Here is a 576,716-nt window from a genome sequence, read left to right as displayed (position 1 = left end):
GTTTCACTAGGCAGCTTTAAAGGGACTTATATAAAATCAATAAATTAGTCTTGTATAGAAGATTCAAAGGAAACCATAGACCTTGTGAGCAGATAATATTAATTCTGCAGTCGCCTTGAAGAACGCCATCTCTGGTCAGCCAGCACCGTTGATCAGCAGGGCAATAATCTGATATCCAATAAGAGGATTCAATCTCAAGCAAAGTTATGTTACAGTAAATTGCAGACTTCTTTCCAGTAGAAATGCCATAAGTCACAACTGCTTGTTAAGATAGTTTGTCATGACATGTCACAGCCTTGGATTAGATGTTGTTTTACAGTTTTAATGTAAAAAACAAAGATTATTTCCTAGAATATGTGGACATGACTTACTCCATGCACCCCCTTCCAAGTACAGGAAGTAGGCTAATGCTTAAAGACTTTATCCTCTCCTCTGTATTCACCAGCTTTCTTTTGTTTTTCTTCAATACTGGAATCTTACACCATTGCAAACAATGAGTCACAAACGCAAAAAAATACTGTTACTAAAATATGAAATTGCTAAATATTCTATAATAAATCACTTATTCAGGCATATATAAAATTGACATAGTGGCTTGTAGTTTTCCAGAAACAATGCGTGAATATTGAAACATCAACTGGTATGTTTTTATCATAACCTTCTTATATGACTTTGTTGCGTAATCTAGGTATTTAAAAAAATGTATGTAGCTAATTAAACATGGAATAAATGGAAAGGTGTGCTTATAAATGTATTTAAACACAGGAACCACTTAAATTAATTGTAGGAAATGTAAGGTCATGTTATAAAGTATTTCTAAACTAGAAGTGAGTGAATTCATGTGCTGCGATATGCCCCGCAGCCAATGTCATGTCAGTCAGGGAGCTCAGCAGGGGATAATGGTATTTAGATGTCCTGTAAGCACACGGATCCTATCAGTCAGCAACATTAATGGGGGCATGAGGCATCCTGCTCCACGCTTAGGTACAGGGGTATTATAGAGCAGTAATGCTGGCTGATCTAAAAGCTCTGTCTGCTGTGTAGTCTGGGGGCATCGGCATGGGCAGCACCAGCAATATGGTAAACTCGCGGAACAGGAGACAGAGTCTCTTCCCCAACTACAAAGTCGCTGCAGACATTAATCGAAGACCCTCAGAAATTGTTTATCCATTAGCCAAAGAAAGCTGTGTGAAGACATGGAACTCCATGCAGGAACTAAGCAGGGACATCTATGACATTTATGCCGAGTATGAGGATGAAGATGATGACAATCCCCCGTGCAGCTTCTCCAAGCAGATTTCACCCACCAAGAAGAACTACATGATCAACATCAATGTAGGAGGAAAACCCTACCAGATAGCCTACAAGATGGCTGCCAAGTACCCCAAGACAAGGATAGGACGACTGGCCACCTATACTGACCACAACATGAAGCTGGACCTGTGTGACGACTACATTGTGACCAACAATGAGTACTTCTTTGACAGGGACCCAGATGTCTTCCACAGCATCTTCAACTTCTACCGGACCGGTGTCCTGTGGATCAAGGACGAGTTGTGTCCCCGCAACTTCCTGGAGGAGATCAACTACTGGGGAGTGAGGATCAAGAACACCCACCGCTGCTGCCGCATCTCCTTCGAGGAGAGGCAGGATGAGCTGAATGAGCAGCTAAAGATCCAAAGGGAGCTGGAAGCAGAGGTGGAGATCGAGGAGAACGAGGAGCTCTTTCATGACATGTTCATGGGGCAGAGGCGCAGGGCTATCTGGAACCTGATGGAGAAGCCATTTTCATCTATCAAGGCCAAGCTGATGGCTGTGACCTCCAGCCTGTTTGTTCTAATTTCATTGGTGGCCATGACTCTCAACACAGTGCAGGAGATGCAGTACAGGACTCCCACAGGTCATCTCAGTGGTAAAACATACTGGGAACATGTGGAGTCAATGTGCATTGCCTTCTTCACCATGGAGTACCTGCTCCGTCTGGTGTCGACTCCTGACCTCAGAGCCTTCAGCAGAAGTGTTCTCAACACAGTGGACCTGATCGCCATCCTGCCGCAGTATCTGCAGGCCATCCTGGAGTTCTTTGACAGTGAGGAAAACTACATGAAGCATGAAGCTGACATGCAGGCAGTGGGGCAGGTGGGAAAGCTGGGCCAAGTGTTGAGAATCATGAGACTGATGAGAATCTTTCGTATCTTGAAGCTAGCTCGACACTCCACAGGTCTGCGGGCTTTCGGCTTCACTCTGCGTCAGTGCTACCAGCAAGTGGGCTGCCTCTTCCTCTTCATCGCCATGGGCATCTTCACCTTCTCTGCCATGGTCTTCACTGTGGAGCACGACATGCCACACACAAACTTCACCAGCATTCCTCATGCATGGTGGTGGGCAGCTGTGAGTACATCTGCAACTGATATATAGATATAGAGATAGAATGCATGAAACTGAGTTATGTGAGTTGAACGTAACTATTTTAAGTTAACTAACTAAGTTAATCTAACTATTAAGTTAAATAAACTTAGAGTTATGTGGAACTTACATACAGTGGCAAGAAAAAGTATGTGAACCCCTTGAGGTTACGTGGAGTTTTGCATGAATTGGTCATAAAATGTGCTCCAATGCTGCTTTGGTTTGTTATTCATGTTTTTCCATCACCAATGACTGCTCTACTCTTTCCCCGCAGGTCAGCATCTCTACTGTGGGCTATGGAGACGTCTACCCAGAGACCATACTGGGTCGTCTCTTCACTTTCATCTGCATCGCTTTTGGAATCATCCTCAACGGCCTGCCCATATCCATCCTCTTCAACAAGTTCTCAGACTATTACTCTAAGCTCAAGTCCAATCAGTACACAGCGTCCACGAAGAAACGAGGGAAAGTGAGATTTGCCAAGAGAACAGTGAAAAAGTTCAACCACGTCTTTGGAAAACGCCATTGTCAGGCACACTGATTTCACATTTCACATGTTCTTGAAGAAATAATATGCTCGAATGTACAACTGTGCAAAAAGGAATGTGATGGGAACAAATAGATGGAATAGGTACATGGGTCCAATCACTACCAGTGGCGTATTAGGACATATATTCCAGTAAATTGGCAGCTTTGTGTTGGTGGGAAGCCAGTGAAGGATCACACATGTGTATGGCTTCTATCACCTTCTACAGTTGAGTTATTAATGGAAACAGAATGAGAAAGTTTATCAACCTATTTGTTTTTCCATTTGATTTAAGGGATTTAAGTAGTATGACTGCTTCCTTAAAATACATATTTTGTATAAAGAAAGTTATATTTTTGTTACTAAAGAGTCAGAAGCATAAAAAGAAACACATAATATAGATAAAGACATATTTTTATGAAGAAATACAAATCACTCGCTTACAATGCAGTTCTTTAATCACTACCCAGGTGCTTCCACTGTGGTTCACATTGTGTCTCAAGTGGTCACAGGGACAAATGAGAGCCAAGTGGAACAACATCCATCCATTTCCTTAACTGCTTATCCACTCAAGGGTCACGGGAGTGCTGGAGCCTTTCCCAGCTATCATCCAGCGAGAGGCAGACAGGTGACCAGTCCATTGCAGAGGCAGACAACATTTCACACTCATATTCACACCTATGGGCAATTTAGAGTCACCAATTAACCTAACAGGCATGTCTTTGGAGGTGGAAGGAAGTCAGAGTACCCGGAGAGAACCCACGCAGACACAGGGAACATGCAAACTCCACCCAGAAAGGTGGATCAAACCTTCTTCTCTCCTTCTTCTGCCCTCTTCCTTCTTGCTGTGAGGTCACAGTGCTAACCACTACACCACCGCCCAGTGGAACAACAACAAGTGTTAATGACTCAACAATCGAGCCTTCTGGATAGAAGGTGAAACGTCTTCAAGAGCTTAAAGGTGGAAAAACCTACACAGACACAGGAAGAACATACAAACAGAGATAGGCACCTGGCCCACTGTTGGATTCAAACCCGGCTCTTTCTTGCTGGGAGGCAACAGTATTGTTGTACTGTATTTTTTTAAATAAGCACATTTAGAGCTTGATACCTGCAACACAATAGAAAATGTTGGACAATAGTAAAATAAGGGAAAAGTTAGTACAAAATAGGAAAACACAAACAGCAAAACTGCATAAACAGTGAACATTTTCCTCAATATGATTATTACACAGCTTCAATGAAATTGGTGAATGTTTAAGTCAGGAATATATGTTTAAATGTGACGTTGGGATCCAATGTGCAAAGATGTTTTTTGTGACCTGAGTCAATTTTAAACTACATATAGAAAAGCAGTCTTTCTGAATCAGATTCCTGCAGTGAAATTGTATATTATCATAACAGTGTTTGTTTGGGTGAAGCGGTCAAATTAGCTTGTTTTGGCCATGAAATAACTTTCATTATGACCATGGCAGCTCCCAGGGCACAGATTCTTTTGTTGGTCTCTGTACTCTACTCTGTACTTTACTGTCTGTAGGTTTCAAAAATCAGCATAGAGCTGGCTAAAAGATATTTGTTGAATTTATTTCAAATTTCTTTTTAATTCAACAGTTTGATCTATAAAGTATGCAGTATAAGTCACTTGCAAAGCATGCAAGTATCACACAATGCATTTTGATAATCTGCTCACAATAAACACTGTGCTGCTCAATAACTTCTCCTTAATGACTAAATACAACAGCTTCATGAGAACTGCACCTGCACACAATAAACAAACATAAACAAGTATCTTTTTATCCTTCTACTACTACTATTATCATTATGATTATGATTATTATTAGTAGTATTATATTATACATGAAAAACACGTCATCACAGTTTGCTCCAGAAGATGGCAGCAAACTGAGCTGCAGTATAAAGACCATAGAAGAAGAAGACGTGTCTTCCCGTTGTGCTCTGCGGTGGTAAAGTGACCTCTGCTGCTAGCTGTTAGCAACTCCTCTAAAACAATGGTTCCTCCAGTTGCAGTATCGCCTTTGATTAAGGTATGTGATTCGCGTTATATTGTGGTAAAAGACTGTGTTGTTGTGAAATAACTTCAATTGTATTTCTCCTTGCTAACTACACGGAGCACTCTCACTTACTAACCATTAGCTGGTAGACATGCTAGCTCAGCTAGCACAGGTGGCTTCAACTTGTCAGTAATTTTAAAGCCTGCAGCCAAACAAAGACCAAGTTAGTAGTTTCTTTTTGGGCTGCATTAGGTTTTAGAAGGCATTTGGTGAACGAAATATCAACAACTGACGTTGTTATTGGCACAGTTTGCATTTACAAGGTGAGCTGTCGCTAGTGTTTTTCTAAATGTAGTAGGAAATGAGGGACATTAATCAAACCGACAGCATTTGTAATAGTATGACATTCAATATCCTGGTTAAAAGACAAACCTGTCATTCATTTAAGCTGTGTGAAATTGCCACAGGTTTTCAAAACCAACTTCGTTATCGTTGTCGCCCACTGCTGCAAACAAAACAGACAAAAAAGAAAAAGTGCAATCGAGATTTTAGTGACTTGTCACTTACGTATTAATTTGTTTTCATTACAGACAGCCAGGTATTCAGCTTTGATTGCCGGCATCATCTATGGCAAGAAGAGATATGGTGAGTTATCCTGCAAATGTACACAGAGATCAGCCTCCTTTAATCCTGAGTAATCTGGACTACATGGGGCAAAGATGTGATATAACAATATAACATGCAATGTTATCAACTACACAAACTGGATTACAAATTAGAATAAATGTCACGGATTTATAAAGATCTCCACAAAAGCATTTTAAGTCAGGAGGGTGAAAGTTTATCTGTTTAGGTTCATTATAGACGCATGCACCTATTCATTCATATACACATGTACATCTTGCTCGGTGAAGCTCAATAAGATGTGCCCTTCGAACTCATGTAACCAGATCTCATTTGGGGACACAGTGGAGTTAATGATGGGTGCCGTTCTTTTCACTTAACCAACATAATCTTTAATGTCCTCCTTTGCTCAGATTATTTGAAGCCTATTGCAGCTGAGGAGAGAAGGATTGAGGAAGAGGAGAAGAAGGTCCGTGAGGAGCAGGAGCGTATTGCCAAGCAGCTAGCAGAAGGTAGCATCACTATGTTTATTTTCACACCCTATATACAGCTTCCAGTGTGCACATGCAAACGTCTGCATGTTGCACACTGGCACAGCTGCTGTCATGTCACCATTTGATATTAATAATTGTGGATTGTATTTAAAAAGTGAAATCCCAAATGTAACATTCTCATTTAACTTTCTCCTTACAGCAAACGAAGACACCATTCTGAAGTAAAGCTTGTGTACTGTCTGAGGATGTCCACGTCCATGTGCACTTTCCAAACCTTTCCCTCCTTTTTCTGGAGTAACGATGGCAGAGCTGATCACAGGCAGACACTCCCATGTTGTGGATGTGTTCACTGTTCACCTTAAGTAATACACACCCTCCTTGATCGCCAGATACATCTATTAAAGTGATTTAGGCTCCTGAACTCAAATATTGTAATAGTGCTAATTTAGCTGCACTAAGTTATTGAGGTTATGTTTGTAATGAAGCAATGTCATAAACACAACTACAAGTACACAACAGCTGGTGTCATTTCATTTTTTCGATTGAAATTCATTAAAAATGTGAATGTGATCCAATTTATTTTTTCAAAGCGTTAGTGGACTAGTGTCACATTAATAATCCCACCAAGATGAAAATCCTAACTTGTAGGTGCTTGTATGTGAACTTCATTGTGTACCTTTACCTATTACTCTGGTTGAAAATTGTCTGTCAATAGGCAAAATAAGAAAACCATATCAGCTGCAAGTGAATTAATGATTTCCACTCCCGATTAACTTGATACTATATAGTAAAAAATACTTTGTTCTGTCATCAGCAAGTGTTTTAAGAAGACCATTTAAATCTAGCTTTAGTTTTAGATCAAAGTTGCAGAGTTGACATTGTTGACATGTCCCAGGTCAACTTGATGGCTGTGACAGCACTGAACAAACCATGATGTCAAAGCACACAGGCCTTACTGTACTAAACATCCTACTAAAGAGGGGGTATTATTAGAACAACAACAAACCTGGGCTGACTAAAAATACAGACTTACTGGCACGGTACACAGTCTTTCACCTACTGTAGTAAACAAATCACCTCAGGACTGGTGAGGTGAATCAATACAGTTTCATTTTTTAGGTATATCTGAAAAAAGTAAATGAAAGAAACTATTTATTTATTCAAAACAAAACAAAGAAGCAACAGATGGAAAACATTAAAACTAGTCATACCTGCCTAAATAGCAGCAAGATGTAACCAGCGTTTTGTTTTATACAACATCTTTACACGTGAAATTAGAGCACTGTCACTGAAACACAAACTTTCTTTCTGCACTGGCAGTTGTTGCATAAACAGTGTAAACGTCCTTTAACACAACTGTTTCCTATATGACGTTTTGCCTGAGATTACACCTTGAATCTTTGGAAACATTTACAGGTTACTTAACCAAAGGAAGAAGGCGGGAACATCCGATTTTACATTGGAAGATATTACTGTGTGTTCATTCATCTGATCTTTACAAAGATTTTACATCCAAATGTAAAACGGATTTAGGATGTTTTGTGTTTACATACAGTTTTAGCTGCAGTAATTAACATTAAAGCCCCATATGCCTAAAGTGAATGACATTCACTTGAAGATCAATAAAGTATTTAAATAGAAGTCCAGCCAATTGGGAGCATTTAATTTGACAAAAGGCCAACAAACGTGAGGGAAGAGGACTAGTTTTGTGGACCTTATGTACATAAAAAAAACTCCTAAACTCAGAGTCACGTTGTAACAGTTTCTCAGAGGTGGGACTCAACCAATCTGTACTATTTAGGCTTGGACTTATTTTAACTTTTCATGTAACTTTAGTGCCCAAAATACACCTGTTGGCTATAAACGCACCAGACGTGAGTGTGTGACTTGAGGCTCAGGCCACCTCTTTCCCGCAAGCGGCTCCCATAATGCAGCCCTACGAACAATTACATAAAACCCCATACACTGCTGGATGCGAGGTTTCATCAGCTTACTGCAGGGGATTTTGATAACTGGATTAGTGGTAGATTTAAACTCTGAATTTAGATTCGAGAAATGAGAATAATCAGGGAGCGGTCTGTGCCTCGGGTATAAAAAGCTGACACACCGTCTTCTCACCACTCAGCTCTGACACAGCAGCAGCTTCTTCTTCACAGACTTCCTGCAGCTTCATTCTACACCTCAGGTAAGATGCTGCTCATTCTTTTGGTTTAGCTGGTTGCAGCCTCTGTAGGTAACTAAAAATAAAAACCACCCTATTATAATTAATGTTACATGCTTAACTTTGGCTAGAATCGCCTAGAATGGACTTCCAGCTCTTTGCCCTGGTGATGTTGTTCCTGGCCTGCATGGAGCAGAGCTTGGCGACCTGTGTGGTTGACAGCTTTACAGTCAAAGAGGACTTTGACGCCAAAAGAGTGAGTTCAGAAATTGAGTTAGTAAGATGAACTAATCCTGAAATAAAGTTCAGTACTAAGAACCTTCAGCATTGATTTGGTTTTTTATCACTTTAACCACCAGGATTTCTACTATATAACTATGCAGAACAGCTCCTATAGATGAAGATGTCAAGTTGTTAAGACAACTGAACTTAACAGGGATAGATCAGCATACAGTTTATTACTTACTACAACCTGTCACCTTAAACCACAAATTTCACTCAGTACAGTTCATGTTCATTTTCAAACCAACAGTATGCAGGAAAGTGGTACGCTCTGCAGAAGAAAGATCCAGAGGGTCTGTTCCTGGACGACAACATCTCCGCTGAATACACTGTGGGAGACGATGGTGCCATGGTTGCCTCCTCCAGGGGCAGAGTCACTCTCTTTGGGTGGGTATTTATCATATTTAGCCTGAATCTCATATGTTTAACTAAATAAATTCCTACAAATAAATGGAACATTTATTTCTCCACGTGATGTCAAAGCTTCTGGGTGGTGTGCGCTGACATGGCTGCTCAGTACTCAGTGCCCAACCCTAGCACCCCAGGAAAGATGTTTATGGACTACCAGGGACTGGCGAGCTACCTGTCAAGTGGCGGTAAGCCTCTTCAAACCTATACAAACACTATCACAGATACAGCAGAGACTAATGGCTCCATATCTGCTCTTGCAGGTGACAACTACTGGGTCATTGACACAGACTATGACCACTACGCCATCACCTATGCCTGCCGCACCCTCAAGGAGGACGGAAGCTGTGAAGACGGCTATGCACTGGTCTTCTCCCGCAACCCCCGTGGTCTTCCTCCTGCCATCCAGAGAATAGTCCGCCAAAAGCAGGAGGAAATATGCATGGCCGGACAGTTCAAGCCGGTACTGCAGTCTGGTACGTGCTCAGTCTTTCACATTCATCTTAATAAACAAATGAAACGGGGATCACGGTTGACTTGAGATTAGACAAATATTCTAATTTTCAAGCATCATTGCCATTCTAGTATTTCTTAAATTTAAAATCTGAAAACTGAGGTAAATCTCAGCTAAATTGTGTGTTTTTCTCAGTTATTACTTACTTGTAGGGTAAATTTAACTTTGGTACATTTAATCTCATCCGACACTTTTCTCTTCTGTCTGTATTCTCAACAGGAGCTTGCTAAACGAATCCCAACCTGGAGTTTATTGAGGAGCCCTTTGTTGCCATCGCTGAGTTCCAGCGTCATAGGAGAGAATTATCGGATAAATCCAATTCCAAGATGTCCCATGAAAACATGAATTATCTAGTCAAAATGAAATATATATTACCATGCCAAATCCAATGAAACCCCTGAGTGAATCTGACTCCAGATGTACAGTATTGCCACACTGATGGGTAACATCTGAACATTCTGTATTGTGACAATAAATTTTGCAAAGAAACTTGCTGTTGTTCTTGTCTTTATGAAAAAGAATCCACAATAATCCACACACAATGAAAATTAATTATGTTTTAAGTATGAAAAAGTTTCTCTAATGTTAATTACTATACTAATTAAGCAGATGTCTCCTTCAGTACTGATGACACGTCTTAGACAGGAACAACAGAATACAACCTGATCCTGCCCCAGAGCTTCAGTGATCACAAAACAAAACTCAAGCAGCAAATGCTTATTGATCAGCTGCTTTTATCTAATATTCGTTAAGTGCTGTATTTAGAGAGGACTTAAATTAAAGGTTGAAACTGCTTTATCAAAAATTCTAATGTCTTTATTACTGTCAAATACAAATAAGCATAAATAACAAATGTGGTTGGACAGATGAGACTGCACTTGATTAATAAAAAAACATCTCTATAAAAAGGATTTACATTTGATTAAATGAAAAAATGCAAATAGCACACTATGTTTAGAAATATAAACATAATATGGTTGCCAGAAGACTTGACCTCTAGTTTTCCTCTGAATACCTCTCAGGCAGCGAGTACGCCCCACTCCTTCCCCAGTAGTCCACAGCTCGAACTCTGTATAGACCGTCAACTCCCTGGTCCACTGCAGAAAACCATGTGGTGTGTCATAATTTATTGTAATTAATTAAATTAATTAATTAAAATAATGTGAGTACATGTTGAAAGGTAAAGGGCACTGCATTTTGACATTTTGTCGCTATATCACTTACCAGGTGAGTAGACATATGAAGTAAAAATGGTGTTCTGTTTATTAATCCTGCTGAATGTCTTGTGGTCTGTGGAGAATTCTACTTCAAATGTCCCGATGCATCTGCAAATAAAAAGAATAAAAGGTCATGTATGCTTAGTGCCATGCATATTGTGTATATACTGTAATTCCCAGTATCACGATACAGGGAGTAAATCTACTGAGCTGCTGCTGCTGAAGAAACAGCGCTGGATAATAAGCAGAGTTTTTGCAGTGACAGATACAAGAACAATGAAACAGCCGTGTGCACCTACTTGGAGTCAACACAGTGATCAGACCAGACAATCAGGACTTGGCCTCTTGTGATTCTGATGAAGTGCAACCCAGTGACCTAATCCAGAGTCAAAAATGGTTACAGTACATACTCTCTTAAAAAGACCAGTGTCATTTCCAGACATGAATATGTCACTATCACTCTAATTATAATACTTTCTCTTGAGCAAATGTAAGTATTTAGTGGGCACCACACATTGTGTAGCACCTTCACACAACACAAGAGCACCCCGTTAACATCATATGCTGCCTGTGGCATTTCAAACCGTGAGGACACCTTTTCTGAATCTGCAGCAGCCCCGGTCTTTTTCTGTTGGCTGCGGGCCTTTACATGTTTTCATCGCAACACAGGCTCTAAGTTACATCACTTGACACAAACACACACAGAAGAAGCCCCAAACTATTCTGTGTGGCGGCACTGACCTGGTCTGGCACGGCTCTGGGCTGGGCGCAAACATGGATGAGAAGCACAGAAGGCACAGGCAGTTTGGCTTTCAGAGTCAGAGTGTCCCCTGCAGGAACCTCATGGGGTCCATCAACATGAGGGTCCTGGCACAATGACACAGCATCAGTGGGTCAAAACCCTTTACAAGAAAGCAAAACACATATAATGTGTATAATGTGTATACCTGAGTACTCCTGAGGCGTCTGAACTGTTCTGCTGTGGGATAATCAGGGCTACCCATGTTCTGCCACAGCTGGTATGGGTTGGTTACATTGTTGTCCATGTAATATGTGACATACACAAGATCTAGATACAGATCAGAACAGGCAGGGCTTTAATGAGCTACTCACACACAGATATAAACTGAATATAAACTAACATTAAAGGGCATTTTGTTAAACCTACTCTCCTTTTGGGCAGACAGTCCTTGCAGTGTAACAGTGACACCATCAGTCCTGGTGGAGGTGCTGTTGTCGTCGCTGTTATAGACCAGCACTGCTGCCTGCCAGCTGTCTGAGCCGCCTGGTATTACAGGTTTGTGGCTGCTGGAGAGAACCCCCACCGTGCTGCTGTTGGCTCCTGGTGAGTTAAAAACCTCCGCTACGACCTGTGTCTCTCCTGAGAGTGGAATCACATACAGGAAAGACATTGAGAACATTAAAATAATATTAAACTGCAACACCTGGAGACTTGAGCTATTCCTGTACAGCAGGTACTTAAAAACGTAAACTTTAATTTTAGAGTCACCTAGCAAAGCCAATAGGCCCATGACAGTGAGGACAGGCTTCCTGATCAGCTGGACATGAGGCGGCTGGGTATTGTTGACCTGGAAGCGGGCGGTCAGTGTGCGCTGAGTGAAGGGGTGTGGGTGGTAGCTGAGGAAGGCATTGTCGTTGCTCAGTAGGGTGTAGTTGATGGTGTTTGCGTTATTCAGCAGCAGATCCTGGTGCTGGTTTATTATCTGATGGAGGGAAAAGCACAACGGAAGGGTAAATGTCTCTTCACCTTTCAGTATTGGAACATGCACTTAATCTCTAGGAGCTTGCTCACTTCGCTTCAGTCACCTCACCTTCACCACCATGGCAGCGTAGGTCACATCGGCCCTCCACTCCTGCGGCCTGGACCAGCCCACCAGAGGATCAGCCTCATCATTGTAAACAGGGAGGCTGTGGAAGTGGGGGAAGCGCTCCTGGATCTCTCCGATAGTCTGGATCTCCTGCTGTAGAATGGGCAACGAGTATCCCCCTCCCTAAAGGAGGGCAACAACAACAAAAACAAGTGATTATATTTGTTATCTGTTTGGCGATGAATAATGCTGACCAATGCAAAAAAGTTCTGTTCTGTGCAACCGTTCTATGTATGCTCTACTGACCTTCTTGTGCAGGGCAATGTAATCAATCGTGACTCCAGTCTCTCCAGTGAAGTAGTTGGTGCCGTTGTAGCAGTGCTGCAGCATGGCCCAGCAGTATGGGGAGTGTGGTGGGGAGTGACAAGAGTCTCCTGGACCCCCAAACCTGAGGAGACTGCTGGCAGCACGCAGACCCTCCGAACAGGCGTCATAGTAGTTTAGAAACCCTAAAGAAAAGAACCACAGGACGGCTTTTTGAATAAAGTCCAGTAACAACATTCTCTGGTGATTCTCTCATTTGTTAAATGCAAGCATGTTAATAAAGACACTAAATTCCAGGTTTAGTTCTTTTGGTGGTAAAAGCCCATCACTACCACATTTTTTGGTTGTCTTACATGTCTTGATGGTCATTCTTAGAGCTCTATGACATTTAAACAAAAAGGCTCATCACTTCATACAGATGCTACAGGCTCTGGAGCTCCCTGACTCCCACATTATTACCACTGTAACATCCTCTCATAACTAATTAAATGAAAACGCCATCTAGGATGCGTTACGGGTTTACCTTGAATTGACATGGTGACATTATCAAAGTCGTGGTTGTTCGGCTCGTTCCATGTTTCAAAGTTCCACTGAGAAACACTCCCCAGACCGTATTTGTCTGTAATCAACAGTGAACATTATGTAAGAGCAGAGTCCGTTTTATATTTTGGGTCAGTTTTATTGTGAACTACAAATGGTTTCAGAAATCAAAATAACACAAACATCTTAGAGTTCTGGTCAGGTTCTCAATTGTCAATTTTCGCATTCAAGTTTTACCAACCATTATTACACGGTGTGGAGGGCAAACACCTTTAACGAGGACAGAAATACACTCACCTATGTACCTCGAGGCTATTAGATAGACCAGATTTCTCCACTCGGCCACTTGTGATTTGTTTTCAAAGTCAGTGAAGTAGTTCGAAACGCTGCCCATAAGCTCAAAACCTGAAAACCAAAAATGCACAAAATAATTATAGTTCAAATATTAATTGTACCCACTACCAAAGTAAAATGGAATATGTTATTAAAACTCTGTGTTGTCTTGAAAACAAAAACAGATAAAAAAAAAAACATGAAGACTAGTGCGATTTATCAGAGAGGAAGATGACTTTAACACACGGAGTACCTGGTCGGAGTCCATTAATCCACAGGAGTTCTATCAGTTGGTCCAGTTTGGTGAAGTTGTACTGGGGTCGCCCTCCAATATCTCTAAAATAACAGAGAAATACTCGAAAAACCACCTGCTGGAACTTAAACTAGACAAATCTTCAATCTTCTATTCATATGAATAAATAGATTAACATACTTCATGCTACAGATCGCTTATGTAGGAGGTTCCTCCTGCTGGATCACTTACTGTGCACTGATGAGCTCCAGCATCCAGTGTATCCTGACCTGCTGGATCCCTCCATGAGGGACTGAGCCCACATAGGCCAGGTTCAGCTGCTGGTCGATGCTCAGGTCAAACTGGTGGGCCTGGGTATGAGGGAGAGGGGGGCTGAAACAAACAACACTGGACTGTAAAAAAGTAGTGATGCACCAGTGACACAAAACACATACATGTGTTTATATACATATATATGTATGTATGTATATGTACACTGTATGTATATGTATGTATATGTACACAGTATGTATATGTATGTATGTACACTGTATGTATATGTATGTATGTATGTATGTATGTATGTATGTATGTATATGTACACTGTATGTATATGTATGTATGTATGTATGTATGTATATGTACACTGTATGTATATGTATGTATGTATATGTACACTGTATGTATATGTATGTATGTATGTATGTATGTATGTATGTATGTATATGTACACTGTATGTATATGTATGTATGTATGTATATGTATGTATGTATGTATATGTACACTGTATGTATATGTATGTATGTATGTATGTATGTATGTATGTATGTATGTATGTATGTATGTATGTATGTATGTATGTATGTATGTATATGTATATGTACACTGTATGTATATGTATGTATATGTACACTGTATGTATATGTATGTATGTATGTATGTATGTACACTGTATGTATATGTATGATGTCTGTCTGTATCTAGTACCTGTCTGTCTATGTATGTATATGTCCCGTATGTCTCTGTTGTGTCTGTAATGTATGTATTATGTATGTATGTATATGTACACTGTATGTATATGTATGTATGTATGTATAAGTACACTGTATGTATATGTATGTATGTATGTATATGTACACTGTATGTATATGTATGTATGTATGTATGTATGTATGTATGTATATGTATGTATGTATGTATGTATATGTATGTATGTATATGTATGTATGTATATGTACACTGTATGTATATGTATGTATGTATGTATATGTATGTATGTATGTATGTATGTATATGTACACTGTATGTATATGTATGTATGTATATGTACACTGTATGTATATGTATGTATGTATATGTACACTGTATGTATATGTATGTATGTATGTATGTATATGTATGTATGTATATGTACACTGTATGTATATGTATGTATGTATATGTACACTGTATGTATATGTATGTATGTATGTATATGTATGTATGTATGTATGTATATGTACACTGTATGTATATGTATGTATGTATGTATGTATATGTATGTATGTATATGTACACTGTATGTATATGTACACTGTATGTATATGTATGTATGTATATGTACACTGTATGTATATGTATGTATGTATGTATGTATATGTATGTATGTATATGTACACTGTATGTATATGTATGTATGTATATGTACACTGTATGTATATGTATGTATGTATATGTACACTGTATGTATATGTATGTATGTATGTATGTATGTATATGTATGTATGTATATGTACACTGTATGTTGTGTCCGTATGTATATGTAGTTGTATATGTACACTGTCTGTATTGTATATGTTGTATATGTCCTGTATGAAAATCCACTGGTATTAGTCACCCAATCAGACAACAATTGTCATGCAGGACACTGCCCCCTGTCGCAGAAAACGGGTAAAGCAGTTCCTTAAAACTGAAAACATTGAAATAATCAAATCTAGCCCAGAGTCCTGATCCAAACCCAGTAGAAAACCTCTGGAAAATCCTTGGACACAAATTATGACCAGAAAACCCACTACAGTCCTTAAGAAGAGTGGAGCAGAATCACTCCAGAGCAGTGGGACAGACTAGGGATGTCCTGTGGCCGCAGGTGTGTTGAAGTCATGAGCATGGAGGTATTAAAAGGTATTAAAAGTAATTTTATAAAAACATGATTCGGTATAAAAACATGAACTAATTCACTTCTTCATTTCAATAACTTTCTGCCTCGTCTCCACCACTGTGAACACTGCTGGACTGTGTGTAGCTGTTTATATCTGACCTACCAGAAACCAGTGCTTCTCCAGAAGTGTTTCAGATCCCCCGCAGGTCTCCTCACATCCACTGTGATAACATATGAGGAGCTTGAGGTTCCGGAAATATTAATAAGAAACGCAAAGACAGTAAAAGTTTTCCAACGCATCTCTGCGACCGAGCGTGGCTAATGAGCGTAAAATACAACAGAAACGATGCGACATGAGCGCCGAGAGGTCAACTTAAAACCACATATGTCCTTAAAAACCTTGTTAGGAGAAAGAAACTATCACTCTCACAAAGGTGAAACAGATCAAAACACATCTCCAGTCCACTCAAAAAGCTGCAGTCGCAGTCAGCTGAGTATGATGACGTTTATTAACTGCGACACTTGTAGTGGATATCATGGATATTAAATCTGTTTATATAAAGAAGAGCAAATTCAAATGATTTCTACAATCCCCTGAACAATCAAATAAAAAATGTAAAAAAAAAATTATATGTAAAAAACAAAACAAAACAAAAAACAGGAAATTGCACTGTTTATGGTGGTGAAAACCTGTTTCAAAGGTGCAACAACCCTACTAATGCTATGGAAGCTATTTCCTACTGGCTTTCAGCAGATGTGATGTGAGTACCAACAATAGACTGTTTATAAATATACTGTACATATGGTCTATGATACCCTCACCCACTAGAAGCTGCAGCTCCTGTTCATGTTCAGTGCTGGTTTAATCCAGTTAATACCTTCTCCATGTTAGGTGAAGACAGAAATTTAAGGTTTCTACATCTTGACATAGCTTTTAAATAAACACTAAACACCAAAAGCTGTTAACGGGACATTTATTAAAAAAAAAAAAAAAATCTTGGGAGAATCAAGAGGGCATGAAGGGAAAAATTCAGATTTACATTTGAACTCAAACATACTGTTAAACAGCAACAGTTATACACAACAATTTACACAACCTGTACAAATATTTTTTTCCCGCAAATTTGCAATTTAAATTCATAATAACTTAAATAGGTTTCTATGTAAAAGTGCAAATCTGTATGCGTGGGATGTCTGAGTAAGACCATGGTGACAGAAAGGGTGCTTTGTTGAGTTCACTGGCTACTGGGTGTTAACTTGTAAGGCATCACAAGCACATTTCAACATATACTGACTACTGTTTAAAGCAAAGTCATATATAATGCTTTTAATATACAAGAACCACACTTAATAATTAAGATGCCTTACACTGCACTTAGGCTACTGAGCACATCTCCTCTCATAAAGATCACAATCGCAATGATAACAAAACAGTCAACTTCTGGGATTTAACAGAGCCCTTTCTCAGTCGAGCGTGTCCAAACCCTGAATAAAACCACTATAAACATTTCAGTTCAGTGTATGTAGTGTTTTTGGGGTTAAAGTTCACAAAGTAAGAATTACAGCATGGCAACAACTCACTGTTACCTGTTTGGTAGTGTTACAGGTTAGCATTAAAATCACAGTTACCAGAGGCCATTCTGCACAGGATGACTCCAGATACAGTAGGGCAGTAGTCCACAGGTTTCAGGCTTTGACAGCGAGACTGTATGTATGTATGTGTGTGTGTGTGTGCATAGGTGAGGGGTCAGTGATTCTCCAAAGTCACAAGGCATGAGTCAACAAAGACTGGAAAACTGTTAATGCTTATTCTTCAAAATCTCTACAAGCATCCTCCTGATTGGTGAGGAGGGGAGAGGAGGAAATAACTAACCCACGCACGCTATTGGGCTTCACATGCTTCTGTAATAACATGCAGCCGATGCAAAAGGAAATAAAATAAAATAAAATCATCACTACGATTAGGAGAGTATTATACAGCATATCTGCTCATGAAGCACGGGTCACCATGGGTTCTACTGGACAGGAAACTGGAAATGTGTTTGGTAAATAAAAGGTTTTCAGGCATTTGCAATACAAAGGAGGAAAAAAAGACGAGCATCGAGTCCTTGTGTTTGTGTGACTTAGAGCAACTACGACTTCTGCTCTGCTCCTGCAGCAGACTGTGCTGCGCTCTCTGGTTTAAGGATCTGGTAGGTGATGAGGTACTCTGGGTAGGCCTGGAGGTAAAGCAAGACATTAGCAACATTAGCAACAACATTACACGCCAGGAGTTGAATGTGTATTTTCTTATGGTAAATAGGCTTTTCAGTGGCTGGTGTCTGCATTTACCTGCTCTCCTCTGTAGATGACATACTCAGCGTAGGCGAGGCCATTAACGCTGGGCCGACCAATTACAGAATGATGCCCAGGTGGGGCGTGGGCCATCTTCATGGCACTGAACTGTAGGAAGGACTTGCCCAGTGTCACTCGGCAGAACAGCATTTGCCTGAAAGGTCAGACACAATATTGCATATAAAGCCTTTACTTTTAAAACAATTAAAAACATCTTTCGCATATTTATCTTTTGTTGGGAGTTCATTTAAAAGTGAAGTTAACTCCTGATAGTGCATACGCATGTCAAGTCAAAGTTACCTGTGGCACAAATAACAGGATCTGTCTTTGTGCGTCGGGCAGCCAGTGCCTCCACCGATGCCGTAGACATACTGATTGCTTTTTGAGGAGTTTTCTGCAAAGTAGATCCCTGCTCCAAACATTCCACCTATGTAGGCGTGGCGTTCATCAAAGCCTTTGTGGATGATGGCATTGATGAATGGAGAACCTGAAGGCGGTTGAGACGAGAGAAGAATGACTTTACATACAGAAAAAATGTTTTACACAATTCAAAGACCCAAGCTTAACAAACACATAAATGTAGTAGTAGTTTTTGAAGAAATAAACACAAAGGCACATAAAGCAAACAGCTGGTGTGATAGTGGGTGTGGTTACCGTGAAACAACATCCGCTCATTGTGGTGGTTGTGGTTCTCATCTGCGATCTCCTTCTGCCGATGGGTGTAACGTTCCCTCAGCTTCTTGTTTACCACCTTCTGAATCTGTGAGACACAACATGACACATAATAAACAAGATGCTGTGCGTTTGCTTTACACCAAGAGTTAAATGTTGATTCCTACATATTAGCTCACAGTATTGTAAGTGGTCTAATGCCACACTAATAATCCCATTGAAAACTGAGTCCTGTGGATTGTTGAAACAAAACAAGTACAGACAGATTCCTCATTCAGACCTTAATGATATTGTATCTGCTGAACACACCACCAGCGTTGCCCCCATCTCTGTGCTCTCTGATGGTGCTCTGCATCTGAGGAACACAAAGACCAAATATACCACAATTTTATAACCAGGCAAACTATTAATGATCAGTTCTGTTCATTATAATACAACACAAACAGAGACAGTGAAGGCATCTCACCTCTTCCTCCACAGACTGGTACTCTTTGTCGTCTGGGGCAAGGTCTATCAGTATGGTGCCCTGGTTGGCACAGTGGAATGTCAGGTAGGGGTTGGCACCTGAAACGTAAGCAATAATCAAAATCAGAAGCTCCAGTGTGTAAGTGTATGAAAATGTCTTGACTTTGGTGACTTAATGGTAACTGTAATGCAAAGAAAAAAAAAATTTCCAAGATGCTTCCTCACCTTGCTGTCCACCCAGCATCCTCTCAACACCTTTGATAAGCTTGTGTCTGTGGCCGTAGGCGTTAATGCCAATCTCCTTTAGCTCCTCATGACCCATGTCAGCCAGCACATCCAGGGTGATCTAGAAAAACAAAGCAGTACAGCAGATTGAGAAGGTTACACCAACTAGTTTGCCAAACATGCAGTAGTACTGTGAAAATGGTAACAGCTCTGTAATGAGCCGTATTTTTGAGATGGCTGACCTGCTCCCTCTCAAAGATGTCCCTCAGGTGCTCCAGGCCCAAGCTCTTCAGGAACTGACTTATGTTCATGTCCAACATTGCCACTATAAAATAAATAAATAACATAACAGCACTCAATAACCCATAATTCCACATTTCAAACAGAGTTTTTATTTTTCTGTATTTAACATAATAAATTCAACAAACTTACTTTCCCCTTCCTTACGCTCAGCACCTGTGGCTCCATCTGCCACTCCGGAGGTCCCGGCGGCAACGGCGACAGCAGCAGCAGCCAGCTCGGTGAGTGGCCCAGCCAGGTTGTCTATGCTGCTTGCAGCCGACAGACATGATGGCGTGGAAGCAGGGGAGATGACTGAGGCGCTGACCACTGTAGCCTGGGGCTTAAAGCAGCTGGGCAGGGCATCTGGTGGCATGGCGTCCATCAGCAGGGCTCGGATATCATCAGCCTACACAGAAAGTAAAGAAAAGCCAGTTAAAACTTTTTAAAAAGTTAAAGAGCCTGTATTAATTCCATTAAGTTTATTTCTTGTACAGTTTCAGTTTTGTGTCCTCAATAAACAAGAATACAGAAACACTCGGTAACAAGAGAACTACTAATCACATACTTTTGAATGTTTTAACTTATCTAGAGAAAAAAAAAAAGAGTTAACATATGTTTGACAGAAGCTGTTACCGTGGCCAAGTCCAAAGCAGTCTGCCCCTCTTGGTTCTTCATGGTGGGATCAGCACCGTGAGCCAGCAACAGAGCACAGAGCTGTGTACGACCCTTCTGAGCTGCTTCGTGGAGGGGGGTGAAAGCCCATTTGTCTGTAGCATTCACACACGTATTGTACTTGATCAGCAGGGCTGCAATGTCCACATGCTGTGAGAAAAAGAGGCAAGAGACAAAATAATAATCCCACTTAAAAAAATGTAGCTTCAAATTCACAATTTTGACATCCTTGCAGCTAGTGTGAATGAAACCTCACAGGATCTGTAGGTATTAAGTAATGTGTTTGCATGAGACTGACCCCATAAGAAGCAGCATTATGAAGAGGGATAAGGCCTCCTTTGTCCTGAGCATTGACATCAGCTCCATGCTCCAGCAGATACTCTGCCACTTCAAGGTTGTTGTAGCCAGCTAAGGAGGAGCATGAAAATAACGTCATTTCCTGCTTTAGACAAAGCATCAAAACTCTGAAAAACTCTGAATGTATATGCACATCAGGACAGAATCAAGGTTTTTCCATTACATAGAAGACAAACCAGGAACATGTCAAACCAGCTGATTACCTGCGAGGTGCAGTGGTGTAGAGTTGCGTCCCTGTGTGTCTCTGCAGTTGATATTTTCTGGGGAGCAGAGTTTCTGGACTCGGGCCAGGCAGCCCTTCTTGGCAGCATCCAGCAGGGCAGCATCACCCCTCAGCAGGTCCTGGATGTCTGTGTCTCCATCTTTAACCATGTCCAGCGGCATGTTGCCATCACGGTTCTTCTTTGATGGATCCGCCCCATGCTGAACAAACAAGTTTTAAGTTTCTCAGTGCACAAATTATATCTGTATGACGGCTTTCATGATAGAAGACAATAATGGAGCCTCACTTTGAGCAGGAGTTTGCAGATCTCATATTTGCCTTTGGCTGCAGCCTCGTGAAGTGGGGTGAACTTCCACAGATCAGCCACATTGACTGAAGCTCCATGTCTGACGAGCAGCTCAGCCACTTCATAATGCCCATAGGAACATGCGTTGTGGAGAGGAACTAGACCACTGGAGGAGGAAAAGAAAAGTAAAAATCTTCATACCAGGAAGGAGGTGTTGTGTACCTACAATGCTGGACTTTTATTAGAATAAAAAATATACAATATTTTTGATTAAGGTACAATTTGTGAGACAGTAGTGAAAGAGCTCACCCTTTGTCTTTGGCATGGACATCAGCACCGTGATGTAACAGGTATTCGACAACAGCCACTCGATTGTAACCAGCTGCAAAGTGGAGAGGAGTGGAGTGGCGGCCCTCAAGGTCACGGCAGTTCACATTCTGGGGGGTACAAAGTTGCTGCCATAGAGAAGCGATAAGATAATTAGCAACTCAAAATGCTCAAAAGATAAAATTAAAGATGATGAAAATGTGGACTTTGCAGTAGTTTTAACCACTGCTACAAATCAACCAAACAAAAGCAACCTGCAAACTGTAGCAACACCACCAGTGGAGCTGGACTTACTTGCACTGTGTCCAGATCCCCTGCTTTGGCTGCCTCCAGAAATCTGTAGTCTACGTCTGAATTACGAGTGGGAACATTTTCTGGAAAAAAATAAAAATCAATTCAAATGCCCTCTGGACACACATTTATAAAAAGACACGGTAATTAATCAATCAATCCTGGCACAGTTTTTTCTGTTTAATGTCTTAATTGTCATTCCATTATACTAAAGTTTTACAAACTGTATAATGCATGCATTAGTACTGCTTCAAAGTTATTATTACCATTGAGAATCTGCTGTACAGCCTCGTTGCCCATCTGGGCAGCAGTGAAACCTTGCAGAGACACAATGGACGGGTCGGCCCCATAGCTTAGCAAGAGTTTGCAGGTCTGTATGTGACCAGCCAGCGCAGCCCTGTGAAGAGCTGTCTGTCCTAGTGTGTCTGCAGCGTTTACCTGGAGTTCAGAAGAGGTCAGGTTTCAGAAATGTGTGCCAACACTCCTGCAAAATTATCTTTTCTAATGGTACAATTCACAAAACAAAACAAAAGAACAGCAAACCTTTGCTCCATGTTTTTGCAGCACTTCCAGGACATCGTTGTGAGCTCTCTCCGCAGCAACATGCAAAGGAGTCATAAAGCTGCAAGACAACATACAGCTACCATTATAAATGATACGCTTGTTTGCCACTATTTCAGTTTTAGATTTTCTAGATTTAACTCAGTGTTAAATGTCAATGTTGGGACTTACTCTTTGTTCTTCTCATTGATGTTGGCACCCTTACGCAGCAGCAACTCAGTCACCTGTTTCCTCTTGGGGTGGGGTGAAGCCACAGCACAGTGCTGAAATAGATCAACATGAGTGCATGTCAAATCCCTGTATAACCAACAAATGTCCGTAGTGAATTCCTAATGCACAAAACTAACTAGTTCTATCATCAACTGTTAATTTGAATTAATCTGGAGATTCATATTCACATTTTTACATAAGGGAATCGTTTGGCATCCACACAGAGTGTAATCCGTGACCAGGCTAAGTGCTGTGCCACTACTGTTTGAGTGTTGCTTTATATTTCCACAGTGCAATAAAAAGACTTGGTTCTGACCAGAGCTGTCTCATTGGTCTGAGGATGTTTAAAGCTGATGATCTCCAGTGCCAGAGTCTTCTTCACTTTGGCCATGTCTGCCTCCCGAGCTGCCTGCAGTAGTGAGTGACCTTTGAACTCATCTATATGGAAGAGAGAGAAGTAAATGAAAAATGACGCAATCATTGTGTGCATCTACATCCGTTTCTGCTTTGTCAGAGAGAACTTACAGGTGAGCCTTTCTTTAAGCTCTGGGGTGGGGGCCATGTCCACAGCGCTCTTGCTGTGACAATTAAGCAGGGTGGGGTCAGCTCCGTGGCTCAGCAGCAAGGAACAGACCTCCACCCGGTTCTTTGATGCTGCCTCGTGAAGAGGAGTAAACTGCCACAAGTCCATGGCATTCACACAGGCCCCATGCTGTAGAAAGAGCAGAGCAGCAGAGCACAGACTAAATGAAGGGCAAGTACTATCTAAAGTAGTTTTGACACCATGGAGCGGATTATATCTCTTGAGTCACAAGGGGAAAATTTGACATTAGAAAGCAGTTTACACTGATTGATATGCTCGGACATGTTCGATAAAGTTCCTAACGCAGGCAGATTTGACTATGTTGTACTTAGTAATTCTGAAAGTGCAAGGTCATCAAGTTCAGAATAGAAACTTTTGACAAGTCTTACTTTAAGCAGGAGCTCCGTGACCTCAAAGTGACCATAGGAGCAGGCATTGTGAAGAGGAACCAGGCCGCTGAAAGGGCAAAAAAACTATGTTAATATCAAGAGAAATGGCAGATTTCTGTACTAAGTTCTTCATATGTCGATGTTGTCTCACCCTTTGTCTTTTGCGTGAACATCAGCTCCATGCTGGAGAAGTAGCTGAACAATGCGGACCCGGTTGTAACCAGCAGCCAGATGCAGGGGTGTTGACTGCAAGAGAAAACAGCTTGTTAGAGCACTTACACATCACTGGCTGATTTAGTGTGTGCCGTCTTCGATGGCCACAGGAGCAAGCAGCTGATTAGGGCTGGAAGCAAGGTGCTACGGCAGGCTATGCTCGGTGAGTTGCAGATGAGTGGTGGATGTGATGATGCAAGGTCAATGGAGTTTGTGGGCAAGTCCAGCAACAAAGTCATCTGCTGTTCAATTTATGTTTGGTGACACCAAGCAACTTCAACCTCATTACTCAAAACCTCAACTTCCATTTGGCAGATCATAAAATAAAAATATTCTTCTAAGTGTTAGAGTTTTGTTAATAAATAAAGTTTTATATAGCGAGTCAGCAAGAAAGAATCCACTGTGGCAACTGTTAGAGCAAATGGATGGGTAGGAATTACAGTTGGGATACGATAACATGCGCAATTTGTAAGACGCTAAGCGTTAAGTACTTGGTGATTTAGAATGTATTAACATGTAGGCAGCAAGCTAAATATAAAATATAATCATGCAAATCTTAAAGTCCTATCAAACCCCAACTGTAATAAGATGCAAAGAAGCTACAAGAAGCAGGCCGAGTGTTTGAGAAAGCATGCCTGCAAGCCATTAGAAGATCAAATCAAATGACTTCGTTTCAGCAAAGAAAAATAAACATCATTCTAAACCAGAAGATGGGCAACCCTGGTCGCCAAGTGCGTCTGCCCTGCTTATTTGTCCTACCCCACAAAAGACAAAATGAATGTGTATCTTTCAGCTTTTGATTGACTGAACACACATAATCCAGGTAATCAGCCATGGGAAGGACAAAGATAGATGGAAAACGAGTAGGGCAGTGGCACTCAAGGGCCAGTGTTAACAACTCCTGGTCTAAACGAAGCTGCAAATCTGAAGTCAGTTGTACCTTATTAAAAAAAATAAAGTTGAGGTGAAGCTTACAATCAAAAGAAGCAGCATTGTTCATATCAACTTCCATACTGTGATATTAATGTAAAACCCAGGAAGCCAACTGTTAGATCTTAAGCCACAGTGATACAATCATATGGACAAGATTGGGAGTCATCATTCAGCGTGGGGTGACACAAGCAATCAAAAGTCATTACCATGGAGGGTAGCATAGAACTAGGATGAAATATAGTACATTCATGAAGGCATACCAATTAATCCAACAAAGAATGTGAAGTAGACACAAATTTCACAAACACGTATTCACGTTTCTGCTTGACAAAATGCAAAGGGACAGGCCTTTAGGCATGCATGACTGATTGTCATCATCAAGGAAAGAAAAAAAAAAAGTAATGAATCAATGAATAAATTAAATGCCAAATCAGACACTGACTGAGTAGCGAGTGATTGGAAGTTGGAGTAGTGTGAGTGAGTGTGCAGAGGAGAAGACAGACACTGAAGAAAGCAGGCAGTGGACATGTTGAGCTCGTCTCCGAATCCAAAAAGATGAGTTGTCACCATGACACCAACCCAACACAGTCACTCACTCACATGCCACACATGCGCTCAAACACACACACACACACACACACACGTGCTCAAACACACACACACACGCTCAAACACACACACACGCGCGCGCTCAAACACACACACACGCGCGCTCAAACACACACACACAGAGAGAGAGAGAGAGGAGCATCAGGGTAGGATACATGAGTGACCCGTACACCTAGGTCCATGATGTGCAATTAACGAGTGACAGCCAGCTTATTGGTCAAATAAAAACAATGGATTAAAGAGGAATAAAACGAACAAACAAAAAAAGATCACAAAAGTGCATCAATCAAGTGGCCGTTATCAAGGTCAACTTACCAGCATTTTTTGGGATGTTGACTGATCGACAAATGTTGCCAGAGTCACACAGAAAACAAAATGAAACAAAAATTACAAAATGCAACATGGTTTTGTCCCTTCTCATTGAAACACAAGCACTAGTTATAAAATCACTGCTTGGGCTGTAAAATACACTTTGATAGTAAATGTGAGACCAGGCCAGAGAGGGTAGATAGCTGGAGGAGACTTCTCCTCCTGCTGTTGAAGAAAATGTGATTAGCAAAGAAATTAGCTAATGTTGTTAAACAGTATGATTGTTGTGAGTCATTTACAAAAGTGTCTACAGTAAAAAACAAAAAACAACCAAAATATAATCAAAGAGAATATGTATATATCTAAAAATGTAAGCAATAAATGCAATAAAAAGGCAAAAAAAACAAACAAACAAAAAACCAAAACACAAAAACAGTAGGAGTGAGTAGGTCAGTGGGAATGAACTGCAAAATCTGACCTAAATTAGCAAAGCTGAAGTCAGAAAACAAACATGTTCTATAAACGTTTGCGTCTTCCATGAAGACAATGATCCATCTAGGCTACTCGCCCACCAAAAGAAAAGTTCCCATAACATGGTCTAAGTTCAGAGGAAATGCTAGAAATAAACTATGCAGAACAAATAGACGGTCGTGTTTTCTGAACTGAGTGAAAGCTTTTGTACCTAAATAGATTTCAAGAACATAAATAGCTGCGCTCCTGCATCTGGCAAGGAAAAGTGATTATAGGGAAGAAGAGGCAACAGACTTCTTACTTTAACAACAGAAAAGCAAGAACTAGCATCTATTGACTTAACTAAATAGATGAATGTTTTTTAATCATAAAAAAATAAAAATATATAAACTAACAACTAGAAAACTTGATGATGAACCTCCATACACACACACACACACACACACTTTTGTATAGAGTCAGTGTGAGGACACTCATTGACATAATGCATTTCCTAGCCCCCCAGTGTAGAATTAGCCATGCTAATCTACTCTGTTTCAATTTTTAATTTATCATGTGTACTGCCTTAGGTTAACCCTAAAACCCGCTCTTTAAACCCCCTTCCCGTTGTGAGGACCAGCTAAAATGTTAAAGATGTTGTGACTGAAGCAAATAGATTTCAAAGCTAGGCTAAGAGTTCAAATGCAAAATAAAAACAAGTAATCCAGTGACATCCTCTTTATAACTGCACCACACAAACTAATCAGGCTGTATGCTTTAATCCTTTACTCACACGTTCTCTGTACTCTTTATAATGCAAGTATAACCATTTTGCAACCCAGCACAACATTTTATAACAAAGATTTTGACAGGTATTTCTCTGGTGTGATGTGGTACTAGTAGTACATTTACCTTGCGGCCGTCGCTGGCGTGACAGTTGACATTTAACGGAGTTAGAAGCGCCATGAGCTTTTCTTCATTTCCACTCCTGTAATTACACGTTTAAGAAGACTGATGTGACTGAAGTATCCCCATCAAACACCCAGTAAATTCCATCATCTAAATGTTGTCACACAGACTTTCACAGATGTTAGTGCTACATTTTCGTGTGTTTACTGTTAACTGTGATAAAGTCTAGTCATTAGCATAATTTGCAACTGTGCTAACTGTTTGCCATCATCCCTTACCACTTCCTGTTATAGCAAATATCACTAAGAATGTGCCATCTTACAGTAAAGCCTACTTTAAACCTAAAGGGCAGAACAAACATACTGTGACTCAACAGAAGGTACCTGTAATGACCATTTAGACAGACACTCACCTGGCTGCTTCCAGTAGTTCATCCTTCTTGTATTCACCTGTATGAAAATAAATATTTAGATTAGAGCTAGGCATGCAAAACATTTTCCATAAATGTTAGCCTGTGATGTAGCTTGCAAATGGGTATTTATTACATGGATGCACTTTGTGGTTCATAGAAATCATTTCATGTCAAAGCACTATAGACTTGCATAGCACAAGTGTCAAAGTCTGTATTACTGGAATAAATTTAACAATTCATTTTATGTGCATCTGCAAACTATTATTATTTTAAACATATATCACTTTGTGTTAACTGTCTAAAATGAGAATATGAGAGTTTAGTAGCTAAGAGGGACTGACCAGTGAGAACAGCTTTGGCTGAAGGATCAGCTAGATCCAGAGCAGATTTGCCATCAGTGTTGCGAATGTTTGGATCGGCTCCGTGTTGCAGTAACACTGAGTGACAAAGGTACAGGGGAAGAAAGGATTTTAGTGTGGTCCTCACATTCACGCACCCTTTTGATGTCACCCAGCACACTGATCACACTTCAAACAGATCCTTCGGTTAGACAGATGTTGGTAGACAAAACAAAGCTGACCGCTATAAGAAAGGAGCCTTCTTGGTGTGCAGTAAATAAAATTCCATCACAAGCACGTGTTGTTTGAGTTTTGGGAGGAAGCGTTTTCCTGCACCTAAGTTAAATTGCAAGTAATCACACATAAAACCAGAAAAAATCATTACAGTTTTTGCCTGTGCTTAAACATAATGGACAGGGATCCTCACCAATGCACACATCGATCTTTCCTTTGATGGCAGCCTCGTGTAGTGGAGTGTAGTTCCAGTTATCTCTGGCGTTAGGGTCTGCTCCCTGGCACAAGAGGAGGCTGACAACTTCTGCATGGCCGAAAGAGCAGGCATTGTGCAGGGGGATAAGTCCTCCATCATCCCTGGCGTGAACATTTGCTCCTGTCTGCAGGAGATGCTCCACCACATCTTTTCTGCCAAAACCTGAGGGAAGAATAAAGGTGCTTAGCTTAAACTTAATATTAGGCTCAGGATCTGCAATACACTACCTGGGCTAACTAATGTAATATAAATACAGGGCTCAGAAAAATGTGCTAATGTTCGCTCAACATAAAGCTTACTATACGATATTACAACTACATCAGGGGTTGTTTAGTGTTTGCTCGATCCATGAAGTTAACGACGTGTTGCGTACGAGAAATGTCTTTTATAACCAAAAGACCGTCAAAATAGCTCGTTAGCAGTAATATGCTATTAATTCAGATGTGACAAATTGTTTTCTTTACAGTCATCTAAAGACGCATGCCAGAAAATCTGTCTAGCAGCAAACACGTCGACCAAAACACAAAATGAGCTAGCTAGCCGTCACTGTATGCTAGCTGAAGGTCCGAAACGTAATGCTACTGTATCATTAAGTTAGCTTAGCTCCTCGTTACCCGCAGCGAAATGCAGGGGAGTTGATTTGCGACCAGCCATGTCCTTCGCGTTTACATTCACCGAATCGACAAGTCTCTTCACTCTGGACACGTCTCCGTTTCGACAGGCCTCGAACAACTCCCTGAACGCCCCGCCGATGCCGCTGCTGCCGTCACTGGGACTGGTAGCTCCGGAGCCGGGGCTGGAGACGCTGCTGCTGCCGCCGCCCGAGGTTGTCGTGGTGGAGCTCGCACTGCTCGCTAAGACCGGGGCTGGAAGATCCGGGGAGGCCACCGCCATGTCGATCCCTCCGCTGCATTCCCTCTCGCTCTCCGGTGGTCCGACGGCCGAAGTCAGCAGAGCCATCGGCGGAGAGGCCGGGGGAGCGCCCGAAATGGAGCCGTTTCTTGGCGGAGACTGTAGGGTCGTTTGCTGTTGTTGCTGCTGCGACGAGCGACGAGACACCGCCATTACAGCAGCTCTCAGGCAACAATAAAAGCTGCTCCTCCTTTCCGGTGAAAGTGGCCGCGTTTCCTGTCAGCTGTTTACTCTCAGTAGGAGCCGATTTTAATGTATTTACGAAGAGATGCACAGATCAGACATTCAAGTACATGACACAGATTTTCTGATCATAATGTGCTTTGTTATTTTTCACCTTTTTGGTTCATGACTGCAACGTCTGAGTCTTCTGGCAGTAATCAACGTGAACTTTGTCTTCCTGGTACCTTGTGCACACAAATAACCATGTAAACAAAAAATAATGCTGATCAGCCACATGTTGGCACTATAATAAGCTTTAAAATAACCCTTAAAAACAAACCATAGAAATGGTCTCCTCTAAAGGACGTTTTTAAAGTCTCACTCAGAAATCCAACTCAGTTCTTTGTTTAGAAAGAAGAAAATGTCCTGATCAACCATCAGGTAAACAATCTTTATTTTCAACACATATCATAAAAAATTACAATATCAATGAGTAATCTCCAACTAAAATGATTAGTACTGTGGTCAGTCAAATGATCTGGCAGACATGTACCACCAGTATTTGGTGGTAAATGCCATCCAGAAGGTGAAGTAACTTAAAATGGAAAATATTTTGGAGCAAATGATTTACCATCAGACATCTGAGAAGGATGGCCAAAGAAATGAAACGTGTCAATACATCACAGGCCAAAGAGCCTGCAAGCCTCCAAAGACAATGACAGGCTCCTCATACTAATTACCTGAAAACAGCCATAATACAGTGGATAATGTCTTAATTGTCTGCTAATTATATGTCATACACATGGAGTACCATTTTATTAAAAAAAAAAAAACAAAACATCTTGACTTATGATTTGACTGAGACAACTAAGAAAAAGATAAGCTCCTGAAAGCTAAGTAATCAAGTATAATATAGTAGGATAGAAATGGAAAAGGATGGAACGTAAAAAAAATAAAAAAGACCATTATGACATTAAAGACTACCTGATGTCTAGTTTTTCCTCTCCACTGTGGCATAAAGCTTGCTCAAATGGGATTGTTGGGTTTTCTGTATAATTATTCCCTGTAAGGTCTTAAACCTTGCACTGTAAAGTGCCTCGAGATAACTTCTGTTGTGAATCGGCGCTATACAAATAAAACTGAATTGAATCAAATTCTAAAATTAGAACATTGTAAAGATTCATTACAGTTTTTAGACTGACTAACTGCCTCATCTTTCAGTATATCACAGTTGTGGTGATACATACGTTTCCAGTGAAATTAAAAGATCAGATCATTCCTGTACCTGGCATGGATGGACTGGGATGTACAACTGCTCTGAAATTGTTTGGAAGGCCTCAGTCCCACTTAGACTTCTTTCCTATGAATCACACCGAGTTTTTAAATAAGTATGTAATCAAAATAATCAATGTCTTAGACCCCATCCCGACTACACTGCTCAAAGATGTTTGAGCATGTCGGATCAATCCATCTTAAGGATATGTACCACTGGTTTTTAAAAAGTAGTTGCAAAGCAAATATGTGACCACTTATAAAAATGTGTAGTAAGTTTGAGTACATCATAGTACATAAACTACACTGGTGAAAGTAACAATTTTCTTTTAGCTCCAGACAATAGACTTTCTTGTTAGATCTAGGTGCTTCATTTGACACTATAAATCACATTTTGTTACACACGCTGGAACATGTCATTGGGTCTAATTTGTTTGTTAACAATGCACATTTCCATCATGTTAATTTTTGGAGTTCCACAGGGTTCTGTGCTTGGACCAACTCTTCACTTTATACATGTTCCCAGTGTTATTTGGAAATGCTCCATAAATTCCCATCAATATGCAGATGACACCCAACTAAACTTATCTACGAGACTAGATAAAATCAATTTGTTAAATATCAATCATGGTTAAGGCGTAGATGTCCTTTAGTTTACCCTAAATTCAGACGAGACAGAAGTTTTAAATCCTCTTACATTTAATGATCAAGGTCCATCGGTTACTGAGAAAATTGCACATTTTTACCATGTAAATTTTGTCTTTTCTGCAGTTTAACCTTTTCTTGCCTGGGATTTACTGTATCTGCAGTAACATGCAACTGTAAAAACATCATTTGGACTTTAGTTACTTTCTATATTCAAATACTTCAAATTAGAAACTGTTGACCTTTCTAAAATCTTTAAGCAAACCTTTCTTTGTCCATTTGAATGTGTATGAATGAGGTTCACTCTACTGCATACTGGACAGTTAAAAATAGTGACAGTATTGGTTACAGTAGCTCTTAGCATCAGGAATGTTTGTGTACATTCAAATCTCTTAATACACAAAGAATTTATCCCGTTTTCACACAAGAACCATGGATCAACTGCAGACATGCAAATTAAGTTTTAATGGTTTGTCATGCAATTTTCTTGAGCACTGCTCTGAAACTGAATATTTTGCTCATCTGCAGAGTACACTTAAAAGTAAACCACAAAGTTGATTGTCCGTATAAACCTACCTTCCAGAGCAGCATGTACTCCACTTTCAATACACACAAAAGTAAAAAAAAAAATACACCTTACTTGCATTCAGTGGACATGTTCACAGAGGTTATTGTGCCAACTCTGTATGCCAAAAGTGGGCTCCCGTCTTGCCACCCTGTCATACACTTTCTCTAGCTCTACGAAGCCATTGCAACAATGCAGGGATTGAAACTGAGCAAATACTGCATCTGTTGTACTTTCTAGGCTTAAGACCATATTGCTTCTCAGCTCTGTCCTTAACCTTGCTTCCAGTTTTTAATTAAAAAAAAAAAAAAAAAATTGTTACAAAATTAGTAAATTATATTGTACTTTACAGTTTAGCTTTAAAACATACAATTTAAAACAATAAAGCTTTGTGATTATGGAGACACTGAAATGATAAAAAAAAAAGTAGACACTCATGTTTAAGTCCAAGCTTTATATATTCATACAATTATAATGTGACAATGTAAAAAGCTGTATTAAAGAAATACTGAAAAGTCATTTGAAAACCATAGGTTTAACCAAATAGAAATGATTGGAAGTGCACAGTAAAATATACATCAACAACGAATCATTGATTAACTCAACTCAGTTTGTTTTTCCATTAGCAGTTAGTATTTGGTTCAAAGATAAAAAAGCTTATCAGCTAGCTGGATAGCTGGCTCTGAGTGTAGGTACTGGCCAGACAGGAAGGCCAGTTTGTGCGCATACTTGCACGGAGCCGGAACACGAATCGTACCGGGCCAGTTCCAGTACAAGTGGCACATTTTATACGTCAGCCTAGTGTGGGACCAAAATAATGATGTCATTTTTTTGGAACAAATAAGCAATGCAAAGATAATGTGAACAATAGCAACAGACAAAAGTCTAAATGTACTGGCCTAGTTTTGGTCTACTTGTGATAATCCTGTTTTGCCTTTGGCACACCACCAGTTGTCAGTTTATCAGATACATCTAACCTAACTAATAGAAGTCTATTACAATAGCCCCGTATATGGGTATTCAGTACCTTTGTAAGTGGTCTGGCGTGAGGTTTGCCGTGTTGTACAACATGATGTAATGGGTCGGGAGTCCACAGCCATGGCGAATGTTGTGGGCCATTAAATAAAAGTCCACCCTGCATGGAAAAAAAAAAAGTTAGCAACTTTAAACAGCCTGAAGCAGACACATTACATTAATGTACAGCTACACAAGGGGAAAGCTGAGCAAGGCTAAACTTCATGCAAATATCCTTTGACAAAGTTAGTTACAAAATGTCATTAACAGAACAGGGGCAGAAAAAATTACTTGTGCTCAAAACACACTAGAGCTAAGGTTTTGCCAAAGCCCAGCTTTGGCCATATTTCATATTCATGAGACTGTACACAAACCACAGCTTGAGCATAACCATCTGAGAAAACAAAACAAAAATGTATTATTCCAGAGGGAAATCATGCTTTAAGCTGCACCAGGACCAAGAAAAACCTGGTCACCTTTAACCAACACAGTTTAATGAATGGATAGTTGACTACATATCTTCAGTGCTTCATATTTTCCTGTATTGAGCATTCTGCTGGCTGAGTTTTGCTTGGTATATTATCAAGATAATAACCATGAGTAGGAGAAGAGAAAATGTAACATGCTACATAATATTGTTTTACTCATAGGAACATACAGCAGTACAGAAAGTGTTTGTCCTCTTGCGTTTTTATTGTTCCTGCCCTAGACCTATTCAATGGTTGCCTGCTCCCCCCCCCCCCTAATTTTTGAAAGGCAACGGAATCAAGGGAAAAATTGAAAACATCTACAATGTGTTTGTAATTTGGACAAGAGCAAACTAAATGCAGGTTTGAAAATGCTCCATGACTAGGAGCCGGAAATGTTGACCAATATCTCATTAATGGTCAGCACTGACCAGTCTTTCTTTGTGAGGGTGTGATCTAGAACTGTTCCAGGTGGGGGGGTGCCAAGGTTGTTTGAAGCCCAAGAGTAGAGGTTGGTGCTGATGCGCTTTTGTACCACGATGAACACCAGCTTTGGCTCATAACTTGGGAAAGTGTCAAAGCATTTGATCAGCTGTGGTATCTCATATCGCTCCACCATCTTCAGCTGGCCATCTGACACACCATCACGATACACTACTATCTTTTCTGGCAAGGTGTGATTCACCTGTCAAGAAGAACATATACAAGTTTTTTTTGTCACACATGGGTAAATAAATAGTTCTGTGTACATTGAAGCCTAGCATGGTATAATTTCCATATTTCAGTTTTGTTATTCTGATAACAGATTGGTAGCATCATTATCACTCGATACTTTCTGAAGAACTAAAACTGCTGAGAAGGAGGGAGAAAGCACAGGGGGCAAGGTATGTGATTGCTGGCAAAAGGACATGTGTTTGATTTGGGAACAGAGGGGACTGATTGACAAGATATTTATGTAATAAATGTTGGGAATATTCACCTCAAAGTACTTTTGCAGTGCAGCCAGTAAACACACTCTGAAGCCATTAATCAGTTCCTCAGTGGGACTCTGAAAAGTTACTCTGGAGTACCAACGGGTCAGAGAGCTGAAGAAAAAGGTAAATGGATTTACATTATGAGGTTCATCACTGTAGCAAAGCAGAAAACTAAATGGTCTTTCTGTAAAAAAAATAAAAAAATTTTCCTATTCCAATTACAAAAGTAGTATTGTATAGTGTTATAATGTTAAAGCTCAAACACTAACACAGTTTTGCCATCTACATTATTCAGTACAAATAATAACCAAAACATCACATTTACCTGTTTACACTAGCAACAAAGCCCATGACTGACCGATGTGACTTGCTAGTGTCGTGATGGACATCAACTCCAACTACCATCAAGTTTTTCTATTGGAGGAAAAGGCTCATTACTTTTCTGCTGGCTGCAATAAAGCAATAGTCTAGTATTTTCACATGAACTGTCAGTGTACACTATAATATAATATAATATAATATCTCAGTTTCAGTCAATATTGGCATCTATACATATGTATATATCTTGATACATACTGAAATCACCATTATCCTTTGATAGATGTTGAACTGCTCAAGTCTGTATTTCTGACCATGGTTATTGGTATATATGTTTTGCATCACACTGCTTTTGTCAGACTTTAATATGCCAGAATAACTACACACTCTTCAACATTATCTTTGTCCTTGAGCCTTCAGTTGTGCCCTTCGGGATGTTTTCTTCTGTAATGCTGTTGCTTGAGTTTCTTTAAATAGTCCATTTGTGAGCTCCTGACGTACTGCTGTGTATGGCTGCATTAGCCAAAACATTAGCATGTGTGCAATCAAAAACTGATACTAAGGTCTGGGCTGTGCAATTTAACCTAACTTAATGTGGCCTGCTTTTTCACCCAGCCATTGTTAAAATATAAGCTTTAAAATCTCAGAAGCCAGCTAATGTGTTGTGTAAATATGCACAATTAAGATCTCACAAAAAGATCTGTTTATCAACTGTACGTCTAATAGATGTGAGCCTTTTTTTTTTTTTTTTTTAAGACAAAATACGCACCAAAGGTACATTGACAGTCCACAGCTCTCCTCCCAACTTGCTATTCATCTGCAAGAGTATCTTTTGGGCAACACTCTTCAACTTCTGTTGCTGGGAAATTGTACGGACATTAATGGCCTGATGACAAAGAAATTAAGGAGAAAAAAAAAACTTAGTAAGAAATTATTTTGCCAATTGAAATATAAATAAATAATCTTTTTCTCCAAATGTACAACAAATATTTACACACCACAAACCTGAGATGGGATAGGACTTTTAACACAGCAGAGCTTTTTGATAACACTGTAGAGATCGTCTCTGTTGCCAACCATGATGCAAACAACAAGCTGCATATTGGGCTGCAAAGTAAGGGGAAAACAGCACTACACTGTCAGCTTAGCTCAGTTGTACCAAACAGCTTACATTTGTACATGGACCAAAAAAAAAAAAAAAAAAAAAAAAAACCTTGTGCAGCTTTCTTTAATATGTTATCACATCATAGCAATAGTACTGGCATGGCAAGATGGTTATTGAAAAACAATACTACTAATCATTAGCATGGGTGCCATGAAGTCTCTCGTATGATATCCAAAGTTGTGGTTCAGATGCAGCTGGACTTGTTTTAAGTTCTTGAAAATGTTTCACCCTCCATCCAGGAGGCTTAATCGCCTCTGACTGGCTGGGAAAACAGGCTTAACAATCCCTGTGGAGTTAGCGAGTTGTTAGTTGTGATGGACACCCGTGTTAACTCAGTGACTCCACAGGGTTAGTAAGTCTGCTTCTCATCCTGTTGGTAGAAGCAGTCAGTCAGGTTTGTGTGACAGCCAAAGGAGGTGAAGCCCCATGTCTAGCATTAAAGAAACAATTACTACCGGCTGTGTTACCAATGCAAACAAACTGGCTAATTAACAAGCTAACATCGACTAGCTTCCTCCCAACATTACTTTACAGTGTGGAGAAGAGCAGAAGTACCAACAGTGAGTGAAAGTAGTACTTTTACATTAGTACTATAATTACATTTGCTTTTCTTCAAGTCTTCCGGCACTGTATCTAACAGCCTCCTAGCTCTCTGGTGTTACTGCCACTCTGTGCTACCAAAAGCACGATGCATTTACTACACAAACACACACCCTTGCTGTGTCTCTCTATGTGTATGATTCAGTATTACTTCATTAGATATTCTTAGTAGTAGTGCATGTGCTTTTACATGAAATCAATTTGAAGTAATTTGAATTTATTTGTTAACCCTACTAATCTGAATTTTAATATCATACCTCACTAGTTAGCTGAGAGTGGATGCTTTTCACGTAAGTCTCTGTACGATCATCTCGCAGCTCTACACGAATAGGTCGCTCCAGTCGTACCCCAATTGGTCCGGCCACTTTGTTGAATGTGGAAACCAGCTCTTCAGCTTGGTCTGCACAGCGGCGAGGGTAGAAGATGGCCCAAATATTCAATGGGATCTAGGATTAAGATGGATCAGTTGGTAAAGAAATAAAATAATCATCCTACAGAAACATGAGCAACACAACAAAAGCAACTGTGTCTGCTATTACTACACAGTTTAGGAATCAAGTATACACAGATCACAAATACATCTTCTGTGAACATATATGTCAAAGGCTGGTCAATGTAGCTGCCTCACCTGTAGCAGTTAAAAAGCTTTAGTTTGCATTAAGACTAAACATGAGGCAGTAAAACTAGAGATGTCTCTTCAACACTCACAGAACTAATTGACGCTTCCCTAACGATCTCTCTGGACCAGGATACATCAGCACTGGTAGTAAAGGATGAAGCCTGCAGACAGATGGTTTCAAGAGGCAGAGCTCTACCTTTAATCTGCAACAAACAAAACACATTCATATCTTGTCAAAATAAAACAAGATGTTATAAGGGAAAAAAATAACCACCCATAAAACAAACAGCACAGTTATAAAAACCCAACATCAACCCACTAAATGCTACAGTGTAGGGTATTCCTACCTACATTCAGCCCTATGCACCTATGGGACAGTTCATCAACATTTATGTATTTGACAGATTTTTTTATGCCTCTATGCCACAGCCAGCGGCATTAGGTTTTCAAGTTGTCTGTCTGTACACTTGGCCACCAAATTCTTGTGAACTGCATATCTAAGAATTGTTGGAGGGAATTCCTTCAAATTTGGCACGACTGTAGAGTCAATGATGAATTGATTTATTATGAGCTGGAACATGTGGACATCAAAATTGTTCCTCTGAAGTAACACATTTACATATTAAACGGCACGGCCTCACCATTAGGATATCTGAGCCAATCTCCAGTCCCCAACTGCTCAGCTCCTTAAGACTCTCAGGGTTGGCACCAATGTTCTTGATAAGTTGTTTTATTGAGTGGGTATGCTGCTCACTGCTCACATTGATATGCATAGTCAGGTCCTACAATACATACAAATAAAATAAAAAGTCATTTGATAAGATTTCTAGAGTAGCCATCTAGTTGTGAGGGGTTTGAGACTAGCAGGACTAGAACATAATGCTGACACATTCACCTTCATAGCTCTGAAGTCCTTCCTCATTTTCTCAGGGATTCCCGTCATAAAAGAAAGCTCCGGCACCAAAAGAATCTCTCCGCTAATGGTTTGCTGCAATAATATATCAATATAAAATTAGCCAAATGTAAAGACTTATTTGTATACACTTGGCATGCACTAACAATCTGCAGTCTTCATTTAGATTGCAAGACCAACTGAAGTCACAAGGTGGCATAATAAGGCCAAAATTCAGGTTGGGTCATCTGAGTGGTCACAACCTCACTGTGTGTCTGGAGCATTACAGTATCTTAAAACAACTGATGCCAATGAGAGGCTTACCTTCCCACCTGGCTTGGACCTCTCCTTTGGTCGATGGATTAATAGAGGTTGGTCCATCTCATTGATTGTAATCCCATAGTTCTTGCTGTTCATTGACAATAAGCATTTGAACAAATTCAACCAAAACACTAACATGAAGATATAATGTTGCTCTGGCTTAAATACATTTTCACAATTTTTATTTGCACACACAAGAACACTTTGTTACCCTTTGTTTTGGCTCTGATGCATTCATGAAGAGAGTGGTCTCACCTGTAGTAATCAGCAAAAGTGGTTTTTGTGCCATTCATTAAAGTGAAAGTGTCTTTTGGGGCTTTATTCCACTCAATGGCATCAATGCGGTAGGTCCGGTTGTTGTACCGAGTGATGACGATGCTACCAATCAGCTCTTTTGTGCATTCATCTTGGAAGTTCTCCTTGCTCTGTTGGTACAGTGTGTTCCTGGAAGACAGCAGCCAAAGGTCATGTTTTCCCTTCTCAGTATAAACAAAAAGGGCAAAGCTAGGACAAAAAGTATTTCTGTTCATGGGGAAGAAGAAGGGGGGAAGAAGAAAAAAAAAAAAAAAAAAAAAACCACACACCCTCTATACATGTAATATGCCTGTTGTGTTAGTGAAGTTGATGCCCTCCAACTCACCCTCTTCCTCCAACCACATTGCAGAGGACTTCACAACATCACATCTTAAGATCTGTTTGTAAATAGCACCAGGCCCCACTTTGAGTATGATGCTACAAGACTGACACCATTTTAGGGCAGTTTCTCCCATTTTACTTGTACCTCTCCAGCACCATCAGGTTGAATGTACAGCCATTTACAGATCTCTCCCGAGATGTTCAACCTGGTTCAAGTCTGGTCTGTGGCTGGACCACTCAAGGATTAACCTATAACCACTCCTGTTATCTTGGCTGTGTGCTTAGGGTTGTTCTGTTGAAAGTTGAACAGTCAACCCAGTCTGAGGCCCAGACTCATCTGGAACAGGTTTTAAATCAAGGGTGTCTTTGTACGTTCCTACATTCATCTTTCCCTTGATCCTGACTAGTGTCCCAGTTCCTGCCGCTGAAAAACATCCCCACATTATGTTGCCACCACCATGCACGATGCCACCGTAGGGATGGTATTGGCAGGTGGTGAGCAGTGCCTGGTTTCTACCAGACATTTGCCATTAAAGTCAAGGAATTCAATCTTTGTTTCATCAGATTAGAGAATTTTGTTTCTTATGGTCTAAAAGTCCTTTAGGTGCCTTTTGGTAAATGGCAGGATGTCATGTGTCTTTTACCGAGGAGGGGTTTCTGTCTGGCCACTTTACCATACAGGCCTGCAGAGATACTTTCAGATTGACCGTCAGGTTCTTGGTCACCTCTCCGACTAAGGCCCTTCTCTTTCAAGAACTCCGTTTGGCCCAGAGGCCTGCTCTAGGAAGAGTCCTGGTGGTTCTTCCATTTACAGATGGAGGCCACTGTGCTTTTTGGGATCTAATGCTGCAGAGATATTTCCATTCCCTTCCCCACATCTTTGCTTGATACAATCCTGTCTCAAAGGTCTACAGATAATTCATTCAACTTCATGGCTTGGTTTGTGCTTCAAGAAACATTTAACTGTGGGACCTTACATATAGATTAATTTCTGACAGGAGGACTCACCTCAAGTGAGTGGAAGCAGGATGTACCAGAACTCAATTTTGAGTGTCATGGCATGTCAATTTATGTTTAATAAATTTGCTAAGATTTCAAACAAACATCTTTCACATTGGCATTATAGGGTATCGTTTGTAGAATTTTGAGGAATAAAATTAACACCTTTTGGAATAAAGCCGTAACATAACAAAGTTATTGGCTGTGAATACTTACTGGATGCACTGTAAATAATCTGTGGATATGCTAACGTCCATCTACCTCTGTCGATAGAGTGAACTCACATGACATCCAGCACAGAGTCATTCCGCAGGACTTTGTGAGAAACATCCACACACAGGTACAGACCCCCATCTGTGCGCTTGACACAGGTTGAATAGCCTGGCCACACTTGTAGCCTAGAACAAACAAACCAATTAGTAATAAAGAGACTAGGGTTGCGATGATTTCACATGTCTGCCCTGTGATCTTAAAATATAACTTGGTACTAACCGGTGTTTTCCAAGAATTACTGCGCTTTCTGGATCATAATGGTTTCGCCCAACCAGCTTCAGTCCAATGATTTTCATTACCCTTGAAAAACAAGAATGAGTCATGGTCTCATTTAAACATCCTAATTATAGAACAATAAGCAAATAATCCTTGTTGCTTAGGTTAACTCATTAAAATGCCATTGATGAATACAGGGAGAAGTGTTGAGGTTTCTAAAGCATATGTGAAACTGATAAGAATGTTTAGTTTAGGGCTTTTTTAATTGTTACACTACAGACAAATAGGACACGAATTTATTACAAAACAAAACAAATACAGTAAAACAACAAAACTAGTTGCTGTCTGTAGATGCATACTTTATACATAAATACAATGTGAGCCAGTGTAGTTTATTAGTCCCTGTGCATGTACATTCTGACAGATGGGTTTTTAATTTAATAATCTGTATACAAGTGTCCAATCTCTGACCAAACAGTATAAGAGCCTCAAAAACAAACGTACCTTCTGAGCACCACATTGTAGAATGGGATGCATAAATCCGAGTTAGGTGGTAAAATCTTTGTCATCTGGATTTTAATTTGTATTTCCTCATTATCAGTCCGTCTTAAACTCTTGAGAACAACCACCTGCATGTCATCAAAATGTTACACAAAGACACCAAAAATGCAACCAGTTGAATAGTATGTTTTAATAAGTTAAGCAGTTAAATTGATAAACTCTTTTTCAACTGGCAATAATCCTGCCTCGGACAAAGCTGATGGGCTTTTCAGAAGCCTGCGACTTTACAGAAAATGTGTCATATACATCCACATTTTAAGTTAAAAAAAATAAAAATTAGACTTTCCTAAAAATATTAAGACCATACATTGGGTTCTGTCATACTTGTCCCTTTGACACTTAACACACTTCAGTCAATTATACACATTACTCCCATCTATGATACCTACCTCATTCAGCTTAACAGGAAGGTAGAGTATGGAGCCATCAAAAGCCACTACTTCCCCTGTGGTTGAGCGGTGATCTTTCATCATGCCGAAACGCATTGCCATTGATTCAACATTTGGACTGAAAGATAACATTTGAAATTCACATGACTAAGAATTTTCAGTCCTAATTACTAGTATCGACTTGACAGTATTGACAAATAATTGCTTTGAAATAGTCTCGTGGCTGATGAGATTTTATCAAAAGTGATGCTTCAGTGTAATTTCTCCATGTGAATTCTATGTTCACATTCTAGTTCAAAATTAACTTCACAATGAACATCAGATACATCTTTATGTTTTTGTTAAATTTCCATTGTTTTTGTTGAATGGTTGCTGAGGAAACAGTTGGATGATACAGAATACTTACGTGAATGTAACATGGTACTGATAAACAGCGTCATTCTTGCAGCTAATTGGGATGTGGTTTGAGCCAATTGTTATAGGAACTCCTTTAGTTCCAGCCTTATTAGGTGGCTCACTGAATGCACAAAAAGACAATTTAAGCACAAAACACAAAGTCAGTGTCAACTTTACAGGATGAGTTCTATGTTTCTGTAACGTGACGTAATGTTCCTGACTCAACATCTCTAGTACTAATAGAGCGACTGATCAAATGCAAAGACCATGGTGAAAGACCAGCTATCGGTTGACATGCACATACAATGTGCTCTGCGCTAAACATCTAGTCTGTAATCTCAAATTATATAGCAATAAAAGGCCACATCATTGCCAGTGATTGTTGTGGTAGTATAGGTGGATGCGTTAATAATTTAAAATACACAAATAAAACTACTGATCTGAAAGACTGAACAGACAGAACACCAACTGCTTTCATTGTGAAATGGCTGAAAAGCCAAACGGTGACATTTTCCATTAAACAGCTATTGGCAGCTGAAGATCAGCTTCATGAGCTAGGATAAAAATAAACTATACCCACCCAACTGCCTCCATTTCCAGCTCCACCTTTACTGGCGCAATAGTAGAAAGCTCCAGGAAATCTTGAGTGGTGGAAACACAATGCGTTGATCCTTCACATTTGCATTTCATTAGATACATTAGGTTGACATAAAAGGGCTTTTATGACGCACTGGAAAATCTGCAATTTAACATGACTACCTGTTTGGGAAGGCTGCACATGGGGGGCTGGCTGCAGTTCGGATGCTGTAGAAGCAGACCTAACGTGAGCTGGAGGAAAAGATGGAAGTAAAGCACGTCCTCTTCCTGCTTTAAGCTGTGGCATTGCTGCCCTTCCAAGCCCCACCATTGTCTGAGGGGACCAAGCTCGGCCAATGAAGCTGTAATAGGTAAAATTTCACAAGCAGCTGTTTTCAAATGTGCCATTAGAGAAAATAAATTTGTATCAGATAGTTGTAAAATGAAAACGGTACACATCATTTATGATCTTTTTAAGCTAAATATTTGTAAAATAATATTTAGCCTGTCACCACTAATTGACACGTTAGTCAATAAACAGATCTTGTGAGTCATTGCTTCCTACCTACTGCCTCGGCCCATCACCTCTTCAGGTTGGCTGATGCTCTCTGGGATGCTCAAAATGCCTAGTGGTGCACCTTGCAACTTCACCTCTCCTGTATCTCCAGTTGCACCTGTTCCTGCAACAAAATAAACCAAACGAATTCCTGTGTTTCTGCACAGGCAGAGTGGCACCAATTACATATACTTCAGTAGTTTATCTGAAAGGGTCAACCCATCAAGGTTTTCTAATGTCCTCACAACTGCCATTGGTAGACAAGTGTTCAGGGTTAAAACCATGTTTTATATTGATTTTTAAATGTAATTTAAACTGCTCCCCAAAGACTTCCCAAAAACACAGGCCTATTTAACATTTTCCCTTGAATTTCAAGTTTTAACTACAGACCCGCTGGTAGTATTCCTCTTCCCCATGTGGTCATTGAAGGCTCAATGCCCATTCCTCTGAACATCGAGACCAGTGTTGATCCTTGACCATGAGAAGGCATCCCAATCTGTAAGCAGATAAAAACCTTAGGTCTTATTGGAAGCCAATAATATGCAGAAAGTGACAGTGGTAGACAGCTTTCTGGTTCCAACCTCTCTTGTTGTCACAGTTGGCATCTCTTGTGTTTGGCCTTGCATCACAGTTACAGATGGCGGTGTCTGGGCACGCAGTGGGTCCGGACTAGGCCGCATTGAACCTCTTGCCACCCCTCCCTTTGGTTCAGGTGTTAGGAGGAGCAACCCTCTGGCCCAGCCACCGCCTCCACCATCACGTTGCACCAGCAGGCCTCTAGCTCGTCCAACCACAGGTTCAGGGACAGGCAGAGTTTCTTCTTGTCCTTGAAGGGTCTCCCCAGAAACGGGAAGCCCTCTGGCTCGTCCTAGCCCAGGCCCTTCTGTGGTGAGCGGCAGCCCTCTACTACGTCCTAAAGCAAGCTCTTCAGGCTGAAGTCTTCTGGGTCCCGGCCAAGGACCACTGAGGTCAGGAGGCTGATCAGGATCCATTCAGTCGACCTCATATATATATGCGTAGATAAGTTTATGCAGCTGTGGCTTTCTGTAGGAAACAACACATGGTGAGAGAGTTACTAGTACACGAGGGCCCAATCACCGGCTCGCACGTGCACATAAAAGTCCATTTTAAGTTGGGTCTACATTAAATACTTGTTATGTATCAGTGCCTTAAATACTCAACACTAGACTTACAGGACTGTGTAATTGTTTTCTAAATTATTATTCTTGTAAGATAAGTTCCTACCGACTGCAATTTTAGCATATTAGCCACAATTAGCTCAAATTAACAGCAGCTAGCCAGCCGAAGCACGTGTCGGAGAAAATGACACGGACCACACTGACAACCACTAGCTAGATATTATTCTTACTTTCAACATTTTAACAAGCATGCAAACTTACAGTATTTATTCTTAAAGATAAAGAAGATGAACTCACGTGTAACAGTCGAAAGTGTTCAAATCCGCCCTAAATTAACTACTGTCTCGGGCTGACGGTCATTAAGGGCTGATAGGCGGTAACTGCCCCCGTCCTCTCATTGGATGATCAATTGACTCCGCACTACGGCATTGGTCTACTCCACCTGTCAGTCTCTTCTGTCTAACGTGCACCTGTGCACTTCACGTACAGAGCACGTGGACAAAATTCTTAATAAAAATAAATATATATAAAAAAAATTAAAGCCATCATGATATTTCAGAAATAAGTTGTAAAGCTGCAGTAGGCATATAGTCATCTTTTTTAAATGGAATTAAATTTTTGTCCGAGGGAATGATACATATTTGAACCTGCGGGTTAAACACTGCAATTATGTGTGACCAGTTGCATCCACTAAACTCACTGGGGAACACAGCCTGTGTAATAACAAGTATGTTTAACATCCTCAACCATATGGTGCCATTAACTCTAATGTACTGATATAATATAGTTCACAAATCATTTATCTTCACAAATTAGGCCAATTATGTCCATAAAAATCCATTTTTTTCTGTCGCCAAAGTGAACATTCAGATATCTGTGAGCAATATTCACAGGTGAAGGGTTTTCCTATAAAATAAGGGCTGTGAACCAGGCCTATACATAATTAATTATGAACAATATTCATGTAAAATGCCAGAGACAGAGCTAATAATATAACTGTGTTTACTTAAAAGAAACATGGGGACGAGACTTTGACAAGTAAACTTATACTTGCTGTATGTAGGCTGCTGTATCACATCAGGAATTACTAATAATGGCACATCGTGTGAATGTTGGCTTTAACTTCACAACGGAAAACTTTTTTTGTTTTTTGGAAGAAAAGCTAAAATGCTAACCATGAAGAGAAGCTGCTGACAAAGCTGCGCCTACTCAAGGTCAGCCACAGAGATGCACATAGAATTTTCCTCTTTGTTATTATGAAGAAAATACAGTAATTCTAATAAGAATTTCAGTGGAGGTGGTCTATTATTCTTTAAAGACCAAAAGCCTGCATAGCTTTGGGTTTCAGGTCACTGGTCAGGCATATTGGCAATTAGTCTTTAAAAATAAGACTATCTGCTAAATTAGTCTTTGAAATAATTACTCAAATTCTTCCTGTGGTACTGAGGTGATGACTTTGTGCTCGCACCTGCTCTTAAAATAAGATAATCACCGTTCCAGAGACAGGCTATTCCTCCGCTTCCTTTATGTTAACAGTTTCTTTGAGTGTTGACCAGACAGGAAGGTGCATTCAACTGCTGCCAGACATATTATTCTCAAGCCTGCTGTTGAAAACTTCAGAGAAAATGAATATTGACAGTGAATTATTTTAGTTTTAAAGGGTGTATTGCCATCTGTTGACACATACAGGTAACTACAACAGACATTACAAACAGTACACAGTAAATAACACCTTGCCTGGAAGTTAGACAGTCATCAAATTAAGTGTTGCATTAATTGCAACTTGTGTCAAAATAACATTTATGTGTTGTATATCGAGTCATTAGACACATACATGGCTCTGAATAAGTGTCATGGAAATATAAAACACTATAGCTAATAGTTGGTCAGTAGCAATAGGATTTTATTCTAATGCACAAATCAGCATTAAGTAATTTTTGTAGTTTAAATGTTAAATGTAGTTTAAAAGTTAGAGTTACTGTATTTGGGACCTGGTATTTACTCACTACATTTAGAATGATCTGGGAAGGTAAAAAGTTTTTTTTTTTATAATTATTTATTTTCATTATTCTCAAAGACTCTTACACCCTTAAATTTTCAATGATTGGCACATCACACTGTATGTGTCAGATGAATCAACTTCACCATAGTCACACAGCAGACCCTGCATCTTCATTAAACCAAACTTAGGAAGAAACCCTGTGGTAAGTCTGCATGTCCAACTTGTTCAGCTGAAACACACATAGAAACATCACTACCGCTGGAGTTATAACTCCCACAGATGATTCAATCTGTTACTACAGATAACAAATAGACTGATAGACGAGTTGTGGTTGTTCAGGCAGGCAGAGATGTCAGAAGTCATTTTATAGTCACATGTCCCATACACACGTCAGTCATGTATGTCTCACAGTAGGTGGGTTATATACACATTTTCTAGAGTCATTGCATTTGATCCGTGTACAGCAACACCAAGAACTGCTGTTTGCTTTAGACACGTTAACTCTCTCCACGTCAGCCTCCACCTGTTTGGTCTTTTTAATGCATGTTCATATTCACTAAATGTTTTGTAACCCACACTCTCCTAAGAAGTATTGTGAGCTCAGGGACAGTGTGCGTCAAGAATACTTCTTGCAGAGCACCATGCGCGCAGATCCACACAGTAAAAGTAAAATGCATGTTGTTGCAATGAAAGATTGAAACACGACATTAGCTTTCTGACTGAAATTTATATTTCTATTGCAATTGTGTATCTCTACACTAATTACATTAGCAATCAATAGACTAGGTACTGTAAACAGTTTTTTTATTTGCCAGCACACAGCTCTGCCTGACAGGCTCACAACAAAGTTGCCGGTACATACAGAATGAAGGAGTAAAGTCTGTGTAAAAAAAAAAAAAAGCCAAGAGACTAATTCAAACCCAAAGGCCTTCTGTTGCTATGGTTATGACATAGCAAAAGGGATTTTAACTTTTCTTTGTCCACATGAATATGTAGTAACTAATGTTTTTGCAAATGGACCTTTTTCTTTGTTGAACTACAATGTGTACAGTATTTTAAATAACATAAACATTTTTTTTTCAATTTTTGAAGACATTATAAAAAAATATTCTGCATTTCTCTGACGTGACTGGACTATTTTAGATACAATTTGTTTTCTGAAGACCATAGTATCTGATAATAAAGTTACTGATCAAACCATATAATAGTTTAACAGTTAAATTCCAGTTACTTTTTTCATCATTTGATATTTAAAATACTAAACTGTGACTGAATGAGCCAAGATCTATAAATAAATGCAAAGAATCTGATAATCTGGTAAAAACAGCTTGTTCATAACTGGAAGAATTACACTCATTTAATATGAATTATGTGGATAAAGCTTAGTTTGATACTTGCAAGGAAACACTGGTTGTTTTATCTGTTGTTTGTGGTTTGGAAGCGATCACTTTCACATACAACCTCTCTCTGTGTTCTTTGGTTTCTGTGCCCCAGAGGGGCTTCTGAAACAAATGTGTTGTTTCTATTTGCTTACATTTTGCTGTCATGATGAAATTACCTGTTTGTTGCCCAGCTCCTGCACCGTGCTTGATTGTGTCACTTTATTAAGGTCATGTTCACAAATCCTCAATTTGCTGCCAAGAAAACAAGATAAACAATGTTTATCTCACGCATGGCCTATGAAGAGGGACATTCTCCACCTGCCTGCCTTCACCAGTAATCTCCATCTAAAGAACAAACTTCAGCTGACTGACTGATAACATTATGTCAGTCCATGTCAGCTGCACAGGTGGCCTTCAAGTTGACATTGTCAATAGCATTACCTGACTGACTGTCTAATGCAGCAGGTTTGGTTGAAACCTGAAGGGCTGCTTTTGGCACTGTTTTCTCACATAGTTTGACGTTTCAGTGTAATTATGGGTCGAAATCTATAACATGCTGACAGCCTGTATCATTCCTGCAAAAAGCCATGTTTGATTAATGTTTTAGTTTCATTAAGGTTCTTACTGAAGGGATCCATGGGGCTTATGAGCACAATTCATGTATGGGATGGACATGAGGCTTGTTTATTGGACTCAGTCTGACATTCAAACAGGCCAACAAGGATCATAGCAGCAAGACGGATCCAAACAGATTTACATTTTCAGGTTATTTCCTGTTGTTGTTTTAAATAATGCTTTCGCCTCTGACTAACCACAGCATGGTTTTGTCAGAGGAGCACAGAGATCTGCACTTTCAGCTACACGAGTGAGGTAACCAGGTTGCACCTGCGTTCGCTAGTCAAAATATCAAATGATTAATGTTGCACAATTTGACTCGATGCACACTTGGTGCCTGAAAGCATTGCGGACCTACACATACAGTACATTAATCCAAAGGAGCTTGGGCTAGAAAGTCGGTTTCAAGTTAGTAGAAAATAACCACAAGGAAATGAAAAACTGTTACACTGTTTAAGGGCCCATTGGCCGTGATCTGCCTGTACCCGAATGCCTGTCCATGCTGAGGCTTCCAAAAAGATAAAACAACTCCACTAACTGCCTACAGTTTGCAGCGGTCTGATTTAAAATTCTCTTCTCATGCTTTTACTTGACCATCACTTAATTCTTGCTCACAAAGCAGGTGTAATCCATACATGTTTAACCCCTCTAACACTGAGAGGGGCTGAACGAGGCACTGATATGCTGACAGATTGCTTTGCACAGGGGCTGGGAGCTCGCCTCAGAGGCTTTCCACTCTGGAAACTAACCCAACTTCTCTGACATCTATGCATCAATATTATCCTTAGCCACATTTCCCTGACAGCAGGAGGTCTAAAACAAACTGTCAGTGGTTACTGGCAGTAACTTGATGTGACGGTCGTTACTGATCTATCTGCCAGACTGAGTAGTAGATAATGGTAAGTAAAAGGCCAAAACTGAGGTTGCTTACAACTCATGGGGAGAGGGGCAGCAATGACAAGCTAAGGGGGAATTGTGGGGAAACAGCATCAGCCTGTCCAGAACCAGAGGGGACAAACACACCACAGCTGTTGCTGCTTGGACGACAATGCTAGCAGCCAATGTCCTGGGAAGCTTTCCCATATGTCCTCATAGCCTCCCAGTATAGTCAGCAGTGCTGGATTTTCTCTTCTTGTCTTTAAGCTTAGATTTGTGGAGCCACAGCAACCAAGAAAAGTGTTGGCACATAATAACAGAAAAGCCCATTGTCTACTGCAAGAGAAATGTATTTTAACCTAAGTGGTGTTGCTTTTGAATTTTGGAGATATTCTATTTTTAAACAGGTTAATTTTTTCCTTATTGGAGGGACTGGCAAAATGCCATAAGCCTCATTTCCTGTCTCTTCTTTATATTCAAGTGGTATGTAAGACAAAGGAGGGATTTTTTTTTGTAGCAAACTCTCTTCTCCAAAAAAGGCTGGGCTCTGTTTAAGAGCTATAAATCATAAGAAAAAAGACTGCTAGCTTTCTCATTCTGTACATAATAATAAATATTTATGAGGAGGAAATATGATGTGTGATATTATGTGGGATTTTGACTCACAGACAGATATAAAATAGACACACGTTAGATTTTATTAATAAACCTGCGCGCAATAAACACCACTTTAGAACAATTAATGTTGTGATGACTGTGCTCTACAATGCTTGGAGGAAGAAAGTACACTTTGGAGAGGAAACCCCGTGCCCAAATGCACAACACTCACTAAACTATCTGTGGTTCTGCACGCTTGGGGCTCCCCGCACCCACTTTGAAACAGCTGTTGTATTCCTTATCCCCTATGTCGCGTACATCTTCGGTCAGTGGGCTGCCTGTGCGCTGTAAGAGATGCGTCACACGGATAGGTGCGGTTTGCAAAGCGCATCATAACCCATATTTGTCGGGGTAAAGCACTGAACGAAGCACTTCTGGAGCAACTGTTCACACCGTGTGACTTTTTGTGATTTAATAGGTTTTGAGTAGAAGTTATTTTTCTTTCTAGCGATGGATTACGCATAGGACTATAACACTTCACTAAACGGATCATTCTTAAACAGAAACCAAACAAGAATCCTTCTGAGTTGCTGGCAGCTCTGATGTGGTGCAGCTGCAACATCCTCAATCTAAAACCGCTGGACAGGAACCCAGAGCAGGTTACACACATCCAAATATGCGCGTAATTGGAGCGCTCTGGCGAGGCGTCCCATGCACCCTTACCGGGATAACGTTGTCGTGATGTTCAATACTTCGGGAAATGAGCTCACTTTTAACAAGAAAGAGGATATTTCCGAAGTTATCAATGGCACTCTGCAGCTGCTGTACAACGTCCTCGTCACCATTAGTCCCACAACAATGTGGAACGAGTCGTGCGGGGAGCAGCTTCTGGATTTCGGGCGTCCGGAGAAGATCATTATCGGGGTAATGTTGGCGATCATCACGGCGGTCACCGTGATGGGAAACACGCTGGTGGTGATTGCAGTGTGCGTGGTGAAGAAACTAAGGCAACCATCAAACTACCTTTTGGTGTCCCTTGCTGTGGCGGACCTGTCAGTGGCCATAGTTGTGATGCCGTTTGTAATAGTGACAGACCTCACCGGGGGCAAGTGGCTGTTTGGAGAGGTGTTCTGCAACATCTTCATCGGCATGGATGTAATGTGCTGTACTGCCTCCATCATGACCCTGTGTGTGATCAGCGTTGATAGGTAAGTTCCAAAAGTTCGCAGCTGGACTGGAGTAGGTTTGATACCGAGGGCTGTTATTCTGCAGCTGCGCCAAAATTACGCATGTGCACCTTGTGTTTGAAATTACACTGAGACGAGAAGTACAAGTCATTTTTATAATTAGCTTAAGGTGCCAAATAATGTAATGACTTATAAGATAAATGCACGACAAAATGGCAGTTTTTGCACTAGAGGTCAGTATTTAAATGCCTAATTCCAGCTATACCGTTTCTCTGGTTATCTGTGCAGCTGAAGCCACTGATCCAGAAAATTAATAGGTAGACTCTGATTCATTTATACCAAGCTTAATTAATTTGCTTGACCGGACCGTGGGCAGTGTTTCTTGTAATTACGCATTTAGGATCACCGCCCATCGACCTTACAGCTGCTGTGACTTTCATAAATGATTTATCATCGCCCTACATTTCTGTCAGGGGTCGCACCTGCTCTCTATCATTACCCCCACCGTGCATTAAAAAAAACAAACAAACAAAAAAAACAACTGCTATAGTCCACTTCACACTCAGTGCAATAAATAAATAAGCAAAGCTCACTTATAAAAAAAGCTTAACCACATATATATTTTTATGTCTGGCTGCATAAATATGAGGTTTACCACCCGTTCATCTTGCCTCAGCACAATGTTCTAAAAATTATTCATGAAAGTGAGTTCTGAAACTCCCCACAGCAAGTTGCCTCAAATTCAACATTTAGCCTGTGAATGCATAATGTGTAAGGCCTGACCACTCAACCCTACTCATCAACATCCACTCTGCGTCTCAGGTATGCTACATAGCCTGTGACAAATGACACATGTCCACTGCTCCCACTATAATCCACAATGAAATAAAAGTCAAGTGATCTGTGTCAGTGCTTTCCCTCAGTAACCACAATGAAGACAAAAGCTCCTTGTAGTATTGATGATCTGATTATTTCCTCTTGCTTTCCAATCAAGCACTATTACATCAGTGCAATTCTGCCAGAATTATACATTTTCCGTCCTTGTGAATGTGCTGAGCATGAGGGACTTAAGTACGCCTGAGGAGCTATTAGGAGGAACTTGATCAGTGTGATTTCTACAGTCAGCTAAAGCTGATGATGGTTTGGATAGAGGGTTTAGTTGGGTAGATACATGCAAGCACTTAAAAGTTTAGAGATAAGGGAATGTGTAATTTCTATGTTAGCTGTGGCCAATCACTCCCCAGTCAGATAGTAAGCTGGCCTCTTAATATGGAACTAGTTGCAGATTGTCCTGTGCCAACACCTACAGAATTATCTTCTTTGTTGTGTCCAGAAAAACTAAACTGAAATACACTCTATCAGTACAGCATGTGAAATCCAGTCCTCTCCTTGCCATCCCGTTAAGGATAAGCAGAAGTGTAGAAAACTGCCTCTGTCAATGTCACATCCATTGTCTGTCACTAGCGATGTGAGAACTGTTCTTAGTGAACGTTGTATTCAGAAAGGACAAATGGCTCAGCCTGCAAGTGAACATATCTGAAAAGATAGATGACTGAAAGCGTTACCATGAAATAAAAGTGGCTACACCCACCAAACCACACAGTTTGGACCTATTGTCATTCCCACGCAAGCTGCACAGACACTTCTGTAAACTGTTTGCGCTGATCTCCGTGAAAACAGACACATTTTAATTAACAATGCAGAGTGTGTTTGGCATATGATTTACAATGGGAATCACAGAGATAACTCATTAGGATGGGGATTGCCAATTAGACACACTATTAGCTGTAATTATGGGTTTAGTACTGACATCTGGGATTCCTGAAACTGGGGATTGTAGGGATTGCTACAAACAATGCTCATTGAACAGGTGCTTTTAGTAGTTATACACTTCCTGAAGACGGGTTCTCCATTCCACAGAGGGATATCGATTGTCTTTCACAGTTAGTGTAGGCTTACAGTGGAGATGGTTTAGTCTATATGCCAATATGACCAATGCAGTACTGGAAGGGTGGTCCCCAGTGTATGGGCATAGTGAACTTGTGATTCTGCAGGGACTTTGTGGATGATAGTACTCAAAAAGAAAACTGTCATCCTGTTGTAATATATGGGCAGATTGATAGTTACCATCCACATAAACACAAGTCTAATTAGCAATGAATTCACCCAAATGGGAATCTGGGGAAAAAATGAGGTCAAGGCCACCACAATGGAAACGTTTCATATACAGTATATGTATGTATTGCACACATATAAAGCTTGTGGTTGTACAAGATATTGAAAGCAAAATTATAAAAATAGATGCAGCAGGCCTGTAACTCAATTGTGTCTTTTGTCGCATCCTGTGCCTGGTAAATACCCACATCTTTCTAAATCTGGATGTTAGAAAGATCAGTTCAGAGCTAAAGAAAACTTTCTTTACAGCAGATATTAAATGAAACACTGGTCAAATTCTACAGACAGTACAACGGCTTAGTACATATTCTAGTGACTTGAAGCATTCTTCTCACATTAACACACAGTATCATTTTGATAGGGAGAGTGAATTTTATCTGCATCTTAATTTTAGAGGTGTGCAACCCGAATTAAATAATCTATCATGAACAAACATATACATGTAAACATATATGTGTAAAACATGCATACATACATACTGTATTGTAAAATCAATAAAGAAATCGTTAATGGCTTAAATTACTTAAAGTTAGCATCATTTTCTGTGGGTGTTTTAATTTAATCCAGTAAAAATAAAACTACTACACCAAGTCAGTGTATTAATGCTCCATTCATTTCAAATCCTAAAGGTCAAACTTCTGCCTATTCGTTTCCTAAAATACGCTTGATAAATCATCTAACATAGCAATAACTTTTAATAACATAACTGTCCTCAGAGAACTTAGTTTAAAGAAAGGATTATAGTAAGAGGGAGATGTTAGTTAAATTTGCAGCTCATATATAGTCTGGCTTAACTATCAGTGAACTTTTGGAAGATGTACTATAGGTCAAGAATAAATATCACATAACCCAAGTAAAGTAAACTTTCCACCAAGGTTCAGACTAAAGAAAAGACAGTGTAGGTGTGATCACCAGTGAGCTCCTGCAGGGGATTTGAGGAAGGAAATCATACTAGCTAGGGCCTTTAGAAGGCAGCAGGATTATCCACAGCCTCTACATCCTTTCTGCCAACTGGTTTGTCACAGATGAGCCGAGGGTCACACACAGCTCCCACATCCACCTGCCCTCCACACCTGATCACATTTTTGTGAGGTCAGCACGTACTGTAAGTTTGTCCCAAATGCTTGCTTCCACTCGCAATAGCCGCAGCACAGATGACTTGACCTAACTGACGCATCCTCAGGTAATGCAATGTGACACCAAAGCCGCACTCTCACTCTTCACTTCCTACATGTCAGCCACCTCACTGAAATGTGGAGGATTGGACATCTCCTGCTAGGCCACTGTGATCAGATCAAAGGCAGTGCATGCTTGTAAAGGAATGCTAAATTGGGACAGAAAGTGTGTTTCGGTATTAAATAGGATGTTACACTGATTTCTAAAATCCTGTGATCACAACCAGTTTACACAGAGTGCTACATTTGAGAGGTTGTAAAAAGCACAAGGCACAAATTAAATGGAAGAAGCCACTGCAGCTATCTGATACTGGGAAGACAACACACGCTCAAAATAACAGAGGAAACAATATTTTAATTTAAAACCTATCACCGCCAACATCCTGTAAACAAAACAGCTGCAAATGAGAATATTTCAGAGCACATTGTGCATGTGGCAAGTTAATCATTGATTCAAGCAAGAGTACTATCAACTGCAGCTCTGCTTCCTTATTACAGAAGCACATTGACGTGAGAGACAAATTGATGGGAAGATGGTGTGTGTGTGGGAATGGAAGACGAATGTGGATCAGATGATTGAGAACAGAAAATCAGAGGGGAACTCAATGATGGCAGCAGCTTGCTGTTTGTCTCTTGACCCAGTGATTGTTCTTTACTGTTACCAGAAGAAGTCACACGTCATTTGAAGTGTTTCACTTGAGCAATCTGTCTTATACGGGGCAAGCAAATATTATCTGCAGGCCTCTCAGTGGTTCAGGAGAAAAACAAATATATTTAGTTTTGGCTTGTTACCAAATCTGTGACAGCTACAGCAGGTCTCCAGGTCCATCAGGATATGTTGCAGTCACACAGAAGTACACACCATAACAAATGCTACAGGAAGCAGAGTATTGCAATAGATGCTAGCTAGAGGCTCTTTTCCCTCTTATTTCGTAATGTAAAAATATAAGCGCATGCATAATGTCTGTGTTTATTACCAGGAAAATAGTTTCTTCTGACGTTTTCTGACATATTCTGACTTGGTGCTACATTGTATATGTTTTGATCCTGGTCCCACTTCCTGTTTTTATGCTTTTATTGTGACAGTCATTTCCTGGTCCAGCTCTGTAATCGCCCCTCATGGTTTGGACCTGTTCTCCCCTGCTATTAATCACCTGATCGGCTCGACCTGTGTTGACCCTCTGCTATTTAAACCTCCCTCTGGTCCCGTGCCTTTGCCAGATTGTCGTGTCGTGTCTTTTGTTTCTCTTCAGCTCTCACACTACCCCCCCGGCCATGTTTGCCCCGTCTCGTGCCTGACTCTTTTTGGACCAGGATCTTCCCTTTGCCTTTCCCTTTTTTGAGAGTTTTTGCCTGCATCTGAGCACTGATTTTCAGTTGTTACTTCTCCGGTTTAACAACTTGTTTTTGTTAACTCTTCTTGGTTCTTGTTTTGGTTGTTACCTTGTGTCTTGCTCTGGTTTATTTCCTTCTTTATGGACATTCTAGTTTAGGTGTTACTTTGTTTTCAGTGCCCTGCCCCGTGTAACCTTTATTCGCTTCCCCTGTCTGACCACTGTAGCACATTCAGTAAACTCCCTTTTCTATTCACCCGTGTCTGGCATTTTAATTGGGTCCTAAAAACCTAAACCCTCACAGTATAAGTATCTCAACTGCAAACAAGGACGGCTCACCATACCTAAGACACAGTGCTAATTAGAGACATTAAATAAACATTATAGAGAACATGGCCAATATTTATTCCAAATGTAAGTTTCACACCTTGTCACTGACTTTACTTGTTGTAAAGCGTTAATTCTTGTTTGTTATGACCAAATGTTTCTCACCCAATGTCCCACAAGACTCATATTTTAATTAGCTATTAATGTGACACTATCATTTCACTTCAGGATATTCAGGGAATAGCAGAAATGCAACATTCAATTGGATGGATGAGGAATATTAAATCAACAGTATACTGGTCTTTAAGCTTGTACTGAATGCAGCGGTTTGAAGTAAATGCTAATGTCAGCATGCTAACACGCTCACAAAGATAAAGTAACATGCTGATGTTTGGCAGATGTGTGTGCCACGTTTCCCATCAATAAGTTTGCTACTCCTTCTCATCATTCAGTGAAGGGCCAATGAAAACAGAGTGAGAGCTTAGGGGAAAACCTGAGGCAAAATCTTATGTAGAGACGCTGGTTCTTGCCCTTATAGGAGACTTTTTTTTTAATGCAACTAAACAAAAAAACCCCACATTAATCCATGCTTCAGATCTCATGTCTGTGATATGATTTATTCTGTTATTGTTATATTGTTAAATAACAGCTTATGTAACTAATCAGCCTGCTATTGATTCAGCATATTCATCATATTCAAATAGTAGCAATGGAAGTGATGGATTAAAGTCTAAAATGGAAAATTTCCAGCCAAAATAGAAAATTGGACTATGATGAAGGTTGTTTTGGATTGTCCCGCTGATGCTTTGAAAAATTCCTCCCTCTGGTTGGGTAAAAATGATATCACCCAAGGTACATGCTTGTTTGACATATTTTCTTGCTTCAAGAATATAGGCATGATGAAAACTGCAAATTCTGAAAAGATGTAGATCCCTGACATCCATTTATCAACTGCATTACTGGTATGTTGCACTTTCCTGTGCAATCTGACATGGAGCATGAGAGTTTAGTTACCAGTCTACAGACTTATTTTGCTATTCCCAGCTTGTCACTTGATTTACCCAACAATATCCTGGGACAGGAAGCCGAAAAGGGCAAAGTGCTGAGTGACTTTAGTGTGGCATAAATCATTCTTTGTGTTTGGCATAACAAAGTTGGGGTCCATTATTCATCAAGATTGAACAAGGGGCCAACAAGCATTTACCAAGCAGTGAGATAATGGGTTTCATGTTGATGGAGCTGAGAGACTGTAAACGCACACAAACACACACACAAACACACACACAAACGCACATACTGTGCTGTGGTTTGCAGATGAGATGAACATTTAGCATATTGCTGCTGCTGCAGAATAACTGTGAAACTCAAGTTTTGGCATTCAGCTCATCTGTGCACATGAAATGAATATTTATACGGTCCATTAAATCAGGCAGTATGAATGATTTTATATTACTCAGAAGTTAACTTTTTTTTTTTAAAGCAGTTGCTAATCTTGTGCATTCCTGTGTAGCAGAGCAGCACAAACTGTGTCTCTGAGTAAGCATTCTGTAAAGCATCCAAAGTTAACATCCTTTAAAAGCTATCAGCTGGCAACAAGTTATTTAACCCTAACTGATGCAGTGAGTAGCTTTTCACCGGCAGTGTACTTGTATATATATATACAATTCATCCAATTCACAATTAACTCAGTCCAATAATTCTAAGCATAATCCAAGAGTATTGTTCGATGTGAACCGGTTAGCTGATTCTCTCTCTTACTCAGGTCAAGTAGATGCTAAAAACCTAGTGATTTTGCTTCCAGCAATGACCAGATTCTGTATTCCAGATGTCAGATAGCAAATTGAGTCATGGCAAACCATCACTGCCAAACTGCCCTTGAGCAAGAAACTGAACCCCAGAACTGACTACTAACTAGGTCACAGCACTGCATGCAGCCCTGTACTTTTTGAAATGTTTGTGGTTGCATATGTGACACAATGGCAGATAAATTCTGTCAAGACTTACATAAGGTGTGGCCTATTCCAGCATATTAACACTGTAGAAACAGCTGAGAAAGTTCATGATTACGTAACAGTATGTTTTGGATTGTGGCCTTCATAGGGTGTGTTAACGGCACATAGCAATAAGCTTTAGCTTCTCCATTAAGGTGACAACATAATGTACTGCATGTATAAACCTCTCACTAGAACAGCTCTCTCCCATCAATGGAGACCCCACAAAACATTAAAGGTGTCCTTGATTATCTGGTACCATGATTTCAGCAGCTTATCCTTTAAGACTATAAGCTGAGAGGGGGGCCTCCATTGATCAGACTCCATAGATTGGACTGACACTCAGCATCTCATCTCCACACAAGCACCTGGCACATGATGTAAAAGAAAATGTGATTCATCAGACCAGGTTGCCTTCTTCCATTGTGACTTTTAAAAGGGACAAATTGTGATGGCAAAATGACCATCAATGATCATATTGTCTTTTAAATCATGTGGACAGCCAGGTGCACAGGTGTTTAAGAAAGAGATGGCACCGGGCGGTGGTAATGTGATGATCTGGGCAATGGCACATTCTCTCACAGACATCAGGGCAATGTCTGTGTAGTTCCACAGACAGAGGTGTTTTGACAGAGTAAGGGGGACTAACACAATATTAGGAAGATAGTTTCGGTGTTCCAGCTGATCAGTGTTTTCAGCGGAGTCAAGCACAGACAGCTGTTTTGAGGAGTCCTATAATCTCTGTCTACCCAGAGGGAGCTTCCCCTGTTCCTCAAAAGTCACTGTCCTGCTTGTTTTTCAGCTATTTCTGTCATACCTTCTGCTGATCACCTAGATCAGGCATTTAAGCCAATCATGGCTGTAAGTGCAGAGATGGTTGGAAAACATGCTGAGCTGTGGCTCTAGAGAACCAAGCTTGGTCACCCCTGGTGTATCAGATGGATGACTTTGTGATTTTTATTGACTAATTACTAGGCTAGATTATGTTTTGTAAGGTTTTAAACCTTACACTGTAAAGTGCCTAAAGATGACTTCTGTTGTTATTTGGTGCTATACAATTGAATTGAATTGAATTGAATTGAATTGAATTGAATTGAATTGAATTAGGCCAGTGGTATTTGGTCTGCAGTACACCTGTACAATCCATCACCTCAGTATTATAAATATTAACATGTATATTAAATAATTGTTAAATACTATAAATATTAATAGCATATTGTCTCACCTGTGTTTCTTTACCTACACTATGATCTTCTGTAATGGTCTATCTTGTCTAACTCCTAAAAAAGCCTGCATTAAATTAAATCCTTAAAATGTACAAATGTAACTGGAAATCTATGCATCTTTTGCCACTAGAGCGAATGCAAAGAAGAATTAGAAGAATTATTACGTCAATTATTTTACTCATAGTCAAGTTAGCAGCAGTAAAAATGGCTCTTGTAATGAATATTCCTGTCATCAATCATACTGTAGTTTTATCTGTTGAGTGCACAGCTCTCAGACAGGAACACAGATTCCACCTCCATATCTGATGTTCTGATGTATGTCATCTGGTGCAAAATTAAATTACATTCAATTGAATTTTTTTCTCCTCCTCAGTCTGGCTGAATGTACATCACATTCTGTTCTCATTTGTTTTATCTAAATCTTCCTTTATCGAATAAAGTGCTTTTATTGGGTTATACTGTATGTTGCATACTATCCATTGAAATGTCACGCCCAGCACTTGGCTACATGAGATGATAAGAGCCTTATACAAATAAACTGAACTGAACTGTAGATCTATTTAAGATCACAAATGCCCTCAGCCCTGCTGTGTTGTACTGATCTGTTGAGAATAATGGAGAGCACTTATTATGAACAAAAATGCCCAAATCTACATTATATAGAGGAACAATCAGTTGTTTTCTTTTGCTCACATAAAATGATGTTACATAGGAGCTACTATCTTAACACAGCGATGAGTCAACACTTGCTCTATATAGGTAAACCTGTTGGGAAAGGCCTGGGGCGAGGTTAGATTTCTTTATTTGCAAAGCACCTTTTCAACAACAGGCCATTCAAGTCCTTTACATAAGACATGTAAGAGCATTAAGAAAAGATAAGAATGTTAAAAAAGTGTTTTAGATTTTGAGTGTCGTTAAGGCCAAGGAATATTTTTGCTGTATGGAAACTCAGTCAACACTACCTTCATCTTTTCTGGTAGTTACATGTTGTTGAAAAGCTTGGATTTAGACATTTCTGTGTGTGTGTGTGTGTGTGTGTGTGTGTGTGTGTGTGTGTGTGTGTATGCGCTCACACAGGATGAATTCTGTTCACAAAATGTCAGAAATTAAGAGAATAATAATTTAATAAGATTGGTATCAGTAGCATTCCCTTGCTCTCTTTTAAAGAAGGTCAGGGATATTTTGATGTCCCAGAAACAAAAGGTCAGTAAGAGAATAGGAGTCGGCAACCTTTGCCTTTATGTTATATGGTAGTGTCTACTGACTCAAGAGCAAGTTGGATACAACTCCTGCTGTCTTCTTCCATTTGCCGAGTCACGATGTGATGACATATAATAGGTCGTGCGGTTACTTCAGATACACTAACTGCTGGTTAGATGCCAAATTCAAAGAAAGTGAGTCGGCTCAAAAGAGGAGCTGCGTGTGGTATCCTTGGTAACTAACCTCGTTAAACATTTTTTCTAATAGGTCAGAAGTAAAATGGGAAGAAATGGAGAATTAGATTCCTCCCCCACATCTGAGACTCCCTCTAAGCTTATTTAGCTTTAGAGGTGTCCTTTGAGAGAGCAAGTGCACTAGGCGACAGAACTGAAGGGAATGTGACAGAGATGGAGGGGCTCTTCACACTCGCTCTCTCACATCATCATGACAGGAAAAAGAGAGGAAGATGGACTGGCTGGTACATCCTTATTCACCTTCCACTAACAGACTTTAGTCATTGTATAATAATGAAGAGTTAGCACACTCATTAATATTAGAGTGAGCCTGCAGGGATCTCACTTAAAACTTCTGGGGCTTTTAGTGGACGGATGCCCACAGTAGATAATGGACATTTCGGTGGTCAGCAATAGCACTTCACATGCCATATTATGCACAAATGAAAGATTTTCTCTAAGAATATCCCTCTGATGCTGCAGCACGCACAAATTTGTACAAATTTCATTCTGTTGAAAGAGAGGAAGGTCTACGGAGGCTTTGTGGCAGCATCAATAATCTGGTCACCATGGCTGCCACTATAATGGAAGTCCATTAAAGAATTGACAGAGAGCAAAAAATGGCTAAATGCATAACAAGCAGGCCAAAAAAATCCATTCACAAAGTAAAGGCAAGTGGTAGACTGGTATACTAATGTGGACTCCAGAGAGAGACAGAGAACTGTCTTATTTCTGGGCTCATCCCTGCTGAACACATCCTGGCCCAGATTCATGAATCAGTGCACACCATGCTACACCACCCAAAAGATCAGAGACACAATGTACCGTATGAATGACTAAACATTTTCATTGACTGAGGAGCTTTCGAACAGTGCTGGTCAAAGAACAAAGCCTCTCTGTTGTTATGCATATGTACATTTTATGCTAACCTCATTATTTTTCTTATATAATAGTTATTTATAAGTGAGGCCGTGGAAATTAAGGTTGCCGATCTTCTGCAATGTTGTGAAAGAGTTGTTTGATGTTTCATAGAGACTTCAACTATTATTTTCTTCACTTAAACCCTAATGTATTTGCCATAACATGCTTTAAATGAGAGGGAAGTGACCTTGTCTTGTCAGAACAGTGAAATATTGCTAAGAGGCAATCTGGTTGAATGTTTATTTGAAATTGTTTGAAACAGTGCACCAATTAAATAAGTTGCTCCAAAACAAATGTGATAGTGACAATATTGCTGTACCACACCTATCATATAGCTGTCAAGTCTTCCTCCCATAACATCTCTGAGACTGGAACACCCAGATCTTCAGTCCAAGTCTCTCTAATGGCTGAAACATTTTTAAGTGAATAATTTAGGCAGTCGGCCTCAAACTGGTCCTGACTAAGTTAAGGACGTTGGTGTAATGGGGTGAACTTGGCCTCTTCTTTCACTTTAACGCTGCTTTCGAAATTTACAGTGGCTTAAATAAGAGATTCATGTTTTTCCCACTTTCACTGGGACTGACAATCAAACTCATGATGGGATGTTTGATTAAGTAAAAATAACATAATGCAGGTTAACTACAAAATTAAACTTGACAAATATACATGATTTTGATTTAAAGTTTGTTTTTGAAAGTGCACAGTGTCAGAGACAGACTGACGATGTGACTGTGAAGTAGGAACTGTACTAAAATGGAAACTTGACTATAACACAGTGTGCAGTGTTGCTTGATGTTACTCAGTTTTAAGTATTTAATATTTCATAATATTTCATGTGATGTGCTTTTGTCACCATACTATGTGAATAGGTTTCTTTTTATGCTCTGAAGGTGAAACCATCACAGGCTCTTTGGTTTTGTCTTAATTATTCATCTAGAAGATGACTTTGAGCTAAAATAGCACTGAAATTTGCTTTCAGACAGCACGTCACTGAGTGATCATTGCCACACAGGGTTGGTAGTTCGACTGCTGGTGCCTTAATTCCTGGCAACAAGTGTCCCTGGAGAAGACACTGAACCTCGAACCTCTTGGTGCCTCAATGTAGCTGCCTGTCCACAAGTATTTCCCTAACAGGATTAATAAATTGTACATTTTATTATGATTATAATGTAAAAATTTGAATTTGTGAGTGATCGAGGCAAAAAAGAAAAAAAAAAGAGCAGGACAATCTCAGCTTATTATGTTCCCTTGTAAACAAAGCTGTCACACTCTTAACTAAAAATAATAGCGTAGAAAAGCAGCCCCCTCATTGTATCTGGTCAGCAAAGTTGGAGGAATAAAATATAACTGTCGTCTGTAACTATAATGTTCCTTCTAATGCACAGTGTCTAATGCTGCATTTATGTTGTGGAGCCTATAGGGTATGTGTTGTTCAAGGGCACCCAGCTCTGACATGCTGGCTGTTGGAGGGGGAATCCATTTATCACTCTGGCACTAATAACTGCTCATCATCTCTATTGCTGTGACAGCCAGTAAACCGCTGATGGGGACAGGTGGTGTGCTGTGCTGCGAAGGCCATAAAATATCCACACTACCGCTTTACAACAATTACGAGGAAGTAAAACAGACATTCGTAAAGGCGCCAGGACTTCAAGTCAAGGAGGAAGAGCTGTGTGGCGTCAGGTGTGTCTTTCAAGAACACACAATGGTTCTGTAAATAGCTCGCCAGTTGAAAAAGCTCAGAAAAGCACCATAATTTGTGTTTTTAAGGTACCGTCTGCGGTGCCATCTGTAGGGGGCTGAAAACCTGAATTATTTAGCGTTTATAGCTGGAGAGATCCTAATTCATGTAGATCTTCTTTGTGATTTCTTTGTGTCAGAAATGTCCTTGAACTGAGTTTATTTCTTAGAGTTTCTGCTAGATGCTAAGACAGCTGTTGGACTCTTTCTACTGAACCACTGCTTCAGGCTTTTGCGTTGTGTTTCTGATTAAGTGTATGTGTGACGAGTTTCTGCCAGCCTGCACATAAAAACAGCATTTGATTGATTTCAACATGTTTATTGGCAAGTGAATTGCGAATCATTTCTTCTGGATAGAGAGATAGAGATATTCCTTTATAAACACGTTCAATGAAAATGAGAACAGGAAGCAGAATAATCTTAAGGTTACACTCTGACAGAGCTGATCTGTGAAAGTCAAAACTGTTTCTGTTGAAAAAGCCCTGAATAGTGAGAATATTTACCTATGATTCAACACAAACTACAGCTCAGGTTGATTGTTAATGTCAGTAGTTACTGTCTGTTCTCAAAAAGCCTGCTTCCCCTCTCATCTCAACAGCAGACGTTTGCCAACAACATGCTCAGTTGCAATATAGTATACAAAGTTCTGGTATCTTTTGTCTTAGAAGCCAACACGTTTGATTACATGAAGGCTAAAATAAATGCCAGCACTTATTCACACACTATTTGACATAAGTCTGACCTAAGCAGCTAGCAGTTCTTCAGACAAATCTGAGGGAAGAAGTACGTCTGCCCAGGGATGACTCAGTTTGCCTTATGTAAGAGTCTAAATGAAATAAAAAAAAAAAAAAAAGCTACTGCTGCTATTTTACTCACTCGTTCTTACCTTAACCTAAGAGAACGAACAGAACCTGACCCAAACAGGTGCAAGTTCATTTGAAGTAAAAAGAGGAAGGGTGAGCTCTGCGTAAATTGATGGCAGAGAGATGAGCTTACTCCTCTGTGTCCTTGTTGTGGAGGAAATTATAGCTCTGCCCATTTTGTGCTGTGTGCTCTGCTAGTGAAGCAGCTCGGTTTCTGTCTTCTGGAGGTTCCTCAAATAGAATAGGAGAGCTGAAGCGTTCCTTGAGGACTGAGGATGTTGATGAAATCCCTGAACTCTTACTAGAGAGTTGTTGCTCTACAGTCTAGGTCAGCTCAGAATAAATACTCCACGACGACACTTTTTGTGTTTTTCTTTTTTACCTGAAGAGAACTTTTGCATGGCCTAAGAGTTGAAAACTATACTATTACAACATAGTACAGAGCAAGGAAGTTGACGTGTTCAGATGTTCTTGTATTCAGCACTCATTCAGTTTATGTAACAAACCAAGCATGAAAACTGCAAATACACAGTACAGGCTCCTGGATAAAAAGCAGCCAAGCTGAGTTCTTAAAAAGACAGTATTTCAACAAAAATGATGATTTGATTCCAGGCGACGTCTTTATCTCTGTGCCCGTAGAGTCATACGTAGATACACTGTGACGAAGTAAGAAAAAAAAAGACATTCTCTCTATCTGCTCCGTGGGCAGCACTTCACTTTGCCCCACAATGACATAGGAATTACAGTGACATGAAAGTTTCTGTGGGGTAAAGAGTCTTTTGACAGAATTCCTCTTCAGGAGAACCTGGACAGCTCTGCCGCCCAAACCTTGTGCATGGTGGTAAATATTTCACTGTGTATCCCCTCTCAGACATTAAAGGTTTGAGAAGTGTACCTAAAAATGACCGGGTTTCACTTTTTTGTGCCTTAGCTGGTAGCCTATTGCAGAAGTAATGGAAGTCGCCATTAGTTTGGGCACACTCTTTGTGTCTGAGGCTGGGTAATCCCCAAGGATGCTCTGGCTCTGGATACTTCCCTAATCCTCCAGAGGTATGAACAATCCCTTACAACTCCCCGTGTGCGTCACTGCTCTTGTTAAACACATGCTGTTTTATAGGAGGTTATTATAACTCATTGCCGGTGGTTTTTAGCTTGATTACTACCTCTGAATTGTCCCATGTGGGTTTATATGTTGTAACATATTCTACATTATAGCATGCTACTGTTTCATTTATCTCCCGACAGTAAATAGTGGGGAAAGGGAAGAAAATGTTTTTCCAATGTCATAATAACTTAGTTCTGTGTAATTTCATGGTTTTGAAATAAAGACTCATCTGTAGAAAGCTGGTTTGTTTAGAGGTTAGGCTGTATGCAACATCTATTGTGAAGCTAATTCTAGTGAGAAAAGACAGTTAGTAGCTCCACAGGTGGAGAGAAATGACCTGTGCATGTCCTAAAAGCTCAAGCTGATGTAAGACTGAAAAGCCTCCTTACACAGAGCTGACACTGTGGTTTGCCTGCTGCACACATTAATCCCACCGGTGCAAATATTCTGGTTTTTAGATTCATATAGATGAAAATTCTCCACTTAACTCTCGAAATATACAAATATAGATACTACATGTACTAGATTTCAGATGACAGTTGACTACAGTGTAAGAAGCCACGCCAATACATTATTTAATCAGTATTCTTTGATTATTTTTCTGATTATCCATTCATGATTATGCTCCTCTCAGCTCTCATCAATTCCCAAATTTAAACCACTAACAAACAAAGAGCCTCAGCAATATTAACTAAATAGCCTTAAACAGCTAATTGTGTGAATTAACTTATCTTACTTACTATTGGAGTTTGGTCTACGCTCAGTGTAAAACCATCTATCAGCAGGAGCTCCAGCTCATTCTCTGATCTATCAGGCAGGTTTCCTTAATGGGATAATGAGCGTTTTCTAGTCATTACATAAGTGATTTGTGCAGTTTTATCCAACAGAACAGCATTTAATATTGTTCTCCTCATAAGCCCTCGTTTATTTTGGATTATTTTCTACACATACATCTCACTAATTACATTGCAGAATCCTGTCTATATATTTGGAGTCTAATTAGGTAGATACTGCACATACCAAACTATTACTTGATTCTTTAAAGCTGCTATATGTAATACCAGATTGCCTCTTATGTCTAAACATGTAACTAATAAAATCTAAATATATCCCCTTTGCGTAGACCAATAGTTGAAAGCAGAGTGAATATTGAGTGTAAGTAACGACTCCTGTTGTTTTGTTTGGCTTTTGTAAAATTGTTATTATGTTACATTATGTTGGTATGTTGTAGTGTTTTCATTGTTTGTCCATAAATACTAAACCTAATTTTGTAGTGATACTTTTTATTATTACTGCGTCAACGTTTTACTGGGGTCAGTAAAGTTTAATATATTTGTGTTAAAGTGCACATGATAAAACCAACTAGAGATCCCACAGATGTCCACATCAGCTCATTCTGCTAAAATACACGCAATAAGCCATGTAATGAAGTGTTAAAATGCGTGCAGTCTTATCCGACCTGCCAGTTGTTTGTCTCTACAAGGATGGCCAAAGGATTTTGTAATTAGCGTGTGTGAGTCTGAAAACAGCTTTGCCTTCTAAAGGGCTGGAGATGAGTCATAGGTTGTGGAGAACTGCCGTCCACCCCCCACAGACACACAAATATTCCCTAAATAAACACCACAACCACCTTCCTCATTACTGAGGAATATGTTCACAGAAGAGCACGGCATTACTGGAGATTCATTATGTATTGCTAAGAATTCCCACAGCAGGGAGTGTACTTATCTCAGGAACGGTCTTGTATCTGTTTGACATTACTTGCCTGCATGTGCTCAGCCCCACCTGTAAAGCTTAATTATATTTTAAGTGAGCATTGGAAGCTGGTTAACGCAGTGGTTGGAGGCACTGGGGATTGATAAGGATGTGGTTGAAGTGTAATATTCACTGAGCACAACTTTATCAAGCCTAGGGAACTATGAAAAACATGGTGATAGTGTGAAGTAACTTAGATAGAAACTATAAATCTTTTGCTTGACGAATGAGATTTCACTGATGTCCAATATATAATTTACAGCAATACAAAAAAAGTGTTGACTTTCTTTCCATTTTTGTGTCTCATGGTTCTTTACACCACTACCTGTCCACCTGAGACGCCATAGGTGACAAAAAAATCACACCTGTCTCGAATAAAAGATGATTCACTTGTTGTCCTGGCAACGCTGCCTAATTGTCGTACAGCATCAAATGTTTGTCAGATGTGTGTGTGTGTGTGTGTGTGTGTGTGTGTGTGTAGAGAGAGTGGTGGGATAATACAGTAATCAAGTGCTTTCAGCTGCAGTTGAAGCCCTGTTGTCCTTTGCAAGTGATTCTGGTCTAGATCAATACCACTTGGATTGCTTGTTATTAACAAGCTTTAGTGGGCCGCAGATGCCAGTATTAAAGTAAAAAACAAGTTTGTGCCATACTAATTCATTTGTGTTATGTTGCTGCAGAGTGCCAGCAAAAATCTAATAAAGGACTGAAGTGGACTTTAGGGTAATTCTGGACTTTGTCCCCAGTTCGAGTCTGCCTGAGAAACTTTGCTGCATGTCATATGCCCGTCTCTTTTCCAATGTTTATGTAAAAGAGTAATTATGAAATTTAATATGTTGAAGCGGATTTTTTCAGTTGCTTGTCTTTAATCTGAATTGTTGGTAACGTACTATAACCCAGGCGTCTTTGAATTGTGTGCAGGCCCCTCGGCGTTTGCTTTATTGGGTCCTATTCTTTCTTGCATCAGCCATCCTGGAGTGGGTTCTTTTTTATTATTGTTTAACCGGGTGCTCTTTATCACATTCGCATGCAACCCCATTACTTAAGGGCAGGTTGGACACAGCCCCATGGTATTTGTGACAAGCACAAAACTGTGCTGTAGTAAAATTAAAGCCAATGCATAAAAACTCATTGTCTAAAAAGCCCTTGATAAAGAGTCCTGCTCAGACTGAGCTGAATTTGATTTGCACACTGCTGATAGCATCACTGGTGGACAACGAGGCGAATTTGCCAATGCTCCCTAAAGCTTTTTATCCTGTGATTAACAATAGCATGGAAACCGGAGAAAAGGAGTTGAGTCTCAAGCATACAGCTTTCATCAATGACACATCTGATGCTGATGAAGGCTGTGGGCATGCAGCTGAAACATGCTGAGATGTACACACAGATCTATCATTTAGCGAGATTGTCGACTATTTTCCCAGTTTTGTACAATTTCAAGCCTTTCACACCTCGCTTGATTTTAAATTCTCTGACACCTCCAGCTGCTGTCTGAAACCACTGAGCTGCCTTTTTGATTGATAGCTCCTGCTCCACCTGCCAAGCTCCTCCAGAGCCAGAGAAAACAGCTAATGGCCCTCCAGGCAACGACAGAGCTTATGACCTCTCATTGAAATGTCTCTTTTTGAAATGAGTGGTCATCTGTTTATTTATATTAGTCAGCACATTAATGTGCTTCACCAGAGTGTCTGAAAGCATTGTATGTGAGTGTGAGATTGAAAGGCTATTGTACTAGACGTATTTTAGGCTTTAAGACGTTTTACAGTTGAAAACTGAAATGAAACTTTCTTTAACATTCCTCTTGTTAATACAGACCTTTAATAAATCCCTCCAAAATATGCCTCTATGTAAGAGAAGGGAGGCAAAACCTCAAATGTATTAAAACGTTTATCTGAATATATATCTTCAACATTTCAAATTAGTCACATTAAACAGAAGTCAGACAGAAGCGTTGTTATTATAAAATTCCTACTTTTTACTATTTGCCCTCCACTGCAGTTGAAAAGAGAAGCGATTTCTGGGGAAACACAAAGAGAGAATTTTGTGTGAAAAAGATCTGATTAAGCCCGACTCCTGAAACCTCAGCTGTAGATACACATTTGAATACATTTGGCACATACTGTAACACTTAATGTGGATTTTGTCCCTCATCACTTCCATTGTGGGGGCTTTAGGAAAGGGATCAGTTTGTGGCCAGTATGAACAAGAGGAGTGATTATGGAAAGAAAGACCTCTTTCAGTGTTCATAAGAGCTCTCAAGTGTTGTCTTAAGCCTGGCTTAAAAAAAGGCAGCCTCCTGCTCTTAAATCCTAGGTTGGAAAGCCAGTACTCATGCTCCTTTTGTCTTGTTTCCTTGCAGGTATCTGGGGATCACACGGCCTCTCACCTACCCAGCCCGGCAGAATGGTCAGCTCATGGCAAAGATGATCCTGGGAGTGTGGCTGGTGTCAGCATCAATTACCCTGCCACCTTTTTGCGGGTGGGCCAAAAACGTCCACACAGCCGGAGTGTGCCTCATTAGCCAAGACTTTGGCTACACCATCTATTCCACAGCCGTAGCCTTTTACATCCCTATGCTGGTCATGCTGGTCATGTACTACAAGATCTTCAGGGCAGCTCGCAAGAGTGGTGCCAAGCACCGCTTCACCGACCTTTCGCGGCGCGAGCGCCTTGAAACAGTGGCTAATGAGGCGCTGCGCATGCAAGGCCTGAAGCCGCCTGGTGTGGCAGAGGAGTGCGCTGCCTTGTCCCGTCTGCTGAACCGTGAGCGCAGAAACATCTCCATCTTCAAGCGGGAGCAGAAAGCAGCCACAACACTCGGGGTGATCGTGGGGGTCTTTGCTGTGTGCTGGCTGCCGTTCTTCATCCTTTCCACCGCAAGGCCCTTTATCTGCGGAGTGGAGTGTAGTTGCGTGCCCATTTGGCTGGAGCGCACGCTGCTCTGGTTAGGCTATGCCAACTCTCTAATGAACCCCTTCATCTACGCTTTCTTCAACCGAGACCTGCGCTCCACTTACCGTGACCTTCTTCGCTGCCGTTATCGCAACATCAACCGTCGACTGTCTGCTGTTGGCGTGCACGAGGCTCTCAAGGTGTAAAGCAGGGTGCTTCAGCGTCATATATTCATGTGGCTTATGGTGGCCCCGTACTTACACACTTGGTGCTTAAAGGGCGACGTGTGCACAGCAGGCCTGTAGTTAAGGCACGGACTGACAGAAGGGGAGTCACTGTCTGGCCATTATGCAAAGGCAGAGAGACAGCATGATTACTTCAGTGTGTGTGTGTGTGTGACTCAGTCATTCTATTTTGGGAAAGAACGTACTTGGTCTGTGGGCTATTCAAGTCGACACTGCTTTTGTGCATATGCCACATTTCCGTCCTGGCTCTGGATTTATGTTGGAATTATGTAGTGACAAAGGAAATGACATGTAAACACAATCAATCATCCCAGTGCTTTTATAAAACCAGAAAGCAAACTGACTTCTGTATAAAAACAAAATGGATGTTTGATAAGGAAAAACATGTTTTGTGCACATTGTTGTCTGAACATCTTCACATCAAACATGCATTTGAGCATGTTACAAATTTCAAACAGGAGGTGGACACTTTGAGGTGTATCGTGCTGTGTGCCAGGATTAAATAAGTGTTATGATAAAAGTATTTATATCACTTGATCTCCAGTCATAGCTTTCAATTTGGTTCTCTCACTAAATTTAAAAAGGAACACCTTAAATGTTTCACAAATGTTTAAAGTGATGCCAAAGGAATGGCTGCGGGTAGAAAATAGTGTTAAAAATGCAACATGAGAGAAACAGTTTCCATTCGTGAAAGTGTTTGTTGCCATAAAAAGAAACTAAAAAAAAGAAAGTAGTTTGTTTAGCATCTGCATGAAACATATTTGTCTCACATGCCACTGTATACGTGAATCATCAGATCAGCAGAATAGTCAGTGACGGTTTGGCAGAGGTTCCCATGTTTTACCCAAACACTTTTATCTAACACTCAGATTCAGTATGAACTAAATACTGTACGTGTCAGAAACCAGGATCTGTGGACGGTTTCACTCGTGTTATTTTTGCCTTGATCAATTACTGTACATTCCATGTTTTGCTGCTGATTTTATTGATTGATACAGAGAACTCACTTTAATAATGTACATGTTCTTCAGCCTATTTTACTCCACTGGTTGTTGTCCCTTTTGAAACAGGATTTGGTCACTTCCCTCCTGACTACACGCCCATTTGAACTTTTTAGTGACCTGTAGGACATGCCAGACATTATCATTCAAGCAGTGTGTGCTTTCTCTACCTCGACTTTTTGAATACTGTACATAACCTCCAAACAGGTGTACCGCTGTCTTGCATCATTTTGTAATTAACATCTATTTTATATTGTGTGAGATCAGTTTGTCTCCAACTGCCCTGCGATTGCTCTGTTCGACTGCTTCGTTACCTTTGAAACAAGTCGGGGAACTGGCAAAACATTTCATCACTTTGTAAATAAAGAAACACTTGGTTAAAATGTCACTGTGGCCTTCACATCAGATGGTACACATTGATGCAAACATTTTTTTTCTGTCTGCAATGCCGTTCTGCAGTAGCTCTTTAGACTGAGAGTCATTGACGTCTTTTTTCTCACATTTTTAAACTCGAGACAATCCACACACGTCTCCTTTGACTTTCTGGCTCCACAAAACATATCCTTGTCAAAAATGTGATGTAGACTAGATTGAAGTGTTTCATGAGGAAACATTTAGGGCATTTCTTAAAAACCAAGTGTTGCCTTACCAAGGCAGCCACAGTATGCTTGTGCAAAGTATTTTAGGATGGTGACCCAAAAAAAAATAATTCTCTGTCCGCTTGCAGCTAAATCTTTTATTCAGAATCCGGGTGACAGCTGTCTGCTTGCTTTCAAGACTGAAACTGTCCTGTAGAGACCCAAAGATGAAGAAGAGTCTCACATGTGTGATGTGTCACGTCTTGTGGTCAGAAGGTTTGCAATGCAAATACTCAAACCAGCGGGGAATAACATGCACTAAATCTAAAAAACAGAAAATTATTGAAGCCAGGTATTAAAGTATTGCCTGACTTAATCAGGCAGTGTTTTTAATTAGAAGGTAGAAAATCACAAGTAAGAGAAGCAAGAAGGAAAAAGACTTATGTAGAGTCCCCATCCACAGCAGGCTGTTGTTAGGACAGCAGTGCTCTGAACTAATTGCGAACATTTGCATGCTAACATGCTCACACTGACAGTGTTGAAACCAGTAATGACACATTTTTGGCCAGTTGGGGACCAAAGAACGAACCGTGAAAACTGTAGCGACAGTCACTTTTAAGTCAGTATGATGAACCTGTTTGCCGGCATGTGTGGCCATGCACTGAAAGTAAGTAGGATACAAGCTTCCTTCTCCTTCTGCTTCCACAAACTCGTGGAAAATGCTGTTTACTGCCTGCTATTATACAACCAAATGAGCGTTATATGTTTGATCAGAAGAGAGGAACATTTATAGGTTCCTTTCACATTTCACATTGTTATTTGATCCATTGTGATAAAAATATAGATTATAGCTGTTTTACTATGATTCTTTTTAACAGCTAATTATATTAAAGTACAGCTCACAGTGAATGTCAAGTTTTATTTATTCGCTGATTGGGCAAGATGAAAACTGAGGTACCAACCACACTGACTCATCAACATTTTATTTAGAACCTGGAAGGTAGTTGCAGGTGTTCTGGTTTTTTCCAGGCACTTCTCATGCAGTTTAGTTGAAACCTGCAGTGAACCTAATGGTTTGCATCATTAAACATCTGTGTAAATGATGCTGCACAGCTGTTTCATACATTAGCTTAGTTAAATCAGGGTCTAAATATCTCTCAAATTTCGGAAGCTGTTTCAATATTTTCACTAGTTGTAACATACAATATTATTCCAAAACTCATCCGCTTGTTTGGGTTGGCAGCACACACGGCCAATTGCTGTATGTTGCCATCTGTCAAAGGCAGACAGTTCCCAAATTACAGCATAAGGACTTTTCTAATTTTACTTTTCATTCTCAACATGAGTATTTATTCAAATCCAGTTTACACCTTTACATAATTCAGCACTAATTCAACAATAACAACCCCATTTCTGAGTCCCAGGGACAAAATCTGTTTAAACAGGACTCAGAGGTGTAATATATGTGCATATGTCTGTGTTTGGGCACAGCGACATAAAAATGTTTAAAACTCCCCGTAGTAAAAAGCAGAAATGTGGCCTCATCCAGCATGTTGACATTTTGTTTTAGCACATGAAATAGCAAGCAGCATTAGCGGACCTTGTGGACCTCCCCTAAGACATCCAGACTCCCAGCAGCCATGTCAACAGGCGTTACTCTCGGGGAATGAGCACCATTGTGCCTGAGAGGAGTGCCTGAGCTTGCAGTCAGTGTGGCTCGCCACATGCACTGCCTCCTGATGCGTGTCATCTCTACGAGTGAATGGGAGAAAAGGGTGAAATGTTTATGTGAGATGTAGTATATTCATCAAAGGAAAGAAGGATAGTAGCAGATGAGTCTATCACATATGCTGCCCACAGGCTCAGTTGCCAGCTCTGACAGGCTGTGGGGGCTGACATGGGAACATGCACTTTTGCGTTGCTATTTTTAATCTGCCCCAGTAATTAAGTGGGAAAGCTTTGATTAAGCATGGGGAAGGAGGATCTAAAGCGCTATGATTTTGCTATCTTGCAGTGTTTCCCCATATGTAAATATGAGAGATCCCGCAGGACTAAGACTACAGTGATGTGATTTTCAAATAAATTATTATAAATGTAACCATATACACTTTTATGTAGTTTGGAACACAACATTTTATGTATGATACATAGCATATAATTAGTCTTTATGGGTATATAAATAATATTGAACTGACTTGACCTTGATGAGTGGAGTTTGTGTGTATCCTCAAATTCCAATAAATGTGTGGACAACAATTCCTTCCAACCTTTGCAAAGCTATTTTTTTATAAATAAAATAAATAAAAAATATTTTATATTTTAAATTGACTGTTTCACATAGATCTAAGGCTAAAATGGCCCAAATCAGATTTCTTGTGTGTGAACACATTAAATCAAATTTTATTCACCAGATTTCTGCCACTTCCAACTGTGCTTGTACATCTGATTCATAGTGTAACTAGTCAATGACAACTCGACTGCTGTCAGAAGGGAATTTGAATTGTTCTATGCTCATGCAAGTGGTCAAAAAAACCTTGAAGATATTTCTCATTAGTGGAAAGCATGTTCCATTTTCTGGAATAAGTGAAAGAAGAACTGAGTTTGCACAAGCAGTAACAAACCAAGTAGACAAAGAAATCCATGCAAAAAGACGTCAGTGTCCACCCACGTTACGTGTTTGACTGACAAGTGACCACTGGGAAGTGAGGTGTACAAGCATAGAAGTGGCAACCACTTAACTCCAAAGATGTCACCAAAATTGTGACATCTGCTGGCATCAAGTGGCACAGAGAGACAGCTGCTTGGAAGTGCTGAACAGATATCATAGAGATGCCAGTAAAGTGCACACGGTATACAGTATTTGTTATAAGGGCAGTCTGTGAAAAGACTGAAGAACGGTAGAAAGCTTGCACAGCTGAGTTGTTTTTAGTTTTAGTTTTCATTTCGTGTCAGAGACATTACACTGTCCTCTCTTTTAACCTGACTGTGATAGTATTCTTGTACATCTTTTATCACTATTTCTATACATAACTACGATGGCCCATAGGTGCAAACCACAACGACAAAAGAAAAAAAGTCCAAAACAAAAGAGAAGTCATGACATTTCACAAAGGTGACAGGATGATGACAGGAGGAAACACAAACACAATTCAGCAATCACACCACAAAAAACAACATTTAAAGAGGGACCAGAGCTTGTTTCTTACTGGACAGGAACCAAGTCTTTTGGTCACTGATACATCTACTATCCAGTGATGTTCCTTCTTGTGTGTCTGAAACAAGCAAGACAAAACATGACAGTATTGTTTGACAGTATTAATGACAGGAAGCAGTGAACATTGTGTTCCACAGTACACTGGAATACAGTCCCAGTGAGAAAATAGCAGAGCTAACATGCACTTATTCATAGTGGATTTGTTTCACTCTGTCAGACTTGTGCTTAAATAGGACTTTATAAAGCTGCTTCAAGCGTGGTTAATGCCTTTTCAGGGGACGGCCCAGTGCAGATAAGCTCTCTGAATGGATGTTGCTGAATATTATACCATCATTAATGATGTGCTGTTGCAGTTGCTGTAGAACTATGCTGTTGACTGCTCTGATCATATCTGCAGCACGATGCGCTCTTCCTGCTCCGGGGTGAGGAGCTATACTATTCCTCCAGCAGTTGGTTGCTTATTAGTTCTGCAAAAACCTTGTGTAAATGTTTTTATACTTAATAATACATGTATGTTGCAGTAGTTCAGTAGTACACAGTGCATTTTAGTGCACTTCAGTATCAGGGTATGAAGGATGTATGTACTTAGCCTATTATCATTTTAAAATAAGTAGTATGGATGATACTAGCTACAAGTGTAGCTCAGATGAGGACTCTCTGCCCAGCCTCTCCAAAAGCCAATGCATGGTTGACCACATGGTAGCCGTGTTGGTTCTCTCCTGCCTTGTTTTGTTCCCCTCTCTGCAACATTCACTTCCATTGTTGTCCAATCCAAGACTTCCAACATGTGGCCCATTTCACAGGACCTGCTTTCTGAGTTAACAAACTGCTCAGGAATGAAGTTTTGTGTGTCTAATGCAAAGAATCTGTAACATCACAACTCTAACATGCACACCTGTTGGCAGACTTACTGTCAGTGAGGACACCTCACAAGAGCGGGATTGATGCAACTGAGGCAGGTGATTTTCAAATGTTTTGGTTTGTGAAATGTTGTCTTCATTCATCTTGTGTTTTGCGCCCATGAGCCATCGTACATAAAAACATAAAAACATAAAAGTATTCATTCCTTTTGCAAAAGCTGGAAGAAATATTTCAATTGCCTACACCTTATCAAGGTCACTCTCAATTAATTTCAAGCACAGAGCGATGTAAATCAGATTTGTAAGGTAGTGTGGGCACATGTGTACCAAGCAGTCCTCAGATGTAATTGGACCGTGAATGTAGCCTTGTTCCCCACTTTCCAATCAAATGGAAGCTATAAATACCACAGTAAACATGTCAATTATGTGCTAATCCGATTTATCTGCTGCGTCCTGAAATATCTGCTTCCTCCCACAACCACCACTGGCGGCCAATCACAGCACGAGAGTCTGCTGTTGGTGTATGCCACTTCCTGCGGGGATGGGCCTGTGGCACATTAACATGCAGGGAAGTTATCTGTAATGTGTCAAAGTGACAGCCCAAATAGTTACTTTACCCTCATTTTATTTTCTGGAGGCAGCTTCCGGTAATTAGGTTCTGTCATACTGCTAGAAGGTAAATGCACGCTTTTTAAGGTTGCCAGCATCAAAGGAACTGTACATGAGGGCACCCGCCCCTGTACACTTCAAAGTGAACACAGTGGTTACCTCTCTGTCTATGTTGTATTGATTTTACTGCCATGTATGTTGTATTTTACTCTGGCCATGGAGTATCTTGGTGGTGACTCATCGCCTTGTATTTTCACACGTTCACCACGCTGACTGCCAAGAATCCGAGCCCTCCTACACGACGTGTGCAGAATGAGTCTGTCCATTGTTTTGCATTTCATTTGTGATACAGATTTGTAAGTGTGCACTAGAAAGCCTGCCATATGTTCTAATGCTTCTTGCTCCATATTCACCTAATATGTTCATTGTGGAGTAGTAAAAGTAAATACGTCTTCTTTTCAGGAGACTCACTGACTTTCTGCACTAACCTGCAAAGCACAACTATATACTGAATATGTTTAAAGTATGTCGTGAACAAATTTTTGAGACAGACCTACAGTATAATAAGTCCCTGCTGTTAGATTTCTCAGAAATTAATAAGCACACTTGATGGGAGTGACTGGCTCATAAATAATTTTAAATATAATTTGCAACATATCACTATGTTTATACTTACTTTATAATCAACCAGCAACCAGTGCGGCAGACATAAGCGGTCCATCATCTTGCCCGTACGCCTCTTAAACAGGTTGACTACTTGCTCTGTGCTCTGCTTAGTCTCTAGACAGTCGCTTTCAAGAACAGTGCAGGACAAACAGCAGTTTGGTGAGACAGAGGATAATGGGCTGGCTTTTACACGCAGCAGCCTGCTTGTGAAATGACAGTGAATGCCTCAACCTGTAAAGGACATCACTTGATGTGACTTAATTCTTTTGTCAGTAATTGCCTGCTAGACTCAGATTCAAAATGCAGTACCATTTCTCATGCGGGGGGACTTTAAGTGGTAGGCTCTTTATGGAAGAAGCAACAATGTACAAAACCTTAGTCAAATCTTTCATACTAATTTAAAATTCAAAGTTTCATACACAGTGGCTTTAACATCCACCTAACATGACAGTTAGCGTTCTAAACTTTAAGTATAATGTACTCATCAAATCTGTGGTAGACATCTTTATAATGGAGCTCAACATTGAAAGTATAATGCCCCAACGCTCTCACTGCAGACAGCACTTTGCTGTGACTTTGATATGATCTGTGTCTTTCGCAGCTTTAATGTTGTTATTCATTATTTTGGTAGCCGAACCTTTACCTCCTCTTGCATATTCTTTTTAGTGAGAAATGCTTCACAAGCTTCCTAAGTTAACGGAGAACAGTATAATGTGGACTGAAACCTTTTATCATACTTGAGTCTGTGCAGGACTCTCAGCAGGATCATTCATCTGGATCACCACGAATGGAGCTTCGATTGTGCAACATGACTGTTGCCATTTACACAAAATCTTGAATTAGGTTTGGGGATAATGATCAAAAGTGGAAATTTAATCTGGAACCTTGTGTGTGTGTGTGTGTGTGTGTGTGTGTGTGTGTGTGTGTGTGTGTGTGTAGAGGCAGTCGGAGTGAAGCTGTGAAGTGTGGGTGAGGTGGGAACTAAATTGCACAGCTTGTCTATGTCAGTTTATTAAGGCTCCGGCAGTGCAGCAGGGTGCTGAGTGTGGACTGACAGCAGTGGGTCTGTGAGCGCAGACTCAAGTACACTCAGGTGTTCCTGTGCTGTCTAAGCCAGTTACAGCAGCAGTCAATCTGCACCTGCCTCTTGTCACTACACATTGCTGCTGATCTGTGAGGCCGAGTCGGTGCAGGGATTTCTCATCCTGACATCTTGTCTGACTGCTCTCAAATCTCAGCTCTGTTTGCTCCTGTCAACACCCACAGTGAACTGCCCCACAGTCACTCAGGTTTGATGTGTTCAGTGTTGAGGAGCAAGAACAAGACAAGATGAAGGTCTTTCTCAGAGGACTTTCCCTCCATGACTCCATCAAATCCCAGGTTATACATGTGGGACAAAAGCTTGAAGAAATGATAATTGATTGGTTTTTATGGCTCTTGTTTTTTGTCTTGTAAATCACACAGCACAGGTGAAATGGCATGTTAGCAGAACATCCTGTGTGGATTGCCTGTAATGGTTTACACAGGCTGAGTTCAAGCACACTGGGTAAAGGTTGTGGGTTACCCACATGTTACTCACTCAGAAGCATGAAAGAAAACGTGATCAATATCAGGTTCAGTTACATACATATAGTGTGACGTAGTACACGGTCTGTAGAGACCGAATTTTTAAAACATTAATTAATGCACATTGTTTGCCATAATTTTCACTTCTAAGAATTTGTCAAACAAATCTGGAGTAGAAATTTACAGTACACCATTAACAACACATAATTTATTACCGTTTAAAATATGTGGTTTAGTGGAGTACTTCTACTTTTGTACAATAAGTAAAATGTTTTTTTTTTACTTGAGTTTGTACTCAGTACTTTAAACACCTCTGCATATCTGTTCCACCAAACCTGTCAAGTAAATGACGGAAAAGTCTGTGTTGACAGGCTGTTTGGCACAACAGTACTTTGATGTACTGTATCTATCTATCTATATCTCCACGCTTAGATGCTAGCTGTGGAACACACTGGTTTCGTGGTATTTGTATAGCATTTGTGACCTTTGCGTGGCCAGCGGTGTTTTTCAGAGACTGAACACACATCGTGAGTCCAAATGACCTTCAACACACAGGCTTCACAGGAAACACTACACACAAAGCACACTGTTGGTTCCTGCTTTCATCTCGAGAGTTCAGTGCTCACTGACACGAGACCCACAAGAAGCACCTCACACAAATCGGCTGGCTTATTGTTATTGATTTGAAAGCACGGATGAACCGATCCAATTGCAGTAATTAACAGGATTCACGGCTTTAGAAAAAACTGTTTTGTTTTATAGAAAATGAAAAAGTCAGGTAACTCTTTTTCAAGTGACACACAGTGACTGCCACAATATTGTTGCTTAGTTTTGTAAAACCACACACAAAGCTTCAGAGCCAGGCCCAAAAATAACTGCCCACCTCCTCATTTAAGTGCATCACACAGCCTCCATGGTGACAGTGGTTTACACACACAAGATCTTGTCTTAAAATCAATAGAGGTGTAGCTTATAATCGGCAATACCAACTGAGCTTTTGATTCTCTGAATTTTTTTCACAGTAAGCCAGACATTCATAAAAAATATCTCGGTAGGAGATGCTGAGACATTTCTTTGGACAAATGAAATGCTAATGCTTCATACAAAGTCATGAATTAATTAGATGTAATGGAAATTAGGCTACATTCACAATGTACTCACAATCTATTTTGTTTGTCAAATATGTGTTGCACACTGTTATTTGGCCAGAAACCACTTATTAAATTAAATTATTAAATACTGTGGTTGACTTTTAGTCATGGGTACCGTGGCAGCCATTATCCACAATATCATTAGATGTAAGCTATTTAAAACATGGTAATCCAAATTTTGCCAGCATTTATTTATGTTGGAGTCTTATTCGTTTGCGATCCCGTCTGCATGTGAGAGGCAGGGGTTGGAACTCAGGGTCAGTACCGGTAGTTGAGATTTTCACCTTTCACGGCTCAGCTTGTACTACTTACCCTCCAAAGGACAGCACAGCATTGTTTGAATGGATCATCTGACTTGTCCATATGTTTGATGGACATCACTGTTCTAAAATAAACTATTGTTTTACCTGCATGTTTTCTTCCTCCAACAAAACATGTTCTATAGTGAAACACGACAAGCTAACACAGTGAATGTTGGAAATGTAGATATTAGTTATTACTCTTAAAACATTTAAGGATTGTGAATTGTAACATTATCTGGAACAAACTGAAAAAATCTGAATCAAAAATAACCATTCATGAGTTCTGACAACAGCTCACCTGTGTAACATATGGTAACACTCAATTAACACTAATTATTATTTTAGAGGTTGACTTAATGAACATCCAGACATCTGCTCTGCTGCTTCACACTCAAACCTGTTGACAGAGTTTAACCACTAACATGATGTTAACAAGCCGCACACTTAAAGATACAGTTTTTCTTCATATTTCTTACCCGAAGTGCCTCATGCCTCATAATTCATCTTGCAGTAACATGGAGATGTGCTGCCAAAGCCTCCTGTGTTGCAGTACACACATATTCCCTCTAGGTTTTTGAGCCAATCAGAGAATGTTTTTTTTATTTTTGGCATCTTAGTAAATTTTGGAGCATTCTCATTTATTATAATTTTATAACAAAGACCATCTGTAGCACTGGGCAGAGCATGGAGGAGTGCAGCAGAGCACAGCAGAGCAGGGAGAGGTGGGGCTGGGTGGAGAAGAGTGGATTGATTTCAAGTATTGTGATAATGCCAACGTAAGATGGATATTGTACCTTTAAATGTGAGATGTATGTTAATTATTGGTGAAATATAACAAACGTTAGAGTGTTCACCTGCACATCTTCAGCGTCCTGTGGTAATCATGTCAATATGTCCACTCAGACTAGAAATATGTTACTGGCTTATAGCTGCATCCAAAGGTGTTGGACAGAGTTCATGTATTGTCACTGAGCACTTGTCTGTGCTGTTACTATGACAACCACTTGCTAATGTCTAAAAGCACAAATTTGATCTGGTCACTTATAAATTATAATGAGGGTGGTTTGTTGGGGAGCCTCATTATAATCCTCCCAGATGTCAGCTGTCTGCACAAACCTGGTGATAGATCTGCTTCAGAAGGCGGCAGAGCCAGATTCTCCATGTCAAGCAGCAGTGGCTGTGAAATTGGTGGGATTGGTTCATCCATGTCTGATGACATTTCAATCTCCCACTGGTGATAGAAGAGGAGGGATGATTGCTCCTGTTCCTCGACTACCTTGTCTGCCTCTCTACACCTCTGACCTAAGTTCTCCTCTTACAGTATCAGACGTCCAGTAGTACTTGTAAAAAGCATGCGGGCTGTGACAGCATGGAAAGACACACCTCAGGTTCTCACATCTGGATGACATTAGAGCGCGTACTGAATTTGCCAAGAACTCAAGAATTAGGAGTGTGAAGAGTCCCTGCTTCCGATTGGCCCAGGACTGCAATAATATCATCTACAGCTACAGTTCATGCTGCAAACTATACAACATCTGGGCTTGTGAAGTCTTTGTTTATACAAGTAGAGCTCTGTTTGTGTCATCAGACAGGACGGCACATTTTGTACCAATGAGAATAAACAGATTACACTTTTAAAAGGATTAACAACTTTAACTGAAGCTGTTTTTTATGTTTCTCAAGTCAGCATATTATACTGGGAACTTTGTTTTGAAATGATAATGTTTATTATCTGTAAAGTAGAAAAACAGAGAGTGTGTGTTAGCAGTGTGAAGAGTCCCTGGTAAGTCTGGGAGTTAGTTGTCACAGCAGTCAGTCATGGAGCTCCTTTGTAGGCTTCTTGTGGCACCCACTGAAAAAACACAGACATAAATTCATGTCACTTTTTTTTTCTATCTGAAAATAGCTTGTTACCTTGAAGTGAGAGTGCATGGATATTCTGACTCTGACCGAACGAAAAACACACTCCATGGTGCCTTGTTTACTCTGCCAAGTGATGAGGTTTACTGCAGGAAGTAATAGTTTTAGCTCCGTCATGGTTGCAGATGCGGTGCCATGATGCTATGATGCGGCTACAATACTGGACATGTGAATCAAAATATTGGTTAAAAAGGAAAAAGAAGTAAACAAATCACGTCAGTGACATAAGCTCAATGCAACAGAGCAAGTGTCTCACAGGAAAACCATTCTGAAGGCCAAAGTTTCGCAAACATTGAGTGAATTGGATTTAAAAACACCTCAGTTTAGATTCGTTTAATGTATGTTGGACCACAGCTATGCATTAAATAGCCACAATTCTTGAACTATTTACTCAACATGACAAAAGATTACAAAATATATGAAGACACTGGCTGACCGTATGATTTGAAATGAAACAAACAGTGGATTTATGGTGTTCTTTGCTTTCAACTCTCCACAGAGACACTTGACTACCGGGTGCATCAATAAAACACCAACAGCAGCTCGGTGAAGAGCTCATCGTCTCTTGATGGAATGACACAACAGAGCTCAAATGTTTGGACATGTTTGGGTTATGTCATGAAGAGATGGATGGAGTCAAGTGGAACTGTGTTTAGCGAGACACATGCATTGTTTTATGATCTAAAAATGGACTTTCAGTGAAAACAAGCCTTTTTTGTAGAGTGTCTTTTTTGGGGACTTGTGTCCTGTGCTCACCCTATGAGTGACTAGTAGAAGCCAGATGTGCAGTAATAAATTCAGGATCCCTCACTGGCTAATGGTGGGATGCAGTGAGAGATGATGCCACAGTACTGAACCTGAACTGTACAGAAAAAAAACTCAAAATACTTCTACTACTGCACAAGAGAGCCTCTTATACAGTTCAAACTGTCAGTGAGAAAAAGCCATAATATGAATTACTACTGGATAATCAATTTGTGATATAGAGTAGCAAATCTGACATTTATTATTTACAAAAAAAAAAAAAGAAAAACACTTGAGCGTTGTCACTTTAAATAAAGCTGCTACAAACCTTGATCTCTGACTACCAACTGACTGCTCCTGCTTCCGTGAGCACGGAGCGGAGTACTGAATTGCTAAAGAGGATGAATCACACAATTGCATGGAAAAAAGGTAACACCTCTCTGCTTGACACCCTCAGTTTTCACACTTTGCATTTGCAACATTTGAAAGTATGACAAAATCCTCACAGCTTGCCGCCTGATTTGTGCACGGAAACGTTGCTCTCTTTCAGGTCCTGCACGTCTGCACAGCGTAGTTAGACAGAGCGGCCTCAAGGCAGATGTGAAAGCCATCGGCAGGGAAAGCAATTGCATCTATAACAGCAAGTAAATCCCAGCAAATGGCATCTTCAGCAGCAAAAACCTGAAGCCACACATTTTGTTTTGCCTCACGAGCCACAAAGGCAACTTCAATCCAAGTGATTGGGCGCCATCTTTGAGTTTGGTAACCTGTTCTCCTCACTGCTTCCATGCGTACGCTGGCTTTCTAGTGGAGTTAAAATGGTTCTCACTCTCATCCTTTACAGACACGTACTTATTACGCTTTTACAGGCACTTTTACAGACAATCTGTGAGGAGTTGTGTGGACATGGCAGTCTGTCTCTTTGATGATTACTAGCCTTCTTATGGGGGTCACTCCGACCTTTGACCTGATGAGCGCTACAAACTCATTAACTGAGGGCACACATGCTCTTAAGTGGGCCTTCATAAGACTGGAGCACAAATGATAAAAAATAAAACTAAAAGCTTTCTATCCTCACGGGCACGGTGTACTGAAGTATAAGCCGCTCTGACCACTAGCAGAGCAACAAACAAGTAACAACAAACACTGAAGCAGTCTTCTCTTTCTTCCTGGTGTGTTGGCTTCTCTCTCCTCTGTCTGCTTCTTTCCTTTGTTTGTTTGTTTCTTAGGTCTTCGTGGTAGGAAGGATGTTGCGGTGCAGGTCTGTCAATGAGACTTGGAAGTTAATTGGTCTCTAAAATAGTGACTGGACTGTACCTACCTATCTTAAACTCTCTCACACCAGTTGTATTTATTCGTTTGTTGTCTGACTGATTGTTGAGAATATAAATCTAATTTGTGGCTCTGCTGATTCTCCCTTTTCTTTTTTCTGAGTGTCACTGAGGTCATGCTTATCCAAGACCAGCTTGAAGTTCTTAAAGATGTTCCACGTGTCATTCTACAGTTGGTAGAAAGGCATTAAACCTCTGTCCAGGTGATAAGTCACCAAATAGCATTTATTTTCTATTTATTTTCTCGTCTATGTTTTTTTAAGGGTAGAAGGTCTCATATACTTTACAGATTATAAAGTCCCTCTAGGCAAAACTCTGACTTTTTATATTTGTGCTGGATATAATTTGACTTCACTTTGTAAATTCAGTACAACCAGTACAACCTGGCATAATAAATACTATAAGACGATACTGTAAAACAATGTATTGTTGTGTATTGTATGTATTGCTCTGGATTTTCTAATGCCTTACTTTGGCTTGTTGCTGCTTAATTCTGTAAAACCCTCTTTGCATCCTGAATGGAGCCAAATGGTTGGTTTGCTATTAAAGTTTATGGGTTACAATTTCTTTTTATTATTCAGTTCTGATGTATTGCAGAAATCCTTAAGAAATATACCATCGACTGGCATTACCTCTATAGTCTCCACAGAACCACTGCAGAAAAAATTAAATAACAGTTGAGGTTCTTGAAGAATTGCGCTTTCAATTCAATTATAATAATTTTCTTCCCCTCTCTGTGGGTACTCCAGCTCCCTCTGACAGTCCAAACACAGCATTAGGCTACCTGGTGACTCTAAATAGCCCATTGGTGTGGATTTATGAGTGAATGATTGTGTGGTATTTGGTGTAGGCATCTTAAAAGTATACCAATGCTAAATGTATCAGCAGCAGATAATGTATTTATTTTTGGCAAGAATATGCCACAGTTAAAATGTAGGATGCAGTCAACAGTTATTTACTGAAAACTTTACATCACTGATGTAAAGTATTTTTTCTTCTTGATGTCACTTTTATCTGACATGAGGGGTGAATTTCAGCTGTATCTATGTTGAAATACTTAATAGCAGGGTTGTTGATGTCTGCGGAGCAAGAGGCCCACTCATTCTCAAGTGCTGCCGTCCTTGGGTGTTGCCTCTGCAGCACTTCTCCTAACGACTGAGAGCAGGAGACTGCTGTAAAGGTAATGCATTAATGCTCACCAAACATCCAAACTGACTTACAGGTGTGAAACTGGTGGCGTTAACCTTTCAGAAGAGCCCGTTGTTTTACTCCAGATGATGATGTACACTTACGTAAATGTAATTTGTTTTGTTCAGGGGCTTCTGTGTTTTAGGGCTGAATTGAACCTTCCTTCCTTGAACCTTATCTGAAATAATATGATGTTAAACTGTGACAAAGCTCACGACAACAGAGGCTTTTATGGCTTATATGCAGATAAAACCTGCAGGTCTTCATTTTTAATTAACCCAAACTCGCACTCTCTTGTTGCCGGTTTTAACATTAATGCTTCTGTTTGTCACATGAGCTGCTGATCGTGAAAGACAAGAAGCTTAAACCTGTGAAGCCTACTAGCTGTCTCAAAAGAAACATATAACAAAGTACACACAGTTTTGATAATTACACATGCTTTCCTTAGGTTTAAAATATACAAGTTTGTCCCAAGGGTGAAGACAATGGTTCCTTTCACCAATAGTTTGTCTGGTAAATTTAGCAAGATCTTTTGTGTAAGTGGAAATGTTTGTATAAGGCCGGGGTTACAAGTGAAGGAAGTCACGTGTGGACCATGAATATTCACAAAAAATTTCACAGAGCTGTGGCCATTAAATGTGTTGAGATCAATTCAAGGATTATTTGTATACATAATACATAAATCCTGGAGAGAATTTATTTTGACTACTGGTTAAATACAAATGCATTTTGGACTGAGGTTGTGATAGATCACAAGTGAAACAGAAAAGACGTCAGGAGATGGTTGGAGTGGACGGTGAGCACAGCAGTTTGACACATCTTGAGTCCTGAGTGGGGTTTGGTTATACAACAAAAGTACTTTGGTGAAATGTTATTACAGTCAACACACTGTATCTCCTGCTTCTAGTGCCTGTCTAGTTTTCAATATTTATCTAGCACCACAATTGTTTTTTAACTTTTCACCGCCGTGCCGTGAGGCCCTAAATGTAACCACAAGAAAGAGCAAACTCCATTTAGTTGAGTAGAGGAGTGGAGACAAACAAGAATGATTGACAGAATGATTTAGCATCAACACTGGTCCCTTTAGGCACTGTGAATAAAATGCAATGTATAATTATTTGTTTGTTCTTAAATTGACAAAGATGAACGTCTTGAATAAATTATAGTGTTGACTCAAGTTAACCAGCTCCCAGTTCAGCTTCAGGAGACAGTTACTTTTAAAAATCTGCTTCCTTTTTGATAAACTTACAGTTAGAGATAGGTGACATCTTTAAATTAGGCTCCTATACACCTAGAGTGCTCAGAGACACTGCTCTCCTCTCCTCTGCTCTCCTCTCCTCTCCTCTCCTCTCCTCTCCTCTCCTCTCCTCTCCTCTCCTCTCCTCTCCTCTCCTCTGCTCTCCTCTATCTCTTGCTCCAGGGGGATTTGTGGGCCTTTCTATATGTTTTTGCAGGTCTTACTATTAAAAAGTGCCTTGGGAAGATTTGTGTTGTGATATGGTGCTATATAAATAAAATGAATTAAATTAAATTCAGACACTTGCTGCTGGTTGGTGCTTTAAGAGTAAATGCTTAGCTTGATTCACTTAGCAATTTTACAAATTTAACTCTGCAAAGAAGACATCCTCTACTGAAAAAAGTGACATCCACTCACACAAAATTGAGAGCACAACAAATTATTGCATTTCTGCAGGATGGAAGACTTTTTACAAGGGCATTTCCTACTTCCTAGAGAAATACTCACCATTCATCTTGTGGTAACAAAAACCATACACAGGAAATGTTTTAGAAATTGACTTGTCAGTTTAATTTCCAGACAGAAGCTCCACCAGTAGTTTTGGCCGTCTTGTCTGCATCCTTAGCGCTGATGCTAATTCACATTTACATCTTAGTCATTTTGCCGGGCTCTTATGCAAAGCGACTTATAATCAGGGCTACTCAACTGGGAGAGACGCTGTAATCACAATCACTGTAAGCCTTCATCAAAAGATGGGCAGGAAAAATAATAAAATAACTGCACGGTTAGCGGTTATGACACTCCAATGGCAGCAGCAGCTGATAAAGGACAAATGTCACAATGCAAAGTAGGATCACATATTTAACAGATTCTTCCCTTTTGGCTGAATGTTTCTTTGTTGAAATATTTCATGTTATTTCCTGACTTGATAAGGGTTAACAGCTGAGCAGCAAGATATGCAAATCCTTCTTCCAATTGTCCTATTTATTTTCCAAGCACGATTATATTCAACTTACACATGAATATTCCGCTGAAGTCCCGAAGCCTAATAAGAAAACATGATTGAGGTGCCTGGGCAAGGTGGCATAAGTGACTGGAGGAATAGATTTCAAGTCACCAATTCCATCCTCTAATCACTGCTTGATGCTGCATTTCAATACTTCAGGTACAGGCTGCAGACACACAGTGTCAAGAGGGTGAGCTCCCAATTTGGTAATGTTTATACAAATATTAATGCACCAGATCTGTATATTTTAGAAATCCAACTGATTTGTGGTGTGATGTATGGGAGCTGTGTGTAGGTGACTGTTGTTTCCAATAACCATGACCACTGAATATCTAAAGTGCATATTACGACTAAGAGCAGCCCTAACAATGGAGGGAACATTTGTCTATGCTCTTCTGCTCAGGATAAGTTAGACAATCTTCTACTCTGCCATCTCTCCAGCTCCTTCTCCAGGATCCCAAAAAGCAGGTAGAATCTACTGTATTAATGCGCAGTATGCTCTGGATACGCCGCAGGCTCTCCTTCCAGCTGGACATGTCCAGAATGCCACTACAGGAAAAGTGTCTGGCAATCATCTTGATCTGATCTGATCAGAACCATCTCAGCTGGATCAGTGTGAAGATTGTCTTGTAAGTATGACTCTAGTACTATTGAAATTGTGCAATTCTTCACATGGAGAAGACTCATGTGAAAACTCATTCCCAACCTGAATTGTACTGTTGCCAAGTCCTTTTAAATTACTCTTGCAAATTGGCTGATTTTAGCCCTTCTCATTTCAAATCCCAGACACTGGTAACCTCAGCCTGAGGCTAGACGGTGCAGGGTGGTTTGTGTCTCGACAAGACAATATTGACGAGTGACACTCGTCCCAGTGACACTGCGGCATTCTGTAGCTTTGAAATGGAAATAAATACTATAATATACATGGCTGAAAGACAACACTGAAGAGCTCTGTGGTTTTTGCATCTGCTGCAACGCTTTCACTGTTTTTTGTATATGTTGCCAGTTGATACCTTTTAAGCTGCACTGTATCAAAAGTGGGATTCTCTAGTTTCTTTAGTATTTTAAAAGAAAGCTGAAAAGGATGGTAGTGCACTGTTTTCATTCACCTAATCTCTGCTTTGTGCACATTGTTTATGCTCAAGCATAGTGGATATACAATTAACATCTGAGAATTCCCCAAAGGTGAAGCTTAAATACACTCCACGAGCGAGTAAATTCACACAGCACTCACTGTGCATTAATTATCAAATGTGAGTAAACACAGCCGGAGACGGCACAGAGGATCCGTTGAATGTAGCTGTAAGTAGTAGTAGTAAGCCGAGCTGTGAGAACAGATTAAAAATTCTCCTTGCCGGAGTATAGCCCCAGACCCTGACAAACGTCTCTGAGGCGTGTGAGTGTTTGATTTGTATACTGCTGCTCTCCAGCGTACTCACTCACCCTCAAGGAGAATGGAGTGGAGTGTTACAGGAGAGCAGAGAGAGTCAGGAAGCAGGGAGGAGATGAATTTATTTCTATTTGCAGAAAAGTTGCTGTATCTGACCATGACAATATAATAAATCAGTGGAAGAAAGAATGCTAGCAGTGGGAATACAAATCTAAGCTTTACTTTTCTGTTGGTCACAATCACATCCTGGGACGTTTCTGAAATTTAAATTCCTAAATGACATTTGTAATCTAGTAGAAATGTTACCCTGAGTCTCACTAAAGTTGTACTGTTACAAAGTCTATTAATCACACAACATGTCGCCTATATTCTTCATCTACATTGAGAGTTTCCCATCTGCTGTATCGTCTACTACTCGTGGCCAACGAAGCGGCGCGCTGGAGAGGCTGGCTGTGGGCCGCTTTGTGTTGGGAGCTGTTAAAGGAGGGGAGGTGTTACTCATGTCCTTTTCCCACGCAGATTTTCTCAGCTGGCATGAGAATCCAAACTTTGCCAGCTCCATTAAAAAGTAACAGAGATTCAATATCCCTTGGAGCAGTGCAAGAACCTTTCATTGTTTTATAGAAATGGTTAAATACAGTTAAAGTATAGATGGTTTTCACTGGAGAATTTAAGGAATACATCATCAACATTTTTAGAAATATGACTGTTGGCTTTTTTGCTGAGAGATAGATTACAATATTTATTTATGCTCCTCATGTCTGTGCAGAACATATGAAGCTAAAGTCAGGAGAGAGATTAGCTGAAACACTGGAAACTACAACTACAACTCACTAATTAACTAATCATTTGTACAAAATGAGGTATGCACTGCCTAATGGCCAGTCAAGTTGCAGTTTAGATCCATACCTGTCCAGGCTCGTCATTAAACCAGTACATCCATGAGTCTAATTGGATATTTGTGCCAGATTTAATGAAATCCCCTCCAAGAATTCCTGAGACATTGCACTGATGAGACTGGAACAGACCGGGACAGACTGGACACTCCAAAATGATGCAAAATGATGACAATTTGAGCAAATTCCTCCCTGAAATATTGCATTTACACGACTCTGACAGACACACAGATGATGGATGGACAACCTAAAAGCATATAATGTCATATAACTGAGAAGGACTGCAGCAAACGGCTTTTCATCAGTGATTACTTTTTATTATTTAATAGTTATATATTATCTGAAGTTTGTAAATGTTTTGTCTTACAATATATATGTTTAAAATTTCTAATTACAATTTCCAAAACCTCAAGTTGACACCTTCTTTACTTTGCCAGCCGTAAATCCCCAACCCAAAGATATTTAATTTAAATATGAAAATTGCTCTTTTAAAAAAAAAGAGTCTAATTAATTTTCTAATGACCAACTAATCATTTCAGCTCAAATGAAGAGGATCAAGTGTTTTTTGCGTTTTATAATTTGGTTGAATTCAGCTTAAACAATATCACATCCCTGCATGTTAACAGTAGAAAACAAAACAACCAAACACAAGTCATTGTTTTAGCCCTCCAAATCACACAGCATCCAGTCCCATGGTGCACCTGTTGGTGACCCATGGTGACCCTTTGTGTAGATAGGCTCAGCATCTGTTGTCACCTGTTGAACCTAATCTGCATAAATTCACACAATTAGGCAAAACAGTGGCACTACTGAAAAAAGCAATTGGACGAGCGCTAGCATAGTTTACATTTGATGAGATACCCATGGTGCCTGTGTGCAGTATTATGGGCAAATGGTGATTAAAAAGTACGTTCCAACATTTTTCAGCATCAGTTTGGATTCTGTGGCGTACAAATGAGGTGGGTATGCTTGGCCAGACAATAGATGTTACCACTCAACACATATATACTGATTCTGTGATTGAAGCTGTGTAATATTTTGTCATTGTGGACAAATGTCTTCAAACAGGGAAGAAGACAGAAGATAATCAAAACATCCTCGAACCAGCAGTCTGTCTAAATTAAAACGAGGAGACAAAATGATGTATATATAGGTTAACTGAGAGGAATGCATTTGCATTTTGGGTTTCTTTTTATGAAAATGTAATTGTGTGCTCACCTGGACTCCTCGCAGGGAAGTGGCTTTTATTCAAAAGGTCGTCTCTGCAGTGGCACAACCCTCCACCCACACCTCTCTCCAAGTGGCCTCGCCTCGGGCTTTATCTGGGCTGCCAGCCCCATTCTCCTCACACTTACTGTACAAACAACGAGTGCACACACACTCACTCAGAGCTGTAATTACTGTCAAGTCAGTATGTGCAGAGAAAACGAGCTCCTAGCCAAGTTGTACTAAAGTCCTTCCAGCTGGCTCGATGTCTGTGCAGATTCACTTTATTCTGACTATTTTCAGACCAACGGGCGCTTGACTGATCAGATTTAATCTCACACAGTGTATGGTAATTGCAGTGCAACCTGTTATGACGTTAATGCCCCTGTTTATCTGCGCCATTTTGTATTCTATTAATAACGGCTTTTGTTTTACAGCCGCTATGTTATTATCATATCTCCAACCTCTCTATTAGTCACACTGAACTGAACTTATTTTCACTGAACGCCTAGCTACTAGAGACAGTGACTGATGTGAGTGGAATGAAACTATAGCTAACAGCTAGTACATGAAGTCTGGGAAAAGTCCCATAAGAGAGAGAGAGAGGGAAAAAAACTCAATTTCATTTTCAACTGTACATTGTCTGTTGGCATGGAGGAAAATGACAGAACTGTCAGAGAATCAAGCCAGAGATTACTGTGGGTGTGAATGCTGGGATGACATTTCATCACACAAAGGCAGATAAAAACATCCTGTATGACTTGATGCTTTGCAGAAAAGTGAAGGTCTGTTGTAGCCAGCTCGCTCAGTTAGTTCTTATAGCAATGTCTTTTTTTCTTCTTTTGAAACTGAACATGAGCCAATCAAAAGAAATCTTATCACTGAGAGCTACGTGACTCACAGCAAGTCAAACTGTTGCCCTGTTTTAACCATGCGATGCCTCTAAAGTGAACATTCAATTGAATTCTATTTTAGGATTTTTTGAAGGCCACATGTATACCACACTTTTATACAATAGAGAAAATGGTAACCTCGTCTCTTACAGCCTGCTAATTACATGATAATGTAATAATAATTATAAAGCCATTCGATTACAGTAATATGTTTGATTTAACCTACTTCAACTTTCTGTGAGATTTTCCTGTTTATTGATTTAAATAAAATACTGTTTAGAGCGTCCTCCTTTTGTGTGACGTACCAGCAGACCAGCTGAAAAGGAAAATGACTGAAAATGATTTTCATGACCAAATGGGTGTAAAGCAATTTTTATTCAACCCTGCCATCAATCTGACAGTGACAGGATGCTTCTGCATGAGTAGTTTGGAGGAATTTTCCCCTTTTTGCCACTAAACAAAAACACAATGACTCCATTAGTTTACATTAGGAAGTAACTGTAACAAGCTGTTTACTTGTCTTCACGCGTCTTATCTTTGACCTGACACGTTTATCAGTCGGTTTTATAAGTTAAATTGTGTACCTTTACAGCTTTTGTACAATTGGTTTGAATTTCATGTATGTTTATCTCAAAGTTTAAATATCAGCTTTTGCACTGTTTAGTTGTTTATATCTGCACAAAGCTGAACAACCTTTAGTTTGACAGCTGTTGCAGAGCTGCATGGAAGCAGACTAAACCAATCAAAGTAATAACAAGAAAGAAAGGAAGGGTGCAGGAGGGAGGGAGGAAAAGAGATGGCTACAAACAGCTTGTGCTGATGAGGGTGAGCCAGTGGGCCGCTGGCTGTTTGTTCCACATCAGAATGTCAAGAAGGGCAGCAGCAGCCTGCGCTGAGTCACAGAGGTGAAAAAGATGTCAGGCGCTGGAGAAGAAAAGTCACCAGAATCCCAGGACCCCAAAGTCATCCACAACTCGAAAGCAGTGTAGACACGACTGAATGCTACCCACACTGCACAGGCTTGAATTTCCTTCTTCAGGAGACGCGTGTGTTCTTAGATTTGAGATATAGAACCAGGAAGTGTACTGCTTTTTCCTTGATACGTGCCGTTCTTGCTTCGCGGTGAGTGTTGCAAACACAGAGCTGTGAAGGGACCTTGGTGCCTTCACACCACAAACCACAGGAGGAACCAGCAGCCAAAATGTCATTTCAACAAATTATTTACTGATGTGTGATGAGCACCTTGATTCTCTGGTTGGCAGTGCATGAAAGTTGTAAAACTGAACTTGCAGTTGGGCAGCCAGCAACAAATCATATATCTGTTTTCTGACAAGTCCTGGCTATCACCGCACCACCGCTGGCAGTACAGCTGGCTCAAATCCACTATCCAACAGGATGCTGTGTTGAGAGCGTGGGCGGTGTGAATGTTGTCACTCTTCAGCAAATCCAGAGACCTGGAGGTTTTTTTTTCCGCAACTGATGGCAAGAGTGGCATCAATCAGTTTCAACTACAGATCCTGCTTGTCATTGTATTGTTTTAATGTTTTACCAGTGATAAAAAAGTATTCCCAGTCAATAGAGTTCATCCTCTGAAGAGCATGAGTGTGGATAGAAAAAATAACAAGACAAATTGGACAAAAATGGAAAAGAAACTAAATTTGCTTATACACTATTGTCAAAAACAGAACTAAAAAGAGAACAACAGCCAAAATACATAACAAAGGAGAATAAAATAAATGCTCCAGGAATGGAAATCACATAAAGAAACACAGTCCTTTCTGAAGTTGATGAGCCATAACTGTGCATTAACTTTCCCCCAAACTGTATTAGCGCTTAGCTTCCTTAATCCTCATACAGGGGTTTGAAAGGATGTGTGTGATTATTTCACAGACAGGAAATTAATTGTGAGGGTCTTGTGCTCTCTGCTCATCACATACATGGCATCTAAAATGTGAGTGCTTGGCCCAAATCTTCTGAAGGAAAGCTTCTTCATTTGGCTTTTCCAGCCCTGAGCTTAGCATTTGACAAAGTGCCACCTCAGCAAATGGCATGATTAATTCTAATCTGACTTGAAGAAAAATTTTCCCTGCAATGTGATTAAGTTACTTCAAAGGAGAGGTTTCCATTAGTGAGTTAGTAGTGTGGACGTTTTAATGTATTTTGGTGCTTATGTGTCAATGTATCTGAGAACAGTGAGGCTCAGACTCTGATAATATGACTCCACAACCTACTTTATATCTGGAAATGTTTTAGATCTTTGTCAGCAGAACTGAGAGGACATGTGACGCTGTCCCCTAACTGATTTCATTTTACTGGCTACACTTTAAAGCTTTATGCCAAAGATTCACTATATAGTACAGCGTATTTGGACATTAAATATTGTTATTATCTATTTATTAATAATTAATGTCATACAATAATGATTTCCCTATTACTTATGAACATCACAACATGTATTTTTAAATATTATAAGACCTGTTCATACAGACAGAAGCACAGCCCGAGACAAACATCAGAGTAGAATATTGAATCTATGAGTGAAAATCTTAATTTTATTATGTACTATAAAGCAGGTTCTTTTCTGTGTCTGCAGTGGCGGACTCAGGTTGTGTGAGGGGCAAGGGCGGATTAATACCGTAAAAGGCACCATCAGGGGAGAACAGCGTGTGTTTAGAAAAAATGCCTCATGGTAAAATGAATTTTTTTATTTGCATAAAACCCTGTAACCCTGAAGTGAACCAAGCCAGCATTTCGACTGCAGCAGTATTATGTCTCAACCCTACACAATAAAGAAGAACAGCAGAGCAGCAGCACCAGGCGAAATGTGTTTTGTCTAGAGTTTGCTTTCCGTTTGGAGCCTTCATACTCCTACTGAAATTCAGTTCAGTACATGTCCATATTAAAACTAAAACTTGTGTTTCTACACATGCTTCTTCTCCATTTTCCTTTTTTCTTTTTGTGGGTCTAGTACTCGCCCACTCACAATGCTAATGTTGCCAAGTTGATTCTCTTTATGTGATCTCCCTTTTCACAAGAACGAGTTAAGCGAACTAAAGGGCTGTAAACCCGTTTTGATCACAGAAATAAAAATAAATAAATAAATAATTAAAAAATTAAGCTTTCACTACATCACAAATTTAATTTGAATGAAATATTTAGAGAAGGCATTCTTCTGTGGCCTACATACATTATTAAAGCAACCTTAATAATATTTAACCAGTACACTCAATGTAATTGTTAAAAGGCTTCGTGACCTGACACAAAAACTGTATTGATCAAGGCTGCAGTTTAAACAAGCTTACAGCTCAGGGTGCTTTGTTTTCCTAATGGTCAGCCTACAGAAAGGATACATTACCTTCTTCCATAATAGCCACTTCCTAAGGGCGTCATTTTCTCCTTTATGTTCGGCAACTGAGAGACACCATGGTGTTGTCACTGAAAGGGCACTGAGCATGACATCATGCTTTCTAACATGTGGGAGCACTCGTAAGGACATTTAATTGTGATTTTTATTAGACGATGCAGTATGTAAGACGTAGGAGCAGTGTAAAGGTCTCCCTTTCCATTGTTTTTCCCATTTAGAGCCTCCTGATAACCCGATCACCCATGATAGCACATTATAGAGTATTTACTATCTGCTCTATGTTTGGTTGTGACTAGCAAGTGTTAATATGCTAAACTACGATAGTGAACATGGTGAACATTAAACCTGTTAAATATCTGCTTGCTATCATGGTGATCTTGTTTTCAACTCAGCAGTTCTAGCTGTGGTTTGCCACTTTACACCTTCTGTCTGGGAACAGAAAACCACATACCAGCATGGCTCATCTTCAAGCCAGACTGACTCGTCCTCGTTCTTCACAAACCCAAAGACCCTTTAAAACCCTAATTACACCATGAACAGCCACATTTCAGTATTTACATTGCAGCTGTAACTGTATAATACCAAACATTTGCTAATGATGGAGAATACATATTCAGCAACCAGTGTCATAAACAACTGGAGCTGCGTTTACAACCCTTTCCTCTAAAATCCCTTTCAAGTGCCTTATCTGAATATTCATTGGTGAACCTTTCCAAGTTGTTCTAGAAATCCCCTTCTTATTGAGCCCAGCCATATTCTGCTGCTTAAATAACTGCATGAAAGCGTTATCAACTGCACCTTGGAATGGTAATGTTAAAGATGGGAGACACTGAAAAACAGCTTTGATATGCATAATGGGATACCGTCTTTTTTATGCTTTGGACACAAAGCCTTGTTTATTAAAAGCTGGGGAGCTGAGGAGCCAAACTCAGTTTGTTGTCATTACATAAAGCTTTTGCTATAATTTATCTTTCAATGCAGTGCCATGAAGTCAAAACATTTTGATCTGCATAGTCCACTCCAGTCTCGACAAGTCAACGTCTATTGTCTGTTCCATTCTTGCTATTTAACTGTGAAGGTGTAGACCAGGCAACCAACCACAGAGCACGTCAAACCTTCAGAAGTTATGAAATCAAAAGTCATGATGCCAATAAAGTAAATTACAGTGACGGAGAATAAGGTATAAAACGTTTTACATACATTATGTCAACAGCAAAACCTGTTGACCACCAAAATCACCTACAGGTGTTTTCATATAACAGCAATAAATAACTTTCTTAACACCAGTGTTTCTATCGTTCTATATATATATACGTATACTGCTGACACTTTCTTTCACATTTAAAGCCAGTGATTTCAAATACATTAGAGCCATTTTACCCCGTTCTTGCTCACTGTGTTTACTTGCACTTAAACAAATAGATTACTCAGAGAAAGTTTCTTGGGGAACAGGGGAACGAGTTTAGCTGCACTTAAGAAACCTGGTTACTGAAAATCACCACATGCATGCAGTAGACGAGGAGTTTGATTTCTCTTCCACTTACGCCTTATTTTGGAAGCATGGTTCACAGATTCCTGACTTTTTTATATGTATATGAGTCGGTGACTGAGGTGACTGACACTACTGTGATTGACGCAGACAGTCACATCCCTCTTTTCATCCAGCTGCTCTTCAGATTCAAATTCATATTTACTCAAGACAAGACTATCAAACACAAGGCAGTAGCAAATACTACTTTGGAGAAGTAAATCATGCAACAAATATTTTTGTAAATCTTGAGTACACATGGAGTACTGAAAACAAAAACTGAAAAGTTCTGTTGTTGACAAATGTTTTATTCTGGATTCTCCAGCACTGCAACTACATTTATTTCTGTTTTGTTTTCTTCCCCTTCTCTGTAGCTAACTGGCGTCATGACATTTGATTGCTGTGAAATGCTTTTAGAACTACTGAAGGTTTAACGTGCACCGTGGTTGGTTGTCTGGTCTACACCTTCACAAGTAAAATAGCAAGAACGAGACAGACAGTAGACGTAGACTTGACAAGACTGAGGTGCTGTCCTCCTGTGAAGTCAGACCTACAGAACAGCACTGGCATTAGTGCAGAGACATTTGCTCCTAAGTGTTTTTGATTGAGGCTCGCCCTCAGAGAAGATTTCTGCTTGATTAGTATGTTTTGCTGCATTCTCATTTTTTTCTAATTTGATAATTACTTATACCTGGAGGACTGTGCAGCATGGACTCATTTTGTGTCATCAGACTACTATGGGTGTCACTACACCCTAATTACACGTGGGTACATACACATAGTCCCAGTAAGGCATCCAGTACTTCATGCTGCATGCTACGCTGCCGGACAGGACACGGTTTAAATAAAAAAAAAAATTAAAAAGGAAGAAAAATGTGTGCTTATGGGTTAAAATGCCTGTTACACTACCTATTCTACCTATGCTGAAGTATATTTAAGTAGGCACTAAGGTATTAATGGAACCAACAAATATAATAAATATAAATATCTAGTATAACTACCTCATATTTGTTCTTATTTGAGTAAATGTAGTTAGTTACATTCCACCACTGGCTGTCTTAAATACTGTTAGCTGGATGTTTAATGAGTTTCAAAGCTTCCTGACTGTGTACTGGTGCAGAATCCAAAATTGTCCTCCCATCTCACCACTGATGTCTTGAGACAGACGTGTTGTAATGCCCTGCTAAGTGTGAACGTCTGTGAGAGATAAACATGCAATGCAAGAATATTCATTGTGTTAAATATACATGTGTTTTAATTAATAAATGATTGGACATGCATAAATAACCAATTTTCCCAGAGCAGCTCACACATTTGCATCACTGGCTGAGACTAATAAAAGGCGTCTTGCTGCGATACCGTGTCTCGCTTCATTCAGCTGCCTCCTCTGCGGAGCCTTCAGCGGGAAGTGAGTCATTCCCTTCTGCTACTGTGTCGGTGGTGAAGAGATGAGCCGCATGACCCCAGTGCATGATTAATTAGTGATCATTATCCCATCTCCTCTCCTCAGTGGGTGCTGTGCTTTTGTCCTCGCCTTTATTAGTTACACTACCAAGTGCCTTTCGGCTCAACCCTGGAACATGGGAATGTGTGTGTCACCGGGGCCTGGCAAGGGCCGTCCGAAATTCTGATCGGATGCTTGTTAATCTAATGTTTCTTTCTTCTCCATCTCATCAAGACAAAGAAGAGAAGCAAGGAAGGAAGGAAATGTTCAATGGGTGACAGCAAGGGTGTGATTAGAGCTCTTTCAGAGAGGCGTGAGCACGGGAGTTACTGTGCCTCAGTTAAAAGTAGTTTACTTCATGGAGAGATACTACTCAACAAAGTTTTAAGTGAACGCTCATTCATCCACAATTTACATTTACAGTAGAGGATTCAGTAGAGGACAGATACGCCTTCATTGGACCTGGACGTGAGTTAATGCAATGTTAATAATATTTTCAGCTGCAGATTTCTGGTGAGTCAGTGAAGCTACAGTCCAGTTGTGCTGCTGATGTCATTCTAGCCAGTGTAAATGATGTTGTGGTTATTTGGGTGTTATTTCACTTCTTTTAATAGAGGACTAATAATGGATGGGATGAATTTGGGTAATTATTATATTTCTTTTGAAATTAAATCAGGCTTCAAATGGTTGTCTGACCTAGTACGATCGCTTAAAAAGACTTTTAAATGACATGAGCAGAAGTTAATTAGAAACATTTCCAAGCATTATCTCACACAACACTGTCAATTAAAGCCAAATCCAGCAAGGAAGGAAACTGGAGATTAAAGAAACTAAATGTGTGAGAATTACTATCATAGCATGTGTAGCGTCTTTGTAACGGCCAGACTGGGATTATAATTCAGGACAGGAATACGTCACTCCACATGCAGTATGTTGTACTCCCAGAGTTCACAATGTTCTTGGTTTTTATAGTCCATGACAAGCAAGGGCAAAGGCTATGCTAAATATTGATCTTCCATCTCTGCAACTGCATCTGCCAACTCACCTCACCTTTTATTTTTTTGCTCATTCGCTTTGCTGGGAGAATAGCTTTGACTTCAACATCACAGTCCTGCTTCTCCTGCAGGCCCACTCGATAAAACTATCTGCTGCCCTCTTCATGCAATCAAAATCCTTGGCACGCCTGTTGTCTTCCCGTCCCATCATCTCTGCTGCTAATATATCAGTACCCAAGCACGCTTTGCATTTTGTGATAAGCGGCCAACAAGTTCGCCACTCAGTTGAACAGCAAACATTGTTTTTACCAATCAGACTAAAATCAAAGTGATGTAACAGTGAAAGTTGTTGATTCATAACCCCACACCTCCTCCTTGTTGGTGAAGGAACACTCACTTCTTATATGTTATACGCTTGACAGAACAGCATCTTAGCACAGATTCTAATGTGCAGAAAATCATTATATGATATCAGTATAATTGCACGTATACACGATCTCAGGCTGTTTCTGCAGTGTTACAATTCCACTTTCACTCTACTCAGATAAAAAAAAAAACAAAAAAAGCCTGTGATTTTGGAGTGCTCTCAGTCCAAGGAGGGATGTTCAATAACAGCAGCAGTAAGCCCTAAGAGCTGACCCTTCTCTTAACACCTACTCTGACAGCCACACACCTTCTGATTACCTTTCATCTGGTGTGCTGCAGCCATCAGACACTCCAATTACATCTGCTAATGGAGCAGCCTCTTCTCCAACCTGGCCTTCCATCTAGTTAGGTGTGAGGCAGCGGATGTGAGAGTAAAGCTGGTTACACAAAGCTGGTTTGTGAAAACTCAGGAGAGCCGCACTTGTTGCTTTAATATGGAGGAAGGAAAAAACACCAAATACATCTTTACCATTAGTGGGTTTACTCATGCAAAGCAACAGCTCAGTTCCTAGAAGCCAGCGCTTTCATTAAAGCAGAAATGAACTCTGAAGTGATGTTTGTGCCGCCACGCCCCGAACACTGACGTCGCATCTCGTGTTTTATCAGCTGCAAACACGTGGCGGGGTATTGTTAAAAAATCCAACATGCTTTACAGTCTCATCACGTACAAACAGCTGCACAGCAGAACAACGTCGAATACAGCTGCTGTGACGTGCACGTTCATGTGATTAAAGGATCTGTCGAAAGTAATTATTAATAATAACCAACTCTCACAACATATTTTAAAGGCAATTTACACAATGAAGTCTCAAATATTAGCATCCAGCATGTTTTTATAAAAAACGTGCTGGATGCTTTTCGTGAATTGACACATGAAACCAGACATCCACAGTCTCATCTGATTTCTTTTAACTGATTTCGTTAAAGGTGGCAGTATAATAGAGCTCATTCATTTAAAAGCTTTGACACTCGGGGGTGCAGGTGACATCTCAGCACCTGATAATATTTCTTCATAGCTTTTCTCTCAAATCCAAGTTAATTACTTTTGCTGAGGAGTTGTGCAGTGACCAGCTACAACACTTGGTGCAATAAACAAATTCAAGCTGTTAACCTTTGGATTATTGCTTATGACTCAGCCCAAGCTGCGTTGGTTGTCTATCCTGGGTACAGACGGCAGATAACTCGACTCAGCATCCCTACAGGTAGGCAGACAACAGACAATTATCTCTGAGGGGGAGCTGGCCAGTCATGTATCGCGCCGTTTCATCATGCATCATTATGCCTGCAGCCTGAGTAAATATTAAGTCATCGTAATAGTATCAATATAAATTCTATAGATATAATTACATAAAGCATGATGGAGCGGAAAGTCAATTTAGGACTGACAACTGGTTAAATATTTTCATCCAGATCCTGTAGCTCTCATTTAGGCCCAGAACATACTTTAAAGATGATTTCATGTGCTTTAGGCGTAAAAGAAAAAGAGATGTGCAGTCATCCTTGAGGCTTTGTCCTCAAACTTCAATGAAACCTCGTGAGTCACGAAGTCTACAATGATTCCACAAAGCTGAGTTGGTTTGTAAAGACGTCAACATGCTCAGCTTTACACCATCCAAGTTACAGTTAAGTGAAGTTCGTGTGGATTATCAGTCAGTGGTTCTTAGCACAGCACTGCTGCAGCACTCATGGAAAGCATCATCCGAGTGCCCCACCAACCTGTAAGACTGTCTTTACACATACTGTATCAATATTGTAAAAAAAAAAAAAGGCTGACTATCATGTTGGCCTCATTAAAATAAAGTGAAACATTTTTGGATGACTGCCAAAGCACACAGCGGGTTAAGGCCCAGTCATTATAAGCCAAGTGAAAAGAAAGCTGCTCACATCCTAAATAGCTGCTGTTGAGGTGGAAAAGTCTTATGTGACCAACAACTTACCTCTGCAGAGACAATTGTAGCCTCGGAACCGAATGGCATCACTCATTAAAAGAACTAATTTGATGTATCGCGTTTGACGAAGATTTATTTATCGTATACACTCTTAGCTTTTAGTGTCTGAAACTAAACATCAGGCTATAGTTTTGGAAACTAACCTTTTCCATTTCTATATATTAAACCACATATAACATTACTGACTGATCAAACCGGTAGCTCTGAATCATTAGTTAGGAATATAAACTTTTATTATAGTGAAATGTGAACTGAGACTTAAAGGGTCAAGGCCTATTTCTCTGACCTGTCCACTGTTGATCATGTCGTTCTTTTGGATGTGACATGCCACAATGATGCAAAGAAAACACAAAATGAGCACAAAAAAGGATAAATGAGCATGTTCCTCTCACCCAAAAGCCCCTAGGACAACTCAGACTCCATTTGTTATTGTGGATCTGCTTAGACCATCACATGGCCATGCAAATTGTCTCTGTGAGTGATCTACTTCAGCTATAAAACCCTGATCATCAGCAGGCAACATGATATCCTGCTGAGAAATGTGGCAGGGATAACAGCTGGCTCTGATTTCTCCCGGCTCGCTCGATCATGTCCGATGGCACTGAAGCTTTCAGAGGACTGTCACAGTGTGGAGTGGGGCCATTATACACTCTCTCCCCCGTTTCTATCCTGATGGAAAAGCGGTTGAGACCATCAGTGCAGCGTTGAGAGCTGCTGCACTGACAGACCCAGGCAATGCAAAAAAGGAATCTATCTGTGTCTGAGTTCTCATCTCCATGGGAAGTCTTTGACATCTCCGGCCAGCTGTGCGCAGGAGAGAGCTTCCTCCACCATGTTTATTGACTGGGAAACGTTCTCTAGTTGAAAGGAACTGGAATGAGAGAATTTCACTGCGTCTTACTCATCAATAACTTTATGAATAACTAATCGATGATTGTGAGTCAAAGATCAGACACCCGTTCTTGCAAAACACTCCAGACTTTCCCTCATTAAAGCCTGAACTGTAAATATCACCTCACTATCTGACCAAGCTACGGGCAGCAACGTTTATCTGCACTTAATGGTATCACTCTCACACAAATACACTAGTTTCATTTAAGCTTTTCATATAAATTAGTGGGAAAATCCCAAACGACAGGGTCTGCGACTTGACATTATTGGACTTTGTGCAGACTTTGTTCTGATGACTGAACCTACTATATGCACAGACCAGAGAAAGGTCAACATAACAGTGATGCTTAATATTTGGAAATGGGCTTTTACTTGGGTGGTCATGGCTGCTTTACCCATTATATGGCCTTCAGTACACACACTGTGTTCTGTTCAGTGTGTTAGTATATACAATACAATGATAGTTATTCAGACTATGCTCCTGGACAAACAGTACATGTAAAGATTTCAATTATGTTTTACACTTTCTTAAAGATCACAATCTGATCCGTTAGCTTTTCATATCCATATAACCTAGTGCGTGGAAATTTCCCAAGGTGCTAGTGACCTGCAGGTGGGACAGTGGGTGGTATAATCTTACTCAGCATGGAAAATCCATTTATCGACAAAGTAAATGGGGAAAGCATCACTAAATGACGTATTATGTAACTAAATCAAGCATCTTCAGACATGCTTGTTGCTCTGAGGTTGTGGTACTATGAGCAACATGCTTAGATAAGCAGGCTTACATACTCATGTCTAACATCTGTAGAGCCCTACCGTGTGCTGTATTTCAGCCTGTCACTAAGCTTTTGTTTGCTAATTAACAGTGAACACAATGCATTAGTGCGATCTAAAGAGCCATGCGAGTAGAACGGTTAAAAGACTTTAAAGCACAAACCTGCATCACATGACATAAATCATAAGATTTGCCTGCGAACATGAGACAAATAACATGAATGAGGCTGCAGCTGTCACACACGGATTTCCTCTAGATTAATAATAACTAATACGGCAAAGGTTAGGTGCTGGTGTGCAGTGTGGTTTCAGTTTGGACAGTAGCCAAGAGAAGCTGATCATTATCCATTATCATTAACAAATAACTGCTGTCATATTAAAGCCCTGTAAATCCTGGGTGTTTAAAAATGTATTTAACCTGATTTTTCATGGAACTTACAGTATGAGTAATTTGGATTTCATTACCTTAGCACACTTGGCGAGACATCCATTAAAAACGCAGACTGCAATTTTGAAATTGTTTGGCTGTCAGCGAGTCCTGAAAAGTGAACTTATTAGAGATGCAAGGCTTTTGTTAGACACCAGCAGTAAAGCTGGGAAAAAAGCAGCAAGAGAGTGGAAAGAGTCAGAGCTTGATTATGGTCAACAATGGCTTATTAATGCACGCCTAAAGGGTACAGGATCTGACTGCAGCTGCTGCGGAATTCACAAACAGCTGATGATGTTGCAGACGCCAAGTAAAGGAGCTGAATGCCACAGCATGTTTACCAAGAAAGTTTTGGGTAAAATTACTACTGCTTCACAAACAGGATGGAGTTTCTTCAGAGTCTTTTAATAAATACACTTTACAGTACATGTTTAACATTTTCTATTCAACACATACACACAGTTGAGCGCATAACTTACAATAAAGGTACAAAGTGTAAAATGTGAGAGATTCAGCAGCATCGCAGGATGCAGCCTTCTGAAAACGCCACAGCCCTCGGTTTGCCAGAGTGAGGGAGCATACGGGTATCATGTCGTCTTTTATTGACCACATCCACTAGTATGTCAGCTGATGATGTTACTTTAGACGGCTCCATATTTAGAAACTGGATTAAGTTAACTTTTACAGCCACTGTTTGCTTTGTCTGTTCTGGGCAAATGTAGAAACATGATGGATCAACAGAGGGGAAGGGGACCTGCTCCATATATGCAGACACAAAAGGCTCATTGTAAGCTAAACAGAAAACAGTGGTTAATATTTCAGGTGACTGGCCACTAATGACACATTTATCAATACTATATTCCCTTTCTACTAATAGATCCCTCTAAATCTTATAAACTGTAACTATGGCTCCACACTGTCTTTTGCCCAAACAACTAATAACCAACCTGATATGCTATATTGCATTGAGGAAAAGAATTTACACGGATGTTACCTGTGAACTGCACTGACACATGACAGCAGCTTGACCTTTAAATGCCACCTGAGGGAATCTAATGAACAGCAACAGCTGTCGAACATCACTGAATAAATCAATAAAGGGAAACCATTCAGTGTGTGCTGTTTTCCATGCCGCTGTCACACCACACAGCTGTAAAAGGAATAAAAGCAGTCTTTATCTCAGCTTGTAACATCCACCTCAGTAACAGGACAATGAAGCTACACTGCCACCGCGTGGTCGCTGTCAAGTAAAAACAAATCTGAGAGAGTGCGTGGGAGACCGATCTCCATGAGTCCTACAAACAGATCCATGAACACATGCTGTGAACATATGGCAAATAACGAGGCTTTTCATACAAAGGGGAGGCAGAGAAGCGTGTCAAAATAACTTGACAGCTGATTGAAATTATTTTAATTTTAAAGCCATGGTCTTCTCAGAGTGAAAAATAAAGTAACCCTGTTGGGTTTTACCGCAGCCACTGCTGTCAGCCGTTGATTGATGCCTGGAACAAGCCATGAAAAGTTCATTCTAAAAACATTCAAAGTGAAACAATGGGGACTCGCTAATAGTGGAAATGGCACAATAAACAGCATGCTAAAGATAAAATGTGAAACACACACACACAGATTTTAACCTGGAGTGCCAGTTCTTGTCTTTTCGGATGGGAAAAGTTTAGATGACACCGCTGCATACATTAGCGTTAAATGCAGTGAGGACCATCCATCTGATCTGGTAGATTCAGCTGCATTTTAAGACCTTGCCTCAACTCCAACCCAACATTTTGCGTCCATTTTTACAGACATGCAAGCAGAATAATACCCATTAAGTTGATTTTTACAGCCATTTAGTAGTTGGATAATGATTATTGAGATAATAGAGGGTAACTGTGCGTTTTATTGCTGCCGCTGGCTCTCATCATCATGGTTATTATGGGTTATGATTACACAGTTTAAGTGGTGACCCTGTTTTCACTTGAATGTTTGCTTTGTTATCTGCTTTTGTCTGCATGCATTAACTGACAGCTCTGGCAAATAACTTCACACAGGCTGCATTGTTATTAGACCTTCAGGCGTAATGCAAGCTTGTCTGATTGATTCTATAAAACAAATGGCACAATACCGCCATGATGTGCAACGACCATGGCGTCGCTCTAGTGGAGTGGCAAGTGTTTCACTGAGTTCTTTGGAAATTGAATATTATATGTTAGCTATGGATGACTTTGCTTTTCTGTTTTTACATACAGTACATATTGCACCTTGGCAGCAAATACAGAACTAATGACATGTTATTGTATTTAAAAAAACAACATCTGAATTCTTACTCCTTGGGAGCAGTAACTTATAAAATGACAAATAACAGCTGGTAACACCTGCCTAAGCCTGAGCACTTCTCTTCATTTAGACATGTTGATTGTTGATCATGGAAATACTGATGACATTAAACGTTTTTGTCAGCTTGTTAAACAGCATCAGTATTCCCACCAGGAAGGACAGTCACTTAAATTTGAAACGGAAACTAATATAAAATTGGACATTTAAATCCTGACAATTCATACATAATAACATTTATGTATTACATGCATTATGTCTTTGATTGGATACTGACAGTCCTGATATTCTAAGAAGAAGTGTTTTCACTACAGACCTGGTGATTTGGAAAAGTGAAATGACTGAAATGCCCTGCTGAGGGATTTGCTTTCATACAACAACCTTTGCACATAATATCGTATGAGACTTGAGGCACCAGGATCAGCTGAATCTTTCACAGCTCTTCAAAGTCTTTGTTATTTGAAATAACATTTAAAAAAACAAAGTAACAAAAACAAAAAAGACTAACTGATGGATGATTTGCACGTCAGTGGTGGAGTGGGATATGAAACCGTACAGCGGTAGTACCTTCACACAGATTCGTTCTCCTCTTGCAGACAAACTGAACATAAATCACCCCGATGGAGCTGTCATTAGTCAGAGGATACTGTAGAGGGATACTGTAAGGGTGCATGTGTAGCACCTGCTTGGATTGTTCGGGGAAGATTCTGCTTGATGAGTTGGAACGTGCTGTGGAAGAAAGTGAGGAGAAAATGTTTCTTGTCTGCGTGGGGTGCAGTTTTAGTGCTTAGTCCAGAGGAACCTCTGACACGCTGGGTAACATGGAGGCTGTGGCCCGCTTAGATTCCTTCATCTTATCCAGGCCGAAGAGGAGATCCAGCTGGGTAACTGGCCGCAACCGCTCCTCATCCACAGGTCTGAAGCAAAGAGAGCAGTCAGGAAGGAACAAAAACAAACATACTAAACTCTAATTAATATACTGTAGATTTAAATTTAGTCATTTGGCAGATGCAATGTGAGGTACAAGGTACAAGGCAAAGGAAAGGTAAGCGTAAGGGGGTCTTACTGTATGTTTACCCTGGGGAGTGTCCATCAACAACAGAGTAAAAATAAAGGGTTTTTCTCACTGCTCAGTAATCTTATCACTTCTCCAGTGTGAACATAATGTACTAGATGGTACATTTCATATTGTTTTTTAGATCTCAGTAAGTTTAACTTCTCTTAGTTTAGCAGCGTCAGCGCCTTGATCCCGACGAGGCTGGTCGAAGTTTATTTGATCCACATTTTCTCTGCTCTATGCAGTTTTCTTCTCTTCAAACAAACAAACTTCCCACTGGGCTTTTTAAAAAGACCACAAGGTAACCTACAGTAAGGCTGACTGTCTGTAGAGAGCCTGTAGCCTTTCGTGCAGTCTCTTGATATTCTTTTGGAATCACATGCTGACGCCTGGTATCATAATTGCAGAGCTCAGCTGTGACTGGAGTGTTTAGAGTGCTGCAAACTTACAGTTAAAAATATTTCTTCTTTAGCAGTAATGCCTTGCTCCAAGAAGGCTTTCAACAGTTGCTTAGCAACAGCTGAAGGATGGGTTACACAGATCACATATTACGCTCTTTATAAAATATGAGAAACTTTCAAAACTCGGTACGTGTCCAGTGTAATCACATGCAGCACTTTGTGATCAATAGTTTTGTGTGTGAAGGCTCAGCCTGAACTTTTTCTAAAGCACTCAGTGTTCGGGATCCATGAGTATGAATAGGAGTTTTATTATAATCAGGATTAATGTTAATGTCCCGCAGCTTTCAAATGTTTTGTAAAAAAAGAAAAAAAAGAAAAAATGTGCCAGTATATTACTGTACAGAATAACGACAGCACCTTTCTAAACTCACACTGGTCAGACTGTTCAGGCCAGGTTCTGTCTTTGAATAAAGAAAAGCTATGAAATCTGGTGGGTGAATATGAGTCATACTTTTCCTCCTCCTCGCAGTCCCGTAGCTGCTGAGCAATTTGCCTCATCTGCTCCTTGCGGACGTAGTCCCGGACTCGATACATGGCAGCATCGCGGCAAAGCTCACGCAGGTCGCTGCCGGAGTAGCCTTCTGTCTTCTCAGCAATCTCCTTCAGATTAATGGCGTTGCTCAGCTGAGCAAGAGAAGCAGGGTAGAAATATGGGACAATTACATGGAATTAGCTGTCCCCGCTCTTTGACTGTGTTGCTCACTGCCAATTAACTGCTCATAGGGAATCAGATTGATGTTAATGTGATTTGACACTGAAAATACAGATGCTAAATGGTCTCTGTGAATGACAAAAGAAACTGTGAATACAAGAATGTCTTCCACAGAATAATGGGATGAAAAGAAATCACATCTTACATTTTCCCCTGCTAAAATCAGCCGCAGGATCTCCTGTCTTTGTCTTGTGTTCTGTAAAGGGGTAGGACGGTGGTTTTCATTTGCATAATAACGCAGATGAATAAAAAACTAAACTAAACAATGTGCCAATTCACCAGTTTATGGACTCATTTACTCTTGTTAAACATCAGCTGGTCTCATATATTCAGAACAGACGTAATAGAAACTGTTTATTCTGCTGGATCAAAGATGCACCCCATGCTTTTTATGGTTTAGCTAGCAGCCATAAGCAGTATATTTAAGCTGTTCCTCTTTACTTATTGTGTAGCTGAAAAACCTCAGTAAAACAAACCATATCACCCTCATGAAATAGAGAACAGTTGGGACACAGGGGAGCCTGTTTTTATTTTAACTTACTCAGGAGACTATTGTCCCATATGTTCTAAAACTGTAGTTGCACTGTATATTTAAATTTAAAGTAAAGACCAAACAAAAGTAAACAGAAGTAAACATGAATCCTTCAAACATTTTACTACATTATAAAGTGGATATATCTACACACAGAATCTGAGGTGCCGGTGTATATGTCTTACAGGAAGGCCAACATGAAAAGTGGTGGGCATTCTGCGCAGAATGGCTGGGTCCACATCCTGTGGCCTGTTTGTAGCTCCCATCACCATCACCTACAATTATGAGAATTACATTGTGAATACATTGTGCTAAATAAGCTCCCTGCTGCATCAACCAGCAACACAGCACAGTCTTGTGTCTAACAGAGTTCAGACTGTTTGTGTTTGGACAGTTACCTATATTGTTCTTGAGGCTCTTAAGTGTGGAAACGTGCACACGTCCAAACACTTACGCTGTGGGCTGTAGATATTATGTCCTGTAGCTCTCAGGAGATTAGAGAGATCTGGACTAATGCCTACCAATCTAAAATATCTATTATAACATTGGAAAGTGCTCTGGTTACCTGGGTGGTGGAGGAAGTATCCAGACCGTCCCACAGGCTCATGAACTGGGCCTTCATCATGGCTGTGGCTTCGTGATCCAGACTGGAGCGATTCCTCAGAAATGACTCTATGACACGAAAGACGAGGGTAAAATCATGAAGCGGGGAGACAACTGTACTATTTATTTACACAATACTCATGACTCAGACCAACAAGTCAACCAAATCATTTTTTTGTTAGTGTGACATTACCTCTTTAAGACAGACCTCAGGTAAAGATACTGTGTGAGGTCTGGTAATAGTGACTGGTTATTATAGTTTGGTTGACTGATCTGACTCGCTTACCAACACAGTCAACAGTTGGGATTTGCATGAGAATCATCACATTCTTGTTTTTCAGTCAGAAAACTTCTAAGACTTGACTTGGCAGACTTGTAATAATGTTAATTTGCCAATATAAACAAGGCAGGGAGTTGTCTTGATTTCTTCTTAGGAAGTGCCCACTTCCTTTTCAAATTTCTGTCCAACCCTGATATGAAAAGGGAACATGTGATCGAACTTAATAGATCCAGGAGAGAGGATTAGTATTTGCAAAGAAACCTCATCCACTGCTGTTTAATGTTTAAAATCCCACTTTACATGTTTTTCAAGCATGACATGAATTAAATTCTAAAGGAGCTCCTTTTGATTATCTTTCTGCATAAAAACTATCATAACAACGTAACAATATCAGTAACAGATTCTTACTTTTGCTGGTGATTAGCTTTGATGTGCACCGTATTAGCGAGTCAACTCACCGATCTCATCTATGAAGATAATGCAGGGCTGGATTTTGACAGCCAATGAGAAGACAGCAGCAGTCAGCTTCTGTGATTCACCATACCACATGTCTGTGAGAGTGGAGGCCTGAAGGTTAATGAACTTGCAGCCTGAGGCTTTGGCTGTTGCTTTGGCGATCATGGTCTTCCCACATCCCGGAGGTCCAAACAATAAAACACCTGCAAGGATATTCAGTTTATTATTTAGGGAAAACATACCACACATTTCTGGCAACTGTGTGGAGATTTTTTTTTCCATATTTAATGTTCTCTCATACACATACCAATGGAAAGTTGGTTAACTTAACCAATTTGTTTTTTCCCATAGGCATATTTTTGATGGAAACAAAGCTTCTGGAAGATTGGAGCTGGATTCCCAAAGCAGCTAATTTTAGAAGTTGACTCATCCACAAGCTTTGTATAAAGCTTTGTGCCAAACAGTAAAAACTCTCTGCACAAAGTAAAGTCTCCCTCTAAGTGATCAACTGCTGTCAGCCCGCCAAGTGTATAAATCTTGTCAGATGCTTTTTGGCATATAGCTCCAGATGGAAGCATAATGTACTGGATGACTTTCTAAAAATAATGAACAGAGAACATTTATAATAAATTCTCATATGTGTGGTTTGTCCAAGTTGTGCAGCTTAACACACAAGATGTACTCCAACTAAAAGTATCAGTATTCACAATAGAAAGCACTGTTAAAAACTCCTGAGCATAAAGAAAAGGAAACCAAAAGTTTTTTTTTAGCTAAGCAGCAGTAGTCCACACCCCAAATCTTAATCCAAATCCCAACACATTTCACTAAAAAAACAAAGTAAAGGAAAGAAATGTATATACATAAAGTAAGTACGATTGACATCCATAGCAGATGATCTATTGAATTTATGATCAAAGGACATATAGCACTTTTCCTCCATCTTAGGAAAATTATGTGTAAAATTGAAAGTTTTGTATAGATAAGATGCTGTAGTACCTTTAGGAGGCTGAAAGAGTTTGGATCCAGCTAAAAGGTGCCTTTTCTGAAAGGGCAGGATGACAGTGTCTTGCAGCTCATTGATAACCTCATCCAGGCCTGCTATATCTCTCCAAGACACCTGGGAAAAGCAGACGACTGTGAAAATTTTTTTTGTCTGGGTAAATGCAATTTCAAAAAAGTGGGAAAATTGTCTTGATAATGTCAATGTCATGGACTGATGATTACTGATAATTGTTACCTTCATAGTCTGTGGATCAACTAGGTGAGATGCAATGTTCATTTCATACTCCGTTAACTTGACCCCCTCAACTCCAATCCTCTTCATGAGCTGTTCTGCCTGGAGAGAGACAGAACAGACATAGTACAAAATGATGCCCCAGCCATTCCTTTATTTCTTTTCTTCACTAAGTCTGTTACACTAAGAAGATCTAGCAAGCAGAAAACTGAACCCTGGGCTTTCAGTGTTTAAAAACTATTTTTTGTTCTATATACCCTTTTCTTGGCTTGGTTCTTCTGTTTGGAGGTAGGATCCATAGCTTCTACAACCCATTTGATGCTGTAGTATGTGGCTGCACCAAAGATGGTCAGCCTCACTAGCATGCCCACCACTTCGTTCCTGGACAACGGCCGCATCAGGGCCTCTCTGGGAAGATCTTTAAACAGCATTTCTTCTGGCTGATATCAGTCCATTGGCTGGATAAAAATGCAGTAAATGAATAAAAGAATGAAAGAAACAGGAAAAAAATCATGTTGGTATATGAAAGCAGATCACCAGAACCAGTGCTGCACATTTTATATCAATGTGCTGAAAGCAATGCTTTGGTCCACCCAGTGTGAGGAACTATAACCACGTTGCTTGATTTAGTAAATGCCTCAACTTTACGTTAGAGTTGCTTTATAATACATTCCTGTATTTAAATGGCCATGTTAAAGTGTGTAAACGTCGAACCAAAGTTAACAGTTTTATATATATATATATATATATATATATATAAAAGAGTGACTCTGATTGATCAGACAAATCGTACATGTGTTTTTTTTTGTGTGTTTCATTTGAATTGTGTGCGCTACAATATGACCTTTACGTTCACATACGGAGATTTAGCGTAAAATAATAGTTGAACCAAGAATTATTCTCCTGACCTCATTCGTTTTGCATATGTATTATTTATAATATTAACTATTATAATTTGCATACTAACGCAATGTCGCTATTGTACAGTAACAGATCCCAGTTTAGCTGCGGGTATTCAATTAGCATTCACAGGCAAGCTAACGCTAGCACAGATGCAGCTACCAAGTCATTTTCACTTTAGCACTGTCAAATGTTGCTATAAACCAAAACGCAGACTATCACATTTCCCACGTAAATGTACAGCCTCTCACAGGATAAAACAACAAATAGTCCTACTTACTCTACTTACTAAAACGGACACCGACAGTAATGTAATAAAATACAAAACACTAGCAGTGAGGGTGCACCGCATTTTATCAGTCGGGTGGGAACAAACATCTTCGTTCCGCGTTGCGTTTGTTTGATTCCGCTGAGCAGGTATGCAGTAATTCATCTACTGTGCCACTGGATGGCAGAGCTTGCACACAGGTAACACACATATCAGCACCATGGACAGCTTCTGCACGGCCACAGCAGATGGACAAGACTGTAGCAGGTTATGAAGGTGACAAAAAGCAGTGAACGTGTCAATCTAAAAACCATTTATTGTTCAGAGCTCATGTGATGTTGCCATTTAATACATAAGTGAAAGTGAGTGGTGGACTTGTTTGTTGAAAATGTCCAATGTCTAAATACATTTTGTAAGCATGTAGATGGTATGATTTAGCAAACATATGTAGTTTTAAATATCCTAAATGAAGTGTACTGTTGGAATGTTACTGTCCACAAAAGTGTACATTATTATATATATAATAAATAATTTAGATTTTTCATTAAACACTAATTTGTAAAAATACTCTAAAAGCTATTTTAAATTTAGATTAATTTATGCTAATTTTTGCCAATCATCATGTAGTGTGTTTTGCCTACCATATCCTCTGGAGCAGTCAATGCCACCTGGGATGACTTGGGTCTGTTGGTTAGACTGTGATTAAACAACAAGCATGTAAGCATGTCCTGGGGTAGTCTGCATGCAAATGTGTCCCAGGCTAACAATCCAAATCTGGAGCCCTCATCTGTGTTTGGTTTCCATTCATTTCTAGGGCTTTCTGATAATGGATAATTCAGTCTTAACAGTAGACTCGAAGATAAAGCTGTAACAAATGGGTCTCTCCTACAAGCAATTTATCACACATGGGCCGAAGGGATTGTTAACTGTCACAGATTGTGAGCTACATTTGAAAAAGTTGTTACAGCTTGTATGTGGACTGGTCTCTGCATCAGGATTTCTCCAGTGAAATACAGAGTAAGACTGCTGAGAAGAAAGTAAAGAAAGTATGAACACAAAGGAAAGAAAACTCTACGATGAATCTGCAATTTGCAGCATTTTACAGTGGATGATTTAATGAACATACAATTTCTTTTTGGTTTTTTGCCCCAAAGTCTCTGAACACCACACCTGAAGCAAGAATAAACAATAACAGTTTACACATTAATGTCCACCAGAGACTGTACAATGTGAAAGTTAACTATGAACATAATAAACTGGATTTTGAACAATGTGTAAGACAGAGTGAATTGCCATTTCATTCTTTTTTTCTAGTTTTTGCTATGTTTAGTTAAACCTTCCAAAGCAAAAATGATGCAGAATTTCATCCTGTAGAGTTGCAGATTTAAGCGTCCAGCCAAATTAAGTCCATCCTTGTTGTCGAAAATGGCACACAAGCTGCTACTGTGTACACCTCTGACTGTGAAAATGCTTCATAAAAAGCTTTAATCCCCCTGTACTGCAACAGCGAGTCCCAAGAGATAGCAGCCTGACAGGGCCATTTTGATGGGTCTGCGCATGAAAGCGCAGGCTTGTGTATCTGCAAAGTGCAGCCGGGCCTCCACCATTCCCACAACGCCTTGCGCCTCGCCCAAACAACCATTCTCAAGCGGGTGGCAGCAAAAAAACAGATAACACACATTCACATCCCCTGTGCTGTCAACCTCTACCATGCCTTAGCTTAAATACACCTCAGCTTGGAGCATACACATGCCAAACAGGCTGGCAACTCATTGTTCTGCAGCAAAAGAATAAGAACTTCTGGCCTTATGGCTTATTGGTTTGCACTGCGGCTTAGCCACAATAAAACGTGGCATTGTTTTATGACTGTGGCTACTGGACAGTGAATATATATCTACCTTTTAAGGGTTTTAAGTGTTAACTTGTTTAACACTTCAGTAAATGCTGGTCACAAACAGAAGTTAATTACCCTTTCAGTCTATTAGGATAAGGGATCATGTGGGAGCAGACTATTTATTTTCCTCTTACCCAGAGGAACCAGAAGGATTTATTTGTGGAAGCACTAAGTGTTTGAACTGGACCCCTCCTTTAATATATTCACTTTAAAAAAGAAGTGGACATTCTTTTTTATTCTTTCTGCTGAGGTCGAGTTTTCTCTTATGAAAGCAAAGCAAGATGCTTAAAATGTTAAAATAACACTTTCTTACAAAAATAATTTGTTATACAGCGTTTAATAAACTGATCTACTGCTTTTTAGATCATCACCAAATGACTGATGCAACATGACGAAAGCACAAGTATATCTAATTGGAAGTGCTCACCTTCCCTGAGCCACTGCTCCTTTATGCTATGCTATGCTGAATACATGTAGAATGAATAGGTTGTTAGAAAAAGTGCAAGCCACAAGTATTTATTAATGGATTACCAACATTAAGTGCAATATTACACCCGCCAAAGGATTATTTTTACAACCTGGCAACTTGGAAGTTGTTTTGTGTCTAACAAAAACACAATAAACCACTAAAATGGTAAAAGATAAAGTAACAGAAGACATGGAAACACAATGTCGCTCAATCAACTGTATTCTGCTGCACTGGCTCCTGGTTAAACTGTTTGGCACCATTCATCTGCCAACTGTCCAGGGGTGTAATATAAATAATTCATGACATTTAAGTCTATCGCTGTCGTTTGGCATATATGAAGAGAAAGAGGAAAGAGCAGACAAGGGGTGCAGGGAATAACCAATGTGTGAGACTCGATGCCACTCAACAAAGGGATTTCACATAGCGCCAAGAATTTGTTTGCTCTCTGCTCATTCTGCAAGGTAAACCATGCAGGTCTAAAACCGATGTGCAACGCCAGAGAAACATGATTACAGCTGCAGCTCCAGACCGACAGCTTCCTCCAACTTGACGGGCCTCACCTAGGTAACGAAAACACTGACAAAACAACAAAGAAGTGCTAAAGAAAACAGGCATAATTTGTTTTCACCTTCCCCTTCATCACCTGAGACAGTTGAGAGGTCTTCGCATTCCCAAAGGCACATCTAACCATGCATATTAATTAAGCTGACGTTAGACTTCATGGTCTGAAAAAGGAAATCAGTTTGTTTGATTTTGCTTTTTTTTTCTGCCATGCAGAGATTAACTAGAGTTTGAGCTGATATTAGCGGCAGCTGTAAATAATGTTTTGTATCAGTAATCAACATTTGTGAGGTTGACAGTGGGAAACCAATTATCCACTGAAACAGAGGCTTGTATAGTTAATTTATAATAATGTTATCATTATTATATTGTAATAATTTCTACAATAAAATTAACTCCAACCGTGTTTGAAATCCATTAGAGACAGTTCAAGTTTCCCAGAAACAACCAGTGTAACGTGGAAAGTTTTAAAATGGTAAACATCATCCAAGAATAAAAGTGTTAATTTCTAGCCGCAGACACAAAGCTTAACACATTGTACACATTTCTTTCTTCTCTGTAGAAAGAAAAGGTGTTATCGCCTGTAATCAGCCTGCTTTTAAAACAATGTCCAGCTCCAGTGTTTGCTCAAATCCACAAGCTCAGAGTTGCTGTACAAATATGCAGCTGAATGTCACTAACAGTCAAAATTAAAACGCCTCATGAGCACTCATGCTGTCCATGTTTGCTGCCATTTAAGTGACTCAGATTAAAGTTTATATGAAGTTGAATCATAATACTGATTATTCATTATCTTCAGTGTTTTTTTAAGACGATTATTAGCCTTTGTCATGAATGAAGCTTAATTCCATCGGTGCTTCACTTCTGAGGGTACACATCATTAACTACATTATCATGGTAGAGCATTGTATCTATAACCATTGAAAGCAACAGCAGACATGACTGAAGTTGAAATGGTCTAAATTCATGCTGAAATCAAATCTGACATGAACTTTGGTTCCATTTTAGTTTAATCTCAAACCTCCAGTATCTCTCCTCTCTCCTTATTTCACCTCTGACAGCAGTGGCATATTCATGGCTCCAGGTCTTTGACCCAGTGTGATTTCAGAAGAGCTTCAGAAAAGGTTTCTGTGATTAGGTGACAGCATGTGGGTTTAAGAATATTCTTTTGTGTAATGAGACTCATAATTTAAGTAAGTATGATGTTATTGTTTTTATTGTCATTGTTGTTTTATTGTCCTGATTGAGAGAAAGTGTTTGACATTTTGGCAAATGTGCCCAAACAAACAGATATACTGTACATTTATTTGAAGGACACTTAATTACACTGGATTCTGTTTCTAGTTAACGTAACTGACAAGTTGCAAATACATTGAACATCAATAAAATGTATCCCGGCAACAAATATTTCTCTGCCACAGTATCTAATCTACAATGATTAAATTATTTTACAGTTGGGTTTAGTCACTCACATCACTTGGTTGAGGTTAGACAAAGACTGTGGGCTGTCTTGATAGGGAAAGAAAATACATACAGCACGTTTATAAAACTAACCCTAAGCCTACCAACTTTTATAAAGCTCACAAATTAGCACCTTGTGTCTTGTCTGTATGATTGCAGCAGTCAAAAGGCCAGCTGAGACAACAGCAACTGTTCGACAGCCTCACTACACCTACACTACACATTCGGCAGAGTACCATCCTCATCGCTCAACTGAAAAGCCGGAGCTGACTCCATAACATCCAACTAGCATGAAGCATTCAAAGCTGCGGAAATGAAATTAAAACGAACAGCCCCAGTTTCTCAGGTAGATCCTTATAAGAAAAGCCCCGGGGAAGTCAGGCGGTGGGCTGGTGTTTGTGTGAGTGCGGGAAGGTGGGCGCGGTGGGCTTCTAAAAAAGCACAGGAATGGCAGAGCTCCTCTGACAAGGAGGACATTTAACTTCAGAGCTTGTGAGACTTGTCCTGTCTAGTGAAAACAATTGGCCAGTTCCAACTCCCATTCATCAAAGTGACAGCACTTGGCCAAGTGGAAATGAATGAATAAATAAAGGAGAATGTATTCAGTATGCAGATGAAGTGGAGCCTGCTGGATAGATGCTGGATGAGAGGACTGTCAGAATGTATACTATTCAGCGCTTGTTGGCAAAATGACATTCCCCATTACGAAAATGCTTCCTGCGTATGGTTCTCGTCTCCACCGCCCTATACATCACAAACTAATGATTCCTGACAGTGAAAGATTTTTTTTTCTATACAATCCCCAGTTCACCTTCCATCTACTGATATTGTAGCACCTACTGGGATGCTGTCATGCCTGGACTGTTTTCTGTGCAGTGAAAAAACAGGTGTGGTTGACCTTGGAGAACTCAAGCATATCAACATCCTTTCTTGGCTTTGCCTGTGAAAAGAAGAGTATCTGTATGCACCCCATGTGGATATAGATAAATATTCTTCACCCCTGACTATCCTGCTCCTGAGCTGTAACCTGTCAAACAGTCATTATTGATCATCGATTTACGCTGCTGCAGACTTACCATTGGTTGCCTATATGCAGCCATGCTCGACAACAAGCATCCTTCCATGTGCTATTCACAAGAAATAAGAGCGTCTTTGATAAGGGAGCAGTCTGTGCTGCTGAGGTTGTACTGTAGACACATTTGGGTCATCCCACTGCATTCTTTGTCTCTTTCATCTGTAGAATCAAGAAAGTTGAGAAAATCACTGGGTTTTTGGGGTGAGAACACACTCAATTAAATCAGAATCAAATGTAATTACAGTACTGAACCGAAAGCAACCACAATTAGTAAAAGGCAATGAAGATCAGTGTAACATGCTCATTAAATGTGAACTGAGAACTGGCAGGTGATTAGCTTAGCATAGCATAGGAGCTGAAATTAGGAGGAACCAATTAGCTTCACTCTGACAAGAAGCTAACCTTCAAACTACTGTACATTGGTGCCAATCTCCTTACCCGACTCAACAGAAAATAAATGATGAGACTGTTCATTTAAAGCAGCAATGTGCAACTGCAATCTAGCTCATGGTAGCATGAAACTCAAAATCAGTCCATCGTGCTCTTACACAGCCCTCCCTCTCTGTACTGCTCCAACCTGACAGACTCTGCCCAGTTCTTTGCATATTAGTCTATGAAATAACAATAAACAAGTAGAGTATAAAACATATTTCTAGTGGAAATAATTGATCCTGTCTCTCTGCTTAGAAAAGTGAGCTTAGCTCAAAAACCTTATCCCCTACTTTCAGGTATTTCTGAGTCTGGGTCACAAAGGCCTTTGATGGCACCTGCCCAAAATATAGGTTTTAGAGCATCTAATAAAACAGATTAGAAAAAGGTTGCATACAGTATACAATAAATACAGTTTGCATGAAACCTGTATTTTGCAGCAGAGGCCTCAGAACATTTAATCTGTATAATTTGTCATTCACAGTCACTTTAAATGTGGCATTCGGCTGTAATATTTTATGAAATACCACGGATCAATCCATCATCACATGAATGAAACTGAACTCAGCAAAGCAAGCAGCTTCTTTTTTTCTTTTGTGACGACAAAAAGCCCTTTTTTTCCTTATGAGCTGGGCTCCGTCAGCTGTAACATATCATTCTAGGAGTGACACCTTCATCATAAATTACATACAGCCAGTGTGATGGCACCCAACTTTAGCCTGAGGTAAGCAGTGGGTGGTGCAGGGAGTCTTATGTTGCTTGGCTGCACAGAGAACCCTATTGATTATCACTCATGTTTCTCCTGAATCAATCTCCATCACCCATTGGCCATTTTTTTCCATTTGGAAAGACGGATGTTGGAGATGGCTGGCTGCGTGTATGAAGCCTATCTGTGGCACTGCAAAGATTCAATCAGGAGACTTAGCTTTGTCTCCATCTCATCAAAATGGGCTAATGGAAGGAGGCACATCACGCTCCATCATCCGCCATCCTCCCTTGCTACACCCCCTGGAGATCTAAAGACAACGTTCGCTTTGTCTGATTAAAACCACTGTCAAATAACACCTTGGCTTCAGGCTAGACACCATCAGTGACTGGTGATGTATGGTTTTGTCTATATATCACTATGCGTTTTGTACTTTCACTGTGCATCACACTATTACACTGTACATATATATTTGTATTGAAAGCAAACATTCTAGTGTGATAGTTTTGAACTATAAATGAAATGTTTCGCTGTGTATTTTTTATTCAATGCCTTATCCTGTCAATTGTTTCCTGAGGCAGGTCTGAAATGTTACATTTCCTGTGTCAATCAAAGTCCAAAAATAATGAATATCTTTCCATATTTTTTTATTTATGTTTTGGCAGGAAATTAACTCAGAAGACATGTTTTGCACCCCTCTGCACTCCTCAATGTGACAGCGAGCACACATGGCGTATTTATCCTCAAACACAATCTAACTTTTGATTGTTCCTTGATAGGCTGCAGTTGCTAACATGGAAGCTCTGTGTCGAGCGGATCTCACTCAGCTGGTGTCAGCCAGATTTATTTTTCCTCTCAGCGCTGGAGCTTGGTCAGTGCTCAGCTCAGCCCAAACCCCATGGCGCCCTAACCAATCTATCAAGTCCATCAGTGTTTCATGCAGCCTGGGGGACACTGGCTGGCAGCCCGAATGAGCTTGCTCTTCTTCCTCCTCGGCCTCCTCCTGTTATCGTCTCTTCTCCCTGTGCAACATGTTTGAGCCATAGAGACCTGCCAATGCCCGTCGGCTGTATGGATTTCTCTTCTCACCAAGACTGCAGGATGTTTTTCACTGTAATGTTCAGTTCCTTTGGAGAACATGTACACCGCAATGTTCCTGACACCCTGGTGTCAATTCCAGCATTGAATCTTTGTTGCCTATTCTACTCTTTCTTTTTCTCCACTCTTATTTCTGAAAAGGACATGGAAACTTTGTCTATTTGTTGCTCATATTAAAGTGTTGTATCAGTGTTGTATAAATGTCAAAGACACATTACGACACCAACTTTTAGCAAACAGCTTTAAATAAAAATGAATACTAGTTAATAAACATTTTTTAAACAGTATAAGTGTTGAGTACAAATGAGTAAAAAAGGCCTAAGAAACCTTGAGAAACCTTTTTTTCTGTGTAGTAATATATTCAAAATCTAATAAATGGTGGGAGCAGTCCATTAAAATTTGGGGTTTGATTTGAGCCAAACATATAACCTTTTCAGAGTCTCGACGGATCATGAGTTGTTGGCTGAGGTTTTACAATGATGGAAACACGTTAAATCATCCCTGCTTGAAGTGTAGTGCAACAGTTTATAGGGCTGTAAAGGCCGTGGCAGAGAGCTGTGATATACTACAACTGCGGCTTCTTCGGATTGTTAATGCTGAAAATGCACAAGCTACATCTCAACATATCTTGATGTAATGCAGCATGACATTCCCTTTTTTTATTAGTGACACCTGCAACATGGTGTTTGATACAGAATGCCACACATTTATGGTGTCTTCAGGAAGATAGAAATCTTTATTGCTAGTACTGCTGGTGCCATATTATCCTCCTGAGAAGAGCAAGAGGAGAGCTGTTGCTGTGCTCCAGGTTTGGTGTACTATAAACCCGCATGTGGCCCTGCACAGTGGCTGAGGTAAAGCTGAAATAGCTTCAGCTACATCACTTTGGAACAAATATTTGCTCTGTGCAATTCTGGAAAGAAACTTGAGTGTCAATGCCTTGTTTTTGCAGCATTAAGCGAGGACCTTCTTTTAGTAGTGATTTCTCTTCCAACACTCCCGATCTTTGGCCAGCTGCTGAACGTTAAAGGAACACATTTACACAGACTGTGATTTTACTCTCAAAAGGTCACCACACTGAAAAGTGCTTGTAATCATGTATCTAGTCTAAAATCAGCAAGAAGTGGATTAGGACTATCTGAGGTCCTGGCTCTCGCTCTCAATTTCTTGTTGCTTAGTGACAGGGCTTTTGTCAAGGTTTTGGAGGAATGTAGACCTCTCACACAGTCATGCCAAACAAAACATACATATTTCTGTGACTATCCAAGTGCATGTAAGAAATAGTTTGCTGAGAATAGACGGTTAAGGATTAAACCTCTCCGTGTTGTACCTTAGAGGTGACAGCATGTTCTATATGCCCTTAGTTTAGGCAAAGATCATTTAGCTTTTGTTACAATAAAGATATGATTAATGTTTCCACAAACCCACAGTGCTCTTCGTCCCTGAGGATAGAAAAACTTTAGATATATGACTCATGAGTTTGAAGTAGTTTAGTAGTGTTTAGCTGGAAAAAACAAAAACAAAACAAATAAATGAATGAATTAGGCTGAATAATTTCACACACAAACAGATGCCATTTGGGATCAGCATTAGAATTACAAGGATGCCCAAGGCTACTTCACTACTGAGCCGTCTGGAGCACATCTTTAAACCAAAACCACCATGGGCCTAATTTAAGAATATTTCATGTTAGAGAGATGCTGCTTACCCTGAAGTATTTACTAAATGAAATATTAAATGCACAGTTAAACTACCATCATTCATTTTAGAGACCTACTGCATGATTTGGCTGCAGTAGTTAGAGGGCTGGTTCATCTTATTCAAAATCCTGGAATTATTGTTTGTGATTACTGTATATATTCTTCAGTGTTATGAATCATTTTCCTTTATATTATTTGTAGGAATTTTAATGTATACGTTTTATTTCTCTAAATTCTTTCATTTTTTTCAGTTTACTCAGTTAACATAAAATTCTGCATTGGTACTTTTCCTTCCAGGTCCTGGTCTTGTCCATGAAAGCTGCAGGTCCAGTTTCGATCCACCGGCGATTCCTGCAGCCACTGCTACAGCTACTGTTCTAGATCCAGTTCCTACTCTGGTTCCTGCTGTTGCTGCTGTAGATCCAGACCCAGCTCCAGTACCTGCTGCCAATACTGAAGCTTCAGTTCCTGCTTCAGCGGTCGATGTCCAGAACCAGCTCAGGTCCCTGTTGGCACTGTGGCTTCTGACCCAGCACCAATCTCTGCAGATCCTCTGCCAGTCTCTTTTGCTGCTTCGGCTGCAGATCCAATCGTCCACTGTTACCTTTCCAGCTCTTGTTCTGTTGACAGTTCCAGTAGCTGCTGCGGGTCTTTCTCCAGCTCTGGTTTCTGTGGTCACTCCAGATCTAGTCTATGCTGCCACTCCTGCTCCAGCTCCTGTTCTAGCCCCTGTACCAGCCCCAGTAGCAGTTCTTGTTCTGGCCCCTGTACCAGCCCAAGCACCAAAGTCTGCTCTACCTCTGTCTTCAGTTTCAGTTCTGAACTACAACTTCCCAGAGTCCTCCACCCCCCAGCTTCAACCTCACCCCTCAGTTCCTGTCTCCTGTTTTGTTTCCTGTTCTCCCTCTTTCTCCACCTGAGCCTCTTAAAATAATCTTTTTAATCAATCGTAGAGTTGTTGTATCCTTAGCCCTTTATCCAGTAAGCTAAACTAGTGAGTGTGCATTTATATCTAGTATCATATCTTTGCATCTAATATGAGAGCATGAACATTAAGAACATGATTAAGTATATTTTATAAAATTGTTTTGATATTCCTTTAAAGGTTTGTGCCAAATACTTAATTTATTTTAAAATCATTAAAGGACTACTACATTAAATTTACACCATCATCAAAGATGTTAAAACTCCACATGTAAGAAACTAAATGGTTCTCTTTTGGGTTATTTTTGATAATACCCAGCCCTCCGTTGGGCTGAAATGTAACAAAAGTATTAATCTCTAATAAATAGCTACAGAAAGATAAGTGGCAAGCTGTGCCCTAATAGTTACAGGAGGAAATATATTTTGTACTATTGTCTTTTGACTCAAGTGAGGCATGTTGGTGTGAAAAGTACCAAATTTAGAGGAGTACTAATAGGACTACCGGTAATAGGAAAAATAGGATCAAAAAGCCAGACAATGCCACTGGACTTGAGAAATGTGAAAAGGACTACCAATTTATAAAATAAATGTGTCCAACACATTTGGCCATTTGGCTACAATGAAAACTTTAAGACAGCACAAAGTGCGCTGACACAGCTGTAATGTCATACCTGATAAGTGTAAGTGTAACATTATCAATAACTTACGTCCAGGTTTTCTGACCAGTGGTGTCTGTAAATAATATTTCAATTTTCCAAGTGTTTTAAGTGTTATGCTCTCCACAAACTCCTGAGGAAAATACTGTATCTGATGTTTTAGCTGCTATATGCTTTATATCTTCACAATTTGATCATGGACTAATCATGCGTCCCTTTTAGTGAGAGGTCAGTTGGATCATCGAAGCTTTTCCACTGAAACCGCTGCCTGTGCGTACAGCATCTGATGGTATAATGCATGTCAAAAAAGCACTGCTGTATCTGTATCTGTACTCCATGTTCGTGCTCCTATTACTCAACTGAAGATGAATCTCAGTTTAATGGTTTTGAGAGCTGAGATGACGCACGAGCTCAAAAGCACAAGCATTCCTCTCTTCGGGCACCAAGCAGCAGAAACTCGCTCTCTGTCTCCTTTTAAGCTGTTAGTGTTCACTCCATCTATCTAGGGCATCCTTGTTAGAGTCAAACATTTTCCAGTGGAGATAGTTGCACAGTCATGCAGAAGTCCCACCCCTATAGGAGGTGCTCATCACCAGGTACTATATACTACACAAGCATGAGCGCATTTACCCTGAAGAAAAGCTGAGATCTAACAAAAACAGAAAGCAGAATCCTTGATGATGCTGACCTTGACTGTGCAAAGCTAAAATCTATTTTTTCCAAAATATTCAAATAAAATAAAAAAAAGAAAGAAAAACAAACAAACAAAAAACAAAAGCAAAAGCTGATGCAGCTGTGTTATAGGGTCTGCTGTCTTTAAAGCATCACATATCCTCTCTGATGTTCTTATCTTTCAACAAACTCCAACTCCATGTACTGTATATATGTCCCGGGGTATTCCTGCACTGTTAAAGCTGCATGTTCCCTAATGTACTGTATATACCTCTATTCTAAACTACTTTAGTTAGTGTGTCACCATCAGCCTTGAAGGGTCATTTCAGGAACAGAGGTGTTAGCAATAATTAAGATTGGTCACTATGAGTTTGAGTTGTTCATCTGCTCTTCTCATTCTGGAAAACACAATGTCACAGACTCACCTGAGGGACAGTATTCAGATTTGTTATAAGCAAACACTTGGAATCACTGATGAACTGATTAGACTCTAGTGGCCAAACATCCAGGACACTGTGACCACTGTGACTCTGCCCCATCTATCCTTCCCATTTATGTGACAGCAATATAACAGTAGTGCTTTAGGAAATGTTTTCATCTTTGGCTCAAATGTTCACCAGTACTTAAGAATGAACTGATACATTTTAGCGGTCAAAGATCATGACATTTTTAGCTTCTCTAACAACCCTTGAGATGCGTTTATGTGTAAAAAAGTGTGGTACACTACCAGTGTTGTGTTTGCAGTGTACTGTGTGCTTTCGGATGTTTCATGTTACCAAGCAAAATTAAACAGTAAAAGTCAGCACTGCTACAGCAAAGACAAAAACTTTCATGTTGTCGTTGTTGTTTCATGTGTTCTCCCAGATGTTCCTATGAATAATGACCCAGGTGTTCCTAGCTTGTAGTGAAGTAGCATCTCACACAGAATTCATTGGGGCCATTGTGCATTATTTGTATTATATAGATTAAAGTTGGCAGAAAACATCATATCTGATCATTTTTTGCAAGATTTGTCTGATGATTATCATTGACTGAAATAAACATTTATCACTAATATTTTACATTTACTCACAATACATTATGTATCTACACAGAAAATAACAAATGTTGGCACAAATATAAATATGTGTGTGTGTGTGTGTGTGTGTGTGTGTGTGATAGAGCATGTTTTGCCACTGATTGCGACCAGTATTGTTGTTATATATATATATGTATAATTTTTGTTTTAAACCTTTGCTGCACAACATATTAAACAGTTAACATTTAACATCCCTGAATTATTATAATAAACAGTACTGAACAATGAAATATTTGCAGAATGCCACATTATACATGAGACGTGGTTAACAGAGTCAAATAATCTATGACAATTGATGAATTATTTTGAAAATCAATATTAGGCCACGTAATTAAAAGGAAACAAAAAATTAAAAGAATAAAATATGTAGTCTACAAACATGCATTTGCTGAATTTGATATATCTCCTTTAGTAAAGTGCTTTCTAGTTTTCCACCTCCACCAAACAAACCTGGTGAACTCATTCTGTGTGAACTAATTAAACAGTGAGTGGGCTCCTTTCATCCTCTGGCACAGAAGCCGCTTTTCTCATGCCAACTGTATTTGACCTGTGACACACTGGGTGTCAGAAGGAGGAAAAACTTCACTGTGTACTTTAATGACTGCTCTTCTTGCATGCCTGGCCAAAGCCTTATCTCTATATCGCATTTTATTTATCTGCTTTCAACATATGAACTTATAATGTAAACTTATTTCATGTGTTGAGATATTTTGCTTACAAAATGTACAATGTTAAAGAAAACACACTTATTTATATCTAATGTAGAAAGCAGGTTTGAATACATTATCCTCATTGCAGGATAGTAGTTGTGAATGGTTTACACAGTAGGCGACGAGCTTTAAGAATTACTTGCTTACTATTAACATGAACAACATATTTAGACAGGAAAAACTGGTAATTATGTTTTCTTCCAACAAAACATCAATGTGATGTTGCGTACCATCTCTCTGCATACTGTATACTGCACATTATGTACAAGTGTTATGTTATGCTCTTTGCAGCATTTGCAATTGCTCTCATCTGTAATTGTGAATGCCTCAGCTGCTGTGTGATTTTATTTTTTGGTATCACAAACATGCAACATGTGTGCTGATGATTCCCTGATTGTTAGTTCCAGATGAGTCGCATTATCGGAATGACTCTCAGTAATTTTACAGCCGGAACATACAGAGAGTAAGCTGGATCACCAGAAAAATAGAGCAGGTGAAAGACAGGTTGTGTACATGCAGGAATTAATGATTTAGTTGACACTGACTTGTCATTGAAGTATGACATATAGTGTTGTTCTTTATACAAAACAAAACAAAACAAAAAAAAACCATTTCATAGCTTTTCTTTTTTTTCAGTGTAGGAGAACAAGTGTAAAAAATATTGTTTTTAATAATTATAGTATTTATAAGTATTCAACATTATTGAACATTCCATGTCCAACATTAGACCTACAAAATACTAGGTAATGGTAGTGTTATTTAGTGTTATCTAGATTTCTGATAAAACAGGAATGTCTGCCACCATGGAAGCACTATTTCACCTCACAGGTGCTATTTCAACGGGTGCTCCAATGGACGTTCATGCAAACATCATTTGGATACATCCTCCATGAATGTGTGCAGCACATTTGTTGCCAATACCTGTCACAGCTAAGTCTTAACCTACAGCTGATGTTTGAGGAAGACAACCAACTTTGTTTGGATTCATCCTCTGGGAACCATGAATGTGTGACAATCCATCTAATGCTGCTATTGATATTTCATATGATGTTTGTGATATTTCAGTCAAGACCCAAGTCTTTTTTTTTCTCTTCAAACTGGGCATGAATTTAGTAGATTGCGACTTACAAGAGGCAAGGCAAGTGGTTGGAGTTATTTTTGGCAATGAAATTACTCTTGTGATATTTTTGTGTTTGATTCTTTGATCCGTCATATTATAACCTTTGTTTAATCATTAATACTATTTCATGCTTACAGAACGTGATTGTTCTGAAAATTGTTATTCACAGTCAACATAATAATAAACAAAACCAAAGACAAAAGCAAATCTAAAAGAAATCTCCATTTCCACTGAAAGAACTGCATAAGCAGCAACATAACAGAGCCTGAGTGCCTTGGCCTTGTCTTGTGCGGTTAGAATGAATTGGGGCCACACGGGAAGTGCAGTGAAAAGCCTTTGTTCCTTCCTGACAGTACATACAGCCCTGTGCATTGTGTTTGTCGGCGTGCCAAGGTCTGGGGAGCGTTTGGCCAATGTTGGAAGGAGGAAATGCTCGGATCACATCTGAGAGCGGTGGCTGATGTTTGGTCCCTTGGGCTCTGCAGTGCTGGCGCTGTCAAACCCCGGGGCCTTTGCTTCTTCTGCTGGAGCCTGTGGAACAAACACTCAGCGCAGGACTGTCAAAACCCATCATGTCATGGAGAGAGGAGCAGACTGAGAGGCTGTGATACACTTTACTGGTGAGAAAGCGGGACAAAACATCTCGTTTGTGTTGACTTTAAGGGCCAATGTGTTCACTTCACTGTTTCGTGTGTGTTTCTGGCATTGCAGCAGGCTTATGAATGTGTCCTACTTATTGACCATAAAGAAATACTGCTGAGAGGCTGCACAACAGCATGCTGGCAGAGTTTATCCTTTATATGTTTGTCTTCAAATCAAATAGCAAAAACATGAAGATGTGGTGACAAAGATTGAAAACAACACATGGTGATAGAAGTAAAAATAAATAGACGACAATATGGCCTTGGGCTCTAAGCAGTATCTTAAAAGATTAATGACTGTTCCACAGGACCCAAAATTAAAATAGCATCGCTTTACATATCATCTTGTCAGGGGATAATTAATTACCAGCCCACATACAATTGTCTTCAGAATCATTGTGATTACTGTACATGAACGAAAAGTCGTAGCTTCCACCAATGAAATTCATCACTTTTCTAATAGATGTCTTTATTGGTGGGCTGCCAGCAGGTCAGGAGAGCATAACTTGGCACCCACCGAACTGCTGGCTCAGTTACTTGCTCTTCAAACTAGAACGAGGAAAATAGGACTTGTGATCCCACTTGTAAGAGGGAGCTAGAGGGGGGAAATACATTCAAGACTGCAACAAGGACAGTACTGCAGCTATTTCAGTCATGGGGACTTATAGAACGGCACAGTATCTTTAGAGCAACCTGAATAGATTATGGAGCGTCTCACTGTTACAGTTCCACCCTCAGACCAGCTGGGGCAGCATCACTTCCTGGGTTTGCTCACCTGTTTGTTTTGCCTCTGGTTCCTGTCCCATCTGGTTCAGCTTCCACAGGTCATCAGCGTTAGCTGATCACCTACTGTATCTTTATGCTCCTCTTCTTTCTATTTTATCTCTCTCTCTTTTTGTTTCTAGTCAGATTCAGCATCATTAGTTTACTCTTGCTTTGTAGTGATTTTCTTTCTTCTATAATTAGTGGTTGGTTAGTACTTATCCTCCTGGTGAGTGTTTTCAGTTTTTCTCTTTTTGTTTTATTTAGATAGATGCTGCATTTATGCCAGCTTGTGCTGTGAGTTGAATATATTTTTGTTAATACACCAATCTTGCTTGGTTTATTAACTTTATTAACTTGCTGTTTCCATACTAGGTTTTGTTTGCTGGTTTGTTACACAAGAGAGAAAAGTTTCACCTCATTAATCACACATGAACGGCAATTGAAAGGCTGTCGATACAGGATAGCTACTAATATTCAGAGGTCTTTGGTGAATGGGAAGAGCAGGCATATGCGGGGACATGGCCAAAATGTAGGTTGAGATCAAGGCACGCTTAGATTTCAGCAGCCTGACATCATCCTAAATCTTTCTTCACTACTTGGCAGGATTTCTTGTAAATATACAGCGTTGCCATCCCAGAGGAGAAAGTAGAGCTGCCAGCAGAAAATATTGTCCCATCCCTGTGTTTTTGGAGGCTTGGATTTGCCCCATTTGCCAAAATAATATTATATTTTAAACAGCTCCAATTTGTCCACAGGACAAATTGATTTGAAACTGAACAAAATCCAAACTGTGACCTGTACAGCTAAACAGTGAGTGAGGCCAGTTCTTTTATTTTTGATGTTGACTGAAAACATTTGGGTTTAACATCAAAAGATGAATATGAGACAAAAGAACAACATGTCAGCTTTCATTTCTAGGTGTTTACATCTAAATCGGATAAACAACTTAAAAGATAGCACCCTTAGTTTGAACCTGTCCATTTTTCATGTGAGCAAAAGTATTTTACTTATTTATATTCTACTTAAAATAGATTAAAGTGAATAAGACTTAATAGTTAGTTGCAAATCCTTTGCTTGTAATAACTGCATCAAGCCTGTGTCATCAGGCCCACTGACATCACTGAACTTTTGCATTCTTCTTCTGTGATGCTTTTCCAGACTTTGACCGCAGCCTCTTTCAGTTTGTTTTGGGTGGTTACTCCCTTCAGTCTCCTCTTCCGCAGATAAATGCTCTACAGGGTTTAAGTCTGGAAATTGTCCAGTCTAAAACCTTCCGCTTCTCGCCCCTGATTAACTCCTTTGTTGTTTTGGCCATGTGTTTTGGGTCACTATCTTGCTGCATGATGAAGGATCTCCCAGTCACTTTGGTTGCATCTTTCTATAAATTGGCTGACTTCTGAGTTCATTTTGCTGGCCAATAAAAACAAAAGACTGTGATGGACAAAGAGCACAGGCATTGGACACTGGAAGACTGGAAGAAGGTTTTGTCTACAGATGAGTTTATGTTTGAGGTCCAAGGATGATCAGGGCAAGGCATGGGTTAGGCAGGGACCAGATCAGGTAACAAAGAGAGTCGAAGGACACAAGGCAGGAACACGAGGCAGGAACACGAGGCAAGAGACGAGGCTAGAATAAGTGGTAGGAAATCAAGATGAACACTGACAATCTGGCAAAGGGCATAAAGAACAAAGTGGTGCTTATAAAGGGAACAGGAGGGCCAGATCAGGATTAGGACAAATTCACATATCACAGCAGAGTCAAACACTCGCTTTCATCCAAAGCGACTTACAAGGTAAAGACAAAGGCAGGGTAAGCATAAGGAAGTAAACCACAGCTGGATACAAACCCCAGTCTCCCACATGGAGGGCAGAGATCGTACCACTACACTATCCAGCTACTGCTGTTGTCTGTGATCAGCACGAATGACTCGTCGAAGCAGCTTTTCTCAGCACTTCTCTCCTGCTCCAAACCTCCACCTCCTCAGCTCCTGGTGGATTCAGATCTTCTGCCTGGGATCAGACCCTAGCTAATAGCTAGGAGCTAATCGCAGGTTAGTTTATGTCATATAAAACACTGCTGTAACCATGGTAATGTGTGCCTCCTGACAAGGTCACCGAAACATCCCAGTAATGTCACATCTGCCCATCACCTCAGATCAACGTGATAACATTTGCTAATTGAATTTGAGTATGTGCATACCAGGGTTCACACTGTGGGTCATTCATTTCTTAGGATTCATCTTCCATGTCATCTAATTTAAGTGTTGGGATATTTCAGTGTGGATGGAAATAATACACAGACTGTGTCACATCTGCTAGTGAAACAAAAGTAAACTCCTGGCAAGAAAAGAAAAATGTTCATGTTACTCTTGAATGAATGAAACATTTCTTTGAGTCATTCAGGTATGACCAAAAACAAAACAAAAAACAACATGACTATGTGGAAATCTGAACTTACCAAAATGATTGGTGATCTTTGTTTCTCTTTTAGCTATTAGGGCCCTTTGATACAAAGTAGGACAGACCAGCCTCTGTAGCAAACACAAATAGACTCTGTGATTTATCAATATCACGCGCCACAATGTCTACATATTAACATTTATCCCTTGCAGCTATTTGTAGCCACCAGTGTATAAAGCTGTCTAGTTGTGCAGTGTCACAGTGTCAGACTGTTTCATGGGTGAGAGTAGCCACTGCTGACAGCATTGAAGGAGCAGTTGTGCTGGGAATCTGTCACTCTCACTAAAGACATTTCCCACTTACTGTAACTGGGCATGTGGATTTTGAAAGCCTCAGTCACATTTCTCTTTATTACCTGTACCTGTTGACCTCTTAGCGAGGCAGAGACATCCAATAACTTGTTTTTATTACATAGATTCCTAAAATCTCATAAAAGACTAAATGGGAGAACCTGCTTTGGCTCAAGGGTTGTTCCTTTACGCTCCACACTTTCCTCTTTCCATCATGTTGATAGAGCTTGATTTTTGTTTTGTCAATCCCAATAATGCTGTTCTTGAGCTCTACTGGTTTCCCTTTGTATGTTTTTGTGACGGGTTTATTCTCTTGTGGTGGATTCTCTGAGCTTGTGCTCATGTCTTCTCTGCCTTCGTCTTTTTACAAGACATTGACTCCGAAGTCTACCTGTTCATTTTCAATTTCCTGTGTTTACCTGCTTTTTAAGACAACCTGTGATATCCGTCGGACAGATTTTGCACTTGCATGCTCATCTCTATGCTCCTCACTTTGACAGCAATACCTGTTCTAAACAAAGGAAAAACAAAAACAGTTAGAAAACAACAAAAGCAATAATAATAAAAACACAGTAAATAAATAAAGTAAAAATGCAGCACAAAGCAATAAAAGCTCTCAGCAAAATCACCAACGAACTGATAAAATAAAATAAAATCTGCAAAGCTTTATATGAAAGTATGTTTCAAAAAGAGATTTAAATAAAGTTACTGACTCTGCAGATCAAATATTCTGAGGGGGGTCTTTCCAAGAGTTAGGGGCTCTAACTCAGGAGCACACAGAGGAGCTCAATGAGAAGATCTCTGGGTAGGTACAGGCTCATACAGTACTGGCAAGTCAGACATATAGCATGGGGAGAGGCTATGAAGGGCTCTAAAAGTGAACAGTAAAATCTTAATGTCAATCGTAAAACATACGGGGAGCTGGTGCAAAGAGCCTGAAACACGTAATACGATGGCTTCTCCTCGTTCTTAAGAGTCTTACAGCTGGATTCTGTACAATCTGGAGCTGATTAATGGATGTTTGACTAAGGCAAGTGACAATACTGTAACAGTAGTCGAGACACGAGGTGATGAATAAAATGTATTTTTGAAATATTTCTGAAGTGAGAACATAACTGCAAAAACTTTGTTTGGACAAGCTGGACTCTCTTCTAGGTCACTTTTATCTGTCTGCTATTAAAGAGCCTACTGGATTCACATAGCGATCATCTGGCTCTAGATTATTATCGGTGTTGTTATTCAGGTTACACATACACAAATTATATTTTTATGGCTTTTGCTATATATCGTCATGTTTTATTCTAAAACTTACCCATGCATTAAATAGTGTTGCACTCATAAGAAAAAGACTAATACACTGGAAATATAATTCAGTACACCCTCTGCTGTTGTTCAAATTGTTTTTTTATCCACATGCTTTTTTTCTTTTCAATTTTTCTGAAGACCATAAGACTGAAAAGCAATTGATCTTTGAGATTGTGAAAGTGCATTCTCCAAAGCAAATACAGTAGAGAATCAATTTGAAGCAAGAGCACCCAGCACCACAATTGTTTGTGGGTATCAAAGGCTACCCTTTTCTGTCTCGTGAAGCAAACAAACCATAAATCACTACTGACTGGATAGTGTGGCCAGCTTGGCCTCACCACAGCTAGTACAAGAAAACCAGGATTCCCATTAGTGAGGTAAATATGAAAGTAAATAAGGTTTTGGATTGTAAATGCCAAGAGTGTGGCTGTTTTATTGGATTCATCATTAGGTGATTATCTTTTAGACCAAAAAATACAATTTTCTATCAGCTCTAATCACATTTGCTGAGTTAATGCTCTTTTCAAAGAATTGTTTTGCAGTACAGGTTTATGAATTAAAATGAAAGCTACAATATGCAACTTGAGACAGAGCTAGTATGAGTTCTGAAATCAATCCACTCTCCTCTACCTCAGCCCCTCCTTCCCTCTGCTCTGCTACTCTACACAACATTCATTGTTGTTGTGACATAATAATAAATGAGGATGCTCCAAAACTTACTAATTAAGCAGCAAACTGTTTGAAATTCTGACAGGTTAGGAGGGCGAGCTTTGCCCAAAACCTACAGCAAGTCTGGATCACACGTTTAAAAAGCCATTTTCATAATTTGTACACAGTGTGATATTTAGCTTTGTTCAGCTGCTGTTTTATGGTTTGATTTTCAGACATACAAAATATACTGTACTCTATAAAGCTCAGTCTGTCATACTAATCTTCTCTATTGTCATGAATTGAAAATAAACTGAATATGTGAACAAGTAGTCTTTGTAAGGTAGGAATGTTAGCACAGTTATGTTAAAATACATAATTTTTCTTCACTCTTCACGTTGAAAACTGAGTAAAAAACATCCAACTTATTTGAGTGTGTAAATTTCTCTTGATGGCACATCCTAGCACTCTGACTTTATCTTTGGTTGAATTTAATGCAACTTATATTTTTAAGATTGGTCTACAATACAAGAAACCTCGTCTGTCATTGTTTTCTACATTAAATACCAGGTGGTGATGATGCCGATTCAGTGTATAGTTTTATGAAACAGTACATTTACATACGTTAGATCAGCAGCAGATGTTATTGTGCCTAAAAATGAGAACCTTGAAAAGCTTGTTTTGTACTGTGTGAAATCAAAGACCTGATTCACTCCCAGTTTGAGGGTTATAACTGAAACGAAATGATTGGAGACATACTCCACACATGCTTCGCTTACAAATGCTCAACAATAAAGGTTGAAATAAAGTGCTACAATTTCTCTTGCTACCAAAACAACTTGGCTATTTCTAGAACATACATTTCATAAGCACTTGGGCCAGAAATATTCAAAATAATGATTTGATATGACAGTCAGTAATTTTTCATAAGGACAATGTCCATTGTGGAGCTGTGTGGTTTTCTTTGTACAGTGTGTCCTTCGCATATTTTTCTCCTGAGAACGTAGGTAATAAATTGGTATGTTTTAGTCCCCAGCTCTGTTTGGATTGTGATATACTTTCCAATGATGATAATCATCTGTAGCAGAGCACAGCAACAGTGATTAATGGTTGATTTTCCATCAGGGAGGTAGCCAGTAATGTATTTTACTGACTGATTGCAAAGGTTATCGTGGAGATACAGAAGATAAAAGCGCTCCTTTCTTCTAAGGACAACATTAAGACAGATTACCCCTGGCTTTGCAAGACTACTCAGAATTTTCTCACCAAAGTCTCAAAAGTTCGTTTTCAGAAGGACTGTGCACTCAATGTCCTTCTCGCAACACGTGTAAGGACTTCTTTTGTCACGTCTGCTTGTTGTGCAAATGTTGCCTTTAAGAACTACATCAAGGGCATCAGCAGCTGCCTACATTTGAACAGACATGGCTGATTATTTAGATAGATAAAAGGAGGCTCATTTGTATTCAAAGATGAGTAGAGAGAGAGAAGTGAGTGCATCACGTCTGGGCAGGACAGATATTGGCAAATGAAAGCAACCTGCAGGTCAAATCAATACTGTGTCTATGATAACACTGTAAAGTGACATACCAAGCGCGTCTATATATTTAATAATCCTAATCTCCAACAACAAATTGAGCAGTGGGAGAAAACACATGTACGCCATCCAGCCACTCATCTACCCCATGTCCTTCCACGACTTGGAAAGGAAAAACGATGCAAAAGGGAAGCTGTCGGGATGAAAATGGGAAGGAATATTCTAAATTCACTTCTGAGATGTCACATCTGTCGAGAGTTGTTCTCTAAGCTTCCATTTCCATTTTCTCCTCAGCCAATCTCTGATTGGCATTTAAACAAAGCTTCAAGTATCCTGGAGAGGACTGACATTTGCATTGCTATTTTCTTCCTTTAGCTTCTATGCATATTTGGATTGATAAACATTCCTAGATGAACTCAACAGCGCCCTTTCTTGCCTGTTGTCATACAATGGAAAACAGACTTGTAATGAACAGTTTTCAATTTCCTGTATGGACTCTCTGAGACGGTGCGTCTGTGTTATTTGTTCTGTGCTAGTGATGCGTTCAATATCTGGACTCGATGCATGTTCATTTTGACACATGATTGGTCCACTAGCTCATCCGAGAGTCTCAGCTGGTGAAATATTTAATATATTTCCTGATATGTATTATTCATCATGGCTGTGACTTACAAATGTTTCATTCTTGCGTCTGCAGCAGAAAATGTCAGCAAAGACCATGGAAATATTGCACAGCATTAATACTTCTACTACTTCTAGTGATAGCAGTAACTGTATTTATGCAGCAATTACAAGAAGCTTAACAGATTTAAATAGAAGCAAACAAAAGGTGGTAATACTGTGAGAGAAACTGACTTTAAGGGTGATCTTATCAGAAATCAGCACTAACTAAAGATGGAATCTTAAATCCAGCAAGCCACGTTAAGATGCTAAAATGCTAAACTTCTCAGTCAGCACAAACCCGACCAACAGTCCTCAACCCTGTGATAGTTGATTCAAATGTAGACTAGCATCCTCTGTACTCCTCCTCTTTCCTCTCACAATAGGAGAGTTAGCAAAGTGCATCTGGAGGTGGTAGGTCCCTGAGCTGAATCGGGTAAAGAGCATTGCACTAACTCTTCCAAGGAAGCGAGGAATTATTTTGTTGAAAATCATTGGAGAAGTCATGGAAGATGTCTTTTATTGAGTTTCTGTACCTTAAACCCTGTGGACAGTAGAGTATTTGATCTTTGCCTGTGTGGGCTGGTGTAGTGACTTGAGGGGTTGACCAGGTGTCTCAAGAAAAACTAAAAGGTAAGATAGAGTAGAAAGGGGAAAAAAACGGTTCTTCATTCAGAATAGGGTCATGATCGGGCAGATCACCGGGTCAGTTGCATCCACTTCACCGAATGCCTTTTAACTCCTCTCCGACTACTGCACATCCAAATGCACGAACGGCTGAACGTCCCCTTACTGCTTCAGTGTAGGATGAGATTGATTCCATTCATCCGTGTTATTAGAGGCCTGGAGAGCAGCCAATGAAGAGGCAGAACAGTATGGCACAGCAGAGCTATGGTGACAATTCAATTAGCTTCCTCCATCTTTGTACCACCTCCGCCTGACCTGCGTCAGTAGTTTTTGCTGACGAGCAACCTGTGTAAAGTGATAGGATCCTTGGGCTGCGCTGCAAATTTAACCAACGTGCTGATTGGCCAAAAGGACCTCAGGTTAATGGGATGGGTGGAGAAGGCTTTTCCTGCTATTTTCAGCTTTGAGATTGGTTTCAGTGTAATAGTTGTAGAAAATTGGTGGTGTTTCTCTTTCAGAATACAAAAAAGGGTAAATTCAAATTACATTTCTCTTATATGTTCTCTAGGAAATCAACTACTGTTCCACTGATGAATATGATCATTTATCTTGCAGCCGTCACACTTCACTTATACCCTCTCCATATATTTCTGGATATCTGGATGATAATATGTAACTGTAAGCCTGGTTGCTGTGTGCTGCTTTCAGGTTGGCTGACTGGCTTAGACACATCTGTGCACATAGTCAAACCTAGGTGAGTGAAAAGAGGAAAGAGAATATATATGATAATTTGACAGCTCATTTTATCCTGTTAACAATCCATGTTACTATTGAGATTCACCTCCTAGAAGAAGAACATAGAAATCCATAAACAAAACATCAAGTTCACAAGTACAGTAGATATTTGCTTAGAATACAGGGTCATCCTGCAGAGGACCTCTAAAGATCTGTTAAAGCAATAGAGCAGGATTCTTGGGCAGCCTGTCAGGCAAAGGCCCTTCTTGCTGAGTAACTGAGTTTTACCAAGCCAAGTATCCAACCCTAAGAAGAGTCACAGTGATTGAAGTGTCAAACATTAAAAAGTGTTTTACACTCTTGCCTTGGTCAGTACCTTCACCAACACAATGCCTCATGGCGTGGTTTTTCTCCTGACATGTGGTGTGAACTGTAGGACCTGAAAGCTCTTGTGTGTATAAGTACTTAGACAAGTTGGAGTGCTGCAGCAAAAGGTCTGAATAGACTTCTAAAAACATGTTGCCACTTTAGTTGTTATAGGTTGTAGAAAGAGAGGAAAAGGCCGGAATGCTTTCTGAAGCCTTTACTTGTCACAGAATGGCAGTTGTTAAACGTATTAAGTGCAAATGTATACACTGTGAAAATATAGCTTAGTTAATGACGAAAGTTTGAACTTTCAAACATACAGTATGTGGTCTTCAATTAAAGTGGACACCCACCCACATCTCAGCTACAGATTGAAAGAAACCCTATTATGCATAATTTTAAGTTTCACTGATTTACAATTCCAGTGACTGTTTATTTATCTCATGTAGGATCTTTAATCCTTCTTTTCACCAGGGATTTCCTTGTTGTTACTGCAAGTGTGCGATCACTTCCCCAACATGGTGCTCTTCCGTAGCCCGCATTGATTAAGGAGCCCTGGTTGTGCACGTTATTAGAAATTTATACTTAGGTGACATGCAATCTGCGTACAACTGGCGAGGCACTATCAAACTATCTTACGTAAAAAATTCTATCATTTGCTCAGAGATGGTCAGGCTCTAGCCTGTCCTCTTGTGGCCAACCTTTTAAACTTTCCAAACAAATGTAATTTGCTCAAGGAAGTGTGTGAACATGACATTATCTACACCTACGCAGAAGTATATGCACAGCTTAAGGCTTCCCTCACCTAAATCCTGGTCTGCTCTGACTGGACAGCTTGTGTGCCAGTGGGCCACACGGTGGAAAAACCTCCCAGCTAACCTGAGTAAGTGGATGATGATTTGTTTTTGTCAGATTTATTGAGCATACATTATGTTCAGCTCACATTTTGCTGTTGTTTGCCCATAATCACCTGTCAAAAAAACAACAACAAACCTGTCATTACTACAAAATGCACAGCATGATGTGGACCAAAAAACAAGGCACCAGAGGACTTCAAAACACAGAGCACACAGGCAGGTCTCTGAATCATCATATTCACGTTCCTATCCCGTAGATAGAATGACACAATGGCCTTGACACTTTTCTGCTTGGGGAAATTATATCAAAGTCAAGTTGGTCAACATACACAGCAACGTTTGCTAAATCTTGGGATTCATTCATGTACACATCACTTGGTAAAACCAGACAAATAGCACAGAACACCACTCTGCCTCTGACAAGATTGTAGCCACGTGACTTAAATTCCAAGGCAGATCATCCTCGACACAGAGACTGGACTGCGCTTCTTCAGCATTACAGACTCCTGCTGTGCTTTTCCTCCCACATCAGCAAGCACTTCACAGCAGAAATCCTGCACTTGACAAGAATTTATCACACATTTGGCAACTTGAAAGACTGTCCTGAGCTTGTCTTAACCACAAACATTTCTTTGCAGCTGAGGGAGCTCATGGATTGGAAAAGCCCTAACTCACTTTTTCTAGGGACTTAGAACGGGTTCAATGTAGTTTTAATTCATGAGCTACTTTTTGAGGGTGTAAAATTCAGCCTGACTTTTTCATTTATATTGACAGACATAATGCACTGAGCCATTTTTGAAAGACCAATGTGTTAAAGTGTAGAAGATGTTTATTCAGAAACCAGGGCAAGTAACATACAGTGTGAGAAACCTCTGCTGGGATGAAACTGCAGAAAGAGTTGAGGGGCAGATGGAACCTTGCTGTGGCAAATAACCTCAAATACTGCCATGGGTAATGCATTCCCCCTTAAGTCACTGTGCTGTTTTGGGAAATAGCACCATTAAAGTCATCACTGTCTACTATGTGGAAAGAACACAAGGATATGGGAGCAGCAAAAAGACAGGCTGACCTTGATGGAGCCTATTAGCATAAAGCAGCCCCTTGGGCGCCACATACTGGGTGGTTGCGTGTGTGTATGTGTGTGTGTGTGTGTACGTGTATGTGTATGTATGTGGAAATATAGTCAGTTCCGTTTTCCATAACCATGTATCATACAAAACCACAGAATGAAAAGCGGATTATATTTCTGTCACATTCGCTGCTCACAGTTCTGAAATGGAGAGGAACAGATAATATATAAAAGGACTAGTGCAATCTACAAGACAAGACACTTACTGTATAACAAATGAGTCTTACAGTAAATGTAAACCAATTTTCAATTGGATTGATCCACACATTGTGACTTTTATTTTTGGATTTGGATTTATTCACATCATGTAATGTGGACATCTGGAGGCAGTAATGGGATCACACTGATTTAGGTATTTAAAGCTGCATTAATTTATTTTTCGGGCCACTTCCACACATCAGAAAAGTATTTAAGAATAAACATTTATTTAGGATTTATGATTAGCTACACATGCAGCAGACAAAGTGACATGACGAAGGGCATTAATATGAAGTAAAGGCTTTGTCCACCAAACAAAATAAACACTGCATTCATTGGGTCTTTGTGAGAAGCTGCTATAATCCTTTATTGTGTTAGTGTTTGGCAGGCAGTGCACATTTGGCTTGTTTGACCTTTTCATAGTAAAAAAAAAAAAAAAAAGCTGACTGTTACAGCTGGATAACAAAACTAATGAAAGTGGACTGAGGAACTGAGGGGAACTGCTGAAAGAGGTTTTAATTCATGGTGGGTGTGTCTGTCTCAGAGACACCTTTCACGTTACACTACTCATCATTTCACTTACTCTATTGTAAATACATATATAAATGTTGACTAGTTCAGCTTTAAGTAGACCATCCACGTTCCGAAATAATACACACAAGTCATTAGAAATCTGACTGAATTTTAATTTAATGAAGTTACCCTCAGTCTGTTTTGAGAAGCTGGTCAGATTTATATTTTATTGCTGTGGTTGTTAGTTATTTAAGAGTTACATGTTTACAATCTACAAGCACACTTGTTTTTCTATTTAGCCTTCTGCTTCTGATCTTATGATTCATGCGGCTACTTTACAACCCTGTGAAAATAACTGGGATCACGTTGGGACTGCGTGAGTTGTAAATTTGTGAAGCTGTCAGTGTGTTTGTGTTGATGTGAAAACAGGGAACAATTACTGATCAATACTGTAGCAGATACTTAATATTTATGTGGTCCGTGAACTCATGGTGGATTACAAACTCCCAACACATCAGACTTGCATGCCAAAAAAACAACAACAAAAAAACAAACAAACCTCTAGCATTGTGTGTGTGTAATGTGATGTTATTATAAAAGTCACTCAACAAGCCAGAGATTCCTCCCTTTGTCGGATAACTGCCCTGCAGTCAACTTGTCAGTCTCCATCATAATAAACTTAAGACCATTAAACAGATGACACTTGTTTCTCTATTCATTTGCCAAATCAAGGCCTAAAAGCATCCTCAGACTTTGTTGGTTTACAGCAGTAGTTCTGAACCCTCGAGCAGTTTCTTCCTCACTTGCGCTAGTTTGAGCTTGGGGATAGCTGTAGTCCAAATTGATGGACCAGGCTTTGTTGAGGGACTAGTTCCTCTTTAGGTTTCCAAACCAGCCTGGAGCTTTGTCTGGATGTGGAATGTGACCTGACTACCTACAGAGAGTACAACCATCAGTCTGTACATTCATAACCAAAGCGATTTGTTTGAATTGAAACATGGAGAGATGGACATCACGGATCATATGGTCCATTCAGAGGAAACAGCTCATTGTGTGTGCATGCTACAGTTAGTCTTTAAAAAAAACAAAAGACTACTGTTTATTACATTGCTTAAATCTCAAGCATTACACCAGCACAATATGTGAACACACACATAGACACATGCACACGTACCACCTCAGCGCTGCCTATACACTACTATCTTGGAGTCAGAGCAACGCTGGGCCTAATTGTATCTTGCAGCTACTGTGCTGCTCATCTCTGGAGATCTCATTATAAGATCCACAAGCTGTTCAGTCACGTACCCGCTCTCTTCACTCTCTCATCCCTTCAGCTTGTACAGCATAACTGTCTGAAATCTCCATCGCCCCTTTGCAGTATTGACAGAATAAAGCAATTATTGTTGATTAGGAAATCGCACCGTGCACCTAAAGACAGACGCATAGAGACTAAGAGATACTGTAAACTGCTCCACAGGGTGTTTGATCTTGCCGTTATTATTTCATTATCAGCCGTGGTCAAACCAAAGAGTTATATAAAATACGTATTTTTTTGCATACTGTAATTAATTTTGAGGTAATTCTACTTTACTTCAGTTCATACTATACTTCTACTTCACATTTCATTACATTTATTTGATAACTATAGTTCTTCTGGGACTATTGATTCCCAGTGTGAAATTCACATGCTATGTGAAGCCTAATTCAAATTAATATTACAAAGTTTACAATTAGCACATATGATCAGTGTAGAAGGCATTAAAATAACCACCACTGTGAACTACTCTCTATTAAAACGATGAACACATTAATGCTACAATAACTATAATCCAACAATAAATTCACTTTTCTGAAATAGTCCATTCTAAATAATGTGTACATTTAGTACTTGAAGTGCTTTTTGAGGTAAGTTTTGTACTTATACTTATGTAACATTTAGAATGCTGGACTTTCCATTTAACAGAGTATGTCCACACTGTGGTAATGATATTTTTACCTAAGTTAATAATGTAGGTACTTTGTCCACCACTGAACCCATACGTGTACAACAGTGTCTGGCTCCAACCACAGGACGGTGCTGCCACAGGACAGGATGGTGATTTTATGCTTCAGTACCTCGCATATTAAGTTTTTATTCGTGCAGTTTTGTCTCTGTGAGACTGGCACACTGTTAAAAAGGGGAACATAGGACACTGAGAAGTGCTACAGTATGTGAGGCCTAAATACAGTGAACATTGGCCGTTTCAGGTGGAGAATATTGAAGAGGCGAAATATTGTAAAGAGAAATGATAATTTAGCTCAGGAAGGGTGTGACATAGACTCTGTGTACGGTTAAATATTCCTCATTGATCATAAGAGTATGAACATAACCTTTCATTTTGTCTTTTTTTCTATTTTCTTTTCTTTATTCTTTCTTTCTTTTTTTTTGTATAATTGAATTCACTTGTAATTTTGATCAACATAGTTACGTCTTTACATCCAAAAATGTCATCAGCGCTGCACTATGAAGTTATTCTACAAGATGATTATAGAGGTGTCTGCCCCTCAAACTTTGCTCATTAAAACTTTTCCACTTATCGAGCTGGCTATCTGTCCAGGTCTCCATGCTTTCCAAACACGGCAGTAATTGCTGTCAGTTTATCTGCAGATAAATAAACCCCTGATTGCTCTCCTGGCTCCCTCATTGCTATGAATATACTGTATGTGCAAACAGTATCTATTCATGGCAGTCCAGGGATTTAGCATTGGTTTGGGTTAATGACAGAAATGTGGTGTTTTGTAGCGCTTCTATCTGATGGTGTTGAAAGCAATCACCCCAACCCAATCCACCCTCTAGCCCACAGCTGTCTAAATAATGAAGTCACCTCTCCCTCTTGGCTGCGGCCCAGGAGTAAAAAGAGTATTGTCAGCATCACGATGACAAAGAATGAGGATCCCATGCTTGAGAGATGGATGCGGTGTCCTTGTCCAGCCAACTCCCCAAACCCCAAATCTACCCTACCCCCAGCTCCTTTTCACATCCACCTTACCCCCACCCTCCTGCCGGCCCATCACTCAGTGTCACTCTGTCAACCACTCAGAGGGAAAATGAAACCTTCACTGCAGACTGAACTTTCCTTTCATCTGCTGCTACAAGCTCAGTGTCTATTGTCTGTAATACACCCCTGCACACATTCTATACAAATACGAGTGTAACCCTATACACGTGACAAGACTGCTGGTTGCACACACTAACCTTAATCACGAAACCTAGCCCCGCCTTTAAATGTTAATCTGCACAGTATTCTCCTCACCCTTCTTCATTGTTCTTTGTGAATTTCATGCAAAATTTTAAATCTACAAAGAATCGTGTGTTTTAAACATAAATCTAAATTATGGTGTTTTTCCTTTGCTTGAATGCATTTTTTTATTTGGCCATGCACATGGACCACTTCATGAAAATAGAGCTAAGCCACCGACACTACAGAAGCTGCGATCTCTCCTGTAAGCACCACAATTCCTTGACGTCTGTTATATTTGGAAATGGACTTGGTAAGAAAGCCTCTGTGGCACAGAGCCGTAACCCAACGGATCCATTCATTCAGTCGGGTGGGGTAACTTCATTCTGCAGGTGTTAAGACTGGGGAAACCCATATTGCTAGAATAATAATTTCCCAGTCCAGGCTATTTCCTGACAAGGGGCCATGAGACATTGCTCTAGCCCTGTGTTTTGTAAACCTTGTCGGACACCAAAGTAAGATATTACCGTGGGAAGTCTGGTAAGGCTATTCTTCGTTTAGAGGACACACCGTTGAGGCATTGCTCATGTGAAATGATTAGAGGCAAAGAAGCATGACGTGGTGGCAAGTGCAGGCAATCTCTCAAGTTAAACCAGCTGGAAACCAAATTAAAATGAGCCTTTGGAATATTTGGGTTGGACAGCATGGCTAGGCCCAGCAAAAATGTCTTTTCACTTTCCACTGCCTTCTAAAAAGGACAGCACCTCTAAGCTTAAGTACAGTGAAAAAAGAAATTAGACACACAAGGAAGCCTCTTGTGAACACAACAAACCTGTTCAGTGTTTTCAGCACAGACACATTATACTGTAGTTTACTGTACAGTACTACTACATCTACTACAGTGTGATGTCTGTGTTAAAGAAGTTAGATTTTAGCTTAATGAACATTATTATTTCTGGATAATTTACTGGATAAAAAGGATAATATTCCCATTTCACAGCAGACATTGTGGTATGTCATTACGGCACAGGTGTAACCGAGAACATGAAAAACCGTTTAGGAGAGCTGGTTCCAGGGTCCTGGTATTGTGTGTGCTGGCTCACTGACATGGCCACTGGGACACTGGAAGGAATTGAGCCAATGTGAACACATTTTATTTCATCTGTGATTTTCTGCCATTGTAGGTGAAAAAGACCTGCTGTGGAATAAAGGTCTGTGGTGTTGGTGGCTCCTTGAGAAATGGGTGAGCTGTCCACCACGTTGGAGACACTGGCTTGGATGACACAGAACTGTTGTTGTTGTTGTAATGCAGTCCTATAAATAGGAGGAAAAATGGAAGATGTGACTGTTTCTTTCATTCTACTGTAACTTAACTCTATTTAAAGTTGTTGATTAATTTACAGCAGTAAAAAACAGAACCTTTGTCTTCCACAGAGTCCAGAAATAGAAATAGACCCACGCTGGTTATGGTGCAGTGTAGTCGCTAGAGAGATATTTTAATACAGAAAACACAGAAAGAGGTCTAATCCCATTCATATACATGTGCTCTCTAAACTAGAACTAAGTAGCAAGTAAAAACCTGTAAAGTCGCCCTTCAACTTAATATACAGTATTTAAATTAACCTTGCAGCATGCACACATACAATGTGAGTAAATTTAAAGGTAGGCATTTGTCCTGTTACTAAGCAATGATTACATTATATATATGTATATATATATATATATATACACATATATGTATATATATATATATATATATATATATATATATATAAATTGTGATTTTTTAATTTATTTTTCTTGTTGAAGATGAGAAAAATAAAAAAAAAGTTTATTTCTCAGTAAAATAATTTAAAAAGCTTTCTGTGCTTTTGGAGACTTATTGTTCAGTGGGTGGGATGGAACAATTACAGTACACAGGGCCAGAAACCTGATGGAGGCTTGATGTGATTGTAAGTGCAGGCACAACAAAAGACAGGCAATTGTAATGGTGTTGTTAGCCACTGGCTTTATACAGTAATAGTACAAAAGAAAATGCCTGTTTTTTATGTACCACACAGCAGAGTACGCTCAAGGAGCGATATGAACAGGGGAAAGAGAAAGACAGGAAGGTGGCTCATCATAAAAATGATTTTATTATTCTAATTGTTATCAGAGGACGGATATCAATTTTGCACTTTTTACAATATATTACTATCATTAGACTGTTTTATACATTGTTTTATATATTAATAACTTTCAAATAATTTTGTACATGCTTTCGGGACTGACATTCCCTGGTCAGATGAAGCAGAAATATGAGAAAAAAAGGCACATGATTGCTCCTGTCCACAGTGAGCAATACAGTCCAAAGAAACAAACAACTGTTGAAAATTCTGGTGAGAATCCTGCCTGATCGCATGATGCTCTGCCCCTTTGAAGCCTACTGCATGTCTTACCAGGGCAGTACAATATTCTAAATGACAGCCCAAAATAATTAATGTGGCGATTGATGGCGATTATATTTTTTGATTTGCCGAGATGCACTCAGAAAAACAAAAAGAAACAAAGAAAAAATAATAAAAACACACTCTTTTGCATCTTCAAAGTCTGAGAGCTTTACAGTAGAAACAAAAGAACTAGTATGATTTTGAACCTCCTTCGCAGGCTGCACTCAGGCGTCTTGTTACTCTGCTCTATACACGTAGCTGGATGCCAGATATGTGGGCCATGTCAAACAGTGCAGCTTTGTAGCTTGCCACAAGGTCTCTGTGAACGCACAGCTCAGTGGAACACATGAATTGATCATATTCTTCCATAAGACTGGCTGTTGGAAAGCTCTGTGGCCTGAGGGAAGCTCAGTATACAGTGCAGTCTGCAGTGAGAAATACCACCAGCACTAGCACAACCAGTCCCTGCTCCTCTCTGAACTGTCCACAACTTGAAACACTGCCCAAACTGTCTCAGAGGTTGTTCTCTGGCTTCAGTGCCTCGGATGCTTAATCCAGTTTCGTATCATCCACTTCTGACCGGAGCATCTCTGGACCACCAAACGAAGGCCAAAGTTGGCATCTTTGGACATTTCTACCTCCAAGCATCGACCAGTGTCCCTGCTGATGATTGGACCATTCTGCAACAAAAATACAGAGGAGTTATATAATAAACACGGTAACTTGGATATTCTCATGTTCTTATGCCTGTTTATTAACTGCAAAAAGGACACTAGAGTTTTCTTATATAAGCTTACGCTCCTGTCGTTGCCTTTTACCTGTGTAAAGTCCCAAAGTCTCTGAGAAATTCTGGAAACTGCATCACATTTTTTCAGAGTGGGAGTTCGTCCTCTGCCGTCATCAATGAGGCATTTTGTGTCAGGCAGGAAGGTGGTCGACCCTAGGGGTCCTAGCTGGAGGAGCCCCTCGTTAGAGTAGCGGGCGAGCTGCAACAAGGAGATAAACAATGTGTTACACAGCTACTTTAGCAGCAATCATACGCAGCTACAAACAACAAACACTCAACTTGTTAGAGAGCAGCCCAACACCCGTGAAAATGTGCTTGAGTGTGAAAACTGAATGGGCTGTGCAGCTGTGTAGCTGTTCAGCCTGACAAAGACAGGCAGCAGTGAAGCTGTAAAAAACAAAGGTTTGAAATTTCCAGGCTGGATGACAAACTACATGACAAACCGAACTGAGTTGCCCTCATTACTACTTTATCACTTGTTATATAAAAACAAAAAAAAACAACAACTCAATAATAACTAAAAATGCACATAGTGCAGCCTACCTCAGCGTTACATTAAGGGGAAAATGCAGTCTCTAATAAAGTGCATTGTTGGACCATAGGCGTGTGTGTTTAATACTGTGTCTCTGTTTTGCTCAGTGCGTGTCTACTGATAATATCTCAACTGAAATCAGTTTCGATATTATTAGACATTAGATATTATTAGCAGATCACATTTTATGACCAATTTGTGCAGAAAACCTCAAATCCTCCAAGATATAAAAATATGGGCCGTGTTTCCTTCTTACATGTCGTTTGATTGAATATTCCAGCACAGAGCACTGCACTGAAACCACTGCTCATTATTAATGCTGGAGTATTTCCCCAAACCGAACTTGATCCCTCACTGTTTAATCCTGCACATGAAAGGCTCAGTGACGATATGGATCTATTATGTAAGGATACAGTAGAGATAACATTTATTATTTATGAGAGTGAAAAACGAGATGCCAACGATAGGGAGGTCTTCTGTATGACAGCAGCCTTTCTTTGGTGGGGGGTGGGTGGGGGCACACATACATGAATGTTCTGAACCCACCACACACACTGTCTAATAAAACAAGGGTATGTTATGTTACTCAGAGTCCTGGAAGAAGGCATTTAATTGAAGCCTCTAGACTGCTGACAAGCTGACTTATGAAAAATAAGTGTCTTTCTATGGTTAATTGCTGCAAAAAATATGACACCTTTTTTGAAAACAGATTTTTGTGGGTAAGAAAAAAAAGCAGTTTAACCATAATCTTAACTCCCATTACAAAAGTTGGGCCATTTCCCTAACATCCCCACAAATATGAACATAAATCTCTTTAACCTTCACATTTCATATTATAAAATCTGGTATTGGGACAGTTTAAGTACCTTTGTAAATCAGTTTAAACATGTAAAAATCCCTCCAACATGATATACTTTATCTGATGGGAGTGATTTTGTAACATGACTGGAGAAACTAGAGCTGCAGTAGGTAGCATGTGTGTCGTTGCTCCTTGTGAGGAGAGAGGAGCAGGTGGTTTTTAATCAAATGTTCTGCCCTAAAAGACACTCGGAACAAATAGAAAAACAATGACGCATCGCTTTTTGTGTCTCTCATTGTTCACCAGAGCTGCTTGGCCTGCTTACAGGGATGCTGATAAGAACAGTTTGTTGAAATAAAGAATATCCGACATTTCCATAAACACATTTCAAACTAATATGAATCACATAAGGCAGGGAATTTGTGCCATCTTTCTCAAGGCGGCAGCCTAAAGGTCATTATTTCAGGTTGTTTGATAAAGAAACCTTCATTGAATTTCGTATCACTGTCTTGGTTTATTTGGGCTTATAATTTTCTAAGCAGATTTATCCAGGGGTGTAAACTATGACTGGTCATAGGAAAAAAAGACAACAACCCTATAATCCTCACTAATACCTGTTTACAGCTCAGCCTGGCACCCTTTTATACGCTAATACATTTAAAATGGGACCATAACAAATAATTAACACAAGGAAATGATTCTGCCAAGCCAATTAACCTGTGCCTCGTGCAGCAACATTAGACGCTCCATTGCCTTGCTGCTATCGTAAAAGTTTTGCAGTCACTTTGGAGGTCAAGCTAATAACAAGTTCCTTAATTAGCTCATTAATCGTGCAATGCTGTGACAAAGTAAACATAAGATGGAGTGTCTGAGCGTCGCACTGGGGCGTAATCTCCACATTTCTACCTTTCTAGTACCTTGCTCTCCTAGGAAGTTATGAGTGAATTTTGGCTGCAGATTGTGGCTTAAAAAGGGCTTAGTGTGGGGCCTCAGCTCTGGATCAAGCACATGTGACTATAGTATAGTGTATCATGGGAATCTGGGTGAGACCACAACGCTTTACAAGCTTATATAGGAGAAATTTAAGAGGCTACATCAGCATAATTGCAGCAGAGGGTGTCTATCAGCACCATGAACCTGAGTTCACCACACATACAATAGCTTGTGTCAGGGACCACAAGATGGAGAATACTGGAAGTCTGGTTTTGTCTGAGGGCCCTGTTTACATGACTGCACAGCAAATAATGCTCAGTCAGTAACTGGTAATTTGGTGGAAAATGGGTCTCAGCAGTAGATGTCTCAGGAGCAAGTCATTTTGTTAATAGCAATTGAAATACTGAAAACAAAGGAGCAGCGATAAAAGAACAGTGCTTTACATCGAACATTTTTTAAAATTAAACACTGACAACACATTAATTAAACATTCAACTCTTTTAATGGAGTAAAGTAGGATGGTGAGTAAATAGATCTACACTGATCAATTAATTAACATGGGTCATGAGTTCTGCACTGCAGCTTCCTTAAGTTCACTAAATCCAAGCAACAATACAGATACTGTATGTTCATAAATTTGCAGCCTCCAATTAGAGAGGTTGGGTCATCACACATGGTCAGTCACTGCCACTTCTACCACAAAATAACGATGACATTCATCATACTAGAGAGATGGAGTTTGGTATTCTGCCTCATTGTGTGGGAGATGTTGGATTACTGGGCTGATTGTTCCTGTGTGTCGCTGCATCTGATCAAACAAACGTTTGTTTTTTTCCAAAATTATAATTATGACCGAAACAGTGTTGTATAAAAACAAAGGAGACATTTCTGGCACGACTTCAGCTACTGCCGAGGTGAAGTGAAAGGATACAATCTACAGCAGCACCAGCAGATTGTGGAACAACTTTAGTGTGAGGCTGGCGCGTTTCGATTCATGGCCTACATCAGGGCCTGTTAAAGGGTGAAAAGAGCCCTATTAAGCCTGGCAGGTGTCTGGTGGATGTGGTGCACTCCCAAAAAAACGGTTCACAAAGCAGCAGATGGCACTCAGCTGTCCAGAGACAAGTAACAAACTTCAACAAGACAATAAAAGAACAATATAGTTAAAGAACAACATGACTAGAAATTACTCAAAACAACATGAGCTGAAACGTGCTGGTCTTACAAGGACGTTGTTCTATGATTTGCAAGTGCTGCTGGAGATTTTTTCCATTTTTTAAGATGGGACATGCTTGTTTCAGAGCTACGGGACCAGTGATCTGACACACATGTGACATACATGGACCAAATCATCATCAGCGATCGCAGAGAACTGTATAGTTAATGTGCATGGACTACAGTTGCAATATTCAGTAGTGGTATTAACCTTATTAGCAGAAACCGTTAATAATAATGGCTGAAGAGACAAAGACAAAATCTCATCAGAACATGCATCATTTACTTTCAGGGACCACTTCTTGTGTGTGTGTGTGTGTGTGTGTGTGTGTGTGTGTGTGTGCATATGCCAATAGCAGAGATTCAAGCTTTCCTCCACTATTCTTTCACTGCATTATACTATTTGACAAAGGTGAAGCATTATCCATAATTTATATTTCCACTGGGAAAGAAGGCAGAGAGAGAGAGAGTCACTCCTAAGAAGCACTATAAAGATTTATTCAGGGCACTTATATTTTTTCATAAGTAAAAGGAGCGTTGGTAAAAAGGAATGCAAAATCACAGTATCCCATGAAATTGAATTCGGCTGGCTCACAGTAATGTCGCTCATCGCTGTAATCTAATGATACAAAGGCACAAAATTTATCTCCCTTTGTTTATTTCCCCCAGGGATCAGGATTAAAAGAGTCAGTGGAGCTTTACATTACTGGACCCCACCGAGCTCTCACTGCAGGAGAAAAGAGGAGAGGCCGGTGAACCGCTGGCCTCCTTCCACTATACTCCCTCATACACTACAGCAGATAATGAACATGTCACTCAGAAACAAGAGGGGGAAGGGGGATAACTGTGAGACGTGGTATAGTAACAGCGTTTGCACAATTTGTCTTCAGAATTAGCTTTTGTTCCACTGCAAAAAAGGAAAACAGGACAGCAGGCTCCCTCTCACTGCAGTACTTGTCCTGGTATCTATTCAAGTAAAGGTTATGCTGAAGGTTTGTGTGTGTGTGTGTTTTTTTAGCAGCATCTGGCTACTTATTCATATAATTACATGCACTCTCACTCTCAAACTGGGAGTGCCCCAGTTTTCCACTGTGTTCCTACTGAGCAGCTAGAGCCACTGAAAATCATGTGGCTCATTTGTACCGTGACTGGTCGTCCAGGCCCAGCACGCCTGTACCACCTCAGAACATTAGTCTCGTCGCAGTGTTATAAAACCCTGAACATTTTTAAATGGGTTTAAATTTAAGAAGCTGTGTGAAGATTTGATTCATTATAATACCAAATGCCAAGAACCTTTTACTTTTCTCTCTTTTACTGTACAGTTTGAGTTCTAGTACAATATATAATAAATAAACATGCATGACATTCATATTCTCTGTGTACATGGTTCACGTGTCTCTTAAATTTGATCAAAAGGACCAAACAACTCATCCTGTGTGACAAAATATGCACTAAAGTAATAAAAGTGCACGTGCATGCATATAATAATTACTGATTACAGGTAACACAGAAGAAATTGACACAGTAAAAATATGTTAAAACAGAGATGACGAAGATTCAACACAGGAAAATATGAATAGTTTTTCGTTCCATAACCTCTGTATATGGCTCAAAATTGGCTTCTGCATTTTAGATATTTGAGAAGATGAAAGATTTGAAATGTAACAAGGTGACTGTATGGCTGAATGGAAGTGAATCTGTGATTTATTTTCATTTTATTATTCTGAAAATCAAGTGAGTCATAATTTTGAAGACATAAAGCAATCAGCTGCAGTATTATAACCACACTATTCAGCAGGCTATCTAGCATAGATGTGGTTACTTTATTGTACTGACCCAAGTAGTTAGTACTCTTCAACTTAATCTTATTGATTCATTTCTGGAGTATGTACTTCATCAGTGAAACAATGTGCTTAGATTGTATAATATTTAGTGATTCAGTGATTTAGTCATTCACACCAGTCTATAGTCTCAGCTCTGCACTACAGTCAGTAGAAATCATGTCTTAGGGAATAATATAGGATTTTATATCTGTTAATGCCACACACATCATCAGAGTATATCACAGTAGCCTACAATAACCTTAAATGCTAATTTGCATCTATTTTCATTTTAATTGTTTAACAGGTGCTATTATCTCTGTATATTTACAATCCTAGTTCATATTCTCCAAGTATATACCCATATTCACATTTACTCTTAATTGAATCTGATTCTCTTGAACAAACTGAAAGCTATTTATAGTATTTTTGTAGATTGAATTGAAGAATGTAATACTGCATACGTGTCTATATGTTATATTTTCATCGATGTTTATATTACATGCTTGGTGGGTTGAGCAGTGTGCTGAAACACCAGCTATGAAAGAGTGACTAACTTTTACACACATTCAGACTACTTGTGTTAAGACCTATGGACGTCCATGCAACACTGGACATATTTTACCTAACCTTATTGTTTACTGATAAACAGACTAGGATCATTTATTTTACATACTATATGAGGTTTGATTACCTCCATCAAGTCTTTGCAGAGTTCCATTCAAACTCAATTTTAAAAATGTAAATCCTGTGTAGGGATTTGATGTACACCTTTTTATCTCCAGAATACTTCTTTAAAATCATACTGATTAAAAAAAAAACACACACAGAAGTCAATTTCTAATGATTTACATCCTAAATCAAATACTTCAGAGTTTTTATTTTTTTACTAAGATAACTACATTAGGCAACCAGTGATTTGAAGTAGTCGTTCACTTAATAGCTTCAGCAGAGACGTGTGTGGGAGTCTAATAGTTCTGTTAAATGAGAATCAATTAGGAAAACTACCACTATTTATTACTGTAAATAATATTGGATATAACTTCTCTGGGATTTGAAGAGGAGAGTAATTACAGTACCGCATCATCTTGCAGAGAGTAGCAGAACACAGACTATTTCAGTGCTTATATTTAAGCATGAGCTTACATGAGTTTATTTGTGACACGAGTGTGGTACAGGGAAACCAAAACACACTTGTACTGTTATTTTTGGAATAATCCACTCGATACACTGGCTCACTGACAACTTAATTAATGTCATTATTGACTGATTGGCTGATGAGGTTAATGAACACAGCAGAGAACATGATCACACAGACAGTTGATGAGGTGAGTGTGCTCTGACCTGGGAGGACATGCCATGGCACGGGTAAAGGATGGCTTTGTCATCATCCTCAGAGCCCTGGTCCAGGCAGTAGCCGCTGGCCTTGCTGTTCCTCACCTGAAAGACAACACAGTAGATAACTGAAATGAGGAGGAGAGGGGTTTGATGGCAGATCAGTGACGACATTACTAAAGGCTGCTTTCTCAAAAGCATTTTAATTTCACTGTCGGGTAGTCATTGCAGCACAATTGATGATGGAGGTGGGGATCTCGTTGCCCTTGTCACCTTCAGTGGTGTCGCTCCGAAACAGAAAATTATTCTTAAGCCTCAGCTATTAACAGAAAAAACAGTCCAATAACAGTTTCTCCACTGACAGGAAACTCGGGGGCAAACACACAGTACCTACATGTTAATGTTTGCTTTAGCTCAGAAATATGAATATTAGTTATTCAAAATCTTCTATCTATCCCTGTGGGTATTAACATTTAGTTTCTCCCTTTTCTTAAACGGTGCTGCTACCTTTGCTACATCTGTTCCTGTGTGCTACGCTGGTTTCTGCCTGTCTGATTCACTGCGGCTTGTTCAGTCTCACATCTTCTTACAGTGTTGCCCAGGCCATGACAGGGCATCATCATGCTGTGACCAGTCCCAGCTCTGTCTCTTCCTCTCCTCCAGACCTCCAGATGGTGGTGTGCATTAAGCATGAGATTCAGTTCTGTGTGATTTGAATGCGTATGGCTTCATTTCCAGGTTGTGACATATCTATCATTTGCCGTTGTCAGGGAAGGTTCCACTCGGCTGGTCTGGTCGGCATGGCCGAACGTGGTGCTGATGCTCAGTGACAGATGAGACTCGCTTCTGCTGCTGTGGCAGTGTGGCAGCACGAGGTATCTGTTTTCCGACTTGTCTGCGGAGCTGAAATACTGCCTCTTAAGTAGTTGCCACTACGAGCAATCCATTAGCTGGATGCCAGAGCCAAAACTGGTGGCAGGGGAAATAACGCCAAGAGTAAATTCATTCAGCTTTGATGAATGTAGAGGTTAATTTTGATGTATTCTGACAATGCATTTGCAGAGCATATTGATTTTACCATGTTTTCCATTGTTGAAATCGACATGAAAAAATGATGCGTTTCAGCAAACCTCCTAATAGAGTCTGTGGATTGTGTTTAATTCCTCAACCTGTCATAATCCTGTTTTCTTCCCCCACTGTGCTGAGTGTGCAGCCGAGCCCAAAACAATCAAGTTGGAATGGAAAACTAATAAGTTGTTAATTAAAAGTCATTATGAGGAAATTGCCTCTAATCCTGTGTGGCGATGCTGCATTGCTATAGCAACGAGGTAGCTTAACCTTAGACTGGCTACAGTGGATTCATATTTATTTAATGTGGAGCATGTAGGTTGTCATTGTTTTGATCTGCAATTCACATCTGTTTCACCAATATTTCTCAGTAAGATGAAAAATTCTGATAATACACAGCTCACAAATTAATATCCTTTCACCAACTCGTTTTCTGCATTTATCTGTGAGGTCAAATTGACAGGCTCTCTGTCTCCGCAGACTCTTTACCCCACAGGTTAAGAATTACAACTGAAGATGAGCATGCAGTTTCATTTTTCCATTTAGTGAACACCTTTCTCACCTCGCCGTATGTGATAGTGTTGTTGTAGATCCGCATCTCTGGGTAGACGTGTTCAAGGTACCAGCGGAAATTCCGACATTGCAGCCTCTTCCTTAAGGCCAAGCGCTCCGAGACATCCCCAAAATCAACCCCCGGGTTCTGTCAGCAAGTGGGACCAAACAAAGACAAAGAACCATTCTTAGCCAGCGGGCACTTTACTTAAGAACTGTGTGAGACTACTAGATGCTAGAAAAATGGAATACAGAAAGTGTTGTGGTGCTTAGAGGATGCATCAAGCATTTGCTTAAGAGCCGGCTAGATGTGCTTGTCATGTGGGACCTTCATTGTTCTTTTATTGAACATGATCTGTGCTGAGCAAAGTCTAATCAGGTTTCCCAGACGGAGAGGTGGAATGTCGGGCATAGAAGCTCAATCCTGATGCACGTAATTGCTCAAAATATGTGAAGAAGTGTGTAAACTATGTAGTACTGAATTGTGTAGTTAGACTGTCAAATGAATTTTTCATCATTTCTGTGGTCAGGATTTTTTTGGTCAAGGCAGAAAGTAAGCGTGGTGGAACCCAGAACCACAGAAAGCCCCATTCAGAATCTCATTGAGATTTCAATATCGCTAATAACTATAATTCCAGCCTTGGAATACAGCCTGTTTCAACAGTATGAAGTGTAATTTACTTGGTTTATTAGGTACGATAGGCTTTTGAAAAATGATCTAATATCATCGTTTATCCATATTTAGTTTCACTGCAGTTAAAAAACGCAGCACTACTCATGATCAGTGAACGGCATGGTTCAACAGAAAGGTGAGTCCTCGTTTGAGTCGATAGGTGGCTGACATGTTTAAAATAACAGCAGGGACAGAGAGGACTGAACATTGAACACTACAACAGACAACAGAGATTACATCCAGAACCACAGTTGTCGTATTGCCACAGTGTTTCCCAGGATAATGTTTCTCTCCCTGCTGGAGTCTACAGCCAGCTACTGAACTTGCTTTCAGCATCTGCTAATAATGAATTATAGTTGGTAATAGCTTTTTTTTTTTCCCCTTTATTTTTGGGAAAGGGAGGGTGCGGTGGGGGCTACATCATAAAGCGACACTAACAAATGCATTCAGCTTCAGTGAGATGTTGTTTGGTGTGGACTTGGGGCTGGCCACTGTGGTGAATCATAAAGCCTTCTCCTACCAAAGTAATTGTGCTCTCTGCAGGCACCTTAGACAATAACAAGAATCACAAGAATGTGATTGTGTGTATGGGCGGGTTGAGAGCGGAGGGAGGGAGGTAGATGGAATAATCGTACCGTTAGGTCTTTGTACTGTACACAAAATAACTCTGCTCCACAGGACAGCTGGGGTAATAATGTGCCGTGCCACTGTGTTTGTAATTATAGCAGAGAAGGGATGTGGCCTGATTGGCTAGTTTGTCAAAGTTGTTCCTCGCTCCTTCCCAACATGTCTTCTATTCTGCACACACACATGCAGGCACACACAACTGTCACAACCTCTCCCCAGTTGGCACCTTCTACATGCACTTACTGTGTTCTCGTGTAATGATGTTTGTGCCTAATTTCTAGACGACATGCTGACACTGGCAGCACATCAGACCTGTGTTTGATTGCCACACAGTCACATGTTATTATGAACAGCAGTGTGTTGTTTTGGACAGCGTTCTAAGACCTACACTGACGTCCTTCACTGACTATCATCTCATTCTTTTTGGCAGGGGAGGCAATTAGAATTCAATATTAAACTCTTTATTAATGACAGTAGCTGCTTATTATTTTGGACCTCATCTCAAAAGACCGTTGAAAGTAATTAAACTGATGTGTATGAAAATAGACTGATTGGAAACGAGGCTCCTCTCCTTCATTTGGTCGACCTCTCTGATCTGCTCGGAGCGAGGCCGCACTGCTTTCTTGCTCTGACTTTGCTCTGCCGTCTGTGTGAAGGTCAGGTGGGATGAAATCTGAATTTTGAATTTCTATTGACTAGTGTCTCCCAAGACCAGGGCTGCATGTCTGAATGAGCAAGTGAGTAGGGAAGAGAGAAAAGCCAAGGGGGCTCAGGGACTGAGGGAGCAATCTAAGACAGAGAAAAACTTACGTTCATGGGAATGTTCCACGCCATGTAGACGTGGGATTTGTATTCATCCATCCACACCTCAGCAGCCCTCAGAGCATTGCGCTTTGCATAGTAATCTATGTCGTTGTTGTAGGGCTTCTTGGTGCGCTCGATGTGGGCCACTCTGGCACACGGCAGGACTTCCATACTCCCTCCACACTGCCACACCTAGACCACCGCAAGAAAGAGAAAATCTGATTGAATCAAATGTGTATTTCCACAGGAATGTCTGTACAGAGCTCTTAAGACATTTAAACATTGACATTTTTGAAGGTAGGAGTAAGACGCTTCTTAGCTGTATTAAAGGGCAGGTTTTTAGAATTGGAGTTCATCTGACATGAAGTCGAGCTTAAAGCAGAATCAATTCACTCAAAAGCTAAGGCCAACGATTTCTTAAATATTTTCCTTCATGTTCATAAATGTGTGGAATGTGTGGAGCTGTTTAAAGATAAGCTACAGAAACCCATGCTTTTCAACATGAACAGACATTTCACCTTGTAGCTCGCTGATGTGTTTTTAACAGTTTCCACACAACACAGGAGGTGTATGCACAGAGGAATGAGCTAAAACCAATTCTAGCTGTAAGGAACTTATGTTTAGTCGACACCATTCATTGTTGGTTCTCCTCTAAAGCTACAGTACATTACGTAACTTAAGCTGGCACTACCATGAGACTCTAAATTAATGCATTATGCTGTGCCCAGCACATTAGGACCATTTTTGGAGCATATTACTACAGAAACAACATTTGAGCTAAGTTACACACTGTAGCTTTAAGGAGAAACCTTCCTGAATATCGGAAATGCAGGTGGAGTGCAGACGACTAACCACTCCACAAGAAAAGAACAACAGAGATTATTTACAGTGACACTGTCACCAGCTTCTCCTTTTAGCTGGCTGCCTTTTCTTTATCATGACACATCTGTGTGATGATGTTGCTGTCCATTGATTTCTGGTGAAGCAAGTGAAAATGTTTGTGACAAATGGCTCTTTGAGCCCAAGACCCATAAGTACAGAAGTCCCCGGAGAGTTGCCTGTGACAACCAGAAAACCCTGATGCCATATGATACACATAGCAAACATGTCACCTTAAAAAACATCAATCACGGCAGGAAGTATTGATTGATCGTAGGCTGAGGGATGTTGTGACACTCAGGCAACATGCTGAATGTAAGAAAACAGTGACAGGCAGTCACATGCTAGTAAAACAGTCGTTTCTCAGAGAGCAGCAAACGATTTGAATTTTAAAACTCGCTGCAAAATATCCTCCTCATTGATATACAGTATGCAAATCTGCAAATCTATGCCATGCTGTGGGAAAGTAGCCCAGCAGTAAGGTAGTAGCAACGCCATCAGAATGCCACAGCATATGGTAATGTCCTGCCAGCTGTACAAACTGCAGAGACTACACCACCCACTGTTTATTAATGACACTCGTCATGCGTAACAGATGTACTGATCCATTAACTCCTATCTGAACCCAAAATATGCCCCTCATGCGGTCATAAAGGACAATACTGATGCAGAGCTATTTTCTCAATTAAGTCGAGAGCAGAGGTGAATTAAGCCTGTGCTGAGCCATGTTTAATTAGTGCAAAGGAGTGAAATACAGTTTCAGGTTTACACACAAGTCCACAAGAAGCACACTTGGGGTGTTTTATTGAAACTTTGGAGTTTTCCTCCTTGATTTGTCTGGAACATTGTCACTGAAGCAGTAAATAACCACCTCATGTCTGCTCATCCTCTCCTTCATCTGTAGTTATTGTTGATCAGTGAGTATGTTAAACATGACCCCTGAATGCAAATGCTGATTAAAATCTATTTTAACTGGTCCTCTCTCGTTTAACTAATGTCAATTCCAATAACCATTCACTGTAGTGTGAAGACACTCTTTACATGGGTAGGCACAAAGATAGCAAATAATATTTAGGTAATTAGAAATGAATGAGCAGATATTGTATTGTACTGCTCAGAAGCAGATTCAAGGATAAAACTACAGATATATACAATTCAATTTCACCTAAAACAGCTGGGCTTACACAAACAGGTGAATTTGTTGGGGACTATTTTCAGAGAGGAATACATGGTTCGTGATAACAAAGGGACCTGTCACTCTTGGAAAATTATGACCCACTAATGTGCCTTTAATAGTATTTGGGCAACAATGAGGCTCTATGACACACAACAAAAATATCTATCAGCCTTTGTTATTGTCTACCATGTCAGACCTTCAGGAACTACTCAATGACAACTCGATCAGTTTCCAGGTTTGTTCTTCAGTCTGACGAGTTATTTAATAAGTAGGCTTCGGTTACTACACAATGATATTAGAAACATCCGGGCTTTAATTCTGTTGTGTTGCCTGCTGAGCTCAGGCAAGTCAAACATTTGTTGAGGTAGCAAAAACAGCCAAATCAAATCACCAGAGTAAGCTGTGTCAACTGGTGCTCCTGTGAGCAGGATGTTTGAAGCCTTAAGCCATATGGTCAAGTTCATGGAAATGAGACACTATCAAACATTTAGCCAAGTCCCAATGATCATAATTTCAATGTTTCTGTAATTCTGAATGCTCATGGGCATATGAAAGCCTGTGATTAATTGTGCATTAATGAAGGCATGTGAGGCATCTGCCCTCGATTATTCCCTCTTACCCTGAAACCCTTTAATGTCCCAGCTGTGGTGGAGTAGTTCGCTCGGCTGACCGGAGCTTAAACACATGTATTGACTGCCTGACCTCTCATCTTCACTGCTGATGATCCACAGTGACCCAGGCCTAAAAATCCATTAATACTTTGGAGTGGACTTTTCTCGCTTTGATACGGCCCATGACAAGTGCTGCTTTTCACAATAGCCTTCATCACTGCTGCAATTATGTGGCCATAACTGCAATACCAATTTAATGGTAAGTCTTCTAGCGAATCTACCCATCGCCTTGTCTAACATAGTAGACAAGGTGTAATGCTGTGTTTCTTCTCTTTCTTTATCCACGTTTCCCTTTTAAAATCAATGGTGCTTGTATGTGTCTAAGCATCTCTGTGTGTTAAGTGCTTTTGGATTTGTACATGGGCCACTCTTGGATAATTGAAAATGTGTATATGTGTAATTGCAGTTAGCACGCTGCCAGCACTGAAAGCAAATTGAAGATCAATATTTTCTCGACCACCATTTCCAGAAGGTCAGAAAGCCTAATAGCTAACTAGGCCTGTGGACCGGGCAGTTTTTTTGCATCACTTTAGGCTTCATGTAGTGTCACTGAACAGGGGCAGCTGTTTACTGTCAGCATTGTTTATTGCTTTATTTATTTTTTATTATTACTGTGTTTTCATGTACTGTATTGCTAAAAAAGCACAGTGTGCCCATGATCAAGTGTCGATTGTTTCCTTTAATTTCCTTCTTTCATTTGGCAGCAGAGGCAGACACCACTGTACATTGTTGCCACTGTACCAGCCAGTAGCAGCTGACAATAGTGATGGGCGGTGTGGCTGTCATCATCTCAATAAGCATAATTTTGCTTTGATTATATCTCACAACATGGTGTGTTAAAAAATGACATGTTAAGTAAACTCCAAGACATTATTAAACAAGATATTTAACAAGGCAACGTGTTATAATATTAGCAGTTTTGGTTGCTGTTGTAAAAAGAGAGGAGCTATTCTAAGAGTGTTCTAGTACTGAAAAAAGATAGCATGGCTGATTAGGCTAAGCTGCTGAAGCTTGCTCTGTTTACCTCTGGGAGGAGGCAGAGTCTGTGGGACTGTTTGTGAGCCAACTGTATGTGCTTTCTCTTATGGGCTTTACCTTGAGTAGCTGAATATCCCTCGGTGTAGTCATAGTGACTGATTATGTTCTTGTTGGAAGTCATATCAGTGCCACAGCCTGGAGGACCTTGTATGTAAAGATTCACATTCAAGATGGCAGCTGAAATTGGTAATACTTCAATATGTGTTACTAATATGAAATCCTTTCTGCAGAACCTTGAGAAAAACATGAGCATGGCAACCTTTGTGAATATATGGACACAAACATTGTGACAACGTGGTGACACTGACTGACAAGTCATTTCAATCTCCCCTCCACGGGTTTTCTACACCAGCTAGTAACACCTTTTTAGATTAGTCAACATTTGTATGGCTGGTTGAACATGTTTTCCATATTAAAATTTTCAGACCCACTGTAGAATAACCCTGATTTAAATAATAAAAAAAAAAAGCAGCCTGTGATGCTGATGACCATCCAAGAAGTCTACTTTAAATAATACTGTATATGTCTTTGTTTGAAGCTAAATCACTGTATAGACGTACTGTAGTAAAAGTTAGTAAAACAAAGCCTCCTTTGTTAAAACAAAGTACTCACAGTAGGGCCCTATAGGCTCTGAGGTATATACAGTATATTGTATATTTTCACACTGCTCTGGGCTTGGTGTTGTTCACACTTTTCACATTTGTGAAAGGAGCCAATGTTCCTCTAAATTGTTTTATAGTTAGAGACTGTGTAAGGAAACAGAAAGGGCACATTGATGCAAAAAAAAAAAAAAAATAGTTACAATATAATCTTCAATCTGAGTTAGGAAACTATCTAACTTCTAATTATACAGCAGAGGGTAGATGCAGGAGGATAGTGATAATTTCTTCCCTAATTTAAGAGCAACAACCTGGTAACAGACATCTGCAGGGAGTCAACTCTGTCTTTGACAGAGTTTGACCTTTTTCAACGTGTCTAAGAGAATCACTGATCTAAATCACTTGAGCTCTGCAGATTCTGTGTGTGTTACATTCGAGGAGTCACAACTTCATCATGCAGCCTGTGTCTTCATAACCGTAGCTTCATAGCATTAACAAAACAAATCAGACCACATGTCAAACATTTTTTCCCCTTGATATAAAAGACATGGTTATGTTCGCACTGAGAGCGCCTCTGCTAATGACAGGTAACACTTTATATTGTTGTAGCAGAGCCTAAGATCACACATACTGCACTGTGCTTACTAATAAAATTAGAATATCTTGTTTTAAATAAATTGACATGCAATAAGTTACTCTAGTTACGTAAAAAAACAACTGTCTTCATGGATGTAAAAATTCAGTTAGCTTGGAAACAAGAAAATACATGGGAGACAACAAAAGAGGGCGACATGCTGTGTCTGCGTTATGGAAATGTAAAAAGAAGAAAATCTAAATATCAAATTAGCTTGTTTTAATCTTCTACCTATTATGACATCCCACGCGCAGGTCCTCAGGACTGCATTTTTGCAAAGTCCATTTGGCACTGACCCTTCATAAAATTGCAGCGTGCATCATTAAGAGGAAGCACTTAACACCGAGCACTTTGATGTTGTGGTAATGTAATTGCTAATTTAATTTAATTGTCTCTGTACATGTAGTTAGTTAATTGCAGCTGGACCATTTGCATGATAAGCTCCACGAGGCTCCAGAAAACATCAGCTATAAAAAGCTATTAACAGCAGTAAACAGGTATTTATCAGTGCATTACATACAGTAGTATAATCAACAAACCGGCAAAAAACAGCACATACAGTAGGGTACAGTAGAGGTTTATGACAGCGTTCAGATAGGCTTCGGATTTAAGACCTTGTCCATTTTCATGACTTAATCTTCTCATGTGGGTGCAAAGACACTGAAACAGCATTTAAACCGTCACAGGCCAACAAAACTCTCCCTTAAAAGCCTGAATAATAACACAATAATTCTGGGCCTTTGACTACACATGCCAATGTGTACTGAGTGTATCAAAGCACATTCACAAAGGGACAAAAATATGTCACAGTGTAAAGAGGGAAAAGAGAGAGCTTGAAAGAGGAGTTCAAGCCTGACTTACAGGACTTTCTCACTGTGTCTAATGGCTGCATAAAGTGAATGTCAGATAGCTGGTTTCAGAAAGTGACAGAAATGGTAGGACAATTTCAACATCACCGAGGTGTGGGGGGAGGAGACTTCAGCTGCTGTCTGACCTTCCAGAAAGCATTTGTCCTGGAGTATACTGGCATCTCTGGGCCTTTACAATCACTCCTCATTTTTAATCCCACCAGTGTAACCTATACTTACAGCGCAAGGGTGACATCACCAGTTAAGCTTTTTCTCCAACAGTGGCGAAAATGGAAACGGACAGAGACGAAGCGGTCGCTGAGCAGCTACGAATCCAGACTGAGATGATGAAAGGGAATACTGACCTCACGCAGACTTTACAATGTGCCACAGCTGATGTGTTTGACAGACAGGGAAGAAAATGATCCTGCAGCAACAAACTGAAGCCTCACATTTGGCCAAATTAATGTAGTAAGAATCTGGGGGTCAGCCAGAGTTCATCCCCACTTGTGTCAGCCATGACTGAAACAAATACCAATAACAGAGAAAGATAATGTGGAGCTACTTTACTGTGCACCGAGGCGCCGCGAGATTCATGGAGCATACTGATTCATTCAAAAAGAAGAAGACACCATGAATTCACCTTAATAGAAACATTTTCAAAATCTTGCCTTGACATCTGGGTCATTATGTGCCATATTATAGCTATGAATGAATATCACAAACTTTACTTTCTTTACCGTTATGTCCTCGAAGCTACACCTGCGTGCTCTTCAGAGCTACTGTAACATATTAAAGTGAACTTCAATCACTCTGGGCAAAAACCTTGAGAGAACTATTCACCATTTGTCAAAAGAACAAGGCTTTTATTTTAGGTGTCATATCGCAAAGTGAAACGTCGTAGCCTCTCTGGTTCACGGGCTGGCATTAATTGACTGCCAGTCTACCTTCTTATAATTTCTTTCTTCACAAGTCAGTATGAAAGTGCATTCATTCCTCTTTTCATTTGTTCTCCATATGGAGGGGGAGATAATTACTTCTGTGTCATTACTAGACTGTTGGCAGAACACTGGGAATTAGCTTTATATAACTCATGTCTCTACTGTCAAACTGTTTCATTTATTTAGTATTCCTTGCAGCTAGTGTGGGAACTTGAGATTATGGAAACTTTAGGCAACTCTGTAAAGTCAGTTTCTGTCTTTTGCTGTGTCAAGCAAGGTAAAATTACAAAACTGGAGCAGATCATCATCATCATCATCATCATAGACTGTGATACTAAGAAAAGTAGTTGGCTCCTATGCTTCTAAATGCTAAGCTAGTGCCCCAGCTCAGTATGGGGCAGGTAGTGTACAGTGGGTTTATCAGAGCTTTTAGGCTACAAGCAGCTGCCCACTGTGTTAGATTAGAGGAGTGAGACTCAACCAAAACATTGCAAGTTGCAAAAGAGAAAACCAAAAACTATGCAGAGAAAGATCCTAAACTGCTCAGTACAGCAGAAAAGAACATGTATGGATCCATCATTTAATTTATTCTTAAAAGATTAAAAAGAGTGTTCCAGCTTTAAGTTTACTGTAGGTTAAATAAGTTCTGATTTCACACTGTGTTAGCAACAGTTCCCAGCACTGGGCAGACTCTAAACATAAACATGTCTTTATATATTGAATGTAGTAGTTGATTGGTTGATTCACATACAGATCTGTATTCAAGATCACACTGAAATTTCCACAATTAACTTGGAAGAAAGCCATCCACAGGCTCCCTGTATCCACTTGAGATAATGACTTGTGTGCGCTCGCTGGCGTCTGGGGAATTTTACACGTCCCCGTTTTTAATTGAAATGCTTGCCACTCTGCAATCTCTATACCCAAGGGATGTTTTTTTGCAGGATAATATCCCAAAAAATCTCACCAGTTTCGAAAAAGTGCCAGGAAATGCTGATTAAGGGTGCGGGCTAAGCAGACCGCATATTTAGATCTTGTGTTATATTTTTAAAGGTTATGGAGAGAAAGACATTAACACATTGTGATAAATACCAAGCGATTTTATGGGACACAGTGGACACGGTCTGATATCCCTGTGATGTACTGGAACATCCTGTGCTGACAAAAGCTGTATTAAAGACAGAAAAAGCCGCATATAGCATAGAAAAAAAGGCACACAGCTCTGGTGTCACTATCTATGCTGTGTTTATTCACACCAACACTAATTTTCTGATCTGAAAGCTGTGAATATCACATGGTGATTTTTCAAAGCTGTTGTGGTAGTGACAAGACTATCAACAATGAAAGAAAGAGGTCACCTTATAATGTAAAGAACACACACTCACACTGTTCTCCACGCTACACGCTTTCACTCCTGAGACATCAGTCCATTTCCAGCAGTAATTTAGAAACCATTTGTTGTTCATCCCGTGAATTATGACTTTAAGAGGATCTCCATCTCATCTCATAAAGCGAGGTACTTCCATTCCACTCTGGCATTTGAAGAGTTACATGTGCATTAAGTAATTTATGACTTATCGATCGCCATCAGCAGAGGAGGAAATATGACATCGCCAGGTTTCTGGCATGGTTTACAGTGGTCTTTAATTATCATAAATATTAAATTCACATTTTTACAAAAGCAAAAACAGAGCAGATAATTAGGACAGAACATAAACAACACTGCATTCAGCTAAGAGGTTTTCACCAGCCCTGCTGTGCACAATCAATGTTTTTGTTTGAGAAGTGTGTGTGGTGAAAAATGACTTAAGGCAAAAATTGGAGCACAAAGCAATGTACAGCTTTTGGATCACTGTTTTCTAGATGGCACAGAGCGTGATCCCCAACTCTTATTTAACACATTTGACTCGTATGCAGTTTGAAGGAGCAAAGCGACTTAGTTATTCATGTGGAAACACTAGTGCGACTCTGTTCCTATTAATTAACAAGTTATATTACACTATCTGACACCCCCGAATAAAACTGCAACCTACTGTCTTTACAAATTAGCAACACGTTAATTAGTGAGCTTTCAAAGATTTTGTTACCTATGGGTTGAGCCACACTGTTTGTTTTCCTTCATTTCCACTCTTATAATAATATAATAATAATATAATCCAAGTTTAACAGCTCCTGCTCTGATTTTATATTCACTCTACCAGCATGCCAGTGGTTATAAGCTTATTCCTCAAGATATCTAACTATTTAATTAGATTTTTCGTATTTTCATTCCCTCTCACTGAAAGAAAAACAGACACCTGATGATGGGTTTTGTGAATATGTGAATGTAAAAACAGTGGTTGGTATGTCATGCTTGGGAAGAAAAGGCATCCTTCACCATTGAGAGACTGCAGCCACTCCCCATGTCCCATTACTTAATGTCACGCCTTCTTTTCCTGCTCTCCTTCTCATACATCCATAATATGGATGGAGGAAGCTGATGCAGAGACAGAGAGAAGCAGAGGCCCCTGTAAATGAGCCTGTCAAAAGCTAATTCCATCCAGTTGCTGCCCTTCATCTTTGATGTGCCTGCCGATTTGCTGGTGCGGCCACATCAGTGCGTGCTAGTTCTCTTCAAATACTTCGGCTTTGTCAGATCATTCCAAGTTTTCAGCTTGTCTGAGACATCCAACAGAGGCAATTACGTGAACTGATTAACTAATTCTCAGATAATGAACGAGATGAGCCAATCTGTGCTTGTTAAGCATTGCTGTATTTCCTGGTGATGATACTGTCCACAGAGAGAGCTTTAGATGCTTCTCCATAAAATTCAATTGTCTTGAATAGCACAAGGATGTGAAATGCACAATTCATCTGAAATGATCTTAATTACCTTGTCAAAATGTGCTCAAATTAAGGTGGGAGTATCTGCAGTCACTCGGGAAAGAGGTTTTTAATGAAGTTTATGATTCACATGGATATTAGGCAAGCTGACAAGGTCTGTCTAATTACTTATTCCTCTGGACCTGAACACCAAAGCAGCACCTCTCTGAGGTATCCAGATGTTCAGGAAGTCATATCATGTTTCCAGAGCCACTTCAGGCTGAGGAGTATGCTACAAGTCATTGTTAAATGGTAAACATAAAATATGCTTTCCACACAATCTGTTTAGGTGTAAATTACCGTTATACACGTATAGCCCGGATGAGCAGAACAAGACAGTTTAAGTCCTCAATTATCTATGTATAGCTGACACAACACACTCATCTCAATCGTGAACATGATTTATTGGGGCAGTTGATAGAATGCAAACCCCACCATAAATTCTACGACAACACCAAGTGCAGAGATGCTCCACTTTGCCATATGTTGCCAGTGAGTCCTCCAATAGTTGCAGTAATTCCCCTGAAACAATAACCGAGTGTTGTATACAGAACTTTTACAGCTGCATCCATTCTCACTTGTCTCTTCTCCCTGAGATGGATGCAGACTGGAACATATAGTAATGAACCATGCAGTAAGTAAACCTGAGAATATTAAGCCCAAACAGATTGATTCAACCACTAAATAATGCAGGCATTGAAAGAGACAAATACTCAATCAATATCCAATATTATTGCTACCTTTACACAGACTTTATTGATGGGGGAAGTGATTCTTCCAATTTTTTAGTAAGAGAAAGAATCTGTCATAAACCAGGGACAAGAGACCAGACAGAAGAGGGCAGGATGGTAGTTGGATGTGCAGTGTGTGAGATTTAGAGGAATCTATTAGCAGAAATGGAAAATGATATTCAAAAATATGTTTTCTTTAGTGGTAATCACCTGAAATAAAGTTCAAAATATAATGGTACTGTCGTTGCCTTGGAATAAGCCTGTTATAATGCACACAGGGAGAGGGTCCCCTTTCACAGAGACCGCCATGTTGCTCCATCATGTTTCTACGGTATCCTAGAATGGACAATGCAAACATAACACTAACACAATGTGGGAAAAGTAAAAAAGTTAAAGTAAATTCCACTAACTCTTATGCACCTTTATGGATATCTACAGTATGGCAAATTCAGGACTAAGTGCAATACTGAAACAAACTCCAGACCAAGTCAAGATCAAGTTTGGCAGAGACTCCTCTCAAAGCCAAACTGGGACTAGTATTTACCCAGCAGCCTTCGAATTGTGTTTCATTATTCTGTGATGACAGAAAAACAGCTTGATGCTACAAGTTGTGTAACAGAAGAAATTCCCAGGGGAGTTTTATGTTGTCACTAAATTATATTACTTCACAACTGTAAATAGTAGCTTGTCCATACAGCACTGCACCCTATGGCATTTATCCAAACATTGGCCACATTTGTGTGATACCATTTGCTAAAGTGTAATATAAGAGTTCCTCAGAGGCCTAAGATTTGTTCTCATCGCTGGAATGACTCAGTGTTTTGGAAAAGACCCACATATGGTCAGCGCCCACTGTCATTTGCTGCGTGATGGACGTGGGAATGCTGGTGATTTTGAAGCTGCCAGAATGGCTGGTGTCCGCAGATGGTCGGGGCCTAATACCGCCTCTTAACGACGCTCCTGCCCTTTTCAAGGTGACTGCTTTCACTGTGGGGGGCTGCAGCTAGGAGGAGTCCAAGGCAAGCACCGCTCAACTTCTGTTGACTGTCCTAATGTGTGTCTGAATTGTTCCTCTATACATCCACATACATACAGTACAAACATGCCCACTAGAAAAAAACATCTTACATTGTGAAAAGGAAACTGCACTAGAGAGAAATTTCCAAAGGAACTAAGCCTATCAGCAAGTAACTTGCTTATCAAAGCGGCCCGTGATAACTCACTGTAGCCTGCAGACGACATTAACATTTACCATGTTAATCCTGCTAAAGGATCAGTGTCAGCGCCCGCGTTGCTGTCGTGTTGTAGCACTCTTTCACACAGTTCACTCCAAACAACGGCAGCCACGGAACAACCTGGTTATGTAAGTTAAGGTGAAATTGCATCACAGTGTTGCAATTTGGACATTAAATAATCTTCTGTGTGATTTAAAGTGCCAGTCATATTCATTTCTATGTGTGTATATACATTATATATCACTATAAGCATAGGCATGCTGTAGGTTTGAAGAAAGAAATTGAAGCCACAGCACATCAACTGTTCTCTGTCATAAGTTAAATACGCAGTATAGTGATTCAAGGAGTTGTTTTGTTGATACTGATGAGTTGATATTATCATAATACAATGCACTGCTGTCTTACCTTTAACAAATCAATACAACTGTTGTGTGTCAACTCTCTTTGAATTCATTTGCATCTCCAAATCCAGATGGCTTGTGAGGTTAATCAGCTGTGTTAAAGTGTCCAGGTTTCATATTTGTATCAGCGGGACAGATGTTCTCAGAATAAACTAAAAGCAACATCTGACTGCATCACCAAGCGCTTTGAAGCCGCACCTGTTATTGTGCCACCAGAAGTAATGCAGACTGACTCCTCTTGTTTGTTTGTTTGTTTTTTTTTTATTAAGAAAAGTTGCCATCTGGTAAAAGTAGATGGACATGGATATAAAAGAGCAGTGGGCAGAATAAGATGCAGCCTGCTGCAGCATCAAACAGGCTCCTGGGGCTTATTCTCTGGGTGACTGGTGCTGCAAATGATGCATCATGCAGACTGATAATCCCTCTTTTACCTAAAAGCGTAGCTAAAAGTGGTTGCAGTTAAATAAAAATATATAATAATAATACAAAATAGTTGGCCAAGGCAACAACTTAAATATTTTAAGACACATCAACGCCAAATGCTTCAACTATGCCTAAATAGCAGTTAGCAATTCCTGTTCACAACGTAGCTCTGGGTAAACAGACAACTACATATCACTGGATCACACTCATACTGAAGAAAACTTAAATGTGTGATGATTCTCAGGCAAATTCTTGATTTACAAGAAGAATCCTTAATCTGTGGACATTTGTTTGCAATGACCATCTGCCTTGATCATATTATCTAATCGGTATACAGTACAACATCAGCACGTTCACGTTTAACTGAGTCCTAAGGGCTTACTTTAATTACTTTAATTGGCTCAATGAGCTGTGTGTCACAGTCACTATAGCTCCAGCTTACTGCTGGTTAACAACTACAACAATCACAACAACAACAAACTTCCTGTTTCAGTCCATGTCTTGGCCTCACATTTCTCTCTTTGCCCCCCTACAATTATTCCAATGCTCTGCTCAATCGCCACGACGCTCTGTGTCAATGAACGTGTGAATTACATCTAACTGCTGAAGAAACAAATCTAAATCCAAAATAATAACTATTACATTCTAATGTGTCATCACACTGAAATAACTCAGCTTGGGATGCAGAGAGGACCAAGTGAACTTTAATTATTTGCCACTCCCATCTAGCTGCTGGTACTGCTAGACTTTAATTAGCTCCATTCTCCTCACTATAGAGAGATTATGACCAGATGCCTCGAGGCCCAGCCAAGGTGGTTATGGAGACAGGACTTCAAAGAAAGCAAAAAAAAAGCTGAATTTTTTGGTTCATTACTTCTGAAAGGAGTTCCTGGTGAGTTTAATAAATGTCATCGAGAGAAGCAGGCCACCCCACGAGATCGCACTTCATTTTTAGTTACTGATTGATTGGTCTGTTGTGAAAATGAGACAGATTTCATAAAACAGTGAGAACATGGGCAGCCCATGTGGGTAAACCCATGTAGACCTTTTAGGCTTATTATGGTAGCAAAGAGGTTACCACCATATCTGGCTGGCAGAAATGTTTATTAACCCATTTTTATGCAAGAGTTGTGCCTGAAGGTCGCTAAATTAGGAATTAAGAGATTGAATATAGTGATTTCCAGAGCTTGGCATAGTTGAGAATAATTGTTTTGTATGGTGTTTTATTTTTTCCTTCTGCCGTCATGATACAACATAATCAGTAGATAGCAGAGTCTTTGTTTTTAATGTAAAATGTCAATATATATATATACATATAAATAAATAATATAATATATATGATTTTAAATAAAAACAAAGATTCTACTATCTGCTAATTATGTATGTAACATAAATATATAACATAAAAATGATAATACGATACTATACAGTGTAAAATAGCATCACTGTGTCCATTTCAAAACTTCACATAAAAAAGCAGTTAACTTACAGGCTTACGGGCATTTTAAGAATAATTAGAAAAAATACACTATGAACATTTCATATAAAACTGTTTCACTCTACGCCAGTGGCAGAGGGGATGATCCCTGTTAGAGCTGATGTAGTATGATATTTGTGGACAGGTTTGCCTCAGTATAATGGGCTACCCATGCCCACAGCACCTTTGAAATGCAACGCAATGACCTGGCCTGCAAAGATGCTACATCAGCAAAGACTCAGCAGGAGCAGAGGGATGGGAGAAACATTACAAGATAAACTGATATTGACACTACTGGCAGAATTCATCATTTCTGCCCACAACCATTTTACTCTGTTTGCAAACGGGGCCTCGATGTAAGCTGGATGTTCTTATGCTATTTACAATCATGACAAACGATGTCAAAATGCTGGTAAAGTAGAAGTGGTAAAAAGAAGACACCTGAACAGTAGGAATGCATAAAGGTGTTTCAATTTAATGTTGGGATGATTGTAGGGCTATCACTCTATTCAGATACCAACCTAAAAAATCAGTGTCATTTTGTGGCTGCAGAGACTGTATCTGCCTTTCAGTGTATCATGCTGGGAGTATTTTTTACATATCCATTTCCTTTGTTTTTGCAGTTTGAGCCTCTCTGTGTTCATTCCTTTTCATCTGCAGGTCCAACTCTTTAAATTATTACACACCCAGAAAAACAGAAAACTGCAGTGAGATCTATGATTTATTTTCCCTTGCACTGGTTTTTAATTCTATTCTCTTTCTCTCAGAAATAACACCACACACATTGCTATGAACTGTATAATCAGCTCTGCATATCATTGCCTCCTCTCTGCCTACAAAAGAGGTCAGTTCTTTGGATCCTGGAAGCGTTTTACCCAGAGCTCCCTATAGAAGGCACAGCTCACAGTAAATTATAAATATGCTATAACCTTTCAGTGTGACCCTGCCTTTCATCAGCGACCTGTAGTCAGATGGTCCCGGGCAGGCTCAGCTATTGTGAGCTGCCCTGGCTAATTGTTAAACATGTTCTTGTCAATCAAGCCTATCCCAAATGGCAACTCCTTAGCCGGCACTACAATGAGCTGCCTCAGCCACAGCAGACGTAGAGGAGTCATTGCCATCCACTCGCCAGAAGCCCATCTCCATTCCATTAGTGGCTGTGCAATATGAATGGTCGAGGCTGGTCGTTGACTGCAGACCTATTCAAGCTTGTACATGTGCTGAATGGCCCCTTTTTTCTGTGGCATGTGTTTCATTTCCACATGGACAGGCCAAACAGGAGGAGAGGTAATTGCATTTGTGATGGTATTGTGTCCGCAGACAGTGTGGCATATCCCCTTCACTTCATGAATCAAAAAAAAAAGGAGCCGCAAAATATTTATAGCAGAACAGACGGAGCCAGCGAGGTAGCTTGTGCGTGTGAGAGCCAAAAGAAGTTACACTATATCACACAGTTCAATAGAGTTGTTCTAACTTTATTTAGCAGCTGTAGCTGAATTGATCTCCCTCTACGAACCTTGTCTAACCCTGTTGTATGGTTTGTTAGCTACATATAAGCAGCTCTGCAGATTGAGAAAACACTGTGTAACCTTGGGGGAGGCTGTTGGCGGTCGGGCACATGATACATTACACTGAATTATTGCTCTATGATAATGGCAAAGAAGCTATCAGATACTGACACATGATCACTGTGTCATTATTATCAACGGCAAGAAACAAACCTGCTACTGATGCAGGGGCAAAGCCACTCTCTGCAGTAATGAGACCCTCTGAAATGGTCATCAACAACTATAGATGTCTCTGGCTTCAATAAAGGACTGCAGCAGCAATCTGTAAACCAAGATCTATTCTCGAGCCTGCGTTCAAGAGCTTTTTCAAAGGCAGCCGACGCTTCTGAGGTGTCGTTGAAGCCATCTTGAGATTTTGAAATGGATGTGGGCACAACGTTAAATGAAGGAGTGGGATCTTTCAAGCATTTCTCATTCCAATAAGCCCAAGGAGTGCGTTTAGATTCAGAATGGTTCCACTCGGCTGGAGAGAAACATTTTCTGAATTTAAACGCTAACCAATTCTTCACCAAAGCTTCACTCACATGAAGCGTTAAATTCAACTCAAAGCGGCAGCAAAAGAGATTTACATTTTTCGTATACAGGCTTTAGAGCTTTTGAATTGCTGAAGATTTGCATTAAGGGGATTTTTTTTCTTCCCCACTCCCACCTAAGAAACTGCAAAGTTTAATCATGGCTTTTGTTGACGCTCATGGGTTTTGTACCTGAAGCTGTATCCCTCCAGCTGGGAAACAAAGTAACAAGACCAAAAAAAAAATAGTAATCTTAAGCCATTCCCAAATCATTCCAGCTAATATTGTTCTTCTAAATATTACCTCCTCAAATAATAAATTTGTAATTATGACTTTATGTGTGGTCTTACTGATGTGCAACAGCACACAAACCCCTTCAGCTTTGAAGAAATACCTTATTAAAAACCAACATCCCCTGCAGCAATTTCATCTTCTGCTTAAAATAGTGGCTTTTAATTTACTTTTGAAAAAAAAGTCTGCATTTGAAGTTATTTATTAAAGTCCTTACCCGCATGCCCAGCTCGATGTTCTCCCCTCCGTAGACCTCCATGCCAGGATCCAGAAGACCAATGTCACCGAAGTATTCCCGATCAACCACAAAGGAGCAGCCAATCATAGCTGGAGTTCTGGATGAGCACAGACAGAAAGCATCTTTTGAATATTAGTATGTAGACGCTCAGCTTCATACACCCGCAGAGAATTTAAAAACATTCAATGCAATCAAGATAGAAAGATAGAAAATCTAATTTTGAATGTTTTTCTGGTAAAGCTCGGAAAAACCCATGCACAACACAACACGGGCATTAGTTGCTGTGTTTTCATTGAAATGTTTCGCAGTTCAGACCTGCCACTGATGAGTTCAATAAATGTCTGTATAGCATACTTGGTTTTGCTTTCTGATTTAAAAACATGCCACCTTACACTCCTGCACTGGAAAGCTGGATTCTACTATGGTGAAATGAAACATCTTTGAGCCACTTATCAGGCCAGAAGAGCTCATTTACTGTAGACAAAATTAGATTTGGAGTTGCTAAAACATGGTTAATGGAAGTGTGCAGCATAAAGAGACTCTTGTCTGTTTCCATTGGTCTATACTGGAAAGCACATTCTGCACACAAGGCTAAGATATATTTGATATGAGGAAGAGACGGTGAGGCAAATGCTGTGCTGTAACTGTGGCTGCAGTTATCAACTTACTGTATCCAGTACTCTGTTGTGCTTTCCTCTGAGACAGAGATGAATATATTATGCAGCAATGATAATTGAGACAGAACTGCCTTTTATGTAATCACAGTGAATCTTAATAAAGCAACACATGATCACCAGTTGTTGCCTATTTACACATATTGCAGGTAAACATTTCCATTACTGTGTACATTCTAAGTACAATATTCACTCTCCTTTTAGTTCTGGTTTCACCTCCACCAAAATGTCTCTTAGATGTTAAAAGCTGCACACCTGCTAATAGTTTCAGGCTGTAAAATCAAAGATGATAAAATCCTCATTATTACCAAGGCTGATACTGTCACTATGTGTCACATACTTTACATAAAAATATTATTTTATGCAGCTTTAATATTTACACACCACTTCAGCATTGCGACATTTTAACTAAAAAAAAACATATTTCATTGTACATACAGTACTGCTGATGTTTTAGTGGTAGAACCTTAAAATGCTTTTAAAACTAAGCTTAGCTGGTAAAGCAAGAGTAAAAGAGTGTTTTTCACCAAAGGAAGCACTTACTTTCCACCTCTACTAAGAGAAATTGTCCCATTTTAGCTGCTGTCCCCCCAGGGCTGCTTTTCAGTACCATTATCTGTCAGTTCTTAAGTGCTCTGGGACAAAGCCCCACAAAAAACATTGCATTCATACACAGTACTGAGTTGTGTTATTATTTTTTTTTTTCTTCTTAAGTGACCAATAAGTGGCTTTGTTCGTCTTTCTGGAATGACTCCACACACACACACACACACACACACACACACACACACACACACACACACACACACACACACACACACACACACACACACACACACACACACACACACAGAGAGTGAAAGTGAAGCAAATGTGTGTCAGCCACTTCAGTTTGAGAGACATTGCATTAGGAAGTACTACGAAGTGGGAGTTACTATGGTTCTTGATTCTATGTATTAAATCTGTACACTGAGCCATAGGGTGTGTGAGCCCAAAACACAAACTTTAACTATGACACAGAAATGGCATTGCAAAGAAAGCCTTTTTTCTTTTTTGCTCACATTAGTCTGTTTTGAGTGTCATTCATAGTACATTGTATCTTATGAAGACATACACAAGACATAAGACACAAATCTAGACTACCTATGTGAGTAGTCTAAAGTAGATGTATATTGCAACATTTTAAGTGTGATGAAAAACTTTTAGCTTTATGTCATTACTAATAGGAAGCTGTCAGTTATAACAATGCATGGTCAAAAAATTTCAAAGACAAATGTGGGAACATACACCACTTTAAAATTCCTCTGTAGAAACAGGAGAAAAAATGTCTCCATCAACAAGATCTTTGGATTTATTGTGATACAGTTCTAACAGTTTGTACTCAGTGATTAAGTAAGATTCAGATGTTATTTCTTTGCGTCAGGCAGCATTAATTATACTATTGTCCTTAGTTCACTTGGATTTTTTTAGTTTTAATCTTTACATGTGCACGTGGAAACAATTGGAGTAGCAATCTCCAGTCTGCTCTCACTCCCTGAGCATCAGATGCTATGTCATGGCCTTTGGATGACGGTAAAGGGATCACAACTGACTGCATGTTTTGATGTCTCACCACCATCATTTAGTTGATAGTGGTGAAATCTTTGCTGTCATTAGCTAATAACTAATTAATTTATTACACAGTGACTTAGCCCCTCCAAAAGGTGAATTTTGAGAGTTTCAGAGTTTCAGCTGACGCACAGACATTTTTACATTATCCTCGATACACACAGGAATTCATCTTCCCCTTAATCACTGCAAGCTGGCCAGACCCTGATGCAGCAAAGCAGGCCCAAATCATGATGTTTCCTCCACCATACTTTATCGTTGAGATGATGTTTTCATGGTGATATGCAGTGACCTTTTTATGCCAGATGTAATGCTGTGTATTCTTTCCAAATAGTTCAATTTAGTTTGATCAGTCTCCAAAACATTTTGCCAATACTGACATTGGAATGTCAATGTGCAAGTTGGCAAACTTTAGGTGTGCAGCACTGTTCTTTTTAGAAAGCAGCCGCTTCCTTCATGGTGTCCTGAAATAGACACCCTGCTTGTTCAATGTTTTATGTGTCAATTACTGTAGACTCAAAAAAACACTTAACACATATGTTAGCCAGTTCCAGTGATGCCTTTAAATGTTTGTCTGTCACTCTGGGTTGTTTCTTTATTTCATTAACAAGTGTTCATTGTGCTCTTGGGACCATTTTGACTGGCTGCCCACTTCTTGGTAGAGTAGCCACAGTCCTAAAGTGTCTCCATTTGTAGATTGTTTGTCTAACTGTAGACTGGTGAGTTTCTAAAGTCTTTGAAATCACTTTGTAACCCTTTCCAGCTTCATGTAAATCAACAATCCTTGTAGATCCTCTGAAAGCTTGTTTTGGTGAGGCATGGATCACATAAGTGTATTCTTCTTGTGTGGAGAAAATTCAAAAAGGTACATTAGATTTGTTAATACTCCTGACTAAGATGAAGCTCAGATCACATTTTATGACAAATTAATGCAGAAAACCATGAAATTCCAAAAGGTTCAAGTACCTTTTCTTGCTGCTGTATATAGTTTCAATGTCTCACGTAGCCTCATGCAGTCTTGTTTAAATTATAAGCTGGTGTCAGGGAGGCGTTCGAGTGCCATTATTTGCACTGGATATGCAGATAAAAAGACAGACACAGCACAGACTCAGCGCTGTTCACCTCATCCTTTCTCCTCTCTTGACAAGTGACCTACCTTGCCTTTCTGTGCAACACAAACTTTGTGCACCTCTCTTTTAGCGTTCCCTTTAGACTAAGCTTCCTGCAGTGTATACTGTACACCGTTTCTTTGTTTTAGTACAGACTCAGCACCTTAAGTCAGGCGCCAGTGATGATAAAGCTGAAACCTCCGGCTGACTACATTCTTAATGTTTGTGATGCATTTCAACACAAAGTACAATGTAAAGGTAACAACCTCATATTGGAGGTAGCTGTAGGAGCTTTAGTGGGTTACGTTTTATAAAAGAAAAGGGATCAAATTAAAGCAAAGTTTGTTCCCTTATTTGTCTAGTGTGGAAGGTTACCAAAGATGAGGCTACCAAGGCATGAGAAAGTTATTTTTCTAGTGCAGTCAATTAACTAAAGCCAATTAAAACAATAATTAGAGCCAGCTGTTTCTCCAGAAAATCCAAAATAGTGAGGATGAATGCTAAATAAACGGATCCACTTTAGGTTTTAAGAATCCAAAAAAGAGACGGAGATACCCATTTCTTCATCAACATAAACTCTGGGTTGATTGTGATGCACTGCAGCCACACTTTCTACTCTGTGTGACCCTGCCCTCTGCTGTGTGTGAAATACAAAACAGTCTCCAGTGGGTTCTGTGTAATGTTTTCTAAGTGTGAATGACACAGTAAGCCACTTTTCCTCGCCTGCACTGTTGTGTTCTGGCTCTTCGTACTTACAGTTCACACAAACTCACTTCTTTGTGGTTTGTCAATTAGCAACTTGGGTGAAAGCGTGTACACATAAAAAAACACTAAACACAATAGGAACACATAAATAACTTCTGGGCTGCCTAGGACATCACTGATTGATGGTGAAAATCTTCCTGTGGATTTTCACATTTAATGTCATTAGATTTTGTTATTTTTACTGTACAGATGGTCAGTCTGCAGGGCTCATCCACCCCTCGTACCCCGTAATGCGGGATCCCCCAGTTGCTCACTGTATGCGGTATGGAACATCTGATTTTGTACATGTATGCGAATTAGGCAAGATATAGAAAAGCTTCTCCCAGATGAAGAATCTGCTGTTCAAACAGTTTTTTTTAACCTCACATCTTGCTTGCTTGTGGCCTCTTATTTCAAACTGCACGAAAGTCCTGTTGATTAAAGTAAGAAAGAAATGATAGGGATGTTAACACAAAGATTAAAGCATTTTATTTGTAATTTTATTTGGAAATAATAATAATTTTTGAAAAAATGTTTTAATTCATATAGCAGTATTTAAAAAAACAGTTCAGCACAGCTCATCCATCAATGATACTATTGATGTACAATGTCATTCCTGATATATAATTAACAATTTGTCTATACTTTCAGAGGTCCTCTAAAGGTGTGACACTGTAATATCCTCTGTGTTTTATTTTCGGTCATTTTGTTTTATCATGTGTGGTTGCTAAGCATCAAAACATTAGTTGTGATCGCACAGTCCTTGTAGAGCATATAGTCCTGTTACTGCAAATGTCTCTTTAGCCAGTAATTGTTGGTTAAGACTAAACCCCTTCTTATTCATTTGTTGTCCATCTACCTGTGAAGGTACTTTTGAAAACGCACATCATTCCTAACAAACAATGATATTACTAAAATGTTTTTGTTACATGTAAGAAACAACCTGTGCAAGTGATGCTGATTCAAAACCACACGTTAGCCACTTCTACTGCCTTCCTGTTCTGTCTTTTCAGTGAAGGTTGCAATGGCCAAAGAATCCCCTTTTTGCCAAATCTCAAAAATGATAACAATCCTCTGCACTCTCAGAATGTACCAGTTGTTGTGTCCTCTTGTACCCTTTTACTCTCTTTGTTGTTAAATGTATCCTAACAGAGAGAAAAGGCTGGTCTCTGACTGGCCACAGAGCTTCTCTTGTTGATGGGCAGAAACCTTTAGGAAACAAGTGGGAGAATGATTTCCAATAGAAATCTGCACAGCCGGCACACTTCAGCCGGCCCTTGAGGCGATCTGTCCATTTGCAGCAAAGTGTCAATAGGAAAACACGAAGCAGCTCTGCAGTGTCTGAGGCTGTTCTCTTATCTTTCTCCTGTCTCGCACCCAGCAGATGATACTCAATAATACATGGTTTTCATGGGGCTTTGATAAGACATTCAATATTTAGGTCGACAGCATAAACTGTCATCACATTGTTTGTTTGTATGAGCGCCAAATAAAACTGTTATTGCTTTGCCTATGCTGGACCAAGCAAGGTAATGAAACCCTAGTTTGAAATTCAGTTTTTGTTGCCCTTGGTCAAAATCAGACAGGGTGTTTGAATGTTTTAGCATATGGCAGTGCTGGGATATTAGACATTCTGGCAGTAAGCATAGGTATGTTTCATGTTTTGAGCTTGGTTAAAATGCAGCAGCTGAGACAAATACAAATCAAAAACATTACACATTTTTTGTGTTGGTTTAGAATCAGACAGAGTAATGAATTCTTTTAAAGGTTCAAACCTAAAGTACTAACAGACCACATGAAGTCTCACATGCTCAGGCTTCTACATTTGTGCTTGTTTAGGCATTTGTAGCTGTTTCTGTAGCATGATGGGTTTTTAGGGGTTGGAGTTGTTCGGGGACCAGGTGCTGGTTTTTGTTTGGCCTCTACTCTGAAATGTACCTGACTAGGTTGAACCTGCTTGGGAATAGGCACCTGTCGGTACAGCTGACAAAACACAGAGGTCTGAATGGCCAGTAATATCAGCCAGTCCTGCTTTATGGTGTCAAAGCTGGTGAGTAGTAACAGCTGAAATTAACAAGATACATGTTTCCAAAATGGATACCTCAGGAGAATATGAAGCATCTTCTGGTCTGTATAGATCTCTAACAAAGAACTGTACATGAAAACAAACTCAAGATGTAGTTCTGTGTTCTTACCAAATAGTTCAATAGAGCTTCATCAGTCCACAAAACATTTTGCCAATACTGCTGTGGAGTGTCAATGTGCTCTTTGGCAAACTTCAGTCATGCAGCAATGTTCTTTTTAGTAAACAGCAGCTTCCTTAGTGGTGTCCTGAAATGTCAATGTTTTACCTACTGTAGACTCATGAACACAGATGTTAGCCAGTTCCAATGATGCCTTCAAATCTTTCTCTGTCTCTCCGGGTTGTTTCTTTACCTCACTGATAAGTGTTTGTTGTGCTCTTGGGATCATTTTGACTGGCTGCCCACTTGAATTGAATGAATTTCTAAAGTCTTTGACATCACTTTGTAAACCTTTCCAACTTTATGTAAATTAACAATTCCTGATCGTAGATCCTCTGAAAGCTCACAGATATGGCTCACATAAGCACATTCTTCTGACTCAAAAGGTTTGAGTGTTTTTAAGAAAGTAGTTTTATTCCACACCTCCATACTCATTTTCTTAACTTATGCTAACGCTTGACTCCAGTTGGCTTTTTTGAGGTCATTATTCAAATGCAGGTCGTGTGCTGTGAGGTTTTAATGGTTGTTCTTAATAAAGACATAAAAGATCAGAATGTTTCTTGTATTATTATTTTATGCACATTATATTTATTAATACTCTTGACTTAGATAAAGATCAGATCACATCTTATGACCAATTAATGCAGAAAACTATGAAATTCCAAGTTTACACACTTTTTCTTGCCACTGTATATTCAGCTTTCTGTTGCGATGCAGATTTTTTGGCATCTTCTACGTCTCACTTGTCTCAAATCTTTTATGACTTCTCTGATGTACCTGTTTCACTTTATCAACACATCTGTCATTGTGATTCCTGTGATGCAAGTGAAAATAAACAGTGTTTCCTTTAAATAGATGACCTGTGTTAAGGACACATCTTTGTTGTTTCTGTTCCTCTGTTGTTTAAGGTGTCCTTAAACAAGACAGAGAAATTTGTTCATGAGTGTCATTCTATTGCTGACCCTGACCCTGCCAAATAATGCATTGCAATATTTACTTAATATTTAATATTAGTTAATGTTTTCTCAACATGCTGGTTGGCTTCAGTGTCCCGATAAGGGTGGCGTTATGAAAATTGGGAGCCAACTTTCAGCTTTTAAATATTTTAAGTTGCAATATTTATTAAAGAAATATTGTGGTACGAAACCTTTCATAAGCCAGAGTGTTTTGTCTTCAGGTCTGAATTCAAGATTTTATAGTAATAAAACTGCAATGGCGATGAAGCAAGCCCACAGCAAAATATGTATTTCAACAGTGCCATGAATATGTAAAGGATGGAAACCAATAGTGGAGTGTCTTCATGCTACATGTGGTTTGACCTTGAACACTTGACTCCTGCACTGGCCTTAGCTTTAGTATATTAGAAGCTCCAAACAGTATCTGAAATGTTCTAGGTCCTTCAGGAGTTTTCACACACTCCATTTTGTGTGTTTTCACACAACAACACAGCACACGCCAGTTTCACACTGCTCACATTTGTTTCCTCCACTATGCCTCCATACATGTATATTAATACTTTTCATCAGCGGGATTCAAGCTCAGGGACATCGAGGAGCTTTAACCCTGCACCTGGGAGGCAGCTACAATGTTTGGTTAAATGACATTTTAATATGTGCACATTGGAAGACCTATGTGTTTTGTTTCCTGTCTTCTTTTTTTCTGCTCTTAATTGCCTCATATTTATTCCAGCCTAGAACCCAAACCAAACACAGAGACTAGCGAGTATCAAAGAAATTACAGGAAATAAAAAAAAAACCACTGCATCCATTTTTGCGGCTACACCCCTCTTGCTGGTTTTGAACACATTCCAGTTACTGAGGTCTCCCTGTCTCTCTGATGTTATGCCTTCATGTTCATGCAGGCTCAGCCACACTGCCGTGTTGAATGATGGGAAATCTTCCTATTGTTAAGCAATGACCGATTCATTGTGCTTCATTCCAAACCATCTCCATGCATTTCAATACTCAAGTGCTTTCCCTAGTCGCCTCTGTTTTAATAAGGATATTTGTTCATACCTTCATGAGAAGCCTGCAGTCTGCTCTTGTTTAAATGTTGTGTTAATGTGGTCTATCGTTAACAGACGTTTCACACTAAAACACAGAAATCACAGCTCGGTAGCTGTGTCCAAACAAAGTCGTACAAAGTGTCAGATATCTCAGTCTATTAAAATCCAATAAAATTTCAGCAAGGACACACATAACCAATTCAAGGATTATACAGAAACATCATACAAGCTGGTGCTGTCCTCCAATCAGCGCGCTATAATGGAATGCCCTGCTTATATTCGATACACAATTACACTAATGACACAGCATCGCTGTGGCCTCGTGATCCCGCATCAAAATGAAGATATTCATCATGATAATTAGACAGCTTACTATGCGGAGGTTTTCTTGTGTGTTTGGGTGGCACACTGGTCTAAGGAGCACCTTAGTTTGATAGTTCCACACATGAATAAGTCATTTCTCAAGCCTATCCATATTTCATCAAAATTCTCATCTATAATGGAGGCAGTCGCCGATCGTGTCCCTCACCTGATAGGGGCTGTCTCATCACCCTTGTCCAGCCACTCCTGTGGGGGGATGATGTACATACACCAAAGTCCCCAGTTGTAGCCGTGGGCAGCATTGGCGTACTGCTGCACCTCAAACGTGTTGTACTTGATGTTGTCTATGGCAGGCAGGATGATGCGGGTGTGATCCTCCTTCATGCGGGTCAGGATTGGTTCGGCCCTTCAGATGAGAGAAGAGATGGAGGTTAAGAGCAGACTCTGAATCAAATATGCAGAAATGTCATCTATAGGTGAAAAGGAGTGAGAGAACAGCCACAACTGCTACAGGGCGAATGATAAGGTAGTGCACATTTTTATTCTGTCCTGTAGAGGTTCCAAGTATTAATATTGCAACAATTTTAGAATAACTCACAAATGACCCAGCTGACTATATAACTGAATGCGAATGTAAAGTGAGAGGTGTCAATGTGAGAGAATAGAGGGAACTCAGTCTAAATATTTTTAAAAACATATTGAGCAGAATGGTTCTTTCACTCTAGTGTGGCCGTACGTTTACATGGCCTTTCAGCAGTCATTGAGTTTAATCAGCTTTGAGGATTCACTTTCCTCCACTGTCCATGATGTGAAGGTCTGGCCAAATTCATTTTCAGCTGAACAACAAATAATATCATATTTTACATCTTCTGCTTGTGAAAGGGAAATGTCAGAATGTGAGCGACTTGATAAGAGGTACAAACCGATAAGAAAAGCACATTAGGTTGGAAACAGACAGATTTAGTAACCATAGCTTAAATCACTTTCAGGTCTTCCCGGCGTGAAGGTTTGCAGGTTAGTTTCTTACTGCGTACAGTCTTCATTTCATGCTATTTGCTCGGGGGCTGATTTGGCTGACAATCATTCTTTTAGATAACATCAAATGGGGATCATGGGGTGTATTCGTGACATGTCTTAAGGCTAAGAGTGGCTCTTAATGAGGCAATTCAGGAAAAACTCCTTAGAATTATGGACTGTCCAAACTTTAGCACTTAGTAAAATATCTTGTCTTAGTTCATTTTAGCTCCAGCTCCTGCGTATGTATAAAGTTAAGTATAGTCAAGAAGGAAGAGACTAATACCAAGTTACAGTCGTAAAAGTGGCTGCTGTAGGCAGTCAACCTAGGAACAGGGTCAATACCTTTAAAACATATGAAGACATTAACCTTTTCAGAATAATTAATTAATTAATCTAGTTCATGAGATTGGAGCTAGTGTAGAATTTGAATCAGGCGCTAAGTGTCTTTTGTAGATGCCACAATTCATCAGGTCATCTCCTAAAGATTTATACCACTTATAATGTAGACGCTAGAATAGTTACTTCAGCAGCAAAGAATGACGTTCATTTCCTTTCAACAGCCATTTCTTTTCTATAATTTGTTTGGCTTCCTTTCTGTGAATTAGATCAGAAGATAGACATCAGTAATTATCCATTATGAATGCCCCGATACAGACCAAACCCCTCAATCAATCCTAATGCTGCATGCTTCGTGGTTTTGTTAATATTATGAGGTGACACTTGGTTGCTGCAGTGGTTTTTCATCTATGCCACACAGTAAGCTCCCTCTGCCTTTTAAAGCCTTGGCCAAGGGCAGCATGGTCTTGAGATCCATATGGTACAGAGCGAAGAGGATGTCCTGCTGGCCAGGCTATATTTGTATAATCTTCCTCATGCTGTGAGATGATCTCCACCATGTCTTCAAAGCAACTCTTCATAGGCTCAATTCCTCACAACTCACACACTGCACTTCTAAATTTAAAAATTGCTGCAATTATGAAATGGTAAACGTAAGACTACTGTCACCCTCCAGCTTTCTCTCTCTGTCTCTTTGCACCTCTTTCCCAATGTACCTCTGTTCAAAAAGTGAAAGCCATTTATCTTCCAAAAGCAAAATGACTACTTATCACATGAAGGTAGGGAACAGAGAGTACAGAGGGAATAGACCAAACTGAACTATATGGGATGATGGCAGTAAAATCTGATGCAGTACTTAGAGAAAGCTGCAGTTTAATAACGTGAGTGGTTGGTAAAAGTAGCACAGCCACAGTTCTGAGAGCCTGGCAGATGGCTCCTATGTCTTTACTCCAAAGTTGTCTTAACTATTTTCAGAGTTGTCCTCCCGCATGTGTGGCTGTGGGTAAATAACAGTGGGTAATTACAACCTCCAGTCTGTGGTGATGATTAGTGAAACAACCAGTACAAATATGAAGGATAAATCTGTGTTGAAGGCAGAACTGAACATAATGCAGTTCAGTGTATGTGTGTGTGTGTGTGTGTGTGTGTGTGTGTGTGTGTGTGTTCAATTATGATCTCAATAATAAACACGCACTCACTGGCCACTTTGTTATTTGCAATCTGATAGAACAGCTCTACAATCATTTTTACTTTTACAGGGAAATAATTTCTCCAATTTTGTTAAAAAGGTGACATTTCTACTATTTGCTTACTATTGATGTCTCAGAGGGTGGTGGAGTCGTACTGGAGTGCAGCTGCAAGATGTGTTTCTAATGTTATGGCCGCACTATTATAAAGTATGCAAATGCTGGGGCCGGGAATACACTGTGTGGCTCACAAAGTACGCAGTCATGCCCACCCGCTCGGGTAAGCTGGAAAGGTTTTACAGTCTGTTCGGCCCATAAACTGGCAGGCTTCCACAAGCTGGCCAATCAGATCAGAGTGGCCTCAGGGGAGACAGGAGCTAAAGTTAATCATTTCAGGCAGAGGGGGAGTAGATAAATAAGCATTTTTTTGTTATTGTTTATTGTCCTGTATATTGTCCAAAACTACTTCATTAGAGCCCTAGAATATACATAAACCAAAAAGTGGCAAAAGTGGCAGATCAGCATAAGCAGCTCTCTTAATACATCCAGGATAATGCAGTACTTTCAAAACCATTTTCCCCAAAGCCTGTGTCACAACAAATTTCACACTGGTGTTTTGTGACAGAATAGCTTCTACAGTGACACAGACTACCTTCATCTGTCAAAAGTGGGAGACTGCCGACTGTTATTAACCCAAACATCAGTGCTTTCACTGTCAGTGAAAATATACTGGTTTCGACTTCAGTTATGTCCATGTCACTAGAGAGCACATACTGCAGATGATCAAATATAACTTAGAACACAACTTGTTGATTAGTCTATATAAGAGGAATTAAAACGATAGGTTAAAGCATTTAAAAACTGACCCTGCACTAGATCCTCAAAGAGAATATTTAGAAGGTATCAACACATCTGTATCTTATAGATACTTTCTTTGATGCAAAACAATTAATAGATGTGACAGTCAAACTTTAAAAATAACTGCTGCAGATTGCATTATAGTGAATTCTTTTGATGTGTCAAAGTCATCTGCCTAAGAGATACTTGACTTAATGAGTCAGTCCTAAGCTGGATTGGACAGGAGGCCAACATTCACTAATCAGCCACAACATCACCAGGTGGACTACTATTTATTGTAGTAAGTGTCTAGTATGTGAGTGTGTGCTGGAATAAACACTGCTGAATCTTTCTCTATGCTCTCTAAACAAATGTTTCTGCCGTCCCAGCCTCCTCCGCACATCCTCCATTCATCTCCCCGAGTCCTTGGGAACCCCAAAACACCCCAGGGCCAGCTAGCAGCTCCTGCGCCTTGGGGATACATGAGACTGAGAAGACAGAGGTGCTCTGGAAATGAGGACACATCTGGTTTTGACAGACGAGCTTGTGTTGTTCGACTTTCTGTAGCTGCCATTTCATCTGCAATACACTGAGAGAGTTATTCATCCACATCGTTCCCAATCATACTCAATTCTAGATTACAACAGGATTTCGTCGTTCCACTGATGACTCATTTAACATTGTGAATACATGTTGACAACCTCCATTGCCATTTGCTCCACCATGCCACATCTTATAGTGGTTTACAGTGACGCAGGTCCTCTTTTGACTGGCTATGCATACGTTTGACAGAATCAGACAAAAAGAAAGGAGCGTGTCACAAGCTCGAATAAATATCACCACCCAGTCTTAATTTGTAGCTGCTTGACTCAACATAGTAACCTTAAAAGATGTCTCACTATCTGGTATATATCAGGAGAGACATGCAGCTCTCCTCCATGAAATGTTTCATTTATTGCATACAGATTAATGAGTCTAAAACTGGGAATGATCGTGATGATTTATAATCATCCAAAATGTATCAGATCCCAATCTGGCTGTAACTCAAGTACAGGGGGGAAAAAACAAACAGTTTGATTCATGCATTTTTACTTTATTATAATAATTCATATTTTTCATTAGAAGAGTTATTGTAGCACCTCTTGCAGGTAAAATGTGATCAGCCAGGGTTCTGAACCCAGTAAGGACATTGTCAATGTATAATAATAATAATGGTGTATATATTAAAAAAAAACATTATGATAACTTACACAGAAGACCTCACACAAACATAGACCTTGTCTCCCCTGCTACACGAGAGGTTTTATTTTTGTGGTGTATGTTTAAATGAAGTCTGTTTGCTGTGAATGTATTAGGCAGAATCTAAGCCTGCAGTGCCTCCGGCCATTTTTAAGCACATTAAATCTCTAAATGTGAGGCCGTCCACAGTCCTCCTGCTTGGCTGTTTCACAGAGCGAGCAGCCCAGACGTGAATATGTACAGCTCATATTAATGTTGGCCAGTCTCTCTCCTCCTTTTAAAAATGCAGAATCCAAAGAAAGTAAAGGTATCTGCATAGAATTTCAATCTGTTATGGTGTCAGGGCTTTTTTCAGGTGCATAGTGGGATTCAGAAGATGAACTGGAAACGGTTCTTGCAGTGCAATGTTAGATTCCATAGTACTTCTAAGTGGATATGATACAAAATGTAAAGGTGGCATAAATCTCTGTCTTTTCTGTGGATTTGAGGGTCTGCCCGGTTTGTGCTCTGTGAAGCACTCAGTACTGCAGCCTCCTTTCTCATCTCCAGACAGATATAAACACTAAGCCACTGCCAGACACAGTGAGAGAGACATGATTTACTTTAGCAAAAAAAAAAAAAAAAAAAAGTTTCTTAAGCCTTCAAGAACTGTGAAATTTATGTACCATTGAATTTAATATAATACCACTGCACCTGCATGGCATAATAAGTAGACATAGGAACTAAGGAACTGATCAAATATGGAAGTGACAAATATGAAATATTTCATAATTACAGGAGGCAGAGGTTGGCTTTTTATACATTTCTTACTTTTATGAATTCCACCAGTTTGTCTTATTCTTAGATAAACTCGCCAGGTCACATGGCAGCAGAACATTCAACATTCATCAAAGTCTTGCTTTCTGAAGCACGCGTTTCATTACAACCTTCCCGTAATGACAATCTTATCTCCTGCACACACTCAGCAGGGAGCAGCTGCTACACTGCTAATGATTAATTGTTAATAATCTGAGATTGCAAGTGTGCAGGGGCTTCAAAAACCAAATAAATATCAATTTCCCTGCACCTCCCCTATGCAGCCGCGTGTGGTTGAAGTGTGGCATGCAGTCAGTGCTAATTACGACACGCCGCCAGTTCCTGCCATTAATCCTTTTCCTTTACAGAGAATGTAGAAAGAAACCAGTCATGTTTGGAGCAGAATGGACATCCTCTGTCTCAAAGATGAGCTTTAGATGAGATGGATTGTGAACATTTAGCTGACGCAATGCTGCATTAATGATAGGCAACGATTTCATATCCTCATATTAAAACAGAGCAAAGCCACGGAAATCAGATTCCGTCACTCCCCTGGTGAAAACGGCTTTGCTTCTTTAACGCCATGTAAACCGACATGGTGTCAGGCAATGCGAAACAGCTGTTAAGTGCACTACAATATGATTATTGAATTATGTTTGCTTTAACAGAAATATGAACCAGCAATAGATTTCAGTAGCAAATGTACAGCCCCCCAGGGGGAATGCAATGCCAACGAACCACAGTGCTGCAGCTGAAAGCCGGCAGGATCGTCTCTGGCTCAGTATGCACAGGCAGTGTGTACAAGGTCATTGAGGGTGAGTCACCACAACATCTACAGGAACCATCCATCTCACTTATCACTGCATGCGCCATGGTGAATAATCATATTATGATAAATAGGGCGCTTCTTCCATTCGAACGAACACATGTACATGTGCAGATATCACAAGTGAGTCTATCTGAATGGGGGAGCAGCACAGAAAGTCTGCAGACGTACAGTAGATAATAAATTCACACACACACTCACACACACAAAGAAATCTAAGCAGCACAACAAGCTTCTTGAAGACGCCTGTCATCTCCGCCATCGCTATATCCCTTTACCCAGCATCTACTTGTAGAGAAATCACAGGGATTGTGCTCTACTTTTCCCTGACTCGTGTAAATAAAACCTCACGCAAGAGCAAATCCGAAGCACCAAAACAACAACAACATTTTTAAAAAAGGCAGTAAGGTGGGAGTTGCGCTGAACAGAGAGGCGTGCGAGATTCTCACAATGGCAGGAGGTGAACTAACTCAAAGGAAATTTGCAGGCACACAAATGGGGGGCGAGTATGAGAGCTATAGGTTATGTGGGTGCATGAAAGGTACGTCTCTTTTTGAGCACGAACAGATGGGGAAACAGATGAGGGGAACACCAGGGTTTCATTCATCATCAGCCATGCAACTAGGCAATGATGCAACTTCCTCACTGAGTGCTGTTTGTTGTCAGAGCTGCCGCCGCGCACTATCCACAGGCCTGCTGATCCTATTCAAGCTATAAACCAGCCTGCTGAGAGGCAGTGATCAAGGTACATCAAATCATCCCTCCCTAAGGGTCACGAGGTCGCCGTGTTTGGTGGCTGACTAATCCATAGCGGTGTGTATTTTTTTCATGTTAATAATAATAATACATTTATTTATAAAGCACTTTTCTAAACAGTGCTTCACATGAGAAACAAAAAAAAAAAACACAGAGCCCAACAAATCCATGTTGAACACAGTCACGTGCACCCTGACCTTTTTATGCTTTGATGTCATCTGAAGTTCACACAAAGTTTCTTTTATCATTAATTATAAATGTAAAAGTGCATGCTTGAAACAGGACCCCGTTGTGGTGTTTGCAGTACTTCTACTGTGCATGTGTAAGAAGTAGTTGCTCAGACTGTGTCACTTTCTGTGTCTTTTGTTATTTATAGGTAAATCTATAAGTTAATCCTCCAACAAGGTAATGTGATATATGTGATGTACCTAAATTAATAAAATAATAAATTATAGTTTGTATATGAACTCTGCTGTCAAGAAAGAGATGTTTAACTGGTCCTGGCAGACAAACTGAGAAAATAAGTGCAGGACTGCTCTAAACATATTTTTTTAGTGGAGGTTGTGGATTTAAACTGGGTATGTCCTGATGAATGAACTAAAATGGGCTGAACTGTCTAAGATAAATTTATAAACAGTAATTTGAAAATAGTGCCATATTGGATTGGTTTGTAAAATATATGAACATGGTTGCTGTGAAAAATAAAATAAAAAAATGTAGAAAGCTCTCTAGACCATTTTGCACAGACTTTTGAGGTGGATCCTAACATCCGCTCAGTTCATTTCTGTCTACTGTCAAATTAAGCAAGGTGTCAGTTTTCAATATTGGATGAGGATGTAAAAATAACACCTGTGAAACACTGGTCAGGCCTGAACTGCACAGACCTGAGTCTGGTGAAGATTGTCTAAGCTATAAATGTCTCAATATTGAACAGGAGGATAGCTACTGTGCTGTGTTTAGTCAATTCGATTACATTTGTTTTCACTTTGGTGGAAATGTCATGAAGTTTTGGACATGGATCCTCAAGAGACACTGGAAATGGTGAAGTATGAATTCTAATGTAGCTTTGTGTGTTGGTATTTGGTTGAATTATGACCATAAAAACAGGTTGTGTGTCAATCAGGTGATGTAAATTGCTGTATGCATACAATATATATGTATATATGTTGACAACACTAATATGAAGTTAGCCAAAAAAACACACAAGCTCAACTGCATTGAGCGACACCATAAACAATTTCTGACTGAAATGTGTCCCTCTGCTCTCTTCTCCCATCACTCATCTTCTTCCTTCATGTCTCCGTGCACCTCCTCCCTCCCAGGCAGCTTCCCAGGGAACAAAAGCTACACGTCGTCTTCAAACACTGACAACATGACAGGCTCAAATTAGGTGCCAATTACAACTATTTGAGCGACTTGTTTGCTGGTAAACTTAACCATCAGGCACACATTGGACTGAGACCCCCAGAAGTAATTTCATACAGCAAAATAAGCCAACAGCCCGCGAGTAAAATGATGTCAAAATGCTAACCATTTGTGCTCCCTTTCTAATTACACTCAGCATCTCCTTTCACAGTCTTTGGCTCTCTCTCTCTCTTTTGTCATAAGTGTGTATTCGATGAACAGGTGGAGTTATTTAAATTGGCATGTCTTTGCAATGATGATACAAGAGAAAAGAGCTATTAACAATCAATTCTTACCAATAGTGCTAGTCATACATTAAAAAAGTGCTCTCTCAGTAAAAATCTCAGTAGAAATTAGTCAGACAGAGTCTGATAATGCTCAGGGCAGACTAAAGGAAAGTAATTCTACATGACATCCCTCTGTACTGAAAACATAAAAAGCAAACCAGAAAGGCAAAGGTGAGAAAGGACAGAGTACCAGCTCAGACCTCGGCATGTTAAACATGACCTTTTCTTACCAGCCGGTGTTGAACTCCACGTGGGCATCAAAGAAGCCGACAACAGGAGCCGTGGCTGCGTTCCAGCCGTGTATTCTGGCCCGGATCAGGCCCTCCCTCTTGCTGTTCCTCACGATCTTTACCAGGCCTGGATAGCGCTTGTTCACGTACTGGTCCAAGTTGAATTTCAGCTCCACTAAAAGAGGGCAGATTAGAGAGAATCCTCCTTTAAATGACTTCCAAATGACAGTGTGAGAACATTAACCAGGCAGCTGTAGTGAATGATAATGGGTCTCAGAGATAACCCAGTGCTACTGTTGAATGCTTTTGGCCTTGCAGCCTGTGTGTCGGGAGCGGATTAATAAAAAGTGCTCATTTGTATGTTCTTTGATAATTTTTACACTTCCAGCTGCAAAATACATGAAAAATGTAATCAGTTACTCAATGAAAAAGTAGTAAAGAAGAGGTAAAAGTAGTAGTTACATTACTTTACTAACTCAACACACACAGCATTTGGTTTGGAGTTATTTACTCACCAATACAACCACTGACTGCATGCATCTATTAAAAAAATAGTGTCCTGTACAATATTGTGCTGAACTTTACTGTAATTACTGCACTGTACTGCACCGATTACTGTAGGAGCCTACTGAGTAATGTGTTACTCCCCAACAATATTGGGAACTGTGCACAAGATCTGCTCCAGTGAGAAAAATCACAACAATCTGAGGGTTTTAATTTCCTTATTTCCAATTCCCAGTTTGAGGGTCTACTGACTGAAGGTGCTGTCCTGCAGATTGTAAGGCCCACTGAGTGCATCTTTGACATCAGGTGCTGTTATTTTGATATTAATTCACAATACTGATCAATTTGTATATGTGCTGCTGTGAAGCACATTGAATTGCCATTGTGTATGAAAGAAAAGAAAAGAAAAGTGTTATTACCTATCAAACTCCATTAAATCAAAGTATAAATCAAATAAAGGCTGCATTTGTTTCAATGGAGACAGCGTACAGGGTTACTTTACAGTTTGCTGGAGTGTCACTGTTTACTGCTTTTCACTAGCGATGTCTTTGTTCCAGCTGGATTAGAACATCTCTCCTTGTCTCCTATCACAGATGAAGCTGGCTCCCATCACTCGAAACAAAGTTTGCCAGGTAAACAGGCAATTGCACAAATTGCTGTCTATGTTCTGTTGGAGGATAGATGGCTGTTTGAGCTTCTCCTCCAGGTTACTGCTGAGCGCTCCACTTTCTGAGGGAGAGATTAATAAGGACGCTTGTGGCACACCGGATTTTGAACAGCATCCACACCTAGCTTGTGACTTTGAACATAAATCTGCCAGCGAACATAAAAAAAAAATGGCAGTCTAATCCCCCATCTGTGTGTGTGACTGAGGAGACACAGTGAGGGGAAGGATTGTCAAGAATCTTTTTCTAGCTGAAGCTTAACACGTTGCAGTGGCTGCTGCAGAGTGGGTGAATTTGGAAGCAGTGACCCTTGAAGTAAATGGGTGTTAGCATTTGACACCAAATTAAACAAACCACTGAGTCGTTGGAACTTGGTTTCTGCTTTCTCTGTCTGTGGGTGTGTTACTACATGTCCTGTTTCAGTGGTTGTTTTATGTTTAACATGAACAAATGCACAGTGGCTCAGTAAATAGCACAGTAACTGCAAGTGGATAGGAGATCTGAATCTGCTGGCTGCAGCATTGCTGTGTGGATCTTGCCTGCATCTTCTTGTAATGTATTTTTTTCTCGCTGCCAGCTGTTACATAGTTGCTGTTAGCAGTTCCATCAAAAAACATTTTCCCCAAGAGTTTCAAAAGATGACTGGCACAAGCCAGCTTGAATAGGCCCGTCACGCAGGGTACGATGATGTAATTAAGGCATGCATGGGGTCTCACGTTGCCTTCTGCAGGAAGCATGAATCTGCCCTTACTCTCTCATTAATTATCCGATGTCCTTCGGATTAATCTAGAGACCCTTTTAGATTGAAGCTACAGGGTAACAGTAAAATGCTACCTACACTTGATATCAAGAATGAGAAGTCAAAATTGTAGAATATTTTACAATCTAAGACGATGTAGGATTATTTTTATACAAAGTCTCAAAGTTGATTCCTAAATGACAGTTATCATTTTATCTCAAATGAGATCCTTCCTTTTCCATGTCTTTGTTATGGAGCATCTCGGAGCAGTGGCATTTTGTACTAATGTCATGTAGTTATTGAATATTTAAGTTCATTCCCATCTGGATCAATCACTGTTAGAGACTGCATTGTTCCCCTTTGAAGGAGCAAAAACCTTTGCAGTTTGGTTTTGTTTGCACTATTGAAGGTTTCGAACCTGTGCAATGGGACTCCTTCATCATCAGTCTACCCTGCAGCTCCAATATGATAAAAGCTATTAGAGTGTAATAATTACTGGGCTTTGCTAGGAAGGAGAAAAGTTATGGGCCTCCCTTTGATCCTAGCAAATAAAACACTGGACTGTATCCATGAGAGGAGAGTTATGGAGCAGGGAATATATTTTAAAGGACTGGCAGTGGAACATACTCTAGCAGAGGATAAATAACCTTCCATCAAACTATGAATTTTAAATGAATTTATAGTAGATTGTAGAATCTTCTATGAATCATAATGAATGTATGAAAGGTTATGAAAGCCACTGTGTTAAGGCTAAAATGTGTCTCAAATGACATTATTTGTGTTTTGTTGGGTCTTTACAAAGGTTTGGTAGAGTAATATGATCACAGTCAGAGAAAAGACAATCTACTTGTGCTACACAGACCACAGGCCACATTCTTCGAGGGCTGGATTTATGGACTTGTCTCAGACAGCGATACGGAAACAGGTCTGAAATCAATCGGTCTGATCGATCACTAGCAGACTAGTGAAGTTATTTAATGAGTAAACCAGCTCACTAAATGTAATGTGATGTTCATTAAATATTAAAAAAAAAACTGAAGCCAAGGTAAAATGATACTCCTCATTCTGGTCCACCAGTTTGTTGGGATAAGGATCCGAATGTGCTGAGGGACAACACACGTATGCTCTTCACTTTAAGTGGGAAATGTTTGGCAGCAGACGTGTGCAGAAATAACCTGTGCAGCAGCATGTCAGTAATATAGAGGTTATTCACCTCTCACACATTAATTGGACACAGCACAATGGTAAATTGGTTCATATCTTCCGACTCTTCCGCCCTTTACCAACTCTTAACATTGTTACATCCACTTCATTTGAAATTCTGCTCTGGCAACATGGACTTGATTTTCTGTGAATCACTGACAGATGAATTATGAAAACAATAATGAGCACATTCTCTGACCTAAATTAAGTAGTTTTCCTCAGCTCTCAGCTCTCTGTTTTTTCATGACCCTCTTCATTGCTTTGAATAGATTCATTGTAAAGCTGACGATATGACGTGTTCTCTAGATGTAAACACAGATGCACAAATGTGCTGTACTATGCTTTCTGAGTGATGTATGTGAAGTTTTATTGGGCGATATGTGATGGCCTCAACTAGAGTGAAACAAACTCTTGCTCATGAAAGTGAGTCCCTCATCATTAGGAAGATTATTGTGATGTAAACAGAAACAGTTTTTCTAATGATTTTGGAATGAAACTTTTTTATATGTCAGACAAATTTTCTAAATGATGTTAATACGCAAACCTTTCGTTCAGAGGTTTTAATCAGATGTAATGTATGCAATGGTTAACTTGAAATTGCTATTGCAAGCTGTACTCAGCTGGTCCTTAGTTTATATCCTGTTTTCATTATATGAACCATTAAGTTATCAATTTGGTGGTGGTATTTTCTGGAATTGAATCCTGTAGGGCTCATTAAGCCTTTCCTCTCTGCTGCTAACATGGTGAACAACAACGAGTTGAAGTTGTCACACAGCTAAAGCTCATCAATGGGAATGTGAATTTAGTTCAGACTGCTGGAACCACCGCTGTGAATAAACCTCTCAGCCACCAATAAATGTCACCGGCTGTCCCAGCAAAGGAAATGTGTTGTGTGTTGTGACAAAGCAAACATGCTTTCTTTGCATGATTCATTATGCAAGGAGTGCATGTGGCTGTACCTCCACTCATCTCACTGGGCCTTGTTTAAATGAAAGAGGACAGAGAGAGCCATCCAAGAAAGGTCAAGCAGTCTAGTCTGCATGTTAATTGTCTAATGTCAAAGCAGAACAGCTCCCAAGAGACAGCTCACGCATCACCACAAATTATCATCACTGATAAACATACAGTAAAAGATGCTTGTGGATTCATTGGTTTACAGAGTGTGATCTGCAACTGACCTTTTATTAAATATGCGTAAGGCTGGGTTCGTCAGTGGAGTGCATACAGCACCTTAATATTAAGTGTCATTTTGTGATGTTTTATGGCAAAGGTTACTGAAGAAATGACAGAGGCAGGATCTGTAACATGAGGTCAACTTTCTGTTTTTGTTTGTTTATTTAAGTCACAGCGTGTACATCAATTTCAAACAGTCAGTTTTTCCAGGTGGAGACAACTTTATTCTAACAGTTCTGATTAGTTTCCATGCCTGAAGTGTCTTGTGGCAAATAGGGTGAATCTCCAGGGTTTAATTAGTGGGAACAGGATGCCAACTTTGTGATTTAAATATCAGGATATCAGACAGGCATGCTATTTGTTAATGAAGCTAGTTCTTCTTCTCAAAAACTTGAGAAAATCAGTGCAATTACGTGTAAAGGTTTATTAATTCAATTGTACGTTTTACTTTTGCAAATGTTTAAACCTGCATTAATGATTGTTTTCCTTTTTCTTTTGCTTTGTTTTTTGGATTGCTTGGAGCTGGCTTATTTTCATCTCCAGAGGACGTGACTGGAGTGGAGCAGTGAGAATTTACACGTCTTGGCTCACGGACCTGTTCACCCACTCCACTCCCCCACTTCAAGCCGCACTAGGCCGCTCCGCTCATCATTGTACGCTCAAGAATATGGAAAAAAATCTACAAGTAGCTTAAACTGAAGTCCGACATCTCAAAGAAACAAAGACCAACAACTCACAGCAGCTGATTTTAAACTGAATAGAGCATTCTGGGTCTGGCTAGTGCATGTTTCAGACTCGTAGTCTGGGCGGTACCAGAGTGACATCGGAGTGGGATTCATGACTCATAAGCTCTGACCGCCTCATAAAATTGATTGTGGTAAATGAAGAGGCACACACAGTCAGATTTGTTAGCATGCATTTGGTTGTGTGTCAATCTGGCGAACATAAGCCCACTATCAATAAAGGATCAATACAATATTTCATTATTATTGCACTATTGATTCTCTTTTTAGCTCTGTTTTAGTCTCTGCCAAAATCTGAGGGAAATGTCTGTCTCTTTCCCTGTGGAGTACACTACTGTACTTAACACCTAGTTGGTAACTTTGTCAGTTAAATCCCCAGGTGCCATTTTGAATGTTATCACATTATTCTGCAGTAGGAGCAAATTGTACTGACTAGTAAGTCAGAAAGTGCATTTCATCATTAAAATCACATGGCCTGTAGTGAAAGGAGCAAAAGTATGTATCTGAATAGTAGGTCTGTGTGGGATAACAAACTGCAGGGGGTGGTGATAACATTCAAAGTAGATGGAAACAACACTGACAAACTACTGAAGAGAGTGAAACAAAACAGTACATTTACAGAATGAGATTAAACACACTAAACATTTCTTGCTGAGGAAAAGTGCAAGGTCAGATGGTATTTCAGTTTGGCTTTACTATGAGCAACACATTTCACAGTACAAATGCTGTTTCTTTCTATAGTCTTTTACACCCTCACAACAATAACATTTTATGAGCCAGAGAATAGGTACTAATAAAATAATATACCAATAAAATACTATATAATAAAACTACACTACTGTCAGAAATGTAGTAGACTCTACAGTGGAAATGGGCTGTCCTTCAAAAATCTATTTCTAGACAATCATGGTAAGAGTCAAAATATGTTGGGCAGACTGACAATGGCATAAGGAGGGGCTGCCTTCCATTTTTATCTTTTCACTGGTTTTAACAACTCCTTGTTTAATGGCAGGTAGTTAGAGCCTCAGCGGGGAGCGGAGATGTGCCAGTGGTGACTCCTGCTCGGCCTTCTTTCAGTATGTTATTTATGCACCCTTTTCCTCTGCCAGCCTGAGGGAGGCAGGCCTGTTGCTCTGTGCCAAGTGAAGGAGGGCCAAGTGTCGTCTGGAATCTAGCTCATCGTCCCTCCCTCTGCAAACAGGAAAGCTTTTGGGATGCAGAGCTGAGCATCGTCAGCTGCTGTGGGCGTCATGGTGTGGAAGCAACTGAAGCATTTGCCCACATCGTCATGGAGACAGTAGTACGCAGCCGTTTAGAGAAGGACAGGACAAATCCCATCCTTTCTCTTTTCCCCCTTTTTAAGCTATTTTAATTCCTGGTGTTCAAGCGTGCACCCTCAGGGGTTCTCTATCAAAAACATCCACCCACAGAAAGCTGTGTCACACACAGAGCCGCACAAATGCACATATCAAAACATGCACAGAAACTATAGCATAAGAAGAGCGGCTACTCTGGAAGAAGCCCAAAAACGAACTCACTGTTGTGTCATTTATATATGGTGCCTTGGTTTACACAAGGCGCAGCATGATAAATAGTGTGACTGTCTCAACTGAATAAGCAAACCTGCAGCCTTAGACAATGATAAATTGCAGGTTGTACAGGTTTTCTGATTTACAGTCTGAGAGAATACACTCAAGAAGCAATTAAACATGATGGAAAAAAGGACATTTCTGAAGTGGTAATCCTTGTTCTTTTAATAAATCTCTAAAAAGTTCTTACCGCTGTCACTGTTGTCGTCCACCAGGATGATCTCTTTAAGCAGATGTGCTGGTGTGTGGTTGACTACACTGTGGACAGACCTCAGGATCACCGACAGAGCCTCGTTCACAAAGATGAAGACCACAGAGATCTGGGGAAGGTCCTCTGGGTATGTCAAGTGCTTGCACCTGCAAAGATAATTTAAATATTTTTAGCCAGCGATAAACCAATCTGGACTTTGTAGGCAGCAAACCATTCAGTGGGAAAACACACATGGGGCCTAGGGTAGCTCCTTATGTAAGGTTTTCTTTTGGTGAGCAGATGCACATGCACTTTCATGAGAAAACTTTACACTTAATTATGATGTAAATCTACATCCAGACTCTTAGATCAGTTTAGCATAAAAACTGAAAACAGCTAGGGGGAGGAAACAGGCAGCTCGGCTCTGTCCAAAGTTAGGAACATCTGCTTATAATCCGCCTACCTGTGAATATTATTACCTATGAGCTTGTTGCTGTTTCCAGTCTTTATGCTAAGGTAAGCTAACCAGCTGCTCTTAAAGCCCAACATACACCATACAGATGGTGACACAAATTTTAATACAGTCAACGTGTAAAACAAGTAAAATACACATAGGGTGTTCACGGAGGCACCCTGGAGCTTTCTGAAAGATTCCTGAAATCTCTTTATTATGAACTTCTTAATATTTCAATCTCTTTATTGCCTCTAGGAACTCCCTTATGGTTCACTGATACCTTGTCAAGGACTCCTAGAGCTACTTCAAGGACCTCTGTGTGGTCATCTAAATTTACTCAGCATCAGCAAAAACCAGCAGACATTTTGACTTATCACAGCAGGAAAATCATGAGTATAACTTAACACTGAAGATGGCCCCATCCCTGTTATGTATGTCACTAAGCATCTGCAGAAGCAGGGCTCTGGACCTAACACACCTGCAGTAAATAGGATGCAGACATAATTACAGCTGCTTGAAAAATGTAAATGTTCACATGTAGAAGTCTGTTAGATTGATATTCCGAGAAATCTACCTCATAATATCCTTGTATTTAGTCAAATGTTCAGTGTCACATTCCCAGTGGATTCCCATATATATATGTATATATATGACCTTATATATTTCCTTCAAAAACAAAGGGATGGATGCTGAATCCCTTTTTCCTCTGTGCATGAAACCAGCAAGGCAAAAATAGCACTCTTCTAAGATTTCATTTGAAGAAAAAGTTCCATTTGATGGTAAAGCTGCAGCTCCCAGATCTGGAAACTCTATACTGTACTGTGACTACTGCTGCACTGGAGTTCCAATACTGAATCCTATATTGAGTAAAAAGTACTTTTATCCAGTGTCAGGAGAACAATGTGTTGTTATTCAGGTTCGACATGTTCATGACCCTTTGACAGCACCTACTACACTAAACTAGAATATAGTCTGGTGTGTTGTCATTATGTCAAAGTTCACCATTGACTTGTTCTATATTTAATTAAAACAAAGGTTTTTAATAAACTTTATTTGCACGTAGAATGCAGGAAGGTAACTCCAATCTCTGGTTTCAAAGATCATGTTTTCTTTAAAAGGTTTAAACAATCTTATAAGTTCTTATCAGGTCTTAGGGAAAATACATATATTACATAGGTGGAGCACTTTCATACAAGCCTGAATTCTTCTTTAACTATGTCTAGTTTGTGAAGCTGTGTCACAGTAAGAATTATATAAAAATCAGTTTGCAGTACTAATGTGATACTGTACTTAATGCTTTGGGCAAATAGCTAAAGTCAGAATGCTGATACACAATGCTCCTGTTGGCAGGTGCTTACTACTTAGTACTGGACACATTTCGAATTGTTCACCAAAGTGATAATAATTCTACCAGGGGAAACACCATCACTGTCGCTGTCGAGCCTTGAGCTAAACTAGTGTGGCCAAAACCAAACCCACAAGTGTAGAAGCCAAAATGAGAGTGAAAGTTTTCCTTCAGTAATGCAAAGGATAAACTATAAAAACATTGTCATACTTGTTCTTAGTTACTGTACATCCTCTATTCAATTTGCAGATGTTCAGATGAGGGTGCCAAATGCAGACAGGGTGTTAAATGCTCCTGAGAGCCAAAAGCTAAAATGGGTTCATTCTGGTTCGCTCTGGGACCTTAATCGGTCGAGTGTTGCTGGATGTTGAGGAGTCAAACATATGCTTCTACTATCAGAAATGTACTTAATGCTAAAATCATGTATACAGGCATTAGAATAACAAGGTGATCTGTGTAAACATGAGACCAAATATGATCAAAAGCAGAATAACACTGGGATGCAAGTGTGCTATAAATGTGCTCGATGTCTTCTCAGCCATCGTTCTTCCTTTATAACCTGTGAGCTCTCTCACCATCTGTCTCGGCCTCTCTGCCTCTTTCTCTTGCTTTTATAGACTTCACCTCTTTTGTAACTGTGATTGGAATCATGCTACATGTTGCCGCTTGCACCGACCCAATGAATATAATGAACTGTACACGATGCCAAGCAACTGAGCATACAGTACAAAACATTCACTTGGTTTGCCTGGCTCACACACTCAGTCGCAATCCTGTAACTCCTCCACTGCCGATGAGCTTTGTTTTCCAGTCTGTCAAACTTCCCTGTCATTTCCAGTAAAATACAGTATTTTCTCAGAGGCACACTGTGGCTTCGAAGTCAGAAATAACAGTGTTGACTGGACGGAGTCACTTTTCTGATTCCTATGGCAACTGTTAACACACACAGACACACACACACCACACACAGCCACCATCTTGAGAATTTTTCCACGCTGCTCCAATTATACGCAAAACTGACAACACATTTTAGTCAATTGTGCCTTCGTTTCACCATGTTTTTAAATACACTACTCAGCAGTGCTAAGTCATTATGTGGGGTTAATGAGATGCCCATTATAATTGTTGGGGCTGAATTATTTACACGAGATTCTGCCCATGATGAAGCACTTGCAACACTGCTCTGTGCTGGACTATGAAATTGACACAAATCAGCCATAGTGTAAACTAATCTATGAATTCTATTTAGCTTTCGGCGAATCAGGTTACTCCGCTAAACACTGAGGCAGAGCAACGTGAAAGACACTGAAGTGACATATTGCATGTGCCAGGTGAAATACCATTCACACTCGAGCTACTCGTGAGACAATATATTGATTTGTCAGAATATATCAGCCTCACCTGTTATTACAGATAATTAGATGTGATAGAGGCTGAAATTCAGTCTTGAAAATCCGCCTTGTGCCCTGTCTCATCATCATGAATCAAAAATTAGGGATGCTACAGAACAAAGAAGCCTTATTCTCAACTAATAAGAGATCAGTAAGACGCTTCTAAATGTAGAAATGAAAGAGCGGTGCTGTGTACAATCATCACCCAAACAAAATGAAATTTAATATGCATGCTGCAGCACTAAAAGTGCAACTAAAAGTGACCTTTGTGTTTTCTTTTTTCCTCACTATGGAGTTATTTTTAGATATAAAGCTTAGCTTAAAGCATCCACATTCAAATTTTGGTGTGGCAGCACTACCTTGAACATGTTTTGTTCAACATGTTAGCTGCTCTTTCATCCTTGCTGTGAGCCATCTGAACTCTACTCGTGCTCAACGTTCGCATATCCCAGTGAACTAGGTTGTCAGCTTGAGTCAGCAGCATCCACTGGGTCACGCCGCAGGGAGGCGGCCACACAGCAGATGGATCCCAGCGTGGTTCTAAAGTTGCATCCTCCTCTCTCCACCCACTGGACCGTTCCTTGTACTCCACAACCACTGGTTTGTTTGAGAGAGCGTGTGTGTGTGTGTGGTGGGCATGTGTTAGCAGGTTCTCACCTTTCAACAATGAGAACTGGCAAGAGAGGAACTACCAATTATGTAGGACGGCACAACAGATGGCATCTGGCATCATTATCTTGTGAAATGATATAGTAAATGCTTTAGATGTACAGTAGCAATAAAAATGCAAGTAAGGGGATTTTCTAAAATGGCTATTTGTACTCTCCACTTTAGATTTTATTTTAGTCTGCACATTTATCTCATACATCCTAACTAAATACTAAATCACCGCCACAGTAATTCTATACAATTTTGGCTGGTTGCTTTTAATTATTTTTAACACAATTTAAACTTAATTCACTAATGCACATGTTGCACAATGTTAACGTACTCTCGTCCTCCAAAATCAGAACTTTAAACACAAATATAATGTGTACTTTTAATGGAGTCTTCAATTCGAACATGACTGAAAAGTAAAGACTAGGTCTTTAGTATTGCCTTAATTTGAGACAAACTACTAAGTTGAAAACTAGGCAGGCCAGCTTTCTATGGAGACAATATTTAACTCAGTTTATTAAGATATCAATAACATTGATTAATAATAATAATTGTAATTCAAATAGTGCTGTATTTCCTAGTAATAGCTTCATAGATTACATACAGTAGATCATAGTGTGAGTAAGATGGATGTAAAAATCCCTGCCTGTTTGTTGATGTTTTCGACTTAATTACTAAAGTATCATGCTAGTTTAAAAATAAAAAAATGAGATGTTTGTGCTTCCACAGTAATTGACCGATAACAAGATTTTAAAAATTTCAAAGAATTCATTAATTATTGCTACTACCTACAGTATCTACAACATTTATTGATTTGAATTTGCAATAACTGATTTGAGACACCTGTGAACAGTACAGATAACATGGACACTCTACACTCTTACAGTATGGTAACTAGGCTGAGTGAGAGTATAGTTACTCGCATAGCGAGCAGATACAGAGCGACATTAGCATTCACTTAGAGTTGGAGGTGTGGATTCTTTCCGTGAGTTTCATGCACTGTTATCAGTCACTTCCATTACCACAGCCAATATGCATTTGACAGCAGGGGTAATAAAAGGAAAACTAAACCACAGAAGGTGTTTATGATGGAGAATGCTGCACGTCTATCTGTTCTTTAAGCTGTGCTCTCACTCTCTATTCTTAGGAGTAAATGCACAAGTGTTTTGATTGATAACCTCTCCACTGTATGATTTCAGTCCTTCCCCATGCATTTATACTCTCCCTCAGCAACTCCTTTGTTCCCTCTCACAGCTTTCTCTATTGCCTCTCTCAATCAGCCATGCCAGGTCTATAAATACAATGGCAAATCTGGCAATGAGTTTGAGAGGGGATTTTTTGCATTGCGGCGCACCTTTGCAGAGACACAGCCACAACATGGCAACTGCGCAAACAAAGTAATGTATATTTCACTTCTGTTCAGTTATACAGATGGTGGAGAGACTGTGTTGGATGAATATTACCACAGTAAAATCTTGAAAATGTCAGAGGGGGCAAGGAAGCCTCATCACTTCTAGTTGAGATGTGGTGTTAGGCTGGATTTCAGTGTCGACATCGTAAAGTGATATTGTAGTTCCATTGCCCTAGTTGCTGGATCCAATTTAGGGCATCGTTCAACCTTAAATTTATACCTGTCTGCAATAGCGGGGAAGCCTTGTAAAGCCGTAACAGGATGAGCGATCGACTCATCTGTTTGTAATAGGACTGAGCTCAATGGCCAGCGCTCAAAATTTGACCCGGAACAAGCTTTGACAGGAACAGAGCGCCAGATTAAGATCTATTCCTATCACACCTCCCCTTTTCTCCTCCTCTACCAGCCTGCAGCCCCGGTCTCCCCCCCTGACTTTTTTCCTGCTGGTTGCTCTTACTCGCTGTGAAATTTCAAATTAACCTCCAATAACCTGTGCACTGCCAGCAAGACCAAAGCAACTTTCCAATCCGCAAACAGTCCTCTCAGAAAGATAATCGTTTGCCTTGTCATTCCACCATCCCCCCCATACAGGAGATAAACTCTAGCACTGGAAAGAGCAACAATTTGCAGCAGGAGATCCTGCACCAATGAGACCTCTTGATCCCATTCTGCAGTTATCAGATGCTTAGGAGATGAGGTAAGCCTATTTCTGCAGCCTCCTTTTCTGGTTATCACCCTCCTACAGGCAGACAAATACTACACGAAGGGTACTCTGGGAGGCAAAGCATCTGCTTCAATATAGTTGTAGGTTTAGCAGCTATTTTAACAAAATATAAATCAAATCTTTGGCAAAGTGACAAAAGAGATAGAGGTGAGATTAGGAGTAATTGAATAGGAACCATCTTGCGGGAGGGGAATCGTAGAATGGAAACAGGTCTGAAGAACAAAAATTATGTTTTAAATTATTTTTGTTTAGTTTAGTTTGTGGGCATCGGTAATTTTACCAGCTTGTCTACCTTTATTGTTTTTCTCTTCACAGCCCAGTGAGCTGTTATTGTACGTAAGCCTCCCAAGGACAGAGAATGGCAGGCTCAGAGTCACCATAATATAGAGCCTACCTAAGTCCCTTGGTATATCTCAGTTAAGAATGTCACTCGCAGTAGTGAAGGGCAAAAGAGAAAAGTACAGGCTAGCGGGCAGTGAATGGGGATTACAGGTTTCTGTGCAGTAGACAATTGCAGCTGTAATTATAATGAATTGGTTTTACTGCAGACAGGGAGGTTTAAAAAGAGAGAGACTAGAGAATGTGCGGATCATTCAGTCATGGCAATGGACTTTGATTCCCTGCAGTCATCAAAGTCCTCTCTGCCCAATGACTCCTGTTCAATTAAAAGCCCATTAGAAAGGTTCCTGCATTTTGCCTCACTTCTACAGTGCTGCAGTCACCTTTAATCCACAGGACATACTTACAGAGTCAAAATCCTAAATCAATAATACGTAAGCATCTTTTAAATCGTAACATTTACTGGACATGCAGTTTTTTTAACACCTGGGAATGAGGAAAAAAACAGATTGCTGCAAAGCTTTCAAGTTTAACACTGATTAAGTAGCAAATGGTGTTTTGTACTGTAAAGGGTAATCCTTTAGATTTTAGATAGTTTACCTGCTTATCTGCTTGTTACAGATGAGTAAGGAACATGTTTTTATTTGTGTTTTGGTATTCACTTTCTAACTTTCAATTGTAAAAATTTTATAATGCCTTGGCGTTTCTAAACTGTTCCTTCCAGAGTAGGTTTAATTCAAAAACTGGAAAGAGCAAAAAGACTCACAGAGCTTTAAGTGCTGTTGTCAGAAATCAGCTGAAACAAGGATAACAACTGTCAGTAGTTGTCAGCATTATATCTAAAAGCAGCGCTGTACTGTAGTAGAAATAAATTGAGAATGGAAAGTGAAAAAAAAAAATCATTTCAGAAGCAAAGCAGTCAAGAGTGGTGTGGCAATCAGAGAAATAAAAGACCAGATTTTGCAGTAGTAGGGTATAGTAGGGTATGCTACCCTATTAGGTGCAACAGAGAAAGATCCTTGACAGAAACCTGCAGAGAGACCCTGGGGCAGCTGATGGCTAATGATGGCTTTTTTTTATATATGTAGAAAGACCGATTTAGATGCCTGGTCTACTGAATCACTACTACAGAAGGTGCGATGCTCTGGTCAGTGTTCATCTTGGAAACCTTGGGTCCTGGAATGTATGTGCATGTTAGTTTGACATGTATCACTTACTTTACCTAAAAAATTGTTTGCAGACCAAAAACACCCCTTCATGGCAATAGTATTCTGTGATGGCAGTGGCCTATTTCAGCAGGATAATGCACCCTGCCACTGCAAAAATTGTTCAGCAATGGTTTGAAGAACCTGATAAAGAGTTCAAGCTGTTGCTTTGGCTTCTTAATTCCCCAGATTTTAATTCAACTGAGCATCTGTGGGATGTGTTGGAAAAACAAATCTGATCCATAGAGACTCCCCCTCACAGCTTGCAAGACTTAAAGGATAGGCTGCTGAAGTCTTGGTGACAGATACCAGAGGACCCCTTCAGAGGTCTTGTAGAGTCCATTCCTCGACAATCCAGAGCTGTTTTGGTGGCACAAGGAGGAAAGACCTGGCTGATGTATACTCCTCTAATAAAGAAAGTGTTTCTTTGTCATTTTTCTCCTTGTTGACAATATTTAATAAATTAAATTCAGGTGCAGTTTTAACAAATGCTATTCATAATTAGTTATTTCTTAGAGATATTTTGCCCTTGACTTCATACTAGATGGTTGCTCTCATATAGTATATAATATATTAAATTTCAAGGTTATCTGCATTAATTTCGCATAAAACGTTATCGGATCTTCATCTAAGTCAAAAGTATTAACCAACCAACCAGTATTAACCTAAAACAATAACACAAAAAAATCTGATCTTCCATGTCTTTATTAGGAACAACTATAAAAGCCTCATAGTACTATTGGAAAAAGTATGTGAACCTTTAAAATTAAGAAATAGTTGATCGCCCCACCTTGGCAGCAATAACCTCAACCAGGTGGTTCCTGTAGCTGTGGATCAGACCTGCACATTATTCTGGAAGAATTTAAACTTCCTAGCAGAACTGCTTTAGCTCTGTCATATTCTTTGGACGTCTCATGTGTTTGCCTCTCTTCCAGTTCCATAGCATCTCTATTGAGTAAAGGTCTGGACGGTGGATTTGTTTTTCTGAAGCCATTCTGTTGTGGACTTGTTCCGGTATTTTGGGTTATTGTCCTTTTGCATCACGCAGCTTCTACACAGTTTCAGCTGACGAACAGACAATCTCAATGTATCTTCCTCTGAATCACAAGCAAGCTGACCAGGCCCTGATGCAGCAAAGCACGCTCATGATGTTTTCTTCACCATACTTTATTATTCGGGTGATGTTTTCCACTAGCACCATGTGATTTTTATGGTTGTTCTCAATAAAGACATGAAAGATCAGATTTTGTGTTATTACTTTAGGAACATTATATTTGTTAATACTTTCGACTTAGATGACACATCACATCAGATTTTTATAAGAAATTAATGCAGAAAACCAAGAGATTCTAAAAGGTTCACATGCTTTTTCTTGACACTGTACCTGTTGGGTAGCTGTCATTGATTGACGCTTCACCTTGTTTCATGTGACATATTTTGTTTGAGCTCAGAAACGTGTTTGTTTGCAAAAAAATATCAGTATATCATATTCAATCAGAAATTGAGAGAGACAGATCAAGAAGAAGTGCAAATCCAACTGTATGACACATTCTGTGAAGATAAGACTGCACAAACTAGTCAAAACCAATCCATACACACAAATGCACGTAACAAAGTCAGTGCTATTTAATACCAGAAAAAAACACTTCGTCAAACCCCCAACACTCACTTCCCTTTGTCTTATGTCCCATAGTTGCTGAATTAGTCGATAAAAAAGGAATTTCCTAAAACCCTTCCATTCCAGAGGCACTCTCAGCTGATTTATTAATTAGCAAGTTCCTTTTTACTCTCCCTCCTCCTCCCCGTTCCACTCTTGTCTAATTTTTCTGGGCGTGAAAAAGAGCTGGGAACAAAGCAGCATGGATGAAATGAATTTTTATCCCTGCTAAAGCCCTTAGAAACCTCTCTTAGCCATCAGATTTCCTCTCAATGTCTCTGCCTGTCGCCATTGTTCAGTGTGATATGAATGCCACTGGCAGCCCTGATTACCCCTCCTCCCCAATCCATCTCACGCTGCAGTCACTGCATGCTATATCACAGCTGTAGTTCACTTTCTAAATATAAAATTTAGTTTAAAAGGACCATTAAGGCTACAGCTGGGTGTCCACTGGGTCTCTCTCATAAAAAAATAATGCAACTATGACATAGTTCTCAACTATAACCATGGTCTTGTCCATGGCCTTTCATGTAAGGATTAGGCATGTTTAAAGTAATTTTCATTTCTGTAACTCCCCATGCCTGAAGCCCCAAGATGCCCTGTGGCCAAACTGACCAAAGCTTATTAACAGAATAAAGGAGGAGGATTAAGTTGAATGAGGCAATAAGACTGAAGAGGAAGATAAAGAAAATATCAAACAGAAGTCACGATAGCTAGTGAACGAGATTCTAGAGGGACTGCTACAACATGTAGAGAGTAATGTGACTGACAGAGGCAGAAGAAGGGAACAAAAGAAGGTGCTTTTGGGTTCTTTATTAGTTAATTTACTTTAACTGTAGAAAGGTTGTCAGTGAATAAAGCCGTAACGCAACTGCCCTTGAAAAATTAATAACAGTCTCTACAGCAAAGGTAAAAACCCAGAGGAAAGTAAAATTCTAAAGAAGTGTTTTATCTTTGTCTAGATTGTGTCTCCAAGACACTAGAGTTTGATCAATTTCTCATAGATCTGAAATTGAGCTCCCAAAAAATAATGTCTACTTGTCTCCTTGTGATCCTGAGCTTGTAAGGTGTGCCAGTTTAACACCTTACTTTCTGAGAGAACTCCAAAATCCAAAAACCAAATGGGGTTAGCAGTTTGATGCCTGGTTCTTCCATCCAGTCCCCTATTCGTAGTGGGTGTGACAGTAACTGTCATGGTCAGTCATTACTTCTTCCTCCATGTCTTTTGTTTTTTCCTGTTGCAGTCGTAATTTCTCTTAGACTGACCAAAGCTGTTATTGTCGCAATCTTGCACATTTTTCTTGCTTTTATTTGGAAATACTTCCTGCCTCTCACCGCCTTAACTCTGTGCATTTAAACCATCATGTGACTCCTCAGCAAGGTCAGACTTTGAGTCCTGATCAAGCTTGCCTTACTGTATGTTGCTGCTGCTCTAGCCTCTACAGTGATTCCTCAGCCAACCTGTCTGCTTTGTTACCTGTCTTGCGTACTCATCCCTTTTCAGTCAGTCTGTCTTGTAACCGGCTCAGTTCTTTGAGATTCTTGCCATTTGAACTGTATCCGGCTCATTCTACTGTTATATTTCTCTCTGCTCAGTCTCATTTGTGGTATTTTTAAGTTTTTGCTCAGTCTCAGTTATTTGGACTTTATCCCAATTTGGAACCTCTTTTTGTTCTCTCCTTTTGCTCTTTTTGTATTTTGGAATCATTTTATTAAAAAGAAACTTACTCGCTTCACAAAATGGCTGTCTTTTGCATTTTGCAAATATCACTTCTTAATGAAACCTACTTATTGTAATATTTTTTTAAATTAGAAACTTTAAAACCACATTGTGAAATGAACAGGCTGACTATGGCAACATTGTACTATTAACATTTCATCATAAAAAACAACACCAAGATGGTCACAAACAAATTTTCCTCAGTCAGTCATCATCCAGTGAAAATGCTGATAATATTGCTAAAGGCAACCGTGCCGACCATTGTGAAATAAATGCCAAACATGGCAGAGGTGTACTTTAAATTTAAATTGTGTTTTTAGCACAAAATAAATGTGCTGTATTTGCATTGCTATAGTGTACTGCTCTGTAGAAATGCTAGAGATCACTGCCCCCCCACCCCCTGCAGCCATTCAATTTACAAGGGCGACATTTGCATTTTTGTGCTCAATATGAAAACCAATGTGAGGCAGTTTTTGATCCATGTGACATCGCATCAGCTATAATCAGCTATAATACAGCAGGTACAGTACTGTGGTTTTGCGTATGAGGATCAGAATAATGATAAGAAGATTCAATCTAGATTAAAGAAGAAAGCTATTTTGGTTACTACAGCTGTTTTCATATGTGAACTTCTCTGGACTGTCTGTGAGAACACAAATGTTATTAAAATGTCAGTCCCTAGTACAAATCCAGGTAATGTTGAACTGAGCCCCGGTGCGAATACAGCAGGTAAGTGTGTATTCACGCACCGTGAGTGAGTGGGCACTGCATAGCATAGTTTCTAACCATGTGATTGGCGCTGCTTCCATGTATTGTCATTTCTGCGCCATACTCCAGTCGCCTATTTAAAACATCAACACAACTATTTCTAGTAACTGAGAATGTGTCTGACACAGCCAATCTCCTGTTGTGTGTTAAATGTGTGATAGGGGAACTGAGATTGCCAGTTTCCTGGTACATTGTGTGTCTTCACTTAAATACAGCCCATCAACTGCTGCAGGGATTAAACTGGAAATGCTCCCAGTCTTTCCAACACTACACAGGTGTAGAGTTTTAGTTGAAGGGATAATGTACATGACGGAAAATGCAAGGAAACATGAGGTGGACATACTTTTTAGGTCTGTAGTCAGGAATGCTTCTGTCCAGGGAGATACGGTCACTGAGTTGAGCATTGTAGCCATACTCCTCGTACTTCCCCTCGGCATCGCGACTGTCCCCTCCCAGAGTGGCAGCAGCTCCCCCCTGGCCAAGGCCTCCAGGTCCCTCCACCAGCCCCATGGGCTTCGCCAAACCTGCCAAGAAAATGACACACCAGAAAGACAATCACACAGGTGCACATGGCCGTGTAGAGGCAGGCACCCTCACAGAAAACAGTCGGTGACAGGTGAGAAGAGAGGCCACGCAGAGGGCCAGCTGATTGGCATTCACTGGCAGTGTGAAGAGACCGGTGTACAGCAACCCACAAACCCAGCGGGCCTCATCCATAGGGCATCATTACACTGTCTGTCAATGAAAAAGCTGCACAACACCCACATGGACATGGACATCACAGAGATGAGTGGAGCAGAGCAGAAGCTAGGAGACACCGTGGTACAAGGGCAAACATTTGAGACCAGAGAGGACTTGTGCACAGCTGTAGGTCACATAAAGGAGAGTATCACGACCGATTATGAATATACCTGACCTCTGAATGCATTTGGTTTGGGTTATTTAAACTATAAACATTACAAAAACACATTCTGGGATTTGTCCAAAATCATTCCCTCATTCACTGCACTTTGCATAATGGACACAAAATTGTGATTTGGGATTTTGTTTCAGAAATTGTAAAAAATCATTAAAAAAAAAAAGATTGTGATGATTTTTGCCATTCATGTATTATCTCATACTCATGTAGATAATAGCTGCTAGGCGAGCTTTAATTTGCATTCAAATGAGTTAGTCTTGTATGTTAAGTATGTCGAGTTTTTAAGAATCTATTGAAAGCTAATATTAGGCCATGCCAAGGCAATATTAGCTAGTCAATAATAATGTGCAGTAGTTAGATTATGATCTTTGTGCAAGAAGAACAGTGGAAGTGTTCAGGGTGATGGTCAGCTCCCCAGCCTCAGGTGCCTACTGTTTGTCATACTGTAATAAATGTTTCAAATCATTTGCTAGAATATATTTGAAAGTATTTTTTCTTCAGAATGAAGAAATGTTCAATCACGGTTTTCAGCTAAAAGTGGCACTTAGAAAGTATGGTATCGCCTTGAATACCAATTGCTGCCAGTTCTGTTATCTCGACGAGTGAGGTGAACTTGTTAACCCTCCGATTTTCTTCTGGTGACAGTGTTTGGCTGACATATTGTCGTGGTGCTGTCAAAATGTCATTTACAATGTTGGAAAGACCCCACGCTGCTCTGCTTTTCTGCAGGCAATATTTGAATAACAGATACTTGTTCACATAAGCGGCATTAAAGTGTAAATGTTCCATGTTTGTAAAAGATAAATTCAGTGATATCTTTTTTTTCTGAGGCACAAATATACACAATACATAGATGTATCAAATATGATGCTTTATCAAATAAAGTCAATCTTATGTATATCTCAAAAGGGTTACTCTTAGTATAAGGAGAAAAGTTTAAACATAAGGCTGTCAAAAATGTGTACAGTGCATTACTGTCATGTAGTAATACGGTTTAGTGGATTTAAGACTCACTGATGTTTACAGAGACCTTTAGTCCAACAGCTCTATTATAGAAGTATTATAGAAGTGGTGTGGAGCACCAACGTGACCACGAAGTGGTTATTCACACTGTGCTTGTTCCATGCGGGTCTTTTTACTCACAAAGAATCCACAGAAAAGCCAAATAGTCAATGTGTGTGCTCGGTGGTGAATAGAAGCTAATCCTAGGTTGGCTCCATCATGTTAGGCTTCTTTGGTCTAATACAAGTAAAATCCAGCACCGGATTTCATGCGGCAGAGTGAAAATACCCCTCTGGTGTCATTAAAATGACTCATGACTGTGATTGAACAGGCCGTCACTTTGGTGCTGTGACAGTGACATTTTCAAAAAGGAAATGAGAAAAATGGTGAGCAGTGTCAAAAAAAAAAAAAAAAGAGTCTATTTACTGGTTCAGACCTCTAATGGACTGTACAAACCTTGGGAGGGAAGGGATAGGGTGTTCATGTTTGGCCTTAAAAACAAGCAAGACCCTCCATAGAGCATATAACGTTTAGCTTAAACTCTTCCCTTAACTTAAAAAAAAAAAACATCTTTCTCCACTTGTCTTATCAACCGTTTCAAGCTTTACTTGTTAATGAAATAATAACTTTGAAAATAGCTCAGTTTGCACAATAAGACTAGAAATAGCACTTTGCCAAAATGAGGCTGAACGCTGTATTTAGTTTAGTGAGCCTTCCGGTCGCATTCTATTTTTTAACTAAGACACTAAATGAACAGTTAGTACGAGTGGTGATAAATAAATGAATGGGCCACTGACTCGAGCTGTGAAGACCAATTTGGGTGGTGCAGGATAAGCATTATCTTAGAGTCTAACTCTATATGATACAGAACATTTAACATGTCGTTTCTGTTAATGCACAGTAATGAGCAGTAAAAATAAAAACATGGTGTTACAGACACAGGGTCTGATTTACTAAAGGTTTACATGTAAAAAAAAAAGGTGCAAACTGATCTGCTAAGAGTGCAGACTGAGGACTGGGTCGAGCAAAAGTGCTTGGATTTTGCACCTTCCTAAATACAGTATGCACACAATACGGTGAGAAGAGAAAGCAACAATACACAGTGAGGACATTTGCCATGTGATTTATAAAGTCTGAAAGGGATTGCGGTGGCTGTGACTGCGTCTGGATTTAATAAAAGAATGGAGATGGAGAAATGAGTGAACGTGTCCCCAACCCTACACGACATATGTTCATCATCACAGTCCCACTAGCTACTAGTAAATAAAGATCAGACACAGACATGATTGTTGTTCCTTGTAAACAAATGTTTTTGATCCACGACACACAAAGTTAATTTTTTTTACCTAATTATTTCATGATTACTAAACAAAGCTACTAATAAAATATAGATAGAGATAAAAAAAAATCTCCATTCAGCAAAAAAATCCACAGCCCTCTCGTCTCTGACCCTCCCCTCCCCTCCCCCACACCCTCAATCACTTTGGTGCAGTCTCTGAAGTTTACAGAGTTTCCTTTGTTTCAACAGCAGCATGTTGTCAGCTTTATTCATATCTGTCTCTGCCAGCCTTGACTATTTTTTGACTACTTAAAATTCCATGAAACTGCAGGATAATGTCAGATAATTGTTATGCGAGCCAAGTTTCAGTGTGGCCTCCACAGAAAAATCAAGCTGCGTCTGTTCTCCATATCAACAGATGGACACACAGACAGTAAGTAAACAGTGCATACCAATGAAGAGCTCAGCTCTCAGCTTCACCCCTCCAGGAAGTGTGGAGTAATCACCCTATTTGGATGGCCTCAAATCCTCGGGTGCTACTGAAGATTTGTAATTGGAGCTGAATGGTTGCAAACGGGCTTCTCCCGCAAGAGGGATTTAGCATGCCCTGCACCAGCCAGCGTGGTGGCATTTTGACAAATATGGGTGGGGTTCACGTCACGGACTAGCCATCTGGCATAGTGGCCCATGTCACTGAATAACACAGATAGCCTCTAGAGCCGGAGACTCAAGTCTGGAGGGCCTCGTCGTCTCTGTGTGAGTCTTGGAAGCAGAACAGTGTCTGCCAGCTTTGTTTTCTGGTCACTGTGTTGTGTTGTGTTGTGTTGTGTTGTGTTGCTCCACCATTCTTCCACTTCCTCTGTCTGACCGAAGAAAATTCCATTAAGGGGCGAGAGGTTTTGGATGGTCCCAGAATAAGACCTGAAACTCTGACGCACTGTTTTCTGTCTGTAGCGGTTTAATATAGTTGGAGATAAACAGTCTCATGATGGATGTTTCATTTCTCATATTAAAACACTGCTGCAGCAAACCAGTGCTGTTTAGAGGCCTTAACTGTAACGTGTTCGAGATCTTCTGCAGGGTTCTGTGATTATGTAGCTGCTGATAAACACCTGTTTATTATGATAATGGCTGGTGGGTAATTTGAGGTACTTAAAGTGCTCTGCCAGGCTTTGATTTATTTGTTCTGTTTCCCCCATTTTGTCTTTTCCTCTTGCAAAACACGTTTGGAAGGAACAAGAAAGCCATACAACAGTTTGAATATGCATTACTTTTATCAATAGCACAACCCACTGGTTCCTTCCACAGCAACATATTTTTTTAATCTAAAAATGGATTGCTTACAGACAAAAGTAGAAGCTTTTAATACATGTCTTGAAAGGAGGAATTGGACCGTGAACGTCTGAGTAAAACACTGTACTAACACTGTGAAGATTAAGAGCTATTCACTATTCCCACGACGACTGCATGAGTTAAAAATGCATGCACACATGATCCTGTGGGAGACTTTGTATGAAAGCATCCTGCAAGTTGGCTGTTACACACTATTCTGGGCAAAAATGAAGACATCGGCCCACGCAACTCTCTGCTGTGCTGTGACCAAGACAAAGGCACAAATCTAATAAATGTTGGTTTATTAAATGAAACAAATATCGAACCTGTGGTACCTGTAGTAGACTTTATAATGTCCATATAATTCCTGTGGAGTACTGTATTCTTCTTCCACTATTTCCGATGCGAGTTCACACTCCAAACGGCACTGCGGCTCTTTCATCATCCCACTACGAGGCAATTACAGACCAACATCTGCTTCTTCCACTCAGGCTTCATTCCTATCCAAAGAGTCAGCTGGATGGGAATCCTCACGTCAGGAGCCAATTTGAATCTCATTGTCTCTGAGTATACATCTGTGTCTGCTCGCTCCTCCAAATCCATTGGTCCAAGTCGCTCTGACATGATACATTAGACCCCTAACAGCTATAAATTATACATCAACCTTCAGCATGTGCTTGATTTGGCCTTTCTAAGATAGAGTCTCAAATTCAAAGATGACCCCATTTGTAATGAATGATTTAAAGGGAAGGATCGGCGTTATGCGTGTCCAAAGTTCTAAATATTGATGTTGAGGGGTCGGTGGGGGAGTCAGAGAGCTTGTTGGCAAGAAAAAAACAAACTCATTCCAAAGAGGTTTAAAGCATACAAAGGCCAAAACTAATCTATGAAATATTAAGAGCAGGGATAAGAGCTGCGTTAATTCACTGCCACTCACAACAGCAGGACGTTGTTGTTGTTTTTACTTCTGCATAGTTTTGTTGAGAGGCAACCTCTGCTTCACAGCAACACCTGGCTCCGGACACTGACACTGCGGTCACCAGGATAACAACTCTAATTTGAAAACTGCTAGCAGTAGACCCTTAAATGACCCTAAACAATGACATGCAAGTCTAAAGGAGCTTGTATGACAGAGCAAGTAGACCAAAGCATCTTGGGCACAAACTGTGAAGGACTTTTATCCTTATCCCGGCCAAATGGCCATTATTTTGTCAAACCCACTCCACTCAAAGTCACAACGTGACTCGAGATGATGGTCAGTATCCAGGTTTATTTATGTATTTTATATTCTTATAAGTTTCTTTATAAGTTTTAGAAGTGATATCTATTCGATATTAACCTTTTTTGAGGTTTTACATAGTAACCTGACAAAGCTGTAATCAGCTAGCTACATTAAAATGAGCCAATTAAAGAACCCATATTTTCTGTACAACCTTCCATACTTCAAAATATGTATTTAACCAAACAATGTTAAGCTATTGACTCAATAATGCAGCACGAGTTACCATTCGGTTAATCCATTCATTGCTGATTGTCCCGATTCTGAAGAATGTATCTGGTAACATCCTTTGTACTGGTTGTAAACACTTCAGTTCTATTTTATCAGACTTCAAAAAAAAAAAAAAAAAAACAGATTAATAATCAAAACGCATAAGAGCAATGAAAATCAATTTATGTCAATTATCCAGCCTGGCAGTCTGGCCTGTATGCCTCTCTCTCATCTGATGTCATCATAAATGTTGGTAATGTAATCACTGCATGACTCTAGGCCCACGGAGTAAATAAGAGGAATACTCGCTCCATCTGAAATTGCCATTATTGTCTGTGGCTGACTGCTGATTGTCAGGTGAGCTGCTGAATTCATTATCATGATTCCTGAAGGCTGAAGCTGAATTGATTTGTATCTGTTTCTGAGACGTGGTTTGTCGACCAGCACCTCATCTACATATCATTATTGGATTTAATTTCAGCAGGGTTCGCAGCGCTGTGATGTGGTGTCCCTGCAGCCGCCGCCACAACATATAGGCACACTGTGATGTGTATCGTTACAATACAGTCTGAGCATCAAGTGTGTGTCAGCATGGAAGAGAGAGAGAGTGTGACATTTCTCATTTCTCATCAAGTCTTTGCTCCAGCGGGCTTAGCATATAAACAGCGTTGGTTTCTTAGCCATAATTGGGCATTATAGATAAGAAGCATATCTGGTGCTGCAGCTGGGCCTGTGAGGCTGCCATCCCATCAGCACCTACGCACTGGGAGAGGGCCAGGAGTGGCATGCCTGGCTGATGACAAAAGCCTCGGTGTAACAGTGAGTTGTGGGACAGCAGTCGAGCTCATCCTCGCCACGTGAAGCACTGGTCAGGTCTCCTACCGTAGAGCATTGACCTGCACTGAAAACAATACTTGTCTTTTTAAGAACCTTTTTATTAGGGCATTTCTTAAAGTATTACTTCAACTGTAACACTAGTAGAAGGCAGCTAGATTATGTTAGATACTCGTGGCTTAGTTCAAAATGTCCATATACATAAACTCTGGCATTCAAAATCCTTATCAGTCAAAGTCTAAATAGCTAATTTTACATGTCTATGACTAAATACTGGCAGCTAATCTTATTTGTGTACACTGTTCATTGAGGCCTGTAAGATTCACAGGGCTTCGCCAGGTAAATACCAGCAAGGAGGTTATTTGCTGGTTCTAATTCAGTTCTTAAGGTCAAAATGCTGCTTCGTAAGCTTGTTAACAAGCTTAAAACTCCATCATCTGATTACCCAAAGACGGTGGCATCTGCAGCAGAGCAGTGCTGCTGATAACCCTCATGTTGCTTGTTTCTCCACAGACAGACTGCAGATAAAGCTTGACCATTGTTTTCTTGTTCGGAGTCTGGTGACCATGCATCAAGCTACCATAAAATAGGAATTCTCTGACTTGTTTATGTCCTTCAAATCTAATTGGACCTTGCTGCGGCATGCATGGCATGCTATTGGTAGCCAAAAAATAGCAGAGGGAATGGGCAATTACTTCATATCGCCGCTGAACATGGTAATAGTTATTGGTGCACTAAGTCCTCCTTTCACCATAGTTATTCCAAGTGGTCATAGAATAAAATTTGTGGTCTGTTCACGACTGCACGAAAAAGGAGCGGTGACCTGGGATGTGAGGATATGATTAAGTATGCCATTAAAGAGCACAAGACAAATCATGCACAGAGTGTGACAGCCAACCTGTGTGTAACTCACTGGTTACACATTGCCTACGTCCAAAAAAAAAATTATATTAGCTGCAATTAATTCCATTTTCTGTTCCTGAGCTGGATTGTGCAGAACGAGATTTGTGCCTGTAGTTAGTGTATATATATTATATTATATTAGTTAGTATTAGGGCCAGCGTTGCACTTCCACTGCCGAGCTGTGGCTTGTTCCACTTTTCAGCCCATAATCGACTATTACTCTCTCCACTTGTGAAAGACCTGAAAATTGTGTCCCAGCTACTTGGATTCATCTGTGCTGCAAAGGGGAATCTGTACTGAGAATAATTTATGAAAATGACACAGTGTTGACTAACAAAGAACAACTGACAGAATAAGATCTAACTCTGTGTGCATCAATCCTTAGGAGGGAGAAGACACGAGTAAAAAAAAGTCATACATGAATTATACTTCACATGAAATTATGGAAATTCTCGTCATGCATTGAACCATTTAAAATTGTTAGGAGGCAAATATGCAAACACTGTACATTTTCAGATAGGAAACTCTCATCGTGTAATCTCACAAATACGTTTTTTTCCCCTAACTTGATAGTATTTTACAGACACAATGAGTCTCTGACCTGCAGCAGTAATCCTGTGCACCGTCGACATGCTCAGCTGCATTGTTTCTATATATAAAGCTAAGTGACTGAGAGGATGCATTGTACCTTTTGAGATGCAATGCCTGCTGGCTGGATGCCAGATGCCAAGCATAACTCAAAGTGACAAAGTGACCCTCAAAGAGCAGCCCAAGCTCAGCCATAATAACAAGATCATGCAGAAAAAAAAAATCCACAGTGGCAGTGTTTCAGGGCCACAAAGCTGTGAAATGTCCTTAACCATGGACTGTTGAGAAACAGTCAAAGGGACTGAAGTCAAAGTCACTTTTCAGACTCTCTCTAACACAAACCATCAGAAAACTGCGGCGTAAGTGGTGAAAGGAAAATGAATCATTCTGCTGTATGCGCTCTGTGTGTACTTTAACCGAGGGTTCCTGGAGGTTGAATTACAGCTAAAGGGCTGTTAAAATATCTGTGACCTCTTCTGGTGACACGGATGAAATACAACAACACAATCAGAAATTACCTCGTCCTGCACATCCTCTATTTCTCGTGGCCCCCCGATCATCTAGAGTTACTGTAGCCGTAATTTAGATAAATGATAAAGTCAGAGTGCCCCCGGGAGAGAACAGCAAACTGGTAAAGAGAGGTTGACTTTACTGATAGATTAGAAATCAATCAGTAACACCTTGCTAAGCGGTAGCATTTCACCATGATATACTGTATAATGGAACAACAGAGCCAGTGTCTCACCGGTTGACTTCAGAGCAAATTGTTTTCGCTTTCAGAGATGAGGATAAAGGGCAGAAATGCCAGAATATCATATTTAGCAAATGCTTAACTGAGAAACGTAAGATACTTTAAGCCTTCTGTATAACCAATAACTTTTTGTGTGATGAATCGATATGTGTGTAAACAGTGAATATACTGTTAGGTATTAAATGTTCTGTCTCCAGATCCGTCCTTTCCAACCTCTGTGTGAAACACTGGCGAGCACACACACCAAACAGTATCTTCAACATCAGCTGTAATCGTGTGGATTACTCAGAGGATAATCTGGTCATAAGCAAGACAGAGTAACCTGACTTTTTAGGAATTGCTGCTCTGCTGAGGAGACAAAATCGTCCCCACAGTCTAATAGCCGTGTGATGAAATACAAGTCTGTCATTCAGTGATAGAGCTATTACGTTCGAATCTCCTTCAAAACTCAGACAGCTTGTTAAATCTGATATCTTTCACCAGCGCTGCCTCCAGTGAAATGACATGAGCTGCTGCTGCTGCTGCTGCTGCTGCTGCTGAGATACAGACTTTCTCCAAGTGCTACTCCATACAGAACTACAGACATCAGTATTTAAGGCTTAACTTTATGTGAAGTTTACGACAAGTCAATTATGGGTTAGGAGTATCACAGTCTGATAGGCTGTTAAAGTAACAGCCCAGTAAAGTCTATCAACACAGAAGACACAGGCACATAGCACGGATTGCACTGTAATACATCACTCTGCTTCATTAGCTTGTTAACAAGCAGGATTAGAGCTGAGCAGACGGCAGACCCTCGCTCTCACACACCTTTGACACCGTTTCATGTGGAAAACAGGCAGATTTTTCTCACCTCTACCGAAGACACTGGATGAAAAGGTGACAGGTACATGTGCATGACTCACGTTTCAGGTCTTAGGCACCTCAGTGACTTTACAGCATGCACCTTTAAGATTGTGCATCCCGTAATACAGCAGCCTACATTGTACAAGGACACTGTCTTTCTTTGATTTGGTGATTTTGCTTCATGCTGGTGCTGACTTTGTGACCAGCAAGTCAGTGTTTAGCTGATGAAGCCGCGTCCTACCGTTTAATTGGTTGTAGACCACATCCTCCAGCCTCTCCAGCCTCTGGAGAATAGACTGTCTGTCCACCAAGTTGGAAACTTTGCCATTCCTGGCTCGCAGCCTCTGGTCAGACAGACGCCCTATCTGGATGAGCTCCTCGGATCGGTCCTGGATCCTGCAGTACACCGAGAACAGGATAATCCCCACAAACACCAAGATGTTGACGGTCAGCAAAGTTTTGATTTTGCGTGCCACAGCCATGAAAGAGAATATTGTCTGGCCGACTCGGTCGAGCCCAGCAGCTGTCCGTGCGCGGTGGCCTGCTTTGCCACCTTGCTGTGTGTAGCAGGAGGGAGATTTTTCTGCTCGGCGGAGAGAGAGAGAGAGAGAGAGAGAGAGAGAGAGAGAGAAGGTCAAGTCGTGGAGCCCCGAGGAGCTGGCTGATCCGTTCAGCACCACGGACAGCTCAGGAGGCTGCGCTCGCTGCGTAGCGGGGCATCACAGCCGTCACGGGGGGAAGTTCAAGGTGGGAAAGGTTTTCTGGTCCAGCGTGTGGACGACGCTTGGTTAGCCGAGACACAGCTGCACACGCTCCCGCCGTCGTTCGAGCTACATATTACGAGCGAGAAACGACGCCAGAGAGGGCATTCATCCTCCCGCACAGCCTACGGCGGTGGCAAAACATCTCTCCTCTGCAACGTGATAAGTCGCCAGTTTCCTTAGCCCCGATGTGTTTCGTCCATCTTCCAGGAGGTACACTGCAAAGAGCGCTCGCATCGAAGCATCCTCCGGCTGTGGCTGCTTATTCGCAGACGCTGTGGCCACTGGACCCGTCCCGCTCTGCAAACATGAACCCGAGCAGCTTATGTCCAGAAAATATGTGCATGCTTCAAAGAGAAGAGGCGGCGTTTCTCTCCCTCTTTCTCTCTCCCTGTCTCTCTCTCCCTCTCTTCCTCTGCCTCTTCCTCCGTCTCCTTCGCGCTGCGCTTGTGTTCCGTCAGTCCATCTTTGTTCCCCTCGCTGGAGGCGCAGAGCAGGTTGAGCCGAGAGCAGATTCGCCCTGAGATGTTGTCAAACGGTGCCGATGCTCGGTGTTGGGGGGTGAGGCGCAGCCGGGCTCTGGCATGCTGTCTTCTCCTCTCAGCCTCCCCGCTCTCTGTCAGGGAGGAAGAGCCGCCGCTGCGTCCTGACGTTCAGAGGCACAATCATGAATATTCAGGAGCCGTGTTGGGCTCACAAGGATAAAGTAAACAGCACGGCTATGAAAGCAGAAAATACTTCCACTTGGTAGAGCAGCCTTCCTCCCGTATCAGCTAGTGAACTGTGAAAATGTGTGCGAAGATGTGTTAACAGATTTTTTTTTTTTTGTTATTTGATCCGTAATGCGCAGGTTAACATTTTCCATTTCACCTCTGATGCCACTGCCAGGGGGCACGTCTTTAATGCTTCACAAACACTCTGTATAGGTTTTTTTTTATTATTATTATTTTGCACGTTATGCAACTGCTCCTGCACACATGCATGGTCAACCATAAGGCCATAATCATCTTTTCACAAATCACATGCTCGGCCAGAGGTTTAACTCCATCATATTAGAGCCAGAAGAAAACTCACCCTGCACAGAATAAATAACCTATGTTTAATCAAACCCTTTGGGGGGAGAGGTAACCTTCATTTATATTTTCATTTTATCCAAATTCAACAACAACAAAACAAACCATCCAGCTCACCTTGCATCCCACACTGCCGTCTAATCTCTGCAAAGCACAGTACAGAAACACAACAGCTGTACAGGGAGCTCTTCAGGATCTATACTGCACATGGCCTGCAGCAATGATTAGAACCATCAACAGCCGCTTCAAATCACTTCCTCCTCACAACTCGATGCACGTCACCCTCCCTCCTGCCCCTCATCTCCAAGTCCAAATGAATTATGACTCAAGTAAATCACGTACAAAGAGATTCAGTCTCACCGTGTACTTTTACTTGATTAAGCAGACGGGGAGGTGGCACTGGCCATCCAGAGCACTTTGATCCCACTTGACACCCACGGGAGGATTTCAGATATATGCTCCTCAGTGTGTTTACTGTTTCCCTGTAACCAGATGGCAGCTGTAAGTGTAAAATCCTTTATAGACTGCACAGTTCCTGGTCAGTGGACATCTGGTACACAACTGAGAGTATTCTGATACTGCTTTCAATGACTCGATGGTTTGGTCCTTCTAGATGAAATCAGTCCTGGTTCTCTGAGAGCAGATTCGAGAGCTTTTATTTTTAATCCTCTCGGATACCAGTTTTAGAGTTAGAGACGTGTCGTGTACTGCTCAAAGAGCATGACCTCACCATTTCTAAGACACACACTTAACATGCTTAAGAGCATAGAGTGGTTTGTTGGTCCATATTTTCTGTAAGGTCACTATAATCCAAAATATGGTTAAATGTGATTTTTAATATTACAAAGTTTTTAATGACGCATATACATATACTATTTTCTGGGTTGTGATGAGGCACTGCTTTTCCTATCATCACTTCTGATGATATTCAACACGTTTCCTCTCCAACCCTGCCGTTTGTGTGCTTCTCAGCTCTGTGCGACACGTGCATTTCAAATAATTGGCTTTGTATGTCGTTTTTAATTAGGATTCCTGCTGCACAAGTCCCATTACAAAGGTGCTGATTTGATTCAAGGTCTGCAGAAACAGTCAGACTGTGGGGAAATCACTATTACAGCCACCATGCACACCTGCTTATGCAGCAGCTACAGTATTACTGCCCCCTGCGTACCTCTACAAGACTCTATGAAGACCTTTGTTCTGTTTTCTGCATTCAGCACCCCACGTACCCCTGTGACTGCAGACACTGGCACCGGAGTGTTTTAACCATATTAACCTGGGTCACTGCCAGCTGCACCTTGCCTTAGTCATCCCACTAAGTGTTTCTACATATGCCACTTGATTCAGTGGGAGGATGCAGACAGGGTAGAACTGTGAGCATCTCATGCTGTTGCTGTACGACAGCTGGAAATATCCAGTGTACAGCTACAGGAAACGTACTGTAGCAGCTCCAATGGTAACTATGCTGTAGTGTCTGCTCTATATTAACCACATATGTCAATGTATTGACAACAGATGTCCTTTAAGAGATGCCCCTTGAATAAGTCTCTTCATTATAAGGACATATGAAAGCATGTACTCCATATGCATATACGTATTTGACTGGCAGGTGAATCAGCAGGACCACACAGTGTCTTTAGTACATTGCATTAAATAATAGGAACTGGTACATTTAGCATGGAAGCAGTGAGGCCTAGTATAGCTAACCAACATATTTGTTCTCTAGCATGTAAAATAAAATTGCCTTCTAATGTAGAGCTGCTAGTTTGTACAGTTAGCAAAGGTGCAGGACATGATACAGGTCCCTGCTGGTAGACAAGAAGGAGACAGTGGCTGCTGAACTAATATATATTGTATATTATTTAATAAAGTACGCCTTTTATGTGATCATTTTCTCCAGATGTTGTAAATAAAATAAACCAATTCAGAGAAGATAAAGATTTCTGCTGTTAGCTCAGAGGGAGTGCTGAGCAGATTGGATTGATTCCAACCTTTAACTTAGTGCAATCGTAATGTGGCATATTGCAGCTTTAAGGTGTGTATGTCCAAAACACTGTAAAAATGGGAAAATGCAGAGTCAAATAATAATTGTCTGATGTTTTATCACGATAAGATGCATTTTTTATTCTATATAGACAGATGCTATCTGCTGTTAAGATGGAAATATAGATTAGTGCAATTTTAAAAAAGTGTACAGCATGTACCACTCAGAGACAATGCAGTAAATAAAGGTAGAAAAGAGCCTGTTGAGAGGTCTTGTGCCAAAATGGATAAAAACTAATGTAAAACACAATGTACTAAGTGGTTGTTTGGGACCATTTAGTTTGCTACACTCCAGCGATTTCAGTACACTGGGCATTTCTGTCAGCTGAAGCTGCTCTTCACTGTTGGCTCACAAGAGCCCAGGTTGAGTGAACATGTTCACAGAAGATGCTATTTAGCAAAGACAAAGACTGCAATGCATGACAAAATATAACGAAAATAACCTGTCATTGACAAAAAATAACCTGTCATTGACAAAAAATAACCTGTCATTGACTTTGTCATCTTTGGGAGTAGCGTGTTTATTTTACATTTCGTCGCCATTCTAGTAGAAAACAGTGGGCACTTCTAGGTGTGTTGATAGAATTCAATGACCTTGTGCGAGCTTTAGAAGGTCAAGTACTTCCTATTCAGTACAATGCCAACCTAGAATTTCACATTACAATTAGCAGGCGCAAAGCAGGAATGAAGGCATCCACAATTTACACAGCACAATTTTCAAAGTAAATTATTAAAATGTGTCCAACCTTTGGATGCCGCAACTTAAAAAAAAAATGTACAAACCAGTTTCTTCCAGAGAGAAAAAAAACCTGCTAACTGTGTTTGAATCCACAGTGTCTAATATGCATAATGTGGCATAAACATAAACAATGTAATTTGCCACAAAGTACAACAAGGTCAGTGTGACCATTGTTAAATAAAATACAACAGACCATTCTGGTGCGGCAGGAACAGGTGTAATGATGTAGTTGAGCATATTATGCATGTTTGTCCCTGATCAGCTGACACGCAGACCTGCTCTGTCTCTTTCAGAATAATGCGCCACTTTAAGACGCTCGTTGGTCACTAATGCAGTGCTGTCTGCTTGCCTGTCAGAGCTAAGTTCATACATTATCACTTTGACCCCGAGGCTAACAGCTAAGCCCCAGTTCTGTCTGCCCTAACTTAGCTCATTCACATTCCACCTCCAGCCACTTCTCCCCACTGCTCTGCTGTGGGAGCTGCTGGTTTGCCTAATGCCTTGACTCAATTAGAAAAATAACCCTGCAGACTGGAATATGTTTTTTTCAGCTGTGGGCGAGATTTTACTCGTTTTTTGTACAATATACAGTTGGCGGGCGGCAACACTGGGGGCCAGCAGCTGAATGTTTATCAGGGCCAGAGCCTTATTAAAACACAGTGTGCTCCTTGACCTTGGCACACGCTCAGTGGCTGCAACCATATTTTATCACTCAGTGGCATCCCAATCACAAATGCTAAGTGCTTTTCCTCAAGTGGGGACAGGGCGAATGTTGACCCTGCTAATGAGATGAAGAAAGAGGCAAGCGTCGCTTCTGTACACAAGTTGTCAAACAAAACTGTGACAGGAATTATATGTGTAAGAAGTAGCAAAACACTGAGCTAGAGACAGAGCGCATCAAATATCAAAACGTCAAAATGAATGATTGGATTTATCAATGTGAACATAAGCAGGGATTCTCAGTGTGTTTGTATTAATGGAGCAGGAGCTCTCTAGACACCCCCAAATGTTTCTTGATTTATGGCAGAAGCAATTACATCTTGCCAGTGTACCGATGCTTGATGGGCGAATCGGTGCAGGTAATTAGAAAGAATAATGAAACAGGGAGCCGAGGGAATGAATCCCTGCATCAAAAAATCTAATCAAAGATAAATGGACTATCCATATTACCTAGTCATTATGCCGGAAAGATTATTGTTTTAAATCCCTATGTGCACCAGCTATGGACTCCTTCTCAAACAAAAGCCATTACTGTGCTGACACCTCCGACTTGTTTGCAGACTGATTGATATTCCATGGCTAGTGAGCATTCCTCCAGTTTATGTTTTCAATTTCTGGGTGAGACAATGGATGGGGCTATTTCATCCCAAGAAAAACAGTTATAGATGGATTTACAAAAGAATACAGAAATGTTATTAAAATTCACCCAAAAGCATGAATGTGAGCTCAGACAGAGGCGCGCGCACACACACACACACACACACACACACACAGTGAAAGAGACACAGCGTGTGCTATGAGTGTTTCTATACTGTCAACGCTAAATCCTTTAAAGAAGAATCAGTTGTAATTAGAAACAAATGATCTGCTCAGCTCCTGTTTGGTTGTATCTCCAGGTATTACTGTGCAACACTGCTGCTTCGGAGACTAAAGATAAAAGTTAATCACCCTGAAATTATAAAATGTGTTTGAAGTCTTTTGAATAATTACAGCAAATATATGTAAACACAAAAATAGTGTTGCTTTATTTGACTTAGAAGTGGTTGTTTTCAAGCAGTGCTGTTAGAAAGTGGACTGAGAATGTAACTCATGATAACAATAACATAAAGGGTCGTATTTAGTGATATTATCAAAGACTGGTGACTTTCCTCATAGGTGTGAAGGGCAAAGCTCCCAAACTACAGCAACATTAGAATTTATATAACTTTATCATGACAGTGGTATCAACTCTTTTGCAACAATAAAGCTAATCAACATGCCAACCTAAGCTTTTTAAAGTGAATTTATTTGCAGCTGTCAACAAAAAATCTTGGGTTTGTGCAATAAAAATCATGTTTGTGACACAATAAAGATGTAGAAACATTTATTAATTTATTCAACACCAGCAGTAAAGAAAATCCTACCGTGAAGAGTCATTTTCCCAGGTTGACTAAACTGTGGCATGGTCTCCGTACCAGGAGGATATTACAGAGCCATTTTCACAAAATGACTCAGGTAATAGCTGTGCATGTCAGCAAACTTTGCTCCAGCTTTCATTTTTGATGTTTTATTTACACAACAAAGTGTTTGCCGGAATAAGTTCGGGGTTTACAGCACGAAGCACATCAATCTCTCTCGCTGGGAGGTGCCAGACCCCGAGCTGCTGTTTCAGTCCAGTTTCCAGTCCGTTTGAGGCCAAAAACAATCGGCAGCCAACTTCTCAGTCAGCACTCTAATCACGGGCTCGTGGCAGCAATCACAGACTTCAGTCGCTAATCAGTCAACACAAAACATGCGCACACGAACCGGTGTCTGCATAAATGCTCCGGCGCACACTCACTTGAAATGAAGATGTGTTAGCAAACCCAGCCTTCAGATAGATTTTCATGAGTCTGTTTTTTTTTATTGAAAGTTGTGTAATTACTGTTTCATATGCTAAAAAGAATACAGTCTAAGGGAACAACATCATATTTGTGAGCAATTTGCATTAAAGTGCTCGTATTTAAAGATGCTGAATATGATTTTATATTTGATTGCTGGAATAGGCTAACATCTGGGCATAACACGACTCTGAACATATTGTGCAGTATGTGAGTGTGTGTGCACTAAGTGAAGACACTCCTCAAACATATAGTACAAGCTGATGCCCACACTCTCCTCACACACACATACTAATCCCTGCTGCCTATTTTTTCCTCCAAAAAGAACAAAGTCGTTGTTGGCAGCGGGGATCAAAGCGTGCAGATGGCCAGACTGAAATTTACTTTCACAGCAGAACAACACGCTGACCATTGTTGAGCTAATGTCACCACCCGAAAACCAGCCGCATCCAAGCTTTCGCATTCTGCTCTTGGACAAAGCTGCCGTGCTTTACATCCCATCACTGGCAGAGAGAATGTGATGGCTGTGTGGTTCACTTGTGTCTTGTAAGCATCTTACCATTTGCCAGGAAAAAAAAAAAAAGAGGAAAGTGGAGGGCCATGAGCAGACAACATCAAAGCAGCACGTCTGATCCCTCCTGTTAAAGCCCCCTTTTGCTCGATTGTAATTAAAGATAGAGGCATACGCAAGCAGTGTATCTCCCAGAGAAAATAATTATATGGTTCTGCCAGTGAAGAGGGCATGTGGGTGGGTGTGTAGAGAGAGGGGAGAGGGGAGGGTGAATGAATGTAAGGCCGTGCGGCGGATGAGGTGTGTGTGGTGGGAGGGGAAGCCACAGGGGATTGCAACAGCTAAGGTCAAAGCGGGTGTAGAGGACTGTGGGTCATCACTCCTCTTTGCACTGCTCTCCATTCAAAATCCCTCACACACACACACACACACACACACACACACACACACACACACACACACACACACACACACACACACACACACACACACACAAACACACACACACACTCCCTGATGGCTGATTAGAGGGCAGAAAGAGAGAAGTAGATAGAGAGAAAGAGAGATTGGGGGGTTGTCTGTGTGGAGAAGCATCTTTTAACAACTCCCCCCAGAGGGGCCAGTCAGAGTGTAATGTTTGAAAGAGAGGTAGGATGAAATTATGGTCTGGCAGTTGCAGCTGTATATAATAATACTGCAGCTCTGAATCCATGTGTTTTACTTTTTAAGCATCACACTCACTAAAGCTTATTTAACCTGTCATGGGTGTTTCTAAGGCATATGATGATAATGAGATTGTAGTCACACACTGATCCATGAGGGTAGCCATTAAAGAACAGAAGCAAAGTTGTGATCCATCATTGGAAATTAAGCACTTCATGAGGCATAGCAGAAATGAAAATAGACTTAGATATTATCAGCATACACCTATTAGTAAAACGATGTCTTGCCTACACATAGTATGAGTAATAAGTTATTATGTGTAATTTTTGGGTATACAGAGATGATACTTTTACAAAGCTTTGTGTGTGATGTCATGCAGATAATCATATTGCATGTAAAGGAAAAAAAGAAAAAAGCTTGTTTGCTTTCAGAGTTAGATGAGAAAATCCAATCCACCGCCAAGCCTGTCTGGTTCATATCTGGTCAGCTTAGCATTGGGTAATGACAGTGAAACAGCCTCTGAATGAAGGTAGTCAACCGAAATCTGCTTATAGATCATAGACAGTGTTATTTCACTTGTTTGTTCAGTTTGCACAAAAACTGAGGTGTAAAAAGCATGTCAAATAAAGGACATAGCTAAATTCATTCCAGCTGAAGTCAAATTTGTGCTATGTTCATAGAGCAGGCCTTTGAGGGCCCTTTGAGGGGTAGCTGACCATCTACAGTAGCAATCTCCAAGAACAGTTCCTGTCATACAATATGAAAATGTGCACACATTAGTGTTTAGGTGCTGGAGTCTGCGGAGCTTCTCGATCACTCAGGTCATGGTTATCCTAAGGGTGTTGTTTAGTGGCAATTGGACTTGCCAGCTGCCACTGAACAGCATGGTTGTGTTCAGCTGCAAGGCTATTTCCTGTCCTGAAGCAGTGACTTTCTGACATCTGTGGTTTCCTGGCACACCCAATGAAGAAGGGAAGGTGCTGATTGGTAGAAGAACGTTGGACCATTCAGACCCTGACCTTCATAGAGCTTCAGCTCCTTCATACCTTGAGATGCTTGGCAATTCATTTTCCCCACCATGATGGCGAACATGTTCCCTCCTCTGTGCTTTCTGTCTAATGTACAGGGAACTGGACAGATGTGGTATATCAGTTTTCTCTGTTAAGTAAGTTTATTTCCTAAAATTTGAACATTGAATATTTTTTATATGTGTTCCTTGGTTCACAGTGATTAGAACAGAATAGTCATTTAAAATAATCACTGAGAGCCCTGTTTAAATAAAAGTAGTAAAAAATGTATAAAGTCTTACTTGGTTGACTCTCACTTATAAGAGAAAGTTTTTCTCTGAGATACACAGTATGGTGAAGGGATAAATATGATCTTCACAGTGATCATAAATCCTAATTAACGTTCTCAGGTGCTGAATCATTTAATATGCTGTCCATTTTTACCCACTGCACACTGAGACTTCTGTTTGCTCCTATAACAGAGAAACCCAAATGTAAATTGAAGCTCTTCTTTTGTTGCTTTTTTTTTTTTTTTTTTTCGAGCAGCGTGACAAACCATGTTTAAACTGCAGATTGCTTGCTTACTCAATTTTTCAGCCGTGGCATCTATTTTATGCGGAAGGCTAAGAAAGTCAATTGAAAGTTAATTCCAATGTGTTTGATTAATGGGCACTGGAGGATGTACTCTAATCTGTGCACTGTTCAACTGTTCCATTTCAAGCCAAGCACAGGTAATTATTCCCTGCCTTCTCTTAGAGTAAATGTTTTTGTTGCACCTTCCTCTCCACTGATGCCAGTTGTCTTGTTTTCAGACATTTCCCAGACAATGAAATAAGTGCTGGTGATCTAGCGTGTTTATATTCAGGCATAATAACAAGCAGAAATTAGTTCCTTTCATTTCAGCTGTCAACACATGCTGCAGGTTTGCAAGCTTTAGTGTCTACAGTTTAGAGGGCTCTGGTATATGGTATTCATAGTTCATCTGAAAATCAGAATAAATGTGTTTTCTTTAGCTTAAAATGAGCTTTGCAGGTGTAAATGTGGAGTTTTGTATTGATGTGTGATAAATTAAATTAGTTCAACTCAGTAAACCTGAATTCTTGCATTGGGTGGGCTCATAATCCACTGTGCTGGCCACAAAAGCAGATTACCACAATCCACAGCATATAGCATGATAGTGGTATATTTTATGATACATACATACAGTGTAGTTTAATAGAACAAAAGTCACAGTCTACACTAGTGCACCACTCAAACTAGTCATATCATCAGCCATTTTTCAATCATGGCGCCATGAGCCAAAGTCTTACTTTGACCATTTGATGCATACCCCAGCTGAAGTGTAATTCGTTCTTGCCTCTCAATCAAATAGGTAAGAATGATTACACATCAACCCAGTTATATGCCTTTAGTGGCTGGGTCGGATGAATTGGATGTTGGATGTCGCTAAAATGTAGAAAGAACACAATTAATTAAAAGATGAATCAGATAAGTATAAAGAAGCAAAGCTGTGAATTTAAAACTGTGCTTGGTGTGAAAAATGTGCATCTTATGTTGTCTGGGATGGAGTTCAGTTTAGTTCACATCCTCCTGGCTAAGTTCTCCAACTGAGACATGTCTTTTTCAACACTTTGCTAATCCTGTCAGCATCCCTGCCCTTGATGTTTTCACCCCAACACACTGCTGCAAAAAAAATGAGTGCTGGCCAAAACTGATGTGTAGAGCATGTGTGGTTCATGGACCTCAGGATGACGACTTGATGTGGAGGACTGCACCCGCGTTATAGTTAAGGAAGTGAGTGACCTGACTTCTGTTTTAATAAATCAATAATTTCTCTAAATTTGGTTTAGAAGGAAATTAAATAATTAACACATGCCCTTTGAAATTCATAAATGCACCCGGGTGAAGAATCAGGTCAGCTTGGCTTTGACTTAACTTACAAAACAAGGATAGTGCAATGTGCCTGTGTCGCAGCACGAACCCTTCTTGATTTTTTTCAATTATGTTCATAGCCTGTTTTTTACTGCACAGAGCTTGAGTGGCCAAATCAAGCCTTAATAGAAAAGGTGAGTATAAATGATTTAATAAACCTGAGATAATAAGGTCATCACTTTGCTACAGACATTATCGGAGTTCATTTACCATTTGGCTAAAATCATATAGTGCTATCAACACAGTTAGAAGATATTTATAGGGTTCTCCTAATTCAATTTCCCTGAGTCGCTACTCTCTAAATGCTGCACCACCACTGAGTGTTGACAGTACTTAGTGTAGTTTATCACACCAGGACACAAACACATCAAAAACATATTTGTAATAAGCTTACTCTTCAATAATAAAGCAACACTAGGCTTATATTTCATACACATACAGCCTCTGTCCTGTTATTAAATTGTGCGTGTGCTAAAAGCTTCTGTGAAACCTCAAATGATCTTCGAGCATTAAGGATGAATCTGAATCTGCTTAAGAGTGCGGGATGTTTAGAGTGTAATTGTTTGCTGTTACACCTTGAGTAAACAGAATACTTGAACAGCAGTAGTGGTAAATAATGTAAGCTTTCAAACCCAAAAGAAGTGCCACTTAATGTGCCATTTTGTAGCATTTATCTCAGCATGAATAGTTTAGGTACTATTAGATTATCTTACAATGTTTCTCTACAATTAAGGCTTGATTACATTTGCTGTGAAGCACTGCATTCATGTAGCATAGGAGGCGAAAAGAAAAGGACTGCAACAACCATAGTTATAGACGCATGAGAGCGACATACAAAACAATGACAGAAAGATACAAAACAACAATATAAAGATAGAAAACAGCAACAAAAAAACAGCTCAAGACGGAGGTAAAACAACTACAGATTGATGCAAAGACTACAAATAGATATAATGCACAACTTTCATCTAATGATGTCAAAATTGCAAAATGACCACTAGAATTATTAGATCTCTGTGTGAGTGTGTGTGTGTGTGTGTGTGTGTGTGTGTGTTTCGTGAGATGTAACAGGTCTGTCAGAAATAATAAGGAGACATATTGTAGTGCAAATGAGAGGTGTCAAGAGTCACCAATATTAGTCCTTTTTGCACTTCCTGCTTAAACCAGTTCAATTTAAAAGGTTCTGTGCTATTTTTGTGGCCCTGACGCTGGTGACGCAGTGCATCCAGCTTGACTGTAATATAAATCCCTCAAGCACAAAAATATTTGGGGCCAACTGCCGTTTTATGTAAAACTATACACAGATAAATTTAAATAAGCACATTGGTGGTGGTTGAGTCCTTGTTGTGCCTGTGGTCAGTTGGCTCACCACCTATCATCGAAGCGTTTCTTTTATTGAAGGGTGGCTCTCCTCGGATTAGAATAAAAAGGTAACCAAATGTGTTATCTCCTCCCAAGCTAATTTAAGGTGCTCTATACTGTATTTGCTTGGGGTGATGCTTCACCTCCCACACAAGGACATGGGTTTCTGTTTTTGGAGAAGCATTTTATGACAGATCTGCTCTGTGCTGTCGTCTCTAATGGGAAATTGTCAGAACACTGTGGTGCAAGGACATTTTGACAGGTATTGTATTTGCTGCTAATCCTGTGCACCCACACTGTGTACCCCAGACTGAGTTTTACACCATGCAACAAAATGAGTGTCCTCAATGCTGACATTAATTGCCACAGGACTATAAATACACTTTGTTTTTCAGCTCAACGTGTTGTATATAAAACAGAGTTGGAGTGGAGTGGGTCACAAGTGAAATGATCCTGATGTTTAAATTGTTTTATTATTATTATTTTAATTTTTCACGACTGTGTTTAGCGCTGCTAAATGCTATAACACACTTGGGACTGATTTGATCTGCTTTTAAATGAACAATTTTGTAGGTTTTCTACAAAATTGCAACGTTAAAATTATACTTTTTAATAGTACAAAAGCAAATTATATATCATTCTACAGGAGCATCACACCATGACTGAAAGCTGAATATAATGTAGCAAGCAAAAACTTTTTTATCTTTTAGTAGCAGCCCAATCCTTTTTTCATCTACACGCACAGCTACAGCAGGACGATGCCACTGTGCTACGGCCGACTGATGTGTTAAACAAACAGACAGAAAAATCATGTAAATCATTTTCCAGTTCTATTTTCATGAACTGTACGACAAAAATCCTAGACCGCAACATACATCTGTTCTAAAGCTTCATAAAAAATGTAGTTAGTGTTCAAAGCTCTTCAGCATTGTTTGTAAAAAAAAAACTTATGTACAGGTAACGAATGAACATAAATTACCTACATATGTCACACATGTGCTCAGCCTAGCAGTTGGCAGTCAGCTAAAACAAATGCATGTCTCACTGTTGGTCTGTGTTAGAAAAGTATACAGGGGACTTTTTTTTAGCTGATAACAGCAGTCTGTATCTTCTGGCAACAGGGCAGATGAGAGTGGAGAGAATGAACCAGAACACTACTTGCGAGCCATAAAACCTCAATAATTAATTGAAAGACACTAAAAGGCTGTATGAGCTGAGGAGAATCAGCTTGATGCTGATTCTCTGTATACATTTGACTCTGTATTGTTAATGCAAATAAGTGTGTAAAGAAAACAGAAGTTACACAATAACAGTATTTAAATGTCCCGATGGGTGAGCTGAGCAGCATGAGCTGTTTCCTGAGGGAAAACTACTCGGTACTCTCCAGCAGCTCTCCCTATATACCGCAGCTGGACAACAGCGCTCTGCCTGTACTGTCTGTCCCCAATAGACCCCCGAACGTCACCAAGGTAGCATTTGAAGCAGCAGTTGGATGCCCTCTCAAGCTGATTGAGCAAAGCTTATTATCTTCAGCTGTCACAATGAATCCATTTCATCAGTACAACAGCTCTCTTATATCAACTGTCTCATCTCATCTCATCCAATTGAATTTCACCCGGGTCCTCTTTATCACTGGCAGCCTTGATGTTGCCACTGTCTCTTTTAAGCAGAATTAACTTTACATTCTCATGAAACGTGTTATGTCCTACCTGCTGTGGTCAATGTTCATTAAGTGACTGTATGAGCTAAATGACACCCAGGGAATATGATGGTTGAATAGTATTCCCTGAATAGTTTACACTGTATAAACAGAACTAGTCACACTGGTAAATAAATATAGTTCAACTTCATCTTGTACTCATGGCATGTAGAGAAGCTGCATCTATCTATCTTTTAATGCTTAGAGATATATTGTTTATGCACACCTATACTGCCCTTCTACCAAAAAAGTGCAGACATTAGTTTTCTTGTTGCTTATACACGTCTGGGCAGTAGTAGCAGCAAGTCAAGCAAAAACATTGCTGACATGCATTAAGTCTCTGGTGCATTATGGGCCACAATTCCCAATTGGATGTGCCAAGAATATGTCCACACTGACAGACAGTTCACACATACGGATTTAAAAAGACTCAACTTACTGCAAATAACTTCTTAGTCTTCATTTCATCATCTCCAGTCCAACATAAACCGAAACATGCAGAGTTGTTTCATTTAAACAAAATGGCTAAAAAGAGCTAAATCAATATTGCCTCCAGCTCCCCTATGATCAAAAATATAGCTTAATGAGTGCTGAAACAGACCACCGCCATTGCTGGTGGTAAGTGGTGAGAGTTGTTGAGATCAAATATGGGCTGTTGACCCATGTGTGCCGCTGATACTTCAGGTGTTAACGATGCCACAGAGGTTAAATGTGGAGTGAGTAGAAATGGACAGATATTCGACAGATTCACTTCATGTTCGCTTTCCCTTCTCACCACAGCGTCCATCCTCACTTGCCTCTCTTACACTCCATTACTCAGATTTCTGAACATGACTATAATCCCTTTCAGACATGCACTCTTCCCATTAATCTGGCGGCATTGGAATGTGATGGCTTCATTTCTGAACGAGCACCCTGGCCACTTTATTGTGAAAGTGCCAACAGCAAGAGCTGGTAATGTAATGTGAAATTCAAAAGTCTGTGGCCTGCGCACATCAACTAATTTATTGCCCTGAAAATGCAAAGAGTAGCTCAGATTGTCAGTCTGATATTAAAGATTTTAGTTAAACACACAGGAATGATGTTAAAAACCCATTATATTGTTGAGCTCAGTGCATAAAGTGGCCTGAAACTAAAGTAATCCAGTGTTTATGGCATATATCATGCATATACCGGGACAGCAGGTAATTTATTTTGTATTAGTGAATAACTGTTTAGATAGGTCAACAGTGTCCTTGGCCACAGCAACCACTAAGATGAAATGCTCTTTTCATAGCATCATAAACAGATAAATATTGATCTGTGGATGAAAGTGCCACCAAGCCTGATGCAGAGAGTGTTGCCCTTGATCGATCCCCTGTGTATCACAGTCTGCAAAGAAGAGATTGTCTTTGCCTATCTCTTGGCTTTTTCTTTCAGTGACATTGCCCTTACAGGAATGTGCTGGGAACACGTGGGCACTGCTGTACCCACCATGATGTTTGTCAAACTGTAAAAGCAAGGTGCATTTACATTTTCACACAGACATGGCAATGCAGAGCTCAGAGTGGTCTCCATAACACTAATGTGTCATTATCATAAAGAGGAAGAAAGATAACAACATTCTGCTTTTATTTCACACATCACTTGTGTTACAGAGCAACTGCGTACCTGGTTTAGAAGCTCAAAGAAAGTATTTCTAAAGCTACAAATGTGTCTCTTAACCATTAAAGCATGTAAATACAAAAAAAAAAAAGATTATAAAATCAGAACTCTCTCCACACCTGTGGTGAAATTAAAGAGCTAATGTTTGGGATTCTGCTTTACAACAATGAAGCACAAATTAAAATTAGATTAGAAATAATATGAAATGACAATAATTGGGCTGAAACACTTTCTGTAATTATAAGATTCTCATGTTTTGCCATTTACAACTCTAAATCAAATTCTCTTGTCCAGAAAAGTTTTAAATGTGGCAAACAATTAAGACATGTTGCATGTGTCATTTCTTTCCTCCTATCTCTAGGAGTCAAATGCTCTATATCCAACCAAACAGACGCTGGAAGTGTTTGCAGAGAATGCATAATGAAAAGCAGCCTTACTTGATAGCAACGAAACAATCACCCCTGCTGGGCTTGCTTGTTTAACTTGAGTGCTCAGCCATTTTCTTTCCCTATCCACATATTAATTTCATGCAAATGGACATGGAGCCCGCTGTGAATAAGAACCCAACATGCTTCTTACAATTCTAATTTCCTGTTATCACATGGAAACATCCGGAGCATGTTTGTTGGCTGTCCATTCATCACTTGGTATGCAGTGCTCTATATTACCCAGAATGCATTAAGTTATAGACAGACATAATTTGCCAGAGCCAAAACATGAATTTCTTTTGAACATAAGAGGGTCTCAAAGTGGCCAAAAGAAGACTGCTAGGCCCACAGAGAGCTTGTTGTGACCCTTGTCAGGCTAATAATTCCCAGGTATTTTACACCTCTTAAAGAGGTAAACAGATCTATTAAAATCAATGTCAGTTTTTACTAGCATTAATGTGTATCTATCTCTCTTGTAACACCTCTGAGCTATAGAAAGGCCTTAGCTCTGGAGGGCAAGATCAATAGTCTGGGAAAGCCATTGGATTTTACTAAGCCTCAGTGATGTGCTGGGCTTTTGATTGGTGTGTTTTATGGGTTTAGCTGGATGAGGGGTTGTAAACTAATAGCTCCAAGCTGCTAAATATTACAGGGGAAGGCTGAGATAAAGACCATAAGCTCCAGAGTGCAGATTCAGCCATGGTTGACAGGTGCCCACTCAGCACACCCGAGGGTTAACAGTACCACTTACAGGTGAGAGAAAGACGCAATCAGCAACCCCATCCATGCAATCCCACGCCATTCACTGCAAAGAAATGTTTTACAAGACTTGTGAGGCTGCACAACATCACCTTAGGCTGTTTCCCTGAGATAATACAAAGTAGATATTGACTGACCCGCAGTTGAGATGTCTTGATGCTGGTCTCCAGCTATGTCTTTCTTGAGCTATGCTAACATGCGTTCTCTTTCTCTGTCCCTCATAAGTGATGGAAAACATTTTGCTACTATTGCTCTATTTTACTTTACATTCGATTGACTACTTTTCCGTGTGGAAGCCATTTATCACTGTGTCACCATTGGTTTGTATTTGTTTTACCATCTGGATATACAAGGCTTTTACTTTACCAGTGATGCATAAGGTGTCAAGGCGAAGCCGCGTGTAATTCTGTCTGATGATTATCCCTTTTACAAAGGCTCATCCTGACAAGTGCTCACAGATATTTAGCAATACAAGGTATTTTAGGTGACTGGAGACTAGAGCTGCAGTGCAGAGCACCATCATTTATTCAACATATCATGGGCTGCTATCACCACCAGTTCAGAACTGGCAGAAGTAGCTTGGCGCAGCACTCTGTGCTTGAAGACACGTCAAGAGTTTCCCATCTTCAAGAATTCCGTCTCTTTTGTATCTAGGGAAATAAATTATAGACTACATTGATACGTTTGAATAATTCATCAGTGTCAATTCCCTTTCTTTTACAGAAAAGAGAAACAGGCAATTGCTTGTTAGGCTTCATTGCAAACATTCATCATCTTAACCGCTTATCCTGTTAAGGGTTATGGGGGTACTGGAGTTGTTCCCAGCTGCCAATGGGCGAGAGACAGGGTACAGCCTGGACAGGTTGCCAGTCTATCGAAGGGCTGATAAAAGCTTTATATATAGGATTTAAGTTTTTAGAAACACCCAGGGGAGCTATATGTGAGAACATACAAAGTAAACTGGGGTTACTGTATATACTGTATATATACACTGCCTGTCCAAAAAAAACTTTAATTACTGCACGCATTAGCCATGGCATCATTTGCTAAACTTCTGAAATGTCACAACATTTATTCCCATCCAGAGCTCTATTCATTTTTCATCAACATCTTGTACTGATGATGGGAGAGTTGGACCACTGTGCAAAGTCTTCTCCAGCACATCCCAAATGATGTGTCATGCTCCCTGAACCACTCTTTCACAATTTGAGCTTGATGAATCCCAGCATTGTCATCAATCAATTGATCATATAACCTGGTCATTCAGTATATTCAGGTAGTCAGCTGACCTCATTCTTTGGACACATAACGTTGTTGAACCCAGATCATAGCACTGCCCCGACAGGCATGTGCGATGGGCACTAGGCATGATGGGTGCCTTACTTCACCTGTCTCACTCTGGAACAATCTCCTTAGATATTTTCTTTGCTTGATACCAATAATTTGACCCTACTCAAACAGATTTCCATATTTTTCATGACCACAAAGGTGTCTTCATACATGGTTGTTTCAGTCAATAATCTTGTGTCACTTGCATGCTCTACCCAGGCACCATCTCTCACTGCAACCAAACAGACTATTTCCAAAATTAAAAATGTGCTTGATTACGTACATGTGTGATAGAGGAACTAAAGACAATAACCAGACCTGATTCAGACACAGAGCAAAGTGTTGTCTGATCAAAACTGAAAATCCTACAATGACACTATCTACTAAGACTGTAGTATTACATATCTATTCCTCTCAGACTTGTTTATTTATTACTTGCACAAACAGTATGTTGTACACGTGCCATTACAATAAACTGTATATGACACTAACGTGTGCTTACAGTGAAATTAGATTGGTATTTCACCACGAAACCTTGTAGATAATAGACAGCAGCCTATCTACACAAATATACTCCCATAGGATACATGAGCAGCCTTGAACCTGCTGGTGCACTTTGTTCAGTTGTGCGAGAATTCATTTTTGCAGCTTAGTGTCAGGATGCGTGATCAGATGCCAATGTTGTCCAGGGCCAAGCTGTGGAGCGGCTTGCCAAATACGCATACCTGGACATGTTTATTGATGACAAATTGAGCTTTGGCCACAGGACAGAAGATCTGCAGGAAGAGACATCACATACTGTTTGTATTACATAAGCCCAGCACTGTCTGGTCGATATCAGCTTCATGATATCTTTTATTGATTCCAATTCTTTCAGCAAGTTGTGGACCGTGAACAACAGTTTAAACTATATGATCCACAGTAAAAGTGTAGGAGTTTTACATAACACTGTCACTCATTTATGTACAGTAAAGCCAGTTCCTTGCAAACATCTCGAGTCTTTATTTGAGCCTATTTTCTGAAGGTAGCAAAACCCAGGAAAGACCTGGCATTTATGCAACTTAACTACAACAGCAACACAAAGGCATTCTAACACAAATTCACATGAACAAATATGTTTTTTTAGGTATGTCATTTGACATCTTTTTTTATCCCATTAGAAGACGCCACAGCAGATTCTTTATTATTATTTTTCTTTCTTCTTCTTCTTCTTCTTCTTCTTCTTCTTCTCCTTCTTCTTCTTCTTCTTCTTCTTATTATTATTATTGTATACATTATGAATACAACTGGAGTACAGCCAGTTGTAAGACAAGACATTAATTTAAAAACATTTTAAAGACTTTCATTACAGATCCATCTTAAATGAATGCTTTGCTTTGTTACCCCTGAGAATACAAGCTGCAAGTTAATGCCTGTGAAAACATTTCAAAATATTTTCCTGATAAGAATGCAGTGCCATCTGAGTTTAAAATGCTGTAAAAATATTATCTGAAAAGTACATAGAAAGGAGTTTCACTGACCAAACAGTATTTTGTCCTTGAGTGAGGTACAAAGCAAGAAAATATCTGAGCCCAGGAGACATAAGTATAGTGCTGTAGGAAGAGCTGTTTCAGTTTCATGGGGTATAAGTGCAAGACTTTTTTTAAGGTTTTAAATTCAGAGAATTAACTCATACTGCACAATGAGTTGTGCAGTATGGTCCGAAAGGTAGGGTCTGATCTTTCTGATGTTGAAAAGGTCAAATCTGCATGCCCTTGAAACACAGAAGATGTGGTTGGTAAAGCTCAGTTAAGCATTAGTGATCACCCCCAGGTTTCTGGCAGAGTTAGTGGGAACAATCCCTGTGAACCTATATTGATGCTGATGTCCTGAATTATTGAAGGTCTGGCTGGGAAGAACTTCTGTCTTGGAGAGGTTGAGCTGTCTTACATCAAGGCAGTGATGTCGGCGACGCATGTAGAGATGTGTAGTGAGACAGTGGGCTCTGTGTCGTCAGCATAGCAATGATGGGAAAAGTCATGCGACTGGATGATGGGACCTAGGAATGTAGCATACATGTAGATGGAACAAGTAGAAGACCAAGAACTGAGCCCTGCGGCACACCTGTGGAGTAGCAGTGAGAGTTAGAAACCAGCCCTTGCCAAAATACCATGAAGGTACGTCAACACAAGTAGGACTGATGGCTTCCACCTTATTGGTAAAATAAGGTGGAAAAATAGATTTTTTACCGCCTCTGCGGGTGCATTATTAGTGACAGTGTATGTGTAAATATATACATAAACAGTTTGGACAATTAGTCATATAAATCCCAATTTTAATTCCAACAAATGCTTCATTGCAAGAGAGGTGTTGGGCTTACCACTACTATATTCTTCTGCATCCTTTTGTATAGAAGAAATAGTGAAAAACAGCTGGCTGTCCGACCTCACCATGCATCACCTGACGAAATAAAAACATTATTATTTCTGCAGTAATAGTGCACTCTTAAATGGGAGAATTTCCATACAATTAGAATATCAATGAGTATCTTCAGATCCCTTTATTTATTTTCATGTTTTTGTAGCTACTGTTTTCTTCTGTTTGAGGGAAATTCTCTTCATAGTAAATGACATGTATTTTACACATTATTCTCTTGGTGCCCCAATAGTCAGGGAAAGCTATCAGCAGCTACAGACGTGAGATTGGGGGTGTGAATGGCCGTCTAGCAGGCACCTGTGTCAGAGAGATTGAAGAGTCTAAAAGCAGGACGCAATTCTTCTCTTAGCCAGCGTCTGGGACTGACAGCTCACTGCTCCGCTATCACATGTCTGTGCATGTGCAGGACATGCACATATAGAAACTCAATAGCATCCGCACGCGTGTACACACACAGAGAGAGACCTGATGCTGGGGCCTTCAAATGAAAGACAACATGTCTGACAGGGGTAGACAGATGGTGACAAACACAACGGACGCCCTAACAGCAGCCTGGCAGTGTGCGACAGGATGTTTGGCCACTGCTCTGCAGAGAAAAGGAAAGTGAAATTGACATTTCAGCCAGTGGAACTCTCACTCCCTAATTCGTCTGCTTTTCTGGAAAATTGCAAAAATGAATGTCACAGTATAATTTATCCCAAAATAAATATCTCAGTTTAAAAAGGAGATGTAAAATGACAGCGTGCAGAATTATTTAAGCTACATTATTAAATAGCACACGATTTCACTAAACACTATGTCAAATGTGATCTGCACACATCAATGACACACGCTACATACTGTACCTTCTATCATGTAAGTTAAATGGGCAGGTGTACTGACAGATGACGTGCTCATCTGTCACTGACACATTTAGTGGAAAAAACATCCACTAAATGTCCTCCTTTTAAAGTTCTACTCATGCAGCTATTTTGGTGAAGCTACTTAAAGTGGAGCTAATTTAAACGATGTGATAAACTCTTGGGCTGGTTTCAATATCCTGCACCTCCACAGGTGTTTCCATTCAGAACTGTGTGGGTGTGCACAAGAAACAGATGATCTTTCACGATGTGCATGTACAGTAAAAATACTCTATTGAGCATCACTCTGTCGTAAATATAATAGTTGACTTGAAAATTGAATACATATGCAAGCCAGCATAGAATGTAGCATGTCTACTTTGAGAGGGTCCAAGGGCTGTAGCTGCTATTCTACCTCAATAGATCGTATTGTTTCATTCTGAATCCAGCTCTGCCAAGCTCTGCTCCCTTGCAGCTCTTTCTTTCTCTGCTCATGGTCTCCTTCTCCACTGCCTACTGCAAGCCCCCCCCCCCCACCCCCCAAAAAAAACAACAATAAAAAAGTAACACTTATTGCAATAAATGAAATAAGGTGACTTCTACCCGCTTCATCTGCTTGTTTGTAGAAGACCATAGCTACCAGTTCAGGTCACTTGAGAGCTGACCTGCTGTCTCCTCTCTTGTTTGTCGGCCATCACCACTTGTTGACTGCTGATATGCACTTTCATGTGCCCACATCTCTGTGAATGGTGAATTCATTTCTCATCGTGGCCAAGCTTTTTGTGTGGTTGTTGTATGTGAGAGAGGTATGCTGTGGCATTTTGAGTATTCTCTGCAAAATACATCTTCTATGATATTGAAGAATAATTATTTTCATCAAGGTGTTTAAAGGTGTAAATCAGGCTTGCCTAGGAGCTTAGTAGCTGACTGCAGCTGACTGCACTATCAAGGCACCGTCTCATTCAGTCTGTGAAAAAAGGATCAATAACTAGAATGACTATAATTCTAGTCAAACTAACATGTACAAGATGACTTCTCTATATTCTCTGTACTGAGCCTGTTTTACTATTACTCATCATTTGATGTGAATTATTTAGGTCCTTAAAATCCATACTGGAAAAAACTGAGGATTTTCTGTTTTCATGTTTTTGCACTTGGAAGAAGCTGAACAATTATTGAGTTCACCCCGATGCACTGCTGCTTCAGCTAGTAAGAACAAATATGGTAGAGCAATGACCTTTAACTTGCAGCCTGCTTTGCCAAGTGAAATAACTAATTATGTTGTATGATTTACATCTTGAATGAAATCTATTCTCTACATTGTTCTATTTCTTCCACTGACAACTTCATCTGCTTTCTCAGATCCCATATAGATCAGGTAGTTTTTTCTCTGTCCCACAGTGTCCGTGGTGATGAACATGTATGTATCTTTATTTTACCAGTATCGGGATCAGGAACAAGCACACGTCAGGTAGCCAGAGTGTAGCAGTAGCTCTGGGCTGACGTGGGGGACGTGTTTATGCTGTCTGACACATTTTAAATGAGTTAAAGTATATCTCCTAACGTTTTCATTATCAGTAACAACTGTGTGTTATTGTTCTATTCTCTTTTTGCCTGGGAACATGACCAAAAAAGCAACAGTGCAACAGTGTCATTGCTGTGGCAGTCATGATAATCTGGATCCATCTCCTCCTTGTCTCAAAGCTCCTCTCTGTCTTTTCCTACTAATAAAACTCTGTCATTGGCAGGACAGGCAGCCAGTCCACATGGACCACCATGCCGCAGAATAAACCCTCGCTTATTGATGCGGTGGTGGTGGGGTAATCGTGTTTTTCTGGGCTGACTGTGGAAGCCGCTGCTGGATTAGAGGTGGCAGAGGGTTGTGTGAGTGAGAAATGAAATCCGATTTCCCGCACTGTTCTGGGGCTGACTATCAGGAATATTTCAAGCTAAGAAAAACTGTCTGGTGTGTCTGGAGGAAGATGAAAACAAGCTGTTCTCTCATGATCCCCTGCCCATCAGTGGCATAATTTAAGGCTGAAGATGCACTGGCTTTGGGGTTAAAGAATCAATTTGTGTAGGGGTTAAGATGCTTTTTGATGTGGATTCTCAAGGGCATGCTACAGAGCTTGTTCCACCTCTATTGCACATTGCCCAGAGTGCATCAGCATGTCAATACGCCTCACAATGATGGGGAAAAGACAATGAAAGAGACAAAAGAAGGAGGAAACAGAGATGAGAGACGGACTGCAGGCTCTTCAGCAGGCTTTAGCAAAGGCAGTGGGCTTGCCATTGTAAATCCATTCATGTTCAAATTCAATCATGAAAAAACAGATTTCATAGGGTAGCAGACAGGAGGAAAGGGGTTGGGGGGTGGGGGGAGAGAAGGAATGCTTTCTCATCTTCACATCACTATCACTGGGTCAGGAAAAGCAAAAGATCGGATTTTTCTCCATCCTCCTGCTGACAAGGTCTCAGGTGTCCAGATGTTAGACGCTGTCGGGGTCAGAGCAGGTGCACAGAGATGAAGATGGGACGTGTGTGGGTGGTGGGGCAGAGGTGAAAAGCGTGGGTTGAGGGTAGGTTGGTTTCGTTGCAGAAAAATTCTGTTACACCTGAATGCCTCACCCTACTCCACCCATCTCCCTGTGTCCTTCATGGCCTCACGCATGACTGAGCAGTGCACCAGGGGAGTCCAGTATTGTGGCAGGTGGCAGGCTAAGACATCCTAGTTTTCAAGGACAGACATTACCTCTGTTTCCCTTACGTAACACATGCTGAATAGACAGACACTCACCTTGGTCATTGTTCAAATGTTTTGTCTGATGGCATGCAGAGGCATGTTTTCAAACTAGCTAGCTTTCAGTCAGTGGGTTCGTACAGCTTATCACATTTGTTTGCAGTTGGAGGAATGTCTCTCCGTTGCATCAGTGCTCTTTGTAGTCAACGTGTGGCGGCCGAAGCTTGTGGAGAGATGAGGAATGTTTCTGATCAGCTAAGAATTTGGTACAGCTTTTATTCATGACAACAATAAAAAATAAAGTTATCGAACCACATCTGGTGCTTCTGAGCAGAGTCAAGGAGAAAGCAACAGTAAAACCACTATAACATAAGTAAAAGACATAAAAACAAGGCCAGAAACATGAAAGCAGAGCATCAAAGTGAGGTTAGAAAGATTGTTACATGAAAGGTAGTCTTCTAAAGGATGTGGGTATCTATAGCTGCAGGGATGTGGCAGACAAAAAACCCACCAAAGTCAGTTTACTCATCTGATGTATTAAGAATTCTTCACCTGTTAGAGTTATTAGACGCAATTGCTTGAGACGTGTTGGTTGAAACAAAGCAAACGGGGTTCACATTGCTCGTTGCCTCATGACTTATTTATTTAATTATTTATTTTATTTAAGTCTGAGTATCAAATCTATATCTTTAATGAAATGTTTGTCCCCTAACATTTTGAATTCACATGATGTGGTTGTTTCAAATGATACAGTATATGAATGTATGGGAAGTTGTTCGAGATGTATTGAAAACAGCTCTTAAACAACTAACCTGCATTTAGTTTTTTCTCTGCAAAGCTGCTGCTACAAAACACCCAAATGTATTCCCCGAAGAGTGGCTTGCACTCTTCTTGCTGCTAAGTATTTTCATTTTCAGCTGAAAACCAATGACAGCAGGGATTGTCAATTTGTTGGTTCCATTCTACTTGTATTACAATCCTCCGATGCTGTCAAAAAAAGATACACTGACGATTTTCCATGCTTACTAAATGGAATATCAACAAGCGTGTGCGTGTGTCTGTGTGTGTGTGTGTGTACGTCTGACTTTAAATTTTTAGCACACTTGACTTTTCATTCTGTATTTCGAAAAACTTTGACAGTTGTGTAATCACAGTGTTGAGAAGCATTTTTTATTAAATACCAATTGTGGAACTTGAGATAATATTGCACACACGGACAAATTTGGCACTCTTTCATGAAAAATCAAAACAAAATCGCAATTAACCACCCTCATATGTTCCTCTTCTCCCGGCGTCCTCGTGCTGTACCACAGCTCCTCTCTTGGCGTGAAGAAAGAAGCTGACCATCAGCTCAGCCTAACCTCCACTAGTCTTTTCCAGAGCTTCATGGTGTGGCTGATCATGTTTATGCCTCTGTAGCTGCTGCAACACTTGGCATCTCCTTTGTTTCTGAACCAGTACACTTCTCCAGTCGTCAGGCATCCTGTCACTTTCCAAAGTGTTGTTAACCACTCCACTGCGTTCTATGCTATGTATTTCCATGCCTCCACTGGCCTCCTCACCATGACATTAGGGCTAAATGCCTTTGAATTCTTCATCCTCTTCGTAGCTTTCTGTGCTTCATCCTCACTAATCCTCCTCACTTCCTGAGTCACTATGTCTGCCTCATTTTCCACATTCATCAGTACTTCCTTCACTTCCTCAACACACTGTCCTTGTAAGCACCTTCCCATCTGCATCCTCTCTTACCCCAACCTGCAGCACATTCCCAGCTCGGTCCCTCTGCTTCTTGTTCAACTCATCATATGCCTTTTCCTTAGCCTTCACCACCTCTTCCTTCAGCTGTTGTATTATCCCAGTCCTTTTTTATGCTGTCTACCTACACTATCCCCTGCAGCCACCCTAAAGTCTCTAAACTCTCCTGCTTAGAATACAGTCCACCTGTGTACACCTTCCAACACTCTTATACATCACCCTGAGCTCATCATTTTCTTTTTTTTTTTTTTTAAATCCAATATCGTGTGCCCTTCCACATTCCATTTTTTGACACCATGCCTACCCATCACCTCCTCATCACCACTCTTTCTTCATTTTGTACACCCTCCACCATTTTGTCTAACTCACTCCAGAAATGTTCTTTCTCTTCCATCCCACATCCCACTTGTGGGGCATGTGTGCTGATGACTCACTCACTCACTTTTCCAGTACACTCTTGCTGTACTCTTCCTTCAGGATTATCCCTACACAGCTCTCTCCCTTTACAGTCATAATACCAACAAACATATTTTAACCTAGCTGGGTTGATATAGTAATTTATCCAACAATGAAAATGGCTTGACCAGATTTGCTGATAATGCTAGAAAAGATTATAAATATTAGATTATAGTCACGTTTCAAACTGTTTCCTGTCACTAACCATACTTCATTTATTTAGCCGATTTAAATGGAGAAAAGTGTGCTGTTTAATATCACTGAGTGCACTATGCACACAGTTTGAGAGTGCAGACGTGGGATGATAACATAACCTTGTCAAGTGTGGGAAATATTTGTTGTGTTTCCTGTGGGTTTAGACTTTGTTGTATGTACTGCTTTGCAATAACAGTACACGGTGACGTTATGCATTTTGTGTGTGTCAGCAGGTAACAGCCTCATATGCCTTGTACTGACTGTAAACTGATGTTGACAGGAGGCAGTTGCCATAGTTACTATAATTGGTATTTTATCAGTTTTTATGATTTGATCAGTATGTTGAAATATCCCCCAAGCAAATTCTGAGATTGTCTAAAAATTTGATTTTTACCAAAAAAATGCTATGGCCTACACATCAATCTGTGGATATATTGTCCAAACAAAATAATGCATAGAATAACAAATAACCTTGTTTTATTGTCCTTTTTTGCCTTAAAATAACACAATACTACGTGAACTAGGCTAAAACAGATAGCCCAAAACATAAAACAGCCTCGTGCGTGACTACTGTACCACTCTATCTATCAATACGGCTGATGAGTATCGACCCTATCTAATTGTTATAATTCATTCCCAGCATAAGAATTTGTCACATCGTCATATTGATGATGTAGCTGATTGGTGACTTGTCCACTGTGATGTGTGTACCTCACACGTGCCTACAAGTACAAAAAAAAAAAAAGAAAGTCAGTGGTACTCCCTACGATTAAAGACATGAATGTTGGGACAAACTGAGGTTGTGGTACTGAAACAAGGAGCTGATTGACGCCAACCAAAACTGGTTGGATTCCTAAGGAAGGAAGGAATTAGGCAAATAATTTAAAATGTTTAATGATGGTCTGGCTTACTTTTGGTCACTATTTGTGTGCATAGGTCTCGTGTCTATATGCTGATGTGCCTTGTGGCCAATTTTCTATCGTTTATATCAGTGACATAGAGTTAATTCTGTATCACCCATCCCTGTCTTAGGCCACTGGTAACATGCAGAGGGTGCAGCATCAGTGATAGTGAAATTCACCTGGGAAGACTTGTGTGTTTGTGTGTGTGTGTGTGTGTGTGTGTGTGTGTGTGTGTGTGTGTGTGTGTGTGTGTGTGTGTGTGTGTGTGTGTGTGTGTGTGTGTGTGTGTTTGTGTGTGTCACAGTAGGGCCCACAGCCTCCCTCTGGTCAGATGTCACCATATACACCTTATCGCTGGAGACAGGAAAATAAAAAGAGACAGGGAGAGAAAGCGAGAGACACAAAAAGGAAAGAGTGGTCTGGCATTTGCCTCCCTGAGATCAGAGAGTTTGTTTTTGTCTACACACACACACACACACACACACACTGAACTATAGCTGTTTGGATGGCAATGTCAGTTTGTTGGTCTGTAGGTTTACCCCTTATACATACACACATTACGTAAACAGTATGTCATTTACATAAAGCGAACACCAAATACACATATTCAGTTTTTTCCTCACCTGTGCCCGTCTCTGCGTCTCTTCTCTCCCTCCAAACCATCAGCTCAGTGTAAGCCCTTCGCCAGCACGGAGCCAAAGAGTTCAGTGATGCCAAGCTGAGCCCCTAATAACCTTACAGCTCTCTGGCTTGTTCCCAATGCCAACCCTGCTGCGAGTGACAACTATTATGATGGTGGGCCCTGTCGAGATATGTGGTCCACTTCCTGTGTGTCTGAATGAGCTGGAGCTGGTCAGATATCAGCTATCAGTCCTACCTGTGGTGAAGAACGTTACATATCAGAGCCAGAGCTCTCAGACTATCTCTGTGGATAATTACACAGGAAATAAGTTTACTCTCTCTAGCCACATGGCATAAAGGACCATAATATTTCTGGTAGCTATAGCTAATGTTCAAAAGACTAAAGTTTAAATCCAGATTTATTATTAAACATCATAATACAAAAATGCTAGTGAATGGAATATGCACTTTACTGTTTTGCAGAGATGAGACGTAGCTGTAATTATTAGCAATTATTATTTACAGTCCTTAAAAGTATTATATTTTGGTATTGCTATGAATTAGTATTGTATTTTACAACCAAAAGTATTTTAAACACACAAAAAAACACTGAGAGGCCACATTGATTACTGGGGACCAAAGACGACAGAAAACAGAAACAGATTACCTCAAGGTTCATCACTTTAAAAAGCATATTGACCATTCCTTGACTGGAAAAAGTGATTTTATTTCACAGTGTACAGAATATCTGACTGTAGTGTGGGAGGAATTCACTCACCAGCTTCAGGGTCAGGTTCAGTCTGTATATAACTAATGTAACATGCCTCAATTTGCTTTAGAGCCACTGAACACACCTAAACGAATGTTAATAGTATTTATTTTATATAGACTTTATAGTGTAAGGCTTTTCTGTCCCTGCAAGAATAAAAATACTTCTGTCGAATTTTACGACATGGACAATTTTTGCTGATTTTCGGCTGTAGACAGCCACAGAAGTTCAAAACTCAAACCTTGGGCTCTGAGTAGTAGGAGTGAGGTCATGCCTCATTCTACCATATCATTCTTCCTCCGATCTCCCAGTAAAGCAGCGAGGCTGTGTGGTGATGGATAAGACCAGAGTGTCTTACAGGCTCTGCGGGGGCTGGTGAATTCACCTCTCCTCCTCTGAGTCTGATCCGACTTCAGGCTCAGTGTGAACTGCTGCATCTCCACAGCCTAGAGCTCCACAGTCCTCCACACAGGAACACGTAGCCCTGTGGCCAGTACACATGCATTTCCTGAAGGATGCAGAAATATGGTTGTTTAAATGGAGGAGTTTGTTCTAACCTTCACTTAACCTTCAGGCAGCGGCTGTGATATTAAAACTCTCAGTTTTACCATCATTGTACTAAGACTCTGGCAAGTGAGCTGTGTGTTTCTTTTGATTCCTGTTGCTGAGATGAATGGGAGTACTAATCCCTGCACCAGGTGATAAAAATTGTGTGATACTACAGAAAACACAACTTTAACCACCTCACAAGCTACTGCAGGTTGAAAAAACACATATATGTTATATATATATCTTCACATATAGCATTTATTAGCATTTTTTTGAATCTTTCGGTATTTTTCCACCTTTAACACCACATACAGTATACCAATTTTGGGCGGCTTAAATAGCCGTTGACAGAAGGGATATGGTTCTACCTATCAGACATGCACATAATTAGATCAGAAAATATAATGACATACAAACAGACAGGTGTTGCTAGCTCTCATCTGCTGCATTCAAGTTCTTTTCTCTTCTCTTACTAAATCAGCTATCATAAGACATCAAGATTTTCCCAGTCATACCATATTAGGTCATTTATCTGGAGCCCAAGTTATGTTATAAGTCCTGAGACTTTGCCTAAGGCAACCATGCTCAGCCAGCTATAATGATGGGAGAGCTCATACAACAGCAGAGACTGGCAATGTTGGGATGAATGATCCACAAGATGGAGAGATGCTGCCCCCTGTTGACCGTGGCTGCAAATATTGAATGTCTGTGGACACATGAGTCACAATCACGGCAAAATTAATAAACAATGTGATAGTAACAACAGTATAAGTCTCATAGACACCGGCTGTTGTTTTCACATACTCCGTGTTCTCTCCTTTTTCCTCTCAATCACCTAAACATTTGTGGGATTCATTAAACTTCAATCAAAGCTTGATTTTGTGGAGTAGGGTCTGTATCTAGAAGTGTAGCCCTCTTACAGTGGGATATTGTGGCATATCTAATAATCATAACTCATTTGGACTCTTTTGCCGCTGTACATACATAACATTCATAACAGTGAATGCTCCATTGCAGTCAGTTGTGTAACAAAAGCTACCACTTGAGGTCAGTGTTTCCTTAGAAACCTCAAGAGGTTAACAAGTATTGCAATTTAATGGAACAAGCTCAGCCGCTGTATTCAGTGGTTATTGTACTGGATTTCTAACAAATGGAAGCTGGTCAGCTCAGGGTCTCCATCACACCTGTCAGATTTCTGTCCTGTGTTGAATTTTAGCTGTTAGTGATTTCATGAGAGCCAGAGTGATTTGTTTAGTGGCAAAAATATAACTTGGCAACTATTTGCATAATACATGAATGGAGTCATTTTGCAGAGGAAAAACTTCTATCATGCTGCGTGAGAGTTTGCAGCTTTTAGGTTTTGGGTGCTGGGTCACAGTTATCAGTATTTGTCAATATTTCCAGTCACGTGGCAGATAACATGATTATTCCTTAAAGGAAATGTTACAAAGGAAATTAATCAGCTGTGTAATTTTTAGTGTTTCGACGAATAACATAACCTGTAAAGCTGGGGCTCTTTACTTATAGTCACATGGATAAAGGATTCGCTTCTGCACATTCAGTTCATTTACACTTGTATATTAAAAAGAATAAAGTTACTAATAATATGTAAATACAAAATGATCAGGTTCCATTTGTATGACATGTTCCACATAGTACACACATCAAATAGTTTGTTGGGTATGGATGACAAAAGGAATAAAAAAAAAAAAAACATGGAAATGTCATATAAATTCTAGCAGATGGAGCAAAGTATAACAGATTTACCAAATGTCACTAGTGCTTAGAACAGACTACACAAACAGTACGTTGGCGGTGAGTAAATGTTCTCTCCTGTTCTATTTGTTTGCCTCAATGAAAGTCTTGCGAATGACAGACAGCAAGGATGGGAGCTAACTCACTTTCATTCTCATTAAATGGTCCCAGAAATAGCTGTTGCACCTATATAGTGCCCCCTCCACCTTCCTGTACAACCCTGCCACCTTGGTCATTCCACCCACAACCAGGCATGCAGCAGCAGAAATGTTTTATTCAGTGTTGTGTACTGTGGCGACAGGATCCGCCTGCATGTCTGATGTTGAATTTGAATACATTTGACACCGCAATCTGAATGACTTAGGTGTAAATAAGAATGTGTTTGTGATGCCTTCCTCTCGGTGTTACATTTAATAGCCGTTTGTTTAAGTCGGTGGAAAACAGAACTATTTCACAATTGATTTACAGGCCGCTGATGTGTGAGGATGTTTTCATTTTGCCTTTGGAGAGGGCAAGTGGGCTGTAGCCACTGAGTTCATGTGCTGTTGTCAAGCCTGTGCTGCACTGTGCATGTGCCAACACATGCCTAGATTAACATTCTGGGATGGTGGAAGTTCCCTTGCGTGCGTTTTCCAGTCTGGCCGTACATACGTGCATGCCAGAAAAGCCCACTTGCACAGAATCAAATCACAGTCCAAGAACTCTCTGCACTGATACGAGGCTGCAGAGGGACCATCTGGTGTTCAGAGGTATCCCCTTGATATTTTAAATTAGAGAGGCTTAGTTACATTACCACGACACCACAGTGACTGTGGCGTGTCCTCACATCCTCGCTTCATGTTTGGCTCATGTTAGGCCCTTCTAACACACAGACACACAAATGGCTTTGGCTGCCCTACACACACAGGCTCACCCACAGCCACAGGATGTTGTCCTTCCCAGTCAGTCATGATTTCCTGGAAGCCGATGCGGCTGTGCAGCGTCTGTGCAGTGTAACAGAACTTAATAGGACATCAGGGAAAGGGAAAGAGAGACGTGCCTGACTTGTTTTTCCTGACGCTACGTTTGCCGTGGTTCAAATGCAGTAATGACCGTTGGGATATGGCACAGAAAACCCAAACAAGCGGTCACTCACGATTGGCTGGCAGGATGAGATCGGCCACACAATGGAGTCAGCAGCTGCTCCCCTTCGTGTTGTACACTGTGTTGTTTGAATAATGTTTAGCAGCTCGTGCTATGATGGGCACAGTCAAATCTGCATAAAGTCGACTGGAAGAAGAGGTGAAGCACAAAACATTTTACCTTTTTGCATTTCAAGTGTTTGGATAACTTTCAGAGAAACTTACATTAAATGGCTTCGGAAAAAGGTGCTCAGCAATGTTATAGGTAAACAGTATAGTGCATGCAATGATCATGGCACAGTAGTCAAGCTATAGGCACTTACTCTGCCATTCCTCTTTCTCATATAAATATGAAGTTTATCAACTTGTGAGTGGATGTACTTTGTTGCCATACTAGCTTTTTGTTCAGTACTTACTGAATCAACGAATAGTGATATAGCCACATTGTCAGTCTCACACCGGAAACCGCATTCATCACAGAATCAGGAAGTGGAAAGCAGCTCCCAGCATCCTTCTGTGTCTCACAGAGGAAGTGGTTCAGACATACAGTAGAATATGACCAGAGACTGTTTGTGGCAACTGCACGAGGAGTAAACACACTAAGCTTTTGTCTCATTTCGGTGAAGTCAATTTGAAATATTTTGTACTAAGGTTTGTATAATTATACTAGTGTAGTTTTAGTGTCACTATCCGTGGCATGTGTAGAGGGTATATATTTGTTTTGGTTCATTTAAATAAGTGTAACATAATTTTTGCATTATCACATTCACTGTAGCCTCATTCATATAATTGAAATCTGCATAAACAAGTATTTTACTGGCTCCCTTTTCCAAAGTAAGTTAGCGATTTTTTTTGTGTGTCTATATATATATATGTGCTTGTTGGTGTCATGTCAGTGAGGAAAATGTGGTAGAACAAAAATGTTCTATTCAATTTTATTCAGTTTTATTGTAGCATTTTATTCTAACTTCTCTTTTCTCTTGTATTACATTCATTTAATTCTATTCTCTCACAGTAAACATTTGCCATTGCGCAGTATCGTTCTTTTCTCCCTTCAGCATCTCTGTCACGGAGCAAAGAGGAGTGAACAGCAGCAATTTGAGTTTAAAGGGGCCACAGCAAAGCAGAACATATAGAGTCATCACAGCACCAATGAATCTCTGCGCTCTGCTGGCCCTCACAGACAAGCGGCAGCAGAGTGGAAAGGACAGCTCTTTTCTCAGCGACCGGAATGCACCACCATGTGCAGTGAGATGCATGGCCTCCCACAATTCACCACAGCTCCATTACTTAGCCAAGAGTTTGCTGGACACAACATCTCCACATAGCATGTAGACACACTCATTCCAGCGCTATAAACCTGCGGAGAGGAGTCATCAGCACAGAGAGAGATTTACAATGGCCTCACACAGGGCTCCAGACAGTTATAGATCCCTTTACCTTTCAAGAGCAATTTCACCGCAAATAGGATTAAAACTAATGGTGTTTGACACCACCAGGTCCAGCACATTGAATCCATCGAGTTTTATCGCGCTGACATTTCAAAAGGTTGGCCTGTGTGTGCGGCACACTGCGCAGAGATGCAGAGCTGGGTGACATATAGAGGACCTTGGGGACCCAGACTTTTACAGCCGGCTCGGGTGATGCTGCCCCTCCTGTTCCTTATGTGCACACCACCCAACCAGTTCCATTACCACAGCTTTTATAGACATTAAAAACTCAAAGACCACAAATCATAACACCCCAGTGCACGTTTTCCACTAGTTTGCAGATGGGACATGTTGTTTTTCTTTTTTGTTTCAAGGATCAGGGCCTTTCGGTGCGACCATGCAGTGAATATGTAAGCAGTCCTGTCAGTGGAATAATGCTCATTATCTCAGTTGCGGGCTAAGTAATATTCTCCCTGTGTGATCTGTTTATTGCATGAAGGTAAATTAAACCAGGGAATGATTTTCTTCCTCTTTGCCGTTTTAATTTCAATTTGTATAAACAAGACTCTTCAAGGTCAGTAAATGAAACCGCTGTGTTTGGAATGTGAATGGAGTTTGTTGCCTCAGGGATGCTGTGCTATTAAAATGTGCTCATTCAGTAGCATAGTACACTTGACCTGAATAACAATTTTAGCATTGCCTCATTTAATGCTATGACTGAGTGTACTCTTATGAACTTTCTGTCTGCTGTGTCGATGTAGCTAGTTTGTTTTTTAACTATAGTTTTAGTAGACAGCAAAGATCATCTCATACATTTGCATTATTTAAATGGTTATCAATGCAAATGACAAGTGTCCTTTAAAAAATATTCTACTCTATTCTGAACTAAGGTTCTTTCTTTCATATCAAATATATTAACTCTGAAGGTTTTTCTAAAATGAATGCATGAATCCTAAAGAGGCTCTGAGGACATGAGGACTCACATTCAGCAGAGCAAGGTACCAACTGTACAAATGCTTGCCTTAATTTGTGGCTTTGTCTGGTGTAAAACATAAACTACACAGAAGTCATCTTTATTAGGATGTCCTGGCAGAAAAAAAAGGGGCAGAAATCACCAGCTGAGATTGAAAACCTAATTAAATTTACATACTGCTTCAAGGCCTCTCTCACTCTGCTTTCACTGCTCGCATTCAAGCCTGTAAACACCACTTTTCAGAAATCATTACTTTGGCACACTAAACACTTTACAGCCCGAGAACAAAGCGAGTCGGAAAAACCGGAATACATTAGCAACCGAAATGAGATCATAAGCAGCATTTGCGAGGTGGCTGTGAAATCACGAAGCAGGGATGGAATATCTCTGCCTGTGGAGTGTTCAGAGCTGGCAGTTAGCCGCTGTGAATGATTGAACTAATATTTGGAGTTATTAGTTCTGCTACATTTTCTTTGAGAATGAGCGGCGTGGCAGGTCCAGGATGACATCGTTTATGCTGCTGCTGGGATCTCTCAACCAGCAAGTGCTTCAAAAATATAAAAGTGATGAAAATCACTTCAGAATCACTCTTGTGTTTTCAAGAGACAATTTTGCTTTTACATTTCAGACAGGGCTCATTGCATAGCTGTGTACTCAGTGAATAGAAAATGTTACTGGCCTGTGTATTGCTGCAGGTTCAGTTCCCCCAATGTGACTACACCTCAAATGTGTATTATGATTTTAAGCAGCCCGGCATGACTCCATAATGCCCGGTTACTCACACTCGTCATTTTGCTGGAATCGGACAATTAATTGACTGACTCAGATTTTAAGTATGTGATAGGATTAAAAGGGTACAATCAAATATTTTTAAACAAATAAATAAATAAACATGCCCTGTTTTACTTAACGTCAGTGAAACATGTTTTGAGAGGCCTGAGAAGGATGTTTCAGTACCTGGAGAAATAAAACCAACACTGTGCATGAATTACATCCATCGTGCCTCATACCTGATGAATCGTTTAATGATGGATGATTAGAGGAAACCTGCTTCTCAGAAAAGGAATATTTCACATCCTTTTAGTTCTTATGGGACAAAGTTCTTTGTTTGCAGCTTAGTGCAAAAAATTCTGTTGAAGTAATGTGTCACCACTACATAAAACAGTCATCTTTGGTGTCCTGTACGTCCCAGTGGACCAGGCACTTGTTACTGTTTAAGTATGTAAATGTGCTCTGAAAGACATCCATTTAGCTTTGTATACATAGCCTATTTGACATGACATCAAGCCACTAGAGGATAAACAAGTATTTCTTAGCATTGGTTGTCACCCAACAAGATATCAGCTCACTCACTCTGCTCACTAATGCAGCACAAGTGTCTGAATAACATAATTGATTCAATATACCACCCATGTTTTTCTATGAGCTACGGCAGGGAAAATCCAAATTGCACAGAAACTGAATGATTAGTAGGTAGGAGAGAAATGGGCCCCGTGCTGCTATGGCAGAGTGCCTCTCGCAGACTCACACTGAGGTAGCAGCCGAAGCTTTTAAGCCATTTTGCTATTAGTTTGTAAGTGCCATTAAGAGGCTCTTCTGAGATTTGCTCCCGATTTGGCTGCAAACAAACACACTCGCTGTGCTGGAAATATGTGAGAACATGTTGCCATCTCATCGCCAGACAAGGCCTGATGGCTCCCTCATGGCTGCGCACTGTAGACTCTTCTGAGATGTGTCTACTTGAAAGAGAAGTCTTAATACCCAAGTAATGACAGGCACTAAATGCAGCCCTCTGCGTCATTATGCTGCAGCTCTGCAAATACCACACAGCAGTTTAATGGCAGCACTTCAGCCAGAGTGAGGCTGTATGGGTTAACAGGCAGACGCCATGTTCCCACACTGAAAACTATGGCTGCCACGCTCCCCACTGTGCATGGACACTTTCCTGTTTCATCTAGCGTTGAGCAGTGTTGCTGTTGGTAATTCATGCACTGTGTCTGGGAGAACAAATGCTCTCATTCAGCAGCACCCACAGGGAGCTTTGTTTCAACACTGGTGGTTTCACATCACAGGAGGGTGTAGATGGTGAGACGGACACCAGGTGGCAGTCCAAGTCTTCTGTCTCTGGCCCCCCCACCTACATCCCAAACGATGATGTAATCCTTTTCAGACCATTATATCACACGGCACAGACAGGCTCTTTGCTCCTCTCCATGTGGATCCACCGTTGATTTCCACTGATTGCTGATACCATTGTTGCAGCTACCTCCTGCACCTACGTGGTTATCTGGTATTCATAGGAAACCTCACAGTGGCTCTTTAATGTAATCAAAGTCAGCAGAGCTGAATCCGTGGCGTGCCTATGTGACGAGCTCTCCCAGCTGGCCACATATCCACAGACACTGCTCTCTCATGGACTTTAAATATGGCTGTGACCTTAACAGTAATAAAAAGCAATTCTCACAGCACTAATCCTCTCCTCTGGTCTCTCTAGCTCTTAACCTTTTCTGCCACTGAATAAGCGAACTGAGCTGCGAAGATGTGAATATGCAACCAGCCCCCCCACCACTCCTCCCTCCTTCCACCCTCTGTAAAAAATCAACGCCTAATAATATTGGCTCAGCGGCAGACAGATTGCGGCAGGAGGAGAGCATCTGCTGGAGGGAGAAACAATATGACGGCTTCCTCCCAGGGGAGCGGTGGCTGTAAAAGACAATCAGAAAGAGACAGAGGGATGGAAACAACCAGGCCTTCTTGAAGAAACATGTAAGCATCCATAACCACAAGTCCCAGGGGAGGTTGTAGAGAGTGAGAGGAGGGATATTTTTTCCTCAGGACTGTCAGTCTGTGTACTCTTTTTATTATGTATGCCACTTAGCAGTACCAATACAATAATACCGCTTCAGTCCCTGCTCATTTGAAAGAGACCAGATGAGGAAGTGTAGACAATAGGGAAAAGAAAAGGAACTGTCAATGAGAACATGTTCTCTTTAATCATGTTTTCTTTGAAGGTTTTCATATAAAGAAATGAGAAATAAGCCATGTTACGCTGCCTCATTCGAGGTCAAAGGTCATGAGTGAAAAGTGGTTCCTATTCCTGCTTGGTCTAGTGTGGTGGGAGGGATGATGGTATGAGGCCTGAAAACAGGGCATAATGCCAGCTGGTAATGGAGCGTGTGATGTCAGAGCGGCAGCTAATGCACTTCACGCTTTTTACTGTTATTGTGTATGCACTGAGGTGATCTGTTAGTCGAAGTGTCTGCATGAGTGTGTGTTTGTTCAAAGTCGCTAGCAGAGAGCGAAACATGGGGGAAAAATGAGCGGAAAAGCAAGATGTACGAGACAGATCGTTTGTGGTACAAACTGACTAAAGCGAGCAGACTGAAATCTGTGGTGCTGTCTGATCTGAGGCTGCAGAACTGTGCTTCCTTGACTTGTACCTCGTGTTATTTTTGAGCATGTGTCTTGTGGTTTTCACTTCTTCTAGAGCTAAGGAAATCTCTTTGTTCATACTTTAGTCATGGACAGATGAAGGCTGTCTGAAGGCTGACTCCCACTTCTCCTTTTTATGTGAACAAATAAGGGAATCATACACCCCAGGACTGAAAACATCTCTCTCACCTGTTTCCTGCTTGTTGAAGATTGGACTGGAAGTAGTCCAGTGCTGGAGCTGAGTCACTGTGTGTGTGTGTGTGTGTGTGTGTGTGTGTTATAATTTATCTATTAAAAGTCTCGCCCACATTTGCATGTGCCCCCTCCACCAAACAGAAATTGTCCAATTATAGTTTGTCAGATATAATTAGGCATGACAAGCTTGTCAACCTTTGGATTTCTTCACTGCTAAGGCGTTAAGAGCAACACAAGAACAAATTAAAGAGTTTGGAGGACGGTGTCTTTTCCCCAGCCTTTCCAAAACTACAGTTTACCACATCAAAAGAATACATGCAGTTTGTGTTTATCTGCTCTGCTCTGATGCACTGGATGGGATATGTTCAGACAAAACTATATTTTACCACATTTATTAACAGTTTGAAGTGGTGACCACGTAATTCTGGACTTTGAGACAACAGAACCGAGGTATACTCCAGAGTCCCTTGTGTGGGTTAAGTCAAGGCAAGAGCTTTGGTTAAGGTTAAAGAAATACACCTGTTAATAAACAAGTTGTGTGTAAAGTGACTTAAATTTTTCTCTATTAAGTCGGATCACAACCCCAAGCTCCTAAACACAGCAAATAACATTGTAGTCAAACTGAATGGAAACAAATCACAATATCTACAAATTCACAGAAATGTGATCTGGTTGCACTTACATTTGTTGCAAAAAGGATTCAAATGTACATAGTAGCATAGTTGCATAGTGTAGAAATGGAATTTCTAAGAGACAAGGTTGACTTCGCATGTAGAGCTGAATAGAATAGACACAGCAAAAATAAGTAAGGGGGCGAGTGTGGGAAGAATGTTTTATTAGACAATTTTGAATGAGCTCAATTGCATTTTATTAGATTTTATATTTCAGATGGAGCTGAAAGTGAAGGTGAAGAAAACCAAAGTCTTAGCAACTTAAGTAAACCGAACAGACTTCTTGGCTCTTTAGACTGATTACAGATTCAGGCCCTTGTATTTTTAAGCAGTCGCGTATTTTTAACTATTATTTGCATGGTGTTAATAAGTTTAAATCGCTATGTGTTTGAAGTGTTAAGAAAAACTCTCCCTCTCTGTATCTGCGTCTGTGTATCAATGGCTTTCTCTCTCAGTGGGATTCACCACCCACAAAGGTTAATGAGCTTAAACACAGCTCAGAGTGAGCTCATTAAACAGACCAGAGAGACTGAGAGGGGAGAGGAGAGGGAGGACGACTGAAGAGGTAATAGAAATAAATGCGAAGGTGGATTTTTGCTGCCACTGTGAGCAACTGGGAACGATGTTTATTTTTTTTGGTTTAATTCTTTTCATTCTTTTCAACTTAAGATAAGCATTTCTTTGTGAGAGCCTCTGCAAGAAAGGCATAATGTGAGTAGGAATCATTCATAAGTAGGCAGGTTGGACCGAAACAAACACGGAGTGACTCAGAAGAGCTGGGCGCCTGCCCACATTTCTCCTCCAACTCTTCTGGCACCACTGTCACTGGAGCACTAGTGGATGCAGGAAGTGGAGGTGGAAGAAGTAGAAACTTTGTCCCCTATGCTAACACCTACTTTGAAAACTGTTAAGGTTTTTAGACGTGGACATTTTGGAGAGAAACATTGGTACTGGCATGAATTAGTGTAACTGTAAAATTATGAAATTTCTCAGGGCAGTAATTTTACAGGGTTCGGTACAAGCCTAACAAGAAAAAAGTGGAAATCAGCATACATAAGCTCCTTATTCAGACATGACATTATCCAAGTACTTGGATCTCTGTGTAAGTGGAGAGATCTGTGCACAGACAGCATGTCATCAGCATGCCACAACTATTAGAAAGTGTTAGTGTGTAGTTCACTGGCTGCTCTGTTTGGATTACTCGTTTATATAGAGACATGCAAGGCAGATATTCATAAAAGAAAAAGCAGCACCAGGAGCTGTTTCAAGGATGTCTTTACCGCGCTCTCCTGGTCTCAGTTGTATTAATTTATTTTTTCATATATAAGTGTTGAAATGCTGTGTCAGTAGTCAGGTGTGTGGGCATGTTTAATTTAAAGATTTGATTTAGACCTGAGTTAGAAGATTTGACAACTGCAGACCTTCAAACAGCTCTGATGAATGTTGTACTTTTGAATGCTGCATGTGTGTGAGATGGATCCATTATCTCTTACTGTACTGTAATATCAGCATGAAGGTCACAGAGTGAGCAGCAGTAAGCTGCAGCACCGAATCGTGAGTCACTCTGGTTGTCGAACCCACTGATGTTCCGATATATGGCAAGCTTGGTCTGATAATCAAAGATTGCTGAGCAAAACAAATCAAAGACTTGTCTTCATAGTCAGTATAAGAATGTCAATGTTGTTGCACAGTGTACTCTTCTCTTATATAGCAACAAAAATCAACTGCCTGTCTTTAGACTTTTGAAGGAAGCCAGAGAAACCTGTGCAGACATTAGCAGAACATGTGGACTGGTGGGTTCAAACCTAGGTCTTTCCTGCTCTGAGGCAACACTGAAACTCATGTATTATTTTATATTAATCTAATATTTATATTTCACTATGATGCCCAGTGATATTATTGCATACTCAAGTGAAATGACTGAAAGGATTAACTCCTGACTCCTTCTCAACAACTACCATCGATGCTCCCAGCTCCCAGCATTTACTGTACTTTAACTTCTCCAGAGAAACTGTGCTCCAATGGATACTGTGAATCCCCGACATGTTTCTGTGGAAAGCTGTATGAATCGGAGCTGATGAGTAACGGAGAAAAAGGCATGGATCATCAGCACATTTTGTCAGTGAAGCTACTCAAAATGCCAATTAACCTACTGACCCCTGTTTAAGGCATCAGTTAAGAACACACACTGAACCTTTTCTGTGACTGACTCACATGCTCCGCCGCTATGACCATTTGTGTCCAGTGGGTACACTGAGATAAACATGTTTGCAGAGACAAGTTTGTTGAGCTATCCGGCAAATATCCTATTGACAAAAAGGGCCAGCTCATTAGGAAGATTCTTTTCAAGGTCATGCTGAGCTGCAAATGAGATATTCTCTCTGCCTGATACTTTGACAGGATGAAGTTAATTAATAGGATCATTGCTGCTCTAATTTCAATTCTTTCATAGGGTGATTCAAACTGAATGAATTCAAATTGGTAGTCTGAAATGCTGGGAAAGGCGAAGACTTCAGTTCACATATATAATAGTTTTTGATTTTATGTGGTAATTTTATGGTTTCTAAAGAAATCTCTGAACAAAACATTGAGAACGAGACCTTCTACAGGACCTTAATGCTCTGATCAGAATACACACACACATACACACACATTAAGACAGCCAGTGACTTTCCAAGTGAGTGAAACAGCAGCGCGGCAGGTGAAGAATGTCGGTGCCGGCAGGTGGCTGTCTGCCAGGGGTCAAAGGGTCGTCGTTTTACTGTTGTGTCACACAGATAACTTGTGATGTGATGGCAGCCAAGGACTGACACAACAATAACAAAAGACAATACAAATGTCATGTGTCAAGCACTTTCCACTTGTCTGAATGTTCACTGTGGTGGAAGAGCTTCCTCACTGAGGGTTTTATACAGACAAAACGAACCGCCAGAGGCATAAAGTACAATAAATGTCCCACACATCTTCTTTATTTCTCTCTGAATTTCTCAGGAAAATATCATATATAACAATTTGAGTATTTTCATTTCTTTTTATTTTGCCTGCAAAAGCCTAAATGCCTTTTTATGCTGTAGGTTAAGTTTTTAGAATCCGATTTCATCTACTACTAGATTTTTCTTTTCTCTTCTTTTGTTTGTATATGAGCAAATACATCCAGAAGCATTATAGGTGGTACCAGGACATCAAGACTCCCACTGTCATGGGGAACAGACTATGCACACTTTTAAAGAGTTTTGCATAAATTCCAATAAATAAAACACTTAATGTTATAGGTTGAAGCACTACACATATGTCCAAATGCCAGCCCATGTGCAACAGTACTGTCTGTGATCAAAGCAGGAGGGGAGACAACAAGTGAAAATAGCTGGATGGAAAAATCTCACAAGTTAAGGAAAACTCTTTCAGAAGAAATAAAATCTTACACATGTATTAGTGATCAGTCCAACACGAGCACAAAGACCTTTTCATGACTTCATATTCCAGGCATGCTCCAGTGGGTGGAAAACAAGGAAGAATCCAACCAGGGTGCAATCAATAACAGAGTTTTATATGTCGGTGGGTTTGGTGGGGTAGTAATCTTTTTATGGATTCATCGGCTGTTGCTGCAAATGCAGGTCTCCTGTCCACACTGACCACAGCGGAACAAAGAGAAGCTGAAAGAGGAGGGGAGGCGGAAGAGGAGGAAGGAGAACAAAAGGCTGGCACTATGATTGAGCTAAAAGCTGCAGCACTCTCCAGCTGTAACACAAACATCAGCACTCATTCTGGGTTCAACTCCTAGGTGGTCCGGGGAGAACCATATTTCAAGTCCCCTCCAACAGACTTACGATGTCGACAGCGGAGGTATTTCAGACTGAAGCTGCATGTTGACTTTGCAATAGAGGGAGACGTTAACAACCGTCGACATAAGGGCCACAGACTAAAGGAATCACTCCCTGGAAAGCCACACTTAACTACACTCACCCATTTTTCAGGAGCACACTGAATTCTGTCATCTATAAATTTCACCATAAAGAAGCTGCGGTGTGTGTGTGTGTGTGTGTGTGTGTGTGTGTGTGTGTGAGTTGGCATTTCCAGCTTCTCTGCAAAGTATTTCTTTAACATACAGGAAAATGTATTCGTAGGTCAAAATATGAGGCAAAAGACAGAGTGTAGTAGGTTTAGTAGTAGGTTTTAGTGAGCAGGAACAAAACCACTCCACAGAAGTCCAAACGGGACAAAGCAAAACAGCAGAAAACTGTTCCTAGTGGAGAATAAAATCTAAAAAACAGAAAAAGGGCAAGAGACAAGCAGTGGAGAGGGAGAGCAGGTGGATTTGTGAGCAAGTACCATGGCAAGGGAGGGGGGTTGGGGGCGCAAGGCAGGTCAAGAATAAGTCTTGAATCTTGACAATGTCATGGAAGTCCAAAAAAAAAAACTCTACCTGCAAGCCTAAATCAACAAATCTTCAGTGTTGATCGAGTAGAGCTACTATCTGATGAGTTGCACTGCTGTAGCTGTGTGTGTCAAGGTGTTGCGCTTTCCAGTGGTTGGAGCAGGGTCTGTTCATTATTAAGACACAGTCTGCTGTGTATACTGTATTGTTGTAACCTTATCCATGACCATACCATGTGCAATTTGCCCTGATATTCAGACAGCAGAATCACACAGGGAACTGAAATCTAATCTGAGAAAGCAGAGTGCAAGGAAATGATTTGATGGAATATTTTTAGAGACATTACTCGTAATTGATTTGTTTGATGGGAAATATCAGACGACATAAGACGAGTCCAGGCTAAACAAACTTTAACCCCAAACAAGTTAAACATAATGAGAAGATATCCAGAAAGATGTCACGCTCTTGTTTTGTATTTGGTTCCACTGACTGAATGCTGCACTGCTGCAGCTGCTCGTGGCCAGTAGTTCTTTCTTTGAGCAGACCTACTAATAATGCTGGTTCTGTTTGGCAGCCAGGTTTCCATTCAAATGAAAATGTGCAATGTACATAGATATTTTTTACAGAATTTCCAGAAATAAAACCAATATTACTTTATCGAGTACTGATAGTACTAATTGCCCAGTTCAATGTTGGAAAACATTAATAAGCCACTGCCGTGCTGTTGTGTGCTGCTGCCAACCAGTCAGGTTGCAGTTTATATACATGCCTGTCCTGACTTAGTTCATCCACAGTCCTGAGTGGATGTTTGTGCCTGATGTAATGTTAATAAGAATGGGTGATCACTGTGATTTTGACCTTTAACCACCAAAATATAATCAGTTCATCCCAATAAAATCCAGCTGGACAAAGTGTTTCAGTATTTTTCTGTATTTTTATTTCAAACTGCTAACGTGTCTTTCAGGGGAGAAAAACAAGTGCCACAAGGGCTATTTATGAATGAATGACATGTTGAGTTTAACATGTTTAAAGTCAGCGAGGATCAGGGTCTGTCTTGTACCTTGTAACCTGTTTTCTACTTCGATACCAGCCACACTCTCCAAGCAGAGGTGTTGAGGTGTGTGTGTAACCCTCGTTATTTAGCTGCAGTTCCTCCAAAAGGTTACTATTAGCCGCAAGAAGGATGATTATGAAAATATGTTATTGTAGGGCAGGAAAGCCCTCGGGTCATGTCAGTCAGTGGCAGGCTTGATGCTGTGCTGGCTGGAGCGCTGCTCTCTGGGCCCACAGCTGTGTCTCGTCTGTGTTCCAGTCTGTGTACTCTTAATACCTTTTAATGTGTCAGTTCACTTCAGTATTCACTGATTTACACTCGTTTGGGTGTTGGTTTGTGCATGACGGCTGTACATCAGGTGGATTGCATAAGCTTCATTTGTGCATGTGACTACTGTGTTGCAGGAATGTTTCTGGGCTCTAATTTGGGTTGGAGTTATTTCAGAGAGAGGGCCTGGCTGATTGGCTGCTGCTCTGCTGACATCATCACAAGCTCTGAGGAGTGACAAGCTTGCCAGGATTTGTCTGTGACTCACACTCAGTCTACAGTCTGTAACGTGCCAGTTTACAGCACACAGTCAGCAAACACTGGGCTTATATTATATGGCACAATGAGGGAACACATGGAGGAGGCTACAAAGGCCCTGTGTGTCCATCTGTACAATGAACTTTTAGTTATTCAAACATTTCTCCATGCAGAGCAGCTCTTGAAGCCCGCAGTATTTGATTGGTTGACATGAACTTCAGTGGGAGGAGCAAAAAATGGTATTTCAGAGGGATTAAAGGATAAGGCTGAGATTATTTTTTCTTTTCTAATTGTCAATAAATCCTATCATACCAACACCAGCAGGGTGTTCTCCCACCACTTCCCACTACTTTTGTATTTCCCAATCTGTGGGACTCGATACCCAGACCATTTTATTTCTCACTGTAGGCCTTTTAAAAAGTGGGTCACAAATATGTAGCTTCTACTATTTCTGTGGTGACTCATTTGTTACAATATTTACTCTGGCAGTGATCATCCGATCGTTTGAGTTTAAGGTGAACATTCAGGTTATCAGTATAAAGTGAGTTAGTATTGGGCTTCGGTTTCACGAGAGATGTATCCGAGAGAATCTGTGTGGATCAAATGAAGCTGATCAGAATCGTTCCTCCTTCTAAGTATGTTGCATTCAGTATATTAACACTTAGGTGCTGGTATTTTGTGACTCTTATCTTAATTTCAACACTTCTGTAATGTAAAAATGTCCATAACCTTCTTCACAGCAAGGCACTTATTAAAATGTATTTTTGTAGAAGGTTAATAGTGTAATAGTCTTTCACTGTACTAAAGACTGTAGACAAGGCTTAAAAACATGTATGCATCAGCATGATATTCAATCCTAAATGACTTAATTACTATATAGCAGTGTTATCTTTAAAGTTTTTTTTTTTTTGTGGTAATTCTAATCAACCAATGAGCTTACTTCTGCCTTGTCTCTGAGACATCTTTGTAGAATTACAGGCGCTACTCTGAAAAACATGTTTTCTTTATGAAATTATTTTTAGCTTTTGATGCTGTTCACTCGAGCTCAGAACAAGTGTTTCTGTTTGTACTCCCTGCTGTATGTAGTGCACCATCTGTTTGAATTATATCAGACATCCTGTTGTCTCCTGGAAAGTTGGGAAGTCGGTTGGATGTTTTCGAAACTCGACAGATTCCTACACATTTGTTTTGTGTGGAGACTAAGCCAGCAATCTGGAAGAAACCAAGTAATGTGAAATAATTGCAGAATTTTCTTCCTGTCATGAGAAACAGACTTACCTTTTATGTTTATGTTGTCATCCTAGAAATGAGGGTAATTCAGTATTTACATACAGCTGTACCATTTCCTTGTCTCATGTTTGTCAAAATATGACAAAGAACCACGATGGATTTGTACAGATGGGTTTTAATGACTCTGCTCGGAGCTCCGGTTTTGCTACATAAGTAATTTGCTGCTGTGCTTCAGAGCCAAGTCAGGTGATTGAGTGACTGTAATGATTTGTTCACATTCTGCAGTTAGAAATCAAAACATGTAAAGGCCTGTTAAGTAACAGAACATGGGAATGATGCACAGAGCAGATTTAGCTGTTTGCCACTGATAATATTTGTATATCCCTCTTATTCATTGTTGTTCATGTTCATTATTCCTTGTATCTGTCAGTATAAAGTGTCTCAAGTGTGGCTGTGGAGATGTTGGTGTCACTGTGCCAGGCGACTGAACGTTCTTGATGTTGGTACAGTTTGGTCATAGAAGAGATCCCACAACAATTCATTTTTCTGCAAGATAAAGTAAGTTTGGAGACTACACTAACCCCTTTTTTGCAGAATTTGATGCTTACATTTGTATAAATTGCTGTTGCTTCTCAGTGAGTGTTTGTGTCTGATCATGTTTATCTGGATTTTTGTTCATTTGGATCGCTTACAGCAAGAGACCGCAGAAAATGGTCATTTTGCCACTTATTAAAGGCATGAAGTGGCTACAGATGGGCTTGTGTTTTGTGTTGTGTGTATGTGTGTGGTCAGCTGCATGCAGTCGTCTGGAGGCTGGATAGCTGTTGTTGTCGTTGCTGTGGCTGCTGCTTGATAATGAGCCTCTGGCACTGAGCGGCTGTCAGTCTGGCAGACAAACAGGCCTTCGCCCTGGTCACTGCCGCCTCATGCCATCTGGGTACCGGCACAGAGAGGCGAGGACAGGGGCATGCCAACGGGAGGACACGGGGTAAGGTCACAAACACACTGGCCTACTGATGGTTTGACTGACTGACTGACTGACTGACTGAGTGAGTGAGTGGTTTCTTTCAGTCAGATTGAAAATGCATCAGAGAAAATAAAATCAGATGATCCTGAATTTGACCACAATGCTGGTAAACATTAGAGATGCCAGTTATAATCCAGACCATCAGAAGATGCATTTCACAGAACCTGTTCAACACCTCACAAGCTCCACCTCATCTGTGCACATTATCTCTCTATGAGGGTTCTTGACACTTAAATTCACATGATGTGGGACCGCCTAACGGTATCTCATTTCTGGACATGATTCTTGGACGGACACAGCTCTCGTCTGCATCCATGCCTACAACAAGATAATTTTTCCGTTTAAATGATTTGTCATCGTTGATGTCATGATTCGTCCAAACATCAGAATATGATTGGCTGTTGGCTGATTGGTTGCTGATTGTAGCGAAAGAAGTGTCACCAGTATAAAGATATGAGGTGCTCGAGATGTTGCTCATGAACCAAAGATGAATACACAAATGGAAAATTGTGGACAGAAAACGACCCCTTGTGCTTTGCCTGAACTGAAATTGAAGGTTATGGTTTTCTCTTAGGACAAGCTTACTGGATGTGATGAACACTGAGGTGGGTCTGCGCTGTGTGCTGTCGACTGTGTGTCGTAGGAAGTGAAAACATTAAACTGCTGAATTGGAGCAGTAGGGACCAACACACCGAGCCAGGTCCTATTGACTAATAAGGCTTTAAACAACTCCATCTGTGATAATCTAGGAAGTTTCCACTAATGCGAACCATATGGAGCCATAAATCCTGGCTGAGATACTCAGCTTTATTTGGGACTGCACATTTGCTGACAACATACTACAGCACTGACAAGATACTCCACAGTACAGCACCTCCACACCCACACTTCTCAGATCATTATGCAGCTGGCCATGTAAACAGGGGTGTCCATGTAGAAATACTGCACAACAAGCTGACCTCAGATCTGTCATTAAATGGGGCTCTCCCTCCAAAACTGAACCCCCTCCCAGCTGCTTAATTATGCATGTGGGTTGAGCAATCCGTCTCCTGTATGGGACTGTACACTCCATCGTGCTGCTTTCCTGAGCTTGCAAGCAGATTATGGAGCTTTGGCAGTCCAAGCACTTTGAATTATTTAAATCTCTGTTAAGCCGGCCGTACATACGTATATCAATGGAAGAAATGGATTAGGGGTTGACATGTTTTTCCTCTGGCTTTGCCCCCCACTTGCCTCTTCCTCTGAACCTGATAAACACGCCACACGAATCATTTCACATTGCCTTTCAAGGAAATAGCAATTTTTCTAATTCCCTATTGAAACATGTTTCTCAGTGGTTGTTGCTTTTAGCTGCATTGGGGTTGCGGCTGCTGGATTAAAGACTATTTTTTGTGAGTTCTCGGTCTGTAAAAAGGTCCAATGAGAGATGTGGAGAGGGCTTTTGTGCACCCAGAAGGGCCCACCCTGGAGGACAGGGCTTCTCCAAAGGAGTAGTTCACGTGGGTGGGCTGCTGGGAGAGGTGATGGATCCCCTTTTTACACAAACCCCTGTTAGAAAGCTCACAATCAATATCCTGCTGTCTCCTTCCAGTGCCAGTAAATAAAAACATGGCGGTGTAAAGAGATGAATAAATAAAGCGGGGACTCTGTTTATCACATTAGTAGTAGCAGTGGTACTGCGTTTACAAAGACTGTAATAGTCTCTCCATCTCTCAGCAGGACGCATGCTGCAAATTTATGTTTGCTGCTAACAATTTGTTCATAGGGTGGAAAACAGGGAGCGTTTATTGAATAAAGTGCAAGATGGCTGGGATTTGTGTGAATGTTTCAATTAGGCCCGGTGAAAATGGATGCCGTAACATTGCCCTTCGTTCTGTCTGCGCGTTTGTTGCGGTTGACAGGTGCAGCTTAGGGCGTCAAGATCGGGCGTTAAATTTGTAAATAGGTCTTTTCCCTGTCACCTGACGTGAAATTACAGCTTGGGGTGATAGAACAGAGGAGCTGTCTGTCAGGTGGAAAAGAGAGGCCAGAGGAGAGCGACATGCCCATCAGCGCTGATGAGTGACAGGGGATGAGAGAAGCTCTTCAATCCGCTCTCAGGCTGCCACAGAAATGAATTCACATCTCCTCAATTGCACCATTACCGGAGAGAGAGCAAAGGGAAGGCTTTCTGTGCTTTTTATGCAGCCAGGGGAATCCAGAAACGGGGCTTTCTGTGTTTTACTTATCCTAAAGTGCTTCATAATGATGATAATGCTGTATGTCTACTCAGTTGTGTGACTATGCTAATCCTATAAATGAGATATCCCTTGTGGCAAAGGAAGTCTGGCAATCACTGAGTTCACACACTTGCACTCAGATCTGATTGCCAACAAAGAGACTCCACAAACTGTAGTCAGTATCACAACTACAGCCTTCACCAGTTATTCGAGTGTCTATCTGCTGCTGTCAAATCAAGAAAGAGCTGGAGCACACAGATAGCAACTGATGAGATTTTTCCAATGCCTGATGTGAAGACATTTAAGATTTGTTATTGCCAGGGGTCTGCCCCACACCCACCCGCTAACATTCCAAAGCAAATGCAGTGTGAACATGCAGGCGTTATTTGGTTTCCGTCGCCTCCATTATAAGTCCCATTCCAGCACATGAAATGAAGTCATTTCTCTGCCGTCGTTGGCAGACTGCCCAAATCCACTGACGGCTTTCTGTCCTTTTCTGCCACGGAGTTCTGACAAGTGACAGGTGATCTATGGCTGCTTGAAGTCTGGGATCTAAATCTGAAACAAGCTTAGCCGCGGCTCACGAAATGAGAATTGATAATCGAATGATGCTGAATGAGGGAGCCTGTCAGTACATTGTAAGGGAGCTGACGGATTTAGTTAAGGGAGAAGGAAGGCATGGTGGATGAATTTTGGCAGGATAAAGAATTGCTCAGCACAGAGAGAGAACCCGATCCCCCCACAGCTATTTCTGATTTTCTCTGAGTATTTACACATTGGTAGTGCTCTAAATGGATAACTGAAGGGATGCTGAGCATATTACGATCAGGTCTTCATAAGCACCTGGAGGCCTGTCTGGTTAATAAAACAGTTGAGTGTAGAGTGACAGCAGTGATAGGAGATGCACTTAGAAACAGAGAAGAAGGATTTTATGCGGCCAAGGTCAAACTCATAGTGTTTGATGTAAACTGTCTAATAGCCCACTGTGCCAGAGATTTCTCACTTCTATTTGCTTCCTTCCTACACTATCTTGTAGTAAGAGTGTTCATCCAAGTCACTCTCAGACAAAGAAAATATATTCTCGTTTGTAGGTGATGCCAGAAATGTATTGTACATGAGAACATTTATTAAATAGGATTTACACCAGGCTTCGGAAGGAGTCAGTGGGTGTGCTACTCATTCAGTGATTATTTAATCAGTGAAAACTACAGTATAATGAAAGATATTTGTAATGGACATGCATATATGAACGGCACAATAAGTTACAGACAGTTGAAGTGACGAGTAAATGTTACTGTAATTAACCTAATGTTATTTACTGTGAAGTACTGCGTACTTGTGGCTTGTCATTTCCATTAGTTGTGAACAAATGATCATTAATGTTATTAAAAAATGAAATAGGTTGCAATTACATTCCCCACAAATGCATATTTTTGATGGTAAGTTATATAGAAATGTTGTTTTTAGGAGCCTAAGCTGATACAGTAGTTCCACTGACAATTAGGCTAATAGCTGCAGCCAAATAGTTCTTTACTCTTTTGCTCTTAATAGTGGGCGATGTCAGTGTCCTCCTTTTAATTTACTGCTCTTTGCAATGCTCATGAGTATAATTGACAACACCCACAACTTACTATATTATATTTCACTCAGTAGACCCTCATGACACACTAAGGATGTTATAACTTACAAACTTACAAAGTGATATGAGCAGTGTTATGTACGGGTCTTTTGCTTTTCTTGGAGCATGTCTCTCGTCTTTTAGTGACATACTAGCTTCGCTGTAGAAAGTTTTGCAGTGCATGGGGAATTAATTGGAAGTTATGTGTGGAGCTTTGTGAAATCACATCTGAACCTCATAAAATCATTCAAACTCCATCTGACAATGGGAGCTATGTTGAAATGTTGCTCATGGTAGTTTCTCATGGTTTCCTCCCAAGTCTGTCATAGTCCTGACCCCTCAATATCACCTTAGTGGTGCTCAAACTTTCTTTCTTTCTTTTTTTTTTGTCCAAAACTACCTCATTCAGATCAGAAAATTCCCCATCAAACTCATGCTAAAACAGTTTTGGAAAGTTGGGGACAGTACTGCAATACTTGTGTGTTACTTTACTTTTTAATTGGCTTCTCCTCATAGAAACAGGCAATTTTGTGTTGCAGTTTGTGCAGTCGAAGAGCTGCTGGAAACAGTTATCCATTTCACAATGCCAGTCAAATATTTAACATTTATGTGTTTGGCTGGGTGTTTCCCATGGTGGTGATTGACTGACATCTGAAAGCCATCCTTGTTTCGAGACACTTCGACTAAAAATTGAATTACAGCACAGCATTAGTGGATTCACTCAAGGTGGTGAGTCTGTGCAAACTTGGGTGAAGTTTGACCCATGAATTTACACCACTTAGTGAAACGGAGAGCTGGGGAGTCCAAAAGTTACGGTGCCTTTCCTTAATTAATGATCTTCAGTGTTATCAATCAATAATCAGTTTGGTTAACAAGTTACAAAATACAGTACTTTTTCATAAACTTGTGTTTAGCTGCTGATGTGACCAACAGGATTAGATCAGAATAAATGTGCTTTATCATTTTACTGAGCGTTCCACATAAGCACTGGCCCTAACGTTGGTAAAGTTGATAGGATGATTACACAGAGCTTCTGTTGGAACAACCTTCTCAAATGATCTTCTCTATTCTGAAAACAATTTGAGCTGCACCTTATCTTATGAAATACATTTAAACTAATTACGCTATTGCAACTAATGTAAGTAAGTAATGATTACTAATTATTTCCTCTTATTTCAGTCACAGCTGCTCCAAAAATTAGCATTGGTTTAAAGGCATGCAGCATTTACCATGATAATGATCTTTATTCACATACAGACGTCCCTGTGCAACCTAGAAGTGTTAATCAATGAATTTCTCCCCTTTTCCACAAGTTGATATGGCATTGATTAGCAACCCTTAACTTGATTGGCCATCTGCCTCTGTGCAACATTTGACATTTAGGAGCACTCATTGTGCTGTCAAGTTTGTATTTCACTCAGAAAGCTTCTCAGAAAACTTCCACTAGTACATCCCTGCACAAAAGAAATGAACTAAACTTTTTTATTTTATTGTAAGAACGTTTATTCCTGTTGATAATTCCTTTCGTATCAAATCTAACAAATGCTGTGAATTTTAATACATCTTCAAGAAGTGCTAAATATCATTCAGCTAAAACACTAAAAGTGATTTGCAGTCCAAAGAAAAAAAAATGACAGTGCAATCATAGTACTCACGGAGCTCTTCCAAACAGAGCTGCAGGGCAAATGTGCTGCAGTACTTTTACTTGCTATATTAGCATTCGAGGTGATTTGTGTTTGAATTTGCCATTCTATTTGAATATAAGTTGCAGTGCTCCTACGTGTGGTTGTAGCAATTGACTGTGTGTGAGAGTTTTTTTATAATGTGCAGAACCCTTCCTGGATAGATAAGGGTGTAATGATAAAAGAAGGCATTATTAATGCCCACAGATTGATGTTATAGATGTAATCTTAATATGAAGTGTTATCCAAGATAGTTCTAATGTTCAAGGCAGTTCAGTACCATTATCCTCCCCATTATTCCTCTTTCCCTGAAGTACCTGCCCTATATCAGGCGACGGTACGCTCCTGTCCTCTTCTGCAGGGTCGTTAACAGTGCCCCTGCGAACGTTCGATCAATCCGTTAGGGCTAGGAGGCTATCCCTGCTAATGGCTAATGAAAGGTGTAATTACAGCAGGTCAGGGAAGGCATTCGAACACATACACAGAGAGAGAGAGAGAGAGACAGTGACAAGTTCATTTAGATCATTAGAGCTGGAATGTGTCTGCTTCGTTAGACTGCACGTCACCAGCATTATCCTGATGATCTTCCTTTGTTTCTATTAGACTGAGTGGGTGGCATTTGATAGTGCAGTAGATGGAGGAATTATGAGTGGAAAAGGTGAGTTGATTTAATTGAAGGGAGTCCAGAGTGGAACAGGAAAGAAAGGGGAACATGTTCAGGAGCCACAATGATGCCGGGAGAATTTCTCTTTCTTAGCTTGAAAACGAGCATTTATCTCCAATTAATGTTTTTCACTGCCGATCTTGATACGTGATATGACATTCAAGTTCTCCCATAATTGCTCATTTGTCGCTTCGCACAATGTCTTCAACTGTCGAACTTTTCCAGCAATTTCAACCGCGTATAATAGCAGGAGCACCTTGCCTCTGAGGGTCCCTGGAAATAGACCTGCAGCTGTATTTTTAGACGGCTATTAATACCTCCAGCTAATTCATTTCAGCTCTCCAGGCACCTAGCAAGGCCTCTCAATTATGGATGAGGGGAAAGTCATTGGATTCTCGGCGCTTAGAGGAAGCTGGCGGTAGTGACAGGACACTCTCTGCAGACACATGACAAACAGGAAGACAGCTGAAGGACAGGGAAGAGGCTACGGAGAGATCTGTGGCGCAGTTAAAAAACTAAAAGTTAGTCAAATAGTTATTGGGACAAAACTGAAAAAATTACAACAATGCACCAGTGTAGATGGCTCAGTTAGTGCTTCTGTTGTTGGTTGTTCCATCCCAAAACAAAACATGGAGTAGAGCAGAGACATACACCACTTTGTGAGTCACGTTCACCAGTTTATAAATGATCTCACAAAACAAATGACAGCTATTAGATACAGCCAACGGCATCTAAAAATGACTGCCTGTGTATTTTATAGGGTTAACTGGAGGCAGGAAGCTTGTAGTGACAGGATGTTGTATGATTAAAGCTAGTGCACACGTTTCACACTTTGTAAAGTGGTCTACAGTGAGTTCCAGACGTGACGAGAGTCCGTCTGTGAATGTAGAAAAAAGCATAGCGTGACACTGAAGTGCATTTGCCCAGCGTAACACGACTAACTGCGGAGTGTCATTATATATCTCGCAGTATCATATACAGTAATAGACGCTCGCATTGCACGCGCTGATTTCTTTTCCTGATGTTGTGTAGCAACAAAGCGTTTCAGCTTGTTGCGTTCTGTCTGCTTTTGATGAATATTTAAGCCTCCAGACTTCACAGTGCAGCTTCTGCAACTTCAATCCGAATCAGAGGGGAGTAGTATTTTCTCTATATTCACTCTCATCTCCTGTGCTTCATAAGGAACACAAAGGCAAAAGAAAAGGGTATGGAAAGCTAACTACAGAACAGCCCTGCCTCTCTCTCTCTCTCTCTCTCTCTCCCTCGAGAGAGTCGGCCACAGATGAACCCTGTTACATTTTTCAGAGAGACTAAATCCCGGTGAACAGTTTCTCAGCTGGGCTCCTCCTGGTTCGCCACCAACATATTCATTACTCTTGTGAGAGACAAGGGGAGCATGTGGGTAAATTGGGTTTAGCTCCTGACCTTTGGGGTTTGATTAATGGGCTCTCTGTTCTGCAGCTGTAGAAGAGGTCCAGGGAGGTGCTGGGTGTTGAAGGGGTTGTGACAGGCTAAGAAACCCAGTACAGACCCATACATCGTCCGTCCAGTTATTCATCTCACACCGAGGGGGCGCAGACCTAGTCAAGGGCTACTGACCTGATCTGAAGGATTGCCTCTGCATTTAGATTTCATCAAACTGGAGAACAGACCTTTGATTGGGTTTTTTCTATACTTAATCTATGACACGTTTCTGAATGATTCGTTCTTTCCTTGAATGATCCACTTGTTCTGAGTGACAAATCGAGTCGCAGGCCTCAGTAGCACAGATTTCTACGTTACATACTGCACGCTTGAGCTGGGTTAAAATGCGTTGTTTATGGTGTTGTTTTATTTTTCTCTAGGTGCTCAGGGACACAGACATCAGCGCTTGACTGGCGCAAAAATGTGATTAGCAACGGTCCAATTTCCAAATCGAATCCACCTGACAGCATAAAGCTGAAAGAGGCAGCAGGCCTCCTTAAATAACCCTGCTTGGCCTCAAATTGTATCTGCCACACATGAGGAATCAGAGACCAAGAGCCAGATAATCAGGTTTGCTTCCTCTGCCCTCCTATTATGACAAATTAAAGAGGTCTGGAAACCATATTTTTCCGAGCAGCGGGTTCTTAGCTTGTTATTAGCTAACAGACTGACAAATTGATTAGTATTGATCGCCGCCAAAGCCTTGCAGCCGCCTGCCCTGTCTGTGGTATTCTGCAAGGACCTGCAGGAAAGGTCATAACATATTCAGAGCAGACTAAAGGATTTCATGTGACTTTGAGGCCACGGGGAAAGACTGAGAGCAGAGATGTCAGGGACTATTGGCTAAAGCAGTAAATAAGAAAATGGGCAGTTTAAGCACGATGTATAATAAATGTATTGAGAATGCTCCCAGTAGCGTTGACACATACATTTCATCAACTTACTGTGTTAAAACTGTGATATCCCATAGTGTGGGACATTGAATGGGACAATTTAATTCTTACTAAGCTGTTGAACAGTAAATGCTCCCAATAGATTTATGGAGAAATCGCCATCCCTTTTGATACACATACAAACGTCCACAGTGTTGTCCATGAGCGATTCACCAGTACAAAACCTTCTGCTGTAAACGGCAAAAATAGCCCCACTGGCTTTTTGCAGGCGCAGCTTTCATCGAGCTGAGGATGAGGTTCGCTGGGCAGGTTAAAAAAACGACGGAGGCATTTCGGACCAGGTTAAGGGTTTTTTTTTCCCAGGTTGTCATAGTAACAACAGCAGCAGCAGGGCATTTTAACACACTGTCTCTTGCCAGAAAAGCATCTCCAGGGTTTGGTGTAATACAAGAGCCAAGAAGATTGAGACACATGAACACACAGGACGAAGCAGAGGAACACAAAGTGGAGGGAGACTAAACTACGTACGACTGGCCATTTTCCACCATCATTACCATTTATGACACACAATATGAGTTTTATGAGTGGGTAATCATAGCGTGTGCTGCAGCGTTTGTGTATTTGTGTAAAAGAGACTCACACGCAGTGAAAGGACAGTAGAGGAAATAATAAAAATAAGAAAACAGATATTAAACTCTGAGTTAGAAATGATACCCAGTGCTATTCCACTTTAACTGCACTCATGGAGAACGCAAACATTTCTTCTAGAAAACAAACAAACAAAAAAAAAACATGGTTCAGTTTACTTGAAAAATACAAAACAGACCAAATGCAGACCTGGGTGTTGCGAGATGACAGTAAGAGACGAAGAGTTCCGCTTCTGTGCTTATCACCCAGATTAAATTAATCACTCTGAATGAAAACATGAGAGCATCATTTCTCCTCATACAACTAATAACATTTCATTCTGGATCACTTTGAGGATTAATTAACACTGACTTGAGGGAAGAATCATGTCACATATTTAATTGAGTTTAACGTCTAACAGCATCGCATGGTCAGTTGCACACAGAACAACAAAACTAACAAATGCAATTACGTCAGTTGTAAGCGTACAGGTAAGAACACATACGGACGCCTGCAATAAATGACTTGCATGAAGTGAATGAATGAGATTGGAGAGCTCAGTGTTGACTATAAATACACCAGTTTGTGTAAAACACACAGTTATTCGTTGTCAGGCTCTTGATATTTACCAGACATCTGATGCAACTGTAAAGTGTTTATGTGACATCTGTTTCATGGTGACACGCTAGTTTCATGAATCACCATGCACTTGACTTCCCTGAAGTAGGAGGAACGTTGCTCTGAAATGGGAATGTCAGCGGCGTTCAAGTGTTGCTGTGCCGCTTTAGTGTTCGCTCCTGTGTCACCTGCTTGTACTGTATAAACCAGGTCAAAAACATTTGGCGCTAACTGCGAGTGTGTTCTACATTTACGACACGAGCCCGCGCTATTCATAAGCTTACAGATCCTCTATTTGTAGATGATGTGTGCCGGCAAACTTGACATAGATTTAATTTCCTGATACATTTCATTTAATCTACAATGTAATACGACGCTGTCAGGCCAACATAAAACTTGTGGAGGTGCTCGTATCCTCTGGAGGTGTCAGGAGCTGACTCCTTCTCATTGTCCCTGTGATTTGCTGCCAAATTCTATTTGGCTCCAAGTCAAATATTACTGATCCTCTTCTTACATTCAGCACAGTTCTCTTTAAAGCAGAGCCACACTGTGACTAAAAGAGTAATCTCTCTCTTTAAAAAAAAGAACGAGAAAAGTGATTTGTCAGATCGTGATTAAAGCCAGGCCTCCCACACTGATAATGTATTCCTCCTTGTTTTCAGCTGCACTCGAAATAACCCCAAACCACTACACCACATTCTGTTTACTCCTGCTATGCACCGCTGATAATAGAAATACTGTAGATTCCAATGCCGGAAAACAACCACCAGCAGAGGAAGACTTGACCAATATTGTAGCAATTGATATCTGAGCCGCAGTGGTTCTGTCATAGCATGAAAATCGGCTGATGGTTTGTTTGTTTTTTGCAGGACATGTTTGTCACATGAATCTTTTTCAAGCTTTTAGTAACCACTCCATAGTTCCCAGTCATTGATTATGAGCATTTATCATGCTGGGACTGTATAATTCCTCTTATAGACTTTAATGCAGTGGGATGAAAAGATAAGTCATTCTACAAATTGTTGTTAAACCCTTAGAGGAGATTATCCTTGTAAATCTGTCACCAATAATACCATCAGTATTCAAGGCTTGTACTCAAACCACATCACAATAGCAAACACAAGTAATCCTAAAACAGAGAGGAAGACTCGGTTAATCCTTATCATCACAATATTTACAGAGAAATTATAGCCTCCTGAAATTGAAGATCTGTGTGCTGTTCTTTTCTATTAGAGCCACTCGCACCGTGTGTTGCTGCACACAAAGATGATGTCAGCTCTCTGACAGAGTCAACTAATAACAGGAAACCATAGATGACAGAGCACAAGAATGGAAACTGAATATATATATATAAAGCACGCACTGAAACACATGGAGAGGATCGTTTTAAATAGTTGTATCCGACAAGCTGGAACGCTTAGTGGTTAAACAACATCAGGAAAAGAAATCAGCGCGTGTAATGTGAATGTCTAATACTCTATATGATCTTGTGAGATACATCGTGTTACGCTGGGCAAATGCATTTCGGTGTCACAGTATGCTTTTATCTACATTTACAGCCTTACTCTAGTCCCGTCTGGAACTCACAACGAGTTTCAATGAGAACGACTGAGCACTGAACTCATTAAACAGACTAAAGCGTTTCTGCTGAGCTGAACAACAGAGATAGTGATGATGTCATTTACAGACAAATCTGGGAGCTTCCAGAGAGACAGTTATGATGGAAAATCTTAGAGCAGCTGTGGGGATTTTACTGGGTTGGGGGCGCAGTTTCTGATTCCCAGCTTTAACAGCTGACATTCATTTTAAGACCATTTGGCTGTAATAAATCAAATAAAAAACTACAAGCTCACTGAGTCGGTCACTGGTTCCACACTGGTGGAGCAACTCCAGATACCTGTATAAGACCACTGCAGACTAGTTTAGAAACAGTGGTGGTCGCCATCGCAGTTAATGATTTCATTTCAAAATGATTATAACAGGCCAATGGAAATTTTGGGTGCAATTTCCCTTTTCAGCTCACCTCATTGGTTTTATCCAACAGGCTTACAGGAGGAAAGAGGAAAAAGAAGTCGTAAAACTGAGAGACAAAAGCCAGATAGTTTATTACAACCCACAGAAAAGCCACTATAAATGGTGCAGAAATAGGAAATAGGAAGATGCTCTACAGTATCACTGAGGTGACCTCAGAGAAGAGGAAGTCTCTGCAGGGCAGAGACAGACGCACGGCGCAGCCAGTGTGCGTGTGTGTTTTATATCTCTTAAATCAATAAGTCTAAAAATCTAGCATCGCATTATCAAAGTCTGTCTGGAGACCCGAGTGTTTTTGTTCAGATCAGTTTGATGTCTCTATAGAGAACACTGATGGTCTTTTTCACAGCAGATACTGAAACTGGTCACTGATTTACCTTAGCAGTGCTTCCATTCATGTCCATGTCTATTAATATTTGTATGCTGCTGTGTAAGTGGAAGTATTGTGGAAGTATTATGTTTTCGTAATAAACGTAAACATTATGCTGTGATGCAACATATTTTTTCAGTAACAATAGATGATTTATTGATCTGCTTGGGGGAATTCTTGTCGACAGGCAGCTGCATATCAAAGGTTGAATTTAGGCAAAACGAGCACTTTGGTTAGGGTTAGAGAATGATCATGTTTTAAAACAGATGTTGTGTATGAAACGTGTCAAACATTTTCCACAATCGCTAGCGCTGAACCCAACCAATATACTCACCTTGTAATCAGGCATGTGCTTTTAATTAGCGATCCTTTTTAGTTAGGTCTATATAATAAAAAACATGAATAAATGTATTCAGAATCCATCAGGCCACGATGTCTTCCTGAGGAAAGACATAGTGGCCTTGTATGATGCTGCGCCCCCCTCTCCCAAACTTGCAGAGTTGTCTGTCAAGTGGACTGATGTACTGTAGGGACGTTTACTCCACACGCTTCACAGACAAAGCCGGCATTCTGCAACAGTATTCAGCCACACCTGCCTTCAGCTCTCTTTGTACACCCACACTGAAAGAGAGACAGAAGAGACAGCAGCCAGCAGAGAGGCAAACAAATAGAAACACAGACTCGCTGACAAACATGCTGCCAACTACAGCACTGAGTGAAGTCAGGGATTTGCAGGGATGGGACAACAGTGAACAATGTGATATGGGCCTCGCAGAGCCCCCCCACTTATTTCATAATGCATACAATGCAGTGTGCGAGTTACATAACTGATCAATAATTTACTAAAAGGAAGAATTTAATCTAAATTGTATTTAGTATTTTTTGGTATTTTGATCAGGTTTGTCATTTGATTATTGTTTAAATGTATATGTGATATATGTTCATACTGTTTCTATTGTCCTACTCAACAAGAGTGACAGTATGACCACATATCTCCTGCTTAAAGCATTCAAGGGTCAAAAGCGTCATGCCTGTGTCACCCTGTGACTTTCATGTCTGTCCTGCTGTTCATACAATGAAGTGGCAAAAGAAGGTTATGATGAGATGATGACATTTAGGGGTCAACCCTAGAGAACTCAGCAAGGAAATGCAAGGTCATTCTGGAAAAAACAAACCAAAAAACACAGTGCAATGTCAAGGAGCAGCGATGGCTATTCACATATCAAATACACGCCAGCACAAAGTCCTGGTACTCTCTGTTGTCTAAAGTGAATTAGAATTCATATGAGTTAGAGATTTTCCATAGCTATGAAATTATTAATAATCATCATGCACTGTTTTAATTGTTCAAGAACTCAAGAAGACCTGTCAGGCACACGTGTGGTAGACATGTACAGCAGGCCGTATTCACACATCGAAATATGCGCAGGACATCAGGCTATCAGAGACTGTCATGAGCAGACACACTTGGCAGCCTGTGAAGAGCAGCCTCACTGTGGATATGGATAAATTAGTGAATGTCCGCAGAGGCTTCTCAAGGTCACACAGAGAACCCTGTTTAAACCTTAAACTGAGACCAGCTGCTGCTGCTCTGTCATATCTGGACCCAACACTGCCTACAATACAAGTTGGCCACGCAGGCATTTTGTGTGTGTGCGTGTGTGTGTGTGTGTGTGTGTGTGTGTGTGTGTGTGTGTGTGTGTGTGTGTTCATGTGTTGCACTTTTTTTCTCCACATCTAAATAAACAAATCTGTAGAGTCAGTTCCCAGACTCATTACCTCCAGTGCTATTGGTCTCCATAGGTCAGCAACTATTATCTCGGCGGCTCACAGGTAACATATTCTTTATAGCACATAGTGAATGTGCCTGGGTTAAAATATAGGGACACAGAAAATAGTCTAGAGCACACTTACAAATTATTAATAAACACTGAACCAGCATTTTGCAAGTCATGTCTTAGTTCTTGTAAATACTGAGTCAGCATCACCCCGTCTATTTACTGTAGCTCAGTGTGTGTGTGAGTGAAAGATAAGCTGGCCTCGTAGCAGCTGCCTCCAGCGTTTGTTTCTTTCAACCGCAGATGAAATCTGTTGAATTAGTTTGCTAGGAATTATATTACCCCTAAAAGAGAATAGTAAGTGCTGAGTGAGGCATCACGCGTACGGTATGTTTTCTGTATCCGTCATCCGTCACCACAATAATCACACACCGACTTTCAACTACTACGAGATAAACACGGCATCATTCTTGGCTCACTTAACCTTTATTGTTCACTCCAATCAAATTCTCTTTCTTGTCCAAAATTAGCCCTGATTTCCACATTGACCAGAGGCCCTCCTTGCACTAAACAAAGGCTCAAACAGACACTTGGGGAAGAAAAGTATCAAGTAGGGAGGGAGGCGTCACGGCCTGCGGGTGTCAGCGAGGACCCTTCTGCTGCTCTGGATGGCAGTGTTATGACAGCACTTGATGAGACACTGCCACCACACAGAGCTGTTCATCAGCAAGACGTGTCCCCGTGGGCATGTACACAACCAAGACGATCAACCAGGGGGCTAATTTTAGTTATTTAGTATCAAAACAACGGTTGTGGGTCTGAGAGTGCCTTGTGGTCCTTGGGGAATTAGCAGTTGCAACTGAAGTGATACAGAAGCATCAACAGTAATTAGTCCTGCTCCTCTCTAATATCTGTAGTCTCATTTCCTGCAGTGAAATAGAGCAGGTGATCCAGCCTGTGTGTGTGTGTGTGTGTGTGTTCGTGTGTGTGTGCGTGCGTGTTAGCGTGCATGCTTAAACGTCCACCTGCCTTGCAACGAGGCTCTCTCACGGCAAGGCCATGCTAAGCTGCACACGGACACACACACACACTATGTCTAGTTTAATCTAAAACGGCACATCGACCCAAATGGCCATGTTTTTGTTTCCCTGCGGCCCTCTTTGATGTTAATGTCCCTGTGAATTATTTATCTGTGTGTTCTCTTTGCCTTTTCCTCATGCTCTCTGAAGGAATAAATCAAAAGAGCGAAGCACACACAGAGAACAGACAGGAGGATTTATCACGGGGAGTATTGTTTACCACGCTGACCTCCAGGCCCCACTACACACACATATCTGTGCTCTGCAATCAAACAAGCGCCTCTTTTTACACAACTGAAACAGAGATATACACACACACACCACATATTGCACAGTTTCCTTGGTGAATAAGGATAAAACAGGATTTTTGTTGTTTTAGCCTTTGGCTCTTTTTTCTCCATATGTGATCATTCTGAGTACATGGTGCATATATTGCACAGTGATTACAGATTATGTAGAGGAGATATACTTTCCTGTGTGTTTGTAAATATAACTTCCTCTGAAAAAAGTCTCTGTGTGATATTAAGGGGATGAGGTAATCATCCCTTAGATAAAACCTTCAGATTCTCATGCAAACATGCTTACTCACAGTGTACCCTTATGACCTTTTCCATTAATACGATCAACATAATACAATAGCTGGTTAAAAAAAGCAAATATTAAATTCTACAGCCTTCATCTGTACACACATTGGAGGAAGGAATACAGTTTTGCTCTCATGTTTGTTTCATGTTCTAGATCTAGATTAATGGAGCCCAAATAAAGAAATGAGACAATGGATTATACACTCAGCCCAAAAAAAGTCCCCACCTGGATTTAACAAGCAAATCAGTCTCCTATTGCATAATTACAGAATGGATGGTTGACATTGCAGAGGCTTAATGAAATGATGTCACAGTGAACGTGTGCCACAATCAAAGCTAAATGCAGTTCAACGAAATTTGGACGGGCAGTGTATTTATTCATATTTACTAGGGAAAATCCGCCAATGCTACTCAATTGTGTGTGGCAAAAGGATTATCAGTTCATTTGAAGGCTATTTTAGTGCCAGGTGTTCAGACCTTGCTTTAAGTACCTAGAGATATAAGAGAAGATAAGAGAGTTTTTGATGCTCACCAGGCTGGAAAGGCTTACAAAAGAATTTGTAAAGAGTTTGGGCTTCAACGGTCATCTGTCAGGCAGATTGTGTACAGATGGAGAAGGAGAAGGAGTGAAATAATAACATCTAGGAAACAAAATGCCTCTTTCAGTGGTTAATATCAGTGATGATGGCAACAAGAAGAAAGTTCTGTGCACAGATCAGACCAAAGTAGAACTTTCTGGATTGAATGAGAAACATGTTTGTTGATGACAGAACCCCCATTCCAGCATGAATGCTGCAGTACAGAGTGTTGCTCATTTATTTCTTTCCTTTCAGGTTATATCATGATCAAAGTATGTGCCTACATGCGTTCCGTCAATCATCACCTGTAAAAGCTATGAGGTGAATGACAGAACATAATATTGCATTTTTCCAACCAACAATTTAACTTTGTCCAAACATTTAACGTTGCTTGGCTCAACAATAAAACAGTTTGTTTTAGATCTCTCTGCATAAATGTATTCTGACATAACACGCTGTTTTCTATTTGTGTAAATTAGAAGCTAGTTGCTACTTGTGTCAGCCATTTTTCCACCACATTTGGCAGGTTGTAGGGTCGTAATTTCAAGCTCTGGCAATACTGATATACAGTACTTTAGATTTGCTCAAATCACGAAGTACACTTGGTGAGAAGAAGTAGACAGGGGTCTTTCCTACAGCCTGGTATTACCATTTAGATACAGCAGGCTAAACCATGGATCATTTTTCATTAGTACATTACATTAGTGCCATGAGGTGCTGGCATTTAGTAAAGTTTCCACCATTGGTTTTATAAAGAGAGTCTTGCCAATAGGTCTTAAATACAAACTTGACTTGACAGATATGATGTTCTACTAAATTTGATTCAAGTAGGAGACAAGGAAGTAGTTTTGTTCTTGTAATGCATTGTAGAGCTAGGTATGAGTTAGTTGTTAGTGTCCCAGGAAATAGACTCATTACATTTGGATTGTTTTAGTTTGAAATGAAATGAAATGGGATGAGGGCTAACAGACGTTTTTAGAAATTTAAATGGTACATCAGCTAAAATTGCCTGAGATCACTGGAGTGGAAACTTTCCCATGTCAATAAAGAGGACTTTTATAATGTAACCTGTAACATCACCATCTTCTTCACACTGTGTTTTCTATGACTTTCTAAGACATGGTAGCCAAAACTATGTTAATCAGATTTTCTTTTGTTTTCTTTAAATTTTAAAATTTGTATTTGCTTGACAACTATTATATGTGTATGCTGTAGATAATTAGAGGAAAAAGCAATTAAAAGGTTGAGTCAGAATGTAATGTATCACCAGGCTAAAATCGGGTTTTATGCAACTGAGTCTTTTTTATTCATCCCTGTCTGAACTAGAGTACATAGTGATGTCGATATCACTTACTGCAGTGTCTCTCATTACTGAGCAGGGATTGAAAATGAGCTGTAACCACATAAAAGTAAGATTTAAAAGCTACCAAAGAAGTGCTTAGGAACAAATGTTGCTACTGATTTCCTTTGCATGTATTTCACAATCAGTTTGTTTTTTAGAGAAAGGGGAGACCAACCACTCCACTACAGGGGACCATCCAGGCACTGCACATTATTAAATGACATAACTAGAACAGGACTCTGTGGGGTGGTGAAACTTCCAGGTCCGTGGTTCTGACATTAAAGATGTGCCAGGCGGGCTATGCCAGCAGAGTAGGAGAGAATAGCTGCTCAGCATCTCGCGTCATGGCCTCCTTTTCCACAGCTCTTCTGTGGGCCAGCCAATCCCAACAGTTTAATTAGCCTACTTTAACACTTACCTTCCTGTGGTAGCCACTGTGTCGCTGTGTGTGGATGTCAACTCCTGTGGACAGTGCTCATCATGAATCCCAAAATGAGGCTTCTAAACAAGACTTAACTCAGAAATGATCTGCCTAACCTTTACGCTTCTCTTTGAATATACTGTATCACATACATAGAAATATTTTTCTTCTTCTTTTTTACACTTTTCAGTGTTGCTTGTTTCTGTCATAAATAATATCTAGTCTCAGGTTTTCTTCAAAGCTCATAAGAGGTGAACTATGTATTTATGAATGAACTTGTACGAGAGACAAATAGACGTTTCCCTGAGGCGACGTGCGGTGTAGCCCTGTGTGTGTGTGTGAGTGTGTGTGTGTGTGTGTGTGTGTGTGTGTGTGTGTGTGTGAGCATCTGCCAGGCTTCTAGTTGCTGCTCAAGATCAGCTAGATTTGCAGTAATTGGTCTGGGCCTTTTTGATTTGTGCTTCTAGTATTTTTAGTCATGCGTCAAACTTGGCTCCTGACATCAAAAAAACAGATGTTTATAAGAGATCACATTAAATTTGCAGCTCCACTAGCAGCCTGTGAAATTCTCTCTCCTCTTAAAGCATTATTGTCCCCAGGAATATGAAAGGCACTGCATGCATTACAAAAAACCCCCACATTATTCAAGTTTTGAATCTGGGCTGTGGTCTACCTCCAGTAGGGGTCCAAATGCAGGACCTCCTCATGCTTACCCTGCCTTTGCCTTGTACTTTTTACCCTTGTAGGTCGCTTTGGATAAAAGCATCTGCTAAATGTGAGCTAAGCATTTTAGCATCTTCACATTGAGAACGCTGTCATTAGCATTTAGCTCGAAGAACCATTGTGCCAAGTCACAACAGCGTCAAAGACCCACTAGCACTGCTGTAGGCTCTAACAGGCCATTCACATACAGACTCGAAAACTGGGGCATTGAAAGGTTGCTGTTCATTGTAAATGGAGCCTGGCATCGCAGCCCGCTCCCACCCGCTGAGGTACAGAGACTTAAAAAGTGCCCAGCAGCACAAGAGTGGAAAAGTCAAGAATGGCTTAACTTTAAGCAAATGAGCAACGTGAGCAGCAACCAGGCAAGAGGCAGCCACGCTTGTCTTAATTCCCTCAAAAAACTAAAACACGCAACAGTTTACTACTCCGTTCAACTAATGCACTGAAGATTGCTCTCAGAACAGAAAGAAGCCCACAGTGCTGTTGCATTAAAAGAATTTCAACAACCCGTACCATAGGGTAAAAACTGAATCACAAAATGAACAACTTATTTGTGTGTAGTACGGGAAATATGTCGGATAACAACCTTAGAGCAGGGTATGTAAATCACTCGCTCATTACAACATATCCACAGAGCTCATGGGAGGACTGAGACTGCCAACTACTTTGAATCTGTTTGTGTGAACGCCTATGTTAAAGTTGAGGTTATGCAGACCTGCAGAGTAAGACAAGTGGTATTAAACTGTATGTTTTCATGTTAATATCAATTCAATTAACAAACCCAACACTGCATTAATCTGCTGTGCTTCTTACTTTATGACTTCCCTTTCTTGGCTTGCAGCCAGCTCTAGACAACAGAGTGGATCTGAAATTAAACAATCAAGACAGGAAGTGTAGACTCCTGGCTATGACTGTGTAGTAATTACAGTACAACCACTTTAATACACGTTTAACATTTAATACAATTACAGGGGCTTAAATGGGATTGGACAAACTAACCTAGCCTAAGCAAACTAATTTTAAATTGTCAGTTTTAATACTTGGTTGTGAATCCTTAGCAGTCAACAATTGCCTGAAATCTGGAATCCATACTGTTCATATCACCACATGCTGGTTTTCTTCCCTTGTGATGCTCTGCCAGGCCTTTACTGCAGATGTCTTCACTCCTGCTTTTTTCTGCTTATTCTTCACAATTCATCCTGCTGCTTTTGTCAGCAGTCACGTCATCAATAAATACGTGGGAACCAGTTTCTTTGGCAGCCATATGTACACACAAACACTGCTTTCATCGTGCTCTACAGAAGAGCTGCTGTGAATTTATTTCCTTCAAGTACCTTTCTTCTGGTGATAGTTATTATGAGTCCATAGGATGAATAGTATTAGTATTAGTTACTTGCCAGACACCCTGCGATAAAAGAGCTGATGAAAACCATGTGGCAGTTGTGAGTGAGAGTATCTGTGGTTCATGAGGACAAACAGACTGATTTTTCATTTTTAAACATGTTAGGTCCTGGCTTGCCTTGTACCATCTTCCTTCAGCATAGAAAGACACACTGGAGTTAGGTCAAAGACCAGACCTGGTGCCTGGGGCCAAATTGAATTACTATGATTGCCTTGTCTTTTATAATTAATTTGCAAAGGGCTTAAGGGCCTTAATAGCTATGGGGAACACAGGCTTGAAGGACAAACACTAATTAAAAGTTGCAAAGGATCAGGAGTATGCCACGGTGCACGATGACTTTTCTTGTTAGAAAGAGCTGATTATAATTCTGCACTGCTCTGCTCTCACGGGAGTTTACATTTCTTTCAAAAAACAACAGACTATGGGTCAGGCTTAAAAGGCACATTAAAACGGAGCAGGTCGTAATGTCGATGTAGTGCAAGATTTGATCCATAACACTGTTGTGGCACAATCTCTAGTTGTATCATTACCGCACCAGGATGCTGAGAATATGGCATTTAGGAACACACAGCTTGTGATTTACATGAGGCATTTGGTAAATGCTCTTGTGCTGCTGCAGTGAGCCCAGTGGTAGAATTAGCATAAATGCTTGGATCACATTGGAGCCAAATAAAAGTAAGAAGTATTAAACCAGGGTGATTGGTAACTTAGGGAGATCTAACTGACGTGTCCTGAATAAAAGAGAGATCAACGCGACAAAGTGTCAGCTGAGAAACAGCAGCAACAGGGCCTTTTCTGCTTTGATCATATTTGTTAGACTTAACAAAAAATGTGACAAATGACTCAAGTACAGGTCAAAATGAATGAGAACAAATAGAGGTTGTACTGAATGTGCTCAAAGTTTCCCCTGGTATCCTGCAGTACTGTATATTTGTTCAAAGTCACGATGTTACGGTTTAGGCAAACTGTTGGTCCGGTGAAATGTTCCCATATTTATTCTCCCTGTGACTCCGAGTTCTCAGCACTCACAGTTATAAAATATAACTTAGCTTACATCTTCACCGCAGGAACAGATTGCCAAGTTAATGAAAAACTCCCAGGGCAGTCTAGATTAACTTCTTCCAGGGTTTTGTGGAAGTCGAGTCCTCAATTGCTTTTCTGCTGCTGGCACTCTATCTCTTTCTTTCTTCCTCTCTCTATTTCCTCCTCTCTTCTTTCTCCTGATTTCACCTGTAGAATGGCTGCTGCTGTCTCCAAGGGGGGAGAAAAAAAGCCTATTGAGTCAATTGAAGCAAGGAGGAAATTAACAACTACTGGCTGACTGGTTTTATTGTTTTGTTTGGAGACAAATGCGGCTATATCCTTGCTGGAGAAGGGAGGGCGCGCTTTCCCTGGGCTCTTTGTGAATTGCTTTGTGTTTTTACATGTGTATGGCTTCCCTTGTTCAGCTCTTTTCTTTATCTCTAATTGCTAAAGTTGCTTTTAGTGGAAACCAGACGCAGACCTCCTGCCTCAGAACTTAGGGAGATATAATTGGGACTTTATTTGACCACACAGATAAACTGGAGAGAATTCAAATGTTTCAGAGGTTGAGGCTTAAGTGTAAAATCACTTACAGGAATTGTTTTAGCACATTAATTTATAATAACGTTATTATTGCAGCATTAGGAACTTTCCTTTATTCATTCTACCCGTCCCTGTTGGCAAATCCCTATATGGTTTTGATACATTGAAAGTTATTTCATCCCTCCTTGTTAATTCTTTGACGTACAGCATTTTTCATGAAGGTCCCATTAAACCATTTCTGAAGAACAGGGTGTAATGTAAAGAATGTAAAAGAGCTCCGGTCCAATGAAAATGAGATTGCATTATAAATGCAGTAAATGTAGTTTCTCACCTAACACTGCCAAATGATTTTGAATGAAGTGAACATACTTGAACATAATGAAACTAGGTGTAGTGATGGATGATTAGGCGGTGAATAAAATAAAATCCAGCTTTTGATGGACTGATATCAAATCAGCCTCTGGTGAGTCAGTGTATTTTCTCACAGTAGAGATCTGCCCCATGGGACCATCAACATCACAGAGACATTTATTATTTTCCAGCCTGGTGCTGACATATTAATCAACATGTTTTTCATCAATAATCCTTATTCAGTGTCCCCTGTCATCTTAACAAGAGGTGTCAGCCACAGGAATTCTTATTTGCAACCTAATTGACTGAAGCCAGTAGAGATCATTTGAGGCTAACCGCACGTTCCCACAATGAGGCTTCAATGAGCTCAAATCAATGAGAGACAGGCCGGTTGGGGGCTGGTGGGGGGTCATACACAGCGCTCATTAATTCAGTCAAACATCCCAGATGTTTAAGTCAGAATAAGAGAAACAGGAAAACTGTTGATCTTTCTCTGGCATTTGGCCAGACAACACTGTGAGTCAACATTATCAGTATAAAACAATCCAAAACACACAACCATGACCCTCTCTGAATGTTCCATCGAAACAGTAAAACAGCTTTTTTTTCACTGTCTGCAGCTCAAGGGAAAAGAAGCATTCACATCACTGTACAATGAGTTTAGAAATTTGGAAAGGCAGTAATTTAGATCTTGTTTGTTCTCTCAAAATAGCATGCAGATGACTTCACAAGCACACAGAGTCGCACCAGGAAGGCACAGACACTTCTTTGTGGAAATGCTTCATAAAGCATTTGCTTTGGGGAAAAAATTGTTACTTCATTATTATTGTTTTAGCCAATAATAAGGCGTTCAGTCTGAAAGGCCTCAGCTCTGTCTTTCCTTTGTCCACGGTGAGTGTATCTTTCTGCTGTTCCATAAAGTGTGACTCCTTGCAGCTTTTCTTTTCCCTTGCTCTTTATACGTCTGCATAAGACTATGCCAGCGAGTGGAACTGTTTAATTTACTGAAGGCCTTAAGATAATATTTACATAAGCAGTGTTGAAAAGAAACCTTGCAAGCCCTAAGGTTATTAACAGTAATTATGTTTCATAAATCCATGCCCTTCCCTTGCCAAACACACTTAGAGGCCCTGCAGCTCATATTTGAAGTTTGCAGGCTTGATCACAGAGAAGAGAACCATGTAGATACACAGATTAAGAGTCAGCAACATCCACCCACTTACCGGCTTAAAAGAGGACAGTGTTACTGGGTGTATTCAGGCACATCAAAGCCTGGTTGTGCCATAAATGGAGTGATACATTGTCTGAGCGATGGGATGTGACAGCGCAGATACAGACTGTCGCTGACATGCCTTCCATCCTGGATTACCAGTGACTCAGACTGCGAGGAGTTTGCTTCTTGGCTGAGCCTCTGGAAGCGAGCCAAGCTAAAATAACTTTCCCACCCCTTGCACTCACCACCCCTACAACATACTTCACTGTATGTTTATTTGCACAGAGAGTCATGACTTGGTGAAGGCTCCTTTCCCCTCACGGTTGAGATTATTTGTACATGAAAAGGTTCTCTTTGAAAGCATAAAAGTGAGAGACAGCTCTGCTATAAAACCTGAAGAGTATCCTGCCTCCTGGGTTCAACTGGTAAATGCTGTGATTTTTGCAGATAATCTCCTTTTTCTGCTACAGTCAAAATAGACTTAACGTTAAAGGGATGACCTAGTGACTGAGTGGGCAGGTTGCACATTATGTAATAAGAACATAGGAGCAGAAACTGTAGTTTATATGATGATAATAAAGCTACTGTATGTGAAAAGTTTACCAGGGTCATTCATTCTGCTGAGACTTTGAATATGTAGCTATTGTACATATTGTAGTGAAACTAGTTCATACCAACCAGAGGTGTCAACATTCATTCATCGTTATCATGTTAGAGGGAAAGCTAGAAATTACCATAATTATTAGAATCCAGCTTGGAGGGAGGTTTTATGCCAATCCATGTGAAGGTAATTCGCTGTGTAAGTGAAACCTGACAGTTTAAAAGTCAATGGATGAATGGGAAATATCTAGAAACCGTGAATATCTGTCGAGAGTTTCACTGCATACTGCAGTATTATTTCATTGTAAACATAAAACGTCAATCTCATAGCAGCTGTAGTAGGAAGCTAGGGGATCACCCAAGAAGAACTAGTAGTCATTAAAGTTGACTGTACAAAATTTCAGTGGTCTGAACAAATTACAGGGTCAATAGGGTTCCTCGCTGTGCTGTATAAAACGTAAGAAGCCGGTATTTCTCCTCCAGTTTATGATCATGTTGTTACCTGTGTAAAATGAACACTCGATCGCCTTTACGGCAGCATTTTAAATTGTAGTGTAAATAAACAGAGAAACCTTCTCATCAGTACGGCAGCATTTCTGTTAAAAAGAGGCTACTGATAACTAAAACTCCAACACAACCTTTTTCAACAGTACATCTTGTAGCTTACTTGGTATTTTAACAGCATGGTAGTTGGTTTGACAGCAGCTCAGTTGGTAGAGCAGTCCTCTGCGATCCCCAAGGTCAGTTGTCAAGGTGTCCATGGATAAGACATAAAAACCCCCTAGTAGAGCTGTTATCTACTGTCTGACGGCTGTTTAACACCAATTTCCACAAGGGGACCAATGAAGTATTTCATCATCATCATCATCATCATTCGTTGTTAAAAAAACAATGTAAGGTTAATGTAATGTTTATCCAGTATCTTGTTTTATCACAGCCGTTGAAAACACTCAATTTCCCATGAGCCCTAAGTGTTTGCAGGCTAAACATCACAGCTCGATGGAACAAGGGAGTCTATGTGTGAGACAGCAGTGTTCAGACATGTCTTTAACAGCAGGACGGAGAGGACGGTTTTAGACAACAGAGATTACTGCTAGAATGTAGAAATAGCCATGTTATGCACGCCCCCGACATTAAAGTGCAGACAATACTGCTAATTACATCATGGGTTTGAAACCTGCTTACACTTGTGGATTTATTAAGTCATTTAAATGTGGTTAACAACCCGCTTTCCTGTGGTGTACTGTAACAAACGCACGACAAGCATTTATAACTGCTTCAGTCTGACTTTAAATAGACTAAAATTTAGTTCACTAGTTCCAGTGCATAATGTTACATGATGAAGTAATCTCAACCGAGGCACAAAAACAATAGAGCCCAGAATGAACGTGTGAGTGTGCACCTGCTTACATGCACCTGGCATTTACTGACATCCTGTTAAAGAACAGAACATGTGGAGGTAGCCTTTTCCTTCATAGCGCTGCCACTGTAGATCTTTCTGTGCTGCAAGTGCAAAGCCTTGAATTGAGAGCTGATGAATAGGCATGGAAGGCTCTTATCAGGGGCAGCTGTGAGAGTCATTTATCAGTGAAGAATAATGGAAACGAAAGGAGATGAGTGGCGCAGTCGGCCTATTGCTCCACAGTATAATAGGCCTACATATTCTCAGTGTCCTGGAATAACTCTGTATCTCCATCTTTGTCACTGCTGGCATTGTACACTACTTTCAGAGCAGGTTATCAGGAGCCAAGAATCTGTGGGGGGGGAAAAAAACTTTCTTTGAAGATGGCAATTATACAATTCATTGTGGTGGTTGAGAAATAATTAACTTTTCTTAAAATTTTTGACATTATGAAAGGACGATTAGAGCATTATATTTTGAACTGGTTTTAGTGACATAAACAAATTATCATTATTATTCGTTTCTGACAAATAAATTCCTATTTTGGTGAAGATCTCCCAGGATGATGCCTCTGAAACAATGTTACAACCAACACATCCCCACTGATCCTATCTCTGATGAGACATGCTTTGTGGTTTACACGCCTCTTTGGTCGCCCACAGGGTCTTGTTCTCACAGATTTCTCCACTGGAGTGATCCAACTGCATTCACGTGTTCTGTAGTCTCCTTATGGTGAAAACTCATGTCTTATTTCCTTTTGCACACGTTCTCAAAAGGTGATGACATCTCTGCTGTGGTCACACTGTTACTATTGTAAAGATGAATGACAATTAAAGTCCACTGGGTCATTTATTGGGATTCAGCTCACTGACTAGTGGGAGTCCCTGATGGATACATGGATGGATGAGCAAACACACCAAATGCAAATATAGCAAACAGGTGTTTGATTGCTGAAGCCACTGACAAGTGAATGGACATCTAATGGTTTTATCACTTGCCTCAAAGACTTAAACTCCCAACTCAGTCAGTGTTTGTACTACTGGGTTTACACAGTACAGCGAGCTCCCCAACACTACAAATACGTCCTCCTATGAACTCAACTCTAAACTGTATTACTCTTGCAGAGCAAAGCTTCTTATCAGTAAACTTGCTGCCAGTCATGAGTTATTGGACACTATTGCTGCAAAAAGAAAGGACACAGTCTGGTTCATATTTGATGGATTATGGCTTCAGACTTATAATGACATTTATCCTCACGGCGATTGATATTTGAAATGTATTGCTTGCAACTCAGGATGCGCCTAGAATACCCTCATGAAGCACAGGGAGAAAAGATGCCTCAAGCTTACGTTTTTGTTTTGTCTTATTTTGTTTAGTCCATCACATACTATCTAGTTGCAATTTATCACAGTGGAGGCTCCAGACGCCAGCGAGGAATACTGTTTAGATTTAGATTTCTGCAAAGAGATCTTTTAAGGACACTAACCCAGCAGCTCTGAGACGCTCCAAGGTTACTGAAGAGATCAGAGAACATTTACCAAAATTAAAATGGAAGTGTCCTTCTTTGAGGTAACTTGAAACCTGCCTGTGTTCTTAAAAAGACCTGTTAAATAGGTATTTTCAGTTTTTGCCCTTGTACAGCTTCAAGGATTAACACAAAATGACACATTGTTGTGTTCATGAACCTCTAAGTGGGACTATTAGTTTTGTATTTCCCTCTAGTTTCCGTAATAAACCCTCCTCTGCCATATAATTTAGTGGAGTGAACCAAGGCAGTCTACCTAAACGCCATTAATCAAGTTCCTGTGCACTAGCGAGTCAGCTATAAGTACCCACTTTTTCTATGGGAGCAAAGGCGTCTGGGAGCTTTATTGTTAGACGACACAATGGTCAGCTGTATCCTGTAAATGAACATTCACAAACAGAAACACAATTACTATTGAACATACACAAGGACGGTCACACACACACACACACACACACACAGCACATATCAGACGCACAATCTCGCCAAGGCAAACACACATGTACAGGGAGGGTGTTGAGATAATGGCCACTGGCTGCTGCTGTCTGTGGGATGCAGCCTCATTGTTGCAGCCTCAGCAGCTTGTGCACTGGGCCCCTCAGAAGAGTGGCCCGTCCGACAGAGACTCTGAGATGCGCAGCAGGCGACCAGAGCCCGTTGCCCGCACAGCCAGAGCAGCAATGTCCCCATTTTGAAGTGAAACAGGAGTCATTTGTAGAGAGTTGTTTGCACGGTGGGGAGGCAAGAAAAAGCTCTGTCCCTGCTCAAACGATGTCCTCTCATACATGTTGTCACAGAAAGAGGGCAATGCTTTGCAACGAATGGTAATGGAGTACTAGCTAATTGATCAGTCAATCAACTATGCCGATAGTTCTGTCAACGCGGGATCGTGAGCATAACTTGACGACTTGTTGCAGTTGTAAGTATTGAAAGGGTGACATCATTGCTTCATTACCCATTCATTCTTTATTTATGCACTATTAGCCAATAAAATGAAAACCATTTTTCAAGTTCAGCTTTTCAGACACATGCCTCTTTTTATTCCTATTTAAACACTTCAGTAATCACCTTTGAAGAGGTGCAATGATTACAGTGCCAGAGTCCCTGTCACCCAGGTGAAATGAAGTTGTGCTTAACAAGTGTTTGGTGCTATAAAATGTAAGACATTCGCTGTGTTTGAATATTTTATTCCAACTTTCTGAGCAACAGTGGATATTTAAAATCCTTATACTTGTTCTTGTACAAAGTTCTTGTACAAATGTGTAAAATGATACATCATGAACAAATAAAACCCAAAGCCCTGTAAGTATATAGATTTTTTATTATATTCTTGCTTATGAAACTGTTCAGGAGTTGCAGTAGCTACCAAGAATCACAACAGTGTCTTTCTTTGCCATACATGTCTCTGTCAAGATGATATCATGACAGTAAACTGAGTATCTTTTTGCCATTTTCTTGCACATCAAAAACAAAATATATAGAAAAATAATAATTGAAAGTATCCAGTTTTTATCTGTAACGTCTTGTACAAAGTATATTCACATATTGAAGCAGTGTTAGTTTTACATTTAGTCATTTAGCAGACGCTTTTATCCAAAGCGACTTACAAGTGAGGAACAAGGCAAGCAAAAAGTGCAAGTATAAGAAAGTAGAAAAGGTTGTTTTTTTGTCAGCAAACATTTACTCACAACATTTTATTTAATGACTAAATTGTAAAAATAATGTAAATTTAAAAAATAGGTGAAATCTCTGTTCAGCACACCATAATGAATAAAGATGACACATAATAACTGGCTCTGTTGCAGCAGACAATCTAGATCACAGTCCTCATTTAAAGGTATCGACGGTTGTCTTTGTTTTGTTTTTTAAATCAATCATTTGCATGTTTCCACATGAATGTGCAAATCCCCTCTGTAGCTGTGCATCTTTCTCATCTTCCACACGGGTCCAGTTTCTCAAACCTGCACCCACAATGCTCAGTGCCAGACCCTCAGTTATCCTGCATGACTCATGCTGACAGCCTATGCTAACTTTAGTTAAACATATCCACCAATTGGACACAATGTTAAGACAATGTTTAAATGTTGGGGTGAACATGGGTCAGCACGGACTGCATTCTCTATTATTGGATGATAATTAGATGTGATAATATTGCACTAATTCATTTGCAGTAGTTAAGGAAAAAACTTTCTCTACCAGCCACATTATTATGTTTTGTATTTTTATGCCTGTACCTGCATATTCAATATGATTATTTTATTTTACCTACTACATATAATACAGCCTGGTAATATTAGTGAGAACGTCCATAACAGCATCATGAAGAACAACCTTTGAGTAAAACATATCTAAATTAAACTGAGTTCTGCCAAGTAAATCTTGACTAAAACTGAAATAAAATCAATGACTAAAATTTGGCAGAAGCTTTTCAGGAAATGTCCAAATATAAATTGAAAACTCAAAATGAACACTGTAGCTGTAATGACTGCATGGAATTTATCCAGTCTCTTTTTTTTGCTTTTGATTTATTTGATGATTCACACTGACTAGGATCTGTTATTTTCACCAAGAATAAAAAAAAAACAAGACATCCCAGAGGCTTATATCAGTTGTGGTCTTCAACATGTAACAAACAACATGACAAAGGAAATCCACATGGGACAGATACATACAAAACATGGCCCCAAACAAAATGTATGGCAGAGTACAACACAGCCAACGTGGTCAGACTTCCCTTCATTATGTAAATCAAGCTATAAATTGCAGAGGAGCCATCTTTTCAAGGCCACTTTGGATGTAAGCTCTGCTGCAGATCATTACAGACTTGAAGGAAGGTTGTTCCCTAACACACTACAGCTGAACAATACTGTCATGTGTTTTACCCATCAAAGATTTCAGATGCAACTAAATTAGTTAAACTGCCTCTTGTTTGATATTTGCGTCTTAAATCAACGAAAGGTAGTTTCAGTAAATACACTGGCACAGTCCTAGAGTCAACTTGATGAAGCTGACCCTTTTTTTAAACTTACTGTTCAACCTCTGTTTTATCTTTATAAAATGCTCGACTGCACAGTTTTTTTTTTTTTTTTAAGCAGTACTCCTTTTTACAGGAAAGCAACATGTTGTTATCACACTCTGACATTGCAGTTAATGTGATCACAAGGAACGGGCTTGTCATCTGGAGATAACAAGATAATTATGTTGGGATTGGGAGATAAGTGGTTGAGAAAATGTGAGCCACAGTGACATCACATGGTTTCTGCAGTTTTGAACGTGTCTTTGTTGATTTGTGTTGTCCAAAAAAAAATAGAAGTTGCATAAAAAGTCTATGTATAACTTGAAGTGTGTGTACGGTATGTGGTGACTTACAGTTTATTCTTGATACACATCAACTGAATTTGCAAATGATTATTTCAAATCCCAACACTGTAGTAGAGTGTGTGAATAATTCCTGCAGCACTCAGGTTAAAGATTCTTGTATTATCATAGCTTGTTGTCTCTGAACAGGTCGGGGCAGAATACACTGTGATTACTGTTATCCTTTCCAGTGCTCTGCTTTTCAAGGAGACAGGTCAGCCATCCTGTTTTGTCTGTCTGTCTGTCTGTCTGAGGAAAAAATGGCTCCGATATCTGAGCCAGTTGGTTATGTGTCTTGATCAAGGACAGCTGCACAGTAGCTGCTGAGGAAGGCGTGTTAATGTTTCACTTTCTCGATTCAAATCTTGAAGCCAGACTGAAGGAATCAGCTTAAAAAACTCCTAACTGGAAATGGGCCTGCTTTAAAATAGATTGGGTGTTCAAAATAAATTCCTCGGCCTTTCATTAAGATACCAGTCACTATCAACCACATCAGGCCCACTCAACCATGAATTAGTAACAGCTTCACATCGCGAATGCAATATGAGCACTACAAAAGAGATAAGCAGATGCCTGTGCCCGTTTACAATACAGTTCAATAAGCCGCAGCAGTTGTAGAGACTTGATATCAGTCCTCAGAGTCTGAGCAAATAAGCAGCATATTTAATGTTCACTTGTGTAAAGGCGTCTATACTTTCATCACAGTCGATGCTGCTCTTTTCTGCTGCTCATCACAGTGTCACACAAAGTGACACAAAGTGTGGCCTTTCCGAACCTGTAAAGATATTATTATACCTGAAGCTGTTTTGTTTCTGGTTTTTACTTTTCAACCTGTCAAATGCTTCTCAATGCGAGAGATAATGCACAAAAAGTGACAGGTAAAGTTGTGTTTCAGAAGGAACACAACTGAAAACATATGCAAATACATCACGAGGGTGACCAAAACTAAAGCAATGTGACTCTGTGTCGGACCATAAAGCTCGAATATGAACGATTTGTAAAAGCAGCTGTTAAGTCAGTAAAGGGAAGCTGTAACTGTTATCATGTACGATGCAGTCAAAGACTTAGAGCTGAATGTTTCACAGCATCTACTTGTGGGGAACCACAGATAAGGCAGCAGTGCAAATACTCTGCTCTCACAAACACAAAGCTTTTGTCAGACACTGCAATATTCAATATTAATAATATCAGTGTCATATTTCAAATGTCATCTACCGCTGAACTCTGACTCCTGTGTAGACAAAGCTGTCAGGTTACCTCTGCCTGCAGCCTTCTAGCAGTCAGACAGAGAGGAACTGGTTTTTTAGACAGAGACCGGGCAAAAACACAGTGTCAGAGGGAGCAGGAACAAGATGAGCTGGTGTTCTGATCGCCAGGAATAATAGATGTGCTAAACTCCTCGCTGCCCCTTGTGCTCTAGAAGCGCTCTGATTCATCATCTCAATCATCATCATTATCGCTATCATCACCACTCTGCTTTGACTGAGCTCAGGAAGATTGCTCGTGGCTTCGTCTTTCATTCACGGTCTCAGAGTGGCAGGACTCTGCAGTCTGGAGCTCTTCCGCTGATTATTGGGCAGGAGAATCAAGCTATCTGCCGCAGTTGGCTGAATTAGAGGCTGTCGCTCCTTCCAGTTATGAGCCACTGACAAAAACTCATTGACAGAAGCTTTAGATCTCTCTGTGCCTTTTCCAGAAAGCATGACCTCACACAGCACGAGGGTGTATGATAATCCCAAAGGAAAAGATTACATGTCACATAAATTCACATAACGATTTTATATCAGAGGGGTTTTAACTCCTTAGATTTCAAATACTACTCCTGTTAAACAGTCATGCCAATAAAGAAAGTGGAAGAAATGAAACTGAATGAATAGAAAGGACACCTGACCTCTTCTCTCTCGCACACGTAGCGTCTCAGAGTGACCCATTTCTCTGTGCAGTCTCAGCTTGTCTCTGTGAATATACAGCAGCGTATGAATAAAAGAGTGCAAGATAAGGAAGAGGTCTTTCTCACGCGCTGAGGGCTTATCTGGAAACTACAAAATGAGCAAACTCTGGCTCACTCAATTCTTCCTGCTGTCATTAAAACACTGCACTCGCTTTAGGCCTAATATTCTGTGACAGTTCATAAATTCTGGGGCTGGAATGATGGTTTTATTGTCCATAAAGCCTAATATAGCATTTGAGAATGATTTACATGGCATCGTTTAATGTGGAACTTTTTTTCTCTGCTGCCTGCTTGGATGGACTTTGTCACACTGAAATGTGTTTATTGCAATAATCCTCATGGTATTGTACTGTAACTGTGGGTGTCCCTTGTATTATAAGAATATAATAGATATTGTCTATTATATATTAGATATTAGAGTTACATTAAAGTTATACATTACATACACATTTAAACATACATTGGCAGGAAAAAGTATGTGAACCTTAAAAACCATAAAAACCTCATAGTGCTACTGGAAAAAAGCATGTGAACCCATTATTAACAGGTTAAACTCCACGATAATGTTACCCTGACATACTACTACCATTGGGATGATGTTTTCATTATATACAGTGCCTCTTTTAGTAGTGCAACAGTTTAATCTTATGCAAGTTCACAAAACATTTTGCCAATACTGCTGTGGAGTGTCAATGTGCTCTTTGGCAAACTTCAGGTGTGCAGAAATGTTCTTTTTAGTAAACAGCAGCTTCCTTGTTGGTGTCCTGCCATAGACACCCTGCTAGTTCAATGTTTTACCTACTGTAGACTCATGAACACAGATGTTAGCCAGTTCCACTGATGCCTTCAAATCTTTAGCTGTCATTCAGAGTGGTTTCTTTGCCTCATTAATGAGTGTTTGTTGTGCTCTTGGGGTCATTTTGACTGGCTGCCTACTTCTTGGTAGAGTAGCCACAGTCCCAAAGTGTCTTCATTTGTAGATTGTTTATCTACTTTAGAGTGGTGAGCACTATTTTTTATGGCTGTTCTCAATAAAGACATGACAAATTAGAATTTCTTGTATTATTATTTTAGGCACATTTTATTTGTTAATAATCTTGACTTAGATGAAGATCAGATCACATTTTATGACAAATTTATGTTACACTGTGGACAAAATACTGCAAGACCCAGACAAATACACACTATATTATCATAAACAGTCTTCTTCAAATAAAAAAAAAAAAACAGGTAAATACTGATTTTATGGTCAACAGTATGATCCACACGATCCCATCGCGTGTGCACTTTTTTCAGCTTTTTCAAGTGAAGCCATTCGATAGCAGTGCTGATGCATTACATTTGCAACCGAAACTGAATGTCATTAACACGGCAGCTTTCCCACAACCACCACAACACCCAGCACAGTCAGATAAACCCTGTTTGTATTGCTAAAGTCATCGTTTACTCTGATTAGCACAGCTCCCAGCACGGGCACGTCACCACGATTTGCACTTAATAATGCTTCTCACTTCTTGTTTCAGCGGTTACACGTTCTGAGAGCAGGGTGACAGGACTGGCTGTTGTGGTTTTTAATGGCAATCACATGACCACGAGTCTGGGCTCACTTCTCCTAAGACCAATTATAGCGTCCAAAGGCATAAAGAATGAAGTGCTGGTGACTCATCAATACGTTTTCCCAGTGTGACTAAACTTGAATTGATTAAGAGTGAGAAAGCAGTAAAAGAGACGCACATGCATTAGTTCTTTACATTTTAGCAGTAAATTAAGAGCAGGTTACTTAGCTGGCCTGGCTGAATTTTAATAGATTTTGAGCTGACGTTTTATTCAGTTCATACACAATGGGGCCAGTGTGGCTGTAAAATGCCCACAGGGTGATATTTTTCAGCACCAGCAGTGACCAGAACTGTGTACATTGAGACATTGAAATAAAAGATGAAAATAAGGGTGTTTTGTTTCACTGTCATTCCTGCTACATTTGTATATACAGTATTATACTATGTTCTGATTGTGTTGCATAAAAAAGTTGACCCTGGTATGTTACTCAACCACAGCAGCAAACAGGATGTGAAGTACTGTGACTATGTTGAGTAAAATTCCCCTGTGATCATTTCACTGAGCACTGTATTTAATGTTAAAATGTTTTAAATGCAACACTCACTATATCACTACTGAATGCATTTCACACTGCAGCGCCATTAACTCAGCAGCCTCCTTGCAGCCATTGGTGTGAAGAAGTTAGAATCCCTCTGAGTAATGGTACATTCGGTCTCCCTGGTTAAAATGAGCTTTTGCTTAGTTTGTTCACTGAAAAATGGAACTGAGGGAAGTGGAGGAGACTGAGTAATGGTAAATTTAGATTCTCACACTTTCAGCCACACAACCTGATGGTCTGACAGACAGTTGGTCAGTGCAGTATTTTAGCATTTCCAGGGTGAAACACCTCAACATCTGCATTGCAATATTCATGGTCCACAGAGGATAAATCCTGGTGTCTTTAATGAACTCTTGACATTTTTTGTTGCAAAGTTTTGTAGCAATTAACTCAAAGCACAACTCAAACGCTCAAGTAGCTTAAGCACAACTGTAGACTTTCAAAACCTCTTGATGTCAGCAGCTAAGTAGCACTGCATTTGTTTCAGCATTGTGTCTAAATCTGTTCTGAAATCTCTGCAGCTCTCTCTATCACTTTGTGTGTTTGCTGTAAGGCTGCCCATATGTTCCTACACTTAGCACATCTCATCATTAAGCTGTACGTTATGTCAGTGGGTACACAGGAGGGTGATAAGAATGAATGATGAGTAGAGGAAGCCAATATTTACTTTGACTTCATTTCTTCGGCTCCTGTTTAAGAGCAAAATACACAGTTTCTTGCTTTTTTTGTAATGTTTTGTAATGTTGTCATTCTAATTAGGTAGTTATCCAGCAGGAACACCTGTTATCTCTTGCTTTCCTCGTGTCTACAGCAGAGCTTAAAAGCTAAAAACAAACCCTGATCTGATACACCAAAGCAGCCAGCACTCCATTTGTTTAAAATACTGGACAGCCGGCTGGGATGTGATCTGTGCCCTGAGAATGGCTCGGGGTCTCTGGCACCTTTAGCTACGCAGAGCAGCTGCCAAGTGCTCCGCGTTGGCCTCATTGTAAATATTAAGAGTTAATTCCCTTGGTAAAAGGCAGCTGTAAACCATCTGCACTGCTGTTAATCACAGAGAAATCACCCCGCCAAGAATCTCCACTTGCCTTATTCAAATTGCAGCGCGCAAGCCGCAAATATTCACAAGTTCTCCAGCGCATATGGACGCACAGAGTTTAGATTCGATGCTTAATGTCTTTGGCAGGCAACAGTGGGCGCCCCTCCAACTCTGTGGGGTGTATTTTAAAGATATACAGCGCATGCACACAGAAGCACAGAAGTCAGGAGCGGTGTGTTTATAAGGTGTTATTGAATTACCTGGCTCTAAAAGAAATGAGATAACACATTGGGTTGGACTTAGTCAGATAAACTGAGAAGAAGTCACACAGCGAAATGGAGGGCGGGAGGGGGGAGGCCATTGTGTCAGCATTTTATCACAGCTGAGTGGCTGGAGGTTCAAAGGTCAATTCCATTCTGCTCTCAGGCTCAGTCACCTTGCCATACTGACAGAGCTATCTAAAGCAACATTGACTGAGTCAGCCATCAGCACTACAACACCGCAGAAGCTCTTAAACGGCTAATGGAGCTGCCAGACCAGCAGGGAACACAGAGTCATGGATTTATTGATTTAGCATACAGAGCTGCCACCAATACAGCCAACACATACAATCAACAGTGATTTGTCTTCACCTGAGTACGATTTTGAATGTTTTGTGTTCTATTAGAAAATGTTTAATTTGTCACAGTTGTGTAAATATTGAAATAGAAGTGTGTCGTGTGTACATCAGATATATTATTTACACTTCTTCACAAACACATGATGACTCTGTTAAGGCTGTGTGCACACTGACCATGTGTTGAATGGTAAAAAATGTGTGATCTGATTTCAATTCATAGAGGGACAGATAGGAACGCTTGTTAACAATCCTGTTTGATCATAAGGACAGTGGTACTGTCATTGATTCCTTCATTTAATGTTTTGTTTCTCAGTGTGTAGTGATGTAGTGATGTCTACTTTCAAAAGTCTGCATCGTCTGTGTGTTTGTACAGCGCCGCTGAAAAGTAATCACACTCCTTGGAGGCTTGTAGGAGATTGTGAAGAACTTAAGTTGAAACAGTAACATCACTGTGTTTTGGGGTTATGTGTGAGGTTATGTAATGCTGTTTTTGAAGAAACCACAACTACTGCATATTGATAAACTGTGTTCTACACACTGCACACATACTACACATCCCAATTTCAGTAAGAATTCTCAATACTTATTTCTATAGCATTGGATTAAGTAGCATCTCTGCCCAGAAGCACAGTCACAGGACATTTTACCAAAGATGGATGGTTGGTCCAAATTGAGTAGTTATGCAGTCAATAATTTCTATTTTAACAAAAAGAAAAATGTTAGTATTAAATCAGAATAATGGGATGATGCATTATTCTTTTAAACTGTGCTGTTATTTGGTCCCACTGGCATTTATTTTTTTACGTTCAACATTCTTTTAACTATAGACCACTGTTTTTAAAACATTCCTAAACATTTTGTGACCTACATAATGTAATAATTCAATTTTGTGTAGTTCAATACAATACCTCACAACATCTATGTGAAATGTCTACCTACCCTGCCCCTGCACAGAACTCAAACATAAAAATCAGCACTGACACACTTGTGCATTTCATTCTGGTGCATGGAAACTATTATCACACCTGTTCCATAATGGCCCCTGTGCCTGATGCGTGAATAGCGTTTTTCCCCTGAGATGTCTGCACTGTCTTTTGCAGTACAGGACATACTGTGTACATCGCTCCAGTCCCACAATCCTGCATGAGGAAAAAGCCCAGGAGTTGTCATGGCAGCTGAACTGAGGCAGGAATGCACATTACCATACTACAGAGGGAGAGGGAGAGAAAAACATAGTGAAATTATATCATTTTACTGCAGCCAGAGCTACTTTAAGTTTTTATTGGCATGACATTAAATCACATTAGGGAGCAAGTTGAGACGAGAAGTTAAATGAGAACGGCAGAGAGAAATACGGCAGAGCACGAACGACCAGAGTTAACCGCAAATGAAATGAATTCATTTGTTAATAGAATTGTTGTTTTTTATTTAATAGCCTGCTGTTTACACACAACCTTATGGTGATATATTGCTTTAACAGGATCAATTTCTATTCAAAGCTGCAGCAATCTGAGCATATTTAAAGAACTGAAATGAACTGAACTAAGTGGAAAAAAGAGAGAAAAAGAGAGCGCAGCAGTGGAGTGTGTGTGTGTGTGTGTGTGTGTGTGTGTGTGTGTGTGTGTGTGTGTGTGTGTGTGTGTGAGTACACGGAGAAGTCTGTTATGCTGAGGGTTTGTGCAGGGGAGGGCCCGAGCTGTGAAAGCAGTGGAATGACAGGCAGGGATTAGAGGGGAGGTGGTGCCATTGTAAAGCAAGCTGATCCAGGGAACCGAGCTGACACTTGAACACAGCCAGCTCCCAGGGCCAGCCAGCCAGCCAGCCCTGCTGCAGTCCTGCAGAGACAGCCTCTTCCACAACCACCTCACCCCTCCCTCCTTCTAGGGACCAGTGGGGTTTGCTATGGTTCATTAGTTGTCACTGTAGTGACAGATGAAGCACTGAAATGGGATTAATGGTCCATGTAGTATTTATCAGTTAAAGGTTATGACTCACAATTCAAATTAGAAAAATGTAAATTTAGGCACATTACCCTAACATCTCAGCAGGGAGATAGGTTTTTATTTCTATAGCAAGGACTAAAAACACAAGATCACAGCACGCCATGCTAGGTGGTCAGCAGAACACGAAGCGTTTCTCTGTCTTCTTGTTTAGAAATGTGTGCAAGATAGCAAACCAGATAGAAGGAGTCAGGCAACAATTGAAAGTATTCATGAGATAATGAAAAGTATTATTCAGGCCCTGGAATTACAGTACGCTCTAAGACCTCCTGTTGTTTACAATGTACAGTCAGATGAAATTAAAATAAAACAGGATTAGTTGTAAGTTCATGTGAGGTAAAAAGGAGAACACACATTACAGCTTCTGCATCTGACAAATGTAAAATAACAAAGTCAACGTCTTCATGTGGTTAATGTGTTTCCTGCTGAAACAGGATGTTGGGGTGCCGCTTGCATGAAAGTCCCCTGTGAAGTTTTTTTTTTTTTTTTTTTTTTTTATGCTTTGCTATGCTTTTGTGCTTTCGTCCAACAACACAAATATGTTAATTTTTCATCTGGTAAACATGCGAAGAGAACGGAATAATAATAATAACGATACCAGAATTGTGGACACAGAGGGCGGCTCACCGTTTGAAGTGCACAGAGAAAGTATGTGAGGAGGTAGAAGAGGCGTCTCAAAACTAATAGCATCATCAGTACAAGCACTGGAAAAAACTTGTGTAAAGCGTCAACCTACTCACCAAACAGGATGTTGACTAAAAACAAACATTCTGGTTCCTAAGGCAAATACATCTCTATATCCTTACTTTTTGCTGCACTATACGAACAGAACACGGCTTCCTGGGTCGGCATTGAATATTGATGTTGGATGTAGCTCACACACTGCACGGTCATTCATTATAAATTGATTTTATTTTAATTTCATTCGATTTTTTTATATTTACCATTATTTACCGTTATGCTAGATCAGGACTTTACAGAAAAACGCAGCATTTTTTTGGTTCACTTCCTCCACATGTCAGCTAAACTCTGTTTTACTCTTCTCTTTCACGCTGCCCATCTTCTTTTAAAGTGGAGCTACAGGAGGCAGCATGAAACGCTGGTAAATGGCAGGCAACCAAGCTGTTTCAGTTCTGCAAGGTCAAGGGCTGACGGTGCTCATGCCCGTCACACTAGCAGTCAGAACAGCTGGAACATGCACCAGTCTGTCCATTACTTCTGAGAGCCCCACACACGTAATTGTTTAACTATCTGAACTCGGGGTTCTGGGCTCATAACGTCAGCAGTATTTTAATCAGAATTGCAGCTCCTTTTAATGTGCGGCTCCCCACAAGGCCCAGAGAAGCCTCTGCTTTCAGGGAGTTCCTTTGATTAATAACCCTGACAAGTCAGCCCATTATTATGAATTAAAGCGGCACAACTGCATGTGTCATATTATCTCCAGAGGCAGAGGGGACATGAGACAAAGCCAGTGGCTTCTTGAGCAGGAGGCTGATTAGGTAGCACAAACACCTCTCGCCTCCTGCTGCGCTGCACTGGGGATTGGTTTGATACTTTGATCCAAAAGCTTTCTCAAACATACGCAGACACGTGCATACAGGAATATGCACGTGTTTCCGTGGATGCCTTTCCGACTGCTGTGGTTTCAAAGTGGTGCTTGATTTTTTTAAAACTGCATTATCAAAACTATGCATATTTTAATGAATATAAATACATTATGTACATTATCTAAGCCTACTATACCTGAAGGCTGCACACATGAGCGTACCTGCTGTTTTGCATTTACAAATGCCTGCGCACACACCCACACAACACACCAACCACAGCTGCACGTCAAATAAAACCAGTGCGACATACAGGAAGAAAAGAGCACCTCCAATGATCCATCAATTCCCATTGGTTTGGTGAGTGGGGGGGGGGGGTTATTGACTGGCAGAGTAAATTCAAGGCTTTACTCTCTGTCAACACAACCCAAGAGGCAGTCTGCTGGAAAATCTAGTGCTGTGGTGCCAGGTCGCTCCGCATAATTCCCCCTGTAGGGCTGTTGTCTGTGATGAGCCGTGCTCAGTGTGGTTGTGCGGCTGTTGAAATGCCTGTGATTATAGCTGCACCCTGTGGCAAGGCAGCCAGGTCCAATCCAAATAAGATCCTCTCTGACAACTAGCTGCCCCACCTAAACTCACTTATCAGGCTGCAGGATTTGGTTAATACCTCTGACTGGATTTAGTTAATGTCTGTTATATGTAAGTGCGAATAAAAGTGGCCGTCAAACTATACGCTGTGTAACAGTCCACGCCAACACTACCTGGGAGTGTGTTCTTGGCCTTTTATTAGAAACCTAACATCACCGCTTGTCTTTTCAATTGTAGATATGATTCAGTGTTTAACTGATCACTTGTACAGAAGCCCCTGATTTAGTTCTCACTTTACTTTGAATTCCACTCAGTGCACAGTGAAAAGCCATTATAACTGTTAGCATATTTTACTGTCTGTAATAAACTGGTACAAGATGTCAGAGGCTTTAAATCCTGCTGGAAATCTAAAGTGACCAAAGTACAAAACCCATTTCTATGAATGTCAAATAGATGTTTTAGTGTTATTTAGACTTGCGTGTGGCTGGCTAATAAATAATGGCTCGTGTTTGTTTACTCTATGTCTATCTGTCAAGTGGAGATTAACAGTTAATCTATTGTAACTTTGTTTATTGTGGACTAGAATGGTGTCTGTTTGTGACTGATGTTCACCTTTGTTATAACCGTGTAATTGCGGTAGGATGGAAATATGCCCGTTCAGTGACAGAGACTGCATCCCATCTGTTAGCAAATTGCAGACTCAAACATGGTGTGTTTGCATGCAGTATTACATAACCCTGTTGCTCATGCAGCATTTCACAGGCCCTTGCTCACTGGTTATCTAATTTTGTTGCTTTTCTCTATTCTTACTCACCAAACTTGCAGCATACGGTATATGAAGCTGGAATTTGAAGAAGAAAATGCTGATGGATGATGGTACTATACTTACATATAGATGTATATATATATATATATCTATATATAAACAGTATGTGTGTGGAAGTTACACCTCCGCTGTAGGGAGAGGCTTTAAGGACAGCTGACTCAGACTATTGAGGAGATTTGACTCATAAATAAACCTGGTCCTCTCTCTTGTCTCTCTCTCTTTTATCCTCTGTCTCTCTCTCTCTCTTTGAAATCAATCAGTGATGGACCCTCCGCCCTCTCTCCCCCTGCTGATAGATCTATTATTAATGAGGGCCCTTAGCACTAAACTAAATTTAGTGCATAAACTCGACTTGGAGAGCTAGAGGAGGGGATCAATAGAATGGCAGGGGCCACAGCACGAGTCTCATTTAGCTCTTTGGAAATGCAGCATGTGGAAAGGCTGACCCCAAGTGCAAATGTGCCTCCTGACTGAAAGCGAGAGCACAATAAAGAGCACAAGAGGTTCTGACAACACAAGGCAAATGTCACTGGGTCATCGCTCTCAAATTGTTACCTTGTAGCTAATCTATATAAGAGATGGGGGCTCATTGATGGGGTGACGTTTGATGTAATTAGGTTTATACAGGCTCTGGGTTATTGCCTATTCAGCATGCCACTTGTGCTGCATGAATCACATCTAATTTTTCAGCCCCTGTGACACTGATACCACTTGTCAGAATCATCAGGGCTATGATTACTCTCTTTCAATATCACAGCACAACTCAATATTTAATCATAGGCCCGTTTGTATGGAAACAATCAATTACACACGGATACATTTCTCTGTTAGATTGTAGCTCAGGAAAACACATGTTTGTCTTTGAGTCGATGTACAATACTACACTTATTCAGATGCCTACTGTGTTAAATAAATAAAGCGTAATTGGCTTAACTGGAGCTTGGATCCATTAGTTGCGACTTGTCTCAGCTGAAGTTGCAGTACAGCAGTAGTTCCCTACTCTGTGTGCACACAGCAGTAGTAAACACGTTTTCTGAGTTTGTCACACGACGGGAAAACAGGTTGTTAACCACCCAGGCAAATATGAAAGATTTAATAAATCCATAGGTGTACAAAACATGCTTGTCAAACTAAATGATAAAATAAGCAGCACTCTCCTGGGGCGTGACTGGTGAAGCATCATAACCTGGTTTCATCCACATTCATAAAACTCACCAGCGTTCTATCTTTAATCTGTGTTGTGTGTGACACGTCTGAACTCTCTGCCACCTGTCGACTCACCCGTGAACTCTTCTGTTGAGTCTGTGAACACTTGGGGCTGATGGGAAATGTTCTTTAAAGAGAAAACTATAAATTGTCTAAGCAACTATATTAGATTTTATAAAATGTTACAAAGCCATACCATACCTATCTTAATACACCGGCTAAGTCATACAGCAGGCCTGTTGTGTTCCAGGGCTGGAGTTTTAATTATTAACGATTTTGTAATTTGAGATATAAAATGGGAATATTGGGGAGCTATGGGTTCAGTTTGGAGACTTCACTGCCACATCAAGCTTCTTTTCTGCCCCACCCCAAAAACAGTTCCTGAAAAACCTCTACTGCTTAGTCCATATAGTGGACACTTCACACCAAATCAGTGATTTTGCTTAACCCGTCCTCAGGGCACTGAGTACACTACCAGTATCTGTGAATCATCAGTGATGAGGATGTCAAATCATTTGTTAAAACACAAATCAACTACAGACAAATGGTTCAGCACACTAATTATAAACATAACTGGAGATTAAAGAGAATGCTGGTGGCAACTTTAGAAAAGCAGGATGGCGCAAACAGTGAGATGTCTATTAGCTAATGAGGTGGACGGCTCTAAAGAGACGTGTTTGTAGGCACTTTTTAAATATACTGCCAGCAGACTGAATACATTATAGAGGCCTGTTCCAGTGCCAAAGTACAAGTACAGCAAAAGCTCAGTCTCTGCTTGATTTTAACCTGGCTCTAGTTTGATCCTCTGGGAGAGACGGGAGTTAAAAGCTCACTGATGTAATCCAGCACCTGGCCATGTGAAGCCTTGTATTATAGTAAGAAGTTAAAGGGGATTCTAAGAAAAATTGGGAACCTTTCCAAAGAAGCTAAAACCAGAATGCTGTGGGAAAACTGTTCTTGTATTTCTGCACCGTTTGAAGCTGTGCTAAAAGTCTAGCTTAATGTAAGGCACTGCTGTATTTTTCAGTATTGCTGTGATCTTTGAAATATTTTTAGACTTTTGCCCAGTGAAAAAGAAACGATCAGTCTATAATTGTAATGTATGTTTATTTTAACAGTGAGAGACAGAATAACAACAACAACAAAAACAAAAACTCATTTCAACAAAATTATAAATTGATTTGCATTTTAAAGAGTGAAATAAGTACCTGTGACCCTTGAGTGGACAAGCTGTTAGGAAAATGGATGGATGGAAATAAGTATTTAACCACTTCACAAAACATGGTGGCAAAAGGTGTTTCTTGCAGTTGGCCACCAGGTTTGCATATCTCGTTTTCATGATCGTTGAAACTCCACGAGGCCCCAGATCGATGGAGACTGCCAGTTATTTTGTGTGTCTTCCATTTGTGAATAATCGCACCAACTGTTGTCACCTTCTCTCCAAGCTGCTTGGCCAAGGTCTCGTAGCCCATTCCAGCCTTGTGTAGGTCCACAGTCTTGTCCCTGTTCTACCTTGTACAGCTCTTTGCTCTTGGCCTTGGTCGAGAGTTTGGAATCTGATTGATTGATTGGTTCGGTGGACACCTGAGAGCCTGAAATCCTGATGATTGATCGTGGATCAAATACTTATTTCACTCATTAAAATCACTGATCATTTCTTTGTTAGTGGGCAAACGTACAACATCAGCAGAGGATCAAACACTTTTTTCCCTCATGGTATGTATCATGGTAAAACATGTCTGTACAGTTTTCCATGTGTTTGGTAAAGCTGACCACTGTCAGATGTCTTCAAAGGCACATTTGGGAATATAAAACCAGGCTAACTGTGTCTTGATGAAAAGATGAAGACGTGTATTGCACATTGAATTCCACATCAAGTATCTGAATTTCAGCAGCTTGTTGTCCCTTATTCCAATAAAAATATGAGCTCAAAAAATGCCCACAACTTATTTCTTTCCCTTTTCTGTGGTACTCAACTCCAGCTGGCTCTGTTGGTCCTAAATTAAAGAAGAAAGAAGAATTTAGATTGAAGTTATAGCATTCAAAACATACATTGTAAAGAAAATCACCATGGTCTTCAATGGCAGGATGCTAAATCCTTTAATCTGATAAAGAAATGGAAGTCATGTACTCTGTTCATGGCTTTGAGCAGTAAAACAAATGTATGTCGCAGCTTGACTCCATGGAAAAATAGCAGGAAAGAGTAGAGAAGTTTAATGTCTCCGCTTCCTCACAATGAGTCACATGAAGTGACCCATAGTCAATCTTGACTTGTGCCCACAGCGCTGGCACTAATTACAGCTGTAACACATTGTTCACCTTTGGATGGGACCAAAGCTCGGAGCATTTGCCAAAAGTTAGTTTTGGGGAGAGGAGAGCCTGGAATACATTTTACACAGCAAAGGGACAACTGAGGGTAGTCGATGACGTGGGTAAGAGATATTGGAAGAGAGAGCGAGGGAGAGGGGAGATGAAGAAGGAATGGCAGTGCACTGGAGGGAGGAGAGGAGACCAAAGGAAAAGATTCATTTACCCGGCAGTGTATAAAAGAGACACAACACAGGGACTGATAGTGACTGAAATATCAAAGCCAGTAGTCTGCTGGGTAGGCTGGGAAGTGGCTGCCAGTGCTGTTTGATCCATCACACAGCCGCTTGTTTTTTTACTAAAAGCTTTGGAGAAGCCTCTGGGTGCCAGGGAGAAGTGATCTCTCTCTGCTTTGCTCTCCCTCTTTCTCTGTCTCTGTCAGTTTGTCTCTCTCTCGCTCTCTCTCCCTCTCTCTCCATCTCTCTCCATCTCTCCTCGTTTCGTACAAATTGTGAGAACTCCTTTAGGCACAGCGGGATGAGAAAGTATGCATTGCTGGGACAGCATGTGTGAAAGCATTTGCTCTGCCTGTGAATGTTTGTCTACCTGTTTTCACTGAGGCTCAGATAAGGGTTTGATCTCCGTCTTGCTCGCTGTATCACAGACACACAGGAGCTTCTCTTGAGAGGAAAGAAGAAAAAATGATTTCTCCATCTTCTCTGAGGGAGATCTCCTGCGCTCAGAGGTGAACCGCATCCCAGGAGAGAGGAGATCAGTGAGCAGAGCCTGCAGGAGAACAGCCCAACAACGTCTGCTTGGTTTCCATCTGGAAGCTCACCAAATGCAAGCATCACCGGAAACAGAGCCGTGTCCTCAATCTGCTGGACTTGTTGATCTACTCTGAGTGTTTCTTTGTTTGATGGAGGCTGTCAGTCTGTTCCATCAGCTAGAAATCAACCATCTTTCTATGAAACACACTCAATAAAAGTTGAGACATTATTGATTTTTTTGTTAACTTCACTCATAAAGACAGTGCCTCTAAAATGTCGAGTCAGTGTTTTGCGTCTGTGTGGATAGGCCTCAGTCAGCTTCGCACATCTGGATACTGCGATTCTTCCACGTTCGTCTTTGCAGAAGTACTCGAGCTCTGTCGTGGGGATTGTGAGCGAGCAGCGCTTTTCAAGTGCAGCCACAAATTCTCAACTGGGTTGAGGTCTGGTCTCTGACGCGGCCACTTCAGAACATTAATGTTGTTGTTATTAAACCACTTGTGGTTGTATGCTTGGGCTCAAGCTTGGTGGAAAACAAATCTTCTCCCAAGTTGCAGTTCGTGTGCAGACTCAGTTTTTCCTGCATCAGTATTTTGTTCTAGTCGTTTTTACCCTCTGCAGTACTGGATCTTCCAGGGTCTGTTTTGAGGCACATGCCCACACTTGATGCTTGCTCTGATGCCCAGATTATGTGGATGGCACACGTGCCATATTCTTACCATTTCTTAGTGATGGATTTAACTGTACTGTAGGGATATTAAGTGACATTTATATGTAGCCATCCTCTGACTTCTGTGTGAGAGTCTTTTTCTTTGGATCAGCGCAACAAAAGGCCAATAAAAACAAATCACTTCATTCAGTGTAAAAACAAACAAAAGGTGGAAATTTCCAAGCAGGTAAAAGTTTAATAGACACTTATAGACACAGTATATAAAGAACAGGCTCTAAGAAATATAAGCCTTGAGCAAACTGAAATATGGATTTTGGCAACAGGCTGCAGTTCCTTAAATTCTGTAGATTTTACAGCTGATGTTTTAAATCGGTGAGATTTAATGAAATCCTGCACCTCCCCTGCAGCTATTTGTGTCGTCTGCTAAATATTGAGCCTGAAATGTCAAAAAGCTTTGAGTATATTTCAGTCCGTAAGTAAACATTGAACATGAGCCCACAGACATAAACACACACTATAACCATAATCTCTTGAGTCTGCGAAGTCTTGCAAGGGTTTTGGACATATGAGCACTCCCTTGGGGGCCCTAGCTAAGGGAAGCTCTTCGGGCTGCAGCGGAGAGTAACTCTATTTCTCTGTATTTCTCTTCCTCCCTTCATCATTTCCTCCCACCGGAGACCTCGGAGAGATTAACTACAGATCAGCTGGGAGACAGCACTGCAGAGACAGTGAGTCACTAAACAGCAGAACAGAGAGGCTCACTGTAGATGACGCGCACTGGATGTGTGTTTGTGTGTTTTACAGACTTTCAGATGATATAACAAAAGGCTGTAGAGAGCACACATGGGATGACTTGAATGAATGTAGGGAATTTTCACACAGTGCCTCATTAGATTTAGGGCGCACACGTTTCTAGTTGAATTTAGGAAGAGTACGATTTTGGGAACATGCACATTATTCCAATGGGATTTAGGAAACAAACACAGTGTCTTTTTAGACACAGTGAACACAAACAATGTCTTATTGGATTCAGGGAATATGCACAATTCAGGTTTTGGATTCAATTCAAATCAGGTTTTTTTTACAGAGCGCCAAATTCATGACAGCATTATCTCCACATCACAGCGACTTTGTGCCGTCACATTGCGTGCCTTGAATAGTTCTTGCTCCACAATCCAGCGCATGAAGAGAAATGTCACACCAGCTTTTTCTGAAAGGCTACAGAAGTAGAGATTCTGACTCACTGTGGGATCCATCATTCATCCACTCACTCTGTTCTGCTGGAGGTGAGGTACATTGCCACTTCAGCAGGTTGCCCGCCGCTCAGCCGATACATATTTAACAAGCTGTCTGCACAAATCTTGAGCCGAGGTGCTTCAAAATATGTGTTGAAGATGGATTTAGTGTGGTGTGTAGGAAAAGTTAAACAAGCATGAAAAATGGATGAAACGTTTTGACCATATCCCCGTATTTTGCATCATTACAGAACGACTTTACTTTTCTCTAGGGCTATAAATTCAGTTCAATTTAAAAATGAGATTCAATCATTTGGAAAGAAGTGACGTTTACTATTAAAAAAAAAAAAAAAGAGGAAGAAGAAGAAGAGAGTGGAACAAAATCAGCTTAGCTTCAAATGACTGGATCCTCTATATTTTAGAGGGATTAAATGATGACCTAAAAGTAATGATTTTTGATGGATGCATGCACAGTATTGCAGAAGAAAATCCTTCAGTGTTACAACATCAAGCTAGAGGATAAACACTTTATCACATTTGCCCAAATGCGTCTGTATCAGTTTACAAAAGAAAGCTGCTTAGCATAAAGCCGCTGTTAGAAACTCCCTCCATCTGTAACGATGAATATCTACTGTCACACATAATCAGAGATATTACATTTTAGGCCTACATAATTAATCAGCAAGTTGGTGAATAACTTATGATCCAAGTCATAAATTATATTTAACCAAGTCATTACTAGGGGTGAACTGAAGAAGCGACTGCTTCTCTTACATGAAAGTGGTTGGGTTGCCTCAGCGTGTCTTCATTTATAAGCCAAATTATCCATATATTCGCTCACGGTGTCTCACAGTTTATGCAAATCGTCTTGAGGTGCTTCATCTTGTCTGTATTATTTTACACATCGCTCCTGTGCATCACACAAAGCAGCAGAGGCTTGCGGTGTGATGCGTCGAGGCTGCGGCGCTGTAGGCCTACGTCTTGCAGCGTCTGCTTGCCTTTTACATGATGTTCTGTTGTTCACTTTTGCAGGACACTTGTGAACGTGTCTAGCCTTGCGTGTAAACATTTAGTTATTACATTATGTATGAATGCAAATCCAGCTTATGCAAATAATAATTCACAAGCTTACAAAATACAGTCATGATTATGCAAACCTTTGTTTAAGATACACATATCACTCGTGTGCCAAATGCATGTGGAATTAAATGTGCCCCCAAACTGGAAGCACAAATAAGCCACTATAGTTGCAATATGTCAATAACAAGCATCATTTCTACACTATTTAGACTATAAGTCGAACTCGAACCTGATAGATGCCAAAAAAAAAAAAGCATATATCAGTGCTGTGCATAACTATCCACCCATTGCAACTGTTATAAGTGACAGTCATAAATATTTTGTGACAGGAAAAGTTGACTCATAAGGACACAAAGCTAACGCAAGGAATCCGGAGCCTCCCTGTGAGAAGGAGCAGCATCTAAAGAATCTGATTCTCTCATTTGGCTCCAATAGATGCATGCATGAAAAGTCTCTTTACATGCAAATCCAGTCTGTGTCTACGGGTGTGTTTTATCTCGGGGGCTGCTGTTTGCTAATCAAGAGCCTTGTGAAAGCCAGGGGAGCGTTGTAAGAAGCCGAGTATAATACGCCTGCTCACATCCGTTCTCTCTCCCTCTCCCTCTCTCTCTCTTTCTCTCTCTCTCTCTCTCTTTGAACACGCGCTCATTTTACAGCCTTTTAACTTTCAATCTGCCCGTCGTTGATTTTCTATTCTTCCCACTCATTTGTTATTCCAAAAGCCTCCTCGTTGCCATTTGAATGTATGTGCTGTATTACCACTTGAGATAACACATATCAGCGCTACTCAACGTTACAGAACATCGTGGCATTTTTTGGGAGGTGGAAGATTGTGATTTTTGTAAAGATGAAGCTTGTTTTGGAATTATGATGCACAATATGTGACAAGATTACGTCTTAACTAAATATTCCTTCACTGCATCACAGGTCCCTGCCAGCATCGAGGAGAAAATAACCATCCATTATATACACCCCTTTACTTAACCTCTGTTTAATTAGCCACACCTTGTTCCAGGCTCTCTTAATAATGTCTCCTATGAGCTCATCGTTCTTTCGAAAAGTACCAAAAAGAGTTGCATGTCTCCAGCCTACGTATCCAACAGTAATCTCTCAGTCTGCTTTCAGGGTATGTCACTCTACTCAAATGGCACTTTTTAAACCGGGAAGTCATTTTCTGCTTAATATGAATTCTGATTCCACCTTTTTGCTTCTCTTTGTGCAACTGCATGACATAGTGATAGGAAGGCTAAATGTGACATCTCTGGCCTGGGTCTCATGTGGTTAGTGTGTGTGTGGAATTAATTTCCACCACTGACTTCCAAAAAACACAACAGGAACCAGGGATTGAACCACTGACTTAGTGCCTTATTCTTTGTTTACCTGGTACCTTTTTCTGCTGGTGGGTTGACTCTGTGTCAGACATTCTCTCATACATACAGTATGATCCATGTTGTTGCTGTCCTTTAAACCTTCTGAAGACCACAGCATCTGTGTAACTCATGAAGGTCCAGGCTGTGTGCCTGTCCTCTCTTCTGACTCAAGCTCTCTGTCCTAGAGAACCAGCTGGCCTGTGACCTCTCTCTCTCTTGGATGTTGTGGGTCAATATATGATTTATAAAACATATGTAAATGCTCTACTGTACTTGACTGTACATGAAATTAGATATATTCAAGATAAACCCTACATGCTCAACCTGCTCAACATTCTCCATCCATACCGTATAGACTCTATACCATAAGGCTGGATACGGGCTTGTCTCTGCAGCTCCCTCATTACACAGAACAGTCTTTAGTGTTGCCTGCCTTCAGTCTTGTTTTTGCTGCTTTCTATGTTTACCCTCTCTGTTAACATTGTGCTCATTATACTGCGTGGAAAATAAGCTGAGAGAAGTCTCTTTTCCTCTTTCTCTCTCTCTCTCTCTCTCTCTCTCTCTCTGTCTCTCTCTGTCACTCGTTCACTTTATTCACACGTTCTAACAAGCAGGGTCCTGGACGGGGAAGCCCTCCCCGGTGACAGGTTGTCACATTGTGTCAGCCCATTGAAAGCCACTGAGAAAACATCACCTCTGCTAATGTGGCATTGTGTGACACGGCCTTCAAGGTAGAAAAATCTGCCACTTGTGAACAGTTAGAGGGTACGTTACCACATGGCTGCACGGTGGAGAGACCCTCAGTGAGACCCAAATTAAAGTGGATGCAGGAAGAATGGGCTTGGTGCATGGGGGAGGTTTGGGGGGAGGTGGTTGTTGGGGGACCGTGGAGTGATTGTAACAGCTTCTGGGATTTGGTGGCTCGGGTGCTAATTGCAGCATGACCACTGGGAATACTGCTGTGTCTCTCACAAAGCAGCTGAGAAAAAGCGCACTGAGTGAGTGAAAAAACCCTCACACCTTGTCAATCTTTGCGTAGCCTCAAGTTGTTTACTGAGTTATATGCATGCAAACTAGGGTCAGACATTAAAAGAAAAGCTGTGACAGTTCCACAGACTTTCCTTAACTGCCTCCTTTCTGTAATACTTTGATACTAATCCCCGAGTGACTAATTCAACCTTTTCTTGCCTCTCCTTCTCTCTGGAGCCACAGGTCAAACTGCAGTCTAATCACTGGCATACCCTGTCATGCAAATCATGCAAAATATATTACCGCGTACTTTAAAATTTAAATTTTACATAATCCACTCCATTTTGCTTAAAGGGATGCATTGACCTTTCAGCAAATAAGCTTTTTAATTAACTCAACTTCATTTAATGAAAAACTGGCAGTTCTTCATCTGTGGTTTCAGTGTTTAATGCACCTTAAATGTGCACAGGTTGAAGGAATAGGTCAACATTTTTGGGATACTGTTGCTTTTTCTGGGAGCTTTAAAAGAGAAGATTGATACCACTTGCACACGTGTCTGTTAAAATAAAACTAGAGCAAGGGCGAAACTCAGCCTAGCTTAGCATAAACAGCAGAAAAAAGGGAAACAGCGAGCCTGGCTCTATTGAAAGGTAACAGCATCTGTTATAGCCATACAATAAAACAAAATGAAAAGACTACGACTCCAGACTACAATAACATTTCTCAAAGGGCAATCAGCAGCTTTGTTTCTGTGAGTAATACATGCCTTCACTGGCTATTTTTCTTCAGCTTACAACAATACAACAAAAGCAAGGACTATAAGTGCTACAAGGTGTGTAGTGAGTCTAGTCGTCACAGTGATAAACTCAAACGACGGCCTCACTTTATCCTTCAACCAACAGACGGAAATCAAAGCGTGGTTCTGGGGAAATATCGATTGCCTTCAGGTCTTTTAAGAAAAGCTCTGCTGTCGCAACATCTGTTGATGCGATTTGGAGAGGCAGAGAGCGTAGTTACTTTGGTATTAGAGAGAGCACCAGACATCAAGGGTCAATAAAAACCATTATGGCAGTTCTCTCCAAATGTTGAGCAATACCTGCAACCAAAACAAGAAATGTGGGAATTCTTCCAAAAGGTACTGCAAGTGTAAAAAAAAGAGACATATTCCCCTCACGGCTCACAATGATTCAAAGACACATCGTTTTTATGATGACATTTAAAGTGACATTTACCCACGCCAATCTCTTAACTCAATTTATTTCAATAAAATAGCAGGTTGCGTTGCTAATTTTTCCCTGAATGATACCTGTAATAAAAATCCAACTGGCTGTTCAAGGGCCGCCAATAAATTCAGCTCCCTCACACACAGCTGTAGGGCCAGTCTTCTTGTTTGATTAAACTTTGCCCCACACTGAAATAACCAAGCCAACCCATATTTATGAACATTAAATTAACATCTCACCTTCTTGTCAGTTTCTGGAGTAATGTGCTGTTTTTGCCCCACGTATTTAAGTTGACTTTCAGTGATACAGTATGTTTCCCTGCAGTGATTCATCACTACTTGTTGGCAGTAGATATGGACATGTTTACATCACACATTCAGCTTCAGATAGGCTCATGTTAAGTCTACTAGTCCATAAATTGTCTGTGTTCAACATGAAACAAACAGCTGTTGTCTTTGAAGCATAGATACAGAGCTCTGGCTCCGCGATAGATCTAAATAGCACAGGCTGTGCAGATACTGTAGCATGCAATGAGAGGAAATGAGGGGGATGAAGTGGCAGAGAAGGAAAGAAAATGAGAGACAGAAAGAGACAGTGGGAAGGAATAAGCAGGCGGGAGATGAAGGAAGTGTGCAACAAGGCTCTCAGGCAGGGAGGATGTGTAAGCTCTGTCTATGGAGTGAGCAGGTTAATTTTTCATGGGGCGGTTTGCAGGGCCAGCCCAGGCAATCCTGAGGCCCCGGGCAGGTTTCTTGTTGAGTCTGCCTGTAAATTGCCACCAAACTAGTGAATTACTTGATGATGTGTCACAGAGGCAGTTGAAAGCCCTATAGGCATAAATCCATGGACTTATGTTTTCCCTCACAGTAATTCCTCAGTGACAGCTAGGGCAGCGAATTGAGATGTCTCAGTTAAAATCCAACAGCTTCATATCCAAAACAGCTGGTTGCCATTGCTGCTAGAGTCCCTAATGGATTAAATTCATGAGTGTGCTGTTTCTGGTTTAACAAAAATGTCACAATACCATTTTGGGGAAATTATTGGGATAGTTTTTCAGGAAAACTTGCAAATTTGACATTATTTTCCCAATGAGAAGACCCAATGAGCAGACATGCTAGCAGCTGTGAAGTCTTTTAGATCGTATGGAGCTTAATGCTCCACACTGCATCACAGTTCAGCATGCTAGGTGGACTATTGTCTGAATGCTCCTTTTCTATGTAGATTTAAAGGGTGGGAATGTCATTAGGACTGCAGTCATAAACCAGTGTGCTGAGCAAATTATTAGCCCAAAAGAAACATCCATGTCTGTGACAATCCATCCAAGGGTTTTTGAGAAACTCCACTCAAAGCAGCACATGTCGACCTCACGGTGGTGCCAGTGATGGAGGAAAAGTCACTCTTGGCACTTATCACCTGTTAACTATTAATGTCTGTCAGTGGAGTAGATGTTGAGCTACTACAGAATAAGCGAAAAAGGGCTGTGCTACTCTGTGCACCATCTTATAATTTGTGCCAGATTATAGCCATCCATTCAATAGTTGTCGAGCCAGTTCAAGGGTTTGGGGTTCAAGGTCTTGTCCGGGGACATGCAAACATATGGCCAGGAAAAACTGAGAGCTAAACCATTGATCCTGTGGCTCCTAGACAACTCCTTAACCACCTGGTCAACAGCCTGCCCAGATTATGATATACATTTGTTTCCCTAAACCTAACCAAGTTGACTTGGTGACTTACAAACCACAGTGATTTACAGAAGCAGTGATTCATAATGGTTTAGAGAGACACTACTGCCATCCTGTCAACTGGGGCGTCAGATCAGAAAGTACTTGCACAATATACTATATATGAGCCTCATATTTTGTTTTTTAATTATATAATTTATTTTATTTAATTCACATTTTGATCCTCCTCACATTTGAAAGAGAAGTCACTGCATGCTTGGTTTAAACCTACAATGTTCTTTTCTTTCTCGACAATATAAAGACATGTCAAATAAAACTCTACAAGCAACAATAATTTACCCACACTGAACTCTGACACCCACGTCTGGTGAAATGATATCAAATCCGCTGGGCAGAATAAAATCAGCCAGTTACACCATAAGTACATCTTAATACTGATACCGACTTCCACAATTCAGTGTGATCCATATATACTGACTGTGTGAAAATGATGTAGACCCACAGAATTATTTTCCTACAACAGTGGAGGGATTTGTGTCTTACAGCTGTCTAGTGTTCTAGCGTGAAATCTTATCTAATCTCGCTTATTGATTTCTGCGGGGCTATGTTCTTTACAAACGATACGGTGTGTACTTGAGGAGAGATTTTTTTTATTTTTTATTATTGCTTTCTTCAGATCACTCACCTCTCAATCCCATGTCTACGCAGCACAGAACGCTTTTAGAACTATTTCAGCAGCAAATAACCCTTCAAGCAAGATGCACCTTGACCCCAGCAACATCGAATGAGTCGTTATTGTGGTGGCAGAGGCAAAGAAAAACAATTCTGCCCGTAAACGTCATAAAAGGATGACAGACTTCCTCCCCTTTGCTTTGCACCACAGCCCGGGCTAAGTGTTTCAAAGAGACGGCTGTTTGAATGACTGCAATGTGGGAGCTCAGAGTCTGTAGCTATGGATTAAGCTCACAGCAAATAGTAGCATGGAAGGAACAGAGGTAATCTCTTCGCTCTCCTCCACGGCCCTCTCACCATACCTGTTCCCCCTTTTTTTTTAATCTCCTTACTGAATTAGTTCTTGCAAAGCTGCTCAAACAGAGAGGGGTTTATTCGCAGCAGTTACAGAGGTTAAAGCAACATGGAAATGATACTGTCTCAGGTTTCCAAAAGACCGACGTGCAGCCCACCTTTTTTATTGTTCTCCTGAGCGACATACGGTTAGAAACACGCATGCTGCCATCCTTTAACGAAAAGCACATCAAGATGACGTTTTGATATTTGGCATAGATTACACAGTGTAACCTGACACAGCAGTGTATCATAAAACTTCATCATCCTCACTCTCTCAGTTGCAGTCTTTGGTTTAATCACCTACAGCGCTCTGGATAATTTACCCTGCAGCACATTGTATTTGCATAAAAGTACTTTCGTTTTGCATTTTGATGCCTTTGCTTTTCAGTTTCGCACTAGATTCTTGCCATTAAAGAAAATTCCCGCACCTGAGTCACCGCAATAACTGCCTAAATATTTCAGTCTGGTTTTCGCACCTTCGCTTTCATTGCTCTTTGCACAGTCAAGAACAAATAATGAAGCAGAGGGTTCTTGTATGCAGTCTTTCACACTAGATGAATATTGTAATTCTTCTTCAGCTTGCGCACCGTCACATGAGTTCATTACCCCTAAGTGTCTGATATTAACTGTTCATCATCAGTGTTTCTTCCCACTCGTCCCCATCTGACTCTAACTAATCAAAGCTGCTTATAGTCACAATGTAGCTCACAAGTGTCTTTTCCTATTAAACAGTCAATATGATACACTGCTGACTCATGCAACGGTCTATTGCGAGCATCACACGGGCTGTGAATTCACCTCATATATGTGATTGTGTTTTTCCAATGTGCTTCAATCCAAAATGCATTCAGAGTGTGTAGATGGTCTAACAGGTGTCTCTGAGGTTCTGCTACAATCTGTCTACCCATCAAGTCACACACAGCTTGGCAGTGTCATGTTTGTTCTCTGATAAAGTTTAAAGTTCACAGATGAAGGAAGCTTCCAGTTAAGCAAAGCATCATGCAAATACCAACCAGGCATTTACAAAGGAAGCGCCACTCATGTCATAAATCTGTCTACACCAGTGTCAGTTTTGTTAGGGGTTAGGATACAAACACGCTCTTCATGATGTTGTTGTTTTTTTTGTGCTGTAGGTGCAGTTATAGCTACGGTAAATTAGTGAACCTTCTAATGGAAGTAATTATTACACAATAAAGTGGTTATGTAATGCGGTTGTCCTGATTTCTACTGATCAACACAGATATATGAAGTTGTGCTCCACTTTGCAGAGGACTCCCTCCCTGCAGCAGGGCGGACTGCAGAAACACACCACTCCTACTCCAGGCTTTTTAAAAAAAGCTGTGGAACAGGTAAAATCATTTTCACTAAATATGTCCTGCACAAAATGGAAATTGTGGACAGTAAACTGACACTGAAACACACCTTTCCACTTTGAGTCGGCTGCTGGTGAACCAAAGAGCCGGATGACTTTGGTCTGAGCCAACTGAATGGAGAAGTTGTCAAAACATGATACATGTGTGCATGTCTCTCTCTCTCTCTGTCTGTGTGTGTGTGTGTGTGTGTGTGTGTGTGTGTGTGTGTGTGTGTCTGCCTTACATTTTCTGCCGGTGACAGCACCAACAGTCAGCGGGAAACGCATGATGTGGCATCAGCTCCGACAGACAGACAGACAGACTAAAATAGTGCCCCGTGTGACAAAGTGTGCCCAACAGTGAGAGAGAAAGATTTTTCCCCCTTTTTAAACTCGAGCTTCCTTCCTATGGTAAATAGTAGGCCAGAAGTGGCGGAAATACGTCAGTAATGTGGGCTCTCTGAAGCTTGACTGTGTCTCTTAATTTCGGATGAAGGGAATGAGAGCGGGGAGAGGAGATTTTAATCACTCCTGTCGCTTTAAGGACACTTATCAAAGCCTTATTATGCCAACAGAAAATACAATGAGCTGCTGAGCAACTGAGCAGCCAGGGGACGGACTGGAGTGGATTTATAGGAAACTCAACATGATCTGAACTGGAATAGACCGCTTCGTCGCCTTATGGAGTTTGATTACACACTGGATTGGTGGTTTTGTGCGGACGCTTTGGATCATTTAGGAAGATATTGCCCATAAGTAGCTCTCTAGACTTGGGATCCTCTGCCCCCGAAGCGCAAAGGGAGGAATATGCCTTAAAACTCAACGCGTACGGGGATTATTCAGTCGTCCGACAGCCACAGTCGAGACGGTGCCCGTTCGCCAGGCGGGCTCGTCTCTTTCTGGACGGATAGTATCCCGAGCTCTTCATCTGACAGCCTCGGATCATGGATCGGGGAGGTGGAAAACAACAGCGGGCAGCGGCATGATTTCTCTGCGCCGTGTGCGCTATGCAGCGAGCTCGGGCTTCACCATCGCTCGTTATTATTCCGACGGCACAAAAGTTGCAAAGCGAGTGTAATGCGCCGATCTGAACTGTTTCGCCGTTTTGCACCTGCTTTAGCGGACACCGCGTCGACACGGTGCGGATTCGTGACCGAAATAACGTGTGGATCAGCGCGGATCGGCTCCGTCTCTGTCGCCCCGTGTGGGATACTTGAACATTTGCTTATCGTCGCAGGTTTCTACTCAAGGTCATCGAGTGCTGTGAGGCTGGGTTTGCGTTGCTATTTCCACACGTACAGCGCTATCTTCACGTTATAGCGCAGCCCACAATTGTCAGTCCACCGCGTCTGTGTGTGTGTGTGTGTGCGTGTGCGTGCGAGCGTGCGGTGCGTGCGTGCGTTTGTGTGTATGCGTGTGCGCTCGTCGTTGCGCGCTGCAGCGAGCGTTGAGGCGAGCACCCGCCGTGGAGTTGGATTTCTATTTCTTTTTTGACACTGCCAGCTCTCTCCGACAACATGGATGGCAAACTGAAGCAGGGTCGCAGATGCCGGTCCAAGCGGGAGAGGGTGCGGAGGTTGCGGGAGGCAGGGAGCAGAGACGCCCGCAGCCCCGACCCCAACTCCTCCTGCTCCGACAGGGAGGGACACAGTCCGGGGAGGGACGCCGCCTCCTTGCCCGGTAAAAAGGCGCCGCACCCAGCGGCCGCCGCCAGAGCTCCGCGTCCCCCCCGGCGGAAGAGACGCGAGTCCAGCTCGCAGGAGGAGGATATCATTGATGGATTTGCTATCGCCAGCTTCATCAGCCTGGACCGTCTGGAGGTAAGGAAGAACCGGATCAGTACCTGTTTGTTTGTTTGTTTGTGTGTTTGTGTGTGTGTGTGTGTGTGTGTGTGTGTGTGCTGCATTCTTCATCAGCTGAGTGGATTTTAAATTGGGGTTCCTTGGAGCCCCCCACCACCAACTTGAGGTGATGCCATTTGGAGTCCCCAATAAGGATGACTCCTCCAATCATCTGATGGTGCAGATCAGAGCTTCAGGCCCCCATCAAGGTGCCTTCCCCCCCCCATCAGTCCTTAGTTTGATTTTCATCTGTGAAGTTGGGTATGTTCTCTCACTGGGGTACACACACTGTGTGTGTGTGTGTGTGTGTGTGTGTGTGTGTGTGATTGATATGAAAGTGTTGGTCAAACACTGCAGCACTTGTGAAGAAGATGTGAATCTTGTCAGCATATGGTTTATTGAGGAAGATAAACAGGTGCTGCTGTGTCAGTGATGGCTCTGGCGTGGATTGTAAATACGGACTGACTGCGAGTTGTCAGTGCACTCTTGACATTTGGCTCTCTGATAAACTGTCTATTGCAGCACCCATCTGTTTAGGCTGATGCAGCACACGTGGATAACATTGTTCCGTCTGTAAATGGCAGCACCGCTGCACTTTAGTCGACACATAAATCAGCAGCCCTAATAAACACAGCTAACATATTACATGTTCTCTGAGGTCTGTGTATTTTTCAGATGAAGACCTCATTTGAAAACCCCTGGATCAAACCGCAGGCCACCTCATTTCACCAACAGCCTCCGAGTAGGCCCAGCAGTGGTGTTAATCAGTCATGATTGACTCTCGCCTCCTACGTAGTGCTTAGTCAAGTTAATGTGTGGAAAGCAGATTTGCAGCATGAAATATAAGCCAGTTGCCCATCCTCACGCATAGAGCTGAAGATTCACTCACTTGGAGCTGATCATCAATTCGCCGCCTCCCATGTATGAACAGGTTTAACCTGCCTGGGTCATCAGTAATTATGTTGCTATTCTATTTAGCTCGGCCCTTCCTGCTGCTTCGAGTGGGTGTGAGTGAACGTACACGTATGCCAACCACAAAGAATTATTGTAATGCTGTAATTAATCACAAAAGCATAACACACATTCCACCCTGCTGGAAAAAAAAAAAAAAACAGTGTGTAGCTACTATGGATTAAAAAGATTACACCTCATAAAACTCTGCATTAAAACCACGGGAGATTCCAGGAGCATCATAAACCAGAACAAACTCACCACCACACACAGAGGGTTACAGCACTGCTTTCCCAAGATAAACTTGTTACATGTATACAAATGTGCGTAACATTTCTCTGGGTGTGTGTGTGTGTGTGTGTGTGTGTGTGTGCCCTTTCTCGTGTGATTTGCACGAGTGCAGCGTGCTGTGAAGTTGTACGTGTCGGTTTGTGTAAGTCTGCCCTTTGTACTGTGCGGCTGCCACTTCTGACAGCTGCTGACTGTGAAAGACTATGAGGATGTCATGGCAGCAAAGTACTGGCGTGTTGTGCCGGTATGTTGTTGTTTCCTCCGCTGCTTCCAGCGCGGCGCCCTGCCCTGTTGACTTCCAGGACTATTCTCCTCTGTGCGTTTGATTGGGGCGTGGGTAATTTTAGTCGATCTGTCCCTGTTATGGAGCTGCGCGTTGCTGCCGTGCTGTTTGCATCTCTTAAAGGCTTTTCTCTGCTGATGTGTAATCACAGGATGAATGCTGCCTCTTTGTGCTCGAGAGGGAAATTAAATTAAAAATATAGTTTTACACTTTGCTGAGCTGTAATATTTTTCCCATTCAAGTGCTAAAGCTGTGTTGAATGAACTCGGAAAAAACAACACTCTCTACATAGAAGCTTATGTTTCAAGACTAAAGCAAATGAGGCATGATACAGCTGTATGTGAAATGATACTCACATGCCAGCTACTTGTTGGTAATTGGTCTGATTTGCATGCAAATGGACTTTGCTTATTAAATGATGTTGGTGGATGTGGTACGATTATATGAGGGGATGTGCACAGGGTTTTTGTTGCTTTACCTCTTGATTTCCCCGCAGTTGGCGAACGAACCGAGCGCGTTGACTTTCTACTAATTCGATATACTGTTTACTGCAAGTGACAGCAGTCTCATTTGCTTTCTGTTAATAGGCTACATCGCTTTGGATGCACTGCGGTCTTTGAACATGTCACGATCGATCATGACTCATGCTTTCCGTTGCTTACTGTACGCTTCAGTGGAGCTCGTGACCTGTGCTACCTGTGCTAATTGCTCATCAATTATGAGCAGGACACGGGCGGCGTTTGGCTGGGGAATAGTTCTGACCTACTGCATCATGCTCCAATAAGCTCACACACACCCGCAGTAGCGGGAGGGGTTCGGTACTCTCGACCTCAGAGTGACTGCTGGCGAGCCTGGCTGTGCTTACGTCAGGCCATACAGTCATGCCGCTGTCTCATTAGTATTCTCTCAACATCAATATCCCATTCTCCCTGGGTTTAATGAGCCAACATGGCTGAACATACCAATATTTACCCTCCATGCAGCAATCTTTAGTCTCTGTTTGCACTTTTTGCTGTCCTCTAAAGCCCTTTAGGATGAACGTGTTTCATAAAACCCACATCACCTTTAGGTTACTGTCATTTGATTGTCCTATTTCAGTCTGTAACATGTGCACATCTGCTGCTGTTTGTTCATAAGAGCTCGAGGTTATGGGTTTCTCCCAGAGCAGACTTGGTTGGTGTTGTTGATATTCCAGCTCTGCTCTGATAGGATCAAGCTCCCTCGATGAAGGCTTAGGCTCTACAGTGGTCTTGCCCGTTCCCGTAACCTGTTTCATTACAGCCCAAAGCAATTTGCAGCCTCAGCCACATTTGATTACAGCGTGTTTATTTGCTTTGAATCTCCTCATTTCTCATAGGAGAGCCGTTTGCTTACCTGCGAGAAGTCGTCTGTACAAACACAGCCATCCTGCTGCTATCACGACCACCTTATTGTGATTAGTAAGATGTTGAGCATGATTCAGAGATGATTCAGGCACAGTCAATCTGCTGCTGTGGGCCTATGATAGAGAAACCTAGTCAGTCCATTTTTATTAGTTTCCACATTTCGTTATTGAAATGAAGGATAAAATCATCCAGGGCGATTTGAAAAAGCACTTACAAATCCAGCTTTTACTTTTAGAGATGCCAGGTGGAAAAGTAATTGTACAACACTTAGACTAAAAATGAGAATGATTGACATATGGCAAGTCTCCCAGTTGCTGAAAGGTCGATTTCCCGGGGATAGAAGGTTTTCACCTGACAGCAGCGCTATAAAACAATTACCCACTGTGGCTTAAACCCTCCAGAAGTCTCCCAGTGGGTATCGAACAAGTGAGCAGATAATAAAATGACACAATTATCCATCTGTCACAGTATTAATAAGATGTTTGATTTGCTCCATTTGCTCTTTGAGTGACGTCGGAGTGGCAAATCCCCTCTCGTTAATCCACAATCATCCTGTTCATCTGCTTTAACATGAATTTACAGATTTGTTTGGGTTTTTCGTTCCACAGCGTGGATTTCTAAATTCACTCTAATGGGGATTTAGGTTTAGTTGATTTAGTGATATTACAACAGTGTTAAGGTGCAGAAGTCAGGGATTCCAGAAGAAAATGGGTTCATATATTGAATTTGCTGACGACGCGTAGACGTCTGTTTCTCTTTGTTTATCCAGGGGAGGTTTTGCTAAACATGCTTGCTCTTTTTTACATGCTAATCATCATCTGCTGTTGGCCACTGGGCAGCTCCACCAAAGCAATATGGGGAAATTAAATCCCTCTGCCCTGGGGGAGCTTGACAGTAGTTGCTGCTTCACTTTCTCCACTCGTATTTTCCCAGCTGGTGCAGGGATCTAAGCCAGCTACATTCCAGTTACAAGTATGTATTTCATCAAGTTCCCTGATGAAGGCCTCAACGTGAGCACCTGTTACTGTTCTATTTATACAAGACAGTTAAAGTCCAACCCTGGTAGCATATATGCTGATGCTTTGTTCATATTCAATGGATTAGACAAAATCCGGTTTCATTTATAAATCTTATCTTTTTGAGTACACTACATTGATTTCCGGTTGAGTAACAAAGTGCAAATTGATACCGACACTCAATACCACTGCAGTCGTTGCTGTAGTAAGATGTCTTGCTTTCGTGGTGAGGCAGCAGATTTGTTGCAGGGGTTGCAGCAATCTTGCTTCGCGCTTTCTCTTTCCCCCAACGGTGATAGCGCTGTGTATCATATGCCGGCCCTGACAAACAACTCCGGCTTTAATTAACAAGGCAGCCCCCCGAGGCTGTGCTGCTCGTTGGCTGACGCATCCCATGGGGAGAGAGCCTTCTTAATGCCAGTGGAACGTCCCGCGGCCCCAGTTCTCTCTAACTGTCACACACTGTAGGCGACAGCATGGCTGATAAATGCATGGTCACTTTCACAAGCCTGCTCTTTCTCACACACACACACACACGCGCAGGATTGAACCTCCTTCGTGAATCTGCCCAGGCCATCAACTAGTGACCTAAATACATCCATCCGAGGAAGATTCTAGTGTTCAGTGTTCAGTGTGTTGATGTGGATGTGGGAGCAATGTGGCAGTCTCTTGGTCAGCCTTCGCTGTTTCTACAAAGCAACACTCTTATCCAGGTATGAAGGATTTATAGCAACAAATCATCATTTGAAAAGGAGTTTAATGGCAGGTTAGGCAACAGATGGGAGACTTGACGTTTAGGCATTAGGCTTAGTCATTATTGATGAATCTCCTAACTCATTTCTCAATTCATCTTTTAATCTTTGGTTTGTAAAATGTGAGCAATCAGTAAAAAATATGTTCATACATATCTTCCCTGATTGATGTCTCAGTGTCTCATGTCTGCTGATATGATTTTGATAGTGATGACAAAACAGTGAAAGATCTAAACTGGATCAACAGTAGTAGTACGACTTTGTAGTTGAGGAGAGGGAACAACAGTGCAGCTGTTTGAAGATAATTTATTGATTTATGTATTTATTGCATCGTAGCCTTTGTTATAACCAGTGAAAAAAAGACAGGAAACATTTGAAGGACAGAGAAAAATATACAACAAAGATCCCCAGCCAGCCTTGAAATAGGGACACTGCAGTCATGTGGCATGTGGTCCAACCTTTTGGCTACAAGGACTCGTCAAGATTGGTTTATTTTGATCTTGTTTTCAAGATCTAGATTCATCAGAATGAAGTTATAAAAGCAAGAGGGGAGTTGACACTGGAGTGATGGGGGGGATACAGCAGAGTAGATTTCATTTATAGCAGAGAGACAGACACATTCATAAAAGTCAGACACAGCGCTTTTTGGTGAGAAACACAGAAACACTGTTAGATTTAAATCTCTTTCAGCCAGAATGACTGTGGTAAATTCATCGCATAGTATCCATTTGCTGTAATACCAGAAATCCTTAGAGTGAAGACAAAATAGAATAATATTTGTCTTCCTACTTTGAACTTATGCTAAATCCTTAATCACTGTCTAAAGTTGGAGAAATAGTTATGGGAGTCAGATATTTTGTGATCAGACTGTTTGTTTTAAGGAGAATGAATCAGAGCAGTCGATTCCAGCTGTTGCTACTTGAGAGCAAAGTCAGTGGAATAAACACGCTTTAGGTGGGACCAAATTTGTCCCATAGTGTTCCACATCCAGACTTAGTGGACACCAGACAGGAAGGAGATGCTATCTATATTTCTTTCATTTCCACCGTTTTCAACCTGCAGCACTTGTCTATTGTTTTTTTTTTTCAAATATACCAGAAATAAATGCATGCCGGGTCTGAACAGTAAGCCTTTTCAGAAGTGTTGTCAGTTGACTATTTCTGAGGTATCACTTCACGCTCTGAATGTACCTGCACTACAAAAGCTCCGAATGAGAGCCTCTTTGTTTTTCACGTACTGTGACTTGTGAGGAATTTCTGAAGTGCACAGCCGGGACGACATAACTGACACATATTAAGTGGCACATAACAGCACGTGAATAGCCCGCTGTAGCCTTATATATCCATTTCCTGGCTGTCGACTTGAGCTGTCTTCCATCTTCCTGTCTCAGTGTTTTCATTGCAGTGAATGACAGGATGTAATTATGCTGTGATTAAGATGCTGTCTCTGAGCCTGCGATGGATTAGGAGCTGCACTGTTAGAAGGTTCCCTGGCAATTATGCACTGCTGATTTCCCCCCACTTTTGCCTTTCCTAACCCCTCTCCGGTTCCTCGACTGCTTGATTAATGCATGTTATTAAACAATGTTGACAAAAGGCATTTCATTTGATCAATTTGAGGAGACGAAATTATTTGGAGATAAATTCGCAGCCAGTCATATTTGTCATTCAGCTGAGGTAGTTCTGAGCCCTGTGATTTTGGTTAATATACTGTGTGGTGGTGTACTTGGCTGCCGACGCTCTGGCTGAATGACTAGCCGCTGAAGGCTGTGAAGGATTTACAATAAAAATAATGAAACCTAAATAGAGAGGGCACTCTTTAAGTGGCTCATTAAGTAATGGCTCTTTTCCTTTTCAGCCGTGTCCTTCGCTCACAGAGAGCAAAGGCACAGCTCTGAAAGACTGGCTTAGTGTAACGCTCACGTCTCTTGAATTCCTTTTACCACTTTTTGTTTGCAAGCACGGGTAGCTCATTTTTTCCAGCCTTTGCAGACTTATTTAACACACAGATCTGTTGACTGGTCCTCCGAGGGAGAAAGGTTTTAATAGTGACTTTAACAAACCAAGGTGAACTCTTCAGCTTTCCGCTTTTGAGATTCTCTGTATCGGCATGTATTATGTGAATTAGCTGAAAAAGAGCAGGAACCGGTGGGTTTCGACGGCACAAAAGACTTCAGTAGGCCCAGGAATGACTCTCAACTCATCAAAAACACTGCAGATTACAAATAAGCCGCGCGTCATGTTTTTTAAAGAGGGCCTCGTTTTCAAAGGCTTGACTCACGCAGTCATGACATCGCGCAGAGTCTTGCTGCATGTTTTCTTAATAGATCGCTCTTGGTGTGAAAGCAATTAGCGTTAACAGTTGTCGACATGCTCTTCTGCTACCGACACTCGCTACCAACACCAGCTCTGAGGGGAATAGTCTTTATAGGCCAAGTGATGCTGACAATAATTGCTCAGCACTCAGCTCCCCCGTCTGAAATAAGATACAGTGATACATTAGTCTGTAATTTATTACAGCTCATTGTTTGTTGTTCTGTTGATTGTATTCACAGTACTGAGCCTTTTTTTTTTGCGTCTCTCTGTGTTTATGTGTGGGTGCGGGCAAAGCCAAATAAGGACTGTTGCTTCGGTGTTTTGTGTGATAGCTTTGGCAGCCACATAACAAGCCGTGGCCAAGATAATAGAGCTTAGATAAGAGGGCGGTTATGCAATGTGGAATTTCTCTCTTTCCCGTTGCCACTTGTGCTCCATTCAGCGCCTGGATGACATTTGCCTGACAAGTCGGAGTCGAGCTGCCACACTGAGTTTTCCTGTTCAAATGAAGCACCTTGTTCCACATCCCCACTTTGCTCGTGGAATCTGAATCACAGTTTGGCAGGGAGTATATATATGAGGAGGAGTTTGTCATTGCTGACATGCTGTAGGTTTGTTACCATAGCAGGGTGACTATTGTCCTGTCGCAATTCACTTCTGATGTGATTGTGACGCAGTTTGGCTGATCAGCACATAACTGATTTCATCTAAATACAACGCTCACGCGCCAGCTGTATACTGAATGAACTGGTCGGCTCGCGGTGCCGTGCTTTAAGACAAAATCTACGGTGAGCTAAATAATATGCTCCCTAAGAACACTGATCATTTGTTTTGTGGCTTCGATTCTGGGTCAGGTTTGGATACGTTCAGCGACTCTGTCATGCCAAACTCGCAGACCACACATAATTACTCAGAAAATAATTAAAGCATGTGCTCATAACAAAACGTTATTATGGTTGTATAATCGGACCATTCTTTTGTGTTGTGTAGTTTGCTGATATTTAAAAAACACAGATTAAAATACATCTTTAAAGTAGAGGACTGTGGATTCTATCCTCTATCTTGCCCAGTGTAGTCTGTAATATTGAAACAAAGAGATTACTGAGTGATGTGAGTACTCTACATAATTATTTTTATCATTACTTTTATTTCTATAGTAGCATTAGCCACACATGCAGTTGCAGCAGTGATTTTAGTCAGGGTTTCAGTGGAGAGTGTCGTGTGGTCTTCATGCTGCATTAGAGGCTTTTGGTCCCTGCCAAGATTAAATTATAGGGGAAACACTAAACCCTTCTGGATTCTTTCTTATAGATTTAGTTGGCATTCAAATTTTTAAGCTAATACAATTCCTTTGGAAATTCAGGTTCCAGTATTGGCCAAAGCTTTGTTCAGGAAGCCGTTTTTACACATCAGTGTCTGCGCTTCTGTAAAAGCTATCATCAGTTTAACAGGCCCGACTCGGTGCCAGCTGACACTCTCCTCACTTTACGAATCCTCTGGACTTCTATGAAAGTCAGTGTTGCAGCTTTGTGCTCAGCAGAGTGAAGAGTGAGAATGTGTTTGAAATATAATGGGATATATAATAAGGCACACTGTGTGTGGAAGATAGCCACTGCAGTAAAAGTGGCAAGAGCAAGACAAGCTCTGTCAGCCGCAGTGAGATCTGGCTGAAGAGTATTGTCAGTTTGTCTCCTGCACTCTCCGTCCTTGCTGATCTCCTCACTGTGACACCTTCCCCTCACTCTTAGTGTACAGTACAGACAGCATGTACATCCACTTCCTCTTTTCTTCCTTTTTAATCTGCAGGTTGTTTACCCATAGATCAAAGGTAGTAAAATCCATCTGCTCCCCTCTTGCAAATAGGCCGCACAGCTCATTTTAGAGAGGCCACTTTGTCTGCGCGTCTGAAACAAGGACATGCACCTCAGAGCCAGAAGGGCTTTACCCAAGGTGTGGAATGAGATCCAAATTACACACACACACACACACACACACATTTGCAGCCTGAACACAAGGACTGTTGTTGAGTCAATAAAGAAAACAGACCGTGTGTGAGAGCGAGAGAACATAAACAGAACTCTGCCAAGCTACTGTTTGCATTCCTCATCTCTCTGCTTCATTGCGTAGCAGCTGCTGTAGCTGTGTGTAGTTCAAATACCACGCTATTCGCAGTCACACTCATATTATGATTTGTAGGTATGGCCTGTAATTAAAAAGTGAACACAAGCCAGTTACTCTTATTATGCACTTAGTTTGATTCCCTATTGTGTTGCGTATTGAAACTACAAGGAGAAACCCTTAAACTGAATTTATTAAAGTGAAATAATTTAATGCCAATAAAAATATGGTAATAATAAATAATAACGGTGTCCTGTGTGTGTGTATGGAGCTATGGAGTGAAATGAATGTTTGCTGCCAGTCAGTTTTTTGGGTAAACATGGAGTAAACAGTATGTAAGAATGTAATATATTGAATTTAAAAAGAGAATATTTGGAACCAGCACACAGAAATTAACATTATCTGCCACATTAGTTTAGCATTTGAATGAAAGAGGATTTCAGTGGCATACTGAACTTATTTTCTGCATTTGTGAATAAAGGCAGACCACACTCAACTTTATTTCCATAGAATAATTTGTCAGTGCTGGAAATTGGCTCAAGGATACATAAGCATGACAGATGCTTGCCAGAGCTGAGCCCCGAGCCAAACCTGAATTTTAGCCAGGTACCTATGCAGATGGTTCTGTAGTTGACCCTGATATCTAACCCTCTTTAAAGATCTATGTTGATTTTCTAAATAGTTTCATTTTTGCACATTGATCACCGAGAGTTGGCATGAAATCAAAATTTGGTCTTAGATCGATTTTTGGGTTCACTGTGTGTTACTCATCAGAGCACACTTTTATACAATCTGCAAAATATTAGACTTCTTCATTGGTGAAAACCACAAGCAAGCTTCAAATGGTAAGATAGCACTGCTCATTTCTTCAGTCAGTTATTTTGGATAGTTTCCCATCCTCTCCTAAATATTTAAACACTGAAGTGCATTTGTTCAGTTGGATATCCTGTATAGTCTGACAGATTGGCTCTCCAGCCTGCATGTAAACACCCGTAGTCTGTGGTCTATGTGTGGTCTGTAGGTATTAAAGACTCTGAGATGATTGTGGTATAATTTGAAGGAAATCAGCAGGTCTATTTGGAAGCAAATTATATTAAAATGACAGATTGGGGAACATAGGATTTCAATTTCTAGCTTTTGGCTTGGTTAGGAAACCTTGAAGTGATGCTCTCAATAGTACTATAATTTAAGTCTCAGCTTAACTTATCCCAGTTAAGGCACCATCCTCCCTCTCACCATAAAACTGCTTTTTCTGTGGTTGCAGATTACAGTGCAAGAAATGTAACTTGAGAATAGTTATCATTCAGGCATCTTTCCACTCCTCAGAGGTCACAGCAGGTAGGCGAGACCAGCCGCGCTGCCTATCTGAACCTACGCGGGAGGTGACCCTCTGTCTTTCCCCCCCCCAACACAGAATCAAACGAAATCACAACACTTTGCAGGCACTTTGTTATCAGCCGGTAATGAGACACTTTATGGCAATGAATACCTTCCCACTGTTCCAGTAGGCCTTCCCCGGGGCTCGCCATCAGTTGTACGACTGGTGTGAAGAGAACACAGGGCTCACAGACATGTAGGGAGAGACAAAATAAGGAAGATGGACAATTGGAAAGCAATGGTGCAGGAGAAAGAAAGAGTGATTATGGGGGGTAGTTTCCAGCTTCCTGCTTAATTGCTTACTGGCAGCAGAGGTAAGCTCGCTCTCAGTACATAAATCCTCCTATTTTCATTTATCTGCTCCAGGTGTTGATGAAACAATTCCCCCACAGGATAATCATATTTCCCCTTCCCGCCTGCCAAGACGCTGAGAGGAAGATCGAGACAACCCTCCCCCTACTACTTCTACCACACACACACACACACACACACACACACACACACACACACACCACTGGCTCTTTGGGTGTGTGTGAATGGCTCTCCTTTGGCGTTTCAATTTGCACAATAATACATGAGGTGGAAAACGGTTACACACACTGACAGGCTACACCAACGGGGTGGTGGGAGTGGTGGTGGTGCCATTCACAACAGAGCAACCAGCTAATTTGTCAATTACACATCATGAAGTGAGCTTGTCAATCAGTCACTTGGTTAGTCACTATTCAGCTGTCAGCTAGCTGGTAAATCGTCTGTTTGTCAGAAAGTTTTAAAGTCATTAAATCAGAACAAAACAATGCTGTATCATTGATAGTGAAAAACAATTGAATATTCTCTGTGTGTGAACCTTTTGATTTGTGCATTGTCCCTCATTCTCCTGATCAATTTTACCTTCTACGCTCACTGATATGGCATTAAACTTTCTTTCATGACAGGCAGAACAAGTCCTTATTTCTAGTGACTGCCAGTCATTGGGTAGCCTGTGGCATTGCCTTTATCAGTTCTAAAGCCTATAAATGCAACTGAGGGTCACATACCTCTGGAGGCCTCTTCAAGCTTCTGTAGCTGCAGGCAGAAATGGTAAAACCAAGGGCAGGCTTGGTTGTGTCTGTGCTGCCGTTGGACTGAAATGTACTGCTGTGGATTCATATAAAAGTGCAGTGAGCCTCCCTGCAGAGATGTATTTATGATAAAAGGCATTCCCATGCATTGCTTTGGAATAGAGTATAATAGTGAAGCAATTTAAGAACACATTAATGTATTGCCCTAAAGACAAGGTTTATCATTTTTCCCCTGTCTCGAGTTGTTGACAGGAGGATCAAAGTGCAGGCCAACACCTCCAGTGCTGGAAAGGAATCATTGTTGCCTAAGACTGCACTACCCACTTGACATTGTGACATGCACAGAGCTGTCATTAACCAGCCCTGTGTTACTTATTGGCCTTGCAGCCAGATCCATGACAAGAATCTAAAACGGACAAAAGGGGCAAAGTGAGCTAATGTGCTGTTTTGGGCCCTTTGGCAAAACAGTGGGTATTGTTTGCCATAGAAGGCACAATGAAGGATCTGTCTAATAGCAGCACAAGTGAGAGGTTGTCACTTGTGCTGAGGAAAGTGAGGGTGAAAAGACAGGAGGGGGAAGGGAAAAGCACGTGCTCACAAACTGGTTGCTGGTTATTTAACCTGCAAGACACTGCTGTCAAGTGCCTTGTTAACCTTTTCCCCTTGTTCACCTCTTACTTAAAACTGTGTATTTTATGCTACTTAATACTCAATATCTTAATCTAATTGGATCCAAATTTGGCACTCCAACAGATTCCACACAGCTTTGCATCAAGTACGCCTCTTTTCTTTCTGTTCTCTATACTTTTTGCTTTTAGCAGTAAAGTATAGAGGGTGTGCAGACCCCTGCTGGCCTTTTCCATCTGTTTTTCTTATGGCTGGAGACTTTCGCAGGCCATATAATATCTTGGTCCATTTTTTTCGACAAAATGTGGCACATGAACAGTGGTTGGTCCAAGAAAAACAGGAAAATGTTTCAAGTTTTAATACAATTCCTGTAGCTCTTCCATCATACTAGAGGAACAAGTATGTTCATCTTCAACCCAGCTCTGTTAGTCTTCAACATTTTTATGAATCAAGAAATCAATCTAGTTATGTCAACATATTATACTGCAACTTGCTGCACCATTATATTACTTTCCAGCCTGTTGTGAAATGGCATCTCGCTTTTTACCACTGCTACTGCAAGCTCACCTGCCTCTCCATCTGTTTTATCCAGCCTCAGGTGCCAACCATGGCAACCACATTATTTATCCGTGTATAGCACAGTAGTATCGATTATACACAATACTTGATAGACTAATTTGAATGTGTAGTGGAAAGAAAATAAGCTTAAAATCAAAATGCTCTGGTCTCATTTATGAAGTGTGGTCTCATACAGTAATATGTTGGTGGAAACATTGATTTGTACTAGTGTGCACACTACTGAGAGATGCAGCAATAACCTTTGCAAAGCTTACTTGGAAAAGTAGGAAAGAAGAAGCAAGAAAATAAAACCTCTGGGAAATGTTAGAGCTTAAAAAATGCACAGGAAGGAATCAGGTTAGTTTTATCTATTTTGTCACTGTAAATCATAGAGAATAGCATCCCATGCATCCCCATTAGTTTAAATACCTGAGTGTCATCCCAATGGTATGGCTTGTATGACTATTAGCTATTGGGTAGCCTGACATAAGAAAAGACAGCAGCATGCAAACTCTGTTTGAAGGTGCTTTTACCAGAGGTATTGTACATACACAGTAACAGGCATATCAATTAAGGTGCTTTCAGACATGCACTGGAACCCTGAATTTTTCTAGACATTAGCAGAGTGAGTTGCATGTAAGAATACAAATGTGTAACTCAGTCAACTCAGACTGGAACAACTGACATCACCCACATTAATACATCAAGTAAATGTCCAGTATATTGTGAGTCAACATTTTCTTTCAGTCCATCTATTTAGCACGAGACCAGAGAGCAACCTACATATAAGAAGCATTCTCAGATTTTATCACTGCTTGATGTCAAAATCCACCTCAGAACTTGTCTGTATTGAGTGTGTACTAAAAAAAGTGTGTCAAAAAGTGAAGACGAAATGGTTTAGATCTTTTATTTTTTGCTGTAAAGTATCTCAGACAAGCGAGGTTGACATCACAGTGAATAATTTTTGGTGCTACATTCACCAGTTTTAGTGTTAGTAGCCTTATTCAAGTTCCAGTCAAATAAGAAACATAAGCATTTTACTGAAAGACTGAACTTGAATTTAGCATAGTATCACATAATCTTTAACAGTCACAATCCTGCTTTAAGAACCTTAACAGTTGCGGTACTGTAGTCAATAAAGTGGTTTCAGTTAGTCTAGTGGATTAATTGCTTGAATTCCCAAAATCTACTTGGGAATCAGTCAAGACTGCATGGGCAGACTGTCCTGTGGTGGAAATACTGCCTGGGACTTTACTGCTTGTGTTTGTGGTGGGTCTGAGAGGCAGCCTGTCAAAGTTAATCAGTCTACAACGACCGGCTAAAAGCAGACATCCTGACTGCAGTGTGGTTAACGCACAAACAGACAAAAGCAGGCCGACACACATGCAGCCTCTCACGTACATGCTGATGTTCATGCACTGCTTCTATAAAGGGAGAAAAAAGAGTTGTGAACAGATTTTTCCTCCGCCGGCAAGTCATTAATGGAGGTTTGGTTAATGGTGACTCTGACTGAACCTGCAAAGATGCAATGCTGTGCTACAGTCCTTGAGTCAGAAATTCAATGGGATTGGATGCCTGAAGACATTTATTCAAACAAGATGAACTGTTGATCCTCTGTACTTCCCCCAGTCCCTTTTTGTAGTGCAGTAGTGCTACAAGAAAAGGAAAAACTAAGAGAAGGAAGAATCTTTTCCTGTCTGGCTCTTATTACTTGCAGTACCTAGCAGGGCGTACTATATTTAATTCTAATGCAAACTAGAATAAAGCTGTCTAGTAAGTCTGAGCAGGGAAAGGATAGAAATGCCAATGAATAAATCATTCCTAACACATTTATCTCCATCAACAAAGATAAGTAATAGGGTTTGTGGGAAATGCGATTCATTACCAACAATACCACTCACATTTCTTGTTGCTACGTCGCCCTGCCCAAAATTTCAACTGGTGAGGAGCCATGTACAGCACAGTGTCATGTCAGTTATGACCATCATACTTTTATGTGAAATTGGCAAAGCAGCACATTTAAATAGTTTCAAATCATCTGTGGTGTCAGTGCAGGGCAGCCATATAATTTCCCCAAGCAGTTCCAGTATGAGTGGCCAGACTAGTTCCCCTGCTTGTATGTACATGCCACTGTGAAATGGCTGAGGAGTGTAACCTGAGGCTTAGTGTGTCTGAAAACACGTGTGTGTTTGTGTGTGTAGTCGACCCTCTCCATCAGGTCACCCTCAGCTCCAGAGAAAACAACCCTCCACCATCCCCCTTCTGCAACATCTCCTTGCATTGCTGTTAATCAACCTCTAATTGGAATTCAGGACAGGCGCGGGAACACTGGCGTCTGCCCACGCTCGTGGGGCCATAACGGTGGATTATACCCTTACAGAAATACCAGCAGAGGAGATATGGTGAGTCAGTGTACTGTAATATGCAGATGGAGAGCCAATAATAATGAAAACTATAATGAGCAGCATTGTAATAATAGCTGGGAGTCATTTTGTTGACAACCACAGCTCTGCCAACACCGAATAATTATGGTGTATTTGTTTATTATTTGTCATTTGGATATGATTATTCAACAATATATAAACATGAATTCCACAATGTTTAGCAGGTTACTTGTTGGACTTTCCCACCAGCACAACTGTGCAGCATTGGTTTATGTCTAAGAAGAGTTCATTTCTATGATTTACCACAAACCAAGCTACAGTCTGCTTTTGATAACCTTCTTCTTTCAAATATTTAGAGCCTGACAAAATGTATGCATTTTACAAGGGCACAAGCCTTTGATGTTCTACTCTGACCACACGTTGAACAAGTTGCACAAACTCTTTTTCTGAAGCCGAACAGGGTGTAATACTGCTTTAATAAAACATTACACTACAAGTCAATCCACTATTGACACTGGTTTATAGGAGTGTATACTTGTGCTGCAGACACTACACTTAAACTGTGGGCATTTATTAAGGTGCTGTTGGATTCATTATCCAATTAATTTGGTTGATTGACTTTTGAGATATTCATTAGTTGACTTTAAAATGAACAACCATGACACCAGATCACAGAATAGTTTAGCTTCTAAGCTTAGCAAAATCTAAGCTTAAAGCTATTTTCAGAAGCTATTTTTAAAGGGTATAGTTGATAATGCCTGTGTTGAATATATAAATATGTATGTGCGTGTGTGTGTGCATGTGTGTGTGCGTGTGTGTGCGTGTTTGCGCGTGCTACTTTGTTGTTCAAAATCTTTAAAAAGAGAAGAAGTAAATTTATTCTACACTAATTTCTAATATCTATAATATCTATCTAATACACTAGGAAGAATAAACACAATAATTGAGTTCTGATTATCATAGCAATAACAATATGAATTGTTTCAAAACTGAAACAATTGTAGTCATTTACAGAAAATGTGATGATAAAAATAAAATTCCATTAGACTGGATAAAACCATAATGATCCTTGTATGAAAGAGAACAAGCTACAGATACAGAAAGAGCAAGAAATTCCTACTAACTAAATGACTACTATGAGCACTAAGTCAGCACATCATCCATGATTAGGTTAACAATGCATTTAAAAGTCAACATAGTCTGCTGTAAAATTCAAATGTCAGACAACAAGAAAAAAAGCAACAATAACAGCAGGGAAAACTAATTTCATAAAAGCCTGCCTATGTCTACAGAATTTAAAAGACGACACACAAGACCAATCCTTGCTGTTATTTAAGGGTTTCCGTGGATTTGTGATGCAGTAAAAGGGTCATATAGCTTTATGCTGTTGCTGTGATCGCCTCCTCAGATATCTGGGAGATGAAGTGGAGTGCTGATAACATAGAACAGCCTAGTGTAAATCTTTATTATACCTGAAGGGCAATTTGCTTTACAGCGAGCAGTCATTAACACAGCAGCAGAGCCATAACAGGTGCACTGCACCTAACACATAAACACATAAAGCCGGGAGTTAGTTTGTGTTGCAGTAAATGTGCGAGGAATAGTCACAGTCAATGATGGTGAGGTTAGTCCGACAAAGTAGTCGGGCTAACCTCACCAGCCAGGTGAGTTTAGCCCGGTCGTGCCAGACTAGTGGAAGCTGCAGCAGCGAAAACCTTCAAATGAATGTTCATTCATCTTTTTCATCTTTTTATTTCCCACTAAGTTGTAATGTAAATAATTAAACGCAGGTTCAACTTAAAAACATAACCCTAGACTCACACACACACACACAAAAAAACTGTATTAAAGGCACAAAGTTTCCGTCATGGGGTTTTGAAAGCATAACAAAAAAGTCTCTAGTTACTTTGAACTCTCAGGGAATGACTAGTAGGATGTCTGCTGGTTTCATAAATCTAAAAACTTCTTTTAATGAGGGAAAATGAACTCCCAGTTCACTTAAATATACAACCCCAAAATGCACGTTCTATACCTGCAACATCCCGTCAAATGGAAATACTGGAGCTGTCCTGATCTTCATGTATCCCCATTCCAGTCATATTTAAAATTCTTGAAAACGTTGGACGACTTTCCACTAGAATTGAAACTGCAGCTGTGGGTTTAATACTATATATGGCTTCACAGCATGACTGTGTACTTACTGACCAGCTGCTGGGCCAGTGAGGTTTAAGATGTTTCACTGAGTTGAGTTGAGTTGAGTCGTGCCTTTAAAATATTATGGTGTTAACTCAACAGAAAGCAGCTAATTTTCAGTGTGTTCAGCCTTCATCAGATCTAGCTGAGTAATTGCTCTTAAGCTGCTTTGTAGCTGTGGTGGTTGTGGGTAATTTAAGGCTTCGGCTCTGTGTTCAGTTGTGGCTTTAATGCACTTTGTCATTTGGACATCTTATGAAAATGGCATCATTTCATTACTTCACCTCTGTGCTTTATGAGTAAGACAGCACCAACTTTTATGTTGTCATTGTTGTTTGTGCTGCTTTTGTTTCCCACGATTTGGAAAACTCTTGGCAGTGAGCAGCACTATTTTGGAGGAAGAGCTCGTCTGTGGGGGGAACAGTTTTCCAGACCTCTGCTGTTGATGTGGGTTTGTGGTCTCAGTGGTTGGACTGTTGACTGCCTTTTGTCTATCAGGTAGACTGAACACTGTGGGTTTAAAATGATCTGGTTTAATATTACAATACACAGCATGATTTATTGTCGTTGGACACATTTTCAGTCATTCAGACCATAAAGCCACTGAAGTAACAGTAAATATCTCTCAGGAATTATTTTTGATTATTTCCAAAATATGGCAGAACGTTATTTCAATAGGACACATAGTGTATCTAGTTCCTACACTGCAGGCTGATGCCAAGTGTGACTATAAGAAACATGTTTCTGCTTTTGGCCACATTTACTAAAACACATGATGTTGTCAAATAAGAAAATGTTGTACTGGGATTTGGAGATTGACCAAGTTCATTCTGTTGAGCTTTGATCACGCTTCGGTTTCAACTTTGCACAAATGCTTCCTAACTTAGTAAAGGCAATTTGAAACACATCATTTGCCAAGTATTTTAATTAGACAAAGTTCCTGTGTGCCTGATTAATTTTAGATAACATTTAACATTTGAAATATTCGTTTCTATGTCTAATGAAAAATGCGTTGATAGAAAAACATCTGTGTATGTGTCAAAGTATAAAAACGTTATTATTGCCTTAAATACAGTTATGGTGTTGGTGCTAGTATATAATGGAGAATATGATAACGTCTTGCTTTTGGAAGCTCATAAATTGGAAATAACTTAACATAAATAAACTGCAAACATTTAAAGGATGTCCCCCTGTGGGTGCAGAAGTGCAGTACAATATACTGAGCTCATCCAATAACTGATAAATTCAGTGAATTGATATAAAATCCCAAATTTTCCCCAGATAATTAATTTAAAGTTTCATCGGTGAATACATGAACGATATTATACGGATCTGCTAAGTGAGCCTCTAGTCACAGCAAGCCACTCCTCTCGAAGCTACAGCCTCTCTGTCCTCTGTCTTGCTCCTCCTGCCACTTTCTCCCTCTTCCTCCTCTTACATGTACTCTCTCCCATCTTGAATTCTTCCCCCGAGCGTCCTTGTCAGTGTCAGAGTCAGCTGATGCTATGGAGAAAAGAGGCGAGGTCAATAGTTTGTCTCCCTGCTTTATAAATAATGTGACTAAGAGGCTGACAGAGTAAGTTTGGATGGCGGTAGCACGGATAAAATAGCCTGAATATTTTTTCAACTCCCCAGCTCGGCTTGTTTAATCACGGTGACAAATGCTTGTCTGACCTTGCTGCTGTGTTTCTTTTCTGTTTGTTGTTGTTTAGGGGAGGCTTACTCCTGCTTTTCCTGCGTCACTGCTGGCGTTTTAGCTGAGCAAGGAAGTGTTTTCTTGTCAAAGAGCCATGTAATCGCATTACCCTCCACATGTGTTTTGGTTTAGAAAGTCAAAGTCTGTGTGTGCATGTGCTGTGCAGAGTGCTGCAGGAATTTCAGTGCAGCAGGATTACAGACACACACACACACACACACACACACACACACACACACAATGCGCTTTATCATGCGTTTTGAAGTGTGATACTGTAGGTGAAGTGTGTGTATGCTCACGCTTACGTATTGACATTTTGTGCATACACGCATGAACATGTCTGCAAAGTGTTTACTAATGCCACGGGGTGCACACGCTCTGTTGGGATTTGAATGTTACAATCCACTGTTAGGTGCTACAGCCAGGGCCCGGGAGAGTTTCACTATTCTGTAACTGAGCAGCTCAGGGGAGGGCAATAGTGGGGGCATGGGGGGTGGAAATTTCCTGTGTTACCAAAGCTACTCGGGGTGAACACCGGTGTCAAGCATTGGGTTACAGCTGAGTGCGGTTTTTGCAAATGTAGCCCTGCACACTCACCAGCAGCAGTGATTTAGCTTTTGCGTTCATCTCAAGAACTTACAGCTAAAACCAGCTACGCTTGCTGCTAGATGCACGCAGTCGTCCGTGCACCTGCACACGTCGCATTTATGAAGGTCTTCAGCAGGCAGCATGAAAGTGTTCTTTAACTTAAAGGGTTGGTAATAAAAATAAGCCGTTAAACTTAGCGTCGTGGTGTGGCGTCTGGTCCACCACAGTCTAGTGTGGCTCTCCTTCTACTACAGCTGGGCTCCAGTGTGTGAGCATTTCACTGCATATCAAAAAGGAAATCACAGTGTGTGAATGTAAACTAATATCTACTGTGAGTGCATGAAGACATTTACAAAATATGTAGATGTGCTAAAGTCTGAGGCTGATAAACTACCAAGCAACACAGGTTTTCCTACATGTAACTAAACATGTGTGAGTGAGTTTAACTTTGTTAAGATGCTCCACTCATCTGAACCATAAGCTCTGAGTGTCTGAACCCAACCATACACAGTCAATTGCTGTTGTTATGCTGGACATTGAACTGCAAGACAGGATTTAATTTTTATTTTAGATTTTAGAAAATAATACTTTGTCTGGAAACATTTCGTTGTTCAGTATCCACATATTTGTGACTTTATGATCCAGTTTACGCTTTTCAAACGTCTTAGCTGATCAGATCACGAGCGGGCACCGAGATGGATTGTGATCTGATCGAGCGTTCCACTTGCCCTGTCACATATCTTTTGTAGTGTAAAGGCAAATGTGTCCTGATGTGTCCCTGACAAGGATGTGATCACTACAGGACATAGTGGTTGTTTTGGCGACAGTGCAGCTCGATCACGATCCAGTTGCAGTTGCTGTATGTTGCAGGTAATGACATACAGCAGTCGCAGTTGTACAGAACAGGGTGATAAATCTACTGCAGCAATGTGTCAAATATGTATTTACTCAACATATCAGGTCAAAGCAATGGACTCATCAGCAAGCGCCCAATGTTACAGGGTTTATGTTGGGATAGGGACTAAATTACTGGTTAATTACATGCAAAATGTAGAGTCATACTGTTCAGTGCCGTGCCAATGCAAAAATGTTTTCATGTTCAAAACCCTATGAATAGTAGAATAAACAGAAGAATTCTTCCCCACACACACACAAATGAACCAGCGTGCAAATGCATTAACACGCGCACACTATTCACACTGTATCTGAAAAAAAAGGCGTCGGTGGCAGTCTCATTCAACAACAGTTCTGTTAGGCGTGTCATCATTTTCAGTGGCTGAACACCATCTCGGGGAAAAGCTGCTTTGCTTTTCTGAGGCAAGAGCTCCCAGAGCCGAGTCTGCTGTCTGATTGAACGTTTTCTTTCCCTATCTAACATTTTAGTGGCAGGGTTTGAAATGCCACTCCAGCTACAAATTGACTCTTCATGGTTCCTCTGCTTTTTGCTATCTGTCATTCAGTGTTAGGCTGAAGGGAGACATTTGAGTGCCCCTCTTTCCGCCTGGTCTCTAGAAAATAGGAAATTGCTTCAATGGAACAAATTATATGTAAGATTTTCTCCTATTGACATGTTATTTAATGGTCAGCAGCATTTGCTAAGTAACATAGGAAGCAGAGTTGAGAAGAGTGTTGCTGGACGCTGGGAGTAGACGGTGGTGCTCATGGTGTCAGTGGTCTCTCTTGCCTATTGAGCTTACACAAGCCTCTTCATTGCTACAGTATGGATTCCCATTGTGATTATACTAATATATATTATTTCTTGCTTTTAACTGCAACTGTTGGCTCCTGCTCTGGTTACATAGTGTGTATCACGTTGCATGATTCACACAGTGCCTCATTTGATTACAGGCGCCAGAGAAGGGGGTCAGAGGCAAATCTGCTGACCTTGCAGTTTAGGAGGCTCAACATCCTTTTCCAGGACATCCAGCAGTGTCCCTGTTTATGACTCTGAGCATAATGAATGGTCCAAAGTGTGATTTTAAATGAACTAGCCCTGGTCCACTAATTGCTCCCCACTTAGAGTAATTAGAAATTTGTGTGCGCTTTGCTTGGGACTTCATACTGGCAGCAGCTACCAGGGCAGTTGTTTTAACATTTTCCTATTTCATTTTGTATTTCTCCCTGTTAGGTTGGCAGAGGAATAAATCCATTTCCTTCCGCACTAATTAGGTTATTTTCTGTAAATTACTTATTTTAAGATCATGTTTAGTTTGCTTGACTGTGTGACTGCAGCAGTGCCTAGTCACACAGCCTGTACTGTAACTGTGTGGAGTGGTCTGCTGTGATCTTGATATGCTTTTAATGTCCTCCCTGTTGTGAAGACAATGAGCCTCATGCAGGAACATTTTCAGTTTTAATCCTACACCTTTCTTGCGTATTTTTCTTGTATTTGTTTTCCAAGTCAGATTCATCAAGCTCTCTTAACTACGACTACTGTATTTGTAAATTGCTTATTTAAGTTCTATATCACATTTTAAATTGTACCCATTGTGATAAGGAACGTAAAAGACTACTCAATGTGTGTAGAAGTTGTGTTTCCAATGTGTATTCATAGGCTTATGGATTTGTGTGTGGAAGCTGAGGGACTATATTGTGTGCATATATATGTTTATCCAGCTATGGATGGATGCTTCAGCAGGCAGGCCGCATGTGTACTGTGAGCAGCATCCCAGGAGACTTGGTCCAGACAGAGTGTTGGTAACAGACTGATTTACCTACGTACTGTTTCCCAACTTCCCTGCTGCTCCAGGGAGCTTCTACTGCTCAGCTGACTGACTCTGCCACTGCTTGTGTACACATAACCACACGCACGCACACACACGCACACACACACTCTCTCACACACACACTCCTTAACAAAACAGGTGTCAAATACAAGTGGCACCATTGTCATGCTGCGTCGCCCTCTGGAAACAGTAAGAGACTCATTCTTTCATTTACAAAGCAGTGGAGGTGGTGTCAAATTGCAAATGAGTTGAGTGAAAAATGGCGCGATTAGGATTAATTATTTTACCGCCACACCTCGCAGTTACACCTCGCCACACGCTAGCCCGTGTGGCTCAGATAAAACTATATGCTGCATGTGTTCACATTGGGCTTTGAGTCACTCACTCTTCCACCATTTCTCTCTGTGCCAGAGCTGCTTTTGCTACATCTGAAGATCCTGCACTCGGGTTGATGTTTGTTCTCAGATTAATCTAAACCCGGCGGCTTCTGAGACGCCATCAGATCATTAGCGATGGCTGTGTCATGTATTCACGGCAGGGTGGATAAAACACGTGTCTCAATTTGTCATCGGGAGCCCGCAGCAGCTCCGTCAAAGCAGCCTTTCAAAGAGTCTGAATCAATCAGCTCGTCTTATCTGATACCCCTTCACTCAAAATGTAAGAAAGAACTCCACTGATTTCAAAGCTAGATTAAACGGCTCTGTCACTACTAAAACCCTCTGCCTAAACCACATTCTGCATGCACGCCAGGTACTGAACTATTCTTATCCTAATATGAGTTTCTTATCCAGTAGATGTGCCGATGGAAAAATTAACCCACATTCTTTTCCATCCTCATTCTAATTATAAAACAGCGCAGGAACAAGTGCGTCAGTTGCCTTCAGCCATTTGTTGGATCTAATTATGAAGCGACCAGTTAATGACAATCCTCAAATAAAACATACAGATAAATAAATGGGATGTGACAGTAATAAGAGAGAAAATAGGCCACACGGTTCCGAGTGTAAAGCCTCACATTTAAACACTATTGGCGCTATTCAGAACCTGTCATCAGCTGAAGCAGCTCACTGTCAATGGGTTAACAAGTAAAACCTGCCCGGTCACAGCGGATTAATGGCAACTGAACAGTGTGCACATCTTCAGAGGCAGGTCTGAACTTCTGAATAACAGCTGCTTTCCTGATGAACTCCACAACTGGCACATGTCTGGAGTTTTCCTGTAGCTTAGGTTTTCTGTTTAGCGTGCACACGCACACACACTCACACACACACACGCACACACAAGCTAAAGAGTGGATGTCAGGACAGCTTCATTTGCCAGCTCCAGTATGAATAGCCTACTTGGCAGCTGGCCTATTACAGATAGTATGGATGCACCTAGCAGGCGCTGGTAAGTTGCTAATGCAACGAGGCGGCCCCCTGTGGAGTTCAGCGCTGCATTAAGCCAACACGAGCCTCATTTTCTACAGCTTGAATGGAAATTGAAGTCAGCTTTTCGAAGGCATACTGTTTCAGAACTTGGCTGTGTTTGGAGATCATTACAAGCGTTTCTGGATTCCGGAGCGAGCGCTGAGGTCACGGCGGCTCCTCAAAATTGAGCGGCTGCATCGTGGAGCTCATTGTTTCACATAAGGCATCTCAGCATGTGTGCCATATTGGATTTTAGAGGCTCCAAATGGAAAAGTAACTATGGAAAAAGTCTGTCTATTGGACTAAATGGTCACTAGACATCGATGCATTTGATTTACTGTAGGTACATTGCTCACAGTATATGGCATGTATACAGTAATGATTTTCTTTAGAGTTGCCGGCCTATTTTCTCCCAATAGCTCCAGTTTAAGCCCTGTTCCCTTTTATTACACTTGATGTGTGAAGTCATACAGTTCACTTTAGACACATCTGCTCTATATTCTTAATCGACATCCCCTGCACACCTTTACCTCACTCGACATCTCCACACTGGATGCCGCTACCAAAAGACACAAGGAGCTGATTAATGGTGAGGAGGTAGATTTGTGCTGAAGGCCAAGGGTGACTCAGAGGCTGTGAACAGAGCCAAACAAACAGAGGTGTGAGCTGCATGTAGGAGGAGGTAAATAACAAGAGAAGGGCAAAAATGTGGATAAGGTCCTGACAGGAATTTGTTCTTTTAAGAATCTGAAATAATAGCTGACAGGTTTTTCCACAGCCGATACAAGCACGATATATATAATGCCCACGTGTTGCTGTGTGTTTGTGTCTTTTCTCTGTCTCTCTGCATCAGAGTAAATATAATAATTCAAAAGAATTACGGGACACAGATATAATGAACTTAAATAAACATTTAATGAATTATGAAAATGTAAACACAGCAACAGGAATTACTTCAGAACTGTATTATTAAACATTTATATTTTACATTAGTTGTGGAGCAGAAATAAGAATATTTGATGCAACTCTTTTACTATATATTTAAATCATCAAATACACTCAGTTAGCAGATTTATGGGTATATATATATATATCTCAAAGTAATCCTGTCTAATAACTCCACACTTCATTAACATTACAATAGAATACATGATGGACTCGGGCTCTGGGCTTTGACTAAGTCCAGCAGAACATGTTCTGTTTTAAGCTGTGTTGCAAATTAGGAAGAGGAGCTGAGCCCCACACATGGTCACAGAGAAGAGAGGCTGCAGCAGGAACTCCAGGACATACAGTAAAAAAAGGACAGTACTAATAAAATGCATATGGTTGAGTCTCACAGGTGCACCCACATCATTTTTCACATATGTGTGTGTAAGTGAAATGCTCCCAGTGTGGGATGCAAACATGTTCAGTGGCCTGATCAACCGCTAACCTAAAAAATAACACACTGAACAAGGCTTGTTTGGATTTAAACAAAACAGCAGTACAGTGTTTCACAGTATAACTGTTAAGAGTTGGTTTCAATTTTTAATTGTCTTTCAACTCTGCTGCAATTTGTAATTTAGTCAATAAGCAATGAATCAGCGATGATGACAGCAACGTGGAAATACATTATGCAAATGCATAAGCATTATACTTTAAAATACAGTATACCACCCAGCCCGAGGAGCAGGGGAGTCGGCAGCCAAGTCCTGATCTGTGTGTGCAGTGTGAGGGAGCCCTGCTGCTCGATTGCCTGCCCTGCAGCCCAACATCTGCTGAGTGCAGGAAGCATTTGAAGGATAATTAAAAGGACTGGCTTCCAACTCATTTCCCGCCTCCCATGGCTAAGCAGCAACATGCTGCTCTACAATGAGAACTGCAATTATTTTGTGAATTAAGACAAGAAGGCAAATATCAAATGTGAGCAACAAGCGGATGTCTTCGTTTTCTTGTTCCAGTAATAACAGAGGCTTGATTTTTTTTCTTGCTGGTGGGTCTGATTAGTCACCAGCCTATAGAGGTCGATGTGAAAGCTGTGTTATTTTATATGACAGCTGGAACACTGCTCTCTTGTTTAGCTCACTCCGAACACACAGTTGACTCGGGCTTGATTTGTGAGCTCTGGCTTAGAAGTGTGTGAAGCCTGCTGAACGTCACGGAAGCCAGTAAAGATGAGCGTTCTTCACCCCTCACTAGGTCTTTTCAAGGAGATACTCCATAAAGAATTCCATCACTTTGAAAAGGCTGTTAACACGTGCTGTGAGACAGTGGGGAAGTGAAATATCACATCACCTGTAATGAGTTTTGAGTTGCCTGAATGACAATAATGAGTGGGTGTGAGTATGAAGTCTGGCTCACACTGAAATGCTAATACAGTCTGGTTCAGTGGAGGCTCAAGGCTATGCTTTGTCTTCCGAGCAAACAGTAATAGGAAGAGAAGGCATAAAAGTCTGATTTCATTTTTCGAGTGAGGTTATAAAGCGGGATACCTACCACTTCCTGCAACACTTGAAAGCTGAAACCGTTTTTGGATGTTAGCCATGTTCTGCAGTCACTCCTCTATGTGTGTTTGTCAGACTGAGGAGATGTTAGTTCTTATTTCTCTGTCAGTCAACGGAGGCTTGTTAACCGTTCTCCGCTTGAACCTCAGATCATCCAGTTGTGCTGTAACCCACAGTCTGTAAGCACACGGCACTGTAAGCGAAGTCTAGCCCGGCCTGCAGCTCTACGGCCTGCCTCCTTTGTGGGACACCAGTCATGTGAATAGGGCCCAGAATGGAGAGCCAGCTGTCCTTTTCCTGCCAAGTCATGTGCAAGTCACAAAGCAGCAGAGCCACTTGAAAGAGAAAGCAATAATCAATTTTGCAGAGTTAGCTTCTGAAAGGCTTGTTTTGTTCTCCGGGCCTGACGGTTTAGGAACGAGAGGCCAGCAGTGGCGTTTGTCGTTTAAATGGAATACACTGCGCTCTATTGTCCAGAACCCCGTGCTGCCTGACATAGAAGTCATTTTTATATTTCTGTGTAATCACAGCACTCTTGACAACGGCTCCAAGTTTGCATTCACATTATGTCTTAAGCTTTTTTAGCATGTCAATGAAGTGGTTTCTTTACCACCCACTCTTCCAGTTTAAGACAGTGAAGAAGTATTGAATGCACTTTGACACTCTCACGGAGCATAGATTTTCAGCAGGGCAGCAGACAGAAACCAAAGCTCCTTTGTTAAGCTGGTATCTGTGCGTATTTATGGCTGCCACAATTGGCTTTTGCTGGCAAACATGGAGAGGGGAGAGTCGGGGTGATTTGCACACCAGCTTTAAAGTCTTTTGTTGGAACCAGGAGAGCATCACTCAAGCACTGTTGCTACTGGCTGCAGTGAGTAAGATGAGGTGGAACACAGCTTTTCTATTTCCCTGGGACATTGTTTATAGCATGGGGGTAGTGTCTGGGAGCTTAAACAGACTGTCTTGTGCTGTATGAGACTGCAAAAGACCAAAGAGTAGCATTTACCTGCCTAACCTCCTCCGTATGTATCTTATCTGTTTGTCTTTTCTAGAGTAGGATCACTTAACACAAGAGACAAATAAAACTGCTTTACCTCTGCCTGATGCTATTAAAACACTAATGATGGCATCTCTTAACTATATTTATCCAACCAGACCTGACATTGCTCATTTCAACTTGTCAACACACTCTTTTTGCATCAGTGTTATAGATACATTTATAACTTTCAAGCAGTGTGTGTGATGTAACTCACAGACTTAACAGGAATTAGCCACATACTGTTGATTATGTTTATATTTTGTTGTATAAATAAAAATTAATTCATTATACAGCATAATAACTGATATCTAACAGTGCATATCTAAGAAGAGCTAAATGAATAAATCACTAACACAGATTGCTGATAATTTATTTTCTGATTGATTTATTGATTAATCCACTCACTGTTTCAGCTTTGTTTTGTTGACAGCTTAGCAGCTTTTTATTGGCTTCACCATATTTGTGTCTGCGTGTAGCCGTGAAGTGTCCACTGACCCACGACCAATTGCTTCTGTTTAATTACTGTGATCACAGATGCACTGTGTCTTTGAGGACACGGCGTTCACCAGGCGCCACGAGCAAGATCACATAGTTCAGTGTATCGTTGAAGGTCGTCTCCCCTCCTCCACTCCCCCAGACATATGCCCTGCCCTGGGGCAAAACGTCCACACCGCACACGGACACACCACCACCACCACCACCACCTCAAATACCAACCTCCTTCACTTTGTCATGTACGCCCTTCTCTGTGTTTCACTTGTTCCCTCTCCTTGCCTCAATAACACTGCAATGGCTTCAATTAACACCTGGCTCGACCTCCTCGCCCCGCTGCAGTCCCCCAGGAGATAGTTGGGATTGTGCTCGGTTGCCTCAGCCCTGAAGATTTCCTCTTAGTGCGATGGAATGAGAATACACTCAGCAGCCCACAATGGCTCCATTCCAGGATGTGCCATGTACAATAAAGCTTGACCCTGCTCAATATGATGGGCTCTGAGGAAGCCTCTTCAGAATGTAGTAATTGAGAGTGGGGGCTGTATTGGAAAATACAGCCATTGCGAAGCATGTTTTTTTTTTTCCTGTAGTGCAAGGCTCCTTTTAAAAATTGGATCTCTGGCCAAGAACAAATGCTGCCTCGCAGACCTCCACTTGTTTTCAGCTTCTCTTTGAGAGCGAAATATTTTCAAAAGCTATTTAATGAAAGCTTTTGACTCTTCCCCCCCCTTACCTACTCTTCCTCTTTGCTCTTGTTATTGGCAGGATTTCTTGTTTGACTGAGCAGGCTCTTCTCTACAATGGCGCATGTAGGCGGACATGTTTCCATTGAATCACGCAGTGCAGTTCACTTCCAGTTTTTATTTCCACTTGCATAAATGTATTTAGTCTTGCATAGCAGAGGCTACCTACCCACCCAAACCTCCTGAACCACTGCTCAGCCTGTGGGTTGTGAAAAGCAAGTCTCTAAATCTGCAAATATGTGGGCCTCATTCCTTTTGACTGTTGATTTAGTGAAACATATATTTAATGTTGCATGTTGAATGGGTTACCCACCCCTCATCAGGTTCAGAGGCTCAACCGGTCCTGCTCAGTGATGCTGCTAATCCCCTACCTGCTGAGTTGACCTTTTTATAAACCAAAGGCAGCTTTACTCAGGCCGAATCCAAATAACATTTTTTTTTTATTGCCTTGCTCTTTTCATTTCTACAAACCTTCTTGTTGCCAAATACTCGCTGTGTGCTGAAAAACATATTGCAGCAAAAATGTTGGTATGGTGTGAGAGTTCAAAGGATAAGAGCCGAATGTTGTTACCATATCTATATTTGGGGAAACATTTTAAGTTGCTCGTGCTTGGGGCAAAGATTTTTTTCCTCTTTGAAGTGGATTTCCTTTAAAATATCCAGAATTTCTCTTTTTGGTTTATTGCAGCAGTCCAACTTTAGTTTGGTACTAATCTTACACCTGTGCACACTTATATGTGTACAACCAACACATTTAACAGCTTTGGAATGGGAATGCAAAAATGCCCCAAAATCATGGATATTAATGCAATCAAGTTTTTAAAATGTTACTGTGTATCGACATAAATGAGATGCTGTGTGAAAGCTCCACATCAGGGACTGAATTTCAGCTTGACTTCATATAATATGTAAATAAAGGTTTGTTACTTTAAATAAAAGAAACTCAATGAGATTGATGAATAGATGGAGGAACATACTGCAAAACAACAGCAATCCAGCAAATACTACCTTTACGAAAGTCTAAGTGTTGTGTGGTGTTTTTGCAGTGCTGTTTTGAACCATCTCTTCCTGTAACTTTAGGTTCAGACACAGTTTTCAATGTGCTTTATTTTGAATTCTGGCGTCGTCTTGTTCACTCTAACATCGCCTGTTTTTAGACACACTTCCAGCGACAGTGAGTGTAGTGTTCTATCAACAGCCTTCTAACAATGTCAAATTAGATTTTAAACTGAGCATATAGGGAAAATAACCCTCCAAGTATTCCAGCTTATTTTAGGGATTCTGTCTTTGTCAAAGAGTGAAATTCTGTATGCTTTGAGTGTTTATTCAGTAGAAAGGATTGTGGTCTTTTACCCAAACTGAGGAGGTTGTGTAAAGAATGAAGCAAATCTCCATGTTTGACATTCTCACTGAGAGAACAGATTGTTTCAATTGTCAGCATGAATAGCTTGACTAACTGAATCAGCTTAGTGGTACAGAATGATTAGTCTATTTACAGTTTCTAGAAACCCTCAGCGATTTGCATCTTCACCGGTGATACATTTTATTTCTCTATAAAAAAGATGAACTCTTTAACGATAAGCGATTAACTGTTATTGCACAAAGCAGCAACACCAAGCAGCATGCTCGCTGGCTGCTGGAAACATAATTCTGTAGCCGGCAGCAGTAAAGCACTGGTTATTACAGGCTCTCTCCAGAGCTGGTATACTGCAGGTAAGCATTTAGTGGAATTGTGGGACTCTGCCTTTCTGCTGAATGAGTCAGCAATGAGTGCACTGCTGATAGGAAATGAAGGTGTTCTGTCAGACAGAGCAGCGCATAATGCCGCATAACACCATTTCCATGTTCCCCTCTCATCTACAAGAGCATTTGTCTGTCACACTCAAAAACATTTGGCTATTAGAGCTGTTATATCAGTCCAGTAATGGTGTAATTATAGTAGGGTCCAGGGTGTTTCCTTCTACTCCTACTTGGGTTAAGCTAAACAACTCAGCAACATCCTGCATAGTGTAGACCTGCAGCAGTGTTGGTAGAGCAGTCGTCTAAAAAACCTAGGATCAGTGGTTCGACTCCCGGATCCTACAGGCTACACGTTGAGGTGTGCTTGGATCAATAAAGTATGTCATTATTCAATGACCAATATTGATAAATTACTAGAAAGCAAAATTGTGAATGTCTATCTAAACTTTAAATGTAAAAATATGCCCTGCATCACATTTACAGTAGATCTGAAGTGGGAACATATTTGAAGCCTGTCTGGTTAAAGCGCTACAGTGGCAACAGTGTAAAACCTTTTTTCCTTTCTTGTTTACCAGACCTTGCTCACTCCAGAGTGATCATTGCACTTTACTTTATCGCTACACATACAGTATATCTGGCAAATCTCAATCTTCCTAGAAAAATATCAGCAGCAGTGAGTCTGATAGAGAAGGTAAAGGGGTAAAAAGAAGAAGACAGCTGTTGGGTGGAAGGTGTGAAGTCGTTTATCATGGTTGTGGGTGAGGGAGGGGGAAGGTGGAGAGGAGGGGTAAGGACTTGTCCCCGGGGACTCCTCCTGTGGCGGCTCTGATCTTGTCTCGGTGCAGGCTGGGTTGGAATAATAAAACCTTTACAGCTATTAACTGGGTGAGTCACTGTGGACTGTTCCTAATGCTTGGCTTGTCTGGGGCTCTGCAGATACAATGAGATGGGCCAGGCTACGGATGACTACACTGCAGCACGTACAGTGGGCTCACTCCAGCCGAGCTCCACTAGCTGTCACTCAGTCAGATGACCATGTGTTGTATTAGTCAAATTGTTGTGTTGGTCATCTTGAAAGCTGTTTAGTGTGGTCAGGCTGGTTGACTTAGGTGCTTGGTTCTTGCAATATGTATGTTATGTTACAATCTTCCTATGCAGGAAAGAAATGTGTCCTTTAGATTATCTAAAAATAACATCAGGACAGGAAATCACTGGCCAATTCACTTAAGAGAGATGGCAGCAAGGTTAACCTTCTACGTCTACCTTTTACTTATGTCACCATTTGAGAATGAATTCAACACAGGCATGCAAATGATATGTAAACTAATGACTCACTACTTTTCAGCCATTTGGATGTCAATGTGCTAATGAAGCATGCGCTTAAAAAAATTGCAAGCACGCATTTTTTGTTTGCGTGTGCACATGACAATAGTTTGTCAATCCACCCTTAAAGCCTACATGCTTTGGCTCCAGTGTTTTTCATAGTTGATCTCATCAAGGTCACATAGTTTAATGACAGCCTAATTACATCAGGTGTACAGTAGAAGAGCTGGATGAACAACATGCAGCACAGAGGAGTCAACAACTAATAAGTTAATGTGATTTAATTTACGTCAACAGTTCATTTTATATTTTCTATGTAGTGGATTGTTTGTTAAAATAATTAAAATGAAAAACTAACTCAGCCTTTAAAACCTTGTACATTTCATACTATAAGTTCTGCATATGGATGACAACAGTTGACATGAAATCCTTCAGCTACCTGCAAAAAAACAAACCTGTTCTGTTTTGTTTCAGTGTCACATACAGTATATTTTCTTTTCATAAGATACAGTTTAGAAGCCGCACACAGTTTTTGGTCAGTTCTGCAAGTGGTGGTTTTGATAGTGAGACTAATGAGGTATGACTTTGCCCTCGCTGGCAGGTTGCCTTTAAAATGCACATAAAGTAGGTTTATGATCAGATCTTATCTGGTTCAGCCTCTTATCACTCACACTTCAGCTGATAATCATCACAGTTACCACTTAGGTTTCTGTCTCTGTGCAGCTGTAACAATTAGGAGGCTTCGTCTTGGAGGCCATAGAGGGTTTGAGAGGACCAGAAAGCAAGTGTCTCTTTGCAAGAGAGACACGCCTGGTGTATAGGAATTATGCAGGAATTAACAGGGTCAATGATTTCTTACCACATGAAATCAGGCTACTGGGAGAACTGGGTTTCTTATTCATATGGCATGTAAGACATCAGCATTTTACAACAACAACCCAAATCTCCAAATAACCTCACTTGACATGCGTCTTTGTGTGAGGTGCTGGAAGAATTACTGTGGGTCCAGGTCGTCCTAACATGCTCTTTGAGACAGTTTCCTGCCCGCACTCTATATTTAACATCACAACATGAAATTTTAATCATGAGCCTTGATTGCTTACGCTGTCAATGGCTCTCATCTCCCTTTAGCAAAGAGGCATTGCCCAGGATATCATGTCCCTTGGTGTGAATAAGATATGATATTGCATTTGATCGTTGAGTTATTAATAAGAACTGTAGGCAGTAGTGGAATTGTCATTCAGTTGATAAGATGACAAGAGAAAATATTGTTAAAGATCGTTTAGTCTAGTTTGAAAGAGGATGAGATTTCTTTTTCCTGTCTTTTATCTCACTGGATGTTTTTTCACTGAATTCAAAATGAGCTTTGAATAAAAGAGAAAGGATTCTGTGTGGAGGGTTTAACAGATGGGAATTTGTTTTCCCTCCAGAGACTAATGTGTAGATATTATTGCTTCTGCTAATTGCTGTTTGATGAATAACCACAAGCACCAGAGAGGTTAAAGCAGCGAACTGCTAGCATCTTAGCTTTCTCACCCAACAGCTGCACGTGGCTTCTCTGCCCGTTAGATTAGATCAGATGCACGTCGACTTTTGCTGCAGAAGCTTTTGTAAAGTGATTTCCTCCAGTGGTTTTATTGTTATGACTTTGCAACACTGTGCACACTAACTTCACTGTGGCTGCCACTACTCAGCTTAATCACGCTAGAAAATACAGCCCGTTCTTTAACCTTTCTACTCATTTCAATATGCTGAAGGTCGAAACTCCTTTAAGTCCAGTTTAATTTTGAGAGTCTGACACCTCGATGCAACAGTCAGTTACATTACTTGAATCTTTTGTCTATTGCCCAATTAATAACATACTACAAAGAGGGATATTTTTCTTTAATGATGTGGATATTTATTTGCAATACTGAATAGGGACATTTTACCAGATCCCTACCCAATTCACAGGATATTTATGAATTATTTTATTTGGATAAACTTGGATCACTACTTATATCCTGTTGGACAGTATGATCGGTGGTCATTTTTAAAGCAAGGTACATAGACTATACAGAGGCTCAAACAAAGCCCAGTTGATGAATTTCCTCATTTTGGCTGCAGTAGATTTGGGTGTCTACCAAAGATTCTTCACTGGGAGCAACCCAGCAACAGCCACTTCTCTCTCACTCTGCCTCCCTGTCTGTTTGTCCCTTTCTGCCTGTGGTTGACAAAAAGCCACAGGAAGCTGCTGTTAGCTGTCTCGGGAGCAGAGTGAAGGATGCAGGAAGTGACCATCAATCCCTCCTCATTTCCTCCGCTCTGGTCCCTGGCTGCTGGTTTTGGACGGAGCTCTCCCCAAGCTGCACGCCATCAATATGCACTAATGATAGGAATTAGCAATGAGCCACTGGACGCTGACATTAGGCAGATCAACAAGATGCTTTTTCTTCTGTGTAATAGTTTATGGCAACCTACTTGGACATAGGAGCTGCACCCTGCAAAGATTAGGACCAGGCTGAATTAGCTGCGGCTGGATAAGTATGAGAGGATCCTTTAGCGGTTGGTATTGTAAGAGAATACATGTGGTGAGGTTCACAAATTGAATGGCAGGGGAAAATGAACAGAGGGTACAGTGGTTAGAAAAGCCCCGAGTGATCTGCAAAGCAAATCTTTCCATGATCACCTCTTTGTCCTGTTTGTAACAAAGGCAGGAAACATCAGAAGATGTCTGGTATTTCACAATTGCACAGAGCAGCTTCCACACAAAGCCTTTTAGTTACAGCACTGCCACAGCGTGTTTACATGTGAGGCAGTCGTGTCCAGTCAATATACATTATGTGGCCAGTGGTTGGATATCATACGTACAGGTGTAAATACATAGTAGGAATAACGATACAGATACAAAATCATATGTTTTACTTTATACTGCTAAGTTCCTCTGCCTACTGATTGTTGCTGGACAGGTACTGTGACATTTCATCTTTTTAAATGAATACTACTATCCTAGAATAACACTGTGTGTGACTGTTGCCCTGAGAGATCTCTGTCACGTTACACACAGCCATTTCCTTTGTGTAACATATTGATTATAGCAGCTTTAAACTAGGAAATCTGTTTATAGACAAGTGTTTTTTTCACTTTATTAAAACCTGTGGTTTGACTGCCATCCCAAGTGGCCAGTGTAAGTTAGATGTGATAGAAAAGTGCGACGTCTAAAGAAATACGAGCCAGACAGAAGTAATGAAAATAGCAGATTAACCTTTATATTTGGGAAGGATAAATGACTAAATGCTATTTAGCCCATTTAGCAGGAGTCCATCATCAATACTGAAAAGTGCCTGCTGTAGAAAGATGCTTTTCTGCTCTTGGTGACCATGTCAGCTGTCTGTCATTCAGTAACTTTGACCCCACGCTGACCTGAAGCTGCAGATGATGTTGCAGCCAGAGGCAAAAGACAACCACTGTCAACAAATTCTCTGGTATTGCTTTTTATTTAGTTTGCTGGGGAATTTCAGTGGGAGGGAAAAGGCAGATGCCCTCAAGGCAAGCTATAGAATGTGAAAGGGTGAAGACTGGCCAGATTTCCATCTTCAGTTACAGCATTGTTGTGTGTATTATCTTTTTTGCACTTCTTTTGCTTTATTGTTTTGTTTTCAAGGCTTTGCTCCATCCCAGTAGTCCAGATGTTGACCTCTCTGCAGTGGCTTTAGCAGCTGGGATTGCTTTCTCCAGACAGTTATCCTGGCATATCCTCCTCCAGTTCCTTCTCATACTGGGAGGTTTCTGTCTCGCTGGCACTGAACAACTCCCTCTCCCTCCTCTAATAAATATTGCAGGCTCTTGCCAGTTAAGGCCAGACATTGTCAGGATATTGCTCAGCTTTTAGCTGCAGAAGGACTTCCGCTTCCCAGCTCTTTGAACCAGGTGGTGTAGGAGATGAGAGACAAGAGTGTAATTGCCAGGCTGGAATGTGCTGCGCGCCAATTAATGGCAGACTCCTTTGAAAGAGGAGTATTGTAGGGGTGGGGATGACTTTCGGCTGCCATTGTTGCCTACTGATTGAGGCCTCTTCGAGCGAGGGAGGCAGAGCTTGTTGAAACATCTTATAGCTAAGGTTTCCCACCACACTGAGAACACCAAAAGCTCCAGGCGCTGGGAAAAGACATCCACTCAGCAGTGATACTCTTAAAAGATACTGCTGGCACATCATTTCCGTTTTCTTCATTTTGACTTTCATTATTAACATTGGACGAGCTGTCATTACCGGCAGATGCTTCAATTCAAATCTCTTGACGTGCTTTTATTGTTAATCAGAGGAGAGCGTGTGATTTAAGAAGGAGGGTCCTTTGAAGCTTCTTTGTCGGTGTCTACCCTCTGTATCCTGCAGAGCATTGCATCACACACACCTTGTTGGGTTGAGTTTATATCTCAGACCTTCAAAGTAAAGGCAGTCCAATTTCCTGGCTTTCTCCCATTACACAGCAACTATGTCAGTTCTCAGTGCTGGAGGATTGTCATGAAAGCCTCATGACCCACATCAAAACGTTAGATGGCCACAGAGAACACATTAGCTGCTTGGTAATTTTGCTAGTTGCAGCAGTGATTGACAGATCGTATTGTTTCACATAATCACGCCTACACTTAGTGTGTAAAGCCTCACAAGGAAGTGATTTCACATGAAAAATCCCCCGACAACATGAGGAGATATATATATATATATATGGCGCAAATATGATTTGTTTTCTTTGATGTCTACGAGATGATTGATCTGCGATTCTCTCCCTCTGCCGTGCTAAGGCCCCGTTGCGTGTCATGTAATTCAGACAGGCTGCGATAATTCAATGAAATACATCAAACGTTCTTCAAATAGACGATCCTGTCTGTCATCCCCCGTTAAGCCCCAGTCGCCTGTGAGTTAGTGGCTTGTGAACCCGGCAGCACCTAGCTGTGAATCAGCAGCAACAAAAACACTTTTCCCACCACAGAGGAAACAGCATTGCTTTCCGTTGTAATGACAAGCCTTTCCGCTTGAAACGAAATATTTCCTATGATGGATGAAAAAAACAAAAAACAAAAGGCAAAAAAAAAAAAAAACTTATCAAGGATCAAGCTCACCAAGCTCTTCAGTGTGTGGGAAGGGAGGAAGAGGAATGTATGAACCCCACAACTACCTCTAGCCCGCCACGACCTTTCATTACCCAGCCTGCTGAGGGAAAGGGGAATTGAAAGGTCTGTTCAGGAAACTTGGCTGACAGAAGGCAGACTACATGTCAAGTGAGCTGCAGCTGTTTTGTGCCGTAGCTGATCTTTTCTTCGCAGCTTTAAGAATAACTCTGCCTTCAAGCTATGATTTCAGAGTCGAGTTGTATTTACAATTGAATGGTAATTGTATAAAAAAAAAAAAGTAATTGTTAAAAGATTAGAGCGTATTGCTCAGAGTTACACTAATCCAGTTTATAGTGTTCCTCTCCATCACAGTCTTTAAACAGCTTATCGTGAAGTCAGCAGGGGCCTAGAGGAGAGTAGGGGAGCCACTAGTATTAAATCATTCAGTTTTAATATGGTGTCTTCTAGTAACAGTGAGCCATGCTTCAGCATACACTGAATGTTGAAGGAGCAGATACTAAGTGATACCACTCTCTCTGCTTCCTGCAACCACAACATTAACATCACTGTGGTGGACAGCAGTCAGCGTATGTAACTGAAAATATGAGTGGGATCAGTCCTTGCCTCATCGAGATCTTTTCATGTGCGGCTTTCGTACACCCAGGGTGAGTCTTGTATCAATTTTCCATGAGCCACCATTTACAGGGAGAGGTCACAACAAGCGGGAGCTGTTGTGCGCAATGAAAATCAGCAGTGCGAAAGTGTTAGAGCGTGGTTATGGGAGAGGCGGATCAGCAGCAGCGGCAGCACGGCCTCACAGAGGTGTAGCAAAGGGGCGGACAGAGATCTAGCTAACTTGTAAAGATGCTGTGTGCCTCCACTCGCACTGACGAGGCAGGTGGAGAGAGCCGGAGACACGCAAGCTACAGGAAATCTTCAAAGGGAGGATTTTGTATGAAGACATCTGCTACATGTTTTAGAGGCAAGGTGAGTCTTGGCTTGTTGTGAACTGGCCGTGTAGATCTTTGATTTGACAAGGTTCTCCCTTTCTCTTTTATTTTGCACGAGATTTGCAAAATGGTAACAGTATGCACCTATTGGTTCGAGAAGAGCGAGAGTTTCTAATGACTATGTTAAATTGTGTTCTAAGTTTTGTGCTTAGCATTAGTTTGGGCTGCAACAGCGGGCGTGCAAATAGACCACACACTGAGTGTGGTTCTGATATTTGTTTCAGTCTGAACAGAAACACACCATGAATTGTCGTACTGTGATCCCGAAACGAAATGCCAAACGAATTCACGTTTTTTTTATGTGTGGTGGAAATTTGGAGTTCTGACCGAGAAAAGCAGCATGAATCCTTTCAACAATGTGCCAGTTTCTAACTGCATCTTTAAAGCCCTGAAGACGAGATCAGTAACACAGCTATTTGACAGATGGCATTTGCTCAATTTCCCATCATGTTTGCTGAATGACAGTTCCCACATATAGACGGAAAAAAAGCAATTAATCACATTAAGCTACTGTCTGCTTTTTGCCAAGACTGGGAGCTGTTACGCCAGCCCTGTGCTGGCACTGCTGTAATTAAATTATATTAAAGCCAAAATACAGTGCTTTTTAAGTTGTGTCAAATAAAGCATTTCAATGGTCTCGTGTGATGTGAACAATGTCAACGCGCCGCTGATTAGAGCGCACTCAGAAAAAGAGCTGTGTGCTTTGTTGATTCCTTTTGTTGTCATTAAAAGCTGCGTTATTGCCTTGCTGCAGGAGGATTTTCATTTCTCTTCTTCTTTTATGGACTAGAATTTCTGTGGCCTATTTTCAGCTAATGTACTCTCGGGTGCCGGAGACCTATTGTGTTTCCTGTAGAGCATCTTTTTAGTTGCACAGCCCTTTGCTTTCGATTATATTGCTTCCACTCTGTCTGTATGATCTGCTGTCATGGAAAACCACTCTGCTTGATATCAACACAAAGAAAAAGACCCACAATGCACCTCAAACCTGGGAAGGGAAAACTCTTAAGTCGTGTTTGTTATGCCAAGCTCTTCACACTCCGCCAGCGTCTGAACCCATCAGTTAACATATTGGCTCCACTTCCCCTATTATGTGCCTGATGTAAACTGCCAGTCGTGTGCTGTTAACTGTTGAAACATGTAAGAGGCTGGCTGATGGAGGAGATGAGCTTCCTAAACAGACTGCATTATTAGGTGCGCAGCTGGAAGCTCGCAAGCCTCTCATTTGTAGTGTCGCGATGGGAGCATAAACAACAGCGTAATCTCCCCGGCTTCAATGATGTAATCAGCGGTAAAAACTGATGATAGGCTGCTCTAAATGAGCGGGACATGGCGCAGAGGCAATACGGCTTGCCTGGATTGGTGCGCACCACCGTGTGCTTTATTAGCTGTCTCTGAGTGTGTTCTACTCCGATTGATTGCGTATATCTGTTTTGTGTAGGTTTTGTAAAGGCCGTGTGAGCTGTGGTGAACTTATTTTCACTAACTTCCTTTTACAACATGTCTTATCTTCTGCCAAATTAATGACCCATCATTTTACTGTATCCAGTGTATGTTCTCTAAGCCCCGATCCTCCTCTGTCAGCGTGTTAGTTGGAGAAGCTTTTGTTGGCTGCATGTCAGTGTTTAGACAACCTGTGATTGGCTGTTTAGGGGTCCACTGAGCTGTGTGGACACACAGCCAAGTCTCCGATTAATAAGGGGTGAACGGCAGTCTGCAGGCCTATTACTGAGCTCATTAACCTGCCAGCTGCCCCCTGAGCTGCTCTTACACAGCACACACACACACAGGCAGATACACACTGTGCAACAGACTCTAGTTACTGTAAGTCATCAAATTCTTAGAATGTCTAATAACATTGTGATCCAACATTAAAGCCACACAATTAAACGAAACCCACCTAGAGAAACTGAAACTCGATGAAGGGGAAACCACAGAACCATATATCAGAGGAAGCCGTGTTGATCAGATGATCAGGTTGTTGACCTGCGTGGATCTGTGTGGTTGTTGTTGTTGTTGTTGTTGTTGTTGTTGTTGTATTCAGTTTAGGTGAATTAAGGCTAATGTGAGCAGTCAAGTCGGTTGCTCGGAGTTTCAAAAGGGATGAATAAATACCAAAGCAGCACACCAGAAAACTGCATCATGTCCTGCACAGTCTCAAGAACAAGAGTGCAGTGCTCAGTTTTACAAGGTCAGCTCTGCTCCTTGAACGGTAGGACACTTGTCACACTTCATGTGCAGATGTGCACTTCACAGTTTGACAGTCCTGAATGTCAACTTAACAAGAGGAGCGACCTGGAGCAGTTTAAATATGTCCATTTTACACGAATTAGTCTTTTGGCATCTGTATAAATTTACACGTAATCCCTTTGAGCGGTTGTGTAAATGTCCTCATTTTGAAGGCCTTCGATGGAATGTCAGATAAGATGCCACGTGCGCTTTGTAAATGGTTTGTATGGCAGCATTTTGGAAACAACAAGTGGTTAGAGAGTGACGAACAACATGCGAACAATACATAAGCACTGCAAGAAAAGAGTGAGCTGCAGCGTGAATAACACGAGCACTATGCAAACACGCCTGTAGAACCACCACAGAATACAAAACTATGAAATGCCATCTCGCATCTCAACTTCCACGGCCGGCTGTAACGAGAGACACTGGCGTGTTCATTGCTGCTATTAAAAAAATAGAGAGGCCGACAGTGTTTGCATGTTATTCTGTCTTTTACTTAAAAAAGCAGAACTGAAGTGAAATTCACTACAACATGATGAGTTCAAACCTTTCAGAAGGACAGATATGTGAATGTCGTAACTTGCATAGTCATGTTAGAGCATGAAACATCAGTCATCTGTGACATGATTTACTGCCACTGAACTGTAGACAGGAGATAATGTGCTTGATTGAATAAATGTTAAACTTCTGGCATTGTGCTGAACAACAAGGTGGCACATTTTACAGTAGCTGAATCAACTGCAGGGTTGAGGCTGACACACAGTGGCGTGCTGAATACAACCTTTTATTCAAGGTCCTTGCATGAACTCTACTCTGTGGAGGGACAAATACACATTTCTTGGTTTTGACTCTCATGAGGATGAGTGAAAAATGTAACTTTTTTTATTTTTAGCACTTTTATTTTACTTCACCTTTCACTAACACAAATGTATCCGTGCAGGTTTCAGCTCAGTGAGCTAATGGACACTAAAACTTAACCTTTCTTTTGATCAGACTCGCTCGGCAGGCGGGCAGCAGAACGTGCCTTTCCTTTTTTTAACCTTTCACACTGCATTTCCTGTTATATTCGCTATCATCTTTAAAGAGGATGTGTGACATGCTGTTTGAGTAGCACTGACTTTCATATTTCTATAACACTGACATGGTATCCAGCACATTGCGTTATACAGATGGAGTACATGGCCACGTAGAACAGCCTGATTACCCAGCTTTCTCTCTATTACGTTTCCATGACAGGAGAATGCGCGGGCCGGGAAGGTTGCAGAAGCGATAAGTACTACTTACCATATTCAGTGTCGTTTGAACTAGGTAATTATATTCAGTCAGAGACATTTCTCCTCCCTCTCTCCCACAGTTCCTCTCCCTCTGTTTCTTCACGGCTAGTTTAAGCACTGGTGTTGAGCTTTAACAAGGCCACTTTTGTCCCAGATAAAGCTCCTAGACAGCACTCATCAGTGCAGTGTAAGATCCCTGCCTGCCGGAGCACAGAGTACTGCCCCGGGGGCATCTTATCACTCCGCTGGCAATCACAAAAACCCGCTGAGATAGATGGGCTTCTCAGTTCTCTCTGTGGGGAGCCCTTCAGCTGAGAAAGATGGCTCCTCTCTTTCTGCAAACACTTGTGACTGGCATCTTGGCAGACAGACAAACATAAAAATACAGAGAGAAAGCAAGAGCTATTGACAGACAGATGCCTGCAACCCACACAGAGAAGTGTTGGGCTCTTTCTACACAGGCACTGATTGGCAGATTGGCAGGCAAGATGGAGATGAAGGCAGACAGAAAGCTGACATATGCATATAACACACATGCAGACACGCTTATGCAACCGTGCATGCACACACGCACACATGCATTCCACACTCCCACACAACAACACTGCTTGCCTGCATTCCTGCCATATTTTTCTAGGAGCCCAGGAATGTCGAGCTCCATACAAGGCTGCATTTTGCTATTGAACTCCAATTCCAAATGGCATCCGCACCTGTACTTTACATATTTACTTTCCTATTGTGCTGCTTTAACAAGCAGCACATTCACGTGGAGCGATGACTGCAGGGCAGGTCTATAGAGACGGAGTCAAAAACTAATCTCAGTTGTAGTGGTGACGATGGTTGCACCCTGATGGCACGGATTGTAATTCCATGTTGTCGTCTCGATTTCTCCTTAGCGATAGGCTATGATATGTTCTGATTATGATCATGCTTTTGACCATTGTGACTGCCGTACTTTTGTCATCCATAATGTTAGACAATCTGTGACAGGTGGATATTTTAAATAATATTGTCAGAGAGCCCGTTCATTACCGTTTGGCTTCCTGTCAATGTGTCTCCTGCATGCTGAAGCACTTTGGATATTTCCAGTAACAGAGACATCGCCATCTATTTCATTTGTTAGTAAAGTAACACAGAGCTGTTGTCATGTAATTATGTGCACTCACTCTGTACTGTATGATGAATGTATACTATTTAATGCCTCAGGGGGGCAGATGGTCTGTTATTATGCTGTCAATGACTCAGGCAGAACAGACAAGTAATTTGTCTCCATATTGTAATGAGCCGATGTTTCGAAACAGTAATTACCTTTTTGACTGCTTGACAAATGACAAGAATAGTAGCATATCAGTAAACACACACGATGGCGTATGCCCAAACACAAACATATGCACATGCTCACACAGCTCATGACGGAGTCAGAGGTCGTGTTAACCTTTAACCCCTCCTGTCACATCACCATCGATTTTCTTCCTAGAGCAGGCAGCCAAAGCCTGGCCGTGCTCCTGTCACCCCTCGCTCCAGCTGCCAGTGATATCATCTGAATTCCTGATTGTGTTATGACTCTGGTGAATTGCACTTTCACCTGTAAATGAACATGCATCTCTGGTATAGTTACTGAAATCGGATTTCATTCTGCAAAGCTTGAAGTACACATCTCCCTGTAGTATTTACATTAATCCTGACTGACATTCTCATTCCAGCTGAAGTGATTATGGAAATTATTCAGAGTTGCCTAATTGCTGTGATTTCAGGCCACTGCAAAACATTGCAAAAACAACAAGAAATAAAAACGTATATCAAGTTTAAATAAAACGTGATCTTGCTTTAGAATGTTATAAAAAATAAAATTACTGCACTGAATGTTTTCACTTGTTAAGAACAACAAATTAAGGACTTGTAAGATACACTGCCGACCAAAAAAAAAAAAAAAAAGATGTCATTGTCATCTTGGAATATGCCCGTGTCATCAGGTAAGAAGAAAATCCATTGATGGAATAACCTGGTCATTCACTAAATTCAGGTAGTCAGCTGACCCCTTTCTTTGGACACATAACATTGCTGAACCTAGACCTGAACAACTGCAGCAACCCCAGATCATAGCACTGCCCCCAGTACGGTAGACACTAGACATGATGGGTGCATCACTTTACCCACCTCTCTTCTTACCCTGATGTTCCCATCACTCTGGAACAGGGTACATCTGGACTCATCAGACCACATGATATTCTTCCATTGGACAGTTCTCGACCCAGTTTTAGTAGTTTCATCAATCTCCTTACATGTTTTCTTTGCTTGATGCATCGATTTGCATTGATACATCTTTTCTACGACCACAGGATGTGTCTTCAGACATGGTTGAGAGAAGAAGAAGCTACTCCCTGCTTCAGTTAGAGTTGCCAGCTGTAACACAATTATCCATTCAGTCTATTTCCTTGCTGTCTTTTTCTACTAATGTGGCTGAGGGTTCCTCTGACCTTTCATAAAGGATATTTCATAACCTCTGTGAATCCTGTGTGTATCTACAACTGTGTTTTATTTCCTTTTTATGGTGTATGCACAGTCCAAATACAATCCAGTCATGCAGGAAGCCTGTGAAAAACGGGTTTAACAAGGCTTACAGTGACTCCCAGCTCCAAGAAATGCATCCTCTCCACACATCAACACTCAGAGGAAATGATAAAAACCTATTGTGTGTCTAACCTCCCCCTTGATAACGAAGGCAACATTTAAAGGGAGCGAGTCTGGAGGATAGAGGAGAGTTTGCTTAAAGCACAGTCAGAAAGCTGCAGTGTTTTGAGTTGAGGTAAATGTCATAGTAATGTCAACTGCTTCCGATCCATAAAAAGAGGAGAGGAAGGTTAAGTAGTTTTTGTTTGGGCAGTTGGTTTGTGAGTGGGATGAAATTGGAATAGATACGATTGTTTTTACCATCATCATTCACTGCAAGTCTGGAAAAACAACTTGTTGAGATTGTGAATTATCAGCAGGATTTTAGCTGTGGCGAGGAGAAAATGTGTTTTGCTATTAGCTTTTAGGAAGGTCAGCCACTCAGACATCTTTAGTCGGCAGTGTGCAATCAATATTACATGGTTGCTGTTTTCACTGTGGAGATCCTTCCTTTTTTACACAGCAGTTGTGTTTGCTGACATCTTCAACAGTAGATCTTTTCTTTGTGTACGGCATATATTTAGCATGAAGCCTCTGTTTTTCAATATGCAGTTCTACACCCACCCCACATAAGAACATTGCTCGCTCAAACAGCACCTTAATGTAGTTGGTGTTTGCCTTCAGCTGTTTGCAGTACAAGGCTGGCTTTAGAACAGGGCCAAATATTTCATATGTGCAAACACATTCATATTTAAAATATATCTGATTCTCTCTTTTCTCTATAATAAATACAGTATCTAGTACTGCAATTGTAAAGATTCATTAGTCATTATTAACAGACAGGCTAGTCTGTGATTCCTCGACCTGGAACAGAATTGATACACTTTATTTAAATAATGAAAGTCTAGGGCACAAATTGCTCAATCTATAAAAAGGTTGTGTATTTAAGAGTTTACTCAGATTTGTGTAATGAACATTTATGTCTATGCTTGTAGTTATGGAAATGTTTTTAAGCAGCCTGTTGCATATTCAGTTTACCTTCCCACACCACTGAAAAAATCAGCCTGTTTGCAGATGATACTATATTTGCTCAAGTGTTCTAACATTTTCATCATAAAGTCCAGCAGGCAGGGATGAGGCAAGGTTGGTGCACAGACAGTGGTTAGAAAAAAAAAGGAAAAGCAGGTCAAAAACAGACACGTAGAAGCGTGAAACTGGAATGCTACAGCTGAGATGGCTCAATAGACAGTCTGGCAAGGTGAAGATGGAAATGGGCTGGTGTAGCCTACTTGATAGGTTATCTCGATGTCAGACAAGGTGCTGTCGAAGCCTCATGTGACACGGGCTCACAGAACAGCCTGACAGTGGTGCTTCAAAAAAAAACAGGAAGACAGGAAGGCTGGACAGTCTCATCCTTGATAGCTAGAGTTGCAGATTGTAGCTTTAAGGACTGGACATTTACATATGGAGCAGCAGATTCTCTTTGTAAGGGGCAGGTATGTCATGTTCTTAGGGTTGTAGCCTTGAGGTTGCTTGGCAGGTGAGTTCATATGGAGTTAGTGAGTCCTCAAATGTCCAGTATGGACAGAAACAGAAAATCCTTGAAGACTGAAAACAAGTAGAAAACATCTTAACAGCAGAAATGAGCCAGGGAAAAAATCACGTCAGCTATGACTTTGACAAGAATGAACCTGGACAAGCTAATACATGTGGGATTCATGATGCTTTCTTTTTTTATGAAAAATCTTTATCTCTATCTATGAGATATTATCTACCAGTGTTGTGAGAAAAGTTTTCCAAGAGCACTGTTGTGTTTCTCATTTTGAAAAGAAATCTTTTCAAATACTTTATTTGGAAATGAGTCTTAACCGCCTGTGGGGCCTGTTGGGTTCACCGCGTGAGGACAGTTCAGATAGTATCTGGCAGATGATCACATTTAATATACTCTCAGATCCCTGCATGGCAAAACCTGCCCATTAGTACTCCGAGCAGTGTGAAACCAACACTTCGGCTGCATACTGTACACAAGCCACATGTGGAAAAAGAACTATTTCTCTGGCTTCAGTAACAGTCTACTGGAGCTTTGCACTAATCTAGATCCAGCTGTGCAGCAATGATTTGTCGACTGAATCTCCAGCAATAGGTGTGTCAGGGGTCAACTAAATAGATATTTATGATACAAGCAGCAGGTCGCTGTGAATGGATGACTTCCTTAGCTGTGAGAGGGACTCCCAGGATGTAAGGCGGGGTTACATCAATCCACCGCTGTGTAATAGGGATAAAATGAGGTCCTAGTTGACTGAAAAATTGGGACACGATTGGCAGTGCTGGTTTTATAAGGCAGTTTGAATATTAAGTCGCCAGACATGAGGGGAATGGACCTCTTAAAAGTCTGTGCCCTGCTGTCATTAACCAGGCTGAGGGAAGCTGGGAGTGACTAATGGATGAGGGTAAGAGCAGTTCCCCGGAGACTCGGTGAGGATGGATGTTTCACTTCATTTGATTGTCTTTGAACGATCAAACCAATCAGCGTGTGTGGGTATGTGTGTGTGATATTAGCTTTTATAGGCGCCGTAAAAAATGTTTTGTTGTTTAAAGAGAGAGAAATCAGGTCAGCTGAGGCCTGGGATTGTATTGGCAGACCCAGACACACTGACACGCTGCCAGCTTTCCCTGTAAAAACGTAAACAGACATTCTAGTACACAGCATGCCGATCCATTCCTCTGTGCCCTGTGGAAAGACTGAAGCAGAACCTGGCAGCACGAGTGTATGAAGTGATTGTGCAGCCAACTTTTTATATATTTCTTTTGAGCAAAACGTCAAACCTCTGGCAGCCAGTGTTGATGGATAGAATGTGTCACCGGATGGGTGTCACACCCCGGCGGTATTTGAGGTTTTTGGATGGGAGACACTTCGTGTGGAACCTGCCGGAGTCTGAGCACAGAGCCGGATGAGAGAATCCATGCAGGCGAATACATGAGCTGCAGATGAGTTTTGAGGATTTGATCCTAGTATTTTTGGTTTCTGGGAATAACCACATGTTTGCACTTGCTGCCAGTTAAGCTTTACAGATCCAGCGCTTCAAACCAAAGTCTGGCTTTGTAACGCGGTAATGTAAAAAGTTGCATTCGTTCTCAGGTCTTTCTACTTTTTGGACTGCACCTTTGCTTCCTCCGCTTGTGCACATGACGTTTCTTCTATCTACTTATCCCACATTCAGAACCACCCACATGAAAATGCATTCATTCTTTCAGTTAATTGGCTCACAGCATCTCTCCCTCGGCTCCGTCGGAGTTGCGAGGCACAGTCAGCTGTCAATTTCAGATTACAGCGTGCTGTTGTTGGAGAAAGGAGCCCATTGTGTTTATCTGCTGTGACAGCTGGCTGGAGGCAGCAGGGGGAATAGATCTGTCAATATGTCTAGTTTCTCTGTGATCTGGCATCTGCCCAGACACTCCACCTTTGGCCAGGCTGACTCTAGCACACCTCCATTCTGTCTTTACCTCCTGCTCCTTTTTTACTCTCCCTCTCCTCTCAGGCCTCTCTTTTGCTGCAGTAGATGTGTGGTTTTATCACATAGGTTGACTGAGGTCAACTAGTGTGTGTGGGTGTCAACTGGTGATGCACTCATTGCTTTTAATTTCCTATGTACTTATTGAGCACTAATCAGCCAGTGTTTGTGAGTGAGTAAGTTAAAGCCCCCGTCCTGCTTGGGTTTGCCAGCCATCCTTCCTTGTCTCCAGCCTACTGTGCATATTGCCTGATGCCCCAGTGTGCAGGAATGTGCCCATTCACTGCCATCATTTCATCATGCTTGCAGTTGAGCTGCAGCAGAAACAGGCAGCTTTCATTGAATCACAGTGAGCTCTCTGCTCTGATCCCACTTTTAATCTTCACAGTGGGGGTGCTCATTTAATCAATCGCTGTCCCCAGCATCAAACTGCTGCAGGACCCTCACTTTGGCTTCTACCATTTGTGGGGGAGTTTCCAGTAAAATGTGCTTCCCATCGTTGCAGTATGAGCTGGAGGTGGTGCTGAGTCGACTGAGCTCCCTAGTTGAGAGCGCTACAGAGCAGGAAAACCAGATCCTCTGCTGGGGCTGAGCATGGGTCAGCAGAGAGGAAGTTCCCCTGTTTGTAAACTCAAAGGTTTGTTTGTTTTCAGCTGATTCTCTGAGCGCTAGCCGTCTGTTCACACTCTTGCTGCGCCATTTGATGCGCGCTGCATTGCTGCTTGTGCGGCATTGTGTTGACATTTGACCAGAGTTCTTCTGTAATCAGTTCTTCTGTTGTCGCTGCCTGTGAGCAGGAGCTGTATAAACATGTCCTTCCTCCACAGGAGGCGAATGGATCACTCCTCATTACAGGGATGGCAGGGAGACAAGAGGCGCGCAGCCGCTGCTGCTGTTTGATCCCACCGAGTGCAGTGAGACCTCGTGCAAACGCACGTGTCCCGTGCATACGTACACACACGACAGTTCACCTGTGGTTTAGCATTTAAGACAAAGTGGATAGCTGCTTGTTATCTTAAAGTAAGAAACTCAAGCAGCCAGGTTTCACTTCTGCACCCATGCGCCCCAAACAGCTGTCGGATGCACAGCTCGAGAAACTCCCCTGCACGTCCGGATTCTGCACTGCGCAGCCATCTCCAGTGCAGCGCCAACTCTAGGGTCTTAGCTCAGAGGCGTGTTGCCCATCTCAGTCCTGTCTCACCACACCTGAGAGCACAGCAACCTGCAGCACCTGAGGGGGCACAGTAACCCGTCACACACCTCAGCCTCACATCGCTGCTCTGACAATACAGTAGCTGATGAGACATTATCCAGACCCGCTGGACTCCTCGGACTGAGCCACCTGAGCTGTACTTTTACATGCCCCACTGGATGACTGACAGGCTGGTTCCTGTTGGGAGGCAGCTTCTGGAGGAGCAGGATTGAGACTCAAGAATGGGGTTTTTCCCAGCGTGAGAGGGTTCAGCTCCTTTTCTCTGACTTGTTCTTCCATTTTTCATTGTGCTTCCTTCCTGCTGCTGACTTGTTGCTCATTATTTGCTGCGCCATCCTGCCTCCTCCCATCTGGTTTCTCATTAATCAGTTTCCTTACAGTGTTATCTTTCTTTAGCGTTGTTCCCATCGCCATTTAATGTGTCTGCCCGGCCCATTAAACAAAAGTGTTCTCAATTTTCTTTTGACATAAAAGGTCAAAGTTAAGGACGAAAATGTCTCCCCTTGAAATGCCACTAGTGTCACCTATAAACCACATAAATGCTCAAAATCTTATTAAAAGAACAAGTCGGTTCCACTTTAATTGGAACTATATGCTTTGAAAGAAATCCACGTTTTTTACCCACAATAAAGTAAGTTTTAAGTTTCAAATAGATCAAGATAAAACTTTAATGTTCGCTTTGGAGCAATTGGGTCACTGGAGTAGCAAAATAACTAAATGACTCAAAGAGAGAAAGAATAGAATTGAAAGTTGAACAAATGAGGGGGATTAAACATAACAGATCTGTGAATCATCATCATCAGAATGAAAATTAAATATGAGTAACAGCTCTTATGCTCCGTGTGTGCAATCACAGCAGAACATGCTTCTCATCTCTGTTAATAACCTTTCAAATTTGCGCAGATGGGAATGGATCTTACACACAGCTTTCCGGGTTTATGTGCTGATAAATAGTGCGTTTGATATGCAGCTGTGTAGATTTCAATGAATGTTTGTATGTTTCGAATCAGCAGCTTGTGTCTACTTGAACAGAATAAATACATCCATGTTCTGAGTTTGCCAACCACAGGAAAACGACTTGTTAACCTCCCAGCAACAAAGTTGAACCCCTGAATAACTAAGAACAGGTTTCTGCTCTGAAATGATTCAGTCACTCATTCAGCTTCTAGTTGTAAACGTCCACCAGTGTCAGGTGCTCTCTGGCCTCTCTGGCCTGTAGTTATTAGTGATGTTAGAAATGCTCACTGAGAGACGACCCCGTTATCTGGTGCGTGCAGCAGAAAGAAACAAGATGACACACAGCGTGTATTCCTTTAAAACATGAGTAGGCATGACAAACCTGTAACTATGTGCCTATGCTCAAGGCATATGCTCTGACTCTTTTCATGTCTCCCCAGCACTACTCTGCATGTTAAACACAGGACTGACGTGTACTTGGTTGGATGCAGTTGTGCACCAAGCTCTGTTACACCCACAATTAAAAACAGCCCCCTCTGTCTCTTTCTCTTTGTCTCTCTCCTCTCTCTCTCTCTATTTGCTATCTTGTCTGCTGCTGGCCTCTGCAGCCTGGAGGTAATTGTATTGCTGTCAGCCCTTGGTTGATGAGTTGCTAGTGTAATTGCTTTACGGTTTGACCTCTGGTTTTTCAAAGAAGCACCCTGGTCAAGGATCTGCACCGGGCAGATGAGGGATGAGGGGGCGGCTGGTCTGTGCATGTTTTCCTACTTGAGTGTCTGTGTGTGTTTGTGGTTAGTAGAGGTAGGACAAACATGTTAGTCCTCTAATGCCCCTCGTTGCCCTGTCTCCTCTGTTACACTCTACTCCATCTTAAAGTCCAGTTCTGTGCCTCGGTTTAAAGCCACATCTGATCCAATTGAATTGTTAGGTATATTAAATGAACAGGGATTTGTCTTGGTGACATTGGTGCAGGCACCGTGATAGCAGTACATACTGAGATGCATGGTTCAAGGACACCGTGTTATGGCACATGTTAGGCTATATTTATCTCTAGCTGTTATTCTTCACTTTCTCCTGGTGCCAGTCAAGGTTAGAATTGTTTGAAAGTATCAAGTTAGTTTTTATTTTGACTATATTTTTCAGTGCTTTTAGTTTTTGTTTCTTCCAGTAGTGGTTTTATTAGAACTTCAAGGACTAATCTCTAATTTGTTTAAGATAATTAAGTGTCAGTTTGAGTTTTAATGGTTTAAGTTTAGAATAAAAGTTGACCGGCGTGGTGTGAAAAATAGTCTGCTGGGCATGAGTATAACCAATAAACACTAAACTAACATTTGTTAATGAATTAAGACCTTCTCAACACACATAGTGAGAAAGGCAGTGATTGAATATTTGAACCATTTACATCCTGCGTTTAACTAAAAACTGTTTATGTCCTCTTTCTATTTTCATTGCTGCCAGTTCATTCGTGCCCTGCAGATTTGAATTTCAGATCAAATGTAGCATTAAATTCTCTGAAATCCTGTATATCACACAATCATGTTGACTCAGCAGTCTTGAATGTGTGTGTGTGTGTGTGTGGGAATGCTTGATGAGTGGGTTTTTCCTGTGTTGTTTCTAAATTTTCTATCGGTGCATTGCGTTCAGCTGCTGACTGAATGCTGTTTCCCTCTTTGCTCTTTTTCTCTGCATCTTCTGTTGGGTTTTCCCCTCTGATTTCTATGACACAGACGCAGTTGGCTGATATGACTAGAGTTCTACCTTTTTTTTTTTTAGAAAAACAACCATAAAAACAAGATCAGAAATAGCTTTTAACTCTTTTGGACATTTAGATAGACCAGTTCATCATGTTGGAAATATCTCTCTGCCTGCTGGAAACATTTAACATTTACAACTGACAAAGGCCGGTTTTATCCAGAAAAAACATCCCCTTTGTTATGTTTCCTAATAGTAACAGTTTTGTTTTTTGGTGATGAGAAAGGGCGACAGAGTGGTAGGCGTTTCTCTACATAGACAATCTACGACAGTCAGCATTTACTTCATTAGTGGTGCAAATTGCAGACACCTGGTCAGAATCCCTCAGGTATATTTAGAAGCGGATGACATCATATGTTTTCAGCTTCGGAGCAAACGAACAAGCGGTCAGTGTTGCCCTTCGTTAGGAGTCGTGTTTTCTGGTCACCCGGTGAATGAAAGTTAAATATTCCCTCGGCTTTTTGCTCTGTTTTAGTCTCCTGGCTCTTCAGCTGCTGAAGGCTCCACTGTAATTGCAAACTAGTCACTGAATTTGTTTCGGCTGTGTACTGCTGCTTTTTTACCAGTGTGTACCTGTTATAAAGGTAATAGCTATGCACAACTTATCTTAGACTGTTGCTGAGGACCGGTGCGGCCCACTGTGTGGGAAAGAATGGGGCTGCTGCACTTTTGGTTTGTGTGTGCAGAATGGGGAGATTTGAGTGGAAGTGAAACAAGACTTTTAAGCAAAACTGAAAGCAAAAGCAGGAAAGTGAACAGCTGAAATAATAGTGATATCGCACTGTGCGTGGGTGCGTGCGTGAAAGCAAATCAATAGAGCAGACAGTCGTCATGACGTGAAATAACTTAGAAAAACAAGCAGGTCGGTGCCGATGGAAGCATGTGAAGGAGGTTTCTCTCAGTGCAACACGCGCATGTTTCTGTGTGTTTGTTTGCGAGAGCATATGCAAACAACACGTTGAGCTCGTTCATCTAGCAAACAGTGTGATGGCATCAGTTCACGGCTGACTTGGTGGATGTGCAGCGCTCTGGGGTGACTTTTAGCAACAGGAGCGCTTGTTTTCTTCGCCTCTCTCTGTGGAAGCTCGTTTTTCTCCCTGTCAAACAAAACGCTTACACTTTGGTAAAACTCTAAATATTCATGTTTATCATCCCCTCAGATCACAGTTTATGTCTCTTTTTTAGCTGGTGCTGCCCAGGAAAAATGCTAATAATCTTAAAGGACACAACAGAGGGCCATAAATGACTGGAAACATTTTTCACACAAAGAGAGCGGAGCTGTTTCGGTATCAGTATCAGCTCCTGGTGTTTCGCTTGCTGAGTCACTGTTGCCAGATTAGAACAGAGCCACATTTAATGTTATTAGTAACACATTTAACAATATCAATTTGATATTCAAGCTGTGATCAAATATGTATTTCTTTTTCTTTTTTTTTTAACGCAGCACAACAGATTGGTGGTTTGGCTTTTGGCCCAGCATTGTTGTCTGGCAATGTTCTCATTGAAAGACATGAAAGACCAGAATTTGTTTTGTTATTTATTATTATTTTAGGCACATCATATTTGTTAATACTTTTGACTTTGATGAAGATCAGATCACATTTTTATGACAAATGGATGCACATAACAATGAAATACCAAAAGGTTCACTTACTTTTTCTTGCCAATGTACCTGCTGACATACAAGCGTTTGGTGGAGAATGAAGAGTACAGCTCATTCACTTTCCAGCTCTCAGTGGAGATTCTCAGAGGAGTCAAGATTCATATTCATCAGTCTCTAGGTCACAATACTTCCTCCTCGACCTGCCACCATGAGCTGGTTGAGCTTGGTTTCGAGAGTTGAAAGTCTTTGTGTGGTGCTCTCTGTATTATTCATAGCAGTCACACATCTTTTCAGATTCACTATGCGCTCGAAGGCAGACACATCTTTTCGACTGAGTCAGCAAGGGTTTCCCCGAGGGCTTGGATGTTTTTACTTCAGTCCTCAGGCCTGTATGTGTGTCTGTACAGGTGTATAGGAAGATCGTCAATGCCTAGAAGCTCGGAAGAGAATTGAAAGCAGTTGTTTTGTTACAAAGAAAGCTTTTGGAGAAGGGTGTTGCTCTGACTGCAGTGATACAGTTGTGAGGCTACAGGCACATCTGAGCTTTCTCCTCCCTCTGTCACTTGCCTTCAGCTGGGACTCCTCTGCTCTGTCAGCCTCCCGCTGTGTGAACAAAGCCGACTCCTCGCCCTGGTTCGGCTCACAGCGGGATGCATTCAGAAATTCAGCTGACGTCAAAACATTGCTGCCGTCTTTCGGATGCAGTCATCGTGGGAAGGAAACTGGTTTTTGTAATTTGTGTTTGGATTTGCCTTTGTAGTGAACAGACTGAGACAATGACAGTGAGCGTTCAGCGATGCAGACAGAAAAATGTGTGTGTTAGTATTCAAACGCTCGTCGCTTATTGTTCCTGAAGAGGCTTGCCATCAACGTCCCTGGTGCATTTTTAGCAGTTCAATCATGAAAAACGTACTTAACAGTTGGTACAGAAATATGTTGGGCTGATTTGTTGACAGTGTGAGAACAACATTACACATTCACAGGGCTTTATCTTGTTATACCAATGGGAATAGCTGTTACCGAGGCAACACTTGCCCTCTCTGGAGAGCGTAAGGAAAGGAGAAACCCGAGGAATGACACCCGGCCGTATTCTGGGCTGCAGTGTGTGGGCTCAGCAGCAGCAGAAAGTAAGGAGCTTCCTGTTTCAATGGGTGGGAGGTTCACAGGACATATTGGCCTCTGTAGAGAGCCTCTTTCCTGTCAGTGCACTTAATAGTCCCCAAACTATTAAGTGCACTGTTTAGGCTGAGATGTGTGGTTTCTGCAGCTCATGATCTTCACTTTAAACCTTCAGACATTTTAAAATTATTGCCTTTCTTCTTTTTTATAATGTTTGGCATCATGCAGATGGTGCCACGCTGGTCCTGTAGTAAAATACAGTACGTGCCTCCCTTTGACATCAGAAAGTAAATGGTAGTGCTAAAGTTCACACCCTGACACAACGAGAGCAACAGGGCAGGAGCTGGCAGGGATCAGTACACCAGGCTGCGAGGGACCATAAAGCAACAGCTCGCAGGTGCATGCTGGGATGGCGGTGGGATGAGAGATGCATCATCATCAAAGTGATCAGCAGCAGAGAGGGAGCAAGTGAATTTGACAGTGGAAATAAACTGCTCAGTGGGTGGCGGCCAAGTGAGGTGATGAGTTGGCTAGTGAGTACAGATCAGGACTGATCGCCACGTTAAAGTCTCTCTGTTTCCTCAAACATACTATTTGATATACTAAATGAGCTATATTACGTTTTACTATTATTTATATACATATATATCTATATCTTCACTATGTTGGTGATCACTAAGGGGTTACAACTGGATGTATTCTTCCTGGTAAAAAGCTTATATGTGGAATCTAATGGTTATTCTGTTGATTTGCATCTGTTTGCTGTGGGGAAATGCTTTCTTTTGGCATATTTCCAGACAACACGGGGTCAGCGACGACTTTCATTCCAGGAAATTCATCAATGTTCTCCACATGAAATGAGAAAGGGGTCCAACATTACTGTACAGTGTGAAGCTTGTTTGGCAGTGTGGTGAATATACTGTTAACATCAAAATGCTCAGTGTCAAACAGGAGGGAATGTGCTGTAGTCTGCTGAGTACTGATTTTTACACTGCCTGTTTGAAATGTGTGTATTTAGGATTCTACAGCTGTACTGAACCGTTTGAAACAGTTGTTGAAGTACTCAAAAAATATTGGGATTGTAAAATGTTTCACTTTGAACTAATGTTACATTATTAACTTTTTTAACAGGATAACTAATCTGTTAGCTATTACTCTTCCAAAATAACCTGCCCTGCCCTGATGATGGTTGGCTAAATAACAGAAACAGCTACAAACATAAAATTGAAAAGGATAACCATGATGAAGGAGGATTTATTGCAGCATTGTTGCATTTGGCTGCATTTATTTTAGCTTGGTGTTCTTGATAACCTTGATAACGTCTTTCTGCACTAGATCTATAACTCTGGAATCCCATTGGAAAATAAATCCAAACACTGGATGCCCAATAGTGTTTTTACAGTAAAGTCAAAAGTTACAGTGTTTAGTTTTAAGTAAATAAAAGTAATGTTGACTTGTAAGAGCTGTAAGTACTACATTATGTAAAATAAATATTTGTAGTTGCAATATAAACTGTAAGTCCCTTGTGACAGTTGGAAATAGCTGAGATAATATTTGTGTTACATATCCCTTCACCAGAGAAGTCATGAGCTGTATGAACACACACAGTGGAAATGTGGAGATATCTTGATTAGACTCAGCTTGTCTTCCTTTGTCTGGCCTCATGTGTGTGTGTGTGTGTGTGTGTGTGTGTCTGCACTCTTGTTTCCCAGAGTGTTTGTCAGGGCTGTTGAGCAGATTTAAAGTCAGTGTTTATTGTTGTGCTGCACTGCCCTGTTATCGCTGCATTCCCTCCATTCTTCTCCTCTCAGCACTCACTGGCCAGATGGTGTCACTCCAGGAGCCGATTCACTTATCACACACATGTGTCACACAAACACTCAAAATCACACAAACACACACTTTTATTACTTTGCAGATGATGGCCGCAAGTCATTTTGGGCTTTCCAATTCCAACGCGAGTCTCTGCTTAGAACAATGCATTACTATTTCTGGACTATTTCTAAAGACTTACTGCTATAGCAATGTGATTTGTTGTTTTTGTTATTTGGGTGACTAAGGTCTGTTGATTAATTATGACAAACTGAGTTTTTTTTAGGCAATCCATGGAAATAAGAAATAATTAGAACCATTTTGGTTGACCTGTTTATATGATCCTATGTAGTTTGATGCAGTTTTAATTCTACTTTACTGATGTTGTAGCATCACCTCACAAAGTGTCTGCAGCAGTAATTGCACTTTAAGGCAAAATATAATTCAATCAAAACTAAAAACTTACTAATAAAATGGTAAGAAAGCTGGAAATAAGGTCAGAATGCACAGGATTCATGAGTGATCGAAATCTGATGGCTGACGAAGTTCCTACATGAGTCTGATCTAGAGACGTGTCAATCTGTGTGGCATTCGTCTTAGAACCCCAGGGTTGGTGGTACGGTTCCCAGTTTCCCCCTATTCCTGGCCACATGTTGTCATGTCCCTAGACAAGACACTGAACCCTGAATCTACCAATACATCACTTCATATAGGCAACAGTCAGCAAAGCTAAATGATTCTCTAAGACATTTAGCATTTCTTGCCTCCTAACAGTGCTTCCTAACTGTAATAAAAGTATGAGCAACTTAAGTCCCCGTCACTATTTACCGCTAACTTAAACATTGAAGTATTGTACTATACTGTGCTACACACTCACACATACTATTTACACATAGTATGAATAATGAAAATCCACAACCAGAGTTATATTTTCCATTCATTTATACAAGAACATATGCAGCTGCTGTTTTGCATCCCCTCAATTCCACTTATTCATTTATTCACACGCACACAAGAGAAAGGTGCATAAGCATGTATATACACTAAATGTACACAGACACAGGAAAACCAAGTGCAGCTTACAGAGCCATAACAACACTTAAAGGGTAATAAAAAAGTGCAGTTTCAGACTCTGTACACTCCACTAGTTCAGAAAATGCAATTAAATGGTTGGAGTGTGCAATAAAGGAGGAGGGCGGGAATGAGGAGGAGGTGGGGCTGTGACACACATAAGGCAGCACTGGCAGGTAGAGACACAATCTCCAGGGCGGGAAACACTGGGAAAATCACCTATCAGGCTCCAAAACTATCTGCAACATTCAAATTGTGGTGATTCCTCTTGTTCCTCATCCAGGTCATGGTTATCCCAAAGCTGTCAGTGGCAACTGGACTTTTTCAGTTCTAACTGATGAAGCCTTTGTAAAATAAGTTCAAGTTGCCAATGGAAAGCACCTTTGGGAGAATGTAGGTGGTGTTAGTTGATATCTAATAAAGACCTGCAAACTACAGCATCCTCTCTTGGCTGCTATAGTCTTTTTACTGTTGAAATGAATGCATTAGCACGTGCTGCTGAACGGGCGACATTAATGTCACTGCACGTGTTAGAATGAAACATTTTTACACAAGAATATAGTCTGTAAAATAGCAGCAATGCTAAAAACGAAAATGTGTGATCATAAAGTTATAATTACTATCTTAAGTAAGGAATTGTAATCTCGCACCTAAAATATTATCATATATTGAAAGTCATAATGCAGACAGTAGACTTAATCCTCATTCACTCAGTCATTTTGTCTTCTTTAATACCTTCATCTTTAATCTCTGACTGTGAAACTGACAGAGTGGGTGTAGAGGAGGGATTAGCTGAGAGGTGTAAAACTACTGGGAAGGGATTGTGGTACTTAGCCTCCACCGCGGCTCACGCCATGCACTAAAGTGTCTATAAATGTAAGGTCTTTAATAGTAATTAGCATATGGCTTTCAACATTTTGGTTTACTTGAGTTTCAGTCAATTAATAACAAAACAAAAATGCTTGTTGTTTTATAAGGTAAACAACTTACTAACAGGAAAACTATGCAAAACATAGAATCAAGTCTTACCACATTATTAAATATTAGAATAAACCAAAACGTGCAGAAAACATGTTGATGCTTTTCCCAGTGAATCATCCTGACAGTTATTCCCACGTGATTCAAATTCAGTTGTATGCGAACAAAACAGAGAAAGCAAGCACAGCAACTGAGTGAACCGCAGCGTGAAGCAGAGAGCAAAGCAAACGACAAATAGAGGGAGGCGGGGGTCTGCTCACAGGTCGGCTCCTGTTAGCTGCACAAGTGTAGCAGGAAAACTGACCTGCCATGGATTAACACCTCATGTCCCCTGTTCATTCCTCTGCTCTGCCAGAATACACCACACACAGCAACGCCACCAAAAATAGTAGCTTACTTTCACACAAGATTAGGCCTTTACTTGCTGAGCCAAACCAGGAGGAAAAGTACTGCACATCGATTAACAAAAGGTGAAAAGGATGTGGTTCATTTAATCTGTGTGCTGGCCAATTATGCAACATTGATCACTGTAGAATGCATGCTCTCTCTTGTTCACAGGCTGATAAGCTCTTACGCACACAGGGTGCTCTCTTTTCTTCGAGCAGTCACCCTCTAATTGTGTGCTTTGAGAGATAGAGAGGGGTTGGGTAAATGATGTACTGTAACGCGCTGCATGAGTTCATCAAAGGTGAGTTTGATGTAGCTGACAGCAGCATAACGTGCAAGGTATATGCTCCGTTTTTCTCTGTGGATCTTAACATGCGTGGGACTATAAAAGCCAGTGAGCGCTGAATGATTCAATCAATCCAGTCTGAATCATGACAAGTCGGAATGATTGATCTGACACGACGAGAGCCGCTGTAATGTGAACAGAATCCGTCCAACAGCTGAGCGATAAATCTGCACAGCCACACCTCCGCCAGCTTAAAAGGAGCTAAAGACATGAAAAGCGTTGTGAGGACGGTGTGAACTTACTAATTGACTATGAAACTACTGGAATAATTCTGTGTTTACAGCAGCAGAGGGAAACACAAATACAAGAAGATCATTAAAAACAAACAACAACAAAATAAATAATACATATATCTACAAAATGTTGAATATATTACTATTAGCTGTGGTAAACAGGCTAATTCTAAGTCACATGCTCACTGTGTAATTGTGTATCAGTGCAGTGATATATTGTAAAGTCTGGTAGCAGCGACCTGCTGTAAGGCTCCTTCCTGCACTGGCGGTGTAGCAGTCTTGTGCTTTTATTTTAAAGTGTTAGTGATGAATCAGTCATGCAAGAAGTGTAAACCTCAGTCAGGTTTCTTTCTCCTTCTGTTGAGCAGCATAATAGCCTGAAACCAAAGCATCAACACACAATAAACACATGGATGATCAGCTGGTCACCCATACATGATTGCTCAGTACTTGATCTAAATTTAGAGCAGAAGCTTTGTTGTCGCTTTAGTTTTCTGCTTTGCTCATTATCATAGCTCATAGCTTGTAGCATTCAGTGACATATAACCCAGTTTTAAGGACTTGACAGTTAAGCTAGAGGTCCATTGGGCCTTGTAATTTCTTTGTGGCACTGCTTAATGTTAAGGTAGGTGAACCCCTAAGAGCTCTTTGCTTTACTTGTCTCAGAAATAAGAGACAGGGAGCAGTGAAGAAAGGGTGATGATTTCACCTCCATCTCTCCTCCTATTTGTCTGCACTCCACACTCACTTTGTGAGACTCCTTTGCTTTCTGGTTTATGCATCCCTTCAGTGCATCCGCTTCAGGGTTGCTGACGTTCCTCTGTGCAGAATGTATAAAGCTTCCTTTGGGAGCTGAATGTGCTTCAACAGTGGATTTCAGGGCCCCAGCATAACCACATAGAACCATGCACTTTATTGTTGCCGACACAGAAACCTGTGTTGGATTTTATGCAGTCATAACCCCCCCCCCACCACCACCACACACACACACACACACACACACATACACACACACACACACACACTTACACATGCTCCAGTCCCCATACAGGCTGGAAGAGCAACAAAGCTCTCTCATACTGTTGCCAGGGTAACATGGTTGGGTCAAACCAGTCAAGCGTCTCTCCTTTTCCAAGCTGAGCCCCCCCCCCCCCCCCCGCGCCTCCTCCACTCTTCACGCTGTCTCTGTTTCTCTGTCCATCCTCGTCATCATCTCCACTCTCCCTCCTCTCAACTTTATGGTCAGTGTCACATTTCATGCTTTCAAATCTAAACAGTAGAAGAGCTACTTGTAATGAATGATTGTGTTTTTTTACCACTGATGGGACAGAGATGACATTGTTTGTCATTTAAAAGCTCTGATTTCTAATGTTTACTGAAGTACATGTGGCATTTTTACCCACAGAAAAGCATTTACTGTACAATGACTTGCATCAGCATTTTACTCCTTTTTGTAAGGTTGTTTAATAAGAGTGCGAGAGGCAGCACTGTTTTCTGTAAAGATAATTTCATAAATGTTTTATGAAAGAAAATATATGGAAATTCCATCACAGCTAAGCCTGAACTCATGAGATAGAAAGGACAGCAAGAGTATAATATAAAAACAGATATTACGATAAGCAGCAGCTTCTGACACATACAAAGCTAGATATGGAAGCATTATGCACATGTTCCACACCTAGATCTACATCAGTTTCACTACTCTTAGTATTAAGTGTCTATTATGAGTTGTACATGGGAACCAGTCGTATGTCCTGAGAGGTACTGCAATGAGATTGTATTCATAGTATTGTCTTGAAATGAGGACACTCAAGAAGCTACAGTTGTACAGTTTATCATGCTCAACATAAAGGTGCAAACGGTGTTTAACAAAGCCCTTCACCGCAGTTAGCCCATTTCAAAGCGTTTGGAGGAAACGCTGTGGAAATACCTTAGCCCACATCCAACGTCACGCTGATGTCACGTGGAGGTTGACTGAGTCATGTGTGACACGCAGGGATGAGAGGGATGGCTGTTGAGTAGGACGAACTTTACGTTATTTGAGGAGATGACACTGAATTCTCAGATATGTAGATATCACTCTGTGGCGTTTGCTCCTCACGTCACCTCATGCTGCCACTGTACGCAAGTCACAATCGCGAGTCTCGTATGTCCTCACTGTTGTGTTTTATTAGAGAGCTTAATGTTTTGGGGGAGACGCGGCGGTGACATGATTGAAAGGCCATGCAATTCAAGACACACTGAGATGAGCCGGACATGGCCTTTTGGAAATAATTTTTTGACCATATTTGCTAAGGTTTTAAGCCAATTTGGAAGCTGAGCTATTACAGTTATTATATGTCTTGGCAAGCTAAACCACTTAGCCGATAAAAACTGCTCTTTTACAGACATTCTCCCCTGACCCTTTAAAAGCCTGTTGGCTGAGTTGGCTTTGATTTGAAGGGTGAAATAACTACAACGTCTTATTGGTGTCATTACTTGTTTTATGATTTGAGATTTGGCACAAGTAGCTCTGAGTGCTGAACAGATTAGTGTTTCTTCTTAAATATAAACATGCAAAAAGGTTTATTGATAATACCATAAATGGCAATGGTCTAACTAAAGTTAAATGTAGTTTCCTGGATTGTCATAGATTTACATAATGGCAGATGAGTATTGACATGCTTTTTTTCTTAAATTTCAATCTAGTGATCATACATGCTAAATTCGGGTTACCTGATGTCATCTTTATTGTACTTTAAATAATGCTGATCTCCATTCACAAGACATTAACTTGCACATGTGGAGAATGTGCCGATTCTTCAGATATTATTAATTTAACATGAGCGAGCAAACTGTCGTGTATGTCTGTGTTTTCTGCCTTGGCTGAATGAGACAGATGATTATCATCAGGGATATCGTTCAGAATGCTAATAAGACTCCCCTTCCCTGCAAGGTGATGCCTAATTGATCCCAGCACTCACAACAGGTTTGCTCAGAAAGACAGAGATGTTGCTATTAATAACTGAGGTGATGGAAAATTGCAACCCATGTGTCTGACTTGGTGAATATTGATGGAGAGTTTTACTGGAGGTTCATTTCTGCCGGTCGTGTTCGCACCATCCTCTGTTGTCAGACTGTAGCTCTTTAAAGATGGCTCTCCGGGTAATGAATTACATGACAAGTGGCCTGCCAGTACCGTCTGGTACCTCGTGAGAAAGTAATGTGAAAGATGAGAAACGGCAGTGACTGTGAGACGACGTTAAATCTTTATGTCAAACTGGTGTCAACCATTTCTGAGCCAAGAGTGGACTGATGTGTTCTCTGTCTTTATGGACAATGTTGTCACCTCTCTTAGCTTCATATATTTGCCATTAATGGTTTTACTTCTGTACAACTCAGTAGTACGGACTCTCCACAGAACCCCCCCCACAATGATATTCAACAACGTTTCACGTGATTCATTTGCTCCATGAACACTTCATGATGTATCTCGTGTCATTATTAGGTTCTAGTGACGGCATATTACACATGTATATTACGTCAAAGACTATTATTTCTGCTAGAAAACAGTGATTGTGCAGCAGCGTGATCCTCTGTGTTAAGTAGACTTTGCTGTGTGGAAGTAACAATTTTTTTTTTTATTTCATAATGTAAAAAAAAATATTTTCCTCACAGTTTGCAAGTGTCGCACTCAGCCTTTAAAAGTGTTATTGTCATTTTTTTTTTCCTCTAAGCTAGTGAGAAGAAAATCTTATAAACAGAAACACTTGATGTGTTTTCCAAACAGCTTCAACTGGCAGCTTGGGAATTACACCAGCCTGCAAGAGCGGAGACGGTTCAGCTGCACGTTCAGGTTCAGTGTAGCCAAAACTATTCACATATAAAAAACGATTTCATAATTTAAAGACTGCTGCATTAGAACAGGTGGGTTTGGCCTTCTTCAGGTAAAGCTTAGATCAGTTTCACCTGGATCTAAATTGCTCTTTGTCGTGGAAGCCGTCTTTCTCTTCGTAGCCAGCCTTTTGCAGCGCCTGGCGTGTGAACACCTTTTGTCACGGAAGGTGTCATTCATTAGCAGTTATGGGGCTAATGTGCTAGCCATCTGCTAACCTCCCACCCCTGAAGCTAATAATTTGATTATTCACATGGAGCGCTGGAGCGTACCGCGGCCGGGCTGAACGCTGCTGGCTGTGAACAGATGTTGAAACGTGAACCGGCCGCCCTCGGGGTTGAACTCCACGTGGCTTCAAGCGGAGTCCTGTCGTCCTCTGCCGTTCAGACGTGCGGTGATATCCACTGACAGCCTTTACCAAGCAGTAGCTCATCACCAGCTCCGCTTGGGCCTGATGAGAGCTGGAAATTAGCAGCAGAAGCCCGGGACGAGGACACGTTTCAGTCATTAGAAGCACTAGCAGGCAGCCAGCAGTGTTCTGTGTGTGTGCTTCTTAATCATATCTTTATTCGCACTGCCAATGCATTTGGACGTCGGTCTGACTTCAGATCCACAACCAACATGTTCATTCATGGATGGATGAAAGGAAGGGAAGCCTTCCCATCAGCGGACAGCTCAAGACAGTGACCACTTCACTGTCGTGGCCAAACACTGTGAACATAGAGCGATAATAACAATGTTAAACTGGCACCATGACCGACATCCTGCCACGTTCACTCCAAGGCTGTGGCATGTTAATGTAATGAATGTATTAATACACTGATTGTGTGTGTCATGTCTGTGGTTGTCCATTGAGTAAAGCACAGACGCAAACTAGATGCAGTATTCTCACTCTGTTCATAAAACGCAAGGACTCATTCTCGCGCAAAGTAATTCTGCCATCGATCGCATGTGGTGGGCCACGTGAAGAAAAACCAAATAAGACACCAGTTTTACAAATGGTGTTTGGATCTCAATAAACAAACATTAATTCCATACATGCTTTTGCTGAAGCATGAAAGAGATGATTAGTTAAAGGGAGAAATTGCTTGGTCATAGTGTAAGTGAGGAGCGACTGTATTTTCTTCAGCGTGTGTGTTAAAGCAGCACTTCATATCATAAGCTCATTACAACTGAGCCATAAAGTGATTATGGGCTCCAGTAAAGCATTGTTCTGCTGTTGACAGGATTAAAGATAACTTTAGAGAGAGTGAATGATTGTCACCGCTCTCTGCTCGAGTGTTTGCTTGCATTGTGTAAGCCAGGAGTGAAAGAGGCTGTGTGCGCTTGACTGTTTGCCAGCTGTGGCGCACCCTCCCTTCCATTCTTTCACACATTCGCTCAGCGTGAAGTGTCGTTTTTCATACACTTGTCATTACCCGGTGTGCAGTTGTTTCAGGGTTTTTAAGGAAATCCTTCAGACATGATAGGAAGTGAATCTCTCCTGTCAGTGTGGCATTGATTAGTATCTGTGTCGCCAGGTGTGAGATATCTGTCTCCGCAGTTCCCCAGGAAAGGAAAGGAGGCTTTTAGTGAATGCTAAAAGTACGAGCTGTGTGCAGCAGATTATACCGTATCGAGTGACAGTTGGCAGTCGCTGAATATTTATCATTTAGTTTCTTTTTATTAAGAGCTCATCTAGAACTACAGCAGCAGTGTTTGTGGCATCACGCCGCTTTCTAACAAGCTTTGCCTTTTTTCCTCCCTGCAGAAGAAGACTGGAGTTGTGAAGACACAGGAGAAGAAGGAGCGGTGGAAGGAGAAGAAGGTGGCGAAGCGGCAGAAGAAGGATGACGAGGAGGTGGAGGAGGAAGAGGAGAATCTCCAGCCAGTGGTGGACCCCCTAGAGAACGGCTTCCTCCATCACGCCCAGCGGGAGCAGGAGAGGATGAACGAGCGGCTGCTGAAGAAGACGTACTCCAAGAAGAACAAAATGGTCAGTGTCAAAGGTTTTAAGTATGTTTTTGTGTTAGCCAGCTCCTGAGGTGACAGCGGGATCTGCTTCTTTGCTGTGATTGGTCAGCACTACCATCTGCAGGTAATGAAGGATGCCTGACACCCTCCTCAGGTGTAGCCTGACTCATTCTTGTGTCAGCAGGGATTATGTGAGTGTCAGGAGATCACATCATGTTAGACGCAATCAATCCCTCATCTCAGTGCTCAGTACTGAAGAGAACTAAACTATTACAAATGTTGTTTTTAGAGCTGTTTAAATTGCCCCAGTCATGTTAAAAATAGTGTGTATCCATTTCTAATCTTTACACCAGTCTCAACTCTCTTTGCCCTTTGTGGAGGTCGAGGTCATTGCCAACTAATCTGTTTGAGACTTTCTCAACATCTGCTGTGTAGATGTTTATTTCTTCTCAGAAAAGAACTTCAAAAAAACCCACTCAGCAACCACCACTTTTCATACCACTGTTGGTGGATGGTACTTGTCTATTTAATATGTATTTGCCCGGTGGTGATTATGGTGCACCGTGGGCGTTTTGCAGCAACAAAAAAACAGAAACAGACAAGTTATAACTGTGTCATGTTGAAGGTTAAACATCATTTGGACCTCAGTGAAGAGCGATATACGTATTTGACTTGAACACACTGATCAGACCTGGCGATATCCCAAATGCATTTGTTTCATACATTGTTGGTATGCTGCCTGCAGGTGGGCTTACCCTGCCGCCCGATCCTTGTTTTCCTTCATGACTACAGAAGTGGTTTTCTGTTTGTTTATGCAGATAGAGGACTGCCAATATCCCCAGCTTTAAGCACGCTGCTGAGCCCACAGACTCAGAGTCTGTCCCAGTGAGATAGCCCATCTATGTGTTAACAGTTTGTTTAAATGGGCGGATGTTTTTATGCTCCTGTCTGAGGCCAAGATCCACCATAGTGCTGTTGAGGATAAGAGGGGAAATGTAGTCAGGAAGCCAAACTAAATAATGAGGCTATGCAGCCTGGAGGCCTCCTCCACAGACAAAAATATCTCTCTTAGATAAGATTTCCTGAGGAAGTTAACATGGCTGAAAATGAGTTTGGCTGTGATATTTAGTTTGCTAAGAGACAGTTAGAAATTATGTATTTAGCTGATGCTCTTATCTACTGTGTAACTGCAATAGGCTGCAATTACTGAACCAGATCTACATTCCACTTCAGATAATAAGTCCATGGTATCAGTAAGATGCTGCTGTCATGTGAAAACCTACTAACTTCTGCTGCCCTGGCCTCTAACTTCACGGGGAGATTTACTGCACATGCTGTCTTAGAGATTACGGAAGTGGTGAAATCAGGAAAGCAGCTAAAAACACAGCAGAAAGGTGAAATCCATTTATTTTATTTTTCGGCCCATCACAGGAAGGATTTGTCTCTTTGTCTGTGAAGATGGTGTAAATGGCAAAACAATAAAGTGAAGAATCAAAACATCCTGAGCCGGCGTCTTGACGATAAGCCAAGTTTGTGCTCCTCCTATTACAGTTTGAAATAATGTCTCGGAGGCACTTTACACTTAATTTTAGCTTGTTGTCTGTTGTCCTGCTTGTCAGCCAAACAAGTCTGCAAAGGATATCTTTAAACAAAATTAACTTCATATTTTGTCAATGATGCCCAGGTATTTGTGGAAGTGTGTAGAGGAGGTCACAAAGGTCACTTATATTAGTTACTCATATTGGAAAAACTGTTGAGACATGTGTGCATTATTAGAGTCCATCACGGTCTTGTGAGCTGTAGAATACTAAAGACATCCTCCTTCATGGTTACATCTACTAAATATTGCCGACCTGCGATCCCCTTGTGTTTCCCTTTTCCCTTGACTTCCTGCTTTTTTTTCTCAAGTCAGTTGTTTGCTTTAATTACAGTGTTGGCCTGAAGCGTTGTTTGGCTGTCTGTCAGAGATCAAGCAGCTAAAATATCACCCTGCCCTGACTTCACTTCTCTGCATACACAGAACTAACCCCTAATACCTAACTACAACTGCCAACAACAATTACTACTGTTTTGAGAAGTAGTAACTACTGTGCGCTCTGAAACAACAACACCCAGTCCCACTCATAATCACAGTGCAGAATCAGGCTGACGACATGAGCTGTTATATGGCTTATTCATTGTAGATGGCACTATGAATCATAAAGCAGTTAAATAAGCATTTAGAAAGGTGAATGGCTCCTCTGTGCTTCAGTTATGAGTACAGTTGGTGTTTGTGCAAGCCTGTTTCTTAAGACCACACCCACCACAGCTAATTAACCCAAACCAAACCAGTTTCCATAATATGATTTATAAATAGGTCTGAGTGCAACAGATAAAGCTCACTTAAGTTTCATTTATACATATATATACAATAGGTATTAGTGGTATTAGTGAGTGGCATGCAAATGCACATTTGGTCTAACCAGCATAGCAGCTTCTGAACAGTTTATACAGATGATTGTGTCACGGGGATGTTTGTGGTGTTCTTTAGCTGTGTCTGTCCCTGTACCTTTCAAAGAATTGTTGCTCTGTTTTCCAGAGTGCCTTACAATGATCACAGGAGCTGTAAAAGTTTAACTTCAAAGCTTCATTTTATTGTCGTGAGTCTGGAGCGAGGACGGAGGAGCAATTGCTTCGAGTGTAAGAGCTAAGGAGAGAGCAATAGAGATATCTGTTTGTCCTTTTTTCCACAACGCGTCTCTGATAGATGGAATCCCATGCATATAAAACACGTCCGCTTCCAGATGGACTGCGTTTCGATGAGGAGCCCTTTGTGGATTTTATCTGCCACAGAAAACGTCCTTGGCAGCGACGCCAACAGACTATCACAGGCACATGGTTGTTTGGTAGTCACAGATCTCTTTTTAGGCAAGTTAGCTGAACACATTTACTCATACTTAAATGCATGAGGGCACACTGGAAGAGAGACGCAGGCAGATAGATGTGCACACCTGAATCGAGCGTTTGTGTATGTAAAGTTCGGATTTCCTCCACAAAATTTGAAATGAAACACGTGAGCAGCTCATTTACAGATTTGAAAATGGTTTCAGGCAGTCATGTGAAGTCTGTTAATTATTTACACACGACGACGGACTGTTTTAATACGCTGACAGCGATACATGTATTTAGGATGATCAGCACAAGTGCACTTTACCTTTCTCCTTCAGGCTGCCCTCGTCTCCAAGAGTCCAGCTTAGCCTTTTCTGTCCACATTTCTTTCTGTTTTGCTCTCTCCAGTCAGAGAAGGTGTCCCTAGTGAATGTCACACGCAATGATCTGCAGTCGAGGTGATGTGTTGGACTCCCTGAGGCACCCTGGGGTGCCAGTAGCTTGCTGCAGGACAGGAGCTGTGGGGGGTTGGCATTTGACCCAATTAAGAGACACCTCAAGACCTCAGGAATGATCGAGCTTGGTGTGTGTGTGTGTGTGTGTGTGTGTGTGTGTGTGTGTGTGTGTGTGTGTGTGTGTCTGTGTGACACGCTGCATGTGAAGGTCTAAGGACTATTTTCCTGCTCTCCTGTCAGTTGCGGTACATCCTGTCAGGAACTATTTCTGCAGCAGTCACACGTTTTCTTTGGAGATGATTTTGAAAGCCAGTGCTGAGACTGTTTGAATTGGATCCAACAGCTTCTACTTGTTATTTTTATGTGCCAAAAATTTAACAAAGTCACAGGTAAATTAAATTTTTTGCAGTGAGTCAATAACTTTTTTTTTTAAATGGTTTATTAGTCACTTCAAGGAAACTCTGTTGAAGTTTATAGCATTACCCAAACATAGTAAGTTATCTTAGTTATCCAGATTAAATACAGAGACAAGGTGCACACACGCACATTGAATGTGTGTGCACCTTGAATTATCAAAAGAATTTGACAAATTCACACACACTTGCTGTATGGCATTAACTTTGCAGGTGATAACTTCTGTATAAACAGCATTATTTCTGATAAAGGCTAATATCCATAAACCACTGTACCAGTACAACCTCTGCATTTGTTTTAAACAGCCATTCATCTATGTAAGGTAGATCACATCAGATCAGCTTGTAGGATACCCAACAACATGACTTTGACCTTCAATATGCTTCAAATGGGGTCATGAATAACACATAACGCTGTCTTGCTCAAGCAACACACTGATAACCACACATACACATCAAATCACCTCCCCCGTCCATTAGTGGAATGCTTCACCCTGTGCTGCACACAGCCCACTAACAATGTCATATAGCAAAACATCTCTGGACACTTCACTTTATTATTCTAAGCACCCCCCCCCCGTCCACCTTCAGGCAACCCCCCTTCCCCTCTATCAGGCCAGCCTGTGGACATGAAGCCAGCATCATGCATGCCCCTGTCCTACTGTGGCTGCCTCAGGATTACTTCCTCGTTCATATCTAGATATGTTTATAAGTAGTAAGCCAGCCGGAGACAGATCAGATTAGCTGGGGCATTACCGGTGCACCGGAGCATAGTTCAGGGACAGCCTGAGAGCCGCGATAGATGCAAGAGCGCCGGTGAACATGGGCAGTGGGGAGGTGGTAACGGGCGGGCGATCAGGATGACTGATAACAGTAGGCTGGTTGTTATCTGGGGAGCAGCGACCCTGAGCGATAGCAGCTCAGCTCAGGAGACGCCCGGCAGACAGATCTCCTGGGTAACCCTCCCTCCAGCCCACTTAAACTGGAGTTCAAGAGGAATCGTCTCCAACTCAGTCATCCTGGCATGTTGCTGAGCTGCAGTGTAGAACTAGTGACTTATTCTAATTAAAGAATAGTCTAATTTATTGTTCTTTGGACTGAAAACTGCAGGTGGAGATTTAAATGGGTGTACAGGAACTATTTAAGATCAGTATTACCGTAAGCTGTTTGGGGACTTTTTCATTTAATTGAAAACAGATGTATTTGTTCAACTTCTTCTATTGAGGTTTAAACCTTTTGCTTAATTTCCTCTTATCTGCTTATTCTGTTTTGGTTGATCAAGGAACTGAAACACTGTCTATTGTACTTGTAATAAGATAAGCACTAAAATGTGAAATCCTTGATGTAGTTGGAAAGCTTATAAGTGGCAACATGACAGAAAAAGGCCTTTAGTCGAGTTAGTCAGGTTAAGACTGCAATTTAACAAAGAGCATTATTAAATGAGTGGATAATGAGGTGCACTGCAGAGGGTTCTGTGGGCACATGGCTTGTGTGAGTCGCGTGTGTACACGTGTGTGTGTGTGCAGAGTGGAAAGGCGGAGATGAGTGGAGGAACGGGACTTGTAATAGAGCTTGACAGATCAATTAGTTAGTTATGTGTGACATGCAGATAATTGTCTTTACCACATCAAAGACAAGTTAGCAGAGGAACATTCACATACATGTGCAGGAGTGATACTCTGTACTGTAGATGACAATATGTAGACTGGCTAAACTGAACTTTTTAAAAACTCTGACTGACATTAGAAATACCTGGATCATCTTCCAGATTTTATACATTAGATAGAGCAATTATCATCTGCCTTTTGAGGATTTAGGGCCAACAGTTAGTTTGGGTCTCACACTGACCATGTTGACGTAGTTGTTGTTTTTGTAATGTGGGTTATTACTAATAAGAAAAAAGTCGTCTTTTTTATATGGAAGCTGTCGTGTTTGAGATTGAACGTCTTTAAATATAAAACTACAAATCGTAATGTTTAAAGTGAATTGTTTATGACTTCGTTAACTTCAACAGCTGAGCAAGCACTTTTGATAATTTGTTGAGTCTCCAGTTCAGTATATACTGTACCGCAGTACTATGTACTGAAAATGATACAAATAAGATACTGATTTGCTGGTAGATAACAGTAAAGCCAGCTAATTGGAACCGAGATCAGAGAACTAATGTTCACTGAAGAAGTAATATAACAGCATGATTAATGTTGCAATAATACCACTGCTTTATTTATTAATTTGTTTCTTACTGTACAAATGTGCTAAAGAACAAGTCACTTGCTCAAATGGTAAAACAGATAAACAAGCAGCACAAAGAAAGATGTCCTATAGGTAATAAGATAATAATTGAAAAAGGTATTTCTGCAAATGAAATTCTTTGGGTAAAATGATCTTTTATTCTCTTTTGCCTGAGATGATTTTCCTACGTGAATAAGTGTCTGGGAGCGTGTACCTCTCCCGGTGTGAGTTTTCAAGTTTCCTAAATGCCATCTATTTTTGCTCAGCAGACAGCCTGACCACAGTGGATTTACTGTGAGGAGCCAAACCTGTCCCTATGGGTTTCCACTGGGGCTGGCAGTGTTGACTTTACTGGGGATGCCAGGGTAAAGCTGGGAAAGGATAAGGGAACAGTCCCACCGGTGTTGAAACTGAGGTGGGGGACTGTGTGGAAGGGTTTTATGTCCGTTACTTAATTCCCAGGAGATGGTTCAGAGTAGAATTGGGTCTCAGTCTAAACTGGACCCCGATGGTTGGACGTCAAGAGTTTGTAAACTCGGAGGTTTGGGATGGAAAATTGACATAAGCTCCACTGATGTATAGATCATCAGCTATTTAAAGAGCAATCCCCAGAAATATTTGGGCCCTCTCCTGATTTATCCTCAGGATACATCTCCCTCTCCACTCCCATGACTGCGGCTGCAGCCCCCCAGTCCTTATACAAAGAGAGGGAGAGCCAGGTGGAAAGGCAGAGAACGACTGAAATAGAACTGGAAATAAAGGGAAGCGAATGGCAAAGAACGACCGAACCCAAACAACCTCTGTGCCCGTTGTGCTTAGCCAGGTGAATATTGCATGGGACAGTGCACAGTGATTAATGTCGAGCCATGTAAGGTGCTTGCTCTAGTGTAGGTCCATAGACACACACGTCCCATCAATTTTAACAAGCCGTAGTCATTGAGATACAGCAGGGCCACTTCAGAGCAACCACTCTGGGGACAATTAGGCCTGGGAACATTGAATTAGCAGGGATCTAAAGACATGCTCTGTTGGAGCTGGGACTACTGCATGCTGGGAGTGGACAAAGGCAATGAGAAACTCCTCCTGGATGTAGTGTGCTACCATATCTGATATTGCTTTACAGGGTAAGACCATTATTTTAGAGCAATGTTTAATTTTGCAGTTACATTGCAGTGCAGAGTTTTTTCAGTGCAGTCATTAGGTTTTCCACTCGGGAGGCAGGTGAAAGTCATAATAAATTTGTGAGAACATTGTTTCTCTGTGCTTTGCTAGCTGGCTAGTTGTGATTACTTTCTTTTTTTATGTAATTTATTAAAGTGGGACCTCCCAGGCTACATTATATTCCAGTTTTGCATCTCCCAGAGAATCTGTAGCTATAGCAACAGATATATTGCCCCTGGTAGATGTTTAACTAGAGCAGACAGCAGGGAGAGACACTTTATTACACCTCATGCTTTATGATTTACAGTATCATTGTGGTTTATATTACAGTAATGTTTAGGGAGCAGTTCAGAAATGTGTGCTCCAGGAAATCTCGGCCGCCTCGGGTCATATTCCTCCTGCAAAAGCTTTCTACAAAGTAGCATAACAGAGGTTAAGCTGCAAGTCATGTAAGGCCACAAAGTCACGAAGTTCTTGTACAGATGTAAACAAGAAAGAAGATTGATTGAACAGTGAGATAGTGCTGTGTGTGTGTGTGTGTGTGTGTGTGTGTGTGTGTGTGTGTGTGTGTGAGTGAGAGAGAGAGAGAGAGAGAGAGAAGACCTACATGTGCTGTTTACACACCTGCATTAAAATGACTTTAAACAAAAAAAAAAGTCCTCTTACTGGAGGTGTCACAGGAAGCACGCTGTCACTTTGAACGTGAACACTGAACACCACAGTTCAGAAAAACAGAGAACAAAGTGCTCGAAATAAGGTCGCCCAGCCCAGATTCTCAGATTGTGCTGCCTTTCATGTCACTTCACACTGATGTGTAGAAGTGAGGCGATATTGGCCGTTCAGCGAATGTGTTGCAACCAATGATTTTTATATGTGCAGTATATATATATATATGTGTATATAATTTTAGATAAAGCTTCTGCAGGTGCTTGTTAAAAATACAGCAGGTGCAATTGTAGAAAGTTTCACTGGTGTAAGGGACATTTACTAAAATAGAAATAGCAATCTGCCCCTGTGCTCCATCCCAGCATGAAATAGATGTGGTGGGTCACAATTTTTAGCTATGTGAGAATAACGCATCGTTAATGTTAATGTTTTACAGATGATCAAAACTTGGCCAGAATAACTTAATTGAATTAATTTCATTTGTCTTTACAATGACCACTTTGAGTAAATAGAACAATCCAACAATGGTACTGGCCTTCAAAGCCATGCACCGGTTAAACTCTAGAAGAAGCAGCATAACTTTTGCACTGTCAGGGGTCAAGTTTCTGTTGTGCGTGAATGCTGTCAGTGGTCTAGCGTGTGGTGCCGTGTTACACGGCTTTAAGGGCATAGAGATTTAGTGCTTGTTAGGTAGAATAGAAGTGGGTGGCAGCGTGAGCCTTCACTGAAAAGAGAAGTCTCCTGTATTTGTGTGAGGTGTTTTGTTTGGAGGCCTGTGTGTTATGACAGCTTTGAGAGGGGGTAAGACAATAGGGAGACCAGGCCGTATCCAGATACTCTCCTGCCGTAGCCTGCTACACTCCACTCGTATTGTTCTCTACATCATTTGCAAATGTCTCATTCTCGCCTTGTCACAGTTGTATCAATTTGTTTTAGTTAATTAGCACTTCAATTTGCACCTATTTAATTACATTCCATTTAATCGTTGCTTGGCTTGAAGAATGTGTTTTCGCATGTGTGTTCCAGCGTGCAGTGCAGCTCATTTACATGCCTCTGTCGTGTGTGTGTGTGTGTGTGTGTGTGTGTTCCTCTGTCTCGTGTAAATGCCACATAAACATATGTACTGCTGTGTATCAGCTGTGTGTCTGCTTAAGTGTGTTCCTGTGTAGCAGTGATGAAGTGCTTGCCTACTTGGTACATCTAAACATTTAAGTGTCATCTTTGCCGCTTTAGCCCATTAGGGTCACTACGTTAATGGGATCTGCCCGGGCCTCTGCCCTTGTTTTCATAGCCCTGTGCCTCAGGAGGGGAGGGTGGAGTTGGCGACTAGCAACGCTGGACATTAACTCATATGGATTAAATGGGATTAGTGGTGTCAGTGAGACAGATGTGATCTTTTGCAGCCGCAGCTTTCTGCTTCTTTCTGGCTGGGTTCAGTTTTGCCATGTTACAACACTGACCCCTGCTGCATTTGAGAATCATTGCACAGCCAACGTCGAGGAGATGTTAGATGATGCTGTTTTAACCCTTTGTCATGTTACATCACATCGTCCATTGGGGGTCACTGTTCCCATTTGAAAAAGACGGTGGGAGGCTTCTCTTATCCTCTTCTGCCATTTTGACTGTCTATAGTAAAGCCTGTCGGGGTTTGTGGTATTGAGCCCAAGCAGAGGATCTTTTGCAGGTTCCATCAGCGTGTTTCCTGTAGTGTCTTGTAATGGATGCTTAATGTGGCTTCAGAATATTGCCAATGAAAACAACATTGTGCAGAATAGAGACACTCTTATGTGGGTTGTATATGCCTGTGTTGTCGCTCATATGAGCTCATTAAAACAGCAAGATGCACCGCTACGCAAGGTCAAATGTATCCATATGAGTGAGAATCTCCAGGCGAATAGCTTAAACAGGGTTTAATGTTCGCACTCCGAATGACAATGTTTTAATGAATAGTGATTTAAGGGATATTGTTCAGTCTTACATTCACTTGGACAGCGTGTGTTTGGTTTCTTTCTTCTTCTTTTAAAGGCCATTCACACAGTAGCAATTGAACCAAGGGCTATAATTGTGTTTTCATGTACTATAGCTCCTGTCATTAGGCTCCTGGGTCTGCAGGCAGTATATGATGACAGCTGAAAAGGGGGTGTGGCTCCTTTGAAAAAAAAAAAAAGGAGGGGGGGCATGCACAAAAGCCACAATTACTTCCTGGACAGTCCCCAGAGCTCAGTGGTTGGAGTGTGTATGTAAAATTATGTGGGAGAGGCCATTTGCAAAACAAAGAGAGGGGAGGTAGAGGGATAAGAATGATTGCTGTAGCACAATAGAGCTTGTACACCCTGAGGCGGGGGGTTGAAGTGGTAGAATAAGGGTTGACACGCCCCCTATTCGTCCCTCAGGAACTGGATTCAGTGCGGGGTGTGATTCTTGTGGTGACCCCATGGAGAGAAGAGGGTCAGGGTTTATCCCCTGGGGAGGGGATGGCTAAAGTAGTCTGTGTAGATGTGAGGCCCCAAAATCATAGGTTGAAGGGGGGGGTGCAGTTCTTACTATTCAACTTATTAACAGGTGGAGTTTTTCATTTCTCAAAGATAATTTATGTTAGATAGCAAAGACTTGTGTTGTCCTATGTAACCTCTATAACAACAGTTGTTTTTATTTAATCTAAGGTTTTTCGATGTCTAGACTATTCATTTGGAACTTAAACTTCTGTTTTGTAGATGACCTTTAAGAGTCAAATGACTCAAAAATGTCATTCATAAACATTGCTGTATATAAAATGTCTTTCAGCAAACAGTGGGTAATGTCAGGGAATAATTGAAAGGCCTTACTTGTGATTGAAGTCAAAGGCCAGACCGGAGCTGTAGACATAACAACATCACCAATTAACAGTACGTCATTGCAGTAGTGATTGGATAATATCTGAGCAGTGCGGCGAGCTGTGAGCATGGTCTGCAGGTCACGAAGCTGAATTATCCTGGTCGCGCTCAGTTTAATTAATGAGCCAGTAGTGATAGTATAATTGCTCCTCAAAGTAGGGTCCCCTCCGACGCAGATGTAGAGAAGCACTGTACACACCAGTCTCACTTTGAATGCCTGTGTCGGCTCCCTCAGGTCTCGTATTCGCCAGCGCCCTACCTCGAAACCGCCAATCCCGACCTCCGCCACAGCCACCGTGGAATACATTTGACACGTACTGGAACACATGAAATATTCAGCAGCAATTTCCCCCACATTTGAAATAATACCTTGAAATGTTAATGCGCTCCCACTGCTTGTTTTAAGTGGAAGGCATCCCAAGGTGCCTGTGTTTGGACTGCTCCGGTGCAGGGGGCTCTGTGCTTAAACTGCTGTCGGCATGAAAGTAATATACTACACTGGAGAATTACCACAGCCAGGCACTTGGGTCAAGAGGAGAAGCTATTCTTAATGGCAGTCTTCCCATCCTCACAAAACTCACTCTCTTAAACACTCTTAAAAGTGTTAATATGACTGGCATACACATAATGCACATTCACACAGAGATAGTAGACGTGTGAAGGTGGATGCACACCAGGCAACTATACATACAAAGCAATAAATATATCTCCTTCATTCACACTCACATAAAAATGGACACAGCATACACACGCACACACACACATATCACAATGGCTGGCACATTGACAGTTTCACCAGCGTCCTTGGTTCTAAATGTGTCTATTATCGGAGGATTACACAAGCCCAGGGTTTATACAGTGACAGGTCATGATCTGATATCCGCTGCCATTAGTCTGGCCTCGCCCACTAGGTGCCTCTTCAACCTGATCCAGCCAGAGACACTGCGATGTTATCAGGCTCAGTGATGCCTCCATCACCTGATACACCCTGTGGATTAGTAAGGGACTTGCCACCGGCTGTTCTGTGGTGAGAAGGTTTTGCAGTATGCCTGCAGAAGCTGACACGGCTCAGTGAAAATAATGCAGTGAGCTAAAAAAAAAAAAGAAAAGAAAGAAAAAAAAAGAAGAAGCTGAGGATGTGAGGTTTGCGTATCAGACAAATCAAAACTGTTTTTTCTAGGTAGATGTACACACAAAAACACAGACACACACTTTTGTTCAGATTTCCTTTCCAAACAGGCAGATGCAGTGAGCCTTGGAGAGAAACACACACTTGGCTGCACAGTTCTTCCATGTGCCTGTGCCCTTCAGACCTGACAGCAAGGCATTAAATATTAGTGGCGTTTTACGGCGGGTTTGTAACATGGTTATTCGAGTCACTGGGCTTGCCTTCCCAGTGTCTGTGCCCAACGTGGGGCTTTGGTTTGACAGCACTGGGGCAAAATGTTATCTTGAGGGAGACCGACCTACCTGCGAGCCTTGGGCAGTCGATACACACACGCTGGTATAAACAATGTGGAAATGTTACATATACAATTTCATACCCTGACATTCTTCAAACATTTACCCATGCATGGGCATATGCAACACATAGATGACACATGAGAACATACAGCTACTGTATATGTTAAGCCACATGCTGCAGAAATGCAGAGGCACATGCCACACACCGTATATACCACACAGGATGTACGAGAGGTGAGCAGAATAACAACACACAACATCTCCACAGTCTCACCACATGTTGCTTTATGTATTTTTGAGTATTCCTCGTGTATCAGGTCACACAAAGAGATACTTAAGAGACATAAACACATGTTTTGCCCCTGTTGCAAAGCATGTTTTTGATTCTGCAACATGCTGGTATGTTTCTTCCCTGTTTTACTATAATACGGACTGAGAACAGCTAATTCCATAGAATATACAGAATTATTTTGATCCAACAGGCACCATAGTGACAGATTGCAGTGTTTTTAGTTCAGTTAATTACCAGCCAGAAGATGACCGCAGCAGCCAGCCCAGGTCCTGGTATGTTTGCCCATAGAGCTTTGAAAGCCAAGTGCCTCCACCTTTAGTCTGTATCACATGTTTTTCAATTAACACCAATAATGGAGCAAGAGGAGGCACCACAGGCAGGGGCAACTGGGATATTAGTTAGCTATTCAGCGAGGATCGCTTGCATGTCTTGCCACATGACAACCTCGCTGACACATCTGGCCTTTGGGTGGCGCAGAGGGGTTTGTCGCAGCAAATGACAGTGACCTCCCCAGAGCTCCCCCTCCCCTTCCCCGCCACCTCCTGGTGGAATTGATTAGACATAATTGGAGGGAGTCAGAAGCTGAGGCAAGTGGCGCTAAATAAATTTGGGTAGTGTTAATTGCAGATTCCACTGTGTCTGTGTGTGGCAGTGTGAGGGGTAGAGAAACACTTAGCCACCGGCTGACAATGGAGGATTAATTGGACTCCTCCAATGAACATAATTAGACTGATTGTTGGGAGAGATAAAGCAAAGGTTTTATGAGTGCAGCAGCACTGTCAGTGCTAAGAATATCATCCCTCTTCTTTCTGCTCCTTTCCAATTCCTCCTCTGTGGCATAGCCCCCTGTACAAAGTTAATGCTCCTTATTCCTCTTTTAGCTGTAAGGGAGTTGAAATCCCTGCACACAGGGTAGGAGTGGATCACAGGTTTATGCTTACTGAGCCTTACAGTGATAACATCTACAGAGGAACAGTCCAATCTTCTGTTCCAGCTACAGTGTAGCCCCTGTATCCATGGTCTTTGATTACATCAGTCATTGCACTTTTATTGGTCATAAATACAAAGAGCAAGAGGGTTCTCTGCCTGATGGGGGAGCTGCGATGCATCTAGATGAAGAGAGAAATTCTTGTCAGCCATCCAGACCATATGAATTCAATTTCAGCTGGGGTTCATTCCTGCTCCAAGTGGAAATGATTTGGGAGCCCCAGAGCATTACTCAGGTTTGGCCAGGACATTCAGCAGCAGCAACATCAGTGACTGGTGGGACTCCAGCATCACTCAGAGCCACATCACCACCCCAGAAACTCACTGAGCTGGAACTGGGCTAGGCAAAACTCTAACAGAGCCCTGCTGGATGGTGCCCAGATCTCAAACAGTGAAGAGGCCTCCATAGACTACTTCAAAGGGGAGGGCGGAGAGAGAAGAACAATACACTTGACAAGATTCATCAGCAGAGGTTAACCACAAACGGCTGCATGCTAGCAGCTACTATAAATATGACATGAGAAGATAAGAAGTAGAACAGCAAATGGAGGAATCAAAGAACATGTCAGAGACCTTCAGAGAATATGCCTCACACTCTAAAGGATCGCAGTTTGACAAGGCTAGATTTCTGGGAAAGAAACTAGGCGATGAAATACGGTCTTGAATGTGAAAGACAGTCCTAAATTCTTTTGAAGGTTTAATTAATTGAGCAGTTTTCAGAACATATGTTTACTGTTTCAAGTGAACACCCCAGTCAACAAAAACATGACTTATGGTTATTTCCGTATCGTGCTTCTCAGAAGGACAAAGTTGCTTGACGTCATTTAACTTTGTATTTTACATGTATTGATTTGTGCCTAAGCCATACATAATGTGTGGAAATATATTGCACATCTGTCTGCTCTAGTTCAACATTCACTAAATCACCATTGATTCATCAGTCTTTCTTTGTGGCAGATATTAGAGCACTGTTTGTGTTTGATGTTAAATCTCATAAATAGATACATATTATGTATACTGTATATAATAGCAGTATCCATCATTTGTCCTCTCTGATTGATTAAAACATGTTACCGTCCTCCCTTTTCCGCCCAGCACAGTGACAACTGACCTTACTTGTTAAAAACATTCTTTGAAATCTTCAAAGAACTGGAAACATCTGCACGAATGTTGTTTCCATGGACACCTGTCATGTTTCTGCCCAGCTCAGAATGGGAAAACAATGTCAGGTTTCTGACCTGAACCAAAGACTAAAAAAAGTCAGCAAGCTTTCCTGACTGACAAGCAGACAGCCTGGGGGGGCTCGCTGAGCTGAGCAGGGCTACCGAGGGCCGAGGGTTGAAGACCTTGACTCCTCCTCCTACCCGTGGTGTGATGGAGAGACTTGGCCTTCCAGCAAAAAAGAGACGGGGGCCTCTGCTCAAAGCCGGGGTACCTTTGGGAGACATTTTGATGCGTGATGGGTGGAATAAAATAAAATAAAATGGGATCTGTTCTAGCAGCAGCAGTTATTGAAGGGGAGGTGGTTGCTGTAGCCCTCTGGCAACGCTCAACCTAAGGCTAGATTTGCCTTCTCTATTCTGTGTTTTACTATATAGAACTCCCACTGGTGCCCTGAGAGAAAACGGCCTGTTTTAAGATGTTCTGAAGAAATACTAGCACATCGACATATCCGTTTTAACTCAGCTGGGCATAAAATGGGGAAGTGGCTCCCCTTTGAGGAGAACTCACTGACCTTGAAAGTCTGAAAGAATACAGCCCGATTCTTGGCTTTTTTGTTTTCTTTTTGTGGCTTATTTTTAACATGTACAGTATGTTGGCTTCCACTTCACATGTCGCAAAATTATTAGAACTGTATGCTCAAAGACAGTTGTAGAAATATGGGCATTGGATCAATATGCTTGTGCCATTAACTCTTATTCCTGCTTTTTTATTCTTTGTTTTATTTCAATCCATTCTGCCCCTGAGCTCTGTAATGAATGGAGCTTGGAGTGCACAATGACAATAACATTTTCTTTATAGATGGTTTATGAACTATCTGGAAAATACACTATACTACATTGGTGTGTCAGTTCAGTCTTGTAAGGTCCATGATACATGCTTGCTTTCTTTGGTGGCCCTTCCCACCAAGGAAAATAGGGAGCGAGAGCAATCCAACACCTTCACTAGAGAAGGCCATCTCATCTTTTAGTCTCACAAGTTGTTTTACCTTGGCCGCAGGGTGGCTCCCACCTGGCCCCAGTGGGGTTGTGACTGCTGAGGGTTGGCCGAGAAGTCATGGCCACAGATTAACTCTGCTATTTATGGCCCAAGCCCATCTAACTGCAGCACCAGAGATGGGAAATATTGCTCACTTAGCAGGATTACTGGGTGCCGTAATGCCCCAAAGGCCTGCTTTATGGCAGCCCATAAATGTTCCCAGGGAGAGGCAGTGAGAGTTGGATTGATTAGCACTCCGGAGGAAAGTCGATCCGTTACCCACGCCCCACTGGGGAACGTTGTGATGGATGCTTCAGGGAGGTTGCGAGAGGCACTGAAAGGGAGGGGAGGGCGCTTTGCTCTGCACCAAGCAAGTCCTAGACATCCCCACGGTGACACAAGATGGAGGGCCACCATTGCTTGCAGGGCCAAAGGAGGTTGTCAGGCAGTCACAGAGCTATAGCCGCGCCACGCAGCTTCCCTTCACCATCCCACTGGCAGACAAATGGAGAGGCGACCTTGCCACATGCTGCCATTTACTAAAGGCCCCCTTGACACCTTGCATCCCCCAGACATCAGTCATTTCAAAAGACAGACCTCACCCACACCCACACCCCCTCTGGGGCCACATTTACTACAGTAGAACATCTGATATACAGTACAAGCTACAGCAGGCCCTTTTTACCTTTACTGAATTGAAGTCACCATTATAAGATCTTGATTTAGGAATATGTTGCTATTGATTCATGTAAGAAGTAACATCATTATTTTTCTTGGTTAGTAAACAGAAAAGAAGCATAAGTGATGAACCTTGATCCAGTAAAAGGTAAACCTCTGATTCTGTGTTGGTGTTGATTACTGTATGGTAAGAGTTCCAAGAAGGCTTAAAAATGGACCGGCTGTGTTACATTCACCATTATTTATATAAAGGTGATGTATAACAGTGGCATATTCTTTCTGGAATTTAAGCCATTCATCAAAGTTAAGAAAACAACACTTCCCTTGTTAAGTGAGGATGTATTTGAGAACATGTTCTCTTCAGATAAGCACCATCATCCTCTCAGGTGCCAATCCTACTCCAAGTCCAGACTAACACCTAAAACACTGTGATATAATGATAGTATTTGAAGCATCATAAAATAGTAATGCTATCCACATCCACTTTTTATTGAGGGTTTCTTAAGGTCCCTTGTAAGAACGTGCATCACCTCTGTTACACCCATTTCAAAACAGCCATCTTTGCTGTCTAAATGGTAGAAATCATTATCACTGATGCTCCTTTCTTCAGTTAGATTTTCTTTTATGTCTTGAAACAAAAGGAGTTCTAACCCTTCAATCCTGTGCTATAAATGTGTGGAGGTTGTTTAGTCTACCTAATATTCTTTGCAGACCCATAGCTCCCTAATGCATTTAAATGCTTAGACTCCATTAAGCATGGACTCTATTTGTATCAGTGGCTGCTTTTTATAAATGAATCTTAGTAAGAGTTTTCAAGACAGGTAAATTAATTTCTGTTACTATTTATTTGCTCATTTGTAAAAATGTGGATTGAGATTTAGCATCTTCTGTAAATTAACTTTTAAATGTATTATCTAGCAGCTTGGTTAACTCGCCATCCATAAGAACTCAGTGCCAGAGGCAATAAATACTACAAATATACCAGCATGAAAGCTAAGTGGTAGGACATAATGTACCAGCTCTCTCTCCCCAGGTAGTACTGATTTCTTTCAACATGGCGCTATGCTCACTACACCTCTCACCTCATCCTTCTGGCTCCCTGCTGTTCTCTACTCTGCCTGACATGCCTACACAGTTAGACTGTAGCTGCCCTTATACAGGCTTTTCACTAGCTTAGATATTTTCCAGATGCCTGACTTGGAATTGGCTACATGTGCGCTTTTGATGTATTTGATTTGCAAGCAGTGAATATGCATGTGCAAATGTAAAAATTTTCCACATTTGCACATGCATGTACTCCATGTACCATACAAATAAATAAGCAAATAAATATGCATATGTATGAGGAAGCTGGTGTTGTGAGTGAGTGAGTGTGCCACAGCATCAGCAGCTTTTTCTCATTTTATTAGCCATGGTGACACATGGCACGATGAAAGGGATAATCAAAATGACCGAACTGCTGATGGAGCCGGTCTTGTAGAATTTATGTGTGCCCTTGTCTGGTGTTTTAACTAAAGCTAAAGAGTGTTATGTTACCTAGGAGGCTTGAAGCTCGGGGGAGCTTGTCTTTCCCTCTGATGCAAAGTCCCCATGACTTAAATTTGCAATTGGATTACCACCAGAACCACATCAGCAGGTGTTTTCTATTTGTTTCAAACTGTGCATGTATGCCGGCTTCTGTCCATGCAAAAAAGGTTGGGTTGTCTCCTGCTCTGTGCCGGCCGTCGTAAGCTCACATACTCATACACATCTTTCTTGCACAAGTTCAAATTTTCCCTGTAATTAATTTAGTGCTATTAATTTCATAATGGGTGGTCTTCCTTTGTCTGTACAACTGCGATTTCCACTGTACTGGGTAGATGTCACTTTTCTTGTTTTACATCCTAAAATCACAAGCAAGGGAAAAAACGCCTGTCACCCAGATAAAGCTGATTACAAAGCTTATCAGATACATGCAGATAATTATGGTCGTAACGCAAATGGAACAGCAGTCAAGATAACACAAAGTCTCTCCACCATCAAAAAGCATAGCAGGTGATGAAGAGATAGCGTATGATGGAAATAATACCCAACAACTGTTTTTGTTAAGACAAAGCAAGCATGCCATGAGTTTACAAAGCGTACCACATACCAGAAATAGCTGGTCAATAAGCGTGGAAATCCCCTATGTGGCTGCTGCCATATCTGACAGGATCTGGACTAATTGTAGAACCATAACCAGTTGAGTGGCTTTTCACGCTTATAATCGCTTATTGTCTAGATTGACTGACTGGTGTAAGTTTATTTATGCTCTGTGAACTTACACTGTGGTTTGCTGCACTTGTTTTTCTGTTAACTGTGGACTTACCCATTTCAAAAGAAAGCACTCAGCTGGCAGCTACAGTATAAGCCTGCAGAATCCTCTATAAGCTTGAAAAAAGCCTCTTTCTGCTCAGCTTACAGGTATGATGTATCCCTCCTCACACTCTCTATACAGCAGCTGTTCTCTCTCTGTTAGTGTTTTCTTATTCAGCTGACAGAGGCTGGCCTCATGGTGTCTTTCACCAGATGACGAACTGGAAGGTCAAACGAGGCCAGATGAGGTTGCGGCACGCTAGGCAGGATTTACAAGAAAGAGTGGCCACATATATGAATAGAGTGTTAAACTGAGAACTCATGGCTCAGTAACCGTGATGACATAAAATGTGTATGGTATGTTCACCAATTGAAAAAAAACACAGTTGACACCTGTAGTCATCCATCACAGTTCCATCACAAATGTAATTAAGTTAAGATGATATGCTGGAAATTATTTTGGTGCTTGTTTGAGTTACACTGAACTTGGACACCTCCCACACAATGACATCTACACTGTCTAATGCAGGGTTACCAGCATAGACTAGATCAGATAAGGTTGTAGTCCTTTAGACCAAACCATGCGGGATCATACCAGACCAGGCAAGATCACATTACCAATGGAACAAGCCAGATTTATTGAGAACCCATTGTTTTATTGGCGTCAACAGGTCCGACCAGGAGATGCTTGTCAGATAGACAGAGATAGAGGTGGACATTCTCGCGAAGATTAGATGATAATCTGACACAACAGGATGTTAAAATGAGCTGCATAACATTTGAGTTCTGTTTGTAGCCCGCTTCGTCAGCTGACAGGAGGAAATCCAGTGTCCCAAATTAAACTAGCCCTGCGGAGGTAGTTCAGCGATTTCTGAGTCACTGTGGATCAGCTGATGTGTCAGCTGAACCTACGGACATGGCCCATTGTATAGTAGTTCATTTAACTTTAATTTAACTCGTGCTGGGCTTTGAAATAGTAGAAATTACCTGTGTGTCAGGTGTCACCTGTAGAGCCGTTCTACATGCTACTCTGCAAATAAACATTTTTAATGATGTCTGCCCTGTACATTGATTACCCAAAGTGAAACTGTAATATCCCAGAATATCCCAGAAGCTCAGTCAGTGTACATGTAATCCCCTCGCTTAACTGTTTATATAGAAAATTTCCTTAGTAGGAATATACAATAATACTTTTGTTACATTAGTAATAGTGTTACACCGTCATAGCCTTTGCTCTCAAGGCCGTATGTTTGACACGTGAATTTGCTGATGTTTTCCGTGGACCTTACCTCACATTAAATTCAATCAGTAACACTCAGATAATGGCTCGTGTTAATAATTAAAGACTATTTATTTATTTATATTTTTTTATTGTTTTGTTGCCTATTAACTCACCTACTTTGGCTACCTCTTCTTCGCTCTTGCATCTTTTATAAGTACATTCAAACGGCATTGTTACAAGTTTGTTTTTTGTACTGCCCCACAGAGGCTGGCACCAGCAGCAGCTATTTTCTTCAGATGTTTAAGTCGAGTGGGTCACTTGTGGTTAGAATGGCTCTTTTCTCTGCTCCTCTTTATTTGTGTGTCTAGTGTATTTATGCCGGATCAGCTTGTGATTCCAAATTGTAGAATTCCCTTGTGAAGTGTATATGAAAGAATACTTAATCGTACCATTCATGTATTTAAATGCAGTGTTAATTAAGCCAAATTAGATTCTTATTTTATTCGTTCATGTCAACAGATCACTTGAGGACACAGATTATCAAGTGATGTGATATATAGTTACTGGTCACGACTCCTGTCTTCATCATCAGAAACCAGAATGGGAGACCTCTTGCCCCTCACTGCAGTGTTGCAGCTGATATGCGGTCCTTGTGCGCCATCGATCTGACCCAGCCGACCAGGCGTTCACATCACAGTAAAAACACACTGGGGATGGAGATGTAGAGCAATGCGCCATGTTGTGTTTGCTTTGTTAGCTCCCCAAGGCCTAGCCTCCCAGCTCCATTTATCAGGAGTGTTTGCACAAGGGGCTAATTTGTAATACTCACTCATGGCTTTGGAGATACAGCAGTGGGACAAAGGGTAGGAAGGAGAACTGCAGTTTGTTTTCTTCAGCCCAAACTGCAATGGAAGTTTTATTTGGCAGCATTATCCGATGTGGTTTGTTTTGGTTTACCAATGGTAAGCAGAGGCATGTCCATAGTTAAAGGAAAACTTCAGTGAAGAGCTAAAATTGGTCTGCGAAATACTTTGCGTTTGCTTCTGGCTCCGATAATTTGCTGCTTCAGTCACTGTGGATGTATTGTTTGTTTTTCCATTGACATCCCACTGTCAAGCAACATGGAAATATACATAGACACTTTTACAAGTCAGTCCTGCAGCACTTCCACTTTATTATTGTTAAATACAATATTTCTCTGTCACATCACTTTGTCATAGCTCCAATGTTCCTCCAGTGCAATATTTAGCAACATTTAAGCAAAGTAATTTTTGACTAAGAAGAAACAACACAGCACTTAAACAGGATCTACAGCCCTTTACTTTGTTATTTAGGAGTGTATGTGATGTTGTATTAGAATGAACTGACGATTCGATTCAGCACAGAGCCGATGTAGACATCGAATTAGGTTTAAACCTGTTTCACTTTGCACCACTTCCTCTCAGACATCAAAGTCTTGCTGGGTTTTAAGTGTGCCAGATTTGGATCTAGACCGCTTCATCTAACAACAGGTTTGCAGAGTGCATGCAAAACTTAAATCAGTGAATCTTCTCTGTTTTACATTGAAGCCTCATCACTTGCAAACAGTATACAGCCAAACCATGCCCAGTAGTTTCATTATGAATGTAATACCACCCAGTATTAGTATTATTATTATTATTAGCATTTCATTAGGTGGAAAATGTGACTTGAATTTCTCACTATAGTGGCAAAAACCTATTGGGTGTGATAGATAATGTGATGTTTTGCTATGGTGTGTCCTCTGTGTCCTCACTTTAGTTAGGTTAAAACATCTGCCATTTACAGAAAACATCTGCTGTAGAAAGGCTGCATTACACACTCTCACACCATCCCTGTCGTACATAGAGATCACATGAATGTATTTGCCCTGAAAACACGGGCATTGTTATTGTTAAACAAAACTGTGGACATTTATGAAAAAAAAAAACGTCGTGGAGTTTTGATCAACGTATGATCGTCGCCATCAAAGTAACTTCGCACAACAGCGAAATGGAAGGCAGACATAGTCTCTGGCCTTGCAGCTGCTGCAATAAAAAAGAGAGAGAGAATGAAAGAGAGTGGGGGATAAAAAGCATTTTCATCCTCGAAAGGTCAAGTAGACAGGCAGTTTTACTACATCTCTTATCTCTGTGACAATGGTTCCAGCAGAAATCCACTGAACAGCAGTGTGATAGAAATCACAGAGAGGTAATGGTGGAGGGAGAGGCGGAGCAGGGTCTTATGGGAGTCGTTTTCCACACCCTAGTGCTGGCCTGTAGATTTATGTGACTTGGCAACACTGTCTCCCTCCTTTTAATGACAGTCAACTATTAGGTGAATGGTAAAGTGGTTCTAAGCTTTAAGATGATTGCTGGGCGTCTCCAAAGGTGGAATCTGAACAGTCGGAGCATCTGTGTCATACCTGCAGTTAAATGTCAACACAGCCGTATGTTTTTGAGAAGTATTTGCATTGTGAGTATTTATTGCGCTCTGATGCAACTTAAGTGCACAAACAGTCAGTGGACTCCACAGTCATCAATTCAGAGCGGCTCGTCCTGGCACTGGTATTAAACCTGTGCCCTGGCTGAGGGCAATGACCCAGGTTTTGTTTCATTGTTGACAAAGTGCAGCCCAGGTAAATGTCAAGCAGAATCAGACTCCCTCATCTGTTGCTTCACCCCCCCCTCCCCCACACCCTGCGTTGCTTTCACCACTGCTTTGGTATTGATTTAAGGCCAAATGTGGTCTCTGTAGATAGCCTGGCTGGCTGGCATGTGGGGTTAGCTGTGATTTGAATAAAACACAATCCTAGTTCAAACAGCAGCTGAAAAGCCCTGGGGCAGATCAATCACACTCCTGCATCTGAGGCACAAATGTTCCAAACACATTTCAGTGGCCGTGCTAGCTGATATATTATGATGCCTACATAATAGACTCTGCTTCCAGAGACATTTGTTGTGGACCAGTCAGATTTTAATTTACATTTCAACATCTACTTTGTTCTACCTCTGCTCCTGAAATTTCAAATTTCAGCGAAACTGAATCAGAATCAGTAGCAAACGAGACATCGCATTCCTGTTTTGTGTTTCAGTGTTTCTAAAAAGATGTAGAAAGCAACGTAGACTGTTACTCTGTTTGGGAAGATATTTGAGTTCAGGACCCTACAGATTAATAAAGATTAGTATTTTATTTGCATTGTGAATCTGCCCCTTGCTATTGCCCTACTTGTGTGTTTTTAGGGTTTGACGTGTTCATTAACAGTAGCGATGCAAGAGGATCAGGACCTCTGTGGCCCTCTTCAAGAGTGCAGGTCATGCCGATTGTTTGGTTGGTTGTAGATAGGTTGTGGATTGTACTGTCTAGTGGACGGAGCGTTCTCCACCACCCTCCAAGCCTCCCACCAGCTCTTGGCTCAGGCTGAGACTTAAAAGTCGAGCTGTTGAGATTCAGCTGGCAGACTCCTCCTCTTGGGAGCTGACATCATTAGAGCAGAGAGCAGATCCTCGCTCCTCTTCAGCTTCAGCAAGGGAAAGAGAGAGATAAAGAAGAACACAAGGATATATATATATAAAGAGAGAGGAAGAGGGAAGGGTGAGTTTAAGAAATGCAAGGTCAAGATCATGGTACAATTACCCTGGCAGCATCGTGCCCTGGGAGGCCACAGCCCCTGACTTCTCACCCTTCCAAGGTCGCTCAGGCCACTCCTCAGGACATTTTGCCCCCCAGTATCCTTCTGTCATTTCCACATTCACTGCTCACTTCCCTCCCCCTCCCCCCATTCCTCCTCCTCTCACTCTGCCAGGTAGCTGGGATGCAGCAAGCATGTAGAAGTTATTTCCATGCTGTAGACATGTTGTTTTCTCCTACTCTGTTTGTGTGTACAGTGTATTTTACAGTGTGTTACTGCCATCAAGTGGTGCTGTAAAAGTGCCTCACGCTCATGTACGTACCCCCCACCCCCCATCGCGCACGTACAAGCCCTTACAAATACCCTAACATATGAAGGAGACAAAAGCGACACATTGTTTTTTCTTGGGCGCTGGAAGTGGCAGAGTGTCACTCTGGATAATGTAATGTATGAGTGTTCGCTGCTGGAAGGGGAGGCATGGCGAGCACGAACAGACGAAAACACAACAGAGAGACAGTTCGTTGTGAATATGGGTCATCTTCGGTTTTCTTCATAATGTAAGACATAAACATTTTAAGGATAGTCTGAGCTTTAATGTGGACGGTTGGCACAGATTTCAATTTTTAAAATAAAAATGATTTGATGTCAAAATATTTGAAAGTGTAATTCCATGTAGAGGATGTTGATGAAACAACACCACAACTGAGGTCTTACAGATAACAGCATCCAAGGCTATTCAAATCAACCAGCTAGTGAACAGTAATTACTACATTTCTGAGATGCTATGCAGTTACATTCTGGTAGTAGCATCAATATTCCAATAGCATCCAATAGCTAATATTATGCAGAGAACGGAAAGCAGGCAGCACAATGTACAATTTAACCAGAACAGCCAGTGGCATCACTCCATCCCACAACCAGCGCTCGCCTTCTCATTTGAGATTAAACCACCATTTAATTAAGTCACAGTAACTTCATACACTTTAAAGTGGCACAGATTTACACTCAGGCTTTGTTTATCCCCTGGACTGTTCCATGTGTTGCCAGTCATGGGGGGATACAGGAGACAGCTTCATTGGCCTTGCCAATTAGAATCCCCCTGTAATCTTATTAAATCACTATTATCCCTATTAACACAATGGACATGATCCTCTTCCTCCAACTGCATCCTCTTTTTATGCAGTGTACATTGTGAGCAGCAGCGCCTGTTAGATTATCTAAGGTTGTGAATAGAATATGCTCACACACACACACGTCATGTGCGCAGGCATTTGCAGATAGCGGGACTCAAATCCCAGCACATGTCAGCGTTTTGAGGGATCATATAGATGCAGATGCAGCCGTGTAATTGCACAAACAGTAGATCTGCGCTCTCTAGGCTGGATGCTGTCATGTCAACGGCTGATTCCATCTGCTTTTCATCATTTCTTTTTTTTTTTCTTTTCTAAGACCTGATTTCCATAGCAATCCAAAGCTTTACAATCTTCTCATCTTATCTGGTCTACCCCTTCCTCCTCTGCCTCCTGCTTTACTTCCTCTTCCTCGATCTCCTCCAGTAACCTACCTCTTCTGGTCCAAGCGGTAGTGAAGTGTTTGACAGCAAAGCGGCAGGTGTCACAGCCAAAAATACAGATGACAGGGAGAAGATCTGCGTAGTTCCTCCATTTAGCTCTTCTCCTCCCCTCTTTGCTGCCACAAATGCCCAGCCTCCATCTTGCCATAATTTTAACTACTTCTTCCATATCAGACATGTACAAACATCTTTAAGTTTAAACTTAAAACGGAGGCACACGTACAGTTGTCTAAAAAACTCAATTCTCTTTGTACAAATCTTCACAGTCTTAAAGGGCCATTATATGGCTATGTACTGCTTTGTTGGCAGGTGTCTAATGGTAAAAGATGAATTCACATTACATCTACACAGTGACATTACATAGATTTTTCAGAGTCAGGCCTAAACAGGGGGTCTATTAAACATATGTACGTGTACATATATATTCATATATGCAGATAGAAAGTAAATAAATAAATAGAAACAGTTTGTTGATAAACTCAAATACACACAATAGCACATAGACACATGCTGTAGCACATTTCTACATTCCAGCTCCAGCTTGCTGCTACACAGACACACACTTCAATTCTCCTACATCTTCTTCCCCTCGTTCATCCAACACATAACACTTCCTCCAAAATTCATTGGCAGTGTGTGCTGTGCAGGCATGAGATAACGTCCCAGAAGTTTTCCAAGGGCAGGACGAGTTCTCAGACATCAGAGGGAAGCCGCATCGAGCCGAAGCTGATTCATTACATGTGTTGCATCTGCCTCCTATTAAAAAGCCCAGAGCACTCTCGCTGTCTCTCCCAGTCTCTCACTCTCTGACTGCAAACTACCTCCCAACTCCTCGCCTAGACCTCATCTTTCCCTCAAAAACTCCCTCTTTCTGTCTGTTTCCTGTAAGGTCTCCTTCCCTTCTGATGACATGCCTCAGCTCCCCATGAAGTCTTATAGATTAGCTCTAACATTCAGTTCAAGACTATGTAAGTTAAATCAATATGAGTGTGAGTGTCTCAAAGGCCAAATCAGGTACTTTTAGGATCAGAGCTGCCACTATGTGCAATATTGTACCATATAGAAAATATAGCAATTCTGTGCCAGAAATGTTTAAACTTTAACTTGGATTCACTGGAATCATCGTCATTTTTATTCTTGCCAGCAGGAAAGCAACTTTTAGACGATGGCACCATTAAACGGTGGAGGTGATCGTTTTTCCCTTCAGTGTATCAGCGAGCAAATAATTAATTTAGCAGAGTGAGTGGTTCCATTTTCAAGTTTCAAGAAACTTTTACATGTGTTAAATAGTTCAGACAAACAACAACAACTCAACTCTAACAAAAGAAAAACGCTTACTCACATACTGAACGTGTGTACCAGTGGTTGTTGGTCAATGAGGAGTTGCACATTGGTCTGCACTAAAGAAATAGCATATTGATTATGAAACACAGCATGATTTGACTCAGACATTCCATTAACGAGCCATTTCCTTACCTGATTGAAGAACACTAAAAAGTCAGACCGACTGGAAGTTTCAGACTCTTCTTCATTTAGTTGTTTTTTTTTTTTTTTTTTTTTATCACTTGCTCATTTCCTTTACCCCCACAATCTCATCTTCAGTGTTTTAATTATGCTGTGGTGAATGATAGCTAGTTTTAGGGTGTGTGTGTGTGGGTGGGTGGGTGGGTGCGTGTGTGTATGGTGGACTTGTTAAAAGGGGCCTTTTTACAGCACGTACGTCAGCTCCAGCTGATAATTATTTCAGATTACATTAGAGGAAATTAAACATTTCTTAAAGTATCTGTGAGGGTGACAAAGTTATCAAGTGTAGTCGCAGGAGAGAGTGTGAATGTTGCACTTCCAAAAATGTAATTTTTTCGACTGCTAATAAGATCATTTTCAAGTGTTACAAAATAATTAATAGTGTTAAAGCAGTTGAACAGAACCACAGTCTGCAATTTACTACATGGATCAGTGTTACAAAGTGGTCAGCGATGGAAGTAATTGGTGATGAAAAGTATGTAATTTATGAAAGCCATCATCATGTGTTAAAATAATTAAGATATTGTATACTGTGTTTTTTCTTTTGGGGTTTTTTTGTAATTAGATAGATCTGTATTTGCTTAGTATGTGCAGAGACCAGAATTTACTTTGATATTTAGCCAAGTTGTGAGTTCAGGTTGTGGAAATCTGCGTGTAGTCAGACATTGTATCATTTCAACATCTGTCTGGACGGCTGATCGGGCTCACCAGCAGACTCTTATCGGCAGATAAGAGTGTTTACACCAGCCTTATCTCTGTCCATTTAAAGGTTATGGAGTTGAGAGTCATAACTGATAAATCCTTTCCACATGAAACTGTTTCAGAATCCGTGAGTGATGCAGCATACCTTCAGTTATTATGGTCATGGTGTTGAGCAGTGTAACACACTTTGACCTCCACCCAGGAGGTACATTTTATCGCCAATTTAAGACTTCAGAAAGATCCAATTTGATTGAAATATTATTACTGTTACAGAAAAAAGTTTTAAAAACACTTAAGTTCAATCTTGTTCTTTTTTTGAAAAACTTGTTTTGTCATTTATTTCACAGTGGCCCACTGTATGTACTTCTAACCTGATAAAATAAGCCAATTTACCTTCTATTAGAATGGCAGTTCTGCAACAGCATTATCATGAAATGGTATAGATAGCAGTATCACTTCTGTAAAGTGGCAAGTATGTGAACCTTTTGGAATTTTGTGTTTTTTTACAATAATAAGTCATAAAATGTGATCTGATCTTCATCTAAGTCAGGAGTATTAACAAATACAATGATCAAGAATTGTTGATTTACATAAAGTGACGTCAAAGAAATTCACCTGTCTATAGTTAGGCAAACAATCTACAAATGAAGACACTTTGGGACTGTGGGTACTCTACCAAGAAGTGGGTGGTCAGTCAAAATGGCCCCAAGAGCACAACAAACACTCATCAATGAGGTAAATAAACAACCCAGAGTGACAGCAGAGACTTGAAGCCATCACTGGAACTAGCTAACATCTGTGCTAATAAAGCTACAGTACATTGAACAAGCAGGGTGTCTATTGTTTAGTATAAAGAACATTGCTGCATGACTGAAGTTTGACAAAGAGCACATTGACATTCCACAGCAGTATTGGCAAAAAGTATTGTAGACTGATGAAACTATATTGAAGTATTTAGAAAGAACAAACAGCACTACATCTGGCATAAAAAAGGAAATGCAATTGATCATGAAAACATCATGCCAACTATAAAGTATGGTGGAGGAAACATCATGATTTGGGCCTGTTTTGCTGCATTAGGGTCTGGCCAGCTTGCAGTGATTAAGGGGAAGATGAATTCCCAAGTGTATCGAGGATAATGTGAGAATGTCTGTACGTCAGCTGAAACTCTGTAGAAGTTGGGTGATGCAACAGGACAATGACCCAAAATACACGACAGAATGGCTTCAGAAAAACAAAATTCACCTTTTGGAGGGGCCAAGCCAGATCCCAGACCTCAATCCACACGAGACGTCCAAAAAAATATGACAAAGCTATACCTGCAGGAAGCGCCTGGTTAAGGTTATTGCTATTGGGTTCACTTACTTCAGCTTTTTAAGTTAATTTTGTGCAGCAGCTATTAAGTAGTGGGCAGTATACATGTATACTCTGTCTATTTTCTTGCCTCCATGTTACCTTGAAAACACTCTTGGTGACTGAAAAGGTCTGCTGAGATAATTACAGCATTGAGATGCTCAGCAGCACATGCTTAAAAATGAACGAATAAATCATTCTCTCTGTTACTCTTCAAAAGGTTTTGCTGACCACTAAGTGCAAATGTGGCATTTCCAGTGGCGTGTACCACAATCTGAAGTTGTTTTACTGTAACTTTAGATGCACCCTCTTTTTTGAAAGCCAAAGTAAGCTTTGACTTGCAAATAATCATGTCGAGTTAAAAGGGATTATTGTAGAACCTACAAAGTGAGCGTCATTTGAATGTTTCATGTTAGCATGCATAAATCTTTTGTAAAATGCACTCACTGCTTTCAACACTAATAGTGTACACAGAAATCAAAGCTATGCATTTCTCGCTAATATATTCTTCACCAGCGATGAAGAGCAAAATGCAGATCTGCAGCATTGCTCTCCTGCTTTCCTTCCAATAACATCATTAGCATTTTGACATCATCGGCCTAATTGTTGTTGGTAGCTTGGAGAAATGCTTTCCTTAGAGTGGAGTGGAGTCAGGGAAGAGGAGGGGGCTGAGGTGTTTCTGCTCTAAGGTCTTGTGCTTATCAGTGCAAGGCAGATACAGTTTCTATGGTCCTGGCTGACAGGTGAGGTATGTGTGTGTGTGTCTGTTGGTTGTGGTTGTCAGTGAACCCCCGGGACAGGTGCTGAGGAGATGGGCTCGTATTTGGGAGCAGGTGCACCCCCCTCCCCCTTTCTTCTCTCACGCCTTGTTCTCCCACTCCCCCAGGAGGCATATGGTGAGAGTGATTGGAGGGACCTAGGGCCCATGGGGAGTGCTCCTCTCCCCAGTTCATCTGTTCCAGACGGAGCCCTGCGGGACACTCAGGCTCTCCTGAGGTCCCTGTTGGCTGGGAATCAGGATGCTTTGACTGCTTTGTTACAGTGTTGGGCGCCATTGGGTGGCCACTTCAGTCAGCTTTACAGTGTGCAGCATTCTACACATGCTGAATAGCTAATGGATCACTCTCTAATTGGTTTGCTCTGGACCTTATGTGCTTTTCTTTTAATCTGTTGACTCTCCCCATGTCCTGGTGTCACTGCTTAAAAATGAAAATGCTGTCTTTTCTCAATTTCACAGGGTCATATTTGGGAATCAGTTTACAATTGCAACATAGATCCGAGTGCACTAGGAGAGAGAGTTATGGGGGCATTTTAGGCCTTGTATAATATGTGTACCCCATTTTATGTGGTCATTTATTATAAGGCGAGCTCTATGAATAATGTATGATTAAAAGGCGTAATGGATACACTGGGACTCGTCAAAATAAAAGCAAAAATCCATTTTCTCTCTCTGTAGTAAATCTACTAGCTTGTCCTTGGGCTAATTTCCAACTTGGGACTTGGTGGGGGAGTGAGTGCATGTCTTGATAGTGATTTCAAGAGAGAGAGGTGTTGGTTGTGCTGTAAAGTGAGAGAGCGAGAAGCAGAAGGAGGAGGAAAAGTGAAATGAGACAAGGATGAGGAACAAAGCCAGGAACACCTTTTTCTCTTGATGCCTCCCTCCTTCATCTCACTCTATCCCCGACTCTCTCTTTCTCCCCTTCCCTCTCTCCAGTCTCTGTTTCTCACCTTCTTATAGCTCCTTCCCCCTGCCTCCGAGCAGCTGCCACTTCTGAGCCTGAAGAAAATGAAGGCAGATGAATCAATTTGGCCTGTGGCCCTAAAGTGCACTTGTCTGCACCCAGCCTGGGCGGGGGGGATAATGAGCCGATAGATTGAGCCGGTGCCTCCGCCCGGCACTGAGCGCCGAAGTGCCTCCGCCCTCCGCACCGCAAGGCCTCCCTCACATACACACGTACGTACACGCCATTCTGATGCCTCCCTGAGCAGCGGTAGCAGCCTGTCGCTGGGTTAATGGGGGTGAGGGTCCTTTGCGCAGGACACTTTTCAGAACAAATTAGAGGAAGGATGTGTATCCATCCTCTTCAGCTCTTCTTTCCCTCTATTGCCCCTTGTCTTCTCCCTGCTCTGTGTTTAGGAAGGCCAGAGAGGAGATGGGAGCGTGGTAGTGTGGAGCAGAAGAGCATCAAGACAGCAAGAAAAGAAGGAGCTGGTGAGGGGAAAGGTCCAAGATCCTAGGGTAATGAGGATTGACACTAGGACAAGGTTGAGGCACAGCCTCCCTGAGTGCTGTTGACAGGTGACAGCAGGCTAGGGAGAAACCGAGCAGAGTGAGAGAAGCTGGAGCAAAACGAGGAAAAGCGAGGTCAGGGCTAACAGCTTCTCTTACTCAAGGTGGAAATAGGTAGGAGATCGTGCAGCCATGCGTTGCCCCGCTAAAACCCCTTGCAAGATGAAGGAGGATGAAAGATCAAAGAAGCAGGACAAAAAAGCACCACCCGCTAACCTCTAGCCAGCTCCCTGCTGACAGGCTGCAGATTGATCGACACTCAAACAAGGGTGAGGAAGAGTGAAAGGAAAAGGAAAGTTAGCCAAGCCTAGCATGAACTGATGTGAACCACTGCTGTCTCTGTCAATGCTTTGACTAGCCATTTCTAATCACAGAGGGCTTTGTGACTTCACCCAGGGTTAGAGTAGTAAAAATGAGTAGACCCAAGTTGGCAGTACTCAACTTGGGGGGAAATTAAGATGCTGGAGGGCCCTTTGAAGATAATTAAAGAGCACAGAGTGGCAGCCTCCAGAGAGGGACTGCAGACATGTTCAATACCGAGACTAATGGAGCTAATTTCCAGTACATTATTCATGTAAAACACCAGCTCTTACTTAGCTATGTTTTTTCTATGTCTCTTCTATCTGTCGTATTAAGTCACCCTGTTCCCTACACACACACACACACACACACACACACACACGCAGATTAATCATGTTCACTTGCCATTTCAGCCTGATTAACCTTGCCCTGATACATGCATGAGTCAAACCTCCAATGTAAACAAAAAATCAAAAACTGTTACTTCTTAAAACAGCCAGGTGGCCAAGACCTGCTCCCTCAGGGCGTACCAGAGTGCATTTCAAAGGCATTAGCTCAAGTGTAGTGGAAAGGCATTACGACCTTGAACTATGTCACCACTCGCATCCAATCACGTCTCAGTAGAGACCATTAGCCCCACCCTCAAGCTTGCTAACTTGTCCCTTAACATTAATGAGTAGACAAAAAAGGAAAAACAACACATGAAAGCTGTTCAGTTGGGAGCTTAGGGCCAATTAAACACCTCCCCAGACAGGAAATTAGTCCCTGCCTTAATCACAGGCAGTCAAGGTTGCTAATCTTTTGTCAGAGTTGGTGAATTCCTGCCTAGATCAATTGCTCTCCTGTCCCATTGAACAGTAGCTCAGGGAACAGTCCTTGCACACGGCATCATTAACATAGGAGCCTAATAAGATGCTGTGCTCTGATCAATAGCCAAGTTGATTGCTCACTGGGTAATGTAGCCGTAGGCCCCAGAGGAGACAGAAACACTATGTGTGCCTTCAGGAATTTGTCAGCAACATTGATGCTGGCAAAACAAAGTAATCAACAGCTGCACTTGAAGGCGACGTGACGCCAACTGTACCTCGGCGCTCTGTCTCTGCCTCCATGCCTGCCAGCCTAGGAGGACTGCTGTCTTTGCACTCCGGTTGAGAGAAGGAAATCATAAAGGCCACCATCTATTTTGAGATTCAAGGAGTGATTAGGCTGACAGCTAGTCGAGGGAGAGCAAGGCAGAGGGAGAGGCGAGTAGAGGTGGAAGTCAAACCTGATTAGGCCCACCTGCCAGGTTTCTCTTCCTTCCATCTCTGCACCCTGATTGCTTGGCGGCAGCTCACTCCTATTCCCCTCCCAATCCAACTCAACCCCCATCCTGTCACTGTTGACCTCAGTGTACTGCTAATGCCCCTTGGCCAATCAGCATGCTTGCCCTGGCAGCGGCAGGGTAATTAAAAGGGAATTGTGTCTACTTGGCATGCGAGCTGGTGGGCACAAGGGTAGACAAACACTCTCTCTCTGCTGCCTTGCCTTCCTCCCTCTCTCCCAGCCAGGTGGTAGCATGCAGGACCTGTCAGATTAGCTGATGACCCTTTTAATTCTAGCCCAGCCGGGGGCCATAATTGATATTTACCGGGTAAGGTTAATTGTAGCAGTGATCTGCTTAAATTACAGTGGAGATCAGGAGACCGGAGCCAGCTACTGTGTGCACCACCAGGGGAGCTGCTACACGCAAACTGCTAGTCAAATGGATTACACCCTACGGCCATTGCCACCGTACTCCAAGGTGGGGAAGCAGCATGGGACATGGTGATTGGCCAGTGCTGCACCAGCACAGTGTCTTCCGTGCTGAGCTTGCCAACTTCCCATCTGGCTGGGAATATGGATGCATGCCAACTGTGGGTTTTGATGGCCTGCAATAAAACAAGCCATCCATGTTGGCATTAGGGTTACCAAGATGTGGCTAGGCGCACACACTGACATTTATGTATATTTATGGTTCTCAAAGTGGATACTTTGTTCCAATATTTCATTCATTTTATTAATTTTATTAATGTTTCTGACAAAAAAAAACTAAAAAATAAGATCACATTCTTAGTGTGTTGGGTGTGTTTTTTATCTACTGACAGCTTTTTTATTTATCTTTTATTTAACTTATTTCATTTATTTAAATATTTATAGCAAAGAAAACAAATACATATGCAGAGTTATGTGATCCTAACAGGTATAATCAGTAACCAGTGCTATTCATACCTGTTTAGCAGCATTGTAATGCTGTATGTAAGACAAAACTAAGCACATAATACAAAGTTCTTGCTGGTGTGACCACAGTGATTCTTGATTTGGTGTGTTCATGTTATGCTATGTAAAAAATGTGGCCAGTATACTTCTGTCTTACCTTAGTTGGCTGGTATGACTAACACCAATGGATGAAGGTTTGGGGTTGCTGGTGTTTTTGCTACAGACAATTCTGCTTTGCATTTATCCAAAGCACAAACTGACACTGAGCTGTGACACACCACATTGACGTGTCCCTTGTCTCTTAGTTTAGAATATAGAAACCATAACTTATTAAACGTCAGTTGAAGCCATGTTTGTGGAGTTGACTGTAGAGCCCAGTGAGTGATAGCAAGTAAACTGTGTTTTATTTGGTTTATGGAGATTTATAATATGCTCACAGCGATGAGCTGCTCTTGTATCTCACTTGCAAGCGAGATACAAGGCACAATGCAAAGTAAGAGTAAGGAAGTCTGGCCTTAGCAAAGGAACTCTATTGGAAGTATGCCACAGACTGGGATTCCAACCCCGGTCTCCTGCATGGAGGGCGGCGATCTTATCTCTACGCTATGTAATTTTACATTTCATAAAATAACTATTAATGGTTAATGAAGCTGCTCTAACAAATACGTTGATTTGAGTTTGTGGCACCTGAAGGCATCGTGATGAAATCTTTAAATCATTACTTTCCCGTTTACCATACAATGATAATGTCACTTTGACAAAGATTTCCTCACTGATAACCACCGATATCATGAAGAACATTTAACTTTAGGCAACAAAAAAATTACACAAACTTGAAAAAGAAAAACGATATTGTGGTTTGGAAAAACTTAATAGTAATGTGAATACTTGTTAAATGACAGTTGATGACATATGATTTTAATCTTCCTCCTTACCGATATATAAAAGTAATACTCTGTAGTGATATACAGTTATTTTAGAGCAGCTTTTAGGATTATATTTTATGCCTCTCAAAAGTCTGAAAAATAACCATAAATCATTGCCTGTTCATGGCAGTTCATGACATTAGTACATGATTTGAAGAAGTCCTTCTCTTTTATTGTGTCTCCTGCAGATCAAGCCTTTGGCACTGCGTCCTGTCAAAGTCAGCGAGGATGAGATGGTGCAGGAGCACAGCCGACCGCACAGGAGCAACTCCAAAGAACAGCTCAGCGAGGTGAGACCTTGGAAGAGACCTTTCCCCTTTTCACTGCCCTCCTACAGAGAACCAGGATATCCACTTTCACACGCCAAGCCAGGGGGACCCCTGAGGTGGGATATAGAGAGCATGCAAACGACAGCAACACTGAGGCTGAGATCAGAGGGCATCTGGTGCTGTAGCTCCTGCTGTTTCCAGCTCTCACCTCATAAATCCCCAGTGCCCTGGTTGGCTGGCAGCACACAGACAGGAAATGATTAGACTGGTCACACAGCATCACCTAGTTGGCCTGGCATTATTTAAAGCGTGGCGCAGTTAAATGTAGACATGACCTAACATGGTTCAGCCAGGTGTGGGCTGACCTCACCAACCCCAGAATGGAACGAGTTAAAGAAAGTGTTCCAATTATCGCTGCGCCGCCATCCATATGCCAGCACGTTTAGAGGATGAGTAGGTGGCAAAGGAAAATTGGGGCCAGGCACTGGTACACCATAAGGGATGAAATAATGTAATTTAGATACAGGGGAAGTAATGAGAATTTATGCAAAATCCCAGGCGGCTCATTTTAAATGAATGTAGAAATATGCTTCCTAACTAATGCCTGTCAAGCAGGCCTTCCAAACCTAACGAAATTCAATCAGACTGTTTATTTAGCTGACAAAAGCAGGAGGCGAAAGAGAGAAAAGGAAGAGGAAGGAAAATATGCAGGACATATGATGGAAAGCGGGAAAATTTTAATGAACTTATTAAATACATTATTTTAACTCCACCAATTGAAAATTTAGCCTGAAGAGGGGGGAAAAGAAACATCACCAAGCCTAATTTTTCCCATGCTCATCCTTATTTTTATAAGCCTTGCGCTCTGTTTCTCACGCACACTGCCCCCCCTCTTCGCTTCTCACTGTTTCTCTTGAATTTGTGTAAAAGGCTGTCTTTTAATGAAAAAGTCAGGAGGAAGAGGCGGGCTTGTCAGATAAAAGACCGACGCCGGCTGACAGCTCTGACAGGGATCTACGACAAGAACTGAGAAGGGGGGGGGTGGATTGGGGTGGTGGGTAGAGTGAGGGTAGAAGTGTTGGAGGTGGTGGTTGTTGCAGTGGTGGCGGCGGGGGTGGAGTGGGGGGCGGGCACTATTGAAAATTGCACGCTGTAATTGCCAACAGTGTTAGATGTGGCATGTCTTTCTAATCTGCTGCCAAATAAATGGTGCACAAACGCTGATCGTTGTAGCCACGCCATCCATATCTATCCATCTCTCTCCCTCTGCCCGTCTCCACCTTTCTGTCTATGTGGCTGTGTTTCTGTCTTTCTCTCTGCTGGCTGTGTATTCCCGTCAGCGAAGGCCTGCATATGACACACATTGACATTCTTCCCCACCACCGTTTCACCTATATTTCTTTTTTTATTTTTTATTTTTTCAGCTCCATGAAACCTCCGCCACCGCACTGAGAGCACTGCTAATTTTTGTAAAATACGCTCCACCACATCAAAGTGGCTCCCAGCTTTAAGAGCTCTTAACTAATGATGCCACGTTGACAACGAGTAAAATGGATTTCTCTTGTCTTACCGCCAAAGGAAATAGAGACAAATGTGAAATGCGGACGCGCCTGCCTGCCCGCCTGTAAAAACAGTCATGCATCAATTTGGGAGCAGGGGGTAAAAAAAAATTGCAGGGGATGCTGTTTGTTCATTGCCATGGTTGGGTCTTTATCTGTTTATTTTGACTAGGTAATTGCGCCTGCAGTGCAGCGGGGCCCCGGCACTAAGCCACACAGGGATTAGGGAAATGTGAGTTGGTGGAGGGGGTGGTTTCCACTGCATCTGTGTGCTGCGGTGGAGAGGGCAGCAGTTGTGGTGCTGTCAGGGTCTGTAACACCCTCATTTATCCACCCACATGCACCCAAACCCACCCACCTACCCGATCTCCCTGCCACAGAGGGCATACATGTTCGCCACCCTAACCTCATCATGCTCCAGCAAGCTCTGATTGGCCCACCTCTTGGCCTCCGTGCAACAACAAAAACCAATAGTCTGGTTTGGGAGAAGATGGACTGGATCCTCCCCTCTTGTCGCCATGTTTTTCTTTTTTCTTTCTCTTTTTTTCTAAGGAGAGTAGAGGAGGGGGCATGGAAATGGGTAGAGGATTAGGGGGCGGATTTAGCAACATTTCTCTTCTCCGAGGCTGTTTAGTTAACCCTTAAATGCCGCCGGCATCCGCCCCATCCCGCTCACCACCATAATCACCACACACACACACACACACTCACTCATCCTCCTCCCTCCCCCACACTCCCTCTTTGGGGCGGGTTCTTAAATCCTTTTGAAGTCCTAAGCGCTGCAGAAATCCATTGAGAGCCATGTATAATGGCTTTTAAGAGAGAGTGTTTAGCTGTATGCCGACCCTATGGCTTATGAACCGCTGGCGTTTTAATGGATCCCCCTTTCCCTCCCCTCTTTTCCTCCCTTCACTAAATCCAATGGATTGTCCCTCATTATCATTTAAATAAGCCTCTCTTTCTACTCAGAATGCTCCAAGTTGAATGAACTCTACATAGTAAGGCTAATTCCAAATGGCCTTGGCCTCCCACCACCTATGCACACATACACTCACACACACACAAACACATTCATGTGCACACACATTTAAGTGCACAGACAACAGACCACATTTTCACTGGAACACACTTTTGGCCCTTTTGTATCCACAGATTTTGCCTTCTGTGCAGTTCTTCCTCCCCTCTCCCCTTGCCTCCTCTCTGGTTGTGATAGTGAAGGGAGCAAAGGGTTTGAGGAGAGTGGGAATAGCCATTTGATTCCTGCAGAGCCTGCTTTCCGGTTCGCGGCAGGGCTCCTCCCTAATCGTCACCACAGGAGCCGTCCTGCGAATCAGAGGAGCACACAGGCGTTGATGAGGGCTGAGGCCTAGAGCAGGTGTGGGAGTATGGATGAGAGCCATTGGGAGGGTGCAAAACAGGGGAGGCAGTGGTGGTGAAGGTGTGGGGGAGGTCGTTTGGATTCAAGGTGGACCTATGGATGAAATTGGTCTAGCAGAAAAGTCCCCTCCAGAGATTGGGGGGAGGGAGAACAATCTAGACAGAGGAATAAAAGCAGTGAAAAGTGGAAGTGCAGGGAGGGATTTGGAGATTGGTATTCGTGCTGGGTGCTGACAGACAGAGCCAGAGAACAGAACAAAACCCAGCCTTTTCTGTCTCTATCCTGCTCTTGTTCAGCATTTTGAGGACTGCATTAGAAAACACAGGAGGACACCGATGGGCCAAAACACATCCCTAAATGCACGAAGAGATATTTATCCTGAGTACAAAAGGGGCAGATAAAACATAATGAAGAACGTTTTATGGGTTCCAAAATGTAACAGAAATATAATAGCAAGGATAACAGCATTTATTGGACACTGTCTGTCTGGATACATTCAACTTTTTTACAATTTCTATATTATCATTATTATTATTATTATTATTATTTATTTGATTTTGTTTTGTAGTAAAGCAAAGACCACGTATGTTGTCTGTAAGGCCCAGGAAGAATCTGCAAATGGCGTATGAAGCTCTTATACAGTACTCTGAGTATAAAGCAAATATTTGGAAAAGTATAAGATGGAATAAGAAGACTAGCAGGGTACCTTGCCTGTCACTCAATCTCAGAACAACACTTTCTGTATCAAGGTGTTTTTTTATCTTTTTACCCACTGATGCAAGTGATGGATTCACTCATGTGTCTTCTCAGTGTCAGATGGCACTCTTGAAGGCACAGAAGCAGGTGATTTCTCTGCATCCTGCTGTATAGGAGAAGGTGGGCTGGTTGTCCTTAAGTGACTGTACTGAAGAATTGCGCTGCATGTTATTCATCGCTACAGCTCTTCTGCAAACACTGTTTCATTATCTCTGCACTGTGGTCTCACATAAATAGCATTACATTAGCTGTACCTCATGGTTAAACTGAGCTTGGGAGAACAGTTTTTCCAGTTTCACTTGTAATTGTGAAAAAAATGTTGTCAATCAAAGACACGTGATTAACCACCTCATTTTAAATAATGCCTGTACAATTCACACTGTTTAACGTTCATTCACACAGACTCTCAATGACTATTGTGCACCAATTTAATTATAATTTACCAAATAATTAAGGTTTTCCGCAGTGTATTTCTCTGACAACTCAAATTAAGTCTCTCAGTGGGACATGAGTGATTGTTTTTAAGACCAGGTGCTGCTCAGCTACCCCCGAGGTGGAGGCTAGAATGTATGGGAGTGATGTGTGTGGGCGGAGGTTACATGGCAGGGTGGGTAAAAGGTTAACGTGAATATTGATATTAAAGCGGCGCTGCTTCATCATGTCTGTGTCAGCAAGTGAAACGCTCCTTAAAGGTCATCCCTGTTCTCTTCTCTCTCCCTACAGAGTTCCACTCACTCGCTGTCAGGCCGCGGCTACTCGGTAAGTGACATTTTCATGCTTCATAGCTTTACTGCAGAATTACAATCTCCAACGACCTGCTTTAAGGCCCAGCGCTCGACAATTTAATTATGTTAAATAGAGTAATGGAGAAATCATGATATTAGGAACATTAATTCTGGCTGACTGACTGATTAAATTGCGGGAAGGTGTCCTGCGCTACCTTGGCGAAAAGAGCCTCGTTTTATTGGCATCGATCAGCGACGTTCACCAGTGCTGCAATTTGGCTGTCAGAGTTTTATGTCTTCTTCCAGCGACTGTCAATGGAGGATCCTCCTGCTCCCATATCTAACAATATGCCTAAAAGCTTTTTAAAGGCCTCTGCATCTATGCAATAAAACAACAGACAAATGCATGTACATTTACACCTTCAGGAACACACGCAGCAGTTAAACATGTTGTGATTTGTTGGAACCGTACATTGATAGGAGTCAGTGAGATCACACAACATAGTGTGTTTCAAGGTAAATGTGCTCAAGAGGAATACTTAGAGACGGCTTGAAAACATCAGCCCAGTCCTTTCAAACATACACTAGCTCACAGATTGCCAGCTCAGGACTATATTTATCCCTTGAAAGCATCTGTTGCCTTGCCCCAGTGCGATTTTGAACCGTAAATTTGTGCTCTTCTCCCTCCCATTGTTTCAGTGATGTGTCTCGTCTCTGGGTAATAGAGACAGCGGCCGTCCTTTATGTCCTTTGCTTAAAGGGAAACTCATAAGAGGAACATTTTTTAAAGTGTGCTACTTTTAGCTGATGAGTGGCATATGGCAGTTCTTATTGCGGCTTGGAAGCAATCATCCCGACAAACAAAACAACTATAAATGGTTTGTCATCGCTAATCTGCCTCAAAGGACTGCAGTTAAAGCGATGAACAAAGCTTAACTTCAAAAGACATTGATCTCTGCGCGATCTTTTTTTTTCATTCTGTTTTAATAGAACATGTCACATTCCTATTCCCCAGCGGCTGCATACTCACAGATGGATGAAAACAAACAAGACCTTCCAAAAAAGCTTGTGGAGCCCTTTGGCTCGAGCTGTCAGTTTGAGTCGGCAGGGAACGAGGCCTTCACTTTATCTGGAAAGAGGAAAGACAGAGCCAGAGAGAGAGAGAGAGAGAGAGAGAGGAGAAATGTGGTGGTGTGGGGGCGAGGGCACTGTGCAAGCAAAGAAAAGTCCAGTAACGAGGGCAGGAAGTTTCACGTTGTCTTGCTCCCTTCTCTGGCTTTCCGATGGTGCTATCTGCAGCTTTTGTAGCCTCTAGGCACCTCCTGGGTGCTGAGCTCTGACTCTCAATCTGCTCTACTGCCAGGCCCGCTTGATTTCTGGGGTCTCTTTATCTGTAAGTGCTTCAGGCTTTACAGTATGATGATTTCGAAGGGGGGCATGGGGTGTGAGGTCGTAGGGGCTCCAGGGAGCTGCCAGGCAGAGGCTGAGCCGGTACGAGAGGAGGAGTGGGACGAGGAAAAGGCCAGGGGCTGGATGGATTGTTATGGCTGGAGGAAGAGGAAGAGAGAGGTTATGTATGTGGGTGGAGGGCTGGTTGTAGGGTGGGGAGATGGTGCAGGAGGGTCAATCGGGCAGGCACAGAGCTGCAGTCAGCGCCACTGGCCGCCAATTGCACTACTGGTGCTGTCTGCTGGCTGGCCCCTGGTGCTGATCCCCATCTACTGCTGGCTGGCTCTCCACAAACAATGAAATGAAAATCAAGCCGGTGGATGGGGGCTGGTTATCTGTCACAAGGCACTAAGAGGTAGAAAAGGCAATCTCTCCTGACACTTTGTTTTCTACCTCTATGGGAGATAACGCCTCCTCTTGTTTATGGCTCCATATGTCTCCGTTCTTATGTTGCCTGCCAGGCTTGAATGGACTTATTTGAATGGTTTACACAAGAATTTAAAGGAAGTTTGTGGGCTCCAGTGCCAGACTCGTGAAAAAGAGAAATTGGAGTCGCAATTGGAGTGTTTTGGACTCAGCAAATGCCTTTACACAATGTTGAAATGCTTTTGGCTGTTGCATACAGAACACATTGCCTGCTGGTTTCATTTATCAAGCAGTGTATTGTCACACGAACAATGCCACACACACTGTAGTGTTAGTCAAATGTCTCTGTCATTATGCTCTGTTTCATCTAATTTTTCTCACTTCATTGTTTGCTAAAACATAAAACTAATAGAAAACTGAAAAAAAAAGTTACAGCTAATGTTCATCACTGAATTACAGTTACAAATTTCCCAGTTGTAGCTGGTCTGTTTGTCTGCTACGTGGCCCTTGGTAGTTTTAACCCATCAGTCTTCAACACCTTCCCCCATCAGACACCACACGTGACCACACGTCCAAATGATATAGACAGAATTTAAGAAGTATCCTGAAAATACTGGCTTTTTATTTTTGTTCTCGCCAGGATGACAGTGACGATAACACAGATAACTGTGTTAAAGTAAAACTCCTAACATGCTCTGTATAGTTAAGTAGTTAAAGTGTCAGCGAATAATTAATTCAGTTTATAGATATCCATTAAACAAACAATCCCACAGAATCCAACAAACCACATCAGATCAGAGGTGACATGCTGGTATCTGGTTGAGTTATCTTTATGGCGAGAACAGCAGATGTTAAACTTTCCCTGGGGAGCTGGGAATGAATAGCAGACAGGACAAAGTTCAATTTGAAACAATTGTAACATAACTGGCATATTAGCAGAGCTGTTTAAATACTGATGCATACGCACTGATTTCACTGCAAAATATTTGAAGTTACATATTCACCTCTATATGATGAGTTTATCCAGGTGACATGGCTATATACTGTATGTGAAATCACTTCCAACCACCCAAGCCTTCATCCCCCATTCAGGGATAAGGGCTAATCTCTGGACTGTTGAGTCCAGCAGAGATACGTGGCAACAGCATAGAGACTCACTATTTTCCTCTCTGTGGAAGACTGGATATGGAATTGTTTATCAGGTCGTCTCTCTCCTGTCTGCTTTGTACTGGCTTCATTATAGCCTCAGCTATGTTTGGGAGACAATATCTGTGTCTTGTTTCCTGCACTGCTACCTGCTTGTTGTTCCAGCGGAGATGGGCCCGGGCTCTGGTGATTTATCATCCTCTCAGGGGCTCCTTGATAAAGAACCCAACATCCCCTCCTGCACTTGCAAGATACGAGCTGCAAGAGACAGAGAAAATGTCAAAAAAATCTCACTGCAACTATCTGCCTATCCTGTCGCTACCCCAGGGCTGGATATACTGTATAGAGGATGAGATGTTTTAGCTAAGCAAAAAAGACAACATGCCTCCCTTTCCTTTCAGATGAAGTGATTGTGCTTCAGCCTCCCACCCCCCATCTTTTGAAACCACCCAAGGCCAAGCTACAGCTCATGTTTTCACGCACGATAAAAGCATAGAGCTTTGTCTGTGACAGTATAATCTGACTAGTCTGTTTTGGGAGGGTTTATCTCTGGGATGTCAGGGAGTAAAACCTTAGCCGGAGTGTTTGGGTTGAGTGAGAGTGCTCGGAGCTCAGAGACACACCCGTTCTTTATTTTCCCTGCTGGGGTTGTCATAATCATATTTAACGCTAAATGAGTCTACACACTAAACAGAACAGTCTCAGAGTCATTTGTGCATTCTTAAACAGCCTTGTTTTAATTGATTTGGCATTCACGACCTCCACATTGTAGCAAATACACTTCTCTGTCTGAGTGACGAGGCTTTTTACAAGATCTTTATCGAATACAAGGATTATGTCACTTAATTATAATAGAAGCCATTAAAAGCTTCACGCTTTATTTAACAAAACGACACAGATTCACTGGATTAAATGCTAAACACAGCAACTGAAAGAAATTGGGTGTAAATTATATCTTATACTCAGAATAATACTTGCAGCAATATTTTTGTCACTACACCAATGTCAGCGCACCAGGCTTTAACAGAAATCCATGGCTTCTTCTTCTACAGTATATAAAACCTTAACGGCCTCTTTGTTAGCATCTCGGTGACTCTCTCTCCCTTTGTACAGCACTCTGTCTGACTCTGTCTGACTCTCTCTGACTCTCGTACTCACTGCTTACTTTCAGTGGGGTGTGCAGGTGTCTCTATACCACCAACTCTGCACATGGTGAAAATTAGTGAAGAAAACCCAGAGCCCAGCAGGAGTGGGCTGGGACCCTGACATTGTCCTAGCCTTGGGGTGGGGCACTGCCTGTCAGGGGTCTCTCTATGAGGGCTGTCCGCCTTAAAAAACCTATTTGTTTATCCCCGTGTGCGGTCCAGCTTCAGATCCTGGGCCCTGCTACTCTCTGTGCACCGGGGACTTGGGCTGTTGCCGCTAGCAACAGATAAAAATTGCTGTTAACCACAGCAGGGCCCACAACACATCAATCAACGTGTCTGCAGATAAAGGCTGCAGGCTTCTGGGGCCCCGGTTGAATGGTACGGCTGAAAATCCTTTTCCAGTGGCTGAACACACACAGCTCTGGTGGTAGAGGCCTGCTATCATTCAGAGTCGAGGAGGGAAACTTCATTTTCAGCGATGCAGCTCAGGTTTTGTTCTAATGGAGATGCATTAGAATGGCACTAACACAAAGGGGACTCTGGGAGAGGTCATTTGAATAAAAAGGCGACACTGTGAATTAGTGTTGACCGGGCCTTAGAAAAACCAGTCACAGCATAGTTTAGTTGTTCTAAATGAACTCTTAATTGCTTTTGCCACTTGGCTTTGCTCTTAAGTCTGCTTAAAAGCTGGGACGTTCAGCTTCACCGCATTCCACATACACTGTTTGTTAGGACTGAATTGAGATCAGCGATTGGAAATGGCTAGAAGCTGCACACCGAAGGTCCAAACAGGCATTAGTACAAAACATGTTTTTACAGGGGTGACTTCAGTGGTTCATTCTAACCTTTTTTAGTCGTCCCACCAGCCTTAAAGCAAATCTATGGTAATGACTTTGCTGCATGCTAATGAAAAAGAACAATACTGATCTTTTCTTCTATTAAATCTGGTAATATATTCCCAGACAAAGCTTTATGCTGTCAACCATGCTGGACTTAGTCCAAATGAAACACAGGCCCTCATGGGTAAATGCATTAGTTTTTATCCCCCCAAGTGCAGCTTTGATTATCATCACTCTTAGTTTGTCCTGGATGCACTGTCCCCTAACTCACATTTGCCCTACTTTAAACAAATAGCCCTATAATGTAACAATCAAACAATGCTCTGAGGATTTGTTTACTGCGGGCTTTCTCCCCATTAAGTTTCACGGACACTGTAGACAAATAAAGTGGTAATTCCACTTTATCATATGTTACATATACCACAATCAAGCAGCAATTACATGCTCCTTCCATTTGTAAGAGCTCCCAATGCCGACGTGGATGTTTTAATGAGGGCTGTAATGAACGCTCAGGGTGTTTGGCAAGTCTCCGAGATGTTGCTTGGGCTTTTATGGCTCCCCATTATAACGTACAATTTGCATCAGCAAATTACAATGCTCCATATCATTATCCTGCACCAAGGCCCGATCATAAATTAGAGCTCCAATTACAAACATCTATCTGGGAATGGGGAATGAATACGATGGCAGCCCACCAGAAGCAGGCAGGAGAGAGAGAAAGCCTCCTGTGGATTGTGGGATGAGACTTCCATAGAGGTGTGATATTCTCATAAAACACCCTTATGGGGAATTCATGCTTCCAAAAAAATAGACCATTTTGGGGGGGGGGGGGGGGAACGTCTGCTAGTTCTGTTTTGGCAGTTCCATATGTCATATTTCACGGCACGCTGCACATTGAACTTTTTGGTATTTTAATCATCTTCCTTCTGCTAAACACAACACCCACTGATTTCAGTGGCTGACAGTTTCACACTTCTCATTCAAAGCTATGTAAGCCTGTCCATTCAGCTGTGCAGAGGAAGGGCCTCGTCTATTGTGTCTCAATTCAGACCCAGCTATGTCTCTGTCTCTTCCAATCTTTCTCTGTTTGCCTCTCTCTCCTTCCCTCATTCAACTTGATTATACACTGGAGGGGAACATAATAAATCATACAGATTTATCACGCTGCAGCTTATTAATTCAGCGCCACAAGTGTAATATTAGTCTGTGTCATTTAAAGAAGCAGGCATTGCAGTATTGCCAGTCTCCCCCAAGGAATCCAGAGAGAGCCATTTTAGAGCAGAACTTAGTGGACAAAAAAAGCATATATATTACTTTTCATTTCCCAATGCAAGTAATGGTTGTTCTCCTCTCTTTCAACACACATGACGTTCTCTGACTCATATCGAGATCAATTTCCTGCCTCTATCCTGAGCGCTAACAGTTGCTGTAGAGGAAACAAACAGCGGTGTACCTATGATGGCTGTGTTGCCTGTAATCCGCGACCTGTGGCCAAATCTCGCATGGAGAGGTAGAACAAAAGGCGTATGCCAACAGATCGCTGCAGGCGCTGAGCAGAAACCACCTCTACTGATGAGACAAAAGGCCTGCGGGTCTCCCGCAAACCCACAAGAGCTCCCTGACGCTGCACAAACAAAGCCTGAAATTAAGAAGAGCCAGAGGCAGGCCCATTTCTACAGCAGAGCTAAAGTGTTCCTTTTTCATGGCCTCGGTGGATTTCCAATATGGGATTGTAATAGGGCAGAGAAACGCTTTGCCATTTTCAGTCACAGATTTTGAGAAAACAGGTTTCTCATCTTTTTTTCCTCTCACTCTCTCCTTCTTGTCCTTTCCAGCTCTTTCAACATTTACACCTCCCACCACACTTTCTGGGCTAATTTTGAAGGTACTAAAACCTCCTCTTGTAGCCTTTAGAGGGTGTCAGATGATGTTTAATTCATATTTTGTTTTGCATTTTAACCTTGCATATCTTTAGGATCAAACACATCCATCTTTTCTTCTTGGCTGCAAAGCCAGAGCATAGAGAATGACTGCAAGCCTTTGTCTGAGTTTGAGAGGTCATGAGATGAAGATACTTTAATCCATATTCACAAACAGCCCCTAGCAATTATTCCTACTACGTTTAATGTTTCTATGAATCTATTAGGGTTCAAGCTCCCACTCACTTCTCTAATTCTACCCACATGACTACCTTTTCCAAAACCTGTACAAAAAAGTTAGACTAAGTAGGTCATGTTCTGCCACTCGTCTTCTAATCAGTCAACGAAAAGAACACGATTTCCCTCCATCGGAGCCCCTGAGCTTTGCTCATGGGATTTCTGTGAGCAACACTCTCATTTGATTTTTTGGCATGTGTTGTCTCCTTTTTCTTTCTCTCTCTTCACCCCTATTTTTACTTTCCTTACCTTGACAGTACACAAGCAACACCTACCCTGCCTGCAACTTCACCACACACGTTATGCGCAACACCCCCCACCACCACTACCACCCCACCTCCCACCCCCCTTTCTCTCACTGTCTCTCCGTCTCTCTCAATGGAGAAGGTGTCTGACAGTAACAGCAGGTAAGGTATAAGATTACAGGAGACGCAGGGGCAATTATACCTCCAGCTGATGCTGGTGTGTTTATGAGGAGAGTAACTGCTAATGACAGTGTTGTGGTTTCTCCAGAGGCCAGAGCATAGCTTTGGGAAACCTGCTGTTTTTGTCAGCCCAGCTTCCTGCTATCTTGTAGATGAGGGTTTTTTTCTTTTCTGTATGCCTATCAGATTTTTGTTCTTTGTCTTTCTTTCCCCCACCCCCCCCCCCCCCAACATCGAGAGCCTTTACTTTGGGCTGTCGTGCCTCTGTGTTACCCTGCCTACAGTATGTTGTGTTTTGCAGGTACAAATTTCCTGCAAAGTGCTTAAGCATCTATGTGCAAGTAAAAATTGTTTCTTAAGACCATAGAGCTAGGTTTGTTAAAGAATGTGGTTAAATATGTAGACACACATACATGCGGGCATGCTGATACACACGCATAGATCAGAGCGTGCAACTGCAGGTCTTTCACCAGCGTTTTGGCTGCCACTTCCCCCCTACGTGCTTTCACACACAACAGGCAGATCGCTGCGATTGGAGAGGAGTTTGTGTTTAGATAAAGAAGCTTAATCATAATTGCATGGGGTTTCCAGTGTCTTGCAGTGGCACTTTCCCAGTTGTTGTTCCCTTTGGAAAATCAAACCAAGAGGTTTCAGTCCCAGTGGAAATAAATCACAAATATTAGTGTAGCAGTTTTTTATGGCACTACAAATTACATTTACTGTAAAGTAAAAGTTAATAAGAAATAAAGAAATGTGTATATAACATACATTTAACTAAATACACCTTTAAACTACAGTGACTGTTTCCTCAGCTGTATGTGTTAAAAACATACACATCTTCATACCACTGTATTTGTACTAATCCAATATGCTTTTTAAATGTGTTGCGCAGCCCTAGCTCACAGTTGTTATTTGCCATGTTTGACCATATGTAAATCCTTATGCACTTCTGTCTGTGCCAGATGGTGCAAAGACACGATTTGTCTTTTGTTTCCTCCGAGGTGGCACCTGTTAACTCTAGCTCTTCAACCCTGTACCCTCCGAATTGTGTTTGAACAGGTTAGGCCTACTCATTATTTGTGAAGATATTTTTTACACGTTTTGCATTAATCCTAGAGAAGCTGTGGATCAAAGTGTTGACAAAAAATACATGAATTTAGTATTTTCTGTTTCACATCAACGTACATCTGTTTTGTGCTTCACTCCTTTAAGCTATTGCCGCTGAGTCAGGTTTACAGTAGAAAACATCCATTGACCCCTGTGCAGACTGAGTTGTAGATGTCTGTGACCCCCTCATTGATGCAAGAGTTTGTGCTGTTGGTCTTCAATTAGAAGGTTATTTTACTTTTTCACTCACTGAAAGTCGACTTGGATAGAAGTCAGTTAAATGTCAGGAAATGTAAATGATCGCCAGACTCACCCTCTGGTCTTCTACCCAAAACCATCCACACTCCAGACCCTATCCACTGTGCCCTCAGTGTGTGGCTGGCCTTGGCCCCGATCACACTGGGGCACATGGGAGATTAACTGGGCTAGCTTACTCACTCAGCAGGTTCTGCGACTCCCCTCCACTCATCGCAGCCCAATCTGCCAGCTAGCCTCCTGCTCCGCCGAGCCATGGCAGCAGGGCACCGCAAGCCCAGCCCGCCTTCATTACGCCTGCCAGATGGGCTGAGAATTAGATTCGAACTCCCACCATGGAGAGAGGGAGTGGAGAGAGATTGGAAAGGGAGGAAGGGAGAGAGGTGGCTGAGGAAAAAGGAGGAGGGAAGAAAGTTGTGGGGGGAAGAAAGTAATGGTTTTTGTTTTCATTTATGTTGCAAGTTATTACATTTTAATGTAACACCCCTGGGACCTGGCAGCATTAAATGCCTGTTCTTGAATAATCGACATTAACTGCAAGCAAATGCTAGGGAGAAATGAAATTAGCGAGCGCAGCAATTTGGCACAGTGATTATCGGCTCCTTGGAGGCACTTCCTGATGATTTAAGAATGCTAACATTTAAGCAAGTCAAATCTCATTACTCTTCAAGGTTAAATCGAGCTGCGTCGGAGGGGAGGCAGATGCTTGATTGGAAATAGTGCTTCCTTGTCTCTCTGTGTCTCTCTTCATCTCTCTTTGTTCATTCCGACATCTCTCACTTTAGCAGCAGCTCGCTGCAAGCAGAGAAGACTCAGGGCTGAAATCTGTCAGACCCTGATGACACCTTTTGCCAGCTCTTAATTAGATCAGCAATACTTAGTTTCCAAGGTATAATTTGTTCTTTGCCAAGGATCATCACTCATTCTGTGAGGATTGCCATGCTAACTGCCTCAGCCTGTGTACCACACATTCCCTTCCACACAGATGCATGACTGGGCCTTTGGCTGAACAAAAGGAAATAGGGACCTTTTTAAAGGGAAAGTGTTTATTACTTTTCAGGCTGTGCCACAAATGTTCTTTTATACTGTATTTTTCTCTGCTATTTTCAACCGTTCTATGGAGGCAGAAACAATTTTCAAAGCAATTTCAGCCCTGGCATCTTCTGGTCCAGTGTTTACCTCAGCCAGCCATACACATCTGTTCTCCACACAAACTTGATCCAATTAGGTGACACCAGACGATGGCTTACTCCTCCATAAGCCCAGCACAGCGCCAGGGGTCCTGAACAATACGGAAGTGTTTTTTCTTCCATTACAGGGCGTCAGATCCTTTTAAAGGTGTTTACCCGCCGTCGATGTGTCAGCCTCTGTTTCCAAAAGGGGGCTCAGCTGGGGAAGTGATAGGCGATGAGGATAATGATGCGAGTGGGAGCCGTGTGGCGGATGCAGATGCACTTTACCGTGCTGTGTGTGATAAATCCTTCCCTCCGCTGCACTGCACCCCACAAAGTTGAGGGACAGATGGGTTGGACTTTTGTCTCCGCTTTCTAAATGCAGGAGAAATCAAAGCAGCTTTTGCTGCAGTGATGAGATTTATTTAAAGAAAGCAAGTAGCAGCAAAACTACTTTGGGGAATATGTCTATTAGTTTTTCCAAGCTGTTGTTTTCTCATTCGAGGGGTGGGGGGGGGATCATTGCAAGTCAAATGTAATCATCCCGCTGTTGGGTTATGCTCTGTCTCGAATAATAATAATATTAGGTTGGTCCCCAGTATTGCCTACATCAGGCTTGTAATTTGAATTTCTGAGACACAAGTAAGAAGGCTGATGTTAATCACAACCAATCACTGATGTTATCGCTGTTGTTTTTTTCCTTGTTTATAACAGCTTTATCTTTTGGCACATCTTGAAATTTGGCAGCCTGAATTCATTATCTGCAGTGTTTCATGTAGTCAACAAACATGGTGCCTGTAATGTGGGATTCTGCTTCCTCCTACTTACATGCTGTGTGCACTGCACCGCATCTGATGTCTCTACATCACATTTCGTCTTTGTTGTGGCCGAAAGGATTTTGTGGATTGTAGCAGGGTTACCCCAGGAATGAGGAAAAAGCCTCTAAATTGTAACCAGGCATTTCCACATGAAACATTCATGCTTAAGTATGATTAGCAGAGATTAAGGTGGGTTTGTTTCGCCTCTTAGAAGGCCCCGTGACAATTTGGAAATGGATTGAGAGCAGCTTTTGCAGGCACAGCCTCCTTAATCCCATGCCAAGAGTTCTCACCCACCTTTGCTGAATTATTTACATTAAAGTTCTCACGTCGGCTTTGGAGCCAAAGGCCTAGCGGTGCTGGGTGTTAAAATGCCGAAACCTCAAAGCATTGAGCAAGTATGGAAAATGTTACATTAAGTATTTCCAAGACTTTTAACGAAACATGTTTTTGCAAAGACAGGGCTTTGTCAGTGCCACTTATGGAGCTATTCTGTTTGTATTAGTAGACCAAAAATATGTTACATTAAGTTCAGATGGAAGGGGGGTGGCTTGTACTTTTTCTATTTCCAAGACTGACAGAATAGACAGAGTGGTTAGATAAAATAGTGGTCTATTCTCCCAGCCAGTCATGTGAATCCATCTCCCCATCCTGGCCATTCTACTACCATGTATCCTATTTCCATATCGTCTCCCTATCATGTACATGAGATCGAGCCCTCCCATGTGCTGGATGATGTGATCCACAGATAGATTCATTCAAACATAATGATAAAAGATGGGTTTGGACAGGGATACTTATTTGACAATCATTAAAGTGCCACTGTGATGGATGACGAGGAGGACCTCCACTCTCCTCCCCTCCCACCCTATAGTCATGGCTCCCTCTTCTGATCCCACCTTATTTATTTTCCCCAGCCCAGCTCAAGGTCTTGCCTCACTTAAAAAAGAGAAATATCAAATTGAATTAAAATTGCTCGCTCACCCAAAACAGAGGCCTGTGCGCCTTAAAAATCACACATCTGATCTCACAATTCATTGTTGCAAAGCCTCCCCCCCCCCACACATAGACACACACACACACACCACCTCTCTCTGGGCGCATGGTAGTGTGAATTATTCATGCCAGCGGGGCCACGGCGTGCTTCATCATGTTAAAGTGCCCATGACATTACTGATGGAGCCACCGACGCCCCTGCATTGCTAGCTATGCTAATGCATTTTGAAGGAGGAAAGAAAAGAGATGGCAGCACCTCTAGGGATCAGGAGGACAAGAACAGATCACTTATTAGAGATTAGTACTACAAAATCTAAATCACAGTCTGGGCACAAATGAACCCTAACCCTGACAAATCCAGTAAATGAGAAAACTAAACCAACTGTTATTGTTCTAGGGCTTCAAATCAATCAGTAAACAATCACACTTAAAGTTCTTAAGATACATACATACATACATACCTCACTAATTACTCAGTCAACCAATAATACTTCAACGCTGTAATAAATACACACTCATAATAAGTCCCAATATTTGTTGTTGTGACATATGCTGCTCTAACAATCCTGGTTATATATAATGTGGTTAAAAAGTTACTAATGCAATGTTATAGAAACACTACATTCCTTTTTTAAAAAAAAATCTCTTACACTTGTACAAAAATGGAGAGCAGTTGAACAAGTGAAAAAGTTTCACTCGTTCTTTTCCCCACCCACATTTCACCAGCTCACGCTGAGATTCAAAGTTTTTGATCACAACCCCACTTCTCAGCTGGATTACCTTTCTGAGCACTGAGAGAGTGCGTCTCAGTAGCACCCAGGGGATTACTTTGTGTTACGGTGCATGCATGCTGGAAGCTCTAATGGCGTGCTGTATTTATCGGAACGCTGAAATTCAATAAGCCAGCTCAATTGTAAGTGCAAAGAATTAACTTTGATCGCGATATTGAATGTAGAGCATCAGTTTAGCTCGTAGAAGAATATACTTGCACTGAATGGTGCCGTAGTGCACATAATGTGGGCCCACGGGGACAGGACGTCATTCAGCTCCATTTTTTGTCCTTCAGGTGTTTGTATTCATGACTAAGAATGGTCTGATTGATAAGGATTTCTAAGCCAGCAGACTATCACGTCTCTCATCTCTTCTCCATATCTGCTCTGCAGACTCATGCAAATGGAGGCCTCTCCTAAATGTTATTTCTCACTGTTGTAAATCGAACTTGCTATGAGCCAGTATAGTCTGGCAGAGGCGATACACGAAGAAAACAAGCACAGAACAAAGGAGGAAGCAGAGAGGGAGGTTGAACAGGGTATGAAAGTTTTTCCACTGTCAGTTTGTGTTAAACCGGCCTCTGATATGCTCTTTGTGAAGCATTTCTCACCTTTTCAGAAACCGCCCGCGCGTCTGTAAAGGTGCTGGGTGAGATGAGCACAACTGATACTGTGGTTCCCACACGCTTTGCCTTCTGAAATTTCACAACCGATAGCGGTTACTGACAGAGGGGGGCCGATAAAATCTCACCTGATTAGAAAAAGAGAGGCTGAAAGAGGCAGTGAGAAAGAGTTGAGGCAAGACGAGTAAAAAGTAGAAAAGATAGCGGGCCTCATCGGGTCTCTGAGGTTGTGTCTAGGTTTCAGTTGACACATCTCTGGCTGGCCCTGAGCGTACCACGCTCTCCACAAATGAGTGGGTTGAGTCAAGACTGACGGATTACAAACCACACTGGCATTGCTTTATCTTCTGATTGCAAATTTGAGACCGAGATTCTTCGAGTTTGATGACAACTTTTCTCTCTCAAAAGCGTTCAGAGCAAATAAGGTCAACACTTATCTAACTCAAATCTTATCTAACACACACACACACACACACACACACATTTATATACCCACAGATCCACTGATATAATTTCTAGTTTCAGTTTTAATAATTGAAACTATCACAAATGCCACCTTGACATTCATCTCCTCTATTTGGCTGCATGGTGGTAGATCACTGGCTACAGTCCCGCTATGGTTAACCGCGTGGGACTTCAGAGAGGAAAGTGTGCTCCAGTGACAGAAAGATGAGCCCAACACCACGTAGGCAGGAGATCTGGCCCCAAAATAGCAAAGTTGCCTGGCTCCTGGGAGCTGCTATGCTCACACTCAGAGATGCTATCGCAGTTGTTGTTGAGAAGAGGAAGGAGGAAGGAAAGTGGTAGTCATGATGTTTGTTTGTTTTTCTGACTTTGTCTGCATGATTATTCTCTTCATTGCAGATCACCTGTGATTAAATGTGCTCCATCTTGTTGCTGTCATTCAGGCTATGTGATATAATGGCGTGTCTCAGTTATTAACCACCAAGCACACTGATTTGACTTGTGAGATGTGACCCGGTGGCAACCTGCATGCTTTGAGTGAAAATTGTTCCCCAACACGGCACTTAATTCAAAAATATATTCAAATTTCACAATCGTTATATTTGGAACATTTTTTTTATTGTTGTTGTCGCTTGTTCGCTTTCAAATTTTAGTAATTGACACATGTCATGAAGGGTCCACCCAACCTGTCCTCTCTCCTCCCATTAAAGATGCTTGTTAGCAGAGCTGCCATAGGCCCTCATCACCGTGACGGCTCAGTCACAATCTATTACACTGACTGGGAGCCTATGCTTCTCATAACTGGCACCAAATATTGGTTTTGCTGATAAATTCAGGAAAGAAAATGCCACATTAATGATGAGAAAAATAAACAGGAGGCCTGTTGGTGGGATGTGGGTGGTTGTCCCATGGGAGAGGAATCACTAGGATATAGAAATAGTTACAGCATCACCCAACAGGGGTTCCACCACCTCCCCCACACAATTTTCCCTATACTCCCTGTGCCTTGCAGATACTGAGGCTATAGAAAGACAGCAAAGTTTTCATTTACTATCGACACAGCTCCCTCTCCGAAAGCAAGCCTTCAGGGTAATGTTAGGTCTTTTCATAAGTTACAAATATGTAATTAGACAAATTAGCTCAGCAGACACTTGGGGTTGCGTTTTTTAATGGCTGCATGTTGCCTAGGTTGATAATTAGCAGGCAGCCGCTGCTCCAAAATCACACATTGCACCCGAGGCCTTGCATCCGTAACCTGACAACCAGTAGCAACACGGTAATGAAGGCTTATGTATCCCACAGGCTTGGTTTGTCTCACTTGCCAGCCAGGTTTGATGTTGGAATTCATGCTGAGCCACTGTGCAAATCTCTTGTTTATGCCTGTGTATCATTTTCTTCCAGGTTGAGCATGCCGTCCGTTCACCACAGTGATGTATTCAAATCAAACAGATGTGTTCTTGCCTCAGAGGTACAGACTTTCATTTGAGCCAATCACCTTTATGGCTCAATTCATCAGGGCCTTGGACTACATGTCCAGGTCTCTTGTTGTGAGTAGCACCCGGGGAGACAATGAACCATTTCCACACACCCAGCTCCTCTCCTACTTTTAATGACTTGCCGATGGTGATTTTCACCAAGCGCCTGTTTTTTATTGGCTCGGAATAAATTCCCCTTCTCTCTGACACTAGACTTTCTCTTTAAATTGGATTGAGGGGGCTGAACGCCAAATCGGAAATGACCTAGGAAAATGCAGATTAAGTTGTGAGGGAATTTAGATGTCTATTTACTGTATGTGTCCATATTAAATTTGACACTATGTTTATCTCAAATATGACTTACCTGCAGCAAGAAACTGAAATTTTTTCCCCTCAGTTTTGCATTTATTTGTATGCAGCCTGAAGCACTAAGGCATTTCTTTGCATTGTGTTTCATTATGTTTATTATTATCTAAGAAAGCATCACATCCAGCCACAGGTCTAATAAAAGTTCACTTCATCCCGAAGAATTTCCCCTGTTTTCTAATCAACTGTATTTGGCAACATATGTTTTGATCAAGGGTGATTAGAATATTATATTAAATTTAGAATTAACAACTCAATCACATAAACTAAAATTGTAAAAGCAGAAGTCAAGTAAAAATAGCCCCATTAGCTGCTGTATGTATAGAACTGCCGTTTGCCCTGTCCTCTCACAGTCTCAGCGGCTTTGTACCACATACTGTCTTTCTGTCCTAATTGTGGGGGAAGGCTGGCACAATGTTCTGCCTTCACCAACATGGAAAGGAGATGATTGGGAACAACGTGCTGTGAGTGGATAGCAGCACACATCCACAGGAGCTTTGTGGACCAGAAAGATAAGGCTGGAGCCTACAGCATGACAGGGGGAGCGGGACTGGGGAATGGAGGACAAGAGACTGCAGCCTTAAGGCCAAAAGACTCAGCAGAGAGTAATGAGGGCCAGCTCTCTGTGAGGACACTGCCCAAACTGCCACAGAGAGAGAGAAAGGGGGGGAGGAGAGGAGTAGAGGTGGCGTAACAACCTTGGAGGGCAAATTAGCTGCCTTGCTATAGTAGCTGAGGTAGCAGAATGTACACACAAAATGCACAAGTGACAAGAAGCAATGCCAGTTGCAGGAATCGAACCGCCTGTCCAGGAGTACCGCTTAGTTTGGAGCATATTTTTAGTTTGTCTAAATATCTTTACGTCGAACTTTTCATGAGCAGCTACCTTCAGCAGTAATAACATTCCCACCAGACTCAGCAGTACTTTGTGTGCGGTGCATAGAAGAGTTTAATTAGTAAATCCTAGCATGTTCAACACATTGAACCTTCTAAGCGTCAGTCCAAGTAGACACTGCGGTGCCTGTGCACGGGCGCACGGAGCCACAGCACGGCTGCAGACGGTACTGTTCTACTGCCTTTCTTCCTTTTGTAGATCTGTGTGTGACGGTATCACATTTTATTTAAACAGATATAAAGTGAAATGCCTAATTTAAAGTTCTGAATACTGGCTCTCACTTTACATACAGTATGTTGTGCAGCATCTTACTAACTTTCAAGTAGGCCTGAGGATGATATGCAATGCAAATAGTTCTCAGTCCCAGGGTCAGATAGAATTAATTAGACGCCATCTGATAACGAAATGGTTGCCGTGTCACAGGGGCCATCCTCCGAGGGCTAAATCGGAGTTTTTTTTTTGAGAGTCACAGTTTCTCAGGCGTGGATCGTTGCACATCCATTCTGCATGATGCCTTTAGAGTCCTCTAATGGAATTTTGCAGTTCTGTGTCTCTCTTCTGTTTCTCCTTCTTTTATCTCCTGCTCTCTCATGTCACACACACACTAAAGGTCCTTTGTGCTGGGCCCGCCTGTGGCACAAGACGTGTTGGATCATTTGATTCTAGCTAATAACCGGAGTTAGCCCAGAGAAAGGCATAAATGAGTTGTGGCCTCCCTGGGCTCCTCCTGCTGCCTGTCTGAAGTGTGAGACGACTGGAGGCTCTCAGCCAGTCGTCCAGGCTCTCTGGGTGGATGTTGATTGTGTCATGTGGGTCCAGATACGTACACTATGTTCTCCTGGAGGATGATGCTGCACAAGGGAAGCTTGTAGTTCAACCCCAAAAGTATGAAGTATTCCAAGCATTAAGCTTTAGCTGCAGATTTGTTGTCAGTCTTATCTAGTAGTTTATCGTATTATCTGCTTCAAGCTGCCGCTTTCAGGAGTTTTCAAACTCTTAACCACACACACGCACACCACATATACAAAAGTCGCACATGTGCATGTACTAATATAACATGGTCAAACCCACGCCTTCCTTCACACACGCACATCGACTATATATATTCTCAGTAAAAATGAAAACACTTCCTTGTTGACACGTTGTAGTGCTTTGCGTTTTGATTAGCGAGAGAAGGGAAGTGGTAATGAACTGTGAACGCTCTGCTTCCTTCCATTTGGAGACCAGGCATCAAGTTGTTCCTCGGCTCTCTCCGCCAAACGCCGTATTACTATTCTGTCCGTACACCGCTCCCAATTAACTCTGGCATCTCTCTCATCCCCCTTTGTTGATATTCAGTGTCAGAATGACTATTTGCTCCATTTTCTCAGCACATCGGTTATGGATGAGCTGTGACATTATGCCGCCTGCTGCTGTTATTACCAAAGTGTTTGGCTGATTCTGTTGTTGTTGATGTTTGCCAATAAAGCTTTTTGTAACTAGTTGTTGTAGACCATTAAGACAGTACCGTAACAAGAATAGACAGAGGGACAGACAGGCAGTGCAGTTTGTTGGGCTGTGAGACAGATTGTATTTTTTCACATTTATCTCCTAGGCAATTAAATAATTTTTTCACTTTCACAAGATTGTTTGCACCCAAACATCTCTCACCCGAAACTTTTTTTTTTCTTTTGTTTTACGCAACATCTCGTTGTTCCAGTTCTGAAAAACAAAATGTGTGAAATCACATTTCCCTTCTATCTCGCCTGTAGAATCTGCAATAACAGCCCCACCCTCGTCTGCCGCGTGGACGATGGGAGATGCAGTGTGTGTGTGTGTGTGTGTGTGTGTGTGTGTGTGTGTGTGTGTGTGTGTGTGTGTGTGTGTGTGTGTGTGTGTGTGTGTTCGTGAAAAGGAGTGTGTATCAATCTTTTGTCATTTTTAATACTGCAGTCTTATCGGGAGAAATGACAAGCTCAAATGAGCCGGCGCAGCAATTACCGCAGTGTGATTAAATGTGTGTGTGTGTGTGTGTGTGGGTGTGTGGGTGTGTGTGTTCGTTGGGTGGGGGCCAGAGGGGGTGTCTGGTGGAGGGACCATTTACAGCTTGCTGATGAGAACCCCTGCTATTCTCCTCATCACCCCTTCCCCATCTTCTGTCTCCTTCAGCACAGCCCAAACACAGAGTGACACACACACACACACACACACACACATGCATCCTCACACACACAGACCCCAGGACACCTGTAATTAGGCAGTTAAGTGTCACACAAATACTCACATAATGGTTACTACAATGTCCAATAGACATCAGCAATTGCTCTGGAAGCACTTAGCAACAACTGTAGAAGTGTTTTACATTATTAGAGAATGTTACACTCTACAGTTCAGTTTGGCATTCATATTTATTATTCACAGTAAACACTTGAGCTTCACTTTGCAGTAAATAGTCAGTAAAGAAGCTAAAGTGCATATATTTTAGGCGTAATACACCAGCTCTGTCATCCTTTGCTTACCCAACAACACACACACACACATACACACTTATATAGATCTATTGTCCTCTAAAATGGGCCAGGGACACATCAACGCAGTGAGAAAAGCCTCTGGAGGCCACAACATGCACAGGGATGTGGAGGTGTCAAACATGGAAGTGTCAAACAGAGCCCACTCAGCACCCCAAACCTTTCTCCATCCTCAGTCTATGTGTGCGTGTAGAGCTGTGGAGTGTGTGTGTGTCCGTGGGCGGCTGTCACCTCTAAACAGCAAAGTTTCCAAATGACAGGGCCGGGCGATGACAGTTCAGCTGCTGCCACCGGGCAGGTTAGAGACAGGAGCCTCCCTCCATCTAAACACCCCCACAACCAGCGATTCTCTCTCTGTCTCTCTCTCTCTCTCTCTCTCTCCCTCCCTCTCTCTCTCTCTGACACTCAGCGCTGTGTTGTGACTGCTTGTGACAGGACTCGCAGGTTTCTTACTGTTTATTCCATGTGGTTTTCTTGCTACAACATGTCTGCATTGTGTATTTTCTCCCAGCATGTTGATAAGTTTGACACTGAAATGTGTGTGTGTGTGTGTGCGTGTGTGTGTGTGCAAGCAAGAACATGTTGAATGGGTTTATTATTATGTTATTAGATGTTATTATTGCGAAGAATACATTTTGCTTTTCTTTTTTTTTTTGCCCATCAATCTTCATTCAATCATCAATTATGACAAAGTCAAACATGCTTTTAGACACTTTTGCAAAAATATTTAAAATCTATTGTTATGAACCCCCTTATTGTGGCACTGACTGAGTCCACCCAGCAAATTAAATAGTTTGGATACTGTACAGAAAGGCACATTAATGTATATAAACCCTAACTAATTCACACTGCATGTCACAACAGAAACCAAGTCCAAGGAACTCTCAGCAGATATAAAAAAAAAAAACATTTTGACAAGGCACAGATCAGATCAAAGGCGCAAAACTGTAGCGTAGAGTGTTAATGGGAGCACAAACACCAAAACCCAGCCTTGTGGTTTGCAGTACTCATAGGGAGAACTGAAATAAGCACCAGCGTGAATAGATCAGATCATCTACACGACCCTTTTGACCTTTTTAGCTGATGACTGTTATTTTTAATCTTGTTAATGTTTTTTTCTCTGATGTACTTTATATAACGCCTGTTTTTGTTTGTTGTTTTCTTTTCAAACTGATATTAATTCTGTCGTGGTGCTAAGAAATCTGTTATTTTCAACTATGGCAAACTCCATAAATCAATATAGTGCAACTACCTGTTCTGTTATCGCAATATAAACTCTGCATATTACCAATCCCCAGGCTTGAACTTGAAACAAGTTTGAGATTGTGTTTTGAAATTGTGCCTTGTGGTGGTATAATTCCGAGATGTGACATATTGAACTAGTCCTGGGACGTGTCATTCTGTGTTGGAGGAGCAATCCCTCTCCTGTAGATGGGGTTCAGTTTAATTTAACAGCCTGCAACAGCTCATCGATAGTTTGTCCCACGGCACAAAGAGATGAAATTGGCAATGACAGCATATAGAAGCAATTGTAGGTCATATCTTTATAAACAGGTCCCACACAGGAAGGGATGAAAATGGATTTAAATTGGAACATACTCTGGAGAAATACATTCATGTTATATACAGACGGCACACTGAGTGAATTTCAGTTTCTGACGACCTTTAAGTTTATCCGTACCTAGTGTGTCGTGATCTCTCAGAGGACTAATGGACACAGTGTGGGTTTGTGACTCAGCACCACATATTTGAGTCCACCTCAGAACTTTTGTCATGAGTCATTGCTTGTCTTTTGGCCTGATCCTTCATGTCTATGCTTCCACCTTACGTAACTGCCTCACAAAGCAGAAGCGCATCACGAGGAAGTTTGTTTGTGGACTATTAGTCTTCCACACATGAATGGTGGGATGTATGTTTCCACATACAATCATCTTTTAACAAGTATTATTATGCTTGACAATCACAGGCTCCATACAGGTGCCAAGAATAACTTTATTACCATACATTTACATCTTTGTCACACATATGACTTCAAATGCTTGTCAAACATAATGTAATTACCACTATTTGTACATTTTGAAAGAATTCCCCAGAGAGCTCCGCAGACAGAACCATCACTGGGCCTTTTGCAGCCATTGACAGCATTGTAAGGTAAAATGAAGTTGAAGTTGTTAGAGTCAATCACAGAATTTTGAAAGTAAAAAAGCGTTAATATTTTTATCCTGTATCATGGGTAAAGAAATTTCACATTTGACTTACAGGCCAGGCCAGGTAGATTACAAGTTTAATTAAATATGAAAACTATCTAACCACTTTTAATCCCTGGTATGTTTCCAATTTGCTCCATGTAGGCGTCTGTTTCAGGCCAGGTCACAGGTCAGTTACAGTTACGCATTGCCCTCCCTCTGACTCTGCTTACACCGCCAGACAACCATGTGCACACGTATGTACAAACAGACATGCATACTCAGACAAACACAGCAGCACCGCTTCACAGCGTCTGGACACATGGGAACGATTATTAGATTCTTAACTCGAAGGGAAATCATTTCATATCACAAAAAGCAAATTACCAGTCGTCCAAATATTTAGGGAATGAGATGAATTGAGGCCTCCTCCTCCTCCACACTGGCTTCCTGCACGGAAACTCTAATTTAGGATTTAAACAAGTCTGGAAAATGAAAATAAATGTGTGGCAGCGGGGAGACAGATCTGCTGTTGACCTCTGAGACATGACAGGGGAGACGGCAGGGGCGATTATGGAAGTGTGTTCTTTGATTTGAGAGTAGAGGTCTGCACAGGATGCCATGTGTCAAACAAGGACTCGGGGCCTCAAAGAGGAGGAAGTGTCTCCTTTATGGCACTTTGCAGTCTAACTGCCAATGCAGCATTTGCCAGATGGCCTGCGATGGATAGGGAAGCAATCCAATACACGTCATTTCTTGTTCCTCTCTGTTCTGAATCAGGGCCATCATATTTACCTTCTGTCGCTGTAAGATAAAACACTATCTGTGTAACAAAGTCTCTAAAATAAACATGAATAAAATGCTGATAACACTTGCTGCCGAGTGAATGAGCCAAAAGAGGTTGACATGATCATGAAAGGAACTAAACCATGTAATATTAAGGCTAGTAATTAATGTGGAGATTGAACAACAAGGATCTTACTTTTAAAAAGCAGAGTGTAGTGGAAAGCAGATTTTAAAAAGTCCATCGCATTTAATCTGAGGGCTACAGTACATAGTGTAGTACTCTTCTAATAATTGCACTGCAGTCAATCTTTCTTATAAAGATAGATTAAAAAACTTGGTTTCAAATATTACCTGTAGCTGTGGGATCACTTCATCTCCTACTGCTACATTAGAGCAATAGTGTAGTAGCCTATTTATTTTGAACCTAGTTGTTCCACCCTCTCTTCCATCTTCCACCCTTTGACCTAGCCCATCTTTGATTATCCCTGAGAAAAATGGCCTCTTTGACTCCCAGGGAGCGCAAGAACAAAAAAAAAAAGAAAAAAAGTCCTTGAGCTATTTGTGTTGCTGCTGTTGCCACTGTCATTCCTTCTGCTCCATATCTCCTCTCATTCCAGTGCTTCGAGACAGCTGGGTGTGTGTCTGTGGTCCATTTATAATTATGCCAGGGTAATTAAGAGATTTTTGTAAAATGATAGCTTTGTCAGGCTTCTCAGATGTTACCTAACAAGGCAGCCTACAAAGGTGTTAGTGTAGCACATTCATCATTGTCATCTGGGGTTAATTACCAGCCTATAAATCACTAGTCTGACCCGGACCAGCTACGACTGAAAGAAACTAGGCTCTGTTAAGGTGGATCGCAATCTCCATTCTTCCTGTGTGGTTTCCTTTGTTTAATGTATTTTTAATCTATATATATTCATACAATAAACATTGTCTGGGTTATCACAAACTGTTTTGACCACCTTAAATCATTACCAATGAGCTGATAATCAAATTTACTGTTTGTGTTGCATGATTTTTATTATAACACAAACCTATTTAAAGCTGAATGAGATAACGTTCTCTGCAGCAGACGGGGCTTAAAGTGTCCTCACCCTAACTTTTACAGTGATAGGAAGGTTAAGTTAGCACTGTGTTAGATTTATGCTGTCTTTCAAACATCCTTCATTTCCACTTACTTACCAGATCAAGCAATCCCCGGCCAGTCTATAAAATCCCTCAGCTTACCTTTCTTTAATTAAATGCCACGCCTAATGCTCCCGGTGCACCCCGTATATCTGCAGCCATAGCTGATGCTTTAAAAAGCAAAGAGCCACCTTTAATGTGGTGCGCCTGTCTGCAGCTTGGCTACACCGAGGGGACAGAGAAACCAGGCATCCATCTTAACAAGGTCACACCATTTGATTTTTAATATAACGGTCAGTGCTCAGGCCCATGCGTCCTCCTTTGAAATATTAGTGTTCATTAATGATGTGGAAGCTGCCCCACCCCTCCCCTTCTCACAAAAACCCATCAGCAATCATTCTGTACACGAGGGTGCGCACCGACAGATCTGTGCTTAGACCTGCTCCCACTCACTGCCAGGGGCTGGCCAAAAGTCTGCTTATAGGCCAGCTTTATGGCATTCATTATGCACACTTAACAGCTACTGTACTTCTCTCCGATGGGTTGGGGAAGTTAGGCGATTAGCTGTTGGGTCTAAACGTGGGCTGCCTGAGACTTTGACCTTTTGTTTTGGACATGAAAGATGACATCTCTGCCTCATGAAGAGAAGTTTCCTATCTGCACTGCAGTCTGTACTTCAGTTTGGCAGTTTGCTCAGAAAATGATGTCTAGTCAGGAGAACAGAGGCCCGAGATAAGGTCTCGTCTCACTCAAGACGATGTTATTAATTGCATCCAGAAAAATCTTTCTCTGTCCTTGTGCATGTAGATTTTTGAACTTTGACCCTTTTTCCTAAAAGCTCGTAAAAGTGTTACCGCATTCTTCTTTTCTGTTAAGACACAGAACTTCCTGCACAAAAGCTGATTTCAAGTGACTGGAAGTTGTATTCACTTCCAATTGCTGCATCTCAGAGATGTAAAAATGAGGCATCGAGGGTCAGGGCTGAAAACATCTCAGCATCTCACAAGCACGCGGCTTATTAGGCAGGCTTTTGAAGGGGGACTTAACTTTTCTGTGCTTCTTATTTTTCACTTCGCACTCATTTAGTGGCGTGCAGCGAGAGAGGGGGACAAACATTAACTTCAGTGCTACACTATAAGCTAGAAGAAGATTGCCTTTGTTGTTATAATTGAGCATCAAATCACGTCTTCAGATAAAATGGTGAATCACGACCAAAAGCTCTGATCGGTCTGCTAGATGACTTGCTTTTCTTACCCGCTCGCTGCTGCTTTACTGCCCGACTGCTGGGCTGAATCTTCCACGTGAAGCACAGCTTACACAAGCAATACGCCCAGAACAAATTACACCAGCACCTCCTCTCAACATGACTTATCCTCCCGTGTGGATGGAGATGCGAGACATTCCATAAGTTATTGTGCTGGGTGCCCTTGGAGCCTGCGGCATGTTTACACAACCCATATTCCTCTCTGCCGCCTCCTTGGCTCTGTTCCATAAGAGAGATTTCCAGGTCACAATCCAACCGAACCATAAGAACACGTTTCTCCGAGCCGCCCTGTTTGAATGCACAGAGTAACGGTCACTGTCATGGGGAGTTTAGATTGTAAATCTGCAAATGGTGGCCTCATAAAGTGTGCTTGACCTCTAGAATGTGAGACGCTGAATGGTCCACGCACCATTAAGTTCACACACACACCATCCAGATTAGATTTCAGTGCTCAAAGTGTACGTAGTCAGAAGCAGAGGCACTAAAAAAGTGACCTGCAGTACTGACCAGAGACACTCACAGACCAAATACACAGAACAAAATCGAATTGAGAATAAAAGGGAGAGCGGGGGGTGTCAAACAGCTAAATAACCGTCCAACAACATGCTTACATTTCCTCAGTAATAGCAACACTAACACTCGTCACATTGTTGATCTTATGTGAAGATTAACTACCCACTTAGTGACCAGATGGAGTGCATTAAAATAAAAACATACACAACTGTCTGTGGACATTTGTTCTGTTTTTGATTTTTCTTTGTTAAAGCAGCATATATGCAAATAAGACTTTGTGCCTTTTACGCTGCAGTTTTTTTGTTTTTTTTTTTTGTACAGGCACTAATTGGAAACAAAACCAACAAAACTTTCAAAAGTTTTTGTTTTCTCTGGAGTCGCGGTGGGTCGAGCTCGTCAGGAATGGTTCGAGCAGGACTCGCTCGGCCCTGGCAGCTCTTTTTAACAGCCCCACTTAAGGTCTCTTTTGTGGCTCCAGATGTTTTGTGTAGCTATTTATTTAGCTTGTAAACAGGCCAACAAAAAGCAGCAGGCATAATGATGGAGAGGGAGAGCCACAGTGACATTGTTGCGGGGCCCTACAAAAGATAGCTGGATGCTTAATGTGATTTAGAGCTGGGGCTTAGGCGGGGGGGGGGGGGGGACTTTATCGCCTTTGAGAGGGAGGTTACCAAATTGAAATGCAAATGTTAACATTTTAGAATTCATTAGGGTTGACACGGCCCCTTGGAACAACAACAACAAAAAAATGAATGTGCATTGTGGAAGGGGGGGGTTGGGGGACTTCTCATTTCTTGGAAATTCTTCTCCTGAAAGGGAACGGAAAGAAATGAGTCTGACCTTCTGACTCGGTTCGTTTTTATTGCAGCGTCGTCCTCCTCTCATTTTTTTTTTCTGTGGATGCTGATGTGAAGACAGGTATTGTCAACAGGCGCGCTGGCTGCAAAGTTCCCATAAGGAGCAGGTGGATTGTCCTCTGCTGCACTAACGCTGCAGCACTTGACAACATCTGCCAAGTAGCACGCTAACCCCTCTAGGCATGACAAGCAGATACTGGAATTTCAACAGTATGATCTGTCATAATTATCTAATGTAAATGTCTGTAGCAAACTTTGCTTCTGTGCTCTCCTGACTGCAGCTCCAAGCTGCCGTACTCCTAAACTAGAGGTAACTTTAGTTTTTGAGCGATTAAAAGTTAAGGTGTTTGCTAGGTTTCTTTTGACTGTGCGTTCTCAATCAGACAGTTCCCATCACTCCGCTGTTCTGACATTCTCACAGACGTCGTGTGTGTGCACAAGCGTCCAAGAAACACACACGCACATTTTTCAGCAACGTATGGCAAGTCCTGATCTGTATCTCCCACACACACACACACACTTCCCCGGAGAATTGATTAAAATCAGAGGAAGACAGGCTTTGAACATAGCTGCTTTTGTCTGAACTAACAAAGGCTGCCGGTAATTGGATTCACATTGAGAGAGGTATTTAAAACAGTTTGATAACTAACACAGGCTGCCAGTATTTGCGAGGCATTTCGTGACCCTGTGTCACCTTTATTGGTCCAGCCCTGCTCCAGCAGAGCACAGTTATGACAAGCAGCTCCCGTTTAACCTCGGGAGCATTATTATGAGAACTCCGTCAGTCAGAACAGAGGTCTGTTCCCTCTTTATTCTAGTATGGGCTCCTCCTATTGGGGCACTTGAACCTATCAATTAACTTTCAGTACATTTGAATACAAATTGACTTTCCATGTTTGATGTAATGTTATATGCAGCTTAAAGCTAAAAAAGTCTCTGTAGGAGGCTGATGTGACCTATGGGAAAGTATCCCAAGCAGTCTGAAATCCTCCAAGTTACACATAATTAAACCGGTGAAAGGCTGATTAGAGGCAGCGAGACAAGAAATCAATGAAACATGGCCAGACAAAGTGTGTCTGATTGTTTACATACCTGGGACTGGGAGGGAGAGAGGGAAAAGAAAGAGAAAAATGACTGCCATTTTATGTCTGGGTTTGAGGTGAACAAGATAGAGATCAACTCCAGATGGCTGCAGTCAGAGGGCTTGGAGCTCAGGGGACACCACTGCCTCACAATCCATCGCTCACCCAGACATAGACACTCCATTACGTTGCCTCTGAACCAAGATTAAATCCCATCCCAGCCCTGATTGTCTTTCCCACCTCGACTCCATCCTGTTGACACTGGCCTCTCTGGGCTGAGGAGGCAGCTCTACCTGATGGTTCATGCCGAGTCACAGCCCAGCCTGCTGGCTCCTGGAGGATTAACCCAAGTGAGCCAAAAGTGTGCTAAGGGGTAGATGATTGCCCCAAACCCAGAGAGATCTCTGACAGCTTTAAGTGTATTTGCACAGTTGTCCCAGCATGGCGATAAAAATTGCGAAGGCTCGTAATCAGCCCAGGGATGTTGAGTAATGTTTTGCTTATATGAGTGTCTTATCGGGGTTTGGCTACGCATTATACCCATGTGTGTTTACATTTTCATGTTGGAGTGTGTGCTCTAGCAATATTTACCTTTTGTGTTGGTTGGTCAAGGGCAAAGAGAGTTCACCCTTGTCCAAGTTGTACCTTGTACGTTTCCCTGCTCTGTTTACTTGAGTGATGGCCAGCAGTACTGAGCAGTGTCACTAGCCAATATCTGGAACTTCTGAGTGGTAATAGGTAACTTCTTTTAGTAGGACTTTGGCTTGCCTGAAGTTATACTGTATGCTTGCTCTGTATAACCAGGGGACCACTAGAGACAGGAAGTTTAGATCACCAGGAAGCAGATCTGACGTGAATTGTTGCTTGTTGTTTATTACAGGTTAAAGCTGCATAAGGCAGTACTGCATGTCGGTAGCCAGGACCATGTAACCACATGGTAAACATTGAACTCCTTATTACTACTGCCCTAAATCCCCCAAAAGGCCATTCGCTTTGTGAAAGCACTGGTCTTTTGACATTAGCATATATTTGTCATTAACTAGCCCAGTGCAATACAGACTATTCAGTGGAACACAAAGGCTTTAGTCACTTACTTTCAGACTATTATAAACTTAGTTACAGAAAAACCATCGACAGCATTAACACTCCAGATGGAGGATCATCTTGTTAGTGACAGTGTCTTAGTAAGGCGTCTTACAGTAACAGTAACAATGCACAGTGCATGTACAAATGTTCTCAGATTACCTGTGTAACCTGATTTCGCTCTTGCATGTAAACGCTATTTCCGATTTCCAATATGTAGTGTGTTCTTGACTTAACCAGTGGGTCGCGTGAACACCGGAAAATCAAAGGGCGTAAAATAAGCAAACCGTGTCTACCTGCTATTTCAAAGTTTCTCTCAAGGTCCTTATGAGAAATTAAAGAAATGGGATTCACCTGTCGCTTTACTTCAAGATTGACCAAATTTTGATATAACACATGTATTACACTATACTGATAGTTTGCATACAGTCTAGTGTTTCTGTGCCGCAGAGTCAGTAGGTTTGTCTGTACTCACCGTACCCTATACTAGCTAGAAGCTCAACATGATAAATATTTATGTGTCTAATTATTCTATGTGCATTATTAATTGGTCTAAAATATCCCTCCAAGAGGATCTAATTAGGATAGGAAATTAGTCAAAGCTAATAACGCTTATAGTTGAAAAAGCATTTTTAAACATCATCCATGTTTCCCCTTTCATTTTGCCAGTGCTGAAGTTCATAAACTGCTCTGTGAATGTGTTCATTAGAATTAGTATTTCCTCAAACTGAGTTGACTGGAGAAACTGTGTGTGATTAAATATTAGCTTGAATATAATTAGCATTTATTAGCAAACTCTGCAATGGCAGATAATGAAAATCTTAATGAAATGCTTTGTTGAATTTTGTGTCAGGGTGGTTAGATTTTTTTTTTTTTTTTTTTTTTTTTTTGCTTCCTCACATTTGTAGTCGGCCTAGCCTGAGCCCAAAGACAATGCACTTCATGTACATTTTCAGTTTTAATCTAGACAGCTACTGTAATGGTAACATCATACAATCAGACAACGTTTGAGTCTGTTGTGCTCCATACAACGGCATACAGTGAGTTTAATAGGCTCCTCAGTCTGCTAGAGCTATTACCAAATTCAACACAGACCATTAGGCCGCATGGGCTTAATTGCACATTAATTGGATAATTAGTCCTGCACTTTGTTTTTCTCCCATTTTCTCAAATCTTCTCCCTCATTTTGGCAAGCGGCCGGTCATTCGCTAGATTTCCCTTTTCTCATTATGTTTTTCAGCACAGTGAGAGAATACAGTAGGTGGTGCAGTCATCCTGTGGCTGCAGATTTGCCGTGGGGAGGGGTTGCTCCACGTGGGTGGGAGGCCAAGGCTGAGAGGATTGATGGAGCCCTAGGTTGTCCTCCTCCTGTGCTGTCATGTTGACCCGCTATACATGCTGTGTTTGTGTCTCCGCCAGCACATAAACCAGGAAGAGGCATGCATAGTTAAATAGGCAACAACTCTCTAGTGCGCAAGGTGCATTATTTATGAACTTTTTAAAGAGATTTTATTCATCCCTTCCTCGTATTTTTCCTCGCCATTATTGTCTGTGCTTTAGGCGTGTGCCTCAGCATTCTCAGATTGCTACCATTAAACCCAGGGAGCCATCTGATGGAGTTATCAAAGTAAATGTTTGGCACATTTGATAGCGTTTGAAATATCCTCCTGTAATAAAGCTCTCCGGGGAGAAAGAGGGACAGGCTTTTCATGCAAATAGCCGGTTTTCTGATATCACACGGTGTCGAAATATCCACATTTATTTCAGTGCTGTCAACAAACGAGCAGAGCACTTCCTTATATGGAGGCTGATGTTTAACTGGATGGGAGATGGAGGAAAAGTGTCTACCATATGACTCTGGGCCAGGCAGTACTTAATGAAATCATTATCTTAAATTTACAAGGAGTGAATCTACCAAGCCGCAATTTGAGTTCGGTGTGATTTTATTGAACACATGTTAGACATATGGAAGACAGATGAGGACGGAAAGAGAGAAATAAGACAATGTGGATGAGGAAATATAAATTTACATATTAGTTGTGAAACGTGAAGGATATGAATATTATTATGCATATTCAGATGGCTGTTAAGTGCAGACTCCGGGAGGAAAATACTGCAAAGGGGAAATTTAGTGATGGACTGTGAGCCGCTCTGCTCCTAATGAGGAAAGCATTGTTGTCCTCTGCCAGACCCTGATAGGTCTCCTGCTGATGAGACAAGTTAAAGCTCAGTCTTTATTATTCCCAGAAGAAGCAGCACTCGCTTTTGTCTCCGTGCTAATAATAGCCATAAAGTATGATCATTCCAAGTGTTAAAATGCTTCTTATAAACATCGGTCTGTTTTCGTTTTGTTTATTATTCATCTCGTCCAATTACCATTCTAAAGAGGGAGTGTTTCTTGCCAGGCGCTGAGGGAATAAGAGATTAAAAGGCAGTGAGGAAACATCTGTGTCTCTGCTTTGCCACAAATCTGCATCTCATTCCTACCACTGGCATCCAAATAGACAGCGCCTACAATGCAGGGGAAAAAAGTAAAACACCAAGGCACACAGGGCTAGCGAATAGAGGGAAGGGTTACCATAGAAACACATACCTCACATGGTTTTATGGGCTGCATCCTATCACATGCTATCAGGAATTACCATAAATCTTCTGGTAGCGAGGGCGGTGGTTAAGGTGCGCCTCGGCGGTGAATGACAATGTGTTGATCTCCACATATCTGGAGAGAAGCATCCAGGCTCTTTAAATCAAGAGGGAAATGGCATCAGATTTACTTTGTGACAATGGAAAGATGGAGAGTGCCTCTAATGCATTTCCTTTCATGAGCCTGTGTGCACACAGATATTGAAAATCAGAAAGAGGATGCTGGCTGCATTTCCTGTATATTCATGTCATTGTGGAGATGAATGATTGCAAAATCAAAACTTAGTAGAAGACATGATGCGCCACAGAGCTATACATTTATGCCTGATAATCTTTGACTGGGTGTCATCAGGCTTATTCCATTCACTTGTGGTACAGCTGTCTGCACATAAAAAGCCAGCAGTGAGAATTGTGTCAGAGCACAGCGGTACATCAGTGCAATTTCCACAAATGGCATCTTTTCCCAAGCTGCCATCCTCTCGACCTCTGGCGCCAAGCGACGACGCTGAGAGCATTATCAGATGTGTTTGAGCAGCTCCCATCAGCACGACCCCGGTGGGCGGTACAGATATTGAGTGACCTTTTCTGCATGGCTCCCTGATATTAATGCAATCTCCCCGCCTTATTACCATGGGAACATTTCACAGAGTATTAGACTTAATAAATGACTTTTTCCTTGGCTTCCATCTCTCCTCTCCCTTTGCCATCTTTCTCCCTCATTCTCTGCTGCCCTGCTCCCTTCGTTCTCCCTGCTCCTGAGCCGATAACCCGACCTCCCCAGGGGCCCGGCCTCCATAATCGCGTCAGTTCATGGCCCTCTTATTCCAGCAGAATTGCTTAATTGGTATGTGTTCTACATAACTGTTGGAGTATTAGACTCACAAATGAAGGTTAGAACCTCAGTGCTTGTAATCGACTGAAAGAAATTGATTTGTGCTCAGCTGCCCTTCTGGGACGAGACTTTATGGTTCTCTGAAGAAATGAAGCTTTTATAATTGTGTGTTCCCCCCCCTCCCCGTTCTCTCTCTTTTTCTCATTTCCTCCCTGCTAACTGCTTTGTTGACATTCATCAAAAGGCAAGATGCCGTCAACTTAAAGGTGATGTGTCTGGTGCTGTTACAGTGCACTTGGCATGCACTTAGTAAGTTCTCTGGCTGTAAAGAAGGTGTAAAGTGCTGAGCAGTGAATAACCTGAGTCTTTTTCCACTACAAAGAAATCTTATCATAGCTCTGCTACTCTGTCGATGGAAATCTGACTGCATTATGTGTGATCATGCAAAAGATGTGAAGCATTGTCACATTAACCAGACCTGACCAACGCGTATAAAGTGTCTTCCGTTTGATCTTCTTGGATTGCGTGACTCGTTAAAGCTTCGCATCGATAGATGAATGTGTGGCATTAACAAGGACTTTGTCACAGCTTTGTGACAGAGCAACTAAAGTGGTCAGCAGGGGATATGCTGAGCTATGCTACTTTAGGACACATACACACACACATTTTGCTTTAACAAGAATGGTACAAAGTACAGTTCCCTTTATATAGATAGACATATTTATATTTATTGCCATCAGTGCAACGGTTTATATGGACGCCTGAGATGTCAGGAAGTACAGTGAATTACAGGGTTAGGAAATTACACAGATTTAGCGTAACAAAATCATTCCTCTGCCATCGTTGGGGATGAAATCAAATGGACTTGACTGTTTATCTTGCAGTGCAGTGTTGCTGCTGCTGTCTGGCTAGTGTCTCATGCATGACAACTCCCTCTGACTTAGGTGACCGTAGATTATTCATGCCCACTTTCCAGGTGGGCAGACTCAGATGCGCTCAGTGCAGAGGTTTACTCAACGCTAAATCGCATTTCATGCTTGTGCTAATGTCACCAAGCGAGAGGAAAGGAGTGAGAACTGGCAGGTGGTGTGTGAAAATGAGAACACCCCAAACCACGAGCCGCCCTGATAGCAGATGCTGATTTGATTATGGGGTGACATGTAAGAGGGTGTAAAAAATGTATAGAGCAGGCGAGGTGGAATATTCAAAGTTGATCATGTGAAACTGTAGCGAGTGTCACGTTTAGTAAAATGTCTTTTTTTTTTTGTCTAAATGGAGGTGTCATCTTTAATACTGATTAGACTTTTCACTAAATACTACACTCTGAGGTGCACTTTTTAGAAGTTAAATATTCTTTTTTGCATCTTTAGTGTGTTAGCATATTCACTTTGGGTATCATACATATAGTCACTTTTTAAAGTGTGATATATGAGCGTGGACCTGAATGACTTTTCTTTCTCTCTCTCCCAACCAAACACTCTCTATTTGCAACATTCTTTGATCTTCAACCCTTAATAACTGCCAGCGCATCCAAAATGAGCTTTGACAGTGTGGGACACTCAAACCTGACCCCCTAATGAACTCTGTGATTTAACAGTGCCTTCTAAGCATTAGTATTCCAGAGTTGGATCCCTTTTGGATCCAGACTAGGATTATCCGGGCTCTTAACATCTTAGCTAAGCTGGTTAACACCTGTTTTTATTGACATCTGAACACCATCCGAGGCGCCTCGTCTTCTGTGGTTTAAAAGATCTTCTTTTGCTCTCTCCAGTACGGTAGTCGCTGCTCTTCATCTGGGCAGCAGCCCACATAAATGACTGTTTTTCCGACCACAAGTATTGGCAGCGGGTCAGGAGCTCCACTAAAGAGATTAGATGTTAAATCAGTACATTTTCATTCGCACAAACATTCTTGCTACAACCCTTTTGATAACAAGGCTACATTAGAGGTTAGCTGTCATACCTTGATATAGATGACAATGACTTGTTTCGGGTTCAGTGTAGTGAACTCAGATCAATGCAGTTATTCTTTGCTATGTTGAGACATAAAATATATCCATCTAGTAATATGAGTAATAGAAAGAAAAGGAGAATTTATTAGTTTATAGAACATTGTGTTTCAATAGAGGCCCACATTTGCCAATGTTACTGATGTAATATTCAATAAAAGCAGTTTAGGCAATCGATACAGTCTGGAGTATTGTGGTTAGACCCAGATAATTCCTGAGACTGTGTGTGTGTGTTTTGAAGAGTCTTGCCAGGGTCAGTGGGGGAAACTTTGAAGAATGTCCCAGGATTTGTCTATATCATGAGGTATGGATCCTCTTAAGCATTGCTGGAATTAAAGCTGAGCCCCATCAATGATTCCATTAACCTAAATTCCCAACCTGCTTCACAAGATGACCATATTAACCCCTCGGATTTCACCAAGCTCTTGATCCCTCGCTATGTATAGAGACAGGAATAAATGGTCATTCACATTTGTCTGGCTACTGGCTATTTTTCCTGCAATGAATTATCTGTAATATGACCATATGTTATATGCATAAGTGCATATATTAGCTTTATCGGCATATACCTCCAACAGAATCTGTTTAAGAAATGGCAGCGGTGGTGTGAGATGGTAAGGTATTTAGAGTGCACATGACCAGAATCCCAGTCTACTGATTTTTACCGTTCCTCAATGAACAATAATCACTAGAGGCTAACAGCGCTGGGAAGAGCAGAGAAGAGAAAGAAACGAGTGTCTGCCTTCATTAGGACAAAGGGAGGGTGAAAAGGAGAGCGTCTGACAAGCCAGTAACGCCTCATTGTCCCTGATCTCAAGTTTCATAAATTTCCACGGCTCTCGTTAAAGGACGTGTTGCTGCTGTCACCAGGCGCTAACTCGTTATCTCCTCAATGCCGTAAAACGCTGTAATTAACATTCAACAACTGTAACCGATCCAGCATTCCTCCTCTCTAGCTGCTAATTGCCACACTATTGTGCTTTCTCATAAGTGGGCCCTTTGTGTGTGCACTTGTGGGTACACATTTCTGTGGTTCATTTTGATTGTAAATAGAGGTGAGAAAGCCGGTTGCCTTAGGCTTAAAGGTGAAGACTGTTCTCTCTGTTTGATGGGGTTTATGCTTCAGTCTAAGACTCATTCAGACATTATTTCTCAGAATATTTTTGCAGACGTGGATATTTGAAATGCCTTCTATGCAAGACATGTTAAATTAAAGCTTTGTTGACCAATACTGTTACTAGACTCCTCATGTGAAATGCAACCTGTATTTTTACCGTTCTAGAACATATTGGAGGCCCATTTGTCGAAATCACAATTACTGTAATTACAAATTTCAAGGCAATGGCTGCCTGTGGTTGTGAGCATGCAGAGTGTACTATTATTTAAGGCACTGCACCAGTCTTCTTTCAGTCATGCATGAGTACCCCTCTTAAATTATATCTTCCATTGCACCAAATACAACTCCCATTTGGGACTGTATAGCTGTCAGGTTGCTATCCACTTACAACGACACACACAAAGAGAGCTCTACTCTTCATGATTTTCTTTTTTCTTTTGAGACATCAGATTTTTTTTCACAGTTTCCTGTAGATACCCAGCAGTGTCAGCTCTGTTTTAGAAGGAAATGTTTTTGTTTCCCCCCCTAGCTGCTCCTGCCTGACCTCAGCGGAACAGCAGCCATCACAACAAGACCTTATGAATAATTAGTCTAGGTCAACTGATACTCTCCAGCTCCGCACACCGCTGTCATCTACTCCGCCAGCACCAGCCAAAAGCCAATGAACTGTGCACAATTCTGCTGAATTGAATCGGTTCAAATTGATGCAGCTCGTGTTATTTGAAGGTAGCTGGTTAGATGTAAGTTGATACGTGGTCTACCTTTGAGGCCAAGTGCAGTGCAGGAGGAGGGACGTTAAATTAGCAGTGTCACAGAGGCCACATTTGGAGACTTCTACGGTGGTCTGTCACAGATATGCAATCACCTGGTGCTTTATCTGTATGCTACTGGCTCTGCATTTCATTCTCCGGGGATTAGAGCGAATGCCAGGGTAAAGTTTCTGAGAGCCAAGATGGCCCCAGGAGGACAAACAAAACCAAATGGTTGCATAGTGTTTCTTGTCCTGGTTTCATGTTCAGGTCAGGAGATGTGCTGCAGGTGTCTGGGGAGATTAATTGTCAGACACACAATGTACATATCTATTGACTCAGATTTTTGCTATTTTGGCAATTTTACTTACAGAAAGTGGTTAACAAGCGTTTACTGCTTCTTCAAAGCAGCATTCATGCTCCTTTGCACGGCCTCCGTTACTCTACTTCAGTGAAGCACACCGCTAATCCAATAGGTACTGATGATAATGGTGTGGATCGCTGTCCAACACATCACTCTAAAATCTCACATCGGTGTTGTTGAGCTGTGGTGACAATGAAGGTCATTGCTTATAATTTGCACTAAACCATTTTGTGGCCCCCTGGTACCTTATATGGAGGCTGCAGCTTTCATGCACTCATGTTTTTCCACTGTGCGTGTGCTAGGAAACTAAACCTGTGTATTTGTTTCAGTTGCTTAAGTTTGCGTTAGGTGTTGGGCTGTGGCCTTACCAAATACATAGATTATCTGTTTTTTTAGCAACTCACAGCACCTTTTGTGGTTTTACATGTTTGCACAATAGGCACATAGATTGTGGTTTTCTCACATTTTTACAACGGCTCACCACTAACGAAACTGCTGTAGCTGCAGAGTTTGAACTCTTACTGCCTCTCTTCCTCTGCTTCCTGTTAGAGTTCTGAAAAAAAAAAATTGACAGTGTCTCAAAAATATCAATTATTCACCATCTGTCTGACTTTAAGAAAGTGAAACAACTTTTTAAAAAATCCCATGTTGGTTTTGTTGGCACTCACTTCACTGTCTTTGGAAGACATTGCATATATTATTAACCAAATAAAACTAATTTTAGTATTAAGTTGTTTGACTAATAGTAAAATGATCTATGCTTATGTTCATTAGAATCAAACCTAAAACCAGGCCTTGGACAAATGCTGGGCGTTACATTTTAGATTCTTGCTTAGGCTCAATATACTGTAGTATTAGAGTCAGCTCAGTGAAGCCACAAAGCCATGCCTTTAAATAAGTGCTAAATTGAAATAGAATTGCAAAATTGTGTGCTTAATTAATTTTTGTGTTGAGATTGCCTTTAATTTGACCTGCAGTGTCAACAAGACTATCTGCAGCCTTCACACTTTCCTGATTGGATATAGATCTGGGTGAAATGATCTCTGACTGTGATAAATTTCATAGACAGAAAAGATGCTGGCGGGGTAGCTAAAAAGTTCTTTTATGAGCACCATGAACAAAGGAGAATTTATTCTGCTCGGGGGTTTGTAAAGGAGAAGATGGAAAGCATAAATGAGGGAAAGTGTCATCATATGGCCTTTTTTTATTAGATTGTTAAAGATAGATCTAATTTTAATTTGGGCTAATGCGAGGAACACTATCAGCCATTGACCAAGGGTGTCTTATGACTGACTTGACGTACTTCGCTCTGCAGTCTTGTGCTTTCACTCTGCCGTTTCAGTTCAGAGACCAGGCTAAGTGCAGAGACAGGGTAATTTTCAAAGCTCCCGCACCCACTGTTCAGTTCATGAACTTCAGCACCCCACCTCCTTCCTTCCCTTCAGCTGCTGGAAGCACAACTGTATTAGTATCTCCCAGAGAGCGTCAAGAAAGTCTGCTGCTTCTGTTTACAGGCTATTCAATCACCCTAAGTACTAGTGGCAGAGTGATTTTCTTGGAAATGCATTTGCCACAATCCCCTCTGGCTCCTTACATGCAAGGTATTTATCATCTGAAAATTTGGAACTGTCTGACTCGTCTGTTTTACTAGCTGTGTCCTAGAGCTGGGACTGGTAAAACATTATAATATATGCACTACAGTCAAAATTAAACATAAAAATATCCCAGAATACTGAGAGATTTACGCTCCGTCAGAGGGAAGTGGCTACTTTTATAACAGCCTCGCAGGAGAGATAACATCAAGTAGTCGTACGGTAAAAATGGGTCATTTGTTTTTATTTGATTTTTTAGTTCTCGGTGACACACACAGAAAACAGTTGTGTACATTAAGCAGCAGTCCAGATGAAAAAAGTGGCTACAGTGTAAATTAGTTTTTTGCCTACTTAGCATATGTAGCTCCTGGGACTGCTGCAGTGTACTACCTTATATTGCACATTCTGTGTGTCCTTAAAACGTCTATGAATGTGTGGGTGCGTGTGCGCTGGTGACCTCAAACCTGGCGGCAGCCCCTGTTAACAGCTGGTTTTCTGCCAGTTTTTCTGCAAGGCTGTGAGAAAATTAGCTGAGCTGTGTGGTGGCTTGTAGCACCATAATATACCATTAGGCAGGGTGACCGGGCTCACGCAAGATTGATGACTGTTGTCTATCCCACCACACTTTGCATCTTTAGCATGAGGCCTTTGTTCTCAAGGTCACAGTTCACATTCATAAACTGACTTACATGTGGTCTGTACACATCACAGTTTCGTAAGTCATTCCCTGAGGTATTTCTAATAATAGTGCTATGTAGGTTATTCTAAGGGCATCTAGTGCAGCCAACTACAACTGTAATTTTACCTAATGGCTAAAATGTAGTATAAGTTATCACTGAAAGTTTAAATCAAAGACATGAGACTTTGATTGAGAGTGTGGACATCCGTGTAATAAACATGCAGGTGATGTTTTAAATCACGTCTGCTCTGTCTTCGTCTCATTGCTCTTTTCTCCTTGTCTGCCTCCCGCTGGCCTGTCTGTTTACCCAGCATCCCTTCCTATATTGAGGAGCATTCACTCATCAGCCATGTTTAAACTGCAGATGGGATAAACTGGCTAAAGACTTAATGCACATGCACAGTCACCCTGTGCTCTGTTTGCAGTTTCCAGGCCGCAGATCAACGAGTATCTCTGTTAGTCTTCCCTCTCTCTCTCATTCTCTGTCTCTTTGGGCTCCCTGGGCCTCCCCCTCCACCCTCATCCTCATTTTGACTGAATTAATTGAGTTCTCATTTTTGTGAGAAAGCTCACAGGAGGGCTGTGTGAGCAAAGAGAGAAGAGTGATAGAAGAATGAAGGAGGCGGAGGGAGATCGGTGGCAGAAGCCTAGAGGGCATAGCTCTCCCAGAGGTAGGCAGTCATCAATTTCCCTGAGGGATGCCAAGGCCCCTCTGCAGTGACTTATATCTTTATCCTCTCTACAGTCACCTCTCACCACTTTAAGGAAGGCCCGTAGGCTGATGGTCAGGGTCAGGCAGATGTGCTTCTGCATCCCAAGCTCGAGGGAGGCTATCACCTAATTTTATCTCTTTGTGTCTGTAAAGCTGAGAAGTGGAAATAACTGGAAATGTTACTTTTAGAATAACAGAGGTACTGGCACATTGCTACATACAGATTTAAAGTGCATGCAAAGTTTCTTTTGCTTCTAGCTATGAAACTAGCCAGCAAGCTCAAACTACCAAGCAGATGTTAGTTTTGTGAAAGTAATTATTCCCTCAAGTGAAATGGGTACCAAAGCAACCAAGAATTATTTAAGATCACGTAATAGTGTATTATTTTATATTGTATTTTGCTTCAGTTCATTGCATTTACAGTACTAGAGGAGGAAAGGGTAGCTGTGATGCTCACCCATGGACTCTACCTTGGCCTGAACCCTTTCAATTATGAACCATTACAACTTCTTCCCTTGCAATATTAATGCACGGGCATATCACTTCTTAAGATGTCTTAGGTTGCTGTAAGTTGAGATAAACACTTGCAGAGTTGTTACAGCCAATCACCCGCCTCTATTCCTCAATGTCACTGCCTTAGCACTCAATAATTCAAAGCTTGGCGGTAATGAGCTCCCTGTAGGCCCTGTCCCCAAAGAGCCTCCCCACTGTGCCTCCACTGTAATGTAGTTATATCTCATGTCAGCTTTCAAATCAATTACATTTCTATCTGATGGCTATGTAATTGCGCCTGATTGAGTTTTTGGCATGCCAGCCAAGTGTGGGCTTCCCAAACTCAAGCCAGTCAAAACAGGAAGCTTCATCAAATGAAACTGTATTTCATCGTGATTGAGGCTGCTTGCATGATAAGCACAAGGGTAATTATGATAATAATAACAATAGCAATCTGTGTTTTCTCAGCTTTGTTGTTTTTTTCCCTTGCTCTCCAGATGAAATTTTGCCCCAAGGACTACGAACAACATTTGCTTTACTCAAGATGCAAAGGCTGATTTGATTGTTTGTAGCATGTGCAATTTAGTAGATTAAATGCAAACCATAATGCTTTTGTATAAATCTGTCTGCAGTCTCAGTTTGTTTTAATAGAGCAGACTTTCCAACAGGACTATACTTTGAGCCTCTTTACACATTATGCTTAGACTGTGGGAGACATTATATGCCAAACATACAGCGTAGAGTGCATACTGCCTGTTGGCATAATGCCTAGAAATAACAAGCTAACCCATTACCTACTTCATGTAGCCGACAGCTAAGGTCAGAACATATTGTTGTACTGTATGTGTCAGATGTTTCAGTACACAATTTTATTTACACAAGATTGAATGGACTGATAGACTGATATGTATAGTAGATGGACAGCCAGTAGTGGATGGACTGACAGTGGAATGATGGACAAACAGACAGACAACAGGCAACATAAAGACAAATGGATGGATGGATGGATGGATGGATGGATGGATGGTTAGATGGATAGATGGAAATATGGATTGATAGATGGATCAACAGAACGCATGCCTGGATGGACAGAGGGAATTCTCTAATGGAGTGGTATTGAGATAGATGAGGGGGAGGATGCTGTGGTTAGGTGCATCAGCAGCTAAATAGTGATGAATTGTGGCTGCTGTCAGCAGTACTAAGTATAACAGACATAGTAAAGCAGCCTGGCTCATCCATAATCAGTGGACAGACATAGTCTTCATGCCAGAAGACTTCTCTGGAAATAAAGTACCGAGGGCATCTACCAATCTATCTTTCTGTCCTCACTTCATCATCCCTTTTCTTTTTATGTCTACATACTCTTGGTGCTCTTGCCCTTTAAATCTCTTCACTTGTATTATTCTCTCCTCATTTCTCTTTTTAGGGCCTCGCGTCTCTCTCTCCCTCTATCTTTCTCTCTCTCTCTCCAACACTGTCTTTTGTGTTAACAGCCTTCCATTTTTTGCAGTGGGGGAGCCACTGGGTGCACATCTACAATCTTGCCTTTCATTTCATGGCTTCTGGAAATGGATGTTTTACTGCCTTCATTAAGGCATGCAGCAGTCAGCGCCGTGTTTTCTCTCTGAAGTTTAGCTCCATGAACCTCGCCATTAGAGGACATTATGGCCCCAGATTTCAGGGCACAGTGGAACACTGTATAATTTGATTAGTGTTATTAATCAAGCGGAATGCCGCTCCTTTCGCCCCCATCCCCCTTTCCTCCTCCTCCTTTTTGCCATTTCACTTCTGCTTTCAAACCCTTCAGACATTTGTTTCCCTCTTCCACCTCCCCCTATCCATGAACTTCTCTATCGCCTGCACTACACTAAGTGACATAAGGACTTACACCTTTGTTTTTAAAAACAATGATTTACCACTTGTTTTTTTCCCTTCCCTTCACAACGTCCTCCTCCCCTCCTAGTAATCCCCCCCTTTCTTATCCCAGGACATAAATCAATTGTGATGAAAGTTCCATAATTGTGCTTGCTGGGAGGGATTTGAGCAAAATTGCGCTATGAATTTTTTAAAGGGAATTTTTACTAGCTGTTCAGCGACACTTGGGCGGTGAAGGAAGGTGAGGCCATGAGGATTTATGGCCCTGGATTCTTCATTACTGAAGTAATTTTCCTGCAAATGATAGTGCAGCACCCTGGAGGGGGTAGCGCTGCCCGCCTGGGAGAGTACAAACCTGCTTAATCTCTCGTGGAGAGAGAGCAGCTCAGAGCACTAATTTTATCTGTAAGGGACTGAGGCTTCATTTGTTCACATCTAAACCACAGCTAGTGTATTTGTGATTCACAGTAATTGATTGCTCGGATTCCAAGAGCAGCTATACAAGTTAATTTCATTACAAAGAATAGTTTTGTTAGAAGTGCTAGGAAACGTGCTCCAGGGGCCACTTTTATCCTACACTGTTTTTGCAAAACATGTACTGTATATTTTACTGGACTAATTGCAGAGTTTGGCACATTCACTATGTCTGCATGTGCTCTTCAGTAGCTGAGGAATTAGCTGTGCTAAACATTACAAAGTCCATAAAGATGGAGATGGGGAAGAACCGGGAATTAGAAGAGAAACAAGGTTACTGTAAATGATACCTAATGCATTCTCCTTTCCTCTTTCTGTGGTTAATAACCTGTCATCTATTTGTGTCTGTCTAGTCTCATGCTGATTTAGTACTTCCTTACCAAACTGTCTTATTATTTCTTTAGAAAGGCTCTCCACCTTTCTTTTTACCTTTGGTCTTTCCTTCCTCCTCATTTTAACCCTCCTCAGTCCAATATGGCTGATGTTCTGTCTCCATCTCTTTAGGTGCAGCCAGCAGCAGTGGCCCTCCTCAAGGTTAGTGAGTCCACAATGCCAGGTCTCATTCTGTATCCTGCCTGCCGTCCACTCAATTTTACAGCTCAGTAGCTTGAGAAGCAGAGGGGGTAAATCTGCTGTAAGAAGGAGAAAAAGAGAGGGGGGGGGGGGGGGGGGGGGCGAAGGGAGAAACAAAATTGTTGTGCACCCTGTCACCGATTAGAGTGGATCCCATTCCAGGCACACTAACAACTCAAGACAATTAGTCAGTTCTCACTAGGCCAAACCTGAGACTCACTTGAGGGCCAAAAAGCAGCAGGGAATAGAGGACACACTAGCATGGCCAAGCACTGGAGTTACAGGAGAGACCCAGTAGAGAGAAACAGAACTTGTGGAAATGAAATGGCTGGATCGACTCTTTGAGGTCTTTTATACAGCACTGAGATAGAAATGGAGTAGTGTACTAATATGTCATAAACATACACCATAAAATATCTACAGATATAAATTAAATTGTTTCAGGCAGCCATGTTAGATTGTTGTTGCCAGATTTCCACAAAATGAAAAAATTTAGTCAATCTTCATCTCGATCGACTGATAATGTGTCATGTGTTGCCTCTTTTTTATGACGTTCTTTAAGATAAACAAAGACAGCAACATCAGCAGTCCTTTACATTCCACCTCTTAGTCCGTCCGAGGTAGTTTGCCGCCAAAGATGAGCCTTGAAGCTTCAGCCACCATTGCTCATGAACAAAAGTGAAGCATGACTAAGGTGGGTGGTGCATGGAAGATCAGGGAGTGGAAAGAGAGAAAAGTTTGTCCTAGGCCCTCTGCAGAGACACAGCGTGACCAATTGAGGTGAAGGGGATGAATGAGGCCATTCACTGGCTCTAATGAAAGAGCTCCTGCTGCGCCCTGAATGAGGGTGGGCCCATCTGCACCACATAGGCGTGCACAAACCAGTGACCTCGAAAATTACCCAGGAAGCACTTTGGGACAGTCACCCCAGCAACAGGCTGGGGTTCGCATGGTAACCAGGCGCTTCAATCAGTGCCTGGCAGCTTCCTAAACAGAGCAAAGTTTTTCTCTGTATTGAAAGAACTCCGTGTGAAATCAACTTCGAGGGATACCCCCCACTTTTTTTAGAGAGGGGAGCTGCCAATGATTGTCCCATGTGAAAATGTCCAGGAGCTCTCACCATCTTTGAAAGGTGTGGGATGCTGCCCTGAGGACTTTTCTATCAAGGACGAACAAAGACCTGTTTGTCTTAGCTACAGTGTGCATACGCTGGCTGAGTATATATGCCGTTCAGTATGTAGGTTAATTAGGTTCAGTGGATGTACAGGTTTAGGAGGCTGTGAAGTAGACCTTAGATAAGAAGAGAGATTCCATCGACATCCCTGGGGACTGGACATTAAGTTTACATGCGTCTTCAAGGATCTGGTTCATTGGCTTTTATCTGTGTTATTTGGTTTAATATATTCAGTCTTGATGAGCCAGAGGCATGTAGGTCATTGAAGTTCCGCTCCTGTCTCCGTTCCCTCGCAGAACTTTTGACAGCATGAAATGACAATCCGCCCCTGCGCATCACCCACGTCAAAAAGTAATGAGATTGTGCTGCTGGAAATATCACTACAAAGCATCAGGCCTGCACTCGGGTCTGACTGCACCTTCAAACAGAGCTGCCTGCCAGCTCGCCTGCCTTGCCTGCCTGCTGAAAAAGAAACGAACAAAAACAATCAGAATCAGAGACAGAGAAACGGCAAGGGAAGCTCCCCACGCTGAGACAAACGAACACGCCAGGGCCTTTCATCCTGAGAGTGATTAGCCATCCGAAACGTTTTAAAACCCCACTTTGAGTGTGTTCCTCAAACGAAAGAGCTCCATTGAGGAGTGGTGGTGAGATGTTTCTCGCTGGGAAGCGCCAGTGATCTAGTCTCTAATTGTGGCGTCGCTGACAAGGCTGGTGTGGCTGGGAGCTTTTTTAAGCGGGGCTTTTTGCTACGCTCTTGTTCCCTTCCTGTCAGATCCACCTCCAAAGGCACCAGGGAACAAAAAGGCCTCTCAGATTCTGTTCTTACATCCATCTGCCTATTGCTTTGTGCATGAATACAGGTCTAATTTAACATATTAATAGTTCCTGATGCTGGTCTAATGTGACCAAAGCTACAATAGGTGATGTCAACACAATGTGTAGTTGTTTACATTTGATATGTTATAATATAGTTTTGGGCAGTCTAAGTGTTGTATTTGTCTTTGTATTTGATCAAAGAGTCACACCTTCAGGGAAGATGCAAAGTTTTTGACACATTGGCACTAGTATTACCCTTCTTTTGCAGTGTAGAAATTAATTTTCAAGGTCTCTGAGATGGTTTGGGTAGAGTTGAGAATTTGGAATAGAAAACTTTTTTAATCTACTCTTCAGAAGCCAGGTTGTTGAGGTTTGAGAAACTGAGGCAGGAGGAAAAATCAAAGAATCAGTGACAGCAAGGAAAAAAGGGGAGGGGTTGAAGAGGTAGAGACGAGCGGAAAGGAGTGAAACCCTAGCACATAAAAATCAGTATTATAACAACATTAATTGATGCTGCTGAGTGCCATATGTGACGCCATATGGAAAAGCTGCCCAAGAGGCCTGCTATAATAGACAGCCTGCAGTGGTGCACACAACTTGGCACATTTACAAACAAGGGACATCCCATTAATATCAGCCACGCAGACCGAGCCACAGATAGCAGGAGAGGGTGTTGGAGGGAGGGAGGGAGGGAGGCAGGAAAATAAAGAGAGGAAACCAAGTTCCCTAATGTTTTGTTTGATTGCCATCTTCGGCCCTCTTCATTTTTTACTAAATACCATTTACGCTGCTCACACTATCACTTCAAATGTAGAGATTTACTTTATGTGCATGTGAGGATGCATTTACAATCTCAGCTCGTCTACTCCCACGGTTCCTTAATTACAGTAATAAATTGCCCCCTCCCTTCTGGGTTGATCAGACCGCCCTCTGTCCGCCCAACTGTCACTCCCACCACAGATGCCCAGTGGTCCTTTCATCACACACACACAGACGCACACTTCAGCAGGTGAGGTGATTCATGGCACCTTGGAAAAGGCGTCATGAACGAGCCCTGTTTAACCTCTTCTGTGCCTGCCTAATCACAGGGCAGCTGTTATTTACTGCTGCTGTCCTCAGTTTCTGCTGCTTGGTTGCTCACCACACTATCCCTCTTTTATACAGCTTCATGTGTTGGTGCGGACCTGCAAGGCGTTATTCACTGAATATGGCATTTTTACACACTTAAATAGGACTAGTACATCCTATTTGTGCAATGTTTGGGTAGCAATTATGTATTTCCTGAAGTCAGATTTATTAATAAAAAAGTAAAATATAAGCAACTAATAATAATTTTTATGACTGACGATCTCCTAATTAGTTACGAGTTAGTCAATAAATAGTCACAGCTTCCGAGAGCCCTAACATAATGACTTTAAATTCAGTTTTTCAGTTTATAACATATTGATTTACCAAAGATATAATAGAGGTGTGATTGTTTCAGCAGTCTGGTGCCATACAGTACAACCCATACTGTATGTGCACTCATTCCTTTTCCGTGAGGCTCTTCCAACGTGCCCAAAACACAAAGGGAGAAAGAGAGATTCTCGTGAAACAGAGTTGTCAGCCATTCTGTTGAGTTTCATAGAATGTGAGGCGAAACAAGAATAGCGTACAGCTGTTTCCTCCCTGACACAGAGGGAGGCAGATGAAGAGCAAAAGAGAGAAAAGAGGGAAAGCAGGAGGAAGAGCGAGAAAGAGCGCTCTCTCCGCTCTGTGATGTGCACTGATGTAGCTGCAGCTCTAGGTCAAACGCTGCCAGTGTTTTGTGTTCATCTTCGTCTCGTCTCCCCAGTGCTCCGCTAAATTATTCACAGCCTGAAGATGTGCAATGTGGCTGCCTCCTCCTTTCCTCTCTCTCCTCCCTCACTCCACGTTGCTCTCTGCCTCTTGTTCTGTTTCCCATCCCTTCCATTCTCTCTCATGTGATGGCTTGTTTCAGAGGCAATGAACAGAAGTTTTCTCCTTGCAAGCTGGTTAATCCCCCACCCTATCCCACTTCCACTCATCTACCATCAACCACCCACCTTTCATCACTGTCTCCATATCTGACGCTTCTCCTTTCATCCCTGCTCGTCTCTCACTGGCTGCCAGACTATAGAGCCAGGTACTCCTTTTTTAAGATGGAGGCAGCCAGCTGTTCCCATCAGCTCCTCTGTGGCCCCAGTTGTCCCTCTGCATCTCTTTACCGCCCTTACTCCATCTCATTTCACTGGATCCGTGATGCAGGATTCAGGATAACTGGGTGTTTCCCTTTCTTTCTTTTTTATCTCTCACCTGTTTAATGATTTCCAGTGACTTTGCTCTCATTAGGTTGAGCAAAAGAAGACATAAGCACAAACCAAAATCCCCAGGCCGATGATGGTCATTTGACCTGTAACACACTGCCAGTCCTGTGAAGAAAGCCTTTAGAGACTTTAAAAACATTTATAATGACACAATATATATGGATTTTGTAATATAACATAATATTTCTAACACTATATATTAAATTAACAATCGCAGGAGAATAATATTTTAAATCAGAGGCATGGCTACATGCAAAATCAGTATCTTTGTGTCTGAATGTGGGGCTTATCAACACGAACCTGCTTTTGTAACAGATTATTACTGTCATGTTAACTAGGAAAATGCAAGTGTTTAGTCCTGTCTGGACAGCAGGGGTTGGGGGATGAGGTCTGCCCCTCGTGGCCACCTGAGGAGAGAGCAGAGTGGAGACTTAAATCCAGTTGCAGCCGTTGCCACAGGACACTCATTTGTAATTCTGTACCCTGCCTACAATAACGTTTGATCATTGCAGAGGGGGGACAGGAGGTGCAGAGAGGGGGAAGGGAGCTTGAAACGTTCTCCCTCTCACTTCACTCCCCTTCTCCAAACCCCCTACCCACCCTCTCGCAATTGCTGTCACCCAGTATGAATGCCCCCTCTGGCCCGATGACAAGTCTAGCGTGAAACGCTTGGCTGCCCCCTGAAATTAGCAGTAGAGCCCCCCGGCGGCACATGCTTCTCATGACCAGCACACAGTGGGCTGCCGCCAGATTCTTTTCATTACGGCTGTGGCCTGCCAGCCCCCTGACTCTACCTCCTTCTGCCTGCTCCTCCATCCCACCCTCCCTCTCCTCCTCCTTCCTCCTGTGTGTCAGCCAGAGCTCAGTAAACAGCATCTGTAGTGCTCATCACATTACTGTTGTAGGGGAGAGAAGGAAGGAGGGAGCCAAGCTCTCTGTGGGTGTTGCTGTGATTTCTGTGTATATAAATGTCTTTATGTGTGCATACAGTATGTCATTTTCCATGAATGCATATAGTACAGTATGTATATGCATGCATATGTGCTGTGTGTACATGCTGGCTTGACAGGATTAGTGAGAGAGAGCTAGTAGTAGCAGTGCAGAGAGTGAGAAAGAGTGAGAAAGGAGGGGAGTAGCAGTACAGAGCGATGCCTGGAGGCTCAATCTGTTCCTCACTGAGCTACATCAGTGTTAGAGACGGAGGCTCGGGCCGCGGGGAAGCCTCCACTCGCTCCATCAAACTGTCAGGCAGCCAGCGGAGCTGCACAGGGAGACTCTCAGCTGCCCCCAGGGCCAGTTCAAGTCAACATCCCATTTCCTTGCCTCCTCGCCTAATTTCTCCTACGCCCCGACTTAAATTTCCAATGCCCAGCGTCTGCCGCTGCAGCTGAGCAGCACTGGGCCCTGGGCCATGTCAAAACACTGGGAGGTACTAAGGGTTGTACATGTACGTGTGTGTTCACCTCTAAAGCAGAGACAGTGAGCTAGCTAGTCACGCAGTCAGCAGAGATGAGAAGAAACCGAACGGAGCCTTATGAAAGACAGGGTGTGAAGAAAACATAAATCTGTGGTTTTGTTTTTTCTCTTATCCTCTTTTACCTATGTCTCCATTTTTCTTCCATGACTACATTCACAACACAGTTGTGTATTCCCTATCCCCTCAGGTTTCTGGCAGTTTTCTTCTTTTACTCTGAGCTGAATAAATGCTCCCTGTTCCCTCGTACATCTGCCATTACTGTCTGTTTTTCCCTCCCAAAACCACTCCAAGGATCACATCGGCAGCACAGACGGCTCTGTCACTCCCTCAGAAAGCGGAGGATGAGGGATTTCTTGTTGGAAATGGACAAGGCGGTCCTTTAATTTAGTGAAGAAGGGGGACAGCTCGTCAAGTTTACCCCCACCACTATCACCATCAATCTGTCCGTGCACATCCTCCCCTTCTTCCTCCTTGACCTCACCACATACTTTGCATGGAAGTGAAACAGAGAGCGGTCAGGTCTCGGTGCTGTTTACATGGACTCTGGGTAATGTTAAAGTCTGCTTAGTTTGGACCCAGGTCAGGACTATATCTTTCCTCACTCTGGTTTGATTTACATGGCCCCTGCTTCCTTTAAGTGTGTCAGCTCTGAACCTGAGGCCTCTGTGTGTCTGGCTAATGCAAAGAGCATTTCTCGGAGCTTGTCTTCTTCAATCCTCCTTCACTCTCGCTCTCTCCCTTGTCCTCTTTCAATGGGCCTCTATGAAAGGAGCTTTTGCTGAATCCGTCTCTGTTTGCACAGCCAACTCTGAGGTCCCAAGCTCAAATATGGTTTTACGTGTGAGCCTGTCTAGGCCTCTTCTGCTGGTCGATATCATTTCTACCCTGCAGAGCTTTTTCTCTCAATCTCATTCCCTCTGGAGCCTACATCTTCACTGAGATCAATACTTTCCTAATCCACAGCTCCTAGGCTGACCCAGGGTAATCAGCTGACTTCCCATGCTGCCTGCTGTGGAGGTCAAGGGTCAAATGGCTGTATAGATTTGATCCTGTGATCAAATCACTTTGCTAGGTGGTGCTTTGAGATACAGCAAGTGGGGTCAAGAGCAATCAGTTGATGTTTTTCTCTTTGTGGTTGAGAGAGTTAAATGCAGTGTTGCTCTGTGAGCTGTGTAAACCCCAATAATAATACAGCACGGCTCTGACGTTCCTTTTTTTAGTGCTTGCCCCACTTGGTGCACACTAGCCATGAAATGGAAGGTCATGTGATGCAGCCAAATATATTTATTTCTTTATATGACTATTTTGATCCCAGCCCACTTGCATGCTTACACACAAGCGAAAGCGCGCACCCACGCTGTTTTTAGAGTGACTCATAGCTCTCTAAGTTTGTTTGAGAGACTGAGAACATAGGAGCTCGCGACAAAACACCCTACTGATAAATGATGAAAGCTGAGTTGAAGTAAGGCTTCACCGCAAGGCCAAAGAGACCCTCACATAACCTGCTGATGTTTCAGGACCAACAAGAGGTCCCCCAGGGGGCCCGACACTGTGCCTCCATGCCCCATCAGAGTGGCCACAGGGCTTACGTCCCCACACCTCATCACAGCCTCCGCAGGAGGGAAATTGCATGAGGAAATTGGTGTTGTTCCACCAGTATCTGACACTGCTTTGGTCCTCGACTATCTAAATGGACCATTACCCACTCTTTGTGCTCTCGCTCTAGGAGATCTGGGTTTGTCGGTACTTTCTCCCTTACAATCAGCACTATTTCAGTATATGTCCCAGGAGAGATGCCTTCTAAATTGAAGCCATTTCTTCCCTGTCAGAATGAAGACGTTTACAGTTTTGCATTGTTGGCTTGTCACCATACAAATGTGGACAAAGGATCAAGTGAAGCAGCTGTTGTTTCTCTCGTCAGTCAGAGTTTTTTTTTTTTTTTTATGACATTCAATCAACAGTATAAAGCAATGTAAATATTTGTATGAATCAACATACAGTAGCCATGTACCAACATTGTTTTGGAGTGCCATGAATGGAAGATCTCAAGCCCCATGATACCTCACAAAATATTCTGCTGGCAACACACCTTGCATTGAAAACACAAATAAATATGTATATTCTCCTTTTTTCACTTCTATTGGTTTTATTTGATGAGTTATTTTGAGAAGGATGTGACAGTGACACTTGTGCCAGCAGCTAAGGCAGTTTTTGTTTTTCTTTTTTCTTTCTGTTTCTTTTTTGTTTTGTTTTTTTTTTTCTACATTTCTTGCAGCTAGTACAGGGTTGCGATCAGTATTCAGGCACACAGTCGTTGATGCCGTGCCAGCATCTGCGTAGCTGGGCAAGTTCCTCCTCTGTTCCTCTCTCTATCTCTGAGGCAGAATTCATGGCAGACTGTCCTCTGAGTGTGACAAGTGGAACTGTGTGATTAATTTGGCCAGTCGTTTTAATGTGCTCCGGGATGCGCAACGCTTATTGTCTTCCCCTTGCACGTCTATCAGAATCTGCCAGAGAAAATGTCCAGGAGAATCGAGACATCCATCCCTCTCTCCCTATCACAGTTTTTTCCCTCTTGCTCCTCTTTCCTCAGCCCTGCCTCATTTCAGGGCTGAGCTACAGGGTCGTCATGGGGGCCAACCCAGGTCAAGGCCTGGTTCCAGCCAGGGCCGCTGGCGGAATAAATCTCCTGTCTCTGAAGTGTTGAAAGCTGTGTAAATGTCAAATGCATCCGTCTGATGTGCTGGCTGAGGGGAGGAGGGCTTGGAGAGGAGGTGGGAAGCTGGGAGGGAGGGTTGTGGATGAGCCATCCGCTGAAGCTAGTCCCCTGTCACCCTTCGTAACTGGCGGTTGCCAGGTGCAGATGTTGCTGCTTGCTCCCTGCCTCTGAAGAACCAGCCAGCCAGTCTTTTTTTTTTTTCTTTTTTGGTGTGTTGGGTTTGCGAACATCTATGAGAGACACAAACCACTTGGGGCTTGGCTCCTGTCAGGCAGCTTAGTGAGCAGCATATCTCGATTTTAACAATGTCCCCCCTGACCACCAGACGTGCTGTTTAGGGAGGCTGTCTTGGGGGTTGTGGTTTTGCATTTTCACTATTTGGATTTCTTCCTGAAAATCCTTTCACCAGTGTTGATATTTGAAGACACATAGGGTGCTAAATCCCGTGGTCCTTCTCACACACACACACACACACAAACATCAGCCAATCTTGTACCTTCATAGGTTCATTGTATTCCTTTCTTTGACTCAACCAAGTGTAATAGTCCAACAGGGCAATCACATACAACCCTGACAAAAACTGCTCTAACAATACTTCCACCCATCAATCCCTTCATCTCTATAGCATCCCCCCTGCTTGTTCTTACTGTTGTTTTGTTCCCCCTTTCCACCTGCATCGCTCCCCCCTGCTGTGCTGCGTCTCTTTCTGTCTCTGTCTGAGTCGTAGCTGGTATTCCTCTTTACGCTCTGCTGCAGTGCATGCTTCTTGTGAAAGGATAAGCAACACACTGTGCTCCTTTGATATTATTTTTCCTCCTCGCCAGCTCCAGCCTTTTGAGGCCTCATCTCTAGTGTCATGGCTGCTGCTGCAGCAACAAGACCGCACATGCACTCAGGGAATAGACTGAGCCAGTTGTTCATCACTCAGGATTCAAACTCATCCCCAGTAATATAGAGTAACTCACAACCGCTGTTCAGCTACATGCAAAGAACACACTTACTAAAGTTACACACTGATTTTGAGATTGAGAGATTGGATCAATTTGACTTTTTTTTTTATATACAAGAATCAAGATGGAGAGACCTTTATTTGTGATTGTGTCACTCAAATGCAAGAATGAGGGAACAAATGGGTGGTGATTATAGGTTGTGATCTGCCCCTAACAAGTCGTATAGTAATGCCTGACAATTAATTTGTCCAGAATCCGTGGTCTGAATGGGGAATTGATTGACAAGAAGCCTAAGCTACTTTCTCTTTTTAATGCCCTGCATTCTGTAATGAAGGTCTTTTGACAAGCGAAAGCCCAGAAATTAGGGTTTGCAAACATTCCCCAAGAGAAAAGGCGACATATTGCTTGAAATGTGGCCAGTATTTCTAATTTTCCATTCCAAGTGTATTTTCCCTTTTTTTATTGTTGGTTATTACCTATTAATGGCAATTTCCTCAGCAAGAATTTAAAGTTGTTTAATAACTGAAGCACAAAGAAAATATATTGACATAGTTTGAATGGCATTTCTTTTATTCATTTTTTTGCATTCACCATTCTTGCTTTTCACAAGTCTTTTCTTGATGCTCACTGACAGACTGGAATCCGAAGCAACCATCTGTTCAGATGGTAGAAAGCTGCATGTTAAACATATTATATAGCATAATACGTTTTTTGCGCTTGTTCTATGGCTTGTGTAAGAAGGCCTCATTATGAACAATAGACGCTCAGACATTGAGTTGCTGCAAATAGGGATTCAAACACAACTATAAACCCTCCAAAGGGGTTGAGTCACAATGTTTTTCACTTAAAGCTTTTGCCAGCAAGGACTCCTGCTGGATCCCTTGTCTCTGCAGAGTATGATGAATCACAGGGGCATGGAAGCTCCCCCCTCCTCTCTCCTCTCCTGAGAGATCTTGGCCACTGAGCCTTTGCACTGATTACTCTCGTTACTTAGTTATACATTTGGACCCACCACACTCACAACAAAGGGCCGCTGTGCCTCCATTGACCCAGCTCCCTCCTCATTGCACCCAGCTCTGAAAGGGAGTCAAACAAAATAAAGAGGGTCCACTTAAATATGTTGCCACAGGGACTTAATTGACAGATTGAAAACAGTTTTCACTGGGGGCCCTCTCCCCCCTCTACATGGGGCTCTTCGCTTGAATTGCTCTGGTCCTCATGCATCCTGCTGTGAGGTCCAGTGGGACTGACCACTCCTGTCTCCTCAACTTCACTCTCCATTGTCTCGGGCCAGAGAGTTACCAGCCAAGAGCATTTAGCAGCAAATAGATGTGAAAATCGGAAGTAAAGATCTCGTGGGTTGTATTGGAGTTAAGGAATGCGCTGATGGTTGCCATCAAGTTTTACTGTGACAAGATGAAGAGGACGTTTCAAAAGACAAAAATAAAGTAGATGGAAAAAGTCAAGCGAACGCTGGGAGCCAGGGTTGACTTTACTTTAACTTCACACATTCTTTTAGACTAAAGATGAATATAATTTTCTGGATTTGTCTGAGTCTATTCAGTGCTGATTATTTGCTAAAAAGAGTTTCCTGTCTATGAACACGTCAGGAATGAAAGGCTGTGGCCCTCGGTATCTGCACTATTCTCATCATCTGTTTGTCGGTTACAAGGTCTGACTTTTTTTCTCTTTGTCTTGTTTTTATTTCATTTTTTTTCTCTCCTTAAGATATTTGAGCCTGATCACTGTGTATTTTAATGGTGAAATTTGAAGTGCTGAAGAAAAGCCATTTCTCTTATTGGCTGAATAGAAGGTGATTTGGCCTTTGACCGTGCTAGACAAGCATATTTCGGAATACAACCTCTCTTGTTATTTAGTGCCTTTATCCCCGTAGAAGTCTGACATACAAATTAAAGACTGGTTTGTCACAAGGCAAATTCGAAATACCACATTTAATAGGCACTGTGTTTGAGTATTCAGAGAGCCCAGGCTGCCTGTGTCCTTGAGATACTATGGTCCAATTTTAAAAGCACAATTTAAAAGGCTAAATGACAAGCTGCAGCTGAAATCAAAGTCATTGAACAGGCTTTTTATTACAGAACCCAGTGTATGGTATTATTCGTTTTTTCATCTTTTGTAAATTGACAGCATAGAATTTGCAACAGAAACACCAGAATGATGTTCTGTGCGCTTGTGCTGCTTTTGAAACTTGAAAAACTCTCTCAGACTACCACACTCTCCTTTCCCTCTTCATCCTCTCTGCCGTTTTGCGCTGAAAGCTGTCAGTGAATGAGAGGATGCGCTCAAAAAATAACATCTGCACTGATTATGAGCTACTGGTGGGAGCCAAATGAATAATTCCTTATATTTCCTGTGTGTGTCTCTTTTCTGTTGCAGTGTGACAGCGAGAGTGACATTGACGACAAGGTAAGACTGCTTTTCCTGTGTTTATTCACCCGCCACGTGAAGTGGCTGAGAGTTGTGAATAACAAATATGGGCTCCCAACTAAAGAAGGGAGATAGTCATAGCGCTGTTAGCACAAAAAAAAAAAAAACAAAGAGATAAAAGACACTCCACCGGTTCCACCACTGTTGATCATTTGCATTTTATAGAGAAGAAGGTAACATGGAAATATGGTACAAGGAGAACCTGTTTTTCACTGGTAGTTTTCTGTTTGGCTGTGTACGAACATATGGTTTCTATTATTTGTAGAGCGCTTTACGCCTGAATATCTTTCTAAACTGTCGCGTTTAGCCCACATCAGAGTGCGTGTAACATACGGCAAGCTTCTAGTGTATGTGCATTTAATCTCGTCACACGGCGCGTATGTCGTCGGCGTGCTTGTTTCACTAATATACTAGACAGCAATATCATAGCTCCAGGACACTTACATAATGTTTGCTAGGCGACAGAGAGGGCTGTTTAGCTAAATGGATTCAAACGTTTCACAAGGTGCCTGTATTCCTCATGAAAGATGGCAACCACAAATGGCAGCTGCTCACTTAGGCAGTTTCCATTTTTGCTTAGCAAGAGTAATGAAGAATCTACTAATAGTAACAGATCTACTAACTAGATATGATCTGAATGTAATTTTCGTCAGAACAACAGCAATATGAAAACATGGAAGTGAAACTGGGGCTTGCAACCCGGTAGGTTTTCAAATGCTTTCTATTTTAGCAGTCATGTCATCAAGTGTTTGACAATTTGACAGATGTAGTCTATCAGTTTCACTTCTGTGTATTTGTTTATCGCAGACTTGGAGGTTGTTGGCTGATGGCAGCCACCTGGTTACAAGATGAAACGCCTTTAGGGAACCTCACGCATTCTAATTCCTCCACAGTTTAGCAATTACTCCCTGGTAAATGAATGAGATAGCATGCCTAATCTCCTGTAAGCTTAGCTCCCAGTTCTGTGGAAATGTCTGCAGCTCTCCCCATAAATAATACATTGATAGCAGTCCCAATTTGCATTAACTGTAGCCTGGCAAGTCAATAGGCTTTTATCTCTTCATTGAAGCAAGAAGAAACCGAGGGCGCTAGCTAGTTGACACGACAGAGAGACGTAGCAGGCCTGTCAGTCTCCATACGGCTCCCTGGCATCACTCAGTGAGGGGTAGAGGCAAGTAAAGTAAGTGGGAAGCTCTCCGGGTGTTTCCTTTTCAGGGTTTTGTTTTCCTGCCTGCTCCATCAGTTATTTGAGACTTGTAATAGTTCTATATTCTGTCACAAATTCTGACATTTAATATGTAGAAGTTTGATACAGTAACAAGCCTCAACAACACGACCAAAAGAAAAAAACAAGCACTGCCTGCTTTGGCGTTTTTTCAGAAACTCAGCGGTGTTGCTGTGCTGTTGGTGAGGTGTCAGCCTCTGTCTGTTCACTGAAACACCTCCATATTTGGCGTTTGGCACCAGTTATGTGAGCCAGTTTAGGTGGACTGGGACACAGTTCAAAACATAGTGGACTGTTACATATTGCTGCCAAGTTTTTTAGTTGTTTATTGAATGTTATACCTTTTAATACACAGCCCACTGTCAAGAGCCTGTTTAGGCCTTTCTCTTCTCGTGCACTTGTCATCGATTTGTCATGGAGTGGTATTATAGCCTGTGAAACACAATTTGTAAATGTGTTACTGGTTTTAAAAAGATCAACACCGATTCTGTGAGGAATACTAATGTCCGGAGTGTTAACGCCACTTTTATCACAAGTTTCTGTACAGTCAATGGATTGTACACAAATAATAATATAAAATAGGCAACAAAATTATACTGCAGTAAAAAAAATGACTGTTAGATCCTTTACCTGTTTATTCATGTGTCTTCAAGCTTTGGTCTCAGTTCTTAGTTTCACTTCTCAGTTCAAAGGTTCTAACTCTTGGTCTTGAGTCTCTTTTTTCAGGGGTGGGCTTAAAGGCCTATTTCAGACAAGAAATTAAATATAGATCCACAAATATCTGTGCTAAAATGCCGCTTGCTATCTGTATACATCATGTGACAACACAGTGACGAACAGTAAGTGAATCTAGCTGAGGACTGTGAAATTCAAGCATCTGTTAATTATTTTAAAGGTACATTATGAAGTGATGTCAAACCAGCAAATACAATGAGGACATTTCTTTCTAAGCATTATTACATAGAGCAATAAGAGCGTTGTGTCATAACCAACATATCTGTTTGACAAGTTCATTATCTAAGCAAGAATAGAAGCCTAAAGGTAAATATCTCCCATTGTTCTGATGACAGTAGGGTTACATTCTCAGGAGTAGAGATATTAAAAGAAAGAAAAGCTTTCATCTGCAGCCAACAGGAAATGGGACTTGACGACAACATACGCCCAAAACACGTTCAAGTGTTGTGGAATCTTTGAAAACCTATTTGCCAAGATTGCAAGAAGAAAAGAACATCTGGATAAAGGCGTAAGCAGCGCTAACCTTTTCATTTCTTCGGAAACACACATTACCAGAATCAAGGTGAGAAAGTTATGAATCATCCATATCAAATTGTTGAGGAAAGAAGAACCTGGGGCAAAGAAATGCACTGACAGGCCGTCACCATAAGTAGCGAAAACAAAGATGGTGTAAAAATTGGGTTCCACGAGGAGAAAGACAAACACTGTCATTTGTAATTGCCCGCACTCAGGATAACTCGACAGCGATAATTTTCTGCAACGTTTTGCTGAAACAGGTGCCAGCTCGATCCGTATCTTTCCAGTGAAAACAAAGAGTCCTTTCACATCAGATTAGCAGCCACCTGAACACCCACATTGTCAGGATTTTACAGATTAACTTAATTAGAATATTGCTTCCAGGTGTGCCCCCCGGGGTGCAATCAGTTGCACTGTATTTGAATAAAACTGACGCGTTGCCGCTAAAGCAAAGTCGGTTTGGATTGCTGCACCTTGTAAAACTTGTGTGGGTGAAAGCAGTGCTTGACATGCAGTGATGTGTTTCCAGAATGCGTCACATGTGAGTTCAGGTCACCTCCAGTTCAGCATGGGGCGGCTGTGACGGGGATCTTTATGTAGATTGGCCGGCCTTGAAGAAGCTATGTGAATCGGGTTTTTGTGTTGTCATCACTGGCACTTCTACTTGGGAGGTCTGTCGTCTGATGGCTGGTACTGCATTATGTTTGACAGTGAGAAGTATTCAGTGTTACACCTTGTTTATGTTGTATGTGCACCCCGGGGGAAGATGTTATATGGAGAATATATGGAGAATAATGTCTTCTCTGTGTGTATGCTCTTATTTTTCTTCTTATATTATCTATCTTATTATTGCATGTAGTCATGCTAAATGTGATGCTCATGAAGGAATAAACCACACTGGGTACATGCAAGTATTATGTGTTGTGTTTGAGGCCACACAACTGAGGAAGCTTCTTGTGTCGTGTTTGTTTGCTCTGTGAATTCGATGTGTTGTTTCATATACGTAGTATAGCTACTGTATGTAGTTGTTTCACTTCCTGTGCCTTTTTGTTTTTTTCAGCATTAACTGGTTTGAGCTTTGATAACTCTCGTCTTGTTCATTTTCTTTCTCCGTTTCTTTTCTGCTACTAGAACCACAGAGAGTATGTCTCCACCCCTCCCCGCTCCACCTGTAATCTATCAGCCAGCCAATCCTGTCAACCTCTGACATGTCTGAGATACTCCAAGTCAAGATGGTCATTTTCTTTCATTTGAGAGGCAGAGAAAGAAATAGAGTGGGATTTATCCCTTCTCACTTTGTTCATGCACTCTCCTGAAGTGTCATCCTATCTCCATTAGGCCCCACTTTGCCGTCCTCGCCGGCTCCTCCAATTTCCTCTGTATTCTTTCTCCTCTGCAAATAATACAGTTGCTGTCTGTCTCTGTGCAAAATGTTAGCATGAACTGCTTAAATTCTCTGTGGCCCTTAACACAGTGCCCTTGTGTCAGGTGTGTCACCACCGCTGCACGACCATAGCCACAGAGGAGGACACCCGGGTCAGCTAATTCTATTTGGTCCTATTTGCCGAGCAGTCACTCAGCTGAAAGTGTATCTGTCTCCGGGGGAGTCTCCAAGGACCATTACCACATCCTGTCTATGAGCTCTTTTATGGCTCTGGTGTACTCATCTGCCAGGGCAGTGCACAGGCTTTGATTGACACATTAATTCCTCCCCTACCCCCTTATCTTCCTGCTGTGTTCCGAATAAATGCCGTATCACTGTATCACTTCGGAGCATCTCCACCAGCTTATCAGTAATGGCTCGTCAGCCAGTGGTATCCTCCCAGCTGATGTGTTGGGGGGCATGCCCTGTTAAGCTAGCTGTGTACCTGCAATGAAAAACAAACATGCTGTGGGGATTTAAACACATCCGTTAACAGCCACTATCCTCACCTTCACGTTTTCCCCTTATACCTTCTGTCCATTTGTCATTACCACTGTTGTCCAGTTTTTACCTTTGTTGCCATCTTGGAAAAAAAGGCAAAAGTAATATATACATATGTACGTCCCTCCTCATATTCATCCCCAGCCCCACCACTTTGTAACATCAGGACTGCTGTGCGAGACTCATCGTATTCAATAACAAACAGGCCAGCCACCAGGCCGCTGACAACCGCAATGTTTTTTTACGGATGGGAAAAATGGAAAGGCTGAATGTTTCGACACAAGTGATCATCTGTCCTTATCTCTTTAATGAAATTAGATTAAGTGCACCTGGGAAAGAGCTGAGAAAGCAGAATGCCTCACCACCTCCTTTAATCTAAAACCAATTTGCCAGTAATATTCCTTTCCCCCCAGCTTGGGATTCACCGGCCCTGATTCAAAATGGAGGAGGAACGAGATGAGACCAGAGCTGACTGGTTGCATTCAGCTCCCCACAGGCACTGTGAAATTAGAACTGACACCGGCAACACAGGCCTTAATATGGAGATGTCATTTTTCTCCTCTTGCTTTTGTCTTTTACTCTCCCTCCCTCTTTTCCTCCCTGCCCCCTCCCCTACACAGTCACTTCCTCTATTCACTCCAGTTTTCCCTTTCTTACCAAGCCTGAAAGTAAAACTAAATTGTAGAGTGGGAAAAAAAACAAGGAAACGGCACTTGAAAGACTAAACATCCCCCACAAATGTTTAGGGTTAAGGTTAAGATTAGAGTTATGCTGTAATCAACCTTCAGAAGGAAATAATTACTTGTATCTTTGTAGACTGGCCAGGAATCAACCTTTTTCCATCAGGCAGTTTTATGATGTTCTTCACATTTCACAGCTACGATGAACCTGGAAATATTTATCTCTTTAATTTATTCTGAGCTGTTTGCAACATACTTTATTTTCTAGTTAGCTCCAAATCATATTTGCTCTGCAGGCTAATGTTTTCTTTTTTCCTTTCTTGGTTGTGAAGCAATACATCTGTTGTACATTTAGCACACAAGTATGCAGCGATCAGGAAGAACATTGGGATTTGTCTCCAAATGTGAAGAAGGACGCCGTTAGTCTTAGTAATATTTGATGTGTGTTTGCATTTTGTGTGCAAGCCTTGAGGGAAGTGAGTGTAAGGGCATGCTCAGCCCCAGTGCATGTTTGGAAGAAGAGGCGCGATGACAGAGAAAGACTTGGAGCTTCTGCAGGGCCAGCCAGCAGACGCAGCCAGCTGACATCAGCGAAGACGGCTTGTCACTAGCAATGCATGTCACACAGCGATGTAGGGACAGTCAACATGGCCGTGGCGTCACTGATGTGGCACCCACTAGCCTCGTCCAGACTCTCTCCTAAAGGTTAGCACTGAAGTTGGCATGGCAGATGAAAATAGAAGGGTTGTGGCAAGCAAAACCACGTCAGCCACTCACAACAGAGGAGGTGTGAAAACATAACATGGCATCAAGACTGTAATCTTCTTTCGCTTACTGCCTCGTCTCAGCGAAGCTCTTTGTGTTGGCAGAGACTGTTAATAGAACAAGTGCTCGTCCCTTTGTTCTTTTAAAATCATAACACACACCCTATCCTTCTGTCTTTGAAACATCAGTGCTCTGCTAACTCTTTGAGAAAATCCTGTCACCACTCAGCCATGTTCAACAGCTTGTGATCACTGTTATTGAGGGAGTTATTGTTGCCCTGATGAACACCGGGTTTTGATGTGTGTTTTTTCCTCCACCTCGACTAGATCCATTTTTAGAGGTGGTTTTCCTCAAACACTGTTATTTTTTTCCCACCTGAGAGCCCTGGGTCTGTAATAGGAGAGTTTTCAGCAGCGGCCAGGTGAAATGCTCGATTGCACAATTTTCTGCTAGAGATCTCGTCAGTTCAATGATACGGTGATAGAAAAAGCATGGCATGCCATATCAAAGAAGACAAGTTGTAAAGTATTACAGCGGCTGTAGTGCCACATTACATCAAACCCATACTGTATGTGTCTGAGGAACATTTCTGGTGGTGAAGAAGGAGACATATATATATTCATATATATATTTTGATGTCACATACATTCATATAGTATTCAAAATAATTAGATTACAAAACATAATATCAAACATAAATCCTGCTTGATGTAATTAACCTAACATCACTTGTTGTGTAATACATTTTGGCTGATGCACTCTTGCAGCAGCTAATGCGCATGCACTTAACAGTGAGTAAAACATAACAGATAGCCTGGGGAATAATCTGAATGCAGTTGTGTGACACAAAGTGAAACAGGCAGCTAAACTGACTAACCCCATGTCCAGCGTGTCCAAAGTGCTCCAAAGTAGCATGGCGCAGCATTCATTGTTTTTCAAGTGACCTGTGTTTGAATAACAATCCGAGCATTGTATACATTTTTCCACATGAGTAATAAAAGTAAAATTGACTCCATATTCGGTTTCATGTTCTGTGGGAAGAGAAAAAAAGACCCAAATGTTTTTGTGTACGTGGATGTAAGATTTGAGTGTTTCTGATCGTGCATAAACATAATGCCTAAGTGGTTTTTTATTCTATAAACATGGTTGGACTGTAATTACTTACACATTTCTTCTGGCTGGAAATGTAAGACAGACTTTGTGTGCGTTAAGAGTTGGCGCACCAAGACTCGTGTCCGTCCCAGGCTTGGCTTGTCTGCATAAGACATCCTAATGCAAGAGGACTTGCTTTTCTTCCACAACAAATGACATATGCAATCAAGGACAAATATAGAATTCCCTGTTGTTATTAGGAATCAGTTCCATCATGGATAATGTTACCCCAAAGAAGCGTTACTTCCTCTTTGGCCAGGAATACATCAGTAATTGGAACTTAGGTCCACTTTGGCTGCAACAAGAATGTTTGGAGAGCCTCAATTCCCTTTTCAGACAAAGAGGCCAGTCAACAAAGTAGCACGCTACTCATATTTTTTAGACATTTTACAAGGAAAATCAACACACATTAATCATGAAGTCATAGGCCATTGTTATTTCTGAGGCTCTGAATGTTGTCTGCATTTTCTAAAAATGACCTACTAAAGCCAAGTTTCACAACCTTGCGACTTCATGGGACGGATCATGTGCAGTCCTCATAATGGTGATGATGGACAATAAAGGAAGCAAGCACTGAGTCTGAGCCGCTCTCCCACCCACTGAGAGAAACATATTCCATCTTTCTTTTGCTAACCACTTGAGCATCTCCAAGTCAATCTAAACACTCAGATGCCTGTGGATGGGCTGGCGACTGCCTGACCTCAAGCCCTGCAGGCCTTCGCGTCACTCGGGCTCTGGGGGGAACTTTCCGTGGGCAAATGTGTATGTGATGTGGAAAGCCGAGAACCCCGGAGAGCGTGCTGAGATCAGGCCCAAACACACACAGGGGCCAGCTGCCTTCAATTAAGCTAGAAACCCCAGCCTCTGTAGTCCCTTATGCACAAAACCAGCCTGCTTTGATCTGCACCAGCCAGGGGAAAAGGTACAGGGCTTGAAAGATTACAGGAAAAAAAATAATTATTGTATCAAAGGGTGCTCTATAAAAGTTAACGGGGGATTTTTAGGCTCAGGGGGCAGTGGGAAGCAGGTATTAACGACAACTGTCACTCATGTTCATTTGCCAGTAATTTTCCCTTCGTCTTTTCAGTGAGCTTTAATTAGTTGACACACCTGGTCTCTCTCCGAAGTTAACTGCGCAACGCTCTCTGCCACTTTAGTTTTTATGAGCACTAAAGATCAGTCCTAAGTCACGCAGGGCACAATGGCACAGCTGAAACTGATATTTCTGTTTTAGCTCTTGGATCTGTATGAGGTTTGAAGCCACAGACAGAGACCAGCATTAAAACTGTCCCCCTGCCAAGCAGCACAGACGCAGGCAGCATGGGCATCCATTAAATTAATTTGATTTCATTAGTGCAGACCTGCTAGGCCTGGGGTGCTCAAGGAGATGCCAGGGGGTGGGAGGCAGGGGGTGGTGGTGGTTGAGTGGCATCAGCCGCTGTGCTCTGAGGAGAGCGAACACATGGCACTGACAGGCGGAATATGGCCCCAGTTCTTACACCGGGATGGCTGCCAAACAAAGGCAACATGCGTCACTGGCTTTAGGGGAGCTCAATCAACACCCGGTCGGAGCATTAACGCCATGCATGCTGCACCACATCAGCGCGGAGGCTGCGGGTCGCTGGGCAGCCTGGAAGTCATGCATGTGCACACAGTGAATGTGGCAGTGTGATATGATACAGAGACACTGCCAACGGGTTGATCCACTGCCATCACCTTTGTGTCTGCTGCCAGAAACACTAATGTTACAAAGCTCTAGTGACTTATAGCAATAATGTATGTCACAATATTTTTTAATATTTGCCGCCATTAGTTTTGGCATGCTAAGTGATTGTTTCATGCTTATATGGAACAACATAAACAGTCTTACAGCGATGCTATTGTGCATTTTGCTGGCAAAATTTGACTCTAATGAGCACATTTGTAGATAAAATACTCTCAGTCCTAATGGGCTGTGCCATTTCCTCACACACTGTAGATTTCTTTGTATGATTGAGAGTTTTCTCCTTAAGCCAATGGACCAAGTATTGGAAATAGAACTTTTAAAAGTTGATTTTAATATTGTAATTTTTTCTGGATCTTGAAATCTTAATCTTTCCAATCTAGTTGCATTCATCCACAAAAAAATAAAACCACAGGAGTGGGGAAGGGTTAGATGAGTGGCTTGGCTTTTTTTCTTTATTGTCAGAGCTTTCAAGATGGCTTCTCATAATATTTTGCATAGTCCATAGCTTGTGGCTTGTACTGGATTCAGACAGCCTCTCCAGCATGGATAAATTAAAGTTCAAATCCAGCTTTCAACCAACAGCAGCACTCATAAAGTGTGGTTTTGTCATGACTGACAGCACTGTGCTCTCAGTGTTCTTATCTTGATTTCTTGTTTTCATACTTTCATATCGCTGACATAGCGTCATAAGGCACTGTCAAGATATGATTTGCTCTGTTGCAAGGGTATTATGAGTATTTTTTGTATTAAAATGTATGAAAGTCTAACTTTAATCCTATGGTTTTAATAGCAATAGTGTCTTACACTAATACACTACATGCATTTGTTAGAAAAAGCAAATTGTACCTTGAAGAATCGTGATGCAACAGGTGAAGCAGAAAGTAAAATATCCTAAATTTATGAATCTATCCCAGATTTTCAGTCAAATGCAATCCAATTTATTTATTTGCTCTACTTCCAGGGCTGTGGGAACTTCACCAATTCATTTAGCAAGGTTACACGCTTTGCTTAATTGCACCTTAACAGCACTTCTAAACAGCCACCTCTGCATCTGTAACCTCTAGACAATCACTGCCAGCTTCCGGAGCTGACCCGAGCTCTGCTGGGACTGCTGCACCTGATAAAAACAGAAGTGTGGAAATAAATAAATAATGGGAGGCATTAAGTCCGGATAGGACTGGAAGGTAGCCTGAGGGTGGTAAGTGTTCTGTCTGACAGCAGCGAACACTTTGATCAGAGGGCCCCGTCTGAAGATCGCTTCCACATCTGCACACGGGGAACGAGCTGTAAACTGCCAAGAAGCATTTTAATGACAGTTGGATTATAAAATGAAAGAGGGCTCCAGATGGCAGGCAGTGCAGCGGCTGTGGTTCAGGGGGAGGCTGTTTAAACTGCTTTTTTATTGATAAAATATGGGGTGAAAAATTGCGCAGGGCTTATTAGGCATCCCGCTGTGATGTTGCTCAGCTGGCCAAGCTGTTCACTGTGGCCCCCGTCCAAACATGCCTCCATAAATTTTTAGCAGTACCTTTAAATCTGTAAGATCCCTGCTTGTTAAGTTCACCCTGGCTCCCCCAAGCCCCCCACACCGTATTTATCCTTTGAAAGACTTGCTTGTGTCCTTTTTATAGACCAGCCGGATGAAAGCAGCATCAGTAGCTCAACATAGACTGAGGAGGTTGGGTAGGGGTTCCCACATAGTTGCTCATTATCGTACACCGAGAACCAAGTTTAGCCCTTAAACGGCTTAATCCCTGTATGATTTCATTAGTTTTGCTCTCCTAGTGATAAAATGAGACTGGCCTTATTATTTCAATACATGGTGGTTGTGCTTTCCACCTAGATCCACAGGGTGCTGTTCAAGGCAGAAATAGTCATGTGAGCATTGACATTTAGTAACTGGCTGCAATAGTGGCCAGAAGGGAGGAACAGTTGGACTAAGACTGAATCAACTACCAAGTTAAAACCCAATAGTATAATAATCTGCATCAGAATATACTGTTACAAGAGAAAGTGCTGTAAAAAGACTGGTCCTTTTAGGAGAGGTGTTGTGGAAAGACAAGGATTTGTTCTGTAATGAATTCCTTTTCAGAGGTGACAACCTGAGGCTTTATAAATGCTCATGCTGGATAAAAGTCACGATCATTAATTTTGGAAAAGGGCATAATAATTAGATTTTTACGTGATTTACAGTGATGTTGGTTAAATCAGATTGTCACCCTTTAAATACCCTCTCTCCCTGATAATATTATACCTTACACAAAATTGGTCTCATTCACATCTTTGATCTGGAGCTCAAATTGAATTTGCTTGAAATGAGAATAGGCCTGACTCAAAAGCTGGGAAAAATTCATGGTCTCAATAAAAGGGATCATTGAAAGCCATCTTGACTCCATCAGAATCCATGCATGTCACACGTATGCTTTTCTCTCCCCAGAGTGAGCTGAGATATGTTGTTAGCCATGCTCACACTGCTAATTTAAAATCCATTTAAGCCGATAGGGTGATTGCCTAAAACGCTGTCGTGATGGCCTCGCAAAAATGGGTGCCTGTTTTTTTTTTTTTTTCCCCTACCTTCAGAAAACAGGCCCAATTTATATTCCATAACTACCACTTCAAGGCCGACCTGCCGCGCCCCCATTCCACCCTTGCGCCCACCCGCGGCATCAAAGACAATTACTGTCGACATCACATCAAATTACAACTGTTGGTTTGCTTGTTTGTCTCATTATGTGGCTTGAAAACTGCCATCTCCCACCCAGGAAAAGGTCCCCTCCCATCTGCTCTCCTCCCTTTGCCCAATCTTATGGGCCTACGCACACACACACACACACACACGTATCCCCCTCCAACACAGAAGAAGAGAAGAGACAGGCAGCCGACAGCCTAATGGAGTAATTTGTAATTGCGAATGAGAAAAAGCTGACTTGTTGGACGTGTTATAATTTGACAGAAAGTGGCAGCTCTGAGCCGGACCATGACGCTTCAACCACAAATCTCTCGCTCCCTCCTCCTTCCTCTCCCTTTCTCTCTTCTTCAAATGCTTTCTTTCTTCCTCTCCGTGGAGAATAGTCAGAAAAGAAGGTGATGGGAGAGATGCTTTCGGCACATTCTGCTGCTCAGAGCTCCTGGCTCTGTCATATTCCTTTTTTTCCATGCAAACCCCCCATTTCCCTACCTCCCCTCTTCCTCTGCCTTCACATGGATCCCATAGGATAGAATAGGTATAGTACTATATCTCACAGCATTCAGATGCGTTTGAAGTGCAGGACAGATGGGGGGCCCCGAGGGACTGTAAAAAATGAATCGAGGCTAGTAATAGGAGAGATGTTTTGAATCCTCTCCTCCATAAGTTATTTATCAGAGCCCTTAGTGGTGGAGGAAGACTTCAGAGTGCTCCCTTAATGTAGCATCTGATGACTAGTAGGGGGGCTGTTCCAGGAAGTACTGCTGTAAAACAGGAGGGAAATATTAGCAGGGAAATCTCTGAGGGCCTGGGCAAAGGAGAGAAACAACATACAGGGCGGCTCTTTCCCAGCATGCAGCACAGGGCAGAGAAGAGAGGAGTACCAAATAATGTCCCATAGTCCCCCACCAGCCACTGATATCACGCAAGGTACAGTGCGAGGCGTTCTGTGCTATGATTCCCACCAGTTTAAGCATGTTTTCAGTCGACAAGGTGCTTCAAACAGCTGTAAAAATAAAAGCAGAATCCAGTACACAGATAGCAGGTACCTCTGGTTACTTCAGTAGTGGTTCACACATTAATTATAGCAATTACAATGTTACACACATCTGTCCTTTTTTTTAACAATTAAGTGATGAATGTTTATCATTATTATTCCCAACATTGCCTTTTTACCAATTATCTGCTTTATTACCAAATTTGATATTGGCAGCAACTTGAGCAGATACCCTGTTGACTCAACAGATAATTCAAAACGAATTAAGCTACTGAATTTGGCCCTTGTGAAAAAAGTAATTTATGTCTTCACCCACACACATTTCCTTTCACTTCCTTCGACAAAATGTGACTTTTAATGCTACTGCCAGGACGTGCGCTGATAGATTAGAACATTTTGGGCTCGAATTGGACTGTTTTCGTGCAGTCTTATAATTCATTTTTTGTTTTTCCCAGTACTCAGCGTGTACTCAGAAAAAATCTTTTTGACAGGATTTAAAACATGCTGTTCTACAATATTATTAAAATTAGGCATGGAAACACTGGATAATAAGAAGACATCAGTTAAATGTGATGACAATGAAACATGTCCAAGACTAGCAACTACGTTCTAACAATATGCCTTTATCCTTTATATCATATGTACATTTCAGAAAAGGGCATCAGTAACTAGCTGTTTTTTTATTTTCAATGCCTGGAAAGCAGTACTAAGGTTTCACCACCTTGAAACACTGTACATGCACGATTGCAAACGCCAGTAATGGGCCAGGCCAAGCAGGCAAGTCTCTGATCGCAGGAGACTAATGGCCTCTGAACTGATCACTGATGCTAATAAAGACCAGCTAACAACATAGCTGCTTCGTTTGTGCTAATTGCTCTCTCTGGACCTCTGCCGTGGCCCGTGTCTCCGGAGCATCTGTCACCAGGCATATTCCCTGACACAGCTCAGACCCTGGCCTCAGCCTCTAAGCCGGGCACATTGCCAGAAACAATTGTCCTCTGGTGTCCTTTTACTATGGTGAGGTGTGAAAAAACATTGTTTAGGTATATTGTTTGTTTTGGCCAGATTTACATTTTGGACAAAACAGATGTGTCCATGTGAGGATGAAGATATCAGACCTGGACAGTGTAATTTGGAATTCAAAAGCAGTCCATAGGCTACCTAATCATTATTTAATCAATATTGACTTTTTCAAAAACCTTCTGAGACCTTGTATTCTTGAAATAATTTTACTCATAGGCATATGGACTCTTCTTTATCACATTAATGCTCTGTGTACAGCCAAATCAATATCAACAGTCAATAAAAACACAATACTTAACTGGCTTAGTAAATATAGTGAGAGTACAGATACACAAAAATGCCAATAGCACAGTTTAATCTTAAATGGCTGCAAGCCATGGTATTTTGGACATGACAACTAAATTTAGGAGAGAGACAGTGATAGGGCTGAGGATAGGCTGCTCTGTGCTCTCAGGCTCTGTAAGTTGCACGTGTATCTGTGGAGCAGGTGTGAATGATTGACATCTGGTGGACCTCTTTCATCTGTAATGGTCTCATTGTTCTTTGTCTGTTCATTAAGTGGATTTAGAAACATTTAGCACATTATGTAAAACAGCCATGCAAATCACACTTTCCAGCTGCCAATATTATCAAGATTTTTCTTTTTTGATAAACCAAGTCTAAAATTACTTATTAAAAGTCATTTTTCTCTGAATGGCAACTAATCAACATATGGTATTCTGTACTTAATTAAGAGCTACCCTTTTACAGCCCCTTTGTTACATCTTATGAAGCAAGAGAAGCAATAAACGTAATGTACACTTGCTGCAAAGGTATATAGATATATACTGTCGTGCACTGAATTAAGTTCGGGGACGTAGCACCCTGGTAGCTGAATGGTTATAGCACATGGCCCATAAATGCAGCATCCTGGATTTGAGTCTGGCTGTGGGTCTCTTTTCCAATGACTTGTGTGTGCCTCCGTACTAATATTATCATAAAAAAAAGGTAAAACTACTTTTAGAAAGTTTGGGGATGTTAAAGGCACAGCGTGCAACCTTTGGAAATCAAGCCAGTGCTAGCACAAGACTTCAAAGCTAATCGGCCCACTCCTTCCAACACTTCATCTCTCTGCACAATTACATCCTCGTTCTTTTTGCTCAACTAGCCTGAGACTGCGACATGAGGAAGAACTGGCAACATTCATGTATTCATTCAGAGTCATGAGGTTCCAGTCTTGACTCAGGTCTTATCTTATATCAATGGACTACATATCTACTGTTGTTAAGTGTGTCATAGAAGTCTTTGGGAAAACCTCTTCAGATATGTTTCAGGTAAATTTAATCCAAAATTATGGGAGGAAAAGTTACATACTGTAGCTAATATGCAACTCACACAGTATATGTTGGGAAATGTTTTTCCATCTTGCAGCATTGTAAATGACAACTGCTTTTAAGTAGCTGCAATAAACAGATTGTCTCTTGATACTTAATAAATCTACTTCTGTCAAATCAAATCCATACGTCTTTCTGGAAGTTTTTCAATCAGCGACATTTTTATACAGGGCATATAGGTAGGGCACCTATATTTTTTCATTGTGCATAACTTGTGATGCAGATACGGCAGTGGCCATTTTGAAGCACTGATGCATGTTGCAGCATCACAATGGGCAGCAATTTGCATATCATTTCATGTTGGGGATATTAGATTAATGGCTTGTGACTGGTGTGATGAATACTAATTTAGCCTTAAATCGTGTCACCATTCAGACATCAACAGCATGCCCAACAGGCAGCAGAGCAGCCGAGCAGCCAGACATTTTATAAGGTCAGCTAACTTCTCTGGTCAAGCTCTTCCTGTTCCTCAATCGTTCTAGCCCGTTATGGGGCAGAACATTGTAAATGTTTGTTATTCCAGGGGCTGTGGGCTTCACTGTTAAAGGTATATGGGGCCACCTAAATAGTTAATGCCATCTCCATTTACTCTAGCAGACAATTAAACCTGCTGATGGAGTCAGACCAGCAGTGATGGCTAAGCTGCCTCTAAAGAAAATCATAAATGTTGAGGTGCCCCGCCCTCCCCTCCCAGTCGCCCCAGTTTGACTTCCAGTGTGGTGGTTGGCAGCCGTTGTGGCTGCAAGGCATAATGATGTTAATGTTGTGTGAAAACGCTACAGAGACAGATAGGAGAGCAGAGCATCATGCTGTTTTAATGTCATCAGAGGCTGTCTTGACTCACCCCAGCAGATGCAATAGCACAACATGGAGGACATGGACACAAAGTAAGGGAACTAGAGACCCAAACATTACTAATGATTTTTAATACGTTTCCTCACTTTCATGTTGTTATTTTAGGCTTAAGTCAGACTGGTAACCAAAGCTAATGATAGTCTATTGCCTTTGATGTTCATGTGATGTAAAAAAAAATGTCAAATGTAAAGAGGAACAGCAGGAAAGTCATTGACACAAAGCTACTGAAATCACAGCATCAGTAAAAATTACTTAAGTGTATCCCTGTAATTTTTTGAAAAGCTGTTGAATCATTCATTTTACTGGTTGTCCCTGATGAGCACTCAGGCTGATGAATGTTCAGTTTGGTTAGTTTTTAAAAGAGCATTTATGAGCCAGTATAACATGCTTCCAGTGAACTATATTGTACTGGTTCATATTATATGGCTCTTAATAGTGCACTGCAGCGTGAATATAGATTTAAACATATAGCAGTTATTTCTTGATTTTATGAAACAGCATTAACATCATAATTTTCTTTTTGCATTAAATTCTAAATGTTATGAAAAACTCTTTTATTATACATTTTTTTTATTATATCTGTGTGTGTGTGTGGCTATCATTGTCATTGGAATTTTTTTAACCCTTGGACTGAAGAGATTTTTACAAAGTAAGGACATTTTAGCCGGTCCTCGCAATGACAAGGGTTTTCTAGGGTTAGGGTTTTGGTTTGAATTAGGGTATGGTTTGGGGTGAGGCCAGTAGGTGTGATGGTTAGCGTTAGGGTAAGGCAGTACATGTGATAAATTAAAAATTAAAACAGAGTAGACTGGCATGGCCTCAGTGCGGGGCTAGGGAATGCATTATGTCAATGAGTGTCCTCACACTGACTCCTATACAAAAAGGTGTGTGTGTGTGTGTGTGTGTGTGTCACTTCATACATTCTCCTGAGAGTGGATGGCTAGCCATGAGTATTGAGGGAGGAGGTGGGAGGGTGTCCAGAGGGAGCTGTTTGATTGATGTGTTTTTGAGGGTAGAGTAAGGTAGAGGGGAGGGTTTGAGGATGAGGAGAGGATAGGCGCTTGATGGGACTCTGCAGCAGGAAGGAGGCAGGGCTCTTAAGTGGGGGAGGGGGGGAACAGGAGTTTTAACAAGCCCTAGATTGTTAGTGACAGGCAGATACTTCAACACTTGAAGTAGAAGGTTTGATTTAATCACAGAGCTGTCATTTGTTATTTGTCTGGCTTGCTCCACCGGGGCCATGGCTGATCAACTGCATGGTCCCAAGAGAGTTCCCCCCCGTAATGTCTAAATCCCCAGCACAAATTACAGGCCTGCACCACCTCCTATACCTATTCCTTCATTCCTCTCCCTGCTACAATCCTGCCATATTAAGAGACATAGGCCAGTACTGGTGGAGTTCACAAAGAGAGGGGAGCGGGTTAGCAGGATGTGAGCAGGGCAGAGAAACAGGTACTAAGAAAAAGAGAGGGAGATGAAATGGCCTGAGGGCCACTAAAGATCATTAATAGGTCTGTCAGGGAGGTTGCCAGTTGGTTACCATCTCTTAAATAAGAAATGAGCTCCTCCCTCCTCACCCATTCTAGTTCATTAATAATGCCTGCTGCGGCTATTTAGTTGCATCGTACTTTGAAAGAAGGAAAGCCAGAAAGATGGAAGCATGATGAAAGGAAATTCAGGGATAGAAGACTTCTCCTCTCCTTTTTTATCCAGTAGGATGGCTTTCCAAATTATCAACAAGTACCCAATACCTCAGCACAGAATCACTTAATCCCACAACAAGTGAGAATAATCAAATTGGGTGAAGGGATTGGTTACAAGACAAGAGAGATGATGGGCATAGACTTATCCAAAAGTTCCATCTACTGTTTCTCTTAAATAAACAATAACAAAAACCAGTCCACCGTTCTTCTGGGATGTAGACCGACGAGAAAGAAGTCACCAGATGGACAGATTAAAATTGATGAGAGGGTGGCTGTTGGTTGTTAAACAGGGAGAGGAAGCAGGTTCAGAGGGGTCACCCTCCAGGTAAAACCATTGCCTTTTAATTGGGGTGAAAGGATATGACTCTTTTATAAAGGCCAAGGGCCTGGGCACCGTTGAGGCTGATAGCAGTCAATGCTGCTCATTAACCCTCCCTCCTGCTCTTCTCCCTGCCCGACATGACACCACCTGAGAAGGCATGGATAAAAGGCTCAGCTGGGCCGCAAATGACAGGTTGGGTTTTTGGGCGTCTGCTCCATATTCTCACCACTACCTGCTTTTCTTCCACTCTTCTCACTCTCTCTTTCCCTCTGTTTGTCCCTTTTTTGTTCTGGATACCAAAGCCTTAAGGAACTGTGCTTTTCGTTTATTATACTCGATCTGTTCAAGGTGGGCTGCTTTAGGGTAGCATGGTACACCATGCAAGTTATGTTATATTTGTTAGCTGCAATCTTTTATTGGGGTTTCAATAAGAGAAGAGCTACAGATCATCCTCTGTTGACTGCTTTATTTTCTTATTTGATGCATGCAGTATCTGTGCTGCTCCTGAAGAGCACTTTGGTTTTCCTAAAGATGGTACCACGAAAGGACAAAACAGGTCGACTTATTTGTTGCCCGCTCTTTTAAAGGACTGCGTCATTTGCATAACAATTGTGGCATGTGTACATTTTTCTTTCATCTTTTCTTTCTTGCTTGTTATTTTGTGTTTTGGGTTTTTCGGTGGGTCCTAGGCGCTTTGTTTTTGGTTCCCCAATCGCTTCCCTTTCATTGCAAAAAGTCACCTCTGGTTGTTTCCAGACATCAAACACAGTCATAAGAGAGAGAGTGGAAAGAAAGAGAAGGCAAGACAGAAAAAATAGCAGAAGGCCAGCAGCCACAACGCCATGATGTATGATTTTATTCAGTCTGCCTTCCTGTTCCTGATTAGGAGCCTTTAAACTGTGATCGATCGGCTCTCTGACCAGCCTCAAATCAAAGGCAGATACAGTATGTGTGGAGTGAGAGGGGGGAAACACACGGAGGCATTAGAGGCCTGTTGCTCTGGGGTGCACAGCAAGAGGTTGATTCACTTTGTGCAGGCTATCTGGGGAAGGGGATGATGTGGAGGAGGTTGTGGGGTGTTGAAAGAACACAGCACATACTTATATGCTGATAGCTTGAAATTCATGTCTGTACCCTCTGTCTGTAGATATACAGCTACGGAGCTCCTTCAACTCGTCCTGTCTCGTGTGTGTGTTCCCTAAGTGGCCATGGACAAGTGGGACCACTGGCCTTTATAATGCTTTGCCTCTAAACAACAGGAATGAAGCTGGAAAAAACATGTTCAGATGTCCGCCAAACCCAGATGCTTAAACTCCCCATCCTTCAGTTCCCCCACATTCTTCTGCACCTCATTCAGTCCTTCTGCACTTTCTCCAACACCCCACCACCCCCACCACCACCACACACACACACCTACACACCACAGCCTCTTTCCACTTGAGATGAGCTTAAGTCTTCAAGAGATGAACACACTGCAAACAATTTATGATGCCTTTCTAAGGAAGTCAGATCTGGCCTCCATACCTTGGGGACCCTTTTTCTGCCTCTCTCTCTTTTGCACTGTTGCCAAAAGAACATTCTGATATGTATTCTCTGGCTGGAAGAATGGCAGACAGACAGACAGACACATGTGCATGGTGCACATTTGTTTTCCTGCTCTTGACCTACGATCGACTGTAGAGCTGCAGAGAGAGTGAGAGAAAAGCTGCTTTACAACAGATGGTTCTCCTTAAGGAGCTGAGATGAAACTCTTTGTGTTACAAGTGCTCTTTGGTCTTTTTTGAGACTCCAATCGGTTCAGGCTCCCCTGCTGGGCTTCGTTCCAGTATGCTGAGGCCAAATGAGTGCATAGGCATGCATACATATAAATACACACTTGGGTATCTGATAAATGGTCTCACCTGTCTTCTTGCTTTGATTTATTGAACAAATTGAGCTTCAGTCAAGGCTAATAAATTGCTCTTGGAATTGTTCTCAAATCAGAGTCTAATGATTGGTGTTGTCATTTGACATCTTGGATGGCTGCATTATGAATTTTCCTTAACAATTAAATGTAGCACATCTGTCCAAAATCCAAGTGACTGCTTCAAGTAATGGGAAATGTTTCTAATTATTGTAAAGGATGCATATAATCAATATTTTACCATATGCAGCCAAGTTATTCAAGGTAATATCGGTAACCAGTTTGTCTCTTTAAAGCTATTTATTAAAAGATGTAGATCTGGGCTACTAAGTAATTCACCATTGTTATTATGGCTCTAATGAATGATCACTGCACACGTCTCACCCAGCCGCTTGTTAAGACTGATATCTGGAGCCTCCAACAGATTGATGTTGAATCTGAATAGCAAATGGAGTGCATCTGGCAGCAGAAGCCTATCTCAGAAGAAATGGGGGGGAAAGGGAAGAGGAGCGATTGCATCCCCGGCAGAGTGATGGCATCACTTCTCAAAGCGCACACGCTCGTGACAAGTAAACTGAAATCATCATTGATGTTATTTATTTTCAAATGCTCCCCGCTTGACAGGCGACATCTTGTTCGGCACGCATCCCAAGGGAGGCCGCGAAGCTCAGCGCTTCTCGGCTCCATCACGCGCAGACAGCCGCTCGGTGCTGACACCAAAGCAGTGGGACTCACTAGAGACTTGCTCTGGAATTTGTCACAATCCGAAGAAAACGAAGAAAGAACGAAGAAAACACAAATGCACTCAGCTCCTTGTTTACACACATCCAGATCTGTCGCAATGCTTGTCTCCCACCTCAGCATCTGCCACCAAACTAGAAATCAAGAGATTGTTTGCCCAAAAAAAGAAAGTCCGTTAAAGATTGGATTTTCTTTTATTTTATTTTATTTTTTTGTGCTAGATAAATGTCAACAAAAGTTCAATATGTGGAAAGAAAGTGTGCTACAAATGCCAAAGCACTGACTTTCTCTCTCTGATTTAGACATGACACAGTGAATCCAGGAGTAAATTAATCTGTCAAAACAAAATCTTAAAATTTTTTACAAAAGCCAAATGAAATATTTGAAAATTATTGCTATTGTAAGTTGTTTGCTTTATCAGACATTTATCCAAACATTGACAAATGACCGATGCTAATTGCTGGGTCTTTTCCTACTCTATTTTTCCAAAAACATAGAGTTTCTTTGCCAGTTTTCCACTGTAATCCATCACAGACATCATAGCAGTGGCTCCAACTACACAGTTCCATGCTACTAACAACACTGGTCTTTCAGCATTGCCTATCTCAGCACAGTCAGGGTGGATGTCTGTGTGTTTGTATGTGTGCTTGCACTTGTGTGTCTTTGGTAGCCTGGCTCATCCATTCATGTGAACATGGCCTCATTATCAACCGGTAGCTGTCTGAGCTCAGGGGAGGCCATACAGATGAAGAAGCGAGCATGGTGGTGGGCAGGTAAACCAGCCATGAGCCGACACCAGAGCCCAGATCCCCCAGGCACAGCTCTGCTAAAGGAGTCCATTTGTCAAATGTGCCTCCACCGAGGCCCGCCAGGGAGTATATTACTGGCTGGGGCCCCTGCAGCGATCGCTCCTCTGACTTCCAACCACACTCATTCAGTAAGGCTGGCTGTCCAAGGTGCTTCCTGCAGTCAGCAGTGACCAGCCCCTAGCCTGCACTCATTCGATTGGGTCATTAATAAAACAGACCCCCACCTCCCACCCCCGAGAACGGGGGACATGCTCCAATGCTCTGGACATCGCTCTCTTCAGCTAATGGGCCAGCTGGGAGAGCCCTGCACCCGACTCCCTCACATCCTTCAATGTGTCAGACAAGACAATGCAAGGAAGGATGGAGGGCTTTGACTGTGTAAAGCCCAGATCATGTTGTATCTGAGCTGGGGCTGAAGTTCCCTATTCACCGTAGACATCACCGTGTCTTCAGTCTGGGCAAGTGCCTAAGCTTTGCTCCATCAATCCCACTTAGCCTTACTTGGCTGAACCTCTAAATTGTGTCTCCTCTCAAAATGATTATGGACTGGCTTGCATGTGTCACCCCCATAAAACTACACGTTCTGCAGGGATTCCTGCTAACATCCATTGACTATTGTACTCCCTACTTTTTTAAACCCAGACAGTGTGAATTTAGTTAGTTTTTCTCTTTCTTACCCTCTTCCTGTTTTGCGTATTGCGCTTGGATAGAAGCTGTTCTGATTCACAGCTGGGCTCCTGGGGGAGAAACAAGAGTTTTGTTTGTGTTGTTGTAGGACGTAAATCTAACAAGAGAGGTGGAGATGGAGCAGTAAGCCTTATGGATCCCTCAGGGGTCTTACTGAGCCCCTCACTAAATAAATCTGAATTGAAAATACATATGGAGCTGTAAACCGTTCACATAAAGGAGCGCTTGTTCTCCTCGAGGAGAGTATCAGATTTACTGGCTCCACAGTCTGTCTACTGGATCCCACCCTCAGCACATTAACACAAGGAAGACATCGGCAAGAAAGACACAGTTTACATAAAGTTCATTGACTGGAATGTTTTTGCGACATATAAAGCCACAGCTTGGGAAAAACAGCCTTGCTTTGGCATTTGCCTTTAAACCTCTGCATGAGGTGGTGGTCTTCATTTTCTGTAACCCAATAGCTAGGTTTCCATAACAGTTTCAAATGAAATCTCCAGGGGACCTAAACCTGGGGCTGTTTAGAGAGCAATTTAGTTATCGCTATTACCATAGGTATCTACTTCCTGTTTGGCACAGAGCGAGACAGACAGCAAGTGGAACGTGCAAAATTGGTACCATAATATCGCCAGACACAACTCACAAGGAGAGGTGGCTCTCCTCAATTATTAGCTTAAGGAAACAGTCTAGAGATTTATGAATATCCCCGGGTGACTTAGAACAGCTCTAGCCACTTCCATATGTGACCCTGAGGCTGAGTGGTTGACAGGGCCCTTCCAGGCCGATTAGGCTCCCAGGCCTTAGATGAGAGGCCTGCCTTGTTGGCAGCTGGGGGCCAGGGGAGCATAGCCTCTTGAACTCAATTGGTAAAGATCACAGATGTAGAGGCCCAGTGATGGCAGCCAGTTGCTGGGTCACCACAGCCAATGAGGCCCTCCTCCTTGACACTAGGTTTACTGTTACCCTCAGTCCCTCGAAGGGGAAATAACAGAGGTGCCAATTAAAGCTTTAAGACATTAAATAAAACCCCTCTGTTGTTGCCTTTAAAACATCCCAGTTAATGCTTGTTTGTCTTTACGATGGAACCCCAGTCAGCTGCCATCACTCTGCTTTCTATTAAAGTGGGATTGAGTGGTTTAGTGTTGAGTCTTTTTTTCCTCCCTCTTCTACAATCTTTTCCTTGCTTTCCAGCTTGTGGCTTGATTGCTTTATAAACAACCTATTTTATTGCTGAAATACATACTGTTAGAGTACAGGAAGTCCAGATTGTGTAGACTTTTGAGACAGTAAACAGTTACCTCTGTGAACATCTGCACACTATAATAAGTACACTGTGTAGCATTGGAGTGATTTTTCCAATCAGAATACATTTGCAAATCAAAGCTCTTTCCAGAAAGTGGTGATGAGTTTTGAGATATCCTGATGTGTGAATAAAGCAATTTCAGGAATCCAAACAATTTCAAAGTGTCACACAAAATGTCTAAGAGAAAGAATAGTATAGAATATACCATAGAATAGCTTTAAGGTGGAGGGAAAAGTAGATCCTTCGTGGCACTTTTAAATACTAACACACAAAGTCAGACCAAATAATATGTATTTTAATGCAGTTTTAAAGATTTAAAGTGACTAAGATTTTTTTTTTCTTTCACATTGATTGTAGTGATTGTGATTTGATCTTTAGCAGTATAAAGATTTTTGTTTTGTCAGCTAGAGATTAAGATGTCGGCTTGTGTATTTTTCACATATTTGTCACTTCACTCTGACACCATGCATGTGATTAGTTTGGGGATTTTTGTGGTATTGAATTTAGATAACTTGTAAAAAGTTGAATAGTACTGGACAGAGTTGAATTGTCATTTTCTGCCTATGTGTGAGTCAAAGGAAGTAATAAGCTCAAATAAATGACATTCATTTTATGTTTGAACACCAAACACCGTTGAATTTTTTGAGCTTGAAAATGATGGGCTTTATGCACCCAGTCATTTTTCAGTCCATCAAATGAAGCTCGGGCAAGCAGGAAGTTATGATCGACAACCCAGCAGTGAGTCTACAAAGGAGGATTGGAACAAAGGAACAAAAGACCAATATGAAACTGATGTCAAAGGCTCTCAGCTTCTGTCTTTAGAGCAGTATTGCTGTAATTAGTGAGAAAGGCCCTTGCCCTTGCACCGCTCTTCTATCAACTCCCCCATTTCCCCACTGGGGTCTGGCATGAGGAGGGCCAGGGCAGCTCACTTGGGGGAATGGAAGGAGTGGTCTTGTGGGGTATGTCCCAAAGGAGGAAAGGGTTAGAAGTCACAGCAGGCCTGTGGCTAGATGATCGAGGGAACTGTGATGTAAAGAGGCTTTTCTGGCATCATGACTGAGCTCCCTGAGCTAAAGTGCCTAATCCATATTACATGCACAAAGGCCCCGCAGATTAGCCGACATCTTCATCAAAATGAATGAAAACGTATCAATTTAGGGGGGAATAAGAGTCTAGAAGGAAAATGGGCTTTTACCAAGAACTGCTGAGAAGACATTTCCCTCTAAGGTTCTTTATAGGTTAAGATATTCAAGTTGAGAACTTTAACCTCTGATGTGGAAGCCATTATTTTGGAGAGCAAGGGTCTTCTGGCTAAGAATATGGGATTTCGGGTACTGACACACACAATTATTGGCTAAAATTGAAACCATCAGACTGGTGTTAATGCCTTAACTCATTTGCAGCCAGTCCTCTCCTTACAGGCTGAGGTTTAATAACTAGGCTAGCAGTAAAATGTGTAACTTCCAAAATCCTCTCTTACAAAGTCAATATTGTGTCATAACATAGCCTTAGGCACAGCCTCATTTGAACTCTATTTTATATAATAGTGAGGTTTGACTGAATAAAGACAATTTTCTGTTGATGTGCTGTAAATGGTTGAAATCTAATTTCAGTAATTTTCTTGGTCTCTTCATCGTTAATTTGTCATTAGCTGGATAGTTTTCCAGAGGACTCCTCATGCTCGCAGCATAAAGGGGGTATTTTTCAGTGAAATGCAAGCAACAACAAGAGCACAACAACGATAGTGTATGAATAGTGGCACGATGAAAAGAGGGATTCACAAGCTGGATTTGTTGGTTGATTGAAGTTAAAAAAGTTTATGCGTGTGGACTCAAACACTCATTGCTTGTGAAATGGCTGCCATATTTCAGTCTAGTATCTTTCAAGGTTGCATCTGGTTCCATTGTTGCCTCGTGGTTCGGCAGTGTTGCCATCCTCAGTTCACCTGAGTGCAATTAGCTGACTGCTGGTCTGTTTACCTGGACTTTTCCAAGTAGACTGGAGTTTTGAGCGACCATGAAGTTTTTCACCAGTTCTGCGAAGAGATCAGTGTAAACAGAGGCATCTTAGTTCATAATTGGATTTAAAATCTACCATTGATAATTTAATTTTGGATGATAATGTGATATTACTAACTTAGTTTAAACTCATTAACTTGCTGTTGATTTGTATTTTTCAAGGAGAACTTTTTGACCGTTTCATGGAGGCTTGTTTCCTGCCGTGATGTGAGTTAATTATTAGCCATGCAGTTTCTTTTTGTGCTGTCTATTCATAAACTAGGCAACTTTGTGGATTTTATAATGAAAAAGTCTTTGAAACATATTACTGGGCAACAGTGTGTACACGCTATAATAAGTTGAGAACATTCTGTAATCAATTTAAAGACTTGCTAACTTTATCAACCATCAGCAGAAACACTCCTCTAGAAGTCTGAAAATGGGCCAAGGTCACAGCTATCCAGAGGAAGCAGCAGCATATCATCTTTTGAAGAAGGAATAGGCTATAAGCACAGAATGAAGAACACAATGTTCCTGTTCCGCATCTCTTATGAGACAAAACTGTGAATCAATAAAACTGCGCAGGGCGTAGTTAATGTACACACCACCATTTTAGCCTCTGTTTTGAGCACGAGGTAAGCCGGCAGCCATTTTGTTTGCCTGTTTTCCTGAATGGCTCCTGTGAAAGGCAGCTTGTGCATGGTGTTAATTAAGCCATAGTTTTAGAGTCATAATTGATTGAATCATGGTGTCATAATAGAAATTGCAGCTGTGTCTTACTGAATTAAAACCAGTGGCATCCTCTGGTGAAAGGATATGTTAATAAGGCCTTGAATGCAATCAGATTTTGTTGTTTTTGTCCTTTTTTAAGCCTGGGTGGTTCTTTTTTTTCCTAACACTTTTCCTCAAGGGGTCTTATTATACACTTCTGTAACACTAGAGAGTTAGTGTGCAACGCGGTGGGATGTCAAAAGACCCTCCCCCAGCTCCCTTAAATCTGTCAAAGCATCTGCCTCATCCACCCTGGCAAATCCTTTGACGTCTGGGGCTAAAGAGCAGGCCTTGTATCATTCATGAATGCTGGTGGATTTCCATATCTGACACTGCACTGACTTACTGCTGGGAGCACTTGTGTCCACATTCAATCCTCCTCCGAGAAATGTGGCAGCATATGGTGACCATGGCGACGCTGCATGTGCACAACTGTGCTCCAGCATGCGCCATCATGCACAACCTTGAACAATTATGCGCACACACTCATTCAGTTTCTTTTCCTACGTGATGATGTGTGCTCGCACACAGTCAAAATCTGAAACTATAAGTTGCAGGAAATATTTACAGGAATTTATACAATATGTAATGTATGTCTTGTGTGGTTTCCATCATCTGTCTTATTCGCACTCCTTGTTTCCACTTGCTCTGCTTTGTTCCCCTGGGTGACCCTATCTCCATAGTGCTACAGAACAGGGAGGTAATGATGAGAAATGGAGTTATAATGCCAGTTGTTAAACCTCAGGCCGCCCAACAAATGTGCTTCAGAGACCCTGCATTTGTCTCTGAATGGATTAGGTCTTTGCTCTGGTAACCCTATATTTAATCTCACTCCAGTCTCTGCTGGCAACTCTGTGTTTATCATGGTAACAAATATTCTGTCATTTTCTCCTCCTTATGGTTTCAACCACTGTTGCACCTGAACTACTGCAGAGTCTTTGTTTTCTCTCTCATACCTATTGTTTTGTAATAGGGGAGGAATGGAGAGTAAAATCCTTATCGGCTAGAGCATCTGTTGACATCGGTCTGACGCCTTGGCCATAACATCCATTAAAATCAGTAAAAAAAAAAAAAGCAAAACAACATCCAGCAACTGGATACCACTGCTCACCTTGCCCTGCCTTATCACATTATGCACTTATCCCAATAGCTCAGTGTCTGCTTATGAGTTATTTTCTGCACATCACCATGTAGTGAAGAGCTTGTTAAAACATAATGAGGAGGTCATACAGTCTAGTCATTTTTTGCTTTTCATGGGGATTTAGCTAATTATTATTCATGCCTTTTATATGATGATTACAGCCTCCAGTTTTGCCTTCACACGTTTAGTACTGTATTTAACACCAACAACCTTTGACCAGCTGATCAGCAGTGACGGCAACTCCCTCCAAAGTGCCACAGATTACATGGTTATTCTCAGAAAGCAAGAGAAGTCATAGAATGTTAATAAACTGGTGCCAGTCTGTATTAAATTATCAATGTGCATGAAAAATTCATCTCCAAACGTCTTTCACACTTTCTGAGTCGGAGCACAATTCACTTTTATCTTGTTAAAGGAATGGAAATTTTATTACAAGGGAAAATAACACCACTTGTTTTTCATTTTCCGTTTCACATCCCAAGCAGCAGGTTAGACGTGAGATAGCTCTGATTATTGCAAACACTTTCAGAGTTCACACATAATTTGGTGGGCCCTGGTTGTCCTGTGTGTAGGCTCTAAACTCCGAAGAGGGTGGCATGGCTCTTAGAATTCAATGCTGCAGTGGAGCATATCAGAGGTTGTTACTGCACGCACCCTGCTAAATGCCCATAAATTACTTGTTAATCTTGCTTCTCCAATTTCCATCTTTTTTTCTTAGTGTAAATTATACCCCAGTGGAGACAAATCAGCAACAAGACCACACAGGGCTGTGTGTCTGTTTTCATGTTTTCTAGACAAGACCAGCAAAGTGTTGTTTTTGCTTCCGTCAATCTTCCAAACAGCTCAGGAGGAGGGAAAATGAAAGCTGTGGGTCCATAAACAATTGTGTATCAAACGTAGGATCTAGTTTGCACATTTTCTACTGCCAGCACTGCGGAGAAGATAAAGAATGTCAAGGTGACAATTGTATGCTTTGGGAGGGAGAATAAAGACAGCAATGTCCTTGCTGATTCTATCAGTGGGAGCCATTCTTTACCTTGTTCGTTGAAGGAGGAGGGAGTGGGGGAGGAAGGCCATGAGAGGGTGGGGGTGTAGAAGAATAAAAGCCAGAGAGAGCAGAACATCCCTCCTAGAAACACTAGTCTAACGCAACACTGTTATCAGCTCCCAACTGCTTTTCCTCCCTGATCGATCTGTGGTGTTAGGCAATGCAAATGACTGCAGCTAGCCCTGGGTATTCTACCATCAATGGAGAGTAATTATCTTCGGCAACAACCAATATTGGATTGTTAAGCCTCAGGATAAGATAGCCGGCAGAGCCTTCAAACAGTCACTCACCTCTGTGGGCTTGAAGGCTGATGGATGGATCAGCTGGGACTAGCTGCTAGAGGGGCTCCCGAGGCAAACTAGCAGAGTTACCAGCTCTCATCTCCCTCTGCCCTAGCAGCGCAGCCCTTCAAATCCCAGAGAAAATTCATTTTTAATGTGCCTGGCGGAGGGCGCTTTTTGTTCTACATCGCCTCGATCAATCAGGACGACTTTTCATGTCGAACAGGAACCTCCAGAAACATTTGCCACGAGGGCTTTGATGAGCACAACTTTCAAGACAGTTAAAAACGAGCTGCCTGACAAGCCCCATATATAGAATAGTTTCAGAAATACGGTTGCAGACCGCATATAATTGAAAATGCATTCTCATCAGGGGAATTAATTTGTACATATAATCTAATATAGAGTATTTTGTATGTGTATCTTATTTGGTTGCTTTTGTATCTCTAGAGCTCCTCCATTACTGTAAAGTCCTTTACTTTTAGTTAGGTCTCCCGAGAGTGCTTCAAAATGTTTGACATCCTCTGGCCTCCGTTCTGAGCAGCACTACTTGTGCTCTGGAGTATGCCAATGCTCTAAATGGATGACCTAGAATTGTTGTCCATATTGAAAGATGGCAGTCATTGAATAAGTTGCTTGTTCGTGTATCGTTGGTCTATGCTACTCAAGCCCCCATAATGAATAAATCATGTGTTCTGCAAGGCACTTTCCAGATAGAAATTACACTGTACAGCTAGAGAAATAAAATGGAATAAAACATGATTTTGTTCCGTTTTTGGTGGTGACGGTCTGTGTTGTGCTTCTTCACCATCATTACTAGTAATGGCTAGAATTCAAAGTAGAGATAGTGGGGATTCAAACTTACAGTGTGGTTTTCTGACTCTAGTTAGTGTAGCCACCCAGTGCTGCTGTTTAATTGAACTAGAAACTAGAAATCCTCTTGCAATTCAAATTAGCTAAACCTATAAATGTTATATGATACAGTACACATAATTAATCAATTCAGTGAATGGCTCATGCTTGTGTGTCAATTTCTACAAAAAGCATACACTAAATCTCTGCTACCTCCAATTTTGGCATCAGCTACTGAGTTAATTTGTATCTTGTCTGGCCGTGCCTTCAGGCTTTGCTATCATTCACTTTAAAAGAGGGTATTTGCTCTTGATAAAGTCTCAATTTCAAAAGCAGGGTGATGATGAGTGAGAAAAATACCATCCTCCAAGAAATATTTGCCTAATAGCTTCATATTAAATTTTCTCTTTGTGGTCGATATTAACGCTTCCCGTCAACATCCGATCTGGCATCAACATATTTCCCCATACTCACGGCTTCTCTCTTTACATAACAGCTTTTCCTGTACACGTACCTATTTTAGGAACCTTGTTAGGAGGGGGTACTGTATGCCAGATGCTATTTCCACAAGGCAGATATTTGGACCAGACCTCTAGATCCACTCAGTCAGTGCAGGCTTACCTGAGATTAACTGTTCTCCCGGCTGAGGCAGGTAGCATTAACGACCAACCGCCAAATGGACGTGGTGCCGAAAGCCAGCTGTTAAAGTGCTGAAGGACAGAAAATAGACTCCACCTTCCTCCAGAGGTAATGTAGTGGTTAGGCCCCTACCTTGGGATCTAAATGTGACCTACTAACATAATCCTGCTAGAGCTTCTCTCATGTGTCCATCTCAACTGTCACAGAAATATTTGAGGTATCTTTACACAGTAGAACAGTTTACTCACCAATAACAACTGGTCTTTACACTTGTGTTACAACTGTCTTTGGCTGCTGATGTTCGCATGAGCTGCAGACTGTTTCAGTATAAGGTGGTACTCTTCTTTTAAAGGAGCAGACTGCTTATTGTCCTTACAAAACTTGAGTCCACCAAACCCCAACGTTTGCTCCAGTTTTTCTTTATTATGACAGAAAGGAGGTGGGGGGGGGGGCGGCACAGATATAACATGATACTCATGAGTGATGATGCCTTTATGGCTTAAATGTGTATTGTTTCCTTTCCTAACGTGTAAAAGGCCAGTTTCCCAGGATACCCTGCTGGTCCAACATCTGCTTTTCTGCTGCATACATCACCCTGGAATGTTTTCCAGGTTTGGCGTCATATATGTTCTTCTTTTTTTGGTCACTGGTTCTTTTCAGCTGCTTTTGGTAAGCTGTAATTTTCAAGAATAAACGAAATCACAGCCAATTGCTTGATTGACCAAAGTCCAATTTAGTGGCGTCTGTCTTTTCCCTGTCGGACTCCAGATTCTCCTGCTCCTTTTACTTTGACTTGCGTGTGTGGGTTGGTGGGTTGATGTGTTTGTGTGTGTTTGTATTTGTAATGCCCTGTGTTTTAAGGGAAATCTGAGGGCTTGGGGATGACCCTTAATCACGGGAAGCCAGGAAATAATTACAGTACAATTACAGAAACAATTATATGCACAGAAAATGTGTAGATGCACAGTTTGGGGTGGGTATCACAGTGTAGTATTTACCCATCCAAAATACAGTATTTATTATTCTTGATAAAAAATGGACTTGTCTCACTCACCAGAGCTGGCATTCTCTCAGGGGTATCTGTGGAGTATAACACAGCATGGCAGAAAGTAAACACCAATCTTCTACTTGTCTCCAGAAAACTCCACAGGGAGGTGGGGTTGTAAAGGAGCCCCTTACTCTGCCTTGGCATTTTGCAAGCATAAGCCTCTTTCAACCTGACTTCAATCATGGCTAAGTTAAGCAGGTCATAAGAGTGAACAGGATAACCACAGGGCTAACTTTGTTGGAGACGTCAAAGCTCCATCCTCCTCCTCTTTAGCCTCAGAGAGTTCTTCTCTAAAAGTACATTTTAAGAATAACATCTTCACTGTGGAAAAGGAGCAGATGGGCAGCCGTGCTCAGTCAGAACTGATGCCAATCCATACTCCGCGGGCTACTGAGAGTTTTAGGGAATCGTAACAGACTGGAGGGGTCAATAGGAGATGAGTTTTTTTTTTCTCACTTTACATCTCTGTATGCATGGTAAAAGAGTATAAACTACTGTGATTTGGTTATATGTGGTTGGTGTTCGTTTTCAGAAGAATTCACATGTACAAAATGAACTATAATAAATATATAAATCTGATGCAGTGAGTTTGATACCAAAGGCTTCATACTGCTATATAAGCACATTCTAATTTTGTATTTCAACAGTGGTAAAAGATATTCAGCTTGATTGTGGAACATTTAGTGCTGTGGTAAACATGTGCTTCATGCACACTTGTGGTTCTGCACTGCAATATGCAGTAGAAAAATGTGTTTACATACATAAGTAACATACAAGGAAACGATATAAATAATACATCCTCCTGACGATTCCGTGCAAACGCACAACAAAAAAAAAGAGAAAGAAAACAAAGCGATTTAAGATCACAGAGCGATAGAAATGGATGAAAAACATCCTGGGTCTATTATTGGGAATGGTGTTAACAAATCAGATCAAGCCCTCGTACATTGATTGCTCTGGTCTCGTCCTGTCCTCATTTTCAACAGCTGCTGCCACACACACACACACACACACACACACACACACACAGAGACACACACACACGCTCAGGCTGGCTGACGCGCAGCGCAGCCCAGTCTCTCTCTGTTGCGCACGGAGAGCAGGTCGACGAGCAGCGGAGCTCCCTGCGTTTTTCTGGACTTCGAGTCTCACCAAACGTTTTGTGGATAATCGCCAAACGACATTTCTAACGCACGACAGAGCAGCCACGACGCTCCTGGATGTGTATTGCGTCGCGTTTTCTGTTTGACATCGACAGATACTTTGGGGAATCTACCGTGGACGATCTGTCATCGGCGCTTTCACTACAGCCGACTTGGACCCCGATGAGCGGAGCTGCGGCTCGACAAAAGATCCACTGTGTTCTCTTAAGGATCCCGAATAATTGCCTCCAGAACTTTAGCGAAGTGAAAGAAACTGAAAATGAATTCTGTTTCCTGAAGGTCTCGTCGCTTTTTCTGTCGAGAGACGGAGGGAGAGAATCGCCCCAGTGAAGATTTATTGTTCCGGCAGGTTTTCTGTGTTGAGAGTTTCCTCCTCGTCCATCCGATGAACAGTCTGTTTCTTCCTAATTGGATTTAACCCCAACACGACTCGCTTGAATATCTTTATGAACGCGCGCTCGTACTCGCTCCAGTCTGGCTGATTTGGATACCCTCCGCGACCGATCTCCGCGCATTTGGACTCGGTAAGGTTTGATGAAATTCACCCGATGCTTCGGTGGCTTTCATTTGTTTCCAGGTGATATATTTGCTATGGGTGATTTCAAAAAAAAAGAGCATGTCTAGTTTCCGTCGAAATGAACCGTTGCTGTGTTAGAATAAGATGTTCATTGTTAGGATTTGTCTCATACAGCCCGTCTCCGCCGGTGGCTGAGCGAGGCGCCCCGGCTGCTGCTGCAAGCAAATACGGAGCCGAGGCTCGAATAACATCCAAAGTTATTTAGCTCATTTAAAAAAACAAAACTAAATAGTTCCTCTCAGCTTGGTGAGAGCTGGTGTGATGTAGGCTACGTGTGGCACGCTGATGAATGAAGAATGGAAGTTACGTGGATTGACGCGTGTTTTAGGAAAATCCTCATTTTCTGAAAACCATTATTTGCAGTTGTTGCACTGTGGGTTTTAATATCCTACTGTGATGTAAAAAAAAGGGCTTTAAATCATTCCTATTTTTAACTGTATTATGTAGATTCAGGCCTACCACAGCATCACCGGGTGCATACCTTCTCCTTTTATTAAAAAAAATAAAATAAAAACTCAAATCTTTGAGCTGTTCCTGTTCCTGCAGCCTACTGCACTCCTAAATCCAACATGCAGGATATTAACACAATATGAGCGTGTCCCGTGTCTGACTTACACAACCAGGGGCCACGGGAGGAGCTGTTTAATTAGGTTTTCTTCCCCTCAATGCGCCCAAGAATCTCAGCCATCAAGGTCAGGCGGGATCACATGTCGCCTCGTAATATTAGTTCAGCGCGTCGACCTCTCCTGATAAAAGTCAGAGCTCTCCCGGAAATCAAAGACTATTGTTTGTCCCCTATAATATCCCCATAATAATCCTATAGGGGTTTAGACGGACGGTCCACTAGTGCGCTTATAGTGATTTGTCCTACTTTCCGCTCTCCCACAGTATTACTAGAATATTTCCATAAGGACTTACAAGTGTCCTCCGTTAATCTGTGCTATGTTTTTGTCTCTTTCAGTGTCACTCAAAACAGTCCTATACAGTAGTAAACAGCACGTCTCTCAATACTGTGAATAAATAAGCCGTTGAGGCTTTTTCTGTCTCTTCTGCTGTTGGTGCATTTGGCACTTTCTGTGCTGACATTTGAAATCAATTTTCTAAAAAAGAAATAATAATAAAATAGTTTTTTAAAGAACACTTACTGATTGAAATAGCCAGCACTGTTCAAAATGCTATAAAAATTACAGCAATGTAACGTCAGAGTTTGTTACAACAATTATTTGAATAATTTGTTGACTTTATTACATTTAAGGTATATATTGTAAAGATGAAGTATTAACTTAGGCGCGTGAGGTAGCTTTAATCTAAAACTGACTTTCGTTTGGGTGGGAAATGTAACCAAATCAGTTCTGAATTATTTCTCTTTCCATTTGCTAAATATCCCAAACCTGTCCCCCTGATAAGACACACACAGAGAAATGTGGCTTTGTGTTCATTGTTGCCGCCTGCCAATCATTGCCTTTTACTGTGCTGCAAGGGTGCAGATAGACTATGTTGGAAATGTCATTTTGTTCTCATCAGGGCTGGAGCAAACCTGCAGTGTAACTGATGCGGTCAGTGATGAAGTCTCTATAAAATATTCTCAGTCCATTATCTCTTCATACTGCCTGTTAGTTCTGCATGTCTTTAGGTTGTAGAGTATATGACATTGTAATGCTAGTCACACTTTACCTGATACTTCCACCACCTACATATTAAAATATGTATTTTTCTCTGCTCCCCAGCACCTATCTGTAATCTACTGCAGATGGGGCTTTGGAATTAGCTTGCAAAAACCTCTCTTATTCCTATCTTCAAAAGCCCATTTATCTCAAGCGGAAAGCTGATAAGAGACAGGCCTGCTTGGCAAATGTGATAAGAGGGTGAAAAATCCTCCAGCTATTTGTAATGTAAGTGTTCAGGCAGATCGCAGCTGGGAAGACATGACAAACCTAGCATCATGAGACTAATGCCTTGTGCCCCCTGAAGTCTGGATACGAGATAGAAGAAGAAGAAATTGAGATTTATTCTGGATCTGTGCATGAACTCACAAGTGAGCTAAAGGGACAATCAAGAAAATAGCCCAAGCATTCGGATGTAACATCATGTTGTCAGTGGTGACAGATAGTGACAGTACCTAAAACCGCAGAATGTGATCTGTCGGTTTTATAAAGTAATAGCTGCCTAACTATATTGTTGTCTACTTTTGAAAATACAACAATCTCTGGAATAAAATAAGGGAAAAAATGTAAGTTGAACATGTTGAGGCATTTACAGTTAAAGCTGTGCTAAGGGAGGACCGTGTTTTAAAAGTAGTGTAAATCCCAACTGGAATCTGTCTAAAATGTGGAGCCATTCCAAATTGGCTTATACACTGAGACTTAAGCTGCCCTCTGCGAGAAGCTCCAAGAAATATGGAAGTGGGTTGTGCTGTAGAATTGCAAAATAATGTGCTAATTATTCTGCAGGCCAGTTAAGGCCAACAAGATTAGAACAACACTCAGACACTTTTCCCCATGGCTGGCCGGTCTACTGTGCAGCGAGAAGGTTAATCCCTGGACCCTGACTGGTGTTGCTCTGCTGCATTGGGTGTGTTGAATCTGATTTCTGCAGATCCACTGTGTCACACCTAGCATTCATTTGTTGGTTAGTTTAGTGCTAGTGAGCCTAAAGTTTTTATATTAAACTGGAACAATACACTTACGGTATTTTGGTAATGTATGTGGCCTTTTACAAAATTCACTGTCAGCGAAGCGAGTAGTATCTCATTCACAGACATATGGGCCACATGAGATGTGGATTGTTCCGAGGACATGTCATTACTGTATAACAGATGACACATAGCATGTGATGTTATTCATACTTCAAGGACACTCCCCGAGCTCCACCACTTATGGGTCCACAGTGGGAGATGGAGAATTTATGCTTGTCCCTGTGGCACTTGGATCTACATCTTAATCCTGAGGAGGGACTTGCCATAAAACACTCTCTCTGCACCAAAAGCAGAGGGAGACGTTACAGAAGAGGAAGCCGCTGTGGAGCGAGGCGTTTGGCAGGCTTGTCTTTTAATGCACACTGCAGAGATGTCTCTGTTTTTAACATTTAAGTTATAAATAACGCAAGGGGCCAAACAAGGCCAGTGGTTGTAAAGGGACCGCGAGGTGCTGGCAAAATAAAATACATTTTTCTCTCCTTTTTATTGCGTGGCAGTTCCTTTAGAGCCGGCTGTGTTATTAACTGAACCGGACAGCAGGGGATTTATGTGCAGGTCCAAATGGAAGTGACCAGTGACCTTTCCTGTGGCGTTAGCCAGCTCTCAAACTGCCAGACAATGGTCTGCTTCAACAATGAGCTGCAGTTCTTTGTTCCTCATATTTTCCTATCTGATGTTATTTCCTAAATGTAGGCATCTGCTCACTGGGAGACCTGGGCCTCCACTTTAGGTTTTTTCTCCTTTTTTTTTTTTCAATTCAATCTCTCAGCTCAAAATGTCAACTGTGAACTCTGGTCTTTTGAATATCTCCAGGTACTGCTGAAGTCATAGGTCAGCCAATCACTCAGTCAGTAATGTGTGTTTCATGCTCTTTGCTGAATGTGGTGAGCGTTTGCATCGGCTGCTGAGCAACACCACAGTGTCAGAGGAAGAGTGGAAGTGGTGAGGGTCACATCGCTAGACCACATCGCTGTTAAGAATGCAATATTTTTATTGTTGTTTTCTCCGTCCCCACTCACAAGGAAGTCCGTCTTTACTTCAAAAAGCGACTAAATCCTATACATATTTCAAAAGCAGCTGGATGGTGTAGTGGTAAGATTGCTGCTCTCCATGTGGGCAGCTGCAGTTCAATTCCCAGTTGTAGTCTACCTCCAATAGGGGTCCTTGGGCAAGACGTCCTTATGCTTACCTTGCCTTTGCCTTGTAGCTCACTTGTAAGTCACTTTGAATAAAAGCATCTGCCAAATGAGTAAATGTAAAAGCACTCTCCCTTTAATCCCCCCCCAGTCCTTCTATTGACAGCAGCACCTAGTGCAGTGCATGATCTAATAGAAGAAGGGCAGACAAACTAGAGGTTCTTTGATTCTCAGTTACTGAGCATCTCCTGTCCTCAGCCTGATCATTGGGACCCATCTCAAGGAGAGGTGTAGACACTCAAGTGAATTCCCCCTCTTTTGAAGCTGCCGAGCTGGGTCAACCTGTAATTCTGGCAGCAGGCCAATTCCTTGCCTTTCCCTTGTCTCTCTCCCTCTTTTTCCCCACCCAGTTTCAAAACAGTGCTTCCCCGAGTGCAGGCCGTGTCTTTTGTTACCTTTATGAGGCGTAATTAAATGTGCGCGGTGTGGCACAGTGTTTGAGCAGGAACCCCAGGCGTGCCATTAGCCAGATGTGGCTGCTCAATCCTTAATGATAGAGGAACAGAGGCGGAGGAGACAAGCCCAGGAGTCCTTCATCACGCCATCCCGAGGTGTCATGTGGGCCTAATTGCCCCATCGTTTTGTGCACCATACGAGCCCCCGTGACACCTAGCTTCATGCATTCATTATGTAGTCTCTCAGTGCTACTTCAGGCTGTGGTGTTCATGTATAACTGGAGGTGGGTGGTACATTGAAGCTAGGCTTTTAGCCAGCAAGTATGATTCATGAGGGAAATTCTTAACACCTTTGTTTTGAACATTGCATGCAAGGAGTGGGGTGATGTACTGTGTAATGTTGTGCATTAACATTTCACAGTGTAGAGGGTTACATTGTCATCTACTGTCGTCAAGTGAGAGTCTGAGAGATACAGAAGCAGCTGCTGTTTAAATCATTACTACATTTGGTTGGATTTCCGATGGGTTGGAACTGCTTATGGCATACAGAGTCTGTTGAGTTCTATCGGTCTACGTTTTTGTGTTTGAGAATGGATGTACATTTGTTTAGAAGAGGGCCAGCCAGAAGAGTTAAGAAACAACTTTCCATGAAAGCAACCTGCTTGTCTGTCTCTGCCTGGGGGCTTTGGAAATGCTAAGGGATCAGACTGACAAACGCTGACTGATCGGCTCACGTTCACACAGCATTTCCTTCCAGCCCTGCCTGGGATCTTACTATTGAGAGTTCTCATATTTCCTCCTAAGCCCTTTCACTCGCAGTGTATTAAAGACCCCCATCTCACTCCACCCTGTCTTTTAATCCAGCCCGCGTGTTTTTCCCCCTTAGTAAGCAGATTTGAGTTGGGAGCTTTAATTAGATGCTTCTTCTCTAGGATGCGGATGTGTCGGGTGGTCCGTGCACAGCCTGGGGAGCGTTGGGTGGAAATGGGCCTACATACCAAACATACGGCACCCTCACTGGAAAGCAGGCCCCTTCGTTAGTGAGGAACTGACGAGCTGCCGCTCACATTTGGGTAATTAACACCGCCACAGATTGTGGAACAGCTGTGCAATTTAGCACTGTGGCAACACCAGCGAGTCAAGAGAGACTCTGCAAACAGAGGACGGCAATGAAGTAGATTCATAGAGCACCTCACTCAGGCCTCATCCAAGCTCTCTCCAGTGGCCAAACATAATGCATATCCTCAGCTACTTGGCAGAATGGCATGACAAATTATTAAAATGACATTATTTAAGGGAATTTCAGATGATGAATACTAAAGCAAAGCAATAAAAGCTATTAGAATTTGGATGCTCACAGACCATGTATACTATAAAAAAACAGTTTTTTTATAGTGTACATTTCACGGCCATGCTGAACAACTTAGATCCAGCAAAGCGGTGTCTAAGTAATGTATCCATGGATGATTTACAGCAAGGTTTTGGGGCTAGTCATCAGCCTTGTCTACAGTTGTGGAGAATAGCTGGACCGTGTGTAGAAAGCCTCTGCACTTTCTCTCTATGTAATTTAAGTCTCTTTTCATCTTTCTTTTCTTGGCAGTGCATGGCTTGCCCCCACAAAACCAAATTATATGTGAGAAGTAATTAAAGCATCCTGGTCTCCTTTTTGTTTCTTTTTGATTATAGTTAATGCGTACCATTCCATCCTCCACTTTTATTCGCCTTGTATTTTGTCCCCACTGATCCGCAACATCTGGTTTTGGTTTTAACCGTCGAGGAGTGGTGAGAGTGCGCAGGGAAAAATGTTTGTACACAGTCAGTTTAAGCTCCAGTATTTCTCTGTTTCTCTGATTATTACTGTATAAAAACAAACATGCTGGGGTATTTGGCTTTCTGACAAGTTGTCATTTTTACAGTGACAGCCCAAAGATACTCACTGACAGGGAACTTGTCCATGTGTGATTAGGCCAGTTTACAATTGCATTACACTGGAGTCACAATTCCAAACAGCTGGGTTTTTTTTATGTTTAGGGCAATATGGAGCTGTGTAGGGTGAATATTGTAGAGCTGAGCCCTGTTGCCTCTCGTCTCTCTGACCTATCAAATGTCAGTGACAGTGACATGCTGAGGGCTATGAGCAGGCCATGTCCGGGCTCTGTGCTCAGTCAGAGAGTGAATGAAGAGAGCCCAGGGAACTTGTTAAATTTCTGCTAAGCTAGGCTGTGCTGACTTTGACAAGAGACATTTCCCTCCAATCTCCTTAGGTCCTGTGCCGCCATCATCAACCACAGCTCTCTGAGTGAATAGGGCAATGGAGATGATGCAACGATAATAATGTGAAAAATGTCTATCTAGAGTAATGCCAGGTGAAGGCAAACGGACAGGCGGGCATCCAGCCTCTGCAATGCATTCTGGAAGACTGGGCCAAGCCCCAGTGGGGCTGTCATTTATTTATCTATCTGCAGTGTCTTGAGAGGTGAGGAGAGAAGAGATGGCAGAGGCTTCTCTCTGCCAGAGGAGGCTGGCCGGCTCTTGAGGGATAGGAAATATAATTGGGTTGCTCTCACTCTTGGCTATGGCACCAATCAGAAATTTCTTCCTCTCTCACCCACCCACGCTGCTTGCAGACATTGCTGAGGAGATGAGGCAGTGCTGGCCTTTCAGGCCCAGAGCGGGAACGACCCCAAACAAGACTTGTCACTTGTGCTTACAGTGGCATTTATTTGATCGGTGGAGGTTTTTCTTCCTTCCCTCCCCCAATGCCCTTTCCTCTGCCTTCTGCCTCTGCCTCTCTTGTTGGCCTGAGCAGTAATGCTGGAAACCTGAATGCAGCTTGGCTGGGGCCACCTATGACTACTGCTGTGCAACGCAAATGACTTTGCTGTGAGGGACAGGCCACCTGTTAGAGACAGGGTGGGGGCTGAGCTGACAGAACAAGTGTAACTGTCAGAGAGGCAGGTTGAAGTCTCCCAGCAGGAGGGACAGGAAGATGGAAAAACTATTTCCACTGGCCTATCACCACCACATTGGCCCACACATGCCCCCTGCATTCTCCTACATAGTACCTTAGAGACATTGCTATACTAACACAAACTACTGCGAGCAGAATTTGTCTGAATAGTAGGAGAACTAGAAGGTTGCCAACCTACCTGTATTTTGTGAGTGTGTAAACACGCATGTGTGTGTGTTTTTGGGAAACCAACAGTGTCACAGTAGTCAGTAGTGAAGATAGAGCACTGAAGCCTGTAAGCACATCTGTTTCAGCTGCTCTAATTGTGTATGGAGGTATTGATCTGTGGTGGGTGCACAGGCGCTGTACCAGAAGCTCTTGCCTTCCCACACTGGCATCTCGCCAGGGTCCTGTCAATCATGGGCCAGGGCAGAGATCTCAGTATTCAGAGAGATGTTACAGAGGTGCAGCAAAGTATACTAGGCCTCCAATTACATTTTGTTGGGTGGCATGGGATGGAATGCCACACAGGTTCATAAGGCCAGCTGAGCAGCCCCTGCTAGGATGCACCTGAGCATGTTTTAAAAACAGTAAAAGCAGAAACAGTAAATGGAGCTGGTAAAATGTGGGCCCTCAATGGCATGAGGAAAAAAGGTGCAAAAGGGAGAAGCACTGGTGTTTTCGCATGGATACTAAATTAATCGGCTTATCTGGGGTGCTGCTGGCTTTTTCGTTTGGGACTGTTGGCTCCAACAGTCCAGCCAGATGCATATGTACCACTGACAGGCCTGAATAGAACCACACCTTTTTCCTTATCTGCTGAATGAATAGCATGTAGTTATAAAGGCCCTGGAGCCTCAACCACCTAATCCAAGGATTCACTCAGAGGTTGCTTGAACACACAAAGTGCTGCTTTGACTTCATCTGTTTGCATATGTCTTATTCAAATAGAGACCGGAGCTACCTGAACCGGGCTGTTTCTGTTTGTGAACGTGAAATGAAGTTCAAGGCAACAGAGATTACCATAGAATTACCTTAGAAAAACAAGCGCAAGTTTTTAAATGACAGTCATCAGCATTGCTCAGACAGTCAGTGGCTAGAGCATGCATCCTTTTGGATATGTAGACAGCTCAACATTTAAGAGGTACTTTAAGAGTGTAATTGTCTTGTTTGTTTTATTGACAGGAAACTGGCTTGTTAGAGCGATCCGGTGCTACAGTAATGAGCTGTGTAACCTTGCCTCTTCCCATACACTGCAAAAAAAAAAAAAAAAATCAATTCAGTGCATTATGTAGACACACTTCAATAGCGTCACTGGAGCCAACATACTGGAAGTGAAAATGACTGGCCTCTGCATGTGACTTGGCATCCTTTTTGCTCATTTAGTCTGCTCCTATGCAGAGACTCCCAAGGAAAACAAAGCTTTTAACAAGCTCTAAGATATTCATTGTTGCCATCATGAACAAGCCCAGAAAAGGGTATTAGTGCTCCAGGGAACATTCTTTGCCTGTTGTTTTTCTTTCCACTTGAATAATTTAAGGAGTTGCATGTAAGACAAAGTTGCATTCACTTGCTTCATTATATTTTAATCCAGAGCAAATGATGCTTCTGCATACACTTGGTATGGCCAACAACTCATGGTAGTCTTCTCTACAGTGATTACTCATTAATCAAATATAACCTATTCATCCCGCCCTTCTCATCCGTCCAGGGATTTGTGTTGAGAAGGATTCTTCCACAGGTGGTATGTTATTATCAAAGATAACAGTTGGTGGGTTTAGATAGAGTTCACTAGTGCTCATAAAAGAAGCAAAGCTCACATAATTGACTATTACAACACATTAGGATGTTATTATTGGATTCAATTACAGGAAATTTAAGTGGCTGTGAGTGCTCTATAATGATCTGAACTCTTCTTAAGGTTACTAAAACTGACCTCCAGTCACATATCGACAGGCTGTCATCACTCTGTATGAGCTACACATATCACAAGCCTGTGCCATTCACGACTATTTCCCATACAGTTGCAGTAAGCAAGGATCATTGTAACTGAAATCCGGCAGTAACAAGGCCGTTGTCAAGGTCAGGTCACACTGTGGTGTGCTAGAATGATGTTACACAGTAAGTGTGAAGTCTAAAGCCCTAAGCTCTCTCACAAGGTCTCTGCAGTTGTTGGGTTGGCATTAAATCAGGTTGTGCTGGATTCCCTAGAGGTACACAGTTAGCTCAGATCCCCCTCTATCACCTCCTCCTTCACAGAGCAAAGCTCATGGCATGTCCCACTGATATGTCATCATAGTTATTTATACACTTCCACCCACCCCGCATTAAGTGACACATCTGGACTATCATTGACAGAAGAGCTCAAGCTCTATGCCATGTCACGAAAGAGATCTAAGGGTGGAACAGAGTGTTCATAACTCATAACTCAAGGCCCACCCTTTCGCTTAATAAAGAGTCACTACACGCCAAAGTCAAAAGTCAAAATCTTGTCTTGTATTCATGAAGAGAAATAAAAGTGTCAGTGAGACGATAAAATCAAAAGTCTACAGGATGCATTGCTTTGTGTCGCTAGCGTCCATGTTCTATATTAAAGAAATTCTACTGTAAATTACTGAACACCCAATACCAGAAACCATAATAACCACGACCGATGTGATGAGCAGGGACGTTTTCTTCCAAATGTCACTGTCTGGGTGTTGGATGTGCTGTCCAACCCCTCAGGGAGAAGATTGGATTACATCTGCCAGAAACCGGAGACCCGGTGTCTGCATCAAAAGTAAATTCCACTTAACGTGCCACATCCCTTTCCAACATGATCTGGGGTGTGAGGCTCCTTTTTATAGAGCATGCCATGTCTGTTTGTGCTAGCCGGGTGGATAGTGTGCCTTAAAGTGGCAAAGGCTTAGTGGTGTGAGACCGAGGGGACATTTCCTTCCTTGCCCCACTTCCAGTTTTCCACTCCCCCACTTGCCACCTCCTGTCCTTCCCTACCACCCCTTCATTCCTCTGCAGGACAAGTGGCTGTATTGATCTCGAGTGCCTTGCCGACTTTCATGGCTGCAGCTGACACATGAGCAGAGTGCCGAGATGAATTCCGAAATTCCCTGTGCCTCATTTCGGCTCCTGTTGTTGTTGAGGAGATATGCTGTTACCAAACCAGTATTAACAGCTTCACATAATCCATAACACTGACAAACTGTGTGCCAAGCTAAAAGGTCAGGTGTAGGGTTCAGCAGGCTGTGCGAAGCAGGATGACTGTTGTGGAGGCTGGTGTGTGGAGCCCGGATCCCCCATAGTTTTCCCAACCCAGAGTCAGCCTTAAACCTTAAACTCCCACTGGTATTAGAACAATATTTATTTGTGTTAGAGGGGAGGTGATTCATATTACTCAAAATCACTGGCATAGTACGGGTGAGAGCTGCCTCTTGCTGCGCATTTTTTCCTCTCATTAAAGGTCTCCGTGCCCAGAGGAGCAAACCAGTGTCTACCACACATTTCCATGTAGTGCCAGCTCTGCCTTTTTTTTTTTTTCTCTTTGTGTGCTGTCTTTCACTGCAGAAGAAATTCACTGTGTGTGGGTTGAGGCGAGGGAAAGGGTCACAGCTTTTGTATCACTGCATTATTTAAGATCCTGCCGAGTTTGTTTTTTTTTCCCCTCTTAGCAAATTCATCCAAGTCAAAAGCGCAGTACAATCTTAAGAGAGGAAGAAAGGAAGAATGTAACTTTCGTAGCCTGAGGTGGGCTATGACTCACCTAGACATTGTTCAGATGGAGCAAAAAAAAAAAAAAAAGTTCAATAGCAGTTTCTATTGAGCCATGCTAAAAGCCACCTTTCTCTTAACAAGCTGCAGTGAGAGGTGGTTTGCCTACCAAGCTTGCCTGCAGCTCTCCGCAGGGCGATTATGTCACGGCAGGCCAGTCAGAATGATGTGTATCTCTCTGTTAGAAGGCAGCTCTACTGCAGCAAAGGCTCTGACTAGGAATATTATTATTATCTCCTCCCGTATCCTCTCCACAGCAACAACGGTGCTGCATTGTGAGAGCTCTGGAGAAAGCTGTTTTTGAAATAATCCGCCTGTCTGTTATCCTGCCTCTCAGACAATAACATCCATAGAGGCTTTTTTACTTTTCCACAACCCACACTGACAATGGGGTTAAGGCTCTCCAACAAAAGAATGATGTGGATGTGGGGACAGCGAGTTTCTGTGACCCATCCTATCATACCTCCTCGCAGCGGACCCAAGGGAGCCAGGATTTGACTGTGGCTGTTGACCAGCCAATCAGGGAGCAGTGAGCCATATCTTAAAGGGGTATCTACCATCTCGGCTGCTGGAGAAGGCTGGAGAGGCAGGAGAAGCCACCGGTGCTCTGATCTATATCAGGGCCAGAGAGTAATGATGAACAGCCCCCTGATCCCACCGGGAGATTACTTGCGGCTCTTATCGCTGCTGGCACACATTTTGACATTAAAAAGAAAAGAAAACCACGCCCTTTCTACAGTCAGCCTGCACAGTGCCGAGCAGCGCTTCTACTGTCTCCCGCCTGTGTTTTTCCGTCTCCCATTGCCTCGATCGCTCTGTTTTTCTCTTTCTCTCCCAATTTCCACGGTATCGAGCAGGACCTAATCAAAGTGCAATGGCTGTGCCACACTGACCTTTATCTCACTCTAAAAGAGATGCCCACTCTCCACAATTCCATAAGCCTGACAAGGAACGGGAGCCACACATGCTTTTAAACCACTGAGCTCAGATCTGGTGTTGCATTAATTGAGTTAAATGGATTGCGATGGTCAAGATGATTTGTCTGTTGGCTTTTATTGCTGCAATTTAGACTGTGCCTCATTGCATTATGCCACTTAATGAGAGCCCTTCGCAGCCGTTTTATCTCAGCTGCTATTAACATGCACAGGTTCACTTCACAACAGAAAGTGGGAATGTGCCAGCCCTAATTTCCTGCAATTTTTAGTTGATAATCAACTGAAAGCATTTCCTCTGACTCTGTTATTGACATTTTATAAATGGGCCTTCTTCTTTTTTTTATTCCATAACTGTTTCTTATGTCCTTTCTGTTACTCTGTTATCAGTGGAGTTGAGACTTTGATTTGTGACCTCCTCCATCCGTACACCACCCCTCCATCTTTCATCCCGGGCCTTTCCGGGGAGTTGGAGCAGGTCTGGATCCTCTTCGGTGAAATATGCCTTGTCCTTTTTTCTTCATTTCTCCTTATCTGGTTAGTGCTGGCTGTGGGCCTGCTGCGGCGTTGATTTGTGACCCTCTCTGTCTGCAGCAGCGAGAGGTTTTAATGCAATGCGTGCCTCTGCCCTTCTCCCTACTGATGAAACAGGCCCCTGCATTCCCCTGATAGACTGCTAATTTGTATACTAAACTGACAGGCAGCCGTGATAAGGGCTAGCAACTGCTGCACAGTCGGAGGAGAGGGAGAAAAGGGGGGAGAAGGGGGGCGTGGTGGTGTGTGGTGTGGTATGCAAGACGAAGGGTAATATTTTACACAAAGCTCAAGCCCCCCTGTTCCTCTCTCGACATTCATTTCCCTGTGTCTGTTGCTAGGGGGAGAGGGAGCAAGAGTTGTCAGCCCTGTGCCGTCCTCCACACACATGCGTTATACGTGGCTGTGAGAATGACACTTGTGTAGCCTGAGGTGGGCTAAGATTAAAGAGGTTTGTGTGTGTTTTGCACGTGTGCAAGGGGAGACAACTCCATTCTATACGGTCACTATGGAATTCATTATCATCTTAATGATGCTGCAGTTGAGGCGAGTATCTGTTGGTTGACAGTTGCGTGGGAGGTTTCTTCTCTTTTTTTTTTTCCCGTTCATGCTGTACATGGCGTCATGCTCGCTGGGGGTTTTGCAGTCTTGCTGGCCCACACCTGTTCTGACAAGCAGGCAGTGGTGGGTGGGAAATGGAAGTAAGGTAGATGGTGGCTGTTCCTTGCCCTGGGAATGCGTAGCACTGCTGCGGATTATAATAAACGACCACTCGGGAGGTCATTAAGTTTCTGAATTGGTACGAGGATAAATGCGGGGGAGATAATTAATTTGGTGTCTCCCGTTGCAGCCTGGGAGCTGTAGGCCCGCTGTGTATGGCTAATGGCGGCATTTATTGCTAAAGTACCATTAGTGGATGTCTGGGGTGAAAAGGTGATGGTGGGACCCTGAGTGGGTGCTGAAAGAAGTGTTTATCAAAGCACTGAGCTATTCCCACAGCAACAGAGAAAATCAGAGCCTTGCTGCCAGTGTTTGATTGATAGATGTTTTCTCTGAATCAGTACTGACAAGCTTCTTTATGTCATTCTTCAGGTCGTTGTGTGACTTTAAATCTTGCTTGTTTCCCACAGACTTGATCATTTTAATCAAATTATAACATTAGATTTAGACAAGGATATTCTCAAGCTAAATAGAGGAGCATCAATCCAGCAATCATTAGTCTTTACCAAAACAAATCACTTCATCCTCATCTCAATTAAGATTTTTGCATCAAATGAATAAGTGTATGAGTAAAACCCTGAAACAAGAGTAAACCCAGAACTTCAGGTGACAGCAAATGGAAGTCATTGCAAGAGAGGTCAGTGAAGGAGGAAGATGACAGTGATGAAACACCAAGTAGGGAAGCAAATTAACACTGTGTGGGTGGGTGGAGGGGTGGCGTGTGTGTGAAGGTGGGAGGTGTAGTGAGTGTGGATACACGGACAGACAGGTTATCCAGATTAATCGAGAGCTTGATCTTCTAGCCAGGACATGTGCCTCCCTCTCTGTCTCACCTCCCAGCATGGAAGTAATAGAAATATCTGAATGGGACCAACCGTTTTAACAGGACTTTAATGTTGACAAGCAGTTAAGAAAATGAATGAATGGATGGATGGATGTCGTTGAAGGTCACTTCCAGGTCATGCCACTGATGACAGATGAAAAAAAAAAAAAACTAAAATGGAGTATAAGGGCTTGTTATCTGTTTCCAAGCAAGCTGTTTATCTATTTTGTCATTTGGGTTTTTAACTTTTCTTATTTAAATGGCAGCTTTTGGGGTTTTAGTTTGGAAAAAAAAAAACTGCTTTCAGAGACTTGACCAGCAATGTGCTGTGTTTGTTTCTTATGCTCTGTGATCACTCAATAGACAACATGCTTCTAGCTATAATAGCTGCACTGATGGGTGTTAGGTCGGCATTCGTCCGCCCGCATCTGTCATTTTGTACAATCGATCATCTTTTATAGTGCCTGTTTAATTGGTTTTACTGTTTAGCTGCCAATCGTTGTACAAGTTTCATTTTCAAGCGAAGGAAACGTCATTTTGAAAACTTGTTGGCTCACATTTGGCTTGTGATATACAAGTGTTAAGATTAGTTGCTGTACCGCTTACAACAGTCTGTCAAGAACATAGCATGTGCCAAATGACTCAGAACTAAATTGTAATTATAGTTTTCACAGACATGAGCCTACAATAAAGCCTGCTAACAGGTTTCTTTGTTTTCATGCTACAGTTGTTGTGGTAACACTGCCAGCCTGTGTAAAAATTAGATGTCTTCCAGTGAGAGAATCGGCTTTACCTGCTTCACTGGGACAAGAGGAGACGCCGTTAGGTTTATTTAGTCCAGGTTTGCCTAACCTCTGGCTTTACGATTTCTTCCTGTTTGTAGATCACTGGTAAGCTCTAAGGAACGCAGGGCATGCAATGGGAAGTCTCAGATCAAAGGTAGATGGACGGCCTGGGTATCGTTTGATATAAAACTGGAGGTTTGGTGGGTGAGGGATAGTGGGGAAAGAAATTGGTCTCTCAGCAGTCTTTACTAAATGAGGTTAATTGAATGTGGGTAATTGCTGACCTTCCCGTCTCAGTGAAATCACAGCTTTAACTGATCAATGCCTTTCACAAATTTATGCCTGAAGGTCATTTAGCTGATTATACCGCCCTCCCTTGCTGCCTGCATTGCCTCGCTCAGTTGGCCCATTGTGCAAAAATTAAGCGTGCAAGCTTTTTAACACTAAAAAAATGCAATTAAGTGTGTCTCAGATTTTCTAAATTAATTAGCTTGCTGTGTGGACGCGGACAAGTGCGGACATGGATTTATTTTTTCTTTTAGTCCTTTGCTGTGACGGCAAATGCATTCGCTTTGCAGTAAATGTCTCACTTATTGCTAGTGAGGGTTTTTGCCCTCCCCCTATGGCTCGGCTATTATCTAGAGATTTATGCAGCCAATAAGTCATTGGTGTTCAGGGAAGATGGGGACTTTTTAAAACAAACAGCAGTGTAATTTGTAATTTGGCATTCCCTAAATCTGGGAATTATGGTTGTGCATGTGGCTCTTTAGGGAGTTAGCACTCTGATGGTGGGTTTACTGGCCCAGCTCCTTCCCTGGCCTCCTCTTTTTTCTTTTTCTGCCTTGTTCCTTTTACGCCTGCCGAGGAAACGGGAGGATTTCACAGCTGCTGAGAGCTGGGCCCCGGCTGGGCCCTATGACTCCTTCTTGCTTTTTTCACCCTCCCTCAGTCTCACTCCCTTTTTTCCTCCCTCTCTCCAGCAGTCTCTTTCCTCAGGGAGCTCTTGTGTGGCTCAGAGGAAGCTGAATCATAAAGCATGGCTAATGAATAGAATAGGGAAGGAAAGCTGAGGCCTGCTGAGGGCCCTCTAGAGAGGAGGCCAGGCCCCTGAAGCCCCAGGCTCAAATAGCAGATGGACCCCACAAAGGTCAGGCTTCCTGCGGCCTGCTCCAAGGGCTTTTGGCTCCCGGGCAATGTGGCTTGAATTTCCCCCATTATTTTTTTAAAATGGTTAAATTTCCCTGTTTCCTTTGGAAAACCTTTGCTCCTTGTTTTTTTTTATTTGTCTACTTCTTTCTCTCTATATATATTTTCCCCTTTGTCTCATCTTTCCCTGTCTGTTTTTAATGGCACCCAGGTTTGCCTCAACAAAGAGAGTGTGAAGAATTTGTTATACACGACCTCTGCACGCCACAACCGCAGGCAGCTCGGGCTGCCAGCAGCACAGCCCCATGAAAAAAATGTCAATTTGACCAGCAAAACCCAGAAAGTTCTATAAAAACAACAGCTAGCCAAATCAGGGCTCTGCTTTGACATGCCTTTTTAAGAAGTACTTTTGTAAGCCGGCCTTGTAATTGTGGATTATACGACTGACTCATGCAGACTTGGCAGGTGCAAAACACAGTATTAAAACCTAAATATTGGTTGTTGATGTTACTTGGAATACGTTTGGAATATAAAACAGCTCACTGCACACTCAAAATGCCAAAATAGAAATAAGGAGATCTAGACTGTGTTGGCAAACTCTGCATTTTCTGTTCTCTTTTTCAAGAACATATTATGTCTGCTTTGCTCTCCGGATAACCACTCTGGTCATAACAATTGTAACTGCTATAGTGAGTTATGGCATGACCTAACCTGTCTTTTCTTGCTTTGGTGACCCTGTGCCACACTAAGCGAGTCCCTGAGCGAGCTCCCGTGTCCATTTGACAGGCTTCATTTCATTCTGAGCCCATATTTTTCTTGCAGAGCCTCCGAGGCCATGATTCAAGGCTGAGGTTGTGCTGCTACAGTACTGAGGCTTGGTACTGGAGCATTTAATGTCGTCCAAAGCTAACAAAGAGGCTGTGTTGTAGCCTGGCGCCCTAGTGCTGGGAGACTGAAAGAGGGCAATGCACCACACTCTGACTTCGCTCTGTAGTCTTTCGCCTCGTCTACTGTAAGAGGAAACAGGAAACATCTCTATTTAGCTGAGTGTTTGTTCCACTCCTTGTTCCACTTATTGAGACAAAACTAAAGAACAGCTATGTGACATTTGCGCCAGTGTATTAAACAGCCGCACACACACTGGTCGATCAGCTGTTCTAACAGTGTTTTAGTTTAAGGTGAAACCCTGCATCAAGGAAGGAAAGGGAACAGTGGTGAAACATTAAAAGGTTGGTTTCTTAGAACTTGTGATATTCCTTCTTTACATTGCTTCATTTCACTAGATTCTTAACTGCTGTTTTAAATTGTGACTTTTAGTGTCTGCTAAAGCAGTTGGTAGCACTGTGTTCGTTATAAATAGTTTTAGTAGACTCAGCTGTTTAAATTGGTCTTGTTTTCTTCTGTCACGGTCTCCTACCTGTATTTTCTCTGACTGCTGTGTGAACAAAGCATATTGTTGAGATGTTCCCTGGGCCGTGTTGTGGTTAGAGCTGGAGACGAGACATGAAGCACAGACAGACAAACACAGGAGAACTGTAACACAGTGGCAGTGAAGGAGATATTAGGAGGTCTTGGAAAGAAGAGGACGTCCTCAAAACACTTGTGAAGAACTAACGGGGATGCCAAGGACAGCCATCTGTGTTTACACAATCGTTTGCTTTCTCTTTCTGTCTCTGTCTCTCTTGCACTCAGTCTGATTCACTGTTCATTCTTTACATATGCTCCCTTTGTGCTGCATAAAATACAAGCGTGGCAGTTAAGGACACTCGGGCCCTTTGGGTGGAACATATGTTCAGCTTTTGCAGCTTTTTACAAGTCTGCAGAACCCAGATGGGAGTAGCTAAAGCAAAGGCAAATGGTGGCTTTAAACAAAGCCCCCATATAGGCTGATATTACAGGCTGAGCAGGATTTTCATTGTTAATATTATCTTCCAAGCACACAGACGTTTTGCTGTGGTATTTTGCACAATGCCAGGTTTTGTGTGGATTTACTGCTTTTTGATCATAGTGTTTAAAGATTTCCTGTCTGGTCAGCGTGTATTTTTGCAAATATGTATGGTGTGTTTTCATTTGGGTGGTGCTTGCCATAATTTACATCTATCCAGAGGAGACAGAAAAATACCTTTCAGTGTTTAGTCTAGAAGTTTCCACTATCACTTCATAGTCAGATGCCTTTTCTCCCTCAAGTATTTCAGCCGACCTCCATTTGACTGCTCCACCAGGTTTCCACTGCTCACTGTCAGTGACTATCAACTGCTTCTGACCCAATACATTTTTATGCTGTATATCATCAGTTTACTTCCAGTTTTGGCTGATGTTGTTATTGATTTCATTTTATTTTTTGATAATTTAATAGCTTTTAGATTTGAGCCACATTCAGTTCATGGCATATTTTATTCCACTGAAATATATTCCAGAACTAAATTTTTAAGCAGCATGTATGCAGGAGTCTTAGAGCGTATCTAATGCTGCATAGCCACCTTACTGACTTCCTCCGTCTTTGATAGCATTTCTTTTAGGGTTTTCAGGTGGCACAATAGTGCCACCTAATGTTTCTTTGACAGGAAAAAGCCAGACGAGGACCATAGTGGTACAGAGGGAGGTCTTTTTGTTGGCTCTTTGGGGGCTGTAGATAGACTGTGTAATGCTGTGTGTGGCACTTATGGCCACATTTGTGGCTGAATCAGCCTTTTACTGCACTCTTCTTGCATTCGTTTTGGTGAATACTCTTTAATAATCTATATTGTTATTATATGGGTCAGTTTAGTTGTTTTTTTTAAATAGGACTGACTGACGTTCATCACACAAATCCACTAAAGCTCTGCCTTCTTCTTTTTTTCCAGGTGTCTGATGTAGGATCGGAGAAGCTCTTTTCCCCTACTACACCTAAAGGTAAGAGGCCACTCTGCTTTCTCCCTTCAGTCCTTCTCCCTCTGTCTTATTCATGCACGTAATAACAACTGGGTTTTGCGAATGAGTCCAAATCTCCTCCACTCTAATCCTGCAGCTCCCATTCAGATTTAAATTGTCAGGAGACATAAACAAGGTCTGGTGACTACATATGCATACATTTTTGCCTGGGTGCATAGTGGCGTTTCTTGGACAACCCCACTAAAGGCTTAGCCCTCCTACATATTGGTTCATTAGAAGGGATTTAGAGCCTCCCTGCCACATGCTCCCACAAATGGGAACTTCCCCTCAGGCAATACAAGCTCTCTGACAGCAGGCCTGGACTATAATGGATGCCAAAGGAAAGAGAGAGAAAGAGCTTTGTCAGCCCCCCAGACAACATAAATTCTGTGTGTGCACGTTCGTATATGCTATACATATGTGGATCGTAAAGCCTTTGCTTTTGTAGGTTCATGCGCGGTCTCAGTGATTTTGTGCATTTGTGTATCCAGTCACATAAATGTATGTGGTCGCAACAGGTACAACAGGTACAATGCAGGCACAGAAATGTGGTTGCACTTGTAAATTCACTAAATGCAATGATGCTTGCCAGGTCAGAGCAGGGAGAACGGTGTCAAGTTGTTGATTCAGGGAGGCACGATCCGCGTCTTAGTGACAGTTAGCAGCATGCAGACCACGTCCCCCCAGGGCAAGACCCAGAAGGAGGCCATTAACACAGGCAGAGAAGAAGGTGGAAGTGCTGAACTGTGTAAAATATGGTCATACAAGGAGAGTTTGGGGTGGGGGGTGGTGGGGGGGGGGGGGGGGGTCTGCAGGTCAGACCAGTGAAATAAATCAGCATGCCTCAATTGGTTTTTGTTGCACTGTTGAAATGATAGATAGATAGCATTGTGTAATTTAGGGCAGCACAGACCGATATTTTTAATGGAGATATTGTACAAGAGCTGAAATGTAGCACTCAGTCTTGAACTGTGTATTTATATGACACACTGATCATTTTCTAGTGAATGTTTAATATCCTGATTTCTTTTACATGGCCCACCACTTTTCTGAATTGAGCTTTTACCCAAAGGGATATTGTAGACATTTGTAGCATCATTGTAAATCTACTTCCTGCCTTTTGTTAATCACAGATGAGAGGTTTTGTTCACCTTCAGTTTATTCACTTCCACATCACAACATCCACTGTGAAAACTAGACCTCCTCTCACCTAAATACAAAGGTGTTGCCTGGTTTTGCAGGCAACACCAGAAGTAGCTTTGACTTCTGAGTTGAAAAAAGCATGGCTGACAAGAAGGAGAAACCACGCCTGCTAAATGTGTGATGTAGATGACCTGTGACCAGCATCAGCCCAGCAAAACCGACAATGACAATGACTTCCAGACTTGCACAGTTTGCAAAACAATTAGACCATGTCCAACATCTATTCTCCAACGTGCTGCTGTATTACTGCTGGTGACAGCTGTCTGGGTGTTGCCTTATTTTCTCTGCAGGTCTGTACACAACATGACTCCGTCTAAACATACTCTGCTTTGGAGAACTAATAGTACCAACACATACACATTCACATACCCCTCCATGTCAGCTAGAAAGCTAGGCCTCTGTGGATCTTGCTTATGTGCATACAGGCCTGAGGATTAGGACCCTGGAATTACATCCAGACAATCCCATCAGACTCTCTCCTGATCATCACACAGATCAACCAGATCCTGTTTGGGTAATGTAGAAGAAGGGCAACAGATTAGAGTTAGGGGTTAGAACGGGTGATGCTGCAAATCAGCAGTTTGATGAAGTGTTATTTGGATGATGAGGAAGAAGTTATGCTACAATTGCAGAGCTGCTCCCAACCAGCACTCATCTCGCATTTCATTGTTTTTGTTTTGAGCTGTAGTGTCTTCTAGGACAGGGTTTGTTTTTGGCATAGACTAGTGTGTGTGTGTGTGTGTGTGTGTGTGTGTGTGTGTGTGTGTGTGTGTGTGTGTGTGTGATACAGAGCAGCCCACGGGCTGGTTTAGAATGCAGCGTATGTGTGCCATTACTGGTCTCACTCACAGTCCTGTGGGACCAATGAAAAGCCCGCTTTCCTCTGATCACCAGGCCTGTCGAGTTGTTGGCTGAGAGACACTCAGACACACATACACACAAACACACACACACTGTGGCACACATAAATATATAATGCTGTGATGATGCTTGGCTTGTACAATTTTTAGATAATGAATGTTGTGTCTTTTACTCTTACCTCTCCCTTGCTTTTGGACATTGTGCTCCTTTCTGAACTTTATTTTGGTGAGCGTTTACGGGTACAAACAGTTGAGGTTAAGTCCAAATTGCACACAGGCCCGCAGTCTGTCATGTTAATGAAACGGTTCAGGGTTAATAGAGGAGAGGAAAGACCAACATTGTAATCAGCAAAGTCAGAGCGCTGTAATTATGCACACAGAACATGGTTTCGGGTAAAACCCAGACACCCTGGCCTTCTTTCTCTCATATTTACTTTTCGTCATCCACAGACATTGCACGGCTGTTGACAACCTGTTATAGATGCAAACTAACAGTACTGATAATAGCACGAGCTAATGGTATCTGTAATAACACAGCGCACACTGTGCAATTCTTTGTGGATGTTGTTACCCAAGAGCTAGCACAAGTTCTGCTGAATGTCTGTCTGTGTTGGTGGTTATGAGGTAGGAAGGCACAACAAAGGGCAGGCATTATCTAACAGTTATTGTTTTCTGTTTATTTCCTGTCTTAAACCTCCTGCAAGTTATTGATTTCCTGGAGGATGGCATGTTTAAGTAAAGGCTCTGTGAAGACTTGTGCTCCACTCAGGGCTACTCTTATTGAATTGCAGGTCAGAGTTTACTGTTGTCACTTGCTTGAAGGCGAATGAGGAGCTAAATGTAGCTGCTGAGCATGTACCAGGCAGCTCCACAGAGCAACAGATAAACACTCCACTGGTGGGCCTTCTTATGACATTTCACAGTGCTACACCTATGAAAATGGAAAGGAGGTATCACCTATCTTTTAGCGGCTAGAAATAACTGAGAAGAACACTTTGGAATTTGAAGAGAACATGTTGAATGTTGTGCTTTGAGAGCAAAAGATATAGCGAGGGCCGGCTCAAAAGGTCCTGTTGTCTGTTGCGAGGGGTAAGGGTAAACATGTGTGGTGTGCAGACCACCAGACAAACCTGGGGCAAGTTGGGGTAGCAGGAGAAAGATTGGTAGAAAACCCATTTCTGAAGTGGATTTGTGCCCTTGTAATCCTGATTAATTTTGACCCGTTGTGCTCATTTTAAACAGAGCATTACAGTAAGCGTGAACACAGCAAGCTCCGGGGCGAAACCAGGAGCTTAGCGGCTTTGGGAGGCTTAGCTGCAGATGGCATTTTAAGCCGGACTTAATAAATTGTTTCCATTAAACTTACCGGCCCACACATACTGGATTAGACCAGTGGAACAAAGGAGGGAGAGAGCGTGCAGACGTAGCAGAGAAAAAGCACACACACACACACACACAAACACACACACAGACACGCAGCTGTCATGATGCACATCTGACTCCGTTAACATTTCTCTGAGGCCACATGAAAGGTGAAGATGGGGTTTCTGCGGTGTTCAAGGAGTTAGAAGCTTTTGGACATGAATGTAAAATCCGCTCACTTCAGATCTCTTGCTCGTCAGGGATGTCGGACTAATTTGCTTAATTGACATAGAAGTAAACAAACAAAAAAGATGCATAAACCATTTAGCTTGGCAGTGGATTTAGAGCTTATCCTCTAACTGTTTATATATAAACACATTACCAATGCTGTAGCTTAAGGATTTAGGGCTCTGCCCATACCCCTGCATATTTCTATGGAGTCTTTTTACTCACATATCCATCTCTGCTATTGTGGGAAATCGATTCCTTATGGTGAAACCCTGCCTCTTCTCTCTTCTATCCGCAGCCCACCTCAGCTGTACCTCCTTCCCACATCAGCTCATGGCTTGCTCCCTAAGTTCTCATTATGTGCTACACAGTCCAGGGTCCCCATGTCGAATCGCTAATCAACCACCCTGTCTGTGAGCCTGCTCTCTCAATAAGTGCTGAGTGGCCTTTGTTCCCCCACTGGTGCTCACTGCATGTCAATAAAAGAGCTATGTACTGCTCTACGGTCGGGCAATGAAATAATCTCAATAATTATTACCAAAAAAAATTCAACTGTAACAATAATAAAATGACAACGAAGTTTCAGCTCAGGGCTCTGTGCTGCATTTGGGTCAGCCTTCCATGCAATGACCCTATTAGGCCACAGAAATTGGATTATGTAGCTAACGCGTGTAGCGCCAAAACAAGGGAGCACACTTGTAGAACTGTGAAACTGAAAGACAGTGAGGAGAGTCAGACACACAGGAAAGTGAAATTGTGACAAATTGATGTGAAATCGTGTTTAATAAAAGGTAAAGTTACCATTCGAGTATAAGTATATTGAAAGTCAGAGTCTGCATAACTGCAGGATTAGGAGTCCAGCTCTGCAGTCATTACCTCATTGCTCAATGTGATAAGAGCTCAAGAAGGCAACTGCAATTTCATTATGCTGGTAGGTTGAAAAACACAGTTTTAAAAACTAATGAAAGTGGTTGACTCCGGGTATAAAGTCCAAGGATGAGACTTTGTCAGCTTTAATTCAGAGGAAATGTGGCAGAGCAGTTTTATACACTTGGCCACTATTAGTCCAGCTGCATGGCAGGGCCTAAAATGAGTGTGTGTGTGTCTGTGTGTGTATAATGAAAAAATCAGTTTTTATTGTTAATGTTTTTGGCATCTTACCCAGCCATAGCCTCTTCTTATTCCATCGCCTTGCCTGCTCCTGTAGTGCAACCTTGCAGAAAAAATGAGACACAGACTCACCTGCTAGATTCTGAATGCCAGAGAAGGGAGGAAGGACAGTGATTGGAGAGGCAGCGGCAAGGTCAGGGGCATGGGGGATTGAGGGCAGCTCAGGCATAGTGAAGCAGATGAGAGAGCATGTTTGTATTCAGCGAGGCAGCTCTCCTCTGGCCAGGTCAGTGTAATGTATCACTAACCTCGGTGGCCAGCCTGACTGTTTGCAGCCTCTCACCCATTAAATAATGAATGGAGGTTGACCCTCTGACCAACTAATCAGCTTTTCGCTGCCGTTGAATCGGGATAGAGTGGAGGTAGATGGAGAATGTGCTTGGCTGGCTGACTAGAAAGCAGGCTAGATGACTGGAGGCAGACATATTATTGGAAAAACACAAGTGCTGCAGTGGCTTCACACAGGCAGATTAGCAAGCGCTGGAATCGAAAGCAGGCATCACCGCTGTGGAATCTAAGCCTGGTGAAGCTCACCTCCAGTACCGACTGTAATTTGGCTGACAAAGTCCAGACAGGTCGCAGAAAATGGTTTCTTTTTTAAGGTTCCTATATTGACATAGCACTTATGGTCAAGCGTTGGTGTTTTGAGGTTTGGGCACTTGAATGTGACAGCCGCACTGAGTGAAAAAGGGAGCTGGGGGGGGAATGCATAAACGAAACGATCCCCATCGATTTATGCCACCTCACTTGTTACAGAGCTGGAACGGGAGCTCACGTGTTTCCTAATTTAATTTAAATATTGAAATGGTGCAAACGCTAAGCAGAATGCTGAAGTCAGGTGTGTGAGGCAACACACTGTTCAGGGAGAGAAAATACTTTGGAGCAACTGGAGAAACTCAAAGGATATGGCTTGTTTCTTTATTAATCTTTGGGTTATTACTGTTCACAGATGCAGGACAGCTTATGAGCTGGGTGATTTGTTTTTGGAGAAAGGGGGCTGATATTAATGCTCCCTGTATTGATAGTGCTAATGCTGTTTGTGCAGCCATCCCTGTCGGAGAGATGAAAATAAATAGGGGGAGCTCAGCAGAGATAAGGCACGTGTTTAATTATTAATTGAGCCATTACTGACAGAGATTGCCTTTTTTGATTTAAAGCAGGAAGACCTGCTTCAGGGACAGAAAAAGCAATTACAGAATTCCCAGCTTGCAGTGCTACTGCCCATCGCTTCACCGTTCGCTGTGAGAGAGGAGTGAAAAGAGACAAAACACTCCCACACACATACACACTCAAACACATCCTGTTGCACGGTGGTGTTCCATAAATTATTTTAATTCTTCTTCAATATTTATAGCGTTTGAAATTACGATGACATCGTCATGTACTATTTATGTAGAGTGGCAGGCAGTCAAAGGGACCGAGCCGCATTACCCCCAAACCCTCTGTGGCCTGCCATGTTGAAAAGCTGACAGGAGGGAATTGTTAGGTTTTGTATGATTCAGGAAGTGATGTCATACTGCACCGGTTTTACAAGCTGCCTGTTTTCACAGAGAGGCCTAATTATTTATGCACTACAATTAGCTGGCTTGTAAAGTCATTACTGTTATGTCACGCCAGCCCTGTGCACTCTCTTGCCCTAGGAGCACTATTATGTCCATTAGAAAAGTGTCGGTGCAGAGAGCCCAGTGCGCATGAAATATTAACTCAGCCCCTGTTTAGAGTAATGGTTTACTGCTGGTTGAGCTTCAATCTTGAAACAGCCACTCTGTTAGATGGTCAATATACAGTACCGTATTTCTCCCTCTTGTCTATGTTAGCCATTAGATGTCAGGGTGCTTGACACCTGTCAGTCAGTCCCACCATTGGCTTGTCATTGTGTCAGAGAGCCCGTGGGTGGTGATCAGCTATTGTGACAGGAAATAGGAGTCACGTTGAAAGCTGTGTGATTAGTCTCCATTGTGTGGCTCTGTGTTCATTGACTGAATATGGATTTAGCTGTAGCTCTGAAGAGGGAGCAATTACAAAATCAGTAAAACCCAGGAGGGAGTTTTAGGATAGGTTGTCAGGGCATGACCAGCATTTTGGACTGCAGCAGTTTCACTACACTTCTTCAGTTCATAATGCTACGAGTGTCATCACCGAGCTGTGCTTAACATCTCAGAACAGTTCAGAACGGGTCGGCATATACAGAGGGTGTCACGGTGTATCAGATGAAGTCAAAGTGATTATATTGAATCACCTCAATACGGAGCATTACTGTGCAGCCTCTCTTATACACAACAGAGGTCAGTGCTCCCCTGAGGCTTCTCAGTGCTGCCTTTTCAGTTCAGGTTAAATGATAAAATGCCATCTTACTGCCATTCTGGCCTTTCAATGCACACGCTTGCTCCTCCTCGCTTTGTCTGCGTCTGTATGCCGTGGTGGCACATACAGACGCAGGCCTCTCACACACCAAATAATTCATTTAATTTTTTTACAGTGTAGTCTTTTTTTGTTGTTTCTTTGCACATACTTTTTTTTTTCCACTCACTGTTATGTCTGTTCTGTCTTCTTTTCTTTAAATGTATGCTATGCATATGTGTGAAAATGACCTGAAACCTGAACCTCAGCCTCACCTACCAAACCATGAGTTCACTAAGTCATTTAGTATAAACTAAGGTCTTGTGTAGTAAGGGGGTTATTAAGCAGCGAGTGAGGAAATCAGAGGCTCCCCGACAAAGGCGAAACTTTTTGGCAGATGAGCTGCAGCCCCTGCAGTTAGCTGATCAACTTGTGAAACACAAGTTTAATCAAATCTCGACAGGATAAACACAAGGGCTGAAATGGAAGTTAAAATGGATGTAGGCTGCTTGTTTTTTGTTATGTTTTGTTTTTTGGGGGGATAAAGGAAAAAATTTAGACAGAATAACTCTAGAGAGCAGTTGTAGCTCTCATCACATCTTCTGTCTAATCTTAATCCTCCTCCTCCTCCAATGAAGGCACAGCCAGCTGCAGTGTGGAAGGCATTTTCATTGTTTACTTGTGAGAATACATGACCAGCGTCTTATCATTGCTGTCAGGCCTGAAATGTAAAGCGTGTCGTCTGTGATCCCTTGCAGGTTTTCTTGTTTTTAATCCTTTATTCCCAGCTCCAGTCATTCTGCCAGCAAGGGTGGGTTTTTCCCCCGCCCTGCATTTGTTTGAAGATCCCAGTTCTCCGTTATGTGCTTTTTAAGCTCATCTGTGTTGAGCAGTTCAGAGCCAATGTTGTTTGCAGATGAGGCTGTAACGCTCATTGACAAAGCCAGATGGTAGGCGATTGTGGCCAAACACGACACTTGGATAATGTACAATCGCTGGCAACGGGACAATCGTCAGCCTAGATGGATATTACAAACATGCTTGTAATGGATTGGACATTTTGGGAAGCAGTTCACAGAGGCTTATAAAGATGGGAAAACCATTGCCAGGAACAGAACGAATGTAAAATGCTTCAGATTCCATGACGGACAAGGACATCCATGCATCAGAAGAATGTGCCAGAGAGGATTTGGGTGGAGAAAAGGAGGTGAACCCAGGAAACATGATCCCAAATCAAACAGAAATATCAGCCTGCCATATAAAGTATTATCCAAGTATTTCCAGATGGGTGGTCTCTACCACTGTTTATTCAGTATTTCGGTTCTCCATACCTTTCCAGCATTAGCATATTAGCATCCATGTTTCTGTCAACAGCTTATCAGAAGCCACTTTGTCTACAAGTAATACCACAGACTTGGACCAGTATGGTATATCTGACAGAGGGCTGGGTTTGGCTAGGCTTGCGATACAACCCAGGTAATACCCTTGATGCTCTACACATGGTGAAAGCAGTAACCCGACATGCACTGCTGAGAAAGGGCTTGTGTTCGGTCCTGTATTTCACTGGACCTGTGCACCATTAATCGTCCCAGTGTTTGTTAACAGACAGGCGGTAATTCGCTGAGACACAGGGGCCTGTTTTTTGGCCGTTTCAGGGGTGGTTTTAAAAAAAATATGCACAGTGTGGTCTCCTCCAATATTCAAGCGGTCATCTGTTTGGCTGTTGTTTTTGGCTACTGGTGAATTCTCTGCACTAGGCCCTGGTGATGGGGCCTCTAATGGCCTCTGACTGACTGTAATACCCCATTCAGCAGAGCATGGGCTCCAACCTCCCTGGCTGTTGGGTTAATGCTGCTGTGTTGAGCAGCAGGACTGGGATTTCACTGCTGTTTACTTTGGGAAGAAGCACGGGATATTGTTCCAAAGCCATAGACCCTTGGAGAAGTGTGTATAGAGCTTCAGCAGCATTATAGACTGATACATGCTCTTGCTGATATTAGCCTAAGATCAGTTTTTTCCATTTCAGTATGATGCAGTTCGATAATTATTACAGTCGATTTTGGTATTCCAAAATATAGCATTTCTGGATGTTGTTGACATGAAAAGGTCATTTTTAAATTTATGTAGTAGCACAACCAAATACCTGTCATGTTCAGACTCCAAAATGATCAGCACTGGTATTGACCGTCACAAAAACATCTGTTGAAGCCTTACAGTGACGAATTGTAATCAAAATCATGGCTCTCCTTGCTTTTGGAAAAGATCAATATACAGCTATTGCCAACCCTAATGATACGGGTATTGACTCATCAACTGTTAAGTGTGGGGCACGTGCTAAAGTGCCCCGGGCTTCTTATCAGCTGCAGCACACTGTATTAGTGGGCCAGGTTGGCGTAGCAATGACCTAATCCTGGTAGCAGGTGCCACTGTAGCTGAGGTAGAGTGGACATGTTTTTTGGGGAGGATGAGCCATCTGGGTCTTGATATTTTATGGTGCTTAAAACACACTCTCAAGTGTGACAGTCCCAGCACTTACCTTTTAGCTGCACACAATAATCTAAGTGCTGGCTGCTAAAGGGAGAGAGAAGGCTTTCGGGAGAATTTACAGGGTTTGATGTGGTGTGGAGCCTCCGCTTCGACATGGATTCATGAAACAGTCAGACACACTCGGTGGTTTGATTTTGATTCTTCTAACTCTTTCAGTGTTTTTGTCATCTGCAGTCTGAAATATGTCGAGCAGAAAGAAAAGTGTGTTTGTTTTGTTTTGTTTTTGTTTTTTGCTTTTGTGCCAGACTGCCTTGCTTGACACTTTTCTGAGGCCTTGTGTTGTTGTTGTTGGTTTTTTTTTTCCTGGTGTAGTCTGTTTCATCTCGCAAGTGATTTGGCTCGTTTCTGAGTCCAATTTCGCTCCCGTTTCACCGTGCACCCCCCCCCACCCCCACTCTCTTCACAGACAAACTCACATTCACACATTTCCCCAAACTGATACGCCGCCTTCACACTCCAAACAAATCAATTCTTCACTTGCCGTGCTTGGAACACCACAGTGAAATGCGTCAGCTCATAGCAGCCTTGAAGACGTGCAGGCTGTTGTTAATGTTCCTTGTCCACAAAGGCTCAAGAAGGCCAGACCTAGATTCTCCTCCACATATGTGCGTGTTGCTACCTGCGTGTATGTGTTAGCAGCAGGTCAGGATCCAGGCCTTGCCTCCATTAGTTTACCTGACACAACTCCCTGCCCTCTGTTCCTTCTCCCCTCACCTCTGCCTTATTAACTCACCTCTTTCTTCCCCACTCTAGGTCACTTAATCCCTCTTCCTCAGTCATGCCCTCTTTCTCTAATCTAGAATGATGAATGGGTTGCAAGGAAGGACAGCGAATGTTTGTGAACCTGATACACCCTCCAATTGTGATTCTTTTTCTGCGGTGATGGAGAACATGGTGATTGGGAGACAGAGGGGAGTGATTTTGTGGAAGCTTTTGTTTGTGTTTGTCTAACTAAGCTCCATATAAGAGCTATTTCAAACATCTCCACCTCAGCCCTCCAAGTGTGTCATCAGCCCCAAACATGTATTTTACCCCACCCCCCACTTCTCACCCCACTGATAATAGAAAACCTATACAAGTACAAGATTTCAGATATCACAAGGTCTGACTGCTGCAGAATAAAAGGCTTGTAGCTCATGAGAACGCAGCTCTTTTGGCATGTAGCCATTAACAGGGGGAAAATGGCAGCTCTAGTCTAGTCTTCAACAGCTGCTGGGTCTCCATCTGTAAGCCTAATTACCCAGCAGCACCCCAGGAGCAGCTCAGCAGCAGGATCCTCCTATAGAAGAGGCATTGATTACATCAGTGGGTCTATACTGGACAGTGTGTTTCCCTGGGGGCCTGCAGATATGTGAAACCTAAGTCAAAGCACTTTAATGCACACTGGGGTGCTATCTTTAGACAAATAGTCCATGCTAAGATCTTTTCTTACGGCATCCTTCCTCTCAGTGAGGGAAAGTTCACATTGTGGATTCTATATATATCTACTGTATAACGGGAAATAAAAAATTCCAAATAGATTTCAAACTAGAGCACTAGTGTAAGTAAAATACCTTTGGGTTTTGAACAATAGTCTGAGGAAAATTGGAACGCTGAACTAGGTACAGTATTTTTGCTGTGTGCTCTTTTTGTGGTTACCCATTGGTACTGTAATGCGGACCGGTTTTAGTTTATTATGTGTTGTGTCCTATACTAACTAGCACTTGGAAAAGCTAGCTGCATCAGCATTCTTAGCTGTCAGAGGATATTATGACATTATGAAAATGACTTCTGTATTTGCATGAAGCAGGTGAGTAGCTACGGCCACGTCTATGTCAAAACCACAGCTTTTGATACTCATACCGATAAACCCCTGTATCTGCACTTGAGGAAATACGATATGTCAGCAAAGATGTTTGTCCTACCCCTTTCATGGTATTAAATTGCAATGGCTGCATATGTCTAAACAGTGAATGAGGTATGGTGCACGGTTCAGAGCTGTCAGCTTCCAATTGTTGCTTTGCTTTAAGAGTGGAAATGGAGATGGAGGAGGAGGAGGTAAAGAAAAACATGCAGGCTCTTTCAGCCCACTGTCATGCCACTTAGGATTTGTTGAAGGATTTTCACCCAGCCATTTTCTTTCCATTGAGAAGTAATCAGTACGGCACTGAAAGATAATATTATATCCACTTAGAGGCATGTGGGCTTCAATCATGTTCATACATGAAATGAGGCTGGAAAGCAGTGTCTCTGTTTACATTGCTCCCTCAATTTCTGCTTAGACTTGAATCCCATTCTCAGTAGATTGCAAGCCAGCTGGTGGGCTAGGTAGAGGATGCTATCCTGTGGGGCACAAAAGTTATACCGGTGCTATGTGAGTTTAAGTAAAGCTGGCATGCTGCTCACATGCTACAGCCTGTGTTGAACTCCTTGGAATCCTTGTGGAGAGACTCTGAAAAGGTCTTAAAGGTATTGGAAGCAAAGGGAGGCAGCCACCGTCCTCCCACTACTGTGTCGTCATGTGGGAAGCAGGAGTACTTTATTAGAAGTGGCAGGCGTTGTCTCCAGTCACCTCGATAATTGCAGCACCACGTCCACTGCCGTAATCAATTGAGACAGCTGCTGCTGCGGCGTTCAAGTCCATCAGGCAGGCGTGTCATGCTAATTAATGAAATGATAAGGCTAGTGCTCACAGCATTGCACAAATAACTCCTGAAGGCTCCCCCTCTTTTCAACACACAATCCTCAAAGTTTAGATCAACCCCCACACCCCCTCTTCCTGCCCTTTGGCTGTCTGTCCACAGTGGCCTCAGGGTAAGGAGGGTCACCAAGGTCGGTGATGGGTCAATGACAGCGAAAGGGGTCAAATTCCAGGCTGGCAGGGTGGGCCATGTCAGAGGAGCCATTAGACTTTAGCTTTTCCGTTGAAAGTTCAAAGATGTTTGCTCTTTTATTTAGGACAGGCCAGCGTCACTGACCTTAGACGACCTGACTGTGTTCATAAGAAGCTGAGACTGACTGCCCCAAGTCCACATGAGCTCTGCTAGCTCAACAGGGGGATGTGTAATTGAAGTAGTTCTGGGAGGAAAAGGAAGTGAGTATAGAGTTGTCCTGCATCTCTGCTGCTCATTAGTGACAGGTTTAACATTACTAAGGTTTAACATTGCTGTTAGAGGACCATTAAACCGCATACTGTATGACAAAAGGATATAGACAGTGAACATGTAGACCTCTGCCTTTTCTTTTTGATTTGAAGATGTGCTCCCCGCCATTTGCCTCCCATCCACAACATTGGCATATGTGCCAAGAGAGGTGAATGGCATACGTGTCCTGCACCATATGGCCGGAGTTTGAATCCGGGTCCAATGTGCACAGGAAAAACTGATTCATCCTGTAGCTTGAGCTGCCAGCTCTCAGAAGTGAACATTGGGTTCTCGATTTATGCCTGGGCTTTGACTGTAAACGTGTTACAGCTTAACACCCCTCCCCGTTCTCCTGCCATCTACTCCTTTTGTCAGCTGCGTCGAAGAAACCGAGAGAAATAATTGAAACGTGCCAGCTGTCCCCACTCTTTAGCTATCTTGGCCAGCTTTCTCCTCGTCCACTCCCCCATTAACATCTCTGAGTGATTTGCAAAAACGTCGCCTTGGCTCCCCTCGTTACCAGCTTGGAGATGCTCGAGGCAGATTAAATAGTGTGAGGGAAAGCAAGACATGCAAATTTCTCCTATGATTTTATTATTAGCACAATGATTCAACATTGCTCAGGCCTTCTGTTCCTCTCATACAAAATCATTTGTTGAAATCACCCTGCCTTTTTTTTTTTTTTATGAGTGAATACCTCACTGCAATGAAGTGTTGATTGGCAAGACTGCGGTTTCCTGCCTTCTGCCAGTATCTGTTATAGCCATCTTCCACAGTCACTCACTTGTGAGCTAAGCCTTGGCGCTGTGCAGATTGCTTGTCTAGAGAGGTACAAAAACCAAATCATTGTGAGCTCAACCGTCAAGAGCAGCAGAATATTCTGTCAACCAGAGCCAGCGGGAGACGGATCAAGGCAGCATGCATTCTCACATACCTTCTGCATCCTCCAACGTCTTTCAGCAGATATGCCGCTTTATTTAAATATCTGTCTGTTCATGTCCCTATTTTATCAGTGCCCTGACTGTTTATGCTTTGGCAGAGCCATGAAGGGAGTGAACCGCAGTGTTTGCCTAGTAAATGAGAACACCCAGTAGCCTTAAGCTTCCCTTAGTCCCCAACCCCCCCGTCACAGGGACAATTTGCATACCCTCGTATCTAATCTGAAATGGTTTTTTGCATACAGGTTCTATTTCCCTGGCAGTTGTATTTACTGGTATCAGTGTCAGCAGTGAGCAGGTAATTTATGTATCACACTGATTTGCATGCACAGCATTCGTTTGCTGAGGGTTTTTGTTGGAGGCCGAATGAGAATATTCTCTAGGGCCCTCATCTCATTCACAAGGTCTTTAGGTCTATTTGCAGATAGCCAGGTGTGTATTTAAAATAAAATGGGTGGAAAAAAGCTTTAAAGCAAATGCTTTTTAGAGTGTTCAGTTTTGCAACTCACAGCATATGAGAGCAAAAGTGTGCCATGCTGTGCTTTGGGGCTTCTGTCCTGTGTTCTTGACGTGACACGTGTCAACAGAACATGCTTCAGAGGGGTCTCCTTATTGAGGCCTCTTGCATAATGACATTAAGCTCATCCTTGTCCAGCTCAGGGCCAAGCCATTTTAGACTGGTCCAAGTCATTCCAAGCTGGGCCATCTGGCTGTGTAAAGGCCACATAGGACTAGATCGGTGCCAGCTCTCCAGATGTTCCACAGGGACGAACAGGGTCACAAGTGAAGGATATCGGAGGCAGGAACAGCTGTGTAGCGACACTGTGTTCACCTCAGATTCCCCACTGGACACATCAGTCATCACTAGTGAATCCCAGTGGCATGTTGTCCGCCTGCTACCTTAGTCCCTCTGTCCCTCTTCTCTCAACCCCTCCAACCCCCAGCCAATATCACTGCAAACCCAGACGCGTGCACATAGAGAAAGGCCCAATTCCCCTGAGTCAGCAGGGCCACAGGAACAACTATAAAAAAGATCAATACTGGGATGAGATGTCATCTGGTGAGCAGACCTGCCAACACCCCCCTAGGGAATGTCCCTGCCCCCTTGGTGCACTAACCCAGCTAACAGGAGACGTGGGCTGCCACCCCCCTCCGCCGGGCTGCCCTCCAACCTGCCTGACTTACTCACACCATCTGCTCAGGTTTGCGGGGCAGGGCTTGAGGACAGCACATTTTTTGTACAGACACTCGTATGGCATTTGTTTCACATGACTGCCTGTGGCTTGCCTACTGTTTTCTTCAGTATGTGATTGCAGGGAAAGCGTGTTCTGAGGAACAAGAGGAACAAAACAAGGCAGAATTTGTCAGTTCATTGAAAAGCTTGAAACTGCAGTTGACAGTTGAGCGGTTTGCAGTGAGGCGACAGTGTTTGTTGAAAAACAGCAGTGATTGAATCTTGAATTTTGCTACATATAGGCCTTAGGTGACATGTGTCAGAGAGGTATCCCTGTCAGTCTGTTATCGCTGCGTGTTGGTTTATTCTTAAAATGGCTGCTGCTGAAACATGCTGAAGTATAGTGAAAAGGTCTAGTAGGTAAGACTATTAGCAGTAAAATCATATTCTACCACCAGTTAAAAAAGGCAAGCACACATTAACACTGTATATATACTTACATACAATACATCCCATTCTGGTACGTTGCCATTGATTATGAAGCAATTAAGTAATTTGACTTACTGATCATATTCATGATGATTTTTTTGTTTTGCTTTGTGGCTATAGCTGCTCGTACAATACACTCACACAGAAAGGTTTTTTGGAATTTCTTTTTTTTTTTTTTTTTGTGAAGCCAATTTCTGGTGTGTGTACTCGTGCATGTGTGTCTGTGTGTTAGCAGTTTTAATGAGGGACGGGTTGGTCTGAGCTGATACCTCCCGGCCTCCATTACAGTCCATTAGAATCATCATTAAGACAACCCAGAGCTCGCTGTGGCCCTGGCTTCCCAGCATTAGTATTAGAACACCGTCTCTATCTCCTAGTGGTTGTAGTGAGACTTCCTTCAGTATCACTCGCCTCGCATTGTGTCTCGGAGAACAGGTTGCCACGGCAACATCACCCAACGGCGACATTTCGACTGTGGATATTTGCTTCTTCGCCTCTGTTTGTCTGTATGTGCCTGTCTTTCTGTCTGTGCCTTCAGTCTTCCTCTTTTTCTTTCGCTTGCAGGAACGAGAGTCTGACAGTTTAATCCAAATCCCAGACCCCTATAAATCTGGAGGTCTATATACGCCCGGACCCCAGAATTCATTTGAAAATGGTGACACCTTAGCCAGCCCCAGTTCTCTCATAAAATGCAAGGAGCGGGCAGGGGGAGCTCAACAAATAAAACAATAAAAGCTCTACCCTTTCTTTTTATTGTTCCTTTTACGGGTGTTAGGATCCTTGAAAGATTAAGCAGGCTGTTAATAGAGACTGGATATTCCATTAATGGGCTGCATGTCGAGTTCTCACTGGTATGACAGCAGCTCCCGGCTCTCATTCTCATTTTTTGTTACCGTCGAGAGTGCCCGTGGAGCTTTTTTAATTGAGGCGCTAGTAAGCCCTCTGACTGAAGTACTGCTGCATCTTAGCTTAGATTAGAGCCGCTTAGAGAGCCTCATCTCCACCAGGCTGTCTTCTCTCTTCTTTCTCTATCTGTGTATGAACACTTTCTTTCTCTGATATATTTTTTGTGTGTGTGCATGTGATGTTTCATGCATAAGAAATTTCCACCACTAGTGGCTTTGATTAGTTCAGAAGCAAAAGTAGTTTTTCTTTCTGTTGTAGTTGTAGGACTACCATCTCCACAAACTCTGTTTCTCTGTGCCACCTTTTCCTTTTGTTATAACTCTGCGAAACGCAGATCACCAAATATTTTTTTCTTTTTTATTTCATAAGTGCTTTGAGATTCTTTGTGTGTGTGAAAGGTGTTGAGATGCTGCATTTTCTGCCACTTTCATTTTCAGCATATAATTACAGTCATTAAATTGCAACAGCCTAAGTATGAAAAGTCGTTGTTCGGTGGAATGCTGATTATAAAAGCTTCTTGTCTGCTGAAAAGACCCCTGATGAATGGTAAAGACAAAGTGACCGAATTCAGAGTGCTTTGCTGTGGTTTCCCAAATCCTCTGAAAGATCAGGAAGGGAGGATAGAAAGGCGCAGTGGCAGAGAGGCCAAGATAAGGGGCCACGATCTCTCTTCACAGCACAATTGAAACATAATTATTTCATGCCAGATTGTGTGCTCAGCAAAGCCCTGAATAGGGGCCGACATTTAACTTTAATTAGCTGTGATTTATTCATACTGACTGGATCGCGGGAAGAAATTGGATCATCTGATTATAGTCAAGCATGAAAATGACCTGATTAAACACTTAATGGAACCTAGGGAGAGGGAAACAAGAGGAACCTTGGGCAGAAGACGCTGGGAGAACATTATAAAGTAGAAAAAGGAGCTGTGGTTGATTATGCAAACTCTTCTGAATACCCGCAGTGGCAAACATCTAGCGTTCTACGGCTATCTGTAGAAGACATGGGGTGCGTTTGAAGCAAATCACAAAATGTCTTGACATCTGAGCTGACTGTTACAAGACTAACGTCATTAGATGAACTTTCTTCTTACATTTCACTTTCTTTTCTTCTCAGGTGTGCCGACGAATGAGAGTCCTGAGTCTAAGACTGGTAGCTCAGCCAAAGTATCGGGGCTCCAGCGCAGCCAGGAGCAAAGCAACAGTGAGGTGCCCTTTGCACCACCCGTGCCCAGCCCCACCCCGGCTTCGGCACCTACGGGCTCCCCTGCCCCCGCTGCGGCAGCAGCGCCCCCAGAGCCTCCTAGGTTGCGACTCCCAACGCCACCTCCTCCCAGTGTCAAGAAGGAGCACCAACCTCCACCCCCTGTCCCTACCCCTCCCCTGTTGAGGGCTCCACCCCATCCCCAGTCCCACCCTCCTCACCCACTTTCACACCAGGAACCCCGTGTTCTTCCACCTCCACAGCACCACACACGGCCAGTAATCAGCCAGCAGTTGCATCACTCCCTTCAGTGCAGCAGCCTCCACGACATCAGGTAGGAGGCTACGAGCACATCTGGTTACAGACAGGGATGGACAGAGAGGACGCATTTGTCCTTAATTAAAAATGGCTGCACACTTAGAATTACACTTGTACACATCCTATATTGTAACTGTAACACACTGGTCAGTGATATATTGAGCCGGTCTTCAGCCTCAGTTGTCTAGATGAGGTATGTCTTTGTAAGGCTGCTAGAGATTTCATCTGGTGACAACAATGAAGGAGAAATTCAGTATCCTCTCAGCAGTCGTCACCCGACACTACCACTTTCCTTTAAAGCGTGCCTGCCTTTCTAGTGGAGACAGCAATAAATAAACTGTAGCAATTTCCAAATTGATATAACATATTTCAATGCAACAATATACTGTACAGTTCAGTACTCTACTCCGTTTTGACTGTTTTCATGCAAATATTGATTTTCTGCTGTACAACTTTGCAATAACCAGCTGTCAGATTTAATGTTTTTCATTGAGCATCACTCTGTTGCTGTACATACGCCACATTCAACTACTTCCTGTTTCACCTAATTTTCTCAGACACTTTATTTCTTATGTTGCAAAAGCAAAGTGTCAAGTATTATATCACTAAAATTGACCTAACACTGAGCTGGCAACAAAGCAACATGGACACAAAGATATTGCATGTAAATGAGCTGTGCAGCGTAGTTTTACATCCCCCATATCTTATGACTGAATAAATTAATACATGTACAGCAGGCTGTGTTAACTTTAATATTAATCTAGTGTTAATTTGTCTCCCATTTAATCTTCAGCCACAGCAGCAGTCCAGCGAGTCTTCCCAAACAGCACTTGCCCCCATCCCCTCACCACCACCTCAGCGGGCTCCCATCCTCAGCCCCCGCCTTGCCTCTGTCCATAGCCAATCTCTCTACCTCGCACTATTCCTCCCTTCGGAGCCCAGCCCATCGCCATCCGGCCATGTTTGCAACCCCAGCCACACTGCCTCCACCACCGACCTTACCGACCAACAGTTTAGTGGTGCCTGGGCACCCTGCCGGCACCCCCTATCCAGGTAAAGCCGCGCACCTCACATGCTAAATGGCAGCTTCAGAGTAGCTCCAGTATGTATTAGCATCCTTCCAGGTCACAAAGCTCATCTTTTCTTCCCTATTAGTTGCCAATGAGTGACCCAGACAGAAACTGTCTGTTCTTCTGATAGTAAACACTGAAGACACGCGACTTGGGAAGCATGTTGAAAATCTTTTTTATTGCACAGCAAACTGAATAATTTTTCATCCAGCAAGTTAAGAGGCTCTTTAAGTATTAGGAAATTGAATATGGTAATATCTTCACAGCAATGGTCAGTGTTTTAAATTAATAATAAGAGAAACAAATGGTTTGCTCTGAGACCTGGATGTGGGCTAAAACCTTAAGGCACAACCTGCGGCTGCGTTTGGAACAGACACTCGGAGAAGAAAACTCCTAGGGTATTTGGTATTTGAAAAGAAAAAAGCCAGTTTTTAATGTTAGATCTTTTTATTATTATTATTATTAGATTATCTACCTTTATTACATATCTTTAACAAACTAAAGTGATGCAAACAGTGGTTGTAGTTTGTGCCAATTTCTTTTCAGAAGTGGCCTTATCAAAAACATCTTTTAATATGTTTTTTATGTGTTTTAATTAGATCAAGAGATTTTTTAAAACATTTAGCCTTGGCAGTGTAAACTCACTAACTAGGATTGACCAATGATTTATCTGCCCTTCAAATCACAAAATACTAGTGATATGGTGTTGAAACTATTCAGGTGTTTATAAGTGATTTCCAATCTGGTAAGTGCACATTCATTACATTTCTTTTTTTTTTTTTTTATTCTACAGTACAGCGTGTATCTCTAAAGATGCACATGATCATTTTTATTCATTTATTTATTTATTTTTTCTTTACTTATTTTAATAATGCAATACAAAAGTCCGACATGTTTTTTGATTACCTATAGTACGTTCAGTATTCTTTATAGTCATTTAGTGCCACACATATCTCCAGTACCCAATAAATAATTTGATACAGTTCCAAAAGTTGCTTCTGGCATAAAATATCCACAGAATAGAAATCAACCTGTTTAAATGTAAAAAAAAAAATAAAAAACAAACAAAAACAAGTCATGTGCCAGGTCTTATTTTGTGGAGATCATCATACATCAATTTCTAAGATGGACTGTATTTATAGTACCTTAGAAGGTTGAAGGGGTGATGAGGTCACTAGAAAATGTCAGCTAACAACTGGACAGTCATTACAGCTGGAGAGCTCCTGAGCACATTGAAAGCAGCATTTGAAAAGTCCCATGTTTAAAAAAAAAAAAAGGCTCACTCAGCCAGCAATCTGACGCAACCTCAACAACCAGAATGCTGTTTTCTCGTGCCAACAATATGTGATTTGTAACGATTTGATAATGTGTTCAACAATTCCATCAAAACAAGCAATTTCATGCTGCGGTAAAAGGAAACAAATGTCTCCAGCAATGATGGGTGTCTCCACAAATATGTCAGAAATATGCCAGTTGTGCATAGATATTCTAGTGGAGGGCAAGAGTGTGTGTGTTTTCTGCTGGGATGACTCTTGGTTCTCTCTTGTCTTTAGATACCAGCCTGTTGATATCATTCAACCAACCAATCATGTATTGCCAGCCTCATTCGGGGATTCTGATTGGCACATTGTCACAGGCAACTCTCTTACCACCACCAATGAGTCCCCACGTAGAAAACCCTCACAGCATGAGCTGGAGAAACAGAGAATGCCAGGTGACTATTTTCTTTCTTCTCTTCTACCCTTGTTGTGAAGACTGACTGGGCGCTTGTGCCTTTTTTTTTCTTGTGTCCCCCCCAACCACTTCTCCCCGACCCCCTTTTTTTCTTTCTTTCTTTTTTTTTTTTTTTTTCTTTGGTTTTCCTCGCTCTCCTTTCTTGCAGAGCATGACCTCCTGAGGCAGGAGCTGAACAACCGTTTCCTGGTTCAGAGTTCAGAGCGGGGCAGGGGGCCGTCCGCCTCGCCGCTGGCCCCCGTGTCACTCCTGAGGGCCGAGTTTCACCAACACCAGCACATGCACCAGCACCAACACACCCACCAGCACACCTTCACGCCCTTCCCTGCCAGTCTGCCCCCGGCCGCCATCCTCACCCCGCCCACCGCACCCCCCATGGTGCGTACCCAAGCCAGAAATGTGAGGATAAGTAATAAAAAAAACAAAAAACGAAAAAGCTCCCACGACTTACCACCCACCCACCTGTCACCCCTCCCAACTTCCTCTTCAGTCAACTCCCTCCCCTTTTTTCTTTACCCCAAAATTCATGTCCCGTAGCTTTAGGACCCACTCCCTCATTAAAAATAAGACACCGCTCCCATTTGAATTGTGCGCTTTGATTTCTGCACACTTTTTTGCTACTGAAGTCTGAGACGAGAAGCTGGGAGCATCACATCTATTCCATTGTAATAAGAACAAATGCTGGACAGATATGGCCCACTGGCTGTCACCTACCTCTACATACACACAAATACACACACACACACACACACGCACACACACACACACACTCAAGCGCAACTAATAATTCACCCAGACATGTGCTAGCTGCTGCTCAGTTTGAACAAACTACTGAAGAACCAACTAAACATCTATATGTACTGTATATACACACATTCACTAATGCTCTGCAACTTCTTCCTCCATAAAGGATTTATATTTAAAAGTCGACATATTCTACATGTACTCTACAATATATTCTTACTTTTTATTGAGCCTGTTACCTGACACATGCCTTGTCATAGAAACTACGCTTCTCTTTCTTAACTTTGACATTTATCTTGCTGTTCCATGTTTGCTGAGGATCAAAAAGAGGAATTGCCTGAAGAAAGGCTTTTCAATTGTTTGCATATGGTTGTGTTTTAATGGTTTTGAATGTTTTTATTTGCCTGTTCACAGTGAGCAACAAGGGCGCCGTCAAATAGATCTGGTCAAATTCAAAGCCTAGCATTTGGTCAGATGACTTCATTGTAAGATGAAGGCAGGATTACATCACTGCAGAACTGCTTAGATAATGTTTCTAATTGCTTCCGTGCTTTGGCTGCCATCAAGCTGGAGATGATGGGGGGGGGGTCAAACACTGGCAGCTCTCAGATTAGTACATAGGAAAAAAAAAGAGGTTATGACTTTTCATTCATCATTTCAAATGTACAGCGACGTCTGACAGTCGATTGAGACAGGGGCCCCATTTGTAGCTTTTTGGCATTAGTCTAATAGATCTAATCCATCATGTCGTGACCTCTGATTAAGAGCCTGTGGTCCCATTAAGGCCCTGCTCCGAGATTATCCCCATCCTGTACATTAGAAATCAAAGCTCTGGTATTTATGGCCCAGTCTCAGATAAGTATAGAGACCGTTCAGTCCATTCCTCAGCCAACATGCATGCCCTTATCGGGTCTTTTGTTTATTTCGTGGTAGGACTTGCATACAGTCCACGGTCCTCTCTTTGAAGATGAAAGAGGCGATTTTTCCCCATCACACTAATGTTGGCATTATGTTCATGCCCCTCTGTCCCTTGTTGTAATACAATGGGATTTGAGACTACCATTAATGTCCTGCTGCTGTTTTTTTTTTCTTTAATTTGAAGTATGTTGTTACTTAACGTATGCGTATTCCCTCCCTTCCCACCATACAAAGGCTTTTTTTTTCCTTCTCCTTGTTGTATAGAGGGGCAGGAGTAACCATGATGATGTGGTTGTTTTTACTGTGTTTTGATGAAAAGCCAAACCAAGTACGGTCCAATTGTTCATCATCTCTCACTCTTTCTCTCTCTTTCCATCTTGTTCTCTCTCTCTTTTATATTTTGTCCCGCTCTCTAGACGCCCCATGTCATTTCAGCTATGTAACAGCCCTTGGCTAATGGCTGTAATTAATGAAATTATGAAGCCTCTATATTTGTTTATTGTTCAACGCCCTCAAGCAGCTGGCTCGCCAAATGGCAGCACTGAGTGTCTTTCGTACCCCGCCCCCTTGCCCCTGCCTTGTCTTTGGACAAGGAATATCCTTAATTGTTTTAAGATGAAATATTAAGCTTTAATTAGCCAAAGCTGTTTACTATAAAACTGTGACAGGCACCATAAATTACAAGGGCAAAGAGTTTTTGTTTTTTCTTTTTTATTTTTTACAAGGCCGTAAAGAGGCCAAAATCCCTCTCGCAGTGTCAGACATTAAACAGGCCGTGCCTTCGGAGATGCAGAGTAGCTGTTTAATGAGCTCGGAAGCTGGCTCGGCATTTCCTCTCAATAGGCTGTCTGTCTTTGATTTGGGTCCATTATCGCCCACAAACGGAGCCGCCAACACCATCGCTGCCGCTTCTGCCATTTCGAGCGCAGATGTGAATGGCCCTGCTTCACCAGAGAGCCCCTGACCCAAGCCCTGCGTTTCCACCAGCAGCTTAGCCAATCCTACACCCACCCCTCAGCCCTACACCTCAACCACCCGTGTCGCAGCACACGCGCACACAGAAACACTGATTCATAACCACTCATTTTCCTGTTTTATGTAAACCCAAAACGACTGCGCCTGCCAAGAGAGGTTTGGGAAAACACTCGCAAAAAGTACCTGCAAATGGTTTGTGTATTTGCGGAATAGGAATAAGTTACTGTCACTTGTAATTAGCCTATTTCAAAATAGAGAGCCAGTGCTGGGTTGCAAATAGAAACACAAAGTCCCCATTCATACTTGGGTTAACATTCTCTGTTCTCGCTCTCCCTCCTCTCCTTCTCAGCTTACTGACTTAAATTCCATGTGTTCAGGACGCGATTAGAGGCATTTCTTTTCTTATAATGTACAGTTTTTCTGTGGCACTTTACAAGCGAGATTTCATCTCGTAGGCACAAGCTCTGCCACAATAGGCATAGAGGTTTGCTCACATCAATTCAGTGTTATGTCAGTTTCATGCTGATCTGTCCTGAATTAGCTCCTAACTATTGCAAAATGCAAATCTGCTCAATTCAGTTTCAATCATGAAAGACAGACTGCTCACAGAAACAGAAGAGGTGCCATATATTCTTTTCATGATTTTATTCACAGAGAATTGGCCTGTTTTCCTGACTGAACCTCTTGTGGTTTGGTTTTCGAACACCCAAAACAAGCCTTTATGTCTCCACGTGCCCTCTCCAATCTATACCAATGGGGCTTGTTGTTAAAAGAAAAAAGCCATAGCAGTCAGAAGCAATTAGATTCACATTTCTGCAGATTTTCCAGTGAATAGAAACAACTGGTCTGGTTTTAAAATGGTCTGAAGCGGGGCCCCCACGCCCAACCTCTGTATGCTCAATTGAAAAATCATGCAGGCTGTCTTCATCTTGGCAGTCTGCTAAAGCAGTTGTATTGTTAGTAATTTAACTGCCTATCTGGCCACGCAGCATAAGTAAAACCATGACCGGTGCAAGCCAGCTGCTTTACTCCAGGGTCTATTTTTCCAGATCAAAGCCTTAATTATTAACAGTTACAGATGTTGATCATGTGTTTTGTTTCTGTCATAATGAGATGTTATTTTTAGGAAAGGCTTTTGCGTGAAATATTTTGGTCAATTAGATTCTATTCTGTGTTTCCTAATTCCTTTCTCTCTTATCTCTTGCAGTTCGACAAATACACCCCCAAACTGGACAATCCTTTCATCAGACATTCAAATGTGAGTTTCTGTGTCATTTGAATTTAAATGTATTATTTGCATTTGGCAAATCAAATATTTGACATATTTGAATGTTGCCATGAAAGCATTTATTGTGGCTGTGGTTTTGTGTGTACATAAGCTTGAGTCCTGTACGTTTTCTCTGTATGATTTTGTTTTGTGTCTTTTTGTGTCTCCCATCCTCCTCTTTTCTCCCCAGTTCTTCCCCTCCTATCCCCCCACCATGCCAGGCATGCCCCCGCTGCTTCCACACTCAGGACCCTTCAGCTCACTGCAAGGAGCCTTCCAGCCCAAGGTCAGCCCCAAATCCCTACCCACCATCTACAGACAGGCAGAGAATTTGAGGAAGCCACAAAAGAACTCATCAAACCTTGTACACAACTGAAACAAAAGCTCACTAATAGCACACAAAAGACAACCGATATTTTAAATGAGTTTACAGTTGGGATAAAAAATATGTATGTATGCACTGTATAAAATAGAGAAGTAAAAGAATGAACGTTTAGCTGACAAACTACTCAGTGAGCGGAGAAACATCAAACACTATCCCATCCCATTTGATTCTATTCTAGTACTGTGCCAGACTTGACTGGACCTGACCCAGGAACAGCACCATTTGCTGACCTGAGCTGTGACAGGCCGTAACAAACGATAAGAAAACAATGTCTGTGTTAAGGAGAAGCGAGGAGAGAAGATGCAGGGCTAGTGGGGATATAAGGTCTGAGAAGAGGTGGGAGGGTTTGAGTCTGTCTGGCAGATGCCCAGCGGCTGTGACCCAGTGTAAGCTACCAATCAAAGCTGGCCTAAATCCGCTATCCTTATTCCCAGCGGGCTCTGTCATGGGGGACCCTTTTGTCGAAGGCCCCTCCAGATGGTTCAAGGAACAGTTTTATGTGTCTAAAGCCCCAGCTAAGTATTCTTGGAGAGGAGCTTTGGGGGAAGGGCTTGGGATTTGTGTTTGTTTGTGGGGGGTGATGACTGAGGTCACACTGCAGGATATTCCTATCCCTGATGTTGGGATGGATTAATAAGACTGATCTATGCACTTGGGCTCCACCAACTTAAAGAGGAGTTCAGAGAGGTGGTAGTCTGGCACTGCTCTAAAGCTGCAGTTTTATCTTTGACGTCAGCTATATAGTAGCAGTGGATGAGGATTAGTGAGCTACTATAGTTGCCACTGAGGGGGTGTATATAAGGTTAGAGTAATGCAGACATCTCTAGCTCGCAGATTTTCTAGTGGTTTCTAAAGTTTGTTGCAAGAGAAAAAAATAAGATTTAGTTTCCGCACTGGTATGTTTGTGAACGTTTCTGTGGGGACATTGGAATTTGGAAAGTTACATTTTTATTCATTCTTCAAACTTAATATTTCATACAGAAGAAATTGTGAGTGAGGACACCTCAGTGTGGTGTTGAGAATCATTATATGAGGTTGAATGCATTATGTTATGCATGCATTACTATACACTATGTGACAAGTTTGGTTTCCTTTTTTGTTCACATAAGTGTTCTAATGTTGATCTGCCTGCTCACCGTGTATCTCTTCCCTTTTGTCTCTCCCTCTCTGTCAGGCGTCTAATCCCATTGACGTGGCAGCTCGACCCGGAGCAGTACCTCACACACTTCTACAGAAGGATCCACGGGTAAGCATCAGGCAAAGAGCAGAAACCAGTCTCCTCTCTCTGTTGCATGAACGTTGCTTTGAGACATTTACCCAACATGCCTGCAGAGCTTTGCAGCACTCCACATTTTAGCTGCCTATGTTTGTTGTTGTGGATGATAATGATTTTCTGTTTGTCCGTACAGATAACAGATCCATTCAGGACTTCTGTTAGGGTGAGTAGTTGCCTTACACATGTTTTGTTAAATGTTTCATCTCTCTGGCCAGGCCACAAAGTTTAAAACTACAAATTCTTCAACAATCCCTGCAGGGGATTTTGGCTGCATTTAAGGTTAGCTTTGAGGACTCTATTTGGTTAAAGTCAGGGTTAGAATTTCTCAATCCGTTGCCTCGTTGAAAATTCTGATGAGCTCCCACTTTGTAGTTTGGCCAGAAAATCTAAATGCCAGAATCCATTTTTAGCTCCCCGTATCAAAGCCAGCAGGCTAACCTCAGCTTCTCTCTAAATTTTTAGAAACCTGGCAAGTGGTGCGCAGTGCATGTCCAGATCGCATGGCAGATCTACCACCACCAGCAGAAAATGAAGGTGCGTGAGATGGATAATGATGTCTTTGATGATAATGTCATGTAAAACAGATCCAGTACGTTGATAATGAAATAAGGACCCAAATAACATACTCAGTCAGGGCTTATCATACCGTAGCTGGCTCCTATAAAACAATCAAATTGTGCAAGTGGGTTCAGAAAGACAGAGAGATTAGGAAAAGATAGATGGCAAAAAGAAAAGTTACAGAATGCTGTATGAGTTCATAATATTATAAAATCCTACAGAAATGGTGTCTTTGACAGGATTTGTACTTTCAGTTATAGTTAACTAACATACAACATGTGTACAGAGACAAACATCAGGATGTACTCCTCTCACTGACAGAGGATGGTGTTGCCTCTCCATGGAGAACCCACACAGCAGCCACCACAACTGTTGGCTGAAGCCCAGTGTGGAAGCATCTTCAGCTGCAATGCCGCTGTTAGCCACTAGACTCCAGTAAATCCTGGCTCCAATTGAATCCCCTTGAAAATACTAGAAGTACTAACTCAGTCATTTTAGTCCAAGAGTCATTATGGTCTCCATCATGGCGTACCACAGTGTCCGTCCTTCTTGGGCACCAAACCCTTGTTACTAAGGATTTTGTGTCCCTAATCAGCTTACATATATTTGTTATAACACAGCAGGCCAGAATTTGACACATGGAGCCATTGTTGATGTAGCTGTCTTCCTCTGATCTCTCACCCAGTGAAGCCGAGGATAAATGCCTCTCACTCTGTTGTTGGAAATGTTGCGTACTGTTGCCCACTGACCTAATTTTCTTTGTCTGCCTCTCTCTCCTTGTCTCTGCCTTTTTTACTATAGCAAATGCAGCTGGATCCTCACAAACTAGACATGAATGGGAAGTTGGACTTGTTCAGTCGACCCCCAGCTCCAGGAGTCTTCCCAGGATTCCCCTACCCTCATGACCTGGCACGACCCCTCTTCTCTTCTACAGGTCGGTCAGGCCTCCCAGTACCCAAGCGCGGGGTCATGAACTTTACTTTCCAAGACAAATCATTTACTACACACTCAAATTATTCAATTCTCAAAGGGTTCCTGTGGTATTTTTGTCTTCATGCAAATAAGCATTTATAGCCGGTATTCACCTCCACCACTGTAGTGAAATAGCATCATTTTTTATTCTCTCTTCTCTTGTGATGTTCACTTAATTATAGTGCTTTTAGAGCAAATGTTTTGCCAGGAAAGGGAGTCAGATATGTCTATGAATATGGATGACTCTCGGTTGGTAATTGACTGATTTGCCCTGCGTTGGAGGGCAACAGAGAGGCAAACGGCCTTTGACTGGTAATTATGCAGTGGTGTGTCAGAGGCACTCCTGTAATTGGTTCTTTCATTAACAATTCATGGAATATGGGTGATGGTAACAGTGTTTTGTGGAAGAGGCCAGCTTGCTGCGCAGTGAGGAAATGACCTCAATAAGGAGCTATAGACTCATACACAAACATGCAACAGCTGCAATAAAAGCAAAATATCAATTGCTAATTTGCTCAATGGCATTACTCAGACATCTCCAAACTCATGTAATTCACATGGATATTCAACAGGTTTGTTATGCTGTAGCAGAAAGATATCTACATGTTGGTATTTACTTCCATTTATATTTTCAGTCGTGGCCAGTCACAGAGGTCAGAATTTGGATGATGTAAGTTTTTTGGACAATAATAACCCAGTTATATGCTTTTTGTTCTTATAGGCTCCGGACACCCAGCTCCCTCTCCTTATGGCCCCGCCCCACACCCCAGTGGCTTCCTGCCTCCTAGCCATTTGGCAGGTAAGTGTAAGTAACCACATGTTCAGTTTTTTTTCATACATTTATCCCCTTCTTCTCTCTGTTTCTGTCTCTCTCGCTTCCTCTCTCTTTTAGATTCAAGTCTGAAAGACATCAGGGGTGTAATCTGAAGCGTAGATATTTCTAGTTTTGATCTTGGGTTCATTCGAAGGTTATTGTGAAATCCTTTTGGTCAGTGTAATGGAGCTGCTTGCAGCACTTGAGCAAATTTGTAGTCTATGGTATTGGGGAGTATAGCCATTATATAATCAGCCAATATGGTTTTAGCGTCGCCTCAAAGAACTGTGTCTGGTGTTATTAAAAAGACATAGCTAACCTAGTCTTCGGTCCCCAGCCTTATTTGTTATCCCTTTAGACAAAGTAAAAAACACAGTGTATCAGCATATAGGATGTTATATTATATGAATTTTGGAAAGTCAACCTTATAATTCATATGAACAGGATAGTTGCTCGATTTATTTGTGCATTTAATTGTTATTATTCGTTCTTTTTTCTCCCACCAGTACATCTGAGACACTGTTTAGCTGATTTCATGGAATAATCCCTTGAGTCAATCGATTTTGTGCTTAGGAATATGCAGCGTACTGAGAAGGAAGATTTAGTGAATAAAATTTTCCTGTCCAGAGAATTCATATGCGAGGCAGAGCAGATGTCTCCGTTGTTGTCTTTTCTGATATATTAACAAGCCCCAGAGCTGAAAATCCTTAAACCCTAATCTGTTGATAGGTTTTGCATTTCCTGATGGATTTTGCTGAATTAAATTGGGACTGCAAATTATAAGTTGATGAATGTTGTTCACTGACTTGTCAGGGTAAATATTTGTGTTATTACTATGAATTTGGAGGCTCTAGTCAGCATCAATGGAGCCTATCAGACACTGATTCTACAGTTAAGTCATTGTGGTCTGTTTAGCTGAATTGTTACAGCTTCTAACTCTCCTTCCCTACCACAGTCCATATTTAGCTTAGGCCCAACAACTCAAAACTAATTTCCCCATCAAGCAGTGTTGTTCCACTAGCCCTAGCAGGGTCACAGACACTCCTATCCAGTTAGTGGCAGCACATTCAGCATCCAGGCAACCTGGCTACTGCAGAATAACCAGGCAGAGAGCTAGGGTGGCAGCGCTGAAAAAAACCACAGCTTGCTTGTAAGAGAAAAGCCGAGAGGAGCGGGTTGGTGTTGGGGTGAGCACCGCTACCAAGCCCCCCCTTTTGCTAATTCCTGTTTGGCATTTTGCAGATCCTTTCAGTCGCTCCAGTTCCTTTGGCGGCCTCGGCAACCTTTCAAGCAGTGCCTTTGGAGGATTAGGCAACCCCTCGCTTGGTAAGCGCTGGCCCCCTCTCCTCCTCCACCGCTCTCCCCTTCAATCTGGCCCCAGTGGCCAGTGACAGAACAGAGCAGGACAGCGTTAGACCACAGGGAAAGCCAGGAGGGGAGGAAAAAAATCAAGACACATAGCTGTAGTTTCTGTGTCAAAGCAGCACAACATAGCACAGCAAACCTCCTCCCTGCCTCCACTTCACCCACCAACCATGTCCCCAACAGCCTGGCTTTAATCTGGCAATGCTCCTGCCAACAGGCACTCTCAGGACCACTGTTTGGTGACAATTCATCTGTTAATTATGTGACACGCTCTTTCTGCACCACCATGGAGGGCTTTCTCTTTTCCCCCTGCATCATTCTCTTTGCGCCTTTCTTTCTTCTTCTTCATCCCTATTGTTTTTGTGTGCAAAAATCAGTTGCCCTGTTGTGATAGGACTAGACATGCCGTGGAATGCTAAGGTCTCCCTTGGCTTTTCACAACCGTCAACTCTAGAGAGCAAGTGGGTCCCTCTGTTCATCTAGGGCAGAAAAGGGAGGAGGGAAAAGTCCTTTAACCCAAAAACAAATGAGTAGAGCGTTTTACTGGTGGGGGGAGGCATTAACCTCTAACTCTTTCAAACAGCTTTAGTGAGAGAACCTCCAGAGACAAAGACAAAAGCAGCTTTTGTTGTTGAGTCTTTCTCATCTTATGGGTCCTCAAAAAGATTTTGTGCCCAATTAACTTACAGTGGGTCCCACGCCTGTCTCCCCCATCCCTAGGGTCCAACAGTGTGTTTGGCAGCAAGGAAGGGCCAGGAGGACTGCCCACATTTGGCAGCCCCCACCACGATACCTGGAACAGGCTTCGACGCACCCCACCATCTTTCCCCACACCACCGCAGTGGCCCAAAACCGCAGACGCCGAGAGAAGCAGCTCAGCCAACAGCCACGAGAGAGAACGAGAGAGGGAACGGGAACGAGAGAGGGAAAGGGAGAGGGAAAGAGAGAAAAGAGATTCATCTATTGGGAAAGAGGAGAAGGATAAAGACAGGTGAGTTTAATGCAAATGCAATTTTGCTTTCTGCTTGGAGCACCTTGGCTTTCAGTGTAGCTTGTGAACCGTAATATTTCTGCAATAATATTTATTATCATTTTTGGATGTTTGACCTGGGGAAACATTATATGGCAACATGTCTGATCGTGTAAGAAACAACGAATGTAAGGAAGAGTAGTCATGAATATTTTATACACTTAACTAAACTGTCTGCAGTGCACAAATACATGACCAACAACAAGGAAACTGGTGCAAATCAAACAGCTATCACATGTAAGAGAGAGGCTTGAGAATTGTAACTCAGATTTTGTAAATTTAATCTAGGTCAGCCATGCTTAAATACAACCCACATGATACTTATTTTAACTAGTGCTATGGAAACTGTTTTATTATCTGTTTACAGGGATTCTGCAGATCGCAACCGACACTCCAACCGTTCATCCCCGGCCTCTGCACCAGTCAGCCACCAGATCAGCAGCCTGATCCGCTCAAACAGCCAGAACTCCAGTGATTCGGGTCGGCATCACAGCGGCAGCATAGACCGGGTTCGTGAAACAGAGAAGGAGATGTTGGAGCGCCACAGAGAGTCCACTATGCTGTCTGACGTGAAGGTGAAGGAGAGCCGCTCGCCTGGCAAGGAGATGCTAGAAAGGAGACCCTCAGAAGACTCCATCAAACTCGCTCAGCGTTCTCCTTCTCCATACTCCAAGGTAGTGATCAATGAGCAGAGCATGAAGATGGCAGGTGGTCCCCCACCTACACTCAAGGACAGCGAAAGGAAAGAGCCCCCAGCAGAGCTCCTCCACAAGGTGAAAAATGACATGAAGATTAAGGAGGAGAGGAAGGAGGAGCAGGAGGTCATGGTGGTGAGTTCCGAGCCAGCCCCCCAACCACCAACCCAAGCTCTTCCTCTACCTATCGGCCAACCTGGAAACCCACACCACCATCACCCACCTTTGTCCCAGCAGCCCCCTCTTCCATCTCCACGTGGCAGCGACATCCCAGCACCTGGCCTGCATGGTGTCCCCATGGCGCACTCTCTGCCTCTTTCCATGAGTGCCATGCCCCAGATGGGCAGCCTCAATGTGTTAGACCGGGCTCGCATGGCTCCTTTTATGGGAGTGAGCCCTCTGGCGGGGAGGGAGCGGCTGCCCCACCCGGCTTTCCCTTGGGACCCTCTGAGAGAGGCCTACCGTAGCCTGGACCTTCAGCGGCGAATGGATTTCCAGCTGAGGGCCGAGCAAGGACATCGCTTCCCCAGTGTGTACGACCACGAGCGAGCCTATCGCGAGAGGGAGGCTCATGACTACTCTCACCATGAGCACCTGTTGGAGGTGCGCAGGGAGCATGAGAGGATGAGACAGCAAGCAGAGGAGCGAGAGCGCCTCCACCTGAGGGAGGAGCTGGACAGAGCACGTCTCCATCAGCTACACCAGTCCCCTATGGAGGGCCATCTACCCCATATGCCTCCCTTTATGCCCCACTTAGGTGGCATGCCCTACCCTAGACTCAGCCCCTCCACCGGACACAATGGCCCTCTGAACAGAACACCCCCTACCGCTGCACTCAGTGCACCCCCACCCCTTGTGCCAGCTGGCAGTGCCAGGTCAGCCTCACCTAGGAGGACTACGCCCCTCACTACCACACAGGGCCCAAGGGACTACTCCCCATCTCGCAACCCCAAAGAGGTAGAAGCTCGGTAGCTTCTTATAAAAGTGCACAAAGTCTTTCTAGATGCACTCACAAGCCCCGCTCCCCTAATCTGTAATCTTCTTGTGAACAAAATGCACTGCTCTTCACGAGAGAAGAGCAAACCCCCTAAGGGAAATGGGTATGATTGTACAAAGTAAAGGTGTGCGAGGCTGATTAAGCACATGCCATGACTTTATTTTTAGTGGACTGGAAGTTGAATAATGTCGGTGAAGAGAACACAACTATGTGTATGTTTATATCCGACTTAAATATTTGATAATTATTAATATATTAATCAATACTTTTTTCAGCTTTGTGCGAAAAGAGAGGTCCTGAAATGTGTTTGTACATTTCCTATCCTTGTTCCATGTATAGATATCATTTCTATGAATTTTATGTATTTTGTGCATTAGTCATGCCTTTTAAAATATTTATCCCAGTTGATTGTGAGACATATCCATTATGACCCACTGTAAAGACTGGATTTTTGTTTCAACCTTCAGTAATTTAACCTCATGGTACCGGGATATCCTCAATGATGAAAATGTACAATGTTACATTATCAATTTGTTCAATTGCTTTGCCTTTGAGATATGCAGATAAATATATATTATGAGGTCTTGGTTCTGTCTCTGTAAAGAAAACTGATGTAAATACCTTGTTGATATTCATTCACTGCAAAATGACTGTGTAAATGTATTAGGCTTTTTAACTATTTCTAGAAAAACAAAATGAATTGAAAATATGGGGAATCACTTCCCTGTACCAAGACGAACGAGAAGCCTGGCCAATGGATGAATGAAATTGAACACAAGGGTGTTGTAAGGGGGGCCCAGAAGGATCATCTGCAATCTATGCAAAGCAGCACACAGCACCCCAATGAAGAGATCACCTAGAGGGAGCAGACGATACTGAGAGAAACTTGGATTAACACATGCTTATATTTACCAATGAAATAATGGTGGAATTATTAAAAGACTTCCAAGTCACAAACTGGACCAGCCCCAGACAGATAAGAAGGACACTTTTCAGTGGGCGGTAAAAGGACTTTCTCTGTCAACCTTGTGGTGTTGTGCAGTTGTTTTTCTTAGACTCTTGTATACAAAACAAGTAGAGTTTTAGGCGTGCAAAAAAAATGAAAATGAACATTCATGGTTTAAAATGTACGGAATAAAGTTTGGACCTAATGTCATACATTTGCTGCTGGTTTTTAATCCTGGTTTACACTGTGAGTTCTAAGTACAAGTATAAAATTTGACTGTAAGCCAAACCTACTGAGTGGGATGTTGATAGGTTTGCCAATAATTCTTGTGCCTAAGTTTTCAGCTTTTAGAGTATTTGCTCATCTGATATCAAGCTATTACTTTGAAATCATAAAGGCAACAGTCTTGCCTGGCAGAGTAGCCCAAGCCATCAGATCATTTGACAGTAATCTGTCATACATGGACTGCAGTGCTCTTCAGAGGGGATCGATGAGATTGGGCCAAGGCAATACAGGGAGGGACTAATAGGACATTGATTTTGTATGAAAGTAGGTTTTGAGTGTTTGTGTTGCAGGTAACCGGTATTGACTGGCAGCCCAGCGGCATATTGACCCGTGGTCTGGACTCATTAGGAAGAGCATGGCCTGGGAGGCAGGCTATCAGATGGTGGAGGATAGGCGGCTCTCTCTTCTCATACCCTTCCCTCCTCATGCACGCCATTCATCTGCTTTTCTAATGAGGCCGGAAGGCGCTCTGGAGTGGGCCGCAGAGGGGGCCCTGAGGCGCCCTATCCTGTTATTGACAAGACCTCGGCTGTGCTTGCCGCCTGTCCAGAGACAGCCAATTCATCCTGATAATGCCCCTACTACTCATCTCGCTGCTATGTGCCGTGAGACCCACCAATCCTGTCCCATGATATTAGCCCATAATGACAGCGTGGATCAAACCGTGGCCAGGTCATTAGGGGATGTTATTGAAAATCAATGGCGCTTCTGTGTCTCACACACTCCAGCCGTGTTTTTTAAAAGGGCTCCTTGAAAAGACTGTTTGCCAGGATGGGGTTGGTGTATTGGGAAGACTTAAATCACTATCACTTTCAATTTGGACTCTCAGTAATTGAGCCACATATTACACCGATGGGTAGCATCTGTCAGTAGCCAGCTTCACTTTAGCGCTTTGTGCTTTTAGTTCTAATCATCTAGTCAACAACAGGTACTTAACCCCTGTACTTGTTACTGCATAGTGATTTTTCCTATAACTATTATTTACCAGCAGGCTTTTGTAGGGGAAAAACACACACCTTACATTTCCCTTCAACTCAATCACTCTGTCCTGTGCTCTATCTATTTTATGGCTTAGTATAGAACGGCCCTCCGGAGATGAAAAGCTCCATCAATTTCACTCATCGTCTGGCAAGGTCAATTTATTTCAGCACACAGTCCATCATCAGGTGGGAATCAATTGACACATTGCCTAGCATATCCAACCCAAGGTGGGTTATTACAGTGTCTGCAATTATCAGCGCTTTTCCAGAGCAATTCTTCACATGTCCAGGCTTTTTTTCTTCTATCTTTTATTTATTTATTTGCTATATTTACGTGTTTATAATTTGAAACACATATCCTATTTGATGCAATATTGTTAGTATGACAGGGCTTTATGTGACACAAGATTGTTTATTTTTTACACATTTCTCCACTGTAATCCCAATTAATAGGATACGGTGGTATCTGAGGTAAGACATTGTTTTATTGTTCCACTAATCCTCTTCATTTATCTGTGGGAAACCTCACTGCTGAGGGTTTGGGATTGAATTTTCATGGTCTCAAAAACCTCCAAAAAACGTTTGGCACAGAACTCACCCCATATTCAGCAAACAGTGGAACAGGCCTAAGGGGCTTCTATAGAGCACAATGGCAGCTAATAACACAGTGCCAAGCTAATAAGATGGGCAACAAATGAATGGTTCAGTCCAAGCTCCTTTCCTCTCTTGTTCACTCTTCCCCCGCTGATAAAACATGTATGAAAGCGTTTTTGAGCCGCTACATAGTGGCTCCCTGGACTTTTCCCCCAGCGAGAGCTAATGCATTAGTTTCCATTTGAAGGCTGTTTTGAAATGGAGATTGGTAATGAGACGGGAGGGCCCCGGCCATGATCACATTTGGATTGCTGGGGCATCCACTGGGCCTGCTGATTTGGGAGACCGTGGCTCTACTCGGAGTTCAAGCCCATCTCTCTGCGGGGGTTAGCAAATCCTGATGAGGGCCATTCTAAAGCACTAAACTATATCTGAACTGTGAACTGAGGGAGAGAACACCAAGTCAAGGGCTTTGGCAATGGATCCCTGTCACAGCACTCTTTGTAGACTGCATGTTGTTTTGACCACCTAAAAAGGCTAACAGCATACATGCTTCCATGTTGCTATCTTTTTTTAGCTCTCAATGTCAACAGAGCGGCAGCTGACAGAAACCAGGCCAGTCAGTGGTTAAGGAGCTGACTTGGAAACAGCCGAATGGTGTGAATTCCAGACGCTGGTGACAAACTGCTGTCTAATGTCTTTGCACCTCTGGACCTATGACAAATATTCCGGCTGTCTCACACCACCACCACTATAGCTGTGCAAGAAGGCCAGCCAATGCAAGAAGAATATACTGTAAATCACTCACAGAGGAACCTCGGAGAGCACAAAGTGAGACGGGGAGGAGTAGAAGGGAATTAAGGGAGATGGAAAAGGAGGAGGTCCAGAACAGCCACCAGCCAAAATAAGTTTTCCACTTTGATTCAATTTTGAGGATTTTTCCATCCTTTAGTGGAACCTCACAATTTCCCACACTGGCCATATTATGTACACAAGCCATAAAAAATGAATAACATTTATGCAGCTGGGTGCATCTGGCAGAGATAGTCCTCTCATTCAGGGACCAGGATGGCACCATGCCGCCACACCACCCTCTGTGTTCTATGTATGGACACTAGACAAGAGAAGACTTAGGGGAGAGGTGGGTGGTGTAAAGGGAGCCTTTCAAATGAGTTTAAAAAAATAAGAGATTTCAAGGCAAACGGAGGCCATACGTGGCTCTTCCAATTTGGCACAGCTGACGCACATGATTAGCCGTAGAGACATTAATCAAAAGTGGCTCAGTATTTGAAGGGGCGGTGAGAGGCACTGCCAGCTGGTGACAACATGGCTTGTGTGCACGGGCCAAGAGTGAAGTTTATTTGAATATGGATCTTGCCGTGACCGTATTTCTCAAGAGCTCAGTTAGCAGAGCGTTCCCTGGCTCATCACTGGGATCGCCTCAGAGCCCCTTGGCACCCAGAAAGGCGGAAGTTTTTCCAAGCCGCAGAATGAGAATTACGATTTAGTCCATCCCCTCTGGTGGTGTGGGCATATTCATAAGCATTTATTCAGTTTGACGCTGGCAGAGACGCAACACCTAGTTCTTGGCGTCCATGTGTGAGGATTTCCTTTCCAACATGAAATTATGAAGTTGACAAAAAGGTTGTTTTTACAGCCTATGAATTAATAACACATTAAAAATAAAACGCCCTATCTTTCCACATAAAACCGTGCTATTCCTCCACAGGAAACACAAAGTTTATATTAAATTGTCAGTAACCCTTAGGGCTCCGGCTTAAGTTAGAATGAGACCACCTGTAGGCTTTCACTAAAACTAGCAATAGCACAGAATCTGATTTGTTCAGCTCTGGTTCAATAAATCACCAACTAATTGTGTAATGCTTTTTAATGAGTTGAACAAGGTTTGGTTTGGTTATAACTGCAAAAAGAAGGCAGCTCATAGGTTAGAGCTGATTCAAATGGAAGCTAGATTAAAAGTTGGCTATATTTCACTAAATGTCTCTGGCTTGTATAGAAAGATGTTAAAAATGGTTTTAAAGCCAAGGATGGGCTCCCCGTCCTCACCATGTTCACCACACATTTGCTTTGTCCTAAGAGCAATTTACCAAAGCCAATTCACTGTAAATGAACTTTGAACTTCTGTGGATTCCTGCACTTGAGTCCTCACCTAGACTGCGCTAATTTAGCTTCTTTGAGTTAAAATGTTTCATTTGTTGTCTTGAATAATTTTTATTTTACATAACAGTGCAAAAATTCTCTCCAGCTGACTTTTGTTTCGAGCTAATTGTGATTATAAAAATGAGCTTGTTAAAGGGTCCAAAATCTGATGTACTTAGACACTGATACGAAAAAGACATGCCAAATAAATAAAAGTCAGCATCATAACTACATTACAATCTATTAGTTTGACAAGACATCTCAATTAAACTTATTGGTGTTTCTTGTTACTTTTTCATGCTAAGACCAAGTTCTCAGGTGTTTTGTTATAAAACCTTAGAGATCTTCACTCCTCCAGCCACATATCAACTGTGGAGATGTTCTTCCTCGTCCAAGAAAAGTAGGGTGTAAAACAGTTTCTCTTCTTGCTTTTTTACCTCTTCTTGTCCTTGTTGTCATCTACAAATTAAATGACATTAAGAGCCTCAGCTTTCCTCATAATAAGCAGGAGAAGTTGCAGCAAGATACATTTTTCAAACCAGAGGTGGTGGAGGCAAGGTCCATTTGATCTGAGCAGGAGTCCATAGTGCTGGAAGGAGTTTCAGCAGGATAGGGACTAAATATATAAATACAGAGAGTTAGTTTAACAATCCTGTTCATGTCATGACAAATTAAAAAACATCTAACATAATGGCTGAAATTCAGTTTTCTGTCAGCTGCATAAGTGTTGGGACTAGATGATATAATCGTACCTTTTCTCACGTTAAGATCAGATGTATCCTCCAGGAGTACTCAGTTCTTGCAGTGTCCAGGCCGCACCAAGACAACACCTGATGGAATTGGTTCGGTACAGCTGAATTAGGACATACAGTATAATTGATAATATGCACAAGAGGCATATTGTATCCATTTTTTAAAACTCAGGCTGTTATGTTTTTAACGCACCACACATACAAACACAAGCATAAACCCACAGACTTACCAGAAGGTGAGGTTTGATCTGTTGAGGTAGCTCTTGGTAATGAATGGGTGGTTGAGAATACCAGTGGGGGTAATTCTCTGATTCACATCCAGGTTGAGCGTCTACTTCATCAGCTCAATGCTCTCCCTCCTCTCATTAGCCTTTGCCTTGTTAAACCTCTCCAGCCGTATCTAGTTTAGGCAACAGTGGTTAAGTCTTTTTTTCTCTTTTAAATCATTTGAAAATAATGAACTTCTCAGCAGCTACCACTTTATTATCCTTCTTCATTTCATCAGGAGAACGGACTTAGTGCCTGTGGTCAGTGGGGTGATTTGTAAATCACCAGGAAACCTCTTGCGTCTAAAGAAAAATAGAAACGTATTCAAGATACCAATATATGTCAAGAAATGTAACTGATGTGTAGATTAATACGTGTGGAAAAGGCTTTAGGTAGGTTAAAGTTGAATGACAGTTGAGAAAGTCAAAGAATAGAAACTACATCATGAACTTCCAGTGATCAGAATCAGTTTCCTTGAAAAACCTTTTGGAAGGTAGTCGAGCATCGTGGACATGGTCAGGCAGTGGACTCAGGAGGTCGATGATGAATCGTAGCTGGGGACAAAACACACAAGCATGAAGCTATTCTGTGAATTTTAACAGCATTACACCTTCGTTGGCAGTGGTAGTACATGTTTTCCATGTTATTTCTAGCAAACATAGGCATCGTCAATCCAATCAATAGTTTTGTATTATTGGTCACTGTACCAGATAATAGCACAGAAAACAATAAATACACCATTACAGGTTAGGCTTTTAGCTAATCTGGTAATAAAAAGACGTCTGAAAGCAAAATGAGGCTGGCCATTCAGAGAGGTTGCATGGATGCAGCAGTACATGATCTATTAGGACCAGAGTAGAGAGATGTTCTACAGTGAATTACTCACTGCATTATAGGCAGTTGATGCTGGGAAGAGCAAAATGCCAAATGTCATCACTGATATGAATTTAGATGAAAAGGAGGAGTTTTTTAATTATTAAAGCATGTAGTTCATCAATGTAACAATAGCTGCCAGTGAGAAATATGTAGCCCTGATCGGTGTTTCCTACCTATATATTACTTGGTGAAGTCTGCCATGCTTGGCACCAGAGCTGAAAATAGCCAAGCGAAAGTCGATCAGTTTCACTGGAGCTCACATGAGCCACCATCATGATGTTTTCTGGTGTCATGTCCGTATTGATCACACCAATCTTCTCCAGGGCATCAAATGTTGTGGCCAACTGTAAACCCCCTCCCCAACAACACTGACGGCCACCGCTTCTTGTGGCACGTGACCAACATCTGGCTTTTTTGTTGAGGATCCTGTCTCCAGCTATTTCTCACCAATGTCAAAACTAACTTCCTGCTGTAGTTCTTCATGTAGAATGCGTGGCAGGCAAAGATGATGAAGATGGACTTGAACTATGCATGGTTACTTTCTCACACAGCTGAAACAGAAATGAGAACCAAAAAGAGAATTCCCTTCAACAATATTAACCTTTTTAACTCGTGAGTTCTTAAGGTTTCACCAAAAACACGTTCCTGCATCTATGAACCCTTAGTAGACTTGTTGTACACAGTTGTGGGTTATGGAAGTAACCTTACTTGTTGCATACACAGAACTGTTGTTTCAATAATGGTCCTGTCTTTGTAAGTTAGAGGAATTTAGGAGCTCAAAACACATAAAAGCGACTTACTTCAGAGTTAATTTTAACAGAATTTTAACATTAAATGCAAGTTAAAATTACTGTGGTGAAAGACATTAACATTCATTCATGCTCTATTTTAAAGCCACTGGCACCCAAGTGTAAAAATGATGCCCAGCACTCAATGTCTCAATGTCAGTTGAAACCAGCAGAGGGCAAATTATTAAATAGATCTTAAAGAAATATTTTCAGGAAATGTTTTTATTTGTTCTTTTGTGGAGAATTAAATGAGGATCAACACCACTCATATTGATCTGTTAATTATACAGTGTGGATACTCTCAGCAGATAATACTTCAAATCACTATGTTTAATGTGGAAAGTGTCATTTGCAGTAACTCATTTGACAAAAGGTGCTAATAAAGTGACTGTGATACCTGCTCAGAACCAAATGGCCCACACATTATTAGCTGGTTAATACAGTCAGACATTAAGCAGCTAAAGAGAGTCAAAGATAAAGACCCAACATGTAACCTGGAGCAGTGAATGTAAATGAAAATAGGATTATGGCCATGTTGTGATAATTAAAGTGAAACTTAACATGTAGATATTGGACAGACTAAACAATTGCTGCAAATGAGAAGCATGCACCCCCTGAATTCAAGCGTTCTCAGTCTCCAGTGGTGTTTGGGGAACTCTGCCCTGCTTATCTACAGTAGAGATCTGAAAACAGAAGGTGGATGCTGGACATTACATTTTTTGGATGGTTAACTGTAAGGTACTAAATGAATGTTTTTGTACAAAAATGACATAAAAGGTTAATGGTGAGAAGTCCAAAAGGTCTCCATACTCACCTGTTCAATATCCCTGTAAAAGATACACAGTTAAACAGTTTGTTCCCCTTATGCTGGATTCTCAAGCGACATCTTCAGTTCATCATTTATCAGTTGTGCATTGCTTGTTCTATATAACATCACCAGGAATAACAACAGACAAATACGAAACAGACTGCTTTCCCATGTGCCCAGTGCTGTAGATAGGTCCACAAAATAATTTTATCAAATGTATCTCAACATGAAAATAACATTTTTGATTTCATAATACCATCATATTTGCACACTATTGTGATCATAATAATAATACCATAATTTTATACTTGGTGAAAATCCCAACCTTTATAGGAAATGGAAACATGAACAGACAGAACATGTGGACATATTATGTGATTCTATACAGACAATGCCATATTTCATACTACGAACATAATATTTCTGTCAGTCAGCATGGCATTACAGTCACACACACCATTGCTATTTTGATGCACGATTATTACACAGAACAGTAAAAATGATGTTTTAATATGCTACGTCTATAACTACTATCTTATTCAATTCAATAGTTTTTTTCAGTTGGAATATGCTTGAGTTTTAAACATTATATAGCGTTGTCACTATTTTGATGGGTATTTTCTTCTTTGAGCAAAGGAGGATTCACAGTGCAGTGCACAGAATGACCACTTGTTTCATGTCATGTCGTTAGTTCATGTCATCAATGAGTTTATGTCATCAACCCTCACTTACAAAGATAGCAAAGGCGTCTATAATAAGGTGGAAGAGGGCAGGGGGATCATATTCTTCATGAGACTAGTGTCGACGGGGCTTCTCAGCATTCCAGACCCGGCTTTGCTTGCCTCCCATGCTTCTTTGTAAATTTGTCTGGCAGCAAACATGCTTTGAAAGGCTTTTATCTCCTATCTGGGCAGGAGTTCCATGCACCAAGATAACAAACCCTATCTTATCTCGCTGTGTTCGTTAATGTCACAGCTTAAGGGGCTTGTTCTTCCACTTGCAATGGGGCTTGCAGAGCGGATTGTTTGCAGATTAGTCAACACAGGCCTCTGGAGGTCTTGGAGCGCATTCAAAATGCTTGTCTTGTCCCGCAGATGTTCTTGTATGCGTTCTTGGCTGCTTCCTGCTTTTCCTGTGTCAAATGGCATGAGTACCACACAATGGTCGGTAGGCATCATTACACACAATGAGACCTGCAGTAATACTCATCACTTATCAGACAAGCCAGTCATGCAATCCAAAGCAGAAAATGTGTATGATAGCCAACCAAGGCCAACTACGTTGTTGAATGTTTTGGGGATGACTTATTACAATTCGGTTGCTGATTATCACAAAACTTTAATCAGTGATACATTTTGAAACATCCATTTGAGCTTATCTGCCCAGGGAAACATCCAGGCTGCAATATTTCATGTAGTCTGCCCAGCCCTTGTGGCCAGATTCATGATCATCCCTCTGTGACACAAGAGACCAGGCAAAGTTCTACTGACTTGAGCCATCTGGCTATCTCACACAACCCTTGGCTACACAGTGGTTCACTCAGCGATTGATTGGGGTGTTGAAGGCCAGCTATTTAACACATCAGAACAACAAGTACTGCTATCAAGCTGGCCCTTCTCATGCCTCGTTTCTGTGCCACCCAAGAATGTGTCTTATCTCTTCCCTTCTGCTTGTTGGTTTAAGCCAGACAGCATATGCCCACATTCCCCCTGTAATACACCATTGTGCTTTTGGTGCAACCATGACAGGCACACAGGTTGCAGCTGAGATATGATGGTGAGCTTAACCCTTATGTCGGTTAGTAAAAAAATGGGCATTTTCAGTAAATAAAATCTGCTTCCACTTTTCAGTCTATGAGTAATGTAACACCAGAAAATGTTCTTCTCAACAAGCTCTCCTGTTGTTGTACCAAAAGACTGACAGATGAAAATAAAGCCTTGTGTTCCATATCATTAAATCCCACTCTCTCAACTGATTACATTCTTATTAGTGCCTCCATTCTTCTCTCATTATTGTTACTTCTAGTAAATCAGGTCCGATAATGTGCATTCACTCACTAGACGCACAACCTGCTCATTCCCATCTCTGAGTCTTTGTTGTCGCCGAATGGTTTTTAACTGAAAAGTGTGAGTGCGTTGTAATTATGATTCTGGGGGTATTATGAAATCAAATATCACAACGAATGTAATTTTATTTGCTTGTAATCTCTCTCACCCAGGCTAATAGGCGTTTTCAAAGGGCATGCTCGGGGGGTTTAACGGCGAACCATCTCTAAATAGAATGGCTGCT

General features: G+C 41.5%; 9 protein-coding genes and 1 long non-coding RNA gene across 23 annotated transcripts; 5 read left to right on the top strand and 5 right to left on the bottom strand.

The window, feature by feature from the left end:
* Positions 1-1,059: 1,059 nt before the first annotated feature.
* Positions 1,060-2,947, top strand: LOC113150435 (potassium voltage-gated channel subfamily V member 2-like). Its single transcript, XM_026342966.1, has 2 exons — positions 1,060-2,391; positions 2,681-2,947. The coding sequence occupies exons 1-2, from the start codon at positions 1,060-1,062 to the stop codon at positions 2,945-2,947; spliced, it is 1,599 nt and encodes a 532-aa protein (XP_026198751.1).
* Positions 2,948-4,840: 1,893 nt separating this feature from the next.
* LOC113150824 lies at positions 4,841-6,580 on the top strand. The gene is made up of 4 exons (XR_003297686.1): positions 4,841-4,977; positions 5,535-5,589; positions 5,982-6,080; positions 6,262-6,580. It is a non-coding gene; the product is annotated as an uncharacterized LOC113150824 (long non-coding RNA).
* A 1,424-nt stretch (positions 6,581-8,004) lies between these two features.
* LOC113150434 (purpurin-like) lies at positions 8,005-9,454 on the top strand. Its single transcript, XM_026342965.1, has 5 exons — positions 8,005-8,247; positions 8,355-8,479; positions 8,756-8,892; positions 8,989-9,101; positions 9,177-9,454. Exons 2-5 carry the CDS (start codon positions 8,366-8,368, stop codon positions 9,452-9,454), a joined length of 642 nt encoding a protein of 213 aa, XP_026198750.1. The 5' UTR covers positions 8,005-8,247; positions 8,355-8,365.
* Positions 9,455-9,986: 532 nt separating this feature from the next.
* On the bottom strand, positions 9,987-16,529 carry idua (alpha-L-iduronidase). 2 transcript variants are annotated; one of them, XM_026342744.1, is made up of 14 exons: positions 16,204-16,529; positions 14,155-14,295; positions 13,924-14,006; positions 13,635-13,742; positions 13,321-13,416; positions 12,780-12,982; positions 12,477-12,656; positions 12,155-12,368; positions 11,813-12,025; positions 11,592-11,713; positions 11,386-11,511; positions 10,944-11,020; positions 10,652-10,752; positions 9,987-10,524 (listed from the first exon to the last, which is right to left on the bottom strand). In XM_026342744.1, exons 1-14 carry the CDS (start codon positions 16,338-16,340, stop codon positions 10,424-10,426), a joined length of 1,902 nt encoding a protein of 633 aa, XP_026198529.1. In that variant the 5' UTR covers positions 16,341-16,529; the 3' UTR covers positions 9,987-10,423. The 2 variants fall into 2 exon arrangements, with proteins under 2 accessions (XP_026198529.1, XP_026198530.1); XM_026342745.1 differs by having other exon boundaries at positions 13,924-14,004; positions 14,155-14,273; positions 16,204-16,319.
* Positions 16,530-16,997: 468 nt separating this feature from the next.
* LOC113150299 (poly [ADP-ribose] polymerase tankyrase-1-like) lies at positions 16,998-29,882 on the bottom strand. Of its 2 annotated transcripts, XM_026342742.1 has the most exons (28): positions 29,195-29,881; positions 28,518-28,742; positions 28,094-28,189; positions 27,753-27,789; positions 27,344-27,419; positions 25,988-26,008; positions 24,069-24,163; positions 23,918-23,984; positions 23,471-23,657; positions 23,262-23,383; positions 22,907-22,998; positions 22,718-22,796; positions 22,441-22,612; positions 22,178-22,257; positions 21,866-22,011; positions 21,557-21,722; positions 21,251-21,470; positions 20,989-21,098; positions 20,652-20,840; positions 20,169-20,424; positions 19,979-20,061; positions 19,737-19,857; positions 19,513-19,610; positions 19,327-19,401; positions 19,029-19,134; positions 18,675-18,861; positions 18,372-18,528; positions 16,998-18,259 (listed from the first exon to the last, which is right to left on the bottom strand). In XM_026342742.1, exons 1-28 carry the CDS (start codon positions 29,643-29,645, stop codon positions 18,173-18,175), a joined length of 3,801 nt encoding a protein of 1,266 aa, XP_026198527.1. In that variant the 5' UTR covers positions 29,646-29,881; the 3' UTR covers positions 16,998-18,172. The 2 variants fall into 2 exon arrangements, with proteins under 2 accessions (XP_026198527.1, XP_026198528.1); XM_026342743.1 differs by lacking the exon at positions 25,988-26,008 and having other exon boundaries at positions 18,125-18,259; positions 29,195-29,882.
* Positions 29,883-32,588: 2,706 nt separating this feature from the next.
* On the bottom strand, positions 32,589-44,616 carry piwil2 (piwi-like RNA-mediated gene silencing 2). Of its 4 annotated transcripts, none has more exons than XM_026342403.1 (24): positions 44,545-44,616; positions 43,690-44,152; positions 43,499-43,604; positions 43,118-43,232; positions 42,736-42,914; positions 42,557-42,647; positions 41,987-42,097; positions 41,581-41,698; positions 41,135-41,259; positions 40,634-40,714; positions 40,426-40,539; positions 38,762-38,950; positions 38,510-38,594; positions 38,189-38,281; positions 37,935-38,075; positions 37,383-37,496; positions 36,932-37,120; positions 35,915-36,016; positions 35,679-35,795; positions 34,917-35,005; positions 34,597-34,702; positions 34,049-34,302; positions 33,164-33,271; positions 32,589-32,934 (listed from the first exon to the last, which is right to left on the bottom strand). In XM_026342403.1, exons 2-24 carry the CDS (start codon positions 44,098-44,100, stop codon positions 32,778-32,780), a joined length of 3,195 nt encoding a protein of 1,064 aa, XP_026198188.1. In that variant the 5' UTR covers positions 44,101-44,152; positions 44,545-44,616; the 3' UTR covers positions 32,589-32,777. The 4 variants fall into 4 exon arrangements, with proteins under 4 accessions (XP_026198188.1, XP_026198190.1, XP_026198189.1 ...); XM_026342405.1 differs by having other exon boundaries at positions 42,557-42,617; XM_026342404.1 differs by lacking the exon at positions 44,545-44,616 and adding an exon at positions 44,509-44,544.
* A 5,500-nt stretch (positions 44,617-50,116) lies between these two features.
* Positions 50,117-71,739, top strand: htr7c (5-hydroxytryptamine (serotonin) receptor 7c). Its single transcript, XM_026342508.1, has 2 exons — positions 50,117-50,927; positions 69,311-71,739. Exons 1-2 carry the CDS (start codon positions 50,431-50,433, stop codon positions 70,047-70,049), a joined length of 1,236 nt encoding a protein of 411 aa, XP_026198293.1. The 5' UTR covers positions 50,117-50,430; the 3' UTR covers positions 70,050-71,739.
* Positions 71,740-105,043: 33,304 nt separating this feature from the next.
* On the bottom strand, positions 105,044-112,567 carry atad1a (ATPase family AAA domain containing 1a). 2 transcript variants are annotated; one of them, XM_026344072.1, is made up of 10 exons: positions 112,500-112,567; positions 111,568-111,768; positions 111,314-111,412; positions 111,073-111,193; positions 110,079-110,279; positions 109,303-109,409; positions 108,923-109,012; positions 108,351-108,401; positions 107,945-108,117; positions 105,044-106,892 (listed from the first exon to the last, which is right to left on the bottom strand). In XM_026344072.1, the coding sequence occupies exons 2-10, from the start codon at positions 111,739-111,741 to the stop codon at positions 106,763-106,765; spliced, it is 1,146 nt and encodes a 381-aa protein (XP_026199857.1). In that variant the 5' UTR covers positions 111,742-111,768; positions 112,500-112,567; the 3' UTR covers positions 105,044-106,762. The 2 variants fall into 2 exon arrangements, with proteins under 2 accessions (XP_026199857.1, XP_026199856.1); XM_026344071.1 differs by having other exon boundaries at positions 112,491-112,559.
* A 32,574-nt stretch (positions 112,568-145,141) lies between these two features.
* Positions 145,142-219,781, bottom strand: galnt9 (polypeptide N-acetylgalactosaminyltransferase 9). Its single transcript, XM_026343652.1, has 11 exons — positions 219,355-219,781; positions 209,514-209,694; positions 197,500-197,666; positions 190,694-190,868; positions 181,988-182,185; positions 173,055-173,172; positions 156,557-156,742; positions 154,457-154,594; positions 152,836-152,931; positions 146,224-146,391; positions 145,142-146,085 (listed from the first exon to the last, which is right to left on the bottom strand). Exons 1-11 carry the CDS (start codon positions 219,593-219,595, stop codon positions 145,939-145,941), a joined length of 1,815 nt encoding a protein of 604 aa, XP_026199437.1. The 5' UTR covers positions 219,596-219,781; the 3' UTR covers positions 145,142-145,938.
* A 103,117-nt stretch (positions 219,782-322,898) lies between these two features.
* Positions 322,899-567,127, top strand: fbrsl1 (fibrosin-like 1). 8 transcript variants are annotated; one of them, XM_026342355.1, is made up of 20 exons: positions 322,899-324,251; positions 388,647-388,871; positions 423,416-423,517; positions 427,913-427,948; positions 469,833-469,862; positions 481,765-481,794; positions 533,245-533,293; positions 550,767-551,187; positions 551,965-552,224; positions 554,124-554,353; positions 557,820-557,870; positions 558,070-558,165; positions 559,439-559,510; positions 559,674-559,703; positions 560,003-560,074; positions 560,900-561,032; positions 561,792-561,875; positions 563,127-563,210; positions 563,970-564,240; positions 564,647-567,127. In XM_026342355.1, the coding sequence occupies exons 1-20, from the start codon at positions 323,949-323,951 to the stop codon at positions 565,944-565,946; spliced, it is 3,879 nt and encodes a 1,292-aa protein (XP_026198140.1). In that variant the 5' UTR covers positions 322,899-323,948; the 3' UTR covers positions 565,947-567,127. The 8 variants fall into 8 exon arrangements, with proteins under 8 accessions (XP_026198140.1, XP_026198139.1, XP_026198138.1 ...); XM_026342354.1 differs by having other exon boundaries at positions 554,124-554,374; positions 561,792-561,869; XM_026342353.1 differs by having other exon boundaries at positions 554,124-554,374.
* Positions 567,128-576,716: the final 9,589 nt, after the last annotated feature.

The sequence above is a fragment of the Anabas testudineus genome, chromosome 9 (genome assembly GCF_900324465.2).
Source record: "Anabas testudineus chromosome 9, fAnaTes1.2, whole genome shotgun sequence".
In the NCBI taxonomy this organism is placed as follows: Eukaryota; Metazoa; Chordata; class Actinopteri; order Anabantiformes; family Anabantidae; genus Anabas; species Anabas testudineus.
Note: the sequence above shows the minus strand (reverse complement) of the source record. Positions and strands in the feature narration are given on the sequence as shown.

Bases quoted from the DNA above. Each gene is read 5' to 3' on its own strand.
- atad1a (XM_026344072.1), bottom strand. From the start codon at position 111,741: ATGCTGTTTAAAGATCTTCCCAGAGAGGCCCTGATGCGGCCGTTGTCC. The intron at 109,410-110,078 runs GTGAGTTGACTC...TTCGTGTCATAG, and splicing joins TATCTTCATAGATGAGATCG to AGTCATTTCTGAGGAATCGC. The intron at 108,118-108,350 runs GTAAGATGTGAT...TCTCTTGCTCAG, and splicing joins TGATTTTAGCAGGGGAAAAT to CTGAGCAACGCCATTAATCT.
- LOC113150299 (XM_026342742.1), bottom strand. From the start codon at position 29,645: ATGGCGGTGTCTCGTCGCTCGTCGCAGCAGCAACAACAGCAAACGACC. The intron at 27,790-28,093 runs GTCAGTCCCTCT...ATTTTCATACAG, and splicing joins AGCCAAAGCTGTTCTCACTG to GTGAATACAAGAAGGATGAA. The intron at 22,797-22,906 runs GTAAGTCCCAAC...GTTGTCTTGCAG, and splicing joins ATCAATGAGAAGAACAAAGA to CTTTATGACTCCTTTGCATG.
- fbrsl1 (XM_026342353.1), top strand. From the start codon at position 323,949: ATGGATGGCAAACTGAAGCAGGGTCGCAGATGCCGGTCCAAGCGGGAG. The intron at 427,949-469,832 runs GTAAGTGACATT...CCATCTCTTTAG, and splicing joins TGTCAGGCCGCGGCTACTCG to GTGCAGCCAGCAGCAGTGGC. The intron at 469,863-481,764 runs GTTAGTGAGTCC...TTTCTGTTGCAG, and splicing joins CAGCAGTGGCCCTCCTCAAG to TGTGACAGCGAGAGTGACAT.
- idua (XM_026342744.1), bottom strand. From the start codon at position 16,340: ATGCGTTGGAAAACTTTTACTGTCTTTGCGTTTCTTATTAATATTTCC. The intron at 13,417-13,634 runs GTGAGTGTATTT...TGTTGATTACAG, and splicing joins AATAGCCTCGAGGTACATAG to ACAAATACGGTCTGGGGAGT. The intron at 11,714-11,812 runs GTAGGTTTAACA...ATCTGTATCTAG, and splicing joins ACTGTCTGCCCAAAAGGAGA to ATCTTGTGTATGTCACATAT.
- LOC113150435 (XM_026342966.1), top strand. From the start codon at position 1,060: ATGGGCAGCACCAGCAATATGGTAAACTCGCGGAACAGGAGACAGAGT. The intron at 2,392-2,680 runs GTGAGTACATCT...CTTTCCCCGCAG, and splicing joins ATGCATGGTGGTGGGCAGCT to GTCAGCATCTCTACTGTGGG.
- piwil2 (XM_026342403.1), bottom strand. From the start codon at position 44,100: ATGGATCCTGATCAGCCTCCTGACCTCAGTGGTCCTTGGCCGGGACCC. The intron at 41,260-41,580 runs GTAGGTATCATA...GATGACATGCAG, and splicing joins TTCCTGTTAAGCTGAATGAG to GTGGTTGTTCTCAAGAGTTT. The intron at 37,121-37,382 runs GTGAGTGTTGAA...TCTTAATCCTAG, and splicing joins GGGAAGCGTCAATTAGTTCT to ATCCCATTGAATATTTGGGC.
- LOC113150434 (XM_026342965.1), top strand. From the start codon at position 8,366: ATGGACTTCCAGCTCTTTGCCCTGGTGATGTTGTTCCTGGCCTGCATG. The intron at 8,480-8,755 runs GTGAGTTCAGAA...TCAAACCAACAG, and splicing joins AGGACTTTGACGCCAAAAGA to TATGCAGGAAAGTGGTACGC. The intron at 9,102-9,176 runs GTAAGCCTCTTC...CTGCTCTTGCAG, and splicing joins GAGCTACCTGTCAAGTGGCG to GTGACAACTACTGGGTCATT.
- htr7c (XM_026342508.1), top strand. From the start codon at position 50,431: ATGCACCCTTACCGGGATAACGTTGTCGTGATGTTCAATACTTCGGGA. The intron at 50,928-69,310 runs GTAAGTTCCAAA...GTTTCCTTGCAG, and splicing joins TGTGTGATCAGCGTTGATAG to GTATCTGGGGATCACACGGC.
- galnt9 (XM_026343652.1), bottom strand. From the start codon at position 219,595: ATGGCTGTGGCACGCAAAATCAAAACTTTGCTGACCGTCAACATCTTG. The intron at 197,667-209,513 runs GTATGTCCACCT...TTATCTTTGCAG, and splicing joins CCTGACTACAGACCTAAAAA to GTGCAAGCACTTGACATACC. The intron at 154,595-156,556 runs GTAAGTTTTTCT...ACTTGCTGACAG, and splicing joins CGTGGAACATTCCCATGAAC to AACCCGGGGGTTGATTTTGG.